Below are 548,583 nucleotides of genomic sequence, written 5' to 3' on the forward strand. Positions count from 1 at the left end.
CACTGGAGATAGATGCGTAAGTCTGCTAAATGGGTTTTTAAATTAAGACCAGAAAATGGAAGTAGGAAATAGGACAAAAGTTTAAAATTTAGTGGTGAAGATGACCCTTATTTATCACATAAAACAATTCCCTTTCCAAGGAGAGTTTTGAATGTGTGCTGAAAAAGTAGGACAAATTGTTGGAAAAGACAGAATAACCAGTAAATCAAAACTGTAAAGCTTTTGGTTGTTTAAAGAGCTGAGTCTTACCAGTTATTTAAATAAAAACTGTCCAGGTTTCTGAATTATTTTAACAGCTCTAGCCTCCCAAACGTAATTGTAAGTCATGCTTTTGGTTTTATCCATGTTAGATTTCCCTGTAATTGCAGAACACCAGTAGCTACCAGAGACAGATGCAGGTATTTTATGAGTTGAGAAATCTAACAGGAAAAGTATGTAATCTGCTGAAGCAAGATTTCGAGTCAAGGGAAATAGCAAATGGTCTTAGTTTTGCCTTCAAAGTACTTGTCAAAGCTTTCAGAAAGGTTATGCTGCTTGCTCCTTCAATCTACTTCTGCTGATGGAACACGGCATTTAATATTTTACTGCTATTTCTTAAGAAAGCCTTGTCTGGAAGTGGGATAATAGCTTTTTGTGATAAAAAGTCTCCTACAGTATTACCGAAGTGTTCACAAACATTGAAGATGTGTCTGTATGGGAGCTAACAGACTTCATCTAGATACAAACATGTTCTTGCTCATTGTTGTATACCATTCTTGAAGGTAGTAGTTGGTATTAGTTACAAATTTATGCTGTGCTGGCTGTATTGGGTTACCTTAGGAAGGTCATTAATGTGCCCTGACAGTGGTTCCAGGTAGCACAGTGTACGTGTGCCATGCAGCATCCAACCTGCTGCAATTTCACAGTTTGCTAATCACTAATCTCTGAGTAGATGAAACCACTTCTGTAAAGTAAAATCCCAGTGAAATGACAGTGTTTTACATTACTTTTCAAAGTAGCATCTCATTATATGCTGAAAAATGCATAACCAATGTTTCAGAACGTCTTACAGCTCAACTTAAATATCAATCTGGTATACTGTGCATCTGTTTGTCTTATCAACAATCAAAAAGGAAAACAAAACACCACCACCCCTCACCCCAGGGTGAATTTTCCTTTTCCTAGTGAGTAGGAATCACAACATAAATATAATTCAGCCAATCTGTGCTTTTTTCCCCCCCAAACATGTAAGTAGTTATCATCACAATGTCTAAAAATACAGCACAATCAAATTATGTCAGTCGTGTGAAAAATGTACCTGAATGTTTTGTAGCTTTTCATAGCCAAGTTGCAGTTTAGTAATATTTTGAGAGATTATCTGCCATGTTTTAAAGTTTCTCAGTGGTAAATTCTAAGGAGAAAAAAGGGGCAGTACTGTCAATGCATATGGCTGGCTACTGGTGGTTTCTGTGGGAACACCATTTGAAGTGCTTTTAGAAATGTGGGTTCCTATGTCTAGATCAAGTTTTTAGTAGCCTACAGAGCCTCTGACTCTGGTCATGCCTGAGGGACTTACAGGACCCAAATCTGTAGGCAAAACCACCTGAGTGAATCAGTAAAAGTCAGTAAAGCAGAATATGTTTTCCATTTAGTTGTAATAGTTCCTAAAAGTCATTCTTTACAACTTGAAAAAAAATCTGAAGTTCCTTCCGACTGATCAAAACACCCATGATCCCAAAAAAATATTGTTATGGTTGTGCTTCTGGGTCTCAGATTGTCTTTTGTGATAGCGTGAGGCTTAAAAAAGTTCCTCCAGCTAAATATTTCATGTTACTTTATACTGTGGTGTTCTTTTGTAATCAGATATGTATGTATTAGCACCATGCCAAGAAATTAAATGACTATAGAGCACTGGCTGCTACATGATGAAATTTGAGAAGCTGTAGCTTCATATTGTATGTTCAACATAGTGTTATTCATAAAGAAGTTGCAGGATTGCAAAGAGCTACTTACTAGAAAAGAATGAAAATACAGCTGTCAGCCTGAGGTTGACCTTCCCAAACAGTTAGGGGACCTGCCAGATGCAATGTCTTCCTCGGACTTCTAGCCTCAGTAAAACTCAAGACTTTGTTAGACATCTGTTTCTATGTTTGAGCATTTCCCCCAGAAATATTTGGAAGAGTCAAACTGCAAAAAGTGAAAACTTAAACTCTCTGCAGAATAATAAAAAAAAAAAAAAAAAAGGTGACTAAAATGTTTGCAGTTTACTTTACAGGTGCAATGATGTATTCCAGATTTCTCAGTGTGTTTCTGTGGGAGACAAAATATGGGCTGAATAAAGTTTTGTATGGATTCAGTGGCTCCAGTAAATAGTGGAGTTTCATTTTTTCTTTGAATTTGAAGTAGAAATGGCATGACAGTTTTGTAGAACATCTTTGCATTGGTTCTGTTTGAGAGGATTGTGAAGAGAGTGTTAACTGTAAATCAAGAAAGAAAAATCCCTGATTTATGTGATTATGTCATTGGGATATTAATTTCAATGTGGTTAGTAGCAGCTGTCACTTAGCTCTTTCAAGTTTGTGTGTTTTTCTTTAGAAAATTATTTTCCTGGGAACTACAGATTCTGACATGTCCTCTGAGCACAGTTGAATGGTTAGAGTATCCTAGGTTTCTGTTGGTTTTTTTTGTTTTTTTTTTTTAATTAATTTCAAGTAGTTGTCTTATTTTAATGCAAAATGCTTATTTTTCCAGATCCTTAATAAATAGTATGGAAGAGGAAAGATGCTGCACACTCAGCAAATAAAATACAGTGGGGACACTTTTAAATATAAGGCCATCTGGAAGTTCAAGGCAGCACATGTGCAATACACAGAGGACTCCAGCTATTGTAGTAAAGACAAAGAGATTGTCACTTATTTCTCCCTATATTGATACTTTTCACTGAATTTCATGTGGTATGTGTTAGAAGTAACCAGAGCATACCTTACTACTGATGCCATATGGACTTGCTCTGTTATTCCAGGATATGTAAATCCTAGTCCTGTTGAGGTGAAACGGGTGATTGATATTTCTGATTATAAACTCAGCTTCACCTCCCTTGTGAAGAAAGGGTTTCTTTTGATTCATGCTCTAGATCGGGACTTAGAAAATTAGAGGTTAGATGTTTTTGTTGTGTTCCAGAAAAGCTGCATACACTTGAGAAAATAATTTATATCCCTCTGTTCCTAAAGCATATAATTTGTAAAAGTGTGGAAAGCCCAGTATTTTCGTAGCTGACAAAGCCATCACCAGGAGGGGCTCAAAATCTCTGGTAACAGACACCATGGAAAAATGGATTTGAGGAATCCTGTCCTTCAGAACACTAAAACATCCAGGACAAAGTGAAATAAAACATTTCAAAGGCAGTTGTTCAGCCCGTGGGAACAGAAGAGTTACCTTGTACCATTTTATCCTGGACCATATATATCCAAATGTGTATAACTGAATCTTTTCCAGTTCCACTTGGACCTGAACTACTCTGTACAAATGGGATTAAATAAGCAATTAATAAGTATACATAGCCTCCACCTTTCTTTTTCTTTTTATTTTCTTATCCCCAGTGGTATTTTGGATTTTAAGATTTTATATATTTTTTTAGTGCAAGATTCTATTGAGTTTGAATTGTTTAAAGTTGGGATGTAAGAACAGCTTTCTGTTGTTGCCAAGAAGCTGATCAAGATGCCAAATTGGGTATGATCTGTTCTGATCTGAAATTACAGAATATTCATTCCTATAGCACTTTGGAAGAATGATCTAATATTTTTCCAGAAATTTTAGATTATAAGTGGAAGTTTCAGATGCTTTTGAAAAACTTATTCCCATAAAAATGTTATTCCTAACAAAGATTGTAGGTACTAATTCTGATTCAACAATGGTCCTATTTCATATAAACTTCTACTAGATACTTGTTAAGACCATTTGATTTCTCTTAAACCACTTGCCCTTTAGGACATTTTAATATAGATCCCTGGTATATTGCTAAAATAGCAAGGGGAGAAAAGGGGCTTTGAGTAGTCATTGGAAGTAAGAGGTAGCAGCCCATAAAAGTGATTCTCAGAGGAAGAAGTAAGGAAGGAATATAACACACATTAGAGAGTGTTGGCTTGACTTGGCAATCTTACAAAATTTGAAGTAGTTCCGGGTCAGTTTCCACACTTATGGAGTATATTGCACTTAACATTTTTCAAAGCTGTCCTCTTGTTCTGAGCCAGACTTTATGCTAATGAAGAATAATTGTCTCTTCAGTCATGCTTTCCCCTCTAGCTTCATCTTACATGATTTATTTTTCACCTAAAGGTAGTTCAGAGTTCACACAGCTCTTTTCTGGGAATCATTGCACAGGAGATGTGACAAAACAATGCTGAGTGTATCATTCCAAACAAAAACCACTTCTAAGATCTCATTGACACTAAAATATTAGAATAAAATGAAAGGGAGTGCAAAGAGGAACATGGCATATACACATGAGAAGTCAACAGAAAAGAAGCTTGAAAAAAATTTATTTAAGGCTATAATTTAATACCCTTAAAGCTTAGCCTTTTTATAACAAAGGTTTTAAGAGGGATATTCACTTCTCAGGCATTTGTAACTGCCAGCCCCTTATAAATAACACATATAATTGGTAATTGGATAATTTGTGTGTAGAAGTAAATTTTTTAGAAAAATAACTTTATCCTTAAATATAAATGGAGTTACTTTAGTCCTAATAAATGGAAAATGTGAAGTTATCGAACTTTCACAGTCTTAAAGCTGTTAAAAAAACCATCCCTTAGACAACAGGTTTTCCATATATAAACCTTTGGCAACACTAAACTATAGTACAATTATTTCCTGGCATGCAAGGTGACATAACTTTGTTACAACAAATGTAAATGACAGAATACAGATTTCAGAATCTCTTAATAACTGGCAGTTGATGAAATGAAGATCTTCATTTATCCCATCTTATTCTACATTTTTACTGGTATTCTTCCAAAAGGTCTCTGGGGAAAAAAGAAAAGAAAAAAAGCAGCAGCAATTAGGAAATATTCTATGTTTCCCAAGATTTATGAAATATGTGTGGAACATATTTTTTCTGTTTAAGAGTGAGCAGATGTTAGTTTCACAGACCCCTCAATGCCTTTCTCTAATAACAGATTGAAAACAATTATTCCTAAAGGAGAAGCAGTTTAGTCATTTCTAATAGATTATTTTCCTAATTTGTTTGTTTCAATGCTGAACTACAAACATAAAAATAGTAACATTTTAATAAAAACTGTATTTTAGCTACACTTACTAAATTTTTTGTTAATTTTGTTTCAGATTTCTAAAATCAACTAGTCTTTTTGGGTGCTTTAATAATGCAAAGGGGATATCCAACATGTTAAAAAATCTGGCCACTCACATGTGTCTTGAGTTGGCATTTAATTACTTTTTAAAATGGTTTGTTATTTTTAACAAATAATTCCCAAATTATTATTCCCCTGTTCACAGTGCTCATTTAGAAAATGCTGCTTTTTGTACATGCAGGCAAACTAAAGCAAGGTTCCTAAACAGTCACCTGTCAGGAGCTCAGGTTACAGCACTGTTCCCTAGTGAGAAGCCACAGGTTAAAGCAGTGATTTCTATCACAGTCTTTAAAGAATAATCAATTTGTTGTAATTTTACCACTAAATATTTCTGATTTTATAATGCCCATGCAAAGCAAAGTTTTATTTTTCATTAATTTAATATGACCTTCTGGTATCATTCAGTGGCAATGAATGTCATTTTCAAGTTAAAAAGGAAATTATTGGAGAGGTTCACCATTGATAAAAATTCAAATAATATTTGGAATGAGTTCCATTTAGTGTCTTATCCTTCTTCATCCGTCTGTAACAAAGTTTGCAACATACTACAGACATATCAATAGCTAAGAGAAAAAATAGTAGTATTTTTCCCAGGTGTGACAAATGCATTTTATACATCAGTATATTAAGAATAGTATAAAATTCAGGCACCTTTGGGTAACTTTTGTATTAATTAGCCATTTTAGGAACTCTTTGGCAGCCATGTCATCAAGGACTTTGTTGATATCACTCGTGAAAGTGCCATCTGCATGTCTTCGACCCATTTCTTCAGCCACAAGAGCTTTTTCTGGGAAACTTCAAAGGTAAGAAATTATCAACACCGTGCAGATCAAAACAAACAAACCATTTAAAAGGGCCTTATTACAGGGTTCTAATGCACTGCACATTCCCTGTCATTTGAAGGAGTTAAGGTTGAGCCTGATGTTATGGCTCAGTACAGCAGGACGCATGTCAGAACATCTTTTGAGGCATTATTACCAAAACACACAGCTGTTCCTTCCAGTGAGCCTAAACTCCTCTCTAGCAGCTTTGAAAAAGCCATACATGCAAAAATATATCTCAATCTGCAATGTCTATGCCATGTGTATTAGGCATCAGTACATTTACTAAGAATTGTTATTTAAGAAATACTGCTACTAAAACATTACAGTAAAATTTTCTTACTTTTTTCTGTTTTATTTGGACATAAGGCCTATTTATTTACTTAAAATTATATTTCCTAAGAATTCTTATTTTTAATAAGAATTATTAAGAGCAGCAATTTTTTTTTTTTGTGGAAGGGTGGTTGAAATAGCTCACTCAAAGCACCTGTATAAAACCTGTGTGCTTGTTTGATGTAAAATCATAGAATGTTGCATTTTATACTTGGAATCGGATCCTGACTCTTTTTCCATTCTTTTTTTGACTGCTGGAAAACTAGTTTGTCAAATCAGAGTTTGATTTAGAAAACTTTCCTCTCTTGTTTCATCCCATCAAATATAGGAAGATTTTGATGGATTTCATTAAGGTGGGCTGATGCTGAAGCACCCTGGGTCCTGGATCCAATGACAGACAAACTGGCTCATTTCAAGGAAGGCTATATACAAGTTCAACCACAAATAGTACTAAATATTGGAAAGCAGAAGGGTTGTCTAAAATTAATTGCCCATCCAGGTTTCTAAGTTCGGTTGAGGTTGTATTTCTCTCAAATGGATACAGAAATACCCTATTTATGCTCATGAAAATAAAACATGACTGAAAAACAAGTGGAAGTCTGAAAATAGCTAGGAAGGGGAACTAGCTTTTCCCTTCTCTGTATAGCTGACCTAATTTATTTAAATCTGTTTTTTTCAGGAAATTGTCAATATTTACAAAACTTACTTTTTCCTATTTAGTCTTCCTTAACTACAACACACAATCTTGTCTTACAGATTGTATTTTATTATTATTTATTATTATTATTTTTATGTAAAGTGAGAGACTTACATAATACTTTACAGCTGTTAGAATATTTAATCAGAGGATGAACTGAAATCCCTGCCCCAAAGAGCTTACAGTCTAAAGGCACAAATAAGTACAGAACAGTTAAAAGGTGGGGAGTGGCAGCTGCATGGTGTAGCTCCTAACCATGCAGAGTTGGAAATAGATGAGCAAAAGATACTTGCAGAGACTGAAGGCAATGCCATTCTAAGTGTAAGACCATCATGACAAAAGATGTAAAGTCATGAGGGAGTACATGAAGTGGATAGGATAGAGAAATCTACAATGAGTATGTGGAGAACAAGGTAGAAATTAAAGAAATAATAGGTAGGCAAAACCATTCCTGGAGCTTTGTGTCCAGGGAACTGCAAACCACGGCAAAAGAATCAGAGGCATCTTAAAAAGGAAGATAAGTTATAGCAAATGATAGTTGTTATGGCAGCAGTAGCTTGGGGAGACTCTGAGAAGCATTGGAAGAGGAAAAGAAGTTATTAGTTACTGCTGTGAATGATCATCATTTTTACATTGGTAAAAATTTAATCTTGGAAATATTGCAGAGGAAAAGATGGACTGTAAAAGGAAACAAAGAGAAGGCAATTTAAGATGACACTGACTTGAATAATCTCAATGACACTTAAGGAGACTGTAAGCAATGTTATGTGAAGGGGAAAGGTCATAGAGGAAGAAGGTCTCGTTTAGTTTTAGATGTGTTGACCTTAAATAAAACTTGACCTTTTAGAGTGTAACAGCATACTGAACAGGTTGTAATCTGTATTTGGACTTAGTAATATAAAGTGGTAGTCAGTCACCAACAGAATATCTTCTAATACAAAAGAAAGACATGAAGTATACCAAGAATGATCAAAAACACATCAAAGTTTCATCAGACATGATTTCTAACCCCAAATACTAGGCAAAATTTCATAATAGGAATGGATGGATTCTTACTCTCTTCTTCCTCGTCCATTCACTAACCAAGCAATGAACTCTTTGGCAGCTTGACCTTCCAAATAAGAGGTGATGTCACTGGTGTAGGTGCCTTCAGCGTGTCTCTCAAATTCAGCGTGGCGCTTGGAGATTGCATTGCTGAAAGGAGAGCAGTACCACAGGAGCAGACTGCGTAAGAGTGTGACTTTTGAACAATCTTTATTGATTTCAATTTCCCACTTGCCAGACTAGTGTTTCTATAGGAGAGAGGGGTTCTTTTTGCGCCTCCAATTGATCTTGACAGATTTTTCATTGTTAGGTTTCAGTTCTGAAGGAATTGCCTGTACTGTGCAATGCAGTTTTGTGCAGAGATTGCTGAACTAGTTCTGAACAACTGCAGGTTGTTCAGAATACAGCAATTACAGCTGTATTGGAATGATCTTGCTAATTAAGTATGAGCTAGAAACTGTATTGTATTATACAGACATGCTTTTTGTTGCCCTTTGTTAAATGCTCCCCCTACCTTCACCTTCATTATTTCTGAGCCAAACAATTCAGACTTAATTCCTTTCAAGTTTACATTTTCAGTTGTTTATGAACACCTTGTAAATCAGCACTCTGACCAAGTCATAATCTTGGAAAACTTTCAAGCCTGATCAACTCCATCTTATTAAAGACATTATCTTCTCCCTCCCTACACCTCATTGTGGTTCTTTCTCTGATATAACACAAAATTATGTTACAGTGGCTCTTGGGAGGGCAAACTGCACTAAGAAGTAGACATGTTATGGAATATTTTCCATGAATAAATTTCCTAGCATTTCTGTTTCAAAATTTGCTAATTTCTGCCCAAATCTAGCCTTTTCTATTATTTTTTCTTCTTGGGATGTCACCATTCCTCCTAATTTAGTACCATCTGCACTTTTCATCAGCATGCTAACTAGAGTTGTTTGGAACATTTTTAATGAAATGTTAATTTTTTTGAGATATGCTGCTTAAATGAAGCAGAAACATTATTGAAAAATTGTTATTAATATTGAAAGTGTGAATGTAAGGGTCTTTGTGATCTGGGCTATCCTTTTTGGATTTTCTGATGAGAGAAAGATTTAATGCAGGTATTTTAATCTGTTTTGCAAAAATACTTACTCAATTTCTCCATTATTTATTTGAAATTTCTAATCTCTCTAACCCTTTCCCAAAGACACAGTCCAGTCCTGTCAAGAAACAGAATTCTGGCCTTCAGCAGGTCTTCTCCTTTCTGTAATATGTGGTTTATAAAACATGGGACTGAGTGCGCAGGGCTGAACATTGCATCATGTTTAATCAGCTCTCTGCAAATTTTCCTGGCCATCTTCCTTTGAATAATCTTCTCACTGTTTTTTTATTCTTCAACATAATGTGGTTGGTTTTGGTGATTTTTTTTTCTTCAGCCTTTCTCTATAACAAGTTTTTCTTTTTATGTTTTTCTGTGCCCTCCTTGATTACTTAAAATGTGCTTTCCTAAAATGTATTCTCATCCTGTTGCATTCCTTGCATCTATAGTTGTAGAACACAGGTACAGGAATAAATAACATAGAGACATATCCTCTTTCCTTGTACAAAGCAGGTGTGAAATAATGTATTTGATTGATATTTATTTGATTGTGGTAACATTTCAAAGAACACTAGTTGTTCTATTTCTTGTTTAACTGAAAATGAACTCAAACTGATTTAGAGTAACAAGTTGTGACAAATAGAATACCTTGAGAGCTGGTCAGGGACTTTGTTATTTTCTTTGTCCTCCTGTGCTTGTTGGCTGTAGTGAAATTGCACAATCATTAGATCATTATTACCAGTACACTGCAGAGCCTGCATAAGTTTTTTGGTTATTATTTGAATATTATAGTAAATCCCGATGACTCATAGATGAATATTATATTAATTATATTTCAGACATATGAATTTAAATTAGTACAATATGTAGAAATTGTTACTTAATACTTTAAAGACTTCCACAGAGATTTAAAAGCATTAATATAATAGATGTCTAGATTATTTTTGGACAGATTTCCTCTAGAAGACAAGACTGACACACTTGTACATTATTCTTGCTCTCAGCTTGCTAGCTTGAGTTTAATCAAAGTATATTTGAAAAAACATGCCAGCTTATGGTGGTGATAGTGGTAAATTATCCAGTGGTCAACAAAACTTACACTTCAGCTGCCTTTTCATAAATGAAGCATCAGGATTAGAGTATCCATAGATAAGAAAGTTTTGTTAAGGGCCACTGGCCCAGAATTGTACCTTATATTTATATGTCTTATTCATATTGAAAATTGATTCACTGAGAAAATCTGCCTCAAAGAGGCTGAGACAGTCTTTTTAGGTGGCATATCAGATACTGCACTTTGATTTAGCCAAATTAATTGGATTGATTTAGCATGATTCTCATTTCTAATAATATATTAATATTCTGTTAATGTCTGGTCTTGATCTTAGAGGTCCTTTCCAACCTAAATGATTATATGATTGTATATATAAATTTTCCTCAAGCACTTTATTTATTTGAGGTTTATCCATGGTCTGGGATGGGAAGCTGATACCAAGAAACTGAATTGGCTAGATTCTTGGCTGTTTCTGTTTGCAGAGATCTGTATCAATGTGACCAAAATGCTTACCCATTTCTTTTAGTGCTCATTAACCATTGCACAAAGTCCTGAGCTCGTCTGGTGTCCAGGTACTTGGTGTAATCACTGGTGAATGTGCCTTGTGAGTGACGTTTCACTTCATTCAGCTGTCTAGATTCCTCTACTGGTTCAGAATGGGAAGCTTTGAATGATCTGTGAAAAGTTTACACCTTGTTAATCTGCAACGGTTGCAGTACAGTCTACAGGTGCATTGATTTTTCTTTTAACAATTCTATTTTTTACTCCCACAAAGTGAAAGCAAGTGGCATATTGATTAGTAGCTGTCTGGTAAAAGGAATCTGTATAGCAGATTGGACACTGCCCAATTACACAGTCTTCTTGTATAAATAAGGTAGCTATTGTTTTAATACCCCAAATTTCTGTGCTAAGCTTTGCAATATTGAAAAGCCTGTTGAATTCAATGGTAGTGTGAGTACTGCGTAAAGCTGTATTTAAATCATAGTATGTTTGGCTTCAAAGTGTAAGAAAACAAAGTTCAGGCCAAGTATTTGTAAAAGTTTGGTCTGAAGAATTTACCTTGATTTCTCCTCTGTATCCTGAAGAGGATTTTGCCAGCTGCCTTGAACTATCATTAAAAGGAGACCAGCAACAAAATAAATGCTTTTCATTTTCATTGCCTGTCAAAACAGAGATAAAGCAACAAAGAAAAGTGTTATAATGTTTACATATGTCTGAATCAATTGCATCGAAAAAAGACATTCTTAGTGTTGATCTAAACAAGAAGATAAAGAGCCTTCTAGGATGGGTTTCATGTCCAGTGGCCATTTTAGGGCCTTGGGTAGGCATTCAAAAGATGTAGTTTCTGTTCCAGTCTTTCAGCTCTAGTCTGTATTCTAGAATGCAAGGACTGAGAGCAACTGCATCCTCACTGTCTTTTGCAATGTGAGGATAAAGGTCTGTTCTCTCCTTTTCTCTGGGTTCTGCTGATGGCAAGCACTAAATTTGTAATACTGTTGTATTGCAAAACTGAGGGTAGTGATGTGGCTGTGATTTCTTTTCCTAGGTCATTCACTAGAGAAAAAAAAAAGCAAATCTTTGTCAAGAATACTGTCACATTAGCAGCTCCCCATCCATCTTTCTCATAGAAGTCACAATGAGTTCACATTAGCAAAATATCACTGGAAATAATTTCATCGTGTGCTTGGGCTAATACTTGTGTATTTGAAAAAGCCCTTCTGCCATCCATGGCGTTTTCCTACAGAGGTTTATGATACAGTGTGGAAAACAAAGGGAGATAGGACACGAGTGCCTTTGAAGCAAACTGGTAGCAAAGTCCCAGTCACAAAACACCCTCCCCACTAAATATAATTTGCACCCTATTCCTGTGGCTCCACTGCAGGAATTACTTACTGAAGCTGATTTACTTACTGCTTACTGATTTATAAAATAAGGCTGTCTGAGTGAAAATATATATCTTCTCTATTGTAATGCCTTGTCACAAAAAGCTGAACTTAAATATACTATGGGCAGGAGGAAGTCTTAGAAAATTATGAGGGAATGACGTGTAGTGAAGGTGCAGATTACTCCATTTTGGGATTGAGACTTGGCTCTGCACTGAGCAATGCAAATAAGGGGGCTATATGAACACCTCTGAAAAGGTAATGTCCTGCATAAAACATTTTACTGCTGTAGGACTTCTACTCTGCCTGATCTTTAGGAGAATCTAACTGAATATTATTAATATTTTACTAGAATACCTCAGTATCAGTATCAAAATACTTGGGGCAATCAAAATCTTAATCAAATATTGATCAAACTCAGGAAAATAAATGTGTAGCTATATTTTTTTCTGATGGATTTTACAGTTAAGCAATGGAGTCAGTTTCCCTCTCTCCACCAGAAGCCACTGCCAGTATAGGTCATTATTTCATCAATGTCTGGAGACTCGTTTCTGCCTTTTGCAATGTTCTGGTATATAAGAATTGACCCCTTCACTTGAACATACCCTGCTATAATACCAAAATATACCACAGTAGTCATATAGTCAGTCTTATTAAAATCCTAGCTGTAGTACTGAACTCTGTTTTCACTGTTTCATTTGGAGCTGCAATTTGGTGGTGCAACACTGACATCCAATGTTTATCTCAAGGAATGCATAATTTCACATTTCATAGGCTTCTAGCAATGGAACAAAAGCTCTGCCTTTTCTTTGGGAAATGACCCTATTGTGGTCGTTTCAAAATGGTTTGATTGACCCCTCTGGTAGCTGATACAGCTGTAAATGAGTTAACGTGGACTTGGGCACCAGATAAAGTCTGGCTATTACAGCATACCTAAGTAAATTTGCCCTGCTTAATAGTCCTAGCTTACAGCTGTCTGTAGCTTTATTAAACTGTGATCCAGATTAGCCATAAACCCAAGTCACTGAGGTGGAATGAAATATCCAAAACCAAAAGCTTTTCTTTTATATAAAAGTTCTTAAAAAATAATTCAAACTCACTGTAGTCAGTAAAGAGATATTCAGTGATTTCAGTTTATCTTGGCTCTAACTCTAATGTCTTGGGCCTATAGAATTTTCAGATGTGAACAGTCCCACTGACTACTTTATTCTTTAAGTATTAAGATTAAAGTTAACTGCATTTTCAACTGCTTTCTAAATTTTTCAGAATCAATATTGTGAGATTATTAAAAACAAAGATGTATAAATGCAGTTTTTGAAATTGATAAAATTTACAAGAATCCTTATTAATAAAATAAGCTTTTCCAAAAACTATTCACCTTCTGTCAAATATGTTCTTTAAAAAAAATAGCATCAGTTCTGTTATTACAACACTTAGTATTTGCTATTGGTAAGTTAAACCAGCAACAGCAGTTCTTGACAAGTTAAACAGGATACAGTTTTAAAAGAAGAATTTTATTCTTGGTAATATAGACATTCTGTGTTATACAGAAAAATATATGATCAGAAAAATAGTATTTTCTTAATTTATGCTGGCTAATCAATTAATTTCTCAATCAGAAGAAAGGTTTTATTTGCTGTAAGTTATTTAGGTCACCAGTAGATACTGCTAAAAACCATGGAAACCTATTGTCAAGGCACAGGAAAACTGAAGCTAATCTTACACAGAAAACTTTTATTACTATGCATATTAGACTAATGAAAATATTTTCATTTCTTTCTGATTGAAAATGAAAAAAATAAGACATCTCAGTTTGAACCACCAGAAATATGTAACAAATATACTTCTCAAATCTTGATCAGATATTTATTTGAATATTATTTCCTAGACAAACCTGATTTTTCTAGTTTTCCAATATATTCTACTACAGATGTAGTAGATTTTTTGTACCTATATATAATTTAAACTAGCTTAATTTCATTCAGTTTTCAAAAAAAGTCTTTCAAAAGTCACATTTGTATCTATTTCCAGTTAAAAAAATAGAAATTATGAAGTTAGATTTAAAAAGCAGTAAAAAAAGGAAATATTTTCATATGAACATGCATGAATGAATGGAATAGATTTCTATTGAAATGACACTGTCTGCAAATAGCAATAATTTCTAGAAATAAATAAATTACTTTTTCAGGTAGGTGTATTTTGCCTCCCATTCAGGTAGGTGTAATTCACCTACCATGCTATAATGCCCTGTGGAAAGTTCTGTAAAATCCAACAGTTCTGGTCTAAGGAATTCCATAGTAGGATGGAAGACTAAATTAAATTTTATGCAATAATCACAATAACTATTGAAAGGCTTTAATTTTATTTCTGTGCTATAAAATTTCCTTTTCTGATCTTACAGTGATATGAAAATAATAGTTGCTTGAGACAAACTAATCTAAAAGTGGGGCAGAGGAGTGACAGTCTGTAGGGTGACAGAGTGACAATCTGTCTTGGACAGTTTTAAATCAGTGTCTACATAAACCCACTGAATTTGTTTCCATGCTTCTAACTTATTCCTCATTGGTTCATATTTAGGCAGTATCTATAAGGAGTGAATAATTTTAAACTCACATTAATTAAATATTTCTACAGAAGATACTAAAGGAGATAAAAATATAAAAATCAATAATTGTGTATCTCATTTAAATTCTTACTACAATGCTTTTCTGTCATGTTCTCATGGTTTATCTTCCTTCTTTCAATTAATTCTGCAACACAAACTGTTGATTTCCATTTTTCGGATCATTCTCTGTTGAAGTAATCAATACATAAAAATATTTAAATTATGATGTCATTAACTCCAAATATCAGTGAGTATAACCTCAGAAGAAAACACCAATTTGCTGAAAGATCTGCACTTCTATTGCAAACTTTGGGCAACAAAATGCAGATAATGCACTCATTTTTCTTAAATGAATAACTGGTAGTTCATATAAATCTTACCTTATTATACTTAGAAGTGATACGTGGCAGTTGCAGAAAGAGCTACTGTCTCTTCTGCAACTATGGCAAGCCTTGAGGATCCTGAGCTCTGCCTAGCTGCCTCTTTTGCACAGACTTATATATATACTGTTCAGCTCTAGTAAGCATTACAGGAGTGCATCATTGCTGACAGTTTCCTTATTCAACTTTAAAAAAAAGTCATCATATTTGCTATTCATTTCATTTGATAATTTTACAAGCAATTTCACACATTCATTCTGCTTACTTTATGACATCAATGCTAACATGGATTTGCAGAAGGAGTGAGGTAGCAATGTCCAAAGTAGTAAATATCAAACAGAAGGGCATTAACATGACAAACAGTGGGCAAAAGGTGCCTGGGATCAAGGCAGCAATTTCTCCAATTTCTGATTTGCCACATTTAATATTTAGAATTCTGATTCTATCAACATCAATAGCATTCTTTTCTCTTACCAATTTTAAATCAGAGTTTATAAATTTAATCCATTGTTAAAAATAAGCACAACTTTCCCAAAGCCCTTGAATGATTCTTCAGGTAATCTTGTGCCAATATAACGAATATGAAGAGATGTGAAATATTGCAGTGATGGCTACCCACTATGTCATGCCTGGAACAGGTGAAATTTAAAAAAATGTTTTGATTAGCCTTAGATGTAAAATTCCAAATTTGTAAATGCTACTGTAAGAAAATTCATACTCACTTGAGAACTATATGCCAAACATTCACTATATATTGAGTTTCACATCCTAGCCTATAGATTATGCAAGATAAACCACTTGCTCACATTTCCATTCCCTACAAGGAAAAAATTAAAGAAAATAGATTTGAGATGTGCCTGTTCGATGCAATTATTGTTGTTCAGTGGAGACAATTTCATAGCTCTGGTGGGGCAGCATTGCCAAAGAAGCCATGGTCATCCATGCAGAGACTACACAGAGACTGAGACAGGTAGGGGAGATGGTCAGGTAGGAGTAAGGTTCTGGAATCACAGCACACATCTCACAATGTTAATGACAGCCTGTGCTCCAGTCTGGAGTGCCTCATGGTCTGGTTTGTGGCACAAGGCACATACATATTACAGCAAATCTTATTTCCCTTAACACTGCTCCTTGAAGCCAGCAAAGAATGTGCTTCAGTGAGGCAGTTTTCTGCTGACTGACCACAGCCACATTGGCATAGCCCATAAGATATAATTGAGGTAGTGTATAAACTTAATAACCATATTAGAGTGGCAAACAAAATTTACAGGATCCTTCCTAGAGCTCTATCCTAAATACCTGGCTGTGGTACCATGGTAGTGGTTCAGGGAAACATTAACTCTCACTACACAATCCACATCATCAAGTTTAATTTTTGTGAAGTGTAATTTTTCTATGCTGTTGAATCAATCTATGAGATTCGTGGTTTATTTCTTCCATTTCTAGTCCTCGGGGTGGGTCACCCGGAGGCTCCAGGCCAGCAGTGCGTCCTGCAGTACCGGGGCAATGCAGCAGATGGGATCTAAGGGCCCTTTGCACCGCTTCTGCACCAGGAGCGACACGCACACGCTTTCCGTGGATCGCTACCATCATCTCTCTGCACGCTGAGTTAAAGGTACTTTGGAAAGAGGCAATATGGAATGTGAGACAATATCCTCTCCTCCAGGAAACAGACAGCTTTTCTCTTTTTGTTTATCTCAGTTTATTTTCTTATGTCATATAAAGTTCCTTGTTTACAGTAGGATGATTCCAGAAAAAAAAAAAAAAAAAAAGAGACAGAGCACCTCAGTGCACCTGGTTGGGCAGGTTGTCACAGAGCTGTATCATCTAGCATCTAGAAGATGACTGGTTACTTGTTTTTCAAGTGGCACACAGAAAATAAAATGTACAGGAAAGAAGTGAACTGCCATCAAGAGCTATGCAACCCTCAGTTGCCATAACTGAGTCTATAGTATATATTTCAGGAGCACAGCAAAGAAGAGTTTCCAAAAAAAATTGGAAAATTATATTAAGTGTATGAGACATGCACATATACTCAGGTTTGTTCCTCTCACATTTTAAAATACACCAGTTAGATGGTAGCTCTTGGCAAAATCAAGGGCAACCTCACTGTCCTCTATATCATTGTTCTCAAATGAGACAATACTTTGCGTCAGACTAAGAGATGGAAGCTGAAAGTGGCCTGCCTTCAGGAAATTTTCATGTTTCTTGTGATTCAATTGGAGTGGTTGTGTTCACTTTATCTGGAATTTATCAAAGTTTCCTGCACCATCATCTGATTAAAATTGTCAAAATTGAACATTTTAATGACTTAGGAACTTGCTGGCTTTTGACAGTAAAAAGTAAAAAAAAACACTCATCAAATCCTTTCAAAAAAGTGACCTCCCCACGTTCTTCTGTGTATTTCTTCATTACATATTTATTACTATTGTATTGTTATCCATTACACATCTAAAGGGAGGAGGATGTATCCTGGGGTATGATCACAGGCCCACACCCTTTACTTTGTCATATTATACAGAAAGCATTCTCTCCTAACCTTGTCAGCTGTGAGTTCAGAGGGCTGGGCTCTGCAGCCCCTTTCATTTTGCTATGTTTGTTGCACAATAATCACAAAGAGCATTCCCCTTCTGAGAATGGTAACTAATATAGGAAGAACATATGTGTAAACACATGCACACATTAAAAAACCACCATGTTACATCCATAAACATGTGCTTGTACATAACACACACAGTGTGTGCCTATGTGTGTGTACAATTCCATGGCCGCACTTCGGGGAGCGTGAATGCCTTTCTGAAATGGAGGGTGAGTTTGGGGTCTCTAGACCTTTCCACAGCATGCAGCTCTGTGCTCTCTGCCAGGGATGATGAGAGGTTTGTACCTCAGGAGCCACAGTCATTGTAAGTGAGCTGCAGCCCACACTGTCTGCTCACATAAGTTGGAATCGCTCCACTGCAAGTCAATGGAGCTGCATCAATTTGCGCAAGCAGAAGAGCTGGCCCAATATGTACTAGTTGTTTTACATTCTGAGAAGACAATGTTCATAATTGAAAGTAATACCAAATGCTCTTAGCAAATACTATGAATTATTCAGATTAAATATAAAGCCTTCAAATGACTCTATAAAATGTTCTAAACAGCTGTGCCTTGTAATTGGAACTGACTGGCAAACTGGGAACTATTGAATGCAGTCTGAATTGGACTTGATCTCTGAGTAAAAAGAGTATAACACTAACCATATTCTAGAACCTGATTGGTTTTCTGCTAAATTTCTCTTCAGGCCTTTTCTTTCTTACAGCTGCAGTAATCCTGTGTGAAACAAATCCTATGGGTCTGTGTTTGAAGTAAAAGGATTGCACGTTCTTTAATGTGCACAGCTCACACAGCACGAATAAGGTAAATGATGAGAACAGGTTTGGAGTGCAATCAGTGACTTTATATTATTTATGTACACTTCAGCTCCTAGAATAAAATGATTTTTCCTTTTCAGCTCTAGTTTTAATTTGCAAAAGCTAGAAAGAATTCATAGTGGAAACTGACGTGAAAATAACTGTATTTGTGGCTATTTATCAAGGGCCTGTCTACCTAATTCAGAAAAACTACTTCCTATCTTCAGAGGCTTGGATACCTTGTTTATATGACAGATATTGGAAGACTTAAGTTTCATTGGATGATGTGGTATGTTTGAGTATCTGAAGTGTGACAGTGTTATCCAAAAGAGAAAACAGAAAGTGCTCAGCATTTTTTGAAAACCAGTTCCTCTAAAATATTTGAAACTGGGAAGCAAAACTATGAGGATTTTCATTCTTGTCATAAGAGCTTAGCTTAACTCAAATTGTGTCCTAGCGTTGGCTCTTACACACCATATTCTATGTTTGCAGTATAGTTATATATATTTTTAATTCTCATACTTTGTTAGCTTCACCTCGATACCTCAGGACAAGCCCTTTCAACTTGAACTACTGAAGATCTGTTACAATAGAGCCTGTCCTGTAGCCTCTTAAGGCTCTTCTCTCCGATTGAAGTGGAGTGGGGCAAATACCTGTCCAGTGAATGTTTGGGGTAATGCTTGTAACATGGATTGTGTTTGTAGACAAGGCAGAATGGAACATGTTCTCTTTCTAGAGAAGAAAAGGCTTGGGAGAATCTCATCACTGTATATAAATATCTGAAGGGATGGTATCTTCCAAAGAAGACTGAGCCAGCCTCTTTTCAATGGTGCTCAATGACGGAATGAGAAGCAACAGGCACAAACTGAAACCTAGAATGTTCTGTCTTGAGCATAAGGAAGCACTATGAGGGTGACCAAGCACTGGCAGTGGTGGCCCAGGGAGGCTGTAGAGCGTCCAGATGCTGTTTAGATATTCAAAAGCCATGTGGCCAAAGTCCTGGGCTACTGGATGTAGGTAGCCCTGTGTGAACAGGGAAGTAGGATAAGTAGGCCCCCAAAGTTCCCCTCCAATCCCAACCATACTGTGATTCTGTTATAGTGCAAGGGTAGGTTTGCAGTGCTTTGCACCCTTTCTAGTGACTGTGATGTTACCTGTTATAAGCACAGGCCAGCCAGCAATCTGATATCGATGTATTTTTAAGAGAGTGTTTTTGACACTCACAGCATCCCAGGACATTTTCTCCCAGGTCATCAAAACACATGGTTGCTCTATCACAAAGCTTTCAGGTTAGACTTTGTTTCAGCAATTCAGTGTAAATGTCACACTCTGCTGGAGACATATTCCCGTTCTTTGGCAAGAACACTGAGTAAGGCAAAGAAATTAACAACATGAAAAACAATGAAGGAAAAATGTTGGCAGCAACTGTACTTATTTTTTTTTTTATCCCCATTACTGCTGCCTACAAGCCAAAGTAGATGGTGAACAGTTTGGAAGATGTGTAGTATGATTGCCTTAGGAAACAAACAGACCTCAGGGCAGATTAACAATGAAATAGCTAATGCACCCCTTGAGAAAGAGGTACCTTCTGTTATTTTATTTGACTGATTTTCCTGAAATGTCCCTTATTTCAAATACTTCCAAAACCTTCAGACAACAGACCTGTGGGCAGGGTGTGAACATCACATTGCATCGGTTATTACTTACAGTACCGATAAAGGGCCAATCTATCTGCCCAAATTTCCAGAACTTAGAGGATTTTCAGTAGAATAAATAAAATAAAGGTGCAGAAATTGAAAGTGACCTTAATGTATTGATATTTATGTGAGATTGATACCATGCTTTTTTGGAAATTGCTTAGGTTCTCATTGACATATTCAGGTATCTTAAACCTATAAGCATCTCAGATAAGAGCTTAATTTTTCTCTCTTTCACCACAACATTACAATTATTTCCATGGTGTTGTATCAATATAAGAAATTGAGAGTTAAATCTCATTATTTCAACTGAATTGTATTCCTTATTTGTAAGACAACCACATTTCTGAGATTACTGTTTGTGCAGCAAATGCACATAGGACCATATAATCAACATCTAATTAGGCCCACTTCATGTTATATTTGCTTAATTTTAACTTTCTTACAGCTATAATTTTTTCCTTTAGCCATTATGGCAGTTGAATTTTAATTACATTACCAACAAAAAGCTCATTAACATCACGTAATTGGCAGCGTTTCCAAAAAAACCTGAACTAATTGAGTATTTTCTGAAGAGTTCCCATCAAAGTATAATTTAACCATTACAAACAGCTTGGCAACTACATTTGCATAAAGATGTATCTAAGGAATGTTCTCATGTGTGGAAAATCAGATTTGATATTGCCATTAACAAACGAAGGAAGCTGTTACATAGCAAATCACTTCCACATTTTAATTATTTTGGCCAAACCCCATGTTTTTGTCAAGAAAGTCAAATGAAACCCCTTGCTTTTCCACAAAGAAGCAGCAACTGGTCTCTCACTGAGAGTTATGAAGCAGCTTGTTTGTAACAAGGCAACACAATCTATTTTAGGTTATTTTGCACTCTCAACAGCTAATAGCAGAGGTTGTGTCAGAAAGACCATGGTTCTTATGCAGAAGACTAATTCAGAATTTTTTAAACACATGATCAAGGAATTGTTTAATCTACAATGGATCTCTTGCCAATTATCTTGTTAACATTCTTATATTGTGACAGGATTGATTTAATTACTAATGAAAAGAATACAAGTATTCCAATCATTATTAGCTTCCACCATTTTTAAAGACTCCCTAAAATAGTTGCACTAGAAACAAAGCAAAGAAAGCTTGCACAATCCTTTGATCCTTCCACTCCAGTCTGGGATGAATGACACTGAGATCAATTTGAATGCTGAGGTGATGATTAGAAATTACAAAGAGGACAATATGGCTCACATTCTTTGAATACAGGTGAAAAACCCACTGATATATGATAGTTATCATAAGTGTCCTGCTTTCATGCTTAAACATGAGCACTGAAAGTTTTGCAGAATCAAGGTTTCAAATAGGAGTTGAACAAAATTTGAACACATTCGATATTCTCAATAAGTATCCAAACTTCAGTGTTAAATATTGTGTGTCCCTATCTCTTCTTGGATTCTTTACAAAAAGTTGGAAATACATTTTGAGAAACTGGTTCTTGTTAGGATGCTAATTACGTACTTGCCCTGCTTCCTTTGTCCTTTCCCATTTTACAGTTCTAGTTAACAATGCAATCATATTAACCTGACAGTGTGCACTTGCAAGGAACCACCTTTCTTGGACTGCAGAATACAGTTTAAGCAAGTTTAAGCAAGTCAGCAATAGACGCACAAGACACTTTACAGTCTGATTTTATTTTTGCTGTCAAACAGGTATCAAATGTGTCAAAACATTTGTTACCATAACATTTGCTAATATACAATATCAAAAGTGGATGTAAACATCAAGTTTAAAATTTCAAAGTTCCTGTGATAATTCACTTGAACACTATACAACTTGGGCATTGCTGTCTTCTCATTCTCCCAAAGATGTCTCAGATGCCTTAGCATGCTCTGAGTAGCCTACTTATTCTGACAAAGAAAAGCATTGTTTGAGGAAGTGGGTCATATGTGTGTAGAGATGTTTGCTGGAAAGGCCTGGAATTCCATGGTTCTGATCAGTATACCACTGAAAGAAAAAGCAAAAACAAAACATAAACCCCTTATGTTTTCAATTCTGCAAGAGTTAAACAATACAAAATAATGTATTTTATTGTTACACATAAGAAAGTGGATGGCTCAAGAAAAACTAGGAGCCCAATAATTTTTTTTTCATCAGTTCCTAATATATTCTTATTCTTGCTGAAAAAAAAAAGTTTCTAAGCCTTCTGTTACTTAAGAGTAAGCATTACTGCCTCAATACTTACAGGCCAGTTGTATCAAGTCAGGCAAAAGAGCCTTAAGATGCTGTTAGGGATGAAATCCCCTTGACCTGCTGCATGGCCTGGGTAATACAGGTAAGAGTCTTGCTTAGGAAGAAGTACTGAGCTCTAAGCAACAAAATTTCAGCTAAATGTTGTTTGAGTTCTATTCAAAACATCCTGCATTACAGCAGGGCCATGAACCTTGTGAGTGACGATCTGGAAATAAAACACACATATGAATTATGCTAACTCAGAAATATCTGCCATTCCACTGAACCAGAATGACTACAACTGCATACAGTATTCCAGATACTTAAGATACAACCCAGATTTGCTAAAAATCATTAAAGGAGGCAGAAAAAGTGTAATACATAAAAGGGCCTATAAACCCCTGTTATCCCTTTTTGGGGAGTTCATGGCCCCGTGAAACCGGATTCAGGCAGAAGATCAGTATGTTTGATAGCAACCACACTTTGGTTATTAGCCCTGAGAGAAATGATTTGGAAGCAGAGGTTAGCATATACATCAGATCTACATTTCCCCTGTTTATTTCTCCTTTATATCCTGCAACCTCTTGCCTATGTGTTTCTCTTTCTGCCTGTGCCTGCAATCCCATGCAAGTTTTTCAGAGAACTTTTTTTGCTGATTCTGAATATATATTTGGATATCTTACACCCTTTTTGTTTTTTTCACTTCTTGACTGTTGCGGGCAAGTCCAGTTCAAGATTGAATGTATCACAACTAGTGACAATTCAGCCCCAGAACTCAGCTCTTTCACATTCCTCTTTTAGCTGGTATCAAAAACATTTATTAGGAGGCTGAATTCTTATTCTTCTCCCTGGCTCATTTTAAAAGCCTCCAAGTTTTTCTTGACAAGAGGAAAATCCTGCTAGCATGCAAAGGGCAAGGGAAAAAAAAAGAGCAGACAAATCATTTGGGTAAGAAATTGAGAAATTGTTTATGAAGAATAACAAATGCACTAGCAATTGCCAAATTTTGAAGCATGTTCAGTTGAACAGGGTAGTTAAAACACTGCCAAATGTCAGATAAGCTTATTGATAAAGTGATGAACCACTTTTCAAAATGAAAAATAGTCTATTATTTACCATTGCCTGGAAATCCACCTGTGCATTAACCAGAGCTTTTGCAATTTGTGCTGAGTTCTGAAAATGTACATTATCTAAAAAGAAAAAAAAAAAAAGATTGTTGAAACATGTTAATACCACAAAGCATAAAGTTATAGTGCATTTAGCTGTGTCCACTAATTATCAAGTGATACAGTTGACATTACTAAGAATGAGTAAGCATCTTATGATAGGTCATATGGAAATCTACCAAAGATCTAAGACCTGACCCAATCAAAGATAGATGCTTAATGTTTTTCAAACAAAGTGATTCTGGCTCTGTGTTTGTTCTGCCATTTGCAAACCTCACCATCTGCTGTTCCATGGATGAGAAGATACTCTACATTTTGGAAATTCTTTGCTCTTGCCATCACAGTTGAATTCTGTTGAGAGGAAAAAAGAACAGTTCAGCAACTTCAATTTAAGCCACTTATTTATAGTGCTGAAAGGCTTTCATTACCTAGTAGAAAAACAATCACACAGTTGAACTGATATAATAGCAGTGACTTCCTATCAATCTGAGATTACAATCGAAACCATATATGTGGCTGTATATGTATGTGTGTGTGTGTGTATATATACATATATATATATATATATATATATATATGTATGTATATAAATCAGAGGGATCTGAACAACTTAAATCAAAGACCCAACGCCAGTTGTCTGAGGTTCAACAAGGCAAAGTGCCATGTCCTGCTCTTGGGTCACAACCACCCCTATTCAGCACTAGGGGCCATGTGGAAGGGTGGCTGGAAAGCTCTCTGGTAGAAAAGGACCTGTGGGAATTGGTTGAAAACAGCTGAACATGAGCCAGTGCATCCCCAAGTGGCCAAGATGGCCAGAGCCATTCTGGCCTGTACCAAAAGTAGTGGGGCTAGCAGGACCAGAGAAGTGATCACCCCCCTTACTGGGCACTGGTGAGGCCACACCTCGAATCCTGTGTTCAGTTTTGGGCCCAAGAAAGACGCTGAGGTGAAGGAGTGTATCCTGAGAAGGGCAGCGGAAGGTCTGAAGAGTGAGTCCTCTGAGGAATGGCTGAGGGTGTTCAGCCTGGAGAAGAGGAGGCTCAGGAGGGACCTTAACATTCTCTATGACTCCCTGAAGATATGTTGGCCTCTTGTCCCAGGCAACAATCAACCAGACAAGAGGATAGCCTCAAATTATGCCAGAGGAGGTTTAGACTGGATATGAGGAAAAATTTCTTCATGGAAGGGGTTGTCAGGCATTGGAACAGGCCTGACAATCACTCAGGGCAGTGATAGTCACCATATGGGAAGGTATTTAAAAGACATGTAGATGTGGCACTTGGGAGACATGGTTTAGTGATGCACTTTGCAGTGTAAGGTTAATGGCTGGACCGGATGATCTCAGAAGTCTTTGACAAACTAAATTATTTTGTGCATCTGTGATCTGTGACTTTGGCTTCAGGACACGAATACCTAGAAATAAATACTGTTTTTTTCTTACATCGTTTGCATGTGTTCTGAAAAGCACCAGCAGAAGAAAAAAATATTAATCTGCACCATATTGATGAGATCTGTCCATAAAAGGTCCCTGTGCAAGCTTGGCTTGCAGCAGGCTGCTTTCTGTGCTGTCACAAATGTCTCTACACTATCAGGAACAGATTTGATATTTAGTGTCTTTTCTAAGGGCCAATTCATACAAAGAACAGCACTAGTCATGTCATTCCCAGAATGCTCTAGTCCCTGGCTACCCAGACAGTTCCACTAGGGATGTTTGGTATTAAGCATTTCTGTTCTTCAAGCTGGGATGGAAATACATACTGAGAACACAATCCAAATCTTTAACAGGAGTGTTTCCACTAAGTGCTTTGGATGCTAATTCAGGCCTCTCTGTATCCAGAGCTGGTGTGTGTGCTGCTAAAGGAAACCACAGACTTCCTACCAATGTGAAGAAAAGAATGGCAACCTGTTCTAGGCAGGGGAATCTGCTCTGATCATTTAGTATCCTTATGATCTTACTATCAGAGAGCAAAATTTGGATGAAGCAGTTTGCATATCTCAGCTAACAGTACCAACCAATACCTTATTAACATCAACATTTTAATCCCTCACACTTCAGTTCTTTTCTAGGCTAATGGTTTGCACTGGCAGAACAGTCTGACTTGTCTAAGTAAGAAAATAAGGACTTCCATTTAACATTTTTGGGATTTTTAAATACAAACCGACAATTAATTATGGAGATAAGAATTTCATGGCAGTAGCTTTGTTACAAAAGGACTGTACCATGAGAGCTGGTGGGCCACTTTCTTCACAGTTCCACTCATCCATAGAAGTGTGATTCAAATTTAAGGCAGATTGGCACAGAAACAGAATTCTCACCTTATAGTGCTCAAGATTATCGGACTTTATAGGAAGACCCATAAATCGTTCTGTGTAGATCGATGCTGAAATTAAAGAAGAAAAAAGCTATAGATAAAGAAAGTGCACCTATTTTGTGGCTTCAGGGACACATAGGAAATTAAATGATGCTTAACTGTGTCTGTTCTTGGTTTCCTCATAACACACCAAATTTACACTTATTTTAAAAATCAGCAATGAAGGCTAATTACTTACTGTTCTCCAAACCATCTTTGCAGAAATAGTGGTTTTATACTTATCTAGGTTTTGGGGATAAAGGTAATGAATTGATACAACTTTATGCTGTTGCATTGAGCTCCAGAAGCCAGTTGAATAAGGCAATGAGCCAATAAAGGTGCATGGTGGAAAGATGACACACTAATTCTGTTACTGCAAAAAGAGGAGCTGAGGATTGTATGTGTATTAACAGTAAATATGGATATGCATGTTGTCATTTTCCTATTGAATGTATATATGCAACAACTAGAGGGAGCAGGAAAGGATGCAGACATGAACTGAAAAGGTCGCCCATTGTTTTGTAGGTCTCTGTTCAATTCCTTTTTCTAACTACAACAAAGACTGTTAACAAATTTGACAAAATAAATGTGAATAACTAAACAGTATCCATCACCAAGAAATCCGTAGAAACATCTCTCTTTGAGCTGCCTTGGTATTTGTACTTTAACTAGGGGCTGTTATGAAAATTTATGGAAAACTGACACAGCAGCTGCCACTACCAGAAGATTACTTTCTTTATGACCTTGCCTCAAAAGAGGAACTGACACATATGGAGCAGTCAAGCTGCAGTATTACAAGGACTTTATATATTTAAGCAAGTCAGGGCTTTCTGACAAAAAGAGTTGTCATCTTTCCCTCTCAAAAGACAGGTGATGGCCATTGTAATCATTAAAGAATTGGGATTGTCTATCTTGTCCAGTTTGATACAGTGTATTAGAAAAATTTTGTTAAAAAATAGAAATGAGAATCCTCCCAGGAAAAGAAAATGAATCAATATACTCTTGTTCCCATAGTTTATTATGTATCATTTACATGTGCTGCCTCTGAGAGCTAAAGACGTGGACTATGTCTCCCAGATAAGCCAAGCAAGGCTTCTGAAGATAATTTGTAATATAAGTACCAAAAAAAATTATCCTATCTTTTATCAAAATTCTTTATCATTCCATGAAAACAGAAAATGTGCAATATTTGTTGTCAACACAGTGTCAAACAACCATATTGGGCTTAAGTTTTCAATAAAATAGACTCTTTCTGAATGGCTGACATTTCTACAGTATTCTGAGCCAATTTTTCCACCCTGTTCTACCAGTATAGCTACAACAAGTCCACAGAGGTCAGCAGAATTGCATTATAGTGACTAAGTGGAAGATTCAGCTTGTCAATTATTGAGGAAGGAAAAGCAGATGAATTTAAATAAATTTTAATTAAACAGTCACAGATATAATACTTTTAACTATACATTGTCCCTGAATGGAATCTTCCTTTCCATCTTATAGCTGTTCAGCTCTGACTCAAAATGGAGGGGGGTGGGACAGCTTCTGACAAAAGATTATGGTCCAGAATCTCATCTGTGCATTTAAAAGAGGGTTGGACAGAATTTAGAAGCTCTAGGGGCCAGTACATCCTGCGACATACTGATACTACTCAGAAACTCAAGGACGTAACATCCTGTAGTTTTGCCCCTAACACAGTTCACCCTAATGTTAACATGATCTGTTTGCCAAAACTTATGACTCATGACTTCCTTTGGTTTCCTTCCTTCCTTAGTGGAGGTACATTTGCCTGATTGGATTTTATAGTGTGTTTTCAGCAAGATTCTTTAATTGCCACCTGAAATTCAGCTGATGTAGAGATTGCAATGGTCCAGGTCTAATCTGCTTGAACTTTAAAACTTCATTTGAATTGTGATGCTGGGACGAATTTTTATAACCTATCTTTTATTAAGGGACTTTTGCGAAAGCAATGCTTTATTCCTGCATTCTGGAAATAATTTTGTGATCATGAGTAAAAATGTCTTTAAAAAATCTTGATGCCAGTGAAAACATGAAGACTATGCTTCCTGTGTCATACAAATATTTTCCCCTTTGTTTGCAAAACACCATAAATACAAGGAATGTCTGTGCTAGCAGTCAGGGAAGGAATCTTTCCCATTTAACCAAAATTTTTTCTCATAACCAAGACTTCTTAGAAAACGACCATATGCTAAGTAAATGTGTTCAAAGTGCTACATTTTACTCATTGAAAATATTCATGCCATGATTTTTTTTTTACACTAAGGTTCCTTAACACCATGCCAAAAGCTTAACAGGTCGGCAAGTATGTGCCTGCTTTATTCACACAGGAAGGTCTTGGGAATATACACCCAGTGCTGTTTCCTCTCAACAGTTTGGAGCCTAATTCCATAAACGTAAATAAGAATATGTATTGTAACACAACAATACAGGTGTGGCTGAGAAACATTTAGAGGGAAAAATATTTAATTAAAAAATATTATATTGAACACAATAGTCTTTCTCTTTTTCCACTGCTTTTTGCAAACAACTTTGCAGTCATAAGAAATACTGATTCCTGACACAGGTCATCTGTGATTTCAGAAGTTGAAATGTACTATGATTCTGTTGCTGGCAGATAAATCAGTTCAGCTGTTTCTGAATTCAGTGATAATGCTTTAATAGGACTTTAAGGCAGATCACTCCTTAACACCAGTTTACTGAGAGGGCTTTATGCACTTACTGTTATAGAAGTGCATATGGAATTATCCAGACATACTTTCTTTGTGACAAAATCAGTTCCAAACTGCCAGTTGCACTCAGTTATTTTCAGCAAGAAAAACATTAAATTTAAGGTCTTAAAAGTTTTAAATCTAGGTAATTTGAATGTCTTTATATTTCAAATTGCCAGTCTCCTGCAATGATTTAATTTAAGAAGTCATTAAATGCTACATCTTGCTTTCCAAGTCAGTATTTATGACAAGTTTCCATACCGTAATATTCCCAGCTGGAAACAGGAGCCACAGCCACTCCGCATTTAAATACTCCACTGCCAGATCCAAGTGCCAAAGAAGTTACATAGCCACCATAGGACTAGGAGGAAATCACAGACAGTTTAAAATTACTGGTGAAGTATCATTCTGTTTTCTGAGTCAAACTCATATAAACTAATTCCAAATTAACTAATTTGCTTTGCACGCATGGAGGACATGCGTTAACAAAAGGTTGAGAGTTTTTTGAAATGAATTTATTGATATCAAATGGATCTGATGTAATTTCTTATCAGAGAGATTAGACAAATTTATCAAATAATTTCTTTTTTTGCTGCTTTTTCAATGTTTATCCCTCCTTTCATTACCACTTACAGTCACAGAGAAACTGAATTTCATAGCGTCCTTCACAGCAATCTAATGCAACCTATAGCTCAAAACAGGGCTAACTTCAGATGGAAATGATACTGATTGCAGTCTCATCCATAGTACCCATCCTCTCCACTCCATCTACTTCAACAGTGATCAGTATTTTCATTTTTTTTTCCTAAAACCAAACAGAAATTTTCCTTCTAGCAGATTGTTTTCAATGCCTCTCATCCTTTCAAAGTGCACCTCCAAGAAGAGTTAGAGGTTTTTTTCCCTCCCTTAACAAACTACCTAGGTTTTGCTAAAGATTAGCATATTGAACTAACTCAGTCATCAGTACAAATATACTCATCTAGTTCAGGATGGAGCAATTCCTCCCTATTGCCTGCCACTGTTCTCAGTATTTTCTGGCCTGATTCTTCAAACGGGGACCCAGAAAGGAAGAATAAGTTCACAGCCATAAGAAGGGTAAAGCAGTAAGTAATCCTGGATATAATAGATCTGTGAAACTGAATGGGGCTAGTTGCTGAGACAGAAAAATATTGTAAATAAAAAGCCTTTGGTTTGGCTCTCCACAGGATGTGGAACTGAGGTCGGAAAAACTCATATAAGGTCTTTGCCAAATAATGGGTTTCTGTTTACTTTTGAATGGAGGAAGGGATAAAAATATGCTGTGTCATGAAAAATTCTGAAGATTACTTCAGTAGCATAGGAAAGACTAAGGGAAATAAGCAGAATTATTAATTTTTTTTTTTTTTTGTACGGGAAAAAAATATTTTCTTGAGACCTTAAATTACCTAATGTCACTTTAGAATTATTCACTTCTAAGTATCTGTGTCATTTAATTTTACCATATGACACCCTTTTATTCTGGTGTTACAATAGTAACTGTACCAAAGTAACTTAAATATTGGTTGGTAGAAGCTTCATAGAAAGATTTTAGCAACTCTGCTCATGTGCTGTCTAAGATGAGGCAATATATCTGCCTATTAAAGGTTCTAGGAGCATTACAAAGAGAAATACATGAAAAAAGCAAAGTTGAAAAATAGACTGGCTAATGATTTGGAATGACTTCCGTACTGCCCAATTTTTCCATGTCTCGATGAAGCTGTCTATGTTGTAAACCCCTCAGACCCAGATTCATCCCTGATGACCATTGCAAAGCCAGCCAAGTACACAGTGATTCAGGATGATGCAGGGGTCACATTTTCTGATGAGAGATAGTCATAGGACTTTTCTCACTATTTTAAACTCAGATCAGAAAGGACAATACTTGAATTTTGACAGTAAATCCCTAAGTTAAAAGTAAAGCCAATTAAAATGTCTTAATTTGGCTTAACTTCAAGTCCAAACAATGTATTAGACATGAGCTTTTCAAAATTCCCTCTTGAGCTGCCAAAGATTCATTTCTGGGGGCCTGAACTGTAGCAATTGCATGTATATAAGTACCAGCAGGAACTATCCCCTTTGGCAATACCATCACACATTGCAAAAGAAATTTTATATATGCTTAAGACAGAACCCTTAAGAATAAAAAAAAGTTATGCTGCAGGATTCTTTAAAGATAGATATAAAAACTCCAATCACTTACCCAGCCCCATATTGCTATTCGTTTCTCATCAATAAAGCCCATTTCTATAAATTTTCTGTGGAAAATAAAACCACAGAAATATATGCATTATTATAAAAAGTTGCTAGTACAATAACAAATTAGCAAAAAATAGTTTTTCTTGCACTTTTTTCCACACATCCCACTGATTTGAGCAAACTGACAATCAACATAGCATGCCTGATTTCTACAAAGCATCAACTATTCAATCAATAGGTGTTGAAAGGGAAGACAAAGAACTTTTCCTGAAAGAATAAAAAATACCGAAATCAATGCTTTCATAATAACAAGCTTTATTCCACTGGATGAGGATCATTTTCATTGCTTTAGTGCTAAAGGTGCTGGATTACCATTAACATTCAGCCTTTATCGTGCAAGATACCCAACATACTGATGTCACAGTGAGGTAATACATTGATTTCTCTAGAGGAACAGTATCAACTTCTGAAGAGATTAGGGACTCCCTGGAGAAATAAGCTTTTTTATTTTGTGCCTGAAAAGTAAAAAGCTCTTATGGCTATTTTAATAAAAAATAATAATGAAGGAATCATCTATTAATGCTCCAAGTAGGTAATAAACTTGAAATGTATAAAGATGCAAAACTTCTTATGCTCTCACTAAGCAAAGAGAACCAGAAATATTAGGCCTCCTACAAATATCCTGCATCAGAGTGTGGAGACTGTATTTCCAAAGATGCAATAGCAACAGCAAAGAAAAGAGGATGAGGCAAAAGACCACAAAGGGTTGAGAGTGACAGATAAACACAATAGCTTCAGACACACATCAGGACACATAGTATTTACTTATATATTTCTATACATTTATATATTTACTTATATAGTTATTATATTTATTACTTATATATTTACTTATATAGTTATTTAAGAGGACAAGCCCAAGTGATTGACAACACCCAAAACACTATCTGGGTGGGACAGAGTTAGAAAAGCCAAAAAATTATTCAGTTTTGTTATATTACTGTCTTAATCCCCAGGGCTCCACCTACAGTAAAAAACCCTCCAAGAACTTTCCACTAGAGTATGAGGCTCTTTAAAAATCATGCATCTTAATCCATGTGTTAGATCAGGAAGATGGAATGCACTACATTTAACTGAATAAAAATTAGTCTAGGTGCTGACAGAAAACTGGGAAGTGTAAAGTCTGAGGTCATTTTTTCATGGCCTGTCTCAGCAGATTTTGCAACTGCAAAATCAGTTTATGTTCCCTCTGATATTCTGTCTGAGTGATGATTCAGAATAATATAGAATAATTCTTCTGATATTTTGAAATATGCCACTCCTCCTAGTTTCAAGATATAAAATAAAATAATAGAATAATAGAAAAACTTGACATGATATACAGCTATTCTGTTTCATTTATCACTGAAAAGGACAATAGCACATTTATATTAATAACATTGAGGAGGATATGAATTATCACAAAGCAGAAAGAGGAAGGAACAGATATCCTTCTCACACACACTTGTAAGTACAGGCAGTGCTCTCAAACAAGCAGAGAAAGCTGTGAAAACCTGGCTCACTACATCCAATTTTCAGCTAAGATACTCGAGTATCTTCCTCAAGTCTGGAGGAAATAGGGTATTTACTGTTGCACCTGGAAATCTATCCATCAATCTGTCTCTGATCTCTCTGAAATCTATCCAATCTATCTCTGATGGGCCAAATTCCCCACCAAAGGCTAGGCTAAACTCCTGCCTTGCAGTCATCTCTGTGGGGTTCAAACACTTCTTCAAATGCTCACTTTAGCAGTGCTACTGCATCTGTAAAATTAACAAGACAACCTTTCTTTGCCATCTTCATCTTTCACTTTCTCTCAAAATCTCTGCATAGGGAACTGGTTTCCCTTGGAACACTTTAAAGTGTTTTCATGCAAAGGAGCAGCTGTTGGGAACACTTATCAGGGGACCTCAGGTACTTTCTGTTCTTAACTATCCTACAACAGCATAGAATGCAAGTTTGTGACTAAATGACCTGTAGAACATTTGTGTCGGTTTCAATTTCGCTACAAACTTTTCATTTGACCTTCAGCTAATCAGTGAGGTAAATCCCTATGGATCTCTGGCTAAACTTTATGGTCACTGAGGTAGGCTTGCCCTATAGGAAATAACTTCAGAAAAATGGAGCATTGGCTTAACTTTCACCACTGACAATTGTATTTCTTTAGGTTTAGGATTGAAGCCTCTGATGAGTCTCTTATGGAATACAAGTGGTAAGGTCCAAATGTGGACTTAGTGATGTATGGACTTAATATACCAGACAAAGCCTCATTGACATCAAGCAAACACTAATATTTTATTTTTACAGGTGTTGTTGTCTTATATCCTGGAGACCTCAGGTCTTCAGAAGGCTGAGAATTCTTTGTATTTCTTTCACCTTACTACTTCTTAGTGTGCAAATACAACAGCTATACAGGGAGATAATCTACTTACTTAACTGCTGAGATTTGGTCCTCAACTTCATAGACTCCAAGTCTTCGATATACTGCATGCAAAATCTTGTCACCTTGATAAGCTGTGCCTCTGCCATCCACCAGAGCAACAATAATTCCCTCTTTGCTTGCAAGATAGGTTATCCAGCTAATGCTAAAGGTTTCTTTTACATTCTGACTGCAAGGTCCTCCATACCTGAGGAAGAAAATTCACACATTTTCAGTCATACTTACAAATTTATAACTGGTTATTGGACACTGGACTATAGCTATCGGCACTGATGACATTTCCTCCACGTGTATTTTGCAAAATTACTGTGGTTCAGAGAGCTCAGTAGACAAACAATTCTACTACTATTTTCAATTAGTGATGAGATTTTGCTATCTAAAATCCATTTTAATAATGTAGGTCTTATCCCTAAGAGAAATAATTAGTTTCAGCTCAGACTAAGGGGTGCAGTATCAGCTGCTTGTCCTAAGGGGAATCCTTGGAAAAGCCATCTCTCAAAGATTCAATTCTTTGCTCTCTCCAAATTCCTTAGCAGTAACATCCATTTTTGGTGCTTTTCTGCTTTTTTGCATTTGATTTCCACATGCAGTCAGTAATGCCAAAAAAAAAAAAAAGCAAGATTAAGAAATACAGCTCCTTACACTTTTTGGCTATCCCCAGACCTTATTTTTTTCAGTACGGAATATCATGTGCTGTTGGAATTGTGGGCAGAACACACCCTGTATTGCTGAAGAAACAGAGACACTCCTCATGAGAATGGCCTAATGCAAATTACACATTTGACCTCAAGGACAGGACTCTTCAACTCTAACCTTCGAACATACTTAGCATTCTTGGACCTTTGGATCATCATTGGTTAATAAAAAAATGATATAATTGTTTATTACACCCACTCAGCTCTCCTTTCTGCATATTTTTTTTCTTTCTTTTTTTCACCACTGCAATTTTTATTGCTTTTCTGCCTGCAATAAATTCTGTCAAGTGCTCTCAACAAGCAAGTCCACATGGCTTAATTTTCTTTTCATCTTAAAAAATGAAGCAGGCTTTTGTATTTTTTCATATTAGCAAAGCTGAAATCAATACTTTCAGACTGCTTCATGATAAACAGAAGGAGCAACAGAGCTAAGATCTACAAGGAGTAACCCACATGATTTTAGCCTTTCTCTTTCTCTGAGAAAGTAATCCTTACCATGCTAAGATTAACATTAAAATCCTTATCGATCTCCATTGGGATGAATTTCTATTCCAGAAATACAATGAAAAACCACAAAAAATGAAACAGAACCAAGTAGTTTTGCTTTTGCTTTATAAAATGTTACAAATGTCCCAGGTTTTGTTAAATTAGAAAACGTATGTTTTTTAACAAAACAACAAGATTCAAAGAAAGGAACAGTTACATACACCTGAATAAGAAGAGGGTACTTCTTGGATCTATCAAACTGTGGAGGTAGAAGCATTTTGTACCACAAAGCTAGAAAAGACAAATTAAAATTAGATTCTTAATGGCTGAAATGATTCCTTTAGGCATAATCCAGAGTCTGGTGTAACAGTACATGAACATGAATCAGCACATAGTACACAATGCACAAACTGTGAATTACAGAACTGATGCAATTAACTGTTTATACTGAACTGTGGAAAAGCCGCTTTGAAGAAACCCACATTAATTTAGCTACGCTAAATTATTACTTCATAAAAGTCTAGGTTCTCAGTTTTTCCAGGTGGCTAGAAAAGCATAACCATTTTAAGATTATCAGATATTAGTTTTGGAAATTTTACACTGATTTATTACCACAGGATACTGTTGGCAAGTAACTACTGAAAAGAACAGTGCAAGCAAGTCAATATAATGCATAACACATGAACAGCAGTTTACATTTCCCTTTTTACTACCACCATATTTTATTGTTTTTACACAATATTTAAACTCTTTACCAATAGTATTAAAGACTTTTTAAAAATGTGCATTGTGAAACAAATGTATTTTAACTACTATTTTACTGAGAGTACCCTGAGGCACAGACAAATCAGCTGTTATTGAACACGGCAGAACCAGGCCTCTTCTTCCCAATCTGAAAGGCCAACAACTTTGTTCTACAGAAAGACAATATTTACTCTAACAAAATTAAGGCAAAACATTAAAACGGTAAGAATAAAAAGCACAATAAAGATGTGTAGTTCTTACTTATACCATCCACTTCAAGCTTATTAATTTCTTCTTTTGGCAGTCTGATATCTTGCAAAGCAGACTGCAATTCCCAATTGTCTTCCAATACTCTGAGCTCTAAGTAAAAGAAATGCCTGAATTATTAACTAATTTATTGTTAATTTCTCTTCTGTAATTAAGATTCCTTTACTTTGTGTTATTAGAACAGAAAGGAAATTTGTGAATTTTACAAGCAGAGTAATGAAATCCACTCAGACACTTCTAATTGGGCTTGATCACATAGCTGAATGAAAGAAAAGCACTGGCATTGCAGTGCACAAATACTCGTTAGATTTTTATAGGATGTACATTTTGCAATGCAAATCATTTCACATGTTGCCTCTGAGTGTTAGAGTCCCGCATGTTAAGAGGAAACAGCTTTCTCCTGCAGATCCCTCATCCCAGTTTTGTAAAATGGGGGAGCTAGAAATGCAAAATTCATGGCACTGTGCAAAACACAGTCCTGTATCTCCTGTATCTCCTCTCTTGCTTATCAGACTAAGGTCAGTTTAACCTCCAAGACCCTTGGGCAGTGTGGTCAAGCACACGGTCCTCAGGGAGTATCTTGTTTCTGGGTAATGCAGGAAATTCAGTTTCTCAAGGGGTTATGGCAAAGCTGCATTTAACCACTGTACAATATGTTCCTACACAAAGACAGCAGACTTACCATCTCACTGTCCTTATTACTGCTCACTTAGTAAACCTTTTTTCTTTCTTTTTTTTCTTTTTAAAATCTAAACAGTACTAACATGTATCGTTTTACTTGCTTTAGATTAAATTCAGTTACATAATTTAAAAGTTACTGTTTAAAATTTAATTAACTTACAGGACAGATTGCAGAACTTTATATTATTAATCCATTGGTTCTTGTTTATTTATGTGTTTTCCCATGAATAGTGAAGGATGAAGAATATTAGAAACATAATGGAAATCTGTGACTTTTAGCTTCACTTTCAGAATGAAAGAACCTTTCAAAACTACAGGAGATTTTTCTTTTTTCCTTTACCTTTCCCTTCTCCTTGTTTCTGGAAATGTTCAAAAAAGTACAAGAAGTATTCTTCTCTCAACATATATTGAGCTAGGTAGTGCTTAGGTCATGCCAGAAATATAATACTGGAATTCGTTCTTTCAAAGTACTCTTGACAAGTTTTGCAGATTCAAGTGAGTTTTTTTATGGCTGAAAGATCATCCTGCTTTTGGATGCACATGCAAAGTCAGCTGAACCCTTTTCCAGCCTCCCCTCCAAACTCCTGAAACTTCCCCATTACCACAACTAAATTGTAGGCATCGTGGAAGGAACTTCCAAACTGATCTATGTCAGTTTAACTGTCTCCTAAAATTCATGGGTGATATAGTTTCAAAATGCTGCCAACTGCAATGAAAATGATTTACTAAAAATAGTTTTGCACCACAGAAGAGATTATGAAAGCAAGGAACTGAAGGAAAATTAATTCTAAAAAGGTAATGAAGAATTTAAAGAGAAGCCTGAATTTGTTTTTATTCCTGAGAATAACAACACAGAAGAGGGAGGCATGATGAAACCAGTGGTGAAAATCCATTACAGGAAACTGTTCTCTGCTGCAGAGAGGTTAAGAAACACATATTTGCAGTTGGGCACTTATCTGCATTTCAAGCGATGCATAGTTTGATAAGATAGTATGGGCCCTTTACATAAAAGGTAACTGAATCAGAAAAAACAGAGAGGTATAAAAATGGATTAAATATAAAAAAAAATATCCATCCATGCATTGTATTTAAACCTTTAAATCTATTCAAACCTTCTGCAAAAGAAATACAAGAACACAGTGTTTCTATACCGTAAGTGCAATAGACATGTTAACCTATCTTCTCCATTTGCAAAGATTTTTAAGTGGTTGAGTGGTTGTAAAATATGATGTACCAACTGCTACTGGAGTCTAAACAATATGATGTTGCAATTCACTGACTTCTACATGAATCACCACAGATTAAGTTAGTTTAACAATATTGCAGCATTTGTCTTCCTTATGCTTTTGTGTGTCTTTTGGTCAGACAACACTCAGTAAACAGTGGTTTATCAATGCAGGCTGAATTGTAAGGACCATTACAACTATCAGCTCATTTCCACTGATTACTGGGAAAGGAAGAGAAAGCTAAATCTCAGAATTTTGCTAGTTTTCATAACATTCCAGGAATTGAAGGCTTAAAGTTGGAGAAGAACTTTTAGGGAAAAAATCAAGGGACAGAGAGAGAAGAGTCACTGCAGAACAATTAATATTTTCATAGCTAGAAAGTTCCTGCTTGGCTTGGTTGCATAAAGTCTTCACTAACAGGCTAATTAAAGAATAAGGGCTCTGAATGTTTCTTGCTGAAGATCAGACTTTGTATCAATAATTACACCTTGTCTGAAGCAGTTATTTGAACTGATCATCTGAAAGAGCTGCTTTTCTCTGATATCTCTACTGATGGCTGAAGAAGTCATTGATCCAAATTCTAATTAGTACAGCACAACAGGTCCAATTGTAAACTCTAAATAGTACACTATTGTCTTTTGTTTAAGGTAGTGTTGCCTCATGAAAAAGAAAGTCTTATGTTCATCCAAATGAAAAAGAATATTCTGGAAATCACAATAATGTTTTCTACAAAGTTTGACTCAAAATTTGGTAGACAAAGAGTTGCCCATGTTCGTTGTCTCTCTACTGTGTGAACAGGAAAAACAGCAGGATGCTATGAAAGTGCTGGACTCAGGAATTGAGATAAATGCATCAGTGTGTTCATTAATGTTTGGATTTTACTGATTAACAAATCTAGAAAGACACTAGTTATTTTAATACAAAACAAGATGAAAGACTTCTTGATCACAATCCTAAGTATTGTATTAGAAGACCATCTGGATTAAAGGTAAAGGAGTATACCAATTGCTCAGAAATAGGCAGGATACTTGCAGTACCTCTATCACCATGGTTCTCAAAAAGAGTAGAAATGGGAATCCCAGGACCTGTTGTAAGAATGACAAAAAGTCAATTTACAATTTGAAGCTGGAATTTGGTGATGCAGTGTGTATTACATTAACAATGATAGCTGACAGGAGTTAAAGGGCTCAAAGCTGACGCAAAAATCTGAATCTTCTCTGCTGTATAAGTCCCTGCTACAATACATAAGGTACTGTGTGTACAAAGACTTTTTTATCTACAGGCATTGCTCAGCAAACAAAATAGAAGCAACTTTAAATCTACTAATGCTTCCTCCTGAGAGATGAAGTGACATCTAGTTAATACCTGAGATGTGATTACATAACGTGAATGCAGAACTAACAATGTGAAACATTCTTCTGAGAACATGTCACATCGTATTTGTGAAGGTGAGTGCCTTTCACATGGTGATGACCTTACTGACTATTTTGTGCAAGAATGATTGAAAGGTGTTGTTATTTGCTACATTTGGTTCTCTCCTCAACAGAAGTTCTAAGGAACTTTTCAGCTGATCAGTTGGTGCAGAATCACAAGAACAGTAAACTTTATACGGAGTACACAGAAGTAAAACCTTGGATCCTTTTCCTCTTTTTTTTAGATTGTGATGTCACTGTTTTTGAGTACAGCAGTGGAGGAAACCTCAGATCACTGAAATCAATTTATTACAAAAGAGCTAAGACTTCCTTTAATAGTTGTGTCATGCGAGTGGATTCAATGATCACGTATCTTGAACTGAATTTTTCTTAGATAATTTCTTAAAAATGTTCTCAGGTGCTAAATAGCCAACATATATAGATGACACAGGTCTTAATTTCAATTGGGAAAAACAGTAGCTTCTTACATCTAACTTTGATCACATAAACTGGAAAAGAGTATATGTTTCTAAATCCTGTTCTGGCTGCTGCAAGAAAAAACATGGCTCTCATGAGCTGGATTAAAATCTGTTTTGTGATATTAAGGACGTTCACAAATTCATTTTTAATGCTCAAAATCCCAAGCTTTTTGTTGAAAAAGTTAAAAAAATCCTGAATATATATGTATTTACTGAAACATCACAAAAGTTTCAAACATGGGAAGTCTCTTTCCTGGTTATTGTGAAATTTCTGTGAGTCATACAAAAATCATTTGGGATAATCAGTATTAGCTACAGTACTGATAAAATTTTAAAGAACAACTGATTATATGTTTGGTCCCATGCCATACATACCATAACAGATCAAGGCATAATACTTTGAACGTTCACTGAATCTTGCTGTATAATACTGGCATCTCTCTTTCCTTAAATTGCAAGTAATGCATTGTTTTCTCATAGGTTTACTTCCAATGCTGATTCTAAGAGAAAAGTCAAACAAAGCAATTGTTATTTTGCTAAAATTAACTTTACATGTCTCTCTCATATTCTTGGATGCAGGCCCTGTACTTTCAGAACTGTTAATTTAAAAATAAAAGCTTGGTATTTTTATCATTTTTTTCCCAAGAGTATATTTAAATGCTAGATGTCATTTCTCTCAATTGTCAGACAGAATCTGAGGTTAAGATTTAGTTAAAATAGCTTGTGAAATTATACATTAAACATCTTGAAATGAAATTGTTTTCTTGACAAATCCAGAGAAATCTTTTATTAAGCTACTGTCATTAAGATCATGTTGATAACACTTACTTGTAAATATTCCTTCTTCCTGGATAGCCTTCAAATTCATTGCTTGAATAGAAACTGCAAATTCATTTATATGTTAATAAATAATCCATTAAGTGATGACCTATGAACAAGCATCAAGATGAAAAGCTGTCTTGGAAGTTAATTTAGACTTTTTGAGATTTCTGCATGCGATGGAAGAGTAGTTAAGCTTATATACCTTTCATCTTAATAAATCTTTGCTCAGACTACGATTAGGTGACACATAAGCCATATAAATAGGAGTTCTATCTTAATTCTCATGAGCTAATCTCTCCAATTATGTAAGCTGTTTCTATCTATACAGTAAGCTGAAACGGAGATCATAAAAAGACAAGTAACTGCAAATTGTATGAGGGTTAACCACATGATTAAATTAAGTGTTTTTAAATAAACCTCTCTAAGATGGGTGATAAAAATAAATAGAAAATTGAGGGCAATTTGCAAAGAATCTTTCATAAGTAAACCATGTTTACAAACCTATGCAGTGTCTTAGCATACAAATTTGTTGTGGATGCATTCAGATAAAAAACAAATTACACCTAATTATTATCTGATGAGCTAACAAATGGTGTTCCAATGATTAAGCATTGCTTTTACTGACAACACTCACAACCTTTTTATTTCATGACACTTACATTGCATCATTTGTTACTCTGAAAATGTATATTGCCTCCCATTTTCCACTTGTAACTTGGATTGCATTCTCCTGTGTAGCAAGACATTTAAGTTACTGAATATTGTAGAATTATTTCATGACAGTAGATCAATGTAGAACACTTGGCTTGACTTACCACAGAGCCATTGATGTAATGAATATGCTTATAACCGTTTTTGTCACTAAAAATTTTGTAGTATGAACTGCTGTCTGATGTAAAATATGGTGCAGAAACAAAGAACTGAAACAACAGAAGAAAAACAGTAGATGAGACTAAGACTGTCCAAGCTGTATAGCAGATTATACTACACATACTAAAAGTAACAAGACTATTTAATCAGTTCAAATGGGACAAACTACTTTGCACAGGTTTGTACCTGTGATATTCAATCTCCCTGTGATCACGTTACAATTTCTTTCATTTTGAATTTCTTCAACTGATAACGTAGATACCTCAAGAACATCATAAATGAGCTCTCTACTTGTAAGTAGAATAATTTGTATATTCTGAATGACCTTTCTTTAGTTCTTTAAAAACAGGCAGAAATTATTTTTTAACAAATAGGTGTCTGAATAAAGCTAATGTTGCCAGACTGAGTATTCTCTGGACCTCAGATTGTCTGTTTCACTGAGCAAGCACAGCATCAAAGAAATGGCTATCTGAAGTTTCGCATACTATTCCACTAATTTTAAAGAACAGATTATTCCAGATAAGATCATTCAACTTTTTCTTCCTTTCAAAGAACCACGTCTTTACTAAAATTGTCAGTCAAGATTAAATTACTGCAACTCTAAATTTTGTTTTCAAAACATGAAGATATGAAGATATAGGAATGACCTGCAAACACTTCAAACATAATCAAACATTCCTGAGTGAGTATATGTTTTGAATAATATTAAATCAAGCTCAACTAGGACTTGTAACTACAAGTTAAATTCTCCTGGAGACTGTATCTGTGATTCCTAATACTTGAAAGCCTATAAAGGCAAAAGCTGGGATTTATGCATGTGTGTGAATTCTTTAGCTCTAATAAAAATCTGTCACCAGAACCTCAAGTGAAGTGTCAAAAAAAAAGGACCCAGTAAAATAACTAATTTTTATAAATATATGATCTTCTCATTAAAACATCTCTGAAGAGACAGTGCACTGAAAACTGAATCTCATTGTTAAGTTCACTACAGGATATTCAGGCAGTGAGAAGTTCATACACTTGATTCTGTTAACTTCCCCTGCCTGAAAGTAAATATAAGCAACACTACATATTCACTGTTGGAATACAGTCTATATGACTGTAAGTACTGATCTCATGCTCTTACAATTTCCTTGCAGGTTTGTTTTTACTGCAAGTTTCCAAAGGTATATGGTTGTCTAGGGTTACTGGGCAGAGAAAACATCTTTGGCTAAGAGGTAACTCCAGAGAAGTATCACCTGCCATTCTAAGGAGCATATCTCACCTTGAATGTTCCCCCTTAGCTGAAGATGTGCAGCACCTGGCACTAAAAGTGTTCTGAATGGACAGATTTTATTCTTAAGATACTGAGACAGCCCATTTTATCCCTTGCCCTAGTGTCACCAGAGGAATTTTACATCTATTGTTAGGTTCCAGAATGCTTCTAAGGATTACACTGCACTGTAAATCTACCTCTTTTCATTACTTTCCTCCCTTCATTAATTTCTGTCTCGACCAACTTTCCTGTCTAGTCAGTTGGTCAGGACCGAAACAGGTTTGTAAATTTAGAAAGCAGGTAGCCAGATTCTATGTCTAGCACAGCATCAAAAGCCTCAGCCCTACAGTGCAACAAGTCTAAGTAGTGGTGCTGTATGTCTCAGAAGGGTGCTTCATGTTTCAAAACACTGATGGGAAGATGCAGAAAACTGTAGCTTTTAACGGGATTAAAATAGAGTACAAGAAAACCTACTCCGCCTGCCCATCCTGTTTGACTCTCTTCTATGTGCTGTTGATTCTGAAAAACAAAAGCAAATGTACACTCTTTAAGAAGACTGAGTTTATGGAGATTCAAAATCTTCAAATAAATCAGTAGCTGCCTGTAAAAAAGAATTTTAAAATATTTGCTATGAAGGTTCAGGGAGTTGGAGGTTGTCTAAGTAAATAATATTGCTGTATTAAAGTCATTGCATTAATTAAACTATTGTTTTTAACAGCTGTCATTAGACATAAATAAAATTTAAAGCAATTATGCAACTTTTTCACTGAAAACAAGAATGAAAAACTACTTAATCTCATTAATATTTTGGCAAAAATCCAAGTAAAATAATATCAGGAATATTAATACTAAAAATTCAGTATAGATTTTCTTTGATTTCAGAGATGAGACGTTGATTTAGAGCAGTGGGTGATGTGACTAATAGGCATTCTGAGACTATGAATATAAATTTAGAACATCTTAACTCCTTTTTCCTAAAGATGATTTGGAAACAGACTTATCTGAGCATGAATGATGCAGCTAAAAGTGCTTTTACATTTGTACTTATGTTTTACTTGTAAAGTTTCTAGTGATATATTTCAAAAATCTGCATTCAATCAATGTATTTCCTTTTTGATCTTGCAAATTTTTCTTTATATTGTCCATTCAACACAGTATTTCTTCACAGTCCGAAATAAATTTAACAAATTTGCTTTTTAAGGAATATGATTTGTATTTCTTACTCTCATCATAATCTCACTACTATTTAAAATCATGTGTTCTCCCTTCTAATTTAATCCCCACCAAGTGACTTGAAGAAAAGTTGCAGGTCCTTGTCCCTTAGAAGATGAGTACTTTGCAAGGGCTCCACTGAGCTGCTAACTGAAAAGATGGATTTTATTTCTTTTTAAGATAATAAAAATGGAATGTATTGTTTTATATCTGCATCCTAACATTATTTTCCTTTCTTTAAATTAAAATTCAGATCTCGATCCCTAATTTAAGTGTATTAGGGATATACTTAAATTCTCTCATTTGAGTAGTCCCAATTTCACAAAGACATGCCTACCTTTTACTCATATGAATATTTCCACTGCTCATATTGGTTTCTGTGGTTTAGTCACATGAGAAAGAGTTGAACATGTGAACATTTCTTATGAATCTACACTTTGGGAACAACTTGTAGATTATATTTTCTTATTTTTTTCAGATACATAAAACATACCCTGTTTATTATACATTAGAGACTCAATGCAATCTGAATTCAACAAGAGAACTATTTTTGCCAAAGGAAATGTTCAGAGATATACTTTCTGATGGCAAATAGAGCTAATGCAGCAGTCCCATCTGTTCACACTCCTTCGATTGGCCATTTGTGCAAACTTTAATGTGATAAAAGCATTGTATCACTGTATAAATATAGAATTATAGAAACGTCAGGAGTGACTCCATAAATAAGGTTTCATGGAGAAATGCAATTAAACAAGGATCATGAACAAAGTCCTGAAAGATGTTAATTGGTCTGGTCTGGTCTGGTTCCAGCAAAGCAATTAAGCACATGCTTAATTTTAAACACATAAACAGATCTACTGAAGTAAATAAAACTGGTTATGTGCTAAAAGTTAAGCTTGTGTTAAAGTACTTCACTGGATTGTGGTAGAATCCTAGAAACCTTATATGTTTTTTTATTTCCATTAAAATATGTAATTATTAAAATATAGCTTACTTGCAGGCAAGGTAGAGATTCAGTGTTAAAGTACCTATAAACTGGAATAATTACTTAGGAAATGTAGCAAATGCTACATGAAACATGTTTTTTCCCTACTAAATTACAGTATTTCTCTGTGGAATACTACTTCAATGACAATGTTTTTGAAATAACAGGACCTTAAATTCCCTTTAAATTTGCAACAGTTTTCATGTAAAGAGGAGTAAAAATTATTTCCAGCTTGAAAAGGCTGTGTCTGTTAACGCTGAATTTATAATTTATCAGCTATACAGAATGCTTTTATAAATATTCTTGCCTTTTATTTCCAATTAGTTCAAGGTTTCATCTAATGCTAGTTTTAATAGGTGTTCTGTACCATGAACCCTAAGAACAAGACAAGCCAAAAGCACCAATACTAAAAGACAACAAATGAGATCTCTGTGCTAGAGTTACTGAAATTCAGGGGTGTCTTTCCTTCAGGATCTATATGAACTTATCTGTGTGTGCACTCTTCAGGCTTTACAAAGCACTGCTCTGTTCAGCAGAGCAGAGTCTTCTTTCCCAACTGACTAAATCAGAGAATGACAAATTGAAACCAAATGTAGTTACTGTTGCAATTAGCCTGAAGTTTTCTTTTCAGATCTGATTGTGTTTCTGAAAATTTGCCTACTGTCTAGAACTGTATGGTTTGATAAAACAGAATAATTTCTTCTTCCAGAAAAGCTGCCTTACTGCTAGTGTATGTTCTTTCAAATAATCTAACATTAATCTAAAAGGACATGATTTAGTAAGACTTAGTATGGAATTTCAACATGGCATAATAAGATTTCCTTTAAAAAAAATACAGATCTTATATAGTTTCACTTTTGAAGATGCTAACACAAGAAGGAAATAAACATTACTGAAAGCCTCTCAATAGTATTTAGGTGGTGGTTGTTCTTGTTTTGGTTGTTATTTAAGTCTCACAAAGAAAAAATGTAGTGATTTTTTTTCCTAGAGTAATTAATATTTTTCACCCCTCTTCCAGCAATTAAAATACTGAAAAAGGTATCACTACTAGTAAAAGATTATTGTGATAAAACACTGTAAAATATAATTATGGCAGGGATTAAAAATGCTAATTTCAGCAATTTTAGATTTATATTTCCAACTTCATTACCTCTGGACAGTCCCAAGTATTTGAATGCTCTTTGAAGTCACAAATAGCTAAAACTGAAAAATTCTGTATTCTCTTCAGCCACTGCACACAGATTCGAGTATCTGTTACCCAAGTAAGCCAAGTAAAATAGTGATCGCTAAAATATAAAAAAATAAACAAAGGGAGAAATGGTGGTTATTAAACAACAGGAGTAAGGAAGCATTGCTACAGATTGCATTCCCCACATTTCTCTCTTAGAAACAACAACAAAGCTTTCACTGTTTTAGGGTACTTTTTTATCTTCTGTAACAATGTATCATATGGACAGCCAAAAGAAAAATGCAATCTTTCTAGTTATCTTCTGATCCTTCTAGGGGTTTAATATGACAGTACACTGTTAGATAAAGTACAACTCAGAGATTCAAGGGCTTAAAAGAAATGGACAAAACCTTTTTTTTTAACCAAGAAAAGACATATTTGAGGGCACTCTTACCTGGATGCTATGATTGCAGGAACTGGCACCTCCTTAGGACCAAATGCTTCCGAGTTAATAGTGTCTACAATAAACACTTTAACAGTAGGATTTTTAGCTCCAGCCTTCAAAGAAAATGTTTTAGGTTATTGAAACCATGCTCTGAATAATTCAGATTGAGGAACATCAAAACACTTTTTGCAGCAAAGTAGATCGGTTACAAAATATGAATTCAGTTGAGTACAATAGAGCAAAAAATCTTATAAGATCTGAGTGACACTGCAGCAGTAGTACATACTTAGTTTTCTATAATTTATGTTTATATATATATAGAGAGAAGAAAACCTTTTACACATTTGAGTTTAGTGCCTTTCTCTACAGAAAATGTGCTTGGTGGTAACGATTGTTCTGTTTGCAGTGGGGGTCTTTGCAGCACATGTTACAGACTTCAGCATAAAACTCCAGTTTATTCACATGATTGCAAGTGCTGTTTGACATCCCAACTGGGAAATGGTTGCTTAAACTGATTTCATGGCTGCTTCTTCACTGCATATGTTATCAGTTTCTAAATTCTTCTCCATGTGTGGTCTAAACCATGCAGTTTTACTTTAGAACTGTGACCCAGCTGACAGGTGAGCAAATTCTTTAAATACATTAACATGATCCCTTGCAATCATATGAACATGGTAAGAGTCAGGAGAGCTTTCTAATACATGCTGAAGAAATGCCAACCAAAACCTTGTTGCCTTAGATCTGGCACTTGAAAGCAATTAAAATCCAAAGCCCCTTGAGATCAAAAAGCACTATGAAGTGTGCAAATAAAGTGAAGCCTTTATTTTAAAAATATATTAAAAAAAAAAAACTTAGTCTCATAATTTATTAACTATAATGAAAAATAATAACTGCATAGTTTACACACCAGAATAAGTAAACTGAATTGAAAAATATTAAGCACTTTTGCACATGCTTTTAACCTAAATGAGTAATTCCATTTATTTCACTGATATTACATTTAAAGTATATAAAATATAAAATATATTTTAATATTATATTTAAAATTTTGTATGTACCTGTTGCAACCTGAACAGCTGTTCAGAACTTAGACCAAGCTTGTTTTCTTTTACTTAAGTCACAACAGATTTAACCACCGGCAATACTTAAGGAATTCAGCACACCTAATTTTCTCATTGTTGTAACTCATTTCTCAACAGAAAGGAAGTCAAAAGAATGATAGAACATACCTTTGGATATGGGATAATTATTTTTCTAGGATACTGGTCCTCACCAAAATATGAATATTCAATAACTGGTATGTCAGAATCATTAAATTGTACATATGCTAAATATCTTCCACTTGGAGACCACCACAGTGCATATTTTGTTGCTAGCATTTCCTCTGAGGAAAAAGAAAAATGTTTATAACTGCAATCTACCTTCCTAATCTATTTTAGCACTCTACTCAGCAATCTAGACACATAAAGACAGTTACACTAAATAAATAACACCAAACATTTCAAAACATGCACACAGGTCCCACTTAATTCACTTGAAACTTTCCTGTGTGTAGGTTTTTTTAAAGTTTTTTTTGGATGCACTGAAATTAAAACTTTAAATCTTAATTCCCAGCCTCTGCCTTTGCATCAGAACGAAGACAACTTTGTAGAGTTCTGATACAGTTTCAGCAACAAACACTCAGGATTTTGGTTATGTGTTATGAATACAAAATTCATACATTGTACAGTAAATACCATATGGAAAAGAAGTAATCCTTAGGGCTGAAAAAAAAAAGAGTATCATCAGAGACATTTTAAAATGGATTGTGCAAACCGGAACCAATCTAAACAAAGTATTTATCATCTTGCACTTCAAGATTTACTTACCTTCATAGACCCAGTCAGGAATCCCATTAAATATTTCATTCTGTTTTCCATCACTAGTTATTTTAACTGGTGCCTCTCTAGGACTTTGTTTCAAATAGATATTATTCTGATATACATATACCTAAAGACAAGAAAGTTTTTTTTAAGAGTACAGGCAAAAACAGGATTAGAGCAAGATCTGCAGTCAATACTCCTACATTACACTAGCAAGACCTAATAAATACAAAATGGGAAATGGTACACTAATAGCCCTTGTAAATTCTGCAAGAGTTGGTACCTCAGCAAATAAATTATACATTGCAGGCCAAATTCTATGTTCGGTAAAAATTTTAGAACAGATTTTAAATCCTGCATCTGTAAATCTCCATTTTAAATTCATGTGCTACTCAGCAGCAAAGGGAAACCAATTGGTTTTCAGGCCTTGAAACTGCATTTAATCTTATATAAAGTTATCTTGGTCAATTCTGGATAAAGACTGGTGAGCAAACTGAAACACATAATGTACCTGAGAACATGGATTATTCTTCTCTCGAGACACAGACAGTAAAATCTGAACAAGTTAAAACTTTTCTTTGTCATTATTTCTCATAACCAAGATTAATAAGCACAGGCCTGTCAAAAAGATGGCCTAAGAAAATAAAAACCAAAGGCAGATAAATGTCTTTTAGCCATACAAAGCAAATTCATTCTAGCACTTAATTATCTTTACTAACCAATTTGTGTCCAACGGGTGACCAGGATATATACTGAATTTTATGTGGAAGCTGATTTTCTGTTACAAAACCACTAAAAAAAGGAAAGAAGTTGAGATGGCTTTTTGTGCACAGTGCAAATGGATCATTATACTGTATATTAATAAAAAAGTCATGAAGTTATTTTCTAACTGCGTATTGTTTCTTGAGCAATGCACAATTAAGGCAGGCAGAGACATGCAGTTAACAGTGTGTGCACCAGTGCTGGCAAAGGCTTAAACTTAGTTCTTTGAAAACCTATTCAACAGCCTAAGGAGCCAACCTTATCTGCTTTCAAATGCTGCACAAGCACCTACAGTCATTTGCTGTAGCTGCAGTCTATGTTACAGTCTCAGCAGGTTATTGGGAAATGTGAACTCAGCATGCACTGAGGCAGGCACGACAGCAACACACCCAGCATTTGTTGAGGATCCCAACTCACATGCAGTACCTCTCTACTCACAGCAGCTTGCAGCAACTTCTTCCTGTCATCCTGAGCCAACAGTTTCCCAAGAATGCTGCAGCTCAGTGCAGCCCCTGTTGCTCAGAACTAAGCACATTTGGTCACACTGCTGCTTTCAGCATAAAAAGGTGACTGCAGAGGCAGATGGCTTCCTTTGGATTTGGATGGAAAGGGGAGTGTTTTGGGCAATCTTGGGAAAGAGACCAAATGCCATTGGAGAAGCTATAGACTTTTGAGGAATGCAGGGTGGGCTGTTACAAGAGTTATAGGGAAGCTGAAGATTAGACCAATGATAAAAGGAATGAATTAGTGGAAGGGGATGGTAACAAATGAGAATATTGAGCAGTGAAAGTTTTAGGACATGAAATAGAAATCAATCCAGATAAAAAGAATATATGATTTTTCCTAGAGAACATTTTTTGTTCTCAAGCAAACAAGTAACCTGACAGATTTATGCAAAAGCAAAGCAAGTTGGTAGTCACATTACTATGGTTTTGGAATGAATGCTTGCAAGCCCATCACTACAGTGTATGCACCACAGCTCTCTGTAAGAAATATCAGGTCTTACCCATTTATGAGATCATAAATGTGATATGATGCTGTATAAGAGTATCTCCACAGCTGCATAAATGAAGCAAGAGAATATTATTAGCCTTGAAAAAGATAATCTAATTACAAATAATCAGCTGCCCCCTCACAGCCTTTTCCCTTCTCAAGAAAATACCAAGAAACATTTATCTATGGTAAACACAATAAAAAAATACTGCATAAAATTAAACATTACATTAAGAGGTATATTAAAATAATTACCTTTGAATAATTGCTTTCCAGAGCTATGAAATATTGGTCTGATGACATCACATAATTTGAAGCATTTACTTGTTTCTGAAAAATTAAGTAGATTAGATTCTAGTCTCACCGACTTTTAAACTGTAACTTGAAATACAACTGCATTTTTCTGCCTTTTTATTAATGAAAAAGGTACGTACCATTGTGCTGTTTGTCATGATGGTGGTTGCATAATCAATTTCAACATTGTAGAGAATAATATCATCCTCTGCAGACTGATGAAGATACTCATTATCTTTATAAACAAGATAAAATGTTTGTTACCTCCACAGAAGATACTACACAACATTTATGATCAATAAATTCACACCTCTTTCAAATAATAGGTTTTAAGCAAATATGTCTCAGCATCTACATAAAAAACCGTTTTTCTTCTAACAATGCTGAGGTACAGAGTTATCAAGAAACTGTCTTCAGGGTTCTTGAGTATGTTCTCAAGATTATACACTGCACAAAGGATCAACTATTTAACTACAAGTAAATGCCAGATTTTATTCTCATGTCTGATCAAGAATGCCAGTGAGAGACCCATTGGAAAGTCAGTATGAAAATGGAAATGTTTTAAAGAAAATTACCTTTGCTTATCATTTTATCAGAACATTCTCATTTGTATATTCTGCAGATAAAAGCAGCACCACACAACTGATACTGCATTACTCTGCCCTTACTCACAAGAGTCCTACAAAATAAGGGTGAGTGGGCCTCATTGAAAATAGAATTTAACCCTGCCTTTGCTCAAGATCTGAGATATAGTTTGGCAGAGAATAAAGATCAGAATTTTAGTTTCAGATTATTATTTTCACTGCTCTAAACAGAGAGAATGAATTACATATTTGGTGTAGCTAGAAAACAAAACTAAAAGTTAAATAGGAGCCTGAAATAGTGTGAAGATGTTCATTTTTAGGAAATTAGATCACCCTTGGATCTTCTGAGCACTCTTGTGTGATTTGTATAACAGTATTTGTGTTTAAAATCACCCTTAGGATGAGATATACAATTTTAACTCCTTGTTTCAAAAGAGAAGTAGACATATGGAATGTTGTAGGCATGACTATCTATGGAATCTAAGGCATGACTTTTGTGTGAGTTTTGTGACTGTTAAAAGGAAAAATAAGTCTAAGTGAGAAAGCTATAAAGAGAGAAGACTATTAGGTTTAGGTGATATGCTGCCTACATTCTTCAGACATTCAGACAGAATTCTAACAAACAGTGACCTTATTTTTAAATCATACAAGTGATGTCTACATACTTCAAACTGCCAATTGTAAAATTGAACCACTGCAAGCAATGCCTCACTCATAAGGCTTTACTTCACTTCTAAAATTGTGGGCTAAAACTAGCTTGGTGAGACTTTATGTGAAGGGGCACTATGCTTCTTGCTACTGGCAGAGAACAGTGCTTGAGGCAGCACAGAGATGGGAGTAGTAAGTGTGCTAGAATGTAATCAGGCTAGCTCCAGTCTCCCTTGGCTGTGCAATTCAACGATAACAAGAGCAGCACTTCAGCCACACACAGACATACTTGTATCAGCCGCAATTAACTTCATGTCTCCACCTTAAGGAACTTAGAAAGTCAGCTTTATTTTCTATGCAATATCCTGGAACTCAGGAATTTCAGCAGTGTCAGCACTTCCTTAAATGAAATTAGACCAGCTGGCCTCATTGCAGAGCCAGGTACTACTGAAAACAAAGAACAGGGCCTGTAAGACAGACTACCTCAATCATTACTAGTGGTAAGTGAAAAAGTGCTGTGAAAAGCATGGAAAGGAGATTGCTTAAGGAATGACTGACACATTGACAAATTTCTTTCACTTGCTGCAATGAATATGACAGTAAAAGAAATAAAACACTGAAGGCCCCTGTAAAATTATAGTTTATACTTGACTCAGACATGTCTGTGGAAACATCAAATACCTGGATTTTCTAGAATGACTGACAGAACAGTAAATTTCAACCATAAGTTTTGACTAACACATTGTTTAATTTCATAGTTAGCATTCATTCAAAGTAAAGCTGGAAGGAAAATACATTTCTCAGTCTGTGTAAACCAGACTGGAAATACACATTAGAAAGTCTTATCTATGTTTGAGAAAAGGTTTTGCTTACCTGACACCCAATATGGAAAAAATGTTTTATATTGGAAGTTTCCATTCAAATAATCCTCCAAGGTAAGAGCTCTAGGACCATCATCTGTGTTGACAACTAAGCATAAGACAAAAATTTTATGTTAATGACAAGAGGGAAAAAATTTATTAGTCCAGTGTTTTGTTTTTTCTGTATTTAGTGCCGTGCAGCACTGAGGATACCATAGTCCTGGAGATTTGCAAAACATAGGTGAAGCAGAAAGGAAAGTTCCCTGTTACTGTTCTGATAAGCTCCTTTAGCCTCTGAAAGACTCATTTTGGGAATGCAAAATTAACTAGACAAACTCATTTATTTCAACCATTTATTAACGCAGATACATTTACCTGAAGACCCTGTGAGTCCACATAAGCCTTTCCCACACAAAAGACAAAGTTTGCTTGGTGTTTTTAACTTTTTTTAAGCATGGGTTTCATGAACTTGTAGAGGCAACTATTTTAATCAGGACCTTCACACATTCAACTAATGGTCAAACAACAGGATGCAAACCCTAACTTCCAAATTTTGTACATGCCTCATTAACCATTGTTAGAAGATGGCTTGCAAAATAATCACCATTCACATATATTTCTTAGTAGTCACATGAAAAACATCGATGAAGGAATACAGGTAAAAATAATGCTGGAAAGTAATGAATGAGTGAACCCAAACTTAAACTTTCTATTTAATGCTGCAAAAGAAAATTGACAATGATTCTTGAAAGAAGACAGGTACTCAAATATTTGATTTCTAAGCAGGTCAGATAACTGTATTAAAATAATGCCAGAAGTGGAGGCTGGTTTTCTGGATCTTGTCTCGTTATATTTTTTCCCAAAGCTAAACAGCTTAAGCTAGGGCAGATTTTAAAAGAAAATTCAAGGTCAATCAACTGGATAAGAAGAGTGCTGGATAAGAAGAGTGAGAAGATGCTGTGCAGTTCCTGTGTAGAATCTGTAATTCACAAGACTGAGAGTAATCAAAATAATTAATCCTCAAAAGACACATGAACTGTTCTGATAAAGGCCAATTTTTAAAGTTCAACAGCATAATAATGGCAGCTTTCAGGTCTAGGCATTCTGGACGCTATGCTTCCTCCTTAAAAATCAAAAAGACTTCTGCCAGGGTTTTCAGAGGTAGTAGAGATGTCACACTGCAGCTTAGTAGATCTTTGCCACCTCCCCTGTTTGTTCCTTCAGAGCTCTCAGATGACAGATAATCAAGATGACTCGTTGCTCTCAGGTTTCATATCATGCTCCATCACTTGCTCATTAGTTGCCCTCTCTGTTAAGATCACACTGACTTCCTGGGAAATGTTTCTTCATATTGCCTTCTATGGTACTTTGTAATGATAACACATATTTTCTTCTGCTAAGTGACTATTATTTACTGTAGAATACACATGTCAGGATGACTGGTGACACAAGCCAAGTCTGCACTAATGCAGAAGAAAGCTGTCACAAGGAATAAAACCGAATGCCAATTCAGAGGCAAAAACCTGTCCCTATAAACTCTGAGCTAGCAGTATAGCCAGAAAATATCCCAAGAAGTTCAATAAGAAGTTAATTCCTCTTGCTAATACTATGACTGCATGTTACAGATCTTTGATGCACTAATGATAAACATAGAAGATGGCAGACTTAAAAAAATGTTCAGAAGATAATTCCAAAAATCCATTTCTAGTTATGTTGAATGATGATTACTTATCACTACCTCTCAGTTAAAATTCTCTAAGTTAATAAGCTTATTAGAAAAAGAAATCAAGATCTATTTCCAAGCTTGTTTGTATAGAAAGCTTAAAATTTGCAGTCCGTTTTGATACCTTAATCTGGTACCTGGTTCCTTCTTTCATCTTAAGAGACAAGCAATATCCCAAACTTCTCATCACGGATCTAATTTTCAGAGCTCTAATTTAAACCTTCCCTGTGTTAGCAATTTCACCCTTACATACTTAATATTCAATGAATATTTATTATGACTGCTGATTTTCAAAATGTGCCCACTAAGATCTGAACTTCTACCACTGTACTGCAAAAAATTTGAAAACTATTTCTCACTTGAGTATTTAAAATTTGGAATGCTTGTTTTGAGGCAATAGAAGATAGCAGCAGCATCTCCAATAGTTTCCCACAATTATTGCTGATTGTTTCTTCTGTAACTAGAGACTTGTTCAATAACAGTATCTGAAATCTCTGCTCACAAACCAGACACTAACACAAAAAGTACTCTATGTATCTGCAGCACTCTATAGGCATTAATTTGGATGGCTATTGGTAGGCTTGGCAAATTCTTTCATTGTGGCTTGTTTCCCTGTGAGATAGGAGGGATGAAAACAAATGCCCATGGATGAAAAGGAAGCAAACAGCAGAGCTAACCACAGAAATGAAAGCTTACCAAATTTCAGCTTTGTTCACTTTCTTTCACCACCCCACTGCCTCAGTTTTAATCCTTTGTGGTCCATTTCCTCTAATTTACAGGGTGCAGTTCTGCATTTCTCTGTGCACTGGTTATTTTGCTTCACAGTGTAACTTGTTTTATATATTCAATGATCATAATTACTAACTCATACATTTAAGTGTATTGCACTTACATGTATAATTGTAGTGATAGAAATCTGTAAACATCTAATAATTATCACTGGTTTTATGCAGATAGCTTCTCCTTTACCTTTCAGTTCACTGCCATGAAAAAACTTAATAAAGCAAAATTTGCAATTAATATAACTTGCAGTTATATTAAACACAGATTAACTTTATGTACATCACTCCTTCACTGTGAAATTCTGTTTGTATTACCAGGATTATTCAGTTTCAAAGACTGCATATGGGTAAACCAACACAACTCTTTGTATTTCAAAGGTCTCCTGGCTTATGGCTTATTCCACATGTTCTAACGTGCATCCTTATAAATTGTGTCTTGTTTTGTCAAATTACAGTGAGCATACATAATAATCAGAAGGTATTGTTGCTTCTGCATATAGTTATTTTTATATGTATGTATATATATATATATATTTATATATATATATATATGCATTTTATATGTATTTAACATATATGTATTTTTATAAGTATTTTGTTTAGCATCCGCTGCTAAACATCAAGTAGAGGACATGACAAAAGAAAACTCTATGGTATTAGTATGGTATTATTGTCTGCTTCTGGACTAGAATTCCCATTCTCATCTCTGTGGTCTGATGCTGAATAGCTGAAGTACAAGCTCCTCCAACATGAGGAAACGTAAAACTCAATTTAGCTCCAGAAATTAATTCCAACACTCCTGACCCTGCTCCAAGACTTTGGTCACACTCAGCATGAACTCACGTCAACTAAACCTGCTTTTCCACTTTCAGATTTGGCTGAGGAGATGCAGAGAACACTACCTCTTCCTAAGAAACTGACTGCTCGCCACTTTGTGGCTGAACAGTAAGCTCTATGACCTCACCTGGGAAATCAGAGAAACAGGGATTGAGCCTCAGGCCTAGGCCAAGAGTACATAAGGAACAGAAATTTTGATAGACATGACTTTGGACATTCATTAAAAACAGCAGAAGAGATCAATTTGAAGCCTAAGCAATACAAACAGTTAATTGTAACTCTGCCTGTGGTTCTGCTATTGCTTCTCAACTGCAGACAGGTATTTTATTGTTTATGCTGCAGAAAAGGACTAGGTATACCAGTGTACAAGTGAAAAGCTCCTTTCTGAACCATTTGGAGTTGCAGTATCATAGCTGGGTTATCACTGTCAGGTAAATCCCACCACACATTCCTAACTCAAAGATGTCTCAAGAAATGGTCAGTGATTTCTTAGGCATGTATTCCATTTGCTACACTGATATTGCCCACCCTCCTCTTCTGAGCCCCACAGAAATTGTCTAATACTTGCAGTTGCATTTCCCTCTTAATATCCTCTCAAAAAATTATTTTGCTGTTAACTTTTGAGAATTTTTGACATTTTTATACACTTGCATGTGTAAATCGAAACCACCTACCACAATTTGATAAGTCTGAAGAACATTAAATGACTAGAATCTTAGCAGACAAAACCAGAACTAAATGCTTCTTCCATTTTTCTTTGCAGATTTCTTAAGTAGAAATTTATTTGTGCTGTGTCTATACATTTCTCATATGCAATTAATTGTCTTTCTAGAGTGCCACATCCTTTCAGTTGAGCAGTGGTAAAGCCGGAATGTACAAACAACATTCCAGCTGTGTAGCCATTTCCTGTCTGTCTCCAGCTCACAAAATTTGTAACTGCAAAATTAATTTATATTTCTTCTATTTACAACTTATCAGTAGACTACTTAGAATTCAAAAAGGTTAAGGTATTTAAACAGGTAACTGCAGCACTTGCAGCTCCACCTGAGAATAAGAAGCCATAATCTGACACATCCAACCTAATTGTGTGTTGGACATAACTCTGTGTTCTTCAATTGTATAAAATGCTCCTCCAAAAGCATCCTATGAAGTAAGATAATTTCTTTATCATCCTACTGGATCTAAAGATGATGTTTGGTATGACTGGTTATCGAGTCACTATTCCAAGAGACATGACAGGAGTTCTCCATAATTGCTAAGGTACTGAAGAGGCCAGTGAGCTGTATTTGACAACAAAAAACACACATTCACTTTTTCCTACAGTACCATCCATCATCAGCTTCTTCAGGCCGCCAAACTGATCCTTGGTCTCCAACCTCTTTGTTCCCTCACTACTATTTTTTAAATTTAAATCTCATTAAAATATTCTGTCTTGTCTGTCATAAAATGCAGATCTGATGGGAGTAAGTCTGACTTGATACCATGCATTTACCCTGTAGTGAAAGCTCAGATTTGACCATGCTTAGCTAGACAAAAAAAATCTGGCACCCCACTATTGACAGTAAAGTCAAACCTATCACTCTGAGGCGCTATCTCTTCCAGCACTGCATAATATATATGCATATCTATATCTATCTATAGATATATATATATAACTGATATATATCTATCCTCATATTAAAATGCTGCATAACAGAATCATCCCTAACTCCTTCAGAAACCTTCAACACTTCTCTCAACAACCCAGGATAAACATTAGTCACAGAAATATCAGATACGAAAGAGATTTCACCTTTCACAAAACCTGCATATTAACTGCAGGACTTAACTTTCACAAGACTTAAGCAGATGGTTGATTTTATAACATTTAGTTGTAAATACAAAACCGTTTCTCCATCTCAGTCCCCCTGTTCACACACAAAAAGGAATAATAACCAAAAAAATGTCCTTTAAATAGATAGTCTTACTGGAATATAAGCCTTTTATTAATATTTTAATTATTTCAGAGGCATTAAAGTAATCTGCTCTAGTGGTAAGGTCATGTAAATACTTCTATTGCCGTTCCTAACTTGTCACAGAAAACAATAGCCATCAAGTCAGTGCCACTCATGTTCAAAATTTCAAAACTCATTTCCAGCTTCACCAGAGCACTCAGCAGACCACACTGTGTTGATTTACCTACAGCTGGCATTATAATTCTAGAGCAAACTATCCATCCCTATTTTATACAATGCTGACTTTAATTTTCAAATGCAAGCTTGAATATATTCACAAATAATTCATCATATCCCATCTACAAAAAAAAAAAAAAAATTAACTTGTAATAGGATACAGAACTTCTGTAATTATTACACAAGCATTTAAAACCAAATGCAAGTTCATTAAGCTAAAGAAAATTACTAACTGTTTGGGAAACTCTCCTAACCCCTAACACAGAAAAATAATATGAGAAGATCTGAGAATTATTTTTGCAGCTGTGACTAAGAACATTATATATCATGCACAGTGAAGTTAATTCAGGTGCTTTTCACTTCAAGGAGTTCCTTGTTTCAACATCTGCTGGCATTTCAATTCTACCTTCAGGATATTTCAGCTGTCAGTACATTTCTGCAAAGTGATAAAGCCATAACAATTCTGACAGGACAATCCTAAACATGATTTGATAAACTTTGGTGAACTTTAGAAGCCACAATAGCCAAAGATACTGCATTATACACTACATTAGGTTAGAAATACCTTACCTTTTGATGGAAGCAGTATAATACACATAAGTAATAAGGAAAGCAAAAGGCATATAACCACACCAAATATGATTTTTAGCCGGGTCTGCAGAACAGAAACAAACAATAATTACATTTTTAATATTGCCTGAAGTTTGCTTCCATGGCTGGTAAATAATGAAATCCTCCTTCTCTCTAACTGCTGTAATCGGTCCTAGCAACAAGCAAAAAACATCCCTGCAGTACATATAAAAGACTTCCCTTTCCTTCTCCTTTAAAGCAAATATTTTCACATCAGAGTTGGCCTTGTCTAGCAGCTGACAGTTTAAAACAAATGATGTAAATGCTACCAAAAGTTGAATTCAGGAGCATACAGACCTTCATTCTCCTGTCGTATTCTAAAAGAATGTAAATTCTCTCTTCTGGGTGTTGGTCAGTAGATCTAGGAGAGGAGTTTGAAAAGGCAGTGTCTGTTTTCACAGTTGGAGGCCAAACCTCTGGCAGACTTTTTTTTCCTACATACTTTTGGAAACTGTGCCAAATTTCAAAGGCTTTCCATAAAATTGAAACCACACTTTTGGGGAAGTTCTTGGAGCAGAAGCGGACAGTGGGAGGCTATCGGGGTGGTGATTATGTACTTCCCATCAATGTGAGCTGTAACCAACATCTGCTCACACTAACTTGAGGTTTTTTGACTCATCAGATACTTGGCATGCACTGTTTTTCTCTGAAAAGTATCTACTGTGTTTTTTTGGCAATCCCCACATTCTCAGGACATAGTCATGACCGTATTTCTACTCTCTACAGAGAAATTAGAAGAAAATCCAATAGCTTCATTGCTTATGTGGAATTCACACATGTTTACTTTTAGAAATAATAAATGATGGCACAAGAATGCAAAACAAGCAGCAGAAACAATACTGTTTAATGTCTTCCACATGTGAGAATTGCTGTTTTTCCCTGAAAACTATGCAGATCTATAGGCTACGTAGGAGAGCTTACAGAAGTAAATACATACAAGCCCAGCGGAAATTCTGAAATAGTTCTCCAACCGCCAATTACACCTATTTTATTTAGCCCACTGAAATGAGGTCAGCCGAAAACTGGGAAAACTCTGGAGACCGCAGTGTCAGGTTACATAAGCCATCCCTCAGGAGAGCGGAGAAAGGCTGGCAAAGGGAAGAACTAGTCCGCCGTGCCCGGTCCCCGACGATCCTCACATGCCGCGGCTGCCGCCGAACCCCGCCCGGCCCGGCCCGAGGGACCCGGACCGAGGGGCCCGGCCCGAGGCACCCGGCCCGAGGGGCCCGGCCCGAGGGGCCCGGCCCGAGGGGCCCGAGGGACCCGGCCCGAGGGGCCCGGCCCGAGGGACCCGGCCCGAGGGACCCGAGGGGCCCGGCCCGAGGGACCCGGCCCGAGGGACCCGAGGGACCCGGACCGAGGGGCCCGGCCCGAGGGACCCGGCCCGAGGGACCCGAGGGACCCGGACCGAGGGGCCCGGCCCGAGGGACCCGGCCCCGCCCCCGCGGCAGCGCTGCCCGCCAGGGCCCGGCACCGCGCCCCCTGGCGGCACTCCGCACACACACACGGGCACGGGGGGACAGGGACACACGGGGACAGGGATACACACACGGGGACAGGGACACACACACGGGGACAGGGACACACGGGGACAGGGATACACACACGGGGGCATGGGGACAGGGACACACACACGGGGACACGGGGACAGGGACACACACACGGGTACGGGGACACACGGGGACAGGGACACAGACACGGGCACAGGGACACACGGGGGGACAGGGACACACGGGGACAGGGACACACGGGGACAGGGACACACACACGGGCACGGGGACAGGGACACACTCACGGGGACAGGGGGACACACACACGGGGACAGGGATACACACACGGGTACGGGGACACACGGGGACAGGGACACACACACGGGGACAGGGACACACGGGGACAGGGATACACACACGGGTACGGGGACACACGGGGACAGGGACACACACACGGGGGCATGGGGACAGGGACACACACACGGGCACGGGGACACACACGGGGACAGAGACACACACACAGGGTCATGTAAGACATGCAGGACAAAAAGGCTGAGAAGGCTAAAATATACTGTTTATGTAGATATTTGTTTATACAATTTTTGTATATTTATTTTTTGTATATACATTGTTCATGTATATTGTTTGTTATGCTAAAACGGACTGTCTAATAAGGGCAGAACTCAGCTCAAAACCAGTAGTTTTCCTAACAAGATAAAACTGCAGCTACTCAAAATTTCCATAACAGAAAAGAATTGTGACAAAAGAATTTTTCCCCTTGTAACTCATGCTTCATATTCATATTTCCAAACTGCTACTTATTTCCTAGCATTCCATAATTAATGCTGTTTGTATTTTCAATAACATGGTTCGGGAAATACTTTTTTTTCCTACCAACATTGGTTATTTCTGACAACACAAAATTGCAAATGTAGGTTTTTGATCAGGCTAGTTTTCCATTCCAAATATGTGCATAATGAATGCATACTTAGAGAATGCTTCAAAGGAAATGATTCAATCTCACATGATCTAAAAAGCTTTACAAAATTACTTTATGCTGCATACTATGTATTTGTCTGCTTCAGAAATGAAATTATATAGGCATGAGTTTTAATAAGATTCACAATGGCTGCGGATTAGAAGAAAAAAATTACCTGTCAGAGAATGACATTTACAAGCTTTGTAGAACTGCTGCTGATGCCTGAACTCCCTTCTCTGGACTGTTTAGATTAGCACCAGTGAAGAAGCAAACAGTAATTCTCTCAACAGCCAAACTCTTCCTAACTTCTGCAACAAAAGGAACCCATTCTCTTAAGAAATAAAAGTGTAAGAAAGGTAGAAAGAGGGTAAGTCACTTGGAGAACTGGACAAATTATGGAACAGGAAACATACTCAGTTTGGCCAGCAGCTATCCAACCAGTTATGCAACTACTGGAAGGTTACTAAAGTATTTACTCTTCACATGTGAGGAAAGACAGATTTACAGATGTAGGTTGTGTGAGACATCAAACCAAAAGGAGACGCAGCAGTGAACATACAACTGAGGTGGATCCAGTTCTTAAGCAGCCACACACAGACAAAACTCCAATGACTTTCTTCTTTCCACATCTGTGAACTAATAAAAGCTGTATGTAGTAAATACAACCAGGATTTGTCACACTCCCTGTTGGACGTTGGATCCCTAAAGGCAATAAATGCAGAGCTAAGCAGAACATAAGCAATTTAGCTTGTTTTTTACAAATTCACACTTCCTGGATGGGCAATATGGGTGTGTTTTACAGCCCCATTCAGAGAAAATAACTTGACTGGAAATTCATTACCCTACACACCAGCAGGATTAATTTGAGGTTCATTACGCATTATGCTGAAGTGAGATTGTGCAAACACTCTAAGCTTTGGTGACAATGTGGCAGAGTCACGCTAGGAACTGGGAGTATAACAACAGCACCCAGGTGAACTACAAGAAGCCCAGGTATGTTTGTCACACAGGTCTGTAGCACATGTGCAGAAATTCATCTGCATATACTTTCGTTGCTTCAGTAAAGGGAAGTATAAAAAGCTCAGATTTCAGAAAATCTACTCAGCATGGAAATTTATTTGATTGAAGACCCAGCAGCAATCTATGAAATGATATAGTATTTTACCAATGTTTTATACTTATTTAAAAGTACTGAATAAACTAATTCAGATACTTGAAAATGCTATGTACAGTGTATTATATTGCATTTATGTACCTGTAACAACTCATTAACAAAGAAATCCAGATATGATCCGGATGATGAATCATATCTGAATGATTTCCCAAGAGGCTATTCTAATAATTAATTTAATTAATTCAGTTACTGTTGTAACAACAAATAAACGTTCCTTCCACTCTCCCATATCTTACTTGCAAAGGGTGGGTGGGGGGGAGGGAGAAATCTCTTCATGAGATAAATATGGTGAAACATTATGCTATTTTTACAGTCAGAATACTACCATCCTTTAAATTTCTAGGGTGAAGCTATGGTATTATTACCACCTAAATACTTCCAGTGGAAGAGAATTAACACTATCACAGTTGGTAAACGTTAGTTATAGCAATTTATTGAAAAAAATACAGACCTCATTATGTAGCCAGGCTAACAATCCTATGAAACCGACACACAGAGAGTCACTTTGGCAATGTGCTAGATCTTGGACACTAAAATAATCAATTTCATGTTAAGGGCTTGATTTCTTGAAATATCTTCTAAGGGAAGCCTAATTTTAGTCTGTCAAAGTGTATGAGCTTTCAGCTATATTTATGAAGGGAGGAATTCAGTCATGAAAACATTGATGTAGCAACAGTGATTCAGAAATAATGGCTAATATCTTCTTTACATGGCTCCTCTTTTGAGATAAAGTATCTTCAAAATGGTTACAGCATGAAGAAAATAATGACCATGGTATATCTTAAGGTCTCTTTTCAATGTTCTGGGATTAACAACAGGTCATCTAATATGCTTTTGACAGTGTTGTCATTCTGTAGTGAAAAGAGACAGAGGTTTGCTCCATAATACATATGACTGCAGTGTATTTGCCATCTTTGTCCAGGAGTACAAATCGGAGTGCAGATAGCAGCTGTGTGACTTTGTCCTTCTCCTTTCTTGTTTCGCTTTTTGTCTTCAAGACAGTTTCCTTACGTCCAGGAGCTTTCACAGTGCTTATGATGCAGCATTCTCTATGGGACACAGGAGCTTCTGATCAACAGAGAGAAGTTGAAAAGGGCTTCTATTTTCATTCCAAGTCCTTAATCTTCATCACTTGAAGGAAAATGAGCTGCATAATCAAAACTAGGAAACCTGATGGGCAGGTCTCCCCATTTCTTAAAAATATCATTTGTTGTTTTCTTGTCTGCAAACACAACCACAAAGTTTCTAATTTTTAGACAAGGCAGGTCAAGACCTCGGTGAACCATCATATTTCCCCAAGCCTGAAAGTAGAAGGAAATTGCATTTCAGATAAAATAAGACAAGACCACTATACAGAAACAAATACAGACAGCAAGAAGAGTATGAAAATAAGATGTTCCTCACCTGCCCACAGTCTTTGCATATAATTTCCCCATTTGTCTGGTAATCAGCATGCTTATCTTGCAGTGTTTTATTTTCTCTTATATGATAAAGACTTCTGAAAAACAGACAGCACCCATCAGAATCCATTGGTCATTCCATGCTACACACAGACATATAGAAACAGTGACTAAGATTGCTGAAATCAGATATGAAACCTAAAAAGTCATAGACTCCCTGACTGAGAAAATGCAAGGTCATGCTTCATGTTCCAAGTAATGATGAAATACACATGTACTGCATGTCCCTCTTCATTGCATTTCAGGAGCAGCACCTGCCCTCACACACTTTAAAGTGGGAGCAGCAGGCTCTTGTTCTAACAACAGACAGAACTAGCTTGTTTTTTTCAGGTGCCATGGAACTGTCAACGAAATAATACCTGAAAATTAAAGGTTTTCTTTTTATTCCCTGTAGTTCAACCTTAACCCTTAACAGAATCATTTGGTTCTGACTACCCAGACCTGCAGAGTATGCATACATTCTTCAATCATTTATTTAGGGAATACTTGATCCTGAAGATTACTATTAGCCTGTGCAGAAAGGAATACATACCATACTACACAGTAAGTGACCTAGTTAATAGTACCAAAGAAGCTGCATCTTTTTTTGAAGTCTTAAACTCAATTCACTTTGAAAACAGGAATAAGAACAAACATTTTGTTCAAGCTCCTTAACTGTAAACTCCATAGAGCCTAGGACCCAACAATATTGGAACAATCTATTTTTTTCTCACAGGGCCTAGAGGGTTACAGGCCCTGTTACAGCCTCGATGAAAAGAAAATCTGTTTCTGCCTGAAAGAGATAAAGTAGTTCATAACCACTTACTGGAAATCTTTTTTCACACTAACATGATGCATGTCTTCAATAACTTGTATATCTTCTCCAGAACATATCAACTTGGAGCAATTTTTGCATAAGAATTTTATTAGTGAAGGATTTTTCTTGTATGTCTTGCGCTGATCTCTCATCACCTTCATTTGTTTTTCCACTATACTTTGCAACTGGAAACTCTGAATCTAGAAACAGATCAGTAAGAGCACTGTAACATTCTGCTGGAATGACAGTTAGAGTTTTCTTTCTCAGTTATTTTACTGAGTTCACTGTCAACATGACTTCTAGTCAATTTTCCCTTGCTTGTGTGTTTTCCCCTTACCAACAGAAAACCAGGCTTTTCTAAAGGACAAGAAAACAGATTACAAAACAAATATTGGCAAAAGAATTCAAAGCCATATGTAGTAACTAGTATTATTTGAAGTTATTGTCCTCTAAGTAGATTTCAAATAGAAAGTATTTCATACAATATAAATCAGTTTTCTTTAAAGGGTAAGTGTAGAGTTGCAGGGAATACCTTATTTAAATACTCTTCCTGTGGCATCTTCTGGACACGCTGAATGGCCTTATACATCATTTTCTCACGAAAAATATTAACATTTTCACGTTCAACAGCCCCCGAGCCACTTGAAGCAACAAGAGCATAAGTGCTTTCATCAGCTCGAGCTCTACCACGAGCCTACAATTTGCAAGGAACACAAAAATAAACACCACAATACTCCCTATTACATCACACAACAATTTTTCCTAGTTTTGTAATGGAAGACATGCACTATTCCATATGCACTATCCCCAAAGTGCATCTTTTTCACTTTAACTCAGATAAAGAATCAGTAAATAACACATACTATTTCTGCAGTATCATCCATGATACTTGTGAGAACTGTTCAGGAGATTTGTGATTAGCATGTTTTGCAATGCCAAAATGATATTTTGTTGCCAAAATATAAGCATGCATTTAAATACTAAATATAAAAATATTTGTGTTCACAAGTTAAATGAGAGCATGTATCGAACTGGTATTCTGATATATAATAATCTCTCTTTAGCTGATGATGGTGTGGTGTCCATACACTGGTGGTACAAATGCCCCCTGTATCAACTGGTCTGATGACCATATTCAGGTATCTCTTCTACTAAAAGAACTTAATGTTTGTGTAGAACTTTGAACAGATGCTACACCAGAGAGAGGCAAATTTTATACTGCATACAGACTGAGGATGGAAATTGGAAATTAACCTTATTGCAAGAACAGTTTCTCTTTTAGCATTCAAGTATTTAAAAATTATTTCCAAATGTCAGGTGTATGATTCACCATTTCTCCACTGCAAAAAGAAAAGCATTATTAAAATAAGTTATGTATGCAGAAAACTCATACCTGCACCATGGCAATTTCATTGGTGACAAGGCCATAGCGAATAACGATGTTACACTCTTTGATGTCCAGGCCTTCCTCAGCTACAGTAGTAGCAATTAGCAAATTTACATTTCCACATCGAAATTTATCAATTACTTCCCTTTGCTCATTCTGTAAATTAAAATCATCAAATTAACTTTCGGTATTAGTTTCTGTTACCAGTTTCTTCTAATTAACGAGTTTCAGGAATTACAGTCCCATCATTTCTGAGCTGAGTGCCAAACATCAAGTGGCTTTAACAACAGCATTTAAGCATCTTGCAAAAGGAGTTCCTATTGAATATAACAGGAGTTCAGCACCGTATTTTGAGGGAGGAGGGAGCAGAAGCCAACCCTTTTATGGTAATTGGGCTTGGAAGTTTGTAGCCAATGTCACAGGCACTAGAAGATTTGCTAACATAGTTGTTCTATTGTTTTCAAATTTTTTAAGTACTTACTCATAAGATGGGATTTCTATCACTTCAGTAATTTCTGATTAAAATACAGACTTCCAGCTCTAGTTCTAAAGCACTTAAAATTCCCCATAATAAATGGAGACCATAACTATGGTGATCTGGGTAGCACCAAAAAGAACAACAATGATACATTTAAAAAAAAATATCTAAATCACAGACTTCTGAATCAACTGGGTGTTTGTCACCAGCTTGAGCAGAGGAACAGAAACTTGTTATTTGTTATATTCACTTTCAAAATGCTATTGTTTTGTTTGTGCAATGTGCCACAGAAATTAAATTCCAAGTTTGATAGAACTCAAGCAACTTTTGGAGAAAACTTTTTGAGAGAGCTTTTTTCCCTGAAACTCAGCACAGCAGAAGAAAATGGACTCTGCCCAGCAGCAAAATACACCATTTTTGCTTAAATGCTGGTATGGGAAGTAAAGACCAGAACAGAAGAGATGTGAAGTACTTTGATTTGAAAATGTCTTAAATGCAAGTATAAATCACCAGAGAGATGTGGTGTATGAAATCAGTGTAATGGTACAAGATGGACACAACTAAGTGATCAATTGTAATATTTTTGGCATCAATTTTGGCAAGTTTTCTTTCAATGGTTATGTGTCAGTGTGAAGCATGCATATAAATTGGTGTAATTTGAATTAAGCAATGATACTACCAAAAGACAGGAATAATCACATTCGTAGTTTTATTTTTCAATTCAGCAGCTAAAAAATAACATGAATTACAGTTTTCCTGATAAGCCTAAACTCATTTAATTGCATTTTTGCTCTTTCCATTTTGTTTACTCTTGCTTCCCATGCCCTGCTACAACTTTTTGACTATACACTTCTCTAGGCACCGGATGCTGCCTACTCCTTTTGCCACAGAATCCAAAACCAAAAAGACTTGTTACTTGTGGAAATAAAATTATTCCAACATTATTATTCACATATTTTTATGAAGATAAGTTGCTGGCAGGTATGAAACCAGAACTCTGGGCTCTGAACTTCAGTTCACTGGCCTAGTACTAAGACAAGCTGTTTTCCAAAATCATGTACAAGAAGTAATGTTGACATGCATGGTTCAATACCTGAGTCATGGGCTTCATTTCACTCTTATGTCCAGAGCCGATAAGATAATGGGCCTTAATTCCCACTTCTTCAAATTTTGGGTTGTCCTTAATCCACTGGAAAAGAGCAAAGGCACTTAGACGAGTCTTTGTGAAAATGATTCCTCGAGGTTCCTCAGTCTTTGTGAACTCCTCCATTAAAGTATTTCTCAACTTCATTAGCTTCTCATTTTCATTTTCTGGCTTTCTAGTCAACTCTTTCAGCTGTTTCTTTTTTGCTTTAAAAAGAACACATGTAAATTAAGAAAATGTAACCATGTAAAACAACAGTTAGAAACAAAATGAACCCCAAAACCCATAAAGCAAAGAACAACTTTCTATATAATTCTCCCAGCATGGTTAATTCACACTCAGTTTGAAGAACTGTGGCATATCAATTATTTCTGAAATGAGTTTATAGTCACTAAAAACACACTAATCAGCCAAAATAAATCAACATCATACACTTTGCCTATATTTCATGGTGAGAATAAGCTAAAAGAAAAAACCCACCTATACAAAGTTGGTATAGAGTCAAATGCACTGTAATGAAGAGCTAAATCACAGCTTTTAATATTTACAAAACGTTTTTTAAATCACAGAAAAAAGTCTTACAAGGAGAAAGAGATTAATATGCACAGCCTCAGAGCTGGTAATGTTTTTATAAATTTAGATATAAATTGTCCATGAGACATGCATTAAAGTAGGAATCCTCACTAGAAACATGCAGTACAATAGACATCAGCATGGGCATGTTATTGATATTGGAGCTCTAGGATGTTTCTATGCACACAGTGAACTGTCAAATGAATGACTCTTTTCAGCTGGCTCTATTGACCAGAAGGAGGGAGGATCCCTCATGTGTTTAAATTTTTTAAAAAACTGCCAATATTTAAAAACCTGTGTCATTATCAGATGATTATCAAACACAAGAACACTTCAAGGCAGGGACTGTGTGTGTTATTACAATCTGATGCCATGACCCCGTGCAGACTATTGCAGTGTACCTAATCCAAGGCAATCATACTAAATGTACCATAAACTGCTACTCCACCTAGACAGCGACTTTATGACTAGTCTTATTCATATTTTAGAATGTAATCAATAATAGAAACGCATACAAAAAGTAGATAAATGTAACAAACTCCCACAATTTTCCACCTTATTTAAACCTACACTAAGGGCCCCAGGGTGGTTATCACCCAAAGATGAATATCTTTTGGTTATCACAGAAGATGAAAATCTCTCCTAAAGCTGAGAAATTTTAGATTTTCTTCTATTACTCCTAGCACTTTCAGTGGTGAAATTCTAGCAAAATGGAATTTATTTTTCATTGACAGGTTCTTTGGACTTCATTTACCTGCAGAAATAAAAGCAACCAGAAATTATACTAATGACAATGAGTTTCATTTTTAGTTGGTTTAAATTTTTGGTTGTCAGCAACAGCTCACTACTGAAAATCTAAACAAGGGGGAATAGACATGTATGAAGAGTCATTAAAACCATGCTGACATTATCTAACCTATAGTTTTCATTCTTTTTTTTCATTTCTCAATGACAGTGAGAAAAATTTGTAGTTCATTGGATACATGAAGCTGGGTCACACTCTGCAGTATAATCTATTTTTGCTTGCACCACCCAAGAGCCATGGATGATGGGCGCAAACTTGTCTAGCTCTTTCTCATTGCAAAGGCAGTAAAGGAAAAAACTGAGTAAAAAAAAATCATGAATGAATCCTAGTTCCAAGGTGACTGATCTGAAAAAAAGCAACTAACTTTGGTCTTTGCAGTTTTATCTTTTGTTTAATTCACTAACTAAATGTTCTTTTCCTGAAACTAACTCAAAGTCAGCACTTTCCTCTCTTAGTATGTAGACAAACAAACCTTGGCAGAAAGGGTTGGTTAAGAACTCATTATTTCATTACTTTTGTATTCCATTTGCTCAACCTTTTGCCCCCCAAGAGTATCTACTGAAATATGTATTTTATGTATCTGTTAAGAGTGTCCTCAGGGACACTTCACTGGACAAAAGCAGAAAACATTTTTTACTTACTGGCAGCAAAAACCATTATTACATATTATGACATGATCCCACTATGATGTTTAATGGATTCAAAAATGTATGAAGTGTGCTATCAAGGTACTGTGATAATAAACAACACAGCAGTCTAGGATCCAATAACTAATGGGCCCACGCAAACCATGTTAGTGCAGAATTACGGATTTCAAATATTAAATATCACAATGTATTTCAAACTCACCATGAAATAAACCTATTAGAAATTCATCTGTTTCATCCTGTTTTGATACTGCTGGTTTATCATCATCATCATCATCATCATCACTCCTTACTGTCTTCTTATTTTTCTCCTCTTTATAAAAGTTATTTAGGAGATTGTAGGCATCCACCATTCGGATGGTGTCATTTATCTGGAGAGCATCATTGTATTTCTTCAAGTGCTCTGCACAGACACGTTCCCTGCGTTTTTCTTCTTTTGCAGCTAGAAGGGAACAAAAATACAAAAAAAGTCTTAGTATAGAATGACACAATGAAATCCAAAGCTGGGGTATATTTGCTATGCAGTTACCTCTTTTCTCTTCTCTGATCACCCACTGTTCATATGTCTGAGTTCCAAACTCAGGCTTTGGGTGAAGCTGGCAATAGTTTTGTATTTCTGTCATGATCTCAGTAATTTTCTCTTTAAATGGATCCTAGAAATAAATTGATCAGGCAAAGTAAGCAAGCATCTTCTGGCAACAAAAACATTGGCTAGTACCACACTGAATAATATTTTAAAACTTAAATTAAAGAAGTAAGGCTGTTAAGTGTGTTTAGTGATATGGAAATATACAGTTCAGAATATTACAAAAATTATACTGTGAAATAGCACTTGAAAAAAAAAGGAATATAATATAATCACTTTAATACAAATTTCAACTTTAGAAGGCCTTTTGACCAGATAACTCAAAATATAACTGATATAAGTAAATTTTAGTTCTATTTGACTTTACTGATGCTTTTTGAAACAGGCAAGCAACAATATTGAAATTAGTACTCTGGATCATCAAAAGTCTATAGAAAAAGAGTATTAAGCAAAAGTTTTTGATACTGTACAAGATATTTTTAAAGGGAAATACAACTTTAATACTGATTTTTTAAAAAAAAATACCCTTTTCTTGTCATCTGCAATCACAGTCTTCTTAGATGGTTCCTTCACCTGATTCTTTAGCTGGGAGGCATGCTCTTCAACAGTCATAATTCTACATGCATCAAGATTAGCACAGATCTGGGAGAAAACAAAATGTTATTTATTTAATGTTGAATGAGTTATTTCACATGAAAACTGAATTAATGCAAAAGAGCTTCTTATTTAGATATCGAAGTTTATATAACTTGACTTTCTTCCCACAAAAATTGGATAAAGGCAGTATCAGCACAAGAAAGTCCAAGTCTTTGAAAAACATTTGAGATAAACTGCACAAGTTACTTTTTAGGCCAGAAGTGATCCTTGCATACAGGAAAAAAAATTGTAGATCAGCATGCAAACCAAGTATTTTGAGAAGGAAAATATATCATCAGGACTTTGGAAGAATAGATTTTGGAGCACAAAATATAAAAATAATGGCAAAATAGAAAAAAAGAAAATAAATACTAGGGATTAATTATAAAAGTAAGAGCTGTTATAAGAGTAGAAAATAATTTGAGATAATCTTTCCTGGAACAGGAAGACATAGAGAGAATTTCTGTGCTAAGTGCACAACTGAACTGGACTTTTCTGCTTTTGACGTTTTCCAAGGAGAAAATATGTGTATGTCATTAAGTAATAAGGGAAACCTTAACATTATTCTGAGCAGAGAAAACAGTAAAGGAAGACTGACAGATGATCTTTTAATGTCTTCAGTGGTAGTTCTATATATCAGTTTGCATATTCAGATTACAGATTCAGATTAATCTTCAGATACAAATCCCAGAATCCTGTCACTAGGAATTCAGAGCTGATGAAAAGGAATTTTCTGCTTTTTCCATTGCCAGCAAGTTTTTGTGTCAAAATTCTTTGCAATTCTTTCTACTTCAATACAGCATAAAACATTCTTGTAGGTCTCACTTATTCAGTATCACGCTGCTGTTCTAGTCAGGAGACTAGAACAGAATTTACTGGTCAGGAGCTTTCACTGCAGTACTGGGCTAAATTATAGTTTTCTATTACTAATGCAAAACCATTTAATTTCAAGTAAAATATAGTTTCTTTAAGTATAGAATTTAACAGACTATCTTTAGTCAGGTGTTCATGCAACCTCAATGAGTAACTCTAACTGAAAAAAACAAAACACATTTGTATGCTACCTGTATCTCACAAGTGGTTTCTGCTTTGTTTAAGTATTCAACATTGTTTTACATTTTTTGACACAAAAATGCTCATCTTAGTCACTCTATAAATACAGATATAAAATACATTATGTCTCTAGTATTTAGGAATACACAGTAAATTATAAGCCATCAATGGAACAATAAGACTTTTAGTAACCATAAAATTGTACTACATTGTGGATTTCCTGTCTCTGATCTCAACTTGGGAATTTTTTTCAAGTGAGGCAATCATTTATCTTCCCTTTTCAGTAACCCTACTTCTCCTGCAAAGTAACCTTTATTTGTATAGGGATTTCCATTATTTTTTAATGGTTATGAGCTGAACTTCCATGTACAAAAGAAAAAAAAATCAGATTGTCTATTTGGAGCCTAAAACTGATTTCAAAAGTTTTACTTGAACGAGACAATATCCTTTTGATGGTTTGTAAGTGTTAGGGCTATTTACTTTCAGAATATGCTCTTCAGCTTTTGAGTAGGATGTTGCACCTCCTACACCAGGTGAGGCTGTAAGTCCCAGAATTTGAGGCTGTGGGATCAGTGGTTTGTTTTCTTTTGCCAGCTTCCTGTTTTTCATCTTTTCTTTTAAGTAACGTCTCATTATATTATTGTAGACACCTTCCTTTTGAGTGTGATGACACTCATCGATGATGATGAGGGAAAAATCTGGAAAAAAAAAAGACTCCTAAATGAATAATTCTATTTCAAATGCAGCATTTGTGTGACTAAATCTTGTAACAGGTAAGGATGGTGTTGAAAAGAACCCATCAGTTTGTCTGAGAGCTAATGTACTAGGAAATTGAAGTACTGGAGGAAGACGCAGATGGATGCTGAATATATTTAATGGACTTTGGAACCTTTGCTACAGTCCTGATGTGCCAAGTAGTTTTACATTTCATGTAATGGAAAAAAAGATTTTATATTTTTGCAGAAACAATCTGATTATATAAAGAATTTCAGAGAACAATTTTTCATATCTTACCAGTGGTAAGAATGTATCATAGCTGAACTCAATACTATCTTTTATATCCATAACTGTGTCTGACAAACTACATATTGTTTGCTTTTGAGAAGATACATAATATGTTAGAAGCCTTTCAGACATTCTTGAAAGGTTTGCTGTGGTCAAAATATGCTTCCATTTTGTAGCAACACAGAGATTTCCTCCCTGCTAGTGTCCAGTTAAAAGATTTATATTACTTTATGGATGTGTTACTGGGAAGAACAAACAGATTAGTGGGAGCACAACCACTCATCTCTCTTTCGTAGCGGAGGAAACCAATGGAAATTCAGACAGGTATTATGTGCTTTTTGGTCAGAGTACATTCACATGCAAACAACATGCATATACAACAAAGAAAAATAAAATTCATTTTTGTTTCAAATTTCTCAAAATATATAGAAAATATATCTTTAATCTTTCTGAACATGCAGCCAGTGACATATATTTCAAGGTTCTGAGATGAAAGATTCAAGAACATTTTTCCGTTTCTCTAGCAGCAAAACTGGTATATGGAGTTCCCACTCCTTCTGTAGCTGGCCAGTAACTAATTTTACATTGTTTCCAACAATTTGAAGACAGTTTGGGGATACGACTGTAAAGAAGATCACTGAAATGATCAGGGTTAAACTCATATTTTTTTATGTGGACAATTTCCATGGTCTTGTTTACACATTGGTGTGTAAACGTATTGATGTGATCAAATTGTTGCACCACTACCAGTCAGTTTTCAAGTGGCAGCAGAAGTTGGAAATTAACTGAGAGCTAAATCAGTCTCAGCTGATTTAGAACCTAAAGAAAGACAGAGACTAAACAAGGGAAGTTATATGGAAAAGGCTACATTAAATACTTCTGCTGGGAAAGTAAGCCAGTGTTCCATGTCACTGGGGAAAGCTGATTGCCCTCACAGTTCAGGAAGTCAGTTTGGACAGGAGTGATGTAGTTTCAAATCTAAATTCTTATTTATTTTCAAGATTTTTACACATTGCAAGATTTTAGAAGCAGTGATGGTAGTTTCTCAGTTATTCTGCTAACATGAACTTACTCCCTTTGATTTTGACCATCATCTCCATCATGCATACTCTATAACTACTTGTGTAGAAACTAACCTACCAGAAGGGAGGTGTTTCTTCTACTAAGGAAGTGATACACAGCTTTTAAAAACTCCATACAGTGATTTCAGCCATTGGTAAAGAGAGTAAACATTTGATAAAATGCAATTAAGAGAGCCTCCTCCATTTCACTGAGGCTGGAATTCCATGTTATGTGTAACGCAGACCTCTGGAAACAGATGAAAAAAGTATGTATAGATATCTGGAAAAAAACTTGTAACTAATTAGGATGATTTATAAAGGCTGAGAGTTAACCAAGTCACAGCCATAGAAATGGAGCTGGCTGTGTTCATGCTTGCTTGGCTTCGGTCCAGCTGGACCTACTAGCACAGGTGTAATAGCATGGAAAAAAAATCCCGAGGTGCAGGGCAGCCTGAGTTCTGGAAAAAATATAGCTCCTTATGAAGGAAACTTCACAAAGTGTGAAACCCATTCAACCCACTTCATTACACAATCTGGCTGGGACTCAGCCCAATTTGAAATAGGCCAGCAGTTCCAGTAGAAATGTTCAGATGCCTCCATAAAGCATTCCAAAATGATTCAGATGTAGGAAAGTTTATTAACTTAGATATAGTGGAGAGGAAATAAGTATAAGAAAATTGCTGGTACTCTGCCTAGGTTAATAACAAGGCATTCTGAAGGAGGCAATGCAATTTCCAGGCACCCAAGTGGCTCTGCAGGCATCAACTTGGATCAAGCAGTACCTCAGTCAGAACTAGGCACTGATAGACACAGACCAACCCCTCAGGTTTCTCTGCTGTCTCTGTGACACCCAGACCAATACTTTTATCGCAGGGCCATTATTTTGAATATCACAGCTCTCCCCTACATCCTTCACCATCTGAAAAGGAGTTGTTTGCAGGCAAATAGAGGGAGAAGCTAACATCTCACAGAAGAAGGTCACTGCAGCCCAGGCCCAGGAACTAACCTCATGGGCTGTTCTATTTGTGCCTCACTGACAGATAATAGCATTTCCTTTCTGATCTCCCAGAGATACCTGCCACTTCAGTATTCTGAGAAAACAGTCTTGCCTTCTTTATCTTTTGCTTTCTTCAACTTCCTTCATGTGTTGTAGGAAGCCATTATATCTGCTGAGCTCAGAGTTATAAGCCATCATATCATATTAGCAAAATTACAAGAGTTTAAAGAATATAACTTTAACAACAGATTGGCTTTTATCTTGTGCTTCACTGTACTTCTCAAATTACCAAGTGCATTTGAGTTTTAATAGTTTTTTTCTCATCCTGTATATGGCTTCTATGTGATATGACTCAATGCTCTACCAATCTTGTAAAGTGGAACTAGTACAACTGCATTTGCACAAAGTTGTGCTTAAGAATTTATTTAGATAAAATAGGAAGCATAACAAGTATTTAGTACAAACAAACTACAGAGTCTAATTTTGGCCTGCATGCTTAGTAATTGAGATCTGATTTTGGCTACAGCTTGTATTTATAAAATTAGTAAATTGAAAAAATATCCTACTGAATGTGGCACATTTTTACTCTGCAATTTTCCAGAACAGAGATATACTTTTATACCCTCTGTAAAAATTTCAGAATAAAATACTTGCCTGATAAGTGGACACTTTCTTCATCTTCCTTGGATCCATTTAAAAGTGAATTCTCAAGGATCTGTGCTGTACTGATGATGACATCATTTCTTCTGACAACTTCAGGAAATGAGATTTTCAGCTGAGAATCACCACTTAAACCAATAACCTGATACCAACGCTTCAGGAATGGACTAAATTCTCTTTTTAAATGCTGTTCTACCAGTGGAACCTGAACAAAAGTTTTCAAATAATTTAAAACATAATAAACACAAGTTTAAAAATACATGCCTGTTTGCCACAAATGCTGTTAGATGAACAAAATAAAATTAAGCAGCAAAAATCCCCAAACCAATTTCCCACCTGCAACTTCTCCTGTGAAACCTTTTGTCCCAAGAACTTTGGCTTAACTGAGCCTTTGAAAGAATGAACAAACCATGCATGCTCTGGCCATTTAACTGAGCTAATAAAGTGCTTTCACATTTATCTTATAAGAGGATATGGATACTGTTTATAATTACAATAAAATTCTTTAATGTATTTCTATATTTTAATATTACAATAGAAGATTAATTTATATGTGCTAAATTTAACTGCAAAAATCACAGCAATTATCAGAAAATCTGACAAAACATTCCTTAACTACTGTGAGACTCATTAGGGTGCCTTCATGAATAAATTGAAACACAGAATGTGAAAAGTATTTTTATTTTTCAAAATTCATTACAAAATGAAATTGTACTTTTCCCAAAAATGTGATTACAGCACATCTAAATTTGCACTTGCACTGGGGTACACTAACATAATTTGTGCTTGCACAAGGTTGATGGTGCAATGGATATGATAGTCAAGATCTGTGTGTCTTTAAACACAATACACCTGGAGAAGCTGAGAATTGTGTTTATATTAATTTTACAATGTATTTATTAAAAATGCATGATGTTTGAAAAATACTATTCTTTAAAAAATGGACCAACTTACCTTATTAACAAGTACTATGACTTTTCCAGGCTCTGATGCTCTTTTCTTCTTATCCAAGTGATCTTTGGTAATGTAAACTGCCACTCTGGTTTTACCACTGCCTGTAGGGAGACATATTATAATATTCTCCCCATTCAATGCTGGCTTTGCCACTTCCATCTGGTAATCTCTCAGGGTCAGATCTGGCTCAGGTGAGGCTCTCCTCTCCACTTCATCTTCATCTAAGGGTACAACAAAATATAAGTTTTAAACAGGAGGCACAGAACATGCATCAGAGGAGTGAAAAAATGTCAAAGGGAAAAATATTCATTTACTATCAGAAGCATCTTCTGAATAGAAACAGCACACTAGTATAGCCAATGCTGCTCTGAGGACCTGTGCAACTCTGGATCGGAACTGCTTCCATTCAGTCACCACTCAGGACAGGTGGACTAAGCCACAGTACAGTTTCACTCATTTATATTGAAATGACTGCTATTAGGTATAAATTCAAATAATACAGTTCAGTAGCACTGGGACCAACAAAGGCTGTGTTTGGAGCTGCAGTATTTATAACCTAGCCAAGCTTCTGTGACATTCTCCTTCACCAATACTGAAATTTATTCGGTTACAAGGGAGTTATCTTTTTAAATACTTCCCAGAGAATGAAAAATGGAGACATAGAAAGAAAAGAAGACATGGAACACTTAAAAATGGTCAAGGGAGTTATAAAGACCAAATAGATAAGAAAATTCAATTGGCCATACAAGATGGAGCTAACTGCAGAATGTATCACACCTACTCATGGTAGATTACATTGCTTCTTAGCTGACACATACATAATGCAATTGGATGTTCATTAGAAAGCCATATACATCTGCCACCTAAGGCCAAAGACTTCCATCTCTTATTGGAAGTGCAATGGTAGAGTTCAGAATATGGCTTGCAAAAGAAACAAACAATGTTCTAAATGTAAAAGCGAAAGAAAAATACTGTTGAATTATTTTGAGCAGTAAGAAAAGCATATCAAGTCTCTTGAGTTTACATATATTTAGGGAGTCAGAACTTATGTATATATATCTTATTATCAGAAGGATTTATTTCAATTGAGTTTTCGTGGGGTTTTTGTCCTACTAATAAGTTTAGATCACTCTTCAAGTATTAACTGCCTTCAGTGAAGAAAATGCACAAATTCATTGTACTAGATTAAATATGAGGGGAGAAAAACCCTAGTTTTGTTTCCTGATGATATCATTCAATGCAGAATCATGAGGATTTTATCATCACTGATACATTACACACAAAGTAAGCATATTTTTCTAGCATTCCTGATTCCATTAAATAAAATTAAACTAACAAAAAGTAATGAAGCTTGATAAAACACTGCTGATGGAAACATCTGAATGCCATTCTAAAGTGTTTTTTGCTTGTTTTGCCTTTTAGTATGAGTGCAGTGCTACCTGGACACAGGGACATTTGCACCAGAGAGTACTTGCTGATACTTATCTGACTTCTACTACTCTCTTTTGAGGAAGAACATTGTTTGCTTTCTGGTTGGCTAAATTCAATAGCTCAATCATATTGAAAGTAGCACTTTATCACCCATCTGTTTGGTTAAATTTCAGTTCCTTAACATCCTCAATTAACAGTCCAGGCCTGCAAAATATTTAACTTAGCTCTCTCCTAGCTTCTTCAGCCCTTGTTTAGATAAAGGCTAATACAGGAATCTTTTCACAGATTAAAGAATTAAATACTTAAAGATTTTTCATCATGCACATTATAACATTAGGGAAGTCGTCTGCCTTCATACAAGGCTCACGTGAATTGCTGCTCTGGGCTAAAAGGAACACGATAATTATTCTATTGTCCTACCTTCACAATTTTATAAAATGTGTAATGAACCTTGCCCATAAAAATGCAGCTGAATCCACATGATTCTTTGCAATAAAATCCAAATCATGTCACTGTGTAATGACACCATCTGAACTTTTAATACAACAGCCTTACTGCAAAATTTCAAATTATAAAATCCATTAATAGTGCATCTGCATCTTCTTGCATTTTTTTCCTCATTATTGCTCTCACTGAGTTTACTAGACACGACTAAAAAGCATGGATGTTTTTAAAAACTTCTAAACTAGTTGTTTTTAAAAGCCATATGTATACAGAACATATAGCAAGTAAACACTGTGAAAAAAAATCTGTTCTCCATTCTTCACAAAACTGCAGTGTTTGGGGTTTTTTTCTGGATTACTGGACACAGCAAATGTCCAATTTGCTTACTGAGAGACACTTCAGGAATCTAAAGGAGGAGGCCATACATACATACGTGCTGCCAAATGCCATGAGCCTGGCTCAGCCTGAGCAACTGATACAGTGTGCCTGCCTGTCCACAGAACAGAGAAGTTCCCATGCCCAGACATTCCATGTGACAGAGTGAGTAAAAAAATACAATGTGACTGATAAGTGTCCTCAGTTGCTAAAGAAGTGCAAAGTAAATTCTTTGGAGTTAGCAACAAACAAACTAAAATCTTAGCTGTAGTGTAGCAATTTAGATCTGAGCAAGCCTGAATTTTCTGCGTACTTACAAAATATGTGGATTTTAATACTTTAAAAGCTTGAAACTATTTAAAAAGTATTTCTAATAAACACTTTGCAGGCATAGTATATATAATATTTACAGTGACCTTTATGATGTAATACTAGGTTTATTAGGTCCAGTTGGCTTGAAAGGTGTTCAGATTTTTTGTAGTCCTTGTACAAGACATAGTCACAGCACAAATGTTATAAAGGCTAGATTCCAAAAAGTAGTTCTTGAATTCTATATAAGTAAACAGGCTGATCACCATGGTGGACAACTCCCAGTTTGTTTTGCCTGAGGTTTGAAAAAAAAAAAAGACAAAAAAAATACTGGGATGTCTTCTACAATAGCAGTGTATAGTTTGGGTCAGACTTCATACATAGCAAGATAATACCTGTCTACTAAGCATCATTTAAATGCAGTCCAATATCTAGTTTAAAGCTGTATTTAGAACATGCACATATGTTACATGGGAGATTCACAAAGATCTTCAGATAGGAACCCCAATTGTTTAGGCTGCTTTTACAAATAAGGCTACTAAAGTACTTGGGTCCAAAGTGGACCTTCATTATTGTTCTGCAGGTACCCAGAAGATACTTCCACTCACCTTTCGTTGCCTCTAAAACATTCCTATTCCCTCTCACCCTATGTGGGGGCCAGGCACAATCTAGCTCCTCTCTGAGAGCAAAAGAAACACGTCTGGGTGGCAGCATTATGAATATCTATCCAGGTGACTGCACTGGATGACTTCTAGTCTCTTCAGCCTATGTGATTTCATCATTCTGCCTCACTTATCAGTTTGTACAATGATGATGTCTAGAGCCCTGTTCAGATGATCTCAGTGAATCAACTGTTTTGGGGCTAGGACTTAGGTCCAGACCATTAAAAATGGCATTTGTTTTCCAACAAAGTAAGAGTAAGTCTGACATCTAAACACAGTGAACTAGAGTTTACAGTGAAAGAAAGCCCTCCACTGGGTTTTGTTTTAACCCACTCACAAAGTACTTCTCCCAGAGCTTACTTTGCAATTACTAAATAATAACAGAAGGGAAATGTACCTGAATCACTGGTTGTGCAGCTCTGTTCCAGGTTTTCATTCAAGTAACTGACACTTCCATCTCCTATGGAGACATCTGACTCTAAATGAAAAACACAAAGAAATGTATCATAATATATTTGCTGTACAAATATCAATGGCAAATGCATATTGTTTGCTCTCTCCCTAAGTTGCTAAAGTAGGTTAGATGAATGTCAGGTGGGGATGGCTGAGATCTAATTTTCTCTATTTTTGGTAAAGATTAAAAAAAATTAAAAACATAATTCATTTTCTTATGGAAGAAAATATGGAGTGGAAGATTAATATCTAAAGCACGGCAGAGGGAAGGCGCTATGGATCATGATTTATTGCCTAAAACCAGGGGTTCCAGACATCATCTCCTGCAAAATCCCCCTTAGTCCTATTTTACTGTTTCTTTTCAGAAAGGTGAAAAGCCAAAAAAAAGTTGCTGGCAAACTGAATATTCCCTTTTACTCTGTAAGCCACGAGAGCTACATCTGTAGCAGAACAAAAACCAAACCAGAACTTTGTTTGTTCTGGTTTGTTCTTTGTTCTTGTTTTTTTTTTTTTTTTTTTTTTTTTTTTATGTTTCTTCGTATAACATGAAAAGCGCAAACCGTAGTTCCCGAGTAAATAGAAGCAGTGATGAGCTACTGAATCCCAAGTAAACAGAAGCAGCGATGAGCTATTGACTCGTGCGGAGCAGAAGCGGCCGCCCCGATGCCGCGGGCGCAGCCGCTCGGCGGCTCCGCTGCGGAGGTCGCCGCGCTCCGCTCGCCCTCTGCCGGGCCATGCACGCCTAACACGCGCTCGTCTGGGGCCGCCAGCACCGTTCATAAAGCTGCCCTTCCCAAAACTCACTCCCTCTAGTATCTAAGGAGAGAGACGCCCACTTCTGCGGGAAAATCTGCTGCAAACAGCATCACTCTGAGCTATCAGCCTGCCGACAGCACTCTGCAACTGAGCCCACAGTGTGCAGATGGAATCAGTCGGAATAATAGTGTTGACCAATGTTTTGCTTAATTAGCTAGTGAGCTTGTGTTTCCATCAGGTTCTTTCCAGTGAATATCCTATTATAATATAGGATATCCTGCATCTTAATATACATATTTTTCGCAACTTATTGTCCCCAAAAAATTATTCATAAAGCAAAATAGATTCTGTGAATGAGAATTTAGCATTGAGTGGAAGTTACAGTGTCCCAGAAAGGAATGCCTAAAATATACACTATAAAGTCTTGGTGAGCGAGGTGGAAATTGAACCTAGTCTGCATTCAGTAAAGTTATGAAGCTATCTTAGCTACCACTAGGAGTCAGGTTTTAGTAGTTTTTCTAACAAATGAATGCAATCAACAGAAAGGCAGAAGAAGAAAACCTCACCAGTGACAAGCCATGTTCAAAGACCTGTGACAAACTAATTAGTAGCATTAGTAGGAACTCCCAGCTATGAAGACGACACTGCTATCTCTTGCTTTCACTTTCCAGGAATCCACATAAAATAGGAAAGAGAGGACAAAATTAAAATTCTGTGTATCTATTCCATATGGTCTCCCATCTAAACTGACCTTCTGAAAGTCATGAGAATATGAATCCATAAAGTGTTTTGTATACAATTATCTTAATTACAATGTGCAGCATGCATTATACAACAATCTCTCAAACAGAAAACATCAGTGGTGATGTGAAATGCAAAATACTCATCTTCCAAATGAAAGGCGAACAGAACAATGTTCTCCTTTTCCAACTGTGGCAACTTACTTGAATTTTTTAAAAAGAAAATAAATTTTTAAAACCCAAATCAGTAAGCATATACAAAATAATGAAGATAAAAGAGTTATTATTCTAACAGCTGTTTTTACCATTTTTGCTAATCTTCCCTTAGAGTCCTACTTGCACATCATAATTTGGAATTTCACAGGAAGATTTCACAGGAAGATATTCACTTTACACTGAGTACTAAGTAGAGATACAATGGAATGGAATGCAATGAAAAGCAAGCCTTGAAAAAGGTTTAAATTGTTGTTTATATAGGTAACTGCAGCAACTTAATCCAAGCGTGGACCTCGCTGACCTCAAGAACTTACTCGCCTTGCTTTTGTGTAATTTTGTCCATGTGAAGTTTCTTATCTGTGTTTTTGCATGCTCAATTTTTCTTTAGTTATCTCTTAGGCTTAATTATCTATTTCAATTTGTTTTTATGGCCTTACTGCTCTCATACCTTCTGACTGTCTCTGTTTCATCTGCCTAAATAAAAGGGTCAGAGAAAGCCCCAGATACAAGGCAAATGGCAGTAATTTCAAATTACTTGAAAAGCTTCTTCTTGAAATATGCCCTTCTCAAGACATAAAGGAATCTGGGAGTGTACTGCAAAACTGACAACACTTGACAGCATCAAATTACAAACTAGGTGGGTTCCCAGCTCACTTGGAAGTAGAATCTGGGTTCCATTTCTATTTTAATCTGCCTGGTGTAAAATTACAGTCTTACAAAATCATGTGCAATGATGGAAATAGGAAATGAAAAAAGACTGGAGTGCTGTTAAGTCTGAGTGTACAAGTGCATTGATGTCAAAGGTTACTGCACTTGAGAATGGCTGAATGTGAGGCAGTTCCTCTGCAGAAATCTCCAAGCAGCACTGCCTCCTGGCAGCCCTTGTTACCCTGCATCTACACTGCTGCTTTGGTTCATCTCAGAGCTGCATGTTTACAATGAATCTGTCAATTGTCCCCACTTACACTGCACAGATCTGCTCAACTGCCCAAACTGCTAATACCCACTCTATTAATTTCAGTTCTGTGCTGAGACAATAGCTTTTTAGGTACAATTAGCTAAAAAGTTAATAACTTTTTAACTTAACAAGTTAATAACTGATAGATCTAATATTCTGTAATCCACAACCCAACAAGAGGCAAGCAGAAGATGAGGCTAACAGCAATGAAAACCTACCCTTAGAAGGCTCAATAAGAGCCTTAGCTTTATCCAGAAAGAATAATCCAGTCTGATCTATTTTGAATTATCATTAAATATTTGGCACCTCTTCTTTATACTGCCAAATTATGTTCTAACCCAGGAAAATCAAGTTGATAATTTTGCTGTAGTTAATAATTCACTACTTGCCATAAAGCAGTGATATCCTGTTAATATCATGTGAAATGAGAAATAGGCTACTACTGTTGCACAATGAAAGGCTGCAGTTTTTCAGAGCCATTAAAAAATCCATTCATATTTGATAAAAAGAGAGCAGCCTTAGCTGTCTTACTCCTTTGGTTGAGTCAGCCCACTAGTATAATTTCAGACAGGATCTACCTTAGCTGTAACTATTATTTGAGCTCCTTGTGAACTTGGAACACACATGGTTCCTGAATCATGTTTGAAAGACTGGTTCACAGCTGTGTTTGGGCATTGCTGCTGGTAATTGCTGTCGCTCATAATCAACTCCCAAGGCATGTTTTTAAGAGTGGACCTGTATGCATAACAAGCCACAACCATTCCTAAACATTTTTACTAAAAATTTACTTCTGAGTATGTATGTGACATGAGAAACCAGGGGTTGAGAGATGAGAAAGGTTGTCTAATATTCTTTAAATAAAAAAACCTAAAATGAACAGAAAAATTAATTGTTGGACAACACTGAAGAACTTTTCAGAACAAAAAAATGCTTTTCAATATAGTATTTCCAGCCTTCTAGAAAGAAGTACTTAATACAGCTGAAGTTTTAGTGGTATAAAAACATTCCTCTTATCTTAAACTTAGTCAACACTGTACGGAGTTGTCAATGTTAACCTAATGTTGTCATTGGATAGTATAAGCCTACTATGGATGGGTGTGAAATGAAATACTAACCTAATAATATTAATATTTTTATCAAAATTATTAAATATATTTCAAAACTCATTTATTCACACAGGTACCAGATCAAAATACCAGTTAGTGGACAAACCTGACACCACAGAACTCTTTTCTATGGACGTTTCCAACAGACTGTTCTCACTGCTGAAACTATCATCCACATTTTCTTCCTGTTTTGAATTCTCCTCTATGACGTATCCTGGTTGGCTTGTAACTTCTGTTTCTTCGTTTGCAGTCTGCTCCATCCCATTTTGTTTATTCTCTGTTCCCAGAAAATATAGAGAAATTCTAAGGCAGTTCTATAAAATGCTTCATTTCTTTTAGTGTGGAGCACAGAAAACACAGAACTAACCTGTACTTATCAAGCACATAACAGTACAACTATGGTCTTGGTCTTGACTCAAATGTTATAGTTTGGAATTTTGACCTTTATATAAATATTTACTAAGAGTTTAAACTTAAAAAGTCTAATAGATTTATTTTTATTAAGTTCTGAATTTCTGTGCATAGGTGTTCACTAATAACAGTGTATTTTACTGTAACAAATCACAGGGGGTCAAGCTGCAATGACAAAATGTAGCATCACAGTGCCAAATGAAGCTGTTTCCTCTCTGTGACCTTATGTCAGGGCATGCTCCTGCACCCACACACTTTACATATCTACACACATACAGGACTGTGTACATGGAAAATTACTTATCCTCTGGTGAGAGCAACACCATTCATGCTTTATACATTAGTCTGCACAGTTTGTTTTGGGGCCTACATCGCCCAAGATTACAAAGAAATTGTGGAATAAATGCATTCATTCAGTAATCCATCAAACAACTGAATTAAACTTCAGTTTTACCCTATATAATCTGCACTACACTGAAAATTCAGAAATGCAAAATGTGAAAATAATTGAAAATAAAAATATGAAAAAAAAATTGTATATTTGTTACTTTGTTTACCTTACTGATGGCAAAGTAGTGAAGACAAAAATTTAAACCTCACACAGCTACAACACAGAATGTAAATTAGGATCACAATAGCTGCTGAGCTATTCCCAGCACCTGAGTTCCACTCAAAATGATCTTCTGAGACTCTGACTTGGTTGGTTTTGTCCTGCGGACTGCAACACTCAACCATCTCTGAACTGCATCCTCAAATATCACAGCTGCCTGTCTGTGTCTGGCAGAATGCAGAATGCCATCTGATTCCTGTCCAAAGCTGAAAGAAACACCTTCATGTCCCTCTTACCTCAATCTTAATGCTCTGACCCATATGCAGCAACTATAAGCACAGAGACAGTTCTGGTGAGCTCCTCAAGTGAGCAAGCTGAAGCTGCTAAATGGGAAATCTGTTAAAGTAATTTAGTCTCTAAAATTTTATAAAACATATTGGGACTAAAAATAAGGGATAAATTATTTAGGGCTGCTTTCTTTTTTATATTTAAGAATACAGGGGAGCACTGGGATAACTTTACAGTACTATAAACATTATACAGGAATGAAACACTTTACTAGTTTATTGCATTATTTTTAGTAAATCTTATAATGTTTTGAGACTTATGAATATCTTAAAGTATGCAAAGTACTTTAAAATGCCATACATATTTGTAAACTGTTCTGTATAGGAAACATTTGTATTGAAGAAGAAATTCAGGTAAAGTCTGTTTTGTTTGTTCAAATTAATTTTCAGAGTAAGTTTTATGAATGATTATAAAAATCACACTGAAAACCAGTGTGTTTTAAAAGTAAAATTCAGTTTAATTTTAACTAAATCCATGCTGTTGTAATTCTCATATTGCTTAATAAGGATTATTAGTATTTAAAAATCTATCAAGCTATTACATAACTTGATTTTGAAATCCCTGGACAATCAAAAGCATTAGTCCCAGTGTCACAATAAAACAATATGGTGGGAATCCTGCATTGCTTCTTAAGTAACAGAACAACAGAAAAAAAAAAAAAGAAAAAAAAGAAGAAGAGATATTAAAAATCCACAAATCAGTACCAGTGAAATAAGATGATTACCTCCTGTATTTCCACTTAAATCATCTGCAAGGTCTTCATGCTTGGTTTCACGGAGAGCAATCAAAAAAGAAGAGAACCAATCTTTCTTCTGGACTATTCTGCTCAGTAACTCCCTTGCACCATCTCTGTTCCCACGATTGTCAGTAACAGTCTGGATCTGGCAAAAATAAAAAACCAGAAACAACCCTCACACAGATTTTAGAAATGGCCTGAGGAAGTTCATAAGAATAGTATACGTGCAAAAGCATTTCCCTGTTATCATTCAAGCATACTGAAAAATAAAGATATAAAGTGGACCTGCCACTCAGCAGAAGAGAACTATTGCAATTTTGTCCAACCTCATGTTCATCCCATATGGTTTTGGGTAGGATATATAAAACCTATGAGATCTGGAACTTAATTGGAGAGACTGGTAGTACTAGGCAATGGTTACAATAGTAAGTGCTATATAATAATTCTTAGTATTGTGGAATAACAATTGGTGTTCAGACTGGTTCAGGGAATAGGAAACCTTGATTAAGGAGAAATGGTGTCACACAGTTTACCAAAGCTCAGACTTAATCTGTAACATGACTTCATACATAAAATCGAACATTTCCCTTCTTAAACTCTGGCTTCATCATCTCAACTCCCACTTAAAAATACAATAGCTGAGCCTCTAGCCTCAACAACTATTGCCCTTAAAGATGTTATGGAACAGTGTCCCAAGGCTGTCACAAGCAGAACTTGACATGTGATCACATGAGGAACAAAACCCCAAGAGCAAAGCAGCTTGAGACAGGTGTTCAGTCTCAAGGGCCATTTTCTCAAGGCTCAAGAATCACCCATGCCGAGATGCAAGGAAATAGGCAGGCATAGCAGTGGGAACATCTGACTGAGATACATGACTAAAAGGAAGTGTGTGGAAAGTGGGAGACATTAGGAAAGCCTAAACTCCACTGGAGTTTAAACTGGCAGGATTGTGAAGGTATCAAATGGTTTCATGGAAATACCAGCAAAAAAACAGCAGCAAAAAGGTGACCCGGGGAACATGAGGACCTCTTACCACGGAATGGAGCCAGCAGCTTCCTAAAAGGCCTCTACATCTGCCTGTTGTGTTACCAGGCTTGGCTCCCTTCTAATTAGGGTGCATCTGATCATTGCTGCCCCCTGATGGTGACAACACAAAATTATGTATCTTACAGTCATTTAACTGAGATGGAGCATAAGAACTACCTCAAAAGCGGATGCAAAGGCTCAGAGTGCAAATGTGATTTAGTTACACTCTTAATTTACCAGTTTTCCCCTTCTTGCTATGGCAATTTTTATTTTAATTTGTTCTAACACTGTTTCAGGATTTTTGTTTTTTTTGAGTTTCAAATAGGTTTCACATTCCAGGCAAGTAATTCTTAGCCAAGTGGAATAAACACTGAGCAATATTCTCATCAAAGGTTAACACATGCTTGTTCTTGTCCAACTGGTAGTTCTGCTCACATCACTGTCTAATGTGATAGTCCTTAATAAACCTATAGGAAAAAAGGGGATGGAAAATCTTGCTTTATTTTAACTCAGCATTATTTAGGACTTTACAGACCATCTTTACTTCCTGGTATGGTTCAAGGGCCAGAAGACAATGATCTTCTGAGCCTGTGGTCTGTGGCAAAATGGTGAGTAAAGTTAAGTCTTGGATATTTCTTCTACTTAGACACTGTCTTGGTCCAACCCTGTGTTCCTGGCATTTTTCTTTGCCAGGCTTTTAGCTGGCATCCCACCTGCTGGCCCATTGTCAACAGTCTTCATCGGCTTACCTGGACCCTTTATCTATTTTCCCCCAAGTCTGGGAACTCCCCTTTCATTTTTGCATTTACTATGCCATTTATAGCTGTGGCTTCCTACCTGCCCCACAGCCCCTGGGGCTGGCCAGTGTCTGTGGCACTGCCTGTGCCCGGACTCACCCGATCCACGTCCTCGTCATGGAAGATTCCCATCTGCAGGCACTTCTCGGCCACCTGCACGGTGCGCATCCTGTCCACCAGCGTGACGTGCAGCAGCTGCACCAGGTGCACGCAGAGGTCGTGCTCGGCCTCCTCTGCCGGCGAGGGCAGCTGGCTCAGGCTGGGGTTGGCATAGCAGGCGGCCAGGCTGCAGCCGCCGTGCTCCAGCGCCTGCAGGAACTCGCGGATCCAGCCGCAGCCGCGGGGCCCCCGCTCCACGGCCCGCAGCAGCTCCTCCGCGCCCGCCGCCGCGCCCCGCTGCAGGGCGGCCGCACGCACCCTGTCCCTGTCCTCCGCGCTCAGCGAGGGGAGCCGGTCCAGCACGGGCTGCACCTGGATGAACTGCTTCAGCCGCGGCCTGAAGCAGGAGATCATGTAAAGGAACCGCTCGTCCCGGGTGCCCTCTGCCATGGCGGCGCCCGGCACTCGGGGCTCCCGCTGGTGGGAGCTGCGCCTGGGCCCCGGCGAGCAGCGCGGCCGCGGCCCCTCAGCGAACCCTCCGCCGGCCCGGCCCGGCCCGGCCCGGCCCGGCCCGCCCTGTCCAGCACCGGCCCGCCCTGCCCAGCACCGGCGCCGCTTTCGGTTTCGCTTGCGGGGGCGGTGCGTGAGGGCCCGGCTCGCCGGGACGGGGCTGGCGGGGCAGGGCGGCAGCGCCGCGCCGGGCACCGCTCAGTGCCACTCCTCGGTGTTGAAAACGAAACCTTTGACAGTAACGAAACCTTTGACAATAACCGTGACCTGAAAAACCCAATCTTAAACGGAAACATGTCTTTCACTTTCCTGCTTTTGAGAGCTCACTTCCCGGGCTACTCACAGCGTTTCTGAGTTTTGGGCGCTGGCTGCTGCCCCGGCACGCAGCGGCAGCAATGCGGTGCTTGGTTGGTGTCTGAGGCTGTTGGAAGGTCTCTCCTTGAGATGAGGTTTCACCCATATCGTACATGTCACTGAGCTTCAGAAGCAGTCTTGGTTTCCATCGTGGGGGTTTAGGGAACCTCGGTGGGATTCTGAGGTAACGCAAAATGATAAACAGAGTTTATCACTGGATTACTGTGTTCAATTTTGGTCTGGGACAGTTCAGGAGACTGAAAAATTGTAGAGTCCAGAGGCCAACAGGTTTGGAGAGCCTGTTACATGTTTGGAAGAACTACGTTTATAAAGCCTGGGGAAAATAAGGGTTGGGGAGATCCAACCACATGAGAAATTTTACCACATGTTGGTAAAATTGCCTTGTTGAGGTCTAGGGTTTAGGCATATTTCAATCATCTCAGACCTAGGGAGAGGTTAACAAAGCTTGGGAATAGGAATGTATCAGTATGATAGCAGACCCAAAGAATACAATTTATGGGCCTCAAGGACATTTGGCAGAACTCCTAAGGTAAGGAAAAACTAATGAAGACAGCTCAGCAATTGTGCTGCGATCAGCTCTGAGTAGAAGGTAATTCTGGCATGAGGAGATTGTTACCCCTGTTTCACAGACCACCGATCCAGGAAACTGCTGACTCAGAAGAAGAGAAAGACTGGGCATGTGGACTAATCAGCACAAGAAGCAAGGGAATTATTCAACCAGTAGAAGAAAGACTATTAATTAATATGAAAAACTTTGTAACTTGTAGCCAATGAGCGTTAATGCCTTTGTCTGCTAAAATGTAAAAAAAATGTTGATAGTCATGGTGCTGGCTTTGTGAATTTGCCACCAAGCATCTCTTTCTTTGCAAGGTAGACTGTAAATAAATTAAATACCTTGATTCTGTGTGTTAGATCAGCCTCTTGCAAGCTGGGTGAAAGAACCTATATTGGGACACCAACAGGTCTTCAGCTCCTAAAACCTGGATGATTCACTGGGGTACACAGGACAAAGGGGAATTTGAATATGTTTCTTTAGAGGAAATTATCTCCAGGTGTAAGAAAAAAAAATTATCCAAATATTATCCATTCTAGAAACAATTAGACATTGGAATATATTACTCAGAGAAGTAGCAGAAATTTCCTCAATAGAAATATTCAACACTTTGCTTGACAGTGTCCTTGATTTAATGTCTTGCTTTTAAAGGAAAGCTAGCTATCTCCAGAGGTCCTTTCCCAGCCTGAAGCATTCTGTAGTTCAAATTGTACCCTCAGCTGCTTGTCACGTTGAGATGTGCTGCAGTCGTCTGCTCTCAGAGGAGCTTCCTTCCGCTGGAGGCTTCTTTTGTAGAAGAACTTAATTTGGTTTCATTTTCATTTAATTGTTCTTTCTGCTTATCTCCAGTTTCACTGTTACTTCATCATTACTTTTTCAATTCTATTTTATGCAAGTTTCCCTTGAAAGATTTCTGTAAAAAACATAATTTCTTTCCCCCTAATACTTTTTCTTCCGCCTCCAGCACCTTAGCTAGAAGACACATGAGCCTTCCTTGCTCAGCCTCAGGAGCCCGTAGGACACAGTGTGTGCAGATGGGTTGTTTGTATGTTTGCTTTGTTGTGTACACTGTGGTGGTAAATCAGGCTGTACATTAATCCCAAAACAATCCTTTACTGGCTCGAAGAGTTTGCAGACATTAAAAGGACATTTGAGACTTCCAGAGATAAAGAATGCTACTTGTTTATTACAGCTAGTGTGACGTTGCACAGGTGATGGCTGAGCTCCTGCTCTGACCACGAATAATGGAAATACCCTGACTCTATCGCTTTCCTGGACGTTTACACTGATTTCTGAGACCTTTGTCCCTTTCAAATGTAATTGAAATTGGTGTCAGGGTTCATAGCAGTCGCTCTGGCAGTGCAGGGGAGGGGCACTCGGCTTTCCCCTCGGCTATCACAAAGACTGCGCAGTGCCACCGCCCGGCCCCGCTGAATTCCCGATGCTGCCCTTCCCTGCTCAGCTGGAGCGTAGGGGGGAAGCCGGGACGTGGCCCAGCCGCGACGGCTGCAGCACCGCACCGCACCGCACCGCTCCGCACATTCGCGCACAGCACTGCACCGCACCGCACAGCATCACACAGCACTGCACCGCACTGCACATCACCGCACAGCATCACACAGCACTGCACCGCACATCAGCGCACAGCACCGCATCGCACAGCATCACACAGCATCACACAGCACTGCACCGCACTGCACATCAGTGCACAGCACTGCACCGCACCACACAGCATCACAAAGCACTGCACTGCACCGCACAGCATCACACAGCACCGCACCTCACCGCACATCTGCGCACAGCACTGCACTGCACAGCACTGCACAGCATCACACAGCACTGCACACCAGTGCACATCACTGCACATCACATCACCGCAATGCACCATGCAGTGTACATTCTTACACAGTGCTCACAGTGTGTGAATATTTATAAAGAATATTTAACAGAGAGGATAGGAAGATTAGGGGTGCTGATCTGCAGGTGTAGTATTAAGTAAACCAGTCATGGGAGGAATTGTTCCTTCTGCTGTGCTGGTGTTGCAGTCTCCTGTGATTCTATTTGTCTTCAGCATTTTAGAGCTCAGCAGCTCCAATAAGAGGACATATAATTTATCAGTGGGCAAGACTCCAGTTGCTTCACCTCAGCAGGCAGGCCAGGGGCCATGCCAAGCAGTGCATTTCAGCTTTTTGTATGTTACTTATGATGCTGGTGAATGAGACAGGAACTTTGATGAGTGCTCACCAGAGAGACTAAATTGCTAGGACACAATCTGCAGCAGGAAAAGGGAAGAGAGGTTCATCTGTGAAGAGTCAGCAGTGAGGTGGGAGACCAGAAAATGTCTTTGCAAAGTGAAGAGCATGGGAATATGGAAGGAAAGAGACATGCAGCTGGCTGTATGCTTCCAGGAAACAGCAGTTGGGCCAAGACACATGACTACTGTGTATTACAGTAAATCTGTGCCTGTAGATGAATGTGCACATCCAAATAGTTCAAGTTGCCACACAGCTTATCGAGAAGCATCACAACCTCTCCTTTGCCTTAAGTGTTGAACTACACCCATAACTAGTAGGAGCCAATGAACTTCATTAAGAGCTGTGCTGATCTGTACAGTCTCACCTCTCAAATTTGAAGTGATTGTCCACATTGCTTTTGTACTTCAGCTACTTTAGCTATTCCTAAATTTCCAGGAGACTTCTCCATATCTACAGTTTATAATTTATATGTATTTTTAGCCACAGGTTTTTAATATACATAGCCAAGTGTTCCTAAGTTCAAGCAAACCCAAAACTTGCTTCTAAAGTTCTGAAAACTTCTATGGATATATTACAACTGTATTGGGTATACAACCCTTAACATTAATCCTAGTTTGATTTCGGTAACACAGACCATTTCTGCCAAGTGGAAACCAGACTGGACTTATAGGGAGGCCCACTCCTTCAAAAAAAAAACCCAACCCCCCCCCCCCCCCCCCAAGCAAAATCACCTGCAAATTAAATTAAATTCTTGCTCTTTAGAAAATTAATAAATTTCAATGGTTTTTACCTGTTTCTGGAAGAAAAAATGTTGAAGCAATGGGTCTTCTTTGAACCTCAACAAGAAAAGAAGTTACCTGAAAAGCCAGATCTTTCTGTGGCAAGGAAGGGAAAGCTAGAGTATTGCAACTACATTTTCATCTTTTCTGCATTCCTTGGCAGGGAGCTTAGAATCTCCATAACTTATAGAATTCTCCCTTATTTGCACCTATTTGAGATTTTTTCATTGGTACAAGGACAAAGGAAGGAACAAAGTCTCTTTGAGCCAAAAAATGGAGTAAATGTATCTTTTCCTTCATTTTGACTGACTGCAATAGTCACTTTTCCCTCCCCAATGCTCCTTCCTCAGGCCATCTGTTTTGCTCAATCTCTTTGCAGTAATGAGTAATATCAAGTGATAAAATTGGACAAAAGGCCTTTTGTAAAGCAATGCTCATGCATTATACTTTTTTCATTAATTTTATTTTTATTTTATACCAGACCTTTTAGAATGTAGCATAACAAATGCCTTTTTAGAAAATGTGCTGACTTGTTTCTTGTAACAGGCATGAGTGTTAGTTACCTGAGATAGAGCACAAGTCCTTAACACTTGCTATTTTAAAAAACCCAAACAAAACCTCCCAGAAGGTATTTGTTATCCAACACTCCTGTTTCAATTAAAGTGTGTGCAGGCAGAGATTCTGACTGGTCCCTAGTGAGAGGAAAGATGTGTGCTAATATCTTTACAAACAATTCAATGGATGAGTGTTAACGTCTTTGAAATGGGTCTTAATGTCTTTACTAACCTCAAGCAGCAAGTTTGTTGCAGAACCCAGAAAGCTTTGCTCCTGAAACAGGCAAGGGTCTGCACGAGCCTGAATTTCTGAACTTTGGGGTAAAATGACAGGTTCAAGGAGGTATGTGTGGTAGGCGGTTTGGGAAGGTGGTGCCTTCCTCAGCCAACGGGCAACATGCGACCGGGAGTTTAGGATAAAAGGAGGCTGTGCCCTCCGAAACGGAGAGAAACCCCCACGGGCGTGTGCCCCAGGGTATTCTCCCTTCCTTTATTCGAATAAAGGTGCAGGAGTCCTCTGTCTCCTTTTTGGACATAAAGCTCTGGCGTTTGTGAATTAATTTTCCTGATACTAGGATCTGATGCTGCAAGGTACTGAGCAGTTCAGCCCTCCTGTCATCGTGGTAGAAGAACAGTCAGCCTGTTGTACGATTTGGACCTTTCAACAATCAAAAGTAGCATGAGGCAGCAGAAAAGTTGATCTTGTATGGGAAAGGTTGGCTTATCTTTTCAGTGACAAAGGTATTGACATAATTAATTTTGGTATCCTTAAAAGCAAAGGTAAAGCAGAGCCATGCTCAGTAGCTTAAGACTCACACTAATTTTAAATGAGGAAAGATTCACCGACCTTGGGTTTATCTACTGGCTGTGTATGACTGAAGTGTCATGTTTCATTCTGACCCCAAAATACAAAGAATGTGTCTATCTGAGGGACAGGCACTGTTGCATCTATCTGTAGCACTGATTTAGGACAGAGAGTTTAGCTTGGTTTTAGGTAAAATTTAAGTGCTCCTCCTCTAACTGGATTACGTGCTTTTCTGTAAACAGTACTCATGCTAGAGGAATTTCACATTAAAACTATAAGATTAGAAAATCATATGGACATTTAAAAATATTTGAAAGCAGTAACAAAAACGTCATTTCCTTCTAAAATAAACACAACATTTGAAGCAGAATAATATTTTAATAAAATTAAATCTAAGTATTCACAAAGCATTATGCACATACAGTACATACTGTATTTAAAGCCTACAGACCTTAGATCATTTTATTCTAATGTAGTCAGCTTTGGACACAAGCTAAGCTTACTCATTTTGTCATAAGAAAGTTTACAATTGTTCCAGAAAGAGATTTTACATATATACATATATATATATATATAGCTCTATATCTATACTCCCACATGTAAGTGTAGGTATATACGCACACTTGTGTGTATGTGTGTATATAAATATATATACATGTACACATACATACACACCTATGTACAGCTATAAAATACACACATGCACACGTCCAGGAGCACGTATGAGGTGTGTGTGTGTGTGTGAGCATTGTAGAGGGGCCAGTCAGTACAAAGAGGTAACTGCAAAGAGCCACCCTAATAATTCTAAAACAAAAATGTGTACAATATTTTTAAATTAAAACATTGTTAATAATTTGTATTGAACAAAAGGAACACAGTCTTCTGCATTACATAGAAATTAGGTTTATTGCATTTGATTATGTTTGTGTGACAGATGAAGAGTACCTGTCTTGCTCATTACAGCTGAATTCTATGATGTAATTAAAAAAATAACAATACAAAAACCAAAACCCAATATGTGATGGAAACAAATGATTCAATTTAATGCAGTTTTGTGGATGTGACCTATGGTGATACTTTCCACCATATGGCAGTTTTCCTCTCTGTTAAAATACTACCCTACTTCAACTAGTTTGGAAGGAGGCTGTGTTCTCTTTCCTAATTGTTTCAAGCCCAGAAGACTTGGCTACCTTATTATTTCTTTAGATTCAGACTCATTGTGATTTATTAGAAAAAGCTCACTACAAGAAAGATAAATAGAATTTCAAAAGTGAGCTAGAAGAGCATTTTTCTTGAATTTTATCTTGGTCAGGTAGGAGTTTTTCTATGTGAATTATTGTTATTGGTCTCCTATTTGCTCTGAAGACAATCCACAATAAAATACTGTTTCCATGACAGCAGTAAATGGTATTCTCCATGCAACGTAAACTGTAATTTCAGAACATGCATGTTATTAAAAAAAATAAAAATATAAGGTGCCTTGAGAATGCTGGCAGTTTTACATTTGGAACATACAGTTAGTGTGTATATATATATATATATTTACATCAGAACTGCTCAACTTTACCTTGCAAGCTTCAGATTTAGGAAAATATACAGTACTTTTGCATATAATGGTATATTCCTTGTAGCCCCTGAGTCAAGTATAGAGGATTTAAATACAAAAAAAAAAAAAAAAAAAAAAAAAAGGAGAAACAGCCATTGAAAGCACTTACATTTTTATGTGAAGTAATAGTATAAAAGTACTATTTCCCAGGAAGACCAGGATCAGAAACATGCCTATGAAGACTCAAGATTCCTACAGTGCTTAGTGAAGATTCTGGCAAGGAAGGGTGCCTAATTGGCGGGAGACAAGTTTTACAAGGCTGTGGGGGATGCTCAACAGACTGGTCACGTTCTTGGTCTAAAAAAGAAGCTAGGTTGTCTTCTGAGGCTGTGTTCAGATGCACTCCACTTGAGAAGGATTCTTTGGATTTCAGTTTTGATTTTTCTACATCTGAAATTTCAGGACACTGTAAGGGAAGAGAAAAAACAAGATGGTAATAATTACATTGGTCTTTTCCAGGCCCTTGTTCTGTTCAAAATTAGCACATTCAGATGGTTGATGAAAAATAATTTTTGAAAATTAAACAGTGTAGAAATATTATTTACATGGTACTGCATTTGATTTAATGTAATTGAATGCAATTCTGCTGATTAATTGTAGAAGTCTGGGCATCTTTTCCTCCCCTCAGACTTGCTAGTATGACATCAAGATACACATATAAGCAGCCCTTTCTAAGGGACTGATTACACTCGAGACCCAGTCTAAGAGTATGGATTTCAATATTCTTGAATATGAAGTTCTGTTTTTGAGCATAACTCCAGAATTGCATAATTCTGAACATTCTCACCACTTGGATTCCTTTTCTGCTAACTTTTGTGAAAAAAAAGAGTGAAGTTAATCTGTCTGATTATAAAACCATTGTATGAATCTCTACAAGCCTCAAGGAAATGTGGCCTCTGAAACTGTGGTGTTTTAAGCCCACTGTTAGAGATGCTAGAGATGCTAGAAATAATAATTTAATATTCCTTAACTAATGAACCAGCACCAGATTGGTGCATTTCTTCCTCTTAAGATAAAAAGACTAGGAAACCTCTTTTGATTTTAATGGACATGTACTTACCTGAGATGAAGGACTAAAACTTCTGTCTGTTTTAATTGATGCTGCAGGCTGAACCTTTTGTATGACTCGGACTGCTGGCTCTTGATACTCTGCACTTGCTGTCACCATGCTATAGGCAGGTGGAATGAGTGCTGACTGCCTTTGCAGAAGCTGCAGGATGGTTTGGATATCAGCAGTCATTTGGGATTCAAGCCTAGAGAAGGAATATGAAATCAGTTAGCTCATGGCCAGGAACAGGTGTATTTTACGCACTGGTTACAGAGGTGTTCAAGAGGGACCTGCACTTTACCAGTAAAACCATTGTTTGTTGTGGCTTGAACATGTCTTAAATAGGAGAGAACAGTAGAGGGAGTATGGAGCCCTTCCAAAGCTTCTGGCTTTCCTTTTCCTTTGCAGAACACACATGCAAGCTTTTCTCTGTTTTTTTGCTACACTAAGAATGAGTTCATCACTATGCCTTAGGTTTGCAACAAGAAGCAACGCGGGGGACTGGGTATCTGGTTGAAAATAACTGTAATAAATGTATTATCCTCATTGTAACTAAATTGATTTGTGCTGGCTAGGCATGGGACATTATTTTGATGCATCTGACAATGAATTCTGACATGCTGATACAGTGCACTGAACTAAGCAGAAACCACATTTGTGTTTTTCCACAGTTAGAAAAAGAAAGATGCTCCTAAAACCACTAAAAATACAACTGCCCAATTCTCATTACTGTGAAAATTTATTCAAACTTATCCAGGCCTCAGAAATAATGTCAGCATTTCTGATATTCAAATTTTGTATGTTTAAAAATGTTTTTCGCCTTTTCATAAATTTGTAAATGACTTCTGAAACACTTGAGCTGATTATGTTGTTAATACTTACAATTCCAAAGCACTGAAATGATTTTTAAATGGTCTTGCTAAAATCTGTGACAAACTCAGGAAAAGGTAATGCCTTTTGTACCTTCCCAGCTGCTGGAAGTCTATAACACATGCTGACAGATGGTAATGCAGATAATACAGCCTTCTGTACAGCAACTGAGCTTCTGACAGAGCAAACAAATCTTTGTCATCAGCCTTTAATGTTGTGAATGTTACTACTTGGGCTCCCTGTAGTAAGAGAATTGATCCTGTGCTGTCAGATTTTTGCTGCACTGATGTTATTTTTTATCCTGTTGGAGTTGTCCATTGCCTGTATCATTTATTTATAAAAGCATCTGTGAAATGAATCCAAAAGGTATGACCGAAGTGTATTTGGGATGCTGTTTCTTCCTTCATCAGGAAAAGATGGTTTTGTGGCATCAGCTCCAAGAAAAAATGGCCCAAACCCAGACTTCTGTTAGACGTGCCCTACTTGCCCTCTTGGTCAGCTCCCTTGGGTTTTTTGCTACTTGCCAATGTGCTATTCTCACACAAGCATGGTGCTGATGCCATAGGGGAAATGCTGCAGGAACAGCAGCATGCCACCATCCAGAGAACTTCCATCTGCTATACCTGGGCATTAACCCCTCAGTGAAAAAAAGGTAGCATTGGAGGATATGCATTCAAGATTATTTTTGGCTTTGAATTAAGTCTAAAGTTGCTCCCCTCTTACTTTGTTAGTACTTGAATGTTTCCTTGTACTTCAAATGATAGAGTGTCTCTGGTAGTGTTTATTCATCATCATTACATATAAAAGTTAATTTTCCATTGTCCGAAATTTAAAACAAATCCATGCTACCCAAAGAAATAGGAGAACCTTAAATACTTGGCCCATAGTGTCCATGAAATTCCAATTGCTTAAACAAGAGAAATAGTGATAATTCTAGGGACATATTCCTTGTACACAGAGGGCTTTCCAGCCCTCTAAGTCCATTTAATAATTGAGAGTTATACCAAGCCTCTAACTTGGCATGGAAAATTCAGGGAGAAGTGACCATACTTTTTAAGCTAGCAAGTCAGAAGTGACAAAGGCAGGAAAGGATATTGTCCGTTATATTAGTAGAAAACCCAGCAAGGCCCCAAATACCAAAAGCATGAAAAGCTTGAAAAGACATGAGAATAGTTTAAAGAATAAAGTGATATGATAAAATACATAAAAAATTAATTCTTTGTTTATCATCAACAATTATACTTTCTGACAGAAGAAAATACTGACAACTTGCATGATAAAACTATGATAATTTTGAGGTATAACTTCAGTTTTGAGAGTTTAAGGTTTCAGCAGATGAAATGTTACCAAAAGACTACATACTGTTGATGGGGATCCTGCAGGCATTTAGTTATGTGACATTTACAGTCACTTAGATTACTTGACTTTAATTAGAAATTACAGCAGTTTAGGGTTAAGTGTTAAAAATGTCTTTTTAATGCATTATGCCATATTCAAGAATGAAAAATACTCTTGTTTGATTGGCTGCTGGTGGATGAAGGAATCAATATGCAGTTAATCTGGCTTTAAACTGATTGCTAAAATATACAGCACAGAATGCCACTGAATAGCTACTAAAGTATGATTAGGACTGAGTGTGTGTCCTAGTATTTGTCATGGAAAAAAATTAGAAGTAATGGAATTACAGAGTGAAAATAATGAAAAAGATCAATGGTCCTGAGCATAGGGCAATTTAAAATTAAGTGAAGTTACATGGTAAATTACAGTGCAGGACGTATCAAAATTGTGTAACCATATTTTTAAGATGCTCTGAGCTCTTCTGCTTTTATCAGTAAAGAGTAGTATATTAAGTAAAGGTGATATTGGACTCTGATAAAGAAAGTGTATTTTTTCTGTTGTAATAGGAATAAGTATTGTGCCTTTGCATACTCCCATGTCTTACTTATTATAGAGTTGCAAAAAAAGTTAACGCATCAAAAAGGGAATTCATCTGCAATACATTTTAAAAAGCAGGCAGCTGGTGTAATTTGAGTCTCCAGGAAAGAAAAAGTACTTCAGATCTAGAAGATACTGAAAATTGCCATTTTGTGTCCCTGCCCATGGCAGGGGGGCGGAACTAGGTGACCTCTAATGTCCCTTCTAACCCAAATTGTTTGATGGTTCTGTGATCTAGGAACAGCACTCTTGATGAGGTGAGATTTAAATTTAACAATTTGAGGTGTCTCAGTACAACTTCTTGGTTAAAAAGATGGTCTAAAACAGTCAGCTGAGGAAAAGGGCTCTACTGCAAGGCCATTTAGAGTAGCTAATGTGCGTACCTAGAGGCAAAAGACATCAATATTCTGGCAATGTTTACAAATTGTGTACCCAGATTCCCCAGAACTGGTTTTTCCAAGATTCTGGAAAGCCTAACTTAGGTGATATACAGGGTCCTGTATATACAGGCTCCTGTGATATATCCTGTATATCACACAAAAAAGTGATATTGCCATCACGCATATGTTTGTACTTTTGAGCTTCTGAAGATCTGAATGCTTTTGGAAATTTCCTGCACAAACTCATTCCTCCTGTAGCATCATCAATATCAGTTGTATTATGTATTCTTTCACACATAGGCTCTTTTCTCTTTATTTTTACCTGTTGAGTTGTTCTTGAAGTAAATCTAATCGATTCTCCACTTCCCCATATAAAAAATCACTTTCAGTTTCACAGATTCCCCATGTAACATGGGATAATGCTGGTTGAACTGGTGAGTCCTGGTACTCCTGGATGTTCTCCTGTTCCCAGTTTCTTTTGTTGATGTCTGATGAAAAAAACCCAAACATATAAAAGTATAGATTTATATACATAGATTTGGAGAGGGGTTGACACTTATCAAGCATCCCACTTACCGAGTTTCTCAAAACATTGCAAATTAAATTGGTACATTGGCCAGAGACTGAACATCTCTCTTTTTTCCTTAACACTCTTTAAGGAAAGATAAAAGTGATCACACTAGGCATGTGGTACAGTGCATTGGAAAATCCCCTCTAGAGAAAGGTGTAAAGCCTCAAGGAGTTGCCTTTCTTACCCATAACTGTAACACTACTTAGGTTGGTGAAGTATAATATGTTTTCTCTGAGACAAGGGCCATTCAATGCAGCTCATGCTGCTTGCAAAAGGGTTCTGCTTATTATTCTCATAAAGGAAATTGATTTTCATTGATGTCGCTTTTAGCATCACTATTGTGTCACCCAATTGGTTCACCTCTCTGTAAAGCACATCTCTGAAAGTCCTGCAGTACTGTGGGCTGAAAGGTATCTGTTAATTTTGTTTAAGGATTTCAGACTCCTAAAAGAATGAAATAGTCAGCATTTCGGGGTCAGCCAGAGATCACTTTGATATTAAATGAAGCTTCATGGTAAACATGATGTATCTAAAAACACTCCTTATTTGAGTAATTTATATTTGTTTCTTTACCTCCAGCCCCTTGTAAAAAAAAAAGATGATTATTATTCCAGGCCTCCCCTTATACTTGCTGTGCCCAAATTTCATCCCTCTTGACCCTCCCAGTTCTTGGATCTCTGTGACCAAGCATTAGAAGTGACTACCAAACAGAACTCAGGGACATTCTTTGCTTTTGCTTGGACTTCTGTTTTGGGCTATTTCTCTTTCCTTTATCAGTTTACTTAATTTATGCATCTATGGATTTATTAATTAGCTTACATTCTTAGCTCTATGCCATTTCTCCTGTTCACATATCAATTATCATGAGGATATACTTGTTGCATTTATCAAATACAGAATGAAGATCTTGCTGTGACCTTTGCAGAGCCTACAGGTGACGTACTTAGGTTGCATAGTGCTTTTTCTACAGCTCAACCTGCTCCCCATAGCCTTTGCTTACTCTGAGTTAATCTGTCATGCAAACAGTCAAAATCGGTCAGAATCACTCATTCTTCTTTGATGTGATAAAAAAAGGCTGTTTAAATTTTAACATCTGCTCAACACTATTCCCATTAGAGTTGTATTTGTAATTATTTAATTATAGGAAGTTATACAACATATTAAACTTCTTATTGCACCCAGGCTGCTGCTTCAGCATAAAGCTGGGCAAAATCCTTGACTGCAGTTGGATTTGAATCCCACATCAGTCTCTGAATGATTTGCTCAGAGCTTCTCCTTTCACTTCTCTTGGCATTGCATGCAGTTAACTCAGCATAGGTTATATTCATTTCACACTTTGTTTAATTTTTCAAAGTAACCATAGCAGCTAGAGCCATGTTTCAAAGAGAAGAGAAAAAAACACCACAGTGTGGATGCCATGTAAGAGCTTTGTCCAAATGCTAATAGCTAATCCTTTTCAAACATGTCATTGAGCATTGTTTCTCTAAGTGAAGGGAAAAAAAAAAAAAAGTTCCCTCTCAGATTTAGTATTTCAAGTAGATTTAGCCATGAAGGGGAGCTCTCACTACATGATTCCAAGTGTAAGGGGAGACTTTCTTGTCTCTTTTTGTTTGTTTTTGTTTTGTTTTTATCAGACAAAGGTCATTATTGTATTATCTGATCTTTGGTTAGCAGGTGGTAGAAGGTTTCCTGGAGCTGTAGAGTGTTTGAATTTCATGTGACGACCTATAACTGATTTTATGCACTGGGCAGAAGGAAGAGGAGAGAGATTTCATCTTGGCTACATAGAAACCTGTTCTGCTTCTCAGGAACTTAAGTCAATGGAAAGAAAGAGATAAAGGATGTCACAGAAGCATTTGGTAATTTGGTTTTAGGAGGAACACATGGCACAATTTGCAGTGTACAAGGAAAAGCTGGAAATCTTTCAGCAAACTGAATGGAGCATACTATGAAAAATTGAGGGGTAAAATTTCAAACTATGAGTTTAGGTGCAATGGGTTTTGTAAATCCAGTAGACTTAAAAGCACTGAATTTCAAGAGCATTTCACTGTTTCATAATGTCCTGTAAAAACATGGAAGTTGTAAAAAAAAGATGTTGGTTATTTTACAGAATAAGTCATTCATTAAAATCACAGATTTTCAATGCCATGGATTATCCCAGGGAAATCACATCTGGTTTTGTCCCAGAATATGTATTTGGAGACTATTGTAATAGATGCTTAATTTGTGACAAAGCAAATTATTTGGCACTGAAACGACAAAATAAGTTTACACACCATAAGCAAGCTAATACTCTATAAAACACGGTGTTACTCAACTAAGTGTCTTTTCAGGTATTCCATATTCGTTAGTAACCCCGGAAAAGCTCATCAGCAACTACAACTGTACAACCAACTCTGGTCTTCCAGGGCTTGAAGAATCTCAGACTGGGAACTAAGTTAATACATATATAACTAGGTTCACCAGAAGAATTGAAGAATCAGTCCTTTAGCCCAAATAATGAACAAGTCAAAATAGCATTTTTCTTTTACATAGAGCTAACAGTTATAGAAAAATTCTCAGATCTTCACAAAAGAACCATATGTTCAAAAGTGAAACGTTGCATTCTAAGATATGAGAGAGATGTTTATACTGCTTCTGCCAAATTATACAATACATTATTAATTTTCTTTCAATTCATTGAAGTAATGACCAAAGCTTAAAACAAAACAAAAATAATTAAATCTGTATCAGGCACAGTGGTAATGAAATGGACTAGGTTTATACAAGTGGATTTGTATCCAAGATTTATAATGTACCATTATATATGAGGATACATAAAAGCAGAGTTTTTTTTCACAAGTTAATTATGTTTGTAACTACTCTTATGGTAAGTAATAATCAACTCTAATAGCAGAAGTAAGAATTTAGTTTAAAACATATATCAGGAAAAGCTAACCTTATTGACCTTGAAGGTTTTATAAATGTTGCAAGAAAGCTCATTGCCTTGCATAACATTACTAGAAGTGCTAAATTACAAAGTGGGAAAAAGAGTGTGGTCTTAATCAAAATATGTAACCTTTAGATATGCTAAATTTAGCTCAAATAAAATCTACAATAGGTTGCCTTGGAAAATGTTGCTATAGCTGCAAGGCTATTGGTAGGGGAAAGGAAAGGTTTCCAATAGCAGTATGTACACAGCAAGTTTATGTGGTGTGGATTTATAGGGCCTTAACTTGAAGAGACCAGACTTCACATATCCATACCTCTGAGATGTTAAAATACTTGTTTGGTCTGATTAATCAGGCTTATTTAAAATGATAGCCTAGAAGCCTAAAGTTTATTGAATGATGGTTAAATGGTTAAATTGTCTCAATGGAAACTGCTGAGGAAAACAGCATTAAACAATAAATAAGTAATTCCTCCCTTCAGACAGAAAGAATTACAAATGAACTTGCAGCAATATTTATATTGTATATTAATAGAGGGGTTTTCATTAATTTCCTTTCACATCACTGAGAAAATTAATATTTTAGTATATTAGATGTAATTTTAATTATGTGATTTAACTCTATGTAAAAGTATCTGAGATTGCTAAATAGTTCCTCATCATTTGTCATATCCAAAAGCTCAAATCTTTATTCTTGTGTGTTACTTATGGAAGTCATTATTTCCTTCTGTGTGGTGTAATGGCACTCCTTTAACCAACAGGTGCAGCAAGACAGCATAGCATTCTTTCAAGATATTATGATTTTTTTTCACTTAATTTTTGTTGTGCCTTGTCAATGCAGTGAATAAAACTAGTTATCTGAAAACATATTTTTGGTGCATGTGCAACTACCACTAGGTTTAGCTAGTCTGGCACTCATTATCTATAATTTTTTTACTGTCATCAGCCCTGGTACATCAAATACCCTTTGGGAGATACTGTACTGCTTTGAGTGCAATCATCAATGGGCACTCAGTGAAGTCTAATACCAGTGAACAATTTTGAAGAGTTTGTTTAAATTACTTAGGTAGTTCAGTAACAAGATGATTTGTAGCAAAACCTATAATGACCTTTTAGAAGTTGTCCCACAGAACTGGGGGACAACCAGTTCCCACTTAATCCAGTTCCCACTGAATTAAACTATATTAATTCTTTTGAGAAATAATGATTTTTTGATCTAAGGTATTTTTTCTTAAGCTTTTTTTGAGTAAATATTATGTAAAGAATCAAGAGAACCTTTCAGAAAATTATTTTTTGTTGATCAGATTAAAAAGATGTATGCTCAAACTTTACTAAATAGAAACAGCTGAATTACCTTTGCAAGAACTGCTTCTTTTGTCAATAAGAATTTCTTCTGTGTCATGATCCATTTCTTCAAAGTCCATCTCTGTAGTTTTCTCTGTTACGGATGGGTAATCAGCTATCCCAGAGAACAGGGGCTTTTGCTCATCTTCAATGGAGGACACAAAAGATGATGACCCACTTTTTTTCTCCTCAAAATGTTTCTTAATAGATTGATAGTATCTGGTGCTGTCTCCCAAGGGTTCAGGATCACCCTGATCATTCTCCTTGAAATAATCTGTGAAAAAGAAATAATTGTATACAAAAATAAGCAATTCTTGAAAGTTTATTCTAGTTCATTATGGTCTGAGGATGGACATGATTTTTATATGAAGTAGGAAGTTCACTGTCTATTAGAAAAAAAATACTTTAAAGCCTTTTTTTGATTCTTATATCAGAGAAGTTTTATATTTCTTTTGAAGTCCTGGAAGACACTTGTATGTATGTAGTAAAGATTCTTAGTCCATAAACCATAACTCATTTTGCAAAACTTTTTTGTATCAAAACAACAAAGGCTTTATCCAACACAACCCTCCTGTGTACTCTTTTTTAATTCGAGTGAGGATGAAATTTGAGGAAGCCTTATATTCCAAAGTTTACAAAATATGAAACATTTCATCCTGTCTTCCAATTTCTATCATTACTGGGCATTTATTACAGTATTAACAGGCTAATGGTATGTTAGTATGTTAGACTTGGCATCAGAAATACTTGTTTAAGTTATTCTCACATGAGAGAGTATTTGTTGATTATTCTTTTCCCTTAAGAGACATTAATCAATTACCTCTAATTAATACTAGAGGTATTAATTAACCCCTCATTCCCAAAATTTATGGGCCCACCTAACCAGAGAGCATATTTCTTCATATTTATTACAGGATTGATATAATAGGGAGAAATAAAAGGAGGGAGTTCCTAGTCTGACTTATGGGATCACCTCAAAACAACTTTGCAAAGTAGCCCAAATTCCTTAGCCTTTAGAGCTGGGATTCTCTGAACATCCAATATTTTGAATAACAAAAGTAAACAACATTCTGTGATATATATGGTAGCAGTATACCAGTCAAGTTGAGAATCAATCTTTCATTGAATCATGTTCAAGGTCTGTAGTGAGCAGGAGCAGATTTAGTCCTCTTAAAAATGTCAAAAAAAGTAAGTCTAGATTTAAAGCAGATATATTTTAAAACATTGTAAGAATTAAATAGGATTTAAAGCCTAGAATAATTATTTATTAATATAAAGAAGTCTTGATCTCTTTTCAGCATAAACTTGAAGCTAATTTCCAATTCAATATTTGGTTTTACCTTTTTTTAACCCAAATGTCAAGATAATTTCAGTTCTGCTATTTATTTAAAACACATTTTAGCAGGATAGTCTCAACATCTCATAAATACTGTAACTAGTTTGCATTAAGTTCCTGGGGAGACAGCATGATTTCCCATCTGCTTTGTGCTAATTACTAATCAACATAGTTCCGGAATATCTGTAGTCTTTATAGCCTACAGCAGTGGCTAATCCAACATTCTGTATATTCCCTAGGTTTCTTCTCTGTTTTCTGGTCACTATAAGGAAATGAAACTGTGGCTTCATCTAACTGCCTTTGTCTGCACATCAAAAGAACACTATCTGTAAAGAGCACCCTTCAAGGGTCCAGAAATCTGTGAGCAGTGAGGCCAGGTGATGGTAAAGAAAATAAACCCAATAACAAAGCAAAATAAACCCAATTGCAAAGCAGGCCTTCTGTACCTTAGAGTCTCCAAGGGCAATTAACACAACTCCAAACAGAGGTGACTTTACTGGGCTTTTGTTAAGCAGGACTACTGGCTCTAAGTGATATTGGTGATGCTAAGTTGCTGCAAAATTGTCAAAACAACTTCAAATGGACTGGCAGTGTAAAACCTCTTGGGGGATGCTCAGAATCAAGTGCCATGTTCTCGGCAATTCCATCTCCAAAACAGTACAGAAGCAAAAGAAAGCTTCATAAGAAAATTTTATTATAGATGTCTCCTATGGTATTTCTTGTGGGAATGTATTGAAAACATAGTCACGCTACCGTAAATTGTCTTAATTACTTAGTGTTTGACTGACTTCAACCTGTGAAAAAGACCTTCTAATGAAAGCTTGAAATTACCAATTTTTAGGGTAATTTTATATGTTCATGGGATTTTGTGCACTAACGGCAGCTGTAATGAGCACTCTGTGGAATACAAATCAAGCAGTGGACTAATTTTAAGAAGGGGTCATTGAGACTCCAGTGAAAAAAATTGTTTAGCAGCTGAAATACAGCAGACTGTCTTCTCTCTTATATTCATAAAACACTAAAATATTTAGAAACATGAAGCCAGATTCTGCTAATAATTACTCCGCTGTAAAACCAGGGTAATTAGGCTGATATCTCTCCATCTATATCAGAACAACAGAACACATTATTTTCCAAATACTGTCCAAGTATTATGAACTCACTGGCATGAGAAGGAAGGCAGAGATCTGTTGAATGTAGGCTCCTGCCTCATGAAATCAGGGACGATTTGTTCATCAGGTGATCTATTTCAAAATAGACATCTTTGGCTTTACTGCCATTGCTTTATCTTCTAGGCATCTGGCTATACTCAGAGAGTCAAAAGTTGTTTTCCTTTTTAAAGGCTCCTATTTAATGCTAAAAATTATTCTCTCTGGTGGATAGCCTTGTGACACTTTGCACCTAGGCTATGAATTAAAATAGAAATGACTCTATTTTATTGACTCTTCAGGACCTGATAATGGTGCAATTCTGTACCTCTGCTCAACACCTTAGCAGCGCCTCTGCAGCTCAGTGGAAAGTAAGTTACAAATAATAGATAGATAGGGCTTTTTTTCAGAATGTGAATTTTTCCAATTTCTCCTTCTTTTTGTAATGAAATTCAGTCATTGGTTTGGAATGGATTTTCCAGAAGTGAAGACTTATCTAGCTGTGTGTGTATGGATACGTTCACTTTGTTCCACATGGAAAAGTGTTTTAAACATTTTATTTATCCCTTTCTGTTCTTCTTCCAAATGTAACCATTAAACCCCACCTTCCTCTCCCCCCCCAGCACCAGTTCTAGTGTTTTCTCTCTCATTTTCCAGTAAGAAAAATTTCACTTTCTGATTCTGAAACAGCTAGAAACAGTTTTAGTGAAGATGATTATTTTTGTAACTTCCTGTTTTACCAAAATGTATAAATATAATTTACATTCTTTATGGGACTGTTTTAGTGTGTTATGTGTTTTGGGTGTCTGTCAAGTTTACAGGCAATGTCCTCTGACCTTTGCTGTCTGGAAATTCCAAAATCTTCAAAGTAATTATCAGAAAGTTTGTGTCCTGCTTTTCACACATACACAGGCAAAGGAAGGGAAGAAGTGGGGTTGTCACAAGTCTGGGTAAAAGAGCTATGACAGTGACTCACAGAAATACTGTCAATAAAATTGTACTTCCTGGGATGGTTACCAGATGTCAGACAGGTTTCTTTTGTGTGATATGGTCTGCAGTATGGAATTTTGCATTACTCCAGTAGTGCCAGTCTGCATGATCTAGAGGCACTTTCTCTTAATATATCAGTCTGCTGCAAACTGTATTGGTGAAAGTGTCAGCAATGTATTACCTATGGAGCAGCATTGTTTAATACTGCTGTAATTTCATTAACTGGAATTTGTCATCATTAATCAAGCTAGCTATGTAGCCTAGTGTTTCAGCAGGTAGCAAATTTTTACTCCCTTTTCAGCCATCCAATAAAAAAATCCCAAAATATGCTGAAACAAATTCAATTTTGTGTAGGAAATGAGGTGAATGACTTACTCTCTCCCACAAGCAGCAATTTATATTCCAAACCATAATACAGACAATCCTCATCATTATCTGCACCACTACAAATCTGTTCAGCAGAAATGACATTTTCCATTTCCTTTGAAAAAACACACCATACTGTTTTACACTAAACCAAGTGCATGCTTTGGTAAGGAGAAATGCACACTGTGACTTGGATGGAAGGATGGTTAGTGGCTCAGAAGGTCTGGAGATCTTCAAATTCTTAGCAAGTATTTTGGTTCAACTGTTACAAGCTCTTTCTTGTGTGATATTCACAAGTATTCCTGTGGTGATCATCTGTGTTTCTGTGTATGAACAAAGAATTTGCTATTTGTTGCAAATGACTATTTGTTATCTGTTCTTTAATTTAAAAATGTCTGGTACCCTGTCAGAGAGCATAAAAGTACCTTACGTGACTACGATGGGAAACAAATATTTTGAATGAAAAGTGACCAAATATTTCAGACAGTATGTTAAATACAATACCACAAACAGGATTGAAAGAGTACAAACTTTCAAAATGTCAAAAAATCAAAAGCTGTTGAAGAATAATTTGAACACTGGTGTTCAAAGCATACCTATGTTTTCCATCATATAGATGGGGAACAGCATACAACCAGTCAGGGAAAATGGTAATCCTAAGTCCTGAAATCCCTGCTTTTCACTTATTTGTGCAAGAACATTATAAGCAATACATTTTACTTATCTACTATCAAAAGGTACTGGTATTGTGCAGCAGGATCAACATATGACTCCAGAGAAATCTACTCAAGCTGAACACTGTACAGAAAGCCAATCAGTGAGTTTAGGATAATTAAACTGCTAATTAAAATGCTCACAATTTTTTTTCTTGCTATTTGCTTCATACTTAGTTGAATGTGACTGGTCTGGAGTACATTGCTAGATATAGCTGAGTGCCTTCTGATGGACTGGCTAAAGGAAGTGTGTCAAAAAGGAGGAAGGTGACTGCTTGTACACAGGAAAAGGAACAGCAACTCAGTGTCTGGTCATTCAGTGGATAAGTATTGCTATGGTGAACTTTTTTGCCATATTGTTCATTTATCTAAGACTAAAAGAACAAAGTTAAATAGTTTTTATTATTTTGTAAACAGTCTTATGGTAAACAGTATGAGGAAATTTCATGGAAAGAATTTGCCTGAAGTTCCACCAGGCACTTGACTTTGTGTATCTAGATGTCCTGCTTCAGCTCCTTCAATTACATGTCAGACCTCAAAATTTGAAACAATGCCAAAGACTTACAGTGGCTTCTGAAACCTGAGCTGTGAAAGTTCTTGTATTCTTTAGCACATGTTTGTTTTCCTCCTTCTTCCTCACTTCTACTCATTATGGTTCTCTTCAAATATCCCACCTATCTTAGGACCCCCTACTTAGAAATGCACTGTCAGATATTTGTGTGGTATTTGACTAACACCAAGGAAAAGTGTTGTCTGTCTAGTAACTATGCAGGAAGATCCCTAATCCTAAGAAAAGTAGGTTGCTGGAAGTATTCTGGGAAAGCTAAAACGTTTTTAAGGTTTATATTTTTTTCCTGTGATTGTTTTTAATGATAGAAGATTTGTTTAATTCCAATTTCATTCATCATTTGGGAGATCATAAGTCTACTATGGGTGGATATAATAGATTAAGCTATTCCATTGTTACAGAATTTCTGGCAAGTTTGCTGAAAGTTTCCAGTAGATTCAATAGTGATGGTGGAGGAAATGAACTGTACTGCAGAGAGTTCAAATTACTGTTCTGTATCAGCACTCCTTGTGAGTGTTTGGTAAGTTAATCTGTCCTTTGCCATGTTTTGTCTTTGAGCCGTGAAAGTTTGGATGATTTTGGAAATAGGGAACAGCAGAAGGTACTAACCCCCCCCCCCCCCCACCATGATGGCCTGATCCTTTTCCATAAGGATCTATGTCCCTATTTTTACAAGAGCTTAGAAAAGAGCTAGTTTTTGAATAACCAAATTTGAGACACATTAAAAAAGCCAAGAATTTCAAAGGTCAAGGGAATATGAAATCTTTCATGTATTATTTTGTGCCATTTTCAGTACATTGGCATATTAGGGATGGAGTGACAGCCCTCCATCTCCATTTTTTTTGTTTTGTCTCTTTTTGTATCAACCTTAATGGTAATCAGATAACATTAGAAGGACAATTATTAGTTTATATTTCAAGAAATAATGCTATGTGAAAAAACAATCAGAAACAAAGAATTATAGCAATGCACCTCAGAATGGATTCAGGGCATAGATAAAATTAAAATAGATAGAATTATAGCAATGCACCTCAGAATGGATTCAGGGCATAGATAAAAACAATTCTCTTATCAAATTTAGAATTCCCTTCTCTTTTACAAGAGATTCAGCTTTCACCACAGTACTATTATTACTATTTATTTTCAAAGGATAGCTATGGATATGTGTGACTGCACACAATATCTCGATCAGATTTGGCCTTTGGAAACAGCCTCTTTGGGAGTGACTCCTGGGAACAAGACTCTTCTGTGGAAGCTCCCTGAGGTGGCATCTAGGCACTGTGATAACAGCAGTACCACTAATAGGAGCAGATGGAACACTGCACTGGTGGGCTCTCTGATGACCAGGTACTTTTTTGCTAGGGGTTTCAATATTAAGTAAGATTCTGGGGACATGAAGTCTTGTTTCCAGCCATATGATGCCTGCCAACACATTAGTTGTTTCCTGGCCATTTAATGACCTAGCACTCCAGTGGAATATTAGAAACTCTTTGCTAATTAAGCCCAGGCCAACTTCATCAGCAAAATACTAACAGTTTTACACAGTTAAGTAAGAGCCTCAATTTTTACCCACATTCTTACCTGACTTTCTTTCTGGGAGCATGGCACAGTGTTTGGCTGAGTACCTATTAATAAAGTAAGCATTTAGATAAGTAAGCTGAGGGAGGGGACCATAATGGGAAAGAACAGGTCAGGGGGTGTTTCTCCATTCTCTTAGTACTCCATAGTTTCTGACAGGAGAATCAGTTCCTGAAACGTTTCCTTGTCTTCTATATCTAAATCAAGATAGGTTATGGGATTATCAAATGGCCTCTAGATACCTTGTGTAATAAAGCTGTGTTAATATGGCTTGGCTTCTTAGCCTGAAAAACACCTACAAGCAATGAACACTTAAGATAGTTACATTAATCAAGATTCAGTTAGAAGTTTTTTAGAATTCTGGCTTTTGTGCTTACTTTGAGAATTGATCAGTAGACACTTTTTGAAAAGTCTGATCAGGAAACATAACTCTTCAAATTAAGCAATACATGAGTTTACTAGTAAATAATATTTTAATAATGAAACAAAATGTATTTGATATCTCACTTGATTGTTACAATCTCTGTTGAAGTGGGCAAATGCAAACCCCAGCGTACACAAGAATCTGTGAGAACTTTGTGATCACTTAAAATCACATCCATGGAACTAAAGTTTTCTTTGTATAAGTTTCCTGGGTCAGCTGCCACTAGAACAGTCCCAAGAAGGTTAAGATTTTAGAGCCAACATTAACAAAAAGTTTAAAAAGTTGCTACAAAAATGGTATTGCTTAAACTTCAGAACAGTCCTTTCAAAGCCCCAAGTTTTCAGGCTTTCAGTGAGTCTCCGTACACTGTGCATTTTCCACCCATATATTGGATTTTATATTGATGTAAACAACTCTAGAAATGCCCTATTCAGCATGGGATAATAGAACTGCACTCAGAACTAGCAGAGAAAAAGAAAGTTCTTGACTGAATGTATTTCCCTTGAAATTAGCTGACTCACACAGAACTGCTAGAAGTAAATGAGAAATGGGCAAGAAAAAAATTGTATTCTGCACTGCTAAAAATGACAATTGAGTATAGATGGTGCAGCTCATTGTGACAAACTTTTTAGCAGAAGGCTAACTTGCAAACCCAGCTGAGAGCTTTGTTTGGAACTGCCAGGCAGGAATGCTGCTAATTTTAAGCAGTCTCAGAGTATCTTGGCTGACTGTCAAGGATCTATGGCAACTGGCTAAGTCTGCACCTGCACCTGTGCAAGAAGTACCATCCATTATTCTGAAAGACATACAGTAAACTTCTTTAGGGTGGGAGCAAGTGTAAGCTATGTAGTGTGTACATTAATTCTTGCAGGGGACCTCTTCTGAAACTGCAACTGATTCTAGAAGTCAGAGAACAAGGTGGTCCCTCAAATAGTCTTGTAGCCTCTAAAATCACACTGTGACAGAGCCCTTATAAGCCTTACTAGTTAAGATCAGTTTCTGTTGACAGAGGATAGAAATGGTGGAATTATGTATATGTGGAGTGACATGATCTTGTGTGAAATTGAAGAACCAGGGATACTAACTACAGATGCATAAAAGAGAGCTGTGTTGATTTTGTTTAACCCCTGATAAAACTTGTGCAGGAAGAGTTACCATGGAAACAAGGTCCAAATCAGGCTAGCATGAACTAAAGGCTGAGATAACACAATCCCATTTTTAGCACTCCGAAACAGAGAAAACATCATGATCACACTAAAGATGGGAAAAATAAAATTTCAAGCTGCATAATATGCTAGTAGGTCAACAGCTGAAAGTAAAGAATGCTAGTAAGAAGAGCATTTACCAAGCACGCCTCTATTTGCAAAATAAAATATCAAAATATAACAGTAAGAATTCTGGGAGTCTCTATCCTGTTCAAACTGTAGTTCTGAAATCAAAATATGATTTTCATACAACACGTATTTTTTTACCTTTTGGCAAACTGTGGCCAGAAATGCATTTTCCAGCTGTTTGTTCAGAAACTGTCTTTTCTCCTCCAGTTCTGAAAAATTCTGCAGGATCATCTCCAAATATTTATCATTATAGACTGACTATGCTGGATCAAAATAAGATGCCACTCCCTCCTATATATAAAGGGTTGAAATCAATAGAACATTACTTTAAAAACCAGCAGTACCTCTAGTAGAACCTACTTTACAACCTCAAAGAGGATGTGGGAAATGCCACAGAAAAGTAACACTGAAGATCTATGACTATGAGGTGTCTGCTGTGGCCATGGGAACACGTAGAGAATCTGAAAAGAGACCAGAGAGGGGCAGTAAGCCACTGGACCAAAAGTATACTCAGTACTTGGCAAAGGACTCCTACTTGTTTTCTCTTCTCCTCAGATGGACTTCCAATGTACCTCACTTCTGCCTAACCCAGATATTACCAGGTGCTGTACAATCACTTGCCAGGGCTAAGGAGCCTGCCAGTCTTGCCTCTTCTTCCCCAATGATGCAAGCATTTTTTTCAGAGACAAAAGTGTGAGAAATTATATTCTTTCAAAAGTAATGCAAATAAATGTTTCAAAGAGTAAATGTTTCAATTCAATGTAATTGACTGGGCAAGAACCATAAAAGCCTAGGGGTCTTGGAACCTCACTGACACCTGAGTAGCCTATTTGTAATTCTACAGCAGGCACAACATAAAAGATCACTTCCATCTTGTCTAGGTAGCAGCATATGTTTTCTCATAAGAAATGTGAAGGTTAGTCAGGCAAAGTATTTCTGTCAACAGATTCTTTGTGAAGAGCAGATTGAATATTTCATGGGGACATTTTCCTGACAGATTTGTTGTCAGTCTTGGCTTCCTGCCCTAAAGATGCTTCTTTGATCGAACAGGAATGTCATTGTTCTGAATAGCCACACTCTGGATAAGAGTCTCTTCATTCAGCATTATATCTGCTATGGATATTTAAACTGTTGCCATTTATTATCAGCTACTCTGCTACTCTATAAATTGGTGTTATGCTGCATTTAGGACTGAAGTTTAACTGTGGATTGTGAAAGACAGGCGTAACAGAAAGAGTAATTTGTCAGACAAACCATTCAACCATAAAAGTGCAATGGTATTCAAGGAATTGTGTTTTCCCTACATAAAAATGAAAATCCATGAATATCAGCTTAGCTGTCTTCATGACTGTTGCTGTCTGACCAGATCTACTATCTACAGTTCCTGGTATTTAGCAGTACTGAATAAAAAAGGTTTTTTTTCACATAAAAAAGTAAAAAAGCTTTATGTTTCACTGAATTTTCCTTCATTAGGTTTACTCTCAAAAGCTGCTAATGTGAACATAAGCATATAAAATATTACCTAAATTTTTGCCAGAACAACATTTTACACATTACCATATGGATCAAAATCAGACTATGGTGAATCTAAAGTGTCCTGAAATATTTTAAATTTTACATTTTTAAAATATTTCAATTCCAGGGAGAAACACTATCTAGCAGCAAGTTTAACAGAGCACTTTGCTGAGGAGATAAAATAATCTACAGACTAGGTTGTTCACCTAAACAGTTTAGGTTGTAGTAGTAGGTTTTTCAGTTTAAAACATGGCGTCTCAGAAAATAGATATTAAGAGATAATATACATATGTATATGCATGCCTTAAAGGCAATAAGGTAATGTTGGAACAGCTCTTCACAGACAGATGTGAAATCATGGAAGTGTGAGATTTATCTCTTCTAGTTATACATAAGCATGTAGGGGTTAATGCACAGAGAAGTTTTGCTGCCCAGCTGGATTCTCAAGGGCTGCCCCAGGAACAGCCAACAAGGGACCCTAATGTACCCAGCAATACCAAGTGAAATGCCAATGAATAATGAGGCGGTACTGTCTCATGTAAGAAATGAAGTTAATTACCTTTCTCTATTTCACTTTGGAAGGACAATTTCCGTCTTCGTAGTTTGCAGTTCTCTCCATCAGTATCATTGGTAGTTTGTGATCTTATTACGAGGTCAGACTTGATAAATGAAATATGAAACAAAATGACAGATTAGTCCAATCTAAAGAGGGCAGATTTGCAATAGGTGATTGACTGTTAATCATGTTCAAGCTTTAAAAAAGGCAATATTAAAGTCAGTCTGCATCTGCCTCTCCATCACTGGCTAATGAATGGAATTGCCCAGGGCTAACATTAAAAAAGTTTATGCAAATTGAGAAAACCAACACTGTCATCACCTACTGATGAAATAAAATTATACTGATAATAAGTTTACATGGAAATACATGTGTTCATGTGCTATCAACTTCTCTGAACTTGCACAGATCTGGTTTACATAGCCTTAGACAAACTAATGAAAAAAATTAAATAACCTCTAACAGAAAATATATACTATTTCAAGAAGTAAAGTGGTAATTAATTGCAATTATATTTATATTTAACTGATGGTAATTATTTATAAAGGTTACAGTTTGCAGTGATTATAAAGGTTATATTTTACAATAAATATAAGCCTAACAAGCATCAGGCACTTTACTTCATTATTTTATTTTTCTAGACCCTCCCTTCCTCTTTATCAGATATAGAGCATTCAGATACTTATTTCTGTACCAGAACACAATGTTGGTTTTTTCTATCCATCTTAAGAAGATTGCAGTGCTTTTTTTACCAGTAGGTAAAATATGCATTTAACTCTTGTTTTTTCTACTTTAACATATTTACAAATTAGCACATATAACACCAGTTTTGCTCTTTGTGTACATACCCATGGCATTGGCTTCAACCTACTTCCATTCCCTGTGCTAGTGAGGTTTCCCATACCACACAAGTAAGCAGATTTGCATGTGGGAGAAGGGCAGAGGGGAGCTGGGAAGCGTTTACATCTTTCTCTTTCCCTTCACTTTAAACCTGGCAAGTAATATGCTTCAGTGGTGGCCCACTGGTGGAATAACTGCAGGAAGAAAAAGGTACTTTCATACAAACAAGAGGGCAGGAGCAGAAGTTGAAGCAGAAGCATTCTTTTGGGGGATGAGTTTCTGGATTGCAATAGACAACGTAATTGAAGATATAATTACTCAGACTTAAATCATTAATGTGAAATTATCCTCAAGAAATTTTTCAAATATATGGATGTTCAGTTTTAACTTAAATTTATCACTAGACTATACATTCTTTGTGTTGTGTTTTACATATAATTAATAATTATGACCTTTTCAATACATACAACGGCATGACTGAAAAAAAGAATATAATTGGTCTTTTATTTTCAGAATGATATTTTATAAAAAAATGGTCATAATAGAAAGAAGTGACATTCCTTGTTAGAAGCTGTATTTTTAAATTTTTTTTTTAAAAAATAAGAATCCACACCTGAATAGCAAAGATGTCCCTATGATTTACAGCCCAAAACTTAGTGTTCTTTTTCTCCTTTTTTCTTAGAAGGCCTTTGAGGCCAAATTAGGTTAGATCCTTTTCACTGAATCTCTGTTTTTCTTTTAGGAAGCCACAAAATGGCATTATCTCAGAAATAATTAAATGTAAACCAGTCATTCTGTGGGCAGTGTAGTCCCTGCCTGGTGGACAGGGCTGGGGTTCCTACAATCTTCTGGGGAAGCCTTTAGCCTCAGCAGCACAAAAGAGAATTTCCCCACTCCCCCTTTGGTCAAATGTCCACTTGCTTTCCCAAGTCAGAGTAACCCTGTCAGTCTGAAATTAGGAAACACTGGTAATATTTTGACTTTCCTGAAGATCTAATTTGTGCAAAAGGGAACACTTAGGACAGTCACTGTGGGAAAAAGAGACCAAGAAATGCCTGCAAATATGAAGACTGAGCAAAGCTGAAAAGTACCTTGCAAGTTTTTAGTCCCCTAGGAGGTAGAGTGCATGCCAAGATAAGGGAATTAACAGTTCATATTTGAAAGGCAATTAAATATTTTCTATTGCTAGACACAGAAGGAATCTGGATAATCTGATTTATCCTTATTTTATGGATGTACAATTACATTTAGTGTCAAAAGTACCCCTTGTGGTGACCTAGGCTATAGTCATCTAATAAAACCATATTTTCCATGGCTTTAACAAAATTCCCCTGGGTGAAGCCTTAATACTATTTAAATATAGAACCAAATCCTGTTAGATTAACATCATCTGAATAATTTCATTGACTTCTGCTGAGTTTAACTGATTTCAGTAGAAGCAATCAGGAGAGTATATTTTTTTAATACAGGATTTCAGCTTTTAATTTTGTTAACCTTAGTTTTTTAAATGCTATTTTCAAGTTTTGTTACTATGGGACAAATTTGGCCCAATATTAAGAAAGAAAAATTACTTATTATATGTACCTTTGTGGTTTCATCTCTCAGATTAAAAGTTAGCTCCAGATTGGTGAGGAAGAGATCAGAAAATTCAGGGTACATATCCAAAACTTCTAGTAGATCTTCTCTCTGGATCTTATGTAAGTCACAGTAAGTTAAAGCTCTCACATCTGCATTTGACTTTCCTGGTTTTGCATAAAGATGTACCATCTCTCCAAAAATATCATTTTTCCCTGCAGAAAGAGAATTAAACAGAGGTTATTATTTTAAACATGAAGAAGCCATTACATTGACTGATGTATTTCTTTATCACAGAGGCGTAGAATACTTGGTGTTACATGAAGTGATACAGTCAGATTCCCATTGCACATATATAAAGGAAAAGCAGTATTATTAAGTATTAAAAGTGAAATTATTAAGATCAATGAAAACACATGTAACTGGACTAAGTGAGCGTTTCATCACAATTTTTCTTCAGTTTCATCAAAACAACATGATTTGAGTAGGTTCCTTTGTCTTTTCTTCTAGAAGCATTATTTGGTAATTTCGATTGTATTATGACAGCAAAGATGAAATTTCTATTGTCCAGTCCAGTACAGGACTTGTCTGCCTGTAATATCACTTTGTTGAGAATTATATGAAGGAACTGACTGTACTTGAAATATATTTTAGAAGAAAATTACTTTGTTTTTATATTTTTAGAGGGAATGCAGAGCTTCTAAGATGCAGTTCTTTTGAACAAGCTCTTTAAACATGTCTGCCTCTGTTTTGATACCATTACAATTCTTCCAATCAATGTTGACACATTTGCAATAGGTGTTTGTTAAGATCAATGCAAAGCAGCTGCAGCCATAAACCAGTGAAAACATACTCTACACTAAGGGTTTCAGGGTTACTTGCAAAATGGGGTTGGGGAGGCACTAAGAAAACACTTGTGGAAAAGAATAGTGATCATGGCAAAGAAGAAACAGAGAGGTACAAAAGAATACAGTGGTGATTTTTTGTCTCTGTTAAACATTTGTGCCTTTCACATTGGGTTACTAAGGGCAGTTCTGGTTTTTCTTTTTTTTAATAAGTTGAAAACTGCAGCTAAGAAACGCAAAAGGTAAATTAAGGGCTGATTTATAGTAAGGATCTTGAACATGGGAAAATTAAGAGATAACCTGATTATATTGTATATAATTTTTCCTCTTTAGAGTGGAAAAATTACTTCATATTGAATGTCTCTAGAGTATAAGAAGGAAAGCATAGGAAGAACCAATGGAAAGAAACTGAAGCAAGATAATTTTATTCTGGAAATAAAGCACACATTTTTAACAATAAAGGTGATTAAATATGGAAATAAACTGCCATTTTCATCTCTTCATATATTCAGCGCAAAACCCATTGTTTTTATTTCATAAAATACAGTTCATTAGATATAACAGATTGTCAAAGATATGAAATGTAACAGGAAACAAAGAAAAAACGAGGGTTTGACAACATACTCCTGCCCTAGATGTTTATGAATTCAGAGGCCCTTATTCAAGGCATACAAAAGAGTATTGACATGGTTGTAGTACTTTTATATCTTGTCTGCAAAGCCAAAACAGATAGATTTCAGAGACCTTCTGTTATCGAGGTACTAGATGAAGAATTACTGCCATCAGATCAGTATTAAAGAAACTTAACTCATCCACATCAGTCAGTGCTGATGATTTGAGGAAAACTGGGGAGAAACCCATTTCTCAGAACACTTTGATTTCTTTGATGATGCTGAAATAGTTGTTAAACGTGAAAATTTCATCCATGCTACCTCTGTAGGACTACTCTGTTGTCCACAGCACAAAGCACTGAGTAGTTTTTATGTCCATTTTTGCGTGTAGGTTTTTCAGAAAGAGGAATTAACTGAAAATATTTGGCTAATTATTGATAAACTGTTAGGTTTCTGAGTGATTTCAATGCAGAGTAATTTTCCTTTATATCCTCTATCTTTTTCTGTAGATTCTTCAAAATACCAGCAACTCTTTCACTGGAGCCAGCTATAGGCAAATTCGTACCTCATGGATCACGCAACAGATGCGGGCTCAGTTTATTCTGGATGCAGCAGAAATGTATATGTTTTTGATGTGAGAGATGAATTCCTTGATGAACCACACTGCTCATAATCAGGGCAAGACTCTTACACAGTTAAGTAAAAACCTAACAGTGTTATACTTGCATGCTCCCTACTTTCTTTGTGCCTATAGCTGGCCCAGCTGATGAGCTGCAACAGCATGAGATGATAAATTATCTTGATGACACTATCTAAACCTAGGGAAGGATTGCTTTAGGCACACCTTTGTTCTGCTCATATACCCACCCTGCAAAGTATAAACAGAATAATCAGTCAAAGTACAGCAACATGCTGCCCCCAGTCCACATCTTGCTTCAGCTGCTTTTCTGAGTGTAAGTTCCTGCAGTGGCCAATTAATGGAAAGACAACATATAAATGATATTACAGATGGTATAGTCTTCTGTACATCAAAATCCTTAGTCATCTACTCAATTATTCTTTGCATTCTTATTATCTAATATAACATTGGAGAAACAAATCTGTAGTCACATTATGTAAGGTTTTAGTTATGTTACTTTTCATATTGCTATAGCTAACCAGCTGCAGGTGAGCTCCCAGCTAGACTTGAGCATTGTCCTGAGCCAACTTTGTTAGGAAAGAAAAGTCATCATGCTATACAAACAAGAATGTGTTAATAAGACATATAGAGGAAACACTGGTGTCATTACTTCTAGATAAAATTTATTTGTTATTCTCTTCCTTTCCTTTATGCCTAGTGGGCAGAAACAGATATTTCTGAAAATCTCTAGAAGACATTTTGAATGCCCAGAGTAGATTGCTCCAGTTAGCAAATAGAGGAATCTATGTGTCTCAATACCTTCATCACTGTTTAAGAACAGAGTGGTCTTGACTTTAAATCTTGCAGTATAATCAGAACTGGAATAATTGGAAATCTGCTTGCCTCAACTCGCAGCTTATCTTTTACCTAGGCATTAATGTGACTAAAGATAAATCTTTAGAAATCCAAAGATGTGGGCTCTTTGGTGCACATGAATTATTGCAGTAATGTAGATTTTCCTTCTTAAATTATTTCTTTGCTTAATTTAAAAAACATAGTTAGTAAATATTTACAAATTTCCTGTCCCAGGAACAGCAATAAATATATTTTTTGAAAATCTGACTCTTATAATATGTCTTGTAATAATGTACTTACCAAGAATGGCTACAACAATGTCACTCTTAAGGATTTCAATGGAGCCTCTTGACACAAAATAAAGAGCAGTGAGAACATCTCCACAGTGCACTAAAGTGTCTCCAGGAGGTGCATGTGTTGTCTTAAATTTCATAGCCAAAGCTCGAAGACAGCCTTTACTGGCCCCCCGGAAAGCTTTGCAATTCTGAAGCAAATTTTGGTTGAGGTGTAGACAAATGTCAGCTTGTAAGCACTCTGGAAATCCCTTCAGGACCTGGAAAGACAAGAATAAAGATTTCATGCGAATGCTATGGAAGTTCTTTATATAATTTTTGTTTTCCTCCTGGACAAAAAGAAAGAAGTGACCTACAAATAGACATGGCTCTAAAAGTTGTAAGAGTATTAAAATTCAACAAATTCAGAGTGTAGTCTATATTGAAAAGCTTTTACAATGTGAACACTCCTATAAATACTAACCAATATAGTGGTTACAAAATGTGCTATTAAGATTTATTTCATTGCAAGAAATGGTATCAGGGTACATGAATGACTGTACTGCTGTAAAATAACAAATAAGACAGTGAAAAGGGGAAGTCCTGACTGAATTTTACTTACTTGGACTCATATATCTATTTCCTTTTATTATAAGAGAGGTTTTTGCTGAAATAACCATGATATTTGTCAAATGAGAGCTATCTGAAGAAGATCAGATATTTTTCAGAGACAGGACATTTTATTAGCATGTTCATGTTAAATACAATCTGATTGCAAGTGTAGGACTTCAATTTTTATCAGAAGAAAAGCAACATGACTTTTGAAACAACAATGTTGTGCAGATTTACATAGCCAGATGATTTGTTCAGCAAACAACAGGGCTACTTGCTGTGGTCCTTGCTCATCTTTTACTCAGAACAATAGGAGTTTGCCTGAGGTAGAATAATGGGATTCCTCTTGGGTACCATAGCAACATGTTAATTTTGTTTAGAAGGAAAGGAGTTATTTACAACGTGGTCATTATGTGTGAGCTCTCCTAAGTTCTGTAGGATAATACACCTTTGATTCTTTTAGAATCTATAAACATTTCTGCTACTGATTTCATGGGAGTACTGTGAGTGACTCTGCGTGCTGACACATTATGGCACACCACCTTTCTTTGTTATATCCTGCTACCTGCTGTCAGTGATGTCATTGGCTCATATGCTTTCGCTAGGGACAGCTACAACTGTTGCCTATTACTAAAGGCAAAATATGTACTGCTACATATTTTTGCTACAAGTCTTATGAATATGTGAACAGGATGTGTCTCTGACATCAGATCAGTTTATTATTTCATCTTTGTTCATCCTCTGCACTGTTTTTATATAAAATTGTAAACATTTCTGCAGACAAAAGATATATTGAAAAAGGAATTCACTTGTTGCTATATTGATTTTTACTTCAGCACAAAAAAATCCTGTGCACTCACTCTCATTGCAGAAATATATTCACCACTCATATCCCTTGCTGGTGAAAATGAACACATTTCTGATATGAGGCTTCTGTCCACACAAGCCAAGCTATGTTTTAAAAATGAGATATTAGAAGCTTTAACAGAATTGAAATGTTTTTATGATTGCTAATGGAAATCAATGCTGTGAAATAACAGTGTTTTGACACACATATATAGAACAATTTTTTGAGCCTTATGGCATTACCACATGAAATTTATACATCATCAGAAAAAGCCAGCATTCAACAACACTAAGCAAAAGAAAATATGATAAATGAAAAGCTTCTGTGGCGTCACTCTGTTTTCAGTATCTAACACATAACTAGAAGTAGCTTAGTATCCAATTATGTTTTGTAACATAATGGAATTATATTGAAATAAAAAGGCTGTAGGTTGTAGGAACTTATTTGCTCAATGATACTGAAAAACTGAGAAACAAATACGTTCACCAAATGAAACAGGAGAAGCAAAAATTGTGTTTATTTTGAAATTGTTCTTTAGTCATGTGAGTATAAAAGACCTATTTTGAATTAATTTGTTTGCTATGTATGTATCTGAATACAATTTAGAAGAGCTCAGTTTTTTATAGGATACGAAATAGGAAATGCATTTTGAATTCAGAAGTACTTACAAGAAAAGTGTATTTGAATTGTTAGGAAGTCATGAGCACTTAGATTACATGTAGAATAAGTAGTTTTAATTTTTCACATCAGCTGCTTATCTGATTTTCAAGGGATTTTATTTTACCATTAAGCAAAACCCATGCAGACAATGCGTGTTGGTTTATATTTCTGAAGATACTTTGGATATTCCCTTATAGAAGCAATTGTTTTTATAATTAATTTATATTTGTCATGAAACTGTTCTAAAATCATTGCATATCAGTTGATAATTATTTAAGTGTCAATGACATCTGAAAGATACCAGCTTCTTTTTAAGCACCTGTGACTAAAAAGTCCCTGCTCCATGGAGCTTACACTCTAAAGTAGTTTTATACATCAGAGATTAAAGACATCTACTCTTTAATATCACAGTTTTAAAATGCCTAAAAGGAAGACTAAATAATATTGATTTCCAGTGGAGATTATTCCATTAATACAAGCTTAGAAATTCAAGAAAGAAGCTGATTGGAAGATAAATTTGTTAAAACAATGGCAAAACCTACATTACCAAAAAGAGCTTACCATATTGCACACATTGTGTGTAGTGAGGTGTTTAATCTAAGTCCAGTAGGTGACATAATACAGAATTTGATGTTTCCAGACTAAGTTTTATGCTGTGCAGTACAGACATTTTGCCAACACAAACTCTCAAATTTTTGTTACATTCATTCTCATATTCTGATTTTCATTACTGAAATGATCTTGAAAATTATGTCATAATGTGAGAATCAACATCAACATCAAATTTGTACACACTCTGCCTGTACCAAATATTAGAAAAACATCCATGCAGTATTCAAAATAAAAAAATAGAAAATTATAAAATTAGAACTGCTGTTTAATAATGTTATTTTTAATGAAACCCCAAACCTAATAAATCATTTAAATACAGATTTGAGTTTCAATTGTTCCATTCTTTCCTAACGTATATCTATTGTTATACACAATATCTTCTCAGCTGTGATTCCACGGGGCCCTGGTGAGAAAAATCTTGGATTCTCATGGTTAGAATCATGTTTGGAATCAGAACTCATGTATAATTCAAGAAATACACATAGATATTTTTAAAAAGACGTGTAATAAGACATAAAATCAGCTTTATCCCTCCCCCCTCGACAAAGAAAAAGTAAAGTAAAGGAAAATCAGTTAAGATGCTGTGACCACAGGCTCCAGTTGTCTGTCATTGATAGTTATCAAATCCAAGTTCAGTTGTCTCTTCCTGTTTGGAATAAAACTTACTCCACATCAAGTAACATTGATTTATCTAGGTGGCATGCTTACAGAGGAGGATAATGCCATCCAGAAAGATGTAAAACATTTTACATAGAATAAGTGATTGTTTCGTGAGGATAGTAGGGATATGATTCCTACTGCCTTGAAGAATATGGTCTTTTTATGAGGAGAGGGAGTCCAGCTTCATTTATTTCTTTTCTCAGGATGACAGCAAGGTATCACACATTTATCAGGCACATTAGTGACAACAGATTTGGACACATCTTTGTGCCTTAATCTCAGGCAACAAGCAACTGTTTGGGGCAAAGATAATCTTGGTTTGTTTGGATAAATTATAAAATTCATGACAATTTTTAGATTTTTGATCCTCAGTTCTGGAACAGGTATTGACATATGTCTCACAGAAAATATTTAGAAAGTATTTAACCTGAAGCAAACTAGGATATTAGCTGCAATAATTTTCATTAAACATGGAAATACCGCATTCCATGCCAAAAAAACCACAGAATGATGGCGGTTGGAAATGATCTTGTTGGAAAGATCATGTGGTCCATACTCCCTGCTCAAGGAGGTCTACCTAGAGATGGTAGCAAGGGTGATGTCAAGGTGGCTTTCAAATACCTCCAAGGACAGAGATGCCACAACCTCTCTGGGCAACTTCTACCAGTGCTTAGTTATCCTCACAGTAAATATGTGTTTCCTTGTATTTGGCCAAAGCCTCCAGTTTCAGTGTGTGACCATTACCTCTGCTCCTGTCACTGGGCACCACTGAAATTAAACTTGTTCCGCATTTTTTACAACCTCCCTTCAGGTATTTGTTCACATTGATGTGATTCTCTGTGAGTCTTCATTTCTCCCATCTGGCTGAGCAGTTCCAGCTCTCTCAGCCTTTCCTACTATGAGAGATTCTCCAGTGCTTGTAGCCTTACAATCAAAGATACTGCTTTAATTCTGCATATAATCTGTGGCACATTTTCTCTGCTGAAATATAGGTGGGATCATTAAATACCAAGCAGCAGTTGAAGAGAGCACAAGAGGGTTCTTGTGTGTTGTGCTGTGTTTGGGGTGTGTGGAAACTAGTGACTAATGCTTTCTTGTCCTAGAACCAGTCAGACTTTATGAGTGTCAGGTGCCCAGCATATAGAGGGAAAGATAAAGGGACACTCCCAAGTTCATCTGAGAATTTAAGATGGCATAAACTGAAAGAGAATTCTCGTCCTTCTCCACTTTGTCTGATTATTCCTGCCTTGTCATGATCTCTCGTTGTGAAATGGTTTGAGAAACTGACCCATACAAAAAATTAACACAACAAAAAATGTGAGCAGCTGAACATACAAAGAGGCAGGAGTAAATTCACTTTGTGCCATGACCACATATACTTAATATCTATTTGGTTCTCACTTTCATAAGAGAGATCTCAGGCTATGTTGACATTGGCATCACTAAATGCTGAATAAAGTTCTCAAAATATTTGAATAAAAAAATGTAAACATTATATTAAAACCTTTTATTTTTATTAACCTTTTTTCTTAGTTTGTTCAGAAAGAATTAGTGAAATTAATTAATATTAATTCATATATTTGGTGAAATAACATATGTATTTAATTTTCAACTTTTTGCCAGCCACCTAATTTTAAGGCTAACCTTGTACTTTTTAGCCGCACAAAATGCACTGCTTAGATTTTGAATTAGGCTCTCTGTCCCCCAGTAGCTGTTTCCTCTGATGGAGAATAGTGTGAGAATAGTGTTATTCAATTGCAATTGAATAGTGTTATTCAATTGTAATTGAATAATATCATCTAGGCTAAACATTTCTGTGATTCAGCAATTTTATTTCTAGAAAGAATTTAGAATTTTCTATTCAATATTCCTGTGATAATTAATTACAGAAATTAATTATTTCTGTAAGTAGCAGGTTGAAACATTTCCAAGCATTTTCAGCATTTAGAAAAGAAAGAACCAGGTCACAGCTGGCAATAATACTGCTCCAGAAGCTTTTGGGCTCCACATAGAAAAAAATATTTCTGAAAAATCCTCTTTGTACAGAATGATTTTTTTTAATGTTCAGTGCTTTTCGTTTCAATAATTGAGAGAGAAGAGAAGCAGTATGTGATAATGAGCTAATTCACCTTTCAGTGAGATTGAAGCCTGACAACCTTATCAAGATCAGGATCTTTTGTTTTCAGTCATTGCCACAACACAGATGTGTGACATCTTTAAGCTAGAATTAGTGAAGCTGCAGTAGACCATTCTTCTACAGACCTATTACAGTTTCTGAGTAAATCTGAAAAGTGATCTCTGTGACACGATACATTGCTGAACAAGGCAGACAGAAAATTATTTCAGTTTCTTCAACTGTTGTCTCCCTTACTGACAGAAAAGTTTTAAGTCTGTTGAAGTTGAAGATTGACCAGATCTGTATATTTCAAAAAATATGATAGTTGAAAAATTAATTGGTCTTGTTTTTGAGATTTTAGACCACAAAATATAATGCACTGAGAAACTGATAAAGGATCATTTAGAAATAGATGGACATCCTGGAGAATATTTTTTTAATGAGGTCTTATTTTCTATAACTCAATTCAAATGAGGCTATCACATTTTTAAAGTTGCCTTTTTTAGAAAATGAAACAATTATGGCTAATCATAAGGTACTTTGTGGCTGGTTTATATGTCATGATTTCTGTTCTGACATATAGGCAAATAGCAGTACCAAGTCCCTACATGATTACATATTCCCTCGGTTTAAGAATTTACTGCTAGGTTTTGTTCCAAACACGTCTAATTTGCATTAGTCTTTTGATGGTACAAAGAATTTCTCCTTGCTGTTTTTGAAATTCTAATTTACTTCCCTAATCCTCTGTTTCAAATATATTGGTGGCACTGGTTTTATTGCTAAAACTGGTTTTGTTGTAAGAAGTGATCACAGTGGGAGGAAAAGCAAGAATGAAAAAATGTAGTGATGTCAACCAGGTGTCAGTGGTCAATTTCTTACAGAAGAAGCCTGTTCAAGGCAATGGAGAACCTGGCCTTTATTTGCTATTATAGAATTGTTGGTTCAAGGTAGGTGTGGGTTCTACTGTACTTGTATGATCACAGTGGCTGACACAGTTATTACAACAGTAAAATTAACCATTTGCTTGGATGCTTGCAGGAGAAATCATACATTTATTCATAAAAATTCTGACTTGCTCTCCCCTTTCATGCTATTGGACAAAACTCAAACCAAAAAGACACCTGTCCCACACCCAAGATTTTAATTAATGTTTACACTGGGCTAAACACTTTTCAGCTTGTCCCACTCAGTTACTTCTACGAAGTCTTTTCAAATGTAAAATAAACCACTAAAGCTACTCAGATGCACAGAAGATCCATGGAAAGAAAGGGTGGGACAGGATTGTAAAAATACATGCATAACTTAAAGAAATATCTCAAACATTAAATAACTAATCTTTTTAGGGTAAGCATCCTAGGCATGCTATTATCAGTGCTGGACTGATAATATAGGAATGAAAGAGGAAAAAGAAGGCAAAAAGAATATAGGAAAACTATACCAGGATAGTTAAAAATATTACAAGAATTGGAATCTTTGGGACTGGTGACATCTTTCATGAAATAATATGCAATGTAATCTTTTTTTTTTTTTTTTTTTTTTTTTTTTTTTTTTTTTTTTGTAAATTTGACTTTGCCAGTGTCTATCACAGGGACATGATTTAAATTATGCTTATTCTATAGACTCAAATTTTTTTATCCAGATTAAAATAAATCCCAAATCCTGTTTATCCAGTCCATGCATAATTATGTGGAACAGTTTTTAACCAAAATATATTATGTAATGACATATAATCAAAAATATGTAGAAATGGAGCAGAAGGGAGTAAATGAACAAAAACCAAGGTCTCAGCATATTTCACTTGCAGGTCTTTAAAGGTGATTTTAAGTTTAATCATTTCAAATAAGCATACAGTATTATCTTCTCATTTGCAATCTAAGGTGTAGAATTTTGTTCAGGAAATCAAGTTTAGTCTTAGTGCACAATTACTCCGGAGATTAAAAGGGTTTCTGTTTAATCTCTTTTTTATATTTTATTTTCTGCTTTACCTGGATTCTTAAATATATTACTGAAGATAATGTAAAGCATTTTTTAAACATGTTATTTATATATATATATATATGTGTGTGTGTGTATATGTTGCATGTACATATATATATATATAATGTAAATTATTATGCACTTCATATTTCAAAGGAGAAAGAGGATTACATTTTTGATTTTTTTCAGCTTTCAGTCATGAAATGAAGAAAAAATAAGATATTGGATGAAATTCTGCCTTCAGAATTCACAAAAAACTCCGAGTAGACATGGGCAGGAGTCAAACACATTTGTTTGAGGACAATACTAGTCCTTTGTTCTGTAAATGCAAATATTTCATGCAAAATTAAGTAAAAAAACACATGCAAGTCCAACTCATATGCACATGGCTAATAGCCATGAAAACATCATTGGTGCTTGTGTTAACATGCATATATGGTGTAAACCAAGAGCATTCACACAAAGGAAAATGCAGAATGATCAGCAGCATGACAACTTTGTCAATGACATTCCTACAGAGCAACTATCTAATGCAAACCATTATGCACATGGCCTTTTTTGGGTAGAGAAGCATGACTTGAGTTGTGGGGTAAAACAGTGATTAATAAACATGGTTAGATTAACTTTTTTAATGTCTAATTTTTAGTAACCATTTTGCCCCACATCTGATTCTGCTTGGATTATTTCCCTTTGCTATCTACCCCTTCATCATGCAAAAAAGTTACAATTAAAATTAGAAAGCATTGAACAAGCTCTAAACCCAACAGATAACATGGATATTCTTCACACTTTATACTGGAATTAAATTTGATATAAATACCTCCTGCTCTTACCAGTGGGTGGTGTTATTCCATGTATTTAGGTGTGAAGCAGACAGGAAAGAGATAAATCTTTCATAAGTACAATGTAAATCACACAATTCTTATATTATCCTTGTACTAAGTGTAATACATTCAAACTCTTAAAGGAAATAAAGTGATTGACATAAAACTTGAGGGATAGAACTGTGAACAGAATAAGGAATAAAATACAATGAAACAAGATACTAAACATGAGGGTTTTTCCACACTTTATTAAAAACAAATCCTCCACACTGCCTCACAATCATATTGAAGAATATGGGCTATTTAATCCATGTAATTGTTATTTCACATTCATGACAAATCCAAGACTAATTTCCATACACCAGTTTCAAAATTATGCAACTTTTCAGGTGACAACATCCAGGTATAGTTACTATTTCATGCGAACCGGGGTTTTTAGTACATCCATTAGTGGCGATGAATTAGTTAAGGCATATACGACTTGGTAATATCTTCAGAAATAATTCAGTGAGCTGCTTTAGGCTTAGGTTCAACACACCTGCAGCTTAAAGGCCTGATCCTGCGAAGTGCTGAGCACCCCACAATTCCATTGACATCAGAAGGAATTATGGCTATTCAGTGCCACACAGGATGAAGCTACTGATGCTGCCTTCCACTGCAGTAATCCCCAGCAGAGGTTTATACAATTGTCCTTGTCCTGCCCTGGACATATTATCCCTCTGGAGAAGACACATGGAAGTGGCAGGTTAAGCCAAATACATTAATTTTCTATTGTATTTTTAAAATCTGCTTTACTTAATGGTAATCATAAAGTCAAATTGTCAGTGATTCACCTTTATAAAAGATTTTAATCAAGACCATTTTTTTCTGTTTGCTGCATAAAAATGTTGTACTCTGACAGTCATTCAGAAATGTATGTATAGATATCACATGAAAGCTGTTTGAATGTATGTCAAAATTTCACAAGTTGATTTCTAGTTAAATTGTTACAAAAGTGTATAGATTTTCTTCTTGACATCTTTCTGGAGAGTTCTGCAGTTTCTAATCTGCAGCTCTGAATACCTCTGGAAAACATCCCTACAGAGACACAGATTCAGAGGTCCTTAGGATGTACAATGCCCTCGGTGCCTTCAAACTGATGTTGAAGTTTCAGAAAACAATGTTTCTATCTCCAGAAAATAAGACAGAGATATAGACGTTTACTTTTGCTCACTAGCAGATTGTTATTCTTTTTTAGCTAGTCATGTATTTATAGAAGGAGAGATTACAGGGGCTTTTTTTATCAAAACCAGAAAATATGAGTGTTATTCCTTGTCAGTTCCAGGAATGAGTTTCTGTGGATGGCTAAATGGTTAGTAGCAGAATTACATGGTTGTGGATGCAAGTGAATTACTTTTCAGACTATCATATGTTTCAAATATTTCTCTTTGAAAAGATCAGCTAAACCTGCCTGCTCTAGATTACATGGAAAGATTTGGAAAAAGAATTGATCGCCACAGGTTTTATAGAAAAGTAGCTCTGTAGATATCAACACAGGTAGTCTTGTTTGATACTGGAAGTGGAAAATCAGGGTGAAGAACAAAAAAAAATCTGGAGCACCTATGTCTGAAATAAGAAACCTATACCTTTTTTTTTTCACTCTGTTTAAGCTTACAGAAGTCACCTACAGTTTCCAAGCTTTCCTATACACAGTGAAGATTCAGATTGCTGATATACCTGGCAGTAACCTAGGCAGTGAAAAGTTTATATGCCAAACATGTAGTGGCTTGATTGTAAGCAACTGAGGTATATATCCACCTTCTTAAGCTTGTACTTTTACAGCTTATAAATACTAAAGACTTTCTAATTTCTCATGCATTGATCTATTGCTCTGCATCTCTTCCTGAAAAACAGAAGAACATACCATGTTCATGTCAATGCCATTGGTGTATGTCCATGCATGCTGGAAGTATTCCTCCAGTCGCTGCCGCAGAGGGTTCGGGATCTGATGGAAGCGTATGAACTCCTTCACTCGCAGCATCTGCATGTGGTACCGAGCAGTTCCCGAGTAGAGTCTTTGGATTATTGCAGATACGTTTCCAAAAATGCTAGCGTACATTAATGCTGGATTAAAGACAAACAAAAATTACTTAAGTCATATCATTGGGCTTTGCTGATGAGTACAGCTAAGCAAAAGTTAAGAACAAAGGGAAGAGTTAAAAAGGTATGCATATATTTTTAAGTTCAGTTTTAAATAGAAAAATAAAATATAATTATGATTATCCAAATATGATGGGATATAATTTCCTAAATCCACTCCAAACTCACCTTCTTACCTTATACAGGATTTGCCTAGAGACACTGATATACAACACAGATATTCTGACAATTTGGACAACAGATTTTGAGTAGTCAAGCAAGTTGATTACTTCCTGACACTGAATGAGTCACAACCTATTTTGGCATGCAACATTCCTTTCCCTAGGAATTTGCCTTTCTGGCTGCATGCTTATAGTCTTATTAGTTTAGAATGTTAAGCCATTTGCTCAAACACAGAGAGGAAAAAAAGATCAAAATCCATGATAAAATTACTTACACCCAATCAACATGACACAGATGGAAAAGATTTTCTCTGAGTTGGTGTTTGGAGACACATTTCCAAATCCTACACTTGTCAGACTGCTGAAGGTAAAATAAAGTGCTGTAACATATTTGTCCTTGATAGATGGTCCAGAGCTTGCATCACTCTTATTGTAATGCTTTCCTAGTTGTTCTCCTAAAGAATCCAACCAGCCAATCTTGTGAGCCAAGTAAGGTCTTTCTACATTTCCAATGGCATACCAAATGCAAGCAAGCCAGTGTGCAATTAGTGCAAATATGCACATGAGGAGCATCAGAACTGCAGCACCATATTCGGAGTATCTGTCCAGTTTCCGTGCTACCCTCACTAAACGCAGCAGTCTAGCTGTCTTCAGAAGGCCTATTAATGTAGTTGTCTGTAAAAATAAGATAGAAATTAATTTTTTCTGTTAGCAAATGTATTCTCATGCATAGTAAGCATGAATAAACCACTACAAATTCAATTTTTTTGGGGAATCAATACAAAGAGTAGAAGAACCCATTTCAATGTAAATTTAATTTCAATTTCTCTAATATATCAATTTCATTATAAAACCAGGGAAGAAAAGAAGAAATGTGCATTTAAAATCAAGATATATTGAAGTTGTCATTATATGCTAAAAACCCTTTCATGTTGAATGTTTTACTTGATCTGGACTCTTCAGTTGACTGTAACAGGTTTAATGAGCCAATAGATTAATGATTTTTTAACACAATAAAGTGTGTAAGTTATTGGAACTACTCATCATTATATGACTGTCCACATAGGTAATAGGTATTCTTGAAGAAAGCTGTGTGACTGTATTTGATCCTGACTTAGAAACTCCTTGCAATGCTCTGACACACATATTCTAGAAAAGAGAAGTAATAAGTCAGAAGTGTCCCAAAGACTATATGTACAAGACTCCTCCTGTTTGTAATGGTAAAAACATTCATGCAGGTGAAAGAAGATAAAGCGCTGTGAACAGAACATCATGGAAAAGTTCCTCCAGATGAATCTTTTTGCATCTTGTAGGTGTAGTGGCAAGAGCCAGTAATAAAAGTACTGCACCATTAGAAAAATAAATTGGAAAAGTTTAAAGCAGGAATGTGTTTCAAGATTTTTAGCGCAGATGTGTGCTATTATCCATTGCAGCGTCTTTGAGGCTTTGGCCTTTTTAAAGGAATCTAGAGGTGATTAATATACGTTTTCAAATTTCAATTAGAAAATAATTTTCATACTTGCTAATTCCTTTTAGAAGGAATGGACATCATTGTTAAGAAGAATAAATGGATTAAAAAAAAAAACCTCAGATACCTTTTTTCTTGCATTAAATCTGAACATGTATTAAAGTATCCAGTAAATGCCAAGAGTGGATACATTTTTAATGGGTTTGTTGTTTGTTTGTTTGTTTGTTTGGTTTGGATTTTTGGTTTTTTTACCATGCATGTATATTACATGACACTTAACAGGAAAAGTTTTCCAAGCCTCACAAACCACTCTGACAGTAGCATGCATCACATTAAAGCTTTTTTTGCGACAAAAACTAGACTAGTTTTTATGTTTTATTAAATCCTTGCATTTACCAAGTTTCTGAGTAAAACCCCAAAGCTCTTGGAACAAAACAAGTCTTTCTTGGCTGCATTTCTCAGTGGACAATTCAATAAATCGTTCATATTTTCTGAGTAAATGAGTAAGAGGATCATGAATGGTAACACTCCTTAGTTCAGTTTAACACCCCAAATAATAACTAACTTCAGGGTGAATTTCTCATAACCACATAAAGGTTAGTGACCTTAATAGTCTGGAAGACCACATCCTTCAAAATGAAAGGCCACACCCTTCAAAGCCCAAGCCTATGCCTAGGCTGAGATTCAGAAACATGTAAATATTGTGATTAGGTTATTTTTTCTTTGTAGGTAAATCAGGTTTATACATTTATGATCCCTTAAGAAAAGCTAAGATTTGTTTTTAGTGGGGTGTTTGAAGCGTTCTATCACAGATGTAGTCATATCTCTACATCATGCAAGAGACCACATATTCTTACAGTTCCCCTTAAATAGATCAGATGGTAGATTGTTAATCTACAATATGTCATCACTGTTTCACCACATTCTTTAGATAAAACTTGCTAATATTATTCATACTCAGTGTCAATCCTATACTTGGATACATCAGTTTGAGCTCTGGAGTATGTGGAAGGTATGTAACACAAGAAAACTTCATCTCTTCAAGGGTAAAATCAGCATGAATGAGAATAGATATGCTTAAAGCATCAAAAAACTCATCCTGAGTTTTATTTTTCTTTAACACAGTGAAGGGGCTTTAACACTAAATCAGAGCTGGCAGTAGAGGTGAAAAGCATGGTCCACAAGTTTTGATGTGCATTACATGATGTCCACTTCTCAGCATAGATGTAGCCTTCACATAGTAATAGTACACCTCCCATGTGTCACTTGGCCAGGGACAGAAGTTCTTGGTTTCAGAACTTTGTTTCATCTAACATAATTTTGTTGGTGTGCTGGAATACTTTGATCAGCACAACACCCAAAGAGGCAGGGGTCCTACTCTATCAGTTACCTTACCCCATCTGGTGCCAACCATTAATACCTGCAAATAGCAATCTGATAGATGCTGCTCTCTTTTCTGGATTGCTTGCTTCTCTGTTTTCATCATACCTATCTGCTGGACTACAAGTTCAAGAGTAGGTGGATAATCAGATCAGATTTTTTTCTTTTCTCTTCTTTCCTCTCCATCTACTCATTATTTTTATCTTCCCAAGTATTAGGGAAGCCACCTAACTTTCACAAAACACACACAAGAAAGGAGAGAATTATTTACTACAAATCATCATCATTTTGAGTCTCATTAAGCAGAAAAAAAATTAAAATTACATTATTTCCCTATTTTAGAAATCGGAAAGTGAACATCTAACTCGGTTGCTTTCTTATGGCTGAAAAAGTATGGCTCAAATAGAAGCATTTGGATAGTGCTGTATATGGTATTTGGATTATTATCTCCTGCCTTTTCAAGACTCCATTTGATATCAAAGTGTTTTAAAGCTGCATGAGCACACATGGAGCTCTCTTTAGAGCTTATGTTGCTTAATAAAAAGACTATTCAATACAATTTTTCACTGGGGATCTTTGAAGAATCTCTAGATAACGAAAAAGAGATATTTCACAAAAAAGATAGCTTTCATGACTAAAAAATTCTATTAAAAGAAAAATGCTCCATTCTGTCAGTGTTACATTTGCCTCTTCTTGCTAAACAATGAAAAAGGGATCATTGGTGAAATATTATAGTTAGCAATATAGTAAGGAAAACTGCAGTAAGTAGCAGCTTAGAAAAGTGATTGACATATTCAATACCATGAATGAGAGAGAGAAGCTGATGGCACAGTGAATGGAACATAATCTATATAGCATCATTGCTTCTTAGACAAACAAACCAGATTTTCCAGGTAGAGAAACTGGTCAATTACTAGATTTTGAGGGAATAAAGAATCAATTTACTTTTATCTGCAATAGTGAAAAAGCCATTACATGGTCTAATAATTTCTGTTTCAACTTCCACATTTTTATATTTGTCTATCATCTGCAAGAATGCACTTGTTACTGTAATCTGTAATGTTATCTAATGTTAAAGTTATCCCTTTAGCATGACTTTAGCACCTGGCACTTTACTCTTAAGAACATTTGTAACAGGGGAGGTGTGAAAGAATGATGTTCAGGGGCACTCCTTCAATGAATTTTGAAATGGATCCCTGTTGTAATCCTTTAATGTTCCACACTTCTAACCACTGAAAATGATTTTTGGCAATGACGAGTGATCAATGATCAGAAAGGGATGCAGACCATGCCTAGAAGGGAACACTGCAGTCTGAGTTAGAAGTAATGCCACTATGAAAATGTTGGATTTTCACGTATCCCTGCTTTCAAAACCACAGAGAAAGTTATCTGCAGAAAGATGGACACCTGCCACAGATAATGAATGCAAAATGTGATCAAATTTTCTCTTAAATTTCTGGGCTTTTTAGTCACCTTCTGAATAAAAAAGTTCTCTTCTAGTAAGAGAACTACTAATATGTTCCCTTTGTCCTATATATTACTCTCTCTCCTTATTGCTTTACTTAATAACATTCATTTTTAGTGCATGGTTTTATCTCATGTTTCTCTAGACTCCTCATTTAAGTTTTGCTTGGTTTGCTGCTTTAAAAAAATCTGCATTCTATGCACCACAGAAAAGTCAATCCCAATTCTCTACTTTTTAGAAAAAATTTTATGATTTTATCCCTTCTTAAATTAAATAATATTGCTTGGAAGAACTGGGTCAGGAATCCAGAATATAGCATATATTTTATTTATTTTTGGGCCAGTTTTGGATGCATATATTAGAACAGTTTTTTACTCTGTTGTGTAGATAGACCATGCCTGTCAAGGTAATCTATTTTTTCATTCTTTTGATAGTCCATATTCTTGATAAAATTGACAACAGCCAAATCTCTTTGATAACTAGTATAGTCTGTGCTATAACTAATTTGTTTTTCTGCTAAGTAAATGTCTGATCTAAACATTTTGAACAGAGAAAAATTATTTTAATGATGCAATGCCAGCACAGCACTTACATGCATCATGGGCAGTTTTTAAAAAGTAAGTGACAAATCAAAGCAGCAGTTCTTATATAAAACCATTTTACCAAGTCCTTCATACACAATATCTTTATTATTTCTAAAGACAGTATCAAATATGGTATAACTGAAAAATACTAGCTGAATCATTCAATATTTTCTCTTGTTGATGAAAGCTAATACTGTACATTATTCTACACAAGAAGATTTTATTTAAGTTTAACTTTCAAAGATGAGATAGAAATACTAAGCAGCTATTAAATGACAAACAAAAAATACTTTAGGTTACAAAGAATATCATCGTGAAGTAATAAATTAAGATTTATGATTTCTTATTCATTTAAGCTTACCTCTTCAGAGCCAGAGCCAAAAATCAGCAGGTCAAAAGGTATTGCAGCAACCATGTCAATTAGGAACCAGCCTTTGAAGTAGTGAATTGCTATTTTTGCTGGATCACTTACCACTTCTTCATTCTGGTTTACATATGTTGTTCTGAAGTTTATTAGAATGTCAATGATAAACATAATATCCACAATTAAATCTACAACATTCAGTGGGCTGCAGGAATATCCACACTCTCTCCTCTTCCGATCCTCACTGTCATTCAGAAGGAAGGCAGCAGAGTAAGGGGTGAATATGGCAGTGTATATGACCAGCAACAAAATGAGCCAGTCCCAGACGGCTTTGAAAGGACTGTAGTGCAATATAGTAAACTTGTTGATGCGAGGTGTCTGGAGTTTATATTCTGGTAGAACATCAGCCCCTAAGGATAGAACCTAGAATAAGAAATATACTACATCAATAATCAGACAGTGTTATCTACTCCAACTTCCAGTAAACATAGAAAATACAGGACAAAAAGTACTTAATTGTAGTTTTGAGGATTAAGCTTCAATTACTTAGTGTTTTGGCAAACTAGATTTCTGTGAAATTTGTGGTGTCTGCCAGGTCCAATAAATTCAATGACAATTTTGCCCAGTAGGTTGATTCTTGTCCCCTGTAGCCAACATTAAGAAGCATATCTTATATCCATAAAATCTGCATTTTTAAGCATGCCATGAAATTCATTTATCCACCACATGATAACCTTGCCAGCCTTCTCAGGGCCAGTGAATGACTTTTCTTGCAGTGATGTAGTGTTTTTATCCCAAAACAAAGCTATTATCACTGGCTTACATTCCCTACCAAAGAGTTTACTCTCATTAGAAAGTGTAAACAACTAAAATTAAAAAAAAATGTCAGAGAAAGATCTGTTAGTGTCCTTGACATCTATCTACACTTTGAGTTTTGTTGTGTTAAAAACCTTCATGCACAGACAAATTACACTGAGGCTATAGTTCTAGTTCAGCTAAAGGTGTGACAAAGGATGCCACAGGAGTATTGCCTTTTGCTCCACTTCTACTTTTGTCAATGCCTGAAGCTTATTATTCCTTTAAAAGTATGGATTTGTTATCTGCTGGTGTTATCTAAGTTAGATTTCAATTGTATTTGGAAGGATTATGTTTATAAACACTGTTAAATTTGCTGGCTCTGGAAGCTGAAATGTTTGCTTTGTTGCATAGAACAAGCATTGTGTGAGAACCAGATAAAACAAATTTCCTTTGGCTACTCTTTCAGTCTGACTGAATTCTGACATGAAGGAACAAAATCTTTAAGGATAAAAAGGTAAATTATATTTTGTCTCTATTCAGTGTTTGGGATTGTCAGCAATGATGCTAATTATTGCCTTCTGTGCTGCAAATGATCTCCAAATCCTATGGGACTCAGAACACCATTTCATTTTACACAGACCGGTGAACAAACATCAGATGGTGACAAACTTCAGTTTTTAATCAGTTGGGCAATATTCATGTTCATGAAATCTTACACTCTTTTCCCAACAGTTATTTCTGCTTATTCCTTATTCTCCTGCTATTTAAAACCAGTTCTATTTAAAAAATAAGTTATTTCAAAAGCTAATAAAATGAATAATTCTACTCAAATGAAATGATGATTGGAAGGGCATTTACCTTTTCAGTGATGTTGTCTGCTTTTATTTGCTTTATTTTTACAGTTAGTATTCTGGGACTTGAGATTTCAGCTTATTCAAGACTGAGGGAATCCATGCTTCTCAAACATAATCTTAGAAAATTCTAAGGGTCAGCACACTCTTTTCTGTTTAAATTTCCAACAGAAATAGTTGTATAAATCTTAGATCCTATCCTTAGTAATATAAGTGACACTAATCTTATTCAGTCAAATTCTACTCTGAAAATGTTGTGATAACACGAGGTTTAATAACCACTCTTCTTTGAACTTGAAGAAAGAAGAATCCAAAAAGAATATGTGCTAGCTTCAAGCAGCCACCAAGCACTCTGTGAGTACTGTGCTGAGGTAGAGGCTGTTCATAAATTTTTTGTATTTTAACTAAGACTTGCATTTAACTAATGGTGCTGGCTATTTTTTTATGTATTAAACACGTCAGCTGACAGCAAGTTGAAGCATTGCTTAGTCTCTTAAGCAGTCTTAATATTTTTAGTCCCGCACCTGATGAGTTGACAAGAAGGTTTTTTTAGTATTTGAGAACAGTGAGTATATTTGCCAAGTGAACTGCTATTTATAAAATTTATATCACTGTTCTGATGGATTTTCAGACAATGAAGAAAATGGATTAGGCAACAAAGACAATAAAGCTTACTTCACATATTTCTTTCTGTTGCTTGAAAATTCCAGATGCTCTGCTTCATTTCAGAGCAACACATAATGTAAATTGGACTAATTCCCCTGAAATCTGACTCCAAATCTACTTTTAGTTACATTTATTCCTAAATTGGTTTAAACTGAGTTAGGCAAAACTGGAGTTTAAAAATCCAAACAATTGGACTAAATGAGGGAATAGCAGTATAAAAGTGATCATACCAGAAATGTATCCAACTTTTTTTGGCAATAGTTTCTTAGACACATAACACAGGAGAGGGGCTGAACTGATAGCTGTGAGTTTCATAGTCATAATGTTATATAGAACTTTAAATTTCTGCATTGCATACTCCCATGCTATGAGAAGTGAAAACAAGCACTCATATAACTGTTTTGCTTTTTGTATCTTGAGAAAAATGTGACTTCACTTCTCAAATAAAAAAATCACAGTTGCACACACACAAAAAAGACAAAACACATTATTTAGTGTGTTGTTGGCAGTTTCAATAAAGACTCATTGAATATGAGATGAATTTCTCCTTTTTCTTATTGTGTAACATAACATGCTTGCAAAGTTTGGATACTGATGTTGGCCAATTTTGGCCATCTTGGCTAGATGGAAGACTTCAGTCTACTTAGAAATTTACTCAGAAGACCTTGATTATTTCCACTTACTTAAAAGAGATGTAATCAAATTCACTGTTAGTAAAAAGAAAATGTATTATCTTTTCTGGACAGTAACACTCATACTTTGGATTGTAACAGAGGTAGCTTAGAGAATGAAACATTTTTAAGAGTACGAAATGTGATTAGGACAAGACTGAAGTATTACAGTGTTAAAACATCTTTGAACCTTGGAACTAGATATGATGACAAAGCCAAGCTTCCTTGCATCTTACTAAAAGGAAGATTATAATGCTAAGCAGAAAAAGTCCTACCAGAGAAACCAATTGGTTTCTCTTAAGAAAAATTAGGAGTAATCAAACTTGATTAAGTACCACCTCACTCTGGCTTTCCTGGGGAAAGCAGGAATGTATTTATAACTGGTGTGCTTTTCAAGCAGTATTAGGTGATAAGATTTAATCTATTTAAAATGAGAACATTTCAAAGTTAAATAAACTTTACTGTATTTTGCCTTTGAGTAAAGAACTCTGATACAAAATTAAACTTTTCTGTGTTCATGTGTATCTCATTCATTGTTGAAGCAGTACTGCTGAAAGTTAGAAGACTTCAATCAGACTCATTTTTGATTCTGTGAATCTTGCTTGAGGTGTTTCACAAAGACAGGGCTGGTGAACAACTTCTACACTTTTTAGGTTCATGCACTCACTTCCTAAAATCACAAGTTCAGGGTGGCATTTATTATAGAGAGGCTGCAATCAGATACTCAGAAAAATATAGAGCGAGATCAAAGTAACTGTCATAAATTAGCACAGTTTTTGATTTTTCTTTCTGAACTGTTTGGTAGCTTTCAGCTCCTCAAAGATACCAGTAGTTTAATGAAATTGAAAGAAAATATATTTAAGGATAATGAAAATTTATTATTGGCTGCTGTTTTGTTAAGCAAGAGGAGAAAGGAAGTGTAGGTACCAGAGGTGTACCAGGGGGACTCTCAGGTGACAGTTAATTAAAAAAAAAGATTCAGTAAGCCTTATCACTTTACACTGGGTTACACTGTTCATGGTGTAATCTTTTCTGGGGCAGTTTTACCATCTTTTCCCTCCAGAAAACCTGCATGGTACCAGGTATAATTTCTGTCCTGTGTTGTGTTTTAAAGATCTTGTTTTGGATAGTGTTTTTTGATGAACTTTCAAAGAGCCAAACTGGGTTGATGTACTTTGCAGTACGTTGGCCATAGGCTTCACTGGGTAACTGGATTGTGTAGGGGACTCTTGCTGCAAGCTGTGCAGCATCACATGCAGAAACAGTATTTGACCCTTCTTCCCCGTACAGGTTCATTTATAAAATAGAATATGTAGGCAAAATGTTATACAAGATGTTGGATGACCTGGGAATTTTACTCTGGTGTCTGTTACTGAGTTTCTCAGTGATCTTAGGCAAGCTGTTGTTTAATCTCTCTAATTTCAGTCAAGTAAAGAGAATAATATTTACAACTGGAAGTATCCTAAAGGCTAACGAGCAGAAAACTTTCATAAAAGCTGCTTTGCAACAGCAATGAGCTCCCATAATTCTTCTCTAAATTTAGTTGTTTCTTTTTAGTTTTTAAAATTAATTCACACAAATATTTGTCCTCTTCTCCTGTACCAAAAGAAATGTGACTAGCAGGTCAAGAGAGGTGATTTTCCCCCTCTACTCCGCTCTCATGAGACCCCACCTGGAGTGCTGCATCCAGCTGTGGGGCCCCCTGAATGAGATGGGCAAGGTCCTGTTGGACCAAGTCCAGAGGAGGCCACAAAGATGAGGAGGGGGCTGGGGCACCTCTCTTATGAAGACAGACTGAGTTAGGGTAGCTAAGCCTGGAGAAGAGAAGGTTGTAAGAGAACTTGTAGCACCTTCCTGTATCTAAAGAGGGCCTACAAGGAAGTGAGAGAAAATCTTTTTGCAAGAGGACAAGGGGGCATGGTTTTAAAGTGACAGAAGACAGGTTTAGATTAGATGTTAGGAAGCAATCTTTACTGTGAGGATGGTGAGTCACTGGAACAGGCTGCTCAGAGAAGTTGCGGTTGTCTCATCCCTGTGCATATTCAAGGCCAGGCTGGATGGAGCCTCAGCAACCTGGAGTAGTGGAAGGTAGCCCTGCCCATGGCAGCGAGATTGAGATAATCTTTAAGATCTCTTCCAACCCACACCATTCTATCACTATATGATTCTACTATTCAAACTGTAGTTTCAAGACACTCTGAGAGACCCATACTGCTATCACACGTAGATCCATACATTTTTTTCTGAGATATTTTCATTCTAAATTTGTTAAAGAATGCAAATGCGCATGCAGTAAAAACCAAAGACCTAGAAACAATGAAGTATAATAGCATATGAATAAATCATAGCAGAAATAATAAATTATTATTGCCACCATGAATTGTTAAATAAATATTTCTGTCAAACCATTGCATGGATTAACACCATGGTTATTCTACAACTTGATGAAAGCAAGTGTAGAGCAGGGTTGCTACATGCTGCACCCAGGCTCTTTAAGTGACCACAGAGATAAATAAAGCACAAGAACATGGAAAAGAACCAGGAACCATTCCCAATGCTATCAAGAGCCACTAAACTCATCCCATAAACAAATTGCAATTGCATAGAACAAATGCAAAATTCAAGTTATTCAGAAAATATTGGATGTTTTTCGCCTCTGCTGGGAAGTCACAATATTTTTTGTGCCTTATATTTCCAAACAAACAGCAGACAGGTGACTAATGTACACACACAGAAAGAATATATAACATATTCACAATCTAGGTAACACCTTTCATCTCAGACAGAAGTACTGCACATCCACAAAATTTGAACGAAGAGCAATGTTTACAGGTGACAAAATTTCAAAAGACATATAAGGGCTTGAGCAAAACTGAACAGTTTTAAGGTAGATGGACACAGATATCTGTGTGAAAAGTAGATGTGGAAGTTTGATGGTTGCAAACATTAATAAATTTGCTATGTCTCATGACCTAAGTGTGCCCCATATGAAGTGTATGTATATTTAAATGGTGTATTTATATTCAGTACTAAATACTGTTTTGTCACTGTTGCTTTTGCAACAGATGAATTAAAGTAAATCTTGTGCTAACAAGGTCAGCTACTGTATAGTACCTCTCATGTTAAGAGAATTTCATAAACATTTAATAAAGTTCAAACTATAAATAGAGTCCCAAATTACTTTGGGAACTTTAAAATAAACATTTATCTCATCCATAAAACATCTTGCATAAAACTGTGGAAGATGGTACCTGTTCAAATACAATGTTGAAATATTTATTTCTAGGAAATACTATATGACGTGAAAAAATATTATTTTGCCAATGAGTTGCCACACTCACGGCATCAGTAGTCCAATGCTAGGCACACAGCCCTGAGAACAGAGTGGATGATCACTCCTGCATCCTTAAGCCTGGAAGGATGTAGCAAATCTAAAAACACATCAGGTTCTCATCTGCTGAGAGACTTAAATATCTACTATGAATAGTGATTTAAGAAACTCATTGTAAAAAGCATATTCAACATCAAAATAGGAAATTACATGAAAATGTAAAGAAGAAACTGAGCCAGGGTAATTGTATTGTAAACATTATTGTAGCTAGTGGAAAAAAATGAAAGAATTTGGAACATCCGCCTCTTTAGATCTAATCCAAATACACAATACAATATCTTCCGTTTTAAAGGTAGTTTTGAACTAATTTTCAGATCTTTATCAACAAGGCTAATAACAGTTTTGAACAGGAAAAACTTGGAAAGAAAAAGAAATGAGAAACATGAATCAGACTTGTAAACAAAGGCCATATTCTTGTATTTGACTGTTTTTGTCCTGACCTTAAATCTGAATGATAGTGCACTCAAAATGAGGCAGTATTTCTTAAGCTTTAAAATAATTTTAACAGACTTTACAGAAATTTCTTCTCCTGAAGTAACCTCTCCTGTCTCTCTTTTCTCCTGTGGATTAGTTCTATTGAAGCTGCCAAGCTATAACTAGTAAATACATCTCTTTACTTTTCCTCTCTATTCATATAATTACCATGAGAAATCTACAGACTGGACCTCCTAAGGAGATTTCTGAATCTAAAACCAACTAAAAATAAATATTACACGAGTATTAATGAACAAATGGAATTTAAATTAACATTGACTTTCTGATAGTAGGCATTACCTCATTCCCCAAAAGACTTTAATGGACTTTCATATTTCAGTCATCTTTATGATTGCTTTCCTTATGCAGACATGAACAATTAAGAAGATTACACCAGTTCTGAAAGAAAGCTGAAGTGCTCTTGATTTGGTGCAAACACAGCATTACATAAGGCTTTCATACATCAGCTTTACAAGGTATTTTTACATGTAAAATATATTTCTACGTCTTTCAAAAGACAGCTACCAAAGAACATCTCCTGAAATACTAATGGTGGGAAATGTCAATAATACTTGCCTTCTTGTCTTACTCCCTTTTTCTTTATTAAAAGCTTTAAAATTATGTACTATGACTGTTTGTATATAATGCTGAATGCTAAAATACTCTCTGTGAGACAGTTTGTAGTAAAGTAATGAGGTCTTATACAGAAGGTTTTTCTTTTGTTTGTTTGTTCATATATGAATATATGTTCATATATATGTTATATATGTATGTTCATATATATGTTCATATATTAATATGTCCACATATTTACCAAGTGTAATTTTAGGTAGATATTGAAACAGAACTTCTGCTAGTAGTGGTGGAACCTGAAAATTCAAAGCTTATCTGAATCTATTTTATTTTTTTTTTGTTCCACATATCGATCTGTCATTACATGAAGCTTGTTTGAGAGTAATGGGACTTTCTTGGAGTGCTAAGTGCCTTACTGAGGCAATGAAGCTATAAAAAAATTATAGCTTCATGAAGCTATAGAAAAATTATATATCTTATTCAGCTAAACACATTTACCTGCACAGCAACCCAAAATCTTAAAATGGTTAAAGAAAGTTATGTATGTCCTGTGATCAAAACAGTAGATTAGCCTTTTTCTCCTGTTTATTAAGTAAAATTGTTTAGGTTTCAGGAAAATAATATTTCTTGGATATTACCACCAAACAAGACTCTTTCACCAAAATTGAATACATGTAATATCTCTAACCTATAATTTATTACGCTAGATATTAAAAGAGAGGAGGTGTTTTTATAGTTCATTTTCCATGAAAACGTTAAGAAATGGTGTAAAATCTTAAACCTCAGGAGCCTCTTCCTGCCAGTCAGTATATAATTACTTCAACATTGGTGGGTAATGCATTCTCAGAGCAGCACTTAGAAGCACATAGATTTACTAAGAGCACTTTACTGATCTTTAAAACTTAAATTAGGGATATACAGAGTATTAATGAAGATATTTACAAAGAAGATATTGACTTCTTTTAGCAAAAGCTAATGACAGAATATGTATTAAAAGTTTTGTAACCCTCTTATTTAAAATTCCCTATGAGATATTATTTCAGAAGACAGCAAATGCTATCTTTCAACATTCTAGTGAGTTTGTGAGTTAATCATTGCTCTTCTGGCAACACTAAGCTGCTAACAAGCATTTATATATCTGAAAACAAAATATCAAGGGTCAAATTTCTTATAAGGGCTTAAATTATTGTGTTGTTTTTTAGTAATCAAAAATGTATCTTCTATCATCTGTTCTGCATGACAATAAAAGAAGCAGGTTTTGTGCTTGTTGATGTTATCCTTCTTACAATATTTATGAAAAAAGTATTTTTCATTATTATACATTTTGACTGGGTTGCTGGCTGTCAAATACTTTAATTGGATAAAGAAAAAGCATAAAAGCTATCAGAATTTCTGAAGTGCATGGAGTGATAATGAAGTAGCTACATTCACAGTTTGGTTCTATGATTACAATACTTACTGACATAACAGTACAGGAGAAAGGAAGAAAAGATCCTTATGCATATCTTTGTATTTAAGTTTAACTTTCAGTTTCATGGTCAGTTTTTTCCATAATATGCAAAAAAGCAAACTTTAGTTTCTAGAAAACCTGTATCTTGTAATTAGACCCCATAGTGTTTAAAAATGTATGAACTGCAATTGAAACTGTTCTGGTAGGGAGAAAAGCTTACTTTAAAAATTACCATCTTCCCTGTGGCTCTCCTTGTTTGTGTCTAATGAGCACATCCCACCTTTGTTCACTTAAAGGAGATATTTAGTCTTAGCATTCTGCCCAGGTTGCCCAAGTACTGCTCTCAACACCACTTTTAGGAAAGTTACGTGCATTACCCAAACTTCTATAAAATTTTGCCATCAGTATTTTAACCAAAAAAGCCATTTGGCAAGGGTAGATGGAAGAGATTGCATACATAGGTACAGACAATCTTATGATACAAATTACATTTCATTAGTAAAACCAACCCATAGACGCATGATCCAGATTTCTAGGGCCACCCATTCAATTAATGCTGGTTAGGCATGGAAAAAGGGCAGATTTGTGACCATAGAGAAGCAGGCAGACAAACTTGCCTTTGCTCAGCCAGTAGCTGCATCTTACATTAGACACTTTTATTGTTTTACAATGCAAAAACTTATTTTAGTTTTGGGGAATTGTGGCAAGACATGATATGATCTTCATTATGATTCTTCACTAAATACTCTGGTATTCCAACAGGAACAATAACAAAGCAAAAATAGCACAGAATCAGTGAGAAAAAAGTAAGTCCATGAGAAGCTCTACCTTGCCTGTGTTATGTTAAATGAAGTTTGTGTTTTGGAGAGAACAAAAGGTTTTATTTATGGATTTAACCAGTGTCCTGATTCTGGCTATGAGAGAGTTAATTTTTGTTCTTAGTAGCTGACACACTGCTCTGTTTTGGATTTAGTATGGGAATAATGTTGACAACACACTGATGCCTTGGTTGCTAAGTGACGTTTACCCTAAGTCATGGACTTTTCAGTTTCCCAGGCTCTCACAGTGAGCAGGTGCACAAAAAGCTGGGAGGAAGCATGGCCAGGACAGCTGACCTGATTGGGCCAAATGCATAGTCCCTAGCATAGAATGTCATGGCCAGACTACAAACTGAGGGGGATTACCAGGAAGACAGATTTATCAGGGCATGGGAATGGGTTTGACATCAGTCAGCAGGCAGTGAGCAATTGTATGGTATAATTTGTTTTCTTGGGTGTTTTTCTTCTTTCTCTGTGTCTCCATCTCTCCCTTTTTCTCTTCCTCCCTCCTTTTGTTTACAGTTGCTATTAGTACTAGTATCACTCCTGATTTTCCCCTCCATCCCACTGAGGGTGCAGGAAGGACCTGTGCAGCTGCTGTATGATACTTTGTTGCCAGCTGGGGTTAAACTGTGACAACCAGGAAGATATGGGAATCTTTTTGGCGCTACTGCAGGCACTGAAAGCTCAATCCAGTGGAAAAAATGCCTAGAATAGGAGCCTGTAAGACTTAATGTTCATTGTTTTCTAAATATATTGACTAATTTATCACACTGTGCAAACTGCAGTTTCCTTTCCTTACTGGATATTGTGGGTGTAAAGAAGTGAGAAAACAGACAGCACAATACATCTGCAAATTATTATCCTAGACAAAACTTATTTTTCAAGCTTTTTTTTAAGGAGTCTATAGTCTGCATCCTATCCTAACAAAATTTGTCAAAATAAATTAGTTGGCCTCTAACAAGTTTTGCAGAATGGCCATGAGCCATAGGCTCTGATTTTTTTCTCAATTCCAAACCCAGCAACTAACAGCAGACTAAGATGCAGCAAAAGGTGTTATTCTCCATTGGTTATAATCTTCCATTTGTAACTCACCTACAAACCCAGTGAAACTAAACTTCCTTGAACAGAACAAACTGGTACAAATGCGAGCCCATATAATTCAGAAGTTATTTTGCTTCAAAAACAAGGTTTCTTCACAATTAATAGAATTAATTTAGAAATTAGAACATTTTCAAAGATGGATACTTAGAATAGAAAAAAAAATTGCAAAGCTGTGAAATGAAGAACTTTTCCCATTTAATAAACATTTCTCATTTATTAGTAGCAGTACACTTAACAGTCTGTCTGAAGCTGAACATACCATTTCATGCCAGCTTCCAAGATATTCAGTAGTTACTGGAATTTCCATATTTAAAAAGATGATGCCTTAATGTAAAACTGGCAATTCTTTGAGTAAAAAGAGAAATTTTTATGCTTGTAAATAAATCTTAAGTATCTTAAGGACAATTTCACCATGTGCTACAATGCAAGATTTATTCAATTGTCTAAGAAAAACAGACTTACCTAAGGTAAATCAAATATCAAGAAGAAGAAACACTAAGTTTTCTACATCCTACAAATATCAGGTAAACATTCATACATTTTCAGTACTTTACTTCAGATAAATTTTGTCTTATAGTATCTTTTTATACTTTAGATGGTGTTGGAGATTGAATGTTATAATTTATGGCTTAAACATCTTTATGAAGGACTTTTGCCTATTATAGCAAAACTGTACTAGAAAAGCTGCAAAGACCACCATGCCCTGAATAGGCCTTTTGAGTAAGGCCTGGAACTACTCCTTGATGAAGACAGCGACTCAGGTGGGGGTGGGTCACAGGGAGGGGGGACTCTCACCACCAAGAAGACCAGACGGACAGGGATGACCAGACATGGTCGGGACCTCAGGAAGGACGATATGTTTCCTTCTAACCCCTGTCACTCTCTCCCTGTCCCCCCACCTCCTCATGCACAACTCTTTCTTTCTGATTTTCTCTCTCTCTCTCTCTCCCATTGCCTCTTTTACTATTAAATTAAATATACCAATTCATTTTGGTGCCAACATCTAACCTTGTCTAATTTTAATAATGTTTTTTGGGTATATTTCAAACCTTTCTGGATCTGATCCATGTTGTTCACAGACACTTCGTTTCCCTCACTCTTCTGTGTTCAAGCTGGTTTGTAACAGATGGCCTGAACTAGCCACTTTTAATAAATACTTCCTAGAGATTTTTGTTGTGCTACGCTTATTAATTTTATGTTCAGTAACACCAATACCACCCATAAAGCTCAATAAATGCTTTGAAAATACATTTTTACACATTTATTAACCATAAATATCTATTAAGTATATCTCTTTCATAAACATAATATTTGGAATTCAGTGAACCTTTGATTTTGGATTCATACATCTGATTCCTGGTTTTTCCCTTACTGTGATTTTATTGATACTTCAATATAATTTAAGGAGTGTTCCTCCTTTTTCTCCTTTCCCCCCCCCCCTTTTTTTTTTTTTTTTTTTTTTTTTTTTCTTTTCTTTTCTTTTTGTAAAAGCATTAACTCTGAACTATTCTGAGTTTGTCCTTCTCTATTGATCCTGTTACCGGTTACAGGCTGAAAGCATTATCCAAGTTCCAACACATGACAGGTAATAGATGAGAAAAATGACCTTCTCATTTGGCTTATTAATTTTGAGGGCATTCAGAATTCATCAAACAACACACTATGCTGACTGGAGTTAATGGTTTTTGCTTTTTCTTACTATTTCTACTACTTTGAAAAAAGTGCTAAACCTTATCAGACCCTAACTAGAAAATATTTTCCTCAGCTGCCACGACATCAAAAACAAGTAATCCACATGCTTTTTTTCCTCCCCCCAGCCCAAGACAAAAGAATAATAACCTCATTGCTATTTCTCATTAATAGCATTAATATGCTTAAGGACCTCATTTATAATTAGTGTTAGAACATAACTGCTTTATAATCATCATCATACTACCTGCAAATTGCAGGAACTTTCTGCTCTTTAAAATTTAGTTTATTCATCAATTTCTTTCATTAGTGATGTGTGAGAGAGTACAAATTTCTTTGAAAAAATTAAACACTAGATTACCCACAACATTTTCATTTTGTACAATAACTAGTATTATATTAAAAGAGAAAAGAATTTAAACTGTTAGCTGACCACACTTGCCTTTTTTTTGCCTGAGGAAAATTACTCTTAAGAGGTGCGACTATATAATTTGAGGTAAAAGCCAAAGATTGCCTGTCCAGGTTATGGCATTTTGTAACTAGATCCACATTGGTCCTACAGTATGTACATGTGAGGTGCACGGCACTAGAGCAGAGTTCAGAATCCAGACCATTTGAGGGTAAGGGCACTTAGAGCGGGAGGGAGTCCTGAGTCTGAGTCTGTGGTGCCCAGGGTTATTTTTGTGGCTTTTTAAACAGATGGTCATTTATGTAAGATGAGTAACAGTCAAATTACTCTGGAACTACAATCCAGGACTGCCTCTTTCTAAGAGGCTGTCCTGAATGTTAGCTACAACAGTGGTGTTCTTGAAAAATAGCAGCTTTTTGTGATCCATGAGATCCACGGCATTCTGCCCTCTTCCCTTCCTCTTTCCCCATGTCAGCTGCTATTGCTGCCTATCTCTGGGAAATTATATACTTATGTTCTCCTAAAGATAGAAACTGTCCTGAGTTAACATGGTAACCACTGGCCGCTGATCTAACTTAGCAGTTGTGCTGTTTTGCATAGGAGGTAGGGTTAGATGGCCTCTAGAGGTCTCTTCCACACTACATTTTTGTACAGTTCTAAGGTTATGTGAAAGAGGGACTGTGACTTCTTTCACAGCTGTTTTAAGGCAACTCTAACTGCATGTGTGAAAGCTATTATTCTAGACTGTGCATGTTAAATGCTTCAGAGGATCTCAGAGCTCTTTGGATCTTAGTGGAGCTTGACTTGCAGTTCATGGTGAGACTGTTCTGGTGAGCGTCAAAACTGCTGGTTTCAGCAGAGTAACCTGCCAAGCTTAGAAACTTCCAAGGTCAATCTACCATGAAGTGGGAGTTTGGGTGTTTATAGCTCTAGACCAGAGAAATGAGGCTTGCCTAAATGCTGCTGGCACTTTGGTTTCAATAAGCTTTACTTGCTTTGTAGAATATTAGTTCTTACACCCAACTCCTTATTATCAGAACAAATTAAAATGCCACCTGAAAGTGTATTTTCTCCCATTTCCTAGCATTAGAAAAGGCGTGTTGCTTTGGCAAATGAGCTAATATTAACAAAGGTCATATGCTTTATTCCATGTTAGCATCAAGGCAGTAAAAAAAAAAAAAAAGGATCACACAAAGCATTGATTACTCAAAACTGTAACTCATAGAAGATAGTGGATACTTTTTCCCAACTCAGCAAAATCAGGTAACCCCCTTTCCAGAAGAGCAGATCTTGGGGGAAGGACATAAACTAATTAGGGATGCATCCAGGTTACATGCTGCAAAGCAGCTGGGCTTTTCAACTGCTCTATTTCTACCATATGTTGTGAAATCTTCTCAAAACACTACAGTAGTTCAGATGCCTGAACCTATTCAGCTGTCACAACAAGAAGAGGCTCTACTGTAAGGAAGGAATATTTTATCTTTCAAAATTTTTCTGAATCTTATTTTTATTACTTGGTGCAACAGCGAATAATACAATGAAGATACTATGTTATCTTCTGAAACGGAGCAAAAAAGTGGGCTTTATTTTCTGCTTCCACACACGTGGAATGGCCGTTTGCTCTGGTGAAAAAGATACTACTTTCCAGTTGTGGTGACACCTTGGCACAGGTTTAAATGGCCACAGTGAGACTGAGGTAATTTTACTGGTTTTAACCATGGTTTCTTTGCTTTTCTTGGTTTCACTGAGTGTGTCACATGTTCTAAATTACAATGAAATTGCACACATTTATACTATTTCTATAATTACATCTATAGCAATTACAAAGCCTAATTATGTAATGACAATGAAAGATAAATTTTATTGCATGAAGGTGCTAACTATTATTGTAAAGAAAGGGAATGACTCCTGCATAAGATGTGTCAATTCACAAATAACAGGAAAAAGAAGCTTCTTATTTCAGAGTAAATTTAAACTTTCCATACATTAACTGGGAAATGTTGGCCCTGCTTATGCCCTAATTTCACTATTATATGTATCTCTTGCTGTGTAATTGGAAGGCATCAAAATTGTTTCCCCTTTATTCAGAATTTTCTGCATTATGCAGAATACAAAATTAACAGCCTTGAAATGTTGTGTGTATGTGAGTTATTCCAGGATGTAAACAGCACAGTGTGTCAGCTAAATCAGACTGCTGAAAACGTATAGATCAATAATTTGGTTTATTTTTAGGTCTTATATTGCCCCTCTCTGTCCTAGATGCTGGTAGTCATCTTTTAGCCTGAAAACCTGAAGGTCAGTTTGAAGTCATGATCATGTAATAGTTATTTTTATATCAACAGCTTTACTGGTCTTGGGAGGATATTGCTACTTATTTCTTAATCTTTTGGGGAACAAAATAGAGTCTGGCCAGATTACAAAAACATGCAGTGAAACTACAAGGTCTATCACTTCATACATGGTCCCCAGCCTCCCCCCCACCCCCCTCACCAGCAGCTCTATTTTCGGAAGATTTGTGGGTGTTCAGCATGTCTGCAAATCAGATCACAATATTCTGTGTAGCCTGTCAAGGTATATATTTATCATTTCATCAGCCATATGACCAGTTTGGGTATATATATGTTTTCTAGAGGTGGGTGGATAATGAAACTCTTCTGAAAACTATTATTACAAGAAGTTAAAAGATTACAGAGTTTTACTTTCCTGTAAGTCATTTATTGAGACAAATAATGAACAACAGATATATATTTGACCTTTCAATCACATTCTGTATTCCTTCAGACTTCAAGGAGATAAATCTGAATACTCTCTGAACACTAGTGATCAAAAGAAACAACACAGTTTTTCTTAAACAACACAATAGAGAGACAAGTAATTTGCATTTTATTAACTGGGACAGTTATTGGTAGACAGTATAAAGTTATGGGCATTCAGGAATTCTCTATTTTCTTTAAAAATAAAGCACAGATACTGACTATTCTAGTCTTCATGAGTCTGTTTATAATGGAGTTCACAACTTTGCATCTGTATATCAGTGGAAACCGGATGTCTGAGAAGCTTTGAAATAAATCAGTATTTAAACAAAATATAAAATTAGTTCCTGTTGTGTCTTTACACATTGCAATTTTAAGGCCAGAAGTCCCCTGTATAAATTCATAAAAAATGTTAAGGGACAGATGTCAGACTTTTGCCCTACTGCTTTGTTTAATAAAAGTCTACTTTTGTGCCTCTAGGAAGACTTGTCTCTTTCTAACCATCAATGTCAGGACCCCAACTGAACCTGTCAGTACAAAAGAGTGCAGAAATTGCACTGTCCTCCTGAACAGACTGTAAAAAAGAAATAATGGAAAAAAGTAAGTTGAGATTATTCTAGAAGAGAGTGACATTAACATCTCTGGAAATTATAAGGAAAAAACATTTTAAAGAAGTTTCTTAAGTGGAATGGAAATGTAAATATAATTTAGTCACAAATATCTGCAATGGAATATAACAATGACAATTTATCAATCAGGGCTATCTGGCAGCTACACCTGGACTATATCTCTGAGTAAAAGTCAATGTTATGCAGAAATAAGCATCCAGAAGATGTTATGCTTCTTGGCATTACACAAGGAGTTATGATCAGTGATGACCCAGGTGAAAATCCAGGCAAAGCAATCAGGGAATCTACTTATTCAGGACCATCACATGTGCAGCATTTCACTGCAAGCCATATCTTAAGGCAATTTTTATCTCTACATGATGTCCTGAACCCCCCAGTTAAATAGAAAAACAGTATTGGAAGGTTTCTTGCAGTAGAATGTATAACCAAGATTTTTCTCTCAAAGTATAAAGCACTGTCCCACAGCATCTCCTCTTTCTTCTAAAATGCTTTTCTAAACTTTATTCTACTTTCTATTTCTAATTTATTCCACTAAAATCTTGCTACTAAAAGTATCTTACTCCTCTTTAAATGTTTTTTCAAAGTGCATCACTTCCTCTAAACACAGTGGCCAACTACTCTTTTATTTACTTTATTAATTATTCCTCCTCTGCCCTCTGAAGATGGCTATGTGCCATCTTTTCCTTTTTCTCTCTTTTCAAGACCTGAATTTTACATCTCCAGCTTGTGGATATTAAAGAAGTTATACAGCTGTTGTCTTTGGAAAGAACACGTTGCATCCTGTGATGCTGATATTTGATATAGTACTGATACATGAGAGAGACTCCAGGCTGCATGATCCAACAGGGAAGCTCGCTGATATATTTTGAGTTGCACCATGAGGAGCCACAGTAGTGGAATTGTCAGATTTTAACACTAGGATCAAATTTCCCAGCAAAACTGAGGAAAGGGTGAAAGACAGAAAATAAGGACTACAGAGGGAGAGATGGATGGATATATATTTGAATTGTACAATATGTGGCTGAGAGAAGCCTTTCATGTCATCAAGTCCTGCAATTCCAGAAAATACAGCATGTTATGTTCTGCTTCACTACATTCTCAGGCTCTGTCTAGCAACACTTAGAATTCCTGCCCTAACTTCTTTAGTTGGAAGACTGTTTCAGAATGTCACAACTCTGATTAAGGGTAACCTTTAAATTTACCATGGCTGTTTTATACTCATTTGCTCTTTTACTGATATTGCCCCATAGATTAAATAGGTCATATTGCCCTCTGTGTATTTTTGATGTTGTTTGACAGATTTCCTTATCAGAGACTGTGCCAGCATGAGCATATTTTAACTACCTCATTTAACATTTCCCCCATAGTATATTCTCAACACTGTGCTCAAATCTTCCAAGCCCACTTTTGCACTGTTTTGCAGATAGATACCTAATGGATCTATGGCCTAAGAAAAGATTTACAAATAAATTTATAGTCAGACATGAAGCAGAAGCTTCAAAGAGCTTACAAAATACATTGAAATCACTGGGAATAGAAACATAAACAGGACTAAAACTAGCCACTTAAATCTTGTAAATGTCTATTTCTAATCTAATTAACAAATCTCTAGCTAACTAGATCCTTGACCATTGTAACACTATAGACCTACATATATTTATACCTCCTAGGAGTTTCTACCTGTACCTAATTCTAGCATTTAGGATACAGCAGCAACTAAAAATATTGATAAGTGATTGTAATAACAGAAAAAGCAGCAGCTGCAGGGAACTATTTCCAATTATAATGAATGATATGGCATCAAAGTTTGCTATGTAAATTCTGCTCTGCACAGTGGTTGAGATTGTTCCAGAAAAGGACGTAAACCAATGTCAAATTAAAATGGAAGGCTTTTGTGAAGTGTAAAGATTTTATAGAGCATTTCAAATTTAATTTTGAATTTAGTAGGTATCAATTTTCATGGAAAGCGTAGCTGATCCATGCCATTGCCATTGGACTTTTAATAAAATCTAAATTATTTGGAGAATAAACATAGATTTAAAATAAAAAATCTGCCCCCCCTTCTCCCCCAACAGCATCACTAGTACATAGAAGCTCAGCACCTTGTCACTGATTAGCCAGTCAGAATTAAAAAATAAAAGAAACCACAAAACAAAGAAAAAAACCACCCAAAACCTACCTTGCCTCATGCTTATATAACTTATAACAATTAGTCTTTTTTATGTAACTTGACTTTTTGCCACATTATCTATGAAAAGATTTCTATATATAACTACTATGAATAATTTAAAACATATCAAAGTGGATCCAGAGGAGATTATATATTTCAAAACTGACCAGAGAAGAAAGGACAATGGTTGCAGATTCAAGCTAGCTATTAAAGACAAAATATATGAAAGATAAAAATCCAATTACTTTTTAGGCACTAACTGGTCTGAAAATAGAAATGATACAACTTTTATCTCTATTTCTTTAGGAGGGTGTACAATACATCCCTTTTTATATCTATCAAAGGGAGTAGGAACATGGACCCTGTCTGGCAAAGCACCAATGTAGAGAAGCTGCAGTCTGGTCAGCACCTGGGGATATGATTTAGTCGTGGACTTGTCCATGCTGGGTTAATGGTTGGACTTGCTAGTCTTAAATTCTGTCATTCTATGATTCTAAGCCCAAATCTACTCTTGGAAAGATCTTCCTTATGGAATATCTATCTGCATTCTACTACAACACACTTCTTACCTCTTTCAGTCTGTCTGGGCATTTAAGGGCCAACCCTCTGCTTACTAACCCCATAAAAGTTATTTCGGATACTGTCATCTCTTGGTATTTTTTCAGTATGTTCCACATTCCTAGCCTGTCCCAGTCACTGTCCATATAAGATTGTAAGACAAATGTAATAATATTGAAATTAGCTGAAAAATTCCTTTGACTTCAGAGGGCACTGCATTTGTCTTAGAGTGAAGAAACATGCTATTTTAAATTAATTTTGGTTTTGTTTCAATTATATGCCTTGTTCACAAGATATATGGTATATCCAGTCCATATGTATCTGCTTTTCATTCTGACAGCCTTATGGATGCACAGATGTGGAAAAAGATACCCACAAGAAAGAGCATTATGAAAAGCCAAAGAACTTGAACAGAAATTATGAGATGTAATTATGATACAGTGGCACAATCACCTACCATTTGTTATCATGTTGTGCCTTACACTAATCAGCAATTCATAATGCTGAAAAAAATTATGAACAATGTAACTAACATTTATGAATGACAGGAATTACTGAAATTTATGGTCTTATTTACTGGACACATGGTGCATACTACATTTCTTTTCCATTAAAAAATAGGGAGCAGAAAATTTTGTTTGTTAGGAGTATCATCTAATGTTGTAGATTACCTCATAAGCAACTGAATTGAAGGTGAATAACATAATGTTTTAAAGCCTTCAAATTATCCTGGAGATAGCCAAACCACTCATTAAAGGAGTAAGAATCTATTGAATATACTGAAAAAAATAGAAAATTAACTAAAGTGATGTGTATTACCTTACCTGTGTAACCTTCTCTGTTACATTGTGCGTTCGGTCTTTCACCTTAGGTGCAATAATTGCTTTCTCTGAAGAAGGAGGAGATGAAGATTTTTTTTCACTTTTGATATCTGAAAAGTTCAGCGTGAGTTGAGGAATTTTGTTGATTGTACTGTATTTGTTGAGATTTGAATCCGATGTGGATCCCAAAAGACTTGACTTGATATGATTAAAAGGCCCTGAAAAATCAGAACACACATTTAGTATCTGGGAAATAAATTATCATTAATATGTAGGTGGGATATGTTAAAAGGGTGATTAAAAACTATTTTTCTCTATACTACTTGTTAATAATAATAACGATCTACATTTAAAAATAACTCTTTTGCTAATAAGATTGAAATCTAATATTTGCTATAAATATGACATTTCCTTTACATATAACCCTCAATATTTTTTATAAAGTCGATGGATTCCAAACTGCATAATGCATCTATCCCTACTTGTTTTCATGTTACTGGGAATGCTGGTGTGCTCTTATTATAGTTCTGGCTGAATATAAAGACTATATGCTCATTTGTTTATAAGAGTGGAAATAGATTATGTAAGATTGCCTGGAATTAGCAAAGGCTCTATTATCACATCCCCACCTTGCTCATGCTCACGTGATAGTTCAAAGAAGCTGGAAAATTGAGTAGACTCGCAAAATATGTTTCTTCAATTGTTGTTGCTAACAAAATACTGGAAACTATAGGGATACTATATATACCTGTATAACCCATATAACCACAGGTAGATTATCAACAGAGTATATATAACCTTCTTATACTATTTTAGTGTATCATATAAAAATATATATAATTTATATACTTCATGAGGTACATATTCTTTATAATTATTATTTTCCTTACTATACAGAGTTGTTTGAACAAAAAAGCAATACGAATTACTAGAATACTTGTTTTGTACTGTCATCATAAGGTTCATTGGGAAGCCAAAAGTATTCATTACAAGGAAAAGTTGCTTTTGAGAACAATATTGGAAAAAGAACTATAAAGATGTTTAGACAGTGAGAACTAAATCCACTTAGGGATTTAAGAAAAAACTCCAGGTCTTGCAGTCATTAGTAATGTACATAAAGTGTGACATTGAGTGGTATTTCTTAGATCCATATGAGAACCTTATTTAAGGTTGCCTTAATTCTGTTAAGGGCAACAATGTGATGCTTTTCTCTTTTTCTTTTTGAGGTTTTATTTTGTCTTTCTGAGAGGAAAACAAGAATGTGTATGTTGATTCAAGAACAATCAATGTGATAGAATCAGGCCTATGGGGTAAGTTGCAAAGTCATCAGTGGAACAGTTGATTTTATTTGCAGTGTGAGAATGAATGAGGATGGCTGTGGGGAAATGCTTTATGCTGAGTTAAATTCTTTTTTTTTTTGGCAAAATTTTTTAAGTAAGGGCTGATTTTCCATCACACCTGGCTTCAAATGCTTGTTTAAGAAACAGACATTTCATTTTCTTTTGAAGCTTATAAGGATCTATACATGTTTTCTACCTCCTAAGCTCAGGATAATTGTGTGCTAGTCTGGGCCACAGACAGAAAATCTCTATTACTCCATTTCAAATTTTGCCACTGTGCAGAAAGGAATTTAAGATGACAAGGGAGGGCATGATGCTCTAGACTAAAAGTTTGGGTACAAAAAATAATTTGTGCCTGAGTTCTCTAATCATTAAACTGCTAAACAGTCTTTCTTTTTTTCTTTTTACCCTAGTATATTTTTTGTGGAACAGCTTCATTGGAATAGGGAAGAAAGCACTACCTTTTACCTGCAAGGAATGGTAAAAAAGCCTGCTACTGAGGGCACCACCAAGGGATTGTGATACTATATTTAAATGCCTTTTTACCCAGGTGGGACCTGAATCTATCTTTCACATCATCTATATGAGTCTACTAAAAATTAGTGCTCAAAATATATCAGAGCTCACAATCTCCTCACAAATCAGTGAAGTGGCTAATCTGGCTAGTTTGTGCTATTGGACATGTGGTCAGACTGCAGTTTTCCAGCCCTGCTTCCCTGTTAGTTTGAGCAATAGTTTCTGAATATTGAATCACTTTAGATGTAAGCAGGATATCAAGTTGAAATCATTTATCAGATCAACAAGATTCTTCATACCTTAGGAATTCACAGGTAAGAGGAAACTAAGATAGCCTAGGCAAATCTGTGATTAGATAGTAGGCAAGATTTTGTTTTATTAGTAACTTCATAGATACTTAAATTTGGTTTCTGGGATTTACATCTTTTATTGCTTCCATTCCAAAGGGGATTACTCTCTCTTTTGCTGCCTAATACTCATGCCCTAGAACATGATATTAGGCTTAAGCTCATTGCACATGAGAAGAGAATCTTGCTTCTTTTCCCCCACTTCTTTTGCTTTAGAAAGTGGTGAAAGGTATAATGCACCTCATTGACAATGGTAATTGATTGAAAGACAGTATTAGCTTAAGTACAGCCCAGGCTGGCAGAAATTGAGCTGATACTTGACAGCTTAGTGGATTATTGCTATACTGTTATAGCAGGAAGCAGGAAAAGGGGGCCATAACAAATCACAATCACAATTGATACTAATTGGCACCCTGACTGACAGTTTCAACAGAGAGGCAGAGAACTGAATAAGCAGGGAGAATGACTTGCTTCTCCCTAGCCTAAAAAGGAGAATCAGGTTAAGTTTGGGCTCCCCCATTTTGATGGTAGGATTTCATTGTCCTTGCTTACACAATGCATTGAGAAATTATTTCACTCTCCTGAACTGCCAATTCATAATCTTTCACCAGCAGTAAATACATTTATAAAAATTATTGTACAGCACAGAAATTGTATGTTTTTCCCCCAAGATTTTGCCAACATACACATGAAGCAAATGCAATGATTTTGTAGTCCACAAATTGTTTTACAGAACCTATTTCATGCACTGCATGCATTTTGGAGAGATTTTACCAGGTACACACACTTTTTGCGTCATGCATGAAGTCACAAACCAGTTTTTCCACAGATACAAATATGGCAATTAAACTGAACGCTTTAGTAACTGATCTTCAGAAATGGAGGAAATAATTTACAGATTATGTTCAAAATGCTTCTAAAACATATAGCTCAATGCTGGTGAAAAGAAAAAGTTTTGTAATTGCACTAAATATTATTTAAACATGAAATTGGCAATGAAGTTCATGCATGCACATTTTGATGCTACAGGAAGCTTGAAACCATACCCCCTGCCATCCAGGAACGTGAAACTAGTTTTAAAGAGACAAAAGAGGAATAAGTGAAGATACTTCCACAAGGGTCCTGATTATCAGTTATTTATTTTTGAGAGAGTTAACTGAAAACGAAGTACCTTGTAACATACAATCATTTGCTAATGTCCTCATACAATCACACATCCTTTTACAGGTAAAACTCCTGGTAGCTTCAACAGAAGTTTTGACTGCTTAAGGACAATAGCACTGAGTTAAGTAACTATGATATGTTCTAATTTGCTCCCTTCTTTTTTTTTACTTATCAGAAAATTAAATCAAAAGGCTGTTTAACTATGCTTTCACTTTTTCCAGTGATTCATAGTTAGTGCTTTGAGACAAGAGTTACATGAATAACCACGTGTTTAACAAATATAATTTATGTAGTAGACCTAGCCCTAGAGGGGTCAACATGAGAATGTTGCACTTGAACATTTCATACAGCAGGCAAAGTAACATGCCAAAAAGTGTGGCTGATTGAAACACTGGAAGGTACAGTCTAGATGTATACTTTACCTTTGACATTGCGACCATTGTCTGGTTTTCAGCATAATAAAAGTGGAGAAGACAAAAAAAAGACAACTAAAATCTACATCAGAAAAAGTAGAAAATATGTGTGCATTATACCTGCAAAGTGTGCATGGTTTGAATTGAAATATTATTGCAACTCCTTGACGGTATTATGAAGACTTTAAGTGAAGGTGAAGTCACTCTGACAATTGAGATAATGTGCAAAAGTGTCTGGAGTAGATCACCAGGCAGTAGGACCGGCTTTATCTAACTTGCCTTAATAGAAACATGATAAAATTCTTTCTCCATAAGTCTGGCAGTGGGTTGCAGGAAAAAATTATTTCTTCTTTGCAACAGTGCCAAGAAGTCCCACATAACTGAGAGAAGCTGAGGCAGAAGTGCAGGGTGGCTGCATGGCACGTGGGGCTGCCCAGGAGGCCTGGCACAGATCCCCAGGCCCCCCACATCTGCCTTGACTCTAGTGAGGAAACACTTTTAACATGGCAGCAACCTAAGCAATGCCCTTCTGAATAAGTGCTGGAGAAAGATACACCTTAAACCTTTCTTCAGCTCTTTAGGTGCCTTTCTACATGGAGACACTGGCAAAGCTTTCTGTCCTCATAGCCTCACCCGGCCCTGAATCCACTCGTGAGATCAAACCTTTTCAGGGAGAATACTATTAGTGCTGCTGTTATCACTATTTTAAAGAAGCCACACAGGTGCAGAGGTAGACGCCACGCTGGTTCATGTGATAATAACGTGATCCACCAGGCACCGTGCCCTTGTGTCGTGCCCTGCGGCTCTGAGGGGTGAGGCGGGTCTGGCCTGGGGCCTTCCTCCTGGTGCGAACACCTGCTGTGCCAAGGCTCCCAGCTCTCAGATGTGCTTTGGGCTCACACAGACATTCACCTTCTTTGCCTGGGCTGACAGGCCACCTCTGAGGCTGAGGCATTTCTGATCTGGCTGTGCCACAGCAGCCCTGTGCCTGTGGAGGGTGGTCAGCCCTGCTCTGGAAAGAGGCCGTCACCTGCCGGGGGCATCGCAGATGGCGCTGGGCCTTGCCACACCTGCTGCCTCGCGGGCTTCTCCTCAGCTACCCGGGCACCGGGGAGCACGGCACATCCAGCTGGGCCCTCTGGACCCGGGCGGTGGAAAGGTGTATAGCTCTTCCCAGCCCAATGCCTTCCTGGGACACGCATCTGCAGCAGTACTGGAGATTAGGCTGAGCTGGACTCAAAAGCCTGCTGCTGTTTCACAAGGCTGCAGCGATCTTGCTGAGTCCACTTTGTGAAGGCAATAACATTTCTGAACTTGTACCTGACTGCAGAATCTGGATTGCTGGTGTTTCAGATGAGGCTGGCTTGGCTGCCTTTTGGATGGTGAGTGTAGGAAACAGGTCCTGCCCTGTTGCCTTTGCTGTCATATAGGCAAATTTATAATGGAATTTGATCCGCTACACTCAAATGAATTTAAAATGCTAAGCTGTCATTTTTACTGTAATATCTTTTGGCATATAATGGGCACAGTGAAGATAATTTTAAAGTGATAGGCGACAAGGCTACATAATTTAACACATGAAATAATTTCTATTCTCAATTGCATTATCATAAAATTTGACTGCAGGTAAATTACTGTAGTTAGTATTAAGCTAGGCAATGTTATTATCTTCTTTCAGAATTCTGCTTTACTGATTCAATTAATATTTTTTGAACTGAAAGGGTAGGAAAAAATTGAATCCTGACTTGCATTTTCAAATAGAGTAGTAATTTTTGAATGATTTGACAAAACTCAAAATAAAAACGGAATGGGAAAATATGTCAACCGTATTTTTCCTTTGGTAAGAGTTTAGCCCTTTGGGACTGTAGTTTACTTTTACTTGTTGTAAAAATAGGGTTTTGCATTCTCCCTGTTCAGAAACTGCAAGCCTGGAGCAGATGATTTAAGCTGAATCTTGGTCGCCTAACTTGCATGGATAATTTTATAGCAAAAATAGGGTTTTATGGCTCACCATCGAGTTAGGCAATTAGGACTTGCTAGATAAATTTAAACATCTTTTCAGCATAAGGTCTCCAATTCTAATGTGATTGTAAACAGATGGCATCAAGGATGGTTACTAACTCTAATGCCTTTCTGAGAGCCATTGTCTCTTCTGCTGAGTTTTACTAGAACGACTATGCATGGCATAAATTAGGGCCAGGTTCTCTACTATTTTGTAGTTTATGCAAAGTGAAAACAGAGTGAGAGTGTTTTGTTTATTTACACTGTAAATGATCACATGGCAGGAGAAGTCTTAGGAATTCAATTGATTATTGACTCCTCATAGTAGAAATTATTTTCCTTAGTACTTAACATTTGAAAAAACTTTTTCCATAAAGTGGAGATAGAAATTTTTGCTCCTCCATTCAGCAAGTATTAAATTATGTGGTAATTTATGCATCAGCTTTCTACCACTGTAATCAAAGACACAATATTTAAACTGATTTTTACACATTTCCATAGATACATAATTGGATGAAGAATGACCATTTGGGAAATACTACAATGAAAAATGAATATAGTAGTGCAAGGAGAAAATCACACTTAAATGAAGTTTACACTAAGCATTTCACCATTTCACTAAGTATTTCACTATTCATTACACAATGCAAGTCAGTGGAATTGCTGAGGATAGTTTCTTCAGCATGAGAGGAAAAGCATGTCTCAGTGTTGGATCAGTGAATGTAAAATCTGCACATAACAGATTTAAGAGAAATAAACTTATCAGTTTCTGAAGTAGGATTTCATACAATCAAAGACAATCTAATATATGTAAGTATAGGAGAGAATGGTAGATGCAATTATAATTTGATCACCTGATTTTTTTTTCCCCCCTAAACCCCAATATTAGCATTAGGAATGCTGGCCCCAATATTTGCTATATCCCTATAGAGAAGATCAACACCATGATTCCATTAGTCTCCTTGGAAATGAAAAACAATATTTAGTTTACATAAGCCCAGCATATATGGGGCCCTTAATATTTTCAGTGCACCATTAAGTCATTAAATTTAGCTTTTTTTACAAAATTATGATTATTAGTAGGAAATATTGAAAAAAATTCCTTTTTTAGTACATCAGAAAATAGTGACTGACTTTCTACCATACCTTCACTTGCATGACGGTCCCTAAAAATGTTCTTGGGATGGACATTAAAGCCTTCTATGTCATGTACTGAAGAGGCTCTCCGTATACTACAAATACTTTCCTTTGATCTGGAATGGGTTAGTGGATTGCTTGTCTGTATCATGTCAGGGTAAAGTCTGTCCCACTGCTGCTTAGGTGATGAGTGGTCAAGAGGTCCAGATATATTAACCAAAGGTGAACATTTACTGTGTTGAATCAGTGCTTTTGTATCATCCACTTCTGAAGGACTACAGCTTTCCTTTGTAGGCGATTTAAAGTGCTTCATTGCCACTGAGTCATCGCTGTGCTTAGATGAATCGATTACGACTGCATCGGGATCCTCCTGGGGTAAGGACTGCTTTCTGTATGTCAGAAGTCTCAATCCAGGTAGCCGGAACCCAAAAAGTCTGCCTACATGGAAATATACAGAAACAGAAGAAAAGATTACACATCAGTGTCTGGTCATTAAAATCAGCTTTTTTTCACTTGCAATGAATGATGGTAGCTATTCCTAATAAATTAAAATGCTTAGTAATGGAATGTATAAATATGCAAATATAACTCTAAGTTTGTTATAGTTGGGGTGTTAAAATATTTCATAATTCAGTCAGACCTAAGTTTTTGAGCTTAGAATGGGAATAGCAGCATTAATTCTACGGCCTATTTTAAAAGCTATGAGCTTCAGATGATCCTTTCTAAATTAAAAATCTATGTATCTATAAAAGACTCCCAGAATATGTCTAACACTTTGCTTGGTAGTTGTTTTCCTGAAATAGATATTTGTGGATTCTAATACTAGTGGAACTCCACGTGCTTATAAATGTACTGCTGATATATGCATTTATTGGCTACAGGTTAAACAGGATGATACCAGGGCTAATTCCTAGGAGAGACTGTTTATCAGTTTTGCCACAATCCTCTCCAATACTTGCATCTGATGATTAGGAAACAATTTTAACAAGTGTAAAATGAAAAGTAAAGGAGCAAAGCAAAGAAAAAAGAGCAACACAGCTCTCAAGCCTCAGTTGCACCTGTACAATGCAACTATTGTTTACATTTGCATTGGATGGGCTGAGTTGCCCTTGGTGTGTTGAATGGCAGGGGAGACTATCCTGAGTATGTGGAAAACTAACACTTTGTGTAATGGTAAGAAATATCAGTAGCTGAGAGGAAGAGTATAGTATGGTGCAAAGAAAGAAACTATAGAGGAAGAATTGCAAAATTTACAGAATACCCTTCTAAAAAGTCAAACCTAAATAATAAATATTGCACGGTTTCGTGTAATACAACTCACAGATGGAGGCACGGGGACTTCAGATGTACAGAAAACATATTAAACAGTTTAGAAAAAGCAATGCTAAAGAAAGTTTAACAAAATAAAATAATTTAAAAAATTGAAATGATCAGGTGTCATTGTAAAAACAGTTTGACTTGTTTAATAACTTTTGGTATCTCATTGCTTTGCTACGTGTTTTCAACAGTGAATCATTAATGAAATGATTTCTTGGAGAATATTTCAAAGTATATTCTTATTCTCTCTTTCTGGGATAAGAAGTTCTGTTTGGGATAAGGTAATTTTTTTCAATCAGTTTAAATTGCCAGCATTTGTAGCTACTGAACATTTATTAATATTTAACACAGCAATCTATAATTTGATACTGAAATGTTTTGAAATAGTCTTTCTTTTATGCCTATGGCAGACAGTAATTGGAGAACAATAGATGACCCAGCTTAATCATTTAATATTTTTAAATGGACATCCTATGTATTTAGTATTGAATATGGAATTATATTTTGAATTCTAAATGAATGAAGGTGAGAGTACCCTGCTCAGGAAAACCTGTCTAAGAGCTAAAGCTGCTGTACTAGATGACACCAGAGGTCCATCTAGCACACTGTTAGACCTTGATACTTTCCTGTGGTGGATGCGTGAAGAAGGAAATTAAGAGTCACTACATTGTGTTATTTCTCTCGATAAATTTACTCAGTTTCTAGCTATCTGAATTTCAGAAACATCCTGAGATAGAGATTGTTTGTTCAAACCACAAACCGAATGCTTGGTGTACATTTCTTCTATGAATTTGTCTCAGTGTTTTTAAGAAATGGTTGTAGTTTGATCTGCAAAGCATTCTATACAAAAGAATTCCATAATTTTAGCATATGTTTGTGAAAAATACTTCCCCTTACTTGTTATACACTTGTTGCCTTTGAGAGGGTTCTAGTTCCTATAAAAATAGCTAATGATTACTCCCTTTTTATAGTCTCAATATAGTCTTAATATGTTCACAGATTTTCACACAACTGCTGAATTGCTCTCTGCATAGCTGTTCTGCAAGCTGAAGAATACTTGTGTAACTGTATTGTGTACCTCTGAACATCCTTCTCACTCTTCTCAGTTAATTTTTATTTCTAATGTAATTCTTTTTGACAATGGCCTGAGCTACTCTGAGACTTAGGGATCAATGCAGTGATATACTGGCTTTTTGTTTTGACCTTTGTTCGCATCCATATAATTACCAATATTTAATTGCATGTTTGAATTATTTTCCTAACTGTGCTAATTTAAGATATTTTTGCAACAGTTGAGAAATTTGGTTGTTGATTGGTAATAGATAATTTAGTCTCTAATATTGTGTCTGCAAAAAAAAATGCTTTTGCTGTTTTATCCCTTGGCCACTCAGCATCCTTGCATAAATCGTTGAATCTCATGTAATAGTCTGAATAATTTTTTTACATTCTCACCTCATTGTTAGAACCTTTTTTATCCAGGTAATTGAAAAGGTACTATAAAATAAAAACTGGTACGACTATTGATAACATCCAAGTGTTCAGAAATCTGGTGATTTATTTCCACCTTTTTCCCTACTTTAAAATATAAATCCATGTAATGATATTGCTTTTTTGTCCTTGAAAATTTTTGGAAAAGTTTGTTGAATTCCAAATATTTAGCATTGAATTTATCACTCCAAGTATATACACACGACAGTAAAATAGACAGAAATCTCTGTTACATAAACCAGAGTCATGCATCTTTAAAACAACAGTTAAAAGTGCCAAATTTCAGTCTACACAGTGATATTCAGCAGTGTGCACCATGGGAGTGTGTAGATTTCTTCTAAATAAGCTTGAAAACTGCAACTGCTCACAGCTGAAATTAGTGAAGAACGTAAAAAAAAATTATTATTTTTAAATGCATGTAGAATTGAGCTGTAAAGCAGCTTATAAATCAATTTTGAAAGCTTATTGCATCCAAAGTGAAAAAATACTATAATTCTCTTTTTTATCAATTACGCTGAAATTCTTAAAAGCACCATTCATAAGGATTTCTAGCATTAGACACTATTCAAGGCTTTTTGTTGGCGCTCTATTTTAGTCATATTCATGGTGCCGCAGATGGTCTTTTCTGCCTCACCACGTTAATATGACCATGTTATACTGCATTACTGATTTAGCTGTCTAACTGCAGTTCAGCTGAAAATAATACTCAGTAAGAATTTTGCTTCTTGTTAAGACTTTTGGGCATGAAATAAAAAACTTAGAGGAGCAGCTTTTTGCTTTTCTTCTATACACTGTAATAAATAGGCTCAAACCCTATTTCCTGCTTTTTAATTTGAATATTCCTAAGAGAAGGAGTACTACTATTCTTCAGTGAACAGGTAATGAGCTACATGGTGTGTTGAACATTCATCTCTCTCCTGTAGCTAAAGTTTTCAGTAGGCCCATTCAGAATTTATATAGTTTACTGATCTGAGCTGAGCAAGGAAGTGTAATAACACAATTTGTCAAGAAGCAAAATTCATTCAGGCCTCAGGTCTGCTGTCCCAGTATAGACTAAAAGTGCCAGTGAAAGCTTTCCTGGCATCCTGCATATGGGGTGAAATATTTTGTTTGGTAATGGACAGCCCCTACTTTGTGTAAGAATGATGTCAAAGCAGATGGATCTTGGCTTACAATTCCCAAACAGTTTTCAGATGCAAATGGCTTTTTATTATGAATTCAGAGATAATGTTACATTAAAATCCTTATGTTTATTAAAGACTAGATTGCCAAATTCTTATTAATGCTGAGTCAGAGATTTGTATGATTGTGTCTTCCTAAGAGCAATTGAGGAAAGCAGTTGAGTCTGAGTCACAATTCCAGACTTACTCCACCTCCTCCTTTCAAACCTCGCTTTACTGAATAAGTAATTTGCAAATGAGTTAATCTGTTGGTTGCACTTATTCTCTGTGCCATCTCAGCTGTTAAAGTTTCTAAATAGTAGAACTCAGTCCAAAAATATCACTGTAGATGATATACGACTCTTCTAAACTGTTTGCAGATAGAATTGTGTCCAAAGTTAAACTCAAATTGACTTTTCTTGTGTTTGGGGAGCCTTTTTTAATTCTGTCTCATATTTTGGGAGATCAAAGGAGAAGACAGAATTAATGGAAAGAAAATGTTTAGATTAATAGTTTTGGGAAAAAATCTTATCTTGATAAGAAAAATTAATATCTTTGTTTTTCCATATATATTGCAAAAAGAACTGCTAACATTAATAGAAATGAAATAGCTATTCTTAGACACTGAATACAACCATATGGAATTTTGTGTCAGGGAAAAAAAAAGGAAGACCGAAAATTAGTTCCCAAAAGACTGTATCAACAGCTACAATCATGGTTGAAAATTTTCTGCCCCATCAATACAAAATGGGGTATTCCAGCAAAAATATCTGAACAAAGCTTTATTTAATAACCCAATACACTTGCATGGCTAGTGATTCTTGTGTCTGTTCTGTGCAAGCATTTCATAAAAAGGAAGGGAAATTATATTTGGCCGGATCATTGCCTTGATATAGTGAAGGTAGTCCCCAAATTTCTAGTGAAAATGTATATTTACATACAAGACACAGTGGCTAAGACAGAGAAATGCCTGCAACTGACAGAGTTTTACCTTCTCTATTTTAGTGGTCTCTGGGTAGTGGTAGATGCTGTGTTATCTCCCAAAGTTTGTCTAGCCCATGTCAGTGGATTCCTGCAATACTATCTCAAGCACTGCAGAAAGGGAATCCTAAGAGATGGCAGCTGAAAAATTGTGACGGCTCCTCAAAGAATTGCTCAGCCAGCTTTTGTAGCACCACTGGTTGTATTGTTATTTTCATGCTGATGCAAAGCAGTTATCCAAACCCCAGAATGTGAAAGCAAAAGGAAAAATACAAGCTGGTCTCAGGCTCTCTAGCTGGCAGCTAGATTTAGTCTATTTGTCTCAACCTTCTCTAGATTTAGACTTTCCAAAATCAAATCAAAGGACCTCAAATATAAAAAGAGTTTGCAGAAGGTTGTCTATGTGAGGTGTAGAAACTGTCAGAACTGTTTCCTGGTGTGATGTACCACTTCTAGGCTGAGAGCTGAACCAAAGTGAGCTGCTCATGTTTCTGTATAACCTGTTGTCTGTCGTAGCATTTTGAAGAAAATCAGGTCTTGGATAGTTTTACAATGGTGAATGGCTGGTCTGGCTATAATATGAAACACGTTACTTTTTCAACATATAAGATTAAAGAATAGAACATACATATCCACAATGACCAACCTATTATAAATGGATTTCCTTGACAAGGGCAGGTAAGATAGTCAATTATGACAGACTATCCTCCAGAGCATGGGCTAATTCCTTAATAACTTTGTTCTGAAACCTTCCCCAAAGAATAAGTGAAACTACTTTCACAATAGTAGCACAAGTCAGACCTTTGTTGAAATATTTTCTCATAATTGAATGTCACAGAATTCCAGGATTTAGATTATCAGAAATATGTGACAGATAGTTATTGAATTGCTGCTCAAAGGCTTGGAAATACCATCTAGCAACTCATGCAACAGACTAAAGGAAACAATTGCTTTTGAGAAGTGGAATCCCTAAACACTGACAGTCTAAAATAGCAGCAAATACTCCAATCTACTCTATGCAAACTCTGTGGCAGGTGATGATGCCTTATTTTCTGTCTGGGCACAGCAGGCCTTGGGACAAACAATTACAGAAAGAGACAATTATTATTTTTTTCAGTTCTTTTCCCCAAAAAGTATTGAAGCATACTTAAGTGGATATTCTTCTTGCTCTGCTCATTAAATAATTTATTTTCAGGAGGAAAAAAAGCAATGCATATGCAATTGTTAGCATTAGAAGCTCGTACTCATAATTCTCAGACACTGAATGCCCTTTTTTTTTTATCCTCTGGTATGGTCTCCTTTAATTTTGGCACTTTTAGTTTTCTGTAAAATTTAAGGTTGCATGTGTCTTGTACCAGTATGAGAAACCAGCAATCTTCTTTATGTTCTCTTGTAACTGAGAAAGATTTAACTTTGATATCTGCACATAGGACTCTGTCAGACTATGAAAGGAAGGGAATGAAGTCTTGAAGTCTCTGACTGCTTGTGGGGCTCTGCTGTGTGTGGTCGATGAATGAATTCAGTCAGAACAATGTAAACAGGGTCTCCCTCAAAAGACATAATCCTGATATCCTTGAATGTTAATATGAATTGGTACATTTACATGTTTTTCTTCCACTTGTTGATAGAAATGTCATTTTACTATATCTTATTCATGACACTTACAGGAGTTGAAGTGCTTTTGTAAAAAAGCTATATGAAAAAAGAATTGTTTGTCCTCTCAGAAAGAGATGTTACTTCTTGCATTTTTATTTCTTAAATATGATTAGAAGTATGAAAAAAAAAGAAGTAAACAACTGCAATGAAATAAAACAGCAAGCATCACAGAAAATATTATAACTAAATTATTTGTTACCTAGCACAATATTTAGCTGTCTTGGTATGACTTTGGTGGGTTTTTTGGCAGCTGGGAAAAAGAATTTATTCGATCTATTGAATCAAGCTCTCAAGAAGTTCTCAGCTCTTCATCACCTTGGCTGCCAGGCTTCATAGGATAAAAAAATATTGCTTTTCTCTGAGACAGGAAGCCTGAAGATGTTTTCTATGTTTTAACACTGAATTCATATACCACTATCCATTTCTGCAATGTGTTTTGTCTCATATATTGATTGAAGTTTTTTTATGCTCTGCATACTGCTACTTTCAGTAATAATGAGAAGTATCATTAAATTTGGATTTTATATGTCATATAATTATACTAAATTTAATAGTTTACCTGTTATATCTATATTTTTGCAGAAATAAATATTCAGACAGTGAGAGGAAGAGCCATATTATGACTTGCATTCTTCTAGAAATATATAAAATGTAATGAGATCTTGAAATAATATAGCCAGAACAAAGCAATAAAAGGACTTTTGTAGATAGAATTTTAGAAGATGGATTTACCTGAAGAAGAGCCACTTGAGAGGTTGTTACCATCTGAAATACAATTAAACTAAATTTACAAAAAGCTTTTGCTTGAAACAGATTCAAAAAATAAATTTACAAAAAGCTTTTGCTTGAAACAGATTCAAAAAATAAACAGACTATTAAGAAAGGAAGGCAGAATATCAAATTTCCACACATTTTAGAAGCTAATTCAGGTAGCTTAAATTCAAATACAATATATGTAATATGCAGAAGAATTATTCTGAAAGTCCATTGGCTTTTTATTTGGAAAATTTGAGAAGTATTCAATTAAGAAATATTTAATAATTAATAGATCAATATTTGTTTCCAATTACCAAGTTTTAAAGTTGGCTAAGGTTCCAGACAGAAAACGAAAGCAGGTGTACATAGACTAATATGCTATTTCGCATGAAAAGGAACTTCTAATTAAGGATAAATTTTTTGCTAGACGATGACAAATTTATTTGGATGAAACTTATTGAAAAGTTGAAGACTTCATAATTTTCATCAGAAGAATAGACTTTATTATCTGACATTTGTTCAGAATATGAGCTTAGTTTCATATTCTGACAGGCCTCACTTATTTAATCTCTTCATGGCAAGAGCTCTTCAGACTATATGTCCTTGCCAGTTGCTCTAAGGTTTTTGAAATGCTCAACTTGCCTGAATGCTTAAAATAGTAAAGTAATAATGATAGGATTCTGTGCTTGAGAAGTAAGACATGATGGAGGTACACTCCCTTATTTTTATCTATAGATCTGATTTTTTTGCTTATCTTAAAGCAAGCCTTTTCAAGTTGAAGATTATAAATAAAAAAAACATATTTCTTGTAAACATCCATCTAAAAGCTTCTCAAATCCACTGGAAATCTTTCCTGCTTTCTAGTAGAGTCATTTTTATCTAAGCTTGAGATACCCTGATAGTTCTGATTTTTTTCCTCTTCAAGGTCAAAATCTATAATTCAATTTGGCAAGCGCACAGATGTGTTAAGTTCTCTGTGCTAATTCTTATTATGAATAATAGAAATGTGTCTTTTTCTTCCATCAGAGAATGAAGTAAAACTCACTACCGTTATACTTTCCTGAGGGTATGTATTATAATGTAGGATGACTTCAGAAAATCATTATCCTAGCCTTCAAGTTGCCCTACAGTATCCCCCCTGTTTTAAATGTCCTGAAATTAACAGATAGATAGGAGACCTGTTAAAAATTAATAAAAATATATCACTGGAATACCTGTGTGGTATGCATGAATTGCCTCCACTGAAAGCTACTGAAAGCTCTGTCACTCACTCTATTTTCAATCTCTTTAAGCAGAGATTGCTTTTTTTTTTACTGAATGTTTGTACAAGACATAGCAAAATAGCTTTGTGATCGTAGCTGGGTGAGGCTGTAATTTTAACAGCTAATTACAGTTCATGGAATCCAGGGAGGCTTCCTTTCTGAGCTGAGCCCCAACAGCAGCCATTATGAGGAAACAGAAGTAGAGCTATCCCACTCGTATTTCTCTGTAGAAGAAGACTAAGAAAAATTATTTATCTCAGTGACTGTTTTATTAATTTAGACAGTTAGGTGTTTGTAGAGCACTGAAGGTGGTAATAGCAGAGGTTCTTCTGTCTTTTACTGGTGACTGGTGTTTGGCCATATTCCTTTTGCTAAGAGTTCAGTGCTGTTTCAGTTTGCCTAATATTTACTGTAATTTACCTTGGAGACAAATACACATAATTGACACTGGGGTTTTCAGAACTATGCTGCTGGTTGGCTAGATAGAAACCTTTGTCCTCCTGAACACAATTTTTGATTAGTCCTCACTGAAGATGAATTTGCTTCCAGTGGTGCAGCTAAAAATAAGATCCTGGACAAATTTCTCATTACATTTAGGGCAAAGTCAGGGGCTTACTCTTACTTATATGTGCCATATTCTATGAGGCAAAATTGCATGCATCAAACAGTATGCAATATTTCATTGCAGTCCTAATATTTCTAGGACTAAAAAGATATGCTTGCCTTTCACTAAACTGCTATACTTACTTATATAACAAAGCGCTTTGCACAGAGGGAAGCAAATACTGTGTTTTTAAGCTAGCTCTTTGACTGGAAGGAAAGGCCTGATTTAAATTGCAGTTCTGCCTGTTTACAACATCAGTGTATAGAGTATCCTCTGCTTCTCAGATGTAACTCCATTGCTAGGGCCAGGAAAAAGGAAAATTTGCTGAAGAGTAAGCACCTTGAAGAAGTTGCTTCAAAGGTTTTGGCTGTATTAAGAATATTATTAGCCTCCTCATTTTATTTGAACCTTATCCAAAGTAGGTTATTTTCCATTTATTGGATACATAACAGATCCTCTCGTTTCCTTCACAGAAAGAAATCCAAGAAATTATTCTAGAGGGTCTTTATTAGGATTATAGATTTTGAAATGATAAAATGATATGACAATCCTGAAATATCCCTCTTTGGCAGAATGCAATTACATGTTTAATCAAATAACTGTTTGGACTTTCTCCCATGAGGCAATAAACTTGATGTTTGGGAACCAATATTTAGCTTATAGGTTAGTACTTCTAGCTAGTCAAATTGTTTTGAAATTAAAGAAATAAAACTTGTTATAAAGTCACCTCATGTGACTAGCTATTTTAACCTACTGATTAATAGAAGCTGTGATCTAGACAGGGCTGGATTAAATATTAGAAAAAGCATTATAGGTCAGTAAAAAGGTAGAATGCTCTAGGTGGGGCAGAAAATGAAGACAGCTCAGAATTAATTTCTGAAAGGTTTTTACTCATTGCAATTCCACAAATTGTCTTTTTTCAGTAGAAAAATTTTAGCCACATTCTTCATATTCAATTCAGGATCCTGAAACTATGGGTTTCTTCAGTTTGAATTGGCTGTTGATTTTCTGAGTTCAGTCTATGTCATGGTTGATTTTGATGTCTTGTAGTCATTAGTTTTACAGACAAGAAGTATTTCACAGCTTTGAGGAATAGAATCAGGTGCCATGAGCAAATAGTAATTTATGCCACTACTTCTGTAAATTGCCATAAAAACTCCTCATAAAATAATGGAATTGATGAACATGCCACAGTGGAATGTTTGAGAGATTTGATAATAAAATTGAACACTAAGGGTCCCTTTCCTCAATTATTCATATAAAAGACATATTTACGCCCAGAAGTTATAGATTAATACTTTATAATAAGGATTTTAATAAAGTTTGTACAACACACTGAATGGTAATTCGTATGTTATTTTGGTTAAAAACTGTAACTAGCAGATAAATTTAAATTATAATTTGCTAGCTTCAAATAAGTTTTTTGCTAAGGTGGTATAAAATCACATCTCTACTTAATTTAGTTAATTGTAGAAAATCTATTCTATATTACTATATTTCTTGCTAAATATGCATTATTTATGCATTATTTCAGTTTGAGTTCAAAATTTTATACAGCTTTGCAAATGGTTAGATCCATGAAAATTTATGAACTAGATTTTTAGGAATAATTTTTTATCATAATAGTGACAATCAAGCAACTGTTAGTGTCTTAGAAGGTGTAAGAGAGAACAGTCCATAAGAACTGCTAGAGATGAGTAAAATCCATTTTTAGCGCTTATGAAGCTCAAAACTATCAGTCTTAACACTTCAATACACTACACAAATATTCCTTCATTTATGAAGCAGGTATTTATGTCTTCAAATGTTCCACATGTAAAACGAGGTGGGGTAAAGTTATTAAATGTTTTTATCTTTGGGTATAGATGTTAATTTCTGGAATTCTAAAATGTTTACATGATCTAAGAAAAGGCAACACAAAAGTCAACCAAACTTATTAGAAAATAACTGAAGTAAGAATGAGTAGAATTCTCAAATATGGAAATGAGACAAAGCTTAGAAAGATTGAATAATGAATGGACATCTATAGCAGAAATCAGTTTCTCTAAGTCTCTCTTTGGGTGCATGTTGTACAAATACATTCTTACTGGAGAAAAGCATGTTATCCAGTTGTGGGATAAGTATGTACAGAAGAAATTCCTGCATGTCTCTGAATGCAAAGATGGAACGGAGTAATATTAAATTAAGTGATTAGAAGCTTAAACTAAAAGATATGGCAAAAGTTTTGGGCTATACCCTTTTTTCCTCAAAAAAAGAGAAGAGTTATATATAAGCAATGGCTTCCTTAGTTTTACTAGGGAACTGGCATACACTGGAAAATAGAATTGCTGCAAACTACAAAAATGAAACAGAAAAGAGTGAAAAATCAGTTGGCTGTGATTTTTTTACAGGGTTAGTGCATGCTTGGATCTTCCAAAATTTCACTATTTGGTTATACAAAAATTGTTCCAGCTGCCAGTGAGAACTGGTGATAAAATCATGCCAGAAAATATTAGGGGAAGAAAAGGATCAACTGAAAGAACTTTTACGCTGCTATTCTGAAGCCACTATCTCCACTTTTCACATTCCTGCCTATTCAGATATTTGCTGCATATAAGTCTTGAGCAGCAGACTGGAAAGAATTCTATTTATACTCAAATGTGCTCATCAAACTCCTGAAACATACCTTTTTTTTTAAATAATCTATTATTATCATCATCTGCCAAGCCCAGTGCTGAATCAGAACCTGTGTTAGCCATCATCCTGGCACATAACAAAAGACAGAATCCTTGTACTAGAGAGCTTACAAACACTGTTGAAAATATCCTCCGTTATTTAGCTGATAAATTTTAAAATTTTTGCCTATCCAGAGCTAAATGCAATCACTGAGCTAAACCTAAAAAATGCTACTTGTCTTCCATAGGTCTTAATTTGTTCAGAGGGTCCTCAGCCTTTTAACAGGTTGAAATCCCTCTTTTCTTCACAGCATGAAATGCTTTTTATTACATTGCATTAGATTTTACAGAATCACAGAATAATCTGAAATGGAACGATGAGTCCAACTCTTAAGTGAATGACCCATAAAGGGATCAACAACCATCCACAACCTCACTGTTACTAGCACTCTGCTGTAATCAACTGAGCTCAGCTCAGTGGCCATTTCTGTCATGAGGAGCCCTATGGTAAGTAGTAGTATTCAAAACTGTTGGCTGCAGCTTGCAGAATAGATGCTTTTAGAAAAAAGGAAAGGCTTTTCAAAGTTACACTTGATAAATTTGATCAACTCTTGATCAATCCATTAGAGGAAGGATGGGAGTATGAAAAGTTATCTTCTTTTCTAGGGACAGGAAAATAGTTGCAATCTATTTGCTTCCTAATAACTTTTACTTCTCTCCTGCAACCTCGGTCTTTTTTTTTTGTTTTTTTTTTTTTTCTCATGTTGAAAAGGTATTCTAATATGAGAAAACTCAATCTAAGGAGCTCTGGAAAGAAATGCCTCATGATCTGTGTTCTTCTGGGTAGTAGATGTTAATGTAATCTGAAATCTTTTGTCTTTTGTCATTAGCTGTTGCTTTTCCTGGATGTTTGTCAGAGATGTATTGTACTTATTATATGTCTGTTTCCCTCTCTATTTTTATTCTCTAAATTGGTTGCTGCATTCAAAGGGATTTTGTTGCTATTTTTTTCTCTGAACCAGTACCTATAACTGTCCATTTTGTGTGTGATCCACTGAAAAGAGATCACCTGGTTTACCTGTTCTAAATGGAGTATGATGATGAAAAACTATCTCCTGGAGAATCTGCTGTGTACCTTTCTTATGCTGGGAACATGACATTAAAAATATGTTTTCACTGGTAAACAATCCACCTTTTTTGACTTTTTTTCTAGCTTATTGGTCTCTCTCTGCCTTTTCTGTATTTCAAGGCCTTTTTCTCTTTTAGTTTAAAACCACCATTGAACTGTACACAGTATCTTGCAGTTATTTCTGGATGTTTTGCATAGCTTGGCCTCTTTTGCCAAGAGGAATTTTTGGCTATGTAGCATATTTTGTATCACCATCCATCCCATCTGGCCCACATAACAGTCTGCTCTGAAACCATAAGAAACTCGGTAGAAGACAGAGCAGCTATGTGCCTGCTCTACTTTCTGCCAGCTTCTGGCATCTGGCTGTACCCACTAGCAGGAAAATGGTTCGAGTCACCTTTCCTTGCCTCCTTTTGCACCTTGATCCCTCTCTGAGAGAGATCAGTTATGTACTGAGCTTGGAGATCCACTTATTAATTTTTCAAGAACTCTCAGCAAGAAAATCCCCTGCGTATGTCAGGTGTAAATACCATAAAACAAGAGAAAGATGTTTTGACAAAGTCGGGGTATCTTTTGCAGATTTCCTCTTTAGTGGCTTTTCACTTTAAAGCGCGGCAAGTGATAACACCTGAAAGTGTACAGTGATGTGTCACAGATATGAGAACAAAATGTTCTTTTTCAAGACATGAAGCTCTGTTTTTTCTACCCAATCAGTATTTTACCTTCTATTTTGTCCATAAAACCACAGTAAGCATGGACAAGCTGAACAATTTTATCTGTTATACAATTGCTTTTTAAATGGAGGAAGTAAGATGTTTCAAACTCACAAAACCATGTTTTACTAAAATAAAACTAGAATATGGGTAGGGTTTACCTGATGTACTTATTATGAATTTTTTCTGATGAAATTTAAATTTTTTTCTGATATCTCTTAATAGGATTTTAACTGTATCATTAGCAGAAAAAAAGTGTTTTCTTGGTATCTCAAAAAATCCCAACAAAAGCTGCTGTATTGGTTATTAAAAAACCCCAAACCCAATACAAAACAGAATAAGAAAAGCAAGCATAAAAACACAAGATTTTACATATTGTGCCTATTACAAAGGCTTTTTTAAAAACATGATATTTGGCGCAATAATTATTGGATATTTGGAACAATAATTATTTGCATGCTGAAAGTTTCCAGTAATGGAAATTTCCTTTGCCACATTCTTATACACCCTGTCATTGTAGGGTTTTATGGACACTTCAGGTGCTGTGTAGTGTTTGCATCAAGAAAGTTCTCTCCTTGCTTCTCACAGTGACAATTATACCAGTCTTTATTTCCTAACTAGAGAAAACTGAAGTGTTGATTTAACAATTTGAATACTTATGTTCCTTTATTGTACTAATGTTAAAGATTATCTCACTCTGCAAAGGTATTTTCCAAGTGTTAATGCTCACTGTTAGAGCCTGCTGTGCTTTACTAAGAGCTTGTACAAATGGGATGTGTTCTGGAAAATCTTGTAGTAGGAGTAGATTATGTGAGTGGCGACGTAAAGCAGAAAGATTGTGTTCTGTTGCTGCACACAGTGAAGGTCAGCAAAAGAGCACATGTTCTGCAGATAGTGGGACAGAAAGCTACACAGTGTAGCTGTAAAAGAAGTGGACATTTGTATTGAGTTTTCTATTTTTGACAATACTTATGTTCCAGAGTGGAATGAAAGCAAAAGCATTTCCTGTACATTCACCCATCCACCCCCCATCCTTCAAGTCAATCTAAATACTTCAATTTGATAAAATCAGGATATTTAATTATGTTTTAACTGATTTTTATATTTTCTAATTTAATTTAATCACATTTCACCAACTATTAATCAAATTATACCAATTATTTTTTTTATAAAATAGAAATACTCAATTTCAAATAGGCTAAGATGAAATATTTGGGGTATATCACAATGCTTTTTATAAGTTTTCAATTTGTAATTGATTTTTGTCAAGGGTAATGCACTTCTGTGAAATATTTTAGTTTTTATGAAGTTATATGTCCTAGTACAATTCACAAGATCTAGGCTGTTAGTACTACCAAAGATCTGATAGATTATTTTACCAACATCTTGCAGCAGGTTTGCTACATTTAGCTTATGATTTCAGATTATTGAGTCAATCAATGGGATTGCATCCTTTGCTAACCTTATTGCCTATGTTGATTACTTTGCCAGATAATAGTAGAAGTAAGCAAAAAAATTTCATTGAGAAACTTACGATTTACAAGTTTAGATGGTAATATTGGCTTGCACTTCTCAGGAGATGCCACATTCTCTTCATCTGTTACATACTCAAAATTAATAATAAACATCATTGCTACTCCCTCTTGATTTTTCACTGGAATTATATGGGTGTTGCAAATGAAGGTAGATCCTGCAGATGGATTAAAAAAAAAAAAGAAGGAAATATATAAATGGAAGGAAACATAATTTTTTTAAATTTCAGTAAGTTTAGTTATGCCAACAGACAGTGAAGAATATTTATTTGAATTCAATAATTGAGCATCAAACATATTATTAATTTAAAGAATTAAGTAATGTTTTCATAGAAAGAAATACCACTGTTCATAATTTCTTGGAGTCTTACCGTTGCCAAGAGGTGTCTCCTTTGAAATGTCAATTTTACTTTTTGTTTTTTTTTTATTAACTGGAAGTGCCTCTATAGACGGACTTGTGATATGGAGACATTTAATACCAAAAGTAGAAATGCAAACAATGTTCCAACCAGAGTCCTTGCAGAGAAAGCTGAACCTGATTTTTCTAAATGTTGAGCATTCTTCAAACATTTGCTTCTATTACACAGGATGAGTCATGCATTAAGTATTTATGGATGTAAATATCCCACTATTCTTATTTTAGCTCTCAGTCTTTTGGGATTTTGGGGAAATGTTTAGGTTTGTGTTAAACATTTTATTATTTATTTGTTTTATACTTCATCACAAAAAGCTTCTAAACAGTGCTAATAATTTTCAATAATTTTCAGAAGTGTTTGAATTAAGTGTTATATACAATTTGAAGTATGAATTTAAAAATACCCTAGCTTTCACATACTCAGCCTATACTAAAAGTTACAGAGAGCGTAAACTTTCAATACCTCTGGTGCCCAGAATGTTCTTGTTTAAAAACCTAATTCGAGATTTAAGGAGTTCTTTGTTTTAATTTTTCCACTCTGGCTTTAGAAGTTTCAGTTGACAAGGTCATTAGTTTTGATTTAATTCTTTCTATTAATGTTACAGAACATAGTGGTTCCAAAAATAATGTGATTGCTGTAAGCAATACAATAACGTGCTAAAAATTTCATGCAGACACATCTGTGAGCCGCGGTCTTTCCATGATAACTAGGGACTGGTTTAATACATCATCTGCAGTTTAGGCACTCAAAAGCAGTAATCACTGAAACTTGACAGCCTATGCAGTTTGACAAAAACAGATCTTGATCTAGATTGTACAAGAATATTTTTGTTTGCTTGTTTCCACTGAGGAGAGAGATAGTACAATTTATATCATTACAACCAAGACCAGATTCTGGCCTCTAATATTTAATGCAGTACTTGCTATAATGTGGCATATATGGCAATTTGAGTCAGGTATAAAATTGACATGCTGGCCTTTCAAGTTTTGCAGCTGTAACTTCCATCCATTTAATAAAACAGTTAAGCTGTGGCACTTGCCACAGTTTCCATGGTTACAAGCTCAATGTCTTTAGTAAACAGAAAATAAGCAATTTAAGACTGCTCCATTAGAGCTAAAAATAGCAGTGCTGCAGGCCAACCATTGCAACACAGACTGGTTAAACAGAGGGTCTGGAGAGAATTTAGAATAATCTTTGTGGTTTTAGCTAACAAATAAAATACATACTGAGTTCAAAAAGTCTAAATTCTATTTATTGATTTGCTTGGAAAGAAATGGTATGGATGGTTTTGACATGAAGATTTATAGGTTGAGCAGGTATCCCCCAATATCTGGAAATGGGGCTTGGCTGAGGCATGCATGACTTTGAATAACACTGAACTTCAGTGGATCAAATGTTTGTCAGTATTTGCAAAGGAGGATGATGAGGACACTTCTTTAAAAACTTGCCTGCTTTTGAAGGCAAGGGTGTTTCGGCTTTTGAAATGCTTCCCACAGTGCTAAGTAATTACACTATTTCCCATTTGTGTAGAACATTCTGCCCTCAAGAATTTCCAAAACTCATTTGTACTGGAGCTAGGGATTTGCATCTCTGGGGAGATGCAGGAGTTGTTTAACAGTCCACAGCTTAAGAACATGGCAAAAAGAGCAGAACACTGAAAATTTAAGCTGTGTATAGAAATATTTCAGGAACAAAAATTAGGAAAGGTTCATGTGTGGTTTAAATTAGCATGGTTCCTTTGAAGACCAAATATACCACAGACTAGTCAAGTCCACTGTAGTTCATTAGTCTGAATTTTTCCAAGAAAACCAGGCTTTTTAAGAGGAAAGGAATATTTACTTTTTTGTATGACTGAAAGTGGAATGCTGCAAGTTGACCAAAGTATAATGACAGTCATAGTCACTGTTGACATTGTTGGTGTTTGTCTTTAGTACAGACACTGCTATCTGCTATGCACTTCACAGTATCTAGCTCTATTGAAGGGACAAAAAGGAAATACAAAATTCTAAATAGCAAGGAATAGTGTAGTATGATATAAAAAGAAGAGATACAAAGTAATAACATTGGCAAATTCAAAAAGAAATACAAAGAAATAACATTGGCAAATTCAAAATATAAGCTTTGAGTTGTTAGAGTTGATAGCAATGAAGAAGTAATAATAATAAGCTTGTTTACAAACAATCTTATTTAGTATTTGCACTCTGGCATCCCACTGCTCTTCATTGCACTCAGCATGTTTTTCCTGTTTTGTCTCTATGCTGAATATTTCAAAAGTAAGACATGCTTCTGATGAGCAATAAAAATGGTAATGTAGTTTTTGAAATTTGCATTTCTTATCTAACAGCACTTGGCAAGTGGATGATTTAATAAGAACAACTAAGAAAATGTTACTTTTATAATTAATACATTCAATATCCAGCAATATATCTGAATTTTCTCATGATTGCTACTGAGAAGCAATCATGAAATATACCTGTTTTGCTCTCTCGTTATCATCATTGGGGATGATAGAGGACAAGTTGGACATTTCCTGGTCAGCTTGAATTCCATGGTTATAGGGACTTGTTTTCTTTTATTTAAGACATTGTTAAGCCCACTGTTTCATCTAGCTAAATTACTGGAAAAATCTCCATATGGGAAGAACAGATTTAACTCCCCTATTTGCTGTGTGGATATGATGTATGATTCCATGGTTATGTATTATGTATTAGTATGATTTCACAAGACCACACAGCCTTGTGTGAAACAAGTAACCACTAAAATACATACACAAGTGACAATAAATAGTTAAGAAATAACAACTAGTCATAGTAGGGTTATACAGGGTATAGTAGGGTTATATAAGGATCTATTGCACCATTTGAACAATTCTGATGAAGGAAAACCTATTTAACTATCTGTCTGCATAGTGTTTAAAGCTGACTTGCTTCAAAAGATCAGTACAAGGCAGGCACATCAGGCCAATTAATCTGGTTCATAAACATTATTTACCTTTCCAGTGATTTTTTATGGAAGATTTTTGGGCAGATTTTTATCAGATTGCATCTTCTAGATGCAACTGCATTCATTTATTAGAACTGTGGCAGTTCCACTTATAAACAATTTGGAGAGGACAATGCAGCTGATACAACAGTGAAGTAATTCAACACTCCAAATTCTCATATGAAAAACTCTGACAAGTAAACTTTGAAAAATTACAAATCCCAAACAACTAATTTGATTCAGCCTTCCTGGGAACAAAATCGTCACACGCCATTTTATATGCCAAGCTCAAAGGATCCCTGAAAAATGAGGCATTTAGGTAATTGTCCTAATTCTGCAGAATTACCATGGTTCACACAACAAGAACCTTTCAAAATTCATCACGTTTCTACAGGACAGCTCTGGAACACTCTTGCCCTGAATGGGTTTTACAGCTTCTGTCTGTGTTTCACCATTAAAAAATTTAGACTCCTGCACGCAGTACAAATTTGAGGACAGCCTTCAGAAGGCGGAGACTGGTTTCAGTATATTTTGGAACCAATCTTGGCTCCTTCTGCCAAAGAATTTATGACTTCTCAGATACTTTTTGTTACTAGAGCGGCTGTAGGCAACTGACTAAGGCTATAGAAAGAAAAATATTGAACATGTCCTTTGCACGCATGTAGAAATTTCTGGGCAGAGTGACCTCATACCTGAGTTTCCCAGGATTGTGATAATTTTTTACTTCTCTGACCTACAAGTAGTCCAGTGTAGGTATCTCTACAACCCATAGCCACTTCTGCTCATTTAAAATTGAAGATAACAAAGAATAAATCAAAACATAACAAAGAAAGAGCCAACAACAGCTTGCCTACTAGAGTAAGACCAAAGACAGTAAAAAAATAGAGGCAGAGATACTCTGCATTTCCAGATCTCGACCATTCTGTTTGCTGTTTGCCAGACAGCTCTGAATTAAACATGTTTGCAGTACCACAATTTTATGGTAATACAGGGACAAGAGAAAGATGCTGGATATTCTTTGCACTTTTATAAAATAATCACTATTTTTATTTTGGAAATAAATACCCTCCACTTCCCTCAATAGGATTCTCACTTTGTCTCAAAACAAATGCTAAAAATGCCTTCTCTCAGGGGAATAAACTTAAAACTACCAATTATAGTAGAACTGCAATTAAATATATTTAATATTAAATTGTATATTAAGCTTAGTCTTAATTCACCATTTTACTGAAACGGGGCACAGAAAAGTCCACATAGTTCCCATTTTGTTAGTAATGAAGTGAAGTGTTGGTTTCATAGATTCTTTTTGACTAGTTACTGTGAAATTATTAGAGTGTGATCGCTATTATAATACATAGAAACTTAATATTGCTCTGTTTAGCTAGAGCTGACTTCTGCAAATGCAAAGAATGCTATGCATTCCAAAACATAACCAATCTTATTTTGTTATCCTGTGTCTGTGTTTATAGACTTATTTGACCTTTCATCATAGCTTGTCTTATGGGGATTGCCCAGTGTTAATGAGAACTTCTCTGGGGAAAAAAAAAAGACAGGTAATCTGAGGGAGAATTAATGTGGAAGATGAGAAAACCTTTTCTATCTTTGCCTGTTCATCATGTAATCTTCATCTTTGGGATGAGGAGCCAAAGCATGGCTTTCTACTGACTCCTAAACTTCACAAACTCAATATGCTCTTCCTTCCTAATGGCCAAAAACCCCCATCACTTTCTACTTCTTTCAGCATGGGAATGGTCTTGGAAAGGTGTAATACTTTACCAGGTAGAACATAAGGGGAATTTAATGAAATTAAATTTATGTGCTATTCTTGGAAATGGAGATACTGTCCCGCTTTGTGCAGACATTCAGGAAGGCTGAGAAGGGGAGCCTTATCCACCATACTCAGCATACAAGTAGTAACAAGCCCCTTAGGACCATATGAAATGCAGTTAATGAAAGTCTTGTTCTCTGGCCTAAACTGCTATTTATAATCCATTTTATCACTAAATTCTGGCATATAAAGGACATAGGCATGCTTTTAATATGGAGTGAGGAAGAGTCACAGGAACTGTGCGGTAGAGGAATTAGTTGGAAGGCAAGGTGGGAAGGGGTATACAATATCTTGTGAAATAAAGCTGTTGCTTGCACAGAGCTGCTAAGACTTTCACATTCCTGAAATGTCCTAAGAATTGGGAGAATATTAATATTTTATACAGCTTTGTGTGAGATGTAATTCTGGCTTTATTCCCTGTTGTTCCATAGCTATTTTCAGCCAAACTTTAAAAAAAGGAATGGAAGTAAGCCAAATCCTTTGTTTTTCCTATGTGTTGTCAAGGTTCTAGTAACAAAATCTTAAAAACTTGTTTTAGAAAACAAATACTGTGAGTGGTGCAGAAGAATGACACCTGAAATTGACTGGTTGTAATTTATTAATGAGACCACTATAGCAAAGCGTTTTGTATTCTTGAAAGGTTAAAGACAAAGGAAAAGAAATTGAAAGCAAAACAGTGCCCAGGGAATATTTGCTCTGCTTTGTGTGGTTTTTGTGACTTATCTGAGAAGAAAGTCCTTTCTTTTGTATTTAAAATTCAGGAGCCTATTTACCCCTACTTTGAAGTCCACTCTAAGCAAACACTGTGTTAGGTGATGTTTAGTTGGCATTTAAGGACAATTACACTGGGGATGTGTATCGAATATTCAAGCAAAGCCAGTTTGTCAAATAATGAGGCATGATGTGTATTGTGATGTGGGGTCTACAAATGACCAATCAAGGACTGAAAATCCAATTCTTTCTGTTTCTATTCAAACATAAGCTGGGAACAATGCAGTATGTCAGAAGGAATATTGTTTTAAACAATGCAAAGTTTTACGTTCTTTCTAAAATCATGTTAAGAAGTCTATTCCTGTAATGCTGTGTTGAAGAGTCATGCAAAACTTCACATAGTTTTATGCTAAAGGGTTCCTTTATCAGCAAATACCTTTACAAACCTATTTTTCTGTTAACTAAAACTAAGATTTATTAACAGATTTTCACAACTTAGTATTCTTGTTTATACAATACAAATGAGTGGAAGAAGGACTGAATCTGGCCTGAGACTATTTCCCAGCACTTTGTGATGTATAACCATGTCTCAGGCATCAGATACCACATAATTACTTGCTCAACTCAGTAACAACCCCATGAAAAAAATACCAGACAAATACTTCTGTCTGTTTGTACCTGCAGCTTTCTGCATTTTTGCAATTGGTGTAATTTATTCAGACCTTTGGAGAAATCTGATTTGTAAATACCCTGTTTAAATGTCATCAAAACATTGGCTTATAGGAAAGAATTACTTTTGGATGTTCCTTTCTTTCCTGCCCTGCATTTGTTATGTAGCTGCACACATAAGGAGTAGGAGAAAACTTGATGCTAAGACTAAAGATGATTATATTGATCGCCACAAAAAGCATCTATTCTGGGAATCCCAGTTTGCATTGCAATTGCTGCCTGTTGCTATGCGTGTGTGTGTGTGTGTGTGTGTGTGTGTGTGTGTGTGTGTTTATATTACTGGTGTATATATTATATATATACCGGTGTGTATATTATATATAGTGGCAATTGGTGGTACTGGAATAATTTTACTTTCTTCTAAAGGTGTTACGACTGAGACATGAAAAGGGTTTTAATCAAACCAGCATTAAAAAGGAATGAAGAGATTAAGGATAACTCAAAGAAACCTTGATCCCATTTTCACAATTGAATTAGTAGATAACAGCCCCACACTATTAAACTGTGTCATAAATTTCCATATGGAACTTTGGGCAATGGGTTATGCAATTCTCTTTATCTTTTACCTGTATCTTCTGAGCTGTGTCTGTATGTTACCATTTTCCAGTTCCACATGACTGAAAATGAGCCACCATGAGTGGCAAGGATGGGAAATTCACATGCTTCCTATATCTGTGTGACTGTATATCCTGAAAGACTCAATGCAGAGAACAATTAAAAATATATGGTAAATTGAAATGTATTATATCACTTTTCAATTGAATAGCTATGTTTAAGGGGGATGGGTTGAAACAAGAAGAATATATTTGGCTTTCATTTATTAGGGACCTTACAGTGATTAAATAAGACCTACTTCCTTTGACATTTTACTCCACTGTCCTTAGCAAATATTCATTCTGTCACTGAAATTGTTACTGATACTAAGATTTGATTTATAAGACCATTTAGGTATTGTAAGGTATTAACTTACACAGTTTAAAGGTGAGGGAAGAATTTTTAAAGTAACAAACTAAGAAAAAATTGCCCTCTGAAGTCTGTGGATATGTTCTTTACTTGACTGGCAAACATGAATATCTCATTTGCTCTCCTTTTAATCCCATTTGTAATATAATTAAATTGGCAGATAAATACTGTTCAAATCCTTATTCCAGCATTTCTTAGGCTACTGCATTGCTAAAATGATTGCTAACATCCTAATTATAATATCTACACCTACACTAATAAGCTATGGTGATTAAATGAAATGCTGAAAACAGTTTGTATGGGAGGAAAATTTCCTGCTTTGTTGTTTAAGCATCTATAAACATGTACAGAAGATACAGAGCAGTTAAATATTTGGCAAGGAAAAAAAAATGAAATTAAGTTAAAAATAAACAAGCAGTGACATATTCATAAAGAAAAGACCAATAAAAAAAGCATAGAGTGAAAAATGTTGAAAACTGTACATGGAGGGTAAAGATTTGTTTAGGTTCCAGGCTGCCTGTAGAATAATTCTACTGGAGCCACAGCTGGGCCAGAAATTGCAAGATAGGCTTTCTTCTTTCTGACTCTGCTCACCTTAATACTACATTTGAGTTTTGTCAGAGGGGTTTTGTCAAGAGCACAGGCTGAAGTCAGGAGGCCTGGTTCTGACTGTCAGTCTTGAACACTCAAGCTGATCTCTCTCAGAGAAACACTCTTGTACATACATAGTGGGGGGAAAGCTGGATCTGAAATTGTTTTCTGGATAGGTTCTCATTACTGGCAGTTTGGAAAGATGATATGCTCAAACATGAGTGTTACCTGGAATCGTTCAGGCCCTAAACTTAGTCTAAAATCTCTTACATGTTGTCTTTTTCTTCCAGAAGTATGTAGCAAATAGTGTTACTTCTGAAAAGCAATGTCTCTGACTTGTTAAAGGGGACATTTCTGTCTCTGCATATGCAGCTGAACATTTTGGGCCCAGATCCTTGCACCTATGTAAGGTCCCTGAGTGCACTGCACACTGTATTACCTGATGCGAAGTCAGACACGGAAGGTCAGGGCAGACTGCACAAAGGGGTACATCTATAAGAAGAACCTCATTATTAAGCCTGTAAACCCTTCGCAAATGAATTGTCGAATAACTGAGGAAGATTTTTCATTCTTTTGTGTTGTATATGGTGCAGACTGTGTGAAAGAAGTAAATCCAATGCTTCTTGTCTCATTTGCTTAATATAAATACTTATTTTGCAGACACTTACAGTATGGTTATAGTGAATGCCAGATATACTACACTTGATGAATTTCATAACTGAAGATTTTAACAAAGAATCATTGCAAACAACAGTTCTATTTTAGAAAGAAAGAAACTGAAATATTTCACTGAGAAATTTTAAAAATTAATTATTTATTCTTTTTAAAGGACAATATTGAAAAGTGATTTTTTTCTACATTGCACATGATTCCCGTGAGAGAATTTTTTTGTAAATGTGCATTTTCCTGAAAATATATTAAGAAGTAGCTTTCAGGATTAACAGTGAATAGTAAATCCTGTTTGCTCAACTGCGTGATACACTTGAACTGAGGTAATTTTAAAAGAAGAGGTTTTTTTTTTTTAGTTACTGCAATGTGGATATGCTTGACTAGAGTTTTATCTCTATTAACAAAAGAGAACTCAGAATGTAATATCTTAAAACATAAAGCATCCCAATGTGGGACAGTAATAAAAAATTACCGAAGCCCAACATCATTGAACTTTGGTCAGTACCACCTGAGAAGGGTCAGTGATGCAAGATCAGATTCATTTCTAAAATTTAAGAGGTAGGTAAAAAAAATATAATAACTTGGCTCAAATAACAATAATGCAGCACTATATTTTTAGTGGTAACAACAGGCATTTGTATTAGTTTAAGCAATTTTCAATAATTTTTCAGTCTTTGTCAAGACAGAGAATTTTCTTCAGGGAAGGTCATAGTAGGAATTGCATTAATTCAGCAGAATTATGTGCAATTAGAATAGGTTTGAAAACAACTGGATTTCATTTAGAAAATGCTTTGATTTTCTTTTCATTTACATTTTCAGTAAGCTTGTTTAAAGCACTGCACCAAACAAATACCAGAGGTACAGTTCAAAGTGAAAAACATTGATAGGACACATTTTCTCTCACATTTTTTAACAGAAAAATAAAGAATTGTAGAATCCCAATGTGTGTTTAAATACATTTTGTGATAATTTCAAATTTACATATACTTTAAACATAAATCTTTGCAAAAACAGTTAGGTGAGAAATAATGGTTCTAATATTTTATTTTTAGTTAGCTGGCCAAGAGTTAGCAAATATTTAATTTCATGTGCTAAAATTAAATATGTCTTTTTTCTTTACTTTTCTTCCTCAATTTTTCTCTATTTCCACCTCTCTAGTTCTTTTTTTTTTTCCTCCTAGATATTCTTTTCTAAACCCTCATTAAAAGCTATGCACCTCTGGGCATTCAACTGAGAAATGTCTTATTATGTTCATGAGAAAAGGGATCTCAGGTATGTTGAATATTGCCCATCTTGCAGAAAATGTGCAGACTAAGACTTTTTTTTGTTAAAGTAACCTCATTTATTTTCCCAAATTAAACTACATAAACTATTTTAAGAACTAACTGAATAACCTTGTAAAGAAGAATGGAACAGAAAAAAGCCCAAAAATACCAACACCAAACCACAAAATGAAACCCACAAAACCCCCCCAGAACTCCATTTTTGTAATTTGTTTCATTTATTCAAGGTATTGGTCCAGATATGATATGAAGTTAAAGAATGATCCAGATTCTGTCCTCACTGACACTCTGCCATTTCAGGGAGAGTATGTTTTTTTTTTTTTTTTTGAGATGCAGTTATTAAAATATATCAGAAAGAATAAGTCATTAAATGGCCATACAGTATGAAGGGTGATACAGAAAAACAGATCAACAGCAGATCCCCTGAGGCAAAAGGGAAATGCTGTCATTCCTGCAAATTTTCACAAGTGAAATGTACATTCAGTTCCATTGGCCAAATAGAAGGAGTACCATTTTCTAAACATAGGTGCTTTTCTTATTGGAAAATCATACTCATGGAAACATATCTTTCCTGATATTTTCTAAGTGAATTGGTCATGAGTAGCTTGAAATACACAACCCCAAGCTTGTAAAAAAAAAAAAAATCATCATGTGCAGGACTAGATTTAAAGTCATTGTGTGCCTTACAGTGCTTTACTGTAATCCAGAAAAATGTATCTAAAGGGAGGAATGGCCAGACACAAAATGAGGGATTCTTGTTGCATGCAGTAGCTATTATAAGGTCTTGATAACAGGGACAATGATGTAGAAACCCTCTTCAGTGGGAAAGTCAACTGTGAAAGCTGGTGCAAGTAGTCAAGCTACTTGGATCATAAAACATATGGATGTAACCTCCAAGGACAAAAAAAAGTAGTGGTCTTTGGGAGTTCTTTTCAACACAAAATAATGGGATTTTGAATGCATATTAATACATGTGGTGGGAGGTCTATGTACAGAAGGTTTGTCAAACACACCAGCAAAATACTAAACTTCTGATAAAAAGAAAAAAATAATCTGTTTCCTGGTGCAAAATTTCCAAGCCAAACATAATGCATTTTTAATTCAAGTTCTCATTAGAAGAGATAAATATTAATAACTTACTGGACTAGAAATTAATGGCTGCCCTAGGGGTGGTTTTCATGACCTTATTGCAATCAGTTTAGACAAAGAAAGAACAATCCCAAGCAGCAAAACAGTGGTCCTTCTAAACGGGTAATTTTCTACGGTTGAGAAAAATGTAAGCAGAAATAATTGGGAGGAGAAATCAGACAAATATATGAATGAAAATTTGTACTTCTTAATGGGAATGTTAAATAACTAAAGAGTAGCAATTAAAAGGTGCTGAAGATATTAGCAAGTTCATCTGCACTGAGTGCAAAAGTAAGGGTAACAAATAGGATTAAAAGCTATATAGTGAATGGAGAATAGAGGAAGTAAATACACATCTGAGGAAACTGAGAGGTATGGAATACTTCAAGTGAACAGAGGAATGTGACAACTAAGGAGACTAATGAGAGCAAGTGAATACTCTCATTAGTGAATACAAGAAGAAAAAAAATAGCTCCAGTAATAGGAAGAAATTCTTTACTGTGAGTGTACTGAAGTTCTGTAACAGGTTACCCAGAGAAGCTGCGGATGCCCCACCCCTGGGTTTTTCAAGGCCAGGCTGGATGGGGCTCTGAGTAAGATGTTCTAGTGAAAGTTGCCCCTGCCCATATCAGGGGGATTGGAAAGAGAGGGTCTTTAAGGTCCTTTCCAACCCAAGCCTTTCTATGGATCTATGGTTGTGACAACATCCATAAATGGGGTACAGTGGCAATGAAATGACTGTATGGTAGTGAGACTGACATCAGTTGTAAGCAAAATAAGGAAACCGGTGATGTTAGATTAATTTAACAAAGAATACCTGACAAGAATGTAATTAATGTCACTCAGTGTGGTAATGCAGACATTATTAATGAACAAGAAATCTCATTTTATATTTATATTCTTTGTATAAAAACCCCCACCACGTAGTCATTGCAGACATATGCATTTGTAAGGTAGTCTACTGATTTTTATGCAATATTCTAATAGAGTAATAGAACTATAATTGTAAAAAAGCTCATTACATGGTTTACAAGTTGTCTGAGAGCTTCTAAAAAGTCATTAATGGAGAATGACAATTCAGTGCCAGTTTCTAGTGAAAGTCCACAGAAATTACCACAGTAGTATTAATTTGCTTTGAAAAGATCTAAAGAAAATATAAAATCCTTCTATGAAATGCATGGATGCTTCATAAACCAGTTGTGAAGTGGCTAATGATGTACTAATGAGTCAAAATAGAAGCAGTTAAATTCTTCTATAAGTGGGACATAAAATGCAAAAAAGGCATTATGAAATGGTAGATTTAGTCAGACAGTTAAAGAACCAGGGCATGGAGGTTGAAATAAAAAAAAAAAGATAGCTATAGCCTGGAATGTACTGTCTCACAAAAGAAATAAGAGGATAATATGTAAGAATGGTGCACAGAGCATGAATAAAGAAATAGAATAAGAAGTCAACTTTTCCCTATATATATGGCACTTAGGGGACTAAAACTGGATTGCTGCATACATTTTGGCATCTGAATTCTTAAAGTCCACTGAAAAATGGAAGGGGGCATAAAAATGACCAGAGGAATAGCATTGCTCAGAATGGTGCTATTGACAACTTTAAGATGTCAATCTTTGTTGTTTGGTGAAAAGTGGTTTGAGAAGTGACTTGCATTACAATCAGTAACTTCATGGCAGGAGTGCTGAATACTAAAGAGCTGTTGAGTCTAGCAGAAAGAACCTGAATGTCTGGAAGTTAAAGCAGATAATTCCAGCTGTATCCTCTGGATACAGAGGATCAGAGGAAGCAGTGGTTATCCCTCTCTTTGTGTTTTTAAATCAAGACTGGAAGAAACAGACAAGGCCTTTTAATTCAATAAAACCACCTATGTAATATTCATCTTCATAAAGTTCTAATGTTTCTTCTCAATATCTCATTTCAATCAAGGAGGAATTCAGTGCTTCCTGTCTCAGCTTTGCTCTGAATACACTGTGCTCCACAAACCAAGATGCTGCATCTGTCCTTCCCGTACTTGGGATTAAAATTTCATGTGCTCTCTTTAGTCAATTGGTAAAATTCCAAAAACTCTTCATGATTTTGTGAGATTTCGATGTTCTGATCTTAGTAAGAGGTGGGATCCCAGTGGAAGCAAGGCCATGTGACATGGGAAGAATACAGAGAGGCTACTTGCCACCGTAGAGAGACATTTTGTGTGGTCAAAGCTCAATTGGAGTTGACGATCCTGATGGGTCCCTTCCTACACAGCATATTCTATGATTCAATCATTCCATGGCATCCCATTTGAGCATGTTTTGGCACATGCTTTTGTAATTGTGGTGTAGCAGTGGATTAAATTCACAAAGCATGATTCCTAATCTCTTCCTCTATCCTGCTGATGGACATAGCAGCAGATGGCTGTGGATACACATGCCTGTTTTTCACTCAGATGCATCAGCAGTGCTAAGTCAGTACTCTCCAGGGCAATGTGTGTGGAGGTGCTGTGCCTCTGTTTTCCTCATTCTCTCCTCATCAGCAAAGGGCAGTGATTCCCAACACTGACCCTCCCAATAATGGTTGCTGGAGAATGTGTTTGACCGCTATTCATTGCTCAAATAACTGTTTCCTGTCTCCTTTAGGAAAAAGTCACAGGACAGATGGTGATGCAGGATGAAAGCACTGCCAGTGCAAAATCATTATCATTAACTACATCTTCCCACAAATAATATATATTTATCTGTCAAAATGAAACCTCCCTTATGAAATGTTAAAACTTTCCTTTGCAATAGTTCTTTTAGAATAAAAGCTCTTTTTATCTACTAACAACTCCACCTGATTAACTAAGAGCGTAACTGTTCTTGGACGTGGCAGTGGAATTTATTCTTTATTTTTGAAAGCAAATCCAGCTTAACATCCCCTAACCTTCACAGAAAGCTCATGTTCTTAGGCTGGAATCATGCCCTTAGTATCCATTCTTGATGGCTTCACATGATGTCCTGACTACCCATATGTATGTCCATCTGTTGGGCTGGCATGGTGCCCTCCCACAAGTTGCTGGACTTTGGCCCTAGGACACGGCTGGGGACTCAATGCTTACTTAAATACTTATGTGACTTCCTGTCTGTGTGGGTGTGGGTGTGTGTGTGTGTGTGGGTGTGTGTGTGCTGTAACCCTCCTGCTTCTAATGGACAGGATGGAAGGCATTTGCTTAATTTGCTTTGGGCAAAACAGACTAAATGTAACCCAGAAGAACTTTAGATAGGGGTGTTTTTGATAGAAAAATAGTAAGCAATTCCATGGAGTGAGTTGGATTTTCCAAGTTGAGTATGTAAATCTAAACAGTTTACTAGCAAAGCATTACTTTTTCTTAGGAAGAAATGCAAATCCTACAGAGGGAAAAAAAAGTCAGTGGTAAACAGCAATTTTGAGATAGACCATTAACAGACACAAGAATGAAGTTTTCATGTGCTAAACACTAAATGGAGGTGGTTTTAGAAAGGTATCTTTCCTGAAAGGGCTGGACTTCTCAAAGTCTTCACATAGTGTTTCATCTTGCTTATCATGATTTTATGTTGCCAGCTTTGTTTTTCAAGTTGAAAAATTGTGCTTTTCTTATCAACTGCTTCTGGGTGGCATCTAGTTGGCAGCACACATCCAGACTCAATCCACATAAGGAAAATATGCAATTCCAAAGTCCTGTCTCTGCAAACCCTGCAGCTATTGACTCAGGCTCTCTTCCAGGAGGTGTTCTGCCTGTTGTTTTTCCTTTCTATCACATATACATGCTTCCTAAGAAAGCCTATTAGGCTGTAGATACCTTAGCATCTCTTGTCAAATTTACTACACAGCACACACAATTTTGAATTCTGATTTACTACTTGGACAACAGAAGAAAGGAAAAATGTAAATGGAGTAGAGGATTTTCTGGGGCAAAATCACTTAAAACCCAAACTGATATTTTTGCAAATGAAAACAATTTTTCCTGAAATATATTTTCTAATGTTTTCTGAAAGATAAAACTTTGGTTTCTGCTGACAGAAAGACTGTGCTCTGCCTCATATACTCTTGTGGGAGACTATAGCACATTTACCCCACTCATGAACATTTTTGTAGGAAAAAGGATGAATAAGACTCAGAGTTTAAGGTCTTTTGTTTGTCATCTTGACTTTCAGTTTCCTGTAACAGTCCATCAGCCTTCCTTGGTCATCTCTTTCAAATGCCTTACAGTAACTTGCTTAAGACATCACATGCTTCAGGTACAGTGCAAAACGGAATTCATAATACTAAATGATGCAGCGTTCACAGCCACAGCCCACTTTTGTCAAACTGCATGTTCCATGTGCTGGTACTTAAGACAACTTTAATAGTTTGTTTAGGTATCTCTATGAGAAATGAATTCTGCTTATAATTCTGTTATTTTATTTATGGGCTAAATTGTAATGAAATCCTGGCTAATAATCAAGAACAAAAAAGTTGATGCTAAGTCATCATGTATCCAGTCTTGAAAATATCCTTTCAGCAGAAACCTGTCAAATATAAGTCTAAACATATTTATCTCATAATAATCTATTTGCTGAATTTAAATCTTGTTGATTAGGAAGTTTAATAAGTCTAGATATTGGTTATCTTTCAGCTTGTTAAAATCATGACCCTTAGCAACTGAGCAATGCTTACTAGTATTTTCACAGCATCTCCACTTTAGATTTGCTGCTTCTATTGAACTCCATAAAAAGTAGGGATGTGTGACTTACACGTAATTACTTAACTCATGTGTATTGGTGCCTGGCAATTTTAAGGACTTCAGTGTTTTACCTGTACAGTACCGTTGAACTTAGACATACTGAAAATCGGCACAGCACACACACTATACACAAAGCACTGTAACCAAAGGTCAAGATCATCTGATGCCTTTTATTGTGTAACTGTCCTGTTTGCAGCTGCACTGTTCAGCTCGAATTTTTACATTCACTTTTTTCTTCCAAAGCTCTAACTTTTTGGAGTGCGGCATAGAATCAGTAAGTTATTCACCCTAATAAGACAAGAGGGCATTTATAATGCGGAACTGGAAACAAAACTTAACTTCAGGTATTCTGAATTATCTTCTACAGGTTATAGATCTATCTCAGGGAAATTGGACCTAATAGACAATAGTTAAATACTCTAGATGAATTATTGAATAATTTATTCATTATATGCAAGACTGAACAGTTAAAAAAAAGAACAGTAAAATAATAATAAGAAACATGAGTGCAGAAAATAACAGCCAAAACTTCACACTATAGCTTCATCATAACATTAAAGTTTGGTAGATGAACTCGAGATTTATTTTCTTAAATCCCTGAGATTACATTATCTTTCTAAGATTTAATGAGTTGTGCAGATTTTATGTGCTGATTGAGTCACCTTTACCACACGAAATTAAAATGTGTAAATTACATTCTATTAATGTAATTTCTGACAATGTTTAAATGGTTTATTTATTTTAAGGTAATAATTTTTTAATATACACAATATGCATTTTTCTGTGGGGTGAAACCTTTACAGTCTATTGTAAGCTCATCCCTTTTCAAATTGCAGTAGATAAATCTGTGGTAATCTCCTTTGCAAGTATGCCATAGAACATGTTATAAATACCACAAGAAGGGCAAAATTTACTGTGCAGTAAAGGTCAAAGTGATCAAATCAATAAAGGGTATAATGAAGCCCATTGGCAGTGATTCAGCTGGACACTTAAGCAGATGACAATTTTTTAGCCTGTGAGAAGTCCCACTGACTTATATGTCCTGCTGAATATATCAGCAATTTGGACTTTGTGTAGTACCTTGTTTATATTATTTAGATATTCCAATTAAAATCTTAGCTTTGTGCAAATATCTGAAACGACAGTGACAGAACTGAAGTATTTACTAAGCCCCTTGTGAATAAAAGAAATTAATGAAGATATCAAAAAATATTTAGGGAAAAAAAATCCATCCATATAAACATGCAATTTGAAGTCAAATTTGTATTCCTGCCCTGGCTTTTTTCTACTTTTGAAAAACTTGTAGTTAGGAGTTTGCTCCTCATATTTCATTTATACTTTCATCAGGTACTGACTTCAGGAAAGGCAGAGCAAGGTGGGTGAAGTCCTCCCTGTTTTCAGTGCAGCACCAGAGCCCAGTGAGGCTCAGTCTCTGAGTCAGGATCGTGGCCATACCTCCCTGAATGCCATTGTGCCATGCTGATCAGCAGAGTACCTGCACTTCAGCATACAACTCCATGTGCTTACTCCCATCTCTTTGCTTCTCTTTACAACTCCTTCCATATGTCCCTATAAATCTGGATATAAGGAAACTGTAGGGATCCCTTAACTCAGAAGTAAGTCATGCTTTGTGCCCCAGGGCAAAGTGATATCAAATCAAGTCTACTGGTGTCCATGCAGCAGAAAATTTAATTGAGTTCAAGGCTTTTTTGAAATCAATTTCAGTATCCAAATTATGAGCTTGATTTTCTTTTTGTTATAACAGATCTTGAATGAGTTGCTCATGATCTGTGCCATTGTGAGACAGGATTTCATACCCATGCTGTGCATTTTCAAAATCAATGTCACAATTTCTTTGTATCTCTCTCTTGAGATTCCAAACTAGGCTAAAGACTGGCTGAAAGTTATTGTAGAAATATTTTCATTTGAGAAAAATGAAATTTCATTTATCTTCATTTTTGATTAATGTAGAAATTTCATTACAAAAGTTCTCCTTTAAAGTTCTCCTTTATCTAAAGGGAGCTTCTTACTTTTTCGTGGAAATTGAACCAAATCAAATTTAAAAACCATTTTTTGGGGGTGAGGGAACGCTTTTAAATGGGAACTACTAAATTGCTACAGGGCCAGGTGTAAATTGTTGTTTATTTATCCCCTCCTTGTATTTGCTGGATTCTTTGATTGTGCTTCATCTCCCATAATACCTTATAATGTAGCAATTTAGTGAATTGGCAAAGTACTGCACAAATGTTTCAAAAAACCCTAAACCACCTGAACTTACAATGGCTGAGGAAATGAAATAATTCTCTATGCATAGTTTTGATACAGGTCTAAATATCTGTTTCCATTTCTTCTGAATGGGAAAGTATAATAATCTTAATTAAACATTAAAATTTTTCCATTTATTTTGTCCTTTCCAAAAAGTTTTACATTAGGCTATATTTTGTAGTTGCACTGTGTGTTTGGGCTTTCTTCAGTTTTATTATGTTTGTGTACCTGAGACTAACAGCAAAATACTGACTTTAGTAGATTGTACCTGTGCTATACAGTTGTAAATAATGTCCAAATTTGCATCCCTCAACTAGGGCAACAGTTCTGGTTGGGGTGAAAATTCTCTCACTGTAAAACTCAGGCTGTTTTCTTTTCTTCAGCAACCCTGAAGTCAGAAGGCTCCAGTGCAGAATCACTGTAGAATACATACTCTTTGGAAGAAACACATTATTTCACATCAGAAAATGCAAGTCTATGTGCTTTTGAAATAGTACACCATTAGTTTTCCCATGCTGTGTTTCTGGCTAATCTTGTGCTGCTACTGCAATGGACTTCTTAAACTCATTTTCACAGGTGTCCCTGTGCTGCCATTTGACACCCAAGAAGAGCAGAGAGAATAATTTCACTAAATCATTACTAGTAAGGGAACCAAAGACATGGATTAAAGTAGAAATCAATCTTACATGAGAAAAAAGAGTAGGAACATTACATGTTCTGCAAGCCAGCAGTTCTCAGGCTCAAAGGGAAGTCTAGCAAGCATTACAGATTGAGTTGTCTGGAAAAGTCAATGGAAAATAAAAAGAAAATCCTCTCTCTTCCTTGCCAAAGCCTATTGCCTAAACCAAGGTAAGCATTAATCAAAATTAAAGTGTGCCTGCAAAGTAAAAAGTCACTTCAGATCCAACTCAAAATATATTATGCTAATCCATCCATTACTCATGTTAGCACACTAGTATGCCCAACTCAATTTCTATGCCTTGCTGGAATTTGCTATTACAGATTGATATTAATTTAATGAAACACTTTGTAGGTTATTATTTTACCTTGTTTAAACCCCAGTTAAAGAAATATTTGAGGGGTGGTACAACAGACTATAGAAATACTTTCATGGTAATTCCTCCCCAAAGAATCTGAAAATTATATTATTTGCCCATGAGGCTTCCTTTAAGTGGTAGAAAAATGCATGTAACAAAAACCCTATCTAGGCACTTGCTGGCATTCCCTTGTTGATAAATTGTAATTTAAAATAATAATTATCATGTCAATGTTTTAATCATCAGTATTTTAGACTATTTTATATACCTTTTAGTCTTAAAAAGTTCTGCCATTGGATGATACCAGTGACAGTATAGAAAGCTCAGTTCGTGAGTTTTATTGCAATGTAAAATACGTGTCCTGTTTTAATTTGTTACCACCACAAATGATATCTGAAATGCTATTCTATGTCAAGTTTTGACAAAGACTGAAGTTTTGCTCCTTTCAGATGTGGAATTACAATTGAATTTTGCCTGTAATGCTTTCCTGAAACAGGAGGCTTTAAGTGGCAGAACTATGCAACTTCTTGAGTAGCATAAGCCCACAAGAAGATACTGGCATGCAAGAAAGCTTCATTCTTTTCACCTTCTATCTGACCTTTTGGTAATATGAATTTATGTTTTTTAATGACAGCAGTATATAGCATTTGAAATCAAAGTACATCAGAAGACCAAAAGCAGTAAATACTGCCCAATGTGTAGACTAAAGTTACACTAACAAGGGAGGTGATGTGGATGGGTGGAGTGGATCTTTATTTCCATTTGATGTCTGTCTGAACTATGCTTTTGGAATACGTTTGCAGTTGAAAGGGTACTATAAAATGTTTAAGTTGGTATAAAAGTTGGCAGAAGCCAAAGACTGGCACTAGAAACCTATACATAGAAAATGAGGAGCTGCATTACTTGAACAGTCCAAATTAATGTATATAGTCTAAAGTAACATATGTGCATATATTGTTGAAATTTTTGAAGATATATTAAAATTTAAATAAAGGGAATATTTACAAATACCTTATGAAATACAATAGAGATAACTTTATCTAATAGTTTACTACATCAGAAATGCAAAAACTACTATGTAACACTTGAGGACTAATTTTTATGAGACTGATCTTCAGACCTGTTCTTACAGAAATATCATATGGGTTATATCTTGATGCAATACTCAGAAGGCAGTGAAATGAAGGTAGGAATATGATACTTTGCTAAAGGGTGTTTTTATTTGTATTTCACTAATCCTATCCTTTTCCCTGAAACAAAATGTTGTTTTTATTTTTTTCTGTTTTGTTGCCTATATTTCCCACCCACATGAAGAGTAAACATCACTGTTTTATCAGCTGTAAATAAAGTGTTACTGTCAGAGCTCCAGTCCAGTCCAGTGTATGGGCTCTGTTCCAGTTTGCAGCTAGGATGCTCTGGATTAGTATGATCCAATATGTATTTCTTTTCACATTCTGCAAAGGCAGAATTCTTCCTGGTTTCTTAGAATGCTGTGGCTGTGAAGTCAAAATGTGCTCTTCAAATGGCTTAGGCCTAATTTTATAAGCTGACATGGTATTTAATGAAGAGAAGGACAAATTTATATTTTTATAATAAACATTCAATTATGTCAAATTCCTTCTAGTCCTAAACTGTTCATACTTTTGTGCCGGCATTGAAGCACAATGCTGAACATCTGCAATTGTCATGCACTAAGGTACAAAATGTGAATTACTGTCTACATTATTTTTCTGACTCACACAGGGTTAAGTTGTCCAGCACTATTTAATACATCATTATTTATAATTTTCCCTTTGCAACTTCATCTGCCAGATATATTCAGCTTTATTCACACCCTTAGGAAACACAAGGAGAATCTTCTACACAGTCAAGATATATTGAAATTTTGCCTCTACCACAGACAGAATATTCCCTAAGGGGCAGCATAACATCTGTGCTTTCTGCCAATATGAGAAAACTGGTCATGCTACTGAAAAGCAATGGTGGTGGCACATGCAATGTACCTTGTCCTCCAATCTTTTTCCTTCCACTGAAAAAAATAAATGAAATTTGTCTTGCAAATCAGCTTACACTAATAAAGTTTCTCATCTGTTTGATGAGATGGAGTAAGAAATAAGTTCCTTGATAATTTTCTAGGTGCTAGACTAAGTCCTAAACTTTGACTGGAAAAAGAATCTTAGAATGAAAGTATATATTGGTTCTTCTAGAAAAGTTGGAGACGTGCTGGGAAATACAATATTTATATTAGTAACAATATTTATCCTCTCAAAAACCAATATATGCTGGTACAAATTATAAGGTACTAGCTAAAACTTTAAAATTACTTCCCTGTTACCTGTATAGATAGTTTTAAAAGTTGAAAATTAGTTCCTCAGAGGAAATGAGTCAGAGTACACTGCCTAAAACTCAGATGTTGTTTTGAATTGGTATTTTCACAAATGATGCAGATAGCTAAGAGACTATTGCAATTAAATAATGACAGTTCAGTGAATGGCAGTTAACTGGTAAATTTGCCCGTCTGCTTTTGTATCCTTCTGTAGTCTCAGATTCCTAAATTTACTGTGGATTATTTTTTCTTTATCTGCTATACAGCTTGGTCCTCTTCTAACAGGCTGATCTTGAACAGTCATTATCCTGCCCCCAAAAACTTCTGCTATGATGCAATATTGTATTTGCTAACTTCCACATATGAACAGCAGATGGTTGGAGCTGAATACACATAAACATGTGTGACTGTATGTTTCCAGCCTTTAGCACTGTTTAACCCTTCAGCAGCTCTTTGCCTTTGCCATTTAACAGTCTTGTTTTGAAATGGCAAGGAATTCAGACTGTGAAAACATTAATATTTTTCCTGCTTACACTAGTGGTTGAGGAGTTTTTCTTTATTATTGTGATACCTAAGAATACTTTGTCAAACTGTTCAGTAGATATGAAAGTCTGTTTTAATTCCAGCTGCTTACATCTCAACTGTGTTTAACAACACACTCATGGGAAAGCACGGTTTGGTAAAAGTCACAACACATAGTTTATGAGACACTGTTTCCAGACACTACTGTCAACTATAATTTCATTAAATTTTAGGATTCTGCCCCACTTTATTATTATTTTTTCTTTTTGTTTTATGCCATAACAGAAAAGCCTACTGCTCTAGTTGTTGATAAACTAGCAATTTTTTTTTTTTTTTTACTTATATGAGTATGATCTATGCTGAGTGCTTAGCAACAGAAATCTGAGTGTATATCCAAAAGATACTGGCATGGCTAAAAGGAGTTGCCTGGTAGCCTTGTGGTGCTTCAGTGGTTAGGGTGCCAACAGCAGCATTCCCATGGAATGTGGGATGTAGTGCAGGCTCACCACAGCTTAGCATTTCTGTAACTACAGTGTAAACTGTCCTCTTTTTGAGCTCTACGTGTTTAAGCCACAGCAGAATTTGGCTTGAAAACATTTCTAAAATTTATTTGCTATTACTGCTGACTTTCTAGGCAGATACTTAACTTGACTGAAACCTTTTCATGTGTTTTGGGATGAGACACAGCTATGCAGTATCATGCTCTACCTCCATACCAACACTTTGGCTTCCACAGATCAAGGAGACCACGTTACTTTTCACCCATGACTGGTAGTGCCCTGACTGACTGCCTCAACTGGAGCCTAAATTTAAATCACTACTAATGTAGTAAGAATAAAATTAAAATGTAGTTTTATGTAGAAAAAGTTCCACTGCTTGTTGTTCTGCCTATACCTGCAACACCTCAGACTTGCAATAACTCTGGAAGAGTTGCATTACACAAAGACTTTGTATGGCATAGGTAACAATCTTTTCTGTTCAGTTTTGTACATATCGGAATTGCCTTCCAGTGTATGTTTTGCTGTAACTATATCTTTGCATTGCCTTGTTTTGATTACAATATTTGAGAAAGTAATAATCACTTGATAAATATTTGTTTTGTAATATTGTTAAAATATACAAGTAACTTTTACAAAAGCAATTGCCTTTAGTCCCTAAAGTACAGATCATGGATGAAGTCTAGCTAGACAGCTATGTTTTTTTCAGCAGGAAAGATTTTTAATTCCATCATCATTAGTTGCTTTCTTCTGGTAGCTGCTGCTTCTCAATAACACTTTGCACTTTTATGGACCATATCTGACTTAGTTTGCATAATTTATTTTTTTTAAAGCCTGTAAAGAAAGAGAACAACACTACGAGATTTAAAAAAACCCATTCTAGTAGTGTTAGTAAATTAAAAGGCATTTATAATCATTTTAGGTTATCCAGATATCTATTCATAAAACTTTGGATCTGCATGATGGAAGAAAAGCTCATTTTGCATTTACCTGTCACTGTCAACCTTCACACCTAACTGGATATCTAAATACAACTCCAAAAGCATATTGAAGGAGGAATTTAATTTCTAAAATGGAAATTAGGTGTCTTAACCTCAATTATTTTGCAACAGAAGCTGAAAAAATTAGATACCAAATGACTACATAGTTATAAATTTTCCTGCTGTCTAGTATACTCCTTCAGTAAAAACACATACTCAATCATGCTAATAAATTAAATGCCACATTTGCACTAGACTTCTTTTAATATCTACTAGTGTTAATGAGCTATTGTAATATGGTATTATTAACCAAAAGATTACTTAATTCTATATACAGACTATTGGTTATAACATCTTCAAATACAACTAGAAATCTTTTCAGCAGAAAGCAATTAGAGAGATGCTTGGGGGAAGGAGGTTTACAAAATCCAGCACAATACTGAACAAAAGAATTAAAATCTTGCCACCAGAAAATTAATGTAAATGGACTTTATTTTATTTCAGTATTGTACAAAAACATGGTAAGAGCAATTATTTTCTCATCAAATGAAGGATAACAAAAGTAACTACCCAATTCATATATATTAATTTTTATTTCAAAATAAACACAGCAGATATTGTGCAAGAAGGAATACAATCATTGAAAGTAGTTGTAATCTTGTTGTTGTTATTCTAATATGAAGTAAAGTAATATTCTATTTGGAATGGAAATGAATGATTTTTCTGCCCAAACCTAAAAATAAGCCAAATCACATGAGAGAAAGGAAGAAAGGGAGAAAGAAATTTCTTTAACTTTTTTGTTTGTAACTGTTTAACTTTTGCTCTAATGCTGGAGCACCTCCATCAATGCGATGCTACAGAAGAGCAGCAGCCTACATCTTATCACTGTGATTTATTTCAGTGCTCAGAACTACTCTATACAGCAAATGGAGAAACCCCATGGCTACAATTGCAACACCAGCTAAAGCTGACAAGGTGCTAGGTTGGTGGGAATTTTCAGAGAAAAAAATGATGATTGAGAGTGCCACTGATGAAGCTGATGCTGCAGGACTAAGAGGGAGAGAGATGTCTGTAAGACAGATGTACAGACATACACAAAAGGAGACTTGTAAGCATTTTTTTAATCAAGACTTTGTTTCCTAGTTAACACTTTTATTTCATGCTGTTGCCTCCACACCTTAGCCTAGATTTGCATTTTTCCAATCCAGTGTAATTTGTGCTTTTTTTTTTTTTTAATATGTTTTCATCTCAGTTTTGTACTACAAAATGCCACGGCCACTCAGATATTCTGTTTGTCTCTACTACATTTGAAAGTGGAGGAAGGATTCTAAATACAGATGTATGAAACCAGTACCCAGCATAGCCAATACAAATTGCAATCATTCAAGAGTAGGCAGACAGGTGACAGTGAAAGAAGAATGAGAGGATCTTCAGGTTGCTTGTATCCACAAGCTATTATTATATACTGACAAAGCATAGGAATACCCAATGGTCACATTTACTCACAAATGTATACAGTCATTATACATGAGTATGTGTTTAGAAATTGCTGGTAGGTAATCATTGTTCATTTTTAGAAGAAGTATCTTCTTTATTAATAGCTTTTCCATAAATATTTTTGGCATAACTTTACAGTGTTAACAATTTCAAGCATTAGTCACTATCTACATGAATAGAAGTTTTGGGCAGTGCAGCTAAAGGCTCAATTTTGCAGAAGTTTCATATCAATGTAAGCCAGTGTTTCGGCAAACAGAAGCAGTCCTGGCCAGTCTTGGGCTGCTCATTTCCACTTCATTCAGCTCCTTTCTTCATGCAAATACAGATGATTGAGTGACTGTGAAACCGTAGTGAGCTAAAATTAAACAGTTTTTTGGCTGGCTAGTAATAACTCAATTCCCCTCCTTATTCCAGATCACTAGAGAGACGCGCATCCCACTGTGTAAGCAGGAAACCTGGGGTCAAGAATAAGCACTTGAAGCAGACCGAGTACAAGGCTCTTTGTCTCAAAATGACTAACAAGCTGTTTATGGTTAAAGATATATTTTCAGAAACAGCTACTCCTAATTACCTTATTAAATAGATTATACTGGGTCAATTTCTTTTGCCAGCACTGAGCATTTCTTTGGCAATATCAGAAACTCCTTAAGTTTTAAGAAGCTTAAGTTTTGCCTTGGCTGTGCATCAGTTGTTCCTATAAGGAACAACTTCTCCTTTTGTTTTTGTTTGCAAAGGCAGTGTGGATTATTCCTTAAATGATAATATTAACACGTGTTAGAACTCAACTGCTTTCTAGACATATGCAAAACTTTCATTTTGTAACACAGTTGTTGACGTCAGTCATATTTCACTAACAGCAGAAAGGTGTAAATTTTGAATTAGTCTTTGATTGCTTTCACTGATACCCACAGGGTTTATGCAGGCCTGGTTGTAAAACAATGCTGCCTACTGTAATACAACACAATTTTCAAACAGAACACTTATTTTAGACTTAAAAGCAACTCACACTGTGACACTGTTTCAAGATGATTGACTGTAATAGTTACAGATTAGTTGAAATGTATTACAGGATATGCATTATATATCAAGACATTATAAGTTATGAGAAACTACTGTCAAGGAAGCAATTATGATAGCTCATCTTGCAATGCTAATTACAAAATGTCTGGAAAATATGTTATCTACATTTATGAAGTTTCCTGCATTGATCAATGAAATAGATATGACAGTGTAAAGAGGAGTACTATGATTACTAAAACCTCATCAAGATGGTATCTAAATGGCACTGGAGAACTATTCTCAAATGCATACTGGTGCAATACTAGTCTATGGAATAAGTGGTGTTTGGAAATGATTTTGTAACCTTGGAATAACTTCTAGTTCCATAAAGTACTTTTGCTCGGGTTTTCCAGTACGTGTAATATCTTCCAACATAACTAAAGATGGTGATATGCAAATCTAGCAGCTAACTGGGAAATAATCTGTATAATAGACAAATGAAATCCTAAAATATGTTTCACTTACAAGGGACTCTTGGCACTTACTATGAAATACTAAATACCATTCTGGACATTCTAGCTCAGGAAAATGAAACAGAAATCGGCATAGATGCAGAGAAAGGTAGGCAAGAGAATGAGAGGCTTATCTTACTAAGAAAAGGTGTTATGTAGCCTTAGCCTTAAGGAGGCAGACAAGAAGGCATTAAGAAGGCAGACAAGTCCTATATGGAAGCACAATGGTCATGAGATAAGAAATATTTGAGCCAAAGTCAACATCAACAGCAAAAGGGTTATTAACAACTCAAGTACTCACAGCATCTGAACATTAAATAAATGTACATAATCATAGCAACAATCAAATTCTGAAACAGCCTTTCAAGCAGTTGATCCAACACCCCTAATTTTGTTTAAGCTGAAGTTATTAAAGTTTAGTAAACAGCTTATTTGGTGTGATTCTCTGCAATAGAAGCAGGTTGGACTTCAAGGAATCATCAAATCACAGAATAAGGAAGGGAATTGGAAGAGGGCCATCAGGATCATTGAATTCAACTCCTGGTCCTGTGCAGGACACACCAAGATCCACACCATGTGCCTCAGAGCATTGTCCAAAGTCTTCTTGAACTCTGTCAGGGTTGGTGCTGTGTCCACTTCCCTGGGGAGCCTGTTCCAGTGCCCAGCCATCTTCTGGGTGAGAAAACTTTTCCTGATATCCAGCCTAAACCTCCCTGACTCAGCTTCCTCCATTCCTTGAGTCCTGCCACTGGTGGTATAAAAGTTCTTTCAGCCTTAACATTCCTGTTGCAACTGAAATACCTTCTAAAATCTGCTTTTCAGTTAACTTTCCCATCCCTTCCAACACTTTTTATAAAGTAACAGGATTGTTTTTATCCTTTGCAATACTATCAATACCAAGTCAATGGTTATTTCCACCTACCTCCTCATCAATGTCCCAATGATAATTAATATATCTGCATTACATTATATCTGACATTACTTCTCAGACTGGAGTATTCTTTCCTGCTGCAACAATTTGACTAAAAAATTAAAATAACTGAAAAATTGAGAAGTAAGTTCTTTCCATGTCTACCATCTTTGCGAGTATGACGGAAAATCTGCTGTTATTTAGAAGTTTCAGGTTATACATAATTAGAAGAGCAGCCTCTCTAAGTCCACAAATTCCCTTTATACAAATAAAGGCATAAGAGTAGCTAAAACCATGGCACCATTTAGAAGGGAATAAAAGGATGTGAGCTGGTCCTGTCTGCACCTGTGGAACTGTAAGATAATATGGTATGAAGTTCCTGATTAGTGGGATCACCAAAGTGGATATGACTAGAAATTCTGAAATATATAAAATTATGTAATTGTTTTAGATCTATTTTTCCTCAGAATAGAAAATCAGTCACATCTTCACAAATTTAAAGTGCCATTTTTAGTTTAAAAATGGTTTCTTAGTCACATAATCATACCTATGGAATATGGAGATAATTGTATTAAATAATCTTTGAACAAGTGGATAACTGAGTACTTGAGAACTTCTGCAGTCAAAATTATTAACAAATCATTCACAAATAGTACTGCAAAATTTAAAAAAATTATGTTTCTGTAGAATTTTGCACTATACATTAAGAATATTTGCCAGCAGAAGTAGCTAGTGGGCAAGGGATAGAGAGTCATTAACCATTAGCTATGTCCTCTATGGAAAATTCATCAAGAACTGTAACAGTACCTATGTGTCATTGGAGTAATTCTGTCATATCCTAAATTACCAGTAACGTTAAGTGAAGCTAGGAAGGTCATTCTGCAGAAAAATAGACTCATGCACCTGTATGTGTGTTATCTTGATGCTAGTTTGAATGTATCTGATTGACACTTTTAGGTAAGCACTTGAACACTATTATTTTCCAGTAAATACACATTTTGTTCTCTAATGTTAGGATGCTAAATAAAGATTAATTGATTTGAAGGAAAAATCACAGGTTCACAAGACATAAATAAGTATCATGATTGAAAATCTATTCTGTCACTTGGGGTTGGTTGTATTTTTAGCTTTGGGAGGAAAGCCAAAAGGTAGTTCAAAGCCTGACCTTTACTCCTCAATAATCAGACCTATATATAGTGTTTTACTGGACATGCCTTCATAAAAAGCTTTAGGTCCTTGGTCTCCCTATTCTACTCATTAAACAAAAAGGTTGCAGCTATGGAAAAGGTTACTTTGTTATCAAGTAGATGTGGTAAATGTCTTTCTAAAAGGATTCCACTCCTCATCTCGTATTCCATACATTTCTTGGATTTAAGAAGGCATTTTCACATAAGCGCTTATTTTGCTGCCTCTCCCAAAATGGTATTTGCCTGCTTGGGTGTATATTTTTTTGCATATTCTCTACAGTAAATGAATATCACTCTCCTTCAGCTATGCAGCATCGTTCTAATTGAGAAAGGCAAGAAACATTAATCATCAAAAAGGCTCCAAACATATTTGCTTTCATAGATTTAATACATTATAAGCAGCAACATATACTTGCCTCTAGGGTTGACTTGACCTATGTGCCAAACTTGCCTGCTGTAAATGTGTCATGTTTCCATAACTGTTTAAAACTTTAGAAGGAAGAGAAACAAAGATCTATGGTAAGAGTGGAACACAAATTATCACTTTCCTATCAGCAGCTTCATCACGTGGTTATAATTTTGTGACAATCTTTAAAACTTCTAACAGTGAGTCAGTACGGAATATATTTGCTTTAAAATTATTGCAAAATTTTCTGGGTAAAATCACCCCTCTTAAATCATAGCTCTTTCATCCAGCATTTTGACTGTAATTTGATAGAAGTTGAAGATAGTCTCAAGCCAGATTCTGGATGCAGAGTTATAAATTTAGAAAAAATAAATTAATAAATTATAAGATTATTAAATTAATTACAAATTAGGAATAAACTCTTGTTGTCTTTCAAAAGCTCAAAACCAGATTAAAAATCTGAATTTTGTTGTGATTGGATATTTTATAAGAATAAAACCATTTTTACAACACATTGCAGAGTGGCTGCAGTGGCTCACCTGTGAAAAATATATGGAAATGGAAAATGAAAATACAGACTTGACTACTAAAAAGATTTGCTTTGTCTTCTGAAAATGCTTCTCTTGTCAAAGCAAAATATCTTTCATTGGAGAAGATGTTACTTGAATATAAGAAAGGCAGACACTACACTTTCCAGACCCCGTACACAAAAGAATTTTGCATTTCCATTAAAAATATATGACTTGTGGGACTCAGCTGACAAGCATGGCCATCTTCAAAGCCTGAGGATTTGCCTCAATGGCCAACCTGGTTTGTGTGTTCTTTGGCAGCTCCTGCCTTTGTTAATAATTTACAATAGTTCTCAAATACTTTCAGTCAGCCTCAGTACAGAGTTCCAATTATACCTTAAGGAGAATCATGTAACAATTAAGGCCAGATTCTAGCACAGTTTGAAACGAAAACACTTAGAGGTGATTAAACATTTTCATGATCTAACCACATGCAGATTGGTTTGGAAAGAAATTTTTGTCCAATCAGCTTGAAAGTTCCATGACAAATTAATATTAATATATATGAAAGCAGTATTTAAACAATTGAGCTAACATAAAACATGATTTGTGGCAGCTTCGAGACCCCAGCTTCTCCAAGAGACAGTGATATCTTAAACAAAAATGTCTGTTTCCTAAAGATCAATAGAGATAAGTCTGACTACTCTTCTAATTGATAATAAGAATAATCAGTTACACAATTCCCTAAAGAATCTTATTTTTTAAATGAAATTTGCATGTAAGTTTTCCCAAGATTCCTGAATGATACATCAAGGACCTAACAGCATACTTCTTCATTTTAGTTACAGATTCTCCAGCAATGCTGTAGACAGGCTTGAGCAAATAATTCTGGCCAAATTTTTCATAATTCTGACTAACTTTATGCAAAATCAATACAAATTGTGAAGGAAATATTTATCCCAGGAAGGTTGAGTAGGTCTTGTTCATTAAGGAATCACATGTATAAGTTTTTTTGCATATACAACTATCTGTTGTATTCCCATTTATACCTTGAAAAGACATTAATAGAGAACCAGTTATGCTTTATATGTATTTGACTAATAAGGTAAAAAAGGGAGTATCCAGGATAGAAAACAAAAAATTCTGGTTTCATTTGGGTAAGAAGAAATTTTGATGCTTCTATCAGTGGGGCTAGATTTTTCTTTGCAATACTGCTAGGCTTTTTTAAATATTTGATTAAAAAAAAAATCATCTTGGTTTCCGATGTTATTCTCTTCTTTTTGGCTGAAGTGGCAGAATTAAAAAAGATCCAGAACTAAATGCCTTCTGGTAGTCCTTGAAAGATTGATGAGTGTGTAAGAAACAAATATATGGTTGTTTAGTAAAGTAAAATATAATGAAATGTGAGTAAAATGAAATGAAAAGTAGAATGAAATGAAATTTTGAATTAAGGTTTTCTTCAATGAACATTTTCATGCTAGCAGTTATTAGGAAGTATCTGAGTTCTAAAGAAAGTCTTGTGTCTATGATCTGTGAAGTCTGGCTTCAGTGAAGTGATCCAAAATGAACTACTAGTCAGAAATTCAGAATTACTACAGAAATTCAGTGCAGTGTATATTCATCAACAACATCCCAGCACAAAAGATACATTCAGAACTAAATTTCTTCTTTAAACTTCAAAACAGCGTTTATCATCTGTATTCTGTGGAAAAACAGCTGAATGTTCAAAGTCATATGTGCAATAGGGAATATTTTCTCTTGGAATGGTGTATTCATGTGTTTTATTTTGAATTCATGTAGGTTGAGTACTCACCTGGCTTTTATGATACGCAAAAATTTCTTGTACAAGAGGAATGTTATAGCTTCCCTGCTAATCTGATTTATTTCCCACCAGCTACAAGAGCTTAAAAATTCGTTTTGTGGCTGAGGACTGCCCTCAAGAACTCATGATGTAATACTACACCAGGATGCATACAAGAGAAATGCAGAAATAGAGAACATGAGAAAAATATTTTGAAATGGTAATGAAACAGCAGTCCACAGTTCCGTCTGTCCCAGTTTATGCATATTAAAAGTCATAATCTTCAGGAATATAGTAATTTATATCATGTTTTTATCATACTGGGGCAAAGCAAGCAGACCCCTTTGGTTCTAGAGACTAACACTAAGATATCAGAGTTACAATTTCTTCTGGAGGGTCTCTCTAGGAATATAACTTCAGTATGTTCTTAGATGAAGATTATTTCTATTTCTCTTTATAAATATATTCCTACTCTGATCATTAGTTTTCATACGCAAGTCAGTCTTGAGTTAAATTTTCTTTTTGTGATTTTTCCATTGAAAAAATAGAATTTTATTCTCAAAGGCTCTGATCCCCTATAGACATTTAATTTTTTTTGGTAAATATTGTATAAAACATAAACCTTTTTCCTGCTATGTGATGCATTTATATCCTTGGTTCACTGTTTGAATATAGTAAACAGTCTAAATTCTTCATCATAGAAAGAACTTTGCAACTGGATGTGCTTTTATAGTCCCAGAAAAAGAAATAAAAGCTATGTCTCTTCCAACTGCATTCTATGTAGATGGTAGAAAAAGACACCATTACACAGTAATGACCTTTCTGACCACAAAAGAGAATAAAAAGGATTAGTCAAAAATGACAAATGTACATTCTAAAAATGGCTAGAGGATACTATTCATAATTGTGTCTCAGGACTAGATGTAAAAGACAAGGCATTCAGACACTGGTACTGTATCTTGTCACCTTAAAAAGACAACACTATGAGCACGGAAATGTTAAATTATGAAGATGATGCCCTCAGTTTCCAAGTTAACTCTGTAAACTGAAACTTTAAATCACTTTATTCTTCTTAGATGGGGAAATTTGTGACTGAAGAAAAAGAGAAGATGCTTTTAAATCCCAGTGTTCTGATTTTATTTTTAGAAATATTTTTATAATTGCTATCTACCTAATTGATTGTGATAGTCTTGCAGAGAATCAGCTCAATACTAAGATCTATTTAGGTATGTATGCAGCATTTTAGCACATCAAACACAGCTCATGTTTTTTCACTTTGCCTGTCATAGTTCAATACCTCTTTGACATGCATTAAAGACATAATCACAGATTTCAAAATGTTTTGACAAATCTTGTCTCTATATGCACTTTATGGGTAACTTGAATGCAAAGCAATTTTGGCACTCTGTTCCAATTGAATATAGTGCAAATTCTTCAAAATTTTATTCCAGAATATGAAAAAACCTACTACACCAAAGACAATTGCAGTAATAAATACCAGATTTTATTAGGTAATTTTTAATCAGCTCTACTGTCCCAAAGCTGACAACCTGCTTCGTCCTTCAGGAAGACAAATCCATTATTACATTTTACTACATGTGTCATAAATTAGATTAAAAAGCTACTCAAAATTAATGCTCAAAATGGATTTATCTGTATTTTTTGTGTTAATAGTCAGCATTGGAAGTATTTTTAAATTCTAGCTCATTTGAGTTAGCTTAATGTGATGGAATACAATTAATCAATATTCAGGCTGACAAATCTGGTGTTTTCTGTGTTTTCATCTAGGATGATCTTCAGCTTTTGTGTAGTTCTCTGCAATATTTTCTCTTTTTTCCAATTTGTTCTTAGATGAATAGTGGCATTTCAATTATCTCTGGCCTCTGCATCAGTACTTGCTGAAGTAATTGGGAGTAGTTTACTCTATACTTATTACTTTATACTTCTGTGGATTTTGGAAGACATAGCCATATAATTTACAGTCAGAGGGTCAACCATTCTTTTCAATTCTACACAACTGTATAGATCTCTGTTCTTAAAACTTTGGAATTGACATTGGATAGGAAAAAGTTTTCAAAATTTTCTTGTAGATAAATTAGCTTCAAAGGACTAATATAAAAATAAGTAATTTTCCTAATTATTAAATCCCATTAATGCTTTCTAGATGAGGGATCCATTCAACTGGAGTTGTATCAGGTACCTTGTCACAGTTCAACTCAAGATGGGTTTGTGTTGAAAGTTAGGCATAAGCAACTGATACTGATATGTGAGGGAGTGTGCTGGCTTTGAATGCTAACAGAGACCTTCTGCTATTAGTTCTGTTTTACCTAAATCATAAGGATAATCCATAGTACCTATACTGTCTGGAGCTGGAGATGATTAAATACAAATGTTGGAATAGATTAATCCATAGGCATAAAAGAAATTCAATGTGATAATATTCTGTAATAGGCACATATAATTTACCAGGTATCTGTCGCCTCTGTACCACTGGCACCAGCTGTTTATGTGAAGGTTGGATATATCACATTCAAAGACAATAAAAGAAGCTTCCATTTTCTTCAACCAATGTGCAAATTAGAGCAAGAAGATAAAGAATTTCATGTTCTATATGTATATACACTAATATTGATAACTACACATTATTAACTATTTTGAATGAAGTAAAGATAGTTTTATGCAATTAAGATATTTAAGTTAAGATAAACATATTTAAGACAGATTTGGAAGGGCCTCTTGCATCATCATTGCTACTTTCTGGCTCTGCAGGAAGTCATGCAGTATGATTCTTTGTATTGCTTATGTTCACCTTTGCAAGTGGGGTTCCAGACCTGTTTAATAAAAATGGGTTGCAGTTTTATTTCTGCAACAAAAAAAATAGACCAACAATATTATTCTTTATGCCTGCTCCCTCTTAAATTAGGAAAAAAAGAATAAAAAGAACATAAATTAATTAGCCCAATTAACCGTATTCTTGGCCTAAGTTTTCTATATACTGTTCCTTTGTGTCTATTATTTTAAAGATTTAATGCAATACTGATTGCAGGAATGTGCTGTGTATTCAGGTATTTCATCACAGTGGAAGTTTGGATAATCATGAGAAATCCAGGAAAATAATTTAATTCAATAACATTTCAGAGCTTGCACTGCTTCAGAGCCAAGTCTGAGATGCTAAGCATTTTTATTGACAGCAATATCACTGTGAATTACAAGTGCTGATCATTAATTAGAAAATAATCTGTGAGTAATTGTATTTATATTCCCTTGATACACATTTAAAATTTGAATAAAATGTTTTCTTAAGAGGACTGGGTTTTTTTGAAAATTGAGCTTCAGGTCACCTTTCATCCACACATTAAATCATCAAATCCTCTAGATAAAGATAGGCCTATGTAACTGGGTGATCAGTGTTAGTTGCCTGAATCACTGAGGTTACTGGTCAGCTAAAATTCTTGGCTAAAACCCAGGATATTTTATTTCAAGCTTAACTAGCTGTATTTTAACTAGTTGTATTTTAACAAATGCCTAGTTCAGCCTTGCAGTCTGTGTGCAGCTGAAATACTGATAATGAGAAAGGAGTAACTTTAGGAAACATTTTCTTTAGGCATACACACTGAAGAGTCATAGGTTTATGGACCAGTGAATCACAGGGCCAGGACCTGTTGCATACTTAGAACAGAATCAGTTACATCTTCTAAAAGATTTTGTGCACAAAAGACTTTTCTCTTTTTTTTTTTTTTTTTCCCTAGCTACTGTAGTTGTGCTAATACATGGAATTTCCTTTCTTTGCAAACTATTATTTGCTTGTATCTTCAGGTGAGTTTCTGTGCCAGAAATTGCATTAGTCATTCCTGAAATGTGTTTTTGGCCAACCTCTTTGCAAAAATTCCTAGCACTTTACTTTCTGCTCTATTCATTCAGGGAGTCAACTGAACCAACATCAATTTATTTCATGTAGAAAATACCTTTGAAATCTCTCAACTAGACCAAATGGGAGAAGTGTTTGCACTAATTGCTTGAATTTCCCTCTGACTAAGGGTCATTCCACTGATTAAAGGGGCTTTGTAAGCCATCCCTAATGCTAACTTGACTTCCTGTAAGTACTGGTGCACCTCCCTGAAATATTCTTTTACTCCAGCCATATGTTCAGGATTAGTAACTGAAAGGTTGTTGTCATGGGAACCACTAAGAAGACTTTTTGTTGTCCAGAGTTATCCTAAATAAAAGAAAATAACATGGATAAACTCTGAAATGCAGTTCTCATTAGAAGTCAGGAAGACCCTTGCTCCAGTGGGGAAACACATGAAAGAAAAGATGTGCTTCAGTGTAAAACTCTCTCCAGTCATGTTGAAATGTTGAAGAAAAGAGTTTTTGCTAAGGATCTGGAGCTCACAAAAAAACATGTATTAATGTTCAACAATGAGAGATTGTGTTTCTATAGCAGAAGCTGAAGAGCTGATGAATATGGTGTTTGGGCAAGTGGCCAGCAAAGCAAGTTGAATGTTCTGCTTTTACCTACCCCTGCAGGCTTCCGATTTGTTTGTCAAAGTTACAGCACTTTTGCTGGTGGAAATTGCCTTTTGCTTTTAGCTAAATAAACTGACCTGAACAATTGGAGTATGAAAAAAGCAAAGCAATGCCACTGTCTAATTTATCTCTGCTTATGGAACACTTATGTACAGTCAGTCATATCTCCACACAGGGAGACTCTTTGCTATTAATTCATAGGCAAAAAAAAGATCCACGGAGGCCAGTCAGCACTGGCTGAGTAATTCATGAATACCAGGGAAAGTGAGGTAAAAATATTTAGTAAGAGTGGAGGGAGTAGCAGGGCTCAGAGGAATTCTAAGTAGACAATTTATTTTTTGTGTTTGTTTCTTCCGGCTTCCAATTTGGTTTGCTGAAAAGGACTTGGTATAGACAAATGTATGCATAAACTATAAAAGGACTGTTGAACAGGTAAAGCATTTAAAAATATAACTATTTGAAACACTTAAATGCTAGTTTTTGATCAATATCTGAAAATCAAGACATCAAATTAAATAACCTGCCTTTTTTTCTCTAATTTCTTTTTTTTTTTTACAGGATGTGGAATGTTTATTCAAAACAAAATCAGAAATTATGGAACATCCTACTTTTATTTATGCCTCAAAAAATTATTTTTTAAAACATACTTCTTTATTCTTCTACTATCTAGATTTTGGAATTAGAATAGAAACCTCTTTCTCAGCTTGTAATCTCAGTTGATATCACAGCAGATGTAGGAAGAAGAATCAATTTCCTTTTTTTTTTAGTGCATGAACTCCTGATTTTACTTTTATTTCAGTTTTACTTTTTGGAAGATGCATGAATTGACAGGTAAATTTAAATTAACAGATCATGAACTGCTTGTTTAACTTATTGAATAATTCTTATTTCTCATGAGTGAATGATGTTGCATAATATTACTTTCTTCCCTTCCTGCTTAAATGAAAGTAATCATTAGCTTTAGAGAATAATGAATTTCAAATAGGAAATAAAGATTACTGAACAATGAATAATATTGTGTTCTTATCTGAAACCAAATATCAATACTGGCTTATATCAGTGCAATTATTTGTAGAAAACATAAATTTTCCAAATGTTAGTTGGGAATAAAGCAAGTTTTCCTATTATTAGGAAATAAAAAGCCTACTTTTGTGATTTCCTGTATGTTTGAATGGTACTTCTGCTTAATCACTCTCTTTGAAGAATGATTATGATCATCCTTAAAGGATTATAAAAAATAAATAATAAACACAGCAGTGTTTCAGGTGCTTAGCTACTCAGCCCGATATTACTTCTGTACAAATAGCAATCTTTTCTGAACCACATAGTATGATAAAGATATTCCCTCTGCCATACTATTTAAATGGATAAAGGGAATAAACTCACATTACTTTAAGAATTACTTTTGATTTGCAAAAAATGTCAATTTTGGTTTTATTCTGTCATACTTAACATTCTGTGAACTTTAAATATACCGCTAAAATTTCTTTTAAATACAAGACTGGAATTTTGCACTTTATATTTAAACATTAAAACCCCCTTTTTATTTAACTTCCATATAAAATATATTATTTTTAAATGTCAGAGAACTTGGTTAGGGAAATAATAAAAATATTTCTTATAGAGTTGTTTTCAGTGAGGAATTTTGAGATTTCCACCATGCTTTCTGATTTCTTCTCCATATCTTCTTGAATTTTAGGGGCTAAACTAACAAAATACTTTGAGTGCAAACCTATATTAAGCGTGTCATTGCTAACAAATCAGATCTTAAAAACAGTGTTTATAAAGGGCTACCCATATATTTTCTAGCACAGTTCTCTGTAAGAAGTGCTAGGAAACTATCGGTTTTGGTGGTGAAATTAGTGTTTATTCACATAATCCGAGACCAGGAAATTATCCTAGCTCAGGATATTAACAGAGGATTAGGATTAGGAATGTATGATTGATCTGAGTGCTATATAGTAAAAATTATTGCACGTAATTTAAACTATTAGTAGTTATTTATCTATGTAAATTTTTTATAATTTTTGGCTAAATATAAAAAGATGTGGTTTTGAAAATTTGATTTAAATTATGTTATAGTCAGATTGCATATCCATTGTTACACCTTCTATAAGAATCATGTAAAGCAATAAATTGTTTATAATTTCTTTTAAGTTTTGTTCAAGCATAAACTGCTTAATCTTCATGCTGCTCAAACTAGCATTCTTAGAGCTGATATTTCTGCTCTTGATAACTTCAAATCTCTGTAGATTCTATTGCCATTTTTAGACTTTCATTTAACCTCAAATACTTAGTTTGGCAACTGTTAACTACAATTTCTACCAGCCCATTCAAGCATCTGAATGTGATTCACACTTTCTTGGATATTAAGACACATCTATATTGATCTGACACTTTATTTTTAGCATCACCTTTCCCGATCCAGTGAAATGCAACCAAATAGCTCCTGAATAGGTTCCTGACCTTTGTCATGATATCATCAGTGGGAGCTGTGAGTTAAGCCTAGGTTTGTTCTGTTTGTTTTTATTTGAGAAAAATAAATCTACTTTCTTTTCCTTCCTTTTGTGGAGGGAATTGCTTCCTATTCATCCTCTCTGGCCTTTTAGCTGCTACTATATATTGACAAACACATTCTGCTTGCCTATACATTTGGCCAAAAGGCTGTCTGGTTTTATCAGCTAATGAACATTTGGTCCATTCCAGTCATATTGCAGGTTCTGCCTTGTTTCTGTGGCTGCAGATCCTGTCCTGTGCCTAAATGTTTTAGAAGTGTACAGACTTCTGTGACTTTACCAACAAATTGAAAGTATTTGCAATGGTTTCCTTATGCTCAGTAACACTCAGAGCTTGGCTGTCATGCTATGAGACAAAATCCAGCTACACAGAAGCAGTCAATGCCAAGTGGAAAGCCCTGGCTGGCAAAATCCACAATGAGTGTGCCTTACAGACTGTTCAGAAACTTAATCCTATTTCCATAAAAGCATGTCACAGTGTTCACCACTCTCTGTATGTATTCTTGACAGATAGCTGGCTTGTCAGCTGATTTGGTTATGATTTGAAAAGAGAAATAAATATAGTCCTAAAAATGGATATGCACCAACCAGAGGTATGTAACTACTACTTCTGTGTTCTTCACTGTTTAATTCCTCACTCCTGTTACACTGCACAGAGAATCTCGGAGCATCTGCAGACATACATGTGGAATCTGGAAGTCTTGGAATCACTCGGTCATGCTTATTTCCATGCTTTTTCTAGTATTTTCAAATAACCAAAGCATCAATCTCTTGATGAGTAAATCACTATAATGCCATTTTTATCAGTGGAGGTAATCTGGTTTATACTGGCAGAGCTCCTGATTAAATAAAGATTTCCATTTAGTAGTGATGATAAGGGACAGAACTTGATCTGTGCCTGATGTCATTTTATCTCTCACTTAGTGAAGATTCAGTGACTCCAAAATGTATTTACCTAGTATCAAAATAAAATGTTTATGCTGCACATTCTGAACTTCATTTGCCATTGGCTACAGAATAATTCTAAAATATTCACTGAAAATAAGTTCATTAATATTTCTATTTGTGCTTAAGTATTTTGGTTCCCTTCTGATTTTCTTCTTCTGTTTTGCTGAGAGCATTGCCTGATTTAAATGCTCCATTGAAGTGAGGAAAATTTCACCTGGATCATACTGTCAGCTCGTAGGATATCTGTTGCATCTGCTGCTAGGCGTCTGTCACTTGCAAATCCACTTGTATATTGAAGGCTGCTGTCTCCTCTGTCAATCAAACACTCTGTTTGCTCAACCTTCAGTTAATTTTCCTGATCTTCATGATATCATGCTTTGCTCAGTCTTGCATTCCGCCTTCATAATGTCTAGCTCATCCATGTTTGCTTTGTGTGCATCTTTACCTTTCAGTATCATATCTAAATTATACATCTTTCAAAGACTATTAAAGTGTATCAGAGCTGTTGCATATATGACAAAAGTTTGTAATAATCTTGGTATCTAAGATACTACAAGGTTGAAGAGAAGTACACAAAAATTTCTATAGGGCAAAGTTTCTCTTTACTTTAGAGGAAAAGCATAATACTATTAGCTGACTGCTCACTTTTACCCTGTGCAATCAGTGCTAATAGATTTCAAAATTTTATTCATTGTAGATCAGAGTTATTGTTCTTATCACATTTTATTTGAAATTATTCAAAATTGTATGTACAAGGAAAAAATGAGGTATTTCTGTCTTCAGTCTGTAACATTTTTTAATAATTAAAGCTTTCCTTAAAGGTTTTAAAAGGAAGACAACCAGATCAACAACTATTTTTTTTTCATATATGGAGTTTATTAAATTCTTTTTGTTTGGGCTGTAGCTCTATTTCTTTAATGCATTACTAGGGTTTTTATTTTTCTTTTGTGTTCATAATACTCAAATTTTCAGTTTTCCCACTTTGCTTCTGACCTCAAGGTGCTTGCTATGAATCTGATATATTGCAGTGTATGCAAAGTGTATTTTTTGCATGGAATGCTCCTCTAGGGTTCATAAATATAGTTTAAGAATTCTGTATATTCCCCAGGGCCTTCTGAATTTAGGAGTTCTTAAAGGTGCTTCCAAAGCATTATTTAAATAGACTGAATGATTAGAGATTACCAAAAGTATCATTTCATGAGTTTGTACATGCACGTGTATGTGTTGTTGACATACAAGTAATATAAAAGTTACAATAACAAGCCAAGGCATTTGACAGTATAAATATTAGAGTAGACTATTGATTACTGAGTGCAATAGGTGAAGAAGTATTTTAATAGCAATCTTGTGTAGTCAACCATGGAAAAGCTTAGCTGTCATGGAAAATTAAACTAAGCCCTGAAACCTCTATGACTAAGGAGATGTATAAAGCATGGACTGAACACCTGCTGGCAGAGAATAAAATATTCACTATACATTAGGTATTTGTAGTCACAGATGCGTGTTTTAAGCCTCATAAAATTACTTATTGTATGACAAAGCTGATACAAATTTATCATTAGACAGTCTTTTGACTGCTTTGTAAGACACGGTTCTGGAGACACCTGCAGAAGTTTAGTCCTACTGAAATCAAAGAGGAAATCTGCATAAGTAGTAAGAAGATGACATGTTTGAGGCCTGAAATTAGATGAAAAATACTCTATAAGAAAACCATAAATTTGTTTTTCTACTTTGAACATTTTAGTTAAACTATTTATAATAAGATGGGACAGTAATGGAATGCTGAGATAAGAAATATTTGATTAAAATAAAGAATAGTGGTAGTATTTTTTTCATTATTATTTTATCAAAGTATTGTCTTTTGTGCAATTTTCATATCTTTCAATTGTGGAAAGAGTGGAAGTCTTAGAATTTTAAATATAGTCAAATAGGAAACCTAAGACCAGTGTTTCTTGTAAAATATGTTTCAGTAGGCAGTCATTAAGTATCAGGTAGTATCACTGTCTCCAAATATTTTGGCTCTTTACAATCAGAAGCATGAATTTTTCATCTTTCTCATGGCGTATATACAATATATGCACTTTTGTTCACTGGAAATCAAATAAATATTAAAGCTTTACGAAAATATAGCACTTAATACCTACACAGTGCCTGTTGGTGTCTTAAGAAGTCACAGCAGCTACAGACTTTGCATCTGATACAAAAAGACTAAAGTATGGGTACTATGGAGAAATTACTGTGCCATCGTATGTTAGGAGTTTCTTTCTCAATATATCCACTTTCCAGCCCACAAATCTTCCACATGTAAATAATAGGGGCTAAAAGGACTTGGAATCTGGACTGGAAAAAGGACTGGGTTCAGTGTTTGTCTGGAGGGTCCCCTGTTAGCTCCAATCCATAAAGGATTTACAAAGAAATAGATAAATATACTTTGAAACATTCAGGTTCATCTCTATAATGTGGCTTCTCTTGAAGCTTTGTGCTTCTGCGGGGGTGCACAGCCCCTAAAGATACAGTCCTAAGAGTTCACTGCTTCCCTTCAGATTTGAAGAGCTTTATCATAGGAGAAGTGGGCTGGCTGCTTGTATCCAAGTAGGGAATTCAAGGAAGCTGCCAAGTCAGCTATTAGCCAACAAATGAATGACAGTATATATGAAGTAGAGTTCATGTTTCTGGATGATGGAAATTTCATTAGAGTCTATTTCCATTATCAATTATTAAATAAATTCACTGGAGTCTTTTCCTTTCTTGTCTTACTGAAGACAAATATGCTCTGAGGAAGTGTATGCTAACCCTGGTTATGCATGAGCAGATTTGGAAATAAGAGGTATTATATCCCTTTTGTGCCAAGGGGACTTCCTGGAGTACCTCACTAAAATTCTGTGTCAGATGCTTATGCTTTTCAGGAATGGACTGATGTCAAAGGACTGCAAAACTGTATTAAACATATAAAAAGAGTTGCAAAATGGATAGCAGGGAGTAGCAAATTCTTAAACCCTCAGGCAGACATCTGGAAAAATTTCAACTGCGTAAAGAGTGTAAAATTGGGGATTTTAAAAAGATATCAGTCTCTGGTAGCGGGTGTTCCAGCAATTCATCTGCCTAACTGAAAGGAGAATATTACCACTAACATAAAACTTTCAGATATTTTCTGTGTAATACTCAGAACCTATGTCCTTTACTTTTACTTTTTTATTTTCCTTTAGCTGGGTCCATACACAAAGACTGAGCCTTGCTCTGAACAAAAATCTATCCTCAACTGAAGTATACAAACCTACACATTGGAATAACTCGCTATTTTCAAAGACAGCTCACATTGTTCCATGTTATTTTCTCATTGAGGATGGTCATTCTGTTTGTTAATTTTCTGGTTTTGGTTTTTTTGTGGGCTTTTGTTTCAGTACACTTGTTTGAATATAGAGAGAGATAACTGTATTGCTGATATAACTGTAGAGAAAAACAGCTGTGAAAGAAAGGTTGCTCTAGGATTGAACCCATTGCTTACAGTGATGGTAAGAATTTAATCTCAAGGCTGTGATTTGCACATGACACATGCTGTTCTTTGCAACACTGTAAAGCTAAACACTTAAAAAGTTTTCTCATAAATAGTCTACAAAACAGCTTTGATTTCCCCTAACAGAATAATAAGAGAACTTTCAAACAGTACTCAAGGAAGAGTATTCTTCTGGGAAGCATCAGTATGGGTCTTTGGCAGGTGATAGAACCATTCAGTTTTAGACCAACTTAATTTGTAATTACTGAGTAATAGTGTTGAGTAGGATTAAAATCAACTAGGCTGGATAGCTGCAGACTATCCTCCACAGAATGTAGTTCAAAGCAATCCATTTCAATCCTTTAGTAAGCTAGTATATCGCACAGAGTTTTAAATAGGAATACAGGGTAATTTCACTATGAGAATAAATCCATACAAGGATTCCAAACATTTACTGCTGAAAAGATTATTTTATTCTACAGGGAAATGGAATATGCATTAACTTTTACTAACAAACCCCTGAAAAATATAAAGTATGTACCAGGCCCATTGTCTATACAAGAAGTCCCTAGGAATGTTTCAATAATTACAAGAAAGTAAGAGAAGTTGAGGGGGTTCTCATATTTCTATGCTCTTATGTGTTAATATGTTAATACACTCTAGAAGCACATAAACCTTTACTCACTTAGAATTTTGAAAACTGAAACGAAAGCTTTTTGGGCCTAGGCACGCTCTGGAAAACCAGCAAGCCAAGTACTGTGTGTAGCTACCAAGTACTCTGTGTGGCTAATTAGAAAAATCAGCCAATGCCACATCTGCCAAACATGGCTGTCAGTCCACTAGAGCTGTCTGAATCTAAAGTACTATCAATGCTTTTTCACTGCAGCCTGTGCCAGCTCATGTTCTAATTTGCTGTACTAAAAAAACCTCTCAAACTCCCTTGCTGCTAGTGATACTGGCCACTTTGTAGATCTGGGTCAATAAGATGCCAAATTGCTATATGGAAGCCGGGGGGGAAAAAAAATCAATGTAGTCCCAGAAGACAGAAAGGCTGTTGCCAAAGGTCACTAATACTACCAAGACTGTTGCTATTTGGGAATAGAGTTTTAACAGACAATCTACAAAAAAATCCATACATGGGAAATGTCCAGTTTGCTGTTCCTTCTGTGACATACTGATCATATGCTTATGTCAATAGATAACTCTCCTTGGTGACTTTTCTTTCCTCTGCCTCTCTCCTTAAAAAAAGATTAACTGAAACTAGTAGAAACCAGTGGAACTGGCTACATCAAGTAGAACTAGGCATAGATTGATTTGGGATGAGGAACTGAACACAGTTCTGTGTAGGCACACAGTTTGTGGTAATTGGGGTGGGGCTGTGGCCCAGCCTCATCCCCAGTGGGCACAGCTGTGAGAAGCAGGTGAGCAGCACTGACAGCAATGAGCCATGGAGTGCCCAGGGGCACTGACCAACCACCAAAGGAACAGAGGGCACACAGGTGCACTGCATGAACATGAGGGTATAAAAGGTTGGGCTAAAGAACAAGAAGGGTAGACTCCTGAAGCTTTCTGATATGGTGTAGTAGTGTTCTGTTTGGATTGAAGCTTTCTGAAATTGTCTGCTGATACTCTGTGTAGTGTGGCCATCTCAACTGTGACATGTGCTGTGACAGTTCTGCTCATACATTTGCTGTTGTCCTGCAGGATTCTACTTTGTTCTGACTTTCTGGACTAAAGGGTTGAAAGTTCATATAACAGAGTGGGAAATCCTTAAACCTTTTGAGTTATCTGTGCAGTTGTTAAAAAACGTGAGTGGTGACAGATGAAAAGCTAGGTTTGCAGAACCTCACCAGTCACATTGGGGATCTTTTCAGCTGGAAGTAACAGGGATGGGACTTCCATTTTAGGATTGCCCTCTAATGTAACATTAATCAAATACTTCAGTTGGAACTGTCTCTGCTGTTCTCCGTAGTAGTTAGTGCAGGGCTATGTTTTGGATTTGTGCTGGAAACTGTGTTAACAATGCAGGGATATTTTTGTTATTACTGAGCAGGGTTTACAGAGCATCCCAGGCTTTTTTGTGCCTCAGGTGGCCCCACCAGTGAGGAGGCTGGGGTGCCCAAGGAGCTGGCAGGAGACATATCTGGCACAGCTGGTCATAGGATATTTGAGACCACGAGGCAGCAGGCTCAGCAATAAAAGGGGCAGTTTTTCCAGGGGGAAACTGCTCAGTGCCAGGCTGGGCATCAGTTGGATGGTGGTGAGAAATTGTTTCCATTTGCATGACTTGCCTTTCCTGGGTTTTATTTCTCTCTTTGTTACTTTCCTTCTCATTTCAATTTATTATTGTTTTTACTATTAATTATTTCAGTTATTTAACTATTCATATCTTAACCCAATAGTTTTCTCCCTTTTATCCTTCCAATTCTCTTCCCCCTATCCTGCTGCTGAGGAGAGAGAGTGAGCAGCTGTATGGTGCATAGCTGTCAGCTGGGGTTAAACCATGACACTGTCTTTTTGATGAACTCCAGTGTAATTTTCAGATAGTTTTCAATTTTATCATGAAACAAGCTGGGAACATGTTGAAGTTTTCTGATATGAGTGCTATAATAAATTGATAAGATGACCTTTAAGTTGTGATTAATAAATATGGCAGAGATTGCTGGTCTTATATCTTTAACTGCAAAAATCAAATCACTATTTGCCAAGCGGATAAAGGCTTGTATTTAGTAATAAAATCCCACCTACCATTCATCAATTTACATCCACTATTAAATTTTCTCAATTTTCTCACTACCCATTGTAAGATTATTTGGGGGTGCTAGAAGGTTGTCTTTATCTCACATCTCTTCTATTGGCTGGAAAATGGTAGGCATCAGACATTTCATCACCATAGTCACATCTGAAGTCAAAGGTAACATTTTAGCTGATTTGGCTGGATGTCAATTATCCTGCTTCTTCTCCCATTTCATCATTGTATGTTACACATTGTTAGTATGTTAATGTGACTTAGCAGAGCAAGATAGTCATTCATCAAATCTGTTCTGTTCTGGATTTATCCTCCATCCAGGCTTCTGAGTCTGCCTTAGAAGAAATGTACATTGGTTCTTTTCTGTAGTTTTACAGAAGGAAAGTGAGGCGAATTGTGTTCTCAAGTCACTCTATGAGAAAAATACTATCACTGTCAAGTAAACAGAGCACTTACATTAAGGAAAACATAATAACTACTCAAGGAACATGACTTAAAATTGAGCTAGCCGGTATACTGTTTGTGGAAATCAGTACTTTTGTTTTAAAAAAGTCATGGTTGTTTTCAGCCTCCTGGTTAACCTTAACTGCTTATGGAAAAGCTGAATTCTGAGCTTAACAGGCTACGTTACCTATTCAAGAAAATAAAGTAATACAAACCAATAATGTTAACTGTACTTTTAATGCAATTGGCTTTACTTTATAAAGAAGGTATAAGCAGGAATGATCTGCTCTGTTACATCAAACCATGTATGTAAGAAGGGAAAACAGGAGAGTGTCCACTTAGCAACTTACTAAAGTAGTTGGTGTTTGCTGTAATAAATCAAAATACTCAGTTTCTACTTTCATTTTTACTTCTCCAAGCACTTGTGGATTAGAAAATTGTGAATGACTTATTTTCCTTTTGTAAAATGAAGTTTTCAAAATAACTAGAAAATTAGACTGTAAGATTTGTCTCCTTTTAACAGCGTGTCAGATGAAAAGTCTGGCAAAGTTCTGTTTTGACAGGGAGGATTGCTGATTATTTGGGAAAGATGTATTGTTTCTAAATGATTCATTAAGCTGGAATTTAACTCTCATTTATTCTGCAATCTTTATTCTCATGTCTCTGAATGCATATTACAATTTTAGTTTCTAATAACTTAAAGGCAAATTTGACTATCAGAAGTGATTCCTTTACAGGGGAACGATGAAAGATCAGTTGCTGCACTTCCAATGTTAAGTGGCAAATTATTGGCACAGCTTGGAAAATCTTGAAGGCTATTAAAAGACCAATTTCCAGAATACAAATTTGAAGAAAATGAAAAGAACATTATGATACATATCTATCAGAGAACCCACTGAACAAAGGAAGACATGTAGAAACAGAAATATTTTCTGTATTAAAGAAAATCAAAATAGATTATAGGGACTAGAAAATAAGGTCAAATAAATGCTCAAACAAATAAAAAAGTGAAAAAAGCCCAAGCAATTTTCTGTTCTGCAGTTAAACAGAAAATTACCAATGAAACAATTGACAATTTCCTGTAGTTATGCAAACATATGTAGGAAAAAAAGACCAGAGAAACTGAAAGACCTGAAAAAAAAAATTGGAGATTTCTTCAGCTGCTAAAGCCAAGCTAAATTTAAAAAAATCCTGTTATCCCAATACTTACCTGTGTTATTTGAGATTTAGAATTCCTGGTTCTCTATATTCTTAATGATATTTAATAACCACTGGACAGGGATTTGTATATGCACACAAAAAAGAACTGTGATATGAGAAGAAAAGAATGAGCATCCATACCCAAACATCTGATATTTTTCTTGGGTCTGTTCTATAATTTATCATTTAACATTTACAGACTAATTCTTATAAGCACATGCAATTATGAGAACCTCAGTATAAAGGATTTTCATGAGATGATAAGTACTTACTACTGTGGAATTTAATGAGCCCATAATTTCTAAAATTAAACATTGAAAAAATGGAAGATCCCAAGCTGCTAGTTCCTCTAGAAAACAGTCTAAACTGGCAAGTTCTTGGCCTTGAGTTTGTAAATATGTGAAGAAGAGGGCTCTCCTTTCAACACTTCCTACATAAACCCATAGAGGTTTACTATATTATGTAATTTTCCTGGTAAACCCCTGATTGAATGGTGAATTCTCTTAAAAAGCACTGATTACCTATGAACGCTACTTCTTACCCAAAGGGAAGATGGACATTTTTAGGCTTCAATACTATGTGAAATTTTGCTGAGGTAAATAAAACCAGTTTATTTATAATAAAGTTTAGCAAACAATGCTTGAATTGCACTGTCTGCTCTTTTTTGTTTGTATACATCCAAAAATATCATGACTGTTGGATGTAATATGACTAAATATCATATATAAATAGAAAAAGACACAGAATTTCTAATTAAATCAGGTGGTTACTGTAAAGCAAGAAGCAAGATTTGTAGAAAGAAATTAAAAACAGGACCAGAACTCTTTTTGTACACAGCCTAATGCTACTTCTCAGTTATATATATATTTTTTGAAGTTTCCCACTGAAATGCAGTATATCAGTATTTCCCTCCTTAACATCTAGATGTTCTATTTTTAGTGCAATATTTACTTTACAAAACTACCAAAGTCCAGTTATCCAAAATTTGCCTCATACTTTAAAGAAAGAAATTAATTAGATAACTCTGTGATCAGATTGAAAATTACAGTTACTTTGTGTTTTGTTTTGCTTTATTTCTAAATAAGACATTGATACCACTCTATTCATGCAAGGAAATCAGCTCTAGCTTCTGATTTAGTTTAAATTCCATTTTGTTTTGATGGGAATTGTCAATTTATTGTTTTGCATGATGTCTCAATTTTGCTATATTCTATCAGGCAGGAATTATTGTCTCATGTAGCAGACAGATCCCCTATGAGCATGTCCTTCTTTAAAACACTGATTGGACAGAATACGCAGTTAGTGTCTTCCATGCCTGGTGAGAAGAATTAAGCTCTCTCTTTATGGTTAGAAAGTACATACTAAATTGCAAGTCAGCATCACTGACCACAGACACAGTCATACTGACATGGTATATCTTGGTTGTTTTTTTGATATGGAGTTCTCTTGCTGAATGTATGGTGACAACATTTAACATCTTGGGCAAGTGAAAAATTTATTTTTCAATCCAGAAGAGAGGATTTAGGTTTAGGAAGTATCTACCATGGTTAGCTACATATATGTTTTTAAAACTAAACCAAAAATGCAGGTTTGCAAACAGCAAACCAAATAGCTTTTTAGAACATTTCTCTTTTAGGAATTTATGGATAAATTCTGAGTATTTTGTAGAAATTTTGGGAAAAAGAGGAATCCAATCACAACAAATATCGAAGAGTCAGAAAGAAAAAGAAAGATTCTGTCTTAATAATGAAAAATAAATTGTTATTGAATCTAAGAAAATATTTTGGAGTTTTTTCATGTGTTAAAGTTAAAACAATGTGAAATTTGAAATGAAATGCTGTTGCAAACTGAAGGAACCAAATATTTGGCTTCAAAGATGAAACTGAAACTTTCAGATTTGGAGGAACATGGGAGGATGTTTCTCTCCTTTTGCAAATGAAGAGTGTTTCTGCAAATTGGTTTGTCAGTCCTTCATAGCTGAACTCAAAATGTACTGCTGACAAAGTATTTTTGTGGAAAAATTAGCTACCTTCATGAAGCATCTTTTAAGGCTGAAAAGGATATTTATTTCCTGATTTATTAAACTGAAGGCTCAATATCTCACAAACTGAGTTCTTAATAGAAAATGGAGGACAGAGTAGATGTGTTTTTTTCTTATGTTCTTTCTCTAATTTTGGTGGAAAAAAGGAAAATACTGCTTTTAGGCTTACATGCTATTTTATGCCTTAGGTGAAATGAGACAAAGGTTTCTATAACCACTTTAAAATAGGCCTTGTAAGAAAAAAAAAATAAGTTCAATGGTAAGGGTAGAGTTTCTAATCAAACACAATAATCATCAAATTGTGATCACTTCAGGACATATCATACCCTTTATCTGCATCCTTTGTAATTGAATAGAGCTGCCCACGTACTCTGAGGGCAGAATACAGCTGTGAAATACTCAAAAACTTGCATATTATTCTCTGGAGATTTATGGGCAATTCAAGAATTGATTGGCCCTTAGTAGAACGAATGGTTATATTATTAGATTTTTTTTTAAAGTTCTTCTGCTCATTTGTGTCAGTCCTTCTTTGATCTAACATCAAACAGGACACCATTACTGAATTTGTTTACTTAGGGAGGTACCTACTTGCTCCCTGTTTTCACCAGCTATGCCAGTCCACATAGAATATGTTAAGCAGATGATCTGCAATATCTTGAAGCTGATATTTTCCTGTCCCTTTACTGGTAGAAAGAAAAAAGGCTACGTGAGGAAACCAAGTGAATAGAGCTGCTTGGAAAAGGGTGGCATCAACATAATCCACTGTAAGAAATAATGAACACATAGCCAGCAGTTACATGTAATGACAGTATGATTTCCAGAGGCTCGGCAAAAACTTCTTCATATAGTAATTATGGACACTGAAACTAGGTAAGGAACAAGAGCTCTTACTCTCCATATAAATTTTACCTAAATGAATGAAATCAAGATGGATTCTAGCACTACATGGGGGAATAATTCTTATGGTTAGGCAGGTTGGAAGGAACACTTCTGGTTCATCCACCCTTCTTTCACTGTAGAGGTACCTGTTGAAACTACACAGTTCATCTGTAATTTGGATGGCCTTAAAGATTAGCTCTGTTCAGCACCCAAGCTGTACCTTGAAACTGTGAACACAGAAAAAAATCTCCTTTTTAAACCTGGTCCTACCTGCAGAGTACAAATATTAGGCCATTACTGCTATCTAAAATGCTTTGAAATTTTAGATTCTAGTTAAGAATTAACATTCAAAGAATATATGTTTTATGATGTATGGTGAAATCAGCAGCTTGAATATTAGGAGTTAAGGAGAAACACAATGCAGTGATACAGTAGATCTTTCACTCACAGATCTTCTTGAAATTTATCTTGATCCAAAAGGGAGGATATCCCACTTCCATCAACATTAAAAGATTTTCAGTTTATAATTCCTTTCTGATGATATAAGTTACAAATAAATACTAATGGTTTTGTGATGTAAGCAACTGTTTTTCTAGATTAAATTTGGATCAGATTATTTTCAAGTTTGACTGGAAATAAAGCTTTTAAATGAAAATCATTCTTAGCAGTAATTAGTGCTGTGTTTTTTTTCTGTGGCAGGTTGACCTCTCTGGCTAAGATTTCTTGTGGTATTGATTAGGATTGTTTGCACAGTGGCAAGTCCAGGACTGGAAATAGCTTTAACCAAGAGGAGAATTGATATTAGGCAGGATTACACTCACTGTCAAGAAGATTTTATTCTGAATTACATCCTTATGGTTAATTGATGTATACTCATGAGATAATACGGGCACTTTAGTAAGAAGAAATAAGAATGGTAAAGTCTTCATTAACACAAAAGTCATATAGATTTAGCTAAGGTTTTAATTTGTCAAATATTTGCAGTTGATGCTTCAGCTGCAAAAATAACAATGTTAGTGTTCCAGACAAGGTTAGGCAGGTTATGCTCATCTGAGTCATTGCTACGTCCTTATTCAATCAAATAGATTTAAACTAGGTTGTAAAACAATGCAAATTTGCTGGAGTGGGGGGAAAAACATGATTTAATTTTGAGCGTTTGCCTTTAGTTTTGAGTGTTTTGCCCTGCCACTTTATAGATTTATGTTCAATTTCTACTTTGCAAAAGCTCAGTTTCCCTGCTGGAAAGTCTTGAGTTGTGAGACAGAGGCAGAGCAGGAGTCCAGGAATTGATTTGCCTTATGCTAGGCAAATCCATCAAAAATAAACAAACAACAACAACAACAACAACCACAAAACATAGGAAAAGTTCCTTGCCTTCGAAAGCACCCTAGCAGCAACAAAGCAAGGTTGTTGCCAAAAGAAACTTGAGAAGAGATGGGGGGTGGCTTTGTAGTTTTCTGCTTTGATACAGTTTTCTCAGAAAGAGAATTTCTCATTGCTCCCTTTTAAATCAGTACTGTTTTCCTCCTACAGGAGCCGAAAATTAAAAATTGGGGACCTGAGCTGTTTAGATTGGGTAGTTTTAATTTTTTTTTCTGGAGATAGGTCAACCAAAAGAAAAAGTTTTTATCAGACAATCTTGGTTACAACTAGATTCACATGCTGTAGGTGGCACATGATATATGTGGTCACTCTTGTTGTATACATTACAAATCAGAATTTCTTCTTAAGTTAATGCAATTATTTTTTATCTTCACTTTGAAAATAATCATATCCTAAGTTTCCAATACAACCCCTTTTTTCCCTAACAAATTTATTTTCACAGTTTGGGTGAGTTAAACTGGAAAAAAAACATTGCTTGATTGTCAAGTGGATTGCTGAACTTCTCTTTTGTCACTTTCAAAGTGGAGCCTTAGAAATAACCAAGCTTCTTACTAGTAACATTGTACCACTGCATGTATATAAATGCTTGCCATATAAAAGAACATTAATACATTTCTCTCACAGAAACTTTGGTAGCACTAAAGATACACTTCAGTTTGGGATTATTGCTATACTAAACATGAAGACAACTTTATTCTTCAAATAATACAAGAATAAAATGTGTTTGCATTTTGTCTTCTTGATCCCAGGAAAGTGACATATAACTGATGGTGTGGAAGTGTCCAACAGAACTTACCCTTTCTCTTAGCAGTATAATTGAGATAAAAATCAGGCCCATTGTTTACATTGGAGAGGGAACAGGTTGCCCCTTTTTCTCACTTTCTACTACAAATTGACTTAGTGCTCTAAGATGAGTGTAGTTCTTTCTGATTATTTCTCATGGTTTGAGCAATTTAGCATTTCACTTTGCTGGAAAACAGCAGTCTTGAAAAATAAAAATCTGACACAGTAAAGGCAGCGAATGAACGAAAGAGGAAACTGCTGTGCCTGCTCTTTTCCTCTTTTCTTTACATGATAATCTGTATTTTTTAAACTGAGAAAAGGTTACAAAGTATATAATGACTGTCCTTTTACCTTTGCACTGCCATTGTGTATATTGCAGGGTTGTGGGAGTATAAGCACAATTCTGATGCATGATTTCATAATACATTTTTAAAGAGCTTAAGAGTATTTTCTTTAAATCTACGTTAATAGCATTATACAGCATAAAGAAGAGAAGAAAATGAGGAGTCATATTGTGACTCACAGTCAGTGCACCAATTTGGTTTCAAATACAGTACAGTCAACACTGTTGTATTTGAAACCAAGTTGATGCACTGGACAAAGGAATTAAAGTATGATTTTCATTCTGACTGAGAATTCTCTTTGCATCATTGGCAAAATGCAATCATATAATTCATTCAACAAAAATAAAATACTTAGGTGTATGCACCCTATACCTCGCTTCTGAATTTGTTGCTCAAGCAACAAATAGAAACTGTAGAAACAAATGTAGAGCTGGAGGGAGAAGTAAACTGCATATGTGATTTGAGGACAACAGATGGTCCAGAATGGGGAAGTCAGTACAAAGATTTTTTTAGATCTTAAAACTATTGATATGTTAACACATACCACTCAGGTTAACACCAGGAAGCTAGAGAGAACTCACTGGAATAGAGGTCTGCAATCCTGGAGTTATGTGGAGTTCTGGATTCGTTCCAGAAGTAGCTCCATTAAATTGATTTCCTATGACCAAGGTTATCAATTAAAAATGAAACAGATCAATTCATTATATTTGATGTCCTGCCTCCAGCAATGCTACAATATAAAGAAAGCTTATGTAATCTATGAAATGTCATGTGCTAAATTTATATTATATTCATATTATTTATATATAAATTTATATTATGCTCATGTCAAGAAAAAAATGGATTTTGTTTTAATTATGGAGAAGTTTCTTTGTCTTTTATATCATGTTGTAAAGTTAGAAGACACAACTATTGTCATTGGAAAGAAAATATCAGCAAAAAATCAAAATAAAGTTCATTACATTGTCTGAAAGAAGCCTAGGAGAAATCCTGAAACAGATGTGGATTCATGGAAATGTAAGAAAAAATTATACATTTGGTATGAAAAGGCCACATATTCTGTATGGCCACTATTATCAAAATACTGGAATTAGTCTGTGAGTCAGGTGAGGCCAATGTGTTTTCCTGCAAGGAGATCTTGCCATAAACACACGTTCATTCTCAACCAAATGTACATCATCTTGACTTTCAAATGGAAATGTTTTGTATTCCTGCAGTGATGCAATGTATTTGAAACCAGTGAATCACAATGTAGAGCCTTCTCAACAGATGGTAAACTTACTGTGTAATTTCACTGGCATCACTGATAAAATGATCCAAGTGATGACTCCTTCTAACCTGTCTGCCATAATGTTCAGAGGGGTAAAAAGGAGCAGGTATGTTCTACATCCTTTCTAGAAAAGCCTTAAATTCCATTGTTATCACAGCAGAAGGAATGAGAGACTCTGCATTGACTCATTTAAATATCCTTCAATTGAAATATTCTATTCCATTGAGCTTTTGGCTGATCATCATATGCCACAGCTCACATATAGCATAAATAAACCCACTCTTTGCTCTGACAGCCTTTCCTGGTTTGATACATACAATTTTTTATGTCATCATGTATAAAACAGGGAGGCATGCACATCCTTTTTCTGACTTTATCAGAGGGAAATACAAAGTCTAGTTTTCTGTTTCATTAAAATGCTTAAATATTGACTTTCTCAAAAAAAAAAAATTCTAGATCCATACAGAAAACACAGAAGCACTTTTGAGACTGCAATAAATGTCCAAAACCTTTATCAAACACACTCATGCATCTAAAATGCTCCATTAAATACTTCATTTAAAAATGTAAATGAAGACACTGGCTTGCTAAATGCTTTAGAGATGTCATGATAACATGGAAATAATTACTAATAACATGACACTTTGCCATTGGCAAATCTATCAGACAGCTGTAGGGAAAACAGTTTGCTTTTCTCTGCTAAAGTACTTTCATAAACTATCTGATCACCCTGCCAAGCAAACAAAGCATTTCAGAGGTGTTAAGCAGTAGGAAAATACGTGCCCAAATAGACATTTAAAGGAGCTGCAAAGAAGAGTAACAGAAAATTCATCTCCTTGACTATAAATCTGGGAGATGAGATTTTCAAGTATTCTTCATAGGCTCTGTTACACAAGTCCCCAAAGATTGCTGTGGCTAGCCAATGAAAATAGACTCAAATCCTGTCAAGCATCCTTAAGAAAACATCAGAGAAAGTAAAAAAAAAAAAAAAAAAGAAAAATCTAATTATGTATTACAAGTATATTTAAAATGACAATATTTTCTGTTTCATTCTAGACACTGAGTAAATTTCTTTTGTTATCTGGTGGGGCTGCACTACAGATTCTTAAAATTTTACCTGCTTCCAGCTGGTACAAGCTTATTTTATTTTTTTTTAAGTTCATACAGATGTGAAATTGTGAAATTGTTCTTCAATTCTAAGAGAGGATTAATGTTGTCATCCTCTTTTTTATTATTCCAAGTTACGTCAATTCTGGATCAATAGATTAATTTCAGCATTGCTATGTAATTAGCTACCTTTTCTATAATTGTAATATATTCTGGTGGAAGGACACATTACTTTGAACATTATATACCTCTAGGTTACTGGTCCTTTAGGTATCATTTTCCACATATGCTCTCATTTTATTTTTCTGATTCAATCAGTAATAAGCAGATCTTAATTTATCAATAAAACTCTGTTCAACTCACTTTTATTGCCAGATTAACTGATCAGATTTCAAAGATATTCAGCTCCCAGACAGAGTGAGCCTTTTTGAAAACCTGAACCAGATTTATGTGCGCAAGTATGAAGACTTGAAACTGATTCTAAAGTTTGAGCAGTTAATTGTTTGATTCTTTATTTTGTAATGAAATATACAAAAATACAGCATGAGCACACAGATCAGAGGGTCATTAAATCCTAGACAGCCAAGGTATATTGAATCATCTCTCTGGTATTATTAAACACATTGAAAATGTGAATATGGCCTCTCCTGTTGCTGAACTTTCAGCAATCTCAGTATTGTATCTATCCTCTTTGCTTATTCTCACAATACAGTCGGTGAAATTTAGGTCATTGCAGTGGCCATCTAAGCTACTTAGGCCAATTTAAGAATGTGTGTACTTCTGTGTTAGATACGTACTTCTGGCTTTTTTCATGATTGTCCCGATGCAAATGTTTTATAAGCACCATTCACTGGGGTCTCTGTAGCCCATTTAGATGCTCACACAGGGAATGAGAGCTAAAAATAGCTTTTCACGCTCTCAGCCCTAGCCTACTGGTTCAAGTCAGCATTTGGAGAACAGAACAAGATTTATCAAAACATAGATGGAACTTCCATACCTACATACCAGAAATCATTAGGCAGCCTCAGTGTTTTTGAGCTCTAATTATCAGCTTCACAGCAGCTAACCTTTATTTTATTAAGGATTAAATATTTCCAAGTTGTAAATATCCTCAGCCAAAATATTTTTCTTACCCAGAAACTGTCCATCTTTTACTGCTATTTTGGGCTTTGGAGAGCTCACAAATGGAATTGAATGTGATCTATTATGAAACATGCTGTTAAAAATAAAACGTTAGAAATAGCACGTTTCTCTCTAGCAGGGAATGATTGATTATTGCAGAATATAAAACCCAGGATGTTAGCAAAATACAGTAAAGAACCATGCTAGAGTTGCTGCATATAAAACCAGAATATTTTGTTGCTTAAAACAGCATATACTTTTCAAGGCAAGGAGATATCTGCCTAGAAAATATTTTAAGATGTAAGGAAAGAAATGATGATATTTCCTATGATATATTGGATTCACTTGTCTTTTCTTAGCTATATTTACAGCCATCAGTTTTTAAAAATAATTATGTTGAAGAATATCTGTTGCTTATCATCTGCTGTTGTGAAACTTTTTGTCATCTTAGAAATGTCTAATGACAAAATGTTCAGAAAATGATTTTTTAAAAGATTTCTTACCCTGATATTGTACTAAACCTATCTGTTTTCCTTTCCTGAATACACAAGAAGAGAAATAGTATCAAAAATGAGGCAGCATGTTTTATTTTGGCTGGTTTAGGTAATACCTACCTTTGAATTTATGGGGGTAATTTTGCTCTTGATTTCAACTTATTTGCTCTATCTCTATTCTTAGCATCATAACCACATTCCTGGGGCAAAAAAATCTAGTTAAAACTGGAACACACACCTTGTCAATCCTAGTACCACTGAAAGCTGAGTTAGGGTATCCCGCTCTGCTGTTCTTGCAGTGGCATTACAAAGAACTAGAGAAATGTAAACAAGATTCATCATGGAACTGGAAAACACATCACCAGACTTGAAAGCATCTTGCAATTTCTGCCATAAGGCCATCCTGTCTTGACAATGGAACTCTGTTGCCTGGTTAAATACACTGTTGTTGAATATACCCCTCATAAATATCTGTGGGGTATTGGAAGAACAACTTAAAAACTGCAGAAACTACAAACCCTGAGTTTTAGAGCATCTGTGTCTTTTCTATTATGTGGAAGTGCATGAAGTGAGAGTTTAATTTTACCACTACTATAGGTGACCATAATCTATTGAGCTCAGTTGAGTTTTTCCTCCAGTGTCACAGGTGAATCTGACCTTGCATTCAGTGTGTGACATTGCATAGCCAAACATATAATTATGAAATGCATTGTGGGATGTGTCCATGGGGAGGACAGTGTGGGAATGCCATGGGAAACTACAGTTTAGGATAAGGCATTTCCCCAGAGTCCTCTGCCCTCCAGTGCAAATGCGCACATGCCCATCACCTGTCAGCTTGTGGTTGTCATCTCCCCAAGTTCTGGAAAGTTCTCTGTTCTCGTTGTTTCTAATGTTCCCTCTGTAAACCACTCCTTCCCTTTTCCCTCATTGGCCCAGTTTATGTGAGCCCATCCCTGCTCCTCCCTTAGACCCTCTTCCCATTGGATCATTTGTACCCTAGGCACTCCTTCCCTCCCCAGTTATATACTCTGGTCCCTCCTTCCCCAGGGCTCCCGGAGTCTGCTTTCCCTGAGTGTGGTTGTCTCCCTGCTCCTATTTCTGCCTTCCTACTCCTTTGATCAATCCTCAATAAACCCGTTTGGATTCCAGCAGCTCAAGAGTCCTTCTGTCTTCCTGGTGGGGATTTTAATTACGCTATCCAGGCACCCGTTGACCAGCCAACTGAGGGTCACCCTGTGGGACTCGGTCTGGGGTAGTCCTTAATGCATCTAGACAGCCATGCTGAGTTTTTGTTAAGACAGCTTTCAGAAGTTGCTTTTTTGTTTAATGGAAGTAGTTTTATTTGTATGGGTTTTTTTTTACTCATTTTCAAAGCTGCCTAACACAGGAAGTGATGCTTATGGGGAAATATTTACCCGTACTAAGGGATTAATGTGACATCTGATTCTGTGAAGTGAAATTCTTCACGTTCCTGCATTTAGACATATTTTGAAGGTGACATTTCTTTCCAGTCTCTCACAGGCTTTGTGGTATATCATACCTCTCTTTGAAGCTGAAAAGCAGGCATACAAACCTATTCAGTCTCAACCTTTTAGTTCAGGGGTTTATCAGGGAATTTGAGTTCAAAATACTGAAGATTCTACTGTTGCTATCTCTAAACACAAATCTACACCATGTTGGGAGCCTATAATTTCATGACTGATTTCTGTGAGCAAGCATATGAATTTAAAGGGAAGAGGAAATGAGAAGTCTATGAGTTTGATGCTCTCAAGAAATGTAGGTGGTCTTCACCAATATATTTATTTATCCTTCATGGTAATTATTGAGTATAATTTTAAGGGCAATGCTTTCACCAATTACTTTCTCCTAGTATGTTTTCTACCATACCTGTACCTTCTGAATACTTTTTCCAAATTTGATCACTTTTCATCCCAAACTCTTAATGGTTTGTAATTAGCCAAATTGTTTCTACTGATTTCCACTGATTTCCAATTTGCAGATTTTGTGGAAATTTTGGCTTTTAGTCCAAATTAACACTAGAAAGTGTTTTTTTTTTCTTAATTTCAAAAGTGTTCCCAGATTGGGGAAATTATTTCCCACCTGGTTCTAATAATAGCATGTTTGAGTGGGTTGTTCTTTCAAACATACTGTGTCTGAGTGTTTTGTCAACAGTAAAATCAGGGTAACCTACCTTAAGTTCCTAAAATGCCTGGCTCTTTTATAAGTGCACCAGAAAACTATATGAATAAGAATAAACTCCCAGCCAGTGAACCCCATTGCCCAGAGAGGACTGAAATTTCCTTTGTCCCTTGGACTGAGTTGGGTGCTTTCTAAAATGATTGTTAAACCAAGCAGACCCCTAGCCTAGCTCCTCTCTGAAGCTTCTGGAATTGCCTTCACACAATGGCAAGAAAGGTACAGAATCACTTCACTGGTGAATTGAAGAAGTTGCTGAGTATCTTCAGTCAGGGTTGTACGGTTGAGACACAATGGGGCTCTAATATTACAGTAGCTGTTCTGGATTTTGTGGCTGTAGTTGTGGGTACTGAGAGGTTAAAAAGAGCATGTATGAAATAGATTATACTCAGAGAGTCAGGGAGTATTTAATTGAGCCAGAATTAAGAAATTAAAAAATTGGTTAGGGAATGTAAAACATAAACCAGAAACTCTGGCTGTTTTAAATGTTGGTGTGTCTTTGTGTATCTGAGTGACAGAGTAAGCAAATCTTTCTAGGTTCTCTTTTTAAGCTAGAGAAATCTGTTTCCTGGTTGTATCTGAAATATTTAGGCATAAAAAAGATAACTGTTGCTTTCAATTTTTTCCTAACATTTGAAAGTCTGCTTCTTTTTTAATTCTGTCAAAGACTTTGGGGAAGAAAATAAATTTAAACTTCTGCTCATCTAAGCAGGTTTCCTTTTTTATGGGTTGTATAAATTCAAACAAATCTGTTCCTCTCTTTCAGGATGGTAGGTTTCCTTGTCAAAATGCTCAAAGATCTGTTGCTCTCTTTAAGCTCACTGAGAAAACTGCTTAAGAGATTTAAAACTTTGTGTTATCATCTATTAGTACATTTTTTCTAAGATACATGAACCCTATCATTTGTGCTCTGAGGCATTATAACTTTCATTGGACAGACACTGAAAGAAAATCTCATCAAAATATATGTATCTCTCATCATCACTCATGTACATTCAGAGTTTGAATAAAGTTAATTTTTGAATTACAAATCACTCAGTGCATTTCTGTAATAATAATCCAGTGCAGTAGCTTTAATATAGAATTTGCTTTTAAGCACTATGAAGTGATTTTTAACAGGATTTGGGTTTTCTGTTTAGTCAGCAGAAACTCCATCTATTTCATAAATACATTAAAGCCATCTATAAAAATACTCAATTTACTAGCTAGTGCACATGGTAATATTGTTTTGAGGCTCAAAATTCCTCTCTTTGTAAAGAATAAAGTGTTCAAAATTACCACTTGAATTTATCTAAAAAGCTTGTACTGGAAGAAAAACCTTGAAGATAGCTGGCAAATAAAACCATATACACCCATATGAAAACCATGTGAAATGTACCAATCTCATACACTTCATGTGACAGCACTTTTTTTTCCGGTATTTGTTTCTAATATCTATTTTAAAATGTGCTGACTTTCTTTACATGTGTAAGAAACTGTGATATGCCAGGGAAGCCTAGACCAGATGACTAAAAACTGTTCTTTCAGAATATGCTCGGTCAGGCTTGTCTTACTTAGCTAAGCTGATCATTCAAGAATGAATGTCAAGAATCTTTCTTCAAGTCAAGAATCTTTGACTTCCAGACAGGAAACTGAATGTGTCTCTCTCCCATTTTTTACCTAAACATAGTCAAAGATGGGCTCCAGGAGGGGTGCAGACCATACTGTACCAGCAAGTTTTCTTCTCACTGCCTGCCGTGTCTGTTAACTGGAACAGTTTTCTTGTTATGAGAAACACTGATATAAAATGAAGAGTAGAATCAAGAAGAAGGATTTAGGGAGCAACATTCCAATGTCAGTCATGCTGAAGTCTTTGAGAGTTTTGACACTGCTAAACTCTAGAAGTATACAGGAGACTGGATTTCATTCTTAGTATTGCTCTAGTTAGAATTTTTTAGAAACATTCTAATGAATGGGTCTTCAGTCTTAGAAGTTTTATTTATTATTGAGCAAGTCACTATGGCAAAAGCCCATGACAGAGGAACTTCAAATATATGTAGGCTCAGATAAGCACTTAAGGCCTCCCTGTGACACTAAATCTTCAGTATCCTAGATTATTGGCCTACTATGAGAAATACATCTCACTCTTTTAAATCTTAAAGTGAACTTTCATACTCACCCCCTTCCTCCCCCCCAACCCCCAATGTGCCCCTGTCTGCTAATTACTGAGTAGGAATTCAGCTTATTTTGGAGTTCAGTGTCATTTTTCTAATTAATTCAATTTGGTTTTGGAAGCTGATAATTTCTGATTTGTTCCTCTACTGACATGACAGCGACTTGCTTCAAACCAGAGATTTCCCCTGTAATTATTTGAGACACATTGCTGAGAATCATACCCTATGAAATTTAAATCACTTATGCTACCCTTACAAGCAGTGCTAAGATCCTGTTAGGTTTAAGCTTCATGCTGGTAAGGATTAATGCTGGAAATTGAATCACCCTCCCTCCATTGAAATGGACTTAGTCTCTAGTAATCATATTTTTTGAGGTCTCATGTCCAATAAATTGGCCTCAGGTTTTCAGAAGATTCATTGCTCATCCCATATTCTACCAAATTCCAGTTGTTTATAGTAGGAGAAAAAATATTTTTAAAAACTTACCTTATTTGTATGTGGGCTTATATAATAAACCAGCAGATGTTATGTAAATATATTTTTGTTTGTCCCTGTTTTCATATATTATTCAGAAAAATACAGTCTAAGGGTATATAAGAGCTTGTCTAGTCAAGCTCCCTGCTGAAGGCAGAATCACACGTATCAAATAATTCCTGACAATTGTTTGTATACCTGTTTGTGAGATGCACCAGTCATGAGGGATTTACAGTCTCACAAGGAGTTTCTCTCGCAAGGTAATCTATCACTGACTGTGTTGTTAGAGGTTTGGGTCATTTTTTTCCTGGTTGGTTGTTTTTTTGAGGTTTTTTTGGGTTTTTTTATGTCTGACTAAATTCTTATTTACTACGATTGTATCTTCTACTATTACATATTAGACTATTCCTGTATTTCTCTTTGTAAAAGCCTTTTACATATTTGAAGAGTGAGAGAATAGATTTTGAGTCAGAATCAGCCCTCCTTCTCTTTCTCACGGAGGGTATCAATTTGTTATAATTTAATGGTTTCATTTTTGTGTTTGTTTTCCTGCTGATTTCATTTTTACATTCACTGAAGTTTCACCACTGACATTTGCCCAAGGTCCTGTAGCCTAGCATGAACCTAGGAAATGCTGAAAAAGCTTGAGGAAACACCAGGCTCACCCATCTTCAGTCATTTCTCATTGGGCCCATCCTGCTCCTCCCAAGGGTTTTCTGCTGGGTGCAGCTTCACAATGCCAAGCAGGCTTTGCTGCATGCAGATACCACCGAGCAGAACACAGCTGATATCATCACAGATGCTGAAATGTGTTGTCTGACTTTTAAATCAATCCTATTTGCGTTGAGTGTGTTTTCTTAGCATTCTAATTTTATCACATCATGAATGCTCCAGCTGGAAGCAATGTTTGACACTTGATTTGAGGAAATCTTATTACATTTTAGAACTCAGAAGAGAATAATTGTAGACCTGCTCAGCCAAGGGTCTCATAAAAAATTTAAGAATAACATGTGTGGAGAGTTTTGAGGCTTAAATAGTTCTGAATATTGAGATTGTATTGTGGTGTTTCCTAGGAATGCTCTGTTTCCTGTGACAGTTACAAACATTTGCTGCGGGGTCCACCTACCTTGTGTGATCTATTCTGCAATTTAAAAATAAAAATCCAAGTTGTATTAAAATGCTTTTAAATTATGATTTTTAATTTTTTTCCCCAGCAGTCATGCAAATGACAAGCTGTGGAAAGACAGACTGATATATCTATGTATGGGTCTGTGGTTCTGAGTACAGGCAATTGTCATTGGTAAGAAATCTTTAGACCAAAAGAAGATACTGAAGTTTGTCTTAGAATCTGTCAAAACACCAAACAGTGGTTTTGGACAGAGGTTGCTGGAGTAATGAATTATTTGCATATCATTTGCCCAGGACTAGTTAAAAGAGATCACTTTGTTCTCTGTTTCACTAGAACTGATGGCAGTGTGTTTCCCTTTATTGTAGCTTATAGAGAAAACATATTTTCATCTATGGTATCTTATACTTCAGGCCACTGTGTTGATTCTTGACTTGTAAAAGTGAAAATAAAAATAATGACACTGTTGCAATCAGTTAAAATACCCTGGTTTAGACACTGCAAATAATAATCAGTTCTGATTTCTTGTTTGCCCTCTTAATTTGTTCTTAATCTATATGCCTGTACTTTCCAAAACATTTCTTTAATTGCATTTTTATCTACTTCAGAATGCATGTTATCTGCTTGGATATAAGCATTAGTTCTTTAAATCTCTATTAGAAAATGGAATAACTAATGGAAAAATTTCAACAGCTACATAGGGAGGAAAAGAAAACAATTTCCATGTTCTAGTAAAGTTCACCTTTGGCTTTTTTAAGAAATTATTTTTGTTTTTTTCTAGCACAGCATTTATATAAAATTAAAATTCCTAAATATAAAATACTAAGAAGAGATAAAAATCATATTTCCAGTGACACTTCAGTAAAGTAGGTGTTTCTAATCTGACAACTGGACCCATAAATCAGATAACAGTATTTTAGGTAAAGTCTTGGTGACGAGTCAAACACTTGCCAAAGCAACAGATGACAATTACATTTCTCAAGAGGTCTTCATCCATCACCTATGGATGATGTTTAGCCTTCTTGTCAAGCTGTAGTTAGGCAGAACAATACAGGAACAAAGCTGCCTCATGAGAGCTCCCTGAAGCTCTCACTGCCTTTTGGATTCTGGTACAAGTAGAAGTATCCAGTGATAGGGGCCTTGGAAGAGACCCTCATGTGCTTTACTGAGCCACAGAATTGTTGAGGTTGGAAGGGAAGTCATGAGGGCATTTAATCCAAGTCCTCTGCTCAAGCTGGGTCAGCTAAAGCAGGTTTCCAATGACCATGTCCAGGTACATTTTCAGTATCTTCAGGGATCTGAGTGTCTTGGGTAACTTTACCACCTCTGAAAGACACACCCAAGCCTTCTCTCTTGACGGCTAAGCAGTCAACTTTCTCAGCCTCTCCTTGTCTTTGTTAGTTACTTCAGTCCCTTAATTAGTTCTGACCCATTCCTGGACTGGCTCCAGTAAGCCGCTGTCTTCCTTTTACTGAGGAGCCCAGAACTTAGAGACAGCACTCCAAATTTGTCTCACCAACACTGAGTGGAAGGAAAGGATCTCCCACCTTGACCTGTCAGCAAATGCTTTTCCTAATGCAGTTGGACTTTTTTGCTGTGAGGATGCATTACTGACTCATGTTCAGCTTGTTCTTCCCCAGGGTCCTTCTCTACAAAGCCACTTTCAAGCTGGTCAGTCCCCTGCATGTACTGGTGCCTGGGATTAGTCATCCCAAAGTTCTTCATGGCCTGCTCACTGTTTTGAGTACAAGGGCAGGAATTGATCACATACTCCTAGTAGAACTGGACAGATGTTTTGACCAAAACACTTACAGAATATTGACAAAGACAATATATCTTTTAATACAACCTTCCCACAGATCAGATAAAACATTATCCAAGTATCATGGCTTTTTTGTTGACTTTGGCACATGTTAAAACTTTTAAAAAACTAGATGAAAGGGAAGGAGGGTTACTCTTTTGCCACTCTGTTCTCCCCTTGTAAATTTCCTGTTTCCCCCACATGCCAAGTCCAGGTTTCTGCTGAGCGAAGACCAGTGCTGACTTACTACACAGCTGCCTTTAGAAATGGAAAATAAGAGATTTTCTGATGTCAGTGGTATCTACCACTTGTAAGACAATCATGTCTGGAAAAAATCAAATCCTACTTGCTAGTCTGCAAAATATTCATTAGAGATATCATGAGTATCTTGAAATGTGTCAATCCAGCTTTTCTTGGCTAAGACTGCTGAGGACTTTGACAGCTGCCAAATGAGTACAGCTCAGCCAGAAAAAAGAGGGAAAGGCAAGAGCCAAGCCCTGGGCCCTAGCAAGAAGCCTGTATCTACACATTGGTTACAGGGCTGATCTCTTTGACATTGCATGAAACAACATGAGTATAGAGAGATTAAGGATTTAGTGGTAGGACTGATAGCGATGCAGCTACATGGATTCAGTCTGCTGAGAAAGAAAAAAAATACACAGAGGCAGAGTAATTATTGACTTAGTTTCTTATATTTGAGAACAGGAAGAACATACTGAACAAGCCCAAATCTGTAATGCTCTATTTGTTAGCTGGTGATAAGTAGACAGGTTGGGTATGTGATTCACTTCACACCCTGGAAAAGACTGAGCTCAAATGCAAAATAAGGTTTTTTGTCCTTTTTTTGTTCCTCAACCTTTAAGATGTGCTCAGTTCAGTTTCTCAGATCTTGTAATGAGTTTGGGATTTGCTTATTATTTCTCTAATTAACCCTACAAAATCCCCAGTGTATCTAGCAGCCCACTGACTCTTTAGGATATGACTCCTTGTGGGAGATTTTGTAGGATGCTTTTAAGAATTCATATTATTTAAAAGAAGATGTTGCCAAAGTCCATTTTACTGACGTAGCATCTTTGCTTTATCCTGCAGCTGAGAACTTTCCCTTCTTTTTACAAGTACACTGACAAAGGAAACACAGACAACATGTCCCATGAACCTTGTGTGAGTCTCGTTCAAGTTATGGAGTGCAGCTCCATGAGTTTAACTTTTCTAGTGATCTTGGCAGCACAAAAGTAGATAGTACAGCGACATAGGCAAATGTCTTCTACATGTCATGGTGAAAGTGATTCAGGTGCAAGTGGTTTAACATCCAGGCAGACTCAGAGAGAACACTGCAAAGACCACAGAAAGGTGATGCAATTAGAGCTGCTTCAGCCTTTTGTTCTCTTTGGTGCAAGCTTATAATTGAATAGCACATATTACCAGAAATAAATCCAGGCTGAAGAAAATAACCTGAGAGAAAGAATGGAAGAGATAAATACTCCCAAGAAACTCCAAATGTAGGAGATCACATTTGGACTCTAGATATGGGAAACCAATGTAAAGAGATTCAGACAGCACTGTCACTCTCTATTAACAGACAGAGTGTACCAGAATTACTGAAGGCAGTCTTAGTTTGTAATAGAGTTTAATGAGTTTTGTGTTTTTCAGTTAGCCTTGGCAAGGAAGATGACTGCAAACTTATATTGTTATAAAAATACAGTCTGCATGAAATGATAATACACAAGAGACACCTAACTCATTATCCTAATTTCCTGGGCATACAAAGTGAAAATGAGTTTATACAAACACTCTAATGAAAAATCTAAGGATGTCTGATAAGATTTCAGTATGGGGCTGGGACTGGAGTGAGAAACTGGCAGATAACTAGAAGATTCTGACTTGAAACAACAATTTTGACTTTTCAGTTTGAAATAAAATGTTATTAATATTAAAAACATACTGAAAATAATAATAGCAACTGATGTCTTTAGAATCTGAAAGATATTGTCATAATAAATTTATGCATAAATAGGAAACTAGTGAATATAGTAACTAGTAAAAAGAAATTGCAGAAGTATGGAAATTAGGGGTACAAGTTAACTTGTAATTAGTGTAAACATATATCCAGCTGTGATTTTATTAGGGATATGCACTCATTCACTCATTCAGCAAGGTAAATAAGTGTGGGCAGAGAACCACACTAAAACAGTGACCCTGCTCCTAATTACAGAAGTGCTTTACTCAGTGATAATGTGTTCATCTTTAACAAGTACTATACTGAGAGACTTGAGTGAACAGGAATAATGAAGATGCTTACTAGAGAAAAAGGTGACAGAATCTTCAGGTATTTGTGCAGAATAATTAAATAAGTATGTTATTAAAAATAGTATTTTCTACTGCTTTGAAACACAAATTTTGAAGCATAAAGGGTGGTGTATATTTGAACTGCTTCTCTTTCCCTAAAGTCTATTCTAAAAGTAAAACAAACATTTTGATTGTACCTTGACTGAACAAAGCAGTAATGCTGCCAGTCTAAAAAGAATGCTATGCTCTTCCTATGTCTTCTATTTTCAAAGCAACAGTTAGAGCAAGTTTCCAACCTTCATCTCTCAAACTTTACACTGGTATTACCTTAAAAAAAATAAAATGCACAAAATGGTCCTTAATGACAAGTCACAGCTTAGGCTGTAAACCTGTATTTAGGTACATTATCATTAAAATATTTCTGTCTTATACTGCTCCTGTAATTTTAATCTTTCTTGATGTAGGATACATAATTTCATCAATAACTGGTCATGTAACAGCTTAGCCGGAAGCAAGATCTAGTTGAGTTGAAACAGTAGCTTGACAAACAGAATTCTTATTGTAAAATTATGTAGAATAGACTTCTCTCTTACCATGAAATATCAGTGTACACTGGCCCTGCTAATAATAATATAAGGAATGTGCATAATGATCATGATAAAGTTTTTTACTGTACTTCATTCTGCTTTGTAAAAGTAATATTTATATTCTATAGCATTAAAAACCTATGTGTGATATTGCCCTGTTTTCCTCCTAGCAAATTTTTTTGGTGGTAATGGGAATGGCCAGTTTTTTATTGTGTATGTCATATTGACAGCAGAAAGTAGTTTTGTCTCTAACTGGTAAGTTATTATAAAAAATTAGGCAGATTATCTTGTGGTTAAATTTCTGAAATCAGTGATGGGAGCTTCTTATCACTGCAGTAGGTTCCTTTCATGAGATTGGATCAATTCTTGAAATCAAACCTCCCACAGTGTCCTGAACAGTGTCCAGAGTAAAGCCCGGCTTCTTATAAAACTCTTAGCTCTTTTTAACACCTGACAAGAGCTAGATGTTCAGAGCTGTTCAAAAGCCAGAGACATAGATTTTTAGGAAGGAACATAAAAAATTCTTGGGATGAAATGCAGTGCTAGTCCTTTTAATAGATCAGGTCTTTAACTATGCACACATTTATCCTTTAGTCTTATTTCCCCACCTTTCATAGGGGCAAAATATTGAATGTGTCTGCATAGAGGATGAAGATTAAGTGATTTGACTTTAATGTAATTCTTAAGTGTTATGCTGGTAAAAAACTATTAAAATCCCATGTGGAGAATAAATTGAAGAACAAAGAAAAGAGAATTTTTTTCCAAATAACTCCTTATTCTTTATTTTACAGGAAATTTTCCTTTTCAACTACCCTTTAAAGTTTGTCTTTTCTGGGAGACTTCAGCAGAAAGTTTTTGACTGTGTTTTGCCCCCACATTCTCAGATTTTATACTATGCCAATATCAGGGATGAATCTTACACAGTTTGCTCTTGATTGTATTATATACTGCAATATTGCTATTTTAGTCTTCCCAAGCTTCAGGAATATAAATTAGATGTGTATCTTTCTTGTCTTAATTGCAAACTCCTGGGATCCTTTTGTGTATGAGATATTGTAATCTAAGACTAGTTTCAGAAAGCAAAATGTTAACCAAGGTATGAAACTCACTGGATATTGTGAATCTTTTCTTGTTTCCTTGTAAAATCTTCAAATGAGGTGAATATGAGTATGCTTTCTTTCTGATTTATATGAAAGACTAAACTCTGCCTAATTTAGAGAATGCAGAATTGCAGCGAAAGTTTGTAAAATAAATCTTTCCTGACAATTATAGCTAAGCATACCCTGTAAAGAAACAAGCAGAATTGTCCAGAGGACAGCCATTAACCAAATGCTTGCAGGTTTTATTTTTAAATGTAAACTGTGGGTTTTTTACTTAATTAGAAAACATTAAAGCAGTCTGCTATTTTTAATTATTTTCTTATTGATAACTGAACTTGCAGATATATCTTTCCTAAATTTGCTTTCAGTGCTTCCCCTCTATACCTGCTGGTGATAAATAATGCTGCCTTATGTGGTCTATTGCAAGGCCATTTATATCATTCTCTGAATTGGTGGATATTTTTAGTCATGTTTAAAATACTAAGAGCTGTTGGCTACTGCCAAGATAAGTAAGCAGAGAATACTGTCACTGTAGGGTTTGCTTTGTCTGTTGCTGCTTAGGAAACAGTCACAAGTCATGCACTGATTGACAGGGCCTCACTGCTGCTTTTGACAACTATCAGGAAGGTTGTCATGTAGTTTAAATTACTTGCATAAGAATGGGAAAAAAAGAACGGAGATTCATTATTCACAGTACTTTCACAGTAATCATAACCCCTGGGCTTTTCAGAAAAACTGATATATAAGCTATGAAATCTTTTCTATGCTTACCCAAATGTATCCCGAGTATACCAATCTACAGAGCAATGAACAGGTAACTACTCTAGAAACTGTACTACTGTTTTTAGGAAAGGAGATCAATAATGGTAGTAATAAGAGCATAATCATAGGCACTGGACCGAATAATTGAAATATTACCCTGTCCAGTTTTGTGCTTATCCCAATTTCCAAATTAAAATCATATCTAGCCTAGAGCAATTGAAGCTATTGCTTACTCAAGAGTTATGCCTGTATAGAATATTTCACTTTGTCTTGTAGGGGAGACACTCTTTAGTGTTCAAAAATAAAACCTAACACTCAGCAGCTTTCTTGGCCATGAGATTTATCCAATCCCACAACTGGCAGCACAAGCTTGCCAGAGGCATGTGCTGCTCATTTTTGGACTGATAGAACAGCATATCCCATAATGTCTCTGGTGATTCCCCATAGAGCCCAGTTCAGTCTAACAGTTTCTGTACAAGAAGAAAGTTTTCCTAGTCTCTGTGGAAGAAAACAACCTGAAAGGAATGGCGTGCAGGTGATTCCCTTGATTTGAAGGCTGTCAGTACAGGTTTTTGTAACAGGATACAGATGTATACCAGCAAATAGAACATAAAGAAATAGATCTGCAGACTAAATTTCAAGCTCATAAACTGCCATGAAATAGTAAGATTTTTTTTCTTGTTGTAGTTCATAAAATGAGATTAGACAGGTGAGCTGCAAACTGGTAAGTCTCTGTCATGCACAGAATTGCTGTATTGGAATGATAAACTAGTATTGGAATGATAAACTGTATTGGAATGATAAAACCTAGCAAAGTTGTGGCAATTTTACTTTGGTAGACCAATATACCCAAGATAGACCTTAGAAAGAAATAAAAAAGTAATTTAATCAAAATTTTGAATCATATAAACAATACTAACATTTCACTACTCTTGACATGCTGATAAAAGCTTTTCTTATGAATACCTTAAAGCAGGTATGTTCTGACAAGCCTTTATTCCACATTGAGAATCTATGGAAACCATTTGAAAGCAGTTGGCTTCCAGATCATCCTAGATACATAAAACGTCTGGCTTAACCTAGCTGACTTCAAATCAGTTAGCTAGTTAATTCTCATTCGCCAAGCATGATTATATTCTGCAAAGTTAGAGAGATCTGAAAGCAAATGCCTTCTGATCTTAATAGCAAAAAATGTGGTTCTAGTACCAAAATAGAACTAAAGACATGGAAAACATAATATTATAAAGTAATGCCCTTCCAGTGTCCCAGGAATCATCTTTTTTTTTCATATTTCTTAAAATATCTGAACATCAAACCCTTCAATGCTCTATGTATCTGTAAACTAATTTTCACTTCTATTTTGGCCTATAGAGTGACAGGAAAATGCAAAGCAGTTCTGTCAAGAAACAAATTCTTTTTAGTTAATTTTCTTATTGAAATCAGTAGTATCACCATCTCCCACACACCTCATCACTCACAATATCCCATTTTTTGAGACCCTTAATCCCACCTCAAATACCTAATAGGCATTGGCAATTGCAGTGAGTTTTAGGTCACTAAATTAGCTAGGTTACATAATAAATTTAGTATCTAAACCAAGCATCCTTACATTAGAGAACTAGTAATATGCACTGTATTTATAGGCTTTATGTCTTTCTTTTTAGCAACTTCTTTTTAGCTGTTATCTCCCATCTTCATGATTCTAGAGGCAGTGAAAATCAATGGGTTATGAGATCAGTAGGTTAATGTATGATTACATTATTTGGGTGTCATAAGAAATGACAGAGTTCTAGGTCAACGGAAGATATTGCACTGATCTTTTTAATGGTTACATATCATTTTTTCTTCTACCTCATGTACCTTTACCAATGTACTTATTTGAAAGCACTTTTATTATTTTCATAATTATGTCCTATATATGTCACGGAGTGACCCTTGAAATAGAAGTAGTGCAATGATTACAAACGCTGCTTTGCAGAGAGTTTGAAGAATTTCTCATTCTCTTAACACTTTCTCTGGCCACATAAGGTAGTCATTTGTATGCTTTTAAAAGATCTTTCTTATTTCTGAAAAAAACTTGCTGGAATGAAATCAAAAGTAAATTATTTCAGTGGACTATGGATCAGTGACTTTTTTGCCACTCAGACTAGGACAATTAAAAGTTTGGTTCAAAATGGATTACCAAAAATGCCTTTGAATCCTTAGGAAAACAGGTGTTTTTGTTTGAAGCTATATTTCAGTTACATGTGAGATGCTTATATTTATTACATATTATCCTATAGATATGAATGTTGTTTTGGTTAGATGCTGTGCATTTACTTAGATTTCACATAAGTGCATAGGTATAACAAGAAAAGACAATGGAATAAATGCATTAACATGAATTTCCAATAGCTCACTGCTTTTCTTGTTGCTGTAATCACAGCAGTTCACAAGCTTATCTCACACGAGAGTCTCTGGTGCTCCAGTGGATGATCCAGTAGCATGACTTGAAATGCCAGCAGAAATAGTGTGAAGAACTAGATAATGTGTACATGCTTAGTCACAGTGTGAAAAGTGATTACTTTAGAAGAAAAACTTGGAAGAGCTCTATCTACTTAAATAGCTGGTGATTCTGGGGAAAACCCTCAGGCTCTCCGTGTTCGGTCGTACATGATCAGAGAGCTGCAAAGCAACAGAACCACACAACAGTTAAGGCTGGAGGGAGCATGAGATCATCTAGTCCTACTCCTCTGCTCGAGCAGGGTCACTAAGAGCAGGTTACTCAGTACACTGCTCAGCTCTCCAAAGGGGAAGAAAACTCCACAGCCTCTCTGGGTTACTGTGCTTCATGACCTTTACTCCACCTGTCAGGTACACATTGATATGTATACACATTAATACACATTAACATATGTTTTATGAAAATAAAAGAATTGTCATGATATACTGGCCTAATTAAAAAACCAAAGTTATACTATGCACTGTGTGCAAACTAGCGAGTTGAGATCACTAGGAGATCATTAATTTTTACTACTTTACTACTTGATTCCTTTTTTAATTCTTTCCTCTCTCTCATTTTTAGGGAGCCAATAGTGTTTCTAAACAGCAACTTCAGTAGTATGATGAATAAATCTCCACTTAAAATAAAAGAGTACAAGGAACCAAAAGACTTTTTAAGTCTTGACAAGTGCACCTGGATCTCTGCTAGTAATTTGGTTATTGGGATGACCTAGAAAAGACTTAGGCTTCTGTTTAAAAGACCACAGAAGGGTCCTATTTGACGTTTGAACAGGCAGTAGAAGTTTTGATTTCAGAGGAAGAGTAAGTTTAGTGGGACCTTCCTGGAGAGGACAGCATGTAAGGGAGTGAGCTTTGTTGCTCTTGCAGAGTGTCAGCAAGTTTGGGAAATATTCAAGATGAAAGTCATATAGGCACGAGGTTATAATTTATTGAGTAAATAGAAATCTCTTTGGATGTGTAGCATTGGAAGATCCATTTGTAAGTGCTTTGAGGGAGAGGCCCCTGCAGCTAATGGGTGATTTCAAGAGAAAAAGGAATCTAGAAGAGGGGGAAAGTCTGTATTTAATATTGGGACTCCACAGTCATTATAGTATTTTTTGTTTTTCAGTTTTGGTGGGCAGAAAACTCTTGAATGCTGCACAATGCCTACTCATAGGGCAGCATTATGTCTACTGCATTAAATTTCTAGAGCTACTTATTGCTAACCATACTTTACTGCAGTTGTTCATTTTATTGTCTAGAAATCAATTGAAATTTGAATTTTGTTTCTGTATTGTGTCTGTAGTCCACTAATGAAGTCTTAGAGTGGCAGTTTTTCATATGCTTTTGTAAATCTCCAGGAAATGTCTTTCTTAATGCTCTTGGCTCGTACTTGTCTCTTTCAATCAAGATTGAAAGATTAAATGTTAAAAAAAAGGGAAAGCTCAAACCATAAATACTGTGAGTGCCTTAGTTCCCTAACTCATCAATTGATTTTCATGTGGAAAGTCTGAGATGTGAAGTGTGATGCTATTACGTATCTGTCCCTGAAGAATTAAGCAGCTTACAGAAAAGCCTTCAACAAGGTGACCTCCCATTCTGAGCTGAACAGAAGTAAAAGCTCTTACTTAATGTCATTAAATTCTCATTCTTTTCTATCTTCTCCACAGTGATGACAAACACTATGTAATAAGAAGGTACTGTAGGTTCACTGTGTGAACTATACTTGTGTTGCAATATTTAAAGAGAATTTTGATTATTGTGATGGTGGCAATTTAAGGAAAATGAGCTCAAATTAGTTATACAAGTAGAAATAAAGCATAATGCTAGTTGCCTTAGCACTGTGATAATAACAATTATGAATTCTTCATAATCAAACAATGCTTCATTACCTGACCCTGTGAACACCTCGCTGCATGATGGCCTCCTAAATAACAAACATAATCAAACATCTGCGTGACCTCAATTAACCACACCTGCAGCTGGTCAGCCATCTGCAATGGTTATCCTCATGGAACTGTCAGCCTGTTCACTTAATATTTGTTTTTCTGTTAAACTCTAATGTTTGTGATGGATTTTGCATGTCTACCTCTCAGTCTATGTTCTGTTTAATCTTTTTAGGTGGTGATATGTATGGGCTTTCCGTCAAAGTGGTAGTGCTGGGGATTGATGGTTGGACTTCATGATCTTGAAGGTCTCTTCCAACCTGGGCAATTCTATGATTCTATAACTGAAATCCTGAAATGAGGATGGGGAAGAATGATGAACTTAAAGCCTTCTCTTCAAGGTGAATTTTGTGATTCATAAATACTATATGCGGCTTGTGTTTTGTGCAAGTATTGTGACCAGATTTATAGACAGATTTCAAATTGGAAAGTTAATGAAATACTGATGAATATTTGGACTCCATTATATCACAATTATCTTAAACATTACACTAGGTAATCATTGTGTATAAATCTAATTTCCTTCTATCTTACCACATTTCTGACAGTTACAGAATATTATAGGGCATGTTTCAATGTTTTCAGTTCTTGAAAGGAGGTGAAAAAACATTTTAAATACCTGGAGCCTGCATCACTGGCAACAGAATAAAATCAGACAGCACCCCCAGAGAGCTATGCTTTGCAAGTTATCAAAACCAATTCCAACACCCACGAACCTAGAGTTAATGCTGCCTTTCAGTTTACTGTTGGCTTCCATTCTAGTATATAAAGCATCATCTCAAGATGGTAACTGCTTGGGGTTTTTGTTCTCTTGTTTGTGGACAAGAAACTTTGGAGTTGAAGAAAATTATCAGTGCACCTTTAGAACAAGTTAGAAGAAAAAACCAACAGAGAACAGTGGTAGCATTACAGTTACAAACAGCTGCTTTCTCTAATATTTACATGGGGCGAAGTTTCTTCTTGTGCCAATTTTCTCATACTTTGTACTTAAGCTCTTCCTAGGTCAGTGGTGCTCCCTTGTTCTCCCTTATTCTGAATTTCATATATTCATTATCTTTTTTCTTTTGGAAACTCTTCCTTCTACACCTAACATGCATTTAAGAGATTTCACTCTTTTCCAACTCCCACTATGATTTTAATATTTACACATTAAGTTGTAAGCACTGTGAACATAAGTCTTAAGACTTTCTTTTGAATCAACTCTGATTTATTTTTAGATGTGTTCAATATAACTTCAACACATCTAAGATTTATTCTTAGTCTCAATGACTTTTGTTGGTACTTTACATATACTTTTCTGCATTTCCTAATTCTGCAGTTCCCTTAGGCAAATGTATGAATTTTGCATTTTTTCAAATTTCCTAATATACCAATTCTGACCTGCATTTTCATCTTCATTTCTTGACAGATCTACATTTTACATTTGGGGGCAGGGAGAAAAATGGTTTAGACCAACTTGCCATTCTAAAATCCTACATGTAGGACACATGAATGTTAATCTAAATAACTTGAAATAAATCTGAGACTTGTGGATGGTAATATTATGTTGGCAATGTAGACTTTTCAAACTGTCATTCATAGACTAGCAGAGAGAAGCTGATAAAGCAGCCTTAGCTAACCCAGCATCAAAATCAAGTTCCTCGCCAAGTGACAATTCTTGTTATTTCTGAGCCTGTATGGAAGGACTAAGGGTTAAATCTGTACTGTGTGGATTGTTGTGCAATTTCCTCAGTAACTGAATACCTAAAGGCTCAACTAGAAATAAGTATCATCTGCCCATTTCTCCTCTACATGCCAAGAACTGGCAAAGGTGATGGTGGAGGCAGTGAATGGCAGCTTAGGTCTCCTGCATGCTTTCCCTCATTCTGGCCACAGCTCAGTAGACCAAGCTTGTGCTGGTCAGCTTATTAATCTCATGCATATTTGAAGGAATATACTGTAAAGTACCCTTCTAATGATATGCATGACACATAAATAGCAGGGTTTGGAGTAGAATGCTTTTCCTTACAGGCCTTTGTATACCACTTCTCCTGACTGAGATCCTGGGAATTCCTTTATAGGAATCTTATCTTCCATTTCATAGAAAATTTAAAGTATTCTGCCTCCTGTTCTTGAGAATAAGAACTTGATGTTCTTCTTAGGTCAAACCTGTGTTTGAATTTTTTTACGATGAAAATTTTAGGGTAGGTTTTTGATTGCATAATTCTGTGCTGGCAGAAGACCTTGTATAGATGTACCTACAGGGCTTAAAGGAGTTTTGCTGTGTTAACTTTTGTTTATTTGTGACATTGGCTATAACTACTTTGTGGGAAAATGTTTTTGCCAGGAGAAAGGGTATCTACACTTCAGGATATAAAGCTACAGTTGTAGGTATATTCTACTGTGTAACAGGAGGGTCTAGTATGGTACCTGGAGTAGAAGAGATCTGCTGCACAAGCAGGTGTATCAAAAACTTGAATACCTCTGTAAGTAGAGTGAGTACATAAAAAATGAGTTCACTTCAGTAAATCCACAGTGATTTGCTGACTAATAGTTGCAGACTGAGATAATTCATTTATCACTAGCTCTATTGCTGATATGTCAGCATATATATGGTGATAAGAACCCGAAGGACTTGTAGGCTCTATGTAATTCACGTAGGCAAAATTTGACTTTTACCAATGCTATTACTAATGGCTATAACTTCTTAAATTTTGTTTTCCTGGTTTTGAGCAATCTTATAGTTTGATTATATGTTTTCAAATGCTGACACATTTAAGAGTTATGTGGAAATTTGAAAAAAAATCTAGTAAGCTTTCTTTTCTTAAAAATGCTGATTGTAAAACCTGTCTTTTTCACATTTTGTGATTTAGTATTAAGAACCAATGGTTCAGACTGACCTTCTGCAACTTTTAATAAAACCAGTGAAAAGCTCTGGAAGTGAGGAAGCTGTTGAAAAGCCAAGTGATTTATTACAAAAACAGTTGGACCCAGTAAGCTGGAAAGGTCAGTCTGACAAAAATCTAGACTCAGAAGTGCTGCTACAATATAAAAAGGCATTATCAGGAAGAAAGCAAAAACAAAATGAGAGTATTCCTGGGAAAAACATAGATCTGGTAGCTAAGAAAGCAATGTATTTGTCCTGCAATGTTCTCATTTCAAAAAGCTCCCTGTGGAGGGGCATTTCTATAGAGCAGGAACTTGAACGCAGTAGATGCTTCTGAAAGAAAATATGGGGGAAGGCTTGAAGCAAGGGAAACCCACTGCAGAAAAACTAATAACAGTAGTTAAGATATTCAGTACCATTGAATACCATATTTAAGATTTTCTTCTAGGCTAGGCATGGTAGAAATTAGGAACCTTCTATGCCCAGCTATAACGTAAGCATTTTTGCTAATGGAGAAAGAGGGAACTGGGAGGGTGGGAAACTTGTGAATTACCCCTTTTAGATCCTTAAGTGATCTAAAAGATCAAAAATGGTCCTGGTCAGATGATTATCAAATACTTCAGTGAACATATTGATATTTCTGATGATTTTTTGGTGTGTTTTTTAATTTTACTCATGTCAATCATCCTGGAATTCATCCTGTAGGAATTGGTGGGATTATGCAAGTCAAGTAGAAAAGGGGTGTCACAGTATGGTGTAATTTTATGGAGATTGTAGATAGGGCAAGAAGTTAGATGGTATGAATGGTTCCTGGATCTGTAGTAACTTTACAAGTAGAAGATTTGAGAATTTCCAGATAAAACTCTTCTTTGTGAATGAGTTTTCTAGTTTTAAATTTAATATACATTACTAAAGATAAACTCTTTCTTTTGCATTTAAGTCAAAGTTTACCACAAATAACTTTCAGTTTGGTTAAACAAAGCGACACACTTCCTGATCTTTACAGGACTTAAAAAGTGAAGATGGGACTTGGAAGTAATCATCCGTAAGTTTTATACAATAAACAATGGATTGTAGTTTGAAAAATGAGTGCAGCATCAAGGTGATTCTCTTAAGAGGAGTCTATCCTGGCTTGGGGAACTGAAGTGTATCATATGACAGACCATATTCCAGATGACTTTATACATTACTGCAAGAATGATCAAAATATTCCTTTTTATGATGGAAAAGATGATTGTCAAAAATAGACAAAAAAGCTGCATTTATGTCACTAGTATTTGTACTCTAAGCCCTCAGTGGAAGACTTCAGCGTTCTGTAATATAGTTGTCAATAGATTTGCCTTTCACATTCCTTTTCTGGTTTATTTTTATTTTTATTTTTTTCTGCTTGATTTTAAAATTTTGCTATTTCATATTTCTATTTGGGCTGTAGTTTAAAAACTGTATGTTGAATAGGGTGGGAAATCACTCCATTCTTTAAGCATACAAGGATTCTAGAACATATGGTTTCACTAGAACAGTATCTTTGCCTTATTATTATGTAAGGAAAAGTATGTTCTCAACTGCTTAGAATATGTGCTTAGATTTTTAGATTTGAGATCTGAACAAGTTACCCTATTACTTAAGAAAATGCACCAGAAAGTCTGGGGTAATTGTATAATTCAAGAAAATATATGAGGAAATAGGCTGTGCATCTTCCTTGGTTATTTAAATACAAAGGCTTGTCCTTGCATTTGCACTAATGCTAATGATCCAGTCAAATATTTGAGTCAAACACACCAGATCTTGCTGAAACAAATGATGCTTTGTGGATTGTCCTCTAAGTACATCTGACCTTTCAGGGTGGCTGTGTACTCATTTATATGAGCATCTGAACAGCATTCCATTGTTTTAAGCTGTCTTACAGACAGTTACTTTTCTACCTAGGAAACACATTCATGTTATTATTCAGTTTTATCTTAAAAAAATACTCCAAGTGGATAAATAGTATCATGGGTTTTAATCACAAAATGCAGTACTTTTATTGAATGAAAATGTCATGCAGGCCTTTACAATGCTGAAGTTAGTTAAGTATGAGTTTGAACATGTGCTATAAACTTGTACATGCAGTTGCAGTACATTAGTTAGCTAGCAGTAGTTTTCAGTGCCTTCTGTATCTCACTAACAATATTTTGCTCCTTTTGAGATCAGTGCTAACTGTGCTAAGGATATAATAAATTATCGTAGCTCATTCTGTGAAAACATGCAAATGAAAACATTCACTTTGTTTCAATATATTGACAAAATTTTCATTTTAAGAATAAGCTAAGTTTGTGTTGATAGTTGGAGAAAAAATGTGATATTCTAGATTTTCACTTTCCTTTCTCTGAGGAAAATAATGATCCTCCACCAATGACCAATGTAGATCTGGTATTAGACCTGCTCAGGGACAGACACAGTCATTCTATGTTAAAAAGATTAAGTGATGCATGAGTGCTATGTACCTAAGAGTATCAAATCACCTCTTTAATTTTGTCATATAATTTTAAGGGCATGGGGAGGTTCATAATCCTCATTGATCTTTTGTCCTTGTTCAGAGACAAGATACAAATTCTTAATACAGAGAGTAATATATATATTTTTTCTTGGCAATTGCAGTCCACTGGATAATTATGTCATATTAACAAGCAGAATAATCCAGACTGTTAGACAAGCACAGCTTTTTCATCACCAGCTACTAAAAGCCATTTGAACTAATGACTGATCTTTAAGCCAACCTTCCTGCTGCCCCATGACACCCTCATAATCCCACTTGAAACTCATTTCTGGTCCATTCCTAAAAGTAGCTAAAATTACACTGCCACAGCTGTCTTCTAGTTTTTTTTTTTTGTTTGTTTTTTTTTTTTTTTTTTCTCTTTTGGTGTTTTTTTTTTGGTTATTTGTTTTGTTAGGAGTTTTGTTATTATTCCATTCAAAATACTATGTACCTTGACCTAAATACCTTGGCTTTCTTTTACAAATCCAGTTCTCTAACAGAGCCCTGTTAAAATGGATTAAGGATGCTTTTGTAGCTCTGTAATAACTAAACATTGTGCAGTGAAAGTACTATTTTGGCATATATTACTACAATAATTAAATATATTATTCCTGAAAATGTATTCCTTAAGCTGAGAAATATATTATCCATGAAAGTGTTTTACTTAAACCAAACCCATGTATTCTTTTTGTGTTCCAATTAACATAGTTGCATCTTGCTCTGCTGCCTTTTACAGGCACTATATTTTTAGATCTGTTTTCAATGGAATAAACATACCATAAAAAAAACGTGCAGGCATAGAGCTGAATTCTTGCTATGTTTGATGAAAAAATGCAGTCATGAAGTCTGTTTTGTATTTAAAACATTATTTCACACATTACTAAAATTTAAAATTAAAAAAAAAATATATAAGTTTGCACTGAATATCAAGAAATACCCAACTGTGGAGACAGCTTTTTTGTTCAGCAAAAGTTTTGAAGACTCCACTTCTCAGATAATCAGCCTCATGATAGGGAATTCCAAAGTACTATGTGCTGGCAAACAGCAATTACTTTTTCCTTTGCATTGGATCATCTCCTCTGAATTTGTAAAAGATTGAAATTATACAACAGAAAGGACAATGACAACTCTTCATACTTGGAGCAAAGAGAAATCAGAGAAACTCTGAATTTACTTTTCTCACCCCACTCTGACTGTGTTGCCTGGAGCTTGCTATAAATTCTCTATATAAATAGACAGGCAATGTTGCAAAAAATTATATGCTTTGGTATTCATGAATGCCTGGAATTCTCTATTGAATTTCATCTTTAACAAAGATTTCATCAGATAAGAACAGCTTTCTTGTTTCCCATGCGCAAGTTCTCCCTTATGGGATTTTAAAGTTTATGCAGACTGTTTGTTTATCGGAATATTTCATTAATTTCCATTCGTCCTGGTATGTGTTTCTATTTCTAATATTCAGTATATTTTATCACTTATCTTTTTCACTAAAATCTGCTTTTCTTAACTCTCATGCTCTGGGATGTTCTCTTCCCATCAATTTATTCCAACAGCGGATACATCTAGAAGCAATAATTGACATCTGCTAGACCACAGAATAACAGTTTTAGGCAGCCTGGAATTCCCATTACTTGAGAAATCTAAAACAATTCAAAGCAAACAACCAGTGTGTATGCAGTAACACCTGTATCAACAAGGCTAGACCTGACAACTTTTAACATCTTTTTAAACCCTCATCTCATTTGGCTAACTTTTGAATGACTGATTTACCCTCTGGAGCAGGGTTATAGCAAAGAGAGGAAGATTTAACTTTTTGGTTATACTTTGATTGGGTTTTTTGTTGTTGTTTGTTTGAGTTTTTTCTGGTTATAAAACTAGAAGGTAAGCCTAACTATTTTTCAAAATAGCTTTGAGGTTTTGCTCAGTACACTCCTGTCCTTAGACGTGACTTATTGTTTTTCTGCCAGCAAAGATTAAAGTACAAAAAATGTTTAGCTCCCCTGTATTGTACAAGGCATGAAATAAATAAGCTTATCATGAGACAAAAATTACAACATAATCCCCAGCCAAAAATCACTTGTTCTTATACTTATTTAATGTATGCCTCAAAGTACTCTGAGTGGTAGGTTTTGTGGGATATGTAGTGGTTTTTTTTTTTCTCTTTCCTTTAGTTTGTCTGAGTGACATTTGCAAAAAAGTGGGTCTGTTCCTGTACCTGTAAAACTTAACAAGAGTTTTGGCACCCTCACTAAAGTGAGTAGATGCAAGCTAAGGTGTAGGAGAAAAAAAAAAGTGAAATCCATTATTATACTTGTCTGAAATGTTAGAATATTCATTTTAACCTTATTTTCTATAATTAATAGGAAAAGTAGACTTAGAATTTAGGTCTTCTTGCTGGAACACTACCTTTATGGTTTTTTACTGGCTCCTTATTCCCAATAAAGTATGATTTGCACAGTTAACTAATAAATGTTCATGGTAATCTTTGAGTTGTTCAAACTTAAAGAACCAGATTTTGATTGTGATAGCTAGAGTGATATTTGAACTTTTATCAGAAACTCAAGGCAGGGGGTAGTGTGCTTCAGAGTAATGACACTTTCATGATGAATTTTGCTAATTTTTTATTTATCTACTTGTTTATTTACCTTTGTATTTTTACTTACCTACTTGTTCACTTACTAAAGCAACTGCAATACTCTAGCAACTCAAGTTTTTTTTCATATTCATAGCCCAGGTGTTAGGTTTTAGAGCTAGGGAAAGCTGGTTGAAGGTTACTACTTGCATGTATAAATTCAAAATCCAACTAGCTGGATGGCTCAGTCATGATATTTTACCCCTAGTTTTGTATATTTTCACTTAGTCACTAAAAGATATTTGTAGCAATACTTCAAAAATAGCTAGCCCTTAGCAATTCCCCTATTTGTTTCAAATGCAGCATATTTATGCAATAATTCAGCAGGTCCTCATTCATCAGCATTCCCTATGGTTATTCATTACATGCCTTTTATCAAAGTTGATGTCATGTGGCTGATGGGAAAAACTACTTGCATCAAGACTGAATAATGAATAAAGAAGGAAAATTAACTAAAATACACAAATAGTCAAGAAATGTTTACAGAAAATAGTATGCATATAGAAGAATACTTTAAATGTGTCAGATTCTTTAGCTGTCATTGGGAGAATTGTCATTTGATCAATAACACATTATTGCCTTAGAGAGGCAAGTATATACATATATCACATGGGAACTCAAAAGTGAATACTTACGTGTTTAAATACAGAGGAAAACTACCAAATCCTACAAACCTTGAAACTCAGCCTAAGTTGTCATTTGAACCTAAACTTATATTGTCATCCAAGGGCTGAAAAAGGGGTAAAAAAGATCTCATTATGGTAGATGTTTTTCATATGAAACTTTTTAAACTGCAACAGAATATTAGAATTTGCACAGTCTCAAGGTCATTGAAAATGACAAAAAAATTCAAATTAATTACAGGGGAAAATTTTGGTTATATGCGTAATGACCTCTTATCTAGTCAGATGAGAAATTAACATGCCTTAATATTAATAATATATGAGTAATCTGTCTAACTTAGTTCATTAATGGTTTGAAAAGTCCACTTCAATTTGCAGATGATAGCAGGCTGGTAAGGGCTGCAGAACGTCAGATGTGGATGAGCTGAAGATAGTTGAGATGAGACAGGTTAAAGATAATTAGAGGTAGAGAAGCATGACTTCTGAAGATACAGCAAACTGCGTTTGTTAATCTAGAGCACTAAAAGGAAATTGCTAACACATGTGGCATATGATGGAACAAAGGAAATTAATAAACCCATCTCTATGTCCAAAAAGACAAGATCTGCAGCTTCAAAGATTTAGCTTAGCTGTGGTAGGAAAAGCTTTTGAAGATGAGGATAATTATATAGTGGAAGAACTGGCACAGGGAACACATGTAATCACTATTTTTCATGTGAATCACATTCTGCTGCATTTGTTCACCTAAAAGGCAAATAGAGATGATAATGAAAATAAAACATAAATGTAGAAAACTAACATCTATTTGGAATCAAAATATTAGACTGGAGAAATTATTCAAAGAAAACTAAATAAGATTATTCTGAGAAAAGTAAGCCACATCCTTGGAAGAGCAGCCTGAGGGTGCTCTAACTTCTCAGGATTGTCTATACTCTGTACATACAAAACTGAACCCTAGAATAAAGGCTATTGACTGAAAGGCAGTTCAGAAAGCATCTGCTGGAATCGGTAAGACTTAAATTGAATTCAGTGATACTTGTGGATTGAGAAACAGAACAAACAGAAACCTGTCAATGACCAAGGAATGCAATCTTTGAAGGAAATTCTTAGGATGCTTTGACTGTGCTTGGGTAATAATGGACAGAATGTCATTTCTACACATGTTTGAGTGTCAGCAAAAAGAGAAGATTTTCTGAGAGTTAGCTGGGTGCTACTTGACTTGTATACTATGAGGATTTTTGTATTATATAAAATATTCTCTATTATATAAAATACTATGTATTATTTAAATTCTCCCCTATGTACATTAAGAGTGAGTTGGGTATATTTAAGGGGTTCATGCTAGGCTGAGATACGAGACAGTCAAGCGTTAGGATTCCCTTGGGACAGCATTTTAAAAAATTATACTCTTTTTCAATACAATGGAAAAAAAGATCACCCATGTAAAAGAAACTATTCAAGATCAAAAGTTGTATAGATCATGACTCATAATAAGGCAAGCACCTGATTTTTCTTTTACTTTGAAGTTTTTCTCAAAGTAACAGTAACTGCAATATGACCTGAGTACTCAGATAATAAACACAATTGAAACAAGGAAAAAGACAGTAAAAAAGTTCACTTATCATCCAGCAAAACTACTAGCAATTTAACAAGAGGATATGTCTTTTTTTTCTTCCCATGTCTTAAAAGAAAACAAAAATCCCAAACTGGTGAGTTCACTGAGTGTAAGTAAAAGAGGGATTAACTCTTTAGCTATGTAGGATCTGCACAATTGCAGAGAAAAAGTTTCAGAGAAAAGAATAAAGTCAGTCTCTGCAATATGGACTGATATATTTTTATGACATGGTATGTTCTACATACCCATGGCAGAAATACAAGACCCCTGTAGAATATTTAAGGTAAGAAGACAGTTTTTTTAGTGCCAGAATGGTTTATCTTCTGCTTCCTTAAAAAAAAAAGAAGAGTAAGATCATACTATATTGGACTGAAAACAGCATCTGATATTGAAGGATTTAGGACCTAATTATCTGTTAAAAATGGAGTGTGTTGGTGTGAGCCTATAATGAAACAAAGGCTCATTTCCATAAAGATAGTATAAAATAAGTATTTAAGGACTTGTCACTGGCAATCTAGCAAACGCCTTCATTTTGTTGTTTACAAAGGCAAAATAATATTAGTATTTGAACTGGCCAGTAATATTTTATTTAGTTAGAGGCAGCTTTATTTTTTATGATAGATCCTACAAATGAATAACTTGAGGTGTTGATAGATATAGAGTAGTGGGGGAGGACAAAAATGCAACCATATAAACTTCTAAGACGGAGCTATTCACTACCTCAATGAGGATGAGCTTATAATGCTCTTTATAGGAGTTTTTTCATAGATAACTAGAGTTTGGCTTTAAGATTTAAATTAGTGTCCTGTAGAGTATGAGTATGTCTTCTCCCTGCTCTTCTTGTGAATTTTGCTCCAAGACTGTCATGCCATCGTATTCTTTCAGGAACCTGTTGAGGAATGATGGCCATTTGGCTAAAGTCTACTCTTCCATAATCCTGTGCAGGCTCACAGAACTGAAGGGTCGTGTGAGAAATGTATCTTGCTGAAACTGGAAAGAACACTTCATTCTCTTTAATACAGCCATATATTTTTCCCATGGAGTAATGGTGCTTCACACTTTTTCTATATATAAACTGTATGTTAAATGCACTGTCCATCTTTAAATTATGGAATATAGCTCCCTCATCTGTCCAACTCAGTGCATAAAAATATGTCAAAAGCCAAAGAAGTTTATGCTCAGTAGTGTATCTTCCCTTTTTTAACCAAAGGTTTTGCCTGCTTTTAGACCTATTTTAATGTACACTGGTAGAATAATTTCATTTCTGTGATTCTTATTGGATATTCTCAATTTTTCTACAAGATATTCATAAAGATAGGGTTAAAGGTGAGCATCACAGAAATCAGACTGAAGTGAAAGTTTCATTGATGTGTTTCAAAGTTTAAAAAATGAAGAAATTTGGCACACATAGTGCTTAACTTGTCCTGTTTTCTATATATCCTCTGATTACACCTTATTTACTTTATTTTCTTATTTACTTCTTAGTACTACCAGCTGTACTAATAGAGCTTGGCAGCCTTGACTGTCTGTAGAGGAATTTCAGTGGAAATATCTGAAGTACAAACTTTTATGTCAGTGTCATATAGCTTAGTCATTGTCCTTCAGTATTCATCCACAGTACCCATTTAATTGTTTGGTATGTAATTAAAAAGAGTCAACAATTGTCCTAAAAGGTATCTCCTGTGAAGATGTTCTGGTCTGACTTGACCAATTGCTGACTTGAATACACACCATCAAAATAATTTAATGGGCCAATAAATGTCATTTTGCTGTCATCTATGTTGCTACTGTAATATTTATGACTATTTATTAGAAATAAAAATGACTTTAATATGACTCTTTTGTTGGAATATAAATACTGAGAATGTCTATTTCCAGCCATTATTCTTTCTATTTAGTACACTGTAAAATATAGCACAAATATTTTCTATATGATATATGTTCTTTTTTTATCTTCCTGACTGTCAAATTTAACACAATCATCTCAGCTTTTGTCAGTGCTGCTTCTGGGCAAATAGTCCCATGAAAAATTTTAGCTATATGCCACTCAACAAAACCAAATCATCAGGTAGCATCATGCTAAAGCATGCAAATTTAATTTTCTTACACAGCACTGACATCTAAAGAGAGAAAATTTATCTCATATTTTATGATGCACTATAGCAATAACACAAGTGACTTCCATTCTGAAAAGCCAGTAAGATGTTTTGGTAGAGAAGTTGAGAGTTAAATAATAAATAGACGACCCATGATCCAAACTGTTTGCCTTGTTCATGTATTAGAACTATGTATTCTAAAGTTGTCTTCATGTCGAGTTGAAGTAGTACATGAGAGGTAATGGGATGTATTGATATGCCAAATAATGACTTTTGGATGACCCAGTGTTCTCAAAACCGTTTACTCAGTTATCATCAGTTCTGTGATTTTTGAGTGCTGACAGTCCTTGCCGTCCTTGCCACTGTAAACACTCTTGCAATATAACTATGACTTAAATGTTAAGTGTCAGTTTGGCCCTTTGTACTTCACCTGTGGGCAAATCAAAAGCAGAAACACCAGATTTTTCTCTTCATTTAGATTACTAAAAAAATAAAGCATCGGCTGCCTATACAGCTAGGGTGTGACGAATGATGACAGAATATTAAAAACAATCTCCTTTCCCTATATCTTATAGATGAAGAAAAGGCCATTCAAAAGTCCAGGAACAGGAATAGGAAGTTAAAAGCAGGTGCTCTGACCTAAATATGAGCTACATGGTTCTATATAGTTTACAGTGATCAATCTGGTATGTTGATTAGTGTTAATGTTTAACAGTTTTTCTCCACTGGGTAAACATGAGACTCACTCTGAGCTGGTACTGGTTATATGGGTCTTTCTGTCTCAGGTCTTCTGGATTCAGTGAACCCTACATGTTATTTTTACTTCTCCTTTCAGTGAAGTGAAACCTGTGTGGCTGCAACTCTGCAAAATCTTGCTGATGTTGTCCATGGGGTTTGTTATGTGGCAAACACTTCTTTTCACCTTGTTTTTTCTTCATTATTCCCTTACTCCAAATAGCCTCAACAAGATCACAGAAGATCTTGGAACTCGGGTATAAACCTGCTATGACCATTGGCCATCTGGGTGCTCTTAATCACAAATACAGGAAAATTGGGTTTTTTTGGTTGGTTGGTTGGTTAGTAGTGTGGCTTTTTCTGTTTGTTTGTTTGTAGTTGTTTTATTTTTTTTATGCTAGCCATTACCAATAGGCGTGTCCAGAATATCTGGAAAATGAATGATTGATAAAATTCAGAAATTTACAATTTATATTAAACACTAACAAGGAATTTCATTTCTTTTCAGGCTTTGGAGTCTAATGGGTCATTGCTGTTTCCAAGAGTGAAGGTTCCAAAAGCCTGTCATGCAATATGAGATATAACCTTAGATTATCTGAACACATTAGTGACATATTAGCATTTTACATTTAATTCATGTGTACTTTAAGTTCCAACAGCAGAGTCCCCACTGCCCTGCAGGCCATGCTAGCTGAATGAATGTTATTGATTATTCTAGTTATATTGAAAAAAGTACAGTTTCATGACATTTAACATAGGTGGAATGTTGGTGTGTGCCATTGAATAATAAGTTTAAATATAGTTTGCTGAACCAGCATTTGGAGTACCTTTTAAAAGCTGTCATTGACCAGCAAGAATAAAATGTCAATTACTACATTCTTAATGCTTTCATAATGTAGCACAGGGGTGTAAAGAGGCATGCATATTTTATCCTTTTATTCTCTCATTCTGTTCTTTTAAATCCTAGTTACATGATAAATGTTCACGCTCTAGTTTGCATAAAACAAAGCTTGGTTTCAATCTTTTAGCCAATTGCAACATCTGCCCTACAAGGTTTTTCCATTTTGTATACAGGCTTCCCTGAAGATATAAATATGGTCTTCCTAATAAACACATTTCAAATGTCTCCAGAGAGAGAAGCTTCCATAGAGGGATTAGGATGTTGCATTACGAGACTCACTAAAAATGTTTGATTTACCTTAGCATGAGACATGAAGCTCACCATGACTTTGATATAAACCTAGCACCAAAAAGGAGTGTAAATAACAGCAGAATGTGTTTCTTGATCTTTTCACAGTAATAGTGCCTTAAAACTAGAAATGTAAGAGATTCTCCTTAATGTAATGAGGCATACTTGTGAGCAATGCTTCCATGGACCCAGGGAGTGGGTATACAGACAAGCCATTCTGTCTCTTGGGATAACAAGGGGACATCCTGTCTTTTCAGCTGAACTGATTCTTTATGATACTTACGATGGACGTAAAATATGTGAAAGTAAACTGTAAAAAGTTCTAGGTCTCTTGATTTTTAAAAATAAATGTATCCTTGGTAGTGCAGTCTGCTATACTGTGACAGGGCAGGTGTTAGGAAGATCTTTAGAAGATCAGTTAATCCATCTATCACTCCTTACTACCTTTAGTTTAGAATGATAGAGGTGTCTTAGTGGTTTGGATCTGTTTCACACTTGACTTCAAGTGAATACTTGGCCACAGTCAAACTTCCTGACCCAGCCAAAGCACTGTAAAAGCATCTGTGACCTGTTTGGTTTGCCAGTTACAGGGTGTGAATGGGAGGGTGACTCTGGTCTCCAATGCACTGTAAGTTTTGCTGTAGGAAGCTGTTGTGTATTTTGTAAGTTTGGACAAGAAGGTATTAGAATAATGGATAAGAATAAATGACATAATGGTCTTTTTGGGGGAAAGTACAGTTTTGGGGCCGTAAGACACCTAAATTTGGTAAAGTTTACAGGAAGGCTTAAGATTTTTCCTTTATAATTATGTTACTTTTCTATATGCACTTTACACTTTATTCCTACTCTGTGCGTTTGAAATATGTCATATTTTTAGAGAACTTGCTGATATAGAGTCTAAAGTTAGAAATGTATCTCACTGAAAAGCAAGCTTTGATACCTAGCTAGAGATGCCATCGCTGATGTCATGCTCAAAAGAGGTGACTGGTGGTTGTGTATTCACAGATCCCAAAGCTGAGGCCACACATTGAATCTGGGAAGTGTTTTTGAGGTGTGGCACCCAGGAGACTTCACAACGTTAGTGTTCTCTAAAATTACATTTCCATAATTTAGAACAGATTCAGATCTGTTCTAAATTCAAGACAGTGAGTGACAGAGAATGTAATACTCTGTAGTCATTAAAACCATGGTCTCTCTCTATTTTATTTTTTTCTATATAGGTACATACATTATTTACATATCAGCCATAGTTTGGTGCAAAGTCAATGTTTATCACTATTTCTATGTGGAACTACTGTTTGATAGTATTTGACCTGAATGCAAACACTACATCTAATTCCACTTTGCCATTGAGTCCTACTCTAACTGTAATTTAGCAGAGTTTTTCAGCCTACAAAGATTTCTCTGAAAAGTGACTGTTGGAAAGCCCGAGCACGATTAATTTCATCAGGTCCTTGCAGTTTTATACATTAATAATGTGGTCACTTAACTCAGAAAAGTAGTAATGGAAAATTGGTGCATTCACTTCTAGTTCATTGGTTTACATCTGGTCAGGTTGGTAACAGCACTTTTTCTGTATAATTTGGTGATTATTTGATAATCTATGTTAAAGATTTCTTTGTTCCTGAAGATCTATTTCATCCAGGTCTTCAAATGCACTGAATGGATTTGAACTCAGTGTATTTTCCATAAGCACTGTAAAATGTTTTTAAAGGAAATAGGTCAATGACCCCTTAGATTAATTTGTGTTCATGCATACTAATACTAGTACTAATACTAATCTAATAATAAATATTCTTTTATGGTGTCTCATATTTTTTTTGGGCAGCAAGGCTGTGTGTTGTCTTGATTTTAAGAACAAACTCTTCTCTTCAATGTAAGGCATTAGTAGAGCTGAATGCTTTCTAGTGATGCAGAGAGACAAGCTAGGATATTGTTTGTTACACAATTGAGAACATTTTGGTTACAGGAGCTCAAATTGCTGAAACTGATCCTGATGGTAAGGATACTCAATTATCTAAATTTTATCTTACTGTTTGTTGAGAAGAAATGTCAAAGGGTTGCTGGAAATTTTAATGAGCAATTCATGTTAAAAATTTAACTGTGGAAGCATTTGCTGTTGAACTGAGTACTATTTAAATAAATTGGAACTAATTACATTTGAGGATGTATTTTATAAGTCCCAGCAAAGGCTGGTACTTAAAAGTCCATCTACTGTTGCCTTTCATTAGAAGTTAGGCATCTGATTTCTAGCTCAAGATATCAGAGACAATGAATGTCTAAAAAAATCATTACTGAATATATGAGAACTTTTTGAACAATGTTGGACTCTCTAGAGAAGGTCTCACCAATACTCAGATGAAAATATCCATCTTTAATTTGGGCCTTCCTGATAAAGCAGAGCCAGCTATCAGAGCCAGTCCAAATAAGCATAATGAAAATTTGTATATTGCCCAGAGTATCAGTTTTCCTGTATACCAAGTTTTGATGTGGTATTAGCATTCTTCCTACCAATAGCTCTTTCATGACAGCTGGACAAACTTTCAAATATCAGTGAAAGTGTTACAACTTTTTTTTTTTTTAGCCAGTGCAATGTTTCTATCTTGATATATTGTGAAAAAATGGATCAATAAAAGATACAATGCCCCCTATTATAATGAAGTAACATAGGTTGACCATGGATTCTGAACATTTTGTACATGAGTTTGTCACTGATAGGAGCCATCAACTGAAAGGAGACCATGAATTAAAATACTCCTTGTCAGAGACATGAAAAGATTATCTGTTCACAATGAACTAAAAGTATAATGAGAGATTTCCATGTAGCTGTGAGTATCCAATTTAGCACATGAAATCTCTCTCAATCATCTTCCTTAAAGCATCATGTTCCAAGCTCATCAAAATGAGAGACATTTTAGCATGATTCATGCAAACATACATTTTATGTTTGAAATACCTAATGCTAATTATAATAACAATCTAAGTAATGTCATTATAATAAGTCTAGTGTGTGTTTTTTTTTTTTTTTTTTGGTCTGTTATTTAGGTTCTATGTATTTGTCAAAGAGAAAAAAAAAAAAAAGGTGTGTTTCTTTATTCTGGACTCTTGCTCCTTGCAAAAGGTGACACAAATATTAGGTATTGTGGATCTAGAAATGCTGTCTTGATAACTGAAGAATGAAACAAGCTTAGTGACAGAACCTAATTTATAGATGCTGAATTTTAGAAAGAAAGCATTAAAATTAACAGCATGCTGTTGTATACAGCCCATCTCTCTTTTCAAAGGCTATGCATTTTTTAAAATTCAGTTTCACCAAATAGATTACCATTTACCTTACCAATGTACAGGCACAATACACATATTTAAGCACGTTCTATTGGTAGCTCTTGCAGAGCTGGGCCCTTGCAGAGCTGGGCCCGTGACAAGCCCGCAGAGCCGTTCGCGTTTCTCATCTGGCAGAGCTGAAGCGCGTCCGTTCACCTTAGCGGGCTGGATCAGCGCGGATCCCGACGCGTGTTCTCCAAAAGGGGATGAAGCGTGCGAGGAGCCCCGCGGGCGGCGCGGGGGAGGATGCTGGGCCCTGCCGTGCCGGGGAGCTCGCTCAGGGCTGCCGGGTTGCTACAGCAACCGGGGCTTTGTTTGTACATAGCGGGAGCAGCTGCCTCCCTCCCGCCCGCCCGGCTCGGCTGCGGCAGGGCCGGCCCGGCCGCTCCCTCCGTCGCGGGGCTGCTGCGGCCGCCGCGCCGCCTTCGCGGCGCTCTGTGCATGGGAGAGTAGACCCTAAGGACACGAATGGTGCTTGGAGAGATCAAGTCCTACTGAAAGAAAAAGGCTGCCATCTGAAACAGTAGCACTCTCTCTGGTATTGTGCTGTGTATTTGTCTTTTGTATCTGTAATTTGTTTGGGTCTTTGTGAACCAGAAGGTTTGGGTTAGTGGCCCTCTAATTTCAAGGCAGAAGAATCTAACTAGAACTTATACTCGAGGACCAGTAGTATTACAGGTTAACAGCAGAATGTAATAGGAACTTTCCTCATTCTATAAGCATCTTTGAAGAGTGTCCTTAATCCAGTCCTTTTTGCCCTACCATTCACTTAATTTAAGAACAGAGAAATAGGAAGCAAAACCCACTAATATTTGTTCATGAAAGATGAATATTCATCACATTTATATTAGTGTAGGCTTTGGAGAGCTGTTCTTCAAAGCAGATTTGCAGATGGTCATCACAAAGCTGAGTGCCCTTTAGCATGCAAACCTGTATCAGTGGTCAGATCATTCTTTTCAGAAAATGTGATTACATAAACATAGATTAGAAGGAGCAAAGAAATTTACACAAATTAGTTCTCAGACAGCACTGTCTTTTTCATGTAACAACTGTTGTATGTCAAAGCCAGTAGGGTTAGCTCAGCAGCCCTCAGAGGGCTGACAGTAATTGAATAATCAGATTGAAAATTTGTTGACTTTTTGCATGCACAACATTTGCATGCACAGAAATTGCACAACATTTGCATGTACAGAATTTGCACAACTTTAACAAGAGTTTCCCTAGAGACATAACCTCCATGTGACCTGCACATATTTTTACCTTTGCTTCACTGTATGAAGCACCAAAAAATAGGAGAAATTTGGTTGATATTTTTCAGTTTTAAGAGTTGGAGACAGCAATGGGAAATTATGAGGATGTGACACCAAGAGAAATACAGATTATGAATGTTTCTGTAAATAAAAGGCTTTCAAAACAATGGTAATTCAGCAGTAAATGAAAAGCCTAACTGATAACTCTTGGGATTCTTATAATTAAAACAAAAACAAAAACAAACAAACAAAAAAAAAACCAAAAAAAAAAACCAAAAAACCCAAAAAAACTAAACCAGGTTAAAATTACATTGAATGTTCCTGATTATGATTTCATTACAATTATGTATGGAGAGGATAGTGTCCTTCTCTACTGAAGTGATACTGTTCTACATATAAAAATGCTTGAGATCTTACAAATATGAAGGTAAGAGTACAGCAAAAGATGATAATTTAGCTGACGTTTCACTTGAAAATCCCAACTTTTATGAGTAACACTAACTCAGATGCCTAGTCTACTCACAGATGAAATCATTTGAGCCTTAAATTCTAGCCAGCTGAGACTGGCTGAGAACGATGCTTAAAATGTATTGAGGATCTCATAGTGAACTCTCTCTCAAGAGGAGAAATTGAGACTGTGAAAGTCAAACCTAGTAAGCTACTATTCAGATGTGTCTGGCTTCTGTCTTGTTCTCAGTTCTTTGATGGCACTTGCTGCCTTTGAGATTACTGCTTTCCCTGAACCTGACTGACCAATTTTTTTCTTTTTTATAGAGGCAGCTGCACTTCAATAGTGCAAGATTTATATCTGTTTACCCTCACAAGAGGTAAAATATTATATATTTTTTTAAATGGAAGTATTGAAACTGGTCTGATTATACTCATTTCACTTGTTTCATCAACCTGCTCCTACCATATTTGCAATATACCTCCTACAGTGATTTTCTAAAGATATGAGTGAATAGCTGATGACAACATATCTAAAGGTGACATTGCCCCAGATTTTTTTTTTCTGTTAGAAGTCCTTAAAGTATAAAGACTATACAGCAGGGGTTTTGTGTCAGTAGTGGTGTTTTGTCTCGGAGAATAGAAACCCTGATCAAGTAATCTGGGCAGAAAGTGGATAGAATCAACAGGCTTTTAATTTTACTTGTACAAGAATTTGCTCCTAAGAGACAATCTTTTCCTACAAACATTTAGAGTGAAATACTAATGATATTTTTAGTAATATAACAGCCATGCCTAAAGAAAGCAACAGTGAACAGTCAGTCAGGAGAAGGTTGGTTTGAGGAGTAAAGGCTGTCTTTTCCTGCAGATATTCTGTGGGGTTTAAATTATTTTCCTGTATTTCTTCTTTTATTTGAATTATTACTATACTTGGCTCCATGTTTTAGAAATTTACATTTAAAATTTGCTGACTGTGCCCTGGATGTTGAAAACCAGTTAGGGAAAAAAAGAGCATTTAATTTAAAACCAGAGAAATGCATTCTTCATTAGAAGTTCAGCCTCAGGACATAATTTACAATGAAGTTTCAGATTAATATTACCTCATTATTTTTTAGGTGACATAGAACAGCTCCATCTATGATCTGCAATGTTCTAAATTATTAAAACCCAACAACAAGTACTATAGTAAATGAACAAAGTTCACATCATCATCCATTATTCTTTAGTTTTAATCACACAGGTGAAACTCACTACCCTGTGAAGGGAAACACAAAACTCGCTTCAGTGGTGTACAACTGAAATGGAACTTAATCTGTACATTAGTGGTGGCTTCTCTGGGCCATCATGCTACATAAAACTGAACTTGAAATAATTTGTTAGTTCATGGTATTCTGTAGTTCCTGGCAGGGTGAGGGGACAGATTATTTTAGTCAGTTCCAGTGAGAATAACTAAATTCTTGCATTAGAACCTGCATTTGGGGTGTGCTTTAGACTGGAGGAGAGGCCCCTTTAATGAAATATGGATTCTAGTGTTCAGCCTTGTTTTTAAACCCCATTCCCTGTATTAATTATTAATTAGCCATACTAAAGTTGATGCAGTTATATTTAGATCATAGCTGCCAGTAACAAATTTCAAGTGGTTTTCTGGTTTCATATTTTTGTAGGATAAAATGCTGCACTCAGAGGGGTAAAAAAAAGTAAAAACCCCCACCCCACGTAAAATTAATTATCATACTGAAATATTAAAACAGAAAACAGATACATTGAGTGTCTGAATCCCTCTTCACCTCTGAGAGAGAATGATGGGAAAACAGGGAGCTCTTAACCCTGTAATGTGGAAAGGGGAAACAAGGAAAAAAGAATTCAAACTACCCATTGCTCTTAGGAAGAGAAAAGAATCGTCATCATGAGTAAGAATAGCATAGGGATTCCCTCCCTGCTCAGAGAGGGGACAGAAGGGGAAGGGAATTCCCTCTCTCCATTGGGAAAGAACAGAAGGGAAGGGAATTCCCTTTGTTGCATTTATGCTTTGAGCTCTAATTAATCTTGAATGTTTTGTACTCCTGCTAACATCAAAGCACATCAGGCAAAACTTGCTTTCCTTGAGCTGAAGAAAGTCAGTCTTGAAATTCTCATGGAACGTATGGATTTGTCATTGCTGTCATGTGGCCAGATGCAGTCCATAACTTTTAAATACAATCTAAAAGGGATCTTGGTTGCTTTAACCTCAGGCTTGGACAGATTTTGGTTACAGCTTAAGATTTGTTTTTCTATGATTTAATTGTCACTTCAGTTAAAGGGCAAGCAGCAGAGGTGCCAGTAGAGCAGCAAAAAGCGCCAGGAGCAACATATGGGACTGAAATTCCTTATAAAGTAAGGATCCCAAGAAAACAGTTGCCTGCAGGGGGAAGGTTGCATAAACAAATATTTAACAAGGAAAAACAGTGAGGTCTTTGCAGTAATAATACAAATACCCTAAAATAGATAACGAAGACATATAAAGCCCACAGTTTCCCTGGCGTGCACCAGCCCATGCGCACATGCTTGAAATAGTGTTGATAATGCCTCTGTTTTAAAGAGGTTTTGAGCTTTGTAATTCTAGTTTAGGATGAGGAGGGGGCAGTGCTGGCTACTGTGACCTTCCAGAAGTCCACTTGGCATCCCCACTTCCAAGCAGGGTTAGCTCTGACTAATTTTCTTGAATGGTTTGATGACTGGAAAAAGTAGCAACTGATCAGATGCCATTGTGATCATGTCGCAAGGGAAAGGTTACAATGTTCAACGACTGTTTTATACATATTTCATTGGTTAAAAGGTTGAATTTCTTATCCTGAAGGAACATCAGGACTTAGTTATTTCTCTTGCCTTTATCTTCTTACTGTACGTGCAAATGTAATGCTAATTAATGCCTGGATGGAAAAATCAGATAGTGTATCACCACAGAGAAAACTTTCATTGGTAATTTCTAAAATTTCTGCCCAATTTTGATTTAAGTATATGCATACCACAATCACCAGCTGATCTGGGACTTGTTACAGTGAGCTGAGGACACAAGCAATTTCAGATGTACATAATTTGCTGTACAGTTCCCAGAAGACACAGGTGTTATCTTCACCCACAATAGACAATATCTTAAATAACACTTAGCATAGGCAGAAGAATTTGTTTTACACGGCTTGTTGTAACTAGGCTGTGGTTCTAGCAATCCTTATAAAAGGACAGTAGGGGGTGGAGACTAGGTGTTTGCTTGGAAAAAACAAGCTTCTAGTATAGGTAGATGTGAATGGTATAAGTGTTTCAACTTATTTTAATTTGTTTCACCTGTGTTTGAAGAGATGTGGGGAAACCACCTGCCCACATTGCCTTTCCTTAAAGTGAAGACTTGAGATAAATATTATCACACAAATATATCACCCTTCTATAATTTATCAATTTTTTTTTCTGATTCTGCCTGCAGAGCAACCTCTGTCTGAAAAGCTGTTCCCAGGGTAAATAAGGAAATGCATGAAAAAAATCTGGGGGAGTTACCAAGTCTGATCTTATCTTTTGTGTCGCTATGTTTTAAGGCACTGAAGTTGTAAAGAAGAAAGCACTTGAAAACCAAATTGTAACATTGTTTTTCTCCCCTTGACATGTAACAGACATAGTTGTGTTTGGGGATTTTTACATGACAATTTGCTGGGTGTTTATACCCGATCCTAGTTGTAGAGTGTGACAAGATCACTGAAAGAACTCTTTTTTTGTAATTTATCTATCATAAACTCAAATACATGGGAAAGAGCTTTCAAGAGTTTCATTAAACATTTACCAGTGCCGCAGCAATTGTCTGAATTAAATTTATTTTTACGCAAGGAAGTATATTTCACTGCAGTATTTGTAAAATAAACTAGTGGCCCATTGAAAAGATCATATCTTACATATTTTAAACAGTACTCCTCCTACTCGCCTCATTTCCACTAGGCTCAAAACAAAAAATTGAGCTAAAACAGGGAAATGGCTGACAGTGTTACAGAAGGTTCAGGGAAGAATAAATGCGTGAGGGAAGGAGAAAATAACCTCTGTGACCAAAAATAACATCCACTAATGCTGAAGCTGGGCATAAGTAAGTATTCAAATTTTTTCTAAATGTCACAGAAGTGACTTTTACTAGGTAGTTTAACCATTAATATGATCAGTTTAGAATGTAAATTTTGCACTTAAAGCAAGATAATATTGAGACCTATAATCCTGCTAGGGAAAAATGGGTAAAAGGGAAAAAGAAACAGTAATATTGGAGCAACAAACATACAGAGGAAATTTTAGGAAGTGCAACACAGTTTCAAAGTGCAATGTATGCACCTTCGACAGGAAAGCAATGACAGGCAGAGGAATAGCTCTTCTGCCACTTCATTTATGGAAAGCCACTTGCTGTGAGGTAGTTGGGATCTGAAAGGTGCAGTTTGCTACACGTAGATACCAAAAAGCTGTTTTCAAGGAAACAGTATGGCACAACAGCCTGGAACCAATCTTCTCACGCCCACCCTAAAGTGCTATTTACAAGCAATTCACCCACTGCAATATGGTTATTTGAATGCAACAGAGGACATGGGAAATGTGTATTTTGCTAGAGAAAAGTGACATTGCCAGGTCCCATTAAAAATCTGTTAATAGTACAGAAGGGAGGTCAGAGGAGCCCTCTGAATTGAGTGAAAATAGTCCAAACTCTGAGAACAATCCAGCTGGCTGGCCCAATATTGTTCCAAGAAGTTGTAGTAACCATTGGTGCTGGCACAGCTCAAATCATTCATTAACACTTGTGGTATCTCAGTTGACTGTATCATAGACCAAGTTCTTGGGAAGCTGGACTGTGACACAAGACAGCTGTTACTCAGGATAAAGGTGGTACATGAGCTGAACTCATCGTGTTAAACTGTATATTATAGGAAAAGGCAAACTGTGTCATGGAACAATACACAGATGAGAGGGGAAAACACTGCAGACACAGTTTATGATTACCAAAAATCATCAGCTGTTACTGAGAAAATGCATTTGGTTAACTTGCTGTCCACTAAGTTTTGGAAATAAAGTTAGATTTTTCATTCCTGAGTTTCATTGTGTTTATACAGCCACAAATTGTGGCTTACCTCCCAGGGTCTCTGTCTTGAGCTGATTATTATTGATGCTGGTGTTGAAAAAGAAAATTATCATGCCTATTCATTAAAATGTTCTCAGTGACTCTAGCAAAGACCACAGGCTGTTACACCAGTTGTTAAATGTAGAGCTATTCACCCATTTTTCAATCATTTACTAAAGCTCTATAATCAAGAGAAGAGAGAGGAAAAAAGAGAGAATAAATTTTTGAAAGCACATAGATTTAAGGAAAGATCTTGACTTCATATTGCTAGAAAGAGAAGTTTTATGCGTGCAAAGCTACTGCTGGATAATCAGGGAATATCATTAATACTTGGTTAAGGGAGTTAATACCATTAATACTTGGTTAAGGAGACTTTTTGAAAGTAAGAATACTTTGGCTATATTTTTCCATCTGGTTAAGGGGAGTCAGATAATACAAAAAAGTTAGGGTAATACAAAAAATTAACCAAGATTCTTGGATGGCAGGTATCAAGCAGTTTAATACATGTGCTACAGTTACTACTCTTTATGCTACTGGACGCTTTTACAAAATTGTCCTGAGGCCCTTTCCACATGAGCTCAAATGTGCTAAAAGGTGTCAGACTTTTCCTTCCAATTTTGTCTGTGCAACTCCACCATCACATAGAGGGGCTGATGAGCTGAACAGTGTACTACTGCTACAATTTTTGCATTGTTCTTTGATTTTAAAAGCCAACCTCCCAAAATATCAGGAAAATAAAAATATGCTTTCTCAGCTAATCCTTGTGCTTGGCTATGCCCAACCATATCCTGAAGCAAAAGCAGAGAAAAACATTCCTGTACTACAGAAACCATGTTCCTTGACACAGAAAGAAGTGGCTTGTAAGAATCATTTAGATACCTCTTAAATACTCAGGCACAGAAATACTGGCAACATTGCCATATTATGAAACATGCAGTTAGGTAGTAATCTGCTTTTCATATGATTTTTTATGTGGCACAGAAACAGTAATCCTCTGGCTGTAATAGAGTATTTGGTGTCTGTTGTGCTTGATGTTGCATAATATGAAAGGGAAAATACAAAAGATCAGAATATGGCCAAGATTAAGGTGTGTGAGAATAATGTTTCAGAGTCTAGACCTCGAAAAGAATGAAAATGAACTGGTGTAGCTAAGTCGGCAAATGAGGAAAAACATGGTTAAAAGTAAGTCTTATGTATAAATTGACTGAATTAAATACTGCTTGAGAGTTAGAGGAATATTTTTTTAAAAATAAATTATTTAAAGAATATTCTTATTTCCTGACTCAAGTGTTTTCAGTCCTTTCCAAATGGATTAATGAAGACTGCCAGGGAGAAATAGAAATTGCCATTAAAGTTTAACAGTGAAAGTGCACCCTTTTTATTCAGTCCACTTCAAGTAGGTTCATGGTAAACAACAACAAAAAAAAAAAAGATCATAATTAAGATAATTTTAGAGGGACAGGTTTTGATAGAAACTGCAATGTACGGCAAGATTTTAGCCAAAGGTAAATTTCACAGATATGACAATGTCTTTCTAATGTACCTTGGGATTTAAAAAAAAAAATTACAAGCACTGAAATTAAAAAAACTAAAAAACATTATCCAAAAGCAAGTTATAGTTTAAAAAATAAAAATAGAATCCACATATATTAACATGATTTTTAGTCAAAGACTTTAAAAAACCCTATTTATTATATTCCCTTCCTGTTAGTGCTGCTACTGCTGATGGTGGGACAGACAAGAAGTTATGTGGCAATATCCTTATGAAATGACAGAGAACCCTCCATACCAGCCTGTTGTGATACATCACTAATTCAGTAACATCAAGTTTCTAACTTGCCACTTTTCCAGACATGATGTTTTATTTCAAGTCAGTCTGCTTATTTGTTTTGGTTTTGGTTTTTGATGTTGGGTTTTGTTGGTTTGTTATTTTTTGTTTGGTTGGGGTTTTTTCCATTTCAGATACCTGACATTTTGACTAAATTCTAAAAAAAAGTCAATGTCATAAGTAACATCTGGATGGGGATTATCTGGCACTCCAGCCAGCAAGGAGAAGCAAAAAAAGTGACTAAGCAAATAACTGCTCTTTTAATCTTGTGTGCGTCCTGCTGTTCACGGCTGAGTGGCTCTACCCCATTTCCCCGCGTGATTGTAATTCACCCTCAGCTGTCTTTAACTTATCCTATGCCGCACGCCAGTAATGGCAGCTGATAGCAGGTCTGTCTGGGACTCCAGTTGTGTTCAACTGCTTTACTGCATTTTGTTTTACTAATGGATTTCTCTCCTGCTAAATTTGTCTGTGGCTTTAAATGTGGAAGTTCCAGAGAAACTGTGTATTGAAAAGGCTTTTATTGTGGTTTGCTTGCTTGTCAGTAATCCGCACATTCCCTGAAACAGATCTTCACCAGTGCCTTCCTCTCTCGCTGTTTTTTCAGATAGACTCAATTTCATATCTGAATTTCCTCATTGTATTTATTTTACTTTTGATACTTAAAATTATCTAAAGTTAAACAGAACACAAATTAGGAGAACAGAATCACATCTGAAGTCATAACATAGCAGAAAACTGTATTTTACTTGCACATTCCCATTAAAGTCAAGGACATTACACAAACAGAAGACAGTTCAGAACCGGCTTTGATCCATAACTACTTCTGTTGTGCAAGGGGATTTAGAACTTTTTTAGCTGCTTGGTGTAAGGACACATGACACTTGCTTCAGTGGGAGATATCTGGTTCATTAAACTTAACAATTAGCCTCAAGAAAATCTATACATTGGATTAGTTAAATCATCTTTTGCAGATACAGAAGTGCTCATTAATTAGTAGCAGGAATAATTTGAGCTTTACTGAAATATCAATCAGGATTAAATGTGTTATATAATTTATTCATTAGGCAACACAATTATGCTGCAGTTTAAAAAAAATTCTGTAACCGAGCAACATAAAGGAAAACATACAGCTACACTTTATACAACAGCAAAAGAAATTATTAGACATGATACAACTAGGAACTTATGCCATTAAAAGGGAAGGTGCATTATGTTGCTACAATTTTGTTGAATGTCTTGAATATTTAAGTATCTCCATCAACATGTTTATTTTCTTTCATATTTGCAGGGGCTAAAAGATTACTAAAGCAATTTACTTTCATTGTTCCACAAATCTCTCACTGCAAAGCAAAGTAGAATTCTTTTAAAAAACAGAATATGGGGAAAATATTTCAACAGTGCACTATTACTGGAAACTTATATAAGGATACAAGTAATGACTTCTCTAGTTCAGGATCATCCGGCAACATCAGAAAACTAAAGCAGCATAGGTAAGAGGGTTGGGTACATTTTGATCTTCTCTAATAAGCAAAAGCAAATAGGGGAATTCCAAAGCAAAGCATGTCCTTCATTTTTCTAATCCTAAAGTTAAAAGCAAGGAAGAAATGCATCAGTCTCCGTTCTGATAAACCCTCTCCTGGTCTGTCTTTTTGATTTTTAAATACCACTCCAAGTTAGCTTAATATGTACTTGCATGCAGTTTTTAACCCCAGTTCTAATTTCAGTTAAACTGATACAAACATCTGGAACAATTTTAGTGAAGTAGAGTTGCTGCAAAGATACATTCAAATCAGAGAATAGCTGACTGAAAAAGGCCAAAATACATTTGGGTATCTTTAGTTTTGGGGTTAGATTGCAGAATAATGTTTTTAAAATCCTTTCTACTATTTGCAATAAAAGGATCAAAACTTTGCAGAATTTGATTGGAACTGCTAGAAAGTGCTTTTGAGCTTTTGCCTAACAGCTTGAAAGGCATTAAGTTTTAGTCTCAGTTTATCCTGTCACAGTAAAAGGCCTAAGTGACTTAAATCTCTGTTGTATGAGACTAATCCTTTCATTAGGTCTCAGCTGCATGTTTCCGCACCTAATAAAGTCTGGTATGAAACAGTTTTTCTAGGAAATTTGAAAGAAGAAATGTGAATAGATTTCTTCAAAACAAGTAATTTCAATCACAGTTGTAGTTAATTAGGAAGGAACCAAACTCCTCTATCAATGTGGGTTTTGCTGTTAGTTATTCCTCTGATCTTCCTGACTGCCTGCTGGCATAACATCCTGAACACTTTGCATTTACAATCCTCATATCCAAAGACCTACTTAAAAAGCATCGATATGGATTAGCAAGAAAACAAAGACATTTAAGCCAGGAATTGAGCTACGTGTTTTTGTGCAAGTGTACAAATGCATTATACCCCCAGACATAAGAAGTAAGTACAGCTTTAGTTTTATATCAGGGCTGTATCAGAGACTGCTCTGACACTCAGAGCTGCCAGAAACCTGGCATCCAGCTGTAAAAACTCTTTACACCTCCCCTTTTGGCCAGCATTATCTACATGCATGATACAAAGTGTTATAGAGAATCTAGCCAGTTGTGCCGTACTAAGGGATCCTGTCAATTATAACAGTACTATAAATGGTTTATATAAAATTAGTTTTACCAAATACACTGGAGGAGAAGGCTACTTCATTCATCTTTGTTGCACACAGGCTTTCAAAAGCAGGAATACTATTAAGCTGTTTGTTTTGCTATTTTATATATATATTATATATAATATATATTATATATATATATTTATGTAATTACAAAGAGTGATTATATATATCACTTTAGCCAAAAATGTTTCTGAAGTTCAATATAAGAAGCTTTTAGATTAAATTTATGACATTTATTATTTTAAACAAGAAATAAATAGAAAATGCAGAACAAACCCAGAAACTATTCATGACTTTGCATTTATTTGGGGAAATTTTCCATCAAAGAAAATTGAGGTAAATTTTAAAAGGTTAGTACATTTTCTTGAGACATAGCTTCATGGTATGAAATTGCAAATTGCACCATTGATGAGGCATTTTGTGGCTAGCAAGATTCCTTTTGACAACTTTCTCACCTTGTAGCATTAGTTCTGGATTTTTTTTCCTCATTGACTTTATATTTCTTTATCACTCACTTATCTCTTTTCCCCAGCCCAACTCTGCTCTTTTGTTTCACTCAGAGCAGCTTTTTTTCCTCTCCAGTTTTCAGTTCACCAAATAAAAGGACCACCAAATTGTGGTTCACATCATTCTCACATTTGTTCATAATATGAGTAGCTCGCACTGGTTCATTCCCAACCTGAGTGATTAACACTTAACTGGAATGCAGAGGTGCTATGGTGTTTATCTCTAATTATGTATGTATCAGTGAGCTTTTGTCTGTGGCTTCTACTTCTGGGGCAGCCTTCAAAAAAGGATGATGATGAGAGTTGCCAGTGGTAGCTTTTCATAGAAACTGCACTAATATTGGCTGCTCCCTGTATGTTTAAACACTATGGTGAAGTAAGCCATTATGGTATCTGTATCCTTAGTCAAAATTTCATTCCTCAGTTGTCTTCTCTTATTTTCATTTGGATGCTGGGATGCAGAGCCAAACTGTACCTCTGGATTAAAGTAGCTGTTAGCAGTCTTAACAATCTCTGTAGAATTCAAACCAGCCACCTTTACTACAAATAGAGTACCACAGTATAGCCACATGCTACAAGTGAAGCCCTAAGATAACATATTGTGCCATACACATGAATATTTAGCTCTTGAATGAGGGCTGCTACATTTTAAAATGAGCATTAAATTAAATATTAGTAATGCAATTTGAATAAGATGATTAGCTTAATGGGTCTAGTCCTATTTCTGCAATAGGCTGGAAGAAATTGCTCAAGTGATGTAACAACACTGTGCACTGTAATTTAGTATCCATTTATCTTGCTCTAGCAAGGCAACAAATATTTTTAAGAGAAATAAAAGTACTTAATGCAGTATATGTTAGTCTTTAAACTGTCTTTCTGTAATATTTAGGGCCTTGTTTATTTTTATATTTTATGATTATTTCTATAAAATGTCAATTATTTGTATCACACTCCCACTATTTGTGCAACAACAGTAAGTATTTTGACGCATAATTCAAAGTAGAGTGAATGCCTTTATGGTTGAGATCACAGTAGGTTTTTAAGCCCGCCAAACAACCATGATTTCAAGCCCCACACCAAGACTTGGATAGAAACCCAGAAGTGATACTGCAATGCAGTATTAGAGATAATACTGCATTTGATGTTCAGTCTTTAGGGTGAAATGATAAGTTTGTGTTTGCTTCATTAACCTTGAGTAGTGGTTTTGTGGAAATTAGTCAAAATGATGATTTTAAAAAAGAACATATAATAACCCTATTTCCTGGTCAGCTGTCATTTCTCCTCCTACTCAGTATTCAAAAATTCTCTTACAAGCTGTTAGTGAGCACACAGTAGTTGTTCTTTTACACATCTGATAGGTATGTCCCTATTTTGGGAAGTACTCAGAGATGAGGATAAATGTATCAGGTCACATTCTGGTTTTTCACTTCTAACACTCTCTCTAGGCTGTAGAGGTTTTAAGAAAAAAATGTGCACTGAAGTGACTGTTCGAAGAGTTCTGGCGATCTGGGGCATGGCAGTATAAGTCCCGGCATCTTTGAAATTGGTAAAACATGTAGCACTGTGTTGATAAATAGGAAAGCTTGTAACACCATCCACCAACTCTTGCATAAGGATACAAAGGATAAAGATTCCTGAATTTTCCATCTACTCATTTTACATGAGTGGAAGACTGGAAAATCAATTAACATGTATATGGGTACCTAGTTAGATTTTGCCCTCGTCCCTAAAGTACCTGGATGCTTCATACAGATCTTGTTCTTAATCTGCTGTCTGCTCAGTTTCCACCACCTGCTTATTTGCCTAAGTATGGCATGGAATGCTTCTATTCAGTTAAATAGTTTAAGGCATAGTGGATAGATAATTTCTAAGGAAATTTATATTTGGAACTACAGTTGTACAGTGGAACTACTCCTTGTAGTAGCTGTTAGTGAAAAAATGTATTTTCTGAAATTTTCTGAAATTTTGAATTAGGAAGGATATCTACAAATATTGGCTGTTAAATGTTTTCCAAAAAATGACTGTTCTTGTAAATTCTGATGAAAAGCTTCTCTGTAGGAATATGTGCTCAATCTTTGGTTTCTGTATATAACCTTGAAATAAGTACTACTGCTGATTGTGACTTAATTGTTGGTCTTGACCTGCTCTGTTTTTGCGCTCATTCATAAAGTTCTGCAATGACCAATTGATGTCTTCAGTATTTATTAAAAGGTCAGAGATTTGTCCTGAGATGATGTTTCCCTTGCAGAATAATGTGTATTGTGCTCGGGAGCACAGAGTTCAGGGGCAGTGGCAGAAACAGTGCTTTAAGCAATAAAAACTAGTTTTATAATGGGAATTGTAATCCAGTTTCCCATGAAACTATCAAATATCTATTTACCCTGTGCTAGCCTATAAGGTTTTACAATTAGGAAAATATTTTTTTTCTGGCTGGATTAAAAGAAAATGCAACTAAACAAATGACAAGAATAAGTGACAGGTTGGAGAGGAGAGGATTAAGCAGAGAGAGGGAACTAAAAAAGGTAGTTGGAAATTGGTCTGCTGTTTGCAGCATGAACAATACCTTTAGAAATATTAGGTATCAGTACCTTCACTTAGAGAAACAGAAATTTAAAGTATGGCCTAGACATTGAGGAATTACAAAACCAGCATGGTGTCTCTGGTGAAATAAGGCAGACATTTCAGTTTTCTAAAATTTCCAGAAAGTAGTTGTAAATGTTTTAGAATTATTTAATAACATAATGATGGGTATGTAAATAATATTTTTTTGTTTGCCCCATTTATAAATACATGTATTAAATGAAAGCACCATGGATTTTTTCCTTGATTTCTATGTAATACAAAGGATAGTACAGGATCTTACAATAAGTATATCATAGACCTACTTTTTAAGTATTTTTAATATTCCCTAAAAGATATATTAAAAACCATATGAAGATATTATATTATGTGTTAAAGCTAAAGATAAAAAAATGTAAATTTTATCTCTAATTATATATCAGCTATTATAATTTACTGAATTTCAGAGAATCTGGGGCTAAACATTTTAGGTCAGAAGCTTTTTTATGAGTTTTCCTCTGTCACTCACAAAAATGCTTCAATTCCTTTAGAATGAACATTTTAAGAATAGAACGTAGATTGTAAGGATCTATGTAAGAATCACTTTCAACAACATTTCCAATTTTAAAATTGTTATAATTTTAGACTTGAGACTTTTTAAGAATTTTTTGTTAAATAAACTCTATGCCTATGTGTTTTTTATTATAGGATGTTTGGGATCAGTGTTTGAGTTATTTATACTCCTCTTTGCACATTTCATAAAGCCTTTAATTGTTGATATTAATGAGATTTATACAATGGGACTAGTCACATTTTTTCATTAATAGTTAATGAAATTAAAGTGATATTTTAATTATAGATATGTCTGTCTTTCTCCACTGTTTGTTTGTTTTTTCCCTGCCCAGAAGATCAAAGTTAAAGTAAAAGCTTTCATCCTAAATTTTTTAAATTTTATTCATATTCAATTATTTTTTTGGCAGTTTGAAGCCAAGCTTTTGGGCTTAGTAGATATTGCAAACTTCTCTGTGTGGTGCAATAACACTCACTTAAGCTCCCAAGCTTTCACAGAGAAATTCAGCATTTGCAGAAATGATTGAGTTGAATCATGACTTGAGAAGTTATTAAGGTGGAGCTTGAAAAAAATTATTTCTGTTATGTTTATTCCCCAGTTTGGCCAAGAACCAAATTATTTCATGCCCTCTTGTACAGTCATTTATGCACAAGTTTTCTTATTGTGCTTATATATTTCTTAGAAAACTGAAATTTGCTTTCTTTCCTTTTGGAGTGGCCTGTAATAAACATCTTCTCCAGAGGACCCTCACTCCTGAAGTCTTACCAGGGCTCCAGTTCAAGGGGTACATCAAGCTTTCTGTATGACTTTTTCACTTTAATACAGAGCCAAGCCAATTTCATGTGTAATATTGACTATATCTTTGATAAACAGTGTTAGGCATCCAATTATATAATTATGAGTGATTACAACCACCATAGTAAATATATCTGAAGCCATTTACTTCCCATAAACTGTATTAAAGCTGAAAATCAACATTGCTACTAAAACCAATGAATATGCAGTGCTGGATTTTGCTAGCTGCTCTGAAGAAAAAAGTTGTGGCAAAGCAGTGAGTTTTTAATTTGCCCCTTCTGTGTTTCACCATACTCAGATATTTATTTTAGCAGTAACATGAAAAATAAAAGCAAAATACGTGCAAAAAATAAGTAGAAGCAATGAAAAGGATATCAATAATACTTTTATATTATTATTCTCTCTCTCTCTCTCTCTCTATATATATATATATAGATATTATTATTCTATATTATTGTTTGAAGATATTACTGGATGCCGTATATCATTGCTAAATTTTACAATTGCAGAAGACAGATCCTCTATGATATAATAAGAAAAGCATCAGTGAGCTGTTACACAAATCAGAGTTATCACTTTCCTAAATTTGTAGCTCAGACTATATTTTCAGAAAAGTTCTTATATAGGGACTAAATGCAGGCCATTATTTTCATACCCAATAAATAATCAAAATGCTCACAAAGAGCTAAATGAGTAAAATTTTCTTGAAAATCTGAAGGAAAGGTGAAGATACCTAACAATTTGAAAAAAATTACAGGGTTAAAACTGTGGGCACCTTTGTAAAGAAAGGCAGTGTGATTCTTGGTAACTGGCAACTGGTAATTCTAGGTACTCTGGAGAATTCACATTTCCCTTCTTCTCCCTACTGAAAGTTACAGTAATGTTAAAGGTGAAATGAGCTTTATGCATGGAACTAACTGGAAAATTCATCAGGTTTTTGCTTGCTCTTCTCTCACTTGCTTAAACTTCTCAATGACTCTAGGACTGTAGCCCTGAGAGCCTAAAGTTTATCAAAATAGTTTTGATTTGACCATCACTGATTGAAGGCTGATACACTTGGCAAAACTAAAACAGATTTTAACTTGATTCAATCCTAGCAAAATTTTCCTTTCTACACTGCTGTTACATAATAACATTATTAATTTGCTGATAGTATTGGTAGCACAGAACAAACAGACTCAAAAACCTTTCATTTTAGTTTTGGGTTTGTTTTTGGTTTTTTTTTTTTCTTGTTTGGTTTTTTTTTTAGTCTTTTTTTTTTCTTCTGTAATATATATATGATATGTCCCTACAGGTAATAATGAGCTTTCTTAACAATTCTTCAATCCATTTTGAAAAGTTTCCTTTATAGATAATATCTCAGAGGTAGAATGTTAACTTTGATTGCTGATCTTAGTTCAGCATCGCAGCACCGGTGTTTTATTCTCACAAAAAGTAAAACAATATCAAACTCCAACAAATATATGCATGAAGGTCTCTATACCCCCTAAAATACTGAAAGGAAAGCTGAATTTACCATTGCAGAATTTGGAAAAAGCATTTTGAGGTGATGCAAGGTACCTCTTCAGCCAGAGGTTCTGCTTACCCTTTTTGTTGCACTTCAGAAAAGCTAGTTAGGTAGATTTAATGGAACTGTCAGTCCTGTAGTGACAAAAGGTTTCTATTTAGCATTAACACTTTAAAATAAGACCCTATTTTTTCCCAGCAAATAGACCTGGGCTGAGTGGTTCAACTCACTGCCCTGATCTCTAAAATTTCTTATGTTTATCCTGGGTACCAGGACAAAAAATGTAACTTCAAAGAATAAATATGCCATTACCATAAAGATTAGGACTGAAGTTAGTAGGAAAATACTTCAGTTTTAAAATACCTGCATGTTATTTTGCTCTTATAATTGTTTGCAAAATGTACATTATAATATATTGTGTATCTAAAAAAAAAAAGACTTGCTGATCATTAAAAGGGTGATGTGTTCAACTAAGTCACAAAAAAGCATGTATTTGTAAAGCCTTTATCAAATATGTAGCTATTGAATATTTTCAAACATTTCAGATCCAGATAAAAACATAAAAGCTTTTCAGTTATTCAAAAACCTTAGAAATTAAACTTAACTTTTTTGGGATGTTTGGTTTACAAGTCTTTTGTTTTAGATAAAGACCATAAATAAATGGTGTATAAACACAATTTTGAAAGTTATGTTAATCAAGGGAAAGTTGTTTTGTAATAACTGTGTGTCAAGATAACTGTGTTTCTCTGCAAAGCACAGTATCAGAAACAAGGCTAGAAAAGCCATCTTTTTGGCTCTTGCCCACATTCTGACTTTACTCAAGCCTTGTAGGGCCAACTATCTTTAACTGTTCTTGACAAAAACAAGTCAACATTTGCAATCAGCTTGTCATGGGCAATCTGACAGGGAACATTGGGTCCAGTCCAAGAATGAGAAATTATTTGTATAATTGCATTCCTTTAAATTAAAAATAAGACACATGTCCCAGTACTATGCACACTAAATTAATCCTATGCAGAAATAAAGCACATGCAAGCTGCTACCCTGAGCACTGTACTAGATCTGTTGCATGCAGAAATGGGTGCAATTAAAACCTCAGTGTGTGAATCTCTCACTGACTACCTTAGATGTAGAAATAGCTTGGCATCTGAGCTGAAATAAAAACACACTTCGATAAAATGTTACAAATGGAAAAATCCTTGCGTAATACTATATTTCAATGCATATGCTAGATATGTTCTCTTCTGCATCATCAAATTAACTGATGTAGGGGCAACCAGCATTTCTAATGTAATGCCAGGAACTGCTGTTGTGCACCCTCAAGATATTTTTATCTGTCACATGGCCAGAGAGTAAAAGAAAGTTCCTTTTAGGCAGTCAATAAAGCAGGTTTTATCTATGAACTTTCAAACATCACATGAGGATGATTAAAAATAAAATCCAGCATGAAATTGAGAGATCTGTAAGTGTTAAATATGCATGCAATATGGAGAGAAATTATTTTAATAATAAAATTAAGAATACTGTCAGTGCTGGTTTAATATATTTGATTAATCTTATCAACACCTTCAAGCAGCTGTTGAACTCATCATTAATAATATTCATTAAATATGCTTTGTCACATTGTGCTTGTTTAACAGTCGTTGTCTATAGATAAAGAACTGAGAGAAAATATTAAATGGGTTGCAAATTGGAATAGGCTGTCAGGCCCCCCAGCTAAGGTGTCTTAAATCAGTAGGATTATGTCTCAGTTATCTTTTTTAATATCCTCACATGGAACCACATCCCTAAATGATGGGTATTTGAAGAGGTACTGCTTAAACCCATGGGTCTGACATCGCTGCAGTGGCACACAAGGTGCAGGATTCCTGATACTCTGCTGCTGCAGTCTGTGTTAGGGGCCAGCTCCAGCAGGATGCTGACTGCAATCAATGAAACAGGCAGATGTGCTGAGCTCCTGTTGGGAGGCAGCACACTTCCATACTGATTGTGGTGTTCCACAGGGCAGGGGAAGAGGAGTTGGCATTGTCCTAAAGGAAAAAGCTGGTATTAACCCTTGAATAAAGCAGACTTCTATCTCCCCTAGTCACTAACCTAGAAGAAAGCGTACAGGATAAATCTATAATTTTTATAAGGAAATATGAAATTAAAAATGGCAGAAGAAAAATTGAGAAGAAAATGTTGTCTTTTGCATGACCTGGCTAAGGAAATGTTAGCAATAAACTTTCACTTTTGAGATGAGACAATTTTTCAGTAATGTTACCTGGCTACTGAAAGTCACTGAAAGAATTCAACACAGTGTGAAAAAAATTTCTCTCTTAGAAGATCTGATTTTTTCATATCTTTAGTGATGAGAATGAAGTGCTCAATAATGTGTATCAGGGATGCTCTGGTTAGTTGCCAGTGCAGTTGCATTTATCTTCTAGTGTAAGACAATTGATTAGCTGTTCTAAAACTTAGTAGCCCATGGCAACTTTATTTAGCATTAAGTTGGTTTGGATGATTGTAATCCACAGCAAAATAAGCATTAGAATTTTTTTTTCTTCTAAACTCAAACAATTTTCTATGAAAAATCTACCAAAGAACACCAGGCAGCTGCCTAACAGCCAGGTGAATTGTTCTCTATTACAGGAAAACACTGATTTCTTCATAATAAAATGTGTAGCAACATGGACTTTATACCATGTAGGACATCAGTAATGATATTCAGAAAAGGTGTTCCATCAAAAAATATCTAGGTTGCAATTTCAACCATCTTGTATGTGTAATATAAAATTATTTCCTAATGCATGAATAAGTGTATCTAAGTTATGTAAAATTCAGTGTCTAAAACTTGACATCATACTGAACCATTGAAGAAAGAATAAGAATACATAAAAGTAGCATAGAAGCCTCTTAGTATAATAAAAGATATGTAAAATACCCGCATAGGAGAGGAAAAATAAAAGAAGTATGGTATCTAACTCATTAGTTGTTAAAAAGTTGCAGAGGGTATTGCTCAAATGCTTTCTCAAGCACGGTATCAGTCCATTCAAATACTCAGAAAAATGAATAAATGTATTCAAATACCAGTTAGCTCTACAGAGAACTCTTGACTGAGCTCTACTGGGAAAAAAAAACAAAACAAAAAAAAAAAAAAAAAAAAAACAAAACAAGAAAAAAAAACAACAGCAAAACACTTTCAACAGAAACGGTATTTAAAAGAGGTGGGATCAAGGACAGGCTACAAGAGAGAAATACCAAAACACTGCCCAGGCATGCTGGGATGTTTTTGTAAAAGGAAAAGCTGAGATAGATTTGAAACTCTTGGGATACCATGGGTAACAAAAAGAATTTGTGTTGCTAGTATGTTATCAGTAAAAGAATGAACAAGTATAACTTGAGTCTGCTGTGGAGTGGGGAGAGTGATTTAGTGACAGTGAATGCAGATAAAGTTGAGGTACTTTAAACATTCACTGCTTCAGTCTGGGAAAGGTTTGAATCTTGAGGTTGTGAAAAAGAACACAGACAGTGATCTGTTGAGACATTTGAGTCCAGGTGTGTCCAGGATAAAACATACTGGATTGTACCATCAGGAGCTTTGCCAGTAAATTGAGGAAAGTGATACTCCCCCTTTACTCAGTGCTCAGTTGACCATACCTGGAATAGTGAATCCAACTTTGGAACCCTAATACAAGAGAAATTCTGATAAACTTGAATGAGGCTAGCAGAGGCCAAGATGGATGTGGCCTTGGTGCTCATGTCCTTTGTGGAGTGATTGAGGAAATTGGCCTTGGCTGTGAGCCTAGACTAGAGACAGCTCCAAGTGACTTAGTCTTTCAATAGGTGTGAGGAAATTACCTGGAGACAGAGGCAGGTCTTCTATTGAGGTGCATGGCAAAAGAATGACAGAGGATATTTTAAACTGGTATAAAGAAGAAACAGTTTCAATATGAGGGTACTGGAAAAGGTTGCCCAGAGAGGCTCCATCCTGGAATCCAACTGGATCAGTCCTAAGCAACCTACTCTGAATTCTGTGTTGCACCTTCTTTTGGCAGAAGACTGGACTGGATGACCTCCCAGTTTTCCTCCTGACCTAAATGCTTCTGGATTCTATGAAAATACGATGGTTATAAAAGACCAATCTAAAAAAAGGATTCTTTGCTATACTGGAATGGTAAAATGCTATATATTAGAGTATGTTCCATGCTAACAGAATTATTTCTGAAAGCAAATAAATCTGAGTGATTGCTATTTAATGATTCCCATGTGAAACAAAGCATTACTTGTTATATAGGTTGTCCCAGTTTCTAAAAAACAAGATACAAACAAAGGGTGAAGTCCAAGAGAAGAGTAAGTTACAATCTATACTAGGTTATGAGGCTATACCTGGTTAATAATAAATTTTAGAGATATGTTAGTTGAATCTAATCAGATATATTATATCCTGCAGAAATGTCTTTTTTTTCCCATTGGTAACTTTATGTAGCTCTCACAAGTATTCAGGATCATGAAGATCAGAATCCCTTATGGGCACCTAAAAAAAATGAATCAAGCTAGAGTCTGATTTCACTTCTTTAGAAGTTTGAAAAGTGGAAGTTTTTTTTGTTTTGAGGAGGAAATAAAACATTTGTCGCATATTACATGCAGCACCAGTTAAACACAAATAATACTCAGTTAAGCTTTGCTTTTTTGAAATATTGATGCACAGACTCTTTATGACTGACTAGTAGTAGCACCTGAGTAAGAGCTACAAATATCACAACAAAGTTCAATGTGAGACTGGCAAATGATATTTTTTTTCTGTTTGAAAAAAACATGAGTTTAGCAGCCACTGAACTTGCTTAACCATGCCTCCTGTATTATTTCTTTATCATTTATTTGGCAGTTCTATTTTCTATATAAAATTCGGGAAGGCTGAGGGCTGAAGTTGACACAAGAGTTGAATCCTACCTTTGTGTTCTTTTATGTTCTTTTAACCCTATATCAAGAGAAGGAAACAGTTTGGACACTTTTGCCACAGATGTCTCTAACCCCATTCTGGCACTTCAGGGTCATGTGTGACCTCTGTAAGACAAGAAGTCTTTTCTCTGGAAATTATTGTTTATTATGACAGGAGAGAGACACGTAAACAATTGAATTACCAACGGTGTCGTCTTGGATCTGATCCGTGGTCTGAGATGCTCATATCAGAAAAATCCCTATTAAGTACAATTTCTATTAAAGGTAGTTTTACAGAACTGTCCGCTGTAATATCATTTTATATTCACACTCTCTTATCCATTTTTTAGACTTGATCATGTTGGGGATTTTTTGTGGCATTTTTATATATATGCACACTGGGAAATGTTACAACTTTGGTGTACTGCACTGGAAAAGAAAAGAGGATAGTACGAAAATGCAGTAGAGAAGGATGTTTTGGAACTGTGAGCTTTTCCAGAATAATACATCTTTTGAGGTAAAAAACTCACTGTATTAGTCAATCAGCTCATTAGGAGCCCCTGTAATTTGCTATTCAGTTCAAACTTCCTGTGATTGAATGTATTTAATAAGAAAAGTGCTCTATTATTTATTTAATAAGAAAAGTGTTGTGAACTATAGGATATCAGTTTGCATTCTCTGATGGGGTAGGAATTAATTTTGGCAGCTCCTCAAAGTGGTTCTTAAACTTTTTGGAAGGAGAAATGCACTTTCATAACATATATTATAACATATACATATAATTGGAAATCAACTCTTTAATTTGATGTAAAACTTCAGGTCACTAATTTCTCTTGCAGTAACTCAACCTCAGCATGCTCTTCATAGCTGTGATAACTTAGTTAAATCTGATATTTTATTGTCTGTGGAATCTACGGGGGAACCCCCTCACCCCCCCCCGCCCCGCTTCAACACTTAGATAATCTACTTTCCACGTAATAATCTAGATTAAATGTGTAGATTTGCTTCTCCATCATTTCAAGAAAAAGTTGGCATCTTTCTTCAGATATTCCTCAGAAGGTGGAAATAAAGTCCTTTATTTTTTTTTATTTACAGAAAAATTATCCCAAGGTGAAAAGGGATTAAGAATAAAATTTTATTTAAAAGGGAAACAATTCAATCAATTCCCATGAAACAGGGACAAATGCTCTTGCACATTCAAATACTAAAGAGATTATGTTTGAAATTCAAGCAGCCACACACAATGTATTTGTCTGGCTAATAATTATGTTTTGCATATGTCGAGTTCTGCTGAGACAATGCTACTGGTAATTCTGCTACTGCAGGATCTGCTTTTTTTTTACAAATGAGGTCAAAAGACGATCAAAAATGAATGTAAATAGATCTGCGTGGTAGCCTTGCCTACCCATCAGCTAGGAAGAAGAGTGGTCTGTGAACCATGCATTCCTTCCTCTTTTCCGCTCTTTAAATAACCGTGAGCACAGGAGGGGGAAGCCACCCACACACAGCTCCTGATCTACAAACATCACACAAATCAGACACTAATTCTGCTTGTAGCGGCAGCAGAAGTGAGTAGTTTTTAATTAACTTTTTAGGCATTTGGGAGTGGTCCTTAGATCCTACTTCTAATCCTGACACGAGAAGGGATTTGCAAGTTTCAGGATAAAGAGGAACACCAGGTTTTATTACAGTTTTTTTGGTCATCCACAAACAGTATTCAAACTCTTCTTTATCTCAAAAACTACAAAACTTTTCTTTAAAACTCTGTGGGTAAAACACTAAATATGCTTCTGTGCATTAGGTGCCCATATTTTTGTTGCTATAAACAATCAGTGTAATTTATAGAAAGGCTAAGGGTGTTCTGCAAAGGATGCTCTGAACAGCGACCCAGCATGGACTGGCTCGGGATTGACATTATACATAGGTTTCACACTAGTTACTGAGCTGCTCTGTTAATCCACAGAGAAGACTCAGATGCTGATTTATAGATACCTGGTTTTGCACTTCAAGGCTGCTACTACTCTCTCACATAATATGGTTATGTTGTCCATGACCCCAGAAATAGTCCTTCTGGGAAGAGTTGTTCTTTCAGTTGGATAGACTTCGGTGTTAAATTGATTCCTGGTATATTTTATCACGCAAAAATAACACTGGGCACTTAAAACAGAAAAAAATGCAACACATTTCTTTCTTTTATTGTCATTATTTTAAATGGCAGGGACTTTAGGTTCTTTCTTTCTTGACACTTTTTTAGCAAGTAGACAGAATTGCAACAGTATTTTACCTCAACTGCCATGAAAATAGGATTTATAGACTACTGAGTTTAATGTTCTTTTGAAAGTATAAAAAGAAATGCCATAAACATGCAAAATACTAATGAGATTATCTGGCAATTTTTTCCAGAGAGGAAGGAGTAAAGCAGATTGACATAAATGCGTTTTGAAAGGAGGAAATTTGCAAGCTATTTTCAGAGATCAACTTGCATTGATTTGAATGAAAATCAGAAAAGAATGCTCTAAGAAATAATCTCAAAAAGGTACAGACTCCAAAGTCTGACAACAGCTGGGAATAAGTGCTTTAGCACATGCATGTTAGTGATGAAACACATTTACATGATGATTAACAGCTCTTCAAGAAGCCTAGGTATAAGACAAAGACAAAACCCCCAAACATTGTCCTTGTTCTGAAGTTGTCTCTGCCTGTCTAACCTGTGGATAAAAATGGAGGAAAGTTTTGTCTGTGATTTGCATGTTTATTTCATAATTTGCTATCTTTTTATGCAGCAATAGAGATTCAGCTAATACTAGTTAGCAAAGGTATATTGTACAAGCAGTGCTCCAATGTGTTACAAAAATTAAACTTAGCAATTTAATTCTATGAAAGCTGTTGGTGTGCAAGCTAATTCCTCTGTCTGTAGGCATTGATATCTTGCTCTCAGGCCTTTAGCAGTGTTTCTGGCCACAGGAACAACCAGTTGCCAAATAGTCCTGTGCATTTCCTCAAAAAAAGGCCAAGATTTCACAAGCTGGTACTGTCAAGGATTAATATTCAGATGTTGCGATAAATCCTAATTTCCAAGTATTTAAAGTAAATTCTTGTTCTGTTTCTCTGAACTGACTCTTTAGGCAAGACCTTCTGGTTTCTGCTGCAGTCTAATTTGGCAAATCCAGAGTTTTAAATGAGGTAATGTGTTATTATGGAGGAACAAGGACAGGAAAGCAAGAAATTTCACCATGTATTCAAGTACTGAATGCAGCTGTGATTTCTGGCCTAAGCTTTCTTCTGGTCATTTCCACTCACTATCAGTAATGAAACAGTTAATAATGTGGACACTTAAATACCATCTTTAGGTTTTTTATGATATGATGGCTCCTTGTTAACAAATAAGGCAGAATATATTCTTTGTGTGGATAACACTAAATTGCTACAATTGAAGGCAGTATCAAAACTAGGTATAATTAGATCTATAATTGGAAGCCAGTTAATGAAACAAAAAAAGAAAAGACCTTCCCCCTTTACAGTGTTTACTCTGATTTTTTTCTCAGATTGAATTTTGGTATTCTTTGTGGTGATCTTTCCTGATGAGACTTCACTGTGATTTCAGTATTCAAGAATTAACAAAGTGAGAAATTAAAAGGCTATATTGAGAAAGCTGGTGAGTAAGCTTAAAATTGCATTTTGTGACTAGTTATGGCTATAATTCTGCTTTCAGAATAAAATTTTAGTGTAATTTCCAAGAAATTATTCAAGTATGCATGTTATTGCCTTTTAAAAAATCCCAGTATACTAGACTAAAAAGTTCAAGCTGTACAAAATCATAAGGCAAATAGTTCCCACCTCAGAGATGTGAACTTTCAGAGTTGCAGACAATGTGAAATGAGTAAGTAACTATAGAGCCACAATACCTCACTGCCATTGCCATTTATCTGCTCTGCTTGGATTGAGGTTCACAGCTCCAGTTCTGATTGCTTTTGAGATATGCAGTTTCCAGAGTCAATTAGCAATTTCTATAGTCAGCTCTGTCTTGCTACTCTGAATCCTATACTGCCTGATTAAGCTTTTTCCATACTTAGCTTGGAAGAGCATGGACTGCCTAGCACACAGACTGACTCATACACGAAGCCAAGCATGTAGGAAACACTTTAAAACTGGACTTGAAAGCACTAACATAATCTAACCCACACCACTGTCCTCTTCCCATTGCTTGGAACCAGAGGGAACAGCACTCATGTCAACACTGGTGTTACTCGAAGTGCCATGTTTTGAAGTTTGTTTCATATCAAATATGCAAAAGGCTGCTATTAGAAAAGCAGTGGCTCTTCCCCTGTGTCTATTGCAAGGTATGATTGTCTGATTTACTCTCAGCATCTCTTTTTGATATATGGGCCAATTTGGTGGAGAAGGGAAAGAACGAATCAATAACATGAATTAGGAGTATGCAATGACTCTCTTATCATAATGTAACATTAGAAAGGATGCACGATAAAGATGGAAAAAGGACACAATAAATCATGTGAAACAACACCAAAAATAGACTGACAGCATCTGTTCTTTTTGTCTCATAACCCAAAATCAAAATAGCTTTCACTACAACTAAAACGAGCATATTCAAAGCAGATAAAAAATTTTGTCAGCAATGCCTAATTAAAAAATGAAGCTCTTTTGAGGATGTGTATCACATCATAACCTTATATTACCATTTCACTCTAGAATGTGTCACCTTTCTTACTGCTACGGCATACTTTTTGAAAGTCTGCAATATTTTTTTCTTTTTTAGCTTAGAGTAGGGAAATTTGGGCCCCTTGATTGGTGTAAATTGCCCCTGTGACATTCTGAATCCTGACATTAAATTATCCTGTGGAAGTGCAGTGTAAGAAGAGTTAGTTCCGTCTTAACACTGTACTGAAATGAAAGACTCCTGAACCAGTAGCCTGCAGGTTTTTATTTATGCCATAGAGGAACTCTAAACTGTCAGAATGAATTTTTCCAAATTAAGAATTTTTTTCCTGTTAAAGATGCAGTGCCTATAATAACAGCAATTTTACTCTTCATTATTTATTAAAATTATATATATATATTCATACCTTTCTGACTCTAAACACTGAGAAAGGGAATAATTTAGAAGTCAATTTAAATGTTGTTCTATTTATTCAGATACGATCTCTTTCTAGAAAAGTTCCCTCCTTATTTAAAATCAATTCCTCTTTACCTGGAAATAAAAAGGAATATATTGGAAAGTCAAGGAGTTGAAAAATAAGATTGAAATTGACCTATAAATAAGATTTCTTAGGATATCTAAGAGGTGCTTTATCATAATCATTAGATATCCTACATGAAATGTCAATCAGAAGTGACCCACAGGTCTGAGCATAGAAGCATATCTGAATGGGGATGGGTAAATGAGATATTTGGATCACTGAGGTATTGTCTCACTGCTGACGGTTCTCCTTGCTGTAAAATCAGTAGTATTGAATGGGGCAAGAAATGGATTTTTCTTGACAAGTATTAAAGCCTAAGGTAGAAACACAGCACTACAGACACAAGAATGGATATCCTCATTCGTTTCCAAGACTCCAACACCTTCAGTTATAGTCTGGATTTCATCTAAGGGGTATTTTAAGAATGCCTGGAAAAAAGCCCTGCATTAAGAAAGGGTTTTTTGATAGGTTTTTTTGGGGGGGAAACACTTTCTTTATCAAAATGCAGACAGATAGTATTTCTTCTGTCAAGGGGTCCTACTCCAGTAGGATATCTGAGAGATTGGATTAATGGGCCTATCTCAACAGTTCTGGATAAGGCACTGAAACTATGGTCAAGACTGAAGTTGCTGACCCTCATGCTAGACAAATCGAAGGGGACTTGACACACATATAAGCAGCTTTCTTTTCAGTTGTATTTTTTATTGATTGGTAGGGTCACACAAACAGGTGGTAAAATGCCTATGCTGACTAAAGTCTAGATGATGAGCTTCTAAATGAAGTCCTGATCTTTCTATTTAAGAACTCTTAATACCATTTTTGCTTTATTTTATTACCATGTTCGCACAATTTTTATTTTCCTATCCTCAAAAAAAGAGCTGAAAAGGCCTTAAGATCTTACTTTGGAAATGTGCTTTGAAAATGCAAGCATGTTTAATTTGCAGTCAGTTGTGGCAAATTATTTTTTTTGAAACTGGTAAATGGCAAGTAGTTTGTGAGGTTTGTACACACTCTGCACATTGCTTGATCTTATCTTTGCTCAAACCTATAGTCTACCTTAGCTCTTCTCAACCTTAGAATATCTGACGGCTAAACTTAAATTTAAGCTGAGCTTAAATGATCCTACCTTCCGTTAATAGATATCTTAGACATATCCCATTATTGCCCACAAAGCATACAGTAAGAAATAAAAGTGTATTCTGTGTGGTACAATACTTTTTGATTATTATATATCCATTCTCAATTCCAAAATAATCATACTTTTTATCTCAAAAGTTTTACAGCTTTACCACCTCAAGCAATATTTTACATCTGTCAAGAATGATTTATGCAATAATGACTTAAACTGCAAAATGGAGTCCTCAAAGGAAGAGCTGTCAAATACTTTCACCATAAATAACTTTATTAAAATAAGAACTGATATCTTGTATAAACAATATCTTGCCTTCAAGTATAATTCAGATCATATAGATATAAGATTAGTGAAAAATAGTAAGGAATTTATGATATTGTTGCTTTGATATCAGAGTATAATTTTTTAATTAAGCAGATGCTAATGCTTAATGGGTAATCCTTGGAAAAAAAATCTGTTTCAGAATAATACTTCTTGTGACTTGTATTTATCTACTGCTCTTTTTAAAAAGGGATATTTACATTAAAAAAGAAATGTAATGTGTCTTTAATCCCATGAGTACATCCAGCTACAATTGTGGAGCTACTTGTGCTATCAGAACCTGTAAATTTGGACCTTTTGTTTTGGCACCATCTGCTCCCATTGACCATTTTTCTCTGTAATTAACTCTTTTGGTAGCTATGTAATTGCCTACCATGGCACTACTTGAAGAGGACAGAGGACTAGAACATTGTTTGGATTGTGTTAATACCTTTCTAAAAGAAAAAACAGTGAGGAGAAATTCAACCCAAAAGTAAGCTATATTCTGATTGAAGAACTCAAGGAGCAGCTAGTAAGGCTTTTAGCTGCAAAGGTTAAAAACTGCCGTGAAGGCAGCATTGGTGTGGTTGGGACAGGGCCTGCTGGGTGCCCAAGTCCAGGCCACCTAAACAATTACACAAAGCTATCACAAGCATTCAATGCTTCCCTGCACCCTCCCCGCACTGCACAGTGAAAAGGGAAACAGGCTCCATCCAGGTTACTCATTTATAAAACCATCATACATAGAAGTTTTTTTTTCCTTTGACCACTCTACCTTTTGTCTGTCATGTTTAAGGCAGTGTAGATTCAAGCAATTGCCATTTTTTGAATATCAACTTGCAACATATTTTTTTCTCATCCTTCTGTCCCATCTTCTTTGAGTGAGTAATTTGGCCAAAAATTAAAGCAGTGAACAGACAGCAGCTTTCAGTCTTCTATCATCACAATGTTTGAAACTCGAGATCCTGCACTTTCATCTAGAAAAGTGGACTACAGACCAGTAGAGAACATCAGAATCCTAATTCCCATGTGTGTGTGCAATACCATTTTTCTATAGCAAGAATTTTCTTTTAAGCTGAGCTTCAAAGCTGTGACATTTTAGAATTATATGAGGCGGTACTTAGAATCAAAAAGAAAAAGCATTATTTATAGAGTGATTCCCTTTCTGATATCTGCGTTGCTAGAATTCTGATGACAGATTAGCTTTAAAAGTGATCCCACTGACATTTGCTTGACTTCAAAATATTAGAATAATTTTTAATATACTCAGTGGCTTATGTAGAGTAAATGATAGTGTAATGTGGAATAAGGTTTTATTTGCAATTCACTGGGCTTTTAGTCAGGAGTGTGTAATATGGTCTTCAGAACCTCTTGTCAGTGGAACTTCAAGCAATTCACATCTTCTTGAGGTGCCTTCCTCCTCCATATGCTTAGTATTACGTTAAATATTATACAATGGCTTGCCATGAAATAAAATGTCAAATTAAACTTTTGAGCAGTGGATAATTCATTGGAGTAACTTGGGTTACTCACATGTAGAAAGTTACATTTCTGACTGTGCTAGAATTGACCTCTGAAAATTGAAAATTGCTGAAATTGACCTCAAGTCTCATACTCAGAACACAAATGCAAAACAAGCCACTAACCAGGCACTAAACTTTCACATTTTTAGAAAACTCTTGAAATTTACTTTGTTTCACAACCTGGAGGAAGACCTTGTTATGTATCACTATTCTGTATATTGTCACAATATACAGACTATGTTATATATAGGTATATGAATATATGCTATATATTGAAAAATCAAATTTGAAACTTTGAAAAAGTGAAGACGAAAAGTGAGGTATATCTTTTTGAGATATTTAGAATAACTATAGAATATGTTTACTAACATTCATTACATTCATCACATTCATCATATGGGTAGTTTCAATTTCATGAGACCACATAGATGTAAGGCTTTCTATCACATTCAAGAAATTGAACATTATGTGGAACAAACCAAAAACTCTGTATATACAATCAAGCTGACAGATAGCCAGGCATTTGAGTGTCAGACCTATCTTATATTTTGACAATTTTTGCCTGATTCACCTGTTTAAATTTAGCAGATCATACAGTTCACATGCTCAAATTTGGACAAGTAAAATATAGAGGCAATTAAAGTAACTATTCACAGAAGTGAAGTTACTGAAAACCCTTATGCATAAGATTGTTTACAGTGAATAATCGGTAACCTGGCGTTCAAAATTATTTGTGAAAAATATGGCAATTTTTATGAACAGTATTTCTTTGCTATGTCTCAAACAGATTATGGTGTGTTGCATGATTTCAGAATTCAGCATTTTAGAAAAGGATCGATCTATCTATCTATCATCTATCTTCCTCTGGTAATTGACAGATAAGCAGTACTTTTAAAGGCCTTTTCCTCCCTCCTAATGTTTTGGGAGATTTTAGGACATTTAAACTACCACATCTGCAAACAGTGCTCCAGGCTGATGGCTGTGAAAGTTAGCAATAACATTCTCCTTTTGAAATATTATTTTTAATACAAGCCAAGTTAACACAAATGCAGGGTAGATGTGTAAAAGACATACAGTGTCAGGTCTCCTGAGAAATCTATGACCAAGGCACAGCCACAAAAAATCTTAACCGAAGTCTGCTCCAGACCACCAAACCAGATCTAAGAATAAAGGGCTCTGCTGAGAATCTGCTAGAAAGAATATGCTTAAATATTGGTAGCGTGGGTGCAATGGTTGGCCTGAGTCCTATCTGAATTATACCAGCCTAAGCTAAAAATAATATTAGTTAAGTCTCTCCAAGATAACAACAGAATTATTGAGAACAGGATTTAACTCTGTGACTTTAAAATGAGAGAGCACATTGCATGTGATTCTAAAATTGATGTAAACAACACACTGGCACTTCTCCAGAACTAATTTAAGCTCAGCATTTGAATATGAATTTCCTTTTCCTTCTCCCAAGAGTGTACACAGCAAGAGATAAAATAAGGTACATCACAATTATCAATTACTTGAATTCATTTGAAAGGTAGGTGCATTCTGTAGATATACAGATAACCCTGGGTAATTTAAAAAAACCAAAAAACTAACAAACAACAAAACTCTACATATAACTATTATGCATCTTATTACCTCTCATGTGTGTGCATTTTTAAATCTGCAAATACATTTATTCAGTTTTGGCTTTTAACAGGGAAAAAAGTATCAGCAGATTCAGCCATTCTGCATGTATTGACTCTCTACTGGATAAGAGGGAATAGTTCATAGTCTGGGCAAACCCAAACTTTGACTCTGAAAATACTAGGACAATATCAGTAGCTCAATTGCAGGTACTTCACAGTATCCCAGCTCTGAAAAAGATTTGTCCCTTTCTTTATAAGCTAATGCTTTCTTTATGATGGGCTGTTTTTTTCTACTTTTTACTTTGTGGTAAAATACTGCATTTAAATCAAGGTAAGGTTCCTCTGTGCTGATTACTTTAAGTGATTTACATCTTCTGTAAACCAACCGAGAACTTCTGTTTCAGAGTTGCAAACACTGTGCTGGCTTCATTCAGCTGGTAGAGTGAGTGTGCTGTGACATACTCCATACACCCACTACTCTCAGGGCAGATTCCCTTACTGATACACACAAATGTATTTCACTGGACTTCAGAGAAATTACAACACCTCCAGCAAAGGGGCTGGCCAGTACAACATACACACTTCTTTTACCAATCAACTGCTAACCAAACACGCAAAAAGTTTTGAAAATAAAACCAGACTTTACCATCTTTGTGATAATAGGTGACTTCTACTTTCCGCTCCTCTGAACCCAGCAGGGCTTGAGCAATTTGGGCAATATGATGTCTTTTGGTCTCTGGCCCATGAAGGAAATCACAGGTGCAAGGTTTCTGCATGACATCTGGCCTGGAGAACCCGGTCATCTCACAGAACCCATCATTGCAGTAGATGATAGCACAATTCTGCACTCTAGCATTAGCAATGATGAATTTTTTATCTGCAATAAAAGAAAGTGATGCATTTTTTAGTGCTCTTTCAACATTTCTTATAGGCTCAATCGCAGAGATGACTGCTGAACAAACCTTCTTTTCACAGAATGCCTGAAATACAGAGATTTTCAGTCATTTAATGAAGACTTTTAAAGAAACTTCAATTAGTTTAGAATACATTAAAGATGAATATAATTCTTTCTTTAAGGAAATAAAACCACACCATGCAAGTCTCTGTAAATCTCCTTTTCACTTCAAAATTTTGTATGTTTCAGGCTTTACTGAAGCCCAAGTGATGAGTGCCGTCCCGTCAGTCACAACTCCAGGAAAGTCCCTGAAAAGTTAGTGGCTTCTTTTGGGGAAACGTAGAGCCTCGGGAAGGGGGTTCTACTTAAGTGAAGGGATTCCTGATGTAAGGTCCATCTCAATCTACTCTGTACGGTTTTTCATTGAGGTGAATGACAGTAAATTTATACTCAGTATTTTAATAAATCTATCTAGAAAGTAACAGAAGAAAAGAAAGTTCCTATAAACAAAAAAGGGGGTACATGAAACGATTGTTATGTTGGAAACATTTTGCAAATTTCACTGAAGTTCTGTGCTTCCATCCATCCTCCTTTCACAACCTCTCATCTCAAAGACATGTATAAAAGTTTTCAACTCTTATTACTTGGTTTCTGTTTACCTTTTAACAGACTATTCCCATTGTAATTATAAATGTGCGACTGTGATACACTTACTGCTAATAACATTAATTTTTAGCTACTCAAATTCACAAGAAGATTGCTTGCTTTATAAAAGATTTCTTACATGACACCAGTAAACAGTCCAAGTCTTCAAAATTTTAAATATGTCCGTCTTCGAACACAGCATTTGGAGATTTCATTTTTACTTTTTCTGCTTTCAATCATGTTGAACTTTCACTATCACTTGCCTATTTAGTAGCTAGTGCATTATTACTGTTAAAAAATCTACACTTCACTGCATAAAAACTTGGAGTAGCAACACCAGCTTAGCATATAGATAAATTAGAAGTAGCACTGTCTTCATTTTTTTCTCAAAAAATATAAATATTACACATGCTAATATGGTTTTAAGTATATGGAAGTATAAGAACTGGAATTACTTGTAAGGGTTCACACCACACTGATACTAAAATTATGCTAAATATTTAAATCAATGTACATATATCAAAGTACTGCTTCTAAATTAAATTCATTTTAAGCATCAAGTGATCCTTCTTACAGCTAATAGGAAACCAGAATTCTGGCCAGGAAAAAACACTTCAGCTTCAGCCTCCTCGACAGGTAGTAAACTGCTGCACTGGAAAAGATCTCACAGACTCTCTCTGAGGATGCATTTGCATTGGTTTGATAGATATTTTAGACTTACATAAACGAAAGAGAGAAATTTGACAGCTATATTACATGCAGTCATGACAACAAGGTAAGAGAGTATTTCCTCTTTAATAACTCTTCTGCATATTTTCTGTTTCCTCTAAATCAAAGTCTGAAGTTCTGCTTTATTTTGAAAAGGCAATTATTATTAACAGTATTAACAATCATAATAATAAATCTAGCCTATTTTTTAGACATTGCAAAGACAGCAAGATTCTACATTCTGCTTTTAGAACCATCCCACTGTTTCAGAAGAAGGTAAGAGATATAACTTCCATAGCTGTACAATATGGATACGGTCAACGATAAAAACTATTCCTTGAACTAGGGTGGGAAAATAGCCCCAACCCTCCTCCCAAAAAAAACCCCAAACCCAAACAAGCCCACTATCCAATAATTCAAGTTGGTAATCTGTATTCTAGATCAAAAGCATTGCTACTTCTGCCAGGGATCCCCCCCTTACCTCCGGGGTTTTCTTTGCAAGCTACAAACTTAAAAATAGTCTGGAGCTGCTGTCCATTTAGTCACAAGCAGAATAAAACTACTATAGCAAAATAGATAGAAAGCGAGAACTTACTTTGCCCTTCAAATTTTCGTATGATTGTACCCAAAAATGTATTTTGTGGTGCCACATGACCTCTGCGAACAGGCATGTTTGTACAGGTCTTCGGTTTTCTGTGCACAATGACTTCTCCAAGGATCTCCTACACGGCTCCAGCCCAAAGCACCGAGCCAGCTACCCTTTGTGACAAATCATCGTCCTCTGGAGCTCGGAAATCTCTTCCCATTAGCACCACTTCTAGAGACACGCTTTTCCTATTGGAGTCAGATTCATCCCCCAGTTTCTTTCTTTTTCTTTCTTTCTCTCCTTGCTTTCTTTTCTATTTTTTTTTCCTGGAGGAGCTCGGACGCTATTGTCTGGGGCGGGTAGGGGTGGGGTAAGCAGGAGGAGGTGGCGGGTGGGGAAAGATTACAAGGGTAATCGATCTCTAGCACCAAACATCGCCAATTTTCCAAAGCAAATGGCTGTGACCCGGCAGTTTCCGACGCTGTAGTGGTGGTTTGAGGGCTGGAAGACTAATGTTTCTCCGCTGCCAGAGGGAGTGACGTTCCCCCCCCTCCGGGCTTCACCACGGCGCGCAGCAGCTCGGATTACTCAAGCGTGGTTTAGCAAGAGCCAGCCAATAAATCTCTTCAAAACTCGGCGACAAACAGCGGCATCAGGAATAAGCTACACCCCAGCAGCACCGCGACGTGCCACATCCCCCACCGCGGCGGCTGCAGGGGTCAGCGGGGACCGAGGGCTATGGCGGCGGGGGGGCCCCGCCACCTCCGGTAGCCCCGGCGTCCCCGCCCTCCCGGCACCGCCGGCCCCTTCCCGGCCCCAGAGCGTGGCCCGCCGGGCAGCCCCGGGCGCTGGCAGGGCCGGGGGAGGGAGGGAAGTTGGTACACGCCCCGTCTGGGGCGGGGGGCGGCGCGAGTAGGGGTCCATGTTGAGCGGTGGGGGAGCGGGGGAAGGGACCACCGGAGCCCTCGGCATCCTTCCTCTCGCCGGTGGAAGGGATTGCCTCCTCCTACGCAGCGTGACCCAGGCGAGGGTTTCCCCTCGCCACACGACCCCCTCCGGGGAGGAAGGGGGATTCCCCCGGCGCCGAACGCTGTCCCCGGGTTGCCGAGCGGGTGCCAGCCTCCTGTCGGGGCCGAGCGAGCGGCGCGGAGGGCGCGCCGGGTCCCGCGGGTGCGGGGGCTGAGCTCGGCAGGGAGCCCTCGCCCGGCCCGCGGCGGCACCGAGCGGGTGCCGAGGCCGCCCCGTTGCTGAGCCGCTGCCCGGGGCCGCGCTCCGCCCCGGGGCCGGGGCCGCGTCGGGGCGCGACGCCCGCTCGGAGCTGGCCGTGGTGCTGGGGCCGCCTCGCCGGCGCGCACGGAGGCGCCGCTGCCCGCGCTCGGGCCCGGGGAGCGCCAGCCTCCCCCCGCCTGGCTCCTCTCAGCTTCTCCCATCCCACAGGAATAGCTAGGGAGGCTCCCGGGGGAAGCGGGTATTATTTTCAGGCTGTAATTAAGGCTTCCTGCACTACCCAGCAGGCAAAACGGTGTGCGTTCAGCACGGCTCGGCGAGGTGACACAGGGAGGGAGATGGGGGCAGCCATGCGATGCTGGAAAGGCATCTCTGGGGTAGTGCAAAGCACCGGCGGCTTCTTAATAAACTCATAGGGCAAAAAAAAAGAGGCACCTGAGCACCGTTCTTTGTGATCGCAAGCACAGGATATTGAGCCGGCAAACCACCGCTTCCCACCTGTTCTTCCACTGCACAAGCAGGTGTTTCCGTATCCCCGTGAGCTTTTCAGAGGTGTGGCCCTTTGTGTCACTGTTACCGTGTGTCATCCTCTATATTTATCAGAGGTGGGGCACAGTCTGTTGAGTATGAGGGTGCATTTCTGGACTAATTGAATTTAATCTCAGCGGAATCATCCTGGATTTACACAACTGTGAATGGTGTCTGAAAATAAAATTTATATATACATAAACTGTATTAAAATGGCTTCATAGTAATTGACTGTGTAATAATTACAAAGCCTCAGCTACATTAAGGGATATATAATCAGATATGTAATCAATCTTAGGAAGATTTAGGATAAGCATTGCTTATTTGCAGAAACAAATGTTAAAATCTCTATATTCAGATGTTTGAATCAAAGGAAAAACATCCAAATAATTTTGTAATAATATTTGGAGAACTCTTTTTTTTTTTTGACTGATAAACACTAGAGAAAAAAAATCTCTTAAAATATTTTTGAATACTTTTCCTTTGGACAGTGGATGAGCCTTCAAGTTGAATTTTTCTCTTATTGCTCTTTGTCTTAATGACAAAGAAAAAGACATCTCTGAAAATGTATTCAAGTTCCCAAACACAGTAGTAGAAAGAGTGAAGAGGTACATATTTATTTTAACACTTTCAATAATACCTAACATCTAGTCAAGTCACAATGGCCAGCAGTGACATCATTCTCATTTTTTCATTAAAAATGTCACTCTGATGTATCTATAACAGCAATAGAAAATAATCACAATAAAACTGTGACCAAACAATCAGCGTTTGGTTCTAGTATTGAACAATTTGTAGCAAACTAGATCAACTATAGGCCAGTAGAGTCCAGAGTCCAGTGCTTTAGATGCCTGTCTGGAAAGAAAACAAGAAAAAAAAAATTAAAATATAAAAATACGTTTAAAAATTCAAATTTCACTGAAGCCCCATCTTTATGTTAAATTTGAAAGTTACACTGTGCTTGCCTGAATACTGAAGGCACCAGAACTCCATGACTCTGGAAAACTTTTTTTTGTTCTGTCTCCCGATGGTAGCTTGAACTTTGATGTAGATTACGTGAATGTATATTATTGTCCTCTTTTTTTCCTCTTTTTATCCACCTTGGTTGGTTGGTTTAGAACTAATCAAGATAACCCCAGTGAAAGCAAGATAACTGCTGCTGAAAGACAAGATCTGAGATGTTTTTAGCAGGGAATGAATTCACAAGAATGATGGGTTGCAATAACTACAGGAGCAATAGGTGACATCAGAAAATCTTTCATTGTGGTGATTTGCACTCCTGCAGTCTTGTAGATGATCTATTGCTCCTGGAGTGCTTAATGCTCGTTGTGCTTATTGCCTGATAATTTTCTGTAGCAAGCCAATAGAGAAGTGCAGGAGGAAAATATATTAAAATTGGACAGCTAATAACAAGCACAGAGAAAGTAATGTGGAAGAATTTGCATTTGATTGGGAAAATATGCATGCAAGTGGAAAAGTTTGAATTCATTATAAATGTGCATCTCTAGTGTGATTAAAGAAATGGAGAATGCCATAGAGATGTATGTTTTATCTATAAAGCTGTACAGTTGCTAAGTTTGCAAGAGACGAAAATACCGAGGGAATGTGTCTCCGGAGCTCAAACCCATCCGGCGTGGCCGATCCCGCCGTGGCATTGGTCCTCTGCCCCCGTGTGGCATTGGTCCTTGCGGCACCACCCTCGCCACAGCCCAAGGACAGCTCTCGTGAGCTCGGCTCTCCTCAGCAGAACTATATTTGGCATTTCCTGGCCTTAAGGAGAGCAGCTGATTTTGAAATAGTGGTTACAAGGTTTTCACTGGCATTTTAACTACTTCCTTCTCAAGTTCCTTAAGATAATTTAGAGGACTATATGCCTAAAGATGTATTACTGACGTGTTTCGACACCTTGGCAGTTAGCAATTAAACCTAGTATTGTCAGGAAAAGATGGCTCTGGGGAAATAGCTCTAATAATATTTCCCATCATATTTTTGGTGGGAAAAAAAACCCAAAAGGACTCAGATTTAGTCCAGCATTCTTATAATATTTGACTTTTCAAAGTCTTATGTTTGCCCTCCTGTACGCAGAAGTTTAAGTGCATTCCTATTTAAATAAACACTTTTTGTACTGGAGCAAAATATCGTTAATCCTTCCTTCCTTCCTTCCTTCCTTCCTTCCTTCCTTCCTTCCTTCCTTCCTTCCTTCCTTCCTTCCTTCCTTCCTTCCTTCCTTCCTTCCTTCCTTCCTTCCTTCCTTCCTTCCTTCCTTCCTTCCTTCCTTCCTTCCTTCCTTCCTTCCTTCCTTCCTTCCTTCCTTCCTTCCTTCCTTCCTTCCTTCCTTCCTTCCTTCCTTCCTTCCTTCCTTCCTTCCTTCCTTCCTTCCTTCCTTTTTTCCTTTTTTCCTTTTTTCCTTTCTTTCTCTGCCCTGCCATTGTTCCAGCTAGCATAGATATTTGTGTTGCTTTTACCACATATATCCTGCATGCCTCTAAAAATTTTTATCCATCTACGTTATATATGCTTACAATTTAAATAAGGCTGGAATTGTCTTCAGAGCTATCAAGAGCAATACTGAAACTTTATTTTGAATCCCATTTTAGGCTAAGATGGCCTCTGTGATTCCCTGACAGGTTGATGTCTCTTATCATCACCTTTAGCTTATATCAGTCTTGCTTTCTCATCTCTTTTATGTCTTTCCAGAACTTCATGTTATAGCTCAAGATTTTGTTTTAGTCCTTCACAATAATAATGATCATCATTTAAATTATGACTGTCTGTACTTCAGGCTCAGGAAAAGTATGCAGCTGCTGGGGACAACAGACTGCCAAATTACTTCTATTGGAGAAGATAGAAATCAAGTACTTGAACATCATGAAAATCCAAATAGCAAATCTCTGCTGATGCTACTGAGAAAGGCTCTGGGTGAGTGTGGTGGCAATTACTGCTGCCAGAACTGGTTCCTTCAAGCAGTACTTTGTCTTTGCTTGCAGTGTGCTGATGCCTCAGACACCAGGTCAGTCTTAATCCTAAAGCCACATGGTCTACACAGCTACCTACACAGAAAAATGGGAATGCTTCATTATTGGTGTTACAAAATTCACCTTGAATTAGGTCTGATTATGGTTATTTTGTGTTTTACTTTTTCCATCTAAAATAAAGTCTCCTATTCCTGGCAAGACCACTAACACTAATGTCAATGAGATTACACAGAGGCAATTATTATATTTGGCCTTAAGGCATACGTCATCATTGTGTCTGCATATTGGACTGCATGAAATTACAGTCTAAAAAGTGATTAAAATTTCTATTTAATTTTGCAGCTAGTTTAATTGGTAATAAAAAAGTTATATTTTGGATTTCATTCAATGTATATTTTACATATAATTCATTCTGAGAGACAGTAATTTGATTACAAGAATTTGCATTATAAGTGCAAAATCCATAAGGCAGAACTTCTGTGTGCTGAATTTCCTAGTCTATTAAAGGTAACATCATATGGGAAAACATTTGTTTTTTCTGTAAGGATTCAAAAAAAGTTGTTAGTTATTCTACAGTATCCATTGCTATTATTATGTGCTATATTAGAATGCCTAGGGATTCAGAACCTCATGACTTAGGATCATTTTAGAATTAGCAGGTACAGGTATGAAAAGAGAATTACAAAAACCATCAATATATCCATTTACTCAATGCCCTGCCAGTGGATAGTTCCCTTTAGTATATTTGCATTTGTATTATTCATTTAGGATTTAAATTATTCAAGCACAGAGGCTTGCACTTCTTCCTCTGAGAGACTCTTTCAATATCTCTCTGTCTCACCACAGGGCTTCATTCCCTCGTATGAAGCCACAGTTTTGGTGTGGGCTCTTGCCTTGGGGGTTTACAGCATTTAGATGCACGCTGTGTTTCCCTGGGATCTTGGCCTGGAATGGGCGCTTCAGGCTATTCTCTGCTGACCTTCTTTGGCCAATTTAGAGCATCAGGAATGATCCCAGCCTGTGCTGTTCCTCTGCAAGATTTTCTAGCTGGATTACAGTGCTGTGACTCTATGATTCTGACAGCTGTCTGTCCAGAAAGAACGTTGATTTTAATTAGGCAAGACATGAAGCATACTTCTATTAATTTATTTGTTTCCTCCTACCATATATAGAAGAATTTTAATGGTGTACAAATCAAGTACCCTGCTCCATATAATTGTGATTATTTCTGTACCACAGGGCAATGTAATTGAAGAAAAATATATGCTGTCTTCCATTATAACATAATCTGTCTTCCATTATAACATAAATCCAGTTTTGTAGATACCCCTCTCTACTGGTGGGGCTAACTTCAGAGAGCTCAAAAGATGAGGATTATTTCTACTCTTCAGCCTTTTTCCTCAGATCAGGGTACAGGAGCTGCATTCCTGCTTGGATGATATTTCCATAGCTAATTTAGCAAGCAGTAGATAGCCAGAACTCCTCTTTTCCTTTCCTCTGCCCTGCAGCAACTGGCAGTGTGGCAATGCTGAGCAGCTGTAGGGGAGAAAAAGGACAGCAGCTGCTCTGAACTTGGTTCACGGTAACATTTTTCTTGAGACTGACCAGGAGGCAGTGAGGCCTTTTATCTCCTTTGGACAGTATCAGATTGGATATGCTCTCAAAGAGTAATCATATGCAAATGTCTTTCCAGCACAGATAAACATTAAGATCAATAAAATACCATTTTGAAGCATATAAGTAGTTCTTTTTGAACACCGGTATCCTCGTAGTACAAATAATCTAAGATTTTTAAAAAATTATTTTAATAGATAAATATGGGGTTCATTTTGTTCCCTTTCCTTGGGCTGATCTGATATGTTATGATTTTGGATAAATTTTGTTCCCTTTTGCCCTTTGTGTCATGTTTCCTAGTGGTTTCAGATTTCTGTCTTCACTGCTTGACTACTATCAATATTACTACTATATCTACTAGTTATGTCAGTTGTTTGTACTTTTCAGCCTCAAAAGCAGAGGGATAGAAGGAACAGGGTGATGGAAGTACAAATGGACCAGAAACTGACCTGAAACTGGCCAGAAATTATAACATGCACAGAACTTTAGAGCCAAAATGAAATATAAATTGAAGCAGTTTGGGGGGGAATAACTTCCATCAACTTTAAATACAATTTTAAATGTTTATTCCAGCTTGAGAATGTTTTTGCTATTCCTAAGGATGCTTGTTGTATATCCCCAAAGACCTTGTAGACCTCAGTCTGAATGAAGTAAGCTTGTGAAATTTGGATATATGTCCCAGAACACAGTAGAGCAAATAAATTCCTATTTCATTCATAAGAAATAAACCCCACCAAAATAGTATGAGACTTTAGTGTCAATGACTCCATAGGGTCTTGATGAAGGTGAATTTAATTTTCCTAAATATCTCAGTAGTAGTACATTGTGTTTCTATGTTAATTTTTAGAGTTTCATACCTTCCTTGCTCTTTCTGCATCCTGTTAACATATTTTACACAGTCACTTCATCTAAATAAGGTAACTGCAGTTTTCTACACTGTGCTCACTTAGTCATTAACGATTTTATTATTAGCATATTCTAACACTCAGTTCTGTAGGCGAAGCTTTCTCCACCTGCCATGTATATTTTCTCCCTACAACTGTATTTTTCCACATTTATTTTTTCAGTATTATTCTCACAGTAATAATATTTCTCTGTAACTGTATAGAGTCCAGAATTGTATAGACTAATTCTTCCTGACAGTGTACTTATCAGTGCTTTTGTTCACATTGCTGTCAAAAATAATCTGCAAATTTCCAGTTTGCATATTTGTTTTCCAATATTTCCACTCTTCTTTTATAATCCCATAGCATGAGGTCATGTCTAATTATATGACAAAAATTGGCATTTGTCCATATTCATTTGAAGAGATGCTCATATCCTGAAACAACATTTTCCTCCTCAAAAGTAATGAGAGCTGATCTGCTGTCTGTGCAGGTAAAATACATGTACTATAGGCTAAATATACAAACCCAGGTGCCTGTCTGGAGCTAACATCTCCAGAGTTATATCAATACAGCTGCAAATGAATGGGGAGATTTTCATCAGTGCTAAATACTGTATTCAATAACCCTACTGAAGCCAATATGAACGGCAGGTATTTGACAAGTGAGAGTTTTGCTCATGATCTGTGATGACAGAGAGAGATAATAAAATGACATATGTTGTTTTATGAAAGTCTGCTGCTGCCTAAGATAGAATTTATTTAAAGAATCTCTCCTGTATTTCCGATCTCTACAATTATATCTATTTGGTTGCAATACAAATAAGATATATTTTCAGTCTACTTTTTCTAGCACTTGTCTTCCATACAGTTAAATTTATTTGGCAGGATGAATAATAATTTCAGGTGAAAGTTAACTTTTCTGCCAGTAAAGAGTAATAAAACCACTACTATGCTAAAATGCATATTCAGAAATAGCAAGATAATCTCATCATAACACACTCATTTATTTTGCATTTTAATTTTTATCATCCTTTTAAGATAGGTGCATATTAGATCACAGTAGAGATACTAATTTGGTTGGTGATTATAATTTAAACTATTTTTATACTTTATACTTATTTTCACAATATAATAGCCAAACTATTCAGATATGCTTTTTGAAGAACTTCCTCTGTACATGCTGTAGCACCCAAAGCAATCACTCAGAAACTGTGCTTTATCTCAGTATTCAGGCTGCTCACAGGTGATTTTGAAAGTCTGATTTCACAACACTTGAAAAAAATCAGTATAGACATATATTAATTTTTATGCTGTTTGAGCTAGATAAATATTCTTTTACTCATGTTCCTCATATGCTATGTCAACATCTTGAAAGAAAGCACATCTAAGATTTTAAATCCACCATGTTTTTGTTTTGGGTTAGGACAATAATGCACTACTCAGATGACTGCCTATCCAATCTTGCCTCCAGACTTTCACATCCTGACAGGTCCATGGGCAGATTCAGACACAGAACTGTACTGCTGAAAACATAGGCCTGTTTTTATTCCAATTTATCATGAAAAATAAAATTGATAAAGTCATATTGAATATTGAGAGAAAATATTTCCTAAAGACATTTTTAATTTTTCTTAGGAAATTTTTTTTTTTCCCAGGAAATACTGACATTTTGGGAAGTGAACATTCCAAGTCAGAGGACTGTACTGGGGGAGAATTTGTCATAATCTCAAATAGTGATTTCATCATACTGTCACCTGAAAACTCAAGACTGCTGTGATTCACCTGACAATGAATATCAATTTCCAGACCTTGTCAAGTAACCCAATATAGGGCTATACATCCTTTGAGGCAAGGGGTACAAAATAAATCTTCAGTTCAGGACAAAACAATAATCTCATTTAGTGCTTCAATAGTCCTTTCTCTGCTAAACTCACAGAGCCGCAATGATTGCCCAAAGCCATGCATTCCCCTTCCTTAGACATCCTCAAGACTGAGCTACATAAAGCCCTAAATCACCTGGTCTCACAGTTTTCCTGACACTGTTTTAGGCAGGACATTGGACCTTCTGAGGCTGCTCACAACCATATTATCATGTGGTACATGATACCATACCATGATGGTATGTTTGGTATTTTCAGACATACTGAGACTTGGTTTCTGATTATCCAGAATATGCAGATGAGGTTTTAATCATGCCACTTCTTTCTCTCTATAATATCTATGTGCTGGCCTCATAGGGCTCCCTGAAGCATGTGGTTCCATTTCTACCATTAGCTGAAATCCTCAATGGAATGAATAGCATTCCTTAGGCTTGAGATGTTCCATAAGTGATACATTATTGATTTACATTTTAAAAGACATCACACATACACATGTATTCTAGCAGGATACTTGTCTGTGATATCTGAAACCTTTTCAGATGGAACATTAAATATAAATCCAGAGCATTTGCTTGTACTCTTTGTTCTTCTTTCTTAACTATCTAGACCGAAGCAGCATTTCCCCCGACTCTCAGAGCTCCTTTGCATCAGCACTGCTTTTCTCTCATGAGAGTTCGATGTCTTCTAGTAATATTTGTTAATCTGCCATAAAGTACTTCCAGTTCTATAATTCTATCTTTAAGTTCAGGGATAAGATTTTAATTTTTTCCACTGCTCCCCTGTGCTGGCATAGCACAGGAACTTTGCTGATCCTTCTCACAGATGGAAGCTCATGACTACATTGCTTGGTTACCAGATTTCCCTCTTATTCTTTATTGTGTCTCTCTATCCTCAGCACTGACATGTTTGCCTTTTCAGTAGTCAGGTGAACAGGGTAATTTGAATAACTGCTATAGAAGTAAAGACTCAAGGGGATTGATTTAATTTTGTTTAAATGTTAGTACATGAAATGTGATCTGTAAGGGAGTAGTAGAATCACCGTGCAGATGACAAGTATCAGGCAGATCTTATTACCTTGAATAACTGAAAACTGTCTGCTTTCTACAGTTTTACTTGGCTTTCCTCTCTAAGAGTTAAAAAAATATGTACTGCTCATGATGAATTCTAAAAAAAGACCATAAACAAACTTATTTCTTGTTCAGTTTCCATGAGAAGTAGTGAAGGCAGGTGCACCAGCCAATGCTCAAAGGAAATGGGTGTGTGGATAAGCATTAGCCAAAGTGTGCATGTCAGACTAATTTGGATTGTAATAGTCATGTTCAAAAGAATAAATAGTTATAAGAGAAGAATTTATTCATCTAAATTCTCATAAACTAACTTGGGATCCACATTTTGTCACCCAGAAGATTCTGAAATTGGTGTCCCATTTGTGTCATTTGCTTTAGACATGAATAACCTCAGGATTCTGTTTTGAATGTTTTAGTCTCTCCTGTTGATCTAAGTGAACATTTTACTGCCAGAAAGAATTCCTGAAAGTAAAAAAGGAAATGGAAAACAAGAATTATCAATATTCTGTTTAATATAAATAGAATTACACCTGCTGCTGCTTGAACACACACACATTTACGAGTCAATTTCAGACAAGCCAGTAGGTACCAGTAGGCAGAACATACATGATAAGCCCAAAAGATTGCATGTATTTTTAATCCACAAGAATTTGAACAGCTGTGGGTCTTGGAACACTTTATCAATTTATGAATCTAAGAAACTATAGAGCATTGAAATCCTTCCAAAATAGTTCACACTTGAGACAGATCATTGTGGCAGCAGCTCTCTGGCCACAGAGAGAAAGGCACAACTTTCCCAGGCATTGTCCTGGGGAAGGCTGTGAGAAGATCAGAGAAAAGAATGATAAACAATTCTTATCTTCACTTGCTGCACCTGTTATTGTGAACATGTGGAATGTGTTGTGGAGATCTGTTTAGCAAAGGGTGTTTTCTTGATTGGCCAGTGGTGATGGTGTTTGGATTGAAGGACCAATTGGGTCCACCTGTATCAGACTGGCTGTAAGGGCAATGGGTTTCTTAATTAGTATAGTATAATAAAGCGATTGATCAGCCTTCTGAGAAGCATGGAGTCAAGGCTAATTATTACCCAGCTGGGGGCCTGTGATGACAGGTCATAGCATATGATAATCTGGTAGCAGAGCCCTGGCTATAATGCCATCTGCTTTTCCTATGTGAAAATACCTCAGGAAGGATGGGAGCATTATAGTGAAATGTGACAATCACTATCTAAAAGCACATCTAGTTCAAGCCAAGAGGAAGTTAGATTATGGGGAAAAATAATAATTATTTTTGCCTAAAATATATATAGAATTAAAAATGTCTAGCATTATATATAATCAATTATGTCAATAATTGTATTTTACACCTTATTAGTTTTTAAAACTTTACATTTCTGGATAAATAACAAATTATCAATCACTTCTGTGTTTAGTGATTAAAAGACTTTCCTGACATCTGCTATCTTTAACAACTGCTAGCCAATTTATTTTACCTTCAGTTTGCTCTCTATGCTATATAATGTCTCTGCATAGTTGCTGTGTTTCCTATTTGTTTGGATAGCTGGGATACAGATGTGTATACCTAGGATATTCTTCAACAGTAGGAAATTTCTGAAAGGTAGCTAGGGATGCAGTTTTTAAGGAAGATTTTTTTCCTTTGTTTCAATTAGGCAAATTGCTGTGAGGGTGATTCAGTAAAACAAAAGAAAATTATAGGGCTTGAAGTTTTATAAAAGAAGAAGAAATAGATACTTTTTTTAGGGGGTCTTAGTCTATTATAGATCTCTCCAGAACTCTTAACTTTCCATGGACGAGTGTCCCTCCTCTCCCCCTCTTCCCACTGGTTGATGCATCAGTCAGATTCTAAGAGGCACAGTTCCAGCTTGTGTTCATGAAACATTTTGCAGACTGTGTTTTAGATTGGAGGTACTTACATTATTTTTTGATACCAATTTTTTCTCATTCTTTTTATTAAAACACTATCCTGTTTTATATATATATATATATATATTTATATATATTAGTAACTTACACTTCCCTAGTAACAACATCCCTAGCAAATATGCATTTTTAGCAGACTCATGCCTAAAACATAGGCAGCACATGACAATAAACTTCCCTGCAACCTACTGCTACTAAAGTATTTCAATATGGAAACACAGCTACTTTAAGACTTGTTTTTATTCTCCCACTTCTAATAATTTTAAGGGATCTAATTATACTCTACTCATTCTCTCCAGAGAATTCTCTGAATGAAGGGTTATTCCACTGAAGTCAGTACTGCCATATAGCACAGAATTAGAGTCATAAAGGGGAACAGTTGTTTCCTGATACTCTGATGGGAAAAAAGGTGCCATGGGATTAGAAATTAACTGGTTTATACATATGCATACACAAGTTAATAAAAAGATAGCAAAAATGTTTTCTTTCAGTCTACAGCTGTAATTAGGCAGCTAAGTTTACACAAAGTGAGATTTCTGATATCCAGCCCAGTTTCTAAAAACTTTGCCTTTTAAAGGTTAAGCACCAGATTGTTTTATCCAGGGTTTTTGTAGCCAGGGTTAGATACCTGTTTGTTAAGTTTTGAGCAAATGAAGCAAAATCCATTTGAATTCCATTTCTAGCTTTAAAATTAAAACTTCAAAGGGAATTCTAGTTCTGTCTTTAAAGTGAGATGGAGGAAAAAGTGAAAGAATCCAGTAAAAGGCTCACTAAAATGTGTAATAGGACTTGAAAATTATTTAAAAATTTTTTTCTTAAAAATTAGGTATAAGTTCCACTTGCTGCTATTGCGATATTTTCTTTTAACAAATGTTTTAAAGAAATAGGTAAGCTATTGGGAGCAGGGGTGGTCTCCTACCTTCATAGCCCAACCTATTAACCTTATAATTAGATACAGATGTCAGCCTCAAGGACAGTATTTTTTGTGAAAATACTGCCAACTTTTGGACCTAGAATCACAAGGCTCTTCAATGTCCCTGTGATCACAATGTCACTTTCATATTTGTATTTGCTTCCAAGCTAACTGTGTTATGAAAGAAAAAAAATCTGCAAGTTACACAGTAGTTAATCCTTGAAAGACAGTGTACCTATAATTATGATCACAGGAACAAACAATCTGCAAGAGTGTGTTTACTCTGGGCTGTGTTCATCAGAAATCATCCAGGAAGGTCTGTGGCAGGTACTGAAGGCCAGGGATCATGACTCTGCCAGGCTATTCATTTAAGCTTAACTCTTAAAATAGTGTGAAGGCTGCATTGTTTAAATCAATCAGTCAAGAATGTCAGGAAGTAGAATATGAAGTTTTATCAGGGAAATTAAGTTGCACTCCAGCATATTTTATGATAGTTATTGCACTTTATATGTATTTTATGGTAAGCGTCCATTTCACAAGTTAGTAACTGTAGTAGGTTTCTTTATTCTCACACTGAGAAGCAGCAGAAAACTGCATAATAGCATTAGCCAGGTGTGATGGTAGCTTTTTGGGATTCATATACTCTTTCTTTAATTTCACTGGATGAAAATTTACTTTCTTGTAAAAGTTCCCTTCATTTTCTGAATTTGATACTAGCTCATGCTTGATTAATTTGTTGTCGTACTGTTATCTATGTGGCCATACCTGTTAACCAGTTTACTGAGCTCTTTTTTTTTTTTTTTTTTAAATTAGAGAACACAAGGACAAAATGGGAGAATAAGAAAGTGGAATGTAATAATGTAGTGGAAGATCCTTGTATTCTCAAGGTACAGTGGGGATGACCCTCTCTTTGGATACCAGTTAAACCAGCAGTGCTGGAGCCAACAGCATTCCTGTAGACAAGTAATATGGTCAGAGAATAGGGCTGGCTTTAGGTGAAGATATGGACTCATACCTGCAGACCAATGGCCATTTAAATTAAAATACTTAGTGCCAGGTTTTCCTTGATTTTTAAACCTAGTCTTACTAAACTAACAGAAGTGATGAATTATGTACAGGTAAACTGACTCCCTTTAGAAAAGGGAGCATGTACCTTCAATACTGATTTTGAATCCTCATCTTTAAATAGAAATGCTATCGATGGAGGGAAAAGCTGCTGTCAGATTGCTATGTTCTGTCTATAACCTATTTGCTGTAAAATGGAAAATGACCCAGGGAAATAAATGTGTTATGCAAGTCTGGGTAAGAAATCTCTAATAGAAAATGTTTATTTAAAGAGAGACATAGTTTTCCTGCATATGTGTTACAAATTTTAATAGATCTAAACACCTGGAGCTGGTAGTTATCTGCATTGTCCTTGCTAATGTGAGAGGAATCCCAAACAGTGTGTTGAATAAAATCTTTGCATGTTTACATCATGTCTGCTGGGTGTTTACATTTTTAAGAGGCACGTACCCAGGAATCTGAAAAGAAACCAAGCAGTGATAATTTAGCACTTTGAAATGAAGTACTTAAGACCTACACTTTAAAGCAAGGCCATTGCCAATTTAGTTAGTCACCAACCAAAGGCATTAGAAAGAAATAGGAATGAATAAATAGCATAAGTGAAGAATTTGATTTTAAATTAATCTTAAAATCATAGAATTGTTTAGTTTGGAAACAAAATCCTTTAAGATTATGGAGTCCAGATGTTAACCTGCCAAGTTCACCCCTAAATCATGTCTTTAAGTGGTACGACCACATGTCCTTTAAATGCCACCAGGGATGGTGACTCAGCTACATCCCTTGCCAGCCCATTCCAATGCCTGACAATTTCTTCAGTGAAGAAATTTTTCCCAATATCGAATTGTAACCTCTTCTGGAGCAACTTGTGTCCATTTCCTCTTTTCCTATCGTTGGTTACCCAGGAGAAGAGGCTGACCCCCACCTTGGTACAACCTCCTTCCAGGGAGTTGCAGAGAACAATGAGGCCCCTCAAGTCTATATTTTTTTGCAGGCTTAACAATTCCAGCTCTCTCAGCTGTACCTCATGAGGCTTGTGCTCCAGACTCTTCACCAGCTTTGTTGACTTTTTCTGGACAAGCTCCAGCATCTCAGTGTCTTTCTAGGAGAGAGGGGCCTAAAACTGGCAGAGGATTGAAGGTGTGGCCTCACCAGTTCTGAGTACAGAGGGACAGTCACTGCCGTAGTCCTGATGGCTACACTATTTCTGATATCTTGCCTAGAACAGGCTCAGGTTCTTCACCCAGAGCGTGGCTGGACACTGGAACAGCTCCCCAGGGAAGTGGCCGCAGCACCAAGCCTGACAGAGTTCAGGAAGCACTGGACAATGCTCTCAGGCACATGGTGTCAGTGTTGGGAATGGTGCTGTGCAGGACAGGGAGTACAAATCAATGATCCATGGGGGTCCCTTCAAAGTCAGCATATTCTGTGATTCTGTGAAATGGCAGCAAGAAAAAGGGTGTGGCTCTATAGGGTGTGTACATTTTTGATTAAATGTCATTATTTTCGTTGTATAAACTGCCAATGGAAAAAAAAAACCCCAGAAAGCTGATAGGGATAGCCAGATTATTTCTACTATTTACTTGGATGAACATAAATTAAATTTTTCAGATACTTGTTGCTGTATATTTATGTATGACCCAAATTTCTTCTCTTTATGTTAGTACTGCTTTGGTTCTTGATTCACATTATCATAGAGAAAACTAGAAAATAGTTATTTTTCTTGTTTAAAATTTATTGCCGAATAAAGAAATAATTTGGTATTTAAATAGGCAAAAATTTGGAAAGGCATGGTTACACATTTTTAGATAAAGAGTAGCATTGTATCTATGAAAATATTCTGTGGCATCAATCATGCTTTATTTTTAAAGAAACGAATCAAATACTCAATTTCAGTCAGGTAACTATGAGTTCACAAAGAGCTGCCAGTTAAATCATGCCAACCATTATGAAAATACTATGTAAATTGCAAAGTGGACTATAAATATGACACTCCTTATAAATGCCTATTCCCTAATTATCATCTGAACTTTGTCATAGTGAGACAACATTAAAAAGGAAAGTTTTACCTGACCTGTAGAGTTAAATATTAGCTAGCTTTAGGTTAAAAATATAGGCAAAATAAATAAGCTTCAACTTTGATCACAAAATGAGGCAATTGAGTAAGTGAAATCTAAACTTGACTGTTTCCCACAGAGGAAGCCTAGAAACAATGGATAACAATTGACAAAAAGTTAATTCCCTGAATACATGCAAAGATTATGGGGAAAAAAAAAAGAATAAAAATTGCCAGAAGGAACCTCATGTACATAGTCAGGTAAGCAAATTAATGACATTTTGTATCAGCTTGGCATAAGTTCTGAGCAATTCAGTGTTATTCAGTGGTGTAAATATCACTGAAACATCCAAGAATAAAAACATTAATTGAAAATTGTGACCAATTAAGGATATGAAGGGATTATAAGTATTATTCATGCTTTTTTCTCTTCTATGGCCCCTCAATTTGATGGAAAATCTATTTCTTTTTTAGTTACATCCCTAAGTGTCACAAGATACTTAAAGAATATTTTTATAAAGTGCATCTGTCTCTGGAATAAAAGATCAGAAATGTGCTGATTTCATCTGGGCTGTACCATTTTGTGTTATTCAGATATCTGGCTAAATTCTTTAATTTTTATTGAAAAATAAAACTTGGGAAATATGACCACATGAAAGCTCATGTTGACCTTAAGAAAAACACTAAAACAAGTTGGTGGACTAAAATACATAGGAATACACTCCCCCTATAAAGCATCAGAAGATAGAAATCTGTGACTGTATTGACACTGAAACACAGCAGTTTCTGTGTTGTTTGGCCTCAAAGATCTCACAGGTTTTTTCAAACTTAATGATTATATGATTCTACAAGTGATTTCACTTAGATCATTAGAACAGTCTCATCATAATATCCAGTTTTTGATTAAGGCAAAACAAGTTTAGACTTTTTGCATGGCCATCAGATTTTGGAATTACTAACAGGACTTAAGTGCCTTATTCTACATAAATCACCAGAGGTATTTCTTTATTGTGATAGCTAAATAAATCTCAGTTATTGAGTTTGTTTACATCTTACCTAGTAGTTCTAAGAGAGATGATTCCAGAGCACCACTGTCTTGGAGTGCTGACTTTAACATCACACCTTCAGAAGCTGGCACTAATTATATATGTTTCCAAAAAGTCCATCCTTTCCCATCTCTGTCTTCTCGTTTTGCTCCTGTGCCGCCTACTCCCGTATGCCAGAGCAAGTGTTCATGTACTCACAGTTCAGGTTGAAATCAACCTAGAAAAAGAATTGGTAGAGGACAAAACTTTCTTTTTTAGCAGGAACCCCAAATTATGTATGCTTAAAATAACGATGAAAGAAATCTGAGTAAGGCACTGGGGGAACCCTGCTATTACCAGCCCAGCAGAGAGTCCCCTCTGCTGCATTTCAGAAACAGGAAATGTCTAATCACTTAGACACTTTTATTCCTCCTGTTTCTCTGAGTTGCTGTAGCTGCTAAGGGCAAGTGTTAGAACTAGAAACACTTGTTTCTTTTCCCAATTACTTAAAAAAGAAGGTTTCATATTCTTTTAGAAGGAATAAAAATACCTATGTATTTATGGGAAATGATGAAGCCTTTCTGCCTGTATCACTCCAATAGGGCAAAGCGATGCTGCCAAGATTAGGAGTTGGAAATATCCTGAGCTAACTAACTCGACCCAGCCCTGATTGTCTTAGACTTGGAAATAGATTTTAGGATATTCTTTTAAAGATCAGCATATAAGATACCTATTTACAAGAAAACACATTTAAATACTTTTGAGCAGAGAAAGTGAATAACTCATCAGACAGAAACTAATTAAACAGATTGGGCATTTTCTGCCATTCTGCTTTACCTTACAAGGTATATAGACAACAGTATTTTTAATCTGAATGAAGCTGGAAGAGAACTAAGGAAAGAACAAAAAATACTCTTTGGTCATGGTTGGAGAAACTTTATTTGGATGACGATAAAGACTTGTGACTAGACATCATTTGCTCTGAACTGGTGCCTGACCACAGGTAAGAAAGTGAGGTTAAAATCATGTTACCCTGGCATACACACACAAAAAAGTGTGTAATCAGATATTAATTTGCTTAGGAAAAGAGTTAGGGGAATACTTAAGATCTGCTTGGAGACATGACAGGTAGTAGAATTGGTTAATAAATATTTATGTATTATTTATCTGAGATTTTCAGTACAGATCTTGATCCTTTTTTTGTTTGGTAATTATTATGTACGGAAAATTTATGAATAGGGACAAATGTTGAATAGTTTGCTTGGTGATTGATGTGGTGTATAATTACTGATTATAACAATAGAAACTTTTTATTTGACTAGTTCTGGAAGATAATGAATAATCATTCAGTGGTCTTGGTTATAACTAATATAGAATTAACTGCATGTAGCCTTGAAAACAAAAATAAAAACATGCATACAGGTGTAAACTCCAAATGTTTGGGTTTTAATCTAAAGCAGCCTGTGAGTGACTCTCCATAGGGCACTAATTCAAATAATGTATGTTTTATATGTCATGAGATGTATGATGATAAAGTGAACAGAAAGCCCTAAGATTTGCCAGAGATCATGTAAATTTGTGCAATACATGCAAAACTGATTAGACATCACTTTTATTCAGCAATGAAGTTGAACGTGTTGTGTGCTTTTGATGACAACAGTCCTCTAGAAGACAGAAATTGTTCTCCTGGTGGAAGTTTATGTTTTTATTGCCTGGGACTGTTCTAACTCCAACTGCCCTGGGCCTCTGAGCACAGAAGTACCCGAGCAGAGGTTCTGCAGCCATGCACGTTCTGATAGTTCATAACAAGCTTGCTCTATTTTATTGTATTTTAAGAATGAAGGAGGGATGATATAAAGTTAGCTGTACCAGGACTTTGCCATCTAATATTTTGTTGGGAAATTGTTATTTCTGAATAGCATGGCAGAACAGAAAGCAACACTGTAGGCATGGATCTCAGTCCTCCTCCTGTTATTACTGAAAAAGAAATGCTATGGAGACAAGAAGCAGGCTGAGTTAATTCCTTTATATGTACCTCGTGTATTTACTGTGAGGTTTGTCTGTCACCTTTGTGTCAAAAGCTCTTTTGCCTCTACAGAGCAGGACATTGCTTAGGATAACCCCTGCCTTCAGGAGGAGAAAGATGGTGTGGCATGGGTGAGTAAGATGCAGCCCCTCATACCTAAAGTTTACCAACAGGGCACACAACGTAGAATGTGAGGAGAGTGGCTGTGTTGCTGTGCTTCCTCACACTAGCATTGCAGCTTTGTCCTGGCCTTTTAAGATGTTGGCTTGGATTTGACAGAAGTGCACTTGGCACTCTGCAGCCAATGAAGCCAAATGTTTCTGTGAGGCTCTATTTCCTCTTAGTAAAATAAAAGTATTTAAAAATAAGGAGGCATCCAGGTATCCTTGTTAAAAAGACTGTGTGAACCCTGGAGATTATTTGAATATGTTTTCCTAAAAGCTCGGTAATTACTAGGACAATTATTAAAGTAACTTCTAAGAGAAATATTCTCTGTTTGAAAGTGAATGTGTATTGCTTTCAGGAAGATATTCTGATGTGTTTGAGTGGGCTCTAAAAAAGGAAATCCCTTCCTTTACACTGCTTAGTAAACCATTAATAGAATAGATATAGAAGGACAGAGAATCAACATTTTGACTCTTAGTCAATGTTTTCAAAGCCTTTGATGTGAATAAATAGAGATTTTAAAATGCTCCTGTGTAAGTTTATATTCACCAGATTCCTAAGATCTCCTGGAAATGGAAGCCATTTTCATTTAAATAATTTATTATCAGACTCACAGTGCACTCTACAACTTAAATGCAAACTGACTACAGCTTGACCATCTCTAAGCATTCAAAACTACTAACTCAGGATGCAAGAAAAAGTAAGTTTGGCTAAAAACAAAAGAAATTAAGAGGAAAATAAGGTTATTGTTTATTTTGTTTGCTAATCTTTTTGGAAGTCTACACAGTGGACTTTTCACTATTGATATGTTTAACTACATTTACCTGTCAAAATACATCTAGTGTTCTAAAATTTTAAAGCTCTTTCCATTTAATAGAGTTCAAGATTGACCCATTTCCCATTTTTCTTTCCATTTTATATTTTATCAATATGGATCTCACATTTTTCATTTTATAAAAATCCGTGTATTTCAGTAAAAGGATAAGGCTTTAATAAGGAAAAATTTTATAGGAAGTGTGTTGAAGAAAATGTAGTAAAAATGTGAATTGGAAAAATATTAATAACAGGAATAACTTCTAAAATTGGTTTGGTTTTGTTGGGGTTTTTTTTAGTATTATTTGTTAAGGTGTGTATTTTGGGTGAAATAGCTTATCCAAGTTTGTGACTAATCCCTGCCAATTATGTGGTTTTTTAATTTTTTTTTTTTTTTTTTTTTTTTTTTTTTTTTTTTTACTATTTATACTGAAATATATGAATATAGTTTTTTGAAAAGTTGTGTGCTTTCCTGGACAAACTGGCCAGTGAATACGTCCCTTAACCAAAGAAGTTACCCTGAAGAAAAGACTGTATCTCCATGATATTCCTTCCCAATGTCTAACCAAAACTTACCCTCCTTCAGCTTAAACTCATTCTCCCTTGTCCTATTATCACATGTCCTTGACAAAAGTCCCTCTCCATCTTTCTTGTAGGCTCCCTTCAGGTATTGGAAGGGGAATAAGATCCGCCCAGAGACTTCTCCAGGCTGAAAAATCCCAACTCTCTCAGCCTGTTTTCACAGGAGAGGTGTTCTAGAGCCCTACTCATCATCATGACCTCCTCTGAACTTGCTCCAACAAGAAAATGTCTGTGTCCTTTTGTTAGGGACCCCAGAGCTGGATGCAGGGATACAGGTGGGGTCTCACCAGAGCAGATTAGAGGGGCAGAATCACTTCCCTTGTCCTAGTGCTCATGCTGCTTTGGATGCAGACCAGAATACGGTTGGCTTTTGGGGCCAAGCCAATCATTACACAGAAATAAGGAAAATGAGATTCCATAGAGGACCAGACTTCAGTGATTTGCTTTTCATGATGTGTGGCTCTGATCCTTACCTTCTGAGCAAAGATCAGTGCTGAGAGTTTAGTTCTTGTTGGTCAACCTTTTGTATTGTAAAATGTTCCTAAAGTATGGAGAAACATATCTGAAGAACAATGGAGATCAACATTTCCTCTCCCTTGGATCTTAAGAGAGGATAATGGATGTTCTCTTTTAAAGCATTTGTGCTATTGATTTTGTGGCTTTATCACTCTTATGAAAAGTGTTACTTCACCTAGTTCTATGTTCATTACTTTATTTGCTTCTGAGAAAAATATTATCTTCAGAAAGTCCCAGGCAGGGATTTACCATCCTGGATCAAATGAGTAAAACCTGATAATTCTGAAGTTGTTGGCAAGAAAATAGCAGCCCCATGACAGGTCATGTTCCCACAGGTTTCTCTGATAATCACTAATTGCTTCAAAATCACATATTCAAAATGGAAAAGAGAGCTGATTTCATCAGGTCACATCATTAAGAGGAAGAGATGACACACAACATTAGCTGCTTAGCAATATCATATTCCTTCTACTTATTAGTGATATGTTTATTCTCTTCACCAGAAATGGTGAAGTTTCTGCCATTTTTATAAGCCCATAGTAGTTCCTCATCTGAATACAATAAATTCTCAATAGTTCCTACATACATGAATTTTTTTCTGACTTTCATACTCTTCTACTAAATTAAATAATTGCATTTTCCTCCTTGTTAAGGCCCTTCAATATCTTTAGGCATTTATAATGTGTCCAATTAGTTGTATAATGGTAAGCTATACAAATGCTGGGGGAGGATCTTCTAAATGAAAATATGGTAGATTGGCATTGATTTTCTCTAAAAGCAGAGCACTTAACAGCACAATGCTCTGTTCTCTCCTGGTCCAGTTCCAAGAAAGGATTTAGGCACCTAAGACAACAGCTGAGTAGATAAAAATTATCTAAATCAATTCAGTCACTATTTAACATTTGTGAAGCCTGAAATTCAATAAGGAGCTCCCTGTTCTGCCTTAAAATTCCTAAGCATATAGGCTGGTGCTTCTGTAGATGTGCAGAGCAGATGATGTCTATGTAGCCAATTTATTATTTATTTTCCTTCTAAATATGGCTGGAACCCCAGAAGCAGACATTCCTTCACTTAATTGACTCTGAGACTTAACCTAAGAAGTTTCTTTGCAGTGTGCCAAAAGCATATCTGCAGAAACATGCTGCATTTTTCTGTGGTCTTCCTTTCTTTAAGTTAATGGAGAAAATGACAATGCTGTTCACCTTTTCTATCATATTCTAGAGTTCACCAGCTCCAAATTAGAATCTGAGTTCAGTTTCTTCCTCAGAAAGCATTAAACACACAGACTCTGTCTCAAAGGAAAGTGCTTTTACCACTATTCATGCCTTTAGGTGCATTTTTGAGAAAAAGGAGAAAACCTTTGGCTGCACCTGTGCTGCCCCCATGACAGGAGTGCCAGGGGCTCTGGCCACGGAGGCCCTGCCATGCTGTAGCCTGCAGTGTTCCGGATGAAGCATCTACAAATCTTCCTGACCTGATTAAGTGCAGAAGTTAAGGGATGCAATATTGGATTTGGGGGTCTGTTATTAGTTTCAGGTATTCAAAATGTATATTTGATACCCATGTGGTCAGTCTCTGCACTCATGTGAGTCTATATCCTTACCCATATTTATTTTACTTTTCCTCTGGAAATAGCTTAGATTTCTAGAAGTTATCTGTAAGGCTTGGGGGAAATTAATATGAGAAACAGTCTCGTTCTTTTCCTTTTAATTTCTGCTCTGCATTTATTTCTTTCCCTGAACATTTTAGTTACACATTCGTTATTTCTTTTTTGAGCCTTTAATCATAGTACAGAGCTTTTTCTGGGGCAGTTCTTGTTTTGTACTCTGTACATCTATCTAGCATTGAGTTTCAACATTGCTTAAGAAATTGAACAACATGCGCCCGTTTAATTTGTCCTTATATCACACTAAATATTTATGTTTGAATTGTTATTCAGTTTTGTCACAAATACCTGTCCTCAAGGATTTCTCCCTTTTCTTATGTACTATTCTGATGCATTTACACATATTGATACCCCTCAGTTATGATTTTAATCTGTCAAAATGCTTTCATGTAAGCCACTCTTTCAAGTTTAATTTTAAAAATTAAATATGAATACATTATAAATTTAAATATATTGCATCTACTGTCTAACTTTTGCCTATTGGTTTTGTAATTCTATCAAGAAAATAATCAATGTTGATAAAAGCTGTTGTTTGCAAATACATGATTAATATGGCTTATAACATAGATCCTTGTTAAGCTAATGTGTTTTGAAAGAAACATATTGAATATCTGATGTTAGACTTATGCACTGGGGCTCTGCTGGATAGAGCAGAATATTAGCTAACTTACAAGGCTGAATTCTGATTTTACAATACTGCTTTTTTCCCAGAAAACTTGTCAGGGCTAGTTTAAATAAATCTTGAAAATAATCTTGAATAAAATAGGGTGTCTGGGTTATTTCTAGATATAAGTTTGACTATCTGTCAACTCATGATTATATCTGTCAACTCATATTGTAACTCATGATATATGCTCATTTATATAAAGCAGGAGGCATTTTTTCCGTATGTAGAAAATTTCAGAAGTTAAGCTCAATACCAGCAGATACCACCATTATAGTGTAATTTCTATTTCCTTAGGAATACCTTATGCACTACATTCTAGAAAGGGAATTTTGCAGGCACTTCCAAAGGAGCTGAGGATCAGCTGTTTACTTTCAGACCCCAGGTAATATGCTGAAGATTAAAAAATGTTATTATTGTGAGAATAAGTTGTTGAAGGTTTTGTTCTTAATGGCAAATAACCCCTGTGGTGACTTCTTGCTAAATTATTATTTTTTAGTTGATAGCAGAAAATTGAAATCTCCATTCAAACAGAGGCAGAAATTATGTTTATAATGGGGGAAGAGTTAGAATTAGTTGGATTTTTTTCACACTGAATCCTTTCACTGCTTGTTCTGCTTTTTGTCCTTTCTCAGCCATTTTTGTTCTCATCTTAAGAATCCTGATCTGACTTCAGCAGAGGTCAATGAAATCTTGCCATTAAAATGAAAACCCATCCTCTCAGAAATCATTACAGCCTTTTCTTTTTTTCTTCTGCTGCTTCAGTCTTTGGCTTTTATCTTTCATAACTCTTTTGTTCATTGTTTCAGTTTGCAACCGTTCCCTCATGTTTTGGCTCATTGATTTTGTTTCCTTGGTTCTCACAGCAGCTTTACTACTCAAACAGTTTTCCCTTCTACAAAGGAAATAGGTAATTTGCTGTACAAACAGATTGGTTGTTGGATTTGGTTCCAAAGCAATAGTCAGCCCTCCATTCAGAAAGGTTAATGTCCTGTGAACCCCAGCTTTAGTCTGCTGTCATTCTCTCCGATGTTCGTGGTTTATGAGGGGATCACATTTTATTTGCTGGACTTATCAGTACTTTTTCTTCTTGTGATAATTGCCTGACCTGCTATGATTGTTGTTTGCAGTATTTACTGACACAGATTTTTCTGTCCACTTTATCTCTGCTTGTTCTTATCAGTAGAGGCTCATTGACATTTTATTTGGTCAGTGCCCAAATGCAGACTGCTCAGGAAAAGTTCCCCTATTCTAATGATGTGCACTTTGAGATCTGAAATATTTGTATAGCATTCAGGGGAATAAACCCTCTAAAATTAATGGTTTGTTTTATGTGATAGTGTACTAGTTTTTACTGCATATTTGAAACAGAAAACATTTACTTTGTTTTATACCCCATAATGATCATATATTTTTTCTACAAAAACCCCAAACCAACCAACCAAAATTCCCAACCCCTCTGCAACTGAAATAATTTAAAAAAATAAAGAATTTCAAAAATTTATTTGGAATGACCTCTCCCTGCAACTTGCAATTTTGTTTCAGAATATATTTTTGTTTATCTTTGTACTGCAAAATGCAAAGTAAATGCCATTGATGCCTTTACACACTGTGCTCTGTGCAATTTATGCGGAGCAGCAGCAGACTCCAGCAGTAAGTGGCCACATAGTGAGATGAACAGTTACATAACCACAGACAGTAATTGGATGCTATTAATGAGAATTTGGGATAGCACAATTTTTTAGCCCCAGATGTAGTTAGCTTTTTATAATCTCGATTAATGTCATATGCACTCTTTTTTGTAGTGAATAATTATTTTCCTAATCTCCAGTTGTGCTCTGCAGAGTCACTGAAACAAGGAACTCTGCATTAGCCTGATTTGTCCAAGTGCCTCAGATTATGTAGCACAAGTATGGATTTATAGAAGGTGCCTCTGCATATGGAGAAGTGGAAAGCTGTGTCACCTTGTTGGCAGCTCTAAGAAATTGTACTTTTCAGAGTCCTAATTCTTTTACCTTTTTCATCTCAGTTCTCTTGTTCCTGTGAATAAATATCTGTACCTTTAGAAAGCAGCAGCTGCTTGTATTACACCTTTTCAGATAGTCTGTCTGGCCAGAATCCAGAGCAGGGCAGAAGCAAGCATCTGTTCATAATTTATTTTTCCTTTCTATTGGCATAAGAATGGAATAAGTAGGGAGCTGGGTCTAGGCCCTGCACCAGACCCCTATTTTTAAGGTACTTTCCAGCATGGCAATCCTCACTCTTTAAATAGATGAGCTTGGAAACAGAATCTGGGATCCTGGCAGCTTAAGAGTACAGGGATCCAGCATCTGCTGTGGAAAAATAGACACTTCTTAGCTGAAGGTGTAGCAAAATAAAAAATGCCCCAGTCTTCAAAATGTATAGTTTTCCACTGAAAACTGAGGTCGTGCCAAGTGAGTACAAGTGTGCTCTGAACTGATTTCCTGGGTAACTGTGGTTACTGTGAGAATGAAGCCACTGGGAGCTGCAAGTTCTCAGCATTTTGGAAAATCAGGTATCAAGTAACAAAGCTGAACTCGCAAAGAATGTCTTTTAAGAAGAATACTGGTTGATCAATATTCAGTTAAACACCTAAAATTGTGCTGTATGGGATATTTAAATGAACTAATACCTAAAGCAGTCTAATAGAGCACTGAAATTGAAAGAAGCAAATTCAAGGTATTATTTTTTACTGTTTTTTTTCCTCATTTTCTGTTTACAGTCACTAAACTCTATCCAACTGACTGACCTTTTATCTTTAACCAGAGTCTGGGATCATAGAAATTAGTTTTTACATATAGGTTATTACTAGGTTGAAATGCCTAGAATTTTGCATAAAATGCTTTGTATTAGGACCTTGTGGAAAGTGATGTTGTTGATCCTGTGAGGACTCTGAAGGAATCTGGTTTTACTTAGTTTAATATTACTCAAGCTTTCTAGCCCAGGACATCTTCTATAAGTAAGCATCCTCACTTTTCCTGTGATTCAGCACATTTTAAAAAGGTTGACATGTTCACTAGCACTCCACCTCCATTAACATTTTAAATGAAGTGTGAATTTGAACAAAACAATTAAAAATATGGCTAAAAGTCTGCTTCTTTGCAGATGATTTTATGCAGTTGCTATCCTTGGAGAGTGTCAAAACCAGACTGCATAAACCCCTGAGCAAGATTCTTGCTTTTAAAAGTCTTTGTGCATCTGGAATGACGACAGGATTTGGTGGGAAGTGCTTCTTTTGATGGGTTCTTCCTCATGTGCCAAAGAGGTCTGGATTCAGAAGTTCCAGCTTTACAGGAAGCAGGATTCCCTTGGTTTTGAACGTATTAAGTAAGGCAAGATGCCAGACCTAAACTATAAGAAGTTACATAAGACCTTCAGTACGATTAATATGCTAATTAGTATACTAATTTCCTAGAATTTCTTCTTACTTCAGCTGTCTATAACATTTCAATAGCCCATGTTAACACTATATTTATTTTTCAAGGAAAATATCTCATACCATTATCCTTGAAATCATAACGAACTGAAAAGTGTATAATTCAGCTTATGGAGAAGTGACATCTCAGAAAACACAAGAATATTACATTGCATTTTTTTAGAACTCTGGTCACTTTTTGAACTAAGATGACTGAATGCTTCTCTACATTAAAAGTTACCATAATGAAAAAAAAAATGAAGTGTGAATTCAAGCTCATAAACTACTCCACACTAGCTCCTTTTGCAAATTCTCTTAGCTAGCAATGTGTGAAGTAATTTACTCCACTTCCGAAAAGCATCAGTAAGTTCACACCTTATCTTTGACAAGGAGGAGGTTATCTCATATTCACTGTGCATTGCATGCCTTACATGAGTAACTTGTGCATTGCAAATCCAAAAACTCTGATCAGAGTTACTGCATGAAAACCTCCTCATGTGCATTTTTGAATATTCAGATATGATCAGGGCCAAGGTAAAGGAATGACCAAATGTCTCAAATATATTCCAGTCGTTGTTCCTGAGACATGAAGAAAGTCTTCCTGACATTCATTGTTGCTCCTGCTTCAAGACATCAGTGAACCTAAAACAACTTGTAGAGAGAAATAACAGAAAATTGGGAAATTTTAGTCATTTGACATCTAACCCTCATCCTCCACTGCTTCTAGTACGTGCTTTTCTTCCATCCCAAGGCTCTGCAGAGGAATTGTTCTGGTGTTACAGGCTGCTTCTTTGCAAGCTGGCCTAGAATGCAGATGCCTAGGTCCTATGCTACAGCAGACAGAGTGAAGCCTGACCACTCTGGCAGCCTCTGCCCCCTCAAGAGCTACAGGCAGAGCCTAGAGCTCCTGCCCTGCCTGGAAAATATCTCAAATTGCTGGCACTCTCCTTTGTAACTCTAGAAACTTCTTAATAAGATGAACAATGAAGAGCTAACCTGAACAATGGCAGGGTTCAGTCTTCAACATACACATTCTCTGTATTTTCATATTTACCCAACAGCAATGGCTGGGTTGAGGCAGGTTTAAGCTTTAGGCTATCTCTTTCTAAATATATATGAAGCCCACCTGAATATTAAAACTGATCACATGTAAGACAATATTTAATAAGTTTATGAAGTTTATCAGCAAAATTCTGATTATTTATCAAAATTCTGTTTGAAAATCTTCCCAAAACCTCCAGTGCTTAATCAGCTTTTTTGATCTAAAAGCTGAGTGGTAATTGTCACTATGACTTCTCTTTTTATAAAATTTCCAGCACTTTCTGTCTCTCACTAAGCTGAAAGTATTGAGGAAATAGTCTTTTTTGTGGCATTTTGGCACTTGTAGTCCCTGTTGAAACCACAGTGTGCATAAAGCTTAAAAACTCTAGCAGAAAGATAGCTATTCTTTATGAATTTCTAAAAATAGTCTTTTTTCAGGTGAAATAATGATTATCTTCATAAAACAACTTGTCATTTCCAATTTCAAAATTGTGTGGTGGCTTGGTTAGAAGAAAACAGAAGAAGCTATAACATTTCTTGAGAATTTAATGTTGATGCACTTTTTAAATTTATGCGTATGTCAGAATGTGTGAAAAAGTGTGATCTTTGTCATGAGCTTACAAATTAAAAATTCAGTCTGGTTCAAGTCAATGAAGAGTTTTAGTAGAGCTAATTCCAATTGCAAATCATCTAGAGCAGAATATGCCAAAATTGTTAGAATGGCTGAAAAATCAGGAAAAAGTTAAAAATGAGAAAAGGTGGTTTCCTCTCTCTATGAATTCAGATTTTTTGAACATACTTCTTTAAATTTTGAAGAGTTTTTCTTCAAATGAAAATTGGAACTGTCACATAATCACACCACTTCAGAATTAAGAGCTTTCAAACACATGACCACAGTAAAATTAGGAGAGAAAAGACATTGCATATCCTTTATAGCCAGGTAAATGCATACCTAAGACTACACAGGATGGAGACCTGCCTCAGACTAACTATGGCTGTCTGTACTGCACCAGTGAAGAAGTGGAGACAACAAGGTGTGAGTGGTGGTTGGTCTGGAAAGGGAAACAATCTGTCCAAGCTCGTATGAAGCTGAGACACAGGATTTGTTAGCTGAGGTGTAGCAGATGGGGGGGACTCTCTCTGCAAAAGCACTGTATTATGGGATCTTTCTAATCTGTTATCAAGTCAGTTCTATGTACCACATTGTGGTCATGTATACATGTTCTGTATTACTCAAATTTTGATTCTTCCCCAACACTGGACACCTTTCCCAACACTGGATGCTTCTAAGATTCAGCTGAACAGAGGGCAGAGCCATCTTGTCTTGACTAAGCTTTTGCCAGGAAAGATTGGACCAGTTTATCCTTAAGATCCCTTCCAACCTGGTACTTAATAAGTCTGTGACAGTCAAATATCAGATGTACAGCCTGAAATATTTTCAGGGTTTAATTCTGAAATATTTTGTCTTTCAATATAATTTTTCTGTTCCATCTAGCAGAGAGGGCTTCCTGCAAAACAACATCAGTGGAGGGAGAGAGCAGTTTCAGGTCTGAGAATCACCATGAAAGGAAGACATGAAAATGAGAATGGAAGGAGGATAAGTGAGGAAGATACACTAAATATAGAAATGGAGATAAAGGTACTGAGACCTGAGTGCCTATATAGATTTAAAAGTCCAGAACCGAGAAGAGGGGAAATTTAAAATGTATCTATTTGATCATGTGAACAACTACTGAAAACAAAAAATCAATCTATATAACCAAAGCTGTGACACAAATCAGAAAACTGTAATAGCAATATAAATGGTCATCAAGAGTCTTACTATTAAATACAGTAGTTAACATTACTGCTATTTATTGTGCTTACTGTATTACAACTATACCAAAGAATTTAATATTTATGTATGAAGATAAGAGCCATTTAGTCAACAGATAGGAAGGGCACAAGCAAACAGTAAATGCTGATCAGTATGGCAGGCACCACTAAAGACATGGGCTACTTCACCTTTGTGACTAGTATTTTACAGGTATCACAGGGGAAAATTTTGCAGGTGATTAACCAGAGAATTTTGCAGGTATTTATGAGTGAGTTACAGGGCAAGTGAGAACAGGATTCTTGGCTGTGCTAGATGGACAGCTTCCATGAGGGGATGGCTGCAGGTACAGTAGGAAGGGGAGGTCTATGCACTGTGCAACTCGAGAGGAGAGTAGCAGAGAGCTTTTCACTAACACTTTTGAAGACTTACAATCCCCAGCCAATGCAACCAATGCATCTCAAATGTACAGCAGCACCAGGAGAACTTCTCAGTTAAGCCCATGTGATTAATGCTCAGCCTGAAAGCCCCTGTTAACCACACTGACAGCTCCTTGCTGATAAACAGCACTTACATCATCACATCACCACTAATTTTGCAGTCATGCAGGGTTATCTCTGTGAACATCACTTTATGTTTTTATTGCAGTGCTGTTCCTTGTCCCTCCCCATGAGCTGCACTTGCAGGAGAGTTGCTGTGTCCTTGTGGGAGTGTAGGGAGAGGTTTCAGAGGAATCAATAGAGCAGATAGATTAATTTCTTCCATTCAGGTGGATTGCAATTGCTTCCAATAGCAATGTCAATATGTCATGAAGACTTTTGTGTGGGGGCTATCAAAAGGCTTGCGCTAAAACCAAGAGAAGAGCCTGACTTTTCCTTATATTCTCCTGCTAGTTTGTAGCCTTTTGCATATTTCCCTATTCTTTCAAGCTAAATCTTTTCCATCTTGATGTTCCTGTCAGGATTTTTTCTCCCCAGCAAGTCACCAAGTCTTCCCATTCCCTCCAGCAAGGTACCAGCCTCAAGTTCCTTACTGCCACCTCTGCTGACAGTACCCCCTCCTTGTCCCTCTAGGCTGCCTGCTCTGGGAGGTGTCTGGCTGTTAGCCTCTCACCATAACCTACATTCCCATGGGCTTTCACCCTGCAGGGCAGCTTGGGAGCCTGTAAGCACCAGCTAGTGATATTTGGACAGGCTGGGAAGATGTCGAGTGTGAGGAATGTTAAGTAGAGTGCAAGACTGTATGTACAGTATGGATGCACAGCTCTCAAAAAGGAAGTCTCCCAACAGATTTTTGTAAATTTACTTTCAACATTTAGAAAAAAATATCATAGTGAAAGGGGGCTAAATTGATGACAATGAATATAACTGTCTTATTGTTTGATTCGAAAGCAATTGAACTTCTAATGAAATTAGAAAATACTTTCATCTGAAAGCTCAGCTGAAAGTATCTGTGATTTTAGTAGGGACACATTGCACACTTCAGGTTTTTTCCATTCATTTGCTCCCAGATAAGCAGTTTGCTATTACTCTCTAGTGGTGCTGTCTTCAGGGACTATTTCTGTCCAGCACTTGGGAGAATGCATTATGAGATGTCAGCATGTGTGAGCAGAGATAGTATGGCTTGTCATGTACCGATAGGCCATATTCTGCTATAAAATGATGGCTTTGTCTTTTATCACTGTCACAGTCTTACTTAACAAGCTGTGACTCTGTGGTTCATCACAAAGAAAACTGTCATCCCTTGATACGTGCCTTGAATGTCCTTTCATCTTCCATGCAGGTAGGATCTGCCGTGTGACATCAAGCAGAACAGTAACTCCAGATGGACTCTGGTAGTTCAGCAGTATATTAACAAAGGGGTTCACTGGCACAAGTCCAGGTTTTGCACCTTAGATTAGATTATAGGGATAAGGAAAACATATGTAAGCTTTTAAATGAAGCAAGACATGGTAATATGTCATAAATATAATTAGAAAAGGAAATGTTAGTAATCCATTGTGCTTAAGTGATAATTTATTTATCGTGGTGTTATTCCAAGTAACAGATAAATCAATTAGCTTTCCTTTAGAAAGCAAATAAATAGTGTTGGTTCAATGGGGTGATGACAGATGAAGTGTTTTGAGGAACCTGTAAGTTCTGTAGACACATTCCTTCACATAATTATGTTTAGGACGAAATTTGGAGGATCACTGGACTTCACTAAAGACTGTGATGCTGCTAGCAATTTATCTGGCTCTTAGTACTTCTATTCATAAGGTCACTGAACAAAGAAACAGTGTCCGTTGCTAGGATCAGAGACAGACACCTAAGGAGAAAGGCCTTCAGCATTTCCAGAGGGCACATATATTAAATAGTTATACAGGGTGTTTACTGAGTGCTTTGTACCAGAGCCTGCAGGTCAGAATTTTTCTGGTAGAGGAAGATGGGTGTATTCTGCTCACTTCAGCATTTTGTACAGCCATGGGACATATTATACTGCCAGTGTTGTGATTCTGCAGATCAGATTAAACTACTTTGTGGACATTAAAGTATGAATATTTCATGTGAGCTTTTACAGGGCTGAATTTAAACTAAGATGCTGAAGTACTTCTCCGTAGTCCTCTTTCCTGGGATTTTGTATTTTAAAACCTGACCTGCCTTGCTCAAAGTTGTTCTTCCATGTGATTGCTTTTTAATTGTGTAAGAAGGAAAGTCAGGTATATTAACTGTTATGAGGCACAGGCTTCCAATCCCAGTGCAGCAAAAGTAAGAAGAAGGTGATGTCTGTCAGTCAACAAAAGTGTCTTCTGAGGGTGTAAAATTACAGGGAGTGGAAACAGAGTAGTTTCTCCATTGATGGAAAATTGCAGCATTCACATATAATAGCGCTGTGAGGATTTGAGGGATGTCAAGGAAACCTGTGTGGATGTGTTACCAGTAAAAGTGCCTGCCTGCCTGCTTCTTGAAAATGGAAAAGAGGGTGTTGAGTACATAGAAATTGATGTTGAAGAATTTCCGACCTCTTTTTTTTGAAAGAGTGTCATCTCACTCTGCCTGACTCTGGGTGTTCTCACCCTTATCAGTATTCAAAGATTTGAAACAAATTATAACTCCCTGGAAATGAGGTTACAGATAATCTCTACTTGGATAGTGTTTCTCCATTGATTCTGGATGCAAGCTTTCTGCCAGTGGTAACTTTTAGCCATACAGAAAATTGGTACCACTTACACAAGAACACAGACTATGCAGAGCATTTTATCTTCTTACCTGTGTGGAAGAGAAATTGAATCACTGGTTTTGTTTCACCTTAAAATCTATGCTTAGGTGAGTGTGAATGGGCAGCAAATACATCTTTCCTGTTGCTGGTATTTTGCCAGAGGGATAACCAGTTCCAGGGGTCCCATTAAAATTGCTTTGTGATAAATTTAAATCCTACTGCAAATTCTGAACAACTTCTCTGCCTCTCCCTGCCTCAAAAGCCTGTGTTATACATGTGCATTAACAAAGTCTGAGACTGAGCCCAAAATCATCTCTAGGCAAAACACATATATGCTAAGATTAGGCAGCATTAAGAATAAGTTTTTTCACTTGCCTCATGGTAAGGTTAATTTATCATGACAGTTCCATTCTCTTGGGCCTTTCTACTCTAGAAAGTTCTAGCTCTTTGTCTTTTATCAAAAATAGATTTGGTTTTCATTCTGAATGTAATATGTCTCCCATGGACATTACAATAATGAAAGTATATGTTGGTGAAGTCCCATTGCAATGACCAAAGGCTGAAATCTCTTGTGTCTGCCCAATGAAAGGCTCAAGTAATGCCCACTGAAGATTTTGTTTTAATCTTTTATGGTTTTACCTCTGTAGAAGTTGAGCACTTTACGTTGTAAGTGATTTGTGTAGCCAAAACTTTATGATATGAAAATCTACTGCTATGTGCTGGTTATATATGCATGGGATAGAGAAAATTTTCTTCACAGTATGTAGCATGGGGCTATGCTTTGGATTTTTCTGGAAACAGTTTTGGTAATTCTGGACTATTTTTGTTATTGCTGAGCAGTGCTCACGCACAGTAAAGGCCTTTCCTGCACCTCACACAGCCCTACCAGTGAGGAGAATGGGGCTGCACAAGGAGTTGGGAGGGGACACAGCCAGGACAGCTGCCCCCAGCTGACCACAGGCATATCCCACACCACATGGTGCCATGCTCAGCATACAAACCTGGGGGAAGAAGGGGGAAGGGGAGATGTTTGGAGTGACAGTGTTTGTCTCCCCAAGTCACTGTTACGTGTGGTGCAGCCCTGGCTGTCCTGGAGATGGCTGAGCACCAGCCTGGCCATGGGAACTGGTGAATGGATGCCTTGTTTGGCTTTACTTGTGTGCACAGCTTTTCCTTTACCTACTGAATTGCCTTTACCCCAACCCACAAGTTTTCTCATTTTTACCCTTCTAATTGACTCCCCCATCCTGGTGTGGTGGGAATGAGTGAGCTCCTGTGTGGGGCTTAATTACCAGCTGGAGTTACCCCATGACAGACCTCATAAAGTTGGGCCACTAGCAAATTTTGCAACAATAAAGTTAGATCATGGAATCATGGAGTTGTTAAGGTTGGAAAAGTCATTTAAGATCATGAAGTACAACCATCAAAGTTAGATACTCATCTTCCCTTTCCAATGTGGAGAAAGAAGTGGGATCCACAGAATCTCGCATAGCAAGGAAGAAACCACTTGAAGTAGTTCATGGAAAGGAGAGGTAAGACTTCACTCTTTCCAGAAGATCAGTGGGATTACTGATGCTATCCTATCCCCAGGTTTTCTCCTGGAAGGAGACATTCAACCTTTTTCCTAAGTAGCAGCAAATCTTTTACAAATCAGCTGGTGGTACTGCAGCCCATTTCTCTAGTAACTCAGTGAGATTCTAATCATTGGGGCACCTGCCATGCCTGCTAATTGTTGTGTTTCCTTTTTCCACTTCAGAGTAGATTGCATTTCTGTGTGCACAAGTACATGAAGGACAAAACGTTAGTGCTGTTGCAATAAATCTTGTGTGTGTGCATTCACACATTTATTTTTTCTGATTCAATATTGCACACACTTTGTATCATTCTCTGGATATTTCTGGAATATAAATTGGTGTGGAACATATCAGTTATAATTTTTTTTCTCTCCTTTTCCTGTGTTGCAGTAAGTCAATGTACATAATGTCTTTAGACTATGATAATTCAGGCAGAAGAATGTTGATTTCGATCTATCATAAATTATGACTCCAACATGATGAAGATATGTCTTAATATTTTAAGAATACTTCCTGAAAGTGATCGTCTATGGTGTCATTTGCCACACCTTCTTTTTTTTAAAATTTGATCTAAAGGTCTGCTTTATTCCGTGAGTATGAACTAAAATTATAAACTGCTTGGTCTCTAGAAAACAAACCATTATACCTCTATATGCCAGTTTTTCATCTCAACACATCAATCTATTACACATTATGTAATAGTTCAAATGAGAGCACAAAACAACACAGAAACAGCTGGTGGGAAACTTTCTTCAACATTAGGCACTTTCAAGCCTGAACCACTGTTCAGTGCAATGTGCATGGCTTAATGCATCATATGTCTTTATTAATTTAAGCTGACTGTGCAAAAAGGTCTTTGTAGGGACACCGGTGGACAGCTTCAGCTATGGAGTCATGCTGAAGCTAGAGGTCTGCCTACATTTGCTGCATAATGTAGGCAAAGTTATTTTTACCTTTCATTTTGTTTTAAAAAATAATGCTAAAAACATGGGTGTGGAAAAATTGGAAAACTGGTTTATATTCACAAAATGTCAGTGCAAGTAAAAGCATAGGAGAAGAGTATTATTCTCTTGCTTAGTATACTGAATATAGATACTAGCATCAGCTTTTGAGTGTTTGGACTTTTGGTGTTTGAATGGACAAGCCTCAAGAAATTTGGAGTTACAAGTAGATTTTTTTTTCTGTACAGTGCCTTTTTTGAGACCATTTATGTCTCTGCTAATGCCTTTATGATCCTTCTGCAATGTAAGGGTTACTGAATAGGGAATTGCTAACAATATTGGCAAAGATACCTTTAAATATTGTGTCAACAATCAAGAAAACACCCTAATGTTGATTCTTAAAAATATTAATTTCATGATGCATTAACTAGAATTCCAGGAAATCTAGAACTAAACATAAATACAATAATGTGTAAACTATGGTTTAGAAAGGAAAATATGTATTTCATTCAAAAGGTAAAGCCTTGAATGGAATGATATGTAACAAATGTAATTAAAAGTACTGGTTAAGTATATAAAAGGATATGCATTTATTTGGGATGAGAAAGGTAATTTCAGGAACACAAAGTCATCTGAGTCACTTTCTCAAAATGCCTGCAGAATAACTATTGATGTATTATAAATTACATCAGTAACCATGACCTCAGTGAGAAGTTCCATCTCCATTGAAGATGCGACTATTGCAGCATCCTCCACACTTTGATCTGGCCATAGATCCAGCTGGGTCCCAGCAACAGGTCCTGAACAAGGAACATGGGACAATTATACAGTGATATTGCAGTTATAATCAAAAGTTGACTGGTTGCTACAAGTTCTTGTTGGGCAGGTGTTTTGCAGAAATGTACCCCATGGTATACTGGTTGTGTTTCGAAGGTTCATGCTACTTTTTAGCTGAATTTCCAGCTACTCTTCATATGCTGGAAAGGCATGAGAGCGCACTAGGCATCTCTGCTCTGCACTTGATGTGTTTTCTCAGACTTTAACGTTCCTGAGAGACCATCTTTTTCTATGTTTATTCATTCCCCAGGGTAATAAAAACCCCATGACTCAGCTGGGGTTTGTAGACACAAGTACACAAGTAAATAAAACCTGTCATATACAAATGCTGAACACAAAATAACAGCATTCTTGGGATACTGATCCATTTAGTTGAGTGAATATTAATGATTAAAATTCATTTATAATTTATCTGTTTACTGCCATTTTGTTTTATATAACTATTATATAAATATCTGTTCAAATATAATTATTTTTAACTAGAAGACAGTTTGGGGTCAGTATAAACAAAATAAACTGTGCTGAACATTCCTTAAACCCAACAGGTAAAGGTAAGCAGTAAAGTTCTTGCTTCCAAAAATAACTTTTTGTTACAGCACAACAGTGAAAATTCATTTCATGTAAAGGTAAGGAGTAAAATTCTGGCTTCCAAAAATAACTTTTTGTTACAGCTCAACAGTGAAAAACCAATACAAAGTGCTGACGGACCAATCCTCTTCTGGTTGCTCTACTCTTTAGCAGGCTGGCCATTATTTGAATAATAGATAAGACTGCTGCTTCCAGACTGGGAGCAGCTTCTGCAGAGCAATCTCTGAGCCACGTTCCCCTACTTATCCCAGCACAGGGAGACTTACCAGCAGTGGGATGAAGCAAAGAACTGGCTCGGGAGGGCTAGTGTGACTCACCAGACTCCAAGCTCTGGGAAGCCCACTCTGCCAGGCCTGCCCATCTCTGCATCCAAGTCATGCTCCTCTCCTTGTTCCTGATCATGGTGAACTGAGGAACCTATTTGGTACTGATTGGACTGATTTATTTGGGTTCCAGAAAATTATTCCATAGTACTTGTGAAAGCTTGGGAAAACTTATGGCTTTTGTAAAACATGTGGGAGAGATTAACCAGATTAACCTGCTTTGCACATATTGAGAACAAAGTAATTTCTGAGGCATGGCTTAAGTGTGTTTTATTTTCCATTTTTATTCACCCACACAGTGATATTGGTTTATTTACTTGTTCTCTACTTTCTATAATCATAAGGAGTTTATTCCAGCAAAGAAAATAACTTCATTCAACCTCCAAACCTGTATCTTATTAATAAGACCATATAAATAATTTTTAGCATTTTCCATTGCTGTATATGAAGCTCCTTGTTGTAAAGCTGCTATGCCTTTCCCCTTATTCTTTACATGATTTTTAAATGAGCTTAGCTGCCCTGGAAAATAGGTCAAGGCTGTGCTCAGTGCTGTGCCTCTGCTCAGGTGTTAGTATTTGCAGGGTGAAGAAAAGCTGATCTGTAGAGCCAGCCTGGTATAAACAGGAGGTGAAGGACATGGGCCTCATTATCTGTAACCCCAGTGTCAAAGAATTTCTGTGTGTGTCTTAGGCAGAGGCAAGACAACCTCTAGAAAGCACAGGCAAAAGTTTCTGTTTTGTTGGGTAAGTAATCAGTGAATGGACCAGCCATCCTGCATAGCTACACCTCCTGGTATCTATAGATCTCCTGTGAGTCTTTAATGTACAAATTCAGTTTTTGGCAACTGATTTCTTAATGAAATTTCTGTATCTTGAGAAGTTAAAATTTCTTTTCCCATTTTTTCTTCCTGTTCCTCATTTAAGCTCCAGATCATTTATACCTTGCTTGGATTGAAATGCTTTAATATTTCTACAAGTGACAAAACTGTATTGTTTTTCCTTTCAAGACATTCTAATATACTCGAGGTTTGTGTAAAAGAAAGTAAAAAAATCTCTTGTAATAAAAGCAAAAGAAATGTTCAATGTTCAAAAGAATGAAGCCATCTCTCTCCTTTTGGAGAGACAGAATTTTTATTTTTTCCTTTTATAGTTGCAATTTTGTTGTTCTCCTCTAAGGAAAGGCTGAAGTGGTGCTGGAGAGCACCTGCTATATGGCCAGGAGCAGCCTGGGGCTGAGGCCTCCCTTTGCAGGCAGGATATGGGAAAGATGAAGTCAAAGTCCCAGGTGTGGTGGAGAGGAAGCCACTTGGAGCCATGGGAAGATTTGCTTAGACACCAACAGTCACTGGAGCTGGGCAAAACAAGGTTGAGAGGCCAGGACAGCGTGTGAGGGAGTGTCAGACAGGTGTTCGTTGTAGTTTGTCATTGCTCAATGGCTCCTTTTTCTGCTGATGAAGCAATTAGAGCTCCTACTCTGAAGAACCTGATTTATTGGTTTCTTTTCTTGATTTTAAGCTTCTTGATCTTATTGGGGAGCTCCTTAAAAATTAGGTCAAGATGGATCTTTTGCAACACCACTGATAAATTTTTGATCCTCTCATCTGTCTGTAAAAACTATAGGCGTAAATTTGGTTTTTTATAACTTTTTAGATGGAAATAAATACTACATCTTTAGTTTTAAAAACTGGGAAAATTTCAAAATCCTGTCTTACTTATTTACAGGTGAAAAAATTCTGATGAAAATCCCAGAGTAGTGCCTGACAGACCTGCATGGGGTAAGTCAAGGATTAAATCTATGCTTGAGGCAAATTATTTTGATTTCTGTCTCACATCATGATGACTTTGTGACTTGAGCAAGAGAAAAACTGTGTCTTGTTACTATAATCAACTTAATATTGAATACTCTATATGATCTGTAGAAAGTTCTTCCAGGTTTTTTTTGCAGTTTCTGCAACTGTAGAGAGTGAATAAGGAATGCTTCAAACACTGAGTGTAAATTTGTTGATGCTATTTTGACTTCAGACCGTTGTTTTAGCAGAGTTCTGTGGGTTTATCAAATAAGAAGAAAATTGGCTCAGGGAAGTAAAAAATAGGAAAGAAAGTAAGGGGAAAACAAAAATCACAGATGGATGATACTATAAATGGATGAAACTGCAAGTAATGAAGAACACAATTGCTAGCTATTTACAGACTTAGTTAAAATCAATAGAGGACAATGACACTTCAATACAGACAAGTATAGAACAAGGTTGGCTTTTCAGAGATATGCACTTGGCAGTGATTGCTGGGGATTTGGGATAAAAGGTATAAGTATGCTGGGACAGATAGAGAACTGGTGTAGGTGGGAAAGGTACAGCTTTTCCTGGTTATTCAACTTCCTTGCAGTAAACACACTTCTAAAACAACGTGTTCAGACTCAGCTACCTGCTACAAGCCACTAGGCATCTATTAAATGAAGGAAGAATTAAAAAATAACACTGTGTGGAAAAGCAGCCGTTGAACTCATTTAAATTAGGACCCTTATTTCTGCTTGGACTTTTTCATGGAGGCTGTTTTCCCTGGAATGTGAACTGTTGTTTACACTTGTCTAAACCTGGCCTAATCTCAGCCTTACATTGTGGGTCTCTGGCTTTGGTGGAGAAAAAGAGAGGCTGAAAATCTGTTTTACTGATCTTGTTATGGAATTTGGCAATAAGCATTATCCTGATGGTGCAGGCTTTCAGAGGTGCATTGAAGAAGCAAGAATAAAGGTGTTATATGTCCCATATAATACTTCTCCCACCTGACAGCCCCAAAGCTCTGGTTTTCCTCATAAACTCATGACATGCTGGGGTAACAGGAGTTGTACTGTCTTTTCAGTTTTACATCTTGCTGTGTTCCTACTTTAAAAACATTATAAAAATCTTCATTTGTCTCTCTTTTTACTCTGGTACCCAAAAATAAGGGCTGGCAGATCTCATGGAACAGTGTTTTATACACAAGATCATGGTTACTGGAGGGAAGGTCAATAACTGAAAGGATTATAAAAGGAAAAATTGAAGGAGCAACAAGTAATGCATTCAGGAGACAGAAACAATAAATTATGAGTACACACTCTGTCTAGAACAACTTTCTGCTGTTGCAGCAGCTGAACTCAGCAGGATGGAAGCTTCTTTTTATCTCCTAGTCCAAATTCACAGAGCAGGGAGACTGCTTTCCCCTTCATTCCCATCAACAATCTGCAGTAGGACACAGTCTCTGCAATTTTCTGGGCTGCATTTTTAGGAGATGACCGAGTGATTAATTTATAACATATTCTATTCTATGTTTACATTTATGGATGAGAATTCCAGTGATCGTCTTGTTTCTATTTTATCTGCCATCATGATTTAGTGGAGTTCTGGCAATGAACAGTGGGGATTTTTGTCCTTTTATCTCTACTTTGCAGTCAGGCCTAGCTATTTCATGGCTGGAGTTACTGGGTATGGGGAAAAGGAGCCCATGAGCTGTGTAGAGCTCTGTTCCCTTGAACTTTGCTTCTTGAAGGAAAGGGTGCTCGGCCATTCACTGAAGATTTATTTACTATTATTATTACTCTCAGAAGCCTTCAAACATTAAGAATATGTTACTCTCAATACAATAGGAACATTTTTGAAAATTTTGACTTTGCAGTAGATTTAGGCTATTCATTAGCAGTAACTGAACAGCACTGTGGAATCCAATTCCTAAAGCATTGCTGAACATCTTCTTAACTGCCACTGAAATTCCATCCTGCAAAAGTATGAAACAGTTTCTAACATTGCCTGGTGGATTGGACTGAGCATTGTAAGACCCCATGATATAAACTGGAGTATATGTGGATACCAAATAGTATCAAGGGCATCTGGCAAGTGAATATCTCTACAGAAAGCCCATGTTTGTAGAGATAAAAATATCTTTCCAGCAGAACACCTGGAAAAGAACTCAGGGATCAGTTGGATCACATATACTCCCTTGAGAAGTCTAAACAGCTATAGAAGGAATTCAGATTCAGTGATCTGTCCTTGAGGTTTCCCTGGTGATTTCTTCCAAAACACTGGCCCCTATGCCAAAAACACTGGCCCCTATGCCAAAAACAATGTATCAGGGTGTAAGAGAGCTTGTCTCATGACAGTCATCAGGACAAACTCTTTTAGAGAAGAAGGGGACAAACCCTATTGTAACCAGCAGCCCATGCAAGCAGTAAGTGATGACTTAGAAGAGGCAAGCAAAAGTGTGCCTCAAGACCCAGAGGCTGTCTATGTGGGACTAGTAGCTAAAAAAAATTGCAGACTTGGTTGAGGGTAATCAACAGAGAGTAAAAAGAAAACTTGTTTCAGCTGACTGAAATTTCTGCCAGCCTTCAGTGTCCATTAGCAGTATAAATAGTGCACAGACTGATAGGAGCCATCACAAATATTCTCTCCCACTGGGAGGCTTAATAAGTATTGGAAGTAGTATTGGAATAAGTATTTAGTAGCTCCTAAAAATGGCTATAATGTTTATTGATTTAAGACTTTGAGATTCTACTGAGGAATATTCTGACTTTCACAATGTAAATTATATGGCTGTCTATATATAGTTTTAAAACACAAAGTCACTGCTGTAAATCTAGACGCATTATTTGTATGTATATCTTTGAGGTAGATTTTAATAACTGTACTTAGGATTGTTTAGGTTTTGTGTATTCTTTTGTGGGATAAAACTACTGTTCACTTTTATTTTCTTTCAAGTTGGTTTATAACTCACCATCTGTATATAAGAAAAAATGAATGAGTCCCAGGTTTAAAATTTAAGGTTACCTTTCTAACATGATCTTTAACCACATAAAGCAATAGTATTGGGTTTTGTGGGGCTTTTTTGTTTGGATTTTGAGAATAAACCTAGAAATATGATTTTTTTCTGATCTAGTCTCTTCTCTCAGGGACTGTGTTTCCTGTGGAAAGCCAGGAGAAACTCCAACGTTTTTAGCCCAACTGGCATTTGGGTAGTATGCAATGAGTAACACTCAGCCCACAGCAGAACTGAAAGAAATGGTGAACAGTGATGACCTGAATAAAGTACTTTGTACTGTAAAACTGTTGTAAAACCAGCACTCACCCAGTTAGAGACTGTATCATAAAGAGAAGCACAAGAATTAAGGTTATGTTGGTAATTTCAAGTTTGCCAGTCTCTCCTTTGGGGCACTGAGTCTCAATATACCTCAGCCTCATTAGTCTTTATTCTGTATTTGAATAAATGAATGTGTAGCTATAAATTCACCTATATTTTATATGGAAATCTACAGCAAGGTTAATATAGTGTGTAATTATTACAGTGAACTTGTTGGGATTTTTTCAGTATATAAAAGGCTGAAAAATATGAAAAATGAAGTAGCTACAATTCTCATAGCTGCTAGGGAAAATTCAGCTCCAGTGTGAACAAATGAGCTATACTACTGTGTCATCCAATGTGGCCACACATGCTGGGTAGCTGATGAGAGGACTGGTGGAGAGCTCAGCTCTCTACTCTTATGTCTCAGCAAATCTGTACAAGGTAATCTTAAGCATTTTGTGTTGTTCACATGAGCTGCTTTTATCTTCAGCTACACCCAGTGGCCCTTGCTAAAATCCATTATAGCACTGCAGATCTGTCTGAGCACAGATTGTATGGGCTGAGACCTAATTAGACACCTAAGGTTGCATTCTCTTTGTTACTCCACAAAAATTATACTGATGGAAGACATATAATATGAATAATATCAGTTTTTTAGAATAAAATAGTGGTAATTCTAAAAGACAGGAAAAAATATGTTACAGTAAGTTGCACAAAATACCCTAACCTACCAAAATGGGAGAAATTCCTCTGAACTGCATCTGTGTTTTTATGGCAGTTCTTATCCAGGAGGTGGAATGATCTGTCTTCACCAGAACTTTGAAACCTCTCTCAAATGCTTCTATGCTTTTCTGTCTTACTGATGTTGTGAAGGGGCAAACAGCAATGCTGCTCACCTCTGCTCAATTACAAACCTCCTGCAAACATGTAGCAGTGCACTAACTTTCTAGATTTTTGGGTTTTTTTCTCTCTTTTCCTCATCAGAGTTTAAATGCATTACAGAGTCCTTGTGCACACGTGGCTCTTTGCTGCAGCCTCACAGAAAAGTCCCAATGTCAGCTCAGGCTGACTGCAAAGGGAGGCCATAGAGGAGAATGTTACAGTTAATAACACAAAGGCTATTTTTCCCTCTCTCATAAATACAACACCTAAATGCTGTGACTGGCTGATAGTGATGCTTGAGTTGATTAAATTTGAATTAGAAATAGATTTACTACTTCTAGACCTTCTTTGGCCTGTTTCATTTTCTCGATTGTCTGACTTGCAAAAATGTTTGCTAAGTTCATTATATCTCTTCTCAGGACACACATCCTTTTGAACAGAGAATCCTGGCCCTAATATTAGAAACAATCAAGTGCTTGCCATTATACTGAAACTAGTTAGTGTTTAGGCAAAATTAAATTACTTTTGCTTTCTGAGTTCATAAACCCATTAAGCACTTTGTCTTTTAAAATACTTAAACAACATGGTAAACTTGTTGAATCATAACACTGCAAGGGTCACATATAATATCTTGACAAATGGAACAGAAAGTAGCAGAAATACTGTTGAATTGTAATAATAAGTAGCTAATTGAAGTGTGTGTCTTGATTATAGAACAATTGAATAATTGCCCCTCTTAGCTTTACCAAGAAGTTGCCATCTGGGTTAGGAGCAGTGATGTGCTGGCAGATGGTCTTCACATGGAGAAACAACCTGCTTTTCATTAATAGCATGACTGCACTGCTAATTAGAGAAGAGTGAAGAATGCATAAATCAAGGAAGAATTTCCAAATCTAGATTAGGTTTAAGAGATCCATTAAGATAATTTCAGGGTCTGGGTTTGAAATCATATTTGTTAATGCCAAAAACATTAGTACTTTTTAATGACTTCATAGTCTGAAAAGGACATAGGCCCTTAAAACAAGATACAAATGGAGTTTAGGTGGCTAATTCAAAACTATGGGAATTCTTGACCCATATTGTCTTCTGCGTGCTGGTATCTCTCTAAATTAATGATTTTTAGATCCCCATCTCACCCTCACATAACTCAAAAATCTAGAAATGCTGTCTGGAAAGGGCCTGGGTGCCTCTCTCCCAAAACACTACTAGTAAAGAGGATGCCTGCACACTGGGCCTATTGCTTGCAAAATTCAACCCTGTGCCAACTCTATTCCTTTTTGATTCAAAAGGGAGGAGAGGAAAAAAAAATAACCCACCTAAAACCCCAAATCCAGGCAACCAAGCAAAAAATCACCATGGGAAAAATAAGGGATGGATTTGCTTCGTAAATAGTCATATATGAGTAGTTCTGCAAGTCTCTTCCTGAGGGAAGGTATTTTGGTGGATTGTCTTCCTGGTGGGTTGTCAATCTAATTGAGTCCTCTTTCCACCAGAAGCCTTCTCCAAACAGAAAATAGAGGACTTTGGTACCTCCAGAAATTTGGAGCACAATGGGAAATGACTGCTTCTACACATCAGTGGTTTGTGCTGCATGGTGTGGATTCATTGTCCTTGTGTAATACAGTGTTCTGAGTTGCTCTTCTAATACAGGTCGTTGTCTCAGAAATCTGGAACAGAAATACATTATTCCCTCCATTAACTCTAGAAGGCAACAAGTTAAATACAAAGATACCTGATGAACATGCCTCTCTTACTAGTTTGGTTGGTTGGTTAACTTTTGTTTGGTTTTTTTTAAACTTCATTATTTGGCATTCAAACCCTTCAAGATTTTAGAGAAAATCATGAAGAACTAGATATTTTTTCAAGTAAAGTCTTCAAACACATTGTCCTTAAAATCTGCAAAGGTGCAGACAAGACTATCAATTTAAGTTCTGAAAGACATTGGATTTGTCAAAGTGGAGATCTGTGGTCCAGACAAGCTGATATTCTTCTCGTATATGTGCCTTGTCTTTTTACAGATCTTTAGGGGGAAAAAAATTAAATAGCAGTTTACCTCTCCAAAACTAGACTGGCAGTTATCTGATAATTTCCTTCTGACAAAGTTTCATTGGTTTTATAATGTAGCTTTGTGCCAGTCGCTCTCATGGAGTTATCTCAAAGTAGCTCTTATTTTTCTTCTGACATTAGAAACCAATCTCTACCTTCAAAAATAAAGGTTGATATCCCTTATGAGTCTTTGCCTATGAGCTATAAATTCCTTGTTTATTTCAACACCTATCCATTGTTTGATTCTAAAACCCATAGATTATGGATTCCCTTGGAAATTAACTCCAAGTATTTCCTTTAGTTATCGATAAATAATGTAATGTTTGAAATGTGGTATATACCAATTTTCTGCAACATTAATTAACAGCAGTGCTGATATTTAACATAAGAAAACTAAACCTTGGTGCTGTATTCTGCTATTGAATGCAAATGCTATTGCTATTTTATTTAAGTGTACTTTTCCTAAATTGAATTGTAGTGGTCAAATCTCATAAGCTCCAGAGCACATTTACTGAGTCTCACCCTTACCTTCCTGCCCCTGGGACAGAAAGTCAGAGGAAAAAGTCAAGGATAAAACACCAAATGTGGAATGTGATGTCAGCTAAGAAATGAGAAGCAAAATAGTGGCAAAAACTAAGGGTTTTCTTTTCATTCACTTTTGGTTATACTGAAGCTAGTAGAATATAAATCCCTGTCTATGCATAGTGACTTGCAGAATTGATGCAGTATGGATGATCTGTACAAAGCCTCTAAGAGTAACCTCTGGTTTGTTTAAATGTGTCAGTCTTGCTCATCCACTTTGACACAGCAGTCTGAGACTTTAATGTATGATGGGCACAGATAACAGTAATACTCCTTAGGTAAAAAGTGTGTTTTCATTTTGTATCAAAGAGTAGATAGAGAGGGGAAAACAATAAAAGAAAAATTTAAAATTTCTCTTTTCTATTGCCATTTTTCAGCTTTGAAATAAGATGCTTTTAACTCATTGTCAAAGCAAATATCGATATTATCAGTGGTATTTACTGAGCTGCTGTATAACTAGGGTCTATATTGCCTGGGACATGAATTGATCTCTTTCTTTCTCCATATTCTTGAACAAACCTCGAAAGAGGTTGCACAGGAAAGTAATGTCAGATGTTTCCCATCTTTGTGTTCTGAAAAGTGAGTGGCATTAACATAATGAGTTGGGAAGGCTTCTTTAATCAGCAACATGGATGGAAAATTTTGCCAGATTGATTTGGTATTTTTTTTTTTTTTTTTTGTTTCTGATGTTTCAAGTGAAATTTCAAGGATGTTGTGGAGGAAAATAACTTTCTATCAGAAAGATGAATATTATGGAGTTTATTTTACTCCCTTTGTAAAAGAGAAAAAAACTATTCTTAAGTAGGTGCATTTAACAGCATACATACATGTGCACTCACATAAGTTCTAATCAAAGAACAATCATAAGAATGCAAAACTGATCTCTGGGAGCATCCTGTGCTGTTTTGATCTGGCCTCTAATTTTATGGGTATCTGACATCAGCCAGGCCTCAGGCAGGATGGTGCCTGTGAAGGCAGCTGCTAAATGGTGTTTTGTTTCCTCCCACACTGTTCACCCTGTGTCGGCATTCTTTTGAACTCAAACCCTACTCTGATGACTGGGTTATTCAATACATTTTAAATTCTAGCTCCAAATCACAGCTGATTCCTCAGTTAAACTTAAATTTGCCTGAGGACCCTCCTGCAGCCCCCGGAACTCTGGTCCTTTCTCTGGTACCATGTTTTTTGCCCCAGTAACTTTCAGTTCTTTTGCACATGAGTGTCTTATCTGATATATCTCTTCTCATGCCTCCTGCTTTTTGCATTCTTGGTCTTTTCCACCTTTTTTCCCAGGGCTAGCCCCAATCTATGTGCTGCACATCAACCTCAATTTTCTTTTTGATGGATTCTAATCCCATTTCTCTGTAGTCTCATCTTCTTTCCCCTTTCTCTTGTCTTTTTTGTGTCTCATTATAGCAATAGCTCACTGAGATCCACAGAGACACAGGGCATGTGCTCTTAAATTCCTACATCTGGCATGTAGTGTTACAGGAGGTATCTTCCATGGACAACTTCTACCAAAACTGAAGAAATTTCTACTTTGCAGGAGCAAAATTTATCAAGCCTTTTCTTAGGAAATTTCAAGTCACTCTTCTAAATCTTGGAGAAACCAGAACATTTCTTAGACAAGTACATCAAGTAGGGGGAGGGTGAGTTAATTTTTTAAACATGGACAGAAGAATTTACCTTGCTTTTTGAGGCAGGGAAATGATTATGATATTTCTGCAGAGTACTTAGGATGGAAAATTCCAGTTCAGTCTACAGAAAACTTCCAGAGTTATGAGCAACTAAAACATTAAAGACAGAATCTTAAAATAGGAACTGTTAAGCAATCTTACTAATAGCTGGTATTACCAGCCCCACCTATATAAAATATAAGTATTGCTGTTCTAATAGCCTAAATGCACTAAATACCACTAATATAATCTTAGTAATTGCTACCAGAAAGATGTGGCTGCTGTTTTCTTGACTTTATTGATCTGCCAAAATTATAAAGTGGCAGTACTTTATGTAAGCTTTATTTAAAAGCATAAAAGGAGAGTGATGACAGAATAGTTTTATATACTAATGTGGTAAATATAGCTAGAGCTCTGTTCAGCATGCCAAGGACAGAACAAGCCCCTGAAAATGCTATTTATTTGCTAGAAATAAGGAAAAGTTTGAGGGTTTGGATGAGATTTTGTTCTAGTTTTAGAGGGTGTCCCTTAAAGAAGAAATCTATATTTTAGGCCTAGAAACATGAATAAAGTAGCTTACTGACTGATCCACAGTGAGTTTTGATCATGCTCAGATCAGCCTATGGTGCAGGAAAAGCTGGCCAAGACATAATACTTCCTTTTATTTTTTGAGGGGTACAAGCAGGCCTTTGAACATTTTCTAATTTTAATAACTTGCTATCCTTGGTATTTTTTTTTCTAATGTATAGTTAGAACCAAGACTCTGACCACAGCATTAAAACACTCAGACATGGGGCTATAAGAAAAACATATTTGTGAGTACTAGGTCAGCCAGTTCTGTTGATCTTCTTGTACGGATGAATTTCTTTGTAATAAAATTAATAACCTTGAGAAAGATGTGCTTCCATACTGCCTCTCAGAATTCATCTTCATATCAAAATTCCCCTCCCCCATTTTGCTCAGAAGATTTTAAGCTACTGCTATTTTACAAACATTGAAAAACAAATTGAGTGACTGTTCAGCTGGAGTTCAACACTTGATGCTGTTTATTTGTTGCTTTTGTTTTGTAGAGGGTGTTGTTCACAGCATAGATCTTTTTTCATAGTAGTTGTATTTTTGCTTTCCTTTGCATTTTGAATGATGTGTATTCTCTAAGATTTGCTATCTAAGTAAGAGTTTAGACTATGTAAAAAGAGAATTTGAGTGATAAGGAATCTTGATATAGGGCAAAACATGTATGGAGATATTAGGAAGTCCACTATAAATGTCAATATATTAAGCAACGCCTTATGCCATCAGTACTTAGGTCTATGCTTATGCTTGCTTTCATTCTTCTACATTGAAAAATGTGGTTCAGGGACTCCTAAATTACTGGAGAACTGAACAAAAATAAGTGTGTTGAAGAATGCAGTGCACACCTAATTTAATTGAGTGTGGAGGACAGTGAAGCTCCATTTACACTTGCATCAGTCATTGACAGTGGTGGTTGAGCTAACAGGCACAGAGCTATGTCCTTTTCCATTCACAGCAGAAACATGCCAAGAATTTTCAGATATTGCCCATGAGAGTGACTCCTAGCCATGCCTAACAAGCCTATAATGAGAGTGTTAATGAGTGAAAGCACTGCTGCCTTTCCCCCCCATTCCAGTCATCTGTGCAGCTCCTGTTGATGCAAATGAACCTTTCTTAGTGTTCCTGATAGCACAACATTGATGAAGAATTTGAGTTTCAAAATAAAATCTATATAATTCCTTGCAATTTAATTATGGGATATTTGTGTGAAATAAGTTCCTGTTAGTGTCCTAATCAATTGTCTTGTGGATCATCTGCTCAAAATGGCACATGCAAATTCAATAAAAACAGGCTTTTCAGGCACTTAGAGTCATAGGATAAGAGGAAAGATCCTTTTTGTGGATTTATTCGCAGATAAAAGCTAGAAAATAGAAGGTGGGAATAAATGGTTAGGTTTTTTCCTAAAAGAGAGATTAGCTAGGTGATCTCATTGAAAATTGTGTTGTGTGTTGAGTGTTTTCATGCAGTCCATTTATAATATGAAAAGAATAAGCAGAAGTCTAATAGGAGAGTCTAACTCTACTAACTCTAAAGTATTGCAGAAAACTCTCATAATTGATGATAAACTGGGAGGAGAGATCAATTTTGGTAAATGCAAAGACACATTGAAAATAGCATTTATGAATCGATATGAATGATGGGCTCAAACCTGACATTGCAGGTAATATTTTAGTGTTAATGTGGCCACTTCTCAATAAAAATTAGATAATTTTTCACAGCAGAAAAAAAAAAAGTTGAATGCCAAGAATTATTAGAAAAGGGGTGATAACAAAATATAGAAGGACCATTACGCAACAGAAAAATCTGTGGTGCTCCCACATCTTGATAACTACAAACAATTCTGATATCCTTATCTGAAAAGGCTAAACAGAGCTGAATTAAAAAAAAAACCCAAACATTTTTGATAAAAGATGTGAAATGAAGCCTGTGTAAAGAAAGGCTAAATAAGCATTTCACCTTTAAAAAGAGATGATTGAAGGAGAGAGGTGTATAAAACTGTGAATGTCCTAGAGAAGATGGGGCATTGGGGATGAGGAAGGAAATGTTCACCTCTTTTTTTTTTTTGACAGAAACAGAATAAAAATATCCAGCAACAACTTTAAAATTAATTTCAGTGCTAGTCACGGAACATAGAATCAAATCGGAATATCCTTTTACAGGAAGTTGTGATAGCCAAGAGTGTTACTGGGTTGAAAAAGAATTTGGATGAATTCATAAAGGATACATGCATTAGTGGCTGCTAAAACTATGGTTTAGGTGTGATTCTTGCATTCAAAGTACTGAATGCACTAATTGACTATTTTTACACTCCTTGAACATCTGCTCCTAGCCAGTAGGAGCAATTAAATTCTGAGCTAGATGGACTTTAGGACTGACACAGCTTGATCATGGTCATGAGGCTTATGGACTTCCTCTAGGGAGGGTAAATCTTGAGGGACAGAGCTCTTTGATGAAGACAGTTTGTAAAGACTTTGTGCATCGCTTTAATTTCACTGTCCTTTGATAACTGGAGAGATAAAACATTATGCAAATCATTAGCTAATAAATAATTACTGACTATAATGAGAGAGTGAGAAATGAACCTATTTTGATGTTTCTGCTGAAGTTGATCTGTTTAATCAGTTTTTTATTCTAACAAGTGCAGATACACCCTGTCCTGTGCTTTAAAAATTTGTTCTTATAAAGTACTGTGTCTTCATGGGAAGCACTCATTCTTTTAGGTGCAATTGCTGTCTTTATTTCACAGTCAAGAAACCTCAGGAAGCTGTTTTGCAGTAGCACTCTACCAGCTCTGTAGTCTCATTTCTATCTGCAATAACGAGAAATAGATATTTACTTTTGTGTTCATGTGCTGTAATGATAAACTGAGTACTTTCACCCAAAATCACCCACTCTGTGATAGGTATTTGAAACTGCACCTAGACATTGACCAGGTGCTGGAAAGACTTCAGTAGCTGTACATTTTGGGAGAAAGGAAGAGAAAAGTTTGCACTAAGGAGTCCCTTGTACTTTTCAAGAAAAATATTTTCAGGCTTTATATTTCTATAATTTGGGATGCCTGGAACATCTTTCAGCACATATAGAATGGTATTACTGCCATGTCACTGCTATGCTGGGCTTTTTGGCCCTCCTAGCAGCATTCTCCAGGTGGAATTAATTTATTTAGCATATAATCTTCCTCTCTTTGCTTGTACTTTCTATTCAGATGGACAAAGTAATGTGTGCCTAATTAGACACTGAATTTGAACCTAGTAACTTAAACACTTAAAGTCGGTGGTGTTAGCATTTCTATAACAAAGTGTTAGTCAGGACACATTTGTGGAAAAAAATTTTTAGGCTTGTAGGAAGACATGTAAGGAAGGATTTAAACATCTAAGTTACATGGTGCAGCAAGCATCACACAGTATGTGGGGAGAAGCAAAATATACAGTCTAGCCCAAGCAGAACTCCCCTCCTAAGCTTGGTTTAGGAGAGAGCACTGCCCTGTTTCTGAGCTATTGCCATATTGCTGCTGCCAGGTTATATTATCTCAAGCGCAGACCACAGCAGCTGCCTTGCATCCAGCACAGCAGTTAGCAAGGACGGGGGATTTCAGATAACCTCCTGTGTGTGAGAGGTAACAGTGCATACCTAGAAATGAAGACTGAAAATCTTCAGCATGAGAGACAGGGAGCTCTTAGTGTTAGCCAGCATAAAGATCTGGGCATCCTGGGAATCCTGCACTGCTCTCCAGCAGAGGACTACCTTGCCCAGGGTCAGTGTGAAGGATCCTACAAGTATGAAATTTAGCTACATTTCTGGAAAGAGCCCCCTGCAACTTCTCACCCAGGACACACAGTGCAAGTAGAAGCAGCAGCAGCTTTTGTCAGTTATTAAAGACCCCAAATTGGGATGAACAACCCTAGTCCATGCAGGAGTATGTGGCCAAACTGAGCACAGCATTAAGGCATGAGCAGTGCTTATGGTGCCAAAAGCTAAGTCAAGCTTGTTTGGATGCTTAACCAAGTCTAAAAGACTTAACTGGAAGGCATAAAAGCAGCAAATCTGATGCATCTGAATGTCACATACAGCGGCCACGGGGACCCATCTTGGCTTTGCAGATAAATATGCTGTATGCAGCAGTTCATAAGGTATGGACTGAAGTTTTCATGGATTCAGGAAATTCATTGCTGGATCTTTGTAAAACACTTTTCAGATGAAGAAGTGCCAATAACCTCATATATAACATTAGAAGATCTTAATTTCTAGGCATTTAGAAAATGAATTCTTTATTTAGAAAGCTTAAAATGTGGTTAATTTAGTAGAATAGAACCCCTTGGGATATCCATAGTAAATGCATTAACCCCCTTAATGAAGATCTCTGTCTAAACTATTAAATGTAGCAATGCTTCCATCTGGGAATTACAGGACTCTGGCTCATATTGAAAAAATGCTCCTCATATTTACACCACCCTTGTAATTGCAACATCTTAATGCATTTTTTACAAACTGCACCCATGCTCTAGGAGGCTACAGAAAACACCAGAGAATAATGCAACATCTGCTTTGTATAATCCCTATGGACTGGAGATTACTTCATTTTAGTTCAGGTTTCTACAGCTATTTGTCTATGACTTGACTATTGAAACCATGGTGCCTCACAGTTAGCATTAGCTACTGCTGTTGCATCTGCTGAACTTGCAATTTAAGAGCTCAGGACAAGATCCAGAGACATTCAGGTCTGTGTAACTTGAGGATTGGGCAAGGTTTAAGCTCCTAAATTACAGGGAGCTCTGTAACTGAACCCCAAGCATAGCCTTCCACTGACACTAGAGGTGGCATGTATGTGCATGCTGACTTAGGAAGGAGAGTGAGAGCATCTAGGCCCTTTTGCAAAGAGGGATGAAACAGATACTTCTAAGTTTTAGAAGCATCATCCAAATTCCCTATTTATACCTGTGCCTGTTGGTGGCCTTTGCAATAAGCATGGGAGAGTGGAAGAGAATTTGCTTCTTCCTTTGTCATAGCCCAATGACATTCAGAGGATGTGCTGAGAAAACAGAAAACCTGCTTTAATTTGCCCTGAACTCTAGGCAATAAAAATGGAGGAATTTGCAAAAATTGAAAAACAGTCAAAGAGCGGCAAGGAAGAGAGAGAGAGAGTGAGATAAAGTGAACAAACACACGGCCTTCTACCCTATTGTTTAAAGTATTTCACAGGCAGAAAATACCCTCTTCCAAAGTAATCTTCTGTTTTTTAGCTGATGGTTTACTGCAAAATACATGTAAAATTTAATATTTCCTAAGGATTGTGATTGTTCCTTGAATCAGACACAAGTATTTATCAATGCAGTGTGCAGCCAATCTCAGTGGCAGAGGGAAGACAACAGGAAACTGCTGCCATGGAACCAAAATCTCTAGGATTCGTTGCAATGGAAACTGAACCAAAAGAAAATACATGTAATTTATGTATTTCAGGCTCCAAGTTAGTTCTTGGAAGAGTTCTGAAGAAAAATGAAAGCTAAATTGTGCTCTGTAAATCACAAGAGATCTATAGATTTCTGCAAAAGTTGGTAGCAGAATTTTTTGGTGTCTTTAACAATGTTGGGTGCACATTTTAGGGTGTTAAAGAATTTGGAATAAACTGCAGAAAATGATTGTGCATTAACTGAATTTACAGCCGATGCTGTATGTATCTTCAGATGTGTTTAGAAAGGATTTGGTGCAGACAGAGAAATACAGCACTACTCCAACTCAATGCAGGCTGGAAAGGTGTCCATTGTTCCTGTGCAAACCACTGATTTGCACCAAGTAGTCTGCTAGAATCTCTCCAAATCAATGAGGTGGTTTCCAAGCTATGCTGTGGCAGCTCTATTTTGAGGGGTCAAATTACCATGGGAATGTCTCTTGTTGTGACATATCTCATGTAGTTGCGTGGTTTTGTTTGTTTTGTCCTTGGAAGATGTGTATCAGTAATTTTGAACATGAAAATGATGCATTTCTGTCCCTGTTTACATGGAAATGCACTCAGCTCTAAGGACTTCCTGGGTCAGATTGCCAAGGCTTTTCATTTGACACTGGGTTGGCACGTCTGTATGTTTTTTTCATCAGTGCAACAAATTTTGAGTGCTGAAGAGCATTTTTCTAATGATCCTTGGGCTCTCCTATGCCAAAACACAGTCACTATCACTGTGATTTGGATAATATTGGAAAATAGCTCGGAGTGTCTAAGCTTGACTTGCAGTTGGTAAAAGGAAATATCATTACAACTCTTGCTCTACATAGTCTGCATCTCCAAACAATTAACTTCTTTAGAATATTTGACTGTCAATTCCTTGGTGCTCCAGCATTTGCTGGCTCATCTGTTGGTTGATTTGAGGACTACTATTCCCACTTGCAGGTCTATTATTTATATATATTTAGATAAATAAAAATAAATTAATTGCACTCATTATAAGACCAAGTGGGAGACATTTGCATCCATCCTTAGGTGGTAGAATCGTGCATTCAGGAAAAAATCAACTTCCTGTGAAATCAAAACCATCATCAGTAAGGGCATAATAAGCATGTAAAAGTGAAAATAACCAGCTGGTAATTTGCTTCAGTGAATCTGTAGAAATAGGGTAGAAAAAGATCTAACTTTAGAGATGAGAATAGGGATGTCTTGAATTAGTTTTCTCTCCTCAAGGCAATGAACAGACCTTGAACTGCTGCTTGCAGTAAGTTAAGGCTTCTGTCAATAAACAGACCAGCCTGATGCCTTTTGTGATGAAATTGTGCCTTTAGTATCTTTCTACTCCTGTCAGGTTTGTGTAAAGGATAAATAATTTTCTGTGAAAAGTATGACTGATTCTGGCCTAAAGTATGATACTTCTGACTCCTGTTTTGCACACAGCAAATAGCATAAATTATGTTCAATATATACTGGTGATTATTATAAATTACTGCAGCTAAGAACTGCAGATCCCATTACAAATGAAGTTTTGGAAAGAGTGGGCTATCATGCAATGTGCTTTAAATTTATAGCATGTCTGCTCTGTTTGATAAAGTACAGATTATTAATTATAAATTAATAATGGGATTATACATTCAGTTAAAGGGTTCTTTTTCTAATTATCTGCAACTTGTCATCCAAAAAGTCTATGATAGCTCATCCGAGCGTGACAGCAATGCTTCTGCTGCTCAGCACAGAAAAAAAGCTGACCCTCCCCCTTCATTTTAATGTGTTATGACTTAAGTGTTCCTGTCTCTTTTCCACTGACTGAGGGACAAAAAAAATTCTTGAGATTTTTAGACCTGGTTTTACCTCTGGTATGAAAATAGCTCTTGAAGATACTGTACCTGAAAATAGGCTGAAATAGACTGTCCCTATTGTTTAGTTCAACTTCTCAACCAAGGTGAAGGGAAATGAGATCTGCATTATGCTCCCAGTTCTGCTGCTGACTCTATTTCTGTCTGACTCTTATTATGTCTCTATGCATCTACAAAATGGCACACTACAAGCTGAAAGAAACAGAGCAGTTTTAATTATGGTTTTGAGAAACACTGATACTCAGTACTTCTGCTTAGTCCATCATGTAAAGTAACCATCTCTGGGGATAAAACAGAAAAAAAAAAGGAGAGGAGTAGAGATATTAAAAGGATGATGGTTGTCTTATCTCTGGGGACATATTTTGGAGGACTCAAAGAATACCAATGGGTGAAGATAAACAGCTGATAAAAATCATTTGTTAAAATAAACTTGCAGATGCAGCAGGAATACCAAAGAAAGGATGAGAAGGGAAAGTTGAGTGTCAGGAATAATTTTTGTCACTGCATATCATGGTCTTAGATGTTAGACATGGGCCAATTGCTAACCTCCTGGTTGGTAGTGGGCGAACCCAACTATTTTCCCAAGCTTTTTCTTAGGAAAAAGACTGAGTGATAGTTACTGGGTTCAAAAGGTGGGATTCTTTTTTGAGAAGGGTTAGGGTCAAGGTTCTGGGAAGGTTTTTTATTTCGACCATTAGTTTAACTGGAATTTTTTGTGTAATTTTAAATGATCTGTATATTTTCCCTAGACCTTTGGAGAGGCACATTTTAAAATCTAAAGAAATAGAATAAATAATAGAATATATGTTAATTTCTTCAACTGGAGGCTTTTTTAGAGAAACCTATTTCGGTCTGGAAACAGTGATTAAAGGTTAAACTCTGTTGTAATATTACTTTTGTGTTTGGTTGGGTATTTTTAAGATACTAATTCTCTTGGTGTCTGTTATGGGTGTCTTGTGCCTACACAGCTTGTGACTGAAATTTTTTGTTGATACTTGGTTTCTTACAGGCATTCCTATTGTAATGCCACGCCTGGCTATTTGCCAAGAGCTATCAGTCCACTTTGAAACATGCCATTCTGTTCTCATTGATCCACTCCTTTGTGTTTCTGTGTGTCCCCTGTGTCACCTCTGTGATGTGGGTGCATCCATCAGTTTTGTGTCATGTGGAACTCATGACGTTGCTTCCTCACAGATAAGATTTTCCATTCTAGACTCCTGAATATGACATCTAGGTATTCAGATACTGAAGCTGTGTTCACAGCATCAGGACTCAAAAACAACCAAGTAAACCTGGTTTTGATGACAGTTACAAATGATGAATTTGTATGAATTTGTGCCTTTGATGTATTTTTCCCCACAACTTCTCAAAGTCTTTCAGGTGCTGTTAGTAGTACTTTTTTCCCAGTTGAACACACATTTTTATCTGAGTTCTGCCCAATTAACTTGTGACTGCGTTTTTGCTATGCTTCAGGACTGCTGCTGCAAATGCAGGCAGACATCATGCTGAGTCACAAAACAAGATTTTAACCAGAGCTCTGAGTAAGAGCATCCTTAGTTGTCTAAGCTACCTTTGCTTCAGATATCATGACATTGTGAGCATGTCCCTGGGAAAGTCATTTGGGTGAACAGTTTTAAGGGTTGTTTGTGAGGACTTTGGGACAAATCTGAATTGTTTGCGGCTGAGATGGGGCAGTTAAGTGCTCCTCATTGCTGTCCAGGCTGCATGCAGCTATCTTTAAACCTGTTACTGGTGAAGGAGAGATGCAAACCCTGCATAATCTTTTCCTGAATAAGCTGGCTCAGGAAGCTTTTTGTGGGCTATTGTGGGTTTTGCTTTTGTGTGTGTGTGTTTGGTGTCTTTTTTCAAAAAAAGACTAATGCATCTTTGTCTAAATCGGTCACATTAAGAGATTTCAAGGGCAAATAACTCTATGTGCTTTCCTTCTATTTCTCTCTTCACTTTTGACAAGGCAGAGCAATGTTTGTCACCTCAGTACTCTGTTTTTCTCTTCTCTAAAAATGACCCTGTTTTCTAGAGGATCAGCAAGGACAAGCATGGCATCATTTGAGAGATAAAAGGTAGATAAAAGGTAGGAAGTAGTATATCATCAACTAAGTAAAATCCACAAAAAATCACAAATGGGCCTACTATAAAAGTTTGCTGAAAAAAAGGTCAAATTTTTAAAATATGGGGCTGGTGTCTTTTGGTTTGTTTTGATTTTGGTTTTTTTTTTTGTTTGTTTTTTTTTTTTTTTGCTGGTTGAGGTTTTTTTTTTTTTGTTGTTGTTGTTTTTTACACCTGTAACTTACTGGCACAGCTGATGTCATTTAGGCTCTGATTCAGCAAAGCACTTAACCATGCTACTTAGTCCCGTTGACTTTAATGGGAAGTAATTACATGTTCCAACAATGCACATACAGAAGTGCTTGGCTGAATCAAGGTTTTAGACGACATAATGAGAACCTGATTGGGAAGGAGGGGGAAAATGAATAAATGCTGTGCTCAAAGTCGAGTCCATGCTCTCCAAAAATACACAGTAGGAACCCATTTGTGGCAGCGCTTTCCCTATGTTGTGGCACACATTGATCTCATTGCTATACAAAAATAAAAAGATATAATTCTAATCACTATATCCATGCTATTGCCCATGAAGTCCACATTTGGACTGTTAGACTGTAGTTGTGCATAGTGATTCAGCTCCAAATGATACTGGTTCTTTCTTCCTTTAGCATTTTTCTTCCTTTTTCAGTGTTCCACATCTTTACTTTATTTTTCATTTTCAAATGAGGACAATATTCCTATCTTGTACTTTAATGTACTGCCATTTTGATTATGTTTGTCAGTGCTACAGTTTATGTGAGCTTTATTAAAATAGCAATTTGAAGTAACACTGGCACCAGACAGTCACTGCTCATTAATATCATCTCCAGAAAAATCTTGCCACAGATCTACTACCTGCTTTATAGTCCTTGAATAGTAGTGTGGTACAGACTGTCCACACAGTGCCACTGTGGCTTCCAGTCACTCCTGTTACATTACACTGAGTCTGATTTCATCTCCTTGAGAAGGCTTTATTACTGAGCATGGAGGAAATCCTCCTCACTTTGAATCCCTGCTGATATTAATGGTCCTTCTCACATAACAGATTTGGCTCAAGGGATGTAAAGGTAACAGTATTGTTTTTCTCTAAATTCTTATGGAAAGATGCTGCTTGAGATATTGTGGCAGAATTTGTACAGGTGATTTTTGGTGGGGCAAGAGCTTGGTCATTTTATTTTTTTTTTGGTTGGTTGTTGCTTTTGGGTGGATTTTTTGGGGGGAGGTTTATGGGGTTTTTTGTTTTTAGATGCAAATAAATCTGTTGTTGATAAATCAACAAGGAAAAAATATTTCTTTGGTGTGTGTAGTTGGTGCAGCATACGGTGAGCTAGTAACCAAGCTGACTCTTCTACTGTGAATTTAAACAGGTTATTTGGGCCAATGGGATTACTAGAGTCTTGAAGTATCACCAAAGTTCAGTGGAAGAATTCAGTCCAATCCCCATACACCTGTTTACTAGTGTGGACCTGAGTAGCCGGATAAGTAGGGCTACTGTGTGTATTTATATATCTTTGGAATTATAAAATATTGTTGAGGGAGTCATTCATAATCAGTGATGCTGTCTGTTAGACCACCCTGTTGAGATAGACACAGCCTTCCTACAAGCCTAAAGAGAAAACCAGGTCACATGCTGCTCCTGTCGTCCCAGCCCTTCAGCACAGAAGTAATTTGTGTCACCCAGAGAGGGCAGACGTGCCCCTGGCGCTGCCGTCCCTCGTGGGGAGCTGTGTGGGGGCTGCTCTCAGTGGCCCTGCTGCTGGTGAGAGGTGACAGGGCCAGCGGGAGGTGTTGGAAGCTGTCACACGTCCCTGCCAGGTGTGTGAGCTCAGAGGGAGCGTGGCCCCGTGAAGGGCTCTGGATGTGGCACCTCCAGCGCTGCTGGCTGCTCCCAGAGCGAGGGCCAGAGTCTGGACTGTTCTTTGCTTCTCCTATCAATCCACAGCTCTTTTAACACCCTGCATGTAGTCCCCTACAATATCTTTTGAAGTCTTCCGGTATTTTTTTTTTTTTTTTCATAGAGGGAGGGGAAGAGTTATGGAGGTGTGACAGCCACCAGCAATCCTTTTCTGTTAGTGCAGCAAGGACATCTTCATCTCAGTGTGACCAGGATGGGAACAATGCTGCAGTCATTTTTCTCACCCATGGAGTGCTGGGGGCGCTGGAGTGGAGCTTGATTTTCCTTGAGGAAAATTATAAGGGAGAAAATGTGGGATTCATTGACTTAATTGGTGGAATGGGGAAAAAAATCCCCAACACTCTGCTTTTATTTTTAGAAGTGTGTTTGCTTGTTTTTTAAGGATATAACACCTTGGGAGAAAGAAATAACTAACTTCAAAGGTATTTTAGGGAATCTGGGACTTGGTTGCCTTCCTTAGGAGCCTCCAGCACTGAGCTATGTCCTGCTTTGCTCAGCTGGGCTGGAATTTGTGGGAAGCTGTGGGCAACTTCATGAAACTGGGGGTATTTTTCAGCAGAGATTTAAGGCAGAGAAATAAATCTCAGTGACATTGAAAGAATGACTCTATCAGTGTATTCTGACAATCACGCAGGGCCATCTGTGCTGGGCTTTGCATCCTTAGGCAATGTGAGCATGGTGGGGGGAGCACAGGGATTGGGCACAGGGTGTCTGCCCTTGTGCAGTGATGGTCTCTTTATGCTCTCTTCAACCTAAAGTTACCAGCTTCTTGTATCACTACCAACAAGACAGTGAACAAACAATGCTGCAAGTTATTTTATTTCATTCCACCAGAAAACATTTTGTTTAATGAAGGGTGCTGTGCTCAGCTTCTGCGTGATGCTCAGGATAGTGCAGACACTGCTGGTTTGCTAAATGGGCACTGGCTTGTGTTCCTTTCTTCCCTGGTACTTATGGCTCTGCTTAGGTAAACATTGCTGAGGGCTTGCTATAGATGTAAGCTTCTTGAAACAAGGATGGTGGCTCTGGATGATATTTTCAAAGCTGTTAAAGACATTATACCTTAGCTATTAAGTGACATGAAAATAAAGGAGTGACATGTAAGCAAGTGTGTGTGAAGCATCATTCTTCTGATTTCATCAGTCCAGTTTACAATGTTACTCTTTGGGGTTTTTTTTATAATTGAGCTTGAGTCTTTATCTTGATGGGTGTTTGCTGTGGTGTGAGAGTTTTGGGTTTTCCCTTTCTGTCAGATACTGTTGCCTTGCTGCTGCAATAGATCAGAATGAGAGGACAGGCAGCTGGTGCCCTTCCCTGACTGCTCTGGCTGACATTCCTGAAAGTTGAATTAGGGACAGTGTTATTTACTCTATCTTTTGCTGCACTGAGAGAATAAATTCCAGAGTCTCTACCATGTGTGTTGTCTTCACACACTGAAAAAAGAGGCTGTGTCCTTCTGAGACAGATTCTTTACCATTGATGGGAAATTAATGATAGCAAGCAAACTATTACTTGTCAGGATTAACTGAAATGATCAAAGCCTGAATGTTGTTTGGTCCCATATTTCTAGTCTGTTGTGAGCCTCTGGATAAACAAATAATTTCTTTTTACTTCAAGAGATCATTTTACAAGGGGAAAATGGTATCGCGTTCCACTGCAAAGTACTCTGCTACCTATTGATAAAAACTACTGTTTCAGAATCTATTTGTTTTTGCTTACAATTCTGTATTTGTAGAATCAATTCAACTCTGTGATTTGAAGAGAAAATAAAAAACAAGCTCTATTTTTGTACACCATTATTTCCCCAGCAATTTAGAAAAAAAATCTTTTAATGCCAAATGGTAAAATCCAGTCTTTGCTGTGTTTTTAGCCCTGACATGCAAACTTCCCACTTAGTTAAATAAAGTTTTGTGTAACTGCTGAGCACAACAAGGTCTGATGTTTTTTAAAATGCTCATATGAGAGCTGAGGCTGCTGCAGTGCCCATCAGCAGGAGCAGAATCACATCTACTAACAAGGCAAAAATAAACCTCAGTTTAATGAGTGGCAAAAGGCCTGGTCTCTTCGCCCTCTGAAGTAGTCTATTTTAGAATGGCTGTTGGCATTGTCAGGAGGGTACAGCGCAGGAGACTTATATGGTTAAATTTTATAGTAGTCTAATAATGAAAAAAGCATGTGTAAGGCCTCTTGGCAAACAGTCCATAGTCGTGGCAGTATTCCTACAAATAAAGCTGCAAAAGTGGAGAGAGAGAGATAATTAATGGGGATCTGCTTTATTTGCCAGGAGAGATTATTCTTATGCGGGGAGCAAAGGGTATGTGCCTGAGAAAAATGTTGAGAAAGTAGACTTGTTTTGTGGGGCCCTAAAATGCAGTTTAATGAAAATGAGAAAATAATGGGAGAAAAGTCACTTGTGTAGTCTCTGGCCAGCTGCCCAAATATGAGTGGAGATGCACTGGCCCTGGGCTGCGCTTCCAGCACAGCTCACAGAAAGCTCGTTCTTGCACACATTTGCTCTATTTTCAGACACATGCTATTTGAAACCATGTTTTCTCTTTTGCTCTTTGCTCCTTTCTTGCTCTCGGCTGGTGGTGAATTTCCACCTCAGAATGTTACTTCTTGAAATGTTTTCTCTTTGCAGAGCTGTATCTGTTGTTTTCCATTCTCCCTGGGGGGACAGTAGGAGTCTGATGAAGCTTGAAGGTACCTGGAGTTATCTCTGATTTCCTGCTCCTCAGGTGAACCTTGGCACGGCTTGCCTGAGCTGCAGAGATTCAGCTCTCAGCTGTGTCTCAAGCAACCAAATCATGCCGAGCCTCATTTTATTTATCCATAGCTGAAACATATTTGATTCCTTGATCTGGTGTATTAAACTCAGGTTGTCTGTGAGACCACCCATTCTATTTTTTCCCTTTTTCATTTGTCCCACCTGGACATTTGCACAAAGGGGAAGGGACAGTATAAATAGGTATTATACATTAGCTCTTGACCCTTCTTCCCCCCATACTATGTAGTCATTATCCAAGAGTTCGCTAAGTGAGTGTTTTTATTTTTCACTGGACATTGCTTTCTGGTAAGCTATTTCTGGTGATTCCTAGCTTTTCCTCTTTCAGACTTTGATCTACCTCTGTCTTTCCCAAATAATATGACTGCTGTCTGGAATAAAATTTATGTTATTATTAAGCGCATTTCAGAGCATTAATGTTGGAAATAGTGCAAATCTGTTTGGCTTTCCCTGCTCCATGGTTAACTGTACTTTAATATCAAGGTTTTCAAGAAATTTATTACTGACACTTCAAATTCACTTTATATCTCCTTCTCATGTATTGTTCAAGACAAAACTTATTCATCTTTTGCTTTAGCAATAGAGAAATACCTCCTAACGTTATTACATGACTAATGGTACTGCATTAATGGCTACTGGTTCAAGGAGAAATAGCTGTGAAAATATTATGAAGTACCATTGATAAATGTATTAAATAACATTTTGCCTGGCATTTCACTTGCTGGGCTTCTACTCTAATTTCTCAATTTTTTTAAAATGGTCATAAAGAAAAGATGCAAAATTTTGATGCAAATAATAATAATATAAATAGAAATAATGCTGATGGAAACTATGGGAAATAATTCTGTCAAAAATATCCTGTTAGGCATTTTTTGTTTGTGTGGGTGAACCGTGCTGTTGCTGAAGAAGTGAGCTCTTCAAATGGCAGAGCCACAGAAGGCACATCTATGATAGCTCATACTTCTTGCTCCACCCCACGTAAAACTTCCATGACAGGTAAAGTGTTAAATATGAGCTAAAATAGTCTTAAAATATACATATATAACTATTTTGTACCATAAAGTCCAGGATGTGGAAGACCTGTTCAGCCACTTCAACAACCCAACTACTATCACAGGGTTGTTTCATTGAGATTTGGTCTCAGAAAGTTATCTGGCCCTGTTTCCTGGGGGATGTGGTCTCACTCCCACCTACTGAGGCAGCATGATTCTACTTAACGTGGATGAACATAGTAAAAATCTGATTTTACTGACTATATGCTTGCACATGTAGGGATTTTCTAATTTAGTTTCTTCTGACTGAGATATGTATGCTCCCATGTGTGTGAATCACTTTGAAAATATCACACAGCACTTTCAGGATGGCCAGGGTGTCAGACCCAGCCAGCAGGGGTTTAGGAGGGGTAGGTCGTGTTTGATCAACCTGATCTCCTTTTATGACCAGGTCACCCGCCTGGTGGATGCAGGAAAGGCTGTGGATGTTTTCTATTTGAACTTCAGCGAGGCCTTTGACACTGTCCCCCACAGCACACTCCTGGAGAAGCTGCAGCCCATGGCTGGGACAGGAGCACTCTTTGCTGGGTTAGGAACTGGCTGGATGGCCAGGCCCAGAGAATGGTGGTGAATGGTGCTGCATCCAGCTGAGGACAGTCACCAGTGGTGTTCCTCAGGGGTCTGTGCTAGGACCAGTTCTGTTCAATATCTTTGTTGATGACATGGATGAGGGGATTGAGTCTTTCATCAGTAAATTTGCAGACAACACTAAGCTGGGAGCGTGTGTCCATCTGTTGGAAGGAAGGAGTGCTCTGCAGAGAGACCTGGAACAGTTGGATGGATGGGCAGAGTCCAATAAGACAAAGTTTAATAAGTCCAAGTGCTGAGTCCTGCATTTTGGACACAATAACCCCCTGCAGCTTTATAGGCTGGGGACGGTGTGGCTGGACAGTGCCCAGGCAGAAAGGGACCTGGGGGTACTGACTGACAGCCGGCTGAACATGAGCCAGCAGTGAGCCCTGGTGGCCAAGAAGGTCAACGGCATCCTGGCCTGGATCAGGAATAGTGTGGCCAGCAGGACCAGGGAGGTCATTCTTCCTCTGTACTCAGCACTGGTGAGGGCACACCTTGAGTGCTGGGTCCAGTTCTGGCCTCTCAGTTTGGGAAGGACGTTGAGATACTTGAGCGTGTCCAGAGGAGGCAACGAGGCTGGAGAGGGTCTTGGAACACAAGCCCTGTGAGGAACAACTGAGGGAGCTGGGGTTGTTTAGCCTGGAGAAAAGGAGACTCAGAGGTGACCTTATCACTCTCTACAACTTCCTGAAGGGTGGTTGTAGTCAGGTAGGGGATGGTCTCTTTCTCCAGGCAGCAACTGACAGAACAAGAGGACACAGACTTAAGCTGTACCAAGGGAAATATAGGTTGGATATTAGGAAAAGGTTTTTTACAGATAAAGTGGTAAAGTATTGGCTTGGTCTGCCCAGGGAGATGGCGGAGTCACCATCCCTGGAGGTGTTTAAAACAAGATTGGATGTGGCACTTGGTGCCATGGTTTAATTTAGGAGTTAGGGCTGGGTTGGACTTGATGATCTTGAAGGTCTCTTCCAACCGAGTGATTCTGTGAAATGAAGATCTTCTGGATTTTATGTATATTTCTTTGTAAGAGATTTGTGTAAGTTCTTTGATGGACCAAATAATGCCCTGGCTCCTGTCTGATTCCAGAAAAGGTGTTCTAGGAATCAAGATCAGAAGGCTAATGGAAGACATCCAAGAACTGTGCAACTGAGGGCTGAGAAAGTCTTTATTTAGGGCTATTTATATGATTTATATTAAGAAGATAACTTGACCCAAAAGTGGCTTTATCACGATATCTGGGACTTTGATTTCAAAAACAGTTACAGCACACTTCAGCTTAAATGTGGAGCCATTCTCACTTTATTCTATTTCTGTACACGTTAACAGAGATGTGGAAAGGTTGTTTGGTATTGCCACTGTTTTGTTTAGGTTTTTTTCATGGTTTTCTGCATTGTGCCATATCGACCTGCTGTTCAAAACTGTCAGCTTAAGTTTTGGTCTGATATAGTTATGCCAAGGTGCAATCTGCACAAGGCCAAATTTCTTTTTATATCCTCTATCTGGGTCATTACACTTGTTCTAGATGTTTCTAGGAGGGCTTACAGTTTACCATACTTTGTCTTTTTGTTTATGTATTCAAAACTACTGAAAACTAATATATGATCTAGAGAGGACTGGGTTACATTCCTGTGAGAAGACATTCAGTCCGAATGTCACTCTTAACCATAAAATGGAGTTATAATTGTTCCCTAACCTAAAAGTAGAACTAAATTTCCAAATATTTGCAGTCTCTATGAGCACTAAGGTAACAAAGGACATAAATGCTTCAATGAATAGATGCAAATTGAATGAGAACATTTACTTCTGTCTTGTTTTATATTTGTTTAATTAAAAGTCCAAAGGAACTTCAAAGTCTATGAGGCAGTAAGTGGCCCTCTTGCTGATTCTATTGTCAAAATCACCGTGATCTTTTCAGGCTGCCTGCTGAATAATCTGATGTAGAGATTAAAGTGCTCTATCCCAAGAGCTGCTTTTTTGGTTTTATTTTTGAAGGTTCTGCATCTTTACTTCACTGTGGTAACAGCTCTGTGTTTTGTCATAGCAATGAAGTATTACTGAACTAAGTGCTGCAATTAATGGTATTCTCAGCAGAGATTCTGTAAGAAATGTCTTAGGTGAGTTGTATGAATTCCAATTAATTTGCTTTCTGTTTGTGCACACACCAATGAAAAAAATAGGACCCAATTTCCTATGCTTTGATATTTGATAGTCATTGTACTGGACACTTCAGAGAGCTGATTTAATAAGCCATGTTAAGCAGTCACATCATAGCATATGAGTCATTTGAATTCCTACTGTACATAAGCTTGCTATCTTAGGGAAATGCCAGACATATGTCTGGCAAACGTCATTAATTTTTCGAAATATTTGAATGACAAAGTGAATAATGAATTGTCTCTTTCTGAGTTAGCATTTACTGTTCTTTGCTATGTTCTTCCAATTTGGCTTGTGTGTTTTGTGGGATGTCTTTGTTCTTGGTCATATGCTAACATTGCCATAGCTACTATTATTATTTCAATTGCAGGCCACAGCTGAGATCATCAGTGTACTTGGCACTTTACTCGTGACAGCAAATGTCAGCAAGTCTTTAGTTCATTGAAGGCAGAAGTTATACTCAAAAAGATGAGAGGAATTAATTTATGTTTCACTTGTAGAGCTGAAACTGAAGCAAAGAGCAGAAAATGATGCAGAAAGGCTGTATTTTCTGAGTCTTTTCAAGGAGGAGGAGCCTTCATATTTTATTTATCAGGTGTTTTGAATAGATGACATAGATCCTTCGTCCTTGCATTCTTAAGGATTTATAAAGGAGACTTTTCACAAAAAGAAAACAAAACACAACAACCTAATACTGGTGGGACACACATTTTGGTAGCTCAATGTTCCTTGGTTTTAGTCAAAACTATGAAATGAAGAGCAAGATCAAAGTGTAAAAAGAAAAAAAAAAAAGGAAATACATCAAACATCATCTTGGTTTTGAATTTGGCTCTTTTCAGGAAGATGGTAAAAATCAGTTGGAGCTCCAAGCTGTTTTTACATTCACTGCTGCACAGAGAAAAGATGCTGGTTTGAAACAAGGTCTAATTCAACCTTAACTTCTTTACTAATACTTGCTTTTTAGGTACAATTCTGTGACTTGTGATATGTTTTTCCTCTGGGACTTTTCTATGATTGCTTTGTTTTATGTGTGTGTGTGCTCATGCTGTGTGTAGTTTTCAAGCAAGCAGTCAAACAAAGTAATTTGTAACTGAAAGATAAAAGATGCCACAACAGTTTACTCAGGACCTAAGGCAAGCAATGATAGATATTTGGAAAAAAACATACAAGGGAAATGGGTAAAAAAAATCTGAAATCCAGACTGCAAAACTCGGAACTTAAAGGTACTTCCAGATGATGAAAGAAAATGCAAAAGTAAATAAATTAATGAGGCCAAGCAGAAGGTATAAATTCTGCAAATGGAGCAGGATACTAAGTGCAAGTCAGCTGAACCAGAGCTGTGGTGGAATCAGTGGAGGTCACAAGAAGGAAGACACATTTTCTTAAATACCAGGTACTTGAAAGAGTGATAAGATTTAAGGGTGAAAGTGAGTGTTTCCAGGCCATGTACTCATCATATATATTGGCCAAAATAAGGCAATTAAAAAAAAAAAAGGTGTTTGTACATCTATATATAACATTATCTTGCATTATCTTGACAACCTTTTTCTGGACAATAAGCCAGAGAATAAAGTTGGCCAGTTGGTTCAGATAAGTATTCTAAGTTCAAAGCCAGGAAGACAACAATTTTTATTTCCCTATTCTAGAAATATCACTTTCTTCTCCAGTGACTGGAAAAAGATAGATATTACCTTTTGTACTGGTGAATAATGGTAGAAGAGGCTTAAACATGGTGCTAGATATCTCCAGAGCCACTGACTTTTAAATTTGCTTTAGTATATTTCTTTTACTGTGAAAACTTAGTCTGAGGAGAGTGGCAGTATCAGTTTGATATGCTACTGTGCAAAACACTTTCAGGATAACATGGAAACAGGAGGTTACTAATGGTTTTCCAAGCTGCAGCAATAAATTGTAACAACTAAGAGAGGAATGGTTTAAGAGCAAACTCATGGGAAGAGTTTCCTTTAGTAGTGGGATGATGAGAGGTAGCACAAAAGCAATTGTTACTTAGGTATGCTTTGTTGTTAGGAGACTTTATGAGGAAATGTCCTGTGGCACTTCTGTTTGGTCTCAATCCTGAATCTGCCCATTTTGAAGGGAATAAGAATAAGGAATAAGAGAAGTGATTCTTCTCACCTTTTGAATCCCTGATTCCTGCTCCTGTTGAGACTTAATTTGTACAGGACAAAGCTCTCTTGTCTTAGCCACTTGAAAGGATGTCTTCAAATCAGTTCATTCTCTCAATACCTAATAGGCAGAGTCTGTAGTAGAATCAAACTTTGTAAAGTAGTTAAGCTATTTCTTTCATAACTACATAAGAAGAAGACAGAAAGAAAAAATATTTTTCTTGGCAAGTGTTTATGGATGTACTTCATTATTTACATCTCTCCAGATTAAATAGAGAAGGGAAGGGAAAGTTTATCAAAATAATTAGAGTAGCAACTTGTGTTCAGATGGAGTCAATTCTACATGATCAATGGGCAAAGTTTCCAGGCTTGATGCTGCAGAATGGATTAGCCCTGCCAAGGTGCAGGGTTTCCTTTATGTGGACTACACAGCCCCACTCAGGTCATCTTTGATCAGCTGTTTGCAAGAATGGCTCCTCTCCAGACAGATGCAGGTGTATTCACACAGTGTTCTCTGGAGCTCTGAGCCCTGCTGCAGCCTGGCTAGCACTGCAGGTCACAAGCAGTCTCTGCCACTGCTCTGAGCTTTGGAGAACAAAGCTTTGTTCAAACTTACCGATTTTCAAGAATAATTAGCTCCATCATTTATATGAGTGGTTAAAGTCACCAGTTTCTCTGGAAACCATTTGCACCAACTCTTCCAGTGTATCTACTGCAGAGATTCCCAGGGTGTAGAGCCCTGTTTCAAACAAGCTAACTGAAGCCACAAGCCTAAAGGCTGTGTTAGCAGAGATAATGGCTTTGGAGACTCATGCTTGATAGCACAGTGGTGGTGCTCTGCTTCTTACAAACTAACATGTTCAAAGGGAGCTTGTGATGTCCTTAGCACACAGGCATAGAGTCATAGAATAATTTGGGAAGGGACTTTTAAAGGTCCATTTCTCAGTGTAGGTATATCCTTCTTCCTAATGACAGAAAATAGTAGTTTCAAAAGAATATTAGTTTATTTAAAATTAAATATATTCAGTTAATATTTTTTCCACATAATTATGTTTAATTTTGTTATTATAAGTTCCTGCACTTCTAGTGATTTATTGATTTATTGACTGTGGTAGGGTTTAGGGGGGTTTATTATTTGTTTTGTTGATTTTTTTTTTGGTTTTGGTTTTTTTTTGTGGTTTTTTTGTGTTTTTTTTTTTTTTTTTTTTTTTTTTTTTTGCTACCCTCTATCCCCCCCATATATATGCCATAGGAAAATTGATGTGGTTTAAGTGCACCTATTTTTTGTTGATCAAATGCATAAATACATAGTGGAGAAAGCAGACACTTTAAAGACAGTTTATTTTAGGGAACTTGACATTTTCATTATGGAGGAGGTGTATCCTGAAACAGTTACAGAATTAAACACCAGGGTAAATGTAGAGTAATTTTTTCAGTGCAGTGATATTCAGTATAAGTAGTGGGAATCTGTTTCTCTTTTAAAGGCTCCATAATTCTCAAAATATTTATGAATTCAAAAGCATTCACTCTGGTGATGAAAGTACGTAAAATACAAGGGTATCTGAACGGTAACTGAATTTTTTTCCCCACTTACAAGCTGATATTTTTAATCAGCACGAGAAAATGTTATCATAAAATCAATTAGCTAGAAACCTAAATCTAAGCCCATCGCGATGGCCAAAAGAGCATGACCCTGCACTGCACACGAGGTGTGAGCAGCCCTTGCACAAAATAAAGGATATTTAATGCCATCTAGTGGCTTTGCGGAAAGGCAGCAGCCGCTTGGGCAGAGCCAGAACCTGCTACTTGCCAGTGTACGTTGTGTCCTTAACCCTCCGCCCATCACTAACGCGGATAAGGAACTCTAACTATAGCAGCACAATTTAGGAAACTCCACAGTTGAATTTCCTAAACGCTCTGATTGAATACACATGGGGTTTTTTTCAGTATTTTTGCCTTCTTGAGCACTTTGCCCCAGGCCTGCCACAAATAGTAATAATTCTAATTTAGATTGTGGTTTAGACTCCTAGAAAACCTGCAAAATTTCTAGGTTTAAGAATTACATAAAATATCAGAAGGTGAAAGTACCAAGCAATTTGAAGGCAAGTAGTGACTCTGGGTAAGCCTAACCACACTTGCTGAAAGATTAAATCTATTACATTTGAACTAATTAGACCAATTAAGAATTAATAATATACAATTGCCTTTTTCAGGATAAAAGACTAATATAATAGTCAAAGAAGGTGACATTTCCAATTTTATCTATGTGATAGAATGCTATGAGCCTATTGACCATTTCTGTTCATAAATCATGTATATTCTTTGGAAGAAAGGTAACATCCAATTTTACAATTTCTAGTGGAAATTAAGTAGTAGGTTCTCCTGTAGCCAAGTGTGAAGATGCCACATACAAACCACCAACCACTGCCAATGTCAAACCTCGTTTGTATGTTTGTGAATGGCAGGGAGAGAGTGCTAAAGAATTATTGCACTTTACTATGTGCTATTTTAGGGTCTTTATATGGAACTGCCTTTCTAGGGTGCCACAGCCCAGTTTCAAAGGAGCCTTAATTAATTTTTACCTATGAAATCAGCCTAAGACCTCCAGACACTTCATTGTTAAAGGAGATAGTGCTAAATCAAGCAGTAACTTCCAAGAGGGACTGCCTCTCCCCTTGCTGAAATACGCCAAATTCCAGTTATTTCTAGTCTGACCAGCTAGAAGTCAAATAAAAAGAAAATGAAAGAAAAAAACCAAAATCTAAGAACCAAATAATAATGAAAAAACCCCCCTAGCTTCATGTTTTTGTTTTTTTTTTTCACCAGATATTTCAGTTTTCATTTTTTAAAATACAAATTATATGAGTATTTTCTAGAGCAAGAACCGAATTAGAAAGTCTTTTCTTTTTGAGGTTGATGGGCTTGGGTCTAACTTTCTGCTTTGCAGTTCTCTGTGTGAAAGTTGTCCAAAATAGCACAGGGAAATCACTATCAAAACTGGAAACTGGGCCTGCAATTTGAGACTGGATTGAGAACAGCCAGCATAAATGGATGTATTTATTCAGTCATATAGATATTTATTGCTTGTTTATGACCACTTCATCTAACAACTGCAGCAATTCACTGCTGCTCCTGATCAGCTGTAGTATTTGGCATCAGAATTTTAGTCACTTTACAGCTTGGGTAAATTGTGTATCTCTGTACACATTCCAGGGAGTAAGGATGGATATAGAACATATATGCAACCTAGAAACTAGAAGATGAATTTCACTGGAAGAGAATATAAAGCCAAAATGCAGTAGGTAGCTATGCATTATCCGCAGTGGGAACAAAACAGAAAATGGTTTTCAAATGAAGATCTATAACCTTCCAAAGGTCATTGCATGGTATGGTGGCCTGTAGTAGCAATGACTTGATTTAATGGACAGGATATCCTAAATTGCTGGATGAAACACTAAATGATGATGTGATAGAGTACCCAGATTTCATTACATGTGTCAGGAGAGGCCTGTTACTTCCGAATGGCAAATCTGACTCTCATCTCCAAGCCTCAGTGTACACTGCATAGTTTAATTTGATGACCCATGTATTTTTAGGAGGGAACTGTTTTATACATTTTTGAGATATCATAAATTCAAGCTTTCATTTCTCTATGAAGTCACTTGATTCAGAGGAAGAAAATGCTGCTAAACCTAAAGGCCTTAAAAGTCATCCAAGCGGATCCTTGTTCTCTTTCTGGAAGCAACTCATATCTTACTGCTCATTTTTTAAGACTTTCAGTACTCAAGGTGTTTTGTTTGTTTATTTGTTTTCTTCAATGGTACTAGAAATTCCCTGAGGTGCTGTTTCCTATTAATTGAAAGAGAAGCTAAAGACAGCTCTTTTCGGTGCCAATTACCTAGGATATATCAAGCAATTTATTTGTTTTTCAGGCAGACAGCCTTCTTCCACTGGGTACATATCCAGGGACACTAAACCTTTTTCTCACATACTCCAGATTGCAGGTCAGCTCTGTAGTGGCAAAAAGTAAGAATAGTGGAAAAAGAAGTTCCAACATACACACAGATGCACACACACACAAAAAAAAAGCTAATGCATAAGTGCAAAGGTAAATGCCACTGATTTACATGAGAAGTAACTTGAGGGTAAATTTTTATCCATTTCTACAGGGCAGCAAACATGCCACGCTTTCCTTGGCTCCAAACCTAAGTCACTAGAAAGGAACTAATGATTTACTAATTTTTTGGATGTGATTTTAGGTTATTCAAATCCCTCAAACTTGGTTTAATTGCTAGGATTGGGTCAGCTATGGTTCATCTATGTGGGTATGAGAACATAATGTGTGTTCTTATTTTTCTTGTATATATTTTTCCTGCTGATTTCTGAGAAACTAGTTCTTTAACCTTTTATCTGTCAGGCATGAAATCTCTCTTTATCTCCTGTTTTTATTCATGAAGCTGAGTACTAGCTTACAGAAATCAATGCTTTCCTGCCAACTTCCAAATGCATCCTAGCCTTCAGACTCATTTTCTCCTATCCAAGCCTACTTTTATTGCAGGAGAATTTGAGTGGGCTTCACTGAGCATATGTCTGTTAGATCTAGCTGAGACACAAGCCCTAGTAAACCAAGTTACTTAACCACCAAGCGAGTTTCTTGTGGTATTGCCTGTGGCTGTGAGAAAGACGGAAAAGATCTGACTGCCCACAGTGCAAAACACTTCTTTCTAAAAGAGGAAATTGAAAAACTTCCTAGCTTTCACATCTGCCTATAAGTTACCCTTCTGAGTACTAGGAAGAGCAAGGAAAAAAGCCAAGGGTTAAGGGACTACTCTCTGTGCAACTTCTGTGGGAGTTTACACCACCAGTTGCAGAAATCTGTCAGCAATTGCTTAGTTACTACACAAGCAGCTGAGGAGGGTACCTGCTTTTTTGACCTAGAGATTCCTTACATCCCCTCTGATACATCGCAGGGAAACATTACTGGTACAGAAAAGGATCAGGAAGCAAATCCTTAATGACATCTTCTAAGTGCAATGAGAAACAGAGTCGTGAGTTGAACCCAAAGATCCTATAGAGAAACTCAAAAAGAGGAGTAAGGGTTCACTCATTCCAGACTTAATTCCCTTCTCATTTCAGTTCATCTGTCAATAATTTGAGCGTACCTGCAACTCTAAGCAATATAGCATGACACTGAGACCATTTTAAGTGTTGGACACATCACAGAATTGGGCTAGGCAATGAGATACAGGATGCAAATAGGCTCAGGTCTAAATAGGAAGCCAGTCTGACAGGAATGCTGTAGGTAGTTAGGTGTGCCTGCTCAGTGCAGAGCGTGGCTGCAAGCTGAAGTGTGAGATGTTGTAACTGGAGCTGTCTGAAGATGGGAACTGGTATCCACAGTACTAGTCACTGATTCCCTGACCTCTCTTCACCTGCATGGTTCTGTGTTTGGTTTTGATAATACCCTGAGGCACATAGGCAATGCACATACTTACCCTGGAAGTGGTGGAGAATGGTGCAGAAATGAAGCTAGCTGGGTCCCAATTCATCAGGGCAAGGAGTTTTCAACCTTTCTTATAGTACTAAAAGCCATTTGCTGCCAAATGCTGGCAGCGTAGGACAGGGATACAAATCCAGGTCAGTGCAGAGACATGCAGATAGAGGGCTGCTGGTTTTGTTCACACTCTGAAAGAAGGGACATATGAGCTAAAATAATGAGTAATTCCAACTAATGTGCTGAGAATCCCTTCTGAAAATGGGGTGAGAAATATGCATTCTCAGTCTTGGGCATAGAGATGGAGATGTAGCAGACATAGCAAACCAACATATTTAAGCATGGGCAAAAATTGTCCTTTCCTGCATCCCAAAGTGAGGCAGAAATTCTCTGCAGCAAGTATACTCTCTTCCAAAAACCTCAAATCCAAATCAAAGCAAAATGCTTTATGAAATTAAATGAAGAGGCTTTGACATGAAGATAATATATAGGACCCACTGACTGTACTTTCATGTGATGTTTATTTTAAATCCCATATATAGGACACATGGCTTATTCATCCATTTAAAAATAGTTAGTGTGTTTGGGAAGCAGGATGCTGAGACTAGCTTGAACAGTACATCCTTGAAGCTAGGTTGTGTGATACCTCTCATTTTTAGTGTCTTTAAATATTTTTGCAGTTAAAGAGATTTTTCTTTCTTATCTTTCTGTGGAATAACAATGACATCCAGTGGCTGGTTACTTTAATAATACATATGTATCTTCCGCAGGTATGATAGGCAATGATAAAATTTCTGTGAGGTGTTTTCTTTGTGGTAGTGGAGAGTTTTTTCTTGCCAAACTTGTCAGCAAGGGTTTTGGGGTACAGGACCTAAGGGATGGAGGTTGGATATTAAGTGCTTTAATAAGGCCCTACAACGAGTAAGTCAATTCCACTTTACTGGTACCTTAATGCCAGTTTAACTTCAGGGAAGAACAAGATACTGCAGATTTTTCATTCTCAAAGTCTTCTAAAGAGACTTAAATCCAGATTTATTTTGTAATAATTGAAACCCACAGTGGCCCAGGCAGCTGCTCTATCCTATACCCCCTTCTCTTATTTTAAAGTGTAAATATAAAATGTACATATCCTGATATCACCATATTTCACTTATTTTTGATTTTTTAAATACTTTTTTGCTGGTCCATCGATGTTCTTTAGGCTGCCCTGAAGCATCCTTAACTTACATACGAATGAAGTGTATTTCCTTTAGGTTTTTTTCTACTTAATAAGTTACCATGGCAACTACCACTCACATGGTACTTATTGCCATGGGATTTAGTTGCATTTCCTTTTAATAACAAGAGCCTTAAAACTGTTGTGCATTGTGCAATTTTCTTTTGTTTTGTAGCACAAAATTATATACCTTTATGTCTTTCTTGCAGTGACTGTTTCATCTGTGTATCAAGATGCAGTTTGTCTTCTTCCTTTTAAATAAAGTTTACATAAAGTCTTCCAAGAACTTCAACAGGGCAAAGATATGGGGTGGAAAATAATTTCTCAGACAAAAAGGCTTAGGTGCACAATGGAAAAAAGAATATTGGATGTCTGAGGAGAGGGAACATATTTGAATATCAAACATGGGGACTTGTCATGATTGCTCCTGTCCCACTTGCTTCCTTTGGCTTCCCTGGGGTAAAACCATGACTCCAGTAATGCAGAAACTAAAATGCCCCATTTTTGTGATAGGCTGGGTAGGCTAGTTTTATGAACAATTCCAGAGTTTGAATATGGATGAAGGCTGAAAGAGGGTACATGATCTCCAATACATTATTTTGCCTACCATTTAGACAATGCAAAAAGAACAGCAGTCTATGTAGCCTAACAATGCATTTTCATACAAATACTAAGATGAGATCTTCTTTGGGGCAAAAATGCTTTTGTCTATTATTAATTAATTTCTTGTCTCTAATGAAGTTAGTATTGCTTGAGTACTGATTCTAAAAGAAAGTAAAATCAACCTGGTGTAGACTTATGGCCAGAACCTTCAGCTCTTGCTCATTTAACAAACTTGAGTCTTATTGCAGTCAGGAGAGTTAATGATAGTGCATTTTGGTTGAACAGGTCTAGCTGCTCAGTGAGATGGAGTTATACAGAGATTACTACTTCTTTTGCTACACAAATACAATTCATTGCATGCAATATGACATGCAATAACCAGTATCAGTGTAGTGAGCTGAAAATATTCACAGAAATCAAAGAAATTTTGTTGAGAGTAAACAGGAGACATTAGCTAATCTAACACACTTCTTGAGATGAACTAGGATACTTGAGGGTCATTGCTCACAGATAATTTTTATAACATTTTTGTATAGCTCCCAGAACAAGGATGTTAAAATCAATTTTCTTATCTCTGTGCAAGTATAATTTAATGTTTCACGTTAACTAATATATCTGCAAATTAATCTTATTAAGCCATCATTCTCAACATGACTTTGTTTACCTGGAGATGGCTGTTACTAGCCCTTCTATCACACCTTGAGCCATCAAAGCTAATCCTTTCAGCCATTCCTCTAAGAATGTATTGTTACAGTTTCCTTGTGGATGATCTCTACGCTCCTTATTTTCTTTCAAATGTAGCGTCCAAAACTGGACACAGGATTCCAGCTGTGACCTCCCAGTGCTGAATAGATTTGAATAATCACCCACTCACTCTTGTTTCTAGCAGTCTGACTAATCCTTCTCCAAATTACATTTTCTTTCTGGGTTTCTATTCATTTTGTGGTCTGTTGCAGTCATTGAATTTATTTTTCTTCAGTGTAGCATTTCGCATCAATCTTTATAAATTATCTTATGTGTTTCAAATAATTTCTTAAATTTATCAACATGATCTTTCATTCTAGTTACATACTCCAAGTACTGACAGCACATCCTGTTGGTGTTTTCTTCAGTGAATATTTGCTGAGTGTATTTTACAAGGATTCCTTGCAGTGCTAGAGACAGGGTGGATGCAGTGATGATAACATTTTGATTGAAGCTTTTCCAAGCAGCTGAGGACCCACGTGACAGTAATTTCAGTGAGACAGCATTTTCCTGGTGTGTCAGGGTGTATCACAGGAGATTCTTCTGTCAGAGCACACTGACTTGATTAAATCAAATGTGTGTCAGGTTACTTGGAACCATTGGTAGGAAGTAAGCAGCAGACACTCAGAATCCACTCAGTCACTGCTGGGAATTCCAATTCTCATAGTGTCTTTTTTTTTTCTATTTAGCTGTCAACCAAGGAAACATTGAAACCTAGAGTGTTGGGTTGGATGTTTAAAAAAAGAAATTAAAAGCAAAAAAGTTTTCAAATTAACTGAAATGATTTTTTTTTTGAAGAGGCAAAGTGTCAGACTGTTATAATTCCAAGCCTGACTGAAAAATAAGATTTCTCTGAGGTGAGAATGACAGGTCTTTACCACTTTATTAATCAGTATTAAAAGAGAACAAAGCCTATTAAATTTTGGTTTTGCGGAATCTGCTAGTCCAGGAACAAGTGCCCTCATCAAAGGAAAATATCCCTGAGGTTCTCCATGATGCCTCAGTCTTTTACATCAATTTATTGCTTATAGATATTTGAACCATTCTATTTTTTTAACAATAATTATGTTTATTATCTTCCTTCTCTGTTGCCTCATGCACCCCTGTTATATTTAGCACTGACGTCTGAAGGTGGAAGGTAGGAATAATAGTTTGAGATGCCACAGTATGACAGAAATGACAGTGATGTACCTCAAATATGAGGTGTGTTTGGAGGGGAGTTACAGTAGACCTGCAGTTTTGCAGAGGTCTAAAGGATGTCTTTGCTATTTTATGTATCAGACAATGGAGGATCAATGTGGGGCTCAGAGCAATCATTTGAGCAGAACTTTGGGAAACTCCAAAATGAAAAGGAGTGTAGGAAATTGGTGGAATTATGACTAGGGCTTTATTTGAGTAGGAAGAACTAAAAAAAAAAATTATTCATGTTTGTAATAGTGAGACCACAATTAAGTACTCTTACTGCAGCCTGCTTTGAGATAGATGAATGCCAAATACCAGGAGATGTGGGGGTTCCTACTTTTAAAGGAATAAGCTGTGGTCCCAATTCCACTCTGGCATTGGAGATGAAGTGTTGTATGAAACTGTCAGACCAGGAGAATTTTTTGCCTAGATTAGTTTTTTTTTGCCAGTGCTAAACCATATTTCGGGTATGCTTTTTTTACCGCTGTTAATTTTTTAAAAAAACCTGAAAACTCTTATATTTCTATGATGAAAGTTCTTTACATAGAACTTAAAAAACTTTGTCAATGGTTTTCTTTTTATATCAAGATTAATTTTGGCTGTCAGAACCAAGCATTTGTATGGAATACTTCTACATTAATTTCGAGCTATTTGGAACCAGTCCACCAAAATTTAAAAAATTGAAAGACATTAACAAAAGAGGAAATATAACTAGAAACAAAAGTATTTCTCAGGGATAAAAATTATGTTATTTAAGAAGACTAGATGTATTTTTATTTTTCTCCTGAAATTAAAAAGCATCTGCAGTTATTTTCTCGATTTAATTATGCAAGTGAAAATATAGAATAAGTTTGACCATTGAATGAAATATCCTTGAAGCTATCACCAAGTGCAAGAGTTCTGTTAGCTTAAGGAAGCCCTCAAGGCCATTCAGGTGGTGTTTGGAGGAGCATTATTGTACAATTGCATGAGCCAGGGTCTCCCAGTTACTTATCCTGATCCACGAGGTTTGAGGGTCACACTACTTCTCATGTTTCCAACAAGACTGTTTCCGGGAAGGGGAACATTTGGGACATTCTCTCCTTTGGCTTTCGATGCTTTGTTTGCTGCAGTGAGACATCATGGGATCGTGCCGTGCACGTAGAGGAAGGAGCAATGTATTGTCTCTGCATGAGATTCTGTCATAATTTACTGTGCTTTGTTTCATGTTTATGACTTTGTTATTTACTGGAGTAAACAATGTTTGATAGGGAAGTTTCAGTGATGATTTTGCAGTTCATTTACTATTGCAAATTTGGTCCCATGCTCTTGTTCTCACTGTCTTCCTACTTTCCATGATTTTTTTAATCCCATAACATGGTTACCATAGCAATTGTTCCTACTCCTTTCAGCTTTCACAGCTGCATTTGAGAGCATTTATTTTACAGAATGCATTTTATTTCTCCTTAACTCTCTGGAGAGACAGCAACTAAGTTAAAATCTTGATAAGTAATTTACTTTCTGATATTTTACACAAATTATCATAATGAGGTGTGCATATATATAATACACACACACACAGAGGTTAGCATGGAAAGGCAGCTTAAATGTAGAGACTTGGAACCTCCTATAGATGTCACCATACTCCATGCATTTAATTGAGAAAAACTACAACATGCTGTAAAATGTGAAAGTAGTTTTTCTAACTGACAGTCGTAATAACTAGTATGTCTTCCAGAGCAAACTGTCTTGCTGAAAACAAGATTTCACCCTTGACCAAACTGATACTCATCATGAATGGGGGAGCCAAAAGTAGGTATCTAGTAGTAGGTCATTGATAGTATCAAAAGAATCTAAAACTTATTAATAGAAATCATAAGCTTTAGACTCATTTGGGTAGTTTGTGGCCTTGCTTTTATAGACCAAAACAGCTGAGAATTTCAGTAGGTTTTTTTGCTTGGCTTAAGGAACACAGAATTGAATCCTATATTAATAATTTGCATTGTTTCTTTGACCTCCAATCTAAAATCCTAAAAAAATTAGCTGTTCATTAGAGGAGAAAGGTGTAGCTTTGGTAAATAGTATCTTTCATCTTGGAAAAAATACATTTTAGGAGAATTAATTTTTTACTTAGTTCCACCAAAGTATTTCAGCATAAATAAGAGGATATCAAGCTGACACTTTCAGAATGCTTTTCTTTCACTTTTTCTTTTTTTTCCCCTGTTTGTTTTTTAAACACATAGGAAGGATTGAACGGCAACCATTAAAGCCCAGACTTTTCAGAACAGGTCCACACTGATGCTGCTAGTCAATCTGAGTTGTATTTTAGAGACTTTTATTTTGCTATTAGAAATAATAATTCTCCATCTTTGTTCAACACAAAGAATTGGTTTTTTGGTTGTCTAGTCTGACTATCATCAGTTAAATGCTATTGGTTCCACACTTCTGCTGCATCAGAAGCATGCTTCTGAATCATCTATTTTAGCTGAAACAGTCCTTTATTCTTCTTTTTATTTCTTATTAATTCAGATTGTTTTTTTCCATGCAAACACCATGAGATCTAAACCTTCTTTAATAAGATAATGAACAGTTTAAGAAGTTATGGTATAGAAAATTTCCAAAAGATGGTCTTGTCTCCTCTTCAGGTTCTTCGTAAAAATTCATTACAGCCAAGAGTAACTTTGCCGTTTGCTTAGAGAACACCTGAATCCCTTTTCAGAATGGAATAGGCTATACTGCACCAAACTTTCTTGGAAGCCAAGACAGTCACAACAGATTTCCTTTTGTTCCACTGTCCACACACTGGCTTTAATTTGCAAAACTTACACCAAAGCTGAGACATGAATACAGGTTAGGTAATTCCTAAGGAAAAAGAGCACTGAGGCTTAAGGCCAAGGTTTTTCTGTGACTTCTTTTGAATATGAAAATCCAGAGGCATGTGTATTACCAGGGTCTTGTAGTACAAACATGCTTTCTTAGTTTGACCATTTAAATTTGAGCCTTAATATTTTGAGTGCTTAAAAGATAGAAAAAAGAGGTCAATGGAGAGCATTGCTATTTTTTATGTGAATATTTTTATTAATATTTCTGTCACATTTTGCTAGGCAATCGCAATTCAGGATTCCAAGATTTTGTGTTTGCTTCTATAGCAGCTGAAAATGGCCACGATCTGCTGTGATGTTGTGGACATAGCTGCTGAACTGATTTTTTCATCTCCTTTGCAAAAAAGGCCATTTTCCTCATGAGCTGCTAATGTGCTGCAGTTGCATATGGCCGTAACCTTTCCCTGGACCCCAGCCCTGTGCAGCAGGTTGCAGAGGCCCAGAGTGGCCAGGTGACATACAGTGCCATCTGCACTGCTAAACTGGTCATCTGGCCAGAGCTCTGACCTTTCTGAACATGATACAGCGAAATCTAACTCCTGAAAGCAGCTCGGAGGCAAAATCTGTTCTTCACCGTCCGTTGTGCTACTCAGTCACTTAATTGTCCACTGCAACTGATAAAGTAACCATTAGACTCAGGTCATGAACTACAGTTTATCATTCACATGCAATAATACACCCTGGCTAAATCATAGCAACACAGGCTTCCTCAATAAAAGAGATTTAAAGTACCTGGAGCTTAGTCCTGAGCCACAAAGCAACAGCTGAAAATAGATTGTTTTGTGCAGGGAGAAGCTGCTGTGATCGATGCATTCTATGGTTTGCACTGTGTGCCAGATAAAGACCGATACCACTAAACAAAACTGTAAAAATAGTTTTAGATGGACAATAAGGCCTGATTTTACTTGTAGTCTCTCTGCTGTCACTCAGGGTAGCTCTGCGGTGATGCTGAGCTGCGTGGGCAGAGGGATGATGGTGAGAGCAGCCTGAGAATGGGACTTTGGAGAAGGGACATGCTCCTGCCAAAATACATTTTCCTGTTTAGTTGTGAATGGGAAATGAAGTTATTCTAGGATCAACTTCTGACCTCTGGTTTTAGAGTTGGTATTACAGAAATGCAAGCTTCTATCACTCTGTGAGTTACACAAATCCCTTGTCATTTTGAAAAGCCTTTCATCTGAAGATCATAGTTAGCTTCATAAACATTAACTAAAACTTAAGTTGAGGCTACTGTCCCCATCGTATAGACAGTCAATTTGAATTTAAGAGAAGTACAAAACACCTGAATTCCTCCTATGTCTATTCTTTGTCACTCTGCTCTCCTCCCTTCTTTCTTCCAGCCTCAACCTGCCGGGCCTCCCCAGCACAGGGGCCATATCATCCTTCAGGGCCACAGGGCTGGGAATGCTGAAGAGGCTGCTGTGCAGTTAACAGGCAGCCTGGGACCCCACAAAGGGCCCAGTAGCAGCTATTTATTCTACAGTGGGGAGAATCCTCTCCCTGTTAAAGTTGATCAGAGCTTTCCAATCATTTCTGTGAGAAAATGGTCTCATCTGCAGATTCTGGGAGATCAAGGTGTACAAGGTGTCTCTGACATAGCTTTAAATATAAAAGATGTATTTTATTACTACAGTGAGTATCGCACAGTTTATGGAGAGCCACAACAGTGTTATTTTTCCCCAAAATTCAGTCTTGTATTTCGTAGCAATGGAGTTCCTCCTTCTTTGTGGACTTTCAAAGAAAAGGAATTATATTCATAGGATGTATCGTCACTTCCTTTGTAAATTCTTCCTGTGTTAGAAGCTTGCCATGAAATAAAGAATTTCAATTAAAATAAAGAGCAATATAAAAATATGGGTAAAGAGGGATTATTTAGTTCAATTGAAATTCTTCAGAATTACCTCATGAAAAGAGGTGAAACGAATAATTTCCTGTCGAAGTGACAGAAAAATTGCAATAGCAGGAAAAGAAAACACTCTTTCTAGGGAATAAAAAAAAAAATCTCATTAAATAAGAGTAACTAAGCTTCAAAAACTTGAACTCTGAAGGTAGCTCATTTCTCATTTTCTTCTTTCCAAGGGAGAGACTTCCATCTCTGGTATCTGCTGTGTTGAGCAATAGAAACCTTTATAAATAAATGTCTCAAATGTAGCATCTTCTTTTGAAGATGTTTATGAAGTCATCCCCTGAATGATGCTTTTGGCAAATTCTTCTGTGTATATGTATATACATACACACATGGCTGCCCAGAGAATGAGAAGCAGGTTAAACCTTCAAAGGAATTAGTTATATATGACTGAAAATTCTCATAATTTGGGATCCTCATTAATTGATCCATATTAAAAATAAAAAAGATTTCTTCTATTTTAGTCTGGAACTTCTATCACTAATCTTGTATCTCTTTTAAAAAATATAATTCTAAGCGTTATTGTTGTACTGCTACCAGAATCTAAGAGAAGCCAAAGTGAGTTTTTGCACCCTCTGAGCTACCTGACCAGGAGTTTTATGTTGTGATCCTCTTCTGTAAGAGCTGTGCTGTGCAAAGATAACAGATCATAGAAACCCACAAGCCTATATTTAACTTAATTAACTATTGCTTTGCAACACTGGACACTGATTGGAAATGTACTGTAAAAATCAGTAAAATACTATATTTTTTTAAGGCATCTTCAGAGATCATTTGCATGTCCTTCAGATGAAGCTTTTGTAAGCATTCTTCACGTGAATATATGGCAACATCAGATTTTTATTTGTAAATTATTTCCAGAATTTTTTTCTGAACATTTCTGTTGTCTCATTGTTCTGTTAATCTAATCTATTAATCATATTACTCTATATGATCACAGGGAATTTAAGATTTTTCATAGGTCGGTATGAAGGGGATAATTTGATCTCCCACAGGAAACTGGGTTTTTTAAGGAAAAAAAAAACAAGCCGAAACCCAAAAAACCACACAGGCAAATCTTAAAAAACAATGTTAGACATGGTTAACTTCCTAACTTCCTAACATGTCTTCCAAATTACTGATAATTTCATTATCTTCTAAATCACTGACTATTTCTTTTATATGTGGAATTGAGTGAGATGGAACAAGTTTCTTAGTTAAGAGACCATGCTAATAAGTTTCTCCCTCATGAGGCAGTTATCACCAAATATTTTGCATTTTACTTTGTTCTACATGGAATGCTACTAAATTCAGCAAGTCATATACCTGGGAATAAAGTATAGGCACTTTCACCTTTTTAAGACAGTAGATGAGAAGGTGGAGGTGATTGAAATGTGGCCAAAGAGCAAAGTAGATTCAGCAGAGAGACCTCACCAAATATAAAGCAGACAGAAATTTAAATTTGTATTTTACCTCACATCAAAGCAGTAACAAAGCTTAAAATGTTTTGTTTTCCTACCAAATCAGGTAAATGGATTCATTTCTCTGTGTCTTTTTATCAGTGCTTGAGGAACAGCATGTGATTGTTTGTATTTCATCTGTGTGCTCTTAAAAGTATGGCCTTATGTCTACGTATTCATCAGTACAGCACAAATAATGCAGGAACTTCATCTTCTCTACGTGAGATGTAGTTAGAAAACAAGACAATGTGCTAGAACAAATAGCCAAGTCTATGTCCCCAGATTCGTGCAACAGTGATTTATTTGTAGTCTTTCTGCACATAATTCTTTAAAATACTTAACTACTTAAACTTTTGACCGTAGGCATTTTATTCACTGTATAGAAGCCTGTATCAACCCAGAAGATTATTTTTTGTTCAACAGCCTCTCTGGAAGTTGCTCAGTTTTGTTTCTGTGTCAAGCATCTCTGGGTAAAATCATTACCCTTCATTGTGTAAATTAAGCTGTGACTCACACAGACAGAACCTCCAACATGACGGGGCTGTGCCCAGGCTGGCTAATTCATGGAGAGGGTTAAAAAATCAGAATCAAATGCTGGCTGTGAGTTAAAGAGAATAGGGGATAAGAGCTTAGGCTTAACCTATAGGGGGACCTAAGGAATAAAGCAAACCAGAGTCCAGTGTGAGGAAGAAAGGAAAAAAAGCAAAAAGGCTAAAAGAGATCAGGCCTAATGAGCCTTTCGAGGAAAATGGGAGACTGGAGCCTCAGAACGAAACAGTGGCCCAGCAAAGCAAGGATAAAATGGATCAGCCACAATGTCACCAAATTGATCCAGAGTTCAAAAACCATCAAATCAACGTATACAATAAAATAAATTAAAAAAGAAGTTCAAACAGTGTCAGGTTCCTTAAAGCTCACTTGCTGACATCAAACATAATAAGATAAAGACCTGTTTGTAACATAATGTGACTCTTTTCTAAACAGAGCCTTTGAAATGTATGTACTGGTCTGTCATTTGTGTTGTATAGTTCTTGCATCATATATGTCTGCCAGAATTTTTATATGATATGAAAAAGAGAAATAATCATGGAAGAGTTAGAGATATATTTAGACTACAGGGGTTTTATCCTGCTGTGTTAAGGTGCCATGCTACTATCTAGACTGATGGCTTGAAAAATGAGCCAGAGAGGGGAACAGAGGGAAATTCTGGAGTGCAAATTAAACCAAATAAATTCTGTATATAAAAACACGGTAAATAGCTATAACAAATGCACACTAAAGGAGCAGAAGGTATTAATTCCTATCAAGAGCATTTCTAATGTACCTATTACTCTAATGTGTAAGTGACAAACAAGACAAAGAAAAGACCCTGTGTGTCAAAGCCTATATATCTCTTCATGACGTAAAGAGGTGGTGCTACCCATATTTAGCAGGTTTTATTTAGCCACCTACGCACCTCTGACTTGGTAGACTTATTTTTGATAAGTGGTGCTTAAAAGTGTTGGTATGAAGCATAAGTAGCTAATGCAAATATGTTACCGACCCCTACCAGAGCCAGCAATTATGTAAATTTTCAAAGCCTTCATCTTTTATAATTAGATGTGGCTGGCTTAGAGTGAAGGACTTCCATTGCTGGCCAGCTCAGTCCATATTCCAGTCTTTCACCAGAAATTATGTATTTGAAATCAGAGGAATGTTATATTCTTTACTATGATTTAAGATATAGCTTGGAGTAGTTGAAAGATCTTTAGTAATTAATTTCTTGTTTGCTATGCTTGAAAGATGAATAAAAGCATGGAAACACTTGGTGAATAACATCTTGTAACTGATTATAATTAAATGTACTTTCAGTTTCTTCTAAGTGTATGAAATGCTAATTACTCTTCACAAAATGCATAATACAAGTTTTCTTAGCTTAGTTAAGGGAGAAAAGCACAGGTTTATGTGCAAGGCTAGAAATCTCTCTATATGTAAATCCTGGTGATATTTCTCATTAGAAAGATGCTTTCCCTATAGGTCAGTTATTGTTGGACAGCTCCAGGGGCTGATCCAAAGTACACTGAAGCAAATAGAGATCCTGGTGATTTCAGTTTGGTTTGAATCAGGCCCTAAAGGGCTCTTTAGGCTATAGGGACAAAAGCACAGTGTATATCCAAATATCCAAATTGCATTGTTTTAAATGTGATGGGTTTTTCTCAGAACTTTCTATCTAGGAGTAGTGTTAAGGTACCCCTGTGTCTTTGCATATTTGTGATTTGCTGTGAGAATCAGAGGCTGTGGTGGATCTGATGTTGTCTCTTGGTGGCATAAGTATTGGTGCCAGCTCCAGTATACAAATACTGCGTGTGGATTAATGCCACTTATCAGTTGCTAAACTATTTGCAGCAGTGTAGTGTTGGACCCCTCTGCATAAACTCAAACTTGGGGCAGAGTAGCAGCACCTCACTGCAATGCTGCTTGCCTGGACTTAAAGCTGTCCCCCAGGGCTGCCCTAGGCCTCTCATCTTACCTGCCCACCCACAGGGTTAGGATATATTTTTTGAGATCGGAGAAATTCCCCTGAGTTAGTCACTCAAATGGCAGGAACAGAAGGGGGAGAAAACCCTCTCTGATACTTCCACTGATTTACCCTTTCATCTAGTCATTATTGCCTCTGCAGAGTGTGAAATCTTGCCATTCAGGCTCAGTTGTGATTTATGCCCATTTTGTAGTGGTTTAAATAACTCCTGCAGGTGCAAGACAGTGAAGAATCAGGCCACTGGGATGCACTAGGCACAAGGGTGTACTTACTGCCTTCTGCAGCAATGGGATTGTGAAGAACACCATAATGACTCTTTACATTCAATCCCAGCTGCACTTAAGTGTGTACGTGTATGTAACAGCTTCAGAAGTGTATAGCAAAGAGCCTGGAAAGATAAGGAATACTTCAGAAAACTTCTCTAGGTTAATATGCCAAAACTTGCTAGATATACTCTCACATAGAGAAAGTGCTTATTAGAAAACCTCAGTGAAATGCAGAGTAGATGTGGTATAAAGTTGTTCACCTCCGACACTGCAACTGAGGTGAATGGGTACGTGCTTATAGTCACAGCAAAGTAGGCAGGTGTGAGCACATCTTTTCTTCCAGCATTAGGGGAGAAGTCAATATATTAAATCCTGGGGTTGATGCACAGGCAATTAGGATCTGAATAATTTTTGTTATATTCCTAGGCAGCAGATTTATTTTCACTGTATTATTTGACACTGATTTTCCTATACCAAAGGCACCTGTATCTGAACAGGTACGGTGTCTGGTTTGCACTAGGCTCACTACAGGTGAGGTAGTTTAGGGACTCATTTATTGCATTGATGCATGTATTGCATGGGTTCTTTCAATAAAGGGAGGACTTTAGTTTCCTGCACCATCAGTGTGACACCATGAACAGCAAATGTGATTAAAAGCAAAGCAATGCAACAAAATTAGAGGTGAACCACAGCTGTGTGTTCAAAAAAGGAAAAAATAGGGTTAATAACTGATGCAGTGAGAGAGGTGAAGCATGCTTGCAGGGAGTAGAAGTAGCAAATGTTATAGATGGTACTATATACTGTGAACATCAAAAGCCTTGGAGGCTGGGTTCAGAAGCTTATCAGAAGTTACCTTGGCCTATTTGATTGAGAATTTATGCTGGCAATTTCCAAAGATTGGATTTCCTAGTGAAATTTTTAGTAGTTTCTCATCTGGGTCAGATTAAAGACCAGAACAGCTCTGCTGGCACTACAGTGTTTCTGCTTGCTAGCTTAGTTAAAACTAGGAGGTACACAAATATTAGAAACACATAGACATAAAATACTCAAAAGCACAATTTTTATGCTTTAGAACAGTGCTGCATACAGTATAATCACTTCAAGTACTCAAAGAAAATCCAGACACACTCTTTATCCTTTTACTGGTTCCTAACTGGGTCAGGCAGAGGCCCATATTCATGGAAAGCTCCATGCCTTAAAAAGCATGTGGCCAAAGTTAGGTATCTAAATTCATAAAACCTAAATAAGTTTCAGTATTTTTATATACGCATGTTGGGAGGTTTTTTTAGCATCATGGCACTCAGAATGCTCCCAGGAAACAGCACCTTTGCAAGCAAACAAATTAAATAACTGGTTATTAAATACATCAAATTTCAAGTGATTGGCAGGTGTGTGGCATTGATTTTTTTCCTGCCATGTGTTTTTGCTAGAAAAAGGATACATATTTCTTAGTTGTGAATTGTATTTTATAGTAGTGGGCTCTCAAACCTTGTCCTCTAAACTGCCTCAAAGGACAATGATAAGAATTCAACTGGCCACTGACTGACACATTGAAAGGAATTCTACAAATTCGGGCTTGTCACCTGAGTCAACATCACTTTGATGATATTACCAGAGTAATTTGGGGAAAGAGAATATTCACACTGCCTAATTTAAAATTTAAAAAAAGCCAATTTTTATTGCCAAACCTTGAGTTCAGCGATAGGTCTTGCAGGACAGTGGCAGCAGAGATACATCCTGTATCAACCAACCTGTCAGTATTAGCACTTGAAGGCGTGGAGATATTTTGGGGTTAGAGAGATGGAGATGTGGCTGCAGCGGAGCCAGAGCTTTGCCACCGGCCTCTCACGGCTGGGGATAGATACGGTCTCGACACAAGATGGCACCAGGGACCAGCCTCTCAGGGAAGCCTACCAAACCTTTTGCCTCACAGCCTGCAGCAAGCACAGGTGTTACAAATCTGTTCTTTTCCTCGAGTTACCAAAAATAGTTAGTGAAACATATCTTCAGATGAATAAGATTTCTGTCTCAGTGATACTGCCAGCCCTGGTTGTGCTTGTGAGCACACTCTGCTGAGAAGGGCTCTTTGTTTTGCACCACAACACTGGCTCTTCTCCTAAAGAAATGCTCTCAGAGGAAGTCCTGCATCTAACAGCCTCTCTAAACACCAGTGTGAGAGCCTTTCCTTTTGCTCTAAACCACAGATCCTTAAGATATCTTTTTTTTTTATCTTATGGACTTCCTAGCAAAACAGTGACATTATTTAGATTTTTGTGCCTAAAATTGAGGCTAGGGTGTTTGATTTCCAGTGCAGAGGCTAGGAGTGTATTTTACTTAAATATGTGCTGTAATGATTGTAATACTGACAAATGTGAGAGTACACAACAGTGTATAATAAGACCTCACTGTAAAAATAATTTTTCTTTCTGTTACTGCCTTTTAGAAATTCAATTAACTTAAAATGGAAATTTGGATGTTCCAGCATGAAGGGCACGCATATTTTTTAGAAGCTTTGTTCATAATCACTGCTCTGTGAAAAAAAATCACACACTCAAAAAAAAAAAGATAAGGTTCAACTACTTAGCTGTTAAAATTCACTTCAGAAAGGGTACTAAAAATCCATAGTTTCCCTAACTAATTTCTTCTGTGCAACTAGCTGTTGGAAACACTGAAAAGGGAATGCAAACAAGAAGGATCACAGTTTAGAAATGGTCCCTTCATTAGTGGCTGGCCTGCAGTCCAGGTGTGTTTGGGATTCCCACTTAGCTGTCTGGCAGCGTAACCTTGCTGCGGGGCTGTGCGTTCCACAGCAATCACACAATTAAGTAGCAATGACTGGCAACACTATTGCTCAATTAGTCTCATATAGTATGTCAAGCTAGAAGATATTTCACAAATAGATCTTTCAGAGATACTTGCCTTGGCAAATTCACTTTAAGTCAAGGCAGCGTAAAGGGTACTTTTAACTGAAATGCATTATACCATAGCATTCAAATTTGTTTTTCTGGTGGCTAAAAGCAATGGGTCAAAATCTGTGAGTTACACTGATAAAGACCATAGAAGTCGGTACATTTGGACAGATAAGACTGAGAGAAGCACTGAGCCCTGTCTCACAGTCAGTGTTTATAATAATCTGCAGACGCGGACCATGCAAGAAGGACTATCACCCTACTAGCAGCTTGTCATGAATTGTCATTTGAAATGATAACATAATTGTGTGCATGTACCATCATGAGGTGGCCTGAAGCCAGAGCCTGAAGCAGCCAGATGAGCTGTTAAAGGGAGGTGATGTCTTCCAAGTCTGAGCAGGTGGAAACAAGATACACATCTCACTCTCCCTAGCCCATAAACATGCTACTGCTTTTCTAGGTGCCCTTTAGGGGTCAACACTTGGGATGAAAAAAGACTTGGCTGTTCTGTCCTGAGTGTCAGACTGCTGGGAGATTGCAGGTTGCCATGATCTGAGCAACCACATGGCAAATTCACAAGGCATTCATAAAGCTCTGCTGGTAGACCAAAGATGACCTGTGGCAGTGAAACAGAGCTGGGTTTGTGCAGTGACCTTTCATTGGGACCAGGTTCCTCTCCGTCCTAGTGTGCTGGCTCACTGCAGCTCTTTATTTCAATATCTTTGATATCCTTTTCATTTATGTTCAAAATCTGGAAAGGTTGCAAGAGCAGATTGGGAACCTAGCAGATCTTTATTTTTTTAGGTAAAATGAGAGATGATTGTCCCGATCTTCTGATAAGGTATAGGAAGTACATTTAGGACACTGTTTTCTGGGAAACAACAGGAAACATTGCCCAACTCTGTCATTCACCATCCTACTAAGACGTTACAACTTTGCCATAATACCATAGCAGACTCAAATTTGTGCCCTCCTGCCACCTGCTGACTATTGTCTTTCATCCCCTCTGTCCTTGCTCCTGTTACCATTGTGTGCACTTCATTCCTGAGGGCTGAAAGTGGATTTCTTTCTTTCTGTGAATGCCTCCTCTAATCTGTGTTGGAAACAGCACAAGAGTTCTCTGTGCAGTAGTCTGTGGCTCGAGGACTACATGGGCAAGTTCTGAGCCATGCCTGTCCTTGGCTGTGCATTTGTCTTTATGTTTCGGTGAGCCCATCAAGATGACTGTTGTGCACTGAAACTAGTCCTAGGTGTGGCACCTTGCTGCATTTTGTACTTTGTATTTCTAAGGAAGAGCTGATCAGGACTAGTTGCTCCATTTTAAGAGAAACAGGATTTTGGAGAGTCATGGTGAGTACATAGAGACAGATAATTGGAAGGCTGCAGTTGAGAAAAGGCTGTGCCAGGATATATGGAAAAATGACAAAAGGAAAACTTATCACAGAAAGAGAAAAAACAGAATTTATAAATTAGCAGTTGAGAGGACACATTCAAGAAGGAAAAAAGCCAGTGTTTATTATAGCCAGTGAGAGGGAAAATCTAATCAGGGTGGATTACTTGATGAGAGAACTTCAGATAAATATGGCATTTGGGAAACTAATTAGATAATAAATTAAGAGATTATATAATAGCAAATCAGGGCAAATATTCCTGTCATCAGACTTACTGACAAATAATATCCTAATAGAGATTTCAAATCTTTCCTCAGCATACACTTTCTAAATATACAGTAATATGACATCTATTTCTCTAATGTCTGTAAACTATGCCTTCATAGATTTGAAGACCCTTTATTAATCTAACAGGACTGAGTTTAACATGCAGTGGAGTCTGAACTCCAATTTGCTAACTTTAGTGACACCAGCATTTCAGCTATAATATGTTGTTTACCTGCTTTTATGTATATAGTGTAAAGAAACTTTCTATACTTGGGAAAAGAGAGGTATCATAACTTGTTCATTGAATCCACCTAAATCTTCCTCATTCACTCTTCAACTGTTTTGCATGTTCTGTGCTCTATACAGGACAAATATAAAGTCTTCACTTATATGAAGGAGAAGAATATTTAAGTAGAAACTTAAAATATGAGCCAGCTCTATTTAAAAGACATTTACATTGATCTTGTGTGTTCACCAAATGGCAGAAAAGTGGGGTCCAGAGCATGTCATTTACCCATTTTCTTACTTTTACCTGTCTAACCTAATGCTCTTTTTAAAAAAAAAGCACTTGAATTTGGTTTCTGGTGATCAAACTTTTCTGGACTCATTGAATGGTGGTTCACATACCAGTCATTGTTTGCCCATTAGGTTTTCCAGTCTTTATCAATGTCATGCCTTTGGGTAGGACTTAAAAATGGCTTGTGCCATATTAGTAATACTTTACACTTTAATGTTGCACTTCAGATCCACAATGAATTAAATACATACAGGAGTCAGCGTTATATGTCAAGTCATAAGTCATATGCCAAGTTCACCTGTGTTTTTGTACTGAGTGGCATTTAAATCTATTCACAAACACAAGGCAGACTGCATAACTCGGCCATGCTGAGGGATCTACAGGCTGGCTGAGTCAGTAGGCAAGTAAGGGAGGGGGGTTTATGTTGTGTATGTTTTTACACAATCGATTGAGCTCTGAGAACTTGACTAATCACTTTGACTTATAAACTGGAGACAAGGGAAAGTCACATGAGTTAGAGATAAATGGCACTACACCCCCAAGACACCATGCAGCAGCCATGTCTAGCTGAGAAACTGTCCCAAAGGAGGTCACAGTCCCTTGCAAAGCCCTTAGGAATGTCTAAAAATATAATGCCTAAGAACACTCTTTTCTCACTAAGAAAATAGAGAATGACTTTTGGGTGCAAGTACTCTTGTACCTAGTAGAAACCTGCAGCCCTTTTTCTGTAAGAGGTGTGTTTCTGTCATTACAGCTGTGCAGAGGTACATCTGACTGTGGTCACACTTATTCATAGCTCATCTATTTAATTTTTTTTCTTTTCATCTTCAACTTTGCTCCCCGTGTTTCCTGACCACAGCATTTGATCAGAGATTTATAGATAAATTAACACTACTGACAGTCATTCCCCTGCCAGCCTTGCTGTCATTAAGTGGTGGCTACTTGTTAAGAGTTCAGGAACAGAGACAACAGTGTGGTGGGACAGAGGGAGAAATAAAGTCAGTTCAGTGTTACCCTGCTGAAGTAGACCATCTGAGGTTCTAATGTGGTAGGGAGTGGAAAATAGTGCATGGTGCTGATCTTAGAGAAATCATTACATCAAGGGTTTGTCCAAAAATGTTCTTATAGTTAATTTGAGCTTCCTCTTTGACTGGCCTCTCTCTGTGTGAAGAGGCCCAGGTGAGACCCAGAGGCAGAACAGACCCACACAAGACAGTGCAATGTTGGATCCTGTCAGAATATGGATGTTCCTTACAATATCTGCTCAGTACTTTGTCCAGATTCAGAAATCAATTATCTCAAAATTACCCCCTTCTTTTGGTGTTTGCTCAGTTTGATTGCAGTTTGTTACTTTAACCAACCAGCATGCATTAACCAACCTGTTTCGTGCATACCAAATATGACCTGGGTCCCTCTAGGTTCAGATAGAAAGACCTAAGATATTTTTAATCTTCACTTAGAGGGAAGCTTGAGCTCGGCTCCTACCATCTCCTCCTTTCACCGCACCATAACAATGCCTGAAAAGTTTGAGTTATTTCATGGAAGTTAGAAATGTGAATGTGTTACGAGTCAGCTTTGAATATGGCCTCGATTCCAAAAGGTGTTATCATCAAATCAAAATTATTCACACATGTCAAGTTAACATTTTATTTTTATTCCTTACTCAATTTTTGGCAAGCTTACAGGAGCTGTCAGTGTTTCAGTATTTTGAGAAGAATATTTTAATAAAACAGTGATGTGCTGAAAGGGGTTCACAAGAACTCACTAGAGGCCCTTGTTAAAATTCTGCCACCCTTCAAAAAATTATTCCCTTGCCTCTCAAGGAGTTCACCCCCTCTCTGGATACTGCTAAATCATTTCTGCCAGGGATGAGTTTCATCCCTTGGGGCTCATAAAGATACTTCTGAAGAGCAAATTGTTTGCCTTTGAAATAGACCAGATTGCATGAAATAGCAGACACTTTTAAAAATAAATTCCTGGGGTAGCAACACTTCCCCGCTCCCCCCGCCCAAGCATCCGATCCGATCTCCACCACCCGTACCTCTCATTGTGTTATACTATCAAGTACTCAATCTATTTCTCAGGAACAAAGTATAAACAGTTCCAGCAAGTGCACTTAATATAACTTTTTTTGCCAAGAGGCATTGCCTCCCTGCTGGGCTGTGGTTATAGGAAAGCATTTATATTTAAAGGTAAAAAACCAAAAAAGCCAGGTTCTCCCTGTGAGCATACAGGGCTTGAGTTTATTTCAGTTTAAAAGAGGAAATTTTTGTCGGACTCTTTTCAAAAGTGTTTTAGCATATGACTGTAATAAAATGAAAGACCTATTAGGTGCAATTTAAAAAATGCAGTACTTAAAAATGGGCATTCTTGTAATCTTGCTAAAATGTGTTAATTCTTTATTTCTACTGCTTAATTTGATGTGATTGAATGTTTAAATTATGACTGTGTAGACCGAGATGAGTTTGCCCTGGAAGAATTGGTGTGCTGGATATGCCAAAGCTTCTTTTTTAAATGCTGAATGGAGAGAAAATATCTGAGTAAAAATCTTCTTTCTACTGAATGCACTCTTGCCAATCACTGAAAAGTAGGGTCTTATCTGTATATGATTTGCATGATTCACATTTTATTACCATTAAAAATATTTCTAAGATTATGCTCTTTGTTTTAAAACAGATGTAAAACCTTGCCTATGTGTTCCAAGTGTAAATTAACACGATTGCATTTCATTAGCCAAAAGAAAACCTGGAATCTCTGAATGGCCCTTTTTTTCCTCTTTGGCTTGTTAATTCTAAAACTCACAGATGATTACTGAAATGGGAATATTATTAATGTCTTTCACAGCAAAAATTTAAATGATCCATCTGACATTGGTCTAGATTTGTTTGGATTGTTTCTTCCAATTCAATGCTTGTGGAAGAAGAATATACATCACCTTTTAAAATGAATGGGCCATAAGACCCTGCTATATTTGTATAAGAGCTAACAAGTATAGTAGGTAGCTATTTCCACTGCTGCATTCTTTGGTTTCACATCTAAAATATTCAATAAAATGCCTTTTATTTATCCTAAGCTGTTGTAAAACTAAGCTTGCTGCTGACATGAAAGGGTAAAATCCTATTAGTGGAACATTGCTCCTGAGCTACTGATGTTCACTGCTTTACTGATGTTTGTCCTGCTTATAGGGCCAGTGCTAGAAAATAGTACCAATGGGTGCTTGTGTGCTTCAGGTGATGTGTTGTCACTGTATGAAAAATGAACCAATCAAGCAAGATGTTAGGAACTAATACCTAACACCTGTCTCAAGAGAGTGTTGATTGCCTCTGCAGCTCTGATGGTATTATGGTTTTACTGGTTTCTTAGCAAGGAGTAAGGCATGACTATCATCATGTGGCATTATTTGGGCAGACCACCAAGAAACCTAGGCTGCACTGCTGCTGCTCATCCACTGAAAGACTTTGGGAAAAATACTCAGCCTCCTTGTATCTTAATTTTTCTCTCTCTCTTAAATGTGGTAAGACATTTACCTCCTCTATGAAGTGTTCACACATAAGTTTTGATAAAAAATATTATGGAAAAGATAGATACAACATTTCAATGGCCCTGCAAAAAAAGTGGCTGAACTAAGAAAATGAACATGCTCCTGAGTAGCTGACAGTCATAATCACAGCAACTTTTGCTGACTGGCAAATGACTAAAGCCTGGAATTTCTGGCTTATTCTGAAGATTTGAATTGTGTAATTCTCCCTTAGAAGAGTTAAAGTTGAAGGGAAATGTATGAGGTATAAACACATATCAGAAGATGCAGCTTCATATGCAGTTTAGAGTAAGAGGGAAAAACTTTTACAAAGGAAAGTAATTGAACGTGCTGATACTCATAAACCTATAGGTCATGTAATTTTGTGGAGCAAAAACATAGAAAGATAATCTTTGCTGGTTTTGAACAAACCTTTTTGGGTTTGTTGTTGTTAAGATTATCTTTGGAGCTGTAGCTGAAAGCCCGTGTCTAGCAGTTCTTGAATATAGAAGTCTGCAGTTGTACAGTATGTACAGCAGGATCCAGAGGTGCATATTGCCTTGCAGGGGACACAGTGGGCTAGTGTTCCTGCACCACATTAGGGAAAAATGTATTAGGCAGAAATACTTGCAAACTTTATTTTCACTTGAACATTTACCTTTTTTTTTCTTCCACTATGATGGATAAGGCTACGTGTGGTTTTTGCAAACAATTTTTTCAAGTACTAGTCGTGATCATAGCCTGGCACTGAGCTTTATCACTGAAAACAAGGGGATCATGTCACCCTGGTGAGCAAAGCATCCTTTCTGGGAGGAAGTGTAAGAGTAGGATTTGGTAAGAGGAGAATCTGTGGGCATTGCAGACTAACCTGGTATGAGAATTAGGCAAGTCCTGACTGAGGATGGCTGAACATCAATTGGAACAGAATACTTAGTTATTAATATCAAGTTATCTCAGAAAAAGCTGTTGAGAAAAAGAAGGGCCTGTGTCAAAGATCTTTATGGACCCTTCAGCTTGGTGGCAGTTAAAGAGACCCATATTTTGTTGTTTTGGCAGTATTTCTATTGAATTAGCTTTATATTGACTTTCATATTTCCTGGGGCATATTAAACAGAATGGGAAAGCAGTAGATCTGTCCTCTGAATCAGCAAAGATTTTTAAGGAAAATTGAAAGATATTGTTAATTTGGACTGCTTTGGAATCTGTTGTGCAAAATCCCTAAAATACACAACAGAATATGAAAAAGGTCAATATAAAAAAGCTCAGTAATAAAACTTTCCCATTTAGAACTTATAGTCCAATTTCTCAGAGTACACCTTCTATTCTGGAAGAAGAATTTTTGATCAATCCTAGAAGATTTAAAGTTTATATTTCTTCAAAATATGGCTGTGTGTGTGTTCAGTTCTGCATATATATTTTTTTGCATTTGTGATCTGCGTTAAAATCACTTGCAGAAATGTTGGGATTAGTTAGAGTTGTTAAGAAATATGTACACTGCTGAGTGCCGAGTGGAACCATTTTTGTTGGTGTGTAGTACAAATACTACAGAAATATGTATTGAAATGTTATATGGAGACTGTTACACTGATGATGCAGAGCATACATTTGCCAGCTTTTCAGATGATGGAAAGACAGAGAATATTACCAGGGCTCTAATAATGAATTTAGAGATTAGTTTGTTCCTTTGATAGTCTGTATCACATAACAGACTATGCACAGTCCCAGTCTGAAGACAGACATCAGAATTGTTATGTGTATTTTATTGTTTAGATGATGTTGTATTGCTTTATACTAGCAAATCAAAGAAATGTATTTTGGTAAAAAAGAGACATACTTGACTAGATTTCTTTTTATGTTTTAATTGTTGCTGTCCTGCATAAGGCTCTGCTACTAGAGTCCATTAGCAGACTGACTCTACAACTTGGTGAGGGATTTATGGGTCAGTTTGACTCTGCAGACATGGTGGTTAAGGTGTGAAGTAGACATAGGAAATTCAGTCGTAAACAACAATTTGTACTGCCAAAACCCTGGAAGGGACTACAGTAACCTTCAGCAGAGGTTGTTAGAGTAGGTCCTTCTTGAAGCTGATAAAGAAACTCTAAGGAAAGTGTCAAGTCATAACTGATAATTGTTTGCGAATTCTGACCATACAAGAGGGCATAGTCAAATAACTTAGATATAAACAATCACTTTATAATTGAAAGGGTATATAGATATGCTGGATTTATAAGCCTTTAACTACAGTACAAGAAGAGCATGCAGAAAAGACAGATGACCTGAAAGAATCACAGCTAAAATACCTGTCTTACTCTGCTGCAAGGGGAAGGTCCTTAGGCAAAGATCATGTTTTCTTATCTGTACTGTGTGATGCTTTACTCTCTTCTGCTTTCTTTTTATACCTAGAAATGCTTTCCTTTAAAGGTTTGGAATAATTGATTTCTTGTAACTGTAGTCTCTTCTAAACCTAGTGCTTTTGTGAAAGAGGCTGCTAATTTTCAAAAAAAAAAAAAAAAAAAAAAAAAAGAAAAAACAGAAAGAAAGATTAAGAAATCTGCAGTACTATGGATTATGTTATCACCTATGGCCCAACATTTCCAGTCATGCTTTATTCCAAGAAGAAGCAGTCTGTGTCTATGCTTTGCCTGTGCTAACCGAAGGAGAGGACAGGCATGGGAGAGACTGTTGGTTACCCTGCATAATTCCCAGCCCGCTAATGGACTATGCTGATTTAACTTTCCAAGAAAACACCTGAGCAATGTTTGAGGGACTTGATGTGTCATAAATCATTCCCAATGGGAAGTGTGGAGAAGAATCATCAGAATAGCTTATCTTCTCTGTACATCATCCTCCAGCCCAACTGGCTAGACAGAGTTGAGAGTGAGCAGACATAAAGTTACCTTTCCAGTAGTGCAGTTTGGTCAAGGAGAATTCTTTTAAATATGATGAGGCATGCTTCTATAGAGCCATAATTATATATGGCTGAAGAAAGAAATTACAAATAGCAGATAAAGAGATATTGCAAATGTAGCTGCAAGTGACTGGGAGGCTGTGTTGATGGGAATACTTAGGGGTCAGGAACTGGAATCAGCATTATTCAATATATTCATTAGTGACCTCGAGGACAAAATGAATTCCATGCTAATTAAAATTTTTAGACAACATACCTTAAAAGAAAAGTAAATAGAGAAGATGGCAAATTAAAAATCCAAAAGAGTCTGAATGCTTTGAGGGTGGATCAAAAAGAGATGAAGTTTATCTAAGAAATCAAGGCAAAACATCAGAAGTATTTGAAGTTCTTTTTTGTTGTAAGCATCAGAGAGTTTTGGTGGATTTTTGCACCATCTGTTCTTTCATTTTTTTGACACAAAACTACTCTTTGCCCTTGAGTCTCCTGAAGTCACACATATAGAACAACAGGACAATAGGGTGCAATGGCATAATTTAAAGGTTTGAGTTAGATACCTTAAGGCTGTCTAGGGATTTTTAGTCCCAGATGCATCCCACCTGACTCCAAGAACTTTACTGAAGTACTGAGATTATGTGCCCCATTATAAAGTTAGGTAGGATGTATCCAAGCCTCATAGGTAACTATCAGAAAAGCACAGACAAGGTGACTTTCATCATCCTTTTCTCTCTAAGCAGCACTCTTGTCCCATCAGCGGTCTTGGAAGAACATGTTTTATAAGTAGGGAAAAATAAAGAAGGAAGAGTTCACAGAGAAAACTGCAAGGAATGGGAGCAGTGTTCCCATTTCATAATAAGAAATAAATGCAATAGCACCAATTTCTTTTGTGATCCAAGTGTCCAAATGAATTGGATCATCAAAGGTTATACTGTGTAAGTGTTAAGCGGAATATGGTTTGAAAGAAATCAGCGTCTTGTAATAACTGTAAGGATAAAAGAGTCTAAAATATCCAACTATATATAATATCTATGAAATTAAGCTGCATAATGTAATGACATGTTATGCTACCATTAACACATTATAACTATGTAATTTGGAAGGCTATTTTTTTTTTGTAAAACCACTTAACTACATAAAATTGAAAATAATGATTATTGTAACTACTTCCATTTTTTGTCTTTGGAAGTTCAAAATTAAATATGCCATATACAGTTATTTTATGGTGATGTGTAATTTTATGAAATGGTCGTATAACATGTACAGTAATTATTGATATAAAAATGCTAAATACATAAATCATCACATATAAAATCTGTTATAACACATTAACTTTACCAGCAGCCAAGGTAAGTCATTCAGCATCTCATTGACTTAACACCCAGAGTTGACCAAGGAACCCAGATAAGATGACAGGAAATTGCAAATCTCAGCTAAGATATAAAATAATAATATCAAGGCAGCCTCGGATCTGAAACTTCTCCATTCTGTTTTCTTCTGACTTTCTAGTACTTCAGTTCTTTGAAGACCAGTATGGAAAAAAGTAAAACCTGGCAGGTCACCCCAATGGCCCTCTTAGTGTAGTTGTAATGTATCTTGCAGTTGGGTTCCCATCAGTCCTTTGGAGACTATTCAACTGCCTAACTCAGCTCATTTTCAGAAATTTTTTTTTAATATTCAGTCTAATTTTTTCTCTATCGCTCTTGCTAATACGCTTTAAAAATTTAGACTGTTATCATTCTCTCCATATGTCTTACTTATGACTCTGTGAAATTATATGTATACATGTCTTCCAGCCTCATAACCATTTCTATTAGTCTTCTCGGAACTCTCTGTAAATTGTTGCTATCTTTTACAGAGGTCTCCTGCTCTGACTCATAAATCCACATATATTTCAGCTACTTTGGGGAAACCAACCTTTCCTGCTAATGAATCAAAATTATTAAAGGCAGTATTTATTTCATGCCAGGATTATGTGAGAGGAAAAACTCAGTTGTCAAACCACCAGCAGAAGTGTGAGCTAATGATAAATCAGAGTTTATCAAACAATATTGATTCTTTCATTCTGAAAAAGTAAGAAATTATTTTTTAAAAAGTCTTCCCTGTAGCAAAAAACTTAAAGAGATAAAAGAAATTTTTTGAAAGATAATCTTTTCTGATGACATACTCTGTACTGAGTTTGTAATGTTACTGTATTTTTTTACTCAAATAAATCAAATAATAAAAAATATTTACAACAGTACAGTAATAGATTTTTATCAACACACTTTGAAGTTTTCCATTTGAAATTCTGAAAAATATGGGCATTCACCAGGAAAATATTTCACAGAAATTTTTTGATAAACTAATTTTTGAGATAAAGCTTGAAAAGCTCCATTCTTTCACGTGTCTCCTTCACTGCACAGATTGAAAGATGATTGACAATTTCAAAACACTCTTAATTCTATTATACAGTATATCCTCAGAGAATAGGGCTGATGCACTAATAGGCACAGAACACTTTACAGAAAAATACAGCAAAAGAGTTTATATGAGTTATCTCATGTAAGAGCTAGGCTTTGCAGTTTATTAAGAGGGGTAGATTTTACCCCTTCTTTGTAACCTAATGTTCCTAGGAAATGAAATGAGTTATGTTAGATATAGGCAACTTTGTTCATCCTGGGAGTTTGGAAGACCAGAACAGGATAGAAGAAGAGCAGAGGAGTAGGAATGTTCCTCCCTTCCCTGGACCTTGTCTGAAGGTGTATGCTGTCAGAAACTGCACCCAATTTTTTTTATGTGCCTGATTTCCTTCCACTGAGTTCTTCTGGTCTGTAAGCTGTACCTCACCACAGAACAGATCTGCCTCAGGCTCATTCAGTGTGCAAGGCTGAATGATACCAAGTGCTAAAGAACTCCCCAACAAGAGGGATGATAGTACCAAGCCAACATTACCAGTTCAGCAGAACAAAGTTACTGTTTCTCACTGATCTGAGAGGAGTTTGCAGTATGGTAGAAACATGAAGGATGAGAGTTCCATGCTGCAAGATTTCTTTAGCAGCCAAAGAGTGTTTACAGAAGCACTGGAGGCCCCAGCATTTCCCCCTAGAAGATGTTTTTTTGCTGCTCAGGATCCTCTATTGGTACTTTTTTCTTCCATAAATCTGGTGACTCTCTCCAGCATCTTTAAAGGATGGCCTTACCAGGCACCATTTAGGTATTTATTAAGGCCAAATATCAAGAAGAATAGTGAAGCATTTATATGAGATCTTTCATTTAATGCACTAGTTATTCAGAAAAATCTGGCCAAAGCAAGTTTACTAGCATTTTCAAACTTTTATACACCTGAATAACTTATTTCTTCATGCATGAAATTTACTCCCAACATTTATTTTTTCAAGATTTCATATTCAAAGTGTCCCTGTAAAGTCAGCTGAAATGATGGAAATTGGGAAAGTTTTAAAAATTGTTGAGTTCGCTTTTCAGCAAAAAATTAGTAATATTCTAAGAATGGAAAGCTGAGATGAGAGCTGAAGTGTTAGGAAAAAAAGAAAAAAAAATATTTATAAAATATTGTCAGAAAGAGAACTCACTGAGTTGAAAATTAAAGCTCCTACTCAGAATGACTGCCTACAAGTGTGGAGGTGAGTGTGCTTACAATACTACTGTATTTTAATACTAAATTTTCCAAGTATTAGTCCTGAGCACCAGTAGTGTGTTTTCTTTTCCCTATGCAGTGTGCACACTCAAATCCCATTAACGTCAGTGAGAATTTGTATCAACAGGAGACTATAGATACCTGAGACAGTTTTTCATAACGGTGAAGACTTAGTTGAAGAAACTATGGGAGATCAATAGTGCACTGAGGACACATTTTTTTCCTAGGTGCAACATACTAGAGGTTTTCTAATGTCAAAACTCAGATAGGAAACAGAGGCAAACAAGAAGTGGAAATAGCAAATAATTTGGCTGGCTTAAATAGCTTTTCCCATTGACAATCTGGAGCACAATGCAGGAAATTTATCACTGATTCCCATTGCTACATTTTTGTATTTCTTTCAGAGTAATTGTGACATCCTACTGCTAACTGGCAATGTTAACCAGTGTCTGTTCTGCAAACCTGTCTCTTTGGCTAACAAAATATTAAATGGCAGGGTAACCTCAAGAAAAGCCCAAAGGGAGCTAGGTATGGTCATGATGTGTTATGTGAGCAGCTTGGAGTTGAAAGGTATCCTGTGGTAACTATTCCATTCATACAGAATTTCTGCAAACAGAGTTAAGTAAATGTTTCATACCAGTATCCTGCTGGCTTTTGACTGTAGATAAAGATGTTGAGTGTGGTGCCTTTGAAATGTGGGCTCTAATTTATGCAATTTGCACTATTTTTAGTGTCTGGCAGCTGTTATATCTTTTTTGTTTTTTCCTCTTCAAATAAAGGACATTTGGAGCCTTTTTTACAAGTTGTTAATATTGGTTTACCATCTTTGTAATATCAAGCTAAGGATGCATGATTATGTTATAGGAGGAATAAAGTTGAAATTCTGGAGAGCGTTATGTGCTATAACAGCACTGTTTTCCTTAGATCAAGTCAAATAATAGTTATGGAGGGAAAACCTCCATTTGAAACTTGTTACTTTCTTCCAAAGACAGTGAGAGTTGCTACTGAGAGCAAGGTCAATGCAAAAAAAAATAAGCCAAACTAAGCCAAAACAATAAGAAAAAAGCCCCAAAATAAAAATCTGAAGAAAATCAATAAACACCTAAATTATTTAAGGAAAAAATACAACGGGGTGTCTTACTGTCATGCACATACCCTGCATTGGAGAGCAGACAGGTGGATTGTCTCTAGCTGGAGCTGGGCTGGACACTCTCTCCAGCATGCTCATTAGTAGCTCCGCGCCTGGGCTCCCTGTTAGTAGAAAGGCAGGGATCACAGCAGGGAAGTTAGATCTCAGGCTTCTCACATTCCTGCTCTATCTTAGCAAAGCTTTGCAAAGCCTTTTCTGGCAGCTCATTAGTAGGTGCACTGATGCATAAGAGAAAGTCATTAGAAGTGTTTTTCAACATTGGCTTTTGATCAGGTGACTAGTAGCTTCATAGAGACATTTACTTACATTGTTTTCTATATGAGATTCTGTTGCTATATTGAGAATGACACACATATAAAATGTGGAAAACTAGCTTGACCTTTATATGACAAAAGGAAAAAAGCTCCATTAGTTCCCTGAATCTTGTCTTTATATTGTCAACTATGACGTAATAGAAGCACGAAATACTCACTCTTTTAGCTTTAATAATCTATGCCAAGTTCAACTATAGCATTTGATTTAAGGTTATGACAAAAAGGACCCTACTACGAAAGAATACAGCTGGCGTACCTTAAGCTTTATGATTTACTTTTAGTGAGAAGGATTAGATACTTTCTTTTTCCATACAGACTGGCATTTTTAGCATTTTAAGACTAAATCTATCTGTAGGGCGAAGTAAAATGCACAGTAAAATTTTATTGGATCGGATAGGGTGGACTGCTTAAGTGCCCTGAGTAGTATCTCTGTTGGAAGGATTCTTTATTGCATGGGAATCATTTTACTAAACCCCAAGAAAACTATGCAAGTTTAATTGGAAATAGTTCTAACAAGACTTGAACTAGAATCTTGTTTTCTCAAACCTGCTTAAAAAGGCTGTAGAAAATGAAGTTGTGAACGGAAACCAAAGAAGTTTGGTGTAAGAGCTATGCTTCGATAATTAACTTGCTTCTTTAGTTACTGGCTCTTTCTAGAGGCTCGATTCTTATGTAATATTACACATTCCAGAATGATAATACTTCTCCAGTCCAAAATGCCTGTAGTGACTGTCTAGCGCCTTTGCTTTGGAGAAAAATGTCATGTTAAGTACATGCTATGACGTGCAACCAAACAAGAGGAGGTAAAGTGGCTTTTGTAAAAGTTTACTGAAACAAAATACATCAGCTTAATCAGGCCTGCTTCTGGCTATGTACGGACATGACATGCCAATTACATAAAGTTCCAGCTCAGCTAAGACTCCTGCTGACTAATTCAGTGTTGATTGTTTTCCGCTACATGGCTTTGAGTGCTTGTTAAGGCTGAGGAAAAAAAGGGAGAGGGGCAACAATTGTAGGAATTCTTTGCTTCCATCAAACTGTCTTATGATTGCCAGCAATTAGTTAAGCTCCTTGGCAGTAAAATGACAAGATGGGACTTGACCAAATACAATGTGTGGAGCGCATAGGCATCTGCCCCAGCTGAAAGACATTACAATGTTTGTTAACCTTAAGGGTCATTCCTGATTCACTTCTGCAGACAGAAAACAAGATTTATATAACACAGATCAATACAGCCCTAAGACTTTCGCCATTGAGGATGCTAGATTGAGGCACTTCTCTTTATCAGTTTACCATGACACTAATGTATTTTGCCTGTTTTGCCTGGGCAGTGATGAATCTGTTGGCAAGAGAAAACAAATAAGTTCTGTTGTTGAGAGACATGTTGTCTATGATTTGTCTCAGCAGACATGCCAACTTGCTGGCCAATTCATTTCCTATTTAATTTAAGTGGCATATCTGTCTTCCCCTTTCTGGTATGTCTTTTGTCTGCTGCACACCCATACTGGCATGGCAAGAGGCGCCTGCAGTAGATCTTTTCAGGTAAGACTGATATATCTGAAGCAGAAGCAAAGTAAAGAATCAGAATCCCTGGCTTTTAGTATGGGATTTTTTTGTAGGTGATACTTTTCTCTCTATTAGCACTCCGAGGAAATCACTTTAATCATCTATTTCAGACAGATCATAGGGATTTATTTTGCATACTCATAACCCAGTACCCTTTGAAAATATGCCCTGTAATGTGCTGTACTGATGCGGCAAAAGTTAACAATTTTTTTTCTATTTGCAAGAGCAATTTTTTAAAGATGCTATCTGCTTGGAAAATAAAATACGCATTTAGGATAGTCTTTACTGGGCAGAGAGAAGCTGGGTGCCTAAGGACTGCAAAACAAATTCTGTTGGTTGTGAGACCAAATATTATCTGCACCAGAAAATCCTTTCTCTTGCTTCAGAATGACAAATACAATTCTGCCTGTCCCAGGTTGTCATTCCTTCTTTAAAGCAATTAGTTACACAGGCAGCTCATTGCTTCTGGAAATAGGACAATATATAAATTATATGTGAAAAGAATATATCTTAAAAAACCCTCTAAAGTGAATGTATGTTGAATGAGCATTTCCCTTAAGAGGCCCTGCATCTGGAGGGGTGGGAGCTTGTATCAGAGAGGGCCTTCTCAGCTGAATCCCCTTCAGCCCTGGAATTTTCTTACCCAGTTTATTAACCTCTAGGGCAGGGTGCAGAGCCCATGTGCTCATTCAGGGCCAGATCCTGCCAGTCTTATTTATTTTGAGTGGTAGCATACTCCAAAAGCAGTTAGATCAACTCCAATGGGACCATATGGTTCTACTCAATGCAAGGAACAGTGGCAGAATCAGGGCCTTGGGCTTTTTCCAAAAATGCGTTAAATGTAACAGATAGGCATTTTGTTTTGAGAACAATAATCTTCTTATAACTCTATCCTTGTTATTGTTGTGGTAATAGATTTTAGTAATTTTCATTCCATGGGTAAGATAACCTTTTATTATTCAAGAGATTATGGCTGTGGGCACAAGTCTCCATAAACTGAATGATTAAATAAATAGAATATTTGAAATGCTGAAAAAGGAAGGGAGAAGAAAGGCAATATTCAAGTGGTTCAAGCCTGACAACTTTTGCTAGCAGGTTTAACATATATTACCCAGCACATCTACATCAGCATGTCTATTGTCCACCTACCACTGCAGTACTGCAAGTTTCTGTTTTACAGGATCATATGCTAGATGAAGAAAAACTTTACTGAAGGCAGGAAAGCAACTTAAAACTGTCAAACAGTACCATCATTTAGCAAGGACAGAATTCAAGCAGTGGAATAGTTAACATAAACCACACTTCTCAAATGTGTCAGCTAAATATCTGTGGCAGAACACATTAATTATAGCAGTCAGTTTACCTTTATCCTTCACAACATTTCTGATTAAAATTTCACACATTACAATGATATGTGTCTTTTCTACAAGCTATGAAATCTACTCAACGTCAATAAGTTCTTATTTTGTTATTGAAAGAGTTGATGTATGTATAAAAAAAAAAGACTTTTGATCCCTGACAGTGAAATCAAAAACTTAACTTCTGTTTTGGATGTAGTCATGCTACCTGCATGTATTATATGCCTGTGCAAAGCAATCATTAGTAGCATTGGATAAAAAGGAATTAAAAAAAAGTCGCTAACTTTGCTGCCAATAGAGGGTATGTGGTTTCAAATTTTACATTTGCTGAGCTTAATTAACCCATAGATTATGTTTTGAAAGGTATGTTCAATTAACTGAATCCCTCATGAGGAATTATATACAGGAAGAGATAATCACAACATTTATCTGGTTTACAAATGTATATGCTTAGGTTAAAAATGTTCTGGTTTTTTATTCCATAGAGATATAAAGATTGATAGAAAAATAATGTAAACCAATAATTGCAAATACTTACACAGTAATCTGCATAAAAAATTCCAATTATATTCATTATTAAGCATATAAAACTATTTTTATTGGTAGATAATTACTGATGAAAATCTCTTATTTAACATTCTATTTGCATCTAATTCAGGAATTTATATTTTAAATAAAGTTGCATGTTTACAACAAGGAGACCCACCGAGGCACATAAAGTATCTAAATCACTCTACAGAAATGTATCTTGGTGGAAAGAGGAGATGCAGAGTGTAGGTCCAGTGTAAACCTTTGTAATTAAAGCATAAGCACTGCTTGAATTTGGTTCATGTGTATTCTCCAAGCCAGCTGGATAAGCCTAGAAATACATTAAACCAATCCAAAGGCAAATACATGCTCTGATGTACTGGTAATCTCCTGCATCGTCATGTACTTGTTGAAAATGAGGGTGTGATTCCATGTGTAATAAGAGAAGTTTGACAAGGGAGCAAAATCATACATTGTCAAAACAAGTGTCTGGACTTTGCCTGCACATATATTTTTTGTTAATATACTTGCTTCCAAAGTGACATTTATTTGGTAGGGCAGCACCACTCTTACTTGACAATGCATTGACTATTTTGATTTCATTGAGAATAGTTTTGACTGTGAACATTTTCTTTTACTGAGACCATTTCTCACTGACATAAATGAGATCTGATAGCCAAGGCAGGCTCTTGGCTTGGCAACAAGCCACTGGCTTGATTGTTGGAAGGGTAGAGCAAAATGTTACAGAAGTAGGGAGAAATCACTCCTCTCTCAACGGCACCCTCTGGGGAGTGACTGTGAGTGCCCCTCTCTGGCATGTCCCTCCCTTCTTGGTTGGGTAGTGAAGGGAAATGCTGTGCTTGGGCTGTGCCCCTCTCTGGAGGACACCTCTAGGCACAGCCCTAGGACACAGCACTGCTGGAAGGGAAGATGGTACCTACTGCCCAAAGTAAAATGCAGAGGTTGAGTAACACTCGCTTTGTGGAATTTTTAGGTTGCAAAACCTCATTGGGGTTAGAGTGTCTGAGGTTGCACATGAACATATTTCAGCATGGATGTTTACATTACTGCATTATAGGCAAGGCTGAACCTGGACAGTGGGCTAGTCCAGTGCTGTACCTATGCTACTGTAATACAAAATTCATGTGTTACAAAACAAAAGAAGTAATGTAAAACAAGCTCTAATATTGTGTAAAGGCAGCTCTAAAGGGGATGCAACAGGATCATGTCCCAGTCAGAGGCTGATTATTACTCTATTTTCCACTGAGTTTCATGGTCTGCAAAGTGAGGAAATAAAGGCAAAACCTTTGCCAGAAGAGCTGGATAATGCCCTGGTCTAGTAATTACCAATATAGTGACTCCATCTCAGACTCAAGGGCAGCCAAAGTGCTATTCAGCTGATAAATAAGCAAGGTAGTTCTTAATCTTGCTGAAAGATAAAATGTTGCTTTCCTCTGTTCTACTGTTGTCTCACTGATTGCTTCCAAGAAAATGCACAGGTTTTTGAAAGCACTTTCAGACTTTCATTTATAATGAGCTGAAGAAGGCCAGTGAGATAAACTCTTGTACAAATGATTCTTAAATAAAAATTGTTTAGGTAGAGTTCTTCATTCAGATCTCCTGGGAGTAATGTGTCTAAAGTAAATACCCTAAAGGCCTACCTTTTACCAAGTTCACGGTCTGTATTATCATCTCCCTATAAGGCATTGGTGTTCTAAATGCTCCTGAGTTTCAGATTAGGAATTTCCTAGTGCAAATAATAAAGAATTTAGCTATAGAGTGATCCTCTGTTTCCCCATCTAATCAAGCCCAACCAGCTGAATGAATTGCTTTGGTGTTTTTCTGGATAAACCAATGTATGTTAAAACCTCTGCTTATGTAATCTTATAAATAACAATACTAGATAAAAACTTGATGAAACCTGGTTCTATCAGCATACAAAATCAAAATAAGCACTTCTTTTTTTTCTCATCGCAATAGAAGGCATTTTATGACAGACAAATAAAGTTATAGCATCACAAGTCTACCCAGTGGATAATGTGTAAGAGTGTGCTTCCTGAAGAGATTAAAATCTCATTCAAAAAGATTAGTATTTTGTTATGATAATAATTTGTCCACAATAAGTGTTTCTATACGTTCCTGACACTCGCACTGTGAGTCTACAAAAGTTGGAGATAATATGATCTAATTTTAAAGAGGAATATAGTTTCATTTCCCTGCAAGTACTACCCTTCCCAAATTATTAAAATACTTCACATAACCCGTAGCAATAGGAGTCATAAGTATTAGGTGCTCTTGTGCACTAGCATGACTTCATCCAAACTTTCATCACCTATTTAAACTTAGCAACAGTCCATACACTTTCAACATGTAAAACACATTGGTCACGGTATTTGTGAAATTATAAGGCTCTGAGGGAACATTGGAGCACCAATGTGGTGAGCTGTTTTGGGGACTCCCCTTCTTGTCTCTCTTCAGGGAGGATCCCCCTCCTAAAACTCCTGACCCCTCCAGTGTCTCTGTCACATACCAGGAAGCCAAAGTAGAGTTCAAAATTGGACTTGCTATGTTCGTATTTTGAATACCATTTATGTTTACCTCATTTCAGAGTGCATGTGTTTATTTTTACAAGAGAAGATGATCATGAAATAGAGGTGTGAAAATTTAGATAGCAGCTGATTAGTTTTAGTCAGACTGTTACAGAGCATAATGGATTTTCAGCTTTCTCTATTCTTTATCTTCTGACTTCAGGCAATTATTTAGTAGTGCTGGAAGAATGAGTTGTTGGTCACAATTTCACGATATAGAATGCATGCGTAGGACCACACCAATTAACTGAATTTATATAAAAATGTTTATTCAGTTTTAATTAGATTGAGCTATATTGTGGCTATATTGAATTAACTTAAGCAGTGGCTTCTCAGTTTCATTGTTTTATTACAGTGTATACATTGCTGCATATATGCCCCAATTTTTACAAAAAAAAGGAAAATATGCCTCATGCTCCAGATAGCTTATAAAAAACTCAAAAGGCCAGGTTGATTTTATTTTAATGTATGTGATGTTGAAGGGAAATGTGGAAGTAATATTTGGTATCCTGCCCACTGGGTTAAGCTGAAGAATGAAGGAACAGCCCCTAAATTCTCCATCCCACTGAAAAATTACTCTTTCTGCAGCTCAGTGACTACAGTTGCAACCATGCCCCTTTTCTATTTATGCTGAGCAGTGGAACTACATAAAAGCTTCCCCCCAGGTTTTCCCTGTGTCTCTCCTGTCTTCTTCCTCCCAGCACAGGATTCCTCTGGCAATGCTACCTAAAATGTACTTAAAGCAACTGCCTAAATGTTATCAGTAAAGTCTTACTCTAATCTGGGAAAACCTGGGCTGGAACAGCGTTTCTGCAGATCTAATATGCAGGTGTCTTGTCGTGCAGATGCCAGGGTGGATCATGGTATAGTGAATAATAGGAGTCCAATTTGAAAGTGATTCTCTCCAAAGAATGAAATACTCTAAACATTTGTGTGTTCTGTGAAACAGCTTTTTACTCTCCATTTAAATTTGGAATATTGCTGTATGCACTATTCGTCTTCAGCCAGTAAAAATTAATGTCTACCTTTCTTAACTCTTACTCAGAGCTCTCATTTTAATGGGAAAAAGATCTATTGCAATCTGTTATGTTTATTAGATTTACTGTCAAGGCAACTAAAGTGCACAATTGTTTATTTGTTTGTTCTTTCAGTGTAAACATTGACTGGGTTGTTAGCTCTGTTTCTTATTAAGGTTTCCCAGCAAGTCCCTTCCTAAAACTCTGTTTCCCAAGTGTTTGCCAAATTTGAACCATCTGAGGTGCATTTAGCTATGACAACATCTCAGAAGATTTGGATGTTTCAAGAATATTGTTAGGGAAAAAAAAAAACCAACACAAAAACGCTGGTGAAATCTGGCAAGTTCCTCTCCTTGCAGATCCATCAACCTCGTATTTCAGAATAGCAGCTTGAAATTTGGCAGGGAGGCAGCCTTCCCTATCCCTGTGAAAATCTGACTGTGCTGTAAGCCTCAAAGAGTTCCAGTTGCACATGGTGGGAGACTTCTTCCATTTTAGCTGCTAAGTCCTGCAGGGTCCTGTCACATGGCAGGTGCTGTGGTGTCCACGGCACGGTCCCTGCAGCAGCGCAGGGCTGCCGGGCAGAGCTGGCTCCTCGCAGGGAAGGCACTTCGCGGCACGGGGAGCGCGGCTGGGGCGCAGGAGCTGGCAGCAATGAGCCTGTCAGTGCTGTGTTCACACACCATGACATGCACTACTGAGTGGCACCCGGGAAGCACGGAGGAAGCTGTCTAATTAAAATTCAAAGGCAACAAAGCCAAAGCAGAGAAGGAAATAAAGTATGAGACTGGTACAAGGAAGCTGGTGAAACTGGAAGTGACTGGACAAGGAAATTATGTTCACTGTTGGTGATTTAGATTTAATTAGCTGATTCCCCCCTTCCAATTCCAATTCCCGGCACCTCCTGTCAGTTATAAAAACAAGTCCATTTGGTTCATTAAAAATGTGTGTTTCTGTACATTGAGGCATTTGGGAGTTCTTAGAATAAAAGATCATGGAGAATATATTTTGAATTTTTAATAATGAGATCCCTTTCAACATGTTCAGTGATGGACTGAAATAATTCTAAAGTTGAAATTAAATGTGATGGCAGGGGGGCTACAAATTTTATCCAACTTAGGTACCTGCACTTCTGGTTGGGTATTACTTCACTCAAGAAAAATCTTTCCATTACTACAGTGTTTCAGAAATTAGGAATTCTATTTACCAATTTAGTGCAAGTCATGAATTTTCTTTATTTCTGAGAGGAATTTCTGTTTCTTTGATGAACACAGACTTTCCTACCTTTCAGATATATGAAAAATAGGCTTTAATTTTCCATGGGTTGCTCTGCAAAACACCTGGGGTTTGTTTAAGATAGCACCAAAATGGCACATATTTAGTTAGTTTAAAATCATGCTACAGCATGTCATTCAGATTCACTAACTTCAGCCTGATTTAACAGTGCTTGAATAACATGAATTTCACTTCAACTTAATTAAACAGACGCATAAACATTTCAGGAATGATTTTGATGCAGTCTGGACACTTGAAGATTGTAATCTTACCCACAAATGAGCATGCAAAATGTCACTTGAAAGGCAGAGATTTAGATACCTAAGTTGTAGAGGCAATTATCCATTTGTGTACATCAGTGCTGTGTTTAAGAATACAAAATATTTGTGTGTATTCACTGAAGACCCATTGGGAAAAAAGAGCTCTTCAAAGTAATTTGCAAGCCTTTATTTAAAATGCAGAACAATTAATTTAAAGCTCAGGATTTTGAAATGCTAATAGCAGAAGATCAGCATTTTCTATTAGTTAAATAGGACAATAGGAATCAGAAAATCAGAGTGCAGCATTGTGTATATGTTTGCATGATTAACTTATTTATTCAGTTTGAAATAAAGAGGAGAAAAGGGTGTCAGATAATATGCCTAATTTCATTGTATAGAAGTTTTTACCATATGATTTTCTAAGCTCACGATGGCTCTTTGGATTCATTTTACTGCTGCCATTAATACAGCTAGAGGAGATAAAAATGAAAAATGTTCCTATTATAAATAGAGCTATTTTTGCAAACACAGTTGCCCCAGCCACACTTTCAGCCACACCTGGGGAAGATGCGACACAATAGCGCTGGGACAGTGACTAACTCAGTTATGTTACAGACATTTGAAAATTACACTGGCTTTTTCCACTTATTACCATATAGCTCTGCCTCTGTTACCTGGACCAGAAATATTTTTTTTCGCTAGATCCCAATCTTGTAAGACAGCCCTGTCATTTTCATTTGTCACTCTTTGTATACTGCATTGCACAGGAGTCTCGTTGCCCCAGCCAAGTGCCATAGGCTACTTCTCAGAAGAGAAACCTGTCATGGGGGATAGCAAAGGTAAACACCACAAAACAGAAAGTTTATGGCTGAAATCACTACCCAGGGCTCCATGCCCACAGGCTTCACAGGTGGTGTAATCACCTATGGTTGAGTTGGAAAGATCCATGATTTCAGCTGAGAGGTAGGCATATGTCTCTCCCACCAGCCCCTGCCTCCACCATGGTCCCTGTGCAGCCATGTCACTCATGGGAGGTAGCAGGAGGGGACTGAAGATGAAATTAAAGTATTGGTGGTAGGAAGAGAAGTTGTGATTGACATGATGCCTGAAAATAGCTCCAGGAACTCTGAAGTAGAGTTGACAGCAAAAGAAAAGGTCTGGGAGAAAAAAATCCAAACAGACTAGGGATGATGGCACATCTCTGAAATAACCAAGTGATCCCAGATCACTCGTGACAGAAGCCTTTCTCCAAAGCAGAAGCCAGCACAAAACTAACATGACCATGGTTCTTTCAGGTTTCTTGTGTCACTCTTAATAGTAAATTGTGGAAGTTAAAGGGAGTCAAGAAAGCAAAATTTCTTAGCATGTTTACTTCTTAAAAACTGAGAGAGGGTGAAACACAGATCTTCTTTCCCTGACATGGATTGTTGGTTTACCCTTTGGTCCATCCCCAGTGAAGCAATTAATCAAAATAAATGAGGCAGCCAACATCTGATACTAGCTGACTTCAGACTCCAGCATACTAACTGTCTTCAGGAATTCCATTTACCACAGTGCAGGGCACACTGTGGGCTGTACTCCCATATCATCAGGAGTCTGAACAGTATTTTGAAGTATGTCTTATTAGTAAACTACTGATTAGAAAAAGGGAATAGTTTTTGGTTTTATTGGTTAGGATTTTTGGAATCTCTGTGTAGCTATGCAGATGTAATGAAATTCAAGGTGATGTTATCAATTACCATCTGTAACAAGCCTTTCCTTACATTTTGTGAGAGTAGGGCCATCGTGTAAACAGACGTAAATCAAAGAATTAGAGTGAAAATACCTCAAACTTAGGGATTTGTAAGTCCTTTATTGTAAAAATTGTGAATTTACTGTGAACCATATATCTGGTTTTCTAACCAGACATATTCCAATAGATAAACCAAAGCACCTCATCAAAGGCAATGGGTAACACAAATTTGGAAAGATTAAACTTAGAGGGGAAAAAAGGTTCTATTCAGGAGACATTCCAAAAAACTGGTGACAGGGTTTTCTGTGAATAATATAAAAAAAGCTATGCTAGTTAGGTGTGGTCATGTAATTTTGGGATTATTTGGCTTGATTTGACTAAAACTTTTCATTATTAAAGTGTGCAGGTGGGACTTCTGCCTGCCTGTCCTCAAATCATCTTTTGTATGTCAGATGGTACTCTCAGAGCAATGTAAGCAGAAGATAGCTACAAAGTACCTACAATGGCTCCAGCTGTTAGAAAGCTAATCTTGGCCTTCTGAGAAAGCCCACAACATGAGCACAGGCTATTTTCTCTTTCCTGTTTGCGAGTGGTTTGGCTTTACTACATACTCATCCCAGAAAAAAAAAAAAAAAAAAAAAAAAAAGGAAAAAACAAAGATGCATTAAATAAACAAGAGTCTTTATTTCTTCTCCAAAATTGATCCCTGGACTTTCGCTATAAGCTTTGTCCTCCAGAAGAGCCTTCAAATCTATAGAGCAGTTAATAAGACCTTCCTTCTAATATGAGCCTTCAAAGTTATTAAAGAGAATTTCTGTGCAAGGTTTTAAGAGCCTGGTATAAGGATGACTTAGCAGTGTCCTTCAGCAGATTCCTAGGATCACTGTCCTTTTACAACAACCAATCATGGAAAAGTTTCTGAGATTTACTGAGTGTTTAGGATTTTTCAGTATCCATTCAAAGGGTCATTTGGCAAATTTTGCCAAGCAAATTAAAGCATTAGGAAAGGCATGAAAATTAGTGAGGAACTGGTCAACAGCAAGTTTGGAAATGGATTAAGTAGATGTTGAAATGAGAACTTCAACTCCTATTTTACAAATGGGGAAAAAGAAGCAAATAAGTTTAGTGATTTCACTGAGGTGACAAATGAAGTCACTAGCAGAATGAAGACTCTTAGCCAGGGGGAATTTGACATGAAATTATATTTCAATAGGAATTAGCTAATCCATTAACACACCCCATGGCCCCTGTGGCACACCATGGCTATGGACACCATGGCAGCTTGTCTACTGCTGCCAGCCCATCACAGCATCTGCCAGCTTATGTCCCAGGGAAATGTGATGTGCTGGTTGCCATCTGTAAAGTATTACCTTAACAGGAAAGGCACTGTGCTATTTGGCATCCCAGTAAAGCCAAGTCCCTGATGTCAGGATACAGGGAACCTGCATGATCAGCTAATCCACCTGCACAGGGATGGTGTGGGTCACTCCACTGGAAACAAGGAGCAGCCTGAGCAGGGCTGGCTGTGAATGACGCATCCCTCCTGGGTCATGTCCCTTCAGACCCTGGATATAAATATCCCTACCAGAGGTTTAATAACTTCTCTACTGGAGAGAAAGCAAAATAAATGCCCAATTTTCATATCCATCCTCCTCATCCAATGTCTTTTTGAAAAGCAGAGCAAGAGCTGTCCCGAACACCTTATAGGTTTCCATCCTCATTTGCTTCTCTTACATTTCATGCTCTATAATTATTAGGCATTCATGCTGCTTTTTTATTTTTTTGCAATTGAGAACTATATTATATAAATATAATGAGCATGGTAAAATATTAAATGATTAACTGTTTGCTTGTACACCTATGAAACACTCTGTAATGGGATTAGGCTGAATCCCTAAAGAGTCATTAACTTGCATTATATTGAAGTATTTATTATTGTGGCATATGTAATGGATAATATTTGTTTACATTTTTAATTACTCACATTTTCAGCCAAGAAAATCTCCAAGGATAATGTCTCATTTACAAGTGTCCTGGCAAAAGACAGCATAATGTAGTCACACATTACCAACAATTCCATGACAACTATGCATTGGTTTAAATATGAATTTCAAGTAAAGACATAATTATGGTAAACAAAAAAAAAAAAAATGACACCATCTATCTGTGCATGAAAAAACCCACAAAAACTTTAATTAAGCAAATTTTTCTATAGCTGCTTTGGATATTGAGCTTGTTCCATGGCCCAGTGAAGTGAAAAGAAAAAAAAAAACCCATTTTCATCCACAGTGTCCAGGCTGAGACCACAAATAATGTAGCAAGTATGTGGCAATTTATACCTTAAAAATTTCACAATACATTGGATCCTATGATTAGGGTGGGGAAAACTAATTTTTTTTCACAGAAAATGAAAATAAAAGGAAATAAAATTTAATTTAAAACCTTCAATTTTTTGAAGTTTCTTCAGGAACTTGCAGTAAAGTGTGCTTGGATGATAACCTCTCCTTATCAGAATCAGCCAAGGGATGAGCTATATTAGCCCTGAGACTTAGATCAGCCATGATGTATTTTTGGTGAGATTCTCAGAAATATTCTTCACAGAGCTTAATATCAGTTAGAAAATTGATCCAGCAGTAGTGAATGACCCATTGTCTCAATCCTTGTTCACTGCAATTCCAATTTGTATAATTTCAATATTCTTCAAGCAGACTTTTTGCAATAATCTGTAGAAAAAACCCTTTGGGTTGTTATATAGAAAATAATTATTTCTGTTTTTTATAGAGACCCATCAATAGTGAAACAGATAATTTCTTCCTAAAAACAGCAAGAATATATGGATTTTAGTAGAAGCATCATGAGCATTAGAATTTTGGAATACATCCTGCAAGTGAGCTGAACAATGGCTTCACTTCTTCTTGGTAGTTCTTTCTAGACTTTGTAGAAGATTCAGCCCATTTATATTATTCTGCCTGAGGGGTGTTGCCACATGACAAAAAGACAATTTTTTATTCTTAGCACTGTGTTAAACACGTGGCCAAAAACAAGAAGGTAAACTATATATTTGACCTTTTCAAAGCTCTATTTTGGCAGTAGAAGCCCTTAAATCCTTCTCCTGGCATCATCAGAACTTAGAAAAATTCAGCCTACCAAGAAAAAATTGGTAGCTGTTTACAATCTTTTCAATTCATCTTGCAATAGAGATTTTCTGATTCCTCACAATGGCTTTCTTTGCAGCTAAACCCCATAATATTTGATTGAAAATGCTGTTGCTGTCCTTTAAACCTTTCATAGATTGGCAGCCTTCTTTGAAAGTCCCATTTCAGTTATTGGTACAGACTTCCCAGGGAAGTGATTGAGTCACCATCCCATTTTTTGTTCCGATGACAAAATGTACCTTGTTATTCATCTGGACTACCAAACCAGTCAGTTATTTAGCATTTTTATATTGTATTTTCAATCTTTAGGTGAAGAAGTGGACCTGTGTAACTGAAATATCTTTGCAGGAAACCCTTTCTTCATTAACTGATTGCAGTTTTTGAAATAAAATAGCCCAGCAGAGCAAAACACAAAACATTCCTATCATTGTTTGAATAAAAAAATCCATGCACCAAGTTTGTATCATAGTGGCTGTAGTTGAAGGAGTATATGCCATGCTATTTAATATCTTTGAAACCATACTCACGTTTTTAAAAGAATGTGTAAATCTCTCTCTAATTAATTGTAATGGAGTTTAGTTTGCCCATTGAGAGGAGCATAAACCCTTTAATTGCTACATTCTAGAAGTCTCTGAGTCCCCAGCCAGCAGTAACCATTTGATGTGTATCATGTCAAATGCGATGCTTCAAAATTAGTTTGATTAAAAATACGTAAAGTTAATGAATTGTCAAAACCCCAATGTTCTTTAGAAGGCACAGTTTTAAAAATATGTCTATTTTAATCTTCATAATATAGCTGTCTCTGGTATTTCTGTAATTTGGTAATGCTTCCAGACATATTCACGGTGGTCATCTTTGATCATATAAATTCAAGAGATTCCAAGGCTTTTTCAATTTGCATAAAAAACAAAGAAAGCATTGTCAGAAATCCCCAAATATGCATTTTGCATCAAGTTTCACCTATGTGCTATACAAAGACTCAGTGTCTTGATGCTAATTTATTGAAAATGCCTTGGCCTTTAGGAATTTCCCATTGGCACTTAGTAGAGCTGAGCTAAAAGTGGCAATGGCAAAAAACAGCCATCAAAACTGTGTTCATGCTGACATCTAAGCTTTAGTGCTCAAATTATGAGTGCCTTGAAACAAAATACTGTAGAAGGAAAAACAAAGCATAAATGCTTTAAGTGCCAAGATTTTATTTGAAAGGGGTAGAGGGAAAATAAGTTTGGGGGTTTTTAGTGAAATCAAATGTACTAAAGACTTAGCACCAAAAAAGGATTTAATGGTAGATGTAAAAGTTTTGATGTTTTATGCACAGCTCTGAAGTCAGTATTTTATATCTATAATTTTTGCATATACATAACCATATTTAGATTTTGACATATGGTCTGTAAATAACATATGTAAGCTGGATCGTTGAGTGAGATGATTTTTTTCCTGCTGAATGTACGTGTTTATTTTATGAGCAGAGACGTGAAAAGTTCATTCATGTCAAAATGTGTTGCTAAGTATAAACATGCTGCTTCACTTTAGGCAGGATCAGGAAAGACCCTGGGTGTGTAATCTCTGAATTGACTCTATGCTGATGTTGCCCAGGTTTTGTATTACTAAACTATGGCTCACAACAACAACAAAAATTTAACCTTTAAATAGAGGCACCAAAATAATTTAAAACAGATTGGAGTGTTTAAAGGGCTCCAAGAATAAGGAGCTCATATTTCAGTTCCTCCCCTCTAGGGCCTACCTATTTGGTGTTCAGAGTTCATCTCATATTGCAGCTGCCTATGTTCACATTTTCTGCAGTGTGTGGATGAAATTTCCACGGAAAAGAAATAAAACAACAAAAAACTAAAATATACAACATTAAAAATATCTTCCCTAAAACAATGGTTTGGCTGTTATTGGGCAGGGAATAGGACAAGTCACCCAGAGGCTTTTAAGTAAGAGCAGGGGAAAGAAAAGACCCAGAAAAGGGTGAGAAAGTGTGGAGATTTTAAAGGGACTTTTGGTTTCAGGGGACATTTTTTATTCAAAGTTCTTCCAGGTTATGGAGCCCATTATTTTGTTGTTGTTGTTCTTTTATTAAAAATTTCTTTGTAATTCATTTAGACTTTTTTGCCACTAGGCACAGACAGATAACAACAACAAACAAGGGCACTCAGTATTTATCACTTTATTCTGTTTTACAGTGTATCTCTGATTATGGAAACAATACATTTTTTGCACCTTCCTTTGGTTACTATTTGTCAAGAGTACCCTTTATAAACAATATATTTTCCCATTTTAATAAAAGGCTAGAGCTGCACTAAATGCATAAGATGGGATTTGAAACAAAAACCCATCAGACTGCTAAAACAAGGTTACAAGGCCTTCATTTCTACAACACCATCTTACGAGTTAAAAAGCCTTCCATCTACTACATTTTCTAGCCCAACCATTCAAATGTAAAAGCTATATATCTATTTAATTAATGAACGAATTTCACTCCTTTCACCAGAATGTCTTGCCATGTAGTCCGGCAACCAAAGTGATTGCTGTTGCAAACATCCCACTCACACCAAACAATTTGTACTAAATAACCAGGCTTCAAGGACTTTTCTTCCATACATATAATCTATTCCGTTTTTCTTTAGCCAGTACTTATGCATATGTAAAGGTATTATTACGAAGGACCCAACATCCTTTGATGACTGAGGAAAATCTGCCCCCTTTGAAGTCTATGTGAATTTTCTTTTTCAGCTGCAGCAGGGGGAACCTCACCCCATCTGTCTAAGTCTCCCTAAGTAATTCACATGGCTTGGGTCCAAAAAGAGGTGAGCACTGTGTTCAACAGTGAATGGTAACCTCACTGGTTACTATAACTGGATCCAGCTGTAAATCCCAAAAGGTCAATATGGTCGTAGCTTCTCATATGGTCCTTTCCTCAAGCCTGCCTAGAGTCCTCTGTATTTCTCTTCTGCTGTACCTCCCAAACTCTTCTTGAAGTAGGGAAGAATTTGCATTATTTGGGGAAGCAATCCTTTTCACTGCTTTCAAGGCTAGCCCAACCAGGCATGGCTGTCATTACTGAGGTGCCCAGAACCTGTCCTGTGGATTTAACAGTGATAACACCAAGGACTTACTTTCCTTTTCAACTCTTCTACTCATTTCTTCAGAAATGTCTTCCTTCTGACTTGCATTAATAGAGTGAAACATACAGACCAGGAAAACTAATCTACTGTAATAATGTTTTAATTAATAATTAGATACAGCTTGTTCTCTCAAGATGAAAATATTTCCATTATGACTAGATCTTTATTCTAGAGAAGGACTAAAATATCATGATTTGTGTTCTGAACTATCGAAAGAGTACAAAAATCAGGTGTTTAACAAAGCAAAAGTGGACTTCTGCAGCATGTCAGTGGAAAGGGAGTACACATTCTTATGAACCACAATAAGGCCAGCTCAGTTCCAGCTCTTCTTCCAGGGCCAGATATCTTCAGATATCAAAACTGGCTTGCTTACATATTCCCCTGAAATTTGTATGTAGTGTGTCTAGTATTTCCTAGATCATGTCTATGCTATGTCAGGTCTTAGCAACTGACTTCAAATACGGTTTGCTACTATATGAAACTGGGATTTGCATCTGACTTTAAATTCAGCACTAGTTTCAGAGGAGTATCATATGAGAGTCAGCTAATCTCATTTCACTTTCACAGTGTTTCTAGATGTCTGGCTGAAGATTAAAACACTCCTGAAATCAGCTGCAGAACTAAGCAATCACAATAGCACTAAACAAGTTTATTCTTGATCTGCAATATCATTAGAAAATTTGGGGGATTAGTGTTCATTACATATGGTATATATTTGTCTTTATTTTCTATGTACTTATCTGAAAGGTTAATGAAAATGCAGATGCAATGGTTCCTTTATATGGGTTTACCTTCCACGAGTGCCAGTTTTCAGACTAATTGATTATGTCAGAAGCTCTATAAATATCAATAGCATATGGAAAGGTTAAGCCGAGGTCTCCACATAACTGGATTCATACTCTTTATTGATGGTACAACCATTATCCAACCATAATGGAAGTGCTTTGAGTGTGAAATAGAGTAGAACATTGGATAATTTTCACCAACGACTGACTGCAGGAATAAAACTGAATGACTGACTTCTGCAAACTAATGAACAAATATATGATGTACAGTGTGTAAACTAAAGCTAGAATTAAAAAAATCAAGAAGAATGTAAAATTAAATGTATGTAATCATTGTTTTGTCAGTTGTAGTTTAATATTATTTAGGATGCTCTTCAATCTCCTCTGAAATAAACAGTGGGAGGTTGTATTAGAATGACATCTTGCAAATAAGAGAAGGTAGTTGGCAACATGTTAGTTTTCCCTAATAGACCTAAAGATCCTTTCTAGCTTGGAAGAATCTTAGGAGTCAGTTCTACATCAGAATTTGATTGTGCTATCTTTTTTTAGGATGTTTAACAGCATTTTTTCTGAATGGCTTTAATATTCTCTGGTAGTGTTTCTCCTTTATTACCTCAGGTAGGGTTTTTTTTGGTACAATACAGAGGAGTCAATCCAATCCCTAAGTGTCATTTCCCTGATAGCTCTGGACAGCAAAAAGAGCCTGAAAGCAGTGTGGCATTGTGGCATTCCCACTGCTATCACTCCATGTGGTGGTAATGCAGGAGGGGTATTGCAGGTTCACAAATTGTTACAAAGAAAGCTGGATTAGTTTATTAAAAGTTTGAGTAGTTACTGATGTATGTTCTACATGCTGTGGAACAACTGGGGAGTCATATTCAGTCTGCCATGTGGAGCCATAACCCCATTTTCACGCTTAAGGCTAGATTGCACTTGGACTGTACAGCTGCCACTCTGTTCTTTCCTCTTCGGAAATGATCTTTCTATCCAACAGGTTTTGCAGGAAGTGCCAAGACTGTGCTTCATTGCAGATAGTAATTTAAAAACTACAGAGTAGCGCTTTAAAAATAAAATCACTGTAAACATGCCAAAGTTTTTTAACCAGCTGAAAAATGCAGCTAAAAATCCTGTATATTTCCTCATCTGGACTGCTTATTTCAGTAAGAGGTATGGGACAGTGGTTCAGCTGTTTGCATTAGAAATGAAAAGAAATGCTCTTTTCTCAGTAGTCAGTACATTTTCTTTTCATAGAAAAAAAGATACGACAGCAATTGCAATTCATTTTACTGTGTTTTTCCCTGATACTGAGTGTGCTTAGATCTCAGATTGTATCACTTCACCATATAAATTTCCCTTAAATTTAGTATATAGCAGCATTAGGAAATGCTGCCTTCTTTTGGTTTTGAAATATTGCTAGAGAGAATTTAGGGAAAAACTAGGTATAATCAATTCCATCTTTAACATCTGTTTCTAACTGCATGAAGCTTTGTGCGTCAGTAAAATTCCCATACTGGTGAAAGCAACAGCAAAATTCCTTTTGAGTTTATCCTAATTGATCAGGCTATTCCTGTAGGACTAGACTTCTCCACCTTCACTTGATCATGATCCGCACTGCATGTGATCTGACCCAAATCAACGTGCAGGAAGATTTACTTCACTCTGACCCCTGATTCTCAAAAATCTACTGTGTCATCCAATTGATACAGAGTTTATCTCTATCTTGGAGAGATTGGTTTCTCCTACAGTTGAGAAGTCATGAGTGACTTTATGCCAGATTTACTTTTATCATTCGCTAAGCATTGTCTACATCAGCCTTTGAGCTTTATCAACTAAGCACCAATGAGGTGACCCTGGTTAGACTATTTGCGTGCGCAGGACAAACTGCTGCAAGCTGTGATATGTGCAGTCCTGTCTGGGTGGGAGGTGACCCACATCAGCTGGGAGCAGCTTTGGGTGCACTGTTGAGTAGATGCAGTGACTGATGGGCCAGTTCCAATAGGGGAAATGCAGGAAAATCTTGAAAGACCTGGCTACAGATGCTTCGACATTCCTTCTGCCCAAATTTTCATTGGCTCTTTACAACTGTTAAGGTGAAAATTGACAGTGGACACATAGTGGAGAAAAAAAAGAGAGCTGTCTTTCCTGCTACTAAGAATGAGGTGGGAGGAATATCTTTTAGCTTTTGACATGAATATAATATGATATTCTTGATGATTGTCATCCAGACCAGTCAAAAATGAAAGGTCAAATCCAATTCATTTTAGTCATGTAAAGAACCCTACAAAGTCAGTTTGACTAATGTTCTTCAGGGAGAGAAATTTAGCTTTGAGCATTATCTGGTTTAGCTTTGAGCATTATCTGGAGCAAAAGGAAGTGTAAAGCCATTGCTTTCTCAGAAATGCTGTTAAGGACACTAAAAAAAGCTTTAAAAATGACTTTGAATTGCTTCAGTTAAAAAAGTGTTAGTTTGACTGAAGTAGCTGAAGAGTACATTAAGACCCAGATTTTCCTGAGGTCCAGCAAAGACTTCATCCCAGTAGAACAACGTGCACTATGAAGGCAAATAGTATGGTCCCATGAAGGCTGGTGCTTCATCCACCCTCTAAATGGAGGAAAGATGCTGAAAATTACCTCTGTCTAAGTCAGCAAACTATACAAATTATCTCTGAAAAAAGCAGCATAAATAAAATGCTGTTTTATTAAATGCACTGCTGTTTTCCATTGAGAAATGTGAAGGTCAGGGGAATAGTAATTTCTTTTTCAAATTTTGAAAATAACATAAAGCTATTGCTATGACATTAGTCACTTGATTTCTGAAAGCACCTCCAAATCCTCATAAATAGATAATACAGTGCCTATGTTGTTGTGAGAATGTCCCTGCTTATGAACTGTGCTTAAATTACCTTGTACTACCCCAATTAGATTCACAACATACCTATATTGCAAAAGGCTGTTTTCTCTCTCAATTAGTTGAAAAGGATTAGACACACTGATAGATAGTACTAAATGCTAATGGGTCAAATCCTAAAGCCATTACACTGTTTTCATGCTGCATTCTGCTGGCATTGATTTCACTGGAGTGCTGACGAAAACCCGAATATGAACATCAGTATGCAGCTCAATATTTTATGGGTTTCCTTGTCTTGGCTTTTAAAAATATTCTCCCTCTGCTATTCTTTAGCCAGAAGAGCAAAAAGAGCTAGTTCCAGCCCTGACTTCAAAAAAAAAAGACTGAGTGACAGTACAGAGGCTTGAGGAAATCACAAGTTTATATGTGGGCTTTTTTATCGTATCTAATGGCAAAATTAAAATTAGTTCCCAATTAAAAGAGAAAAGTACAAGTACAATCTGAGAACAGAAGATAAAGGGTGCCATGAAGAGAAGATTATTAAGCAGCATAGTATAACAGGACCCCAGGTGCAGAAGGGCCTCATTATACTCACATTCTTGTGCTGCAACATACAGATGTACAGTAAACCAAGAAAAAAAAATATTCCAAAGGACAGTTTTACACAGTGGCTACATTTGAGATGAGTACATGTTTTTTGAAGACAGACCATAACAACTTGGTTTTTACTTCCAAAATACAGTGGCACATTAATTGCTTGATCAGCCAAATGAAACTAAATGTAATTAAGACTAGTGTGGGGTTAATTTGGTCCATAATTATGTTATATAAAGTAAATGAAAATTGTTTCCTTCCTAAATTGCAATTCATTACAATTACAGATATTAAAATAAGATACTATAAAATTATATGAAGCATGTACACATTAATAGCCATTAGTAATAGCTTGATATTTCTATCCAAGCAACAGTTTATTAGAATGCCAAAAGGTTATATTTGACAACTCACATGACTGATTTTTTTACTCATCCTTTCTCCTCCTCTAAGAAATTCAGTCTTCTTACACACAAAACATATGCCATGTCATATTTGTGCACGTTAGGCATATTAGTTTTAGTCTAAGATTTGGTTTAACAATATTGCTTACTGTTCATTAAAATACTTAGGTTTGACAGCTGTATCTCTGGAACAAGCCACACCAGTCTTGGTGGAGAGGAGCTGCCTCTCCCAACACAATAGAGTGCTTTATTTCAGGCACAAGAACTTCTTGGTAGTAGGCAAATGCAGACTTAGTTCCTTTTGCCTCCCATTTAACTTAAGCATAAATTTAAAGCTAAGCCTATGCTTAATGGTTTTGTTATGCTTTAGTAGCTTTTTACAAGGACTTGAGTATTTTGTAGAATTGGAGCCACTGGCTCTATACACTGAAATCAATGGCAATGGTCATGGTGTGCAGGGTCTGACCTGTACCTCTTATGAGACGAAATATCCCTAGGTATTTCTACAAAGAAATGTAAACTTCAGGGTATCACATTTTGACCACTCTTGTGAATTGATTTCCTACTGTTTCTTTTTCTGAAATTTTTCCTTTCAGGGACAGAAAATGTCTAGAAACAACATTTTAATATCAGACAAAAAGAGTGACAAAGCAGTGCTTTTGAAATCATAACATCCACGTGATTTTTGAGCAGGTGCTGAATGATGGACACTAGAAATATATGTGATATTTTAAGTTCTTGGGTACACATCATAAAAAGCTACAGGCACAATAATAATTTTTATGCACCCAGGATACTGACTGAAATGAGGGGACAAGTAGGAAACGCAAGATGAATCTTGTTAGGGTCCTTCAACTCCAACATGACCACATTTAGTGTCAAAGACATGAAATCTCTAACTGCATTGCACAGCTGGGTATCACATTTAACCACAAGGATTAGGATGTAATCCTGTGATTTCTGAACATCCTGAATTTCTGAAGTACTTCATACTTGCAGACTCAGGATTTTATGTTCCTTGAAAAGCAGTGAACAAATAATTTTATTCAAATGATCTACAATTGTTTTCTTCCTTACATGAAATAGTAAGACATCCTTTGTTAAAGGAAGAGACCAAGACTATTGAAGTGCCTTGATTTCTTTTACAATTGTTTTGTACATACTGCTCCCAGGCTTGCAAGCTTAAAGTAAAATGTATTTTTAAAATAAACTCACTGTCTCTCTTATCTTTATAGCAACTCAGACTCAGGACATTTAGTTGCTAGAATCAGATTATTGCCACTGACAGTAAATATATTTGTCTCTTAACCATTAATTCTGCTAATTGAGGATTTCATAAAAGTGGTTTATAAACTGATGATAAGAGATCAGCACCCTACAGTGTTGGTTATACCTGTACATAACATTAATACTCATTTAATAAGCTGACCAATAAAAACATTAGGTAGAATATCTTAATGATGATATCTTACTTTCAACAAACCGAGAGATATGTTTTGCAATATTTAATTGAGCAGAACTCCCAGTGGCTTCAGTGAAAGGTGTTCTTGATTAAGGACTACAGAATTTCACCTTAATAATATTTATCATTTATGCATGGAAATGTAGGGTGATAACAGTTATTAGCATCCCAGGTAAAGAAGCTCATGCAAATTATTCTGCTATTAAGTAGTCAGCCACATTGTATTTAATACCCCCAAATAGTTATGTATATTTAACAGGGAAATGACAATAGGAAAAAACAGATTTAGTTCAGATGTGGAGCTGCTACGTAAACCAATTATCTATCCTGAGGGAAACAGCTCTGTCTACAACTACTTAGGCTCTAGGGCCTATTACAAATCCTGGAGTGGGCTGTTGTTTCAGTTCTCAAGGGAATCTACCACGTCATACTGGAAATGGTTGACAATAATTAGAAAGCCTGCTTCTGCCAGTACTGAGCACATTTTTAATACCTTTCTAAGTGTTATGGGAGATAATATATAAGGCTTTTAGAATTCCAGTCAGGCTAAGGTGAACCATGGAAAGGACAACTACACAATAGCCCCAAACTGGACTGTGACAGGCTAATTATTGTGGCTTCATTATAAAACCTCTTTTTGCATAGGTCACCTGGGAAGTGTAATTAAAAATGCATTATTGGTGTATATTTTTATTGAAGCAATTAAATTAAAAAGCAAAAAAAAAAATTATTTGACGAGCAAATAATAATGTTGGTCAACAGCATTTATCCAAGAAAGAAAGAACAAGTTAGTGGTTCATTAGCAGTAAATGTGTTAACTGGAATGCCGTTTGAAAAATGAGCCTTAGAACAGCTTTTAAATACTCAGATTAAAGGATTTATAATGTCAAGTTTAACACAGAAATTATAGATAGTATTATATTGCCATGAGTAACAGCACCTTTAATCTGACTTAGCAAAAGGATTTACTGCACATGGTATGATTTTCACAATTAGACAACTATAAATCTATCTAGTATCGAATGTCTCTATCAGCCGTGTAGGGGTATCAACACACATGCACACCTAGCTGGACATGCTCACATACATGTAGGAATATGCAGAATTGGATTCTGTAAAACTGTACAGCATCTGCTGCAGAAAAGCCTTTTAGCAATTCCTGCCTTGAACAAACAGATCTTAGGGAGTCCACTCCAGCCACTGTTTAAATTTTCCTGACATGGAGCCATAGGGATGCCCTGGAAGCATGAGGAGATGCAAGGCAATCCCCCTAGGAACTTGGCAGGATCACCATGCTGACAGCATAATTTTCCTGGACAGCAGTGTGTAGTCACTGCTCAACAAAGCATAGTTCTGCTTACATAAACCACCCATACAGCACACACGTAGTAAAGCCAGCTCTTCCCAGAAAGGATTAGTAGAGCACACACTTGATGGTTACTCCTCATGGGAACAAATATGTCCTGAGCATATCCTGTTGGCTGTGCTGCTCAGAATCTCTACAGGAAGTATAAGATGGGTGGCTTTACAACAGGCTCCATTTGCAGGCTGTGGAGTTATCAGCAGTTGCACAAAAGACATATTTGAGACTCTCAAAGATATGTTCAGTCATTCTCTCTCAGAAACCATATGGTGTTTCTCAATGCTGTTCACTCCAGCTGCACACGGAGCTCTGGTTATGCATGTACCAGAGACTTATACACAAGCACAACATTTTCTTTCTTTTATTCTTCTTCTGTTAGCTCCTAACTCCCTTCTTGCCTTTTGCTATCAATAGGCTCAGAGTAGTCTAAAATCTCCTGAGATGAGAATGTCTCCTCCTGTATATATTAAGGCTGTTTACCTCCAAGTTTTTACCCTTTATTCCATCTGCTATTTTTATTGTGGAGTCATTTCCATAACACTTTATATCATAGATTTAATCCTGAATCATTCTCATAAACAGTAAAGTGATAACTTGCTACTTAACCTTTTCCAGATAATTTATGAATACATTGAACAGCAGAATCCCAAGAGAGCTCTCCAGTGGAATTGTGTCAGTAACCGTCCTTCTCTGAGAAAACTGACCACTTACTGTTTCTCTTTGTTTCCCTTCTTTTCACTAGTTGCTAATCCTGAGGAATACCTTCTATTTAGCCCATGACTAATCTTCAAGTTTTTGTTTCTCTAAGAGTCTTTGGTGAGGGATTTTGTTGAAAGTCTGTTGAAAATCCAGTCACACTGTATCAACTGGTTGTGTTATCTATACACACACTGATGTGATCTAACTATAGAAGATTTTGGGGCATGACTGCTGTACAAAAGTTAATCTTGATCTTCTTCCCATATAATACTGATGTTTTGTTACAGTCTCTACTTTTTCACCTCACACAAAAATAAATTTCCAGGCCTGCAATAACTAGCACCACAGGAACTTTAGTGAAGATCAATGTTGCATTAATCACAATTTGTTTCTCTGCCTCTGTGGATAGTTCAAACCAAAGCACCATTACTGTTATGCTTCACATGTCATTTCTCAGACAACTTGGTTAAATATCATCTCACCTTTGCAATTTCTTCTTATCCCCATCTGCTAAAATGCTCTAACATTTTGTCTGTTGTACTGATACCATAATTTGCAAAAAGCTTCCCAGTTCCTTGCCTCTCTGGACTGGCATTGGTGCAAGCCTTCTGATGTGTGTTTTTTCGAGTAAAAATCAAAGAAGTATTATTTTGGTTTTGTTTTAAATTAGTGTTTGTCTCTGAGGTCTCTTTTTACATTATCTCTGCCCTTTCTATCTCTCTCCCTCAATTCTGATTTCGGATTTGGTACAGTATCCACTTTTCCTTGGCCTGGCAAAACTTTGATAATTTAGGGGTTACTGTAGCTTTGGGAATTAATTCAGCATTCCAGGAGGAGGTTGGTTATTACTGATCCATGCACAGACTTAAGTAGGCCAAGTTCCTTACTGAAAATACCCTTCCTTATGACCACATTAAATTCTTTCTTCAGTGTATTTTACCCCACCCTAAATATTGTCATATTTTCACAATACAAAACTTACAGGAAAGCAAAACATCTACCAAAAAGGCCATTCTGTGCTCAGTACTGTAAATATGAATGTATTATGCAGTGACCTTCAAACCAGCAAGGCCTGATCCTGCTCCCAGTGCCGCTGAGGGAGTTTGCTGCAGGCTCTCTCCCTCAGAACAGGACCCTGTTACAGCTGGGCACAGGAGCATCCTCATCAATAAACAAGTGAATGTTTTGTTACTGCATTGATTTGAAGAATTTTTCAACAATAAGGAAGGATGTCTAATGTTTATATACCTCTAAAAATAATATCTTCCAGACATTCCTTCCTCTCTTTCTCTCTACATGTTACATATGGATGTATGCATGGATGCATGACTGTACTGAAACCAAATATAAGTTTCTGCCCTTTTTTTTATTATTTTCATTTCTCACACGAGAGCAGAACTTATGCCCCAATTTAAAAAAAATGCCTAAACCTAAAATGAATTAAACACACATAAAGTTCTGTTACTGGTCAGACCAAAACTGTAAGGGTTGCATTCTGTATTCAATTACACAAGTGTTACTCCCATTGGAGTCAGGACTGGAGGGCAGAATTCAGCCTGAAATTGTAAACAAGAAAAATTTGTACTGAATCTGGTCTTTCCTTAATATGCACCGGTATGTACCAAGATACTGTTGAATATAAGGTCTCTTATTTGGGAAAAAAAGGGCAAGAGGAAAAAAAAGTCAGTGAGAAGCTGGAGAAAGATTTCTCCAGGATAAAATTTGCTGTCTAGGTGTTCTGGCACAGAAAGGTTTGTTAAAATGAGGAAATCTGTGTTTTTAGACTCCCAAATGAGCTTGTTTTGACTTATTCTTTTCTGTTGTGTCTTAGCAATTCATCTGGGCAGCCACATCTCCTTTACTGGTCTGCAGTTTTCTCACCCATGTCTGGGTGAGGAACCCATACCAGTTCCATCCTTGATATCCAAAATAAGTGGGACAGCAGCTGACAGTGATTTTCTTGCACTTTTTTCAAGGTTTGAGGGTTGCTTGTGCTTTCCTCGTGGAAGCTGTGGCTTTTCTTTTTTTTCTTAGTGCTTTTTTCTCAGATGGCATCCTCTCTATGCCATAACCTAAGTCTGTAATCTCACAGACTTCTTTACTTTTTGGTGAAGACCTTATCACATTGTTGAGTACCGCAGGAATTTCAGCAAAGGGCACACAAAAAATGTAGATGTGCCAGGGAGATTTGCAGTGCACTAAGTTGTGAGTCTGCTCTCTGCACAGCTCTACAGCTTGGGAAGCTTCCTTGGTTAAATTGACTCACAAGCTGGGCAAGCCTACATAAGAAATCAACTGCATGGATCCAGAAAAAGGGTCCAAAACAGGAATTAGAACGTGGTGTTTCAAAGAGTTATGTACGTGTAGCTAAGGTACAATTAAAATAAAGAAGAAATTATATGAGAAGCAGAGCCCAAGACAAGGCTGACATTCATTGAGTTGCCTCAGAGGATGCTGTGCAGACAGTTGCCATTACAGTGTGTGAGTGGTCTTCCTGTGTCATAGAATGGAGCCATTGTTGGTAGTGGCTGAAAAAAGTGCAGTGTGTGGGCATGAGTCCCCAAAAGACAGAGCTGGGAAAAACAGGGACTTGCTGGAGGAGGCCCTTCAAAGCACCTACTCCAAACTGCTGATGAAGTCAGTGATTCAGAAAAACCTTCTTGTGAGCTGTGGCATAATGTATTTTTCCATCTTTTGCCATTTCACATGTGAACAGATGTAACTGATAGAGTATTTTCAAGTAGAACATTATCTGAAGCTTAGTAAGGGTGTTAATAACACTTGAGGGTCAGCTTATCTGAAATATAAGCTGAAATAATAAATCTGAAATAATCTGAATAATAAATCTGAAATAATACATCTGAAATAATAATCTGAAATATAATAACTGCAGCACTTTTGGAGCTGTAGTACAATTTAATATTTCTGTTTTTAAAATCTTGTTAGAATGAAGATTTCTGATGGTCACCTCTGTCTCTCATGAAAAACATTTGGGAGACTTTGCAATGTTACATACTGCCTGGTTTGCTTGGGCTTAGGATCCCTAACAGACAGTATGTCCTCTTTCCCAGTGAAACTTGACCTACTGGCCCAAATACCTCATCTGATCTCAGCTGCTACAATATCTTAGAAATAAATAGGACTGTACTAGCCATGCAGTGATCCTAATCTGTGAAATCTTTACATACGCAGCTTCATTCTGACATTAGAGAGGGTCTAGCAACCATGCAAAAAATCTTAGCTATCTCTAACATGTGATAAAACTGTAATAAATGTAGAAATTGATGAAATGAGGAGCAAATTATTATGGGCATTGTTAGGCAATGCACAGGTTCAGAGAAGATGAACTTTTCTTTTTCAAAAGTTCTAAAACTACCCCTAAAAGTTTAACTGGCAGCAAGCGAGAGCAGGCTCTAATTGTGAGCTTTAACTCCTGGAAATAACTGGAAGAAAAAATGCTTCAAATAAGAGGTGACTGTAGAACTGCAAGTCAAGGGTTAATTTTTCTTTTCTTAGGGAAGCAGTAAAAGCTGACTTTTTCCATTCTGTGTTATCTGTGGCATTATATGTGGCAGCTGCAACCTATTTCTATTCCTAAATTCTGATCGTTTATTGCCATTGTGGGAGATGAAGGATTTGGTCCTTGGTCAAGAGTTCCAGGTGTCTGAGAGATTTGCAAGAGCTGTGAAATGGGGGAAAATGACGCAAAGAATATGACATTTCTGGAAATATCATTTAGATTTTGGTCAACAGGGAATAGGAATGGGTGGTTCAGGTCATCTGCTGAACTGGCATTTCAGTGCTTGGGCAAGCAGAGAATAGAGCACACAGACTTGTCAGAGTTATGGGTTAAATTATTGCTTTGAAGTGTGGAGCCATCCACAACTTCAACGTACAGGTCTAAGTAGATGTTTAGTTCTCTCCTATCTACCTAAGCTAGTTGTTTCCATTCCAGTTATTTTGTGTTTATTGCTAGCCCTGGAAAGCACAGACAGTTTTCTCATACTTGAAACTTTGTGCAGTCACTCAGGGAAGTGCAGTGGATCCACAGTGGAAGCTGAGCTGAGGTATTATCTTCCAGCTTCTGAATAAAGCTGGTCAGTACCAGTGCAAGTCTGCTCAGATATAGTGAGACTCAGGGTAGAGTCTCAGCTACACAAAAGAGAGAGAAGTGCATACAGAGATTAGAATTTCTCACTATGTCTACTTAATTGAACTATCTTTTCCACAAATCTTTTGCCTTTTCTCTTCTCTTTTCAAACTCACAATTATCCACATTTTAAGGCAAAATGCCATACTATGATTATCTATTGTATTCTCCTCCTTTTCCACATAACATAAGTCAAAGAACATCCTTGAATTAATTCCTTTTTTCAGTCTTACAGCTCTGGTTGAGCTGAATATACCTTTTAGAGAAATACACAATCTTAGCCTTTTTGCATGATGAAAAATACACTGCAGTCCTAATTCTGCTAATTCACAATGCCTAATTACCCACAATGTTAAAAATACAAGCCTTATGTCTAGTCTGAATTATTCTCACTTCTGTTTCCAGGTGTTGGATCTTATCATATCTTTCTGCTAGACTGAACAACTGTGCAGTCTTCAAAGTACGCTTCCCCATGTAGATAACTACAGATTTGAGAAAATCTGCTCTTTTGACCTTCTTTCTGATGAGTTCAAAGGCTTACCTCTCCTGCTTGGTAGCAATGCCCAGATTCAGATTTGAGCAAGTAGCTCAAGCCAAGCTGGTAGAGCTGCACAAGGCCTTTCCTTGCCTCTGTCTCTCATCTCTTACCTCCATACTTCATTGTCGCAGAGGCAAGCACAAGCCTGCAGCTGTCCAGCCGTCCTTTCCCACACCAGGGATGTTTGCACAGAGACAGATTTGTGTATGGACATGCTTCTGAAAGTAAGAGGGAAATAGCTGTGTTCATTCCTCAACATGAGCAAAAAAATACAGCAAATTCCAGGCTCTGATTATGTAGATGGCTTTATTAGCTAAGGAGACATGTCATAACTTTTTATCTCCACCTAGACTCTGGGCTTACTCTTTCACTATCTTTTTTACAGGAATATTGAGAGGAGAAAAAATTGCAGTTATGCAGTCAGTAGTGGTGAAGTTCAAGATCTTCAGATATTTCAGATCTTCTAAACCACCCCAAGAAGTTATTGCATTAGAGTAAGTAGTAGATTTATCCCAAATTAAGCACAGAAACCTAGTCAAAATATGGCATCCAAACTACAGATGATCAAGACTCCATATTTAGATATTAACTGATCAATTTAATAACAAAACTTTACCACCATTTTTAATATTTACAGTCATTTTTGCAGCTTTCCTCTTTGTTTCCTACCTCTTTTCTGAACCCTCTCAGATTTTTTTTTAATATCTTTGTTAAAGTGTGGACAGTAGTGTTAGACTATAACAGCAGATGCTCCAATATCAACACACTACAACCCTCAAGTGTTTTGCTATTTATTTTACTAAATCATACCTTTACTCACAGAATCCACAATGGCTACTGAGGAACAACACATATTCAGGTGTTTGCCATGCATGCTACTTCTTTTTTTATCAGAAATACTGCCTGATAATCTTACAATCTGGAATTCCTTTATTTTTAATATGACATATATTTTCTTTTAGATAAAGAAGCTTTTATCATTGTTATTAAGCATGTGTTTGACTGTTCTAGCTCTCTATGAAGCAGATCCTTTTATACTAGTGATCTGCTTTTATCCTTATTTATCAGTTTTCAGTCTTTATATGAAAACTTCATCAGAAGTGATATAGTTAGGTGATTTTGGAGTGTTATTATTAAAAATATGACAGTTGGAAAAAATTCTAGAGTGGTCCTACTCAGTGATAGTTTCCCATCTATAATTAGACTTCAAGAGCCATGAGCTGATGGTTAACTTACATAATATGTAAAACATTTATTTTATACAGTTCTAGATCGTCAATTCAAATCTTCAAAAAGCCCATCAAATGCCACATAGATCTTATTGCATCAACAGTACTGTTGCAAAGCAAAGTTTTATTTTCATCAGGTACTTTGATAATATATTTCTGTCAATAAATGCAGTTGATCAATACTCATTAAATTATCTTGTTTAATTCTTCAAAATAAGAGAAGGTTCACCCCATTACTGCTTGATATAAGCAGAACTGTCACTTGTAGTATTTTGTGTATGATTTTTCATCCTTATAATGTCAAGGTTTACTAGCACTTATTTAAGTCTGAGCTAGGAATTATTGAAATCCTGGGCAACCAGGCTGAGAAGAAGCTTCTCAATACTTGGCTTATTAAACACTTTCTAATTATCTGACTTTAAGGTTTTTATGGCTCATTCCAATATAGTGAAAGTAGTGTATCTTTTAAATAAAATTTCTTCCTTCCTTATCCTTTGCTGAGATTTTCTTAGTGGCTTGAAGGTTGAGGTCTTAAGCGGAAGGGAGAGGGGTGCAAGGGATTATTAGCAATAGCTATGTATTTGCATGTACAGAATATTTAAGAGTGCAATAATACTCAAAGGAATGCATATTACTGGAATGCATGACTTACCATATGTATCCATAAGATGGTGATACACATGGGGAGAGAGTGGCTACATGTGTATGAGAAAGACCCAGCATGAGAGCAGTGGGCATAAGCCAAAGAGGGAGGCAAAGCATAGTATTGTCTTCAGCCAGGACAGAGGAGCTGGGCCACTCTCTGTTAGTGAGGCTGCATCTCTGGGAAGTGCTGGTCACTGGCATAGAGGAGTAGGGAATGTGGTGTCTTTGATTCAAACAGCTGGAGCTTGTAAAACTTCATGGTCTTCCAGGAGAGAGCTGCCATATACAGCATGTGCACTGTGCCCCTTTTTCAGTAGGGAGCTGTAAAGGTGGGAGCTCCCACGTGAGGGTGGCAAGCCAGTCAAGGGAAAGGCAGGTGATGAGAAGGCATCTCTGACCCTTCATCCTCATCTTCTGAATCCTTTGCTGTGAATGCTTGACCGGAGCAGCTGAGAAACATTGAGACAATAGCTCAGGAGTACCAGTCTTTGACACTTTTCCACTCCACTCATAGTGCTAGATCTTGCTGTATGTTTTCATTCTACTTTTTAGCAGTGGCCTCAGTCTACTGCTGTCTAGTTTGTCCAGTCCTGGATTTCTTCAGCCACCTGTGGTGGTTTGGCCAACACTCTAGGACAGGTACTGAACCATTCTTGGCAAATCAAACTCCATCCCTGGAGAGTGACCCGCTTAAACTACCAGAATTCAAGACGAAGTAAATTGCTTGCAGTCACTTTTGTATCTCATTACATGTACCTTTCATATCTAGTCCCTGAATCAAATCTCACACAGACTGTGAGAAGACAATGTCATTAATATCTAGTGCATCTACATGTGCAAGCATTCATGGAGTTCTGGCTAAAGGGGTCTGCTGAATATCATCAGTTCTGATCTTTTGCCATTGGTCAGTGTAATCCAACATACTACAGGGACATCAGAAGCTACTACCATTGGTAACCAACATACTACAGGGATATCAGAAGCCACCGAATTCTACCCAGTTACCTCTGCAGTAAACCAAATAATTTCTGCTTGACTAGAGTAGAGTGTAACTTCCTAAAAAGTATCAAGTTTATATCTGAAGATATTAAGAGTCTGTATAACTTGGAGAAGAGCTATGGGTTTTGGTTTTATACACAATTTCTTCCTTAGTTGAATTTGTCCACTTCCACTTGAAATCACAGTTTCTTGTTCAATCTGCCTACACCATATTAAAGAGCTCTTTAGTGTCTGACTTTCTTCCTGCAGTAAAATTTCTCACCTCAAACTATTGCATCCAGAACAAAATCTATCAATAGAAGCTGGAAATTATCAACACCTTTGTCTCCACTCTCAGCAGAGGACAAAAGAAGAATTGAGCATGGAGAGTCAAACAATAAAATCTGTTGAGAATTCGGAGTTCTCCACTGAGATGAGGGCTGATGTCCTGCCCTTGGAAATATTGAAGGATCACTATCATGCTGAAAGTTACTCTTACTGAAACAAAGTGCCTCACTTGCAAGTGCAGCTGGCCTCAGAATTCTTACATGCACAGAAGCATCATAAATATATATAAATATATATATATGTGTGTGTGTCTGTGTATAATATATATAGTGGAAGATAATTCAGCTCTATGTCATATGGCTGGTGTAATTTTAATTGCATGGTAAAACATGAGAGTATTTCTAGAAGCAAAAGATTCTTGAGAACACCTGCCTCCTTATGTTCAGTGTATAAATTTGTTCACTTTCAAAATGAACTGCTTATTGAGGAATCTCAGATAGCAAGTCCAAGAACTGACTTCACAATCTGATGAATCTATAGACTTACTTGACTTTAATTTTTTTTTTGTTTTTTTTTTTCAGAATTCTGCTAAGTCCTAGCAAAAATCATTAAAAAGTGCTACCCCATATTTTGCAAGGGAAACTGGTTTCAAAGCCTTTCCCAAAAGTAGCAAATTCATTTCTGTAGTTTGCCTTATTTACACCAGGTTGGACATGGCACTTCAGAATATCCTGTAAAAAATAATCCTGTACATTCATGAGGAAGAGCAGAGAATATAACTGAGCTCTTGCTTTTAAAGTTTTTCAGTATCACCCTGAGGTCACACAGGTCTATGGAATGTCTTTCATATTGTAAATCAGAACAGGAGGAAAAAAACAACAAAAACGTAATTTCTCAAATACTTCTTTATAATGAAACATTGGCTATTGCAGCGCTGGGAACTCCCAGCAGCTTCAATAGGCCCCACCATGGAGCTGCACCCACAGCATCGGTCACTTCAGTAACCAGCAAGGCCTCCACGCCACCTACAAATGGCCATAATCCCCACCTTTCAAGGATTCCTGTATCTTTCAAATACCAAGACTGTACCTGAACTCATAATGACCTCTGCAGGAGATGGGAAACTGTCAGGGAATTTCAGCGCACTGCCAAGTGTGCTGGGAAATGAAGGGTTAATCTGATCAGAGACCAGGGACTTCAGAATTACGGTTTATGTTTGTTCACAGCTTGGCCAGAGTGATTGGACTATCCATCACCACGAACACACAGTAAATACAGACACAAATATATATATATATATATATATATATATACGTACACACATACATGCGCTAATATGCGTGCATGTTCTTACACTATGCACAATACAGATTTTTAAATGTACTAAGACTATCTAGAATACATAAACATCCACTTCTAACTTATAAAGGGCCAAAGTTGAGTCATAGGTGAGTCGGTTTTCCCCACTGCTTTCAGAACTGATTTTCACAATCAGATCTGCAGCTCCACATAATGCAGACCTGCATTTTCTCTGTCTGACTGCTTTACACGGAAATAACACCCAGAAACTCCCAAGTCACTTCTGGTCTCTGTTGAACAATATAAGCCTGGTAAAAAAATGACAGTCATTCTGCTGAGAAATGCAGTGCAAACGGCACAGAAGGAATGCACAGCAGCTCACTGAGCGCTGGGCTGTGCATGGCAAGCGGCTCTCACTCGGAAGGAGGACAGCTCCTTCCCAGGGGAGCAAGCCCTGGCTCAGACACCTCTCTGTGCCCCAGAAGGAATTTCCTCTGCGCTGAGAGTGCATGTGTTGGTTACATTTCTTCAACTTCCCCAGCCAATGCACCCCATCAGCTCCACAGGCAGGGGCTTCTTCCCTCCCTCCTCTCCCTGACTGGGCTTTGTACTTGGGCACAAGTGTAAAACTTCTCTGCACGTTAGGCACGGTCACAGCTGAACTTGGGAAATATTTCTCTCAAATGCCAAAATAGACATCACAAATAGGTAGAGAAATCAATGGAGGACAGCAAGCTGCAGAAAGGAAGAACTCACATTGCCAGGAGAATTAAATGATTACGTATCTCCATTCACCACTGGGTTAATTTTCCTTTTTCTTCTTATAAAAAACGCAACATCTGATTGCTGATAGCTTTCAAGTCCAGCTACATATTGGCTGAAAAGCAGTACCGGGAAGTATCAAATTCTTCCTTTCCAGCAGTCCCTGGGTGGGTTCCTACCCTCTCTCGCAGGCAAGCCGGCTTTCTTTGTAGTACGGCTCCTCTGGCAGTAGAGGGCACTTAGAATATGGACAAAGCATAAAGAAATGCCTTCTGAAACTTCCCTCAGAAAGCTTTTGTTTAGCTGTGTGAAACCTTCAATGCTGTCAAATGCTCCCCAGTTTAAAATAAGATTTTTAGCAGTGTTTGACTTTGGAGATTATTTAATATCTCTGCTTTAAACAAAATTAAAAAGTTAATTTTGCTTTCTGTTCGAGTCAATTTTTAGCATTGCAAAACGTCTATTTAGCTTTATGGGTTTTGTCTTCTGTGCTATCAGCAAAGCAACAATATTTTATTATTTGCTGACACTAGGAGTAAAGGAAATATCTTTTTCCTTAGAAAATGGTGAAAATAATTTAGTAATATTTTAGGTTATTCTAAGGTCAAGTGAACCCATTCCAAAACAGGGAAACTCAATTATACAAGTGGTACAGAAGAAAGATACTGCAATGAAAACCTAAGAAGTGGAAAAATATGCCCCTTTACTACACTTTAATTCTTCCAGGACAAATACGAAGCTTACGTGAGAGCTCACAGTAGGACTATTTCTTCAGGCTGTTAATCTCTCTTATCTCCCCTGGAGCACTTAGAAAGATTTGGACCTTCAGGGGACATGTGACATCATCAATATTTGGATGTGAATGTTCAGCTCTGCTCATAGGCAAAAGATACATTTCAATTACTCCCATTAATAAATTGTACTGTTGAAGTGAAATAGACTGTACTGCACCACTGTACAAACTTCAGCGATAATCCTATAAACTCAAACTCAAGAGAATTGTCCTCAAAGTCAGTAACATTTACTGATTTGAGGTGCTTATTTTAGGATCAGGCTTGCATGACGTATTTTCTGCCACTTATGGTAGTTGTAATGGTAATTGGTGGGAAAATTATGTCATATCTGTTATATGAGAAAAAATAGGGAGCAGATCCTGTAAAACAGGACAAAAGAGGCAGAAATCTTCTCCTCCTGTAGCTATTTGAAGGTGTTGGATCAGGTCCATAAGTGGAATAAACTGATGTAGCTCCAGTGACTGAAATGAAACTGCAGATTTAGAGCAACTGAGGAACTGGTAAATTGTCTGTCAAAACACAGGAATCAAACAGTGTGGGTGGGTTCTGGTTATATTAAATTACTGTCAGTGTTCACAGAGCTTTAAGAACAGGACAGGGAGCGGACCTTGTTTTCTAAATCTTCTTTCATATATAGTAACACAACATTTAAGTAGTTCATTATTTTTGTTTGGCCTAATTTGTGGTATCACTGGCAGTACTCCTACAACTTGTACAAAACCAACAGATTAATATTTTTGCAAGCATAAACTGGTGTAGATGGACTCATTTCTATCTAACAATAATATCAGCAGAGAAATTGATTTAGCAAGGCCGGATATAGAGCAACCAGCTTATTTTTTACACTCAGTTAATTAAATTCTTCTAATGACACATTTTTAGTGAGTTTCAGCAGGGATGGGGTCTCTGCTTACCAAAATCCCATCTTTGTGGTCCTTTGGCTCAGCTGCCAACAGATAGTGCAGAGATAATGGTTAAGAGATCTTCCTCAGTTCTGTCACAGCACAGCTACATTTAATGTATCCATCCTACAAGAGGATATTCCCAATACCATCTAGCTGGATGCAGGACTCCTGCATTCCTACCATGTAGCTAGCAAGAAAACAGACTAAGATGAGAAGTAGGGTTGCTCACCACCAGGAAAAGGATCTGCCAAGAGGGCAAAAGTTTATCCTGTCCTATTTGTGTAAGAGGTAGTGGAAAATCTGCTACACCTGTCCTTGGAGCAGCTGCTGCTGTTACCCGTTCACACAGAGTGTTTGCAGTTCCTGCCCACAGTGCAGGACAGTGCACACAGTGTTTTTGTATCTAAGGGGAGCCTTTTTCTTATTGCATGTTGTTTCTACCAAAAAAGATAGCACCAGCACCTTTTGTGTATCTTGGAAATCAAAGGCACTCTGTGAAGCAGAAGTAATTGCCATGCATACAGCAGAAACCAGGCACTTATTTTCCTCTCCATTTCCAAAGGCTGAAGGAACATGTTAATTACCTAAGAACACTCCATTTGACAACTAGAACAAAAGGAGAAAGCAACCACAGGAAAGCAAGCACCCAGCTTTTCTCAGCCAGGTATCAAACTGCTACAGTGGTTCCTGAATGTTCCCCCAGATAAGTAAGATTCCTTACTCAATTTTGCTCAGATGCTGAATGCTGCTTATCACATGGTTAAGATTCAACTCATAAAAACATGTCTCAGCAATTGGAATTTACCCTTTGACCTTCGTTCCCCTCCCCTTTGTCCCCCTGCTGTGATGAACAAGCTTTGTCTTCACTAAACACCACTATTACACTGGTGAAAACGGCTTTTTGCACAAGTTCAAAAACTCAGCAAACAGCAGGAACAAAAGGATATATAGATATAAATATATATATATGTAGTTGTTGTGTTGTATCTTTACTGCAGAGAAACATCAGAATTTAATGGGTTTTGCCATATATTTGGCAAATGTTTCTGTGCAATGATGCATCCTGCAAAAGCAAGACACAAGAGCAGTGAAGTACTCCGTAGGGTGAAATATTTCTTTTCATTTAAAAACTTTCTTGAACTGTGCATAGGTATGTGCATGACTGTGTGAGGCTAGAAATAGGTATCATCCTGCTCCTGGTCTCTAAACTTCTAGATGGGGTCACTGTGGAGGAACAACACAGCTGCTTATGCTGGTTATTTGATGACATATGGTAATAGCTGCAGTGTTTAGAGCTGAATGTGACACACCACAGCAACTTAAGCAAAATAAAACTGCTAGCCTTTCCCCCACCACTGCATTTAAAAAAAGTGTTTTTCTTTTTTGTGGTGAAGAGCCATTATTAGCTGTGAAAAAAAAATTACAGTTGAGTGTTTCAAGTGCTTGGTTTCTCTATATCTGTGTGCATGTGAATAAAAACTAACCAGATAGGTGGATCTGTTTTAGTAAATAGGGTACTTCATGCACATGAACCAACATATGAGTACACACGTTTCAATATTAAACCAACTTTTCAGTAAAAATAATACCCTCAGACTAGTAGCTGAGCCCAATGTTAGTCTATCAAGAATACAAGAACATACAAGCATACAAGAATGGTTTGTGGTGCAATCTGAGGATAACTCTGCTGCACAATTATGAGATTATATCCTCTTTAGAGGGTATAATTATGCTTTCTCTATATATCTTATTTAGAAGGCATAATGCTTCTCCCCTAATAGCAGACAATCTAGTACATAGAGATGCAGTGTTGTTTGCTTCCAGCACACAAAATACTATAGACATACAGAAAGCTTTTGAATGCAGGATCTTTGGGCTGCAAAACACAACTCCTGATACATACCTGAAAAAATCCCTAAAAATAAAAAAAAAGCTACAGTCTCTGTGGCCTTTGGTGACATGAAGCTATGTCTTGCAAGAGTTTCTCCAAATTTTTCACAGATGTCTTAGTAATGACTTCTGGACAACTTAAATTAAACATGTCAGTCAGCGGCATCAGAATTTTTCTTAACCATAATAAAATTGAAGGCATCTTTTTAAGCAAAATCTATTTTTTATTTAGGACAATTACCTACCAATATAATGGATACAGATTGAGAGGCTATAGAAGAAGTGGTAAAAAGGCAGTGATATGTTTTATCCAGAAGGTGATCAATAATTTTGTTTTTTTCTTTCTGGTTTCATTGCACTATTTAATCTTTTCAAGCTTAGATCAAATGATTGCTCATTTTGGATGATAAAGTTTATTGCTACTGTCTGGTATGTGTAATGACTACTTAATAATATGCACCATGATAAGGCAGTAGCTCTTTTTAGTTTGTTTTCCAAGGTGGTAAGGACTCTCACTGCTACATGCTTTTTCACGGAGCTGAGGTTGCTACAAACCTAAAGATAAATCTGCAAATCTATGTGACTATTCTTTATCATTGTCACTAGCTTGGTGGTGGTCTGCCATTTTTCTTGAAAGCTGGGCACCAACTGCTGGCCAGAAGTATTTTTCACTGAATTTTTTGTACTTTAAATAAACTACTGCTTCAAGAACTGCCAAGTGTTCCTCATTCATCTTCAGGACACAGAGCTTCATGTATATCTTCGCAAACCTTGACTCTGTGAAATGTTTGTCTCATCTCTCTGCCATTTATGGCAGTCTTTGAACTCACTTCTGGTTTATTGATGGCCTTGACTAAATTAACACAGATGTAATTTTTTTTAAAAGGTTTACACTCTGACTAATTGTATGCAAAATAAATCCTCATTTAGAGAAGTTCCTCCTCTTGTAAAAGGTCTTTCTGGTTTCATAGAGTAAATGTTGCTGAAAGCATGGAAGGGTGGTATTGTTGTTTCCTTTGGCATTTCTCTTCTTATAGTGGTAGAAGAATGTGCATGTGCTTTTCCCTGTGGAGGGGGAGATAATATGATAACCTTCTGATTATATACATAAGCGGGAACTGATCAGCTTCTCTCGTGGTTCGTTTTTAAGGGCAAGTTCCAGTTGGATTGTGCTAATGCACATATTCATGAATCTCTCCAAACAGGATTCACTGCTCTCCAGGGAACTGTTGAAGTATGCATCATTGTTTCAATGAAGTATCTTCATTATAAAACACAGGGACTATAAAAGGTGAAAACCATTTGCCTGAGCCTAATATAATGTCTAGTTTGACTTTCTCCCACTATAGTGATTTTTTTAACAGAATCAGAGAGAATAATACAAGACAATTTGAAGTGAAATATTATATGAAATTAGATATGTGTGCCTTGATGAACAGAATATTTTATTTTCTATTGTTTTATTGAAATAAGGAGAAATTAATAGCAGTGTAATAAAAATGAACATTAGGATCACACAGCCAACTCAAGCACCTCAGTGGAGATTGTTGGCCTATAGAGTTTCCTACTTTACTACATTAAAATAAATAGGTATAATAGGCTGCAATACTTAGTAAAATCAACGTGTTTCAATTTTGGGAAAGCAAGCAGATGCTGGAATCTACTGAAATCAATCACAAAAATAATTTTTCTCATTGCAAAGAATGGGATGTCATAAATGTCCCTATAGGCTTTAAATTAGTTTTTTTTTTTTTTAATGTATAATTATTTTAAAGAGTCCTAGTTTTTGCTTATTATAAAAAGCACATTAAAAATATAAGTTAGCATTGCATTTAAATATTGGGATGGGAAAAAAGATTGTAGTATTATGTGAAGAGGCTGCCTGAGTCAGGAAACATTACAGTGAAGTAGCACAATCAAATATAAGCAAATATACAAATTTATCAGTTTATATATACACACACACACACACACATATATATATATATATACACACTACATATTGATATAAAATAAATGAGGATTTTTCACAGTTCAACAAATGTCTTACAGTAGAAAAGTTTTTTTTTTTTTTGTAGCCTGCAACAGTCTAGGCAACACATAAAGAAGGAGACAAGCATGATCCTTGCTCAAAGAGCTTGTGCTCTGGGAAGGTTACAGACAGCTCTGTTCAGATAGATCTAATATGGTATGTAGGTTGAAAGTCTAATATTAAAATAATACTGGACAGTTTGATTGTTTAGGTTCATATTCTACAAAAATGAACATGGCATTCAAGGTAAAATACTGGCAAATATATATAGGTCTGAATGGCCTTGTGACTCCAGATGTCTTTGTGTTACATTAGAAAATGCATTGTATTTTAATGTATTTTCACATTTTAAAATTCATGCCTGTGTATAGGAGCAAAAACATGGCCTATGGCCCACTTAAATTCCACTCAAGCTGTATTTGGAAAGCTTAGAGTAGGACTTATATTGTGAATAGGACTTTTCCAGGCACTTTGATCTGTGATGGATTTCTCTTGCTGTAGCAGTGGTGACACAAGTCATGTGTTCTATAATGACACCAGATTTATGAAAACCTGTCATGGTCAAAAGCAGTCACATGCACATGGAAAAAATTAAAAATCTGGTGCTACATCATCAGCAATATTTGAAGAATTACACATATTTCACAGTTTGGTTCAACGTCACCAGGTCTCTGACAGCAGATAGCATTTGTAGTATGACTGGGAGTTTCCAGCCATCCCCTCCTCCTTCTCCTCCTCCTCCAAATTCTGCTTAATTGAGTATGTTGGCAACCAGACCTTGAATTATGCTTTGCTGTCATCCACTTCCTTTGGAAAGGCAAAACATCAATATGAGTTTCTAAACCACTTTCTTCTGTGATTAGTATCTTCAGTGACAAACTGGTGCCTGCAGAATGTATCCGTGCTAGAATTATGTGATAAAATCCTAGAAATCCTGCCCAGGAGAGAGAGGGAATCATTCATCAGGGAATGTGGGAATATATTGTATAAATGAATATACCATGTTAATATATATATAACTATAGTTAATAACTAATTTCTAGTTTATATAGCATGCACTTTAAAATATATAAAATGGATATGAAATATTTTCTATATATTATTCTTATAGTATATATAGAAAAACATGTAAATTAATATATTGTATATTGTATTAACACAGAGCAATGTAAAATTATGATATATAGTAGTGTATATGTTTATATACCTAGTATCAAAAATATTAAATTATAATTTTTTTTTTCAAGAGCAATTGTAAGTTTTCTACTATTTCAAGCTGAATATTTAAATTTTAAATTGCCCTCTTTCTCCCAGCCAATGTTAGATTGTATTTCTTTCTGTTTGTGGGTGGATAGGAAAAAAGGTCATGTGTGAAGAAGCCTCTCTGGTTTTGCATGTCACAAATGGGAATTGGCTTTGGAGGAAGTGTCCTGTCTATGAATGTATACACTTAATGTCATACTTGGAGCACCATGTTAGTATAAAATTCAGTGAATATGTTATACATAGGACATGCCAATGCTTTGGGAAAGGTATTCTCAGGACTTTGTTTTCTATAATTTTATTGAGTTGGGTATTATTCTGTGACTTCTACAAATTTATATCCATACATGTCCTAGTACTCTGCAGTAGCCCATCCTCAATGTCTGCAGTAGGTATATAGGTGAGAGTAGTTAAAATCGTTTATAGACTGTCTCCTAAGCAAATAGAATTTCATGTATGACATAATTAGAATCAAATCAGAATAAGCAAAATATTTTTAACATGGGCCTAGAAATCTTGTTACCTAATAGTTGATGTATACTAAGTTTACTGTGTATCAGTGCTTCACCTACATGACAGAGAGAGGTCTAGTTTTTCAGCAGTTTTTGGAAAGAATCCAACCTGCTTGGATCAAGATATAGGTAGAAAACTATCCCTAGAGACAAAACAGGGAGTTACAAAGGCAGCTGATTCATCTGCCCTAGAAAGTGGCAGGTTATGGAAATGACCTTTAAGGGAATTTTAAGGAAGGAAGCTAAATGACTAAAGTTACTAAGAAGTAGTTATGGAAATCCAAAGATACATGTTGGTCATTATCACAAATGTCTATGTTAATTGCTCTGATGACTGCAAGATAACTGTCTAATGTTGATTTTGCATTTTTTCCCCCATGTATTCCTCATGTCCAGTAAAAAAAAAAAAACCCATACAAACAAGTGAAGACGTTCATTATTAAAGGAATGACAGAACAATATATTTATCATATCAGGTGGCACAGCATTTTGTAGTAAACCAGTACATCATTTATGCCATCACTGTACATTTTTTTCAATAAAATCTCCTATATTTAAATGAATATATCAGAGTAGCTTGTGAGATACCTTTTACATAATATGATGGGCACCACAGAAAGATTCTCGTGCCTTCAGACATAGACAGGACCCAAACACTGTTGGTACGGTTTTCTGGGTGAAATCCCAGTTCCACTGAAAGTAATCCTCCCTTTGACTTCAGTAAGGTGTGACTTTCATCCCAGTTTTCATGTTGGGCCTTGGGACATTGCTAACATAAGACATCAAATAATTACTTCTGGTCAATCAGGGTTTTCATACAGATCTGATGATTTGAAGGATAAAGTAAATCAGTGTGGATCAAACCTGTTCTGAAGGGATCTTAAAGGTCAAGTTGATAGTTAAGTCATCCTGATTGCTTAACTCTTCTGCTCTGTGTAGAGACTTGCTGATTACAGTGCTGGGTGTGGAGAGGTGAGTGGCACTGGACTGGGCCCACCAGATCAATCCACAGACATGACTCCCCCATTCTCAGATATTAACTTCTCATGCAGAATCTGAATTCTATGGAACAGTCCTCATATGCCAGTCTTAAACTCAGTCTTTCATTTGTTAGAAATTGCATTGGAAAATCACGTATCATATGAATTGCAACTGATACATTAAATCTATTTACAGCATCAAGTATGAAAACCTCCCCTTACAATTCATTCAGCTCATTACCATGAAATTCTACTACCATTCCACACAGTAAGGCAAAATTCAGATATTTTTCAAAAGTTTTGTCTAGAAAATCAAAATATTAAAATTAAATGGAAATATCCTTGTTTCTGTGTTCCAACTTCTTTATATTCAGAAGGGTAAAGGAAGTGGCTCCAATCTATGCCTGCAGCCTTATGCAAGTGGGGCAGAAGGTCTCCAAAGTTATAGGAGTGCAGGGATCTGATTGAAAGGGAGTTGTACAGGCACAGGGAAGGAATGTGTAGGATTGTTTGTTCTCTATAAACATGAGAATATTTGGCATACAGAATTTTTATCAGTCTCAGTAACAAAAATACATCCTAGGCCATAAACAGATATTTTTCTTCTCTTAGGAGAACACATGTGAATAAAGAGAAGAGGAAATTACGTGCAAGGCTGAACAGCTTTCAGAGAAGCAACATAATTTTTCATACAATAGTCTTCATACATTCAAATGCTAAAGTATTATTTTGGATTATCCATCTTTACTTAGCAGAAAAGACAGGGACTACCACTAAAAAAAATGGAGACAAAAAGAGGCATTTGGGAAAAAAATCAAAATAAAAGCAATTAAATAAGAGTTTATTTTTTCTTTATATATGTATTCCTTATGTCTCTTCATGTCTCTAGAAGGCCAAAGTGAGTCATAGCTATAGGGCTTTTTTATGCCATGCCTCATAAAAAAAGTGACATGTATTGGTTACCTATCAAACTCCTTACTTTTCGTCTCTTTCATACTACAGGCAGAATGTAATACAATATATACAAAGGCGTATATAAAATCAATATGATACAGACACAAGCAAAGCTATATATTCAATAAAATTATATATGTTCTTGCAAAGAGACAAAAAAAGAAATGTGCTAGTATAGCAATGTAATCAACAATAATTAAGGAGTAATATGTGCACAGATAAATTACTCTGAAATTTTTCATAGTATGGGAGGATGAAATAATCATTCATGCCATCTTCTGCTCCAGCAGAAAGCATCAAATGAATTCCTTCCACTTGGAGTTGGGTATTGTACTTTGACTTTTTCCCATCATCTATTTGTGCTGTCAGGTCAAATAATAAGGTGAGAGCTTCTAATAGCTCTCTTTTTACTCTGGGAGCCGATCTTTTGTCTTACCTTATCCTGTTAAAAGGTGCATGGATAACAAATAAGCCACAGATATCAATAATAAATGCAGTTTGTTGATTGAAAGCTCCATCTGGTTTATTTGGCACTAGCTCCGTTTGATGATTATGACACAATCTTCAGTAACATCAAAGTCATGTGTCTTTAAACTCCCTGAAAAAGAAAACATTATTTATGTATTATACAGAGAGCCATATAATGCCTGTTATTTTTCCATATGAGTAAATTTATTACAATAACAAATCAGACTGCAATAAATACAAAGTCAAAAAAGTATTGAGTAAGGAGTTAATTGGACTTTGTTTGCAGGTATCAATGGACAGTATTCTGAGGCCTTGCATCATGTTTTCAGAAGCATTATTTAATATGCAGATATGGATGATTATTGGTTAAAAAATCCAAACACCTCTCTTAGAGGGTCCTTTTAAGTGTAGTGACTTACTAGACTATGGAAGCCCAGCCACTAAGAAAATAGTTGGGGGTAAATAATAAACTATATGTTTCCAAATAACTGGCAAGGTTAATTTCCGGTTTTAGTTTCCTTACAGAAAATTTACACATGAAGAAGAAAGTCTCCTTTTTCTTTTCTTTTTCTGTTTTTCCCAGATGCTGTCTTCATCCTGTAAAAAGGAGATTTCATTAAGTGGTAGGTCAGATTCATTTATCTCCAAGTAAAAGAGAAAAAGAGTCTTTGGTTACCTTCTTTCACAGCCATATACTTTTGGGAGGGGAGTGGAAGGGAGGGGAAGAAAGGGAAAGCAATGTTAATGTGCAATCCTTTATCCAGATATGGGTGAGAAGCTCTGCTTATCCTTCCAGTCCTCACATAGCAGAGTGTTCCCTGCAGCCTCAGCTGGAGAAGCTGCTTTCTGCTCTGCATTGCCACAGTTCAAAGAGATGCAGCTCTCAGGTCTGTAAAGCACACTGAGGATGAAAATGGTCAGGAAAAGAAGTTTCCTATACCAATATAGGTCATTATTTCAGTGACTCCTAGAGCCACTTCAAAACACTCTGGACTCCTGTGTATTTCTGCCCCACTGTATCATCATGAATACCTGTAACCAAGAACTAAGCAGTGACATTATTAAGGCAAAAGGAAGAGAAGAATCCTGCACTGTTGACTGCACTTTTGAGAAATGGGCAGGATATGGATTTTGTTATTCAGCCAAATCACAACTATTACTTCAGTGAGCTTGGTAAGTGTTTCAAAACAGGGAGTCCAAGGTAAACTGCATTGCTTGTCTCCACTTGCCCTTGCTCTCTGCCTTTGCTTTCTCCTGGAATCCGTGTGGGAAGGAGGAATTTTGTCTGCATTAGACAGAGGCTGCACAAAATAGGGAGAACTTAGCCCTCACCGCAGGGAGTGTGACACACGCTGCAGAATAAGCACGGCCAGTGCAGAAATTCAGCTTTCGCAGAATCCCTTGTAGTCTGAATCAGAATGTAAAGCTACTTCCCACAGGATAAAGCCAAAGAGAAGAGAAAGGGCTGACAGAAGGATCGTATGCTTAGCTCAGTGCAGTTCCCACTGCAAGTCCTCATACACAGACTACTCTCACACTCAGCCTTTGACAGAAGCTTGGCATCTCATCTGAGGGCTTCACAATTAAAAAGACCCTGTGTTGAAATTTGAAAGCTTTGCAGACTTTGTTTCATGTTGTTAACAGGATGGTTATTAACAAGGATGTGGAGCTCTTTGTTATAGATGTAAGGCTGGGAATGGTATGAAATTGTCTTTATATGGTTTTATACAATCAGGTTTTCCAGACTGAAGGATTTTAGACTAGATTAATGTCCTGAATATTTTTCTAGATTCCTGTTTTCTATTCTGAGCTAAATTATCAGAAGCAGAAGCTCATTAAATAATGTTGAGAAACCAAATGTACCAGATGTGCTTTAGCCTCACCATGGGCTAGATGTGGGCTTTAGCCTCACCATGCCAGATGTGTTTTAGCTTCACCATGGGCTCCACTTCAGTCTGGTTAGAGAAGTGGATGAAGGTTCAAACCAGCTCTCATCTCATTCTTGCTAGCTGGCCCATCTCTAATCGTAATGCAACAAACTACTGTGGCAGCTCCCACAACCAAGCTATCAACATGACCTTGTCATTTCAATTTTTCACACATATTCTTTGCTTTCCCCCCATGCCTGTGTAGCATATCACACTGAAATCTCATCTTTCTCCAGCCTACTGCCAAGGGCTACTAATCTGAAATACAGCTTACTCTGAGAAATGTCAAGCAGGATGAAAACAGTAACACTCACAGAGGAGAAGCTTGAGTTGGACATCCCCTCTCCCATGAAACTCTCTCACTTGCTCTTTGCTTTGCACTCTGCTACTGTCCAGGGCAGCAGGGTTTGTCTTTGCCTTACCTGAGTGACCCACAGAGAATAATAGACCATTACAGGGGTTCTAAACATGACAGAAATAAACATACCGCAATAAAAAAATCCATTTTTTCTGACATGAAAGCCAACAGCAATATACAGGTTTATTTTTCTAAAATCCCCTAATCTTCATTTTCTCTTCCTTGTCCCTAATCTGTTCCCATTGTCTGAAAATACAAAAGCCTCAGAGATTTCCCATCTTCTTATCTTCACAATGACAGCAAAGCTCATCAAAGCAGGGACAGACATTTAATGCAAATAACTCAACAAATTATTTCCCATCACTCCATTCTAAGTAATAAAAATATCACTTAGAATATGTGGAGTACGTTCAAACAATTAGTGAATTAATGGAACTCATTACTTGCTCACAGGTTTTCTACATGCAGAAAATAAATAAGAAAATTCATTTATCTGAAAAATTATTTTGAATTACTTGCTTAGTTTCAGATATATGTACTCCAAGTCAATGGTTAGAGAAACTTATCAGGCTTTGAGCTCTGCCTGATCCAGCTTCTCCAAAAAAGCATATGCCAGAAAAGTGATGACAAGTATAGTAAATATTTTTCTAAACATTACACTGTGATCCATTTACAGAACTGAGGGTCTGGTTTATGCCCAGAGGCTCTGGTTTTCAGGCCAGTCTAATTTCAGTTGAGGGTAGGGTTTTAAGATTGATAATTCTGCATACAGAGCATGTTTTAGACACAGAATAAACTTTAACAGTGAGTTTCTATATTGCAGAAAGGGACTTCTGATTTACTTCTGTCCATTTTTTTGAAAAGACAGAAATCTTCTCCTGTGGGTGTAAGAAAATAAAGCTTGCCAAAGTGTTAGATCAGACACAAGTTTTCATCTCTGTCCATTTTCTCTCACATGAAAGACCTCTGGAGCTAGCAAAGCATGCTTTTGTTGACCAGCAAAGATCAAAAAGGCAGCTTATTTTTGTCCTTCAGCCACTAGACTGATTCTCTTAGTTCTGTTAACATTCTGCCCCCATTTGAACTGGACACTTTGGAAGTATCAATAATGCAAGTTGCAGGGCTGCACTAACACTCATCCTGTATTTGCCTCTACTTCTGCAAAATTAAATCAAGTTGAAATCAAAGAAGACACAGTCTCAGTCATATAGGCAGAAAATCTCCTGTAGCTTTGCAGCAATTCTCAGTGAAATATTTGAAATTATTTATGTTGGCAGCAGTGGCTGATCCACATTGAGAGTGCAGAGTTAACAAAATGCTTCCACCCCGTGGAGACATAAACAAAATGTTGGAAGCCACTCATCGTGTCATCCACCTTCTCCCTGCTTCCTTGACAGGCACATCTCCTGAAACAGAACGTTGTTTTACAGGAACATCAGAAAGTGCAAAAGTAACTAATAAAACAGTGACAATCCCACTGTGACCACAAGGACTAGGACAAGTAAGCAGTGCACCCTTATTACTTATGAGTGAAGAGAATATATGCAGCTATCAGAGCCCTTTCTTAACATTGCAGATTGGGTCAAGAATATATTCTGCAGGAGAGCTTAGACTATTTCTCTGTTTCAGACTGTTTCCATGATGAGTGTTCTTACAGGATTCAGGTGACCCAGTGGATCAAGAACAGAGATGCCAGCTGTGACCGGCTGTGTCAAAAATTGTTGTTGTCTACTACAGCTGGCTGCTCTATACTCAGAGTTCAACTACAGCACTCCTAGCAGCTTTGTAATTGGCAGAATTATCCTCAATGCATCTGTTGTTGAGTGTGTAGGAATGTTTGCAGGCAAGATGTACATACACATAAAAGGATTGTGTTGAAAACACAGTAAAAAGCAGTATTTAGCCACAGCTGAGTTCTCTAATTTGCACTAAAACAGAAAAAAGTAACAGCATCTTGCCATACTGAAATACATTTGATTACAGGATTTCTAAGCTCATAAGCAGCCACATTGCACAACAGATGCCACACTGAATGGTAGCTGCTGCCCTACCTTGACATCCCAAGTAGCTGTCTCTAATGAGGGAAGCCTTCCTCCACAGCAAACCTGGGGTGCTGTGCAAGATTCTGTCAACTAGTGGGTCAGTGTGGTTCTGAGGACCTGTTTCCTATGCAGACCCCCTAAAAGAGCTAAGATCACAGTCCCTGACTGTCAGTCACTGTCAGTCTGCAACTGGATCTGATTGTCAAATTCAAAACATAGAAGGAGGAGGAGACTGCTCGTTCCGCATTCCTCTCTCCTTCAAAGGCTGGCAAAAGTCAAAATTTCAGAAGCTTCCTTGGCCCAGTTGTGCAGGTATAACTGCCAGTCACTGTGGAGAAAGGACACAGGATTTTCAAGATCCTTGAGCAAAACTTTTGCCTGATTTCAATCCAAAAAGTGAAACATGAGCTTGAAATTTAATTGAATTTCCAGCATTTATGCACTCTTTAAAAAATTAGGTTTTGCTTCTTCCTGCACCATCATCCTCTCAGTCTTTCTTTTCCTACAATAAGAATGGATCTAAGAATAATGTGACGTTTGGTGATATTTTTATGCCAATAATAAAAACTTGCCCCACTCTTTCACAGTTTTCACTACTTGCAGTTAGTTTCAGCTCTCCTTTGGCTAGATCATGTGTGGTTTTCCTTACCCAGCATTTTTTCCAATATTCAATAGCACTGCATGCCTCCATTTGTTTGCTTTCCTTTCTAAAGCAGTGGATAGTTCTCCTTAGAGAAGATTTTATAGACAAGCAAAGTGAGTAGCTCAGATGTACATGAAGTATTTGAAAGAATAATATAATTTAACCAAGGTACACTGCTCAGTGACCTAAATCACCTGCTTTCATATACAGTTGACATTATTTACATTCAGGCTTTTTTGTAGAGAGGCATTTGAATGACCCTTCAGAATGGATGTGCTCAGTAGGAACACTCTACCGGCTGTCTTTGCACCTCCTGCTTATGGTGTGTCTGGTTACCCTGGGTTTTTCAGTCAGGTGTCTACAGCTCTGAAAGAAAAAGGTGTCTTTTGTTTTTTATCAGTGAAATCACCGACTTTAAGACCATGCTCTGTACTTGCACAGAACTTGATTCCTCTCACTGATGAAACATATCTAGTGTACCCTAAATCTGTCAGCTTCCGTATGGGGAGCCAGCCCTTGACAAGGGTGAAGCCAACACTGAGTAATTTGAAGACATAAGCCTCCTTTTTTTTCCGTGATATCTGATGTGGCTGTAGACATAAAACATTCAGAGACTTAGTTGGTATTTTTTCAGTGAAAAATATTTTAAAATGAAGCTGTAGTTCAGACAGCTGAGCTGACAACAGCTTACAGAAAGTGAACAAGTAAACAATTGCAGAAGTCTCCAGACAGTGCAAGACAAGATGAGCAAATATTTTCTTCCTCTGAAATGCAACTTGTTTTACTAATATTTTTTTTGACTGTATCCCAATGATATGAAATTATGCAGGGAAAAATACACTAAGACTGTGGAGGGGTATCAGTATAGATTTAAAATAGTAATATCATTATAACATCATAACTCTCAAAATTATTATGAATTAATGGTCTTCTTATTGAACCTTACAAATTTGATTTGCTTGAATATTGTTAGATTATTTTGTCTTTCCTTTATAGAGTTGTGAATATTATTCTATGTAATGGCATACTATGATATAAAATATATATGATCCAAAATATACATCATCTGAGCTCCATTATTTACCAGTTCATCGCTTCTATAACTCTGTTTTCTCCAAGCGTTGACTATGGGGCTTCCCCAACAGTTAAATGTGAGGCACTCGCCTAATAAAAATTCTTCAATAAACCAAACCAGAGCTAAGGTGATAAAAAACCCAGAAATGAAAGGGGTTTGCAGGCACTGAGTGCCAAAGCTGTTACCCTATTGGGGCACCTCCACCTCAGAATGCCAACTTCAAATTTGACCGATAAAGTACCAGCCTTAACCACCAGCAGCAGAAAGTGCTCTCTCGCCATGGGCAACTTTGGACTTTGGAGCTGATGATGTTGAAGTAACCATAAGGATATGATAAAGGTTTACAACCAACCTTATATGTCCAGATTTTGTGTAATGCATCATCTTTGGTCTCTCCTACCTCCTTCTTTAAGTTATATTACGTGACCATAGCAGATATTGTATGGCTTCTCTTTAGTATTTAAAGTATTAAGCGCAGGAATCATTTAGCATTTTATGTCATATCACTTGTTACATTCTGGGAAGGGATAACCACTGTCTTTGTGAATACTCCCCCCCCAGAAATATAACAACTGTCAAAATAAGGCATTCCAAGCCTGTAATTTTGGTAGCTTGCTTCTGTTTCCTATCCAAATATAGATAACATGGAAAAATTCAATTCTAATTGACTTGCCTTCAGAAACCTCGTACTGACTCCTGTGCAGGGGGTGAAAATCTCCCATGAGGGGGGAATTTAGAATTAAGGGGTGGGGAAAAAATGGTTTTAGTCCTTAAATCTGCCTTAAGCAAAAATTTGCAACATGCAACCTGATGCTGCCTGCCTTCTTAAGAGCTACATCTCCCAAGAAACCTCAACTTTAAGATCTCAGAAGAATGTGAAAATATGATAGTCTGTATCTCTGTGGGGACCAATTATTGCTAGATGTGGTTTTTGCACAAATAAAAATGGCTCAGTTTCAGCATGTGGAAAACCTAGGAAACTAATCTGTGTGGTGCACCAATTCTGCTCTCAGGCACAAGAACACACACAGTTTCTGTGTGTATTCTGTAGTGACCTCCAGTATGATGCAGAAATGTAGGGGTGGCTTTTACAAGATATCCAGCAATGCAAGGCTGCTACATATCGGATAAGATCCAAGCCCTTGCTGTGTAACTTCCACAGCCTTAATGATGTTCTTAATGGCTATGTGGGCTGAAATTTATAGTTTCAATGTGAGAGCTGAAAGTTGTAGTGTTTCTTAATTTTTTTTCATTAGATAAAGAAAGAAATAATATGCTGGAGTGATTCCAGAGACAGCAGATACAGCTTTTTTTCTTTTTTACAGCACTCAGGTAGTCTACCATGTTTTCTCTTACAGCCTCCCATTAAAGCTACAAGCCAGACTCAACCCCAAATAAACTCACCTTGTTTTAGATGTAAGGGAAGGGAAGGCAGAGACTGCAGAAATTATATATACCTTACCTTGAACTTGAGTATCTAATCTGAAAAATGGGGATAATCTTTACTCTGCAAGCCTTAATGCACTACATGCAAGTACTTTTCAGGAAAAGCCTGAGTTGTATTGTCTTCTTCAATAGGTCTATTTAAAAGTATATATTAACCTCCCTTGCTTTACAGTTGCTGGATACATGTAAAAAATCTGCTGGAATTTTCTCATTAATCTGAGAATGAGGCTAAAGGAGAAAACTAAAACAACATTTTAAGATTAGTTTAATTTATAAACAGCCCTTGACATTTTCTTCTTGCCATACACTCTGAAAAAATGCGTATGTAAAGTGTATTTCCATCTCAATTTATCAAGTCTTTATTATTAAGGGTAAATATTGATTCAAAATTAAAATATTGTTACAAATTTCTAATAACAAATTAAAGTTACTAACAAATTAAAATAACTCCCTGGATCCTTTTGGAAAAACATTGGTTCAGTTTTGTAGAAGTTCATCATGGCATCTATTTGTAGCAGCTTTGTGAATTGCATGTTTACTGTCAGAGAGAGAATATGGCCACACAAAGGGAAACATTTTCACTGACAATGCTGGAACAAACTTGCCACCAAGAACTCCATCAGATATCAGGTTACAACTTCGTTCATAAGTTTCAGGTGTTTAAAATTTTAAACTTTAATTAGTTTCAGATGTTTTAATTTTTTCAACTTCCCCTTCTTAAAGTATCTTAAATTATTTTATTCTAATGATAGGGTTTTGTTTTAACTACTGGATACATCAATTTCACCACAGTTTTTCTTCTTTTTATTTTAACAACTTGAGGACTTGTATCACAACTCAAATGTCTCTTTGTTCTTTCAGCCTGATTTAAAGGAAATTGCCCTATGTACTACAGTAGTTTTGAATGTATTAAAAGTTTTAAAAAATTGTTAATTATATGAAATATTCTAACAGTTTAAGTTTAAATGATGCAATTAGCCAGTTACAACTGAAACTACCAGGCCTTATTTAAAATAATGAGGTCTGACAGTTATGGAGCCTGAATTATTCATTGATAACTAGCTTTTCCTCTTTTGCAAGCCATGGCTAACATTAATAACAGAGGTGTAAATGTGAGAACAAAAGAGTTTGACATTGGGAATACAAATATAAAAGTTCTAAATTATTCCTTAATTAAAATCACTATATGAGCAATATTTTCCAAGAAAAATCATTAGGACTAATATTTTCTCATAGATTTCAACATTTGTTTCTGCATGGAGTCACTGGTTAAAGTAACGGCTCTTGATGATTCATCATCCAAGAGAACATCTTTAAAATAGAGTTAATTTCTGCAACAACATTCTTTTAAAGATGCTATTTTAAAAACAAAATGCAGCACTGTCTATTGTGATTCCTGCAGTTACCACACTTACAAAAATACATCCTAACCGCACAGAGCCCTTCCTAGTATCAGAAGTGTTCTATTTCCCACTGCCCTTCATCTTGCCATGGCTCATGTTGCTTTCTCCATGATTACTCCATCAGCCTCAAAGATCTTTGCTTTATTTAGCACATCTGAACACAAATTAAACATTATTATTTTAACATGAATACTGAGATTTACATCTAGTGACTAATTTCACAAAAGCCTGAATTTCCATGAGCTAATTGCTTGCTCTAAGCCTGGATGTTTTTCATTACAATTGCTAAAACCAAAACAGAATCTCTACATAAGCTAATCTAACAATAGTGAACATATCTGTCTCCTAATTGCTCAAATGTTCATATGCATCTGGATGTCTTTTATGATTAAAAACTAGATCTTATGCAATTGAAGTAGAAACTGTTATACCTCCTCATTCTCCCTCAAACCAAAGCAAAATAAGGCCAAAAAAAAAAGAAATTCTGGAAGTAGGACATGCTGAAAGAGTGACTCATCTGCAAGTAGGAGTGACTGATCTTTGTCTATGACTCTGACACCACAACAGATAGAATTACATCACCTATGATATCAAAAATAGGGATCTTAAACAAGCAGAAGTGTAGACTCAGTTTAGAATGAATTGTTGAGTTCCTGCAATCACACAACACATAAGTGGTGCTGTTTGGAAGATAATTATGCAGCAGACTTTCAGAGTGACATTTATACTCGGCATTCCTGTGAAGCTTAAAGAGGCTGAATCTCCAAATGGATGCAATGGTTCCTGTACACCTAACTTTAGAGCTTCCGAAGACTGCAGTCTAAATGTGTATTTTAATAAAGTATGCTTCTATTTTATTGTATTGCTGTACAGTTCTTCAGTGCAGGAAGATCAGAGAGGTGAAGGTCAGAATAAATACTGTATAGATATCGAAGTCTGTTCAGTGAGACTTTGAAAAGGAGGATTTGAAAGATGACTATTTTTATTAGTGCAGATGCATACAATATAACCTGATTTTTTTTGTGCAAATGTCAATTGCAGTATACATATTGTTCACTGAAGATTATGTCATTGGTCAAGAGGGAGGAGAGTCCCCAGATGAATGATTAATAATCAATGTGTCTGGGTTCTTATTTTATTCCTCAGAAAGAAAGAAGGAATTAATAGTGTCTCTCCCAAAAATTGGAAAAAAGGTCCCAGAAATAGGTCACACCAACTATGTCTGTACACAGAGGGGTCCTCTCTGTAAGTGGATTTCACTAGTTTGGGCAGGGAGCCTCAGCTTCCCCTCTTATATCATTGCTTCACCTTCCTCCATTCTGATGCAATTAGGGAGAAAAGGCAATATGGATCAGAGTCCTATTAATTTTTTATAAAATCATGAAAAACTGAGAGAAAGGGTGGAGAAATACCTAGGGAGAAGGGTTTTGAAGAAGGCCCAAGGTAATGCCTAGGCATGTGCTCTCTCTACAGGTGATCCAAAGTCTTCCACCAAGTCTGAGCAAACACCAGCCTTACGTCCCAGGATGAAGGCAAATCAGACTGTGATCCCAGGGGAGTAAGGGGGACAGTGAGCAGCCTCTGAAGAAAACTGTGTTCTCTGACATTCTGTGATAAGGTCTCTCCAAGCAGGTGCAAGATGCATTAAATATCTGCATGTATCATTAAATATTTATGTATGTTATCCTGGGGCATTGTTCTTTTTTTGGAAAAATAACATTACTTTGCATTGATAAACATTAGGTAGAATCAGTAGAAATATTTGTCAGGACCATATGGTAGTCTAGGATTTTTGTCCCCCAAAGGAAGAAGTCATTTTATAGAAAGAATGGGTTTGTAATTATTCAATCTCTGTTAGTAGCAGAGTAAGGAATTACTTTAGATTACTCCTATGTAATGTTCTAGGTGCCAGTTAGATCTGCCTCCAGGCAAGCTTGTGGACTTTCCTTTTTTGTCAAATTCCATGTTTCTTTTTTAAAGGAAACTTGCTAATTTCAACAGCTGTACTTTCTTTTCCTTCCTTCCTTCCTTCTCCCTCTTTCTTTATCTCTGTATTTCTTTCTCTGTCTCTCTCCTTTATCCCTTTACTGATGCTGCTGCTTCCTAGATGCAGTCACAAAAAACCAAACCTGAGACATTGAAGTGCAGATATTCAAAAGCCCTGATTATTTTATGCTAATGAATGAATCATCTAGTGATACAGTATATCACTTTTTGTGCCCTCCTGGTGGTAGCACAAGAAAAATCCAATGGTGTGTTTAATTAACTAAAGGAAGCAGAAACAAAACTCTGTGGGTTAATAATATTTACAGCCTAAAAATGAACAAACTAAAGAAAGTGAGTAAATTATGTGGTACAATTCAGAGAAAAATGTAATTGAAATAAAATTTTCATGTATTCCAGGAAGTGCATCTATAAAGATATGTGCAAGCAAGGCACATACCTGTGTGAAACAAAGCACTAAAAATGAGGTCATCACTGAGGAGTTAGCAAAAGTATTTTTATAATTATAAAAAAGAATGAAGTCAAACTTCTCATGAAGAAATATTAGATATTTTTGTCTACATGGGAATGAGGGCTTTTTTTAATCCATAAAATGCATGGTATCATATGGTGACTGAACCTTAATTCAAGTAGCTCAACAACATGAATAAGAAAATGCCAGGTCCATTTAACTATGTCCTTTGTCAAATGCCAATAGAGATGGTGACTTTTTACAAATATCCAGTAGTTAAAAATATAAAATACTGTAAGTAAATAAGGCTAAGTGGGTTGTATTAACGTGTGGTCCTTTCACTCATTTATGACTCCTATTCTTTGGCTGGAGACTCACATTTTGTCCTATCCCTTAAAATAGTCTGTGAGTCTGGAAATTTCTTAGAAAGAAATTGGCATGAGCTTCATCAAAGGAGATCCCATAAAAAACATCAGAGCTTCATATCACTGTGCTAGCTCCAAGAGGGCCTCAGGAATTTAACTCTATGGGATATAGAGGTGCACTCTCAATAGCATAGCCAAGTTATGGCCTGTTTCATGGCTTTCCCACTGAAATATGTGCATTTTGGAGTGCTTCTGAGTCAAAAGTCATGCCCAGCTCTAAGACTCAGCCATGCACCCTTCAGTGGAAAAGACTTCTCCAACAATGAATAGCTGAGGCTGTTGTTACTGAAACCTTTGCTTTCACCTGTGAGACTTGATCTTTGATCAAATTACTTCAATTTAATTGAGAAATCTATATTTACACAGGGGGTATTAGCATGTTGGGATTAAAATTATGCCTATCTGTATTATGGACTAAAGATTGAATTTTCACTCAGTTGTGCAAGTAAATATAGAAGGATGACAATTCATCATATTTGAAATTTGCCTTGACCACACATGCACATTCTGTGAAGTACTAACAGTTCTGACTCTTAGTAGCTTGTCCCCTTCCTGCTCTTGAACTTTTTATGCCACCTTTAGATTTCTGGGTCTTGATATTACTGCAGTGTTGTCTGATTTAGGATTTACAACATTTATTGACAACAGGAAAACTTACTCCCCCTCATATCTCAATAACTCTTCAGATCCTAATGGTGACCATGATCTCATTAGCCATTGCTCAAAGTCTAAACCTTGCTGTTTAAGTCAAATAGACATTTCAGGAGGATATGTAAAAAGATTTGTTAACATTATGAGATCAATTCATTGTAATGAATTTAAAACAGAGAATACTTACTGGTGTGAGTCACTACATCACATACACGCTGTTATTTATAAAACCTACAAGGTTTTGCAAGGTCTGTCATAAGATAACCTCTTGAACAGATATGCAATGATTTGTGCCTATTCAGTAAAAAAATCCCAGTACCCATGAAAACACACAATGAATTACAAGAAATACTTTAAGAGTCATGATTCCAGTTTAAATTTTTCTGACCAATTTCACTAGTGTGCCTTATATTGTGATCGCCAGCCTCAGGGGTGGGTGGCCTGATGTTGTATGGAGGCACATCTCTGCTGAGGGCTGGGAGCAGGCGGTTCCCCTTTGCAGGTTGCATGCCTGGCCAAGTAGAGGGTGAGAAGGACCTGTCTGGAGGGGCAGAAATGTGCAGAGATGTCTCCATAAGAAAAATTACTTGGGCAGCTACTTGGCAGCTGCCCCTGTCCCTTCTGCAATGGGCTCAGCAGAGCTGCCCCAGAACTGCACATGACCATCATTTCTTCCTGAGTATAGAATATCACCATCTCCAGCTTGACAACCAAGTGCTTGGAGGATGCTTTCCTTGCCTGCCTTTAATTTTTAAACACCATTGCTGACTTGCAGCTAGGTCCCCAGCCACTTACATGATCCTTTTTTGCCTCTATTTTCTCACTGATCAAGAGGAACAGAGCTGCGTAAAGAAGGGAGTAGAAAAATGGATGAAGAGTTTATAGAAAAGAGCAGACCACTCTATGTACACTGGTAGTCTAATAATCCCCATTCCTTTCACCCATAAAGATAAAAAGGCCCAGAACCATCAGATTCCCTCTAGTTTTGTAATGCAAATCATGGAGTTTTTTTAATTTAAAAAAAAATTAACTGCAGGTTAGTGTCATCATTCATCTACATGCAAGGCATGGATGGGACAGCACACTAGTTTTGCTTAAATTACCGTTTTTGTACCTGGAAAACACAGACAAATGCATGTATATAGAAGCAATTAATGTAGAAGCTCCTCCGCTTTAAATGCCTCTTTGAATTTTCCACTGCTCATGCAAAATTATTTATGTCAATATTTTAATTTCAGACAGGAGGGGTGGAATCAGAGAAAGAGTGACATCCAGGAAAATTGTTGTCAGCAAACTGATGACTACATACCATAATTAAGAAATAATTTAAGGAAAGAAGAAGCTTGATCTAAATGCTGTTGTATTTTGTGAGTTTAGTGTTAAAGAATCAAGGATGAGAACATATATTAAGAGATAGATATTACAATATTCATAATTGTATACTATTGTAAGATGCATTATATACATAAATGATCATTTCTGTAATCGTAAGAATATTAATGCAGCAGCTAATAAATAAAATAAGCACCAAAGGACAAGAATATGACCTTAAAATCCTTACTCAGCTGCCCTATTAACTTTCTGAACACCACTGAAAGTGTGTGTCAGCTGCTTAAATTAAAGAGAGAGTAATTAAAATTACACAAATAATAGGTGACTGGGGTCACTCTCCATCACCCTATCGCCTATATTTTAGAGTATTTTACATTTTTTCCATCAATATGCAATCTTAATTTTCCTTACACATCTCTCAGGTACTGTTGGTTTAAAAACAACTTACCATAAGAAGCAGAGCTTTTGACTGATGGTCAGAGCACAGGTTTTGGGGCCATACCCTTAAATTTCTTCCCATAGCATATAAGATGAGTCGATTTCTCAGAATCTTTGAGTATTAATAGACTTAATCATCCTTGTTTTTTAAAAAGCACTTTTAGGAGGAAAAAAAAGAAAAAAGAAAAATCAGATTTATATCTCAGATCTATACCAAAGATCCCCTTTCCCATGAAGATGGCTTGCATTCAGCAAATGAGCAAAAGTTTCGTTCTTATACTCTGGATCCTTAAAAGTAGTGGGCAGAAGAGCAAGTGTCTCAAAAATAATCCAGACTTTTTACTGTGTTTTTACTGTGATAAAAAGTAATAATTATAATAATAAAAGACAAAAAAAAAAAAAAGTGTAACAGGGAATTGAATGAAGCAAGACAAGAAAAAACCATAAGGCAGCAATATCTCCCCATAGGGTCCTAATCAGAAATAGTTGTTTCTACAGCAAACATTTCTCTTAACACCAAATTATTTTACTGTCTTTGCTGGAAGTATTTGCACAGGTACAAATTATTTAATAATAACTGTGCTGACAATTTATAGGCATTTTAGGATTGTCCTGAAAGGAATTTGAGGGCATGATCTAAGCACAGTATTCAATGCATATCTTCAGCATCTCTTAGAATGGAAGAAAAAAGTGGAGCTATCTTGTGCTGTTAACATTAGGAACTATGATAAGGTAAAGAGAGGAAGGTGAACACAGGTGTCTGTCTCCTTGACAGGGGCATTCTGCAGCCTGCAGAGGCAAGAGAAGAAGAGAAGGGACTCATAGCTTTAGGGACCCCAATGCACAGAGGGGTTTCTCAAACCAGTTCTGTGCTTTTTACATTGCAAGGTCAGTACTACCCAAAGCCCTGGGTGTGTGTCCAATCCCATGGAGCAACTGCATGGGTTCACAGAAAATATAAGTAGGGGAGAAAAAAACACCGAGCTATGAAGCTGTTATTATTGGTTTGGGTGTAAATAAATATTTAAAGTCTTTGCAGTGTCATATACTGACTTGTTCAAGCTAACAATGCATAACCCTAACCCTAACCCCTAACACCTAACCCCTAACCCTAACGCTGATGCAGAGACATTCTGCATGGGGAAAGCCAGCAGCAGAATGGTAGGGCACTGTCTGATAGAAGATCTTTGGTTAATTATTTGCTCTTCAGGTAAACATTGAGACTTCTCTGGGTGTTTAATTTCTTTCTTCAGGTGGTTAAGGAGATCTAGTCAATATATTCTTCAAATATTATACATGATGCTAAGTGAGCTAATCAGAAAAAATATCTATATCTATCTATCTATCTATCTATCTATCCTGACTTTTCCTGTTCTCCTTTTATTTTTGTCATTTCTCAGTAAAACTGAAGACAGGTGGGAAATGTAGTTTCTTGCAAAGTCATTGCAGGTTAGAATGTCACTGAACTTGAAAAGACTTTATTGCAGTCCTCCTAGAAACTGTCTCTCTTCAATGTTTTCCTACTCACCACCTTTTTGTGATGACTGAATTTAGGAGGAAATTCTCATTTTAAGCAGTCTATTTTTACAGTAACTTATCAAACAGTGGCCTTTAGCTGTTGTTCTGTGACAGCCACTCTATTAAAATCCTGATGTAAACAAGTGGAGAAGGTGAACTAGAAGTGCAGGTATTTGCACAGCATTACTGTCAGGTAAATTTTAAAGATAGGTTTTATGAACCCATTATTTGCAGTCAAGGCTTTTGACTACAGCTTCTGAAATCATTTAAGTAGACAAAGTGTTTTGTCAAAACATACTGCTGGGAGTCAGTATGTAGCTTCTTTTTATGTAATTCAATTTGATTCTGTTGTTTGCACGAAAGTGGGATATCTAGCTGGGCAGCAATAGTGGTGCTGTGTGTGATCACAATATGGTGACTTTCTAGAGTAATTAACATTAAATGCCTTTTGTTTTCATTTAGTGCTTAATGTATGCATGCATAATTGCAGTGTACATACAGACCTATCAAGGAAAATGCTTGAGGGCTTTTAAACACCAATAACAATATCCAAAGACTTTATGGAGTGGGATATGCATAAGAATGTATGCCCGTTTTAAAATCACGGATCCCTGTGTCCTGTAAGGCTGTGCTTGACATGACTCTGAAACAGATGGGCACTTTGAAGAGGCAGAGTTGTTTCTGGCCTTTCAGCTCTGAGCCTCATGCCTGAGGTGATGCTGGACCAGACTGCCCTGAGACAAGCTGGCTTCCTCTGCTCCTCCAAGGAGCTGTGGAAAGGCAGCATTGTTAGAGCACAACGTGTGTTAGACAAGCTTCCTAAACCCCAGAACATGCTGTGTGTGCTGAGACTGGTTGCACACGAGGCACCTTTTGAAGAACACAGTATAAATGTTCCACTCACTTAAGAGACTTTCTGGACTGTACATTTCTAGCTCCCCTACTTCACCTGGAGAAACAGCAAAGAGAGAATGTGGCCTGATCCTGTTGGCTGGGGGTTTCCTGAGGTACCAAAGCAGTATCATTGGGGTTGGTGTGGTCTGGCATATTTTCATGTAAGCATTTCATATCAACATTTCGGCCAAGCCATACCTTACAGCATTTTGAATCTAACCAAATTTAAATTCCCAAATATATTTTGAGAAAGTTGGGAAAAATTGGAACAGTAACAGTTCCAAATGTAATTTCCAAAAATATTTAAATCAGCTACTACTATCAGTAGAAATTATGATGACAGGAGGAGAAGACATTTATCTCCTCACACAATATTAACATATCACTTTGATGTATCTTTTTGTACAAATACATGTATATTATATTTTGGGAAGGTCTAGCCAAATAAAACACATAGTGAACAGCAAGCTGTAATAGAAAAGGTGCAGGACATGGGGACGAGATCTTCTGCATTAGCATATTGTCCAAAAATAAAGAGATGGATGGAGAAATATGGAGAGATACAAGAAAAAGAAAGCATTTTTTAGGCAGTAGCAATTGTGAGCATAAAGAGAGTAGTAAAAAAGTTGTCAGAAAGCAAATAACTTGGTGCATAAGATTATGTCCTTTAATTCCATACAGCTTTCCTTTCATAACTTAGCGTTGATCTGCTATACACCAAAACCAGATAATTTGTGAAAAATGCTCAGGCATCCTTTGCCCAGACATAATCCTACGTCTCTGGACATAATTCAGGTCATTAAATTAGTTATTACATAGGATAGAGATTGAGAAAACTAACAAAATAAAGCCACAATCACTAATGTAGATGCCTATGAGCTTGCCTACACAAGTATGTAATATTAGAGCCGCTACACCAGTTAAGAAAGTGATTAGGATAGTCTTCTACTGTGTATACCATTTATTTGAAGATAACTCTAACCTTGGAGTGGCGTGTCCCTGCAAAACTGATACATTTATAACAATATCCCAGACTAATATTGTGATAGGACTCCAGAAACCCCTTCCATGCATCACTTGAGCCACACAACTGTAATTTTTATATATTAGGAGTTCCACATGCAGTCCAGTATTCCCTTCTTTTCAAAATGAGTCCTGGCTGCAGCATTTAACCTGCACCGTTTTGTAAGCCAATTACTTGGAGCAGCGTGACCGCTGGTACCACACCAGCCTTAAGTCCTGTTCTGCCACAGCTGCAAAAGGGGCACAGAAATGGCACGATACCAGCTCTGTTTGGCCCTGATCCAGCAAAGCACTTAAACACCTGTTCAACTCAAGGTATATGAGTAATCCCATAGAAGACAAGATGATAAATTCTCTGAGCTAGTACCTGCTTAGATTCATAGACTGTGAAAACAGAGGGGAACATCTAAACATCTTGTCTGACCTCCTGTATACCACAGGAGTTCTTCAAATACAGTTTTGCTCAGCCTTTCCTTTCTCTCAGAAGAAAATAGCCAGCTCTAATGTCTAAATTTTCAGTGATGGAAAAATTACCACTGTTTTGCATAAATTATTTCAATGATTAAAGATACTCAACGGGACAAATGTATAATTTTTTTCAATCAAGACTTTGTGAGGTCCTTTGGATTCACTAAATATTGTTGGTTTTAATTAACTGGAATGAAGAGGTGCATATTACCACATATCTCTTTTTGTATACATGCTTATAGACTGCAAATAAATCAGCCCTTTAATGTTAGGTTGACAAATTGACAGGCAGTGCTTTCCAGGTTTCTCAACAGACAGCAGATTATTTGGCCTTTAAGGAGATTCCTGTCTCTTCTCAGACTCCTCTGTTATTATGCTACTTCTCTGCAAGTATGATTTCTGGAATAACACACAGTATTTCAGGAGACACCACTACTGACCATAGAAGCCAAAGAGATTCCTACTTATAGTCCTTTTATTTTCTCACCAGGTTAAGGCAGGATCTTTTGGCTTCATGGTCACACTGAAATTTTACACAAAACCATTCTTCACTGCCAGTCCTTTCAGTGTAATTGTTTTCTATGATAAGTTCAATCACCTTTAAGTGCCCCCCCACACCCCCCCCCACTTTGTTTTTCCTCAATGTATGGTCTTACAGTCATTGAAATGCATAGTTTGATTGTGTTCAATTTAATTGCGACCAAAGCACCCCAAAACAGTTTTCATTATTCCTTCATCTCTTATTTATACTCTCTATTCACAGCCTCAGTGCTTTCTACAACTTACTGCGACTCTTTTCTCCCATGTCATGAATTAAGATACGAAATACAGTAACATAACACCCTAGACGTGTTCGTACTCAGTGGATGATCCAGCATTTCCAAATACATTTTGAAACCAGCATCATGTTTAACCAATTTAATAAGTACCGTACATTGATTTTGTAATATTCACATTATGTAATAAACTGTTGGGTGAAATCAAATCAGAACACTGCACATAAAAAATATAATTTCTCCCTATATATGTATAACATCCTAAGGTTTTCATCAAAAGATATCAAGTTATTCTGATGAGATCTAGCTTTCATTAACCCTTATTGATTGGCTTGAATTATGTCACTCTGCTTGCATAATGTTGCAATCTCAATATCACTATTATTTGCCTGTAATTTCTGCATGAAATCATCCACATGGAGTTCCAAACACAATCAAATTTTTTTTAAAAATATATTGAAACAGTTTTTGGTAGAAATTTGAAGAGCAAAGAAGGGGATCCAATGTTATGAAGAGAAAGCCCATAAGCTAAAGATCTTTTAGCTTACTCAGAAGTAAGCAAAAGTTTAAAAGGAAAAGATCCATAAAGAAAACACGAAACAAAAAAAGCACTGTTTATAAGGCAGAAAATAAAGAATTGTAAAGACTGTTTTAATAAAGAATTAAAAAGTGAAAAGAGATTAAAAAAGTCAATTATCAGAGACGCTTGAAAAGAAAGCCAATAGTGCAAAGCAGAGAGAAATTGCTAGGGATGGCAGAGTTATATTCCAGGTGCTCCTAAGCTAAGTAAAAGATTCCACATTGAGGCACGACTGACAGAAAGCAGCATGCCAGAGCAAAGTACTGGCCTTGTGTAAGCACTGTTTCTGTGTAACTGTATAGCAATGATAGCTAATCATGGGTTTGCACAGGAAGAGAAGAAGCCTTAGCACATACAGAGTCTGATCTCACAAAATCTGTCCAGGCACGTAGGTCATTTCATCTGCCATTTCAGCAGCTTTTCATGCACCCTACCAGAGACAAATAGGAGGCAATGCCATGACTGACCGGTGCCATTGCCCAACACAGAAAAATACTGGAAGCTGGCATGGTGAGGACATATTCAGCTAAACTTAATTTCACTTTCCCCACAGAAGAGTACTTAAAAAGAAGTAAAAAAAAAAAAAAAAAAAAAAAGAAAAAAAGGTTGTCTTTGGAGAAGGACAGTTTTAACAAGATCTTTTCTGTTTGCTCCATCCCCCTGTGAGGGTTCAGAGCACTGGAATTTCTGCAGGCCTCTGTTTGAAAATAAGGGGCTAATGAAAAGGTACATGCATGGCTTGCTAGCCTAAACTAGTCCTCCTAGAATATCCTGGGATTTGCCAAAGCACTAAATGACGTTGACATAGAACTCTTTAAGGGAAAAGTCACCTTTTATTCTTTGCTTTTCAGTATTTAGAAATGTAGCTTCAGTTTCCTTTGTGGTTTTTGTATAAAGGAAATTCATTTTGAATAGAGATGGGTCCATTTCTTTAGGTTTGATCTCAATGGATACTGAAGCTGGACCGCTGCGCCTTCCAATTCTTGCAATTTCTGGGGAAAGAGAGGGCAGACAGGTTTAGATGAAGAGGACAGAGGAATAGTAAAAAAGAAATATTTAACATGGAGAAGAATCTCAATCACTGATAGGAACAGATTTAATGTAAGGCCTAACTACTTCTCTGGGAACTATGTACAATTAGAACTTTTCCTAACATGCCACACTGACTAATTTATTTTCCAGTCCACCAGATTCCATCGTGCAGTGAAGTTTCCTCATGGCCATTTTAATCCATCAATCTATTGTGTGCTCCATAAAGGTCAGCATGTTTAGATGCCCTGATGTAGACAGGACTTTGCAGACATAGGGTTCAAGGGAATGATGCTGCTTAGTGGAGAGCTGGGTCCTCGGAGGTCACAGGTAAGACTCATTTTGCTTATATCAGCTCTGCCTTTAGATGATTTTTTTAGTCATAATAGCTTTTCTAATACATGGTAGAAGCACAAAAAGCCACTGCTGTTCAGGGAAGTTCTGCATGCGCTCAGACAGCTTTTCTTTCTCTGCTTTGGATCTCTTCCTTCCCCAGTGGTAAAGCATAGTGGGAAGTCCTATGATGATAGAAGCAGTCGATACCTTTGTAAGAACAGAGACCTGTCTTTACACATGTATGCCTTAAGTTCAATAAACAACCTAGGTTTGCACCTAATTTTCCACTGAATGATCTAATACCAGCAGAGAACATTTGCAGTATGGGACAATGCAAGCTTTTTTAGCTAGACATTTCCTTGACTACAGTAAGGCTTTTTCTTCTTTCCAGTGTGGAAGGCAGGGGGATTCTGTCATGTGTGATTTAAATTAAGTGATGGCTCTTTTAATGTAAATAATTTTCTTCCAGGCTCAATTATTTGATATCTAAATAAAGAAAATATTTTACCCCACATTAAAGAGAAAAGGGGAAAAGGGGAAAAGCGGAAAAGGGGAAAAGCGGAAAAGGGGAAAAAAAGGGGAAAAGGGGAAAAGGGGAAAAAAAAGGGGAAAAAAAAGGGGAAAAGGGGAAAAGGGGAAAAGGAGAGGGGAGGGGAGGGGAGGGGAGGGGAGGGGAGGGGAGGGGAGGGGAGGGGAGGGGAGGGGAGGGGAGGGGAGGGGAGGGGAGGGGAGAGGAGAGGAGAGGAGAGGAGAGGAGAGGAGAGGAGAGGAGAGGAGAGGAGAGGAGAGGAGAGGAGAGGAGAGGAGAGGAGAGGAGAGGAGAGGAGAGGAGAGGAGAGGAGAGGAGAGGAGAGGAGAGGAGAGGAGAGGAGAGGAGAGGAGAGGAGAGGAGAGGAGAGGAGAGGAGAGGAGAGGAGAGGAGAGGAGAGGAGAGGAGAGGAGAGGAGAGGAGAGGAGAGGAGAGGAGAGGAGAGGAGAGGAGAGGAGAGGAGAGGAGAGGAGAGGAGAGGAGACTGGGAATCAGATTTCTGGCATTATTATATCAGTATAACCATTTTGACACCACAGTTGGCAGGAATAGGTTGATTTTTTTCTGGATACCCTCAATCTAGTAGGTAACTTGCTAAGAAATTGCAACTCAAATTCTGATTTTGTCAGAATGTTCTGAAGTTATGCCCAGAATTCTTTAAAATTGAGAGTTTATTTCTGGCTTGGTTTGTGCAGTGGTAAAAATTCAGGAGAGAGCTGTTCTTTTGTACTTAATGCTGAAATTTATTCTAAATAATTTGTATCATTATTACTTATTGACTGTGGTGAAGGAAAAAAAATTCTAAGAAAATATGTTTCAATGACAGAAGCAAAATAAACACTGGTATATATAACTGGTAACTCATTAAATAAGAAGTCCATGCTTTTATCTGGCTCTTCAAACACATTTTAGGCACTTCAACAAGATTAGAAAAACACTTTTATGCCAAAAAAACCCTCCTTTAATCACTTCTCTTCTAAGAAGATACCTTCATGAAAAGAGGAGAATTAACCTCTTTGCTGCCACTACTACTTTTACAGAAAAAAAAAAAAAAAAAAAAAAAGAGAGAGAGAGAGCATTTGAGCATTTGTAACATTTCTTATCCATTTGGTTCTGTCAGAAGGAAACAGCTACTTTTCAGAAGCATTAATCATATGGGAAGATATTTTCAAGCGCGTATCTTGCTGGGAAATTATTAGTATACACTAGACCGTCATTAGTCTACTCTAATGGAACAATGGAACAGCAAGAACCCCAGATTTCCCAAGTGCCAGAGACAAGACTAGTTCATCATGTTCTTTATGGTCCAAGATGACTTGTTTTTTGTAGTTTTATTGCCATAATGCATTTAAGAGATGGGAAAAAAACCCCACTCAAAAACTTCTAGTTGTAACAATTTAGAAGGTAAATGAAAACCAACAAGGAGAGAAGGGGAGAATAAAAGAGTCAACAACGAATGCGTGCATCCCACTGAACTGGGTACAAAATAGCTGCTGCAGGGTAAAATGACAAAATGAAATTATGTGGTCAAAAAAAAAGAAGCAAAACTATATATATATATATATATATATATATATATATATATGTGTGTGTGTGTGTGTGTGTGTATATATATATATGTGTGTGTGTGTGTGTGTGTGTGTGTATGTATGTATATACACAAACATATAGCGTGATTGAACACAAATCCTAAGACAGAATTTTCTCCATGAATCCTTCTGCAAACACATTCTACAATATAGCAAAGTAACAAGATCGTACAGCTTTCAGGTGGTTTTGGTGGGACTGTCTTCAGGACCAGTGGAAAGCCTGAAAGTCAAACAGAGGGAAAACCCTTTCACAGTCTGGATCCCACTGCTTCATTCCCCAGCCTTAAGCCTGGCCAAGGCCAACCTCCTGCAGAAGGAAAATTCAGCTGTTGGAAAATTCAGCCTCTTCACATCCCTCAGTGGAAAAAGGGGTGTTACTGAGGGGGAAGATGACTTCCTATTTCAGAATAGAGAATCTTGCTACCACTTCTACTGCTTCCACCAGGCAGTCTTAATCTGTTCTTAGAAGATAAAGTACTTGTGTCTCTTATATCTTATTTTTTGATATCTTGTTTGTGGAAACTGTTATAGGTAAAATAAATAGTGACCTCAGGACTATATCACATCTTTTCTAAAAGGCAAAAGAGCTATTTCAAATTTTTCTCATCTTTTCCAAACTACTCTTGCTTTTCGGGCTCCCAAAATGCAGTGAAGTGAAACTCTGTTTTAGTCTGTTCAGCCCTATCAGCACTGCCTTCACATCCCAGCAGGTATCCTGCTCATTTTTTGGGTTTCTCCAGACAGTAGGTAAACTTCTGGATACCTGTCTGACTTAACAAAGGTGTTCTTTTGATGTTTGCCTTTAGGAACCTTAAACTTTGGGTCCTTCTATTATTTTGTCCAACAAGTCAAGGCATTGCAGTCAAGGGAGATGTTATTGTGGAAATGACAGAATATGTTCAAGGGCAGTGAATAAGTTCCCTTTCAATAAAATCACACATTATGTCCAAGAACAGTCAAGAGGGTTAAAATACAATCTTTCCAGATAAGTTTCTAGGCATATGAGGCTCAAAAAGTCAAAAGATTTGAAAGCTATTAGTACTTCTGTAGATCATCCTCTTCCAGACACTCTTTTTTCTCTCTCTCTCTTTTTTTTTCTCCTTTAACTGACAGGTTGCAGTTAAAAATTAAAGTAAAAAGAGACCATCTCTTTCCTACATACTTTTAATGGAACTCAAGCCAAAATAAGTCAGACTAAATTATGGGAGTAAATGACCTCCTGGGAAGTATAATACCAAATTCTGAAGAACTGTAAAGAGTTTCCTTTGATCTTTTTAGCTTCGCAGCCTGAAATTCAAAATCTGTATTTAATTTTAGATTGCATATGCCAGCTTTTAAGTTTCCTTTCTAACATGATATATCATTTTAAATGATAGGACACCTTTAACTTGTATTTCTTGAAAATGCTGACTATCCTTTCTTTATTCTTTTACACTATAAAAACAGATATAAATATTACTAATTGCAAAAATAATTTGAGGTTGGGTGCTATAATGGAGAAACCATTGACCTTCACTTAAGAGACTGTGCCTTCAAGCTCAACCTGAATTTCTAAGTGATATGACTTTGATCTGAGACACAAGTAACTTCAGTTCAATGCCCTACAGGATATAGATCTAGAAAAAAGGACGAGCTGAGCACTTAACTATATATTCGTGTTACAATTTAGGAGCTAGACAAAGGATGCTACATTTCAAATGTGGTAGAACAGGCCTATTTCTTTCTATGGCCACACAGTCACATTACAAGAAGTGTATTCCTAAACCAGAAATCTCAGAAGGCACAACAAGCTGTATTAGCTGTTGGCTGGAGAATTTTCTGACCTCTGCACTTGAGCACAGACTTTAGATATAGGCAGCTGGAATAATCTCCCTCTTTAGTCCAGAAGAGAGCCACAAAATTCTTTATGACTTATGCATTATGAAAGAAGCCACCTTTTTGAGGAAAAGTAAGTTGTATCAGGTTGGCTGGAAACAACATGAAAGAACAGCTGCTAATCATTAGGCTTACACGGGCAAAGCTTTACGAAACATGCTTACACAAAGTGCTTTGTTATGTGTCTGTCTCATGATATAAAGATATAACTTATATCTAAAGATATAAGTACAGTCCAGAATTTTGAAATATAATAGCATTCAGAATTGAATCTTGGGGGAATAATTTGTAATGCATAATTTATCTGCTGAATTTAGTATCTCCTACTAACAAAATACCCATAAACTAGTTGTGGTTGCCTTACACATAATTTTTAAGTGAAGCAACTGATAAAAGTTCTCTCCAAATATTTGGAGCTATTTGAGCTATAGAAAGATAGTTCTGACTGACTGGCTAATTTAAATGGTTTTGTTTCACTTTCCTGATTATGAAAACCAAACAGTCAACCAAGACACCTGTGCCCCAAAGCATTTCCGATATGGAAATACCTGGCATGAAATGGAAATACCTACACAAACACAACTAAAAGCTCTGCATTTTTCCGCTGTTTTGAAAGGGCGGTGTCTTTTTGACTGTGTAAGAGAAATGGTCTTGAAGCAAGAGGCTGAACTTTCTGGGGTCAATCACTGCAGAATTTAATCCAACCCTTGCTTCTTATCACAGCCCACCCCAGAGAGCAGTTACTGTTACCTTCCTTCTTCCTAGTGAATTGCTGACAAATCACCTGGCTGGTCTATGGAAAATAGAAGAGATCAAATATACACAAAATAATTTTGAAATTGTATAACCTCAGAGAAAAATAGAAATGGCAACATTGGAACAGAACAATGGACTTAGTCAATGTAAAATTGGGTTGTGCATAAGCCCTTTCGCTCGCTGACAAGGTAAAACAGATTGACATGCTTTGAGGCTGTAGTTGCTGATAAGAAATGCCATTTGTAAGCCCTTTACTCACAGCCAAAGTGAAGCAATTAAAATATTTAGAAGTAGCCTTCTTCTCCCCATCCAACATGAGGCTCATCTGGGCTTTCTTAGCAGTAATCCTACCCGCCACATTTCTGGAGAGACAGAGAGACAGACCAGAACCAGCACAATCCTGGAAAACCTCAAGCTGGAGGAGTACAGCTAATAGGCGTAGTATCCTCTGTGCTATTGCTGGCTGCCCAACAGGTTCAGAAAGGAATATAGTTGCTTTTGGTTTATCTGTTTTCATAGATTTAAGAGTGCTTTTGTTCATTTCTGCTCACTAGAATACCTTATTTTCTCAAAGTTATAGCAATAGAAACAAGGTTTATGGAAGAATTAAGTTAGGAAGACATCTGAAAACAATATTTCCAATTCAAAACTAACTATTCTCAAAAGGCCAGGCTTGTCTAGTGCCAATAATCACTTGAATCCTTCTAGACTATCAACAAAGTTTAAACTGTCTCAAGGTTTGGGATATTCAGGTCTCAGTTTTACCTTACCTTGCCTCTGAAATAAATACCAAAATGTGTTCATTTAAGATTCCTTATTTCTGCTGTTGAAATATTAGTCATAATTTACGTAAAACTTAATATTTACTCCAGCAGAAGCCAATTTATGATTGTTAATATTCTATCCATGAGTATAAATGTTCTTCCTAAAAAGGAAACAAGCAAAAAGCTGTCTGATTTTTACAGGAGAAATGCAAAAAAGGAACCCCAGAACCAAGGCTGGTGAAGTGGTTGGTTAATTATTAAAGTTATACATTTTTGCCTATTAATCCTGTATATGAAAGTTTCACCCCCATGTAAAACAGGGTGCAAATTCATTTTAATTGCAAAAGCACATCTGTCCAACATTCCTGCACATAACCATTTGCATGAGCTTGAAGGGCAATTTTTTATGACCAGATAACAGAAAAAACTGAGCCGGAGAGAGGAAAAGATTCCCAGTGAAAACACTGGTTGTGATTTACAACTCGAGAAACCAAAGCATTCCAGAACACACAGCAGTTCTTGAATGAAAGTAGAAGAGATGATAGATAGAGAAAATCACCTTTACATTGCCCAAACAAGCCTGCTGCTGAAAGAAAGGTAAAGAGATATTACACATATATTAACATGCATATAAATATTAGCAAATCAACAGATTTGACAGTATCAAATATCAGTTCCCTACTGCAATTGGCATATACCTGGTACTCAGGTGGGGCCTTTTCTCCCAGAGCCATCAAGCTCCAAAACTGACAGAGCGATCATGATTTTTCTTATTTTTTCATATTCACATTCTTAAATAAATAACCATTGTGTTTTTAACAACAATAGGAAAACAAGAGCAATAATGTTCTGCCCTACAGGTGAATTAATGTGTTATCTAAAATATTTGCTTCATTATTTTTACACATTATTCACATAATTATTTTTTTAGCTGTAAAGTATTTTTGGCAAATTGGTAGGTGACAGTTCCACAGAGCTACACAATTTTAGGATCTTAGTGGCAACAAAGGACCAATATTTAACCACTATTTTCACTCTCAACTATTTCTTCTACATTCCTCTAGTATTTTAAATTAAAGATTGGTAAATTCCTTCACCGAGAAACATGTAGAATTCTACTGTTACATAAGCTGATGGAGTGTCAGTCCATGACATTTTCAATATTCTATTTGTTTCTGGCTACATGTGTGTAAATGAGGAAGAACTTTTCAAGTTGTCTTGGTTCTCCTCAGAATGTGACTGCATGTGTTTGTACACACACTGGAATGATGGGGCTCCTGCCTTGGTTGTGAGAGATTTTAGGTGCTGATGTAATGCAAATACTAGGAAAAGTCAGACTTGGTTTATGTCCTTGTATATGTGAGAGTCTAATTAGTATTCAAGAGGCATTACTCGCAGCTGGATGCAGGAATATATATTGTATGCCAAATTTGTGATTCATACTGACTAATACAACATAAGCAATAGACTTATTTATTTGCATGTAATTTAAAAGAAAGAGTTGTGATCATACTTCTTCAAGATTACATCAGACCATTGTCCCAGAAAAAACCCAAACAGGTGTTTGTTGAAATGAGTTAAAAGATAGGGTTTGATAAGTTGGAGGGCCATTCTCTCCTTGTGCAGCAAATGAATCTCCCATTAGCATTAAATGGTGTTATATGTGCATATTCAGGGAAGAATATCAGTGATTAATAAGGACCCATGTTTTCCAGTGTGCTGAACTCTTAAGTTAGGAAGACCAGTGAGATCTGCCTAGTTTGGCTCAACTGTACATTAAATGAATATATGTTTTGTACCAGATCTTTAAATAAACCAAATGGATTTGGTGATCATTTCAAAGCCAGTCCAAAAGGTGTTAACTTTTGACATACAGCAATGTAGCTAAGTATGCTCAAGAGTAAGAAAGGTTATTTATTTCAATGCTGGCAAATAGTGGTGGTTGGTCTGTCTGGAGCTCCAAATTAGGCCATTTTAGTACTCAAAAGCACTGTGGATTTTTCCCCTCTACTGGTTAATGATCTTAACTAGTCATTTGTTCCTAAGAAAAGAAGGAAAAGGACGTGTCTTAGGCTCATAGTAACTTCAATTAGTTGTTAGAAAAAGATTTTATCCTGGTGGCAAAACCAGAAAAAAATCTTTTAAATTAATTTGAAGATGCCTACATTTAGAGAATGGCATTGCTTTAACAGGGCTATGCAAATGAGTCCAATTTAGCATCTTGTATTCAGCTGGAAACCATTGCTAAATGATCGGGATAGCCAGTCACAGATATTAAAATGAATTATATCTAATCTGAATTTTAGTCACGCTACATTAACTAATAGAAAGTTATTAACATTTCAAGAGAAAAAAAGCTTTTGCCTGCAAAATTAACAGTGGCTGAGATGTGACCTGTGAGCCATGCAGCCTGATCACTGTAATGACAGTGTAATGGCATATTTACATTAAAATCTCTGCAGCTAATATGTGATTCAGAATTGGACGTTAAGTCGAGGATTATTTAGTCTGGCCTGTTGGCCTTTCTCTAAGTAGTTTTTTTTTACTTCAATACAAATCTGAAACTTTTCATTTCATGACTATTTATGTGACTAGTTTCTATGGCTATGTCTCTCCATCTTAACATCAGCTGCTTCATGTGGCCAGCTTACTCTTTCATTTTCCCTTCCTTTTTCCTTTTTCATTTTTCCAATATATTTATTGTTTGCTGCGGGCATGTACAACTTCAAGAAATCCACATTAGTTGCAAGCTAGTCAGGAAAACGGAAATGTTTTTCTACTTCATTTTTACTGCTTATTTGCTTCAAAAGGCATTATGTTTTCATGTTTTAATTCCTATACTTTTTAAATATACAGTACCCTGGAAAAAATGGATAATGCAAAGCCATCTTTATCTGGATAGAAGAAAATGTGTAATTATAAAGCTATTCTTATCCTTAGCAGGCATTGACAGCCTGCTACAATTTCGCCTACTACCAGTTAATTTCTACCAAAGCAAAGGCTTGAAATTTATGTTGCAATATCTATATAATTTGTGAAATCTGTGGAACACTTCCATATATGAAATTGTTTGGTTCATTATTTAAAAGACACAGCAACATTTTAAAAATTGAGACAATTCAATGAAATTAAGAAGTTGACTGGACAAATTACCACTTTCATTTTATAATTACTGTACTATTCATATAAGTCCAGTTTAAAAATGGGCTTGAGTGGGCTTGTTTTGGTCAGTTGTACAAAAAAGGACATTTTCAAAAAGGCTCAGATTCCAGATAGATCATCAATGCTGAGAAAAAAAGCTGGATACAATTTATTAATGCACCTCCTTTTTGTAAGTTCAACATTTGATGCAGTTTTTGCATTGAATATCAGGTTTTTTGCCATTTTCTATTAATCTATATACAGATATTAATTTACTGTGGAAGATACTTTCTTTATGCAATGAAATTTTAAATAAAATGTGAAAGCTAAAAGCAGTAAATAATGACTGAAAGCATATACCTTATATATTCCAGACCCGTGTATGTATTTGCATACAATAACAGGCCAGTATAGAAGTGCACAAATTTTATCTAAAATGAGGAATAGAATTTTCCCATAATTAGGTCTTCAACACAACTGGTATTTCTACAAATTTTGCACTTGATGGTCTTTAAACTTTAAAAGAACTAGCAGAGCCTCATATGACTCAACTTTTTCACTAGTTTGTTTTCTCTTTACAAAAGGTGTATGTTATGCTTCCTCTTCAACCTAGACATATGTCAGCCACATAACAGTGATATAAATGGCATCTCACCTCCATTCCCCAATTAGAAAAAGAGAATTAACATAGACACATTAGTTTGACTGACAAGTATCTATGCAGATAGAACTCACTAAACAGATTTGTGATAAACACAGGTGCTTAGTTTACTCAAAATGTACAGCTTCATTGTACTTCTGAAATCTTTACTGTGATGTATTCATACAATAAATGCTGATTGAAAAAATAACTAGAAATTTGATGCAACACAGCAGTAATCTTAACTTCATTTGATATCTCTGAATCATCTCCTCATACCTGAGTTTTCTGCTCAGAATGCACAGATAATACTGAGCTCAGAGCCAAGACGCCCTCCTTTGTGGTGCCAAGTGTGCCACATGTGCTGTAGACCCTGTGATGGGGAGATTCTGATGGCAGTGGGACCAAAGCTGTTTCCTTGATCTTATGGGGCAGCCACTGAGACCCTTCAAAGGCATCTCTATTTTCCTCTTCTCATATTTTGGATGTAGCAAAGTACATGGGAAAGCTGTACCTATTTGCAGGAGTTTCTGCTCCCTTTTTTAAGCAGAAAATGCTGAAAATTAGATGAGCCCTCTAAAAATAATACCGGGGAATTATCTGTGCTATAGCTGCAGGATTCAGTTGTCCCTTTTGCCCAAAACCCAGCATGAAAGCCACCAGCCCCATGCCACTCAATTCACTAGGGATCTGAAATTCTCTTATTATTGCTTTTGGCTTTAAAAATTGTATTCTCTAGTTTAGCTTGGGTTCTGTTTTATTTGTTGATTTACTGTAACAATTGCTGTAATTAATATTACAAATCTGAAAATTTGCTGTGCAAGAGCTATGACCACTTTTTACACCACCTCTTGGCACATCAGTCATATATAATTAAATGGTAAATAATGTGTCCAGGTGCTTTCCTTATCCTACACAAATCCTAAAATTTGGTCTTCTCCTGTCTGCTCTCTAATTCTAATTTTAGTGCTGGCAGTCAAGGGCTAGGCAAGGATATCATAGATTGCTTGAGACACATAATAGGAAGGCTTTTCTCCTAAGTCATGCAGCTCAGCAGATGCAAGTATCATAAGCATATAGAAAAATAATTAACAATTTAAATAGTAAAAAAATGCTTTATGACCACTGTGGACTAGCCTTATGGAAAAGAGAGGGAAACACTGATTAAAGAACTTGAAACTAAATGTCAGCAAGCAACCCACTTAACAAATAGCATCCTAATTCATTCTTTGCTTTCTATGCTGTCACTGTAGCCATATAAGGCACAGCTTCTGCCTTCAACTTATTATAATTTCTGTAGAAAACAGGAGAATTCAAGTAAGTAAAGAGAAAGCTAAAAATATTTGGGGAAAAAAACAGACTCATATGCATGTTCTGCTCATCCCAGAATTATTGCTGGGTTCTCCTCTTTCCTAGTCAGATATAGAAGAAGAGTCAGAGAACTTGCAAGCAAAGTTTTGTTCCTCGGCCTCAGTGAGGAAACATCCATTAAAGCCAAGAGCTTGACCCCATAGAGCCAGAGGAGGTAAGGGAGATGAATGAGCCATAAAGTCATCACTGCCACCTCTGAAAGACTCCTCAGCTGTGAAGGGTCCACAGAAACTGCCCAAGCCATCAGGAACCATGTCCAACAAGCTGAAGACTTAAAAGGTAAAATTTCAACAGACAGATTAAAATATGTACCAGAGATGGAAAAGACAGGAAAGACAATGTAAAAATTTATTTGCAGTCCTAAAGTGTCCTGCCACATTTCTGAGGAGGAAAGCCTTACGCTGAAACCTGAGTATGAGTTCAGGAAAAAACCCAACCCAAATCATTGCTTATAAAAACAAAGAACATCCATGGTTTTCTCCCTGCAGTGCTCACTCTCCAAAATCATTACATCAATGCTCATTACCTCTAAAAACTCTTTCTTCAAGCCAAATTTCTGAGGACAAATTCTCACAACAGTCTCTGATTCAGCATCTGGGTCATACATCGTTTCCCCTCTGCCCATACAAAGCATCTGTAAGCCATAGGTATATCAAGGTCTTGGTTATTCAATAAACACAGCCAGTTCTTTTAATTAGTTTTTCCTTTTGAACAGCACATGGAAGTGGCCAAAATTCACTTAGGACATGCTGTGTGCTTGAATGTTAAAACCAGCACAATTGCTGCTAATGGTAAGTAACATAGAGATTTCAGTGGTCTGTTGGCATAATCATCATACACCTGGCTAAAAATACCTGTGATTTGGTAGCACAAAATAAAAAATTAAATTAGAATTCCTCCCCTAATTCTAGAATAAATTTCTGTAAGTATTACACAGTACAGTTTAGATAAGCACTTGCAAATTGTATTGATCAACTGTGTATCTCATACCACACTTATTTTTTCTAGTATTAAATTTAGGCCATTCCTAGTGTTACTGGACAGACAATGTCAGCAAATACAAACTTTTGAGCTTAAAGTTTCTTTTAAAATACATTTTGACTTTGACCTTTACAAGGACACTTCATGTAAAACTAACTCGCTTACAAACATTTCAGTTCTAAAATGTTAATGCACTACAAGGTTAACTGCTCTTATTAATCCATTAAACAAGAACTGCATGCCCTTTCTTATATTAACCATTATTTACTTATTTCATTCTTATGTCCAAAGTCCAAAAGCTCTTATCTTTGTTACAAAAACTAACAAAGAGTTAGCCAGATCTTACAAAACTTCAACTGGTTTCTATTTGTGTGCCTTCATTAGTACTAAAAGTCTTGGCATAAAAAAACCCAATGTGGCAAGCAGGGTGGTCAGCAATTTTTTGAGATCACTTGCTGGAGCAGTGAAAGTCAAAGAAGCTAACGTATCTCTTTTTTTAGTTAAAAAAATATTTCTTTTTTTCCCTTGCCTGTGATTTGAGAAGAAGAGAGGAGATTTTTATGTGCATATGTAGCAATGGCAAGCAGCTGTAAAAACCTCCCACCCTAAAGATTGATGAATATGTTTCATTAACACCAGCACATCTGAAAGACATTTGACACTTTGGAAAACCAACTATGGTTCTTTAAAATGCCCCAGATGAAATGCCTCATAATATGATTATTAATGGCCATCCTAGGAGCCTCTGGTGCCTTCTCTATTTAAAAAGTTATAAAACCTTAACTTCTGATTATACCTGACCCCAGTTTAAATGTTTATTTTGCTAGGAAATCTGGAACTATACTTGCATGAGGAGTTGTTAGATCTGCACCAGCAAGATTTTAAAAGCCTTTCTGAAATCCACCGTTTATATTCTTTTTTCTATTTATGACATTAATGACTCACCACATCATTTGAATATTAAACAATAGAAAACCACAAAGCAAAAACTTTGTGGCCATCTCATGCCATATTCATTGAATGGCTGTTAAGAATGAACATATCTATGAGGTTCAACATCTGTTTTTGAGTGTAGTGAAAAGAAATTCAGAATCTGAACCAAGTGGGCATCTGTTTTCTACATTTTCTGAGTGCTTCTAAGTCTGAGTCAGCTCTGGATGGAGGCCATGCAGCCAGTGCTTGTAAAGGAAGAGTTCTCCTACATGTATCAACGGTCTGGGTGGAGAGGCCTACGGGATGCTTGTCTCACACCCCTGGAGAAAAGACTGACCTCCACTAATACACATGATAGCAACTGAGGACAGCCAGGCAGACTCAGGTAAGCTCAAAGGCTTTTGTCCATTCAGAATGAAAAGTACATTGTACTTGACACTAAACCTGCCATTTGAAACCTCGGGGGTTTTAATCCTATAAATAATAGAGTTCAGAGAAGAAGGGTTTGCAAGTCTGCATTGCGCTGCCCAGAATTCAGATTTATGTAATGCACTCATAGGGACGTGGTGCTGAAATGCATGCAAGTGTTAGGGCATTTGAGACTCAAAGCCAATATTGCCCAAAAATATGCAATGCAACACTAATATTTCTCTCTGTTTTGCTGCTTTCCCCAGCTGCTGTGAGAACATCCATCACTCAATGGCAGGTCAGAGCTACCCAGTCCACTGCATGCACTAGTACAGCTTTTTGTTTTCTGATGAAGATGCTGTTAACTAGCATGATGTCCACACCAGAGGAATCTATGTAAAATGAGCCAAAGGAGGTGCACATTAGTAAGCACACTCAAACAGTTTTTACTCATTAGGGCTGATAGCAACTTCTTATATACCAGCCTACATATCTTGAGAAAATTAGAAAAGTAGGGTTACTAACTCTCCTGTATTGAACAAGCATTTGAAAAGATTGGTTTATAAAATACATAGAAAGAGCTGTGGTTTAGAAATGTAATAACAAAGGGTATGAAACTTCAATTATTCTTCTTTGATCATCAAGAGAAAAGTTGCAGCAGATCTACTGCAAAATGAATTAGTCCCTCAAATGCTTTTAGGCATCAAAATAATTCCTACTGTTTTCGGATATGAAAAATCTGTTAAGCACATTAAAGTCTGTCTTTTTCTGTAAGTGCATTCAGAAAATAGGGAGCATTTCTTTAGCTCCTTATTGCACTTTAGAAATGCAGAATACTGAAATGGCAAGCATGAAGCTAACTGTCAGGCCATGCAGTTTCCCTGTGGGGAGGTTATCACATGCAGCTGTGCTGTCTTATTCATTGCTTGCAGCTCTTCCAATCAGATAACCTTAACAAACATGGTACTATCAATTGCCAGATGTGGTACATGCTATGCAGCATCTAGTTTTTGACAGACTAAAATGGAACGGACAATTCTTCTCTTTATGTAATCAACCATCAGTCACACTATGAGATTCACAAGGAGTATCTGGAAGTGCTGTCAAGTGCCAATTAGTGATGTTGCTAACCCAAAAGGTAAAGAAGATTGTGGAAGAAGCAGTCCAGTATAATTCTCCACTCCAGTGTCCTTAAAGTGGGCTATCATTTATGAATGTACTCCAATAGATGAAAGAGAAATGGGAGGTCAGTGGTTCCTGTCTTCAACAATCTTCTGCAATCTTGTCATAATGAATTGTAAATAGTATCACTATCAACCTCCTCTTCCTGCACTGGAAACCAGCGCAAATGGCTCCGCAGAGCCAAACACTGATAATGCTGCTCCTCAGGACACAAAGCTGAAGGCTGCCCTCTGTCCTCTGCCTGTCACGCTGTGTGTGGGTCTGCATGGCTGGGGCTCACCCTTTCTGCCTTGCCACATCCCCCCACTCTCCCATGGTTCTGGGGTACGTTCATACCAGGCATATGCAGGGCTGAAATCCTGAGCTTTTTATCATTTGAAGACAATCTGAAGATTGATGAACAATCAATGGAAACGTCTTCCTCCCTCTCAGAGCAATTCTCAGCACAATCTGGCAAAATGTTATTATCACCTAATATGGTTTTATCAGGAGGTGATCCTGCTTTCAGAACAGCAAATGATTTTTACAAGGTCAGAAGCAGGATATCAGGCCTGGGTGTTGGCCATCTTGAACTGCATAATGAAGACACGTTCTTCAAAAGACAGCATTACTCTGGTGCACAGATAATACCTGACAAGCTTGGATTTGAAGTAACCAGCCTATGTGCATCCTTTCCTTTTAAGGGTTACAGTATCCAGTAGTCAGTGTAGATACAATGCATTATTAATTAGTATATACAAATCCTATTTATATTAAAAAAGCTTGCTTAGTGAAGGGGACATAATTCCTGTTATTACCATTCCAAATAGCAAAAACCAAATATTTTCTACAGAGCTAATAAAAAACAAGAGCAACAAGCTTGGAATATATTTGTACTCTACACACTTATTTTTTTATTTGGGACCACTCTTTTTCATGGTATATTATATATGCTAACAGAATTTTTCTGAGCGTACCTATGTTCCTGAATGACAATGTTCTGAATGGGCAGTGCTGAAGAGGCTTATCATATGGATGCATAATATTTATACTACACAGCTATGGTATATGCAATAGCCTTGTGACTTAAAATATATGTGCATGGAAGGGGTGTCAAATTACTTCAGAGCTGCCTGGGCAAACATAAGTTGGTGCAGAAAACTCTACACCATGAATCTCTGAAACAGTTTGTATTAAACCAGCAACATATATGTAGAGTCATGCTGCAGAGTCCAATGAATCTGAGGCATCTCTCCCCTACCACTGGTGCAAATACCATTGAAAACGGATGTTATATAAACATTTTAAAAAGTTGAGCTGACTTTGAGCTTTTTCATGTACTGTATTCTATAGGAATGCAATGAAAAAGTCTTGTCAATGCAGAAAAGGCCAGATCAAGCTGGCAAATCATCTCCCTGTGTCATAATTTAGCAAACGAGTAGAACTATTCCCTGAAAGGTGCCAGACAATTAGAGGACAAGTCACAGCAACAAAGGTGTTCCCACCCAGTGCGATCACTTTGTCAAGGAATGGAAACAATTTACAGTGTTTTCAGAACTGTAGTTCAGGTCAGTTCATTTTTATACTCTCCCATATGGTTCTGCTCCTTCTATTTCCAGAGTGAACCCTATTTACCTGGACGGGTATGGCAGAAAATATATTGTTTGCAGAGAAAGTGAGAGTCATCAATAAAGAAAACTTCTCAAGATAGGTATATTGAGTATGTGTATTGGCTTGATCTGACAAGGGAAGAAAATGGCAAACAACTTGTTTTCTCCTTGAGAGCCATCTGGGAGCAGAGAACCAGTCAGGTGCTGTATTGTGCCTTCCGGAGGCTCAGCAATAAAAGTACAGTTTGGGTGGAGAGAGCAAGTAAAAGTGGCTTCCAGCCACATTTTTGTCTTTATGAATCTGAGCGTGGCAAAAGATCAAACATCATTTGCACCAGGTTTTCACTTCTCCCAGACATGTAAAGAGAAAAAATCCGTTCAACCCTTCCATGCATAACTGCCAGCATGGACCATATCAAATGGTCATAACTCTGCTGTCCCCTAACATGAGAGCAGAAAGGACATATGTGATTAACAGCAAAATCTCTATGCCACACCACTCCTTATGGGTCTGAGCTTTCCTCACCACAAATGAGGTGGTGAGCCACCTTTCACAGTGGCTTTCACCCACTGAATCCCAGCAAAGCAATACTTCCCATGTTCCTGAGCACAGACCTCCCTCCCAGAATACTATAATTCTTACAGTCACCCTTGGGAAAATTCTTCCCATAGTAAAGTTCAGGAAGCCTAAACACATTATAATGATTGCTCCAGGTCTACACTAGATTAATACAGAGCATCCAAAATGCTTAGGAAATGAGATGCTTTTTCCCCTAACAAATTGTTTGGTATGTTGTCCATACTGAAGTGACACATTAGGTTGGAGTTTCAAGCATTTGGAAGGCAGCCATGGAAGACAGAAACCATATGATGCCAGAGTGGATTTATACTTGTTAACTTACAAGAGACTGGCACAAGCCGCCAAATATTAGCCTATGATTTTTGCAAAAAAAAAAAGAAGCAAGACTTTGGGGTATTAGCAGAGCTTTCATTACTACCAGCTGCAATGGATTAATCTTAGACAGGGAACTACAGTATTTGGTTAAAGATCGAAAAGAGTAATAGTTTAGTACCTCTTTCAGAAAAGGTGAAGTTAAATGCAAAAGCAGAATGTCTTCTCCATGAAGCAGCACTGAAAAATACTTTTACATTCATGTGACATTGAGAAACAAATTACAAAGAATTTTCCATTAATAATTTAATTTGAGGGCCAAAGGGCCCTCAATAACATCATAAGCACATAACATGGAGACAAGTTTATCCCTGAGATAAGCAATCACTGTAGAATTTCTTACAGCATGTTTGAATTTGACTCTATGGAATGCAAAATTAAAAAAAAAAAACATAAATAACTGCTAGGGACAGCTGCCAACCCATCTCAGACCATCATGATTTTATGCTGAACACTAGAAGTGCAGAAAAATGAAGCTGTGGAACTGGAAAGTAGCATATTACCAGGAGGTTCTGAGCATCTCCATCTCCCATGTCTATAAAAGATGACACAGAAACAACACAGTCATCATCTGGCAAGATCATTACAGCATTAAAATTCAGTCCTGGTGTCTAAAACAATACATTCAAAGATGTGATTTCTGAGGAAAATTTAGGCATCCAAGTTGAAGATCCAGATTCCTTTTGTGGTACATTCTTACTACTGGAAACAAGAATTTTTATCAGAAAGTATGTGGAGTTGAGGTGATGTACAGATCTGCTAGGGAGTTATGAAGAGAGGCTGCTAATCCAAACTCATATTTCCTATAGAACTAACCTGTGCACACAGAGCCTCCAGTTAAGACGTAACCCTCATTCACATTCAGCAAAACCCTCTGACTCACAGGCGCTTTGCTCCTTGTGGGCTGGACAACTGGATTACTCTTTATTTTTAAAGATGGATGGTGGTGATGCTGCTGCTCATCTTTTATAGCAGTGGTTAAAGCACTCACCCAGAAACTGGTGAGCTGACTACGGTTCAGTGACCTCCTCACTGTGAGGGGGTTCAAATCTACAGCTCCAGCCTAGGCTCTGACAACCAAGTTAAGCCACAATTGCTGGAGATTTGGGGAACGAGGGCAAAGAAGGGAAAAGAGGGGGGCAGTCTGCTTCCTGCTGAAGCTGCATGGCTGTTCAGCAAAGAATGCAAGATTTATTGGGTCAGAACGCAAGAGAAATGGAAAAAAAAGAGCTTTACTCTAGACTAAACATGAAGGCTTCCTCTGGGAAAAAAAAAAGTCATCCTCTTCAATGTTTTTAATGTTGTTAATTAATTTAGTTTTAAACAAGATTTTACAGTGATGTTTCCAAATTTGTGAGATGGAAACACTTTTATACAATTATAAAATTTAATGAAAATTTCCATTTGCAGTAAATGCCTGATGAAAGACAGTGGTGGGATGCAGAGCCACATGCCACTCTGAGTGTCACACTGCCCAGTCACCCCAAGAGCTGCCCCATGTGCCTGGGGAGAGAGTGTGTGAGACGTGGGGAGGTGGCCTTGGGCTGCAGCCCCCACCAGGCTCTCTGCTCTCTTTCTGCCAGCTGAAGGACACTGGGATCCAGGATGCCCCAAGACTGGGGGCATGCAGCTGCACCAGTACCAAGTGCTGGCTCTGATTACTGAGACTCATCACTAAAGGGGGTGTAGTAGTAGCTGCAGTAGAAATCCAGCAGTGGAGCATGGACAAAGGGAATAAAATTGTAGGTGGAGCACTAAAATCAGCAGCTTGCTGAAGGCAGTCTTGGCTGGGAAGAGGAGCTGGACTCCTTGGTGCAAGTCTCCTCGCACACTGCTGCCTCCGCAAGCTCGACAGCGGACAGCAACGGGCGGGGGGGAAGAAGTGTAAACAAGAGGAAATCTGAAACAGACCAATTAAAGGATTGTCTAGTTTCTTAAAGCAGCATAAAGCCTAGTGAGACTGGTGTCTTGTACACTTTTCAGTGTATTAAAATACGGTTTTGTTTTGCTTCCAGATTCATTTACAAGCCAGGTTACAACCATCACTGCCCTTTAAAGGACTTCCTAATTTCTCACTATTATTCAGTCAGGCACTTTAGTTAGTCACTATGTGGGGAAAAACATTTAGTGATGTCACAGGTTTACTGATTTTCTTTTTAATTCCATTTCTATTTTATTTAATCCTCAAGAGTTTGGAGATCAGGAGCTATGCAAAGAATTGTCTCTTTGTAAAAAGCTTACTTTGGTTGGCTGTCAGTGAATTTGTAGCCACAGCAAAGGCTCTGATACACCAGGGAGAAAATCATGCTTTTACCTAATCTAACCAAACCAACCTTGGTCAGATTGATTCAGTTTCCAGCCTTGGCTCTGACCTCACCCTTACCCTCAATCCTGCCTCACTTTCACACTGAGTATTTTATACAGCTTCTATTTTCTCCCTGCATTGCTTCTACCAGCCCCCCGCTGCCCCCCCCACCCCCCCACCCCAATTTCTATGTTCTGCTCATCAACCATTGCTTTAGAATCTTCAGGCTGGATGGGCAGGCATGCGGTGCTGGCAGGTGGTGTAGCTGTTAGGCAGCCTTGTGTATCACAAGAGATCTAATGCTATCAAATTTCTTTTCCCCCAAAGACTAAAGAGAGCAAGCCTTTGTAAGCATGCAGGAGGGGGATGAAAACACTTTGTCTCCTGAGCAGCCAGCCTTTGTCATTTTACAAATGAAATCACTTTGGAAATTTAGAGAATTAATATCATAATGAAGACGGGAGTACCCATTAGGGTGGTCTAATGTTGCTCTGGAGATATATGATGGATGTCCAGTTGCTGTAAGCCCTTATTTGCAGAGAGTCACCTCTGTAGTTGCCATTATTAGGAAGATGTCTGAAGCAGAGGATCAGACACAACCATTGCAAGATGAGATAGTGTTTGACTGGTTTCCAGGGAACCGAAGGATACAGCCTTAGTTGTACCTGTCACTATGGCTCCCAGCTTTTTTCCCCCTTAATGTCTTTTTTAGCTGTAGGAAGTTTCTCTTTAAAGATTCACTGCTTCTCTAATAGCACGAAAAAGCAGGAATAGGAATATAAAAAAATGTTACCTGGATTGCAAAGAAGCTTCCACTTATTGGAAAACAATTGGTATAGTTCATCATCAAAGGACTGCAATATTCTGCACTAGCCAGCTTTTGCAAATAAAGATAACCACGAGATCTAACCTGTAGCATATTACTTCTAGTAACTGGAAATATTCACCTGCTGCGTCCACTTCTGGAGATACCTAACGCGCTGTCAGAGCAGTGATGCCATGATTGCCATTCCTGGAAATACAGCCTCAAGAAAGTAGTACTTCCTGGAATTATCTTAATGGGCAATTGAATCATCATTTCTAGCACTCTAGCATCTTTCCCAGAAGGACAGTTTTCCACAGGCAATGATTCCAGTTAGAAACAAATGTGAATATTCAAATTTCAATTATATTCCCTTTCTGACTGGTTTGCAGAGAACAGAAGCTTTAAGCAGATGTTAAAATTAGGGAGAAAGGCACCTAGGACATGAGGCTGGAAGGTGTCCAGTATAGTGATTTACCTGCACTTCATTTTATAGTAGCTCTTCTACCCAGGTCATTTATTTTCTTCCAATTATCTGCGTTCCTTTAATAATTCTCTACTGGTCACTAACATTGCTGCTTTGTTGTGTTATTTCCAGGCAAGCTCAGGTGCTGGTGTAAGTTGTCATAGCTGCAATGTCTTCCATGAGGATTTACACCAGTGAAGTGCCTGTGTTTTAAGAAAATCAGGTTAAATTCAGTAATATCTAGATTATATTTTCAGCTATGGAGGTATGCAAGGCAGCATGTTGTTACTAACCTTTTCAAATAAATGTGACATGACGAGTCCACACTTTGCTCTATATATAATCAGTACTGATTTTGGGGAATAATCAGTGGTAAATAAATTGAGTGCTGTTGAAATACCCTTTGTGTGTGTTCTCATGAATTACTCATGAAACAGGGGTTACAAATTTCTGCCTCTGATACCTAGTATTGGATATGTACTGCTTTTTTTTTTTTTTTTTTTTTTTTTTTTTGCAAAATATGGAGATAGAACGTGTTCGGATTTTTTTTTTAATGTGTTGGGTTGTTTTGTTTTGGGATTTAGGAGTTTTCTAAAAAATTCTATTTGTTTCCCCTAAATCTTCAGTTTAGTGGCCAAATTCACCTTGGTGGAAGCAAATGCAACTCTATCGATAGCAGTGGAATTCTCTCTGCATATGTCAGCAATGAATTTGTCCCCATATTTATTGGAAATACCTGAGCTGCTGTGATATGATGTGGTAAATCATGCTGAGAGCAAATCAAACAGACAGGCTGTGGCTGCATCTCTATTTCATACAACTCAGGTCATAACGGACAGGACAATGCTGTAGTGTGAAATTCAGTGCTAAGGAAAATACATTCTTCCTAACCTTTTATGAAAATACTGCTCATCCTTTAAAGGACAATTTAGGCAGTGCGACCACTTCTGGAACCAGTGCAGAAGCATTTAGAAGGCAAAGAGAAAAACACCATTGCCCAAGAGGAGAACAAGCTGTCTGTAGATATTCCCACACTTTTGCTACTCCAAAATTCCCATCAACTGTTGCATACAGCTTCCAGAAATAAAGCTATTCAGTCTTACTACAGTAAATGAAAGCAGTGCAACACGCCAGTCTTCAAGCCCAGCAAACTATAAATGTAATATCAGACGGAGAAGAGCTAATGAAAACAATCACATTAAACATAGCTCTTCAGTGCTTGGTGCTCAATAAGTGAGCAGCAGGCTTTCTCTGTCTAGCTTACAGAAAACAGGAGGTAGCAGTTTGCAAGGAGCAGCGTTTTAATGTGATTGGACTATAACAGACAATCTATTTACAGCATGCTCTGGGGAGCTTATAAACAAATGTTGAGTAATTTCAGCCAGCAGTAATTACCCTTGCAGCTGACAAGGATAGCATGATACTTTCTCCTTCACCTTCAGCCCAGTCCAGAAGGCACTGTACACAATGGCACTTCTAATTATTTCTGCATTTCTATGGCTAAAGACCAAAGTGTGTTATTAGAGAACATTTTAGAAGCTTTTTAAAAGCTTGTTTATTGGGACAATTAAAAGTCATCACTATGACAGCAAATAAAAGGTTCCATTCCCAGGCACACAGTTGCAGCTGGGGGTCTGCCTGCTTACCTTGTAAGCCTTGTCTACATGAGGCAAAATTTACAGCCACCCCTCACTGCTGCTCATACCAGTTCAATGGCATTGATGCTACCAAGGTGGGCAGTCTTCAAGGGTACAGAGAACGGGGCTTTGTAAATATCATATTATCTAACCCCGATTACAGAACATTGAATAAAAATAGGAGTTAAAATGCTGTCCACTCACCTGTGCTCGAGCTCCCAACACAGTCAAACATAGTGGGTGTGAAGCCCTTGTATCTGTTAGAAGATATTTTTGCAGAGTGCCTGTGGTGCAGTCAAAGCTTCAGACAACATGGCATTTTGTCTTCTGTTGAAAGAAAATTAAAAGCATGTTCTAAGACATCCATTAGCACTTAACTACTGATGAAATGTAGTGGCTTGGATTTTTTTTCCCCAGGCACTGGGCATGCAAATAGGTGAATTCTGGGCTGGAATCAGCTGCCACAGTGAGTCAGTAGGAAAGCAGGTGCAGAGGCAAAGAGAGACCCGGGCTATGCTGGGAAAAGGTCAGGGAACTGGGGTGCATTCCTCCCACTGCTGGAGATAAGCCCTTTTCCCTACCCATGGCTATGTGAAGGCAAATCTAGATCTTTTAATTTCCCCAAATCATCAGAAACCTATGCAATATTTCAAAAGCCATCTCCCCACTGTTACAGAACACCCCAGAGCATTCAGGCTACATTCACTGACATTTCAAATGCCCATTCTCCATGGCACAGTCATCTGGCTCCTCAGGCACTCATGGGCACAGTCTGCCCAGAGCCCTGCTCTGTGTCCAAGCCTGCTCCTCCAGAACTGGCAGAAAGCACCGGTGAACTGCCACTGTGATAAAAGGGTGCAGAGCCTGTCCAATCCTAAAATGTAGGTGCTTTTTGATCAGTAACTTACAGAGAGATACAGCTGTGCCAACAAAGGAAGGTCTCCAGCCTCAGGGAGACCTCAGGAGGTTATGCTGTCCTGAGCAGTCTCTTATTTGGCCCATAGCACCATTTTTTCTCCCCAGTTATGTCCTATTTACTACATGATTTTCTGTTCACACTGTGTTTTGCTGTGAAAAACACTACAGCTATTTCCAACAAGTATATTTTAAAATGTACAAACAGCTACTCATGGCGAGTCATCATTAGAGTGATTGCTGTAGGCAGTGATAATTAACGAAATTATTGAGTCACAAGACTGTTCACCGCAAGAACTTCTATTTAACATTGTAATGCAGTCATATAAGAGCCAAACTACCCAAAAGCAATTGGGAGAGGCAGTGAACTGTGATGTGTGCTGGTTTGCAAACATCACTGCACAGTTTGGTGTTTGCTGAGCCCCCATCCGCCTCAATAAATTCAGTTCAGGTTCCTGCTATAGGAATTGACAGCAGATATCTAATCCCCAAAAGTGGATTATTTACATTTTTTTATATGTTACATTGCATTACATCCTGTCATGTTACATCTCATCACAAGCAGATATAATATCGCATAACATGATGTGACATGATGACAGACATCAGAAATGGTTTTTGTTGTTTTGGGTTTTTTGGAGATTTTATACCTACTATCCAAAATATTTCTGAGTGATCTCTAGGAAGATGGAGTGGATAAGGTGAGTGCCTGGCTTACGTGTTTGTCTGGCAGCTGCTGCACTGTCTCTCCCAAGCTTTGTTTAAAATGAGCCACCTTGTTTTGCAGTTTCATGAAACCGCAGCAATGCAATTTTACACGTATTTTGCAAATATTTTTAAAAGATTCATTAGGAGTGAAATCAGCAGAACACATGTTCAATAACAGCACAAACCGACAACAGCTGCTGCAAATTACCTTGTCTGAAAGAACCCCCAGCAATGCATTGCAAACTTTAACAATGTACTCGAGCTGTTGATTGCTCGCGCTGCCGCTCGCCACTCGTTTCTGAGACACAGTTGGTGGAGGAACATTAATTTGTCCTTGTTCTTGAGACTGGCAGGTGTCACTTTGCCCAGTGTGGGACATGAGTGACAGATATTTTCCAGCTGATGAAATGAGAATGCAGAAATTCAAGAGTGCCTCTGGGATTTCACTGGTCATTTGTGGCCAGCACAAGGGCAGGGCCCGCTGCCTCGCTGGCGCAGCACTGGCTGAAGCTGCTGTTGCTGCAGGCTGCCGCAGATCCACACCACTTTAAATAATATTGGTATTATGAAGCCCTTCCCACACACACACACACACACACACACACACACTTGAGGGTATTGTGTGTGCTTAGCTTCTTTCTAGGCTGATACTAGCTGGGAGATTGTTCTAATTGCTTTTTGTTTTGGTTTGGGTTTTTTTTTCTTCTGTCCTGTGCTCAAGCCTTCTTGAAAAGGATTTTACTTGCATCTGCTAGCTTTAATTCTTTGGATAACATAAATAGAATTTACTAAAAGTGATACATAAGCTAACCTAGAGGTAACTGATTAAAAACAAGAGCAGCATTAAAAAATGCAATTAATAAAATCCTCTTGTGATACAGCGGTTAGGAAGAGAGTGGGTAGAATTATATCAATTGAAATGTTTCATTCATCTAATTTAAAAAACAGAAAAATGTTCAAATTCCAAGCAAAAATACACAAAGCTTGGTGAAAATAAAAAAGATACAAGGAAATGAACAGCATTGCAGTGTTAAGGAATTAAGAATGAGATTTGTTGAATTTTAACACTATCCTGCAGTTCACATTTATCTTTCCTTTAAGTCTTAGAGCATTTTCTGTGCAAGCAATATAGTGGCCAGGATTACTAACACCATCCTCCTCCTCCTTCCCCCAACCCCCCCCCGCCCCCATGCCCCCACCCAAAAAAAAAAAAAAAAAAAAAAAAAAAAGATTTAATTATAACTACAAGGAAAAGAAATTGTCCACTGTTGAAGCCTCTAGATATTATCAACCTCAGTTTAAATAATATTGGGTTTTTTTTCCATTCAGCAATTTTACATGGAAAAAAAGGAGAAGGAATTAAAATATTGTGTATTTTCTAAAATACTTTTTATACAAACAAGTGTGCATACCAAAAAGAAAACAATTCTTTAAATTATATTAGCTTTTTATTTAAACTACGTATTATTTTAGAGGGGGTGATTTTTGAGTTTCAGGACTCATTTTGTTAACTGTGCTAAACATAGTGTATATAGAACAGTGTAATCCATAGAACCACTAACAGCATTTTCAATTGTGATAAAACCATATTAACATATTTGCCTCTTTAATGATTAACTGTCTTTGAATATTAAGAGATTTTTAAAACATCTTATTCACACGGAGGATACTGCAAAAGCCTGGGCTTTTTCTCTATTTTATAAGTGAGGCTTCGTTTGATATGCATTCTGGTTTTAAAAGAACCATAATATTTTAATCGATCTCTCTGTAAAGATCATGATTATTATAAATGAGATACAGTCATGCACATCAAGCCTGACTGGTAGATAGGAGGTCATGAGTCAGGAATTATATGAAGAGGGGAAGTAAAAACTAGAAAATTTTCCAACATGATTGTTTAAAGGAACAATTATGTACATTGGTACATGAATTCAAGACTTCAGTTACATGCGGAGTTATTAGCCTTAATTTTCTATTAATTTCCTTTAAACTAACCTTGAAAAAGTATCATTTGCAAAAAAAATAAAATTAAATCTATAGATTTATTATGACAAACATGTAATTTCATACTGAACTCTTCACATTCATGAAATAGCTGGCATTAAAAATCATGCAGAGAAATATATCTGATGAGAACATTGATACAAACCTAGGCTGTGAAAACATTAGTTAAAGTCATTTGACAAATGTCATTTTATTGTAGATAATTACTTATGTTAAAAAATTTTACACACGCATAAAGATATCATCTGATATGATGTAATATAGCCCTTTAAATATAATTTCATTATCAGAACTGGAAAAATTCTTTTGAATATATTTATTTTTTCTACCAAACATCTAGTCTCCCCAAAACAATACTGTTTTGTTTACACCTACGTGCAAACACACACAGACACACAAACAAATACATCTGCACATTTTTCACTTTGTATTTCCAGCCCCTACTTGCAAGTGCAAAGATATACTGTTTTCCTTCGGAAAATAAATATTTTTTCTAGGTGACATGCTTCTTTAATTAAACTGCATTATTTATAATGATCAAATATAATTAGCAGTAACAAGTATTTAATGAAAACAAACTGTTTTCCTTTCAAATCTTTCCAACCCATTGTACTTTAAGGCCATAGCTTCCCTCAGAAGATCACTGTATCACAACAACTAAAAACAAGTATATGATTAAAAGAGTGTCAGGTGCTGCTTCATTTCAGACAGATGAAAATAGGGAAGGTAAACACTGGAGATCCCAATTCATATCATGAATTCATGTCATGTACAAATCCTCTCATTTAAGGTATCACTTCCAATGAAACAATACTGTTAGTGGTTCAATGTGCTTTAGAGGTGTCTTTTAACTACCCCATTTGATATTGTTATGCACTAAGACATTACCTGAGTATCTTTGATTATTACTGAGTGAGATGAGAGGAATGTGCGCTTTCACTGGACTCACTGACAGCGAGGTGCTATAACAACTCTCCTGTAATTAATTGTGAGTGAAAGGGGGTTTGGTTTTCGCAGCCTCGTAAAACTTTTCCCACATGGCTGAACCCACGGTCAGGAGACGTTAGGCAACATTAACTGCCTGCACATTTCTGCAAGGCTCTGGAGGAAGCGGCTCGGCACTGGGGCTCCAATTCTGAAAACCCCGGGACACAAGACATCAGCGTCTACCTTTCATCTTAGCTGAGATTTGGAGAGGGTTCAGACCACAGAGGCTCCTTAATTCTCACTAATTCATTTGCTTTCCTGATTCACTTGGCTTGGGATAACCTGCGAATGATAATGAACCTGTAAGGGGAGCGCTTAGTCCCTTGCCTTTGAATGTGCTCGGCATGGATTGAGGGCTTTCTGTGAATCTTGCAAGAGGAAAAGAATCTTATTAGCACTGATTGCCAGTCATGAGGTTGCCTCTAAAAATTGCTCTTGTATTTTTAACTCTTGCTTGCTTATAACAACACTATCTAAGGAGAGAGATGTGTTGTTTACACATTGAACACGACATTGTTCTCAACATTTACTCATTTCTCTTTGCAATTTGATCTAATCATAACACATTTGCTTTATGTATGTCATTACTATACCACTATGAACACTTCATCATTTTCCCCATGATTATTCTACAAGTTCATAACTGGCCAAGTCCTCATCTCTTCACCTCCAGCTAAACATCCTCTTTGCATAAATGCATGCTCACTAGAATAAAGGGTCTAATTTCCTTTTTTTTTTCCTTATTAACCATTTCAGCAGAACACAGCTGTACTGCTTTTTGTGTTACTATGGGATTTCTGGTAGAGTTGTTGTTGCCTCATGTTGGTTTCTTTTAATAAACATATTGTGGAGCTAGATACAAAAAAAAAATCAAACTCTGGTGATAATATCTGAAAATAAAACTGGAAATAATAGCTTATTTTTGCTTCTCTTTTATAAGTAAACATTTATACAAAGATTTTAAAATTTATTTTTTCCATTCATTTATGTGAATTTAGGTGACTGTACAGAAGAAATGAATGAAGCCCAGAAATCTGTGTCAGAGTGATTCAGTTTAGACAATCAAATTCCTTCTCAGGTCAGCAACTGCTAATGGCTGAGGATTCAGGGTCCAGTTTCACATAGGCCCTTGTTATTACTAGAACCAAATTTTAACTCCTTCCCCAATCCTCGGAGATCCCAGTATTAAGCAGCATGTTCTACTCTCTTCACATCCTTAAAGGCACAGATTGCTTTATTACCCAACTCTACCTAGGAAGATTTACAATTGGGCAACCCATCCTTTCTGCAAAAATGTTGTACTTTTCTGTTGTTTATAGCTGTTTAATATGACCTATGTGCAGTTCTAGAAAACCAGTGCTTCAGCTGTGGCATTTAGTAACAAGAGAGCCTTATACATCTTTCACATCTGGGACACCTACCCACTAGCCAGAAATGAATGCTGCTTTGCTGAGACAAAGATAAGATCCTTTGGTGATGATTTATTTACCTTGTGTCTAGGTGGGGGCAGTATAGTGTTTGACTAAATAAAGAAAATTGCTTCCAGTTTCAGCTAATGAAATAATTTCCTAAAATCCCCTTCAAATATGATTTTTATGCTTTTCTGCTCTGATTTGCTGTTACCTCAAAAAAATCTCCAAGTGACAAAATATTACACCCACTCTTTCTCAACAGAATTTGCCAAAAAGGATAATTATGTGAGACTGCTAGAATTCAAATTTGAACTGAAACTTCTTGTGTGGAAATACAGATTTCTATTATGTTGATAGGCTCAGCTCTTCCTCAAAGGGCATGAACAAGAGCTGATCAGCCAATGGAATTCATGTTACATGGGAATTCTGAAAGTTTGACTTTTGCTTCTTGAATCATAAAACATTTCTGCAGAACAGTTACCAAAAAAAAATCCCAACTTGCTTTGGAAATGTCACACAAAAATATCTACTTTTTGCATCAAAATGTTTCAAAATGTCAACTTGGTGCTTTTATCAGTATTTTGGCTGTCTATGATGTGTAAATTTTGCTTAGAATTTATTTTAGAAAATTTTATTGAATTTTACTTTTCTATAGTATATCACAATTTTTTGTTGGAATATTAAAATAATTTTTTGTAAAAAGTTCCTCACAGATTTTTTTTGTGTGTATATATATATATATATATATATATATATACACTTTTTAAATATATAAATACATAAAATAAAGCATGTTTCACTAAAATTATTAAAAAAACCCAAACACTACGAATTCACTAGAAGTGTAGCCAACACCACAAAAAAAAACCAAATAACCCAGTCCTGTACTCTCACCAAAATATCCCATTCCCTTTTTTATTAGTAGTTAAACCTAGCTAAATAATGACATTTCCTGTCTGAACAACATGCCTCATACTCATCTTAAGAAGAGGAGGTCCTTTAGAAGAGTCTTCCCATGATTTGGAAGAGACCCAATAAGGATTATCAAAGTCCTGCTCCTGGTCCTGCCCAGGACAAGGCTGGGAATCCCAGCACGTGCCCGAGGGTGTGGTTAAAGCCTGGCTGCGCCTCTCGCAGGGCACCACTGCAGGCTGTGGCACACACAAGGGCATTCCTGGCTCTCACCAGTGTCTTACTCTCCAGCATTTTGTTTATTTATCTGGCTGGGTATTTTTTCCCCCCACTGGAGCTTTCTGCTTATTAAACCTTCTCTGCTGGGATAATCTTCATTTATGGCCCTCCAGGTTAATTTTAAGCCCATGCAAAGCCCTGGAAATTTTGGAACAGGATTTGGCTGAGTCCTGCTCCTCTATTAATCAGCAATTTCCACATTTTCCTCACCACTAACTTTCACTCATAGCACTTTCAAAAATTTTGCACGACGTTGAGCAGTTTTACAGCAATAAAACACAACTCTTAACTAATCTATTATCCCCTCTATGTCTGAAAATGTGAGTGAAATTGGAAAGTGGAACTCACAGGCATTTTTCAGCTCAACTTGCAAATGTGCTGGAGAAGAAATTATTTTCTCCTCTTACACTCGAGTCAAAAAGCATCATTTGGCAAGTTACACTCATTTACATACATTTTCTATTAAACTTTTCTATCATAAAATATTGCCTTTATGATCCAGACACATCATTTATTATGCAATGCACCACCACCATCATCACAGTGAATTGCATTTTACGTGTTTATACTAACAGGGAAGGTGATTGGCTTCAGCCTCCTTTTCATTATATGCATCATTCATCCTCCACCACCAAGATCTCTGGGTTCTGTAGCATATCCATCATTATCCAACTGCCAACAGTTTTCAGAGGTTCCACTGCTTTAAGCTCATTATTTCTTTAGATTGGTGAATCTACAGAGGATCTTTCCAAAACATACAGCAGTCAGCATGGCTCATGTATACAGATGAATGGTGGGGGTTTGTCCTTCACAGTCTCTTTGTACCTCTTTTTTGCCCCAGAACTGCAGCATGTAATGAGCAGAAAATGCATACTTATATATCTAAAAATAATAAAAATTTAAATGGCCTTAAAAATAATAACCACATAGTGGGATCTTTGTGTGCAAAGGCTGCTGTGAAAAAATCTAGTATACAGATTGCTCAGTAGTTTGGGGTTACCATCTCCTTATAATGCAGACTAAAGCACATAGACAAAGAGCTCTGCTAAGATAAGGAATTTCTTTCCTGTCCCCATTTACCTTGCTGCATTTAATTTAATCAATAGCTGAATGGGGAAGAGGAGGAGAATTTGATGGTTCAAGAGACTGATAATAGGATATCGAACCTTTCATCTCTGTATCATTGATTCAACATAGGAATTGACACACTGGATCAGAGCAGTGGTCCATCTCCTCTGATATGCTCTCTGACAGTGGCCTGTACCAGGTGTGTTTCAGGGAGAGGTGTCAGAAACCCTGCAGTAAACATTTATGAAATAATCGGCCCACAGGAAAGATTTCTTCTTAACTCTCTTTATAATTCGGCTAATGTTCACCCTTAGGGTAGCCTGTAACTGAAAAAAACTTTTAGATCTTGTGGACAGCAGCATAGGTGATATATTTATTTAAATACGTATCCAACTGAAGTCTGCATTCAGCTGAAGTCTTGGCCACCAACTTGCAATGAGCTCCAAAGAAAAATTAATAATTAATCATAAATTGCAATAATTACTAACTTCAGTGCACTTCTTCTTAACTTGTTGTCTTATTAAATAAATAACCTCTTGTATACACTGTGTACCCATTATTATAAGTGACCCATATAGTTCATCTTCACTTTCATCTAAAAAAAAAATAAACTTTTTAATTTGTCTTGAAATGAAGGGCTTTTCATGCTTCTAATCAATTACACCGCTCATCTCTATACTTCATCTATTTATGATACATTCTCTTCAAGGCAGGATAACCACAACTGAATACAGTACTCCAGGTCAGGGCATACCACTGATTTATTTAATGACATTATAAGATTTTGGGCATTATTTCTCTCCCAATCCTTTCGTACCCTAACAGTTTGCTTGCTTCTTTGACCCTTACTCTATACAGAGCAGAGACTTTCATTGAACCATCCAGAAGAAGGCACAGGTCTCCTCTCGAGTGACAATAATGATGTATTTTGATGGCTTAAAATATTCCTTCTTATGTTACATTTGTCAACACTGAACCATTATCCTGACCATTCAGCTAAATTTGTTAAATTTTACCAGTTTCCTTGCTCTTTTTTTGATCTTGAATTTTCTGAAATATTTGAGTTTTCTTTACTGTCTTTTTTTTTTTTTTTTTTTTTTTTTTTTTTTTGGTGCTTGCAAGTATCACATGCATTTTCCTTAACTAAAGTACAGGAAAAGTAAACCAATTTCTGCTATGAAGTCTGAAAATCCACCCACATGTATATACATGCATACATTAACCCTCTATAGGTTCATAATGCTTTTTCTTTTTATTATTCTCCTTTACTTAAACAGCTTCTAGTTCCTTCTTGTGTCTTGCTCTCATGGCTATATCCTGACCATATTTTCCAAGGAGATTTTTTTCCCAGAAATGTAGTTAAAATACGTTTTTTTTTGGTTGACATAACACATTCTGGTAGACTAAGAAAAAATGGGCTTTCTTTATGTGTCTATGTCACTTTCTGTCACACTGTTATGTCACTATTATATAACAGGAAAATCACGATATTATCATTCCGGTCCTAATTTTAGGTTAGAAGGAGACATACTGAGTTGGCTTTTCTAGAAACATTCCTGAAGCCAACAAAATCAGATTCTGCATTAGCAATTTTATCAACAATGGCTGTGTTTAATGGGATATCATCTCATCTAAGTTTTTTCTTAAATACTGCTCCAAGTCTCATATGTTTTATCAGCCAGTACAGTTATGAAGGCAGTTGTCCTTGCTGGCCTGAGTAAAGTAAGTTAGTGGTCTTGATTCAGGTCTTAATAAAATGCAAGCCAAAATTCAAAGAGATTACCTTGTTGGTAGCCTGAGCAAACCTATTCTGCACAAGCAGTACAACAAAATGAATAACTCTTTCACTGAAGGGGGTATCTGGTCCTTTGTTATTAGAATTGAGGAGTTTTTACCTCATGCTAAACAAAATAGTTTGCCATTTTTCTTCTGAGTGTTTTCCTGTGTGAGGAAGCAGAAGTGCTAAGTCCTCCAGGCTTTTAAATATTTTTAACAAGAAGCATAATGGTGTGACACTAAGTATGTTAACTAGACTGCAGCTGGAGAGCTTTTTAATGTCACTCTGTGTCTAACACTACCTAAAATGCTTTGTGTTTGTTTCTTTTGTAAAACAAAACTCTGTAATCCAGGACTTACCATGAATGTGCTGTTCTGGTTCTGTGGACCCAAAGGCCACTTGGAGACAGCAGCTTCACATGTGCACAAGTCCCCGCCTTCATTCTCCTCTGCAGATCTCTCTGGATTGATACATTCAGAGCAAACCCATCAGCTGGAAGAAAAAAAGACAGCTTAGTTACTCTCCAGATTTGCATCACCTCAAAGATGTTGAGGATAAAGGAAGTGTCTGTATTTCCACCCTTCACCCAGCTGAGGGGAGATGAAGAGAAAAAAAGCTGGGATGCTCTGTGAGAGCATGTGCCCCTCTGCTGGCACCAAGGCTTAGCAGTGCACGCAGATACCAGGCTGGGAGCTGTGGGTGCAAGGCATTTCTGCTTTACCCCTGCATACACATCCCTTACAGGCACAGTTGGCAGGATGGAAGATTTAGCCCATAGCAAGGGAAATGTACATCATTCTCAACATTACTCATGCCAGAGGTGTTTTCAGGTTAATTTGTTAAAAAATATGACCTGAAAACCTAAGACTGAGTTTCAAATGAGACGGTTATTTTAAGGCTTGGTTTACTAAACCTAATTTATTATGTGAGATAACAGACTTCTGCAATCCACTGCATGGCTTCATGGCTGAAGTTAGTAATTCATGTGAATAATGCTGCTAAAAAAGAGATGCTATGTGATCAATCCATGGCAGTCAGTCATGGTGCCTAGACAGCAGCTATCTTGACTGTTTTTCCTGCAGCACAGAATAGCTGAGAGGACTAGTTATGTCAGCTGCAAATATCCAAGTTACAGGAGCACAGCTGGAACATCACGGCTCCCTACCCCTGCACAGCCTATCCTATAGCTAGAGCAGCATGCCACCATTGAGGGCTAAAGATGAAACAGTTTTTTAACTTGCTACTGTCATGCTTACAATAAAGTGTACTCTCATCTTTAGCATTTTGAAGTCTTTTGGTGTTTAAAGCATAAATGTAGCATTCCTGGATGCCACCCTTGGTTGATAAAAGCAAACAACATTTTCATAAACAAGGTAAAGTGCTGCAATTACACAGAATGCACTGAAAGTGCCAGATCCAAGGCCAGGTAAAAGTGCACCCTTGAATTGCTGGGCACTCCAGAAAATACTTAATTCCAATTGAGTAAAGTAGAAGATTGGAAGGAAAAAATTATTTCTTTAAGCAAAGAGCAGTAGAGTTTTCTCATGCATTAAGGCAGAAAATGATACTCTGTGGGAGTCAGAAGGTAATTTTTCTCCTTCAGAAAAGATGCTGCACAACTGGCCAAGCACAACTATGAATGATTTACCTACAGTGCATAAGGTATAAGATATTGCATTTAAGTCACAAGCACTGGGCAGCTCTTCCTGTATGGCAGCTTCTCTGTCTCCTGCCTCCACATCTTACACTAATGTGGGTAAAAGATAGTTAGCTTTTTTGGAAGTTTTTCTTCTGGAAAGACCGCTTTCAAACATGGTCTGATATCCTAGTCCAACTAAGTGCTAGGATACTAGGATGAATGCATGAAGATTTTAGGAAGAGGTATGAATACTGTGCTTGCATTTCAGCCTCAGTAAACATCAGGAACAGCTACAAAGGGAAAGCGTGAACTGCTTCAATAGTAATTATTTACAGAAGAAAAGAGTTCACAAGTGGAGTAAAAAAAGTAAGCAACTTACTTTTGTACTCTGTCCCTCGAGGGAATGCATTGTATCTGAATCTCACAACATGCAACTCCTGCACCTGGTGGCCTAGAGTAAGAAATACAAAATTAGATAAGGAAATGTAAAGAGAGAAAGATAGATTTGGCAGTGTATGGGGTCCAGTAAATATCTAGTTCTTCTAGTACTTTATCAAGGATATTTATAAGTGCAGAGAGAAAAGTCAGAGGCCAAAAATATTTCAGGAACCTTTCCCAAAGCTGAATATTGGCAATGGCTGCATTGTGGCATCATCTAAAAAAATGCTGAAAATCTGAGAATGCTTTCCTGCAAAATCTTGTAAATCTCTGGCTAAAGAAATCACCTTACCCAGCCTGTGGAGGGTCTGCCAATAGCATCTTCATTATAAACATAGGCAAGTGCACGCCTGTCAAACTCACAGTCAGGGCTGTCGGCAGTACTTGGAGGAAAGAGTCCCTGCAGCACAGGGTGTTTGATGAGAAACTCAGCAGCATCCTGGACCTCGTGGACAGAGCCTGCTGGCACTGCTGCCCCACGGTACACCGGGCAGATGGAGGCACCAAGCTGGAGGTGGCAGCAGGAGCAGGGATGCTACAGGGAAGGTGGCTTCTCAATAACATTTCTGCTTCAAGCAACTTGTTGTCAGCAGTCAAAGTTTCAGGTTCAGGGAGCTGTGGCCTCCTGAAAACAGCTGCAGGACTGATGTAACTGTTAGTTTATTTGGCAAGCTCTAATATGTGGATGAGGTATTATGAGGCTTGATAAGGAATTCTGGCTTTCTGCATGCACAGCAGAATGGCTGGTTTAGTGGATTTTCACTAATTTCCCTTTGCTTCAGCACAATATAAGGATCCTGAAAAAAATCTATCAGACAATAACCAGCTTCCTGTTCTCCATTTTAAAAGCCTCTCATTTCTGATGTGTTAATAGTTTTCATTCCAAATATTTGCTAATATTCAAACATCTGAAGAAATCACAGTAATTTCTCCCTATTTCATTTGTAGCTGGACATGAAAAATGAATTGGACATTCTCAAGACTGAGCAGCACAGAAGACAAGGACTTTTTGGCACATTCAGTGACAGTAAATCTTTGTCTTTTATCCTTCCAGGTGGAGAAGTATTTGCGCCTTTTTTCACGCTTTTAATCAAATTGCAGACGTCTCAGCTGACAGACACTCCTCCTTTCATGAGCCTCTTTCAACAGAGGTACGGCTTAAAGATGATATAACCTCTTAATAACCTTAATCGGGCTATTTTTCATTATGTTTTAATTCATTATAATCCTAATAAGTCTGTGGAAATCTAGAATTAAAATTTGTTTCTTTAATGACTTATCTTTAAAACATTAGCTACACATGGAATTAAAATATTATTTACCAAGAAAGAAACAGATGCATTGGTAAGACAAAACATTACCCTGTTGGATCCAGAGGTTTTATTTAGGGAGAACAAAACAAAATCCTTAAGGAGCTGCCCTTTCTCCTCAGCCTAAGCCCAGAAGGTAATACTGATTTGTTACTAACCCTTCAAGTCACTATTTCATAGCTACTCCAACATCTTTTGGCAGCACATAAGATGTCCTGCTGCGTACAATTAACCAGTGTGCTGCTCGGGCAAGTGGTACTACAGCTCCCAGTGTGTGCACCATGGTCTCTTTGTTCTTTGTTAAACTACTGATCAATGAGGTCTCAATGCAAACACAGGGGCAGTTCTTCCATATGCTTTGGGTCAAATGCTTGCTATAGGAGCCTACAATAAAAAAAAAAAAATTCTGCACCCAGCCCATAAAACCCAAAATACCCCAAAGGAAAGGGTCTCAAAGAGTGCTCAAAAGTGAGAATATTTTTGTGTATCTTAAGTACCTCCACATCCAGCCGTGGTCTGTTTCACTTGCGTTTCCCTGTGAAGAAAAATAATTATGGCAAAAACCACAAATATTACCTTTAGTTCCTTGGGGAGGAGGTATGCCTGGAGCTGTGGGAACAATGGAAGTTTTGGTTTCCAGCATAACTTGTGGTCCTAAGTTGAGGCAAGCAGATCTTTGCATTGCAAACAACATCTGTAGCAGATTTCTGACCTCCTCACTGGCACCTCACACTGATTAGTTTACAACCATCAGTCACTACTTACTAGTCTACAGATCCAAAATAGTAATACTACATTGTATTGGTATTGGTATTGTAGCCACAACAGCACTCCAAGTGAGTAGGCAAAGCTCAAGCCTCAAAAAATGCACTCTGCCAAGTTTTTATACTCCAGACACCATTTAACCAGTGTCATATGACTCAGAGATAGTTCAAATAGTCAATCATTTTTCCAGTAAAGCCCAAAATGTAGAAAGCATTACACTTCAGGAGACAGAGGGCCAAAGATATATAAGAGGAAAGTGAAAGGACGAAGCATAGAGCAGGAGAAAGACAGAATGATTTTACAGTCAGATTCTATACATTTAGACTGAAAAATTATGTGCATTTAATACTCTATTTGTGCTACCCTCCTCTGTAGTACTGGCTACTGTCAAAGACAGGAAATTGAGCCAGATGAACCCTAATCTAATATGGTTTCTCCTGTAATCCTATTTCCATGGAGATCTGATATTTTACTGAAGGCAGCAGAACTAACAGATTCTGTTATTTGATAATTGTGAATCTGTTTTTGAGGATCTAACTGCAATAAATTGTCTACTTTCACTTCCTCAGATAACAAATTCTGCCTAGGGATCTTTTGAGTCAATGTGAGACACACATACAGGGCAGGCCTTCAGGCTCATGTCCTGTTACTCCCTACAAGTTAGTCTGGTTTGTGCATTTCTGTTTATCCATCTGGAAATGAGTTAATAGAATTTTGAAGACTCATAACTTCTAAACTCATTACTACCTATGTTTAAAATAATGCATTTTAATATCACACCAGTAGTTTAGCTGTTTTTCTAAATTCCTACTGTCTTCAAAAACATGATACAGACCAATGAAAGAACAGAGTTTGGAAGAAAAAAATTTAAAACTCCGGTCCCAAGAAAAAAAAACCTAGAAATGTTCTTGGACATTTACTTGTGACATAATTATCTACTGTTGTAACAAAAAAAAGAAAAAAAAAAAAAAAAAAAAAAAAGAAGAAAAAGAGTTTGTATGCTCAACACTGCTTTCAATCTGCAGCGCTGATGTTTCAGAAAACCAGGCTTCTGCCGCATGTGCCTGGCCACACGCGCTCCAAGGGCTCCTGGAACAAAGGCCGGGCTCGGCCGCGTCTCAGCAGGGCAGGGCTGCGGGCTCGCACACGGGCAGGGCAGCGCCGCGGCTGCCCGGGGAAAAGGCAGCTCCTCCATCCTCTCCTCCGCCTCTCAGAGCTTGGGGATGCAGTTTCCCTCTGCTCATGCTCGCTCACTGAGGCTGTTACGAGGCAGTTAAAAAAATAATGAATACTGTTAAATATGTATTAGTAACTTGTTGTTAACAATAAGAGCTAATGGGAGGATATTTCCAAGCAGTTAATGATTGGCCAGAGGAGATGACTGGGGTCCTTAAAGCAGTCAGTCATTAAATGTGAAGCAATACCCATGCTTTCACCCACTACTGCTATTTGCATCTTCCCTTCTCTCTTTGCGTCTCCAGCTTTCTGCACGCCATTGATGAGAATTTTATTTTCTTTTCTTATGTGCCTGCCCTATTCCCAGCCCTTAGTAACTAGCACAGAAAATCTCCACTCACAATAGTCTATGAGGTCTCCAGTAAATTATGCTTGTATTGCTGATTAAATGAAGATTAGTACTATTAAATATTAAAATGAAGACTTTATCCACATTTTAGCAATCACAGATGAAAAAACTACACAGATCAGTGTAATCCATTTATTGGTTTATAGTGAAAAACTCCTATGGGGAGTGTCACAATTCCCTGTGCTGTCTCTGAGTGCATTTTGCATTAAGACCTGTGATTTAGCTGAAAGATATAAAAAAATCACATGTAGTCAAACAGATCCCTCCTGGCTACACATCTGAGAAGGCTCGGGAGCATAAGGTCGACACACAGCAACTTATGCTCACAAAATGAGCCCAGGACCACCTGTTTCAGATGTTAGTATGCAAAGATTTTCAAGGTCTGGAGGTTTTGACCAAACCACACCACTCTTGAGGGATCCATTCTCTCTCTCCCTTTCCCTCCCTCCTTTTTTCCTCCTAATAACCATGCCCATAAAAGTAGTGAAAGTTAAAGGACAGCAAACTACTTCATGGAAGTATGTTTTAAGTAAAGCTGTTTATCTTGTTCCAGGTGTTTGATCCTGAAGTTGTTCAGCCATGAAAAGCAGTTCTTTGACACCAGAGTAATCTCTGGTGTTACTATAGACTGCCTTGTCACTAATAGTTACCTTTTATGAGTAATAACTTTTTGCTTTTTTTCACCCATTGTTTCTGAGCCCTGCAGCTTAGTTCTAACTTGAAGCCAGTCACAGTGCATTTTCTTAATTACATTAACTCTGTTTGCATAACAAAAATGTTTTATCGCATTTCATGCAAACTCTGCTGCTTACTGTTGGTCTTCTTTTTATACTTATAAAAACGATCATTTTAAATAATGAGAACACTATTCTTATTTTCTTTTTTATGTTCTTTGCTATACATTTTTAACTATGACCTAGAACTATCCTAGAATGTCTGCAAACAGATAAATCAGTATGTTAGTTATGGATGTATTTATACTCGTCCATAACACAAGCCATTCTTATTTTTAAAGTCCATTCCTTTTGAAATCAATCTCAAAAGAAAGTTTGGATGGTAGACTGCAATTTGTTGAAACTGCATAAAGAAAACAAGGGAAGCAAGCAATGGTATTCCAGGTAAACATAATTTCTTAAGAAAGTAGATGAAACATGAACACACAAAATTTGGGAAAGAGCAATCTAGTGTTCATTTAGTAATTTAAAAACACTTTTTATTTAGAAAATAAAGCACTGGAAGTCGACAGAGTATTCAACTACTGATGCCTTTGCCTTTTACTTTAGTTCAGAGCAATAGTAATTACTAATGCAGTAATCACTGAATTTCACAGCTTTCTGTGCTTTGCAAGATTTCCATAAAAAAATAATTTTACAAATTTGTATTATTCAAAGAGATTTAATGAAGGTTTTAACCAAACAACTGCTTCTTCACAGCCTGTATTCCTGACATTAACTATTGCCATTACTGATGTAATAGGCACCTCACTTTTCCCCTAATTGGGCAACACCAAAGGTAAAAAAGAAGGAGAAAATGAAGTTGTTGAAGTCTTGTAAGGGAATCTTTAAGTCCCTTTCGGAAGGGAACAATTCATAGACCAGGAAGAGGAAGGACAAAGAGTGGCCAGAACATTTTAGGACTTCTAAATACTCCTGCAGTTACTTGGCTCAGAGATTGCCCGTGTCTGCTTTAGGTCACTGGAATACTTTTTGGCTAGCATAATTTAAAAAGTAAATTTCGTTGATCACACAAAAAACCTATTTTGGGTGATTGCATATGCAGTTTAGAAAACCTGATGGTGCGCCTGTCACTCACAGGGACAGCCAGCACTCTGCTGCTCAGGAGCCCTCACTGTCAAGTGTCCGACACATCAGTAACTTCACTCTGCCTGCTTTCATTTTGAGACTGAGTATCTCTGTTTGAGTCATATCTGTAAGGCACAGCAGAGTCAGGACTTCCTTGCGGTAGGTGCTTTTCAGAGAGATCGCTCCCCGCTGCCTCAGAGAAAGGAGCTTACGTGTGGGATGAGTGGGTACACCTCCAACTCACGGCCTCTGTCCTTCCGCTGACCCCTGGCTCTGCTGCTCCTTCTTCCCTATTCTGTTCTCGACCTCTTTTCACAATTGCCCATCTTCCTCTGCAGATGGTCTCTCTGCTGTTCTCTCACCTAATATGGATTTTGATTTGTCATAGGAAAAAAAAAATAGACAACCAAGAGAAAGAAGGTTGGTTGTGCGCTCCACATTTATGCTCCCTGAACAGAAACTCTACCTGCATGAAAATCAAACAGGGAAGGGAATAAAATATGGTGATTTTGAGACCAGGTTTTCTCCGATTCCCTGAGAAGCCCAGAAGTCAGGAAGTCACTGTCAGTTCCCTGTTTCTGTGTTTCAGCCTTATTTTCAGCACAGGTTAGAATTTTTTGCCACCACTTTTGGCTCTTACTCGCCTTTCCTGGAGAGGGAAGCATATGGGAATGCTTGACAGAGCTTAAGATTCTGCAGTCCTGAGGTAGTGAATACTATTACAACGTCAAGCAGCCCTGAAAGTGCTCCGGCTTCTTCCCAAGGACAGCCCCAAATCTCCTTACAATCTGCCCTGGCTGTTCTCAGCAAAGCTCTGCAAGACCCCAGGTTTTTCCCCCGGAGATTCGCAGAGTGTTAAAAAAGAGCAGCGCTCTGTGTGGCTAAGCAGTGTTGAAGTGAGACCATCCAACGACAAACACAACGTGAGCTGAAGTCGGAGGCAGGAGCAGTCCTCCCTCCCCCTCAAACCCTGACGGCGCTTCTGTATCACTACAGATACATTATCTTATTTACAGAATTACAAACTAACGATAGGGTATGAAAATGCAAAGCTCTGTGCTAACCTGGAGTCTCTCAGTTTCCTCCTTTGGTACATTTGTCTCATAATAAAAGGTATGTTTTTTTGTCTGTGAATAATAAACACTTTGAGCTTGAATTAATTCAAAAATTTCTCTCCTATCTCACTTGGTAAAATAATAGGGATATTCCAGGCTATCTCCTATTGCCCATTAATGTTGTGTATATAAATAAGCCAGGTTATCTTTTTCTTGTGAGAAATATTTTATCTAACAGGCCCTTGTCTAGTGGTTCCAGTACTCTACCACTCTAAATTAGGACACTTTATCTTAAGGCTTCATAATCTTACGAGACTATAATTGGAAAGTTTATAAAAAAAATCCTGCTTTGTAAGCTTGGCAGCTGAGATAGAAAGAGGGAATGAGAAGGGCTACAGCAGAATTACACCATCACTGCTAGCCTGACTCCGCTTGACAGAGCCGTTTAATATTTTGACAAGACAAAATATAAAGCAGCATTTTATTCTGTAGAGACTTCACTAGACACAAGCATGGAAGTGCTTGTGATCAATAAAGTTTGCGGTGGAGAGTGATTTATTTACAGCAGGGTATTATGTAGAGAAAGAGCTGTGATATTTCCACAGGCTTTGACGGCATAATGGGCCCCTCTCAATCCTTACATGGAAGGGTTAGATTGTCATGGTTGCTCAGGCAGTATTCAAAACGTTATCTGATCAGCCTTAAAGACTTCAGAACGAGACAGATGATTAGTTACCCTAAACGATTCTCATCATGCAGAAATTGATGATTTAATATAGTCAATGACAGACGATTCCATTTGTACTAGATAAAGTGTCTGCGGTTTGTATCAATCATAATAGAGTTATTATTGAGCATAAAAGAAAAGCATGTTTAATATCATTAATTCCAGATATGTCGCTTTCCACATCTGGCATTCATCCATAGAGCAGAACCACTCCAGGCTATCATTCCTGCCTGTGTGCTGGTGACTCCAGTGTTTTTTGTAATTTCAAAATGTTTTTCAGCACCTCCAGCTAGGTGCAATAACAGTTTACAGATTACCTATGTCATCACATTTTGACAAACTTCTCAATCTGATGTGACCTTCATCTTTAGCCATCTGCTTGCCTTTGTTTCTGCCCTTTTTTTTTTTTTTTTTTTTTTTTTTTTATAAACCTCTGCAGCTTAAAGCTGTAGTGGTTTGTTCCATATTCTTCTAGGTCAACATTTCACCTGTGTAAATCCAGAAACACAGACTGAAATGTACAGACAGTAACCTGGGTTCAAGTCTCAAGGTAGCTGACACTGGGCAAACCTCCCAGGTAGATGTTTTCATCACTTATATCAAATGCTTTTTAATTGTCAGTTGTTATCAACAATCTCTGCATAAACATCAGCAGTCAAAAAATAGCCTATGTGCAGCCAGTACTTCTGCAGGACCATTCTGGTTTTCAATTTCTAGAGCATGTGGGGCAGAGTCTGGATGTTTCTAAAACCAAATCATAAATACCTATAAGTGCCTGAGCAGAAACCATGCTGAAAATGCAGCTCAGTCCACTGCCCGTGCAATTCATGCATTCAGCCATGGAACCCCAACACATACACCAGAGAATCTAAACACGTGTGCCACTGCTGTCCAGGAGGGAGACTAAAATCCCAGAAAACTGCTGCATCTATGTACAGATATTTTTTCTTCCTATTTTCCTGAATCCCAGCTAAAACTTCAAAGAGGAATGGGTATTGTATATTTGTTCACTCAGATAAACAATTGCATGGTTTTAAGTGATAAATGCTCAAAAAAAAAAAAATTAGAGTTATAAAAGGGTGTGAGTAAGCTTGTTAACACTGAGTCCAAGATTTTCTGTTATATTGTTCAAATAAGAATATTGGCAAGGCATTCTTTTATATGCCATCATAGGGGCCTCCTCACCTTTTTCTCCTGCCTTGCATGGGTGTTTTATACCAGTGGGGAGAACAGTCCAAATGAGTTGGCCAGCTGCCAGTTCAAACAGCAGGAAGTTTACTGATGCTGGAAGCTTTATTTATTTTGTGTTTTATTTTGAAAGGTGGAGTAAAGAAGGCTGGTAGCATTTCAGGGGCAAAGAGTTGTCTTGCATTTCAGGCTCTGCCATCAACCAAGCATTGTAACGTCTCCTGTCCTGCAGAGTTCAATTTAAAGATCAAATCTGCTATTTACCTCCTCCTCTCTGCTGTCTCTCCTCCAGTAGCAACAACAAGAAAACTAAACTGAGTAACTACTACTGTATATTCAAGTATTGTAACCAGGGGAGGGAAGAAATGGTAACTACTGTGTAGGTAGTGCAAATTAGTGCGTAACTGTGCAAAACAAGAGGCAGAAAGTTAGGCACAGCCCTAAACTGACCTCAAGGTGCAGCAAAGGCTGTTACCAAGATCAATTATTATTAATTAATAAAGGTTTTGACATTCCTACTTTGTTTTATGGTCTCTGTAGTTACTGATGTTTCCTTCAGTGGTGAAGCCATTTTTTTCCAGTAGGGAAGAGCTTGTGGCTGCTAACCCCAGTCCTCCCCTTCCAGGTGCTGCCCATTCTGTTTCTGCAGATCATGGCCCATGAAATCAGACTGGTGAAAGGGTGCTGTGTTACCACCAGACCTCTCAGCTCCTCTGCCTGGCTCATTTTTGTGATCTGGTTTGCAGAACCACCCTGAAACTGTTCCTCCAGAGCAACCAAGAAAGACAGGAGCTGCTCTGATCAGGTGAGAATAAGCAGCCAAAGGAAGTGAGGAATGTCCTAGGAAGGCATTGCTGGCAGGGGACACGCTCCAGCAGTTCCATCATCAACAGCATCACTTCTCAGGGACTTTAGGCAAAAACCTTCAGCCTCAGCCAAGATTGTTTACGCATCTAAGACAGAAGTCATCCCTAGGAAACTACCAACCGTTGCTGACCTTAACATTATTCACCCCTGCGACCCAAATTTCTGAATGCAGGTGAAAAGGTTACATATTTGGTCAACCACTTGAAAAAAAAGTAACAGGTATCAAGGATGAGACAAGGAGTAATCATTACCTAATTTTAGGTAGTGCTTTTCACATTAAAAATTCTTTCATTGTGAAAATAAGATGAAAATTTAAGTATTCAATACAGGAAGCTATAAATATAAAATATAGGTACAGAATATAGTATATGGCTTAAAGCAGTAATGATAAATCACCACAATAACTCAAGTTCACTAGACAGCTGAAACTGCCAGAGCAGAGTAACAGGTGACTGCTTCCTCAGTATCATTAAAGATTTTTGTACAGTTATTTTAGTACAGTTATTTCTTGCTGCAAATAAGTGTATCCATATGTGCATTTGTATGTATGTATGAGTATGTAAGTGTAAATGAGAGGAACTGCTACCAGTGAGCTATAAAAATAAAGAGAGCATGTTTTCAATTCTTCAGGAAAGCCCTGAAAGAAGAAAAAAAATATTTTCCTCTAAATCTGCTTACTGGAAATTACCACCATCTCAGAGGACACCTACCTTTGGGCTTCAATTTCTAGCATGAGACATGGGGGAAGATGGCTGGTTTGACAGGCATCAGATGATGCTAGCATGCTCTTACATATTCTCTAGGAATCATCTCATGGCAAATCTATCCACCATCTTTTGAAGGAAAAACAAGAAGAAACTTCCTAAAACCTGAAAGAAAAAAAAAATTCAAATTATTCTCCAGCATATAAAAACTTCCTATTGAAGAAAATGACTATTGGCAAAACTAAAAATAAATGAACTCTAAAGAGAGATTTAGGAAGAGATGGAAGAATGAGATACCCTGGATCACAGCAGTGAATATATACGTAAAGATTTTTAAAGACTGAATTACTATCTGAATAAGATTTCTAGTCTTTAGAATTAAAAGGTTCAGGAAAAGCTCTTGAAATTAAAAATATTAGAGGGTACTGACAGAGCCATATAAAATGCAGAAGGTGAAATTTTCTGTATTGTTAGGAGATAAAAGAGTAATGACTGCCTTAAGTGGGCAAGGCATAGAAAAAGAGCTATAATATAAACTGAAAAGTGAGCCAAGAGGAGGTACAGGCACCGGACACTCTGTCCTCTGGTGTGTATATCTGGTCTACTCCACCACTCAGCTGGCCATGTCTCGGCCACAGTAGAATGCAGCTTTTGACTCCTGCAGAGGGCACAGAGATCCAGCCTCCTCCACCACTGGTTCCTACTCGGGTGGAAATAGGATCTGTGAGGACAACACACTGCTGTTGGCAGTCACAGCTGGTCCCCAGACCAGAGACCTTACATTTTCCCCTTGCTTTGCCCCTGCTTCACTTTGCCTGACACCTCGTATTCCCTGACTCTCTGGAAGAGCTGTCTTCTGCGTCCCTCTGATTCTTCTCTTGAGCACTAGATTTCTACACCACTTTAATATTCCCAACTCTCTCCAGAGTTTTGTACCCAACTCCCTAAATATAAAGCAGTAACTCCATTCACAGGGCCAGTCTCTGGAGCCACTGAAGTAATGGGAAATGGCAGGCAGCCACATGGGCAGTTTCATTTCTGCACATGGGTCCTGGTGGGATCAGCCCTTGTCAGTGACCACAGCTCGGCATTAGCCCTTATAATGTGCAGAATGGCTTCCTTGCTGCACACAGGGAAATTCCTACAATGGAAAAAAAACTATTTAGAAGCTTAAAATAAGTAATGATAAGAATGATGAGAGTTGTTGTGCAATGATGATGGGAACTGAGGGAGGTCAAAGACACCTTGGGAAGATACTTGTGAGAAAAAAAAACACAGGAAAGATTTAGTGTTGGATGAGTACTAGCAGTAGAATTTCTCCCAGATGCATTCAGGTGAGCAGTGGAGCCCAGGCCCTGAAAAAGCTGGATTCCTTAGCCTGACAGAGCCTAGCCTCCCCACTTGCCAATTTAGGGGAAAAAAAAAAAATCTGTTTTCTCACTAGTTTTGTAAGCCAGCTATGATTTACATTTCCTTGTCCAACAACAGGATTTTCCCATGAGAATCAATCTCTTTTCAGTTTCAGACCTGTCTCCAAAATCTCAAGATGTTTGGTTAAAGCGACATTTCAGCCACTTTCCTTCACCAAAAGTGACACTGAGCACAATAGCAGAGAAACTGAGAGAGAGCTGTATGTAGACAGGTAAGAAAATCAAACTCAGGAATCAGTGCTGTGTGGAGCCACCTAAAGTCCAGACATACATTTTATTTCTCACCTTTCAAGCAAATACAAGTCTTTTGTGTCCACTCCTTAGGGTTGCGTGGAAAAGTGAAGCCTTGGAGACAGGAAAGAAAGAGACAACAGGTTATTACAGACCTCACTGCTGTCCTGAGTGATTCTTCTTTTTCCCCATATAGTGAATTAGCTCTTTGTAGAAGAATTGAGTTCAAGTCTTAAGACATAGTGAATTACAAGTCTAATTTGCCAGTGTCAGCTCTGTTTCAAACCACTGTTAATCAATTAGTTTTGTGTGTTTTACAAAGCTGAGACAGATATTTCTAAATGTATTGTGGGGCACATGGGGGTACATCTTACATACTTACATATATGTATTTCAATAAATTCATAGTTATTAAAATTAAGAAACTGTGTTTGAGTTCCAATCTATCTTGTGGTAAACACCACCCAGTAATTTTGTCCTTTTTCATTTCTTTTTTTATGTAGGTCATCCATTCAGTTAAAATTCTGTCAAAACAGTGCAGTTGATCTAATTCCTCGTAATCAAAGCAGTTAGTTTGAGTTTTAGTTTGCTATAATTGCACTGCTACCGAGTTTAAACACTCTAAAATATGGGGGGGACGGGGGTATGGTGTTGCAGCCCCTGCAAGCATCACCACAAGTCTCTGTGGCCTCTCCATAGCTTCCCCGTGCCTGTCATATTATCATCTTTCCACTTGATCTTATAAAGAGTTTATATTTGCACCCTGCCAGTCTGATACTATTTTTCTTTTTCTGAACTTGATATTTGATGCCTCAGCATAACTGAAGGCAAATCCACCCACAGTATCATGTAAAGCACAAGTGCTCTTTCCCCCACCACTTGGTTTTGCACAGCTTCCCTAAGCCCTGGGTTTTGTCCTGAAGATTTCACTCTTAGCAGTCTGTTTTCTGTTCCCTCCGGGAGGGACTGTGCTGTGAATTTTCCACAACTGGATATCCTATTCTGCCCTTAAAATATGCACATTTCTAACAGCTTGTTTTCCTTTAAGAGCTAAAAGCATAGGATCATCTTCCCCTGGCTCTCTCTTGCTGGCTGCCCCACAAGGAAGGAGTGGGCTCAGAAGGATTATCACAGGAAATAAACCTGCAAATGGACAGGGCAGAGATGAAAACAAATCAATGTGCAAGTGCATAAGATGGACCTGAGTGATGCTGTTGGTAGGATACCTTTGGAAGTGTGGGTTTGTACTTCAGTGGATTTCAGAAAAGCTTTCTGGCCTGGTCTGTCATTCCCAACATGAGGAATAAGACCCGTAGCTGAAACAACTTGCAGAGAAATCTATTCATATTAAGAAAAATGTAAACAAAGTTGATTGATTCAGAGCTGATATCCTCATCTGGAGATGCTGCGACTGGCAAATTACCTCTCTGAGAAAACAGACACAATCCCCAGTTTGCTCCAGTCTGCAGGGTCTGCCTTACAGGGATCAGTTAAAGCAAATCTCACTAGAAGGGTTCATTTCCCATTCCTGCACAGTCCTAGGTTCCCCATGTGCTCCATGTTTCTGGGGCCTAGTGTGTGGGAGGAGAGTTTTTTGGCATATTTTTGTACAGGATTCATACTGGATTCTCCTAAAATCACAACCAAGAACTCAGACCTCACATGACCTTCAGCCAATATGATATGCATACATTCATGTCCATATAGAACAAGAGATCAGTAAAAATATATGGAGGTGTCCAATTAGCATTAGCACATCAGGTCATTAGTTGTCCTTTCCCTTCATATGATTAAGTCTTTTTCCCATAAAAATGCACTAGAATACCTATTAAGGGTAAAGCTGTGAAAAATCAAAACACTTTTGATCAAATATGTTGGAAATGAAACCAACAAAAGGGAATCTTACAGCCCACATGACACAAACAGATAACAAAGTAAAAATGAGTGTATTTGCTGCCACCCTACTTTGCAGCACACGCAGTGTATACCTACCACACAATAACATACATTGCTGAATAATAAATCACACTTTGATCCAAATAACCCAAAGCATTTTATAAACACTAATTAAAATTTGAAATATCTCTCTGAGGTACTTAAACAACAATGCACATAATTTGTAGGTGGGAAAAGTGAGCCAAGGGAAGGTTAAATTATCTCACTCAGGATGAGAAGGGGAATCAGTGAAAAATCATGAAGATGATATGTCTCTCTATCCTATTCCTCTGTACAAACTAAGGGCATCTGTCCTCAAATCTGCAGAGTGAGAGTTATAGTAACTTTAAAAAGGTTGTCCAGAAGATTACTTGTCAGTGTACATTTAATTACTATGAATTCTAAGTATCTGGTTTCAAACTATTATGTAGGCTCCATCACATTGCTGTTTCCCAGTATTGCAAGACTCTTAATGGGAAAAACAATCCCTGCTCATCACATAAACTACTTCTGGATCTGACTCAGTGACAACTGGATACAACCACGTGAGTTCTCCTGAGATGACCACTAATTGGTCCTTCATGGCAAGTATTGCTGCCTCCAGGAATTTGCATTGCATCACACAGAAACATAAAAACTGTGAAATAATTACAGAAGAGCTACAGGGAGAGAGTGTTGCCACAAGCAACGCTCTGGCCTCTCCTCCTGGGCTGTGTCATGCTCTTCTCAAGCAGCAGCAGGGCCGGCAGGGGCGGCTGCCCTGCCAGCAGGAACTCCCAGTCCCTTCCACTGCACAGGGGCATCACTGATGAGCTCCCCCATCCTCCCCCATCCCCCTTCTGGGGATTAACACTTTGCCTAATTGCAACTATACCTGCCCCCATGAAATTATCTGAATTGCAAAATAACCAAATAAAAGCAAAAAATTACCATACTTATTTTCTAGATTTATTTTTCCCCCTGTTTGCAGGGGTCATTCCTCAGCATCAAGCAGGAGGGTAGGAGAGAAGGAGGAGGCAGAACTCTGTGTGTGGAGGAGTGGCCCCTTCGATAGACAGTTTTCCACTAGAATTGTTCTTGCACAAAACTTGTACAACACTGGAGGCAGCTTTGTGACATTCCTGGGGTATTTAACATTATTGATCTTTTTTGACAAATGAGTAATGTAACACGTTCATTACCATTAATCAACCTTTTTCTAATTCAGGTAAACAAGGAATAGTTTGGTTCATGCTCAGCTAATATCTATTTTTGTAATTATTTTTACAAGGACACTGTCTGATGAAATTCAAATATGTATTTATTTGGAAGAAAAATATTGATGTTCTTTTCATTTTAGCAAAGTATTCCATGAAGGATCAACTTTCCTAGCTGTGCTATTAAAGAAACAAAAAACAAACACACTATTGTATCTTAGAACTACATTTTAAAACTGGGTCTGCTGGTTTTGGCTCTATTAGCATGGAAGTCAACAGTTTCACAACAATGCTGGGTGGAGAAGAATCAGATTCTCATCCTCTTGCTTGCCTTTGGCAGCTGGGTTGTTATTAGATGTGATTAAAACCCTCACATGTTCCCATCACACAAGCAATCAGCTCATGAGTTGCTCAGTGCAAATGCTACTCCCAAGAAGGTCCTGCTTTGCTCAGCAAGTGTTTGCTTGGGGTATGACCTGAGAGCATCACATGGGCTGGCTGTGGCACTGCTTTTGCCTGCTTTTCCACCAGGAAGAAACATTACTGATCCCGCAGTCTTTCTCCAACTCATCAGCATCCTTTATCCCCGGGATGTCAACCACCTTGCAGGGACAAAGACGCATGGAGAGTCTGATTTTCCCAACATATCCTTCCTGTTGTGATATATTTCAATAATATTAAAAATACCTCCTTGTCATCTGCTCCCAATTTCTCTAGTTAGAACTGTCAAGAGTTGGTAAATGCACTTCTCAGTTTGCTTTAGCTGGCTCCTTCAGAAACCCTTCATCTGCTCATACTGACTTTGCTGCCTTTTCACACTTTTTTCAGTGCTGATACTGATGCTGGACCTGTTCTCACTAGTTTTTAAACACAGACTTTTTAAACCAGATTTTGACCTGGGCTATTTCTTTTTCCAGGTAACTGTAGGCAGGAGCACTGCAAGCCTAAGCCCAGTGTTTCCAGCCCTGCTGTTGCTCTACTCTCCCAGGAACTCTGGAGCCCCTCTCCCAAGAGCTGTGATGCCACAGCATGAGCTGTATTTCCCATGCCCTGCCTTTCTAATGTTTGTGGCAGCACTATTTTTAGAAGGGATAAAGGTGATACTGCTATTTCCCCCTATTATTACTATTTCAGTGCTGTTCTAAGTGTACAGTACTGACAGGCTGATCAAAGAATAATTTATAAATACATATGTAAAGCACATTTTTTCTCCTAGTGAACATACCAATAATGCTCTAACAGTGATAACTCTGTTTCCTGAAACCAACAAACCCTGAAATAATATTGACAGGACCAATTGCTTGAAACTCAGTAGAAGCAGTTTATATTGAAGATACAAGAAGTCGCAATAGGAATCCTCTAAGGCAAATGACTCCACAGAGGATAAAAGGAATGAAGAAAATCTCATATTTTAAAAACACAGCTTTAATAAGCTTTTATCATGTTGTTTAAGAGACTGAATAGAGGTAAATATTGAGATTTTTGTGGAATAAAAAGGAATTATTCCTAAAATATGCCATTAGCTAATACAGAACTGTCATTTCATTTTTAACAGCCTCAGTTCCCAATAATTGCAATACCAAGCCCTAAGAATGTTTTTTATTAGAGTTCAACAAAATTCTCTCTTATGCCTTTGAATGCAAAAGAAAAGATGAAATCGGCATTTCAAAAAATCCTGATTATGGTGGAATCATTGTAAAAATCCACTGTTAACATAAATTCAGTTAGTTAAGGTGTCAATAAATATGTGCTGCAGTCTCATACTGTTTTCTGGCATAAAGATTTTTAGGGCACACGATGAAGGTCTCCTACACTGCCTTACCCCTTTTTGCTATCTGATTTTATACGACACAGATAGTGGTATAAGAATGAGAAAAAGGAGCTTACTGCTACTTCTTGGGCTCTCAAGTGTCTGATGGCTGATTCAGAGAGAAAGAAGTTTATAAGTGAATCATTTCAGAGGGGAAAAAAGCTAAGAGATGACAGTTCTGAACTGGATCAGCTAGGCAAGAAATAAAACTGGAGCTTCACCAAGTTTCAGACACCTCCAAGAAGACAATGTCAGAGGCGTTTCAGACATATTGCTTTGAAAATGAAGTTAGAAAGAGAATGGATTAGTAGTAAATCACAGTAAACATGGAAACTGTGGCCATGTAAAAAGGAACTTGACATCTCAAATAGTCAGGGGACTAATAAGGATTGATATAGAGAGGCTGTCCCTGACAGCTGAACCGGTCCACATGGGGAGATGGGAAGAAATGGAGGCCACACAACTCCTGTCCTTTTCCTGCCTGTTGTATTTGGAACATCACATTTTGCTGGTCTGATTCAGTTAAGGCAGAGACCAGAAATAAGAACCCCATCCCATGAAACTGCACTTAGAAAATGGTTTTGGTCTTGTGTCTTTTAATCCACAGCGCTAAGGGTCATTTTGGTCTTCAGGCACAAATGTGTAACTTTACAACAGAATTCATCTAAGAAGATCAGGTGGCTGGGCAATATTTTACTTGTTCTACTTTTAAAGCATGGCAAAATAAGAAAGAAAAGAGCATGTCTTTCTCTTCCACCTCTGCTAATTGACACAAAACTGAATGATTCCAGTCAGGTATTTTAATACTTATGCTGATATACTTTCTTCATCTGATGTTATCATTGACTGCTTTTTCCATTGTCATTAATACCTGCCTATGACTGTAGACAGGTAAATAAGTGCTGCAGAGCATAATTGCTGTCTTACATGATTATCCTCTAGAGACCTTAGTTTTATTTGCAGCAGCTCTCTGTCTTTCCACAAAGCAAAGGAATGTATAGATAGTATAAAGCTATAGAAGATATTCAGCTATATGGTATTGTCTGCTAAAACATTTCCTTGTCTTACACTACCTGCTGGCTCCATTACAACCTTTCAAAAATAAGAAATCAAAGACTAGGGAAATGTTCTCAGCTTTGTAGTGTTCATAGTGGGCTTTTCTGCAGCTTCATAGAAACTGCAACATGTGAGCAGTTCCTATCGCTGACCTTCCCTATATTTTTTGCAGATTCAGCTTGAAGTTTGCTTGCTTTGATATAAATCATTGCAACGCTGCATCACCATGGAGCAAAATCACACTACACTGGGTAACAGGGGAAGCTGATAACTGGACATTGGCTGATTATGATTCTTTGCCTTAATAGAAGGAAGTACCTCGAAACTTAAAACTCCTTGGTATAGGACCATCAGGTTTGAATAGCTTATCAAGTTATCATTTTTACAATAACTGCTAATGCTGGCTACCATGATAGGCTTGCAAGAATACAAACAAATTCTGTTTGGTAAAAAAAATTAATTGAAAAATGTATGTATTGATGTGCTCTTCTATCCTTCCTATGCTTTCTGTTTGTAATGGAGCTGATCCAAATGCCTCAGGGTTGTTCAGAAAGCAACTTTAGAGATTGCTGGGGTCACATATATGTCCTTCAGTGCTTGTTTTGCATATAGGGTGCTGCCCAAGTGTGTGTGGTGATTTCAACACTTTACAGTCTATTTACTTAGTATTCCTGAAGAAAGAAACTTAAGTGAAGAACAGGATTACATGCCTGACATGTTTCCTCCACAGGCTACAACTCACTTTGGTATTATTGCAGCTAATAATACCACTTCTGCAGTCTGTAGAAGCCAGAATTCCAAGCCTCAATGTCGCTCATATGAATTTGTAATAATGATATGCAGCCTATGACAGCCTCTTTTTCAGATTTGCTTTTCCAAGCAGCCCTGCTGAAATTAAAATTGCAACCCAGATCAATTTCTGCAGGGAAATTGAAACAAAAAGAAAAAATTAATAAAGGAAGATTTCTTATACATAATCATTTATACTCCTAAAACTTACACTGTTGATTGCTGACCTCTGGAAGATGGAGAAAGTACCTGTCCCCTGAGTAGATACTCAGTGCATAGATTTTGTCTACTGTGACTTGGTATTCAAACAGCAGATTTTTTTTTTCTTCCCACACAATCATTCTCACATGTGTTAACCAGTGAAGAGAGAAAATTGGATGTATTGTGTATCAGGGAAAAAAGACCTGGTGTAGACTGAAGAGAAGGCATAAGTATTCAAGGGAGTAAAAAGATTTTAAAACATTTCCCCAATTTCTCTTCTGTTATTTTATATTTGTGCCCATGAAGACAAACTTTGCACTAGTTTCTGAGATGATGAAACTTCTATGTGGTGCAAGGAAGTTCAGACTGAGCAATAATGAGCAGTCACCACCTCTTTCCAGTGAGTTAAGAGTTATTTTAGATACTTACCAGAAAAGCTTAACAATCAGTAGCAGAAAATTTCTGAATTTTTAGCCAGGATCTCTATCTACTAGAAAAAGTGTACCTGAAGGCTGCTGTTACCCAAAATTACATTTGGACACATAGGCAGATACCACTGTCACTGAAAACAGTGAAATAAGCTCTCCAACCAATGTGCTGGGTTAGAAAGTTGACATTACTTTATTAGCAGCACTGACGCATGGCAAATTCTCCTCAAAGCATGCATGCCCAGTAGCCTAAAAGACCAGGTTATATTCCCCAAACTAATACATATTCATCACAATTCCTGAAGACATGCATTTATGCTAATAGTTTCTATGGACTTATTCAAGTATAGTTCTGGATCTTCTGATGAATCTTTTCTCCTTGAGAGTACCTCAAATATATGGTCAGGTCATAATGTACTTCTCTTATCATTCTTTGATCTGACACACAATTCTCATTCTCAAAACAAAAGATATCTACTAGTACATATTAATCACTAAAATAAATAAATAAGGAAGTATTAGCTGGCACAACACTTATTAATCTTAGATGTAGGGAGTTAAAACAAAGCCACATAAATCTCCGGTTTGTTGGTAATAAACATAATAAACACTGTATGGTACAAAACTAAGCATTAACTGTGAATATAGGGATCATGCACTATTAGTCTGAAGTTAAAAGAATTTTCCAACATCTTCCCTTACTGCTGCTCAGACCTCTTCTTAAAAAATTTAACTTGCTCTGTAACACCATTAGACAGAGGTTCTGTTGAGCACAGACTCTCTACTGACCTTAGAAGTTCTTGCAAGCAACTAGACTTTTACCTTCTACAGGCTATTGACAAATGCTTTCACATAAGGTTCTGTGGGCTGTGATAAGTCTATCACAGTATGTCATGCAGTAATTTCCTCCAGATCACATGCATCTAGTTGCAACTCTGAATAAATTTCAGAACAGGATTGTGAAGTTATTAGTCTTCTTATTCCTGTCACACATGTGGGTCCCTGTCAGAAAGGTGAGCCACTGGGCTTGGCATCAAACGAGTCAAGGGAAAAGAAAACAAATCTTCTAAAAGAAAGATCATTCAGTGGCCCTCTCTGCTTAATATTTTCAGCAGAAAAGTCATAGTGGTCCAAATGCACAAAGGACAAGAAAGTAAAGACAGATTTTGAGTCAAATTCCAAATTCCATGCTCATGAATTGTTCTCCCCTGACACCCCCGCAAAACACTTAGACACAAACAAATCTTGGTAGGGGAAAACACCTTCAGCAATCACCTAGGGAGATGAAATTCAAATGAGAAGTAGGAAACTTAGTTTAGATGAGTACAAATTCCCACCTAGTGACAAATGTAACCACCCAGATAGGTGAAAACCTCAGGTGTCCTAGCAGACCCAGTCAGCATCAAAAAGCCCAAGTTTTATTTGCTCATGGGGCTGAGCTGTAGGGGACACCTATTCATTGCAGAATTGTTTTGATTTCCTCCTTCTTTTTCCCACTCCTCTGTAAGAGCACTTTGCTCATTCAGGCCAGATCTGATCACATTTTCTCCTATTCTCCATCCTCTTTTGGCTTCTGGGCATCTTTAATATGCACAACAAAGTGTCAGTTTCATTACCAGCAATCTGTATTCAAGGATATAAAATTTGTGTAAATTCCACAGCATTGCACAGTGTTTCCATTTAACCTGAATGAAATTCAAGTGCAAATGAGGTGTTAGTCATTCATGAATAGAACCTATAATGTGTAGACATGGTTTTTTAAGGTAAATTTAGTACCAAGCAAAAGTTGCCAAAGTGACAACACTGAAAACCAAAGTCCTCTATGGATTCTTGTAAAAGGATGATGAGGGAAAGCAAGGCACATTACCGCATATAAGTGCTGACAACTAGCACTAGGGATAAAAAGATAATTCAAACATAATGTCCCTTTAAGGCTTCACTCTCTGTAGAGGGAGTATTAGTCCCTACACAAATCTAGTGGGTTTTGTGACACAAAAATTTCAGGGTATTGAAGACTGAGAAATGCAAAGCTCCAAAGCATTTCACTTAAGGCACTCTGTAATGAGATCTAATCAACTTTGATCACCTAGGGGTGAAATTCCCCCTCCTTTCCATAGATCTGTTATACTCCCAGGATGGTCTTCAATTTGTTATTGTTAAACAAGTGATGTCATCTCCAAGTAACTAAAATGACTGGAAGTGCTAGAAATAAGTATCAGAGAAAAGGCTGAAACAGTACTTTCATCTTGAAAATACCCAAGATTTGCTTTTAAAACAAATACATAATCCTGCAGTGTAAATGCCAGATGATACCCAGCCAATGCATAGGTACTGACTGACCACAGAAAGATCTTTCACTCAATAAATAATTGAATATGGCAAATCCCATCCTGCAGTTTCTCACTTGTAAAGTGCAGGCTGCAACTACCCTAGTTGAACATGATTTGACATCTAGGAAGAAGGACAAGAGCAACAGATTTTCTTTAAATATCTTCTATACTACCTACATCAAGGCAAAACACAGTTCTGCATTTACAAAATATAGAGTATTGAGGACAATGATTGACTGCCAAGAATTGCAGGGAGGGACCCTACAAGTCTGCATGGCTGGGAATAAAGAAATGCTACGCACACCGGAAAATATGTGCAAATAAATTCTGAGCTGACAATTGTGATTCAACATTAAGAATATACTATAGATCCAATACAGAATTAGGTCATTATCAGTCAAAGTAGCAAATATACTGTTAAAAATTTTTAGGAAGGAATAGAAATAAAACAGAGGTAAACACTGCCTTTAAATAAATCTATGACTCACCTTCATTTTTTCATATTTCTGCAGTTCTGGTCTCTTTTCAGGAGGATATGGTTAAGTGAAAAAAGGCCAGTAAGGATAATGTATATCAGTTCAAAGGACTGGGTATGCAAGAACACCTCAGCTTGAAAAAGCAAACTAAGAGCAAATGCATGAATCTATCCATGAGCAGTTAGGAAAGAGTGAATAGGCGTTGATTCCCATAGCATCAGTTCACCAATTCTCAGAAATGTAGGCAGCAACAAACAAAATCCAAGAAAATTCAAGAAGGAAAGTTAGAGCATGAGTAAGCAAACTTGTGGAACTCACTGCAGAGGTCACAAGGGAGGACTGGGACAACACACACAGAATAATTCTGTGGAGTTTGCTGCAAGAAACATCCAGCTCAGGAAATGCCCTGAGCTGAAAAGTGTTGGAATTGGAGAGTAGAAGAGGTAGCAACATACTGCCTTTGTCTGACTGGACATCCCCTGTCAGAAGTAGGACACTGGACTAGATGAACCTTAACCCAACCCAGTAGGAACATTCCTATGTTCTTATGTTGCTGGCTTTACCTCACAGCATGCAGCTATAGATTTCCAATAGCTGAGCTCAGATGACATAAAGCTATAAACCAGGTAGCTCTGCTGGCACTGACTGTGATATCTGTCCATTCAACCCTGTGATGCTTCTTAAGCGAGCCTTGACACGTACCCACATCGGGAGTCCCACAGAAATACAAGCACGTGCATGTGAGCATGTGTGTGGATCGGGGTGAGTAGAGGAGGCGTAACCCACAACTTCACCCCCATGCAGCTGGTCACAAGTGATCTGACTCATTCCCATTTACTCTTGTTGCTGTGGATTAGCAGGAACAGAGGCAGGAAAAGGTTTCAGCACAGACTGGAACAAGGCCAAACAAGAACAGGAGACCATGAAGAGAAAGCCTTCAGCAGCCCAGGGTGGCATGTCTCAGTAAAAGCCACAGAACCTCTGGGACAGTCATCTTCAGAATGTGAATTTGCCATTGACACAGTTTGCCAAAAAAGCAGCACTGCTGGCTTGGAGCAAACACACAGGTACAGTGCTCCAAGCCTCACTTCCAAAGTACACAACCAACTGCTACCTGTGAAACCAAGTCTCAAGCTTCCCTTACCTCATCAAACCATGCACTGCAAGAATGTCATGTTACTCCAAGGATTATTTTTTGTAAGATATGCATATTTTAAAATTAAAATCTCCCTTAAACATTCACTTATTTCCCTGGCTTTTCTTCTTCCTAAGCACTCCCTCCTTTGCATAACTCTAAGGGCTGTTGAGTGATAGATACAGCAATTGTCATTTTAAAATTACCATACCTTGACACACGTGTTCACAGATGCTATGGAGTGCCTCATGAATTCACACGTCATCTTTGTATGTGTGCTGTGATTCTCCACAAGGATAAAGATGGTGAAAAACTGCCCAAGACTCTCTGGAACTTCTTCTACTACTGTGGACTGCGGAATAAGATGGGGAAGAATTATCACTGCCTTCCGAAGTGGCCAAAACCGTATCTTTTATACAGTCATTAACAAACCACTGCAACAGCAGCAGAATGACACTGCTGGTAACTGTCACCACTGTCCCAAGGTGACAAGCACTGCAAGACTGCACACCACATTTGCATTGACTCTGATTCTTACTATTTTCTGTAGAGGTAGTTCAGTAAAACTGAACTTCATAGAAACCTTAACTCATATGCATGTTAAAGTACAGTAAGTTCTATCCATGGTAAAATGTTACTATGAAAACACATTTGATCAGCTTACAGTATTACAGTTCCACTGGTTTGACAATATGACTGAATCATTATGTGCAGCATACCTAAGCATTACAATTTGGTTGTCCAAAATTCTTGAGCCTCCAAATTTGCTTTGAACTCATGTGATTTTGAAGCATTGAAGTTATTTTGTCATTTCTACCTGTTGAGCATAGCCCGAGAGAGAATAAATACAGTGCCTGGTCTGCTCAGCCACTGGAGTTTGTCCCCTCCACAGCACCAATTAATTCCTTTGGGGACTGAAGACCTTATAGTGTTGCCAAAAATTTTAGCTACAATGAAAGCTGTGTGTCAGAGTAGCTTTTCAAAAGCTCTAAATAAACACTTACACTTCCCAAACATCAGGGAAGACCAGATCCATAGGTAGCCTTCGTTACTATGGTATGCCTTTTCTCAGTTTAGAAAGGACAGGACTTTGCTTACACTTATTATTTCAATTCCTTGTAATCCATAACTCACTTCACTTTCTCATACACTACAAGTTTTCCATATCTAGTACAGAGTCTCTCTGGATCCTTTGCTAATGCGTTGAATTAATTTTTAAATTAGTTCTTCCCTGCCTCTTGTTTAAATTTTAGGTGAGGAAGGAGAGTTGATTGTGGCTAGTACTAAAGATAAGAATAAAAACTTTGTGTGACCATTTGGAACTCTCACCCAATTATCATAATCATACTTTCTAATTTTTTTTAATAAAACTAAAAATCCATATCTAAACAAAAGCTTTATTCCTCTATCAGAAATGAAACTTTATTCATAGTTATTAACCATTATAGCAGACATACCCCTTATATAAATATCTATAAAGTAATGAGTCTTTCCTGGAATAAGATGCATATTAATTAGATCCTACAGCACTTGAGAGACTTTGGTTCAATTCCCACCAGTAAGGTCAGGAAATGCATCCACAGTAGTTAGCAGCTAGTTTCAAAATCTCAATGCACCGAGCATGATGGGGTCATTCAGTGGAGCAGATACCCCAAGGGAAGGGTAAAACAAGAGCCAGGGATTATTTCACAGCACTGAACTGGTACACTGCGGGAGTGATGGACTTTCCTTTCAGAACAGAAAAGCTTACCAGCATACTGTCCTTGTGGCCCACTCTCATTATGAAGAATGTAGCATGTGAAGCAATTAATTGGATGATATGGGCTGGAAAAAGCTAAGGAAATTGTGTGTGCATGTGTGTCTATGTGGTGAGAGACACTAATACAGGAGGACAACGCTACCACACCCACACTGACACCGCACAGTCAGACACAGGATGAGGCAAACCCCGGTGCTGGGTAGAACGAGCACCTGCATTTACTCCCACTACCTGTTCAACAGGTAGACGTGACAAAATAACCTCACACCCCTGGAAGTGTGCAAAAGGAATGTGGATGTGGCACTTGGGGATGTAGTTTAGCAGTGAACATGGTGGTGGCTGGGCTAATGGTCTGGATCAGACCATTCCATGATTCTGTGAAATCTTGATATTAACAATGGAGGTTGAACACTTTTGCAGGTTGCTCACAGAGGCTGGGGAACCATCATCTTTGGAAATACTCATGTTTTGAGTATTGTGGCCCACAGCTGTGCACGACTCCTGGCAACCTTCTCTAGGTGACCCTGCCTGAGGAGAAGGGAGGACTAAGTGAGATCTACCAATCTCAGCCATTCTGGGATACTGTCAATTACAGTCCACCCAAAAGATTCCTCCCCAGCAGTTGCACAAAGATTTCTCTTTCTTCAGGATATAAGTTATTTGCAGCACAGAAGCACAGAAACTTTTCCATACAGTTAACTCTATCACAGACATCCCATGTTTTGAAGGGTGATCACCTTTACCTGAGCATATGTTCCCAGCTACACAGTTAAGGAGGAAAGTTACTCCAGCTTGTGTTTATGCAAAAGAATATAAGAGCCCTTGATTACACTGAGTCTCAGGCTGTGAATCACAAGGAAGATTTTCAATGTCCAGCAGTTAAATGTGTTAACTATGACATTTCTGAAGTTCTATTTTTATATATGCAACAGAAAAACAAAACACTTCTTTATAACTGCTCTTTATGATAGTATTTGTTCAACTACAGCTTTGATGATACCACTACATGCTGCAGCATCTTCTTAGAGTTCAGTTTTATAAGCTACACGTACTAAGTTTCCAGAAGTAGACTTCTTTATCAGGATTTTTATTCCTAATGAGAAAATAATCTACAAGCAGCATTCTTACATCTCCCATAACCTCCTTGCTGTTAAAAGGTTTGTTTAAAATTTACTTCACAGAACAAAACACAATTCATATTGGTTATTGTCCTAATGAAATCTATTTCTCCTCCTTACAGAGCTGTTCACTGAGATGCTAAAATTTAACTTACTTGAGTTTTAAATACTGTGTGTATTAATAGTCAGCATTGTTTGGAAGGTTTTTTAATTGGCCTGCAGGGAGGCTTTCTGTATATATTAAACAGATCATGTGTCTGCCTTGCAACTAAAGCACCTTTACATTTCCTTTGCACACGTGAAACTCAAAGCTGTTTAATGTTTTCTTAGGAATATTTGGGTTTATTGTTCACACTAGGAAATGACTGTTACGTTAATCAGTGCAAACCAAGGTTAGTGATTGGTCCTTAGTGATGTCATTCTAGAGGCATAAAGCCCCACAAATAAATAGGTTTGGCTGTTCTTCTTATTTTTATTTATAAATTCTGTTTCATAACAGCAGTAAGATGCTCCAGGCCACACACTTCTTGGGGATTATTGCACTTGTCAGGTGTTTAAAATCACTCAGTCCTCTCCCTGTGCCTTATAATACCACTGGAGGTATATAATCAGCCAGAAATACACTGCCTGGAGTGTCTTAATGCTTTATTATGACATATCTAACTTTCAAAATAAATTATTTATTTGGAAGCTTGGAAGTTTCATAATGATATCCAATCAATAGTTGAGAAATAAATATGAAATCAGGAGAACACATCAGAAAGAGAAAGACAGAGGGTAAGAAAAATACTAGTTCATCAGTCATCCCAGGCCAAAACAATGTGTGTGTACATCTATAGACACAGAGATGTGCGCACACAACCAGTGGATTTCTATTTGTGCAGACCTGTATCTGGTGAGAATCACACAATATGTGCACTTACATGTCCTTATCTGATTGCTGATATAAACCACGGAGAAACTGCATCGAATTAATATCACAGATTGAAAACATAAGTGGGCTAAACAGATGTTAATAACTAGACCTCTTATTAAATAAAAATGTAGAACATTCTGTGCTTAGTCAGTTAAGTCATTCCATATTTAAGAACCAGCTTCTGTGTTTCATGGAAAGGAAGCCTAGCTACATCAGTTGACATTACAAATTGCATATCACATCATTATCATTACAATCACTAAACTACACACATTATTCGAAACTGAAGGTTAAAAGCAAAACACAATAAAACAATGTCATTTTCAAAAAAAAAAACCCAAAACCCAAACAAACTAACAAATCAATTTTACAACAAGTAAAGAAATTTAATACTCCAGGGTTTAAATTTTTAAATTAAATTCCAATTTGTAAATTATTATGTGGAAATAAGGAACTCTAGTTAGGCAATTGTGCTAAATAACAGTGCAAACCCTGCAGGGGACCAAATTATCTTTCAGTGAGGGAATATGAAAAGTTTTTTGGAAAGGGGCCAGTTTTAGGTAGGGGGTGTTTAAAGCCTTGGGAGTTACTGTAGCAATAGGAAAGATTAATAATTTGCACATGTGAGACTCCTGGCTAGCAGGACGCAGCTGTAAAGAATTAACCCCTCCTGAGAGACATAAAAACATGGAGCAGCTGAGAAGAAAAGGGTGAGGGGAGAATGCAAAAGTATGCAGAGTACAGATGTCCTGGAAGAGAAAAATATGTAAAGTAGGGTTGAACAATGTGCTGAGGTTTTATTATTATTTGGGAGGGAAAGGGAATCTTCTTGGCAAATTGTGGGTATGGGTAAAAATGAAATACCGGCAGAAGAAAAAAATAATTCTCTTAATACTTTACTGCCTGCAAATGCAAATAATCTGAATAAAAATCGGAAAGCTTCTAAGTCCTTATTGAAAGGCTACTCTCAAAGTGATCTGGCCTAAAACTAGACCAAACCGGCTTTGTTTTGGTGTTCATGCATGCCTGCCTCTGCTCTGCGTGCTGACTCCATCATTGCTGTGTGTGGCCAGGGCGCTGGGATACAGAAGATGCTGAAGTGATTGCAGGGCAGGCTCTCACACACAGGCATTGAACAAGCAAAGCAGATCTGAGGGTGAAGCATTGTGTGATCGTGGGTCTGTAGCTGCAGCTCCCAATATTTGTTCTTCCTGGCTGCCTACCAGAATAATTTCTCTTGTGAGGGTCCAATTTTGCAGCTGCTCAGCATGGCAGAACCGCCCCCTCCCCCAGCCAAATTCAATAGGGCAGTACATGGGCAGCAGCATGGGTGCACTCGAGCTCGGATGATAACTCTTTCGGAGTCTCGTAGAAGGCCAAAGCAATCCAATTTTTAGGTTGCATTAGAAATCTGAGACTATTACCCTTCAAAAGGAGAAATTAGGCTTTAGAGAGGTGAAATAAGTAATCCTGCTTATTTCTGTTGCAAAGTATTTTTTATTTTTCTCTTTGGAAAAACAAAGTGGACAAGAAAATTTTGGAAGTGATCATTAACTGACAGAAACAATGGAGATGTTTATTCAGATTAAGTCACAGAAAGTAGCATCCTTTTCTATTAAAAAAAGAAATGGTCTTGAAAGTAATGTATCTTTAAAAGTTACATGGATTATCTAGAATCAAGATTATGGACTTTTTTTCTTTTTTTCCCCATTTTATAAGGATATACATAAACAGATTACTTAGGTTTATTGCATTTAGATTTTAAAACAAGGCCCAAATTCTTATATGAGCTAAAGTAGATTCTCTTTTAAAAAGAGAAAACTAGAAAAAATACAGTTTTAACATAGTAACTGTTTCAGCACAGTACTTTTCTAGTAAGTACACTCAAAGGGTTCTTTGGAGGCCTCAGGAGATATAGAACCAATAGGTTCAGGAGATTAATATACCTCCTTCTTCCCAAAATTGTTCTCCAATAAATAGAGTATATTACAGCTGCTCAAGTGTTTACTGGTCCCTCAGATTTCACAACTGTCCTCTCCCTCTTCTTCTCCCACAACTCCAGTCTTGCTCGCTGGGCACTAGGGAAAGGTGAAGCACACAGCTACAGGTAGTGCTTTGGAAGTGGTGTAAAGCAGGCATGGAACTGCAGTGTGATGCAGCTGTACACAGCCAATTTTAACCTGCTCCCATAAATAACCTGGTTTTCCTCATGTTCTAGTTCACAGGGTTATCTGTCACTCACACCAGTTAGGTGGGCACCAGCTCACACCAACACTTCTGTACTGAAGCTACAATGAGGTCTGGCAGGTTCCTTTTATGCATTGAATCTTTCATATGGTCCTTTATCCCCATATATTTAGCAAGGCATGTAAAACTTCGTCTTACTCCCTCCATCTTGCCATTCTCTGCTAGAAGCATCTGTGACCTATTCTACTTATTTTCATTAAAAAGGATGTTGCAGATGTGCTAATTCCTCACATCAATTAATTTTTTCTCTCTTCAGTAACTTCTCCTTCTCTAGCACAGAAAGACAAAAAAACTTGATGGGGTTGCCTTCACCTTAGTTAAGGCTCAGTTTTTGACAAGTCCACCTCCAACATACCAATCCCTCTTTAAATGGCAACTTCTGTCATAAATCACAGTCTGGACTAAGTTATCAGGGGTGCTGTAGATGAAATCTATGCAATGCAGATACAGAAAATTTCAAGTTGACTGTATTTTAACTGGAGAAATGTTTTTGTGCCAGAATACACACACAGCTGAATTGTATACTCATTTTTGCATTGTACCCACCCTTGCTACGAGACTGTATTAGGCACCAAACAGACTTCCACAAATTATCCTAAATAACAAAATTGTTTTGGGCTCATTTACCTTAAACTCAGCAATCACCCAGGATACTTCCAACAGCTTCTTCAGCTTCTGTCTGCAGGATAAAAAAAGAATCATATACAGGCTTTGAAATGGAATCATTTGCTCAACTATGTAAGTCAATATCATTGTCCCGTCACCTCTACAAACTAAAACCCAGACTTATTCCACAAAAAAATAACTCAGACCTTGGTTTTACTGTACATCTATTTAAAACATGCTGAGTGGTTTTTTTATCCATCCAGTTGACTACAGATTTATCAACCGAAGCATACAGTGTATCCTCTAAAATACACACACACGAACATACATACATGTCAGCAAAATTGACAGTCAGACATTACTACAAGTAAAACTGGTGCTTTATTATAAGTCCCTACTTAAACTTATTCTTAATTCATTGGGCTTCTACCAAATGATCTGAAGTTTCTCAAGCCTGTTAACATTTCAGTCCCATATTTTAGAAAGTTTCAGCTGAAATAATTTGTTTTCTAGGAAGAGGTATCTTTGTTTGAATAAAATTTCCCAAACATCACATTTGAACATAATTTTTTTAAACAAATAAATACGAACCAAATTCTTCATTTAGTAAAGATAATAATAAAATTCACAACTAACAACTGCAGAGAGCCAATGATTTAGTTTACTCAGCAAGCTGCATATCTTTCCAGCTCCCAACAACTTTTCAAAGGCTTGCTAAACCAAAAATCCCAGAAATGTTTCTAACAGCTTCTGAGATTTTGTCTTTTCTTCTATGAATTCATGTAATTTTCTTTATATCCCTTGTAATTTTTGGCCTCTGTACATTCCATAGCAGTGAGTTGTGATAACATGCTTTATAAAAAGGTAAATCTCTTCACTTGCTTTACCTCTGTTCCTGAACCGTTTCCTTGTGTGCATCCTTATTCCTGTACTGTGAACAAACCATAGTTTATGCCTCTTCCCAGACTTATATATAGCAGCTGCTAAGCTGCTATATATATTTATAAATATATATATATATAGATCTCTGTGTGTGTGTCTGTGTCTGTGTACAAACTGTGTATCCCCTATTAGTGTAACATCCAGGGTACCATTGCAGATACACAGCTCCATCCACAAGCATCAAAATCTCTTCAAAATGCGAATACTGTGCATATTTCAGATTTATGGGAGAAAAAAGCAATTCAGATAACCATGAATTTCAAATAATTTGTCCCAAAAGATACAATGACAGGATAGCCACCATGACTGTAGGGGGGGAAAAAAGTGACCTCTTTCTGGTCAAAATTCAGCAAACCTTTCAGATCTTGCAAAATTCTACATCAAAACACTACATAAAGATATGTGTTTAGGAATACTCTCTTCCAGATATTGACTGCAACACTCCAAAATCTGTGTGCATGCTTATGCCAAAAGATGGATGTGGTGCTCACATCAATCTTATCCATTTACAGACTTGGGACCCAAAACACAAAAATGTATTTCATTATCAAACTGTCTAACAGAAAACTGCAAATTAAGTATCTTTAAAACTGCTCAGTCAGGTAGTACAAAGGTGCTATGCTTGCAAAGGCTTCCATATAGACATTTTAATTGCATTAAATTGTGACTAAGAAATGAGGCTGGTCCTGCAGCGCATATATTATGTAAATACAAACCATTTAAACATAAAATTATAAAAAAAATGAAAATAAAGGAAATTTTTATTTTGCACCTAGGAGTGGTTCCTTTTTCAATTATGTAATAAAAGATTCTTTAAAAAAAATTAAAAATAACAAAACCACTTTGGAAACAAGTAAAGAAAGTGTAAAGAACAATTTAACACCCTCTGCAAGAAGAAACCAGGCCATACCCTAAAGATAAGTAAGTGAAGATATACTGTCTTAGCAAAGATGAAAATAAGCATATGCTGAAATATTTCCTGGAACAGGGTCTGGTCACATCTCTGCTTGCAATTCTGATATTTTTAAAGTAATTTCTGAATAAAATCTGCCTGGATATTTCAAGAAAAAAAGAAGAAAAAAAGAAGCTAGTGTCAGTTTCTGTGAATGCAAAAAAGGAATTAATAGCAATACACCCACAGTGTAATTTAATGAACAATAATTAATTTCTATTGATATGCATTTTTTAATAAAAGCTGTAGTAGTTGTTTGTTGAAAGGGAAATATTTTATGCTTTGTATCTGAAATCCATTTCCTGCCAATGCATTTTTTTCTCTATAATATGGCAGGAGATGTTCTGTGAAACACCTTCTCTCTTTAAAGCTTGATAAAATTCTTGACTGTGTCAAATGTAATAAGTTTTAGACAAATGACTGTCATCTCCTTGGGCAGGAGAGTTTGAAGAGAGCACAGCAAGTGTGTTTATTTGCATTAAGCACATGCATCAGTGTGGTGTGTGTGAGGAGCTCTGGTACAGCTATTTTACAGCCAGTGTGAAGAGATTTTTTTCTATGTCATGCTAAAAGACTGAAAATCTTGGTGATGTCTGTCTTGTGCAATTTAACTCATTCTAATTGTTCTACAAAGAGTTCTTTTGACTTAGTAACTTCTTCAAGTCACTCTTTTCAAAAGACATATGGAAAACCCCACTCTCATGATTATTAATAATGTAGCTACTATGAGGAACTCTCAGAGTAGCAAGGAAAGAAAGCCCATAGAGACAGAACTTAATTTTATAGTGGTTGGTAGTGCTTAGTTTCATTTTCTTAAATGTTCCAGCCACTGAATAAAGAAATAATTTGAAAAGGAAATAGCATCTACAGTATTTGAACTTGCCTTTAGCATAAAATGTTTTAATGTTTTGAGTCTATCTTTGACAACTGAAACAGACTTTACTGAATACTGGTAAGAGTTCACTTTGTAATAGAAAAGTAGTCACTCCCTGTGATCACTGTGTCTTTTTAGTATGCAGCCCAGAGGATTCAGAAAAAGATTACATTTACAATAATTAACATATATGTAAATGGAGATCATGGCTATGAATGATAAATTTTCATAGCAATTTAAACCTTGTTCAAATTAATCAACCATACAGACACTTGATTAATGAAAGGCAGCGTCACTTTAAAATGCAACATGTTAATACATATTACTGTTATCACTGATCAAAGAATCTTTAAACATAAACCAATTAAAACAAAGTTCAATCTACATTTTTTACTGGTTTAATTCCTACAGAATTATAAGAGTATTATAAAAATTTACGTATTTTATTCTCCTTCATATCTATTTACTAAATTGACTGTAGTACAGAATCACACAAGTAATTCTGCTACTTCATTAATATGATTGGATGTGAAAACTACCAGATTAGTTTTTCAATCTAAGCATATACATAATGGCTGATTGCAAAGTGGGCAAAATGCATCCAATTTCATTCTTCATTTGTAAAACCAGTAACTTGCATCTCATGTCTCCTCAATCCAACCATCAACAGACCAGTCACGCAGGAACTCTGAATGACTGATAGCAAGGCAGCTGTTTGGGAAGTCTGCTTTTGTGGCACCTTCCCAACACCACCTATTTTCTAGGAACAAGCGAGGCTAGAAGGTTTTATGGCAATGGTAGATTTTTGCAGAGGTCACCCAAGCATCTAAACAAGTTTTGCTAGTTTCAATACTTCTCTTATATAATGAGATGTGCCTTATCATGCAACTCTGCTTCACTTCAATGGAAAATTTTATGTGTACTTTTCATAAATATATTTAGACAGTTGCAATTTTTTATTGCTACTAATGAAAAGGCTCACTAACTTCTAAGGTGTACAATGTCGTTCCCTTTTCTTCATGATAAGGAAAGTCTAGAAAATATATAGCTCATTTCAAATTGTTACCTTAATGAAGACTTAGATGCTGTGGTCATGAGAAGAGAATATATGTCAGGAGGAGACTTAAAATGATTAGCTGACTTCTTTTTCTTTTATTCAAAATGTGCCTTCAACACATATTACATATCAGAATTTGTGTGTCCAAATACTGAGCGTTACTGTAAATGGTAGTATTGGTACAAGAGTGAGAGACAGTAAAATCGAAGTAAAAACATAACTTTTACAAAAGAAATAGAGATGACATAGAGTTGAACTTGGGAAATGGATCCACTGGGGCATATATGTAAATATATGTTCTTGTCTTTATGGGAGCTCCCACACATGTGAGCACTACTCGGATTTCAAAATAAGGAACTAAAAATGCAACAAAATCAGTTTACTAACCACAGAAAGTATAATAATTGACCTGTTCCCTTCCCCTGTGGTAAAATGAGTTTCTGGTGCTAAATACAGTCCTTGGGAGAAGAAATACCTGTTAATGTTTTCCAGGCACAAAACAATATGATAATAAAATAGTGCATTCCTGCAGACAAGCTTGCAGAGATGCAGCCCCACACTAGTGATCATGGTAATATGCAGTGTGCAAAGTCCCAAAGGAGTTACATTTTTCTTACATATGTACATTTTGCCAGAAATCTGCCCAAAAATCCATCAGTCTGTTGGAGCATTTCAAACCAGTGAAGAACTTCAAACACAGCAGTCTCTTGAAAGAAGACATTCAAACTGTCCCAACTACAGAACCTCACAAAACCTGAAGCAGCTCATGGTTTAGGACACCTCTGGATCAAACCAGTTTGGGTGTAACTTATCCGCTATGTTGAATTTCATAGAAGATTGAGACTACATTTGCTTTACTGCCATCTGGGCCACATCTCAGCGGCCTTGAGACCAGCCCTGAGGTCAGTTTTGCCACTTCCTGATTTGCTCATGTGTACCCTGAATTGGTGCTGTGGCCCAGCTTTGGGCCAGCTGCAAGGAAATGCTCATCTGTGTCCTGCACACAGCAAGGGTTTTACCCGCTGTGCACTTCGACCCTCAAACCCCATTCCTCATCTATGTCTCCACCGCTCCCCTCTGGCTTTGCTTATGGACAGCCTGCTTGGGAAGCCTTCCTGCACAGCAGCTGTTGGCATTGGTGGTCAAGTGGCCCACAAGCAAAAGGACAATGGTAACAGGAGACCTAATCTCTAAAATAAATGCAGAAAAAAGCAGATTCAAAAAAATGCTGTGCCTATAACAAACAGAAACTCTGTTGCCTTCAGGTGCTCTATGATTGGTGAGGAAAAATCACCATGTTAGCAAGTGCCTTGGGATAAATTATTCACATGCAATAGTTTATTTGTTCACCTTTTCAATACATTTTTTGCTTTACTTTTTATATTTTTTTATATTGTGGTTTTCTACTATCCAGGTGTTTGACAGGTTGGAGGAAAGCTTGTAAATGCTTTGCACAGCTGACCTACTGAGTCTGAAGAGACTGAGAGGGACCCCACAACTATTTCATCTGACTTCGGTTGGTCAACACACTCCTCTGAAAGTGCTGCAGAAGATATAGCTCAGGACAGCTTTTAGACTCTGGAAAAGTACCAGAGCTTCTCCTTCTCACCTCCTTGCGCAGGGTGAATAGTAAGGATGATTATGCTTCAGTTGGACTACTCTTTAAAAATTCTCTTTAAAAATATTGTAAAAAAGATGGCAATATTCTAGATATCTTATAATTGCTTTTGATTTATTCTCCTAGTTATATACTGGCATTATAGTCCCTCAATTACTTCTTCATCCTCGATGTATTTGTAACCCCTCTCACTAATCTTATTTAGCCATTTGATTTGGAAAGGGAGCACTTGGCTGGCAGCTGGGTTGGGTTATTTTACACTTGGGGTTTAGGTTAAATATCTATGTTCTCTCAACCCACGACTGATTTTGTACAAACTTTTTTCCTCTCACAAGTGCCAATAGAGGCTGCTGGAGGAGGAGAAAATTTTTGTTTGTTTGGGGCTGTTGGGACAAGAAGCAGGAGGAATTTTTATTCTATTCACAGCACAAAGTATGCTCAACTTTTAAGGAAGTGTGTGTATTTGTTGGCTTGTTATTTTCAAGCACGTGTTTTAGCAGGAAGCAGAAGTGGAGACACAGCAGTAGTCTAAAAAAGAAGGATGCATTAACTCAACTCTTTTTCTTTTCTACCAGATTGCAATTTGCTTACTAATTGAGGTGTGGTAGTTCTTTCCAGTGGTAGCTGGAAAACAGAGCTACAACCTGGCATCAGTCATCTTTTGATGGAAGTCAGAGGTGTCTATGGGCTATTTTGACACTTGACTACCTGTCACCCAGCATTGGTATCCAGCCTTACTAACCCCTGCCAGAGCTGCAACTACTTCTAGTGAAGGAGATTTTGAAGCAGAAATATTGACAAGTCATACAAGACTGGCCTAAGCCATGAAATGATGGCATTGACAACATCCTGGTTGAGTGCTACAGAAGTGCTTGGAACATACATTTTTAATATTTCCTTAAGAGTAAAAATATAAGCTCCAGAAATTGTTTTCGACAAATTTGGGAATATGTGTTGATATCTCAGGATGAATTTTTAGTGTGTATAGAGAGGTAAGGTCATTGGTCAAGCAGATGTATTTCCCCTGTACACCTACATTTGAAAGTCAGCAGGAGATTTCTCAAGCCTGTTTTATCATTCCTTTTCTTAAGCTGAGAAAGACATTTGAAACTCAGCTCTTACCATTGCATGTCTATATCCAAATACCAAAAAAATTGGACATGTATTTTCCCAGCTGGCTTCTTATTGCATTAGATAATGCTGTGCTACTGTGTTCAATTGAATACTGATATTTTTACTGCACTTATATTCGTCAATTTTGTGAACATTTGGTGATGTTACACTCCAGGTGTTGAGTTCTGCTGCATGAAGACCCAAATTCAGTATCTCTCTATTAAAGTTCAATCTTTACAATAAACTTTAAAGGATGTTTTCATTAGATTTCAGGGGGAAACCACATGAGTAAAGAGCGATACAAATTTAATAGATGTAAACCTTGTTTCTCACAAGTTGAAACTGTAAAAACTCTGGTTGCTAACTGGATTCTGCCACAAGGAAAACACATTCTCCTTTCAAAATATCTACATAAGCAAAAAGTGGCTATACAAGCTACCTAGCTTGAGGACATCACTGGCTGTGCAAAACAGGTCCCTCTGACTCAGGTTTCTCCAGCTTTGTTTGAATTAATTTTATCCTCCAAAAAGGCTAAGATTGTGATTGAAAGAAAATTATACCATGTGAGTAGCTTTAATTTTGAGTGCTGAATGAAACTTCAAAGTATTTAAAGTCCTGCATTACATCACAACCCCTGAACTCTTAAAAAAAAAGTTCTGAGGGCATAAAAATAAACCCACTAATTCTCTGCAAAACCAGTGCTAGCTATTGAAGTAACCAGTGAATGTCACCCACAGACAAAGGTACCCTGGCATGCCAACATGAGTGCACATGGGCTATTGCAGGTCCAGGTCTTCACCTCAGCCTTCTGGAGTGGGTTCAATTCCTTGATTGTCTGTGTGTTAGCAGAGAATTGTCCCACCCTCCACAAAGCTGGGTCCTGGAGTGGATGGTATTTGCAAGAAGGATACTTCCTCCATGAATCTGAAATCTGCCTGGCAAGAAGTTCGGAATCAAACATAAAACCAACAGACATTATTCTGCCTGCAGCAGAAATGTAGAGTTCAAACAGATTTGTTGAAATGTATTTAAGAATTGTGGTAAGATATTTTAGAACATTGTAGCACACATGTGTTAACACAAACCAAGCCAATTAGGGCAAAACATTCTGGATGTTTTATTCCCGTTAACCCAAACATCAACAAGCCATCTCTTCTGGGTTACTGCTAAGATGTCAGTGTTCTAGATTTCCATTTTAAGTACTGAATGAAAAAAAAAAGAATTGCCTAAAAATTCAGATTACAGAATGACCCCGACTAAAGTAGATTAAAATTGGAAAAGTTGCAGTTGAAAACATTATAAGAATGTGTTTTCTATAAAATACGTTAGTGGGAAATTCATGTAAATCTATCTCTTTTTTTCTGAACTTGTAATATAAAAACAGTTATCTAAATGTTAAATTCTTAAGCTGGGGTTTTTATATTTAAGATAAAAATCTGGAATTTAGTAAAACTTAAATTCAGTTTGGTATGAAGATTCCAAATAATTTTACTGAACATAATTCATAAGTGAAAGTATCTCTTGGAGCCTTTGCAATCCTGGACAAATTTTCCTGTCCCAAAACTTCCCTAAGAGCCACACATTCAAATCTATCCTTTCGTTAATTGACCCACAGAATTGCTGTGATAATTTTATTCATTTAACCACTGAAGATCCTGATATATTTGCCTGTGGTTATGTACTTATGACTATAGTGTTGAAAGCAGGAAAGCAGCAGGTATGTCAGCCTCCTTATCTTGTGGCACCTGGGGAGAACTGGAGGGGTCTCCCTGGGCTCTGCCAGCAGCCCCAGCCAAGCACAGCCAAAGGCAGGGCAGACCAAGGACCACTGAAGCTGAGAGGCCAGAAATGGTGTTGCTGACAACAAGTGGCAGTAGAAAAAACCTTCCAGGTTTGGTAGCTAGGGTGTTTTACAAAGGAGGCTGACCCAGAGGTAAGGACAGCAATGAGCTCCTTAGGAGTGCCAAGACAAGGGGGAGTTCTGTACACCAGATAGGGAGCCAGAGAGAGGTACACATTCACAACACCATCATATTAGTTTAGGATCAGGATTAAGTTTTTGATTCCAACAGAAGGGTTGGGGGATTATTAAATATGCTGTTAAATTGCTGTGACTACCAGCTCTGTTAAAGTGTTAAACCTCTTGTTTCTCATTCATTATGGAACAAAAGACCAAGCATTTAAAATACTCCTTTGTCACCAAGACCTATAAGACAAACTGCTGCCCTACTCCTTTCTTATTGGGGCAAAAGAAAATAAAATATTCTCATCCAATTACACTAGAAAGGTGATCTTGTTGAAATAACTAGGAGCTATGATTTGGGAGCATCTATGCTCAATATTCATTCTTCTTTGCCAGAATATTTTTATTTAAAGTCTGCACTATCAGGAAGTGTAAAACCCATGGTTCACATGTGCAGGCCTTTTACCAGTTTCTCTCCACAGTTGCATCCATAGGCCTGAGGAAGAGGCTGGGATTTCTGGTATCATGTTACCCCAGTCTCCACCAAGAGGCTCTTACCACAAAGGTACTTTCATGATTACTGTTGCTAGTGGAACTCCAAAGCATCAGAAACTGTAAAAAGGGGGTGGTTTTGTCTTTTTTATTTTTTTTTTTTTTTTGTTAGTTTGTTTGTTTTGAGGAAGAAAAGAAAAAAAAACTAACAAAAACCCACCACAAAACTTACTCCAGGCAAATCTTTAGTTATTCTTACAATGTATAACAGGGCCCAGTCTGAATTCATATCTCAATAGATTACAATCCACATCATCTCACATTTGGCAAAAGTGCCAGTTCCTCAGAGCTACAAAGAACAATATCTATACTTAAGTCCATACTCACCTCAATCAGTCTATGTCTGCGCATTCTGTGGGGGATTTAGAGGATGCACAGGTCATTGTATCAGAGAATTGAAGACACATATTACAGTACATTATGCTGGGCTTCACCTGGACTGGACACACATGAAAGAGAATTCAGCTGCCACAGCTCCCTTTGTATCTCCGTTTTTCAAACTCTGAAAACAAGCTGAAAAGGAGAAAAGAGACTCAAGTTTTTTAAACCCACAAAACTACTGAATAAAGATATAATCACATGTTTGAATGAAGGTAAACAATGTTATCATCAAATTACAGACAGTTTTAAACTAAATATTCTAAAAGTGATATTTCCACGTTCATGGAAAATTTGTTTCCATCTACATTAATTGCATTACAGAGATTTAATGGAATGCCTAGTTAAATTGTTAGAAGAATAGGTAATATCCATATAAAAAGAAAAGAATAAAATATGGCACCTGGCAAGGTTTTAAGTTAAAAGCTTACTGTTACTTATTTTGTATTGAATTTGTACAAATGACTCAAGAAGATGTAAAATAAAAATGAGAAAAAAAAAAAAACCTACAACAAAGGAAAAATTACAGAGTAGGATTTACCAGCCATTCAGGTTTGCATTTCAACAAAACAGCCTATATCTTGGATTTGTGTGGAACTAGTTTTGAATTTAGAAATAATATCTGCACTAGATGTATATTAGATGCAATACTAAAAGCCACCTTATTCTTCCACAGGTTTAGGGAAACCTGATTCTTCCACACCAGATCATTGCCCTTTGTGGGCCATACATGCCTCAGCCAAAACTTACTCAACTTCTAGATATGGTCCGAGGACTGGAGGGTGATTCTGGGAAGCACTGAGAGCCATCAGCCCAGATTACTTCTATGAGAATTGCAGACAAAAGGCTCCTCATGCACTCAGGGAGCAGAGACTTGTTCATAGTAAACTCCAGCTTATTATAAGTATGAAAATGTCTACAGATAAATTTCTGAAAGCAATTTGGTACCTTGTCTCTGAATTTAAAATGTCTCCTTCTTCAGGGAAGCTGATCGTGCAGATGAGTCATGTGTCTTTTCATAGATATAAACAAACTATTTCAATTTTCATTTTTTCAAGGTGATAAACTGGAAAGCTGGTGGGTTTAGCTAGAATGTCATAAGTATATTCATGAAAGTAAAGAGCCAGATTCTGTCATTGAGTAAACGTGTTTATGAGAAGGTGAGCAGCCATGGAGGAAGAACTCAGTAAATTCTGGTTTAAATCTTTCATCTCTTTATTTTACTAGTTCAAGAGAAAAGACGTCACTCCTGTACATATATTTAAGAGTTGGTAATTCAACAGAGTAAGCTTTGATTCACAGCACTATGTTCACTAGTGACTGGAGCTACACCATTAGCCACGTGGTGAAAGGGTTTACACCAGACAGCAGTGGCTGCAGCAAAGGCTATTAATTTAATTTATTTTCTGTAAAAGACCTCACCATGCTTAATATGTTTAATACTTTTTTAAAATTTTACTTACTATATTGTTGCCCTCCCCAGCACAGTTTAACTTGTCTTTTTGTTGTGAAGCAGTTTTGTGTGAGAATTAATTTTGACATGTTTGTAGGTTATCTACCACTAAGCCACAGGAAAGCCTAAGTTGTTATCGTGCTTTGTGGTCTACACATGGTAGAGAGTGAAAAGTTATATGAAATAAGGAATTCCGGAGAACGAAGTAAACACTGCCTTGTCATAAAATATTACTTTTCTGCCTTTTAAATTACCTACACTGGTGTGGTTCATGTAGCTCAGTGGTGACACTGAACAAAGTAGATGTTAATAACTTCACAATGAGAGCACCTTGCTTTGAGCAGTTTGAGTGCCTGTGGCTGGCAGGCAGTGCAGAGGTGCAGAGGCACAGCCCTTCACTCCCCTGGAGCATCACTGTGATCTGCCCTGCTGTGGGCAACTGCTGTGTAATTCTCTTGATGGGTGCTGACAAATCCTGGCTCAACTCAAGCCTAGAAGGACCAGTCAGTTCAAACAGGCAGCAGAACACCCACCTGTGCTCCAAATGGACCGGGACCAATGTGTACCCACACAGAGCCACAGTTCCAGCCTCCAGACAGTGAAGCAGGGCTTCACTGAGTGAGTGATTGCTCAAGGGCAGCCAGCAACCTCTGCAGGTGGCGTGGACAGGCCCAGAAGGCAGCCTTTGTCCATGGCCTTATCCTATGTCATGGAGAACACTTTTCCCACTGACAGTCTCCTGAACTGCTGCTGTTTGCAATTTCAGGTGCCTACAATTCAGGCGAGAAAGGTGGAGGGAAACCTTGCTAATTTCATCAGAACCTGCCAGGTTTTCTTTTCCATATTCATTTATGTACAATGATTAGCTCGTTCTTCTCAAATGCCAGGGATGTATTGCTCACTGGAGGAACTTCAGTACCCAGCAGTCTTTAATGTAAAAGGCAAACCTTTCCACTAATGAGCAGTTTGTCTGGTGTTCTTAACCTTATCAGCAGCTCCTGAAGTGATAAAGGCTTAACTATTATGCACTGAAAGGTGTTGATAATTCTCAATCTTCATGCAGAAAAAGGCTCTTTTTTTGTCACTTCTTAGACTCTACTGTTAAACTTCCTAGACTGCTTACAAATTACCTTGCCCGTTCTGCAAAGGAGACAGCTGGATGCGTTGGTGGGCAGTCGGCAGGTGGAGCCTCCTCTTGTCAGGACAAAAATGATACCTGCTGTTAACAGAAAAAGAACACTGTGCAGTTTAATGAGATAGACCCGTTCTAGAAAATGATGAGAGCTCTGAGTAGCTGGCACAAAAAATAATAAAAAAAAAAAAAAAGGCTGAAAATAGAAACAAACAAGGGTGGCAAAGCCAATGTCAATCCCTAACCATGGCACAGTAGCCA

The 548,583-nt window shown here is 36.7% G+C and overlaps 4 protein-coding genes and 5 long non-coding RNA genes across 18 annotated transcripts in view; 1 reads left to right on the forward strand and 8 right to left on the reverse strand.

The window, feature by feature from the left end:
• Nucleotides 1-4,947: 4,947 nt before the first annotated feature.
• GCG (glucagon) lies at nt 4,948-22,177 on the reverse strand. 3 transcript variants are annotated; one of them, XM_068195686.1, is made up of 7 exons: nt 22,156-22,177; nt 11,435-11,535; nt 10,889-11,050; nt 9,973-10,026; nt 8,253-8,390; nt 5,997-6,140; nt 4,948-5,000 (listed from the first exon to the last, which is right to left on the reverse strand). In XM_068195686.1, exons 2-7 carry the CDS (start codon nt 11,530-11,532, stop codon nt 4,976-4,978), a joined length of 621 nt encoding a protein of 206 aa, XP_068051787.1. In that variant the 5' UTR covers nt 11,533-11,535; nt 22,156-22,177; the 3' UTR covers nt 4,948-4,975. The 3 variants fall into 3 exon arrangements, with proteins under 3 accessions (XP_068051787.1, XP_068051784.1, XP_068051786.1); XM_068195683.1 differs by lacking the exon at nt 22,156-22,177 and adding an exon at nt 15,244-15,359; XM_068195685.1 differs by lacking the exon at nt 22,156-22,177 and adding an exon at nt 14,955-15,049.
• Nucleotides 22,010-59,572, reverse strand: LOC137477071 (prolyl endopeptidase FAP-like). 4 transcript variants are annotated; one of them, XM_068195682.1, is made up of 26 exons: nt 59,331-59,572; nt 58,334-58,418; nt 52,264-52,359; nt 50,299-50,393; nt 50,120-50,194; nt 49,878-49,930; nt 48,829-48,901; nt 48,116-48,236; nt 47,477-47,631; nt 46,257-46,360; nt 45,785-45,920; nt 42,912-42,956; nt 41,128-41,232; nt 40,972-41,042; nt 40,319-40,372; nt 39,866-39,990; nt 38,637-38,684; nt 35,687-35,785; nt 34,903-34,972; nt 33,493-33,687; nt 31,026-31,080; nt 29,069-29,168; nt 26,050-26,114; nt 24,012-24,084; nt 23,684-23,757; nt 22,010-22,342 (listed from the first exon to the last, which is right to left on the reverse strand). In XM_068195682.1, exons 2-26 carry the CDS (start codon nt 58,359-58,361, stop codon nt 22,241-22,243), a joined length of 2,217 nt encoding a protein of 738 aa, XP_068051783.1. In that variant the 5' UTR covers nt 58,362-58,418; nt 59,331-59,572; the 3' UTR covers nt 22,010-22,240. The 4 variants fall into 4 exon arrangements, with proteins under 4 accessions (XP_068051783.1, XP_068051780.1, XP_068051782.1 ...); XM_068195679.1 differs by lacking the exon at nt 59,331-59,572 and adding an exon at nt 58,691-59,307; XM_068195681.1 differs by lacking the exons at nt 40,319-40,372; nt 59,331-59,572 and adding an exon at nt 58,691-59,309.
• On the reverse strand, nt 54,028-88,228 carry IFIH1 (interferon induced with helicase C domain 1). Of its 4 annotated transcripts, none has more exons than XM_068195678.1 (16): nt 87,696-88,228; nt 85,762-85,918; nt 83,835-84,005; nt 79,897-79,977; nt 76,279-76,499; nt 75,319-75,529; nt 72,082-72,299; nt 70,438-70,554; nt 69,856-69,979; nt 69,529-69,768; nt 67,251-67,507; nt 65,686-65,835; nt 64,825-64,986; nt 64,302-64,492; nt 63,445-63,531; nt 54,028-54,058 (listed from the first exon to the last, which is right to left on the reverse strand). In XM_068195678.1, the coding sequence occupies exons 1-16, from the start codon at nt 88,143-88,145 to the stop codon at nt 54,043-54,045; spliced, it is 2,853 nt and encodes a 950-aa protein (XP_068051779.1). In that variant the 5' UTR covers nt 88,146-88,228; the 3' UTR covers nt 54,028-54,042. The 4 variants fall into 4 exon arrangements, with proteins under 4 accessions (XP_068051779.1, XP_068051778.1, XP_068051777.1 ...); XM_068195677.1 differs by having other exon boundaries at nt 63,445-63,534; nt 87,696-88,226; XM_068195676.1 differs by lacking the exon at nt 54,028-54,058 and adding an exon at nt 62,448-63,337 and having other exon boundaries at nt 63,441-63,531; nt 87,696-88,226.
• A 5,656-nt stretch (nt 88,229-93,884) lies between these two features.
• KCNH7 (potassium voltage-gated channel subfamily H member 7) lies at nt 93,885-305,124 on the reverse strand. 2 transcript variants are annotated; one of them, XM_068195687.1, is made up of 18 exons: nt 304,263-305,124; nt 302,066-302,296; nt 178,221-178,376; nt 170,301-170,333; nt 162,976-163,404; nt 159,838-159,858; nt 159,298-159,321; nt 156,052-156,266; nt 136,221-136,646; nt 131,238-131,637; nt 130,566-130,765; nt 120,383-120,635; nt 117,162-117,367; nt 114,741-114,840; nt 104,220-104,483; nt 99,688-99,853; nt 96,193-96,385; nt 93,885-95,538 (listed from the first exon to the last, which is right to left on the reverse strand). In XM_068195687.1, exons 1-18 carry the CDS (start codon nt 304,336-304,338, stop codon nt 95,272-95,274), a joined length of 3,660 nt encoding a protein of 1,219 aa, XP_068051788.1. In that variant the 5' UTR covers nt 304,339-305,124; the 3' UTR covers nt 93,885-95,271. The 2 variants fall into 2 exon arrangements, with proteins under 2 accessions (XP_068051788.1, XP_068051789.1); XM_068195688.1 differs by lacking the exons at nt 159,838-159,858; nt 170,301-170,333 and having other exon boundaries at nt 304,263-305,123.
• A 3,414-nt stretch (nt 305,125-308,538) lies between these two features.
• On the forward strand, nt 308,539-319,636 carry LOC137477603 (uncharacterized). The gene is made up of 3 exons (XR_011001085.1): nt 308,539-308,927; nt 313,139-313,299; nt 318,097-319,636. It is a non-coding gene; the product is annotated as an uncharacterized lncRNA (long non-coding RNA).
• Nucleotides 314,751-323,797, reverse strand: LOC137477602 (uncharacterized). Its single transcript, XR_011001084.1, has 3 exons — nt 323,494-323,797; nt 321,458-321,664; nt 314,751-314,892 (listed from the first exon to the last, which is right to left on the reverse strand). It is a non-coding gene; the product is annotated as an uncharacterized lncRNA (long non-coding RNA).
• Nucleotides 323,798-402,574: 78,777 nt separating this feature from the next.
• Nucleotides 402,575-407,391, reverse strand: LOC137477605 (uncharacterized). The gene is made up of 3 exons (XR_011001086.1): nt 407,285-407,391; nt 406,984-407,079; nt 402,575-402,952 (listed from the first exon to the last, which is right to left on the reverse strand). It is a non-coding gene; the product is annotated as an uncharacterized lncRNA (long non-coding RNA).
• A 64,620-nt stretch (nt 407,392-472,011) lies between these two features.
• On the reverse strand, nt 472,012-474,135 carry LOC137477606 (uncharacterized). Its single transcript, XR_011001087.1, has 2 exons — nt 474,081-474,135; nt 472,012-472,190 (listed from the first exon to the last, which is right to left on the reverse strand). It is a non-coding gene; the product is annotated as an uncharacterized lncRNA (long non-coding RNA).
• Nucleotides 474,136-545,436: 71,301 nt separating this feature from the next.
• The window catches only part of LOC137477607 (uncharacterized), a 4,796-nt gene continuing 1,649 nt past the window's right edge, over nt 545,437-548,583 (reverse strand). The window contains exons 1-2 of the long non-coding RNA XR_011001088.1: nt 548,321-548,583; nt 545,437-545,872 (exon numbers count right to left, since the gene is read on the reverse strand). The exon at nt 548,321-548,583 is cut by the window's right edge and continues 1,649 nt beyond it. This is a non-coding gene — a long non-coding RNA (uncharacterized lncRNA). The remainder of the gene's footprint in view (nt 545,873-548,320) is intronic.

Source organism: Anomalospiza imberbis, chromosome 7 (genome assembly GCF_031753505.1).
Source record: "Anomalospiza imberbis isolate Cuckoo-Finch-1a 21T00152 chromosome 7, ASM3175350v1, whole genome shotgun sequence".
Taxonomy (NCBI): domain Eukaryota; kingdom Metazoa; phylum Chordata; class Aves; order Passeriformes; family Viduidae; genus Anomalospiza; species Anomalospiza imberbis.

What these genes read in the sequence shown, in the direction of transcription:
- GCG (XM_068195686.1), bottom strand. Translation starts at nt 11,532, where the DNA reads ATGAAAATGAAAAGCATTTATTTTGTTGCTGGTCTCCTTTTAATGATA. An exon ending in GATACAGAGGAGAAATCAAG is followed by an intron (nt 11,051 to 11,434) that starts GTAAATTCTTCA and finishes AACTTTTCACAG; the next exon opens with ATCATTCAAAGCTTCCCATT. An exon ending in ATGAGCACTAAAAGAAATGG is followed by an intron (nt 10,027 to 10,888) that starts GTAAGCATTTTG and finishes ATTTCACTACAG; the next exon opens with CCAACAAGCACAGGAGGACA.
- LOC137477071 (XM_068195679.1), bottom strand. An exon ending in TCATGACAAACAGCACAATG is followed by an intron (nt 50,195 to 50,298) that starts GTACGTACCTTT and finishes TTAATTTTTCAG; the next exon opens with AAACAAGTAAATGCTTCAAA. An exon ending in TGAGAACCATGGTGATAGAG is followed by an intron (nt 35,786 to 38,636) that starts GTACTGCAAGTA and finishes TCTTTTACTTAG; the next exon opens with AGCTCAGAGTATTGGAAGAC.
- IFIH1 (XM_068195675.1), bottom strand. Translation starts at nt 88,145, where the DNA reads ATGGCAGAGGGCACCCGGGACGAGCGGTTCCTTTACATGATCTCCTGC. An exon ending in TCATAGTACTTGTTAATAAG is followed by an intron (nt 75,530 to 76,278) that starts GTAAGTTGGTCC and finishes ACTTTTGTTCAG; the next exon opens with GTTCCACTGGTAGAACAGCA. An exon ending in ATGAAATTGCCATGGTGCAG is followed by an intron (nt 64,987 to 65,685) that starts GTATGAGTTTTC and finishes TGCAAATTGTAG; the next exon opens with GCTCGTGGTAGAGCTCGAGC.
- KCNH7 (XM_068195687.1), bottom strand. Translation starts at nt 304,338, where the DNA reads ATGCCTGTTCGCAGAGGTCATGTGGCACCACAAAATACATTTTTGGGT. An exon ending in ACCATCTAAACTTGTAAATC is followed by an intron (nt 170,334 to 178,220) that starts GTAAGTTTCTCA and finishes ATTGTATTTCAG; the next exon opens with ATGGTAACAACCTCTCAAGT. An exon ending in CAATGGTCGCAATGTCAAAG is followed by an intron (nt 159,322 to 159,837) that starts GTAAAGTATACA and finishes CTTTAAAACTAG; the next exon opens with TTTCACGTTCCTGGATGGCA.